Below are 549618 nucleotides of genomic sequence, written 5' to 3' on the forward strand. Positions count from 1 at the left end.
CCCCCATGCATCCAGACCCTCCCGCCAATCCCCCCACACACCCAGAACCCCCACACCGACAAGCCCCACTCCCCCTGTACCTCGACCACCCCAATGAGTCATCTGCACCCAGATCCTCGCCCTACCAAACCCCAACCAACTGCAGCTTGATCCCCACCACACTGAGCCCCACTCCCCCAGCATCTTTACCCCTCACTCAGCTCCCCATACCAGAACCTCCTGCCAAGCTCCAATCCCAGCACACCCAAACCCCTCCCTGCTGAGCCCCAACCACCGTCACCTGGACCCCTCTGCAGAGTCTCACTACCTTTGCACCCAGAACCCCTCAACAAGCCCCTGCACCCAGATCCCCTACTGAGCTGCCCACACCCAGATTGCCCCGCACAGACCCCTCTCAACCCACACCTGAATCCCCCACTCACACTGAGCCCCTCCACCCCTGGATCCTGCCTTGCTGAGCCTGCCTGCACATACCTGGTGCATCTGGCATGGAGGGACAGGGCCCTGAGGTGTTTCTGGGACAGACCCTGTCCTTGAGCTATGTCAGCGTGGGTGCAGCCTCGCTGCTGAGTCCGTGTCGGGGAGGCAGGGCTGCTGCACACTGATCTCCCACCTCTGTGAAGCCAGTGGCCTGTGCTCCCCAATGCCAGGCTGGCGCCTCCACATTTATTTGACAAAATTTGCAGAATTTCAAAATACTGTGTGCAGAATTTTTATTTTTTTGGCACAGAACTGTTAATGTTTTGGTGCAGAATGTCCTCAGGAGTAAGACTCTTTACTTAGGTAGCATGAGAAATACACAAATCTAGACAAAATAATGAACAAACTTGTATGCATTTTCCCTGACTCAGTTTCCTTGCCATTCTGAGGAGTTCTTAGTGCTTGAGCAGAGTTCTCTGGGTAGTCCAGGTATAGCCTGCTGCATGTGGCTTCTAAGAATCATGGCATCACCCTTTCTCCTGCAGCTACCTTCCTTTGCCTTTGGCTGGTCCCACTGTTAAACAGAACACCCCTGTATACAAAAGCATGCTATTCTCTCCTGCCCAACGCTTCCTGCATATCCGTGTGTGTGTCTCCTTCAAGTTTATATATCCCACTATCACCACTCGGGTTGGGTTGGGTTTTTTGGGGGGGGTGGGGGGCAGTGGAGGGAATGGGGGTTATTTTTTGTTCTGCTGAGAATTTTCCAGTCTCCACTTTTCCAGCCCCTTGTAAAGAACCTTGGTCAGTAGGGTTAACCCTTAGTAAGTCACTCAATTCTATATGGAAGAAGTGCCATATCTCTAGAAATACACTCGTGTTGCAGCCTTTTGGAAGTGGCTGAGTTTGAGAGTTTCATTTGCTATGTAGACTGAATAGACTCCGTTTAGCAGTATAGAACAACTGTGGATGTTCTTTTATGGACCTATATGTGGATTAGAAGTGTTGCTTTAGATTCAGCTTATTGTAAAGATGCTGCTTCTGTTCTCTTGAAGTAATCATAGACATTGAGATAACCTCTGCGATTTGTCAGGTACTAGTTATGCTCTCATCATAGTATAGTATTTAAACCTGAGTGTTGATGGTTTGGCTTAAGTAGACCTGGAACCGAGTCGTCCCTAATTACATAAAACCAAAACAAGATCTCAGGCCCTCTGTGGGTGGGTTGGTTGGTTTTTAAAGTGGAAGTGCTAATTTCTGTATGGACAAACTTTATATGCACTTCTGGTTGGCTTGTGCCTACTGATTCTGGAGGATGAAGCAAATTCTTCTGCAGTGAGGAAGTTAACCTGATCTGTACCAAAAAGCTACTTTTAGAAAAAGGAATCTGTTCTTTGCTACAACTAAAGTAAAGTTTTATTTGCATAGACTGAAAATATTGCTTTGTATTATTTTTTATTAAACATGTGCGACTTCAATCTTTTTTAAAGTTAAAATTTTTCTTTCTGCATTTCTGTCCTTTTAATGATCTTCACAACTAATGGATAGATATAATAAATTAGACACTTTTCCAGTGAGAATGTGTTATTGATAGAATTGGTTTCTGTGTGAGAAAAGTCGAAAGAGTTGGGTTTTTTTGAAGGCAGGGAGGACAAAATGAATGACAAAGCAGTTAAAATAGCATCTCAGTGGTTTTAAGTTTTTTAAATGGGGTTAATTTAAACTTTTCATTACACAGCATAAATATCAACTTACAGGTGCCCCTTGCTCCCCAACAACACAAATACACAAGTGTAGCAAATTGAGGGAGTGGGGAAGTTGGCTTGTGGATGTGAGAAGATGAAAGAAATTCCAAATACAAGTAGGATCTGGAGCAGGTATATTACTGACAACTGGGATTTATCCTGCAGCACCAGGATTTCCTTTAACATGGCCCTTGACTGAATCCACCTCCTCCTTTTCCTGCAGGAAAGCTTAAGTCTGTGCAAGGATCACTCTGCATTTAAAGCTCTCCACAGCTTTAAAACATCTGTTTCTTAAGCTCATTTATTTATTTTTAGGCACAGGTGCACCTGCTGACTTCAGAAGAGCCTGATTGTGGACACTTTCTGACAACCTCTGCTTTCAGAGGGCTTTCTGAGTTGTCTGGGTAGGATTTTCTATTTGCAGCTGGAAACCATCCTGATAAGCAACTGCCCCGTCTCTTACCAAGCTCTTCTGCTCTGAAATTGTTTAATAGACACAGCTTCTCCTGATACTTATGCACAGTCTCTTCATTCAGCCAACCATTATTATTATTTAGATATGCCACAAGTATGCTAGGCTAGGCCACTGCTTTCTTAGTGGTCCTTCCCAGTGTCTTCATCTCTCTTTTTCCTCAAAACACTTTCTTTCCTGTTGTTTTGGAGATGAGTGCTTGGTTTCTGTGGTGGGGAGAGAGGGGTTCTTGTTTTGCCTCTGTTACTGTTGGATATTTTTCCAGTCTCCTGTTTTTGTTGACAACCCACAATGGGTCTACCTCTGGGGAGTATTGATATTGGGTGAGTTACTCTTGTATCTGAAACAGAAGGTATATTGGGTTGAAGTCCCATAGTAGAACCATGGCTAATTACTCGCAATCAGACAAATACCAGAGGAGTGCTAGTCAGATAAATGAGTTAGTTCTTAAAGCCCTATTTCCCATTCTTCCTTGCTGTCCATATGAAAGTTAAGGGTAAACCGTAAAGCTTAAAAATTGTGTTCAGCTCAGCCGAAAGGTGAGAGGGAACTTATCCGATGGATTCTCCCCTCTTCCACAACCCCTCTACACTGCTGTGAGCAGTATAAAGCCTCTTAACCACACAGAACTCGCTTCCTGGTCTTGCTCTTTGTTTCAGTCTCTTCATCTGTAAAGTAAGGACAATTCTGAAGCTACTTATTGGCAACAGAGCCACTACAAGGCCACTATTACAGCTTGAGGGCTATTGTAACTTCCACAGTTGCTGCATCTTTGAGAAGTTTAGCTAATAGGTCCATATAGCTGCAGACCCAATGGCCCCCCATAGCAGGAAGCCATGTAAAGTACTGCTTGGAAGCACCTAGGGTCTGTGGACACCCTGCATGTGTTCTTCTCATCCCACCTGATCCCAAATGCACCACTTTCACTGCTTATTGGGCCTTCCATGCCCAAGGAAGTGGTAGGGCTTTGTCCTTACCACACTGAACTGTTGCTTTTTTGCTGTGTTTTTTTTTTTTACATTATGCATACAAAGAAAAGGATCCTTTTAAATGTCTATAATTCTGTAGCCTGCAGACAGTGCTACCTGAAGTACTAAATTCTATGATCCCTGCGTAACCTTAACAAGACCATGTCAGTAGTTTGGAAGCGAAAATATCATCCGAAACTGGACTACATTATATCTCAGCATTGTTTTCCAAATGTACGAAGGGAAAATTATTAAAAGGATAGCAATGAAAAGAAAAATTTCAGAACTGTGTTTAACCCCTATCATTCACATGTATTGTCTAACCTCTTCAATATTTTAGGGTGCACAGTCATAAGGACCCTAAAATGAACATCCTATTCAGCCTCATCCCGCCCAAAAGAAAACATGGGGGAAATACTTAACACTTATAAAATGGGAAATACAGCAATGCTACAAATTCCGCACACTGAGTTGAATGAAATATCTTCTCACTCCAACACAAAGGCAAAAAGGATTAGAGGTGATTGTTTCTTTTATTTAGTGACATGATCTCTCATGCACACATAAAGCTGCTCTCTTTTCTCTGCAAAGGACTATGCCTATGCCTATGCCTATAAAATCTCCTCACTACAGAAGCAGACAAATGGTTTTATCAAGATATACTGCATTTCAATGATGCCATGCTACTTTCTGTAACATCTGACACTAACACTAGCCCTGTGGGAATCTGAAAGTGTCACAGGACTGCAGCAAGTATCCAAAAATATTGCTAGCTTTGGCACCCAGTGGTCATGGACCAACAGCGAGTATATAAACTAAGGGATAAATTGCTAAGTTATTTTAACACAAATTGATGCAATTTTTCAGAAATTCTGATGGGAATACTTAACAGATGAAGAATTTCTCTGCTTCATTAAGTTTTTAGGCTACTTCGTAGCATGAGGCAGCAACCTGTCATTTTGACAGCAAATGACAAAGTGCAATGGTGTGGGCTGGCTTTCTTTTTCCTTCCCGGTAAAGAAGTTGAATAAAGAGTTCAGTTATTTTACTATTTAGAATCCCTTGGAGTTGTGACAAGAAGAGAGAATGTCTCCTGCTTCTTTCAATCTAAATAGTATAATTCTCTTACCAGAATCTGATTCTTGTGACAGATTGTTCCCAAAAGTATTGCACCTGGTTGCACTATTGTATTAATGTTATGGTTTATCTGTATTGTTTTTGTGGGAAAGGATTGTATTCTGCACCATGAGGGAGGGTTACCACAGTCCCTCCAGGAATTATAAACAGTGGGGAGTAATTACTGCAATCCCTGGGTCTGTAAACCTGGGACTGTTTGCATATACTCCTTCAAGCTAGGTTTCCGACAAAGGCGGGAGATAAAACAAGAACATGGGGTCTAAAGGACCTGCTTGAACTGACCAATTCCACAAATGAGTGTGATTTTTTTGTCCAAGGAAGGATCCAACCCTGCAGAAGGGTTGGAAAGACTGGAACTTGCCCAGGTCTCTGTAGGACTAATGGAACTATTGATGAAACATTTAGATCATGTTATTGTTTGTTTTCTCTGTATAATTTTGTCCTTAAATAAATGTTCTCTGCTTTGGAAGAGCTGTGTGGTCCCTCAGAACTGCTGGCATTCCTTGATCCTGGCCTTTGGAGAGAAAACAAAGTGCAGGGACTGATCTTTAGTGAGACCTTCCTTAGATAATCATAGTGCAACTGCAGACAGCTGCATGGGCACATGTCCCTTCTGAGAGACAAGTGATGGCTAGAGGCATGACCTCAGAGGACATTTCTCGAGCAGACCAGGGTGGCCAGAGATGCAGTTACCTCAAAAGTGTGATAATGTTTACAAAGTACTGGCATAGGGCAAAGAACTACATCCTTAAAGAGAAAAATCTGCTCTGGGATTGACTGCATTAAAGTTTATATATGATCAGAAACGAAGTCCAGATTGGTTGTTAATGTTAAAGCACCAGATGTGCCTACCAGCTTGGCCAACATAATTTACACATTGAATGTTGATATTTATAATTTTTCTGGGTTATATTGAAAAATGAAATTCACCTTGCAATTTTTTAAAAAGTGTATCCTACAGAAAATATTGTTGTGGATGGATTCTTTATAGAGAAGGCAACAATCTAGAACCATGAAAATGCAATGGGCATGAAATTGTAGCTGCTGATATGAGCCACAACCTCAGCTGGTGTAAATCAGTGTCTCTCTTATACATTGTATTTAACAGAAAGTCTCTCTCCAGCTTGACCTGGTAGTCTGCAGAACCTTACCTTTAGTACAAAAAAAGGGAAATAAGCATTTGTAATCAGTGTGGTATCTGGGAAATATATTGTTACTTCATACATGTATAAACACCCTGCTTGCTTCTAGGGGGAATTAAAATAGGGGGTTAATAATTAAAGAGGTTCAAACCTCCTTGAGCATTGGAGTTCAGATCTATACCTTAACTTCATGTTCTGGTCCATCTCTTAAAATACCTGAAGACAACTTTTGAGAATTGGTTTTTATTTGCTGTGTGATTATCCTGCAGAACTGACTTCTAGAGCTTTGGCAGCCAAAGACAAACTGGAAAACATACTCCTCTCACAGATGACAATCATTCGCACAACTACCCAGCCATTAAACAGTTTGCTGCCCTAGGCCTGCTGCCCATTCTTCCTGCATGGTAGAGCTTTCCAGCCTTCCTGAGAACCTTCTAGCATTTACTAAAGAAAATAGATTGGGGGAGGGGTTTCTTAGTAAGAATAAGAATTTTCTGTTTCAAAGTTAGCAAAGTTGTTTCTAACTAATGAATCAGAAATTCCATTGAGATGAAACTAGTTCATTAGAATTTTCTGGCAGTATTTCTTAATTTTTATACTTCCTTTCATTAGGATTTAGGCAGCCTGTTCTTTTGCATGCTAGTCACAGCTCTGCTGGGGTAGAGAGAGAACACGGGAATTATTCCATTGTTACATGGTTCACATCACATGTAGAGAGATTCTGGAAAAAAAACCCCACATTTTAAATAAACTTGTTTTTAATACCAAAATACATTTACTTTTGCCTTATTTATCAAGTTAGATTAGATCATTTCAAGGGAGCTTGTGCCATAAATTTGACTGAAGAGAGAAGCATAATCCTATTTGATCCACAAAATGAACATTTGGTACCTGAACAAGGCATCTGTTTGCAACAGTACATAGCCATATACATACATAAAATGTAATCACTGGCCAAACATAAGCATATAAAATCAAGGATGGGGATGAGGGGGTAATAGAATTAGAGATTTGTGCCTCTGTGACCAGAAACACAGACCTCAACCCATGAAACTAAGAGCTGTCCCCTAGCTGTCAGAGGCTACTGTTTATATAAGCTGATCTATTGTAGCTAGTCAACTGTAGCTGATCCCAAGTGCCCAAACCAACCATTGTACTAGCTTTGGTGGTTAACTATTGGCTTTGGTGGTTAACATTAAAAACTATTTGGTGGTTAACATTAAAAAACCAGTGGGAGAACACTTCAACCTTCCTAACCACTCAGTGACAGACTTGAAGGTGGCAATTTTGCAACAAAAAAACTTCAAAAACAGACTCCAAAGAGAGACTGCTGAACTTGAATTAATATGCAAACTAGATACCATTAACTGTGGTCTAAATAAAGACTGGGAATGGTTGGGTCATTACACCAATTGATTCTATTTCCCTATGTTAAGTTCTCCTCACACCTTCTATGGGCCATCTTAATTATCACTTCAAAAAGTTTTTTTTCCTCCTGCTAACGATAGCTCATCTCAATTGATTAGACTCTGCCTGTTGGTATGCATACTTCCACCTTTTCATGTTCTCTGTATGTATAAATATCTCCTGTCTGTGTGTTCCATTAGCTCATGCTACAATAAATTTGTTAGTCTTTAAGGTGCCACAAGTACTCCTGTTTTTATTGGCTTTGAACCCTCATAAATTAGAATGCTCTGTATCTGTCTGTTGCTTTGCTGTTGGTTTGGGAGCTTAGGATAAAACACAGATGACTGGAGGAGAGACGTGATGAAGTGGATCATTTAAAAGGTCCCCTGCTAGGATATTAGTCAGACAGAATTTATCTGAGGCTTTAAATTCAAAGTGCCAAATTATGCCCACAGTTAATGGCTACAGTCAGTGGGGTTGCTGGGATGTAACTGACAGCAGATTTTGGCCAAGAGGCTTTTTGTCTCTGCTAACCCATCTGGGAAGGTTAACTGAGATTTTCTAACAAAGTGCAGACATGACCCTGCATGCATCTCATTTAATCAAACGTAGGTAGAAGGAAAAACAACTGAAAGTAGCCTGGAAGACACGTATAATGAAAATTGTTGTGTGGTGTATGGTGCACGTGCCAGGTGTGCTTGTTTCATGAAACTCAAAGCTTTGGGATGTGTTGATACGGTTGGCAAAAAAGTATATTCTCAACCCTACTGTAGAGTCCAAAAGAAAAGAGCTTTTGGCATTGCAGCCTCAGTTGCCAAGTCTAGATGCCCACTTGCTGCTGGCAGGCATAAAACTAGTATAGTTAGTACCTCTGTCATTGTCCCAGCTTTTATAGTGACTAATGCACCAGCTCATAGAAGGCTACTTGCTTTCTGTACGAATGCCAGAGCACATAGCTTGACATAGCTCTTTGCTGTTGATGGAAATGGGGTTCTTTGCAACCAGGACAATGTATTTTCACCTTAAGAACTATGCTCCCAATTGTCTTTCCTCAACTGAAGGCCTGTATCCTGTCAAATTACTACAGTGATCTCTCTCTTTCTTCCATGATGGCATTGCTGCCTGCCAGAACAACAGATGCAAAACGTGCAGACATATCTCCACTGCTACAACGATCAATAGCCCCTCGATACACCTTTCATGATCTGTGGGTCCAACTCATGCCTATCACAACATGTGGTGAATCTAATCCAGTGCATCAAATACAACTATGTGGGTGAAACTAGTCACTATGCTCTCAAACAAATTCACAAAGAAAAATGATAAAAGCATATCACCCATGAATGAATACCTTTCACATAAAGATCATTTCATATCTGATCAGCCCTCGTCCTCAAAGGAAACCTGTACAAATCTTCAAAAGATGAGCCTGGGAGCATAAATTCATAACTTTGCTACACACTAAAAATCATGGTCAATAAAGACACTGGATATGTGGCTCATTGCAACAATCTGTAACCCACTAACCCTCCTGTGTTCTATGATGGTTAGGTGTTAGCTGTCCACTTCACCTGAAAGGTGTCTTTCAACATGTGAAAACTTCTTTAACAATCTGTTCCATCTTGTATTTATCTGTGACACTCTGGGTACCTTTCCCAGACCTGAAGAAGAGCTCTGTGTAAGCTCGAAAGCTTGTCTTTCACCGACAGAAATTGGGCCAATAAAAGATATTACCCAGCCCATCTTATCTCTCTAATATCCTGAGAACAACGCAGCTACAACAACACTGCAAACATTTAAATGCATATGTGATACCCTTAAGTCTGATGTTTGCAAACATACCCATTAATGGCTATTTTCTCTTCAGAGTTATTGCTGTGTTTGTCAATTTTTCTGAGTTTTCCCCTCTATGCAAAATGACATGAAATGTGTGATGGGATGTACCTACCCACACCGGTTCAGCAGAGGTTAACTGCATGTGGTGGCAGAGGAAGCCACACCTTGTCATCCCTGCTAGGCATGCTCCAACTAGAACCAGAGGCTAAAAGAGAGAGTAGCTCAGCTCAGTCTGGGCTGGCCACCAATGAGAGCAGACGTGTTGCAGGCTACTTACTAACATATCTGCAGAAAATACCCTGAAGTGCTATTCTGTGCAGCGCTGATCAAGTCAAGAGTTAAATTTTCTTTATGTTGGCCATGGTATTTCTCAAAGAATGAGGGCATGAACGGAAGGGGAGGAAGATGGGCCACCTTCAAAGATGTGTCCTTATCACAGTGCCCTGCAATGTGCACCCTGGAACAACTCAGAAGATTCAGTCTCTGTCTCCATTTGTATAGCCCTTTTCTAGGAACTTTCCTTCCCAAAAGCTCTGTTTACAACCATGTTCCTTCATCTATGCTGTCAGGTCATGTGTGTTTTCCTGCCCTCATCTGAGACTGTCTCTCTCATGAGCCTTATCCCATTGTGCTCTCTCTCTCTCTGCAGTGCAGTTCTTTTCTCCTTGTATTAAATGTGACAACTGCATCCCATTTTCTTTAGCTACTTTTAGCTCCACAAATAGCCCTCATTTACCACTCCTCAGTTGTACTAATAACATTACCTCTGATCATTTTTCATCCTTTAGCTCTCCTGCTGTTTCAACCTTGACTATACCTTGCATAATCTGGAGCTTTGGTCTGCAGGATTTTTATACAACCCCAAATGCAAGGAAACGTGTATTTTACACAATTTTCTCTCTGCTCTGTTGCAGACCACAACTTAGCATTCCATGTATCGCTAATAGCAATCACTTCAAGGACAGCAGCTCACTGTGGATGAAGGAATATGCTCCTCTTGAGTCCTATTTCTGAGTTGTAAGTGATGCCCAGACATTGTACATCATCACAGAGATGAATTTCTTTCACTGAGAATGCTTGGTACCAGTGTGACAGTTCCTGTTTTTCCATCTGTTCTTATCCTTACTTGCATTGTATTTTCAGCTCTTTGATGTTAACTCTAACAGTCATCATCTTAATGGGAGACTTTCCCAACTAAGGAGTCTCACAAGTTTGATGGGTCTCCCCTTTAGATGTCCAGCTGGTATTCCATGCTCACATTTTCCATTCAGCACTACCAGATACCCACATTTTGCTTCTATGAACGTCATCCTGGCCTGCTTGATTAACTCCTCTAACTGGAACTATCTGATTTAACTTGCATTACTATGGGGTTTTTGTCATTATTTCATCAGTGTAGGCCATCCCTACAGACTACTTTACGCTCCCATCCTGTGTATACTCCTTCATTATCATATTAATTGGAGCTGCAAGCAAAATCACTTCACATGACTTTACCTTTTCCTTTGCATGCTTAAAGGATATAGGGCTAATAGAGTTTGGAACTAACAGAGATTTAGCCTCTACAACTATTACTTGTCATTATAATGGTTTCAAATGTATAAGCTCTAGAGACTGCTTTGCTATCCTCCCACTACAAACTTTGTGTAGTTTTCATTATCACATTCTTTGTAGCTGCAAAGAGAATTAATTGGCCTGACTTTACATTTCCCTTTTCCCATTTAAAGTGTATATAGCTAATAAGGTTTAATAGTCAAATACAATCCAATTGACTGATGGAGTCATGTGCCCTAAAAATGCTGTACTGTTCTAGCTAGCCAGTAATTTTGGGTGTTGGATGCTGATTAACAGGCAATTGTTGAAACAGGATAACTTGACCCGCTGTGTACTTGATCCAAAGCCTATTGAAGTTAGGGTGACCAGGCAGCAAGTGTGAAAAATTGGGACAGCGGGTGGGGGGTAATAGGCGCCTATATAAGACAAAGCCTTGAATATCAGGACTGTCCCTATAAAATCGCCCTAATTGAAGTCAATACGCATCTTCAGTGAGCTATGGATCAGACCCTGTGATTGGGTGTCTACCCACACACAAGGCCTGAGGATGTAAAAAGGGCCAGTTAACCCTGCAACAGGCTGCACCTGGAGATGGGTCAGGCCTGATAAGCTCTGATTGATGATGAAGCCCAGCTGGGCAGGCTGAGCTAGTATAAAATCAGGAAGTAGAGAGCAAGAGGGGCTGTAGGAAGGATCTTTGAAGTCACTCCTGAGAGAGAAGGGGAGTTGGCAAGAGACAAGGTGGAATCCTAGCAGGGAGTAAGCCCTGGGATCCTGCCTTAGACTACAGACTCTTGCAAAAACCTGAGAGGGAATGAAGGAGTCATGGGGAGCAGAGGAAGCTTTAGTGGCAACCCACGGGGCCAGAAGATAGGAAAAGTAGGAAGGAGGCTGAGGAAACAGCAACAGGATCTGAGATTGTTTAGATCATGGTTCCTAGTCATAGGGTCCCTGGGCTGGAACCCAGAGTAGTGGGTGGGCCTGGGTTCCCCTACCAGCCACTGGGGAAGCGGCACAGTCCAGAGAGTGGAGCAGAGGACTGCCTGAAACAGATTGTCTAGGGGGACTTTGATACCCTGAAAAGAGAAAATTGTAGTGATCTGTCCAGAGGGCCAAGCCACAAAGAGGGAGCAACTGAGTCCAGAGATAGAAAGACACCCCCTGACCCCCTGTGGTGAGCAAACAAAGGAGGGAGAGTCAGACTGGTTGAGAGCCAACCCCCAGATGTGGCCATAAGGAGGTGCTACAACAGTGAGTAGTAAACCCTGTGACAGATCTTAACAGAGAAACTTCAGCAGAGTCCTTCTGATGCTGCAGAATGTATAGGGCAAAAGGACCCTCTATTTGAGATTTTCACATAATGCAACAGCTCTTCTGTTGCTCTTTCATATCGATCTTTATACAAGCCATAGAGGATCCTGGGAAGTATGGACCAGTGAGCCTTAGTTCATTAATTATCATTCCAAACAAACTTGATAAAGAGATGATTTTAAGACAGCTAGATGAATGTGCAGATAAGTTTATTTAGCTTCTGTAAAGGAAAACTTTGCCTCTCCAATCTACTAGCATTCTTTGACCTAGCTACTATTTTGTTGACAAAGGGAGAATCACTGAAGAGCATGCCTCAGCTTTCAAAAACCCTCTGACAAAGTCCATCTCAGGATGCTATTAAGGAAACTAAGCAGTGATGAGAGGAAGTGGTCTGTCATGGATTATAAACTGGCTAAGAGACAGCTGGCTAAGAGTAGGAATAAATGGACAGTTTTCAATATAGCACAGTGGGGTGACCTCCAGAATGCTGGGTACTAAATATAGTCATTAATTATCTGAAAAAGGAGTGAACAGTGAGGTGACAAAGTTTTCAGAAGATACAAAGATCCAGGGGATATTATCTAGTTTCTTCAAGACTAGAGAGAACTTCAAAACATATAGCAAATCTATGCAATGTGGTACATGAAACTGAGTATTAGCGAATGAAAGATAATGCACATTAAAAGGAATAAGGTGAACTGTTGGGCTCCCAGTTAGCCATCACCATTCGGAGTGGGGAAAGACCGTGACGTTATTTGTGGGCAGCTAAGTAAAACATCTCCTCAATTCATAGTGGTGGTGAAAAAAGCAAATAAAATGTAGGGATATATAAGGATTGAGAGAGAATTCTGAAAATATTATGTCCATATATAAATCTGTAATAAACAGTCCTCCAGAATACTGTCACCAGTTCTGTACATCAAAAAAATCTATAACAGAAATGGAAAGCTCTAAAGACTGGTAACAAAGATGATTGGATGAATAAAAAGATTTTGAGATGAGGGGAGAGAGCTAAGATTAGGAATGCTGTATTCAGAGGGGAGAGATGGATGGGAGCATGTGATGATGAATGGTCTAGAGGAGGTAAATCAGGTACTACTATCTATGCTGTTTCATAATACAAGAAGGGGGCACCCAATGAAGTTAAAAGGCAAGAATTTTAAAACAGATAAAGGGAATTAGTTTAATACAACACATAATTAAGTGTGGAACTCATTATCACAAGATGTTGAGGCTGAGTGCTTGGCCTGGTTTTTAAAAAATTGATAGGACGTTTGCATGGTTAATGAAAACATTCAAAGGCTTCAATTGCCTTGCTGCAGTATAATCGCTGGAATTTAAAAACCAGTTCTGTCGATGATGCAAAAGAAGGGATAGAATTCAGATTGCCTTTTTAAGGGTGTGGTTGGCTGTGCCAGGGCTAAGGGTAGATCTATACTACTGTAATCAGAATCGTCTCTAAATGCAAAGAGGGAGCAGATCTTTTGCACTGATAGTTATTTTTCAGAGTAGAACTGAGCTTTGAGCTCTGAAGGGGTGGCCAAGAATATTCAGAGTGTGAGGGGGAACTCAAATGTGAGAAACACTGTAAAAACAGAGGAAATATTTTCACTTAGTTATTCAAGTTGCCTGTCCCTCTTACTGCTGGTGCTACGCTTTGAGCTGAATTTAAGCAATAGCAAAGGATAACTGATGCCATCTACATTTAGGTAAATATATATTTCAAATATCATATATAGTTATATATATATATATATATATATATATATTGAATATATATATATATATATATATATATTGAAATATATATATATATATATATATAAGGGTATCATCTCCAGTTTTGCCTTAAACATTATATTCCACCCTTGATGAGTTTTTCAACTCAGAAGACAGTCATTTTCACTATAACCAGTACTCCAGTTTCTCTCTTACATATGATCAATATATGTGTATAGTTATTGGGGTAGTTAAGAAAACCAGCATTTTGAATCTCTCTAACACAGACTATTCCAAGAAGTTGGAAACAGTTAACAAGCTAACTGTAAATTACAGATAAAACTTATCCTCTTTTATAAGGAGTTTTGTGATCCTGGAATATAAAAAGCTATGTAAGTGCTAAGTATTATTATGGTGGTGATGTATGGATCCATCAAGGATTCTCCTGAGTTCTTCTAGTTCTCTTGTTCAGAGAGAAGCTTTTGATGCCAACATTTGTTACTGCAAGTATATAAGGCTACATCTACACTAGTACTTTTGTCAGTAAAACTTTTGTCTGTGAGGGGTGTGAAAAAACTACACCTGCAAGCCACATAAGTTTCACCGACAAAAGTGCCAGTGTGGACAGTGCTAGGTCTCTAGGAGATGCTCCCACCAACATAGCTACCATTGCTCATTGGGGGTGGTTTAATTTTGCCAGCAGGAGAGCTCCCTCCCACCAGCATAGAACGGCTATACGGGACAACTTACAGTGGTTCAGCTGCAGCGATACACTGTGCCGCTGTAAGGTCTGCAGTGTAGACATAGCTTAAACCTTTGCAGATCTTTTGCTCTACTGCCACTTATTATTGATACAGGCCCATTTGGTAATTGCCACCTAATTAGCCTAACTGCCTTAGAATTTTTTCTCTCAACTTAATTAACTGCACTGTCAATGCTAAATTGATACCAGTGCATTCTCAGGCCATGCCTTTATGCCTTTGGACTTCCAATTTGCATCTTTACAATATTTCACTGGCAAGGTGAGGACTAAGACCTTGTCTACACTGCAAAATTAAGTTGACCTAAATTGGACTGATGTACAGCCTCCGCAGTAATTGCTGCTGTTTTTCATGTCCACAGTACCCTCCTTCTGCCAGTGGTGCGCTTCCTTGCAAGGAGCGCTTGCACTGATTTAAGTGGGGTAGTGGGGATGGTGGGAGACTGACAGCCTGAGCTATGAACCCCACACGAGGCTGCCAGCTCAGGGCTCCAGTGGCAAGGCTCCAGCTGTGAGTCCCGAGCAGGGCTTACAGCCAACAGGCGATGTAAGTAACAGTGTCTACACGGACACTTCATCCGCCTAACTACATTGACCTAAACACTGCACCTCTCATGGAGGTGGTGGTGTTATGTCGTGTAATGGGTGATTTACATGGCAGAAGCAATGTTGCAGGGTAGATGCTTACAGAGTTAGGTCAACATAAGCTGCCTTATGTCGACCTACCTGTAGTGTAGGCCAGACCTAAATTACCTAACAATTCTTTTCCATCTGTAACACTGCTCTACAGCCAAAATGCTTCTGAAATAAATGTAGTCCAACTTTACTAATTCTGGGTCACTGAGAACGAAAATGATGTTTAAAATTGTTGATTGGCTCTAGTTTTCAAGATATGCTATTGGGTCAGTATATACGACCCTTGACTTGGGAATAGCGGAGAAGTGAGTTATAAAGGGAAGGGATCTCAATTTAAACCAGAAATGACTAAAATACATCTTTGACTGGATCTATGAATAAATCTATGACTGGGTTTGGACAGTACTTGCTTTTTAGGCAAAACAATGAATGATGCAATCTGAAGCTGGTATTGCGTCATACATGTTATGAATTGCATCATGTTATTCCTAGAAGTCATGGATGATGCAATCATAACAAAGCTTCCATCACTCTGCTGAACAAATTGCCCTATATCAGCTCTAGAAATCATCCAGTGTCGTGCTCTCTTATTTGTCAGTGTTTGATTTTGCAAAGGGACACATTTCTGTTTAGCCAAAGTGAGCAGAGATGCCTCATACTTGTGTGAACAGTGCAGATAACTTCTGCTATGTTTGTGGTGAAGTGACTTTTGCATCACAAAAACGCAGTATAACCACTATGGTTAAGAAAGCCTATCACCTTTATTTTGGCTGCAAAACTGGAGATCAGGACAAGAGGTGGGCCCCACACATATGCTGCAACACTTGTGCAACAAATCTTCACCAGTGGTTGAACAGGAAAAGGAAATCTATGCCTTTTGCAGTGCCAATGATTTGGAGAGCGCCAACAGATCATACCAGCAATTGTTACTTCTGCATGGTGCCTCCAGTTGGGAAAGGTGTGTCAAAGAAGAAAAAGTGGACTGTGCATTATCCAAACATTCCATCAGCTATACGCCCAGTACCCCACGGAGAAGGACTGCCGGTTCCTGATGCACCAGAATCATTCTCACTTGAGTCAGACGAGGAAGAGGATGAAACTTCTGGTCCTGAACCATCAATGTCACAGGACCCACATTTTCTCCCATCCTCCTCCTCTGAACCCCACCTCATAACACAAGCTGAACTGAATGACCTTGTCAGGGATTTGGAACTACCCAAGAGTAAGGCAGAGCTGTTGGGCTCCAGACTACAGCAGTGGAATCTCCTGGCAGGTGCTGTTAGGGTTTCCATGTTCCGTGACCGTCAAAAGGATCTTGTCCCATTCTTCTTCATGGAAGGTGATCATGTAGCCTGCAACAACATCGATGGTGTGATGGCAGCCCTCAACATCGTTCACGATCCAGATGAGTGGAGACTGTTCACTGATTCATCGAAGACGAGTCTTAAAGCTGTTTTACTGCATAATGGCAATGTTTTGCCATCAATTCCAGATGGACATGCAGTCCATATGAAGGAAACCTATGACAACATGAAACAACTTTTGAGGTGCATAAACTATGACCGACATCAGTGGCAGCTTTGTGGCGATTTGAAGGTTGTTGCTCTCTTGCTTGGTCTGCAGACTGGATACACAAAGTACTGCTGTTTTCTCTGCGAATGGGATAGTTGTGCAAGAGATTCCCACTACATCAAGAAAGATTGGCCACTCTGACAGTCATTGGAGCCTGGGAGGAAAAGTGTTCAGCATCCACCACTTGTTGAATCAAGGAAGATTTTGTTACCACCCTTACACATCAAGCTGGGTCTGATGAAGAACTTTGTCAAGGCCATTGACAAAATACAAGCAGCTTTCAAGTACCTCCGTGGAAAATTTCCAAGGTTAAATGAAGCTAAGATAAAGGAAGGTGTCTTTGTTGGTCCTCAGATTCGTGAACTTCTTCGAGATGATGCATTTGACCATGCACTGCGTGGCAAGGAAAAGACGGCATGGAAAGCCTTCCAGTTAGTGGCAATAAATTTTCTCGGAAACAACAAGGCAGACAACTACAGGTTGTTGGTGGAAAACCTCCTCAAGGCATACAAAAGCCTTGGTTGCAACATGTCACTAAAGATACATTTTTTGCACTCTCATCTAGATTTTTTTCCACCGAACTGCGGAGCAGTGAGCGACGAGCACAGCGAGCGATTTCACCAGGACATTGCAACAATGGAGAAATGCTATCAGGGCAAATGGAGCCCATCAATGCTTGCAGACTATTGCTGGACAGTGACAAGAGATGCTCCATTTAATGAATACAAGAGACAAGCCAAGAAGCGCCGAGTAGACACTGAATAGGACTAAACTATGTACATAATAGTTTTTTGCCTTTTGTTTCATAATAAATTTTAGTTATATAACCCTTTTGCTGATTTTAAAGTGTTACATAAACAGGACAGGTGAAATATTATCATGTAAAGCAACCATAAACACATGAAAAGACCTAGGTTTACAATTTATGATTAAAACTCTACTATCTACACAATATACATAGACATAAAATGTAAAAACTTAAATACCTTAGAAACAGTAGCCAATCAGTTGTTTTAATTGTCATATTTGAATTCAGCACATCAAAATACATAATAAATAGCACATTTTATCTCTGAAGCAGACGACTTCTCAAAAATTGTAGACCAGTGTAATCTGGCACAAACTGCCAGTCTCTATCGCAGAGATGGGCAAACTACAGCCCACGGGCCACATCCATCCCATGGGACCGTCCTGCCTGGCCCCTGAGCTCCCGGCCAGGGAAGCTAGCCCCTGGCCCCTTTCCCACAGAGCTACGCCGCCGTGCAGACAGTGCTCTGGGTGGTGGGGCAGCGTGTCTGACTCCAGCCGGTGCGGCAGCCACACATGCTGCTCTGCATGCTCTGTTCGGTGTGGTAAGTGGGCCAGAGCCGGGGGATTGTATAAGGGGCAGGAGGCGCCGGGAGGCAGTCAGAGGGCAGGGGGACATTGAATGGGGCGGAGGTTCTGGGAGGGGCAGTCAGGGGATGGGGAACAAGGTGGGGTTGGATAGGCGTGGGGTGCCAGGGGGCCTGTCTGGGGGGGGGGGGTGTGGATAGGGGTCAGAGCAGTCAAGGGACTGGGAGCAGGGGTTGGATAGGGGTGGGGTTCCAGGGGGAAGTTAGGGATCAGGGGGGTCACGGGAGGGGGCAGTTAGGGGACAAGGAGCAGGGGGGGTTCGATGGTCGGAGGTCCTGAGGGGGGCAGTCAGGGGGTGGGAAGTGGGAGGGGGTGGATAGGGGCGGGGCAGGGGCGGCTCCAGGCCCCAGCACGCCAAGCGCGCGCTTGGGGTGGCAAGCCACTGGGGGCGCTCTGCCAGTTGCCACGAGTGCGGCAGACAGGCTGCCTTCGGCGGCTTGCCTGCCGAGGGTCTGCTGGTCCCGCGGCCGGCGGACCTCCCACAGGCTGCGGGAGGTCTGCCGAAGCCGCGGGACCAGCAGACCCTCTTCAGGCAAGCTGCCGAAGGTAGCCTGCCTGCCGTGCTTGGGGCGGCAAAATGCCTAGAGCCACCCCTGGGCAGGGGCCAGGCTGTTTGGGGAGGCACACAGGGCCGGTGCAAGGATACTTTGCGCCCTAGGCGAAACTTCTACCTTGTGCCTCCCACCCCTCCCTCCAGATCATGGATTATAAACTTTCAAAAATGAATACTGCATAATATGGCATTGTTCATTAGAATTAATATACGTTCAGCTTGAAAATTTATTAATTTCATTATTTAGTCTACATATTTAATTAAAATAAATGAATAACCTGACAGGGTGTGAGGCTGGCTGGCTTCGGGCAGGGGGTGTGGCAGGGGCTGGTTGGAGACAGGGGGTGTGGGACTGGCTGGAGACAGGGCAGGGGGTGCAGCAGGGGCTGGATGGAGACAGGGGGTGTGGGACTGGCTGGAGACAGGGCAGGGGGTGCAGCAGGGGTTAGCTGGAGACTGGGCACGGGGTGCAGAGTTGGCTGGAGACAGGGGTGAGGGGCTGGCTGCGGGCAGGGGATGCAGCAGGGGCTGGCTGCAGGCAGGGTGGTGGGTACCAGGGCCATCCCTAGATATTCTGGGGCCCTGCCCCCCCCGCGGGCTGTGTGTGTGGTGCCCCAGGCTTCCACGGGGGGGAGGATCCTCGGGGGGGCAGGGGCACCCCAGGATTCCATGGGTGGGGCAGGCCTCAGGGGGGGCTGGCTTTGAGGGCAGTGGGGAACCACCCCCTAGCACCCACCGGTGGCACGGCTGGGGCCGGGTGAGTGCAGGCCCAGCCCTGCTGCAGAACTCAGAGGAGTGGGGGCGGGGCGGGGCTGAGCAGGGGCGGGGGCCCTGGGGAAAAGCCGGAGCAGCGCAGCGCTCCCGGCGGCCGGAGGAGGAATGACATCACTTCCCGGACAGCCAGAGCTGATCAAAGCCTCAGCGCTGGGTGAGCATCCCAGACATTTTGGGCACCGCTTTTTGGTGCCCTCAAATCTTGGGGCCCTAGGCGGCCGCCTAGTTTGCCTAATGATTACACCATCCCTGGAGGACAGCCTTCCCTACCCAGCCCTCCATCCAGTTTTGCAACCCCAGTGTGGCCCTTGCGCCAAAAAGTTGGCCCACTCCTGCTCTATCTACTGAGGTGCACCTCTGGGGTATATGCACATCATCTGATCTCTGTAATGCTGGTAAAACACTTTCAGGGCTCAGAAGGGCAGCCCTTATACTGGTTAGTATTTATACAAGTGGTCTCGCTGACTTGAGTGGGCCTCTACATGACAGTAAGTGCTGTCTGATAAGAAGAAGCGTTCCACTATGGGCCCCTTAGCTAGCAAGATAAAAGGTATTATAAATTCCAATAGTCATGAGAAAAAATAGACATAGTGATGCAAGTTCCCTTCACTGGAGGGTTGTAATTCCTATTCACATTAATGGGAGCTACTGTATGCATTGAGGGGCAAAGAGCATATATCTCAATCCATATTCCTTTTCAGATGAGCCACCCTCTGCCCACCCACAAACAAGTTATTAGGAGCCTATTGAGAAAGTTCTTTGTCTTTTACATCACTTGGATAATTCAGTTTATACCATTCCATTTTTTAGTCAATTTTCATTCACTTACTGTAGTGTTACAGTGACTCTCAGGGAAATGACTTGAAAGGGATAATCTTCCATTGTCGTTTGCAGTGTTGTTGCAGCCATGATGATCCCAGGGCATTAGAAACAAGGTGGGTGAGGTCATATCTTTGATTGGACCAACTTCTCTCAACTTGGTGAGAGAGACAAGCTTTTGAGCAGCAAAGAGTGAAGCTTTTGAGCTTACACAGAGCTCTTCTTCAACTTCTTCAGGTCCTGAAGAAGAGCTCTGTGTAATCTGGAAATCTTGTCTCTTTCACCAGCAGAAGTTGGTCCAATAAAATGTATTACTTCCCTAACTATGTCTCTTTAAAGCAGGGATTGGCAACGTTTGGCATGCGGCCTGCACATCCCTCGGCCCGCGCCGCTTCCCGCAGCCCCATTTGGCTTGGAGCGGCGAACCGCAGCCAGTGGGAGCCGCAATTGGCCGAACCTGCGGATGCAGCAGGTAAACAAACCGGCCCGGCCCACCAGGGGGCTTACCCTGGTGGGCCGCATGCCAAAGGTTGCCGATCCCTGCTTTAAAGGGATAAAACAAGTACTCTCTTTTCCATCAGACAGCTGGGCAACAAAAACATTCTGATTAACAGCTGTTGTCAGCTCTGTTAACAATAAATCTTTTATGGGTTTGAGTGATTATTTAATGTATTTTAAGCATAATTTATTACCTATGGTGCCCTGTTCACCTCCCTCATCAAAATTAAAATTTGCTCTTCCTTCATAACATGCTGAAGTGAATTTGCCCTACATAATTCTAGTCAGATTTTAATATACTTTAAAAGGAAGGTCATCTTGGGTTTTACTTACCCTCTCCCCCGCGTCCACCCCTCCAAAAAAACCAAAACACATCTGTCACATGGAAGAAGAAGTGCACTCCATTTCACTGCAGTTTCTCTTAGAGAATGTTAACTATTTCTTGCTGACTCTTTCATTTTGTGTTTTGTAAAATAAAGGCACACGCTGACTTTCATGCTGTTTCAGAGTTAATCAAAAATACCATAGTGTAAAAAGAATTCTTTTGAACAATTGGTTAAACATAAGAAATTTCAGCAGAAGCCCTACCTTATAAATAGATTGATCCTTCCTAAATTTACATAAATTGCATGATATTCATTCAGCATGTAGCTCTGCTTCTGTGGGACACTGCAGTGCAGGGTGAAGTGTATGAGACCTGAAGATAAAGTGACAGATCCTCAGCTGGTGTAAATTGTCATAGTTCCACCGGCTTCAATGAAGCTATGACAGTTTAACCGTCCCCAAAGCATTCTCAGTCAAGGTTGTTGAAGGTCAGGCTAACTTTAAGGCACACTGGAAGGCCCTCCCTTTGAGAGAGCCTTCCTATTGTAACTGTAATGATATGGCAGGAGAAGAAAGAAATGAAATTATGGATATATATCCCACACAGAGCCTCCTATAACCAGGGGTGGGAAGAGCAGAGACAACATGATATCAGGTAGGGACTTCACCATGTAGACTTAGTTTTCCTAACAAGTACTTACATACTATAGTGCTGAACACTATAGAAAACCCAATGATAGATCAGAATCGAGCCTTTACAAGATTTATATAACCTACTGTAGATATGTCTATTTCAGCTAGGCTAATCAGTGATTGCTAACAAATACTGCTTCAATGATGTTTTTAAGACATTAGAAACTGATTATAAAATGTTTTATAATGAATTACCTGTAGTTGGGATAGCAATGCAGAATGCCCTTTGCGAGAACCTTGAGTTGGCCAGAAGGGGTCATCCAAAGAAAAGGTCAATTATTTCTGCTCCTCTAGGGAGTCTGCCAAACCAGAATTTATATGTAGTATTGTTGTATGTTGGTCCCAGCATATTAGAGAGACAAGGTGGGTGAGGTCATATTTTATTGAATCAATGTCTGTTGGAGAGAGAGACAAGCTTTTGAGCTACACAGAGCTCTACCTCTGGTCTGGGAAAGGTAGTCAGAGTGTCACAGCTAAATACAAGTTCAAGCAGGTACTTTTCCACAAGTAGTTAGCACATATTCTAAGGGACCCTTCAAGATAAAGTGGCCCATTAACACCCCTGTAGTCACAGGACAAAAAGGGGAGTTAGTAAGTTAGGCTATGTCTACACCATAGCTTTTGTTGCTCAGGGGTGTGCATAAGCCACCCCCCTAAGCGACATAAGTGACACTGACATAAGTGCTGCTGTGGACAGCACTATGTCGGAGGGAGAGCTACCATCACTCACAGAGATAGTTTTATTATGCTGACAGAAGAGAGCTCTCCCATGGGCATAGGGCGTCTTCACCAGATGCACTGCAGTGGCGCAGCTGCAGCGGTGCAGGGCTGTATGTGTAGACATGGCCTTAGATTGTTGTATAAGCCACAAATCTAGTGTCTTTACTAAGGCCACATTTTTTTTAGTGTCTAGCAGAGAAATTAATTTAAGCTACCAGGCTCATCTTTTGAAAGTGTTGTTCAGATTTCCTTTGAGCACTGATAGGTCAGATATAGAGAGATGACTCTGAGAAGAGTGTTCACCCACAGGTGATAGGGTGGTTTTTTGTCTGTGATCGTTTTCCTGTGCAAGTTCATTCGAAAGCATAGCGATTGTCTTGTTTCACCCACATAGGCATTGACTGCACTGGATGAGGAATTTGGAGGTTATTCTCTGCTATAGGTCTGCTGCATAGCATGCATGATTGATGGAGCTAACCCAATATTCCTATAATCAAGTATGCTTTAACACTCAACTGTTGCTGTGCCTATGTATAGAATCTAGACATTAGCCCAAGATACTCGTTTGATTTCCGAAAGAAAATCTGTCCTGCAACAATAAATAAAAATACAGTTCTGATCATATCATGGTATTTCATTCATCTCAGACGTATCATGTCCTTGGATTATAATGAAGGAGCCTATATGCCAAGTTGATTAAAAAAAAAATCTCTAGTAGCAGAGGCTTTATTATGCAAAGCTCTTTGGTTAGCATTGTATGTAATGTGGAATTGATGGTGGCTTCAGAGTTACTGTGCAGATCTGGAGAGTAATTAATCTCTTGAGAAGCTGTCCCTTTGTTTTTGGAGCCTATTTTTTTTAACCCACTTTTTGATTCAGCGCATTTGTGAATTAAGAAATGCAAAATAAATTCTCTTGGCAATCTGTCCATGGAATCTATCTGTAGTTATCTTTGAACTCATAAATGTTTTCTGCATCCATCTTTTTCATAGACATCAGCATGTCAGGATATTTTTCTTTAGGTGCAGCAGTAGCACATTTTTCATGATAGATCTAGTTTAAAATTCTCTTGCACTCACCTCCCCAATCCCATACACAACTATTCTACTGATATTTCATTCAGGTCAGGGGTGGCTCTAGGAATTTCGCCGCCCCAGGCACGTCTGTGGGAGGTCCACCGGAGCCGCGGGACCAGCGGACCCTCCGCAGGCACGTCTGCAGGAGGTCCACCGGAGCCGCCTGCCGCCCTCCCAGCGACAGGCAGAGCGCCCCCTGCGGCATGCCGCCCCAAGCGTGCACTTGGCGCGCTGGGGTCTAGAGCCAGCCCTGATTCAGGTTAGGATCAAATATAATTAAACCAAACAGCTACAAGGACTTAGAGGAAACCCCTTGCTTTAATTTTCTGACAGACTGAACTTGCAGAAGTAATAACAGTTATATTTAATAATTATTGTAAAGAGCATCTGCTGTCTTATGAAGCAAGTCTATTTATAGACAATTCTGCATATGCTTCATGTTCCGTATTTTCATAATTCCTTTTTATTTTTTGAGTACTTACAGACACTTTAAAGGAAATAGGATATTTTGCTTTAAGAGTTCATCTGCTCTTACTTGTCATAATTCAGAAGTTTATCATCCTCTCTGTGACATCACACTTCCATGGCAACCCACTATGTCAAAAAGAGAGTTGTATAGCTTTAACTGTTTTGCATACGAATAAGGGATAATGCACATCAGCTTTTAGAGACAATGAGTTATTTTGTACCTTTCTTTAGAAAAACCCTTGGGAGAAGGACAGAGAGCCCAGGAAACTCAATAGTCTGGTCTATACTAGGGAAGCTTTATAAAAATTTCCCACTATTGGTTACACCAGTAAATCTGGTCTGACCAAAGAAATATGTGCACTAGGAAAATGTACTTGGTTAAAAGATATTAAAATGTTTTAACTAGCATAGTGTTTATACGCAACAAAGTGTAGGAGAAAATCATGGTTAACCTTAAGTTGTTCCTACAGTTAACCATGACTAGGGCCCTACCAAATTCACAGTTGGTTTTGGGCAATTTCACAGTCAGAATTTAAAAAATCTTAAATTTCAGTTTCAGATTCTGAAATTTCACGGTCTTGTAACCCTGGGGGTCCCAATCCAAAAGGCAGGGATTTGGGGGGTTGGGGTTGCAATATTGCCACCCTTACTTATGCGCTGTTCCTGGGGGAGGTGCTGCCTTCAAAGCTGGGCAGCTGGAAAGCAGCAGCTGCTGGCTGGGTGCCCAGCTCTGAAGGTGGCACCACCACCACCAGCAGCAGTGCAGAAGGGAAGGTGGCATGATATGGGGGGGTCCTAACTTTGGGGGGGCAGGGCTGGCGTTACGGGTGGGAGATGTGGGTGAATGCCGAGAGTGCCATCATTGGGGGGGGGTTTCTGTGGTCACACACACACACACACAGCCAGCCCAAGGCCCCTTTAACCCCAGAGTGCTGGAGCCAGGGAGGGGCAGGGCTTGGGGCACCCTGGCTGAGGGCTCCTACCATACACCAGACTCCAACTGCTGGTGAGGGATGGGACTTCCTCTTCCCCTGCAGGGGCTGCTCCTGGGGCCAGGTCAGACCCACATCCAGGAACCTCCCCCTGCTGCAGGGAAGCTCTGCGGCTGCTGGCTGGGAGCCCAGCTCTGAGCACCACTGCCAGCAGCAGTGCAGAAGTAAGGGTGTTATGGTATGGTATTGCTCCCCTTACTTCTGCGCTGCTGCTGGCTACGGTGCTTGGCTCCCAGTCAACAACCGCCACTCTCCAGCCATCCAGCTCTGAAGGCAGCGCAGAAGTAAAGGTGGCAATACTGCTTCCCCCCTACAATAGTCTTGTGACCCACCCCCACAAAAAAAACCCTTTTGGGTTGGGACCCCTACTTGGAGAAATGCTGGTTTCCCCAGTGAAATCTATATAGTATAGGATAAAAGTACACAAGACCAGATTTCACCGTCCGTGACACCTTTTTTTCACAGCTGTGAATTTGGTAGGTCCATGACCAATGGACACATTTTGAAACAAGAATGACCCATTTTCACATCACATTAAAATGTTAGTTAACATTATGCCTTTTCGTATTGCAGATAGTACTGTAGTCTCAGCAGGTTTACTGATGTTAGCAATGGTGGGGAATCTTGATAAGACCTAGGAGCTAATCAGTGTGGCATTGAAGAAAGGCTGTGACCACAGGAGTCTTGTCTTTACCACTGATCCTAAGGTTGCTAACACCACTGCAGCTGCACTATTGTTAACAAGGGAAGTGGGGAGATTTTTTAATCAAGTGTTCCTAATGTAAACAAGTCTTTTGAGGGGTTGCCTCCACAGAGCTTTCTCTGTGATCCTATGCATAAAATCACAGCATGTAACTAACAACTGGCAGCAGTCCAAACACTATTTAGTTCTTGTGTTCTTTCTCTTTCATGAACGATTTGCAGTCTGGTGTGATTTTCCATGTTATTCAAGCCTGATCCTGTGATATCCTGTGTCTTCCTTTTGCCACTGAAGTCGGTGGCAATTAAGGACTCAACTTCCATGGTTATTATAAACACAGGAACTGATCAGGTTCTCCATCCATTACATTGGTGGTATGATGCCATTGTAACTCTGATTTCGTTGGGTTGGCTTTAAACCAGCGTAACACGGAGGTGAATCAAGCCCAATACCTCTCTTGTTTTCATCTTTCTTGGTGAAAAAAAAATCCCCTTAGAATCAGCACATTTAATCTGCCTCAGCCAGAAGTGGATTTCTGGATGTTGGCTGGCTTCTTACTACTTCCACTGAATGTGAGCAGGAATTACAGGGTGGCAGCAGACTGAGAGATAGTGTTCCTCCACAGGGAAAAAGTTCTCCATTTTCTTCACTATTATTTCTTTATTCTTAAAACAATTCTCTGTCTTAGAATACGTAATTTTAAAACATAACTTATGTTCCTGTGCAACATTTTGTATCCACTGAAGATAATCACCCAAAAATAGAATGCTATGCATAGTAGTAGATTGTATGTTACTTGTTTAAAACACATGGCTCCAAATTCATTCCTGGTGTAACTTTATTAACTTCAAAGAGGCATCTAATACTTAGCATATAAATTGGGAAGAATTATAATATAAGACAGTCTCTTCTGGTTCTTTTATTGTGTCTATCATTATGGTACCTGAGCATCTAAATCATGTTTGGATATATTGATTATAATTTTATGTTACGACAATTCACTCAAAAGCAGTGATTTTTCAACAGTGCTGTCACAAAGTGACACTGGCCCTTTAAGAGGGAGCAGGGCCAGCAAGCCTATGTCACATCAGCTGACCCAGATGAGGTTTTAAAAGAGGGCACTTGAGGAAGGAGAAGTCGAGCTTGGTGAGTCAGAGCTAGGAAATGAGGACTGCTAGAGTTCCCAGGGAGGGGTGAGGAGGGGAGGCAGTGAGACCCTGAGAGGTGAAGGGGAAACATACCCTGGGGACTGTAGACCAGGGTGAGCTGAAGAACTGTTTTTGTTTGTTTTGTTGCTTATGTTTGAGAAGGCAGGCAGGCAGAGGGATGTGCTGGCCACCGCTTCCCACAGCCCCCATTGGCCTGGAGCGGTGAACCGCTTCCAGTGGGAGCCGCGATTGGCCGAACCTCTGAACGTGGCAGGTAAACAAACCGGCCCGGCCCACCAGGGTGCTTACCCTGGTGAGTCGCATGCCAGAGGTTGCCGATCCCTGGTGTAAGTCCAGAGTAACTCCATTTGCTCTGTACTTAAATCTATATAACTGACATTGGAATCTGGCCACTGAGATTTTGTCTGTGAATGGTTTTAGCCAAATGCATGCCATAAATGATAATGTTCATGCCAGAAAAGACTAGCAATAAAAAACATCTTTGAGTCTATAAATCAATGCAGCAAACTCAGAAAAATGTTCCTAAAAGTAGTATTTCAGCCTTTTTTTTCCCTTAAGTAAACAACTAAATGTGGGGGCGGGAAATCAGCTCTGCTGAAAGATACTGTCCTTGTCAATCCCATAACAAAGGAAAGGAGTATGTTAACATGAATTAACTTGTCAAAAAGAATGAACCAGGCAGGATAACTGATATTCCTGATGTCCCAGTAATCTTCGGTATAGTTTATTGTTCATCTCTCTCTAAGCATTGGTGTGTGTATGTATAACCTGTTGTATTAATTAAGATGGAATAAATGGAACAAAGGTGTTAACATGACACAGTGTCCAAAATTAAACAGTGTTAAACAAAGTCAGGATTCAGTATACAGAGATCTCAGCCTGCTTAGAACCATGGTAAACACACCATTACAAATCCACTGTAACCTTTTTTTTTAAAGATAAAGAAAGGAAGGAAAAATAGTTAAAGCATTTGAAATGCCAGGTAATAAATAAGGCCTGCATTTTAACATCTCTTGTTCCTTTCCATTTAGCTGCAGGGAATTTTTGGAAGGAAAACCTCCTTTGTGACAGCTGTAGATGACATCAAAGATGATAACTGTCCTTTTGGGGAAAGAGAAAGTTAGTTAAGATGGGCTAAAGCTCTTGTTGCAGCTGCTGTTGTTTAAGTCCAATCCTGTTTCATCCAAGGTGGTGGTGATTTAGCTGGGTCTCTGGCCCATTCTGGTCAGGACATGTCTCAGAATCAGGACAGTGAAGGCCTTGCACCCCAGGAGATGGTGGGGGTGGCAGCCAGGATGGTGAAGCTCACTCACCTAGTCCAGATTTCTCCAAAGAGTCTGTCTTTAAAGGCCCACAAAGGGAATAATGGGTGCAATAGCCCATCTCATTATTTTGTCCACCAATTGGACTTAATTTCTGACATACCAATTTTAGTTCACTGATTTCTGGTTCCACGCTTTTCTTGTTTACCATGGCCTTTTTGCTTTGACTAATTCAGTCTTTGGGTCCCTTTCAGTCCTTTTCCCATCAACATTTGTTGTTATAGGTCAGGGATTGGCAACCTTTGGCATGCAGCCCGCCAGGGTAAGCACCCTGGCAGGCCGGGCCGGTTTGTTTACCTGCCGCATCCACAGGTTCGGCCCATCGCGGCTCCCACTGGCCGCGGTTCACTGTCCCAGGCCAATGGGGGTGGCGGGAGCAGTGGCCAGCACATCCCTTGGCCCACGCTGCTTCCCGCAGCTCCCATTGGCCTGGGACGGCGAACCGCGGCCAGTGGGAGCTGCGATCAGCCAAACCTGCGGACACGGTAGCCCAGTGCTTACCCTGGAAAGCCGCATGACAAAGGTTGCCGATCCCTGTTATAGGTTACTGTGACGTCTTATGAACTTACACACACTTTTTACAGTTTAATTCACAAACAGGGTAAATTGGTAGGCCCAATTATCACAACAAACCTAAGGTATCTGGGACATCAAGAATCTGTTGTCCTGGTCAGCTGATTCTTTATATAAATATCATTATGGCTTATTCTATTGATTATTTTTCCCTCCCACCCCCATCATTGTTAATTGGCTATTTTATTGGTACTAGAGAAGCTGCTTATGTACACGCTGTTCTGAGACATTTGTTCATCAGAGGCATTTGCAATAATGAATAGCACAATGAAGTAGAAATCAGCAAGTTAGTGAATCCAAGTACCAAGTAGGGGCAGAAAGTGTTAGGTGGCAGGAGGAAGTAGAATAGAGGGCATCTGGAAGCTAGAGAGAATCCCTTCTGACATTTTCAGAAATGAGGTGCACTCTGATGCCTAATTTCTAGGGAAGCCACAAAGAGGCATTTCAGAGGTAAAATAGCAGCCATTGCGACACCACACCAAACACATAGTTCACTAGCTAAGAACAAAGAATAACTTTTGTATTCTGTACTTACTTGAATGTGAGTACCAGCAAATTGCCAGCATTCATTCACAAATCAAATATGAACTGAAGATTAGTCACTGTTATAACCTTGTGTGTAAAGGACTCCTTTGCAGTTGAGACAAATTACCCCACCTACCTGGTCTACAAAATAAGAAGTGAACCGTGAGGAGGAAAGTTCGCAGACAAATATATTTTCAGGTGCTAGTACTGGTAACAGCAACCCTCATTTTCCCCTCAAGTAGGGCCTGATCCAAAGTCAATGGGAGTCTATCCATTGACTTCCATGGGCTTTGAATTGGGCCACATAGAGGTACATTGCTGATTAAGTTCAGGAGAAGATGCACCTCTGTGAAGGTGGCCGGATATGGCTCAGAAAGAGGACCACAATTCTAGGTGAAAGAAATGTCCTTGTCTATAAACATTCCCTGCCCTTCCCACTCCCCAAGCAAAAGTCAAATTTCAAGGGAAAAAGACTCCCATTGCTTTCAGTGGGCTTTGGATCAAGCGCTCTGTGAATTTTTTTTGCCATCCGAAACTCCCATTGACTTCAGGGGGAAATTTGGTATCTTCTTTCCAGTGCTTGCTAAAACAGGCATAGATGTTAGTGCTCACGAAACAATCATTATGATATTTTTGTTATTGTTTTTGCCATATCTCACTCTTCAGACAGGATGCCTCTTTATATTCCTTTTTACTGAACATTCATTATAATATACTTTTTTAATAAAGGAAGTATATAAAAGAGATTGGTGCTGTGCTTCACGGTGGAAACTAGTGCTATCGTGTACATTTTTTTTCTTTTAAACCACACTGCATCCACTTTCACTAAACTCTACACTCTTTAAGGAGGTGGCATTAAGATAGCTGGAATGTTACAGATCTCTCTACTCTCCTATAATGTCTCATCTTTTTCTGTTGCTTTAAATTGATCCTCTACATGGCTTTACGAACTGGAATATACTAAACTAATCAGTATTATTTATTTAGGCGTGTTCAAGGTGTAAATCATTGCACCTCCATTGAGGTCAATGAGCTGTGCCAATTTATACCAACTGAGAATCTAGCCCTTGGATTCTTACTTGACCCCCAAACACTGAACGTTTTGAAATTCACCCATCACTATTACGATACCCTTTTTTACAACCATGACTAAATACCAGAAATCAAATTCTGCTCCTTTAGATCAGTTATACAGTGGTCACTCTTAAAAGCTTACCAGTTGCATTATATCACTAAATAAGGTTATTACTAAAGAAATAGCTGCATTTCCTACAGTAGCAAATATTGAAGTAAGCATCCCTATTACTCTATGGCAAAAGTTTTTAAGGGTGAGCACTGTGGATAATGATTCCATATTGTATAACATATGGTTCCTCATTTGTTTCTCAGGAGGTAAGGAACAACTTTTGAAAAATTTAAAAGGGCTTTAGGAGCCACCTGGTAACAATGGTCATTTGCTCTGAAGATGATCCTTTCTTTGAATCTGAAGGACGCTCTAAAATCAACAAAACAATGGGGATCACGAAACTTTAAATATTGAACTTTAAATACCTGCATTAACTTAAGCCCCAAACTGCTTTTCTTGCTGCCAGAAAATGGGTTGATGCTCAGCACTTTCTGAAAATCAGGCCCCTCTAAGGTGTCTCAGTTTGGACCTCTGAAACTTGAGGCACCTAAAATTATTGGCCACTTTTAAAAATCCTGGCCAATAGCATTCTCCTTGCTTATGGCCTTTCATCACCTCTGCTGCCTCTCCAAGAATGCTCTGAATCTCATTGTGCAAATAAATTATTGTCATTGAGACTTGCAAAAAATGGTGTTATCTATAGAAAGATTGCAGATGATGATGCCTTGTAAGAGTGGCAGTCACTGAACTTCATGATCACTAAATTGTAACCACTGAAACTGGCAATTATGTTTTTTTAATGTGATGCTGACCACTTTTAAAGCTATATCTTAAAGCTCAGAACTAATGACATGTTTAATATTCTGGAATAATTCACCTACCTTCACCAGAATCTAGTAAAAAGGATCCCCTGTGATACTACCTGTGGCTGGCATGGCTTGCTGTGCATTTATCATAGTGCTCCAGACAATATTAGTATTTAATGACTGTGCTCTGATAAATCTGAAACTGGATAACAGAATATCTTCCATCTAGTTGTACTTAGGGTAACATCAACTTTCATTTGTATCATAACCACTTGCAGCCATTCAAGTATACGCCAGAAATGCTGAAAGGGATACTCTATCACAGGGGTAGGCAACCTATGGCACACGTGCCAAAGGCAGCACGCGAGCAGATTTTCAGTGGCACTCACACTGTTTGGGCCCTGGCCACTGGTCTGGGGGGCTTTGCATTTTAATTTAATTTTAAATGAAGCTTCTTGAACGTTTTAAAAACCTTATTTACTTTACATACATCAATAGTTTAGTTATATATTATAGACTTCTAGAAAGAGACCTTCTAAAAACGTGAAAATGTATGACTGGCATGCAAAACCTTAAATCAGAGTGAATAAATGAAGACTTGGCACACCACTTCTGAAAGGTAGTCAACCCCTGCTCTATCAAATCACAGCTGAATGAAAGATCATAACAATGAGTCTGTCTTTCTTACTGTCTTTGGATTACTTTAATAAAAAGCATTTGTATTCCAGAAAGGAAGCAAAAAATATAATTAATGAACGACGCAACTGAATAGGAACACTGTCTAAGTGATTCATTAGGAAGTAGTTTCAAGAATATTTATTTTGATATACTCTTTATAATTCATTAGCAGCATAATAAAGTGAAGACACTCAAATGGTTGCATTTCTATTTTTATACCTCTGAATTAAATATAACAATGCCTCAGCTACCTGCAGCTGTGCTGGAAACACTGGGAGTCTCTGCAGTAAATGGTAAGGGCAGCAATCATGGTGGATGCAATTAATGCAACAGGGAGCCTTGTATTGACAGGAGACCTTGTTGTACTCATAACTACCAATCAAGCCAGGAATCTGACACACAAAATCCAACATCGCAACTCTAAGAGACTGATAACTGAATGTTTGTGAATACTGAAAAGACAGTTACCTTTTCCCCTAACTGGTGTTCTTCGAGATGTGTTGCTCATGTCTATTCAACTTAGGTGTGTGTGCTCGCCACATGCACCGGTGCCAGAAGTTTTTCCCTCAGCAGTATCCGGCTCTGGCACCCCCTGGAGTCGCGCGCACATGCTGTGGTATATAGGGGGCCGCTGGCTCCCCCCACCCTCAGTTCCTTCTTGCCGGAAATGCCGATAGTGGGGAAGGAGGGCGGGTTGTGGAATGGACTTGACCAATACCTTTCAAAGAACACCAGTTATGGAAAAAGGTAACTGTCTTTTCTTCTTCGAGTGCTTGCTCATGTCCATTCAACTTAGGTGACTCCCAAGAAGTATCCCTTGGAGATGGGTAGGAGTTCATGGATGTGTAGATTGCAACACAACTCAGCCGAACCCAGCATCGTCCCTGGCCTGCTGAGTGATGGCATACTGGGCCGTGAACGTGTGCACGGAGGACCATGTCACGGCTCAACAGATATCCTGGATCGGGAAGTGTGCCAGGAAGGCCGCCGAAGATGCCTGTGTTCTGGTGGAGTGGGCTCTGACGATCGGCAGCAGAGGGACTCCTGCTAACTCGTAGCAGGTTCGAATGCAAGATGTGATCCAGTTAGAAATCCTCTGCATGGACACTGGGAGGCCATTCATCCTAGCAGCTGTAGAGATGAAAAGCTGAGTCAATTTACGGAAAGGCTTTGTTAGATCTATGTAGAAAGCTAGGACCCTTCTTATGTCCAAAGCGTGGCGGCACCTCTCTTCCTAAGTCTCATGGGGCTTAGGGCAGAAAACCGGAAGGAAGATTATATCCTGGCTCACGTGGAAAGTAGACACCACCTTGGGAAGGTGTCCTTATAAAAGACCAGGTACCCTCAAAATGGACGCTTGTCCACCTGCTTATTGCGGGTTGAGCTGGACTGAGAAGCCTGTGAAGGCTGGTGGCTAGGATGCTGCTTGTAGCCTCTGGATTTCTTATGGGGAGGCTCCTGGCGAGAGTGACTCTCCTGACCCTGAGGCTGCTGAAGCTTAAACTGCTTACGGACAGGGCCAGGAACATACAGGCCCAACATTTTCAGGGTCGTGCAGGAGTCCTTGAGGCCACGGAGCTTATTGTCCGTCTGTTCTGCGAACAGGGCTTGCCCATCGAAGGGGAGATCTTGCATTGACTGCTGAGCCTCCGTGGACAAACCGGAGAGGAGCAGCCAGGAAGTCTGCCGCAAAGCGACAGCCAAGGCCATGGTTTGGGCGGCGGTGTCTGCTGCATCCAACGGCGCCTGGAGTGTCGCCCTGGCCGCACTCCTGCCCTCCTCCATGATTGCCAGGAACTCCTTCCTAGAAGCCTCAGGAAGGGATCCCTCGAACTTGGCCATGGCTTGCCACATGTTAGTCATAGCATCCCAGGACGGCCTGATGGTTGGCTACCATCAACTGGAGAATAGAGGACGAATAAACGTTATGCCCAAACAAGTCTAGTCTCTTGGAATCTTTATTCTTAGGGGTAGCTTTGGGTTGACCCTGTCGCTCCCTGTGGTTAACCACCTCTACCACTAGGAAATTGGGGGCAGGGTGGGTGTACAGAAACCCATGGCCCTTGGATGGCACAAAGCACTTGCGCTCAGCCCTCTTGAAGATGGGGGGCAAGAAGGAAGGAGTTTGCCACAGGGCCTTGGGGATCTTTGAGACCACTTCATGAAGCGGCAGAGTCACCCTGGCCGGTGCTATGGAGCAGAGGGCATCAAAGAGAGTCTCCGAGGGCTCCTCTAACTCCTCTGCCTGAAGACCCAGGTTGGTGGCGACCCTTTTCAATAGTTCCTGGTGTGCCTTAGCATCATCCTGAGGAAATGGAGGAGGGAGCCCCATTATGGCCTCATCTGGAAACGACAAGGAAGATGCTGGTGCCATAGGGTCCTCCGTGACCATCAGTGGCCCAGTGGCTTGCTCCCCTACTTCCCCATGGACCTTCAGGATCCTTGTCCCTGAGGCTTCATGCACCAGGGGACGGTGGGAAAGAGGGGCAGCTGGTCTCTCTGAGGGTCCGGACACCAAGTGGGCGACTTGGGAGGGCTGGGTGAAGCCCCATGGGTTCCATGGGTACCACAGCGCCGGACATTGAGCCTGAGGTCACAAAACCAGTTTCGATGCCGATGATGTAGCTGGCACCTCTGGTACTGGGGCTTGCCCCACCATCAGGGAACCTTGCTCTGAACCAGAGCTGGATTCTGAGTGGTCACTCCGAGGTGACAAAGACAGGGCGGAGCGGTGGCTCTGTCCCACACAGTGCTGGTCACTCTACCTGGAATCTGGACCTCAAAAGGTCCACTAGTGCAGCCCCCTGTGCTGTGGCAGCACCAAGTAAACCTGGACAAACACCTGTCAGGGATGGTCTAGCATGTTTCAGTGATGGGGATTCTACAAACTCCCTTGGAAGTCTAGTCCAGAGCTTAACTATCTTTACAGTTAGAAAGTTTTTCCTAATATCTAACCTAAATCTCTCTTGCTGCAGATTAAACCTATTACTTATTGTCCTACCTTCAGTGGACATGGAGAACGATTGATCCCTGTCCTCTTTGTAACAGCCCTTAACCTATTTGAAGACAGCTATCAGGTCCCCCCTTGTTGTCTTTTCTAAATCTTTATCATTTTTGATGCTCTCCTCTGGGTTCTCCTCTGTTTGTTCACATCTTTCCTAAAGTGTGGTGCTCAGAATTGGTATTAGCTGAGACCTCACTGGGCCGAGTAAAGCAGGACAATGACCTCCCATATCTTATGTAAGACACTCCTGTCGATTCACTTGAGAATATTAGCTTTTTTTGCAACTGCATCATATTGTTGGCTCATATTCAATTTGTGATCCACTATCACCCCCAGATCCTTTTCCGGAGAACTACTACTTAGTCAGTTATTCCCCATTTTGTAATCCTTCATGTGATTTTTCCTTTCTAATTGTAGTATTTTGCACTTGTCTTTATTGAATCTTATCCTGTTAATTTCAGACCAATTCTCCAATTTCTTGAAGTTGATTTGAATTCTAATCCTGTCTTCTGAAGTGCTTGCAACCCCACCCAACTTGGTGTCATCTGCAAATTGTATAGGCGTACTCTACACTCCATTGTCCAAGTCATTAGTGAAAATATTGAATAGTATTAGAGCCAGGACAGATAATACAGGATGACAAGACTTGGCTTTGCAGGGGATGCCTTGTGAACATTATAAGAAAGTTATTGGAATACATTTCTTTAATTTCTCTAGGGATATGATAAACCTGGCACGGTAGAGTCATTCTCTCACTCTCTCTCTCTAGCCCATTGTATATTTATACACATGGAAGAGCTGCAACAGGCAAGATAGAAAGAGATGACTCATCAGCATACCCCATAGTCTAGTTGTTATTGTGCTCAGCCTGGAGGTAGGAAATCCATGTCCAAATGTCTTCTCTCTATCAGGTAGAGAGAGGGATTGAACTGGGATCTCCCACATCGTAGGTGAGTGCCCTAACCAGTGGGCTAAAGATTGTAAGAGAAGGCATCTCCCCTAGCTGTTTTGTGTGGAGTTGGGCATGCTTTGAGAACACCTACCAGATCAGTCTCTGCAGACACGTTAGGTAGGCAATGACTATCTTCTGGTTTGAGGATTCCATTCAGGCTTGGCTGTAAGATAGGCACTCAAGTAGCATTGTGCACATGCCCAGTGGCAGAAATTTAGGCGCCTACGGGACTTCTACAGTGAACATTTAGGTGCTAAGGTCTTTAGGTGCTTCCAAAGTTAGGCAGCTGAGAAGAGATTTTCAAAAGTGGAAATTAGGCACCTACATCATTTTGTGGGTCTGGGACCTAGTAGCTGAGAATAGTCCAGGAAGGAAGAATTAAGTCAAGCCAAATTTAAGAAGCAGAGGATTCCATCCTACATCTCCAGCAAGTTGCTGCACCTTGTATCTGGACAGAGACTAAGTACTACCCCTGGCACTTTTAAATGTGAAAGCCTATCTAGAATACTGCCTAACACTTTACACCTTATTTTCAGCTAAGAATCCTGTAAAGTACACAAGTACTACAGTGGTCATCTGAAAGTCCCTGCAGGAGAAAAGAGGAAAACTATTAATGAACTTTAAGCTTTAACATTTTGAGTGACATATGAAACTTTTGCGTAAATTAAACCTGTTATATCTGGAACAGAGAATGAATACTGCTCCATAATTTGAATTTTGGTTTCTTTGGTAGTGCAATATATGCATGACAGAATTGTATTATGTTGAGATAGGACATGTTTTTATTTATTTATTTTTTATTTCTTGCTTTTATTAGTCTGTAGTAAAAAGTAGAATTTAGTTAATGACACAAGTGGAGTCCTAAATCCTCTGTCTTGAATTATACTGAATGCTAAATAATTTTGGCTTTTTCTTTAGGAAAAGTCAGTCTTCTGATATGGCTTTTCAAAAATTTATAAAGACTTGGGTTCCAAGTGACTAATATTCCCTCCATATTGTCCTCTTCAGATGACCTGAAAAAATGAAGTATTAGAGGGGGCGGAGGGAAATCTATAGCCTCCGTAAGAAATATTTTATCATGTTACCATAGCTGTCTCTCTTGCTTTTTAAGTTATCTTTATTGACAGAGAAGACAAAAGAATGCAGAAAAGAAAAAAAGCATGTGCACTGAAGATTTAGTGAACATCCAAGATATTCTAAGAAAATAAAAAATAACCTCTCACTAATTTATGTCAGAGATACAGGAAATGGAGCGACTTGACAGTGGAAAAAGAAAAAGAGAAATAGAGTTGTGAGAAACCAGTTAGTGGATATAAATCTGAGGAACTCAGGGGAACTACCTTCTAAAAAATTAAATCAAACATTATGTTATTGACCCCATCATGAGGAAATCACTAATTCTTCTCCAAGGGAAGATAGGATGTCAGTATCCCTTAAATGAGCAATGTTTAGGTCCTTGCTCAAGAAACCATTTCTTGACCATAATGATGTCACCTAATTACTGCTTTTTAGTTTGGAGGCAGGGCTGTTGAGAAGGAGATAGCAAGATAACCTTGGTATTTTATGGAGTAATCAGATTTCCATGATCTTGGTAAGATGAGTCATGGTGGTGAGTCTCTACTTCTCTTATGTAGCCTTATGCCTTCACTGTCATAGATGGGTTTTGTCTCATGGGTTGATACTAATCCTCACTTTCATATGTCCATGATGATTCTGTTAGCTCTAACAGAAGTCTTTGATACCACTGAGTTCCAACTTACTCTTGGCTGCCAAGGAGTTGTTCCTGCAGCTGGGAATAGCCAAAGCACAGGGTCACGCCACTACACCAGCAGTTGGGAAGGGGGAGGATAAAATATAGCTGCACTGGCTCTGTGCCAGCTAAGGAATCCCCCTACACTGTGGGAATTCCTGGGTAGATGGTTGTCAGCAAGGCATTACTGCTGCTTTATGTTGCCAGAACTGTGCAAAGGCAGCAATTTGGAACCAACAATTAGACCCTTGATGTCATTCATCTGACTTTCCTTTGTACACTTTTTTACAAGTGCATGAAATTTTTACAGATAAAAATGTGTAATTTATATTTTGCATGACTGTTGCATGGGACAACGCCTGTTGTAATTTGCTTTTGTATTTATTTCATTTGATCTCAGAATGAATCATTTTAGGCAGATAAAAAATACAAGACTTTTGAAATGAATCCAAGAGGAGACTAATTACTCAGCTGGCTGGTTCAAAGCATGATAGGCAAGGTAAGTATATTCTCATTATGCAATTTTATATCCATTCTGTTATTTTCCCACTCATCTTGTATGTACTCATATTTGTAATATGCATCAGTCATGAGAGAAATTGTCCTACAGGAAGATGGGATCTAAGATGAAGATTTTCAAATGTGATTTTTAAGTCCTCAGGTTTTGAGCTTGGGACTTCTCATAAGGGCCTGATTTTCAGTGAATAAATGCCCAAGGCATTATGAAAACCAGGTGTCTCAGTTTGGGACTCAAAAATTAAGGCTCACAGAATGACAGGTCTCTTTTGAAAATCTTCATCTAGATCTCCTCCCTTCTCTACCTATTTTGTGATGCCCTGATAAACTATTTGAAAGCAGTGATGGTTTTGTTAGTAAATCAGTACTGACTATTGCCCTTTTCCACACTAATTCCACCAAATGTGCACTTTTTATGCAGTTTATTGCACCAGCACATGCATCCCAGTGTACTGCACTGAGACTAAATTTAGAAGGATATTTGTAATCTCAGTCCCAAATTTCAATGGCTAGAAAATATGTGATATAGATCTGAGTGGATTAAAATAGGCAGCATTTTGGTACATTAACTGTGCCTGGATGATCCATGCTGTGGAAGAATTTAGGTTTCTTGGTCATTGCTTGAGACCAAGAACAATTAGAAAAGTATCTCACAGATAAGTTACCAAAAAGCATTAGAATTTCTCCTTTCTCCAATAATGAAGAGCATTTTTAATTAATGAGTAAACCATTAATCATTAAGAATCACCAGTAAGAATTCATCAACCAATATATTAATTAATCTAATTTCCCAAGGTCAGTTCCCCACATCAGTTATAGTGATTTATATGAATGATTGGATCTTTGTAGATACTTTAATTAGACAAAAATAGAAACTTCAGAAGTTCTCTTCTCTTCATCTCTATCCCATCTGTTATTAGCCCAATGAAAAATAAACATAATGGATCAGGAACATCCTTAAAGCAACTGGGAATGAATGTGAACCAGTGATCAGAAACCTTCAACTCTATCCTTATATCTGAACTTTGTATACGTGAGACAAAGATCACAACAATGCAAGGAAAAATAGAAATAATCATGGGAAAATGTAAGCCTACATAACCACTGATTTAGTAGTGTAGAAATCTCAAATAAATGGTGTTGCTAGAATTAAGAATTTTCATTACCTAATATACAAATCAGGTTTCAGAAAAAACTAGTGAATACTACTTCACACTCTCAGAAAGGAGTACTTTTTTATTAAATGTTAGAATTTTGTGCTACTTCTAGGAAAAGAGGGGCGGCGGGGAGTATGTTAGACAACTACAGTGAAATCCTAGCTCAACTGAATTCAATGGGAACTTTACCACTGACTTCTGCGGGGCCAGGATTTCACTCAAGCTGCTTTAGGCCTGGTCTATACCTATAACTTGACCTAGCTATATTGATCAGCGATGTGAAAAATGGTGTGCCCTGAGCAACGCAATTATGTGGACCTAACTTCCCGTGTAAATATGACTAGGTCAACAGAAGGCTTCTTCTGTAGACCTAGCAACCACCTCTCAGCGAGGCGGGGATTATCTACATCAACAGAAAAACCTTTTCCATCACTGTAGGAAGAGTCTACGCTATAGCGCTACAGCAGCACTGCTGCACGGCTGTAGCATAGACATATCCTTAGGGTGAGGTAGAGAATGGAGAGATTAGCTATACCATACAGTGACAAATATAGAGCTTGGTAACTACTTTCCAGTCAAGATCCCAGATGCTTTACTTCAGTGTACATTTTGTTAAGGAAGCTTAGGCCCAGAGCCAGCAAAGCATTTAATCACGTGCTTAACTTAAAGCATGTGAAACATCCCATTGAATTCAGTTTGTGTCTGCAAAACAATAAAGACAATAGACTCACTACAGACCTATTCCAGCACAAAACGTTTAAATATCTTCTTCATTCTAAGGATTTGAGAAGTCCCACTGAAGTCAACTCTTTTTTATCTTCCAGGCACAAAAGCAAGCTTGGCTGAATTCGATTTTGTATTTTTTTATAATTTGAGGGATAATATTGATGTTTATTTTTAAGCATTTTTAAAATGTTTATCTATTTACATTTTCTCAGTTGTGAGAAATTATGTGGGTAGAGTCAGACAACAATTATTTAATGACAACAGATGTAGAGATTCAAAAAGTTAAAGCTTTACAACTGGTAAAACACAAATTGTCAACATCATATGTCACAATATACAAAGTAAACATCCTTAAATCAAGCTCTCTAATAAGTTCTCAAGCAGCATTTTTCCCACCTTGCCTAGCTGTAAATTTCTATTATTGATGGAAATATTTTTGTCGGATTGTGTGTGTATGGTGAAATCGATGTGTACTGATAATAAAAATCTAATCCTTCCAAGCCTATCCTCCTCCTATTTATGTTGTGCTATTGGCTTCAGAGGGAGAGCAGGATTGAGTCCAGAAATGGAAACATTACAAAAATATAGCTGAAACTTCTAAAAAAATTACCTGAAAGTTGTGTTCACAACACCTTAAAGGCAGGTGTTCAGAAAGGTGCTGTAAAGGCCTCTATCATTAAAATTTTAGGTTAATAGACTTAATATTACCCTACTAGATAGGTATGTTTTTCCCTGAAAAGGGTAGACTGTAGCCAGACCACAGCGTTTTGGATCTATGTAAGGTAGGGCTGCGGTTGGAGCTAATCATCTGATGGTCTATTTTTCAAGTATTAGGAGAACAAATTAATGAGGAAGCATGTGTCTTCTTCCCTGACAAATTTGGAGCTCATATCTAAAAACATGGAGGGAGAAGCCATGGAAAGTGGATCTGAAAGTTGTTGCAATAGGTCCCAATTCTGCAATTTAAAATGCATAGGTAGATTGCTGCACTCACTTTCACCAGGACTCCATGTGGGCACAGCAGTTTGACTGTATATTTTAATTTGCAGAATTGGGCCTCAGTCCTCACAGCTGGCCACTATAATATTATATCACTGGAAATCACGACTGAGGCTTCCCACACTTAATGTTTAAAATGTGCGTAGCTCAAACTCTAGTTCGGGGTAGTCAATAGGTGGACCATGGGCCAAATCTGAACTGCCAGACCCTTTTGAATGGACTGTGAAATCTTTTTATTTACGTATTATCATTATTATTTTCTCTGGAGTTTGGACCTTGACTATATCTTGACCAAGAAATATGGACCTTGACACAAAAAAAAAATTGATTACCTCTGAGGGTTGGCTTCTGTAACAACTGGAACTGTGCATTTTATATCTGAAATTTTTATGTATTAACTTGGAATTACAAGACTGTCTATGTCAATCCCTAAACTATATTTCCACAAAGTGGCCACTAGAATTTGCAATTAACATACTAAAAGAGATTAGATCTTGTGACACATCTGTTTATTCTAAAACAATACAACTGAAGATGGTACAAACTGAAGCATTACAATCAAGTAATGAAGAAATATAATTTTCATAGTGCATTTCATAGCGCAATATATGCTGGTTAACTAGAAAAACAGAAGGAAATTAGATTTTTGTTTAGTTAGACTATGTCCTCTAGAACTATTCATTTCTAAGGTAACGGTTTAAAGGAAGATGCAGTTCTAGTTGGTTCTATTGTTCTTTTTTTAAACACCTGAGCGGCAGTCTGTGATAGAAGTTGCATATAAGTACCTAGATTGTCCAATGAGGAGATAGATAGATGACACTTTACATCACTTTTAAGATAGAGGAGTTTATAAAAGGAGCTCTTTGGCTAAGCAGGCTCTGAGGCGATCTGTCACAGCTGGCAGTGCTGCAGCTATATCAGGTCAGGAAAAAACATGACAGAGTTCTGAACTGCCAAAACCATAGTAAAATCTGCAATATTCTGGCTCTTCCACTTCAGGGCTAGTCGTAAGTGCTTTTCACATTGGGCCTGAATAAGGAGTTTGCCAAGGTAAGATGTTCAGGATCTAGCCCCGAATCCATAACAGGTATACATTTTCTAAAGATTGTTTTTATTTCTTCCCTCTGTTCTGTATTTTGGCAATAAAAGTTTTTATATTATTTAAATAAAGTTATTTATTTATTCTGAACTGTGGTTTTGACTGTTAATTAGGGGCAAATCCTTACTGATGCTCTCAAAAGAAACTGAACTCCGTTCCCAAGGGAGGCTACTGTCTTCCCTCCACAACAGTGCCACAGAAGAAGTGGTGGACAACAATGAGCCCCGCATGGTGTGATGAACATAAGGTACTATTACAGTTCTCTTACCCTATTAAGAAGAATCATAAAATGGGGAGGGGAAAAAAGAGAAGTTAACAAATGGTAGGCAATGTGTATTGTCATTGTTTTAATTATCTGATCTTAGCTACCTCTGTGATGCAATTGCTAATTCTCATGATTTTATCCTGAGTCTTGTGATATTTGCTGTTTTTCTTAAAGCCTCACCTGCAGGAATTATGTTCTGATCTGAGAACCTAAGCTTTCCTTTAAAAAGAAAAACACCCTCATGAATGCAGAGAAAAGCTTGAAAATGGGAACCCAAGGTGGTCCAACAGCAGTAGGCAAAGCAGAAGAACCCATAAAATGTATTACTTTAAAATATCTCATTATTTTCTTGGGGCCCCCAGCTCCTGATTATAGAATACTCCGGGGCTAGGTAAGACTATTGATGTATCCCAATGTATACCTAGTAACTGTGGGGCAGATTCGGCTCCACGGGTGGGGTAATCCCTTGGTCTGCAAATACCTGTGTTTTCTATTGGTTCTACTCAAGGTGAGTAAGGGGACAAGCGCCTCATGTTAACAAAAAAATCCAGTCACATTTATGTATTTTAAAGACTGGCTTATTCTCCATTAACACAGCACTAGCCGCAATGGGGGCATGTGAGGTATAGTTCATGCACCCAGCCTACGCTAACCTGGTGCGATCCCAGAAGTTGGACACGAAGCTTTGCTCCTCACATTCCATTCTCCGCAGGTTTGTATTTGCTGGGGGGACGGGGGGTTGGTCCACAGCAGAAGACACGTGCAAAAAAGTCAATGCCGGGGAGCACGGCGGGGGGCCACGGACCTACTATCTCCTGGCTCGCTCGCATCTACTAAGACCTGCCCGCGCTCGCTAGGGCGGAACGGAAGGCGCATGTCCCCTCCCGTTAGAAGCGCGGCGGCACAGCTCCGCTCCGGCTCACCAGGCGCAGGAGCTGGCCCGCCTCGACCTCAGCGCGAACCTGCCCCAGCCCCGGCCCGCTGCCACCTGGAGGGCGGGGGAGCGGGCACCCCGAGTCCCCCAGGGCCGGCCGCGGAGAGCGGCACGTGGCCGGAGCCCGCCGGTGTCTCCGCCGCCGGGCAGCGGCTGGTGGTGCCCGCGGGAAGCGCCTGCGCGCTGCGGCCGCGCGCTGCCTGCCCCGGAGCTGGCGCCGCCCGCAGCCCCCTGGCGGCTCCCCGCCTATTTTAGTCCAAGCGGCCGCTCGCTGGCGGCGCGGGGCCCCGAGGAAGCGGCAGCGACGTCCCCGGCTCCTCAGCCCTGGAGCCGGGAAACTTTTCCTGAGGCGCCCGGCAGGGGGCTAAGGGCCAGGTAAGGGGGCGCTGGGGCGTGGGCAGCCTCCCGGCGCGCGGACACGCACCCCCCACCCCGCCGGGGCGGCTGCTCTGGGGCTTCCCCGGGCAGCGGCTGAAATCCGAGCCGGAGGCGCCGCTTGCCCGGAGCGACCGGGAGAAACTTCCCCGGGGAGACGCGCCCGGGCCGGGCCAGCTGGGTGCAGCCCCCGCCCGGCCCTCCGCTCCCAGCGGCCCCGCTCCGTGACCCTCAGGTGCTCGCTGCCCCCGGAGCCCGCCAGAGCGGGGCTGTGTCGGGGGCGGCTGCGGCTCCCGGGGACACCGCCCGCCCCGAGCCCCCTGCCAGCTGCGGGGTCCCGCCGAGCTGAGCCGAGCGCTGCTCTTCTCCCCGCCGGGTTCCGCTGCGCTCCCCGCACCCGCACCCCGCCCGTAGCGGCGTCCTGGCCCCGAAGGTCCTTTCTCCTCCCGGCACTCAGTCCGCTGCTCGTGGCAGCCCCTGTGAAGGGAAGCGGTGGTGTTGTGTTTGCGGCTGGCTTTAGGCGTGGTACAAAGTAACTTCGCAACATTGGCCGGGATACACGAATCCAGAACGCGGACCGCATTCCAAATGGAAAATCAAGCTGTAGGATCACAGATATTTAATATTATCCGCGGGAAATGCTTTGTTAGGAGCTAAGGACAAATGTAAATAGTCCATATTAATTGTTGAAATAACGGATTTCATTGAAACAGGTGCTTTCCACATTAGATCTACAGTCCTCTGTAAAAGGCTTCACTTTAAAAGTAGTACAGTAGTGAAATGCAGTAATTTTGTCTGAAATGCTTTGAGAACACTTAAAGGTTGAACAGCTTTGTGCTGCCTCATAAAATGTTCCATTTAGACAATATTGCTTGCATGACACTTGCTCTATAGCTACCTTTCCTCCTTGATTAGTAAAGATATGCACCTAAAACAAAAATCTTTGTTTTGTAAGAATTCAGAGTTTATTTTCCCAGCTGGAAAATAATCTCTGTACCCGACCCTGCAAGTTTTCTATGTGTAGAACTCCTTTTGCACATGGAGCACACAGAGGAATAGGTTTTCTGTGTAGTAATAGTCTTTTCACAAGAACCAACTGGGGCCAAATCCTTCTCCTTTTACTCTGGTAAGTAGTCCCATTGACTTCACTGATTTGACTTTCCCTTGCTACCACCAAATAATTATATCTTAATTGAGTAAGAAACAGCAAGAGCAATTCAACTCTTACATTAAGAGCTGATCTTTATATTTGCTTTTTTGCAAAGAAACAAAGGGAGAGTAATACAAAACATGAGCCTTTTTTCTAAATAGGCTGTTTTACAAAATCTTCCACAAGCCACCAGCTGTTTCTTAAAGCTTTGTTTACATTTAACCTGCCAATCACTTTATAGGCAAATATTTTATTTAGTTGCTCTCTTAAAATATTGAATCATAGAACCACCTGGTAATGTTATAAAGATGTCATTGATGAAATCTGGCTTCCAGAAATTAGTTTTCTTGCCATTTTGTGGATTCATGGGAGTTTAGCTGCATATATCCAAGGGAAACGTATGTAGCAGTCAAAAAAGCGAACAGAATGTTGGGAATCGTTAAGAAAGGGATAGATGATAAGAAAGAAAATATCATATTGCCTCTATATAAATCCATGGTGGGTTGCCCCATCTCAAAAACGATATATTGGAATTGGAAAAGGTTAAAAAAAGGGCAACAAAAATGATTAGGGGAATGGAACAGCTGCCATATGAGGAGCAATTAATAAGACTTGGACTTTTCAGCTTGGAAAAGAGACGAATAAGGGGCGATATGACAGAGGTCTATAAAATCATGACTGGTGTGGAGAAAATAAATAAGGAAGTGTTATTTACTCCTTCTCAGAACATGATTGGTGTGGAGAAAATACTTATTTCCTATTTACTCCTTCTCATAACACAAGAACTGGGGGTCACCAAATTAAATGAATAGGCAGCAGATTTAAGACAAACAAAAGGAAGTTCCATACAATGCACAGTCAACCTGTGGAACTCCTTGCCAGAGGATGTTGTGAAGGCCAAGACTATAACAGGTTCAAAAAAAGAACTAGATAAGTTCATGGTGGATAGGTCCATCAATGGCTATTAGCCAGGATGTACAGGGATGGTGTCCCTAGCCTCTATTTGCCAGAAGCTGGGAATGGGTGACAGGGGATGGATCTCTTGATGATTACCTGTTCTGTTCATTCCCTCTGGGCCACTGTTGGAAGACCAGTAAAAGCAGCAAAGAGTCCTGTGGGTGAAGTGGGTATTCACCCACGAAAGCTCATGCTCCAAAACGTCTGTTAGTCTATAAGGTGCCACAGGACTCTTTGCTGCTTTTACAGATCTAGACTAACACGGCTACCCCTCTAATGTTGGAAGACAGGATACTGGGCTAGGTTGACCTTTGATCTGACCCAGTATGGTCATGTTCTTTTGAAAATGACTAGTGACCAAAAGAAAGTAAGAAAGGGCTTTCAGCTGTGTAGAGTTGTTGCTATTTAGGCATGACACCATACTGTGTATGATGCCAGATCTTAAAGTAGTATAGACAATCTTCAGGCAGGTACTTTATGAAGTATGCCAGTGACTCGTGCAGTATCACCTGAGTTACATGTGCCAATAGTAAGGAGGATAGATGCTATTAAAGAGGGAAGCATAATACAACATTTTTAATTTTGAGGGAGAAGGCAAGTTTTTCCCTTCTCTTACAAGTTTTGTTGTAGGAAAATCTCTTTAAGATAAAATTTGATCAGCAGGAAGTTTATTGGAGTAGGAGAAAAGGACTGTTAGCTGAAACTAACTTTAGTCTATTTGTTTAGATTGCAAGTTCTTGGGGCAGAGACCACTTTTTTGTAATGTGTACAGTGCCTAGAACAGTGGGTATCTAGAGGCTACCACAATACAAATAATAATTAATAGCCTGGTAGTTTGATTATATTGGGATAAAGAATTTATAAGCCTCTTCTGACAATGGTAGGCAGAAATTAATCTATTAATATACTTGAAAGTGATACTAAATGATCTCTCTCTCTGGGTGTGCATGCTTCTGTATGGCATTGCTTTTGTGATAGTCCATATGACACTTGTCCAAAAAAACCTAAACCCCTGTCCCAATTGAGCACAAATTAGAGATATATTGGGGCCGCACTGGCTGCTTCCGGGAGCGGCATGGGCCGGGGTAGGCAGGGAGTCTGCCTTAGCGGCAGCCACACTGCACCACTGGAGATCGCGATTGACTGGGAGAACCTCTTGGATTGACCAGTCAATCGTGATCAACCGATTGGTGACCACTGCACTAAAGTATCCTTGTTACCGTACTGGAATGTGTTTTGGAACACATGGGATAGGTAAAGTGGTATCCCATGTTTTATCACGTTTATCCATTTGAACTGGTATCTAACTATTTTTCCTCTTTTGTAGTCTGGCTTTCATATTGCTGCATTGTGATGAACCAAATCTCAGTGTTTGCTTCTTGCTAACCAACCATGCTACATGCACTTAACTTGTTGATGCATGAATTGTAGGATTGCCAGGGGGAGCTCATATGGTTATGCAATATACAAACTAATGAATTTTAAACTGAACTGTGTTTGCAAGGTTCAGGTGCAGTTCATTAACGCAGCGGTAAAACAGCTTTTAAAATATGCACTGTCGCTGCTTAGTAGATTCCTTTAAAACAGTTTAAAAGCTGTAATGTGTAAACAGGAATGATGATTGATTTCACATTACTGTTTTCTTTGCAAAATGCAATAAATCCAAATCATTACATTGTTTGACCAACACAGTATTAATCATGTTTAACATATGTGAATTTTATTCAAGCTTCCCCAAGTGCAAGTAATCCACCATACTTGAAGATAAAAGATCTGGATTGTTTCATTCTGTGCCAATAGGCTTCATGCACAGTGTTCACCCGGTCTGAAAGAACTAAAGAAAAGATGCCAACTAGCCTATTGTCCATAACTCAGATTTCTGCAAGAAATCTATGTGCTTTCTATGGGTTATTAGTCCCCATCCAAATTGGAAAAGCAACTGTAATGGTTTTTAAAATAAAATATTTAGATATTGCCAATATGTGCTATTGTCTGGTATGTTTTACAGTAATAAAGAAGCAATTATTCAATTATTGTAACTTACCTAAATGTTAAACTACAGTAAATTGTTAAAATATCGAAGACAAAATATTTGTAATATCAAAAGTTTTCACTGTACATGATGACACTTTTGATAAATGTTAAATAAATTATTCTATCCTCCATTTTTTTTAAATGCTGTGGCAGTTTAACAAGTTAGAAAAGGAATGATACAATTAAAAATAGTATCCTTGACCTTGTTGCACATACAAATTCAACTAAGCTCAGTGAATTGAGAGTCCTGAGTCAGAGTACACCTAAATTTGTTCCTAAACAAACACCTACACATGTTTGTTTAGGAACTTGTATGACTATCTAAACTATTCTGTCCGTCGTTGCTGTAGTACTTCTGACATCCAGTGCTATAATATATTATTTTTCCCTCAGAAAAGTTGACCTACATACACAGAAAAGGGCAACTTAAACTTGAAACAGGTTAAATTTTGTAAAAACAAGCTTTTATAAAGCTTGCCACTAATGGAAGCGTTTCCACAACTATTAAAATCCAGTGAAAACATTTGCTCTTAAACAAATGAGCAGTGTTTAAAACACAAACTTAAATGCACTAAGGGTCTGAAAGTGCAACTGACATAAACAAAAGTGAAGCTGAGTTGATTGATTTGTTCAAAGTGAGAGAAATGCAAAATATAAATGAAGGGTATAAGTGAGCTAAATCCAGCCAACCCATGCAGTTTTAACTAGTGCAGAAACCCACAGATCTTTCCCTCTGAATATTTAATATGCTCCAACTAAAGGGCAGTTTGCTTGAAGCCTGAATAAGCATAGAGTGCTATTGCTTTGCCTCTTGACTTAATATAAGAGCAAACAGATCACACCTTAAGTTTTTCAGAAATTAGTGTTCCCAGTATTCTATGCAGGTGAATCATTAATATTCAAAGAATACCACAGCTAAAGTATTCAGTGACAAATATATGGAGATATAATACTGTTATGAAAACACTCATTTACATAAGAAAGAAATGTTCTGTATGGACCCTGCAATGTACAGGGAACATCCCTCTCCCCAGACACACACTTTTCTGCATATGGTTGTTTCAAATAAAATTTACATTTTAGCTTATTAATATTTGATATGCATGCGTATTAGTATAGCCTGTATCATAATTTTGGCTTAATATTTCCTTGTTTTGGGGGAGGATTAATGGAATATTGCCATTCTATTTATTAATTTTTAATAAGTTTTTTTTTTCTGATTTTAATTATTTCTTAAAGCCCTCCTCAAAACACTTCCATGAAGCCAGTTCAGTACCTGCAGAAGTACTGTTGTTTGTTTTTAAAAAATATTGTATTGCTATGTGATCACAGCTTGTATGTCAGATATGTTGATCTCTCACTAACTGATCTGGTTCTATTGAAGACAATGGAAATTTTGCTATTTACGTCACAAGAAGCAACATGAACCCTTAAACTAAACTTTTCATACTTAGGAAATCAAATCTTGAATTTTTTGTTTATTATTAAACCAAAAGTTCATCTTCTAATGGAAATTTTGACTACGAGAATGGAAAAATCTCAATGAAGTTGTGGTGTTCCGATGTATTTATAAAATTGGATAAACTAGTACTAGGTCCTTGTGAGAGTGGTACTAAATGGCAGAAGCTTTGCAATTAATAGCGCTGTTGATTTCCCTGTACTGAGGATAAACTGAATGGTGTCTGTATAGTGGCCGTTGTGTAGCCCTTCGAGCTGTATGTCCTGCACCTAGAGCAGAGGTGGGCAAACTATGGCCCGCGGGCCACATCTGGCCTGCGGGACCCTCCTGCCCGGCCCCTGAGCTCCTGGCCTGGGAGACTAGGCCCTGGCCCCTCCCCTACTGTTCCCCGTCCCCTGCCACCAGCGCAATGCTCTGGGCGGTGGGCTGCGAGCTTCTGGGGCAGCACAGCGCAGAGCCCAGCCTGACCCAGTGCTCTGGGCTGCGCAGTGGCAACGGTGTGGCTGGCTCCAGCTGGGTGGCGCAGCTTTAGCACCGCCAGCCACTGGTGCTCCAAGCAGCGCAGTAAGGGGACAGGGAGCAGGGGGGTTGGATAGAGGGCGGAGGAGTTTGGGCGGGGGGCAGGGGTTGGGGCAGTCAGAGCGTGGGGAATGGGGGGTTGAATGGGGGCAGGGGTTCACCAGGGGACAGTCAGGAATGAGAGGATGGGGTGGCGGGGGGCAGTCAGAGGCAGGAGTTCCTGGGACAGTCAGGGGACAGAGAGAAGGGGTGGTTGGATGGGATAGGGGTTCTGGGGGGGCGTCAAGAACGAGAGGAGGGATTGGATGGGGTGGCGGGGGGAAGTCAGGGGCAGGGGTTTTGGGGGTGGTTAGGGGACAGAGCGGGGGGAGGGTGGATGGGACAAGGGTACAGGGAGGCTGTCAGGCAACAGTGGGGTTGGATGGACCAGGAGTCCTGGGGGCGGAGAGGGGGCGGGCCACGACTCCCTCCCCTAACCGTCCCTCCATACAATTTCCAAAACCCGATGCGGCCCTCAGGCCAAAACGTTTGCCCGCTCCTGACCTAGAGGAACTGTCAAGTAAGGAAATATCAAGGAACACACACGCTGTTTGCTCTGCTCTGCCAAGTACTTTGTTCCATTAGTCTCAATACCCTTGTGGCAAAAATTACCAACAATTCTTGGCCTCCCAGGAATATTTCTCCCAAAATAATGGCAGAAGCAACTCTGATTATGGGGCTTGATCCTGCAAGTTCTCTCTGTGCAGAATTCCCATTGAAGTCAATGAGAATTTTGCATGTGGTAGGTTTTGGAGGACTGGGTTCATTGTGAACATATCCAGCTATAAATGCAGAGATTTTTTTTCCATGGTCTTGGAGCCTATAAATCTTCCTGAGAAAATGGGTTCCATTGCCATGGTTGTGTACATAGGAACTACCATACTGGATTAGATCAAAGGTCCACCTAGCCCAATATCCTGTCTTTCAACAGTGGCCAATGCCAGGTGCCCCAGAGGGAATGAACAGAACAGGTCATCATCAAGTGATCCATCCCCTGTCACCCATTCCCAGCTTCTGGCAAACAGAGGCTGTCCATCTCTGTGTCCATCCTGGCTAATAGCCATTGATGGACCTATCCTCCATAAATTTATCTAGTTCTTTTTTGAACTCTGTTATAGTCTTGGCCTTCACAACATCCTCTGGCAAGGAGTTCCACAAGTTGACTGTGCATTGTGTGGAACTTCCTTTTGTTTGTTTTAAACCTGCTGCCTATTCATTTAATTTGTTGACCCCTAGTTCTTGTGTTATGAGAAGGAGTAAATAGGAAATAAGCAAGTGTTTTCTGCACACTAGTCATGTTCTGAGAAGGAGTAAATAACACTTCCTTATTTATTTTCTCCACACCAGTCATGATTTTATAGACCTCTATCATATCACCCCTTAGTCGTCTCTTTTCCAAGCTGAAAAGTCCCAGTCTTATTAATCGCTCCTCATATGGCAGCTATTCCATGTCCCTAATCATTTTTGTTGCCCTTTTCTGAACCTTTTCCAAGTTCTAGATATCTTTTTTGAGATGGGGTGACCACATCTGCGTGCAGAATTCAAGATGTGGGTGTACCATGGATTTATATAGAGGCAATATGGTATTTTCTTTCTTATTATCTATCCCTTTCTTAATGATTCCCAACATTGTTCCCTTTTTTTTGATTGCTGCTGCATATTGAATGGATGTTTTCAGAGAACTATCCACAATGACTCCAAGATCTCTTTCTTGAGTGGCAACAGCTAATTTAGACCACATCATTTCATACATATAGTTGGGATTATGTTTTCCAATATGCATTACTTTTCATTTATCAACACTGAATTTCATCTGCCATTTAGTTGCCAAGTCACCCGGTTTTGAGAGATCATTTTGTATCTCTTCGCAGTCTGCCTGGGACTTAACTACTTTGAGTAGTTTTGTGTCATCTGCAAATTTTGTCACTTCACTGCTTACTCCTTTTTCCAGATCATTTATGAATATGTTGAATAGGGCTGGGCCCAGTACAGCCCCTTGGGGGACACCACTATTTACCTTTCTCCATTCTGAAAACTGACCATTTATTCCTATTCTTTGTTTCCTATCTTTTAACCAGTTACCAGTCCATGAGAGGACCTTCCCTCTTTTTCCATGACCGCTTACTTTGCTTAAGAGCCTTTGGTGAGGGACCTTGTCAAAGGCTTTCTGAAAATCTAAGTACGCTATATCCACTGGCTCCCCCTTGTCCACGTGCTTGTTGACCCCCCTCAAAGAATTCTAGTAGATTGGCAAGACATGATTTCCCTTTACAAAAACCAAGTTGACTCTTTCCCAATACATTTATGTTCATCTATGTGTCTGACAATTTTGTTCTTTACTATAGTGTTAATGAGTTTGCCCGGTACTGAAGTCAGGCTTACTGGCCTGTAATTGCCAGGATCGCCTCTGGAGCCCTTTTTAAAAATTGGCAGCACATTAGCTATCCTCCAGTCATTCGGTACAGAAACTGATTTAAATGATAGGTTACAAACTACAGTTAGTAGTTCTGCAATTTCATATTTGAGTTCCTTCAGAACTCTTGGATGAATACCATCTGGTCCTGGTGACTTATTACTGTTTAGTTTATCGATTTGTTCCAAAACCTCCTCTAATGACACCTCAATCTGTGACAGTTACTCAGATTTGTCATCTAAAAAGAATGGCTCAGGTTTGGGAATTTCCTTCACATTCTCAGCCGTGAAGACCAATGCAGAGAATTCATTTAGTTTCTCCGCAATTGCCTTATTGTCCTAGAGTGCTCCTTTAGAATCTCGATCGTCCAGTGGCTGGTTCTTAGAAGGCTTCCTGCTTCTGATGTACCGTATATACTCGTTCATAAGCTGAATATTTTTGGTAAAAAAGTGACGCATCAAAGAGCGGGGGTTGGCTTGTAAACGGGTCTACACCAAAATGTGGTGATTTTAAACTCTATGGAATCATTGAATTGAATATCTAATACATTGTGGTTTTGTTTACTTGGAGCATCTGCAGGCATGGAGCCCCTCAGCTCCCCGTGGCCGCAGCTTGCCATTCCCAGTGCTGCAGATCTGCATGACATTTGACCCATGCATTTCACAAAATGCTATGCCTTATAAGCTAATCAGAAAAATACGATGAACAATAGTACTATAGCAGTAGTGTCAATCCGCTACTGTGTAATTTGATCTCATGCATTTCTACCATTGGACCTCGTAAGTCTCGAGTTAATATGAAAATGTAATATGCAGAATCAATGGAATCTCTAATAAAATTGAAATAGCCTGTTATCCCCACAGACATTGCCAATCTACAGGGCTGCTTTGAAATAAACAAAGAACAATCATAATTTGACAGTGATAAAGCAGGTGACATTCTTATATAAAGACCTACAAAATCTATAACTACAATAATAATCTATTTTCATACTAGTATTTAAAATGAACAAGGGTGAAATCAAAATAAAAAGGTCTGCTTATTATGCAGCGTTCAAACTTAAAGTTGTTGAATATACAGAAGCAAACAATAATTGTGCCTCTATTCATGAATTCTGTATCAAGGAGAAGCAAGTAAGAGAATGGCAAAAAAATAAAACAACACTAAGACATGCCAAGAAGCAAGAAAAAATGTCCAACGAGCTGCGCTTCATTTCCTGAGCTGGAGAAAGATCTCAATAATTGGGTTGTTGAATGTCAACAAAATGGGTACATTGTCACTAGAACTTGAATTTGTCTGCATGCTCTGCAAATGTCAAAAGACAACAAATACAAGTCAGTAAAGCCGTCAGTGTTTTTTGCATCAGTGGGTTGGTGTACTTGGTTCATGACCCGTCATGGTCTCTGTCTTCATCAGCGAACAAAGATAGCGCAAAAGCTGCCGAGAGATCTGGAAGAAAAAATGAATCTTTCCAAAGGTTTATTATAAAATATCAAAAGGAATATGCATTTGAACTGTCACAAATAGGAAATATGGACGAAACACCGATGACATTCGATCTCCCGAGCAACATAACAATAAATGGTGTTGGTGAAAAAACAGTTTTAATTAAAACCACTGGCCATGAAAAAATCAATTTTGCAGTGGTTTTATCATGTTTGGCAAATGGATCAAAGCTCCCTCCTGTTGTTGTTGTTTTTTAAAAGAAAAACCTTGCGTAAAAACATGAAATTTCCTGCTGGTGTCATCGTACGTGCACATGAAAAGGGATGGATGGATGGATGAAAGTGGGACTATTGAATGGCTAGAAAAAGTGTGGGAATAAGAGACCAGAAGCACTTTTCAAGAAACCTGCTATGCTCGTTTGGGACATGTTCAGGGCACACAAGACGGATGAGGTGAAAAATGTGGCCAAAAATATAAAAACTACTTTGGCTGTAATACCTGGAGGCTTAACTTCAGTTCTACAGCCGCTTGATGTCTGCCTGAACAAACCCTTTAAAGACAGGCTACGCAAAATGTGGTCTGAATGGATGTGCTCAGGCACGGCCAAGTTGACAAAAAGCAGGAATCTTATGAAGTCTGAAATCAATCTGGTCGCCCAGTGGATCAAGGATGCGTGGGTGTCCATTCCCTCGGAAATGGTAGAAAAATCATTTAGGAAATGCTGCATCAGCAATGCACTTGATGGGTCAGAAGGTGATGCCATATTTGATGATGACACAACAGAGGCTGATGATGAGAAGGAATCTGAGTCTGAAGACGACAATGCTGACATCTACGATGACAATGCAGGTGCATCTGTGACTAAAACCAAGTTTAATGAACTGTTTGGTGAATCAGAGACTGATTCAGACTTTGAAGGATTTTAAGACTTTTTAAAGTCTCATATTGTTCTAAGTTACTTGTTTTAAATATCCATTTACCGATTTTAAATATTGACTGTAATTTTGAAGGTGAATACATATTTGTTCAGTTATTATAACATTTTTCGTTGGATTACATTAAAATAATTCTAGCAAAACTTTTGAGTGTTTCTTGTGATGCCAGCTTTTAAAATATAGCAGGAGTTGGCAAACTTTGGCTCCCGGCCTGTCAGGGTAAGCCGCTGGCAGGTCGGGATGTTTTGTTTACCTGAAGCGTTCACAGGCATGAAGCCCCTCAGCTCCCAGTGGCCGCGGTTTGCCATTCCCAGCCAATGGGAGCTGCAGAACTCTCGCACAGCAAACTGCGGCCACTGAGAGCTGAGGGGCTCCATGCCTGTGAATGCTCCAAGTAAACAAAACATTCAGGCTCGCTAGCAGCTTACCCTAATGGGCCAGGAGCAAAAGTTTGCCAATCCCTGAAAAATAGGGTCGGCTTATGAAAAGGTCATACAGTTTTTGCTATTTTTACCTAACCATCTTGGGGAGTCGGCTTATAAACGAACGGACTAATGAATGAGTATATACAGCACTTAAAAAATGTTTGCTATTACTTTTTGAGTCTTTGGCTACCTGTTCTTCAAATTCTTTTTTAGCCTTCTTAATTATATTTTTACACTTCATTTGTCAGAGTTTATGCTCCTTTCTATTTTCCTCACTAGGATTTAACTTCCACTTTTTAAAGGATGCCTTTTTGTCTCACTGCTTCTTTTACTTTGTTGTTTAGCCAAAGTGGCACTTTTTTGGTTGTCTTACTGTGTTTTTTAATTTAGGGATATACATTTAAGTTGAGCCTCTATTATGGTGTCTTTAAAAAGTTTCCAGGGATTTCACTTTTGGCACTGTACCTTTTAATTTCTGTTTTAACTAATATCCTCATTTTTGTGTCGTTCCCCTTTCTAAAATTAAATGTTACAGTGTTGGGATGCTGTGGTGGTTTCCCTGCCAGAGGGATTTTAAATTTAATTATATTATGGTTACTATTACCAAGCGGTCCAGCTATAGTCACCTCAGATCCTGTGCTGCACTTAAGACTAAATCAAGAATTGTCTCTCCTCTTATGGGTTCCAGGACTAGCTGCTCCAAGAATCAGTCATTTGCCCCTCTGCTATGTACATCGGACAAACTGGACAATCCCTCCGTAAAAGTATAAATGGACACAAGTCAGACATTAGGAATGGCAATATACAGAAACCTGTAGGAGAAAACTTCAACCTCCCTGGACACACAATAGCAGATTTAAAGGTAACCATCCTGCAGCAAAAAAACTTCAGGACCAGACTCCAAAGAGGAACTGCTGAACTTCAGTTCATTTGCAAATTTGACACCATCAGCTCAAGATTAAACAAAGACTGTGAATGGCTAGCCAACTACAAAAGCAGTTTCTCCTCCCTTGGTGTTCACACCTCAAGTGGTAGAAGAGGGCCTCATCCTCCCTGATTGAACTAACCTCATTATCTCTAGACTGATTCTGGCCTGCATATTTATACCTGCTTCTGGAAATTTCCACCACATGCATCTGACGAAGTGGGTATTCACTCACAAAAGCTTATGCTCCAAAAGCTTATGTCTGTTAGTCTGTAAGGTGCCACAGGACTCTTTGTTGAGTTTGTGATTCCATTTGATAAGTTGGTAAACCCTGGTATAAATAGGAAGTAAATTGACTATGCAGAAGAGAGATGATTTGAGGGCTTTATAAGGTTATGAAGTATTTTTAATGCTTGTCATTTTGTGGAACTGACCTTCTTTATCGAGTGGAAGTAGTACAAGTGACACTGGATTTGTGTTGTTTGGCCCTGTGTATTAATCTTGATATCCCCATATATAGTTCTACGTCTTAACAATGTACTGCTTTATTATAGAGATTTTGGCTTAGGTTCATTAAAAGATAGACAATCTGTGTTTACATGAGTTGAAATACAGGAGTTACAAAAGCTTGGAGTTAACTGGTAGTGGCTATCCCAGGCCACTGGAATTCTAAGGTTGCATTGTGTCAGTTTCAGTTGCATAACATAATAAATGCTCCATGTTGTGTGAACTCGGTGGTAGTAGGACTGATCTATGATCTTATTTACATCATACAGGCAGAGTCCCCCATAATATTTTGACCACAATCTCATTCAAAACGCAGCAGTTTACTTCACAGGAATTGGTATTGTATTAATTTGACAATTGGTAGATGGGGTATCGTTGACACTAAGCTAGAAACAGCTGTGTTATCAAAAGTAAAGAACAACATAGGACCAGGTTGTCTTAAGTGATTTTTAAAGGATTTTTTGTTCTGCAGTTGACTAGCAGCATTCTCACTGCACTGCCAACGAATTTCAGAATAGAAGACTCAATAGCCATGTGCATCTGTCAATTCTGTTGCTTTGAGTTCAACAATTCTATATTTTGACCCTACTTGTAGTGCCTAATGATCTCTCCATCTAAGTAACTTAAGAATTTTTATTTGTAGCAGACATGGCTCTTATCAACTCACGTGGTCAAAGTGCCAAATTCTGCATTTAGTTACCGTATATTTCTGTAGTAACTCCATTGACTCCAAGATTTACACTAGTGTGACTGAGAATAGAATTTGGAGAACAGCTTATCTTAAAGCTCCAGGATATCTCTTCTACAGGATTTAGGGTCCAATAGTGCCACATGGCTCCCCCCTTTTAATTAAACAAAAAAAATGTGTGCTGTGGAAAGAAGATCATTACCCCTCCCTCTCCCCGCGCGTGCGCGCGCACGCATGTACACTCTTGCAGATCTTAGTACTCAGAGAGGGCCAGACCTCCAAAACTTCTCATCAGTACTGCCCCACTATATTTCTCTCAACTCTTCTAGATTTCATCATTTTAGCAACCATGTCTTGGAATCCTGCAGCTAATGTTCCTTTTTTTAGTAAACTAAAGGAATTAAAGCTTAGCAGCTAATAAATGTGCTATTGATATATTCCATGCACCTCTATGAATTGTCATTTCAAGGGTGGTACTTCTGAACTGCTGGATTCACTCAGCACACCAGTAGCACTTCCTCTAAGTATTGACTTCAGTGGTTCCTGGAAAATCAGTTCCATTTGATGTCCCAAGAAATCTAGTATTTGCAATAGATTTCTCTTTTTTCCTAGTAAAACAGCAGTGGAACTGACATTTAAAGTTGGGTATTTTTCACTTTTAATTACACCACTGATTAATTTTGATTTTACACTTCCTACCGATGCTAGGCTCCTTTTGGATAAGTATATTTTGTTTTAAAATCTGACACAGAAGCCAATATGTTTTTAAATTCTGGTGATCTCACAGAGCTCAGATATTCAGTGGCTTTTCCTGGGAATAAATCAAAATGTGCAAAATGAGTACTGAAAGTGTTAAATAGCATCGTGTATGTTATAACGTGTAGGCTATAACTCTAAAGCTTTGTTATATATTGTTCTCTTTGTGGTTGCTTTTGAGAAATTCTTTCTATATTTTCATGCCTGTAGTATAAGAGCAAGTTCCTTTGAACTTGGTGTATACAGAGGCACCCTTAAACTGTGCAGCTTTACTTATTCTTGACAGGTTTTCTGCATGTCATAGCTGAAAAGTGTCATTTTACATGTGATGAAAAAGGAACACCCTGCGCTACGCTTATGTTCCATATTGACTCATTTGGGGCCAGATCCTTCACCCCTGAAGTCAGGAGATGCTTTGCCACTGACTTCAGAGAGTACAGAAGCATGTGACCTAGTTTGTGCCAATAAAATTTCAAATATTAAGAAGCAATCCTTACCATGTTGGGAAAAGTTATTTGTAAATTAAAAAATAAAAATAAAAAAGCAAACAAAAAAAGCTAGATCATGCCCTTCCTAGGTAGGGAAAATTTCTAGTATCTCCGCAGGGTCATCCACTCAGTGAGGCAGAGATGGTGGCTAGCCATAGGTCCTACATTATACAAATAGGCTGGAGATCCATGAGAAACTCTGGAGATTTTCCCCCCCCCCCCCGCCCTGACCATGCTTGAAGACTTTGCGTGTGACTGGAAGGCTCCACCGTTTCTTACACCAGCAGTTCTTATGCTGCTACTGTTTCCCTTGCTTATGGGCATGATCCAGAGCGCATTGAAGTGAATGAGTCGTTTCCATTTACTTCAGTGGGCTTTAGATCACGCCCCCGGCTGCATATTCAGACCTTCTCTGCAGGTTGTTAATTCTGGCATGAACCAGCATTTACCTTTGTGAGATTATGTCAGAGTTGAACTACCTACACCAGAGAATCATGCCATTTAGCGTAGAGGTTCTCAAACTGTGGTCCGCGAACCACCAGTGGTTCGTGAGCTCCATTCAGGTGGTCCGCGGATAGTTCCCTCTAAGGTGCGTGCCTGGGCAGCTGCACACAAGAAAATGAAGAGCCACCCACCTAATTAGTGGAGCTGCGCAGGCATGGCACCGCTAATAAGGTGCCTGGACCCTGGAGAAGATGCACATGTAAGGTGAGGTGGTGGCCTCGGTGGGGGGAAGAGGGGGTAGGTGGGAGGGGACAGTGGAGTGAGAAGAGAGGGTGGGGGGAATTTGGGACATGCAGGGCTGCAGTGGCCAGAGAAAGAGGCGACTTTCCCCAGCTCTAGGGCTGCGGCTGTTGGGGAGAGATACCCCCCCTTCCCAGCCCCAGCTCAGGGGCTGCCGCAATGGGGGTAGAGAGGGCACATCCATTGCATTAGAAAGGTAAGACTACTGATATTAAAATATGAGTTGTGTGCTTTTATTTGTAGAACAAAAAAAGTTAATGTTGTGTTTTTATAATATATAATATAGCGCTTTTATCCAAAGCGCTTTACAATAGTTAGCGAACGGTACAAACAACCTTTGGAAAGATCATTAAGTGGTCCGCCGAGACCCTAGGCAATTTTCAAGTGGTCCGTGAAAAATATTAAAGTTTGAGAACCACTGATCTAGCATGTTCCTTGGATGTATCCACTTGGCTGCCAACAGACATTCCCTCTTCCCCAAGTTCCATTTCCAGCTGATCTGCCTCAACACATGTTGTTTACAGAGGAGGCCTTCCCAACTGGTAGCTCCTTTCTTTTGGTATTTGCAGCCTTCATTTAAAAAGTTACTACTTGATATGTGAGATTTGATAGGGTTTGAATATAAGTCAAACTTATCATCAATACTCTGCTTTTGGTGGAATAATAGTAGAAATACTAGCACTATTTGTTAAGTGATACCAGATAGTATGACTAATGCAAGTCCTAATATCTATTTTCAACTCCATTTTATAAATCACATTTGTTTATTATGTTATACTTATTAAACGTGCCCTTTCAGATGTCTCGGGACACAGAATGTACACTAGAACATATTTCTGTTGGCCATATAGTAAAAGAAATTTTACATGTTTATGTATAATGTAAAGTTAGTAATGTTTTAGGGCAGGTTTCATAGTGAAGCAATGTTTACATAGTAGTATAATATTGGGCCAAGTCTACATGAGAATATTCAAGAAAGTTAAGACAAGTCAACTAAAGATGCTGTGCACATAGGTTAAAACTTGTTTAACATCAATGTGGATGACTGTGTTTTTATTTTCTTAAATATGAACACATCACTATGGTGCTCTACTCTCTCTACTGGCTCCCCATAGAATACAGAGTCCTGTTTAGATCTCTGCCCTAATCTTCAAAGCCCTCCATTGGATTGGCTCTGTCTATCCAAGAGATTGCCAGTCACTCTGCAAACATGACTTCCCAGGGCAGCTATATTCAGTTGTAACAATGAAACTGCCAGTCAACAGAGGGAGGCTCATGAGAGCAAGAGACAGCTTTCACAGGGGCTGGACCTAGCCTGTGGAACCATGCCCTCAAAAGATAGGAGTGACCCCCAGATCTCATGGTTAAATGTAAAACTCATTTGTTTTTCTTAGCATTCTCTCAATCAGTTCTCCTCTCTCATACTTTGTAAACAAAATCCCCCAAAATACAAATTAATCAAGCTATTGCTCCAACAGACTGGGGAAGTTTTGTTCTTATTTCTTTTTGTAAATACTTGGAGGATTACCAGTACTACAGTGATGGGAGGCCATAGATACATAGAACACACTTGGAAATTTGAATTGAAATTCAACTCCAACTGATTATCCTATTAAAATATTAACAAGAATATTTTGTTACTTCCTCCTATTTTGGTGTTAATGAAACTTGTATTGCACTGATATCATCCTTACAATATTGAATTTTGCTCCTTAAATTTTCTTTTGACTTTTTTGTTTATACATGGTCCATAGTTCAAAAAATTAATAAGCAGTGTTCTTGATTGTTGGCATATAATTAATAAGGCTATTGACATAGCTATAAAATAACCCCCACCACACACAATCTCTTATTAATTTGAGTAAGGAATCAATCCGATCTTATCTTTCATGCCAAACTTGTCATTCCTTCAGTGCCCTAAAAGGACTATTGCTGAAAATCTGAAAATTAGGGCTGTCAATTAATCACAGCTAACTCACAATTAAGTCAAAAAAATTAATTGCAATTTAAAAAATTAATTGCGATTAATCTCAGTTTTAATTGTACCGTTAAACAATAGAATACCAATTGAAATTTATTAAATATTTTGGATTTTTTTTACATTTTCATATATATTGTATTGTGTGGTAATTGAAATCAAAGTGTATATTTTTATTACAAATATTTGCACAGTAAAAGAGAGAAAAATATTTTTAATTCACCTCATCCACTGTACTGTAGTGCAGTCTTTGTTGTGAAAGTGCAACTTACAAATGTAGATTTTTTTTAACATAACTGCACTCAAAAACAAAACAATGTAAAATTTCAGAGCCTACAAGTCCACTCACTCCTACTTCTTGTTCAGTCAGTTGCTAAGACAAACAAGTTTGTTTACATTTACAGGAGATAATGCTGCCCTCTTCTTATTTACAATGTCACCAGAAAGTGAGAACAGGTATTTGCATGGCACTTTTGTAGCTGGCATTGCAAAGTATTTATGTGCCAGATATGCTAAACATTCGTATGCCGCTTCATGCTTCGGCCACCATTGCAGAGGACATGCTTCCATGCTGATGACACTATTTGTGACAACTCCTTGAGGGAGAATTGTCTGTCCCCTGTTCTGTTTTACTTGCATTCTGCCATATATTTCATGTTAAAGCAGTCTCGGGTGATGACCCAGCACATGTTGTTCATTTTAAGAACACTTTGACTGCAGACAAAATGCAAAGAAGGTGAATTGAAAAATACTATTTCTTTTGTTTTTTACAGTGCAAACATTTGTAATAAAAATAAATAAAGTTAACACTGTACTCTTTGTTTTCTATGTTGTAATTGAAATCAATATATCTGAAAATGTAGAAAACATCCAAAAATGTTTAAATAAATGGTATTCTATTATTGTTTAACACTGCGATTAATCACAATACATTTTTAATCGCTTGACAGACCTACTGACAATATGTTATTAAGAAAGATATCTAAGACAAGGAAAGATTTTTATTTTTTATTTATTTATTTTTGGCTAGAAATAAGGTGTGCAAATTTTTAACAGTGAGAGTAATTAACCATTAGAATAAGATATGTAGGGTGGACTTCCCCCTCATCTGAAGTCTTTAAGCCTGAAGTTATGATGAGCTTGATGCTGGAGCCACTTGGTGAGATTCTATGACTTGTATTATGTAAGAAGTCAGATTAGGTGAACATAGTGCCCATTTCTGGCAGATCTTGTCTGAGCTAACTTATGCAAATGTTTGTATAAATGCTCCTCTCTTTTCTTCACTTAGCCAGATCAGATCATGTTATGGATTCAGCCAATCTGGAAGGATACATGAGCCGGTGAGAAAGAACATGGACTTCTGAGAACACTAACTTCCTAGATGCTTAAAATAGAAGAGCCTGGGATTATGGTGATCAGTTACCAATGGCTAGAAAGATGGAAAAGCAATGGACCCCTCTATCTGTACCTATATAAATAAAGTTTTAGAAGGCAGAGAGAACTTAAACTGAACCAAATAATTATTTCAGCCATGGGAGAAAATGAAAGTTTTTGGGAGAGCTTGATATATGCACATCCTACCTGTGTAGCCTGGAAGCAAGAGCCAGAGGGATCGATATACCATCTAGCTAGTATTCTATTTGTTGTTGGCTTCATGGGAGGAAGTGGATTCTTTGGGCTAATGTACGTCTTCAGTTTGCTTGGATTGGGTTTTCTCTGCTCTTCTATATGGGCTTGGCTGGATATATGTGCTGCTGATATCTTCTCCTGGAATTTTGTCCTCTTTGTGATATGCTTCATACAATTTATTTATGTTACCTACCAAGTTCGGAGTGTTTCCTTTGAAAAAGAATTCCAGGAACTCTACAGTTCTCTTTTTCAGCCTCTGGGAATCTCCTTGACTGTTTTTAGGAAGATTGTCTTGTGTTGTGATGCAGAAGTGATTACTTTGGAGAAGGAGCATTGTTATGCTATGCAAGGCAAAACACCTATTGATAAACTCTCTATGCTTGTGTCTGGAAGGTTTGTATCAGTTTGTTCTTATCTATTTACAGGGTGGGTTTTTTTTCATCCTTCCAAATATAAAAGTAAACAGTAATTCCTTATTTGTATATTGTTTGCTCACATTTAATTCAAGTACCAGAGATTAAATAGGCTGACAGTTTAAAAACTGTAAACATGTCCAGGAAGTCTCCAGCATGAAAACACTTTGAGCACAAAAGCCATAACAGCTTAAAGAACAAGGAGACTAATATTTTTTCCAGACCATTGTATTATACCACTTGCATTTTTCCTTAAGAAATTCAAGTAAAGGGAGCATGAGTGCATTCATCAATGTGTACACTGTATTTGTTACCCATCTATTGTTTTAATAACATAAGAATACTTTAGAAGTGTTCTCTATTAGTATAACCTGTCTAATATGGAAAACAAAATTGTGCTACACCGTATAGCAGTGAATGCTATGTTTGTTTTAATAGATTATCGCTACATTATATCCTACATTGTACCTGCGTGCTTCATGGGTGTCCAAGGAGTGGAAAAGGCATAAGAAACAAACAGCCTCCTTCCACGACAGCTGGGCACAACCACAGTCCCTGCTAGTGTCCACATGAGTGCTAGCTATGCTGCAGGAGTAGTGTCCATCCCTCCACATTGGCCAAACATGCAGGGAAATGCATGTTACACTTCTTCCTGGGGTGAGACAAAAGACTTGCACCCCCCTGAGCATGGGAGATGAGAGCATTAAGCTGCCTAGTAGGGGGAGGCAAGTGGGGCAATTTGCTCCGGGCCCCGCAGGGGGCTCCATGAGAGTTTTTCGGGGCCCCTGGAGCGGAGTCCTTCACTCGCTCCGGTGGCCCCGGAAAACTCTTGCGGGGCCTGGGCCCCTGGAGCTTCTTCCGCTCCAGGTCTTCGGCGGCAATTTAGTGGCGGGGGGTCCTTCCGCTCCGGGACCCGCCGCCGAAGTGCCGGGTCTTCGGCGGCAATTCAGCAGCGGGGGCCCCCCGCCGCCGAAGACCCCAGGCCCCCTGAATCCTCTAGGCGGCCCTGCTGAGTAGCCCTCAGAGTGGCATACAAGGTGCAGTTGAGTCCTAGATAATTTTTTAACTCATGAAAATCTTGGTCTGTGGAGGGCTAGGCCATTCATACAGAGACCCAATGTCTCCATGCTATTCCCTTGGCCTCAGTCACAGCTCCTGAAACAGCATTACCTTGCATGGGAAAACCATATATGTTACATGAGGGATGTCTCCCCAGCTACCATGCCTCCCTCTCACCTCAGCCCTCTAAAAAGCAGAACCACAAAATAACAAAGGGGGTTCTATTGGTCTTAGAAGAAGAAGGTGAATCATGCTTTTTCACCATCTCTATGTATATCCGCCATATCAGGCCACCGTATGCCTAACATTCAGCCCTTCCACATGCCAGTCACCTATAGAATGATCTTGCCTTGACTAAGGACTATAAGATTTGAATCTTAGTTGCTTGCTTGCTGTTTTGTGTGTGCTTGTTCCAACTGTATATAAAAACTTAAAGAAAACAGTAATGAACAAATAAGCATAGACCTCACTGACCTCAGCACCCTATACTGACTATTAAAGTACCTCACATCCAGCTGCTGTTTAATATTAGAAATAACTTACTATTCTGTCTACTTTTGAGTGCAATATTGACATATCCACTGTATCTTGGTAGGATCAGAGTGACCGTTGATGGAGAGTTTCTGCATTATATTTTCCCCCTTCAATTTCTGGATTCTCCTGAATGGGATTCCCTAAGACCCACAGAAGAGGGTATTTTCCAGGTAAAACATGAAGGGTTTTTGTGTACTTCTTTAAACTGTTGCATAGTTAATCACTTTAGAAATTAATGTACTGTATTATTTTTGTTATTGAAAATGCCAGACTTGGGTATATGGGGAGGGAGGTCTGGTTACTCAGTTGATTGGTTATGTCTGTATTCTGTTGGTATTTTATTTTTATTTAGTTTTATATTGTTGCTGCAAAATCTGATTGCTTAGAAAAAATGACCGTATTTGGTATTTCAGAAATAGACTGCCTTTGTATTATGTAACGGTCTTTTTACATTTCGTCTGGGCTTACACCTAGAGAACTTCTGGATCCAAGGAAACTAGAAATTCTTGGTCTTCTTCCTCACCTGTCTTCTATCTGCAATGAGTCTTGGGTCATATTCTCAGCTGGCTTAAATTGACATAGTTCAGTTAACTTCAACTGTTGTATATACAGAGCAGAAAGAATAAGGCACATGCACAGGCAGCAATCCAAGGAGCACTAGTGGCACTTTCAGAGGACTATTTGTAGGATTTCTGTGGTCAATTGTCATAAAAGCCTGATTCTGCAGTTTTTACTTGTGCACATTTCCTATTGAAGCCCATGGGAGTTTCTTCTGAGTAAGAAGAACAGACCTGAGCCCTTTATACAATTGTATAGTCAACATCAGCACACTGGAATTTAGCTATTTTTAATCTCATTTTCAGGTAACTCTTACAGCAGAGACGGACTGTCGATATGTGGCTTGGAGGAGAAAGAAACTGTATTTGCTGTTTGCTAAACACCGTTTCATCTCACGTCTGTTTTCAATTTTAATTGGGAGTGACATTGCTGATAAACTATATGCCTTGAATGACAGAGTGCACGTAGGAAAAGGACTTCGATACGACATCCGGTTACCAAACTTCTACCAAGTGGCAGTACCAGGGACACCCAAAGTGCAACCTGCAGAACAACTTGTGAGCAATTCAAGACAAAAGTTCACTAACATTGCAAACTGTGACTCTTCTAAAAAATAACAAACAAAAAGATATGCTAAATAAAATAGGGAAATACAAGTTAATAACAGGAAAATCAAGCTGAACAATACCTAGTAAAGCCAAACTTGATTGAAAGTGCCATTTACTTTAGTTAAAATAGCTTGCCTCCCTTTTCTCCCTGCAGAGCCAGCTGGTTGGCTTGTACATCTTGACTAATTATGCATTATGATGAATTTCTTTTGTTGGTCTTATTACTTTTAGGGGGGAAAATGAATCATGATGGGATGAAGCTTTATTGTAATTGTGGTGCCTTCTGTGGGTTTTTTTTTTAAGATATTTGCATAGCGCTCTTGATCATATTTATTCCAACTTGCTTGTCATAATGAATTATGGAATCCATTTCATCATAGTGAAATGCAAAAAGCAAGTTATCTTATCTTATTTTGAGTTGCTTGTTACATTCAGAATTACAATATGTGAACCTGATCTTTTTTTTTAACCATCAGAATCTTAGAGATTACGTTTAAAAAATTTTTTAAACTCAGATTGTCTTGTTTTTCTTTTTAAAAAAAGGGAAATGACAATGTGAAATGCACAGTAAGACAATTTTTTAAATTCAGTGCATGAACAGTTGATTTCTCTCAGGCTATAGGAAAGAGGCATTACACGGAAACAAAAAACACTAGTGTAATTGCCAACGTGAAAAAAGGTAAAGCGATCAATGTAATTGCTGCAAAATATATAATAGGAAAAAGGTTGTGTAGTGCTTTTAATAGAATGTGATGCTACAGTACCTAGACTTCAAAGGTGTAAGTGCCAATCATAATGTACAATAAATACTGTACATCAATCAATCACTAACACATTTAAGTCCATATTTTACAGAAACCCTTTCAGTGAGGTTTGTCATAAAGCGACACAAATCGGTAAATATGTGGGGCTACCAACATAAAACAGCAAAGTATTCGTAGTAGTGAAGTACTCCTGTTTAGCTTGCAAAGTCACTTCTCTGTGCCTATAAACGTTTTAATTTAAAATACATCCTCTCCCTAGTGTGGGTGTCTTTAATAGTGTATGGGGATTCAAGATCAACATTTGGTTGAAGAAAACTAGTTTTATACCTTTTCCAATTGATCTTGAGGTCATTGTGCCTTTGGGGAAGAGGTGTTTGAATGTCTTTCCTAACTTACTACCTTGCTCTATGCTTGATGCATGCCTGTAATCAAAAAGGGAGAACCATTACTATTTTATGAGACAATATTAATGCTTGATACATATCAAGGTAGATTGCCTTTTTAATATTTAAAACTTAAAAATTGCTCTAGGGTTTGGGAGGAAAAGTTAGTGCCTGCCTTTTTTTTTTTAAACTAGATCTTATGAGTCATTGGTGGAGGTTTAAAGCAGTTGCCACAGTCTCTTCCTTGAAGGTAATCTTACTGTGTAAGAGGGAAAACTCTTTCAAAAACACATTCATCCTGGAGCCTGAGTCAAGTGGTTTTCAGTAAGAGTGGCTTTACAGAACAAACCAAATAAATCCATGTATTTTAACAAAGTTATTACAAGTGATGAAAAACTTATATATTGTACATCACTCAATACAAATAAAAGTAGTACTGTACAATGCAAGAACACATTCTGCTTTTAGCTTTGTCCATTTTCTAGGGAGATAGATACATAGTGGTGCCATGTGATATTGCAGAGCTACTCGTGTATAATGGGGTAATCCCAAATTCATGCTACTAAAAACCTCTTTATTATGTAGTCCCTATGTTATACCACATGATATCACAATGTCCAGAAAATGACTTTGTTTCTGTAACCCTGTGGCAATACCTGCAGCCATTTAATTAACTGAAAGATGCTGAGTCCCTAACTTAATTTTGGAGCTGAGGCTGTACACCATTTGGCGGGAGGTGGCTTGCACCTCATATAATTGGGTTCTCTTATTGCTCTGTTGACTTCTCACTTGTGTTCTGCCAACTCAACCATCTCACCTACAATTATCAAATATCTCACTCTTCAAATAAACTTTCAGCATCTTTTTCTTTTTTTAACGGTACCCCAAAATTATTTTTTCCTCACCAAATCTGACATAGATAAAAACCCAGGATTGAACATGTCCTTTGCTATATAATTTGTTTTGGACCAATAAGAGGTTTTACAATATTTTATGAACTCCTAGGACTAGAAATGCCATTAGAAAGCTAGTATTCTAGCTCTGACAGACATTGAAAAAGCGTTGCTTTATTGCTCTGTTAGACATTAAAATCAAGACATCCTGACTTTTTTTTTTTAAGAAAGCTAATTTTAAATAATAGTTTTACAAAACTTACTAGTACTAATTTCCCTTGCTTGTACTATCAGATATATGGTGTAAAATTCTGGTCCACTTTGAAGTCAATGACAAAACTCCCCTTTTATAATTCTGTGACCATGAAATTGACCAAAGTTGACTTTGAATTTGGTAGGGTCCTAACTGTCAGTGTGAGTATGTACAGAGAGACAGATACAGACTTTGGGCCTGATTCTAGTCTCACTCCACTGTGTAAATCAGGAATAATGTCATTCATCAGTGAGGTCTAACTGGTTTAAGTGACAGGGTAATCAAGTCAATGCTGCTCTGTGAAGCACAGAGGTCCATATTGTGAATCCCTTACTTGGACTGTAGTGACTCTGCTTGAGTAGCACCTCGCTCTTTGGAGAGATGCAGTGTCTTGAGTGGGGCTATTGATGGAGTTGGGTACTATTATAAGTAAGGGGGGTAGAATCTGGCACGATGTCACTGTTTTAAAAGCAGCTGTTTGCCCTTTCATCTGTGCATCAGTCTATCAACTGATTAGTGCTTCCAGCATTTTTGAACATGTCAGGCAGGAATCCCCCTTCTGAATTGCAAATTTCATGCCACCAACCAGCAAGATAACTGTGCCCCAGGAAGAATTCAGCTCAAAGAGAGAAGATGGTGTTTGCACTACTAGCATTCTCAGGAGTTCCCCTAGTATGGGTGGCAGAATTTAGTCTTGTGTAAAAAGCAAGGGTTACATTCTACTCCACTGCCTGGGGTGACAACCAGGGAGAACTTAGCTCTATTTATTATAATACGTGGTGCAACTTCTAATCAAGAATTATTTTCCTTGGACCAAAAGAGAAACTGTGGCTCAATCTGATCAAAGATGACTTGATCATGGTGTAGATTATGGTACACAGCACACAAGATTCAGCCTGTTTTGAAGAAAAATGGGAAACGAGCAAGAATAATAATGCTATAGACTTACCACTCCGATGAAGCTATGTACTCTTGCAATTATGAAATGATGTTGATACCACTTTCTAGAAAAAAGTTTGATAATATGAAATTGTGACACAATGCATTGCCTACCGTTATATTCTCAACCGACATGAAAAATTACAATAAAGTATTTTGCCACTGATGTGAACTGGTCTTGCAAGACCATCTGTTGTTAAAAACCATTCTCAATTATTTAGGTACATAACATGAAGAAAAAAAACTACACTGAACTCGGGGGTGTAAAAATAGATTAATTACTCTACAGCTGTAATAACTGAGTTTATATTAAAAAGTGGGAGTATTTCTGAAATACTCTGAGGTAGTTGAATAGACACACTGTCAAACGATTCCTTAGCCTACCTTTTGAAAATGTTTATTTTGATTATATTAATATGCATGAAAAATATAAGTACCATAATGGGCTCATGATTCCAGAGGGAGTGCATCAATTTTTCATCTGCATAATTCATACTAACTTGTTTCTTGTTGCAGAGTTTTGTGTGTCTGCACTTTCTGCTTAATTTTCTGTCTAGTGTAGATGCAGTAAAAGCTGTAATGGGCCTTGCATGGTTTGGACAGATGGTTTTAGTACACCATTCACAGAACCTGGGCGTGTAAACACTGATGTTTGAATTTTGTGGTGGTAGTAATCCAGCACAAAGGTGCTCAAGAAGACAAGTGCTATACATAACCCACTTTGTTATTTTAACTTTCAAAGTCTTCACCTCTGTTCTCTGCATACCCATGTCCCAATGTGAATCAAAGGAATTAATGAAACTTAACATGCAAATTAGCAATTTAGCCTGGTAACTTAACATGTAAATAAAGCCACATCATCTTGGTGAATCAAAGAGTGTAGGTGGAGCTTCATAAATACAAATGTGCTGATTTTCTCCTACACAAGTGAGGCATGTGACCTACCCGGCTGCTCTGGGAGGCTTAAGCAGCAGCTATGACTTCAGAGGGACTAATTGCATGAGTAAGGATTTGCAGGATTGTGCTTAAGGTCAAAAAACTGCTGGCAGATTTACCTACAAAGGCAGCATACAAACATCACCCATGGAGAAGGTAAGAAGCTTTCAAGATCCTGAGGGAATAGAGGAAGATGTTCCAGCAGCTAAAGTGCTACCTGGTGTTCTGGATTTTAAAATCCCTGTTCCACCATTGACTTTTTGTATGACCTTGAGTAAATCACTCAGCCTAAATTCCTCATCTGTGAAATAGTGCTTCCTTACCTCACAGCAGTTTTGTGAGTCAGTACATTAAAGATTGTGGTGTACTCAGAAGCTAATGACAGGGGCCATATAAGCACCATAAGCAGTTGCGATAAAATAATAAGAGTGAATAATGTTTGCTCCTCTCAGTGCTGGCACTCACTTCTAGCCCTGGAAAATCTTCAAATACCAAACTTCAAAATCATGAGACTTTTATACACAAAAAGCTATTTTTGATCAGTTTAGATATTTGCAGAATTATTTTTTCTTTTCGGTACAATGTGGGCTCCTGGTAGCTGAAGTCTTGTTGAATTGAGATTCAGGCATCGGGGGCCCAACTCCCAATGTAACTGCACTAATACAAACCCCAAGTATACTTAAAAAAAGCTGCAATTTGCATTAGTTGAGTTTACTGCTGCCTGAAATCCTGGCTTTCCTTGTCTACAGTTGGGACTTGCACTGGTGCAGCTAACACCAGTTGCTGGCTACCAGTGGCTGAAAATGCCAAGTATAGACAAATCATAAGACTCCTGATTTTACAGGTAGAAGAATACAAAAGGAAATTTCAGTGGAAAAATATTAAAATTTCTCTAAAGCAGTCTTAAAATAGTTTTTTTTCCATAGTACATACGGCATATATGTAATAAGATGGTATGAAGTTTCATTAACATTTATTTGGAATAACTTGCATTACTTGTCAAGTTACTGAGTTGTGCAACTATTCCCAATTCCTGCTCATAAAACCTTTATACCACACAACATACGTGTGTGTGTGCACGCGCACGCGTGTGTGTGTGCACATGCGCGCATACAAACCCAAAATTCTTACAGTGTAGAGGATGGACTGTGCTCTGGGAATGGCTCTGGGCTGTGTGCGGAATGAAGATGTTGTTTGTAGGACTCCTCTTTCATTTGTTGCAGAAGATGGAAGGTTGGTAGTGAAGGAAGTGAAATATGAGCCTGTATCTAAAGATGTTGAATGCCAGCTCTAAAATGAGGGTGGTAATACCATTTAATCTCAAAGGAGTGTTTTGAAAATTGATTAATATGTGAAGCAGTGAGGCCCAGATCCTCAGAGGTATTTAGGCACCAAACTCGCATTGAAATCAATGGCAGTTAGGTGCCTAAATACCTTTGAGGCTCTACCTGAACGAAACTATGGTGAGAGCACCATAAAAACAATTATGAAGAAATTACTTGTGTATTCAGTGCAGCATTGGAATGGTGTGTGGTACATAAGGCATGGAACTGCACATAGAATGTGAGGGATAAAAAGAAATGTTGAATAGCTACCTATTCACTCAGTGAGGCAGGGGTCCTTTGGAAAAATAGTAGGTGATCATGTAATTAAAGACTGTATCATAATTAAGGTTAAGAGTTTGTGTCAGTTATTTTTAAAGTCACATACAGATCACAGCCAATAAACAAAAATTCACAGATGTCTGCAACCTGTCTGACTTCTACTAAAAAATAACTGGGGAGGGGGGTGGAGGGAAGGGCTGAGTGGAGGGGCATGAATGACAGTTGGGCCCAGTGTGGGGGAATAGACAGCCTGAGCCCCACCACCATGCGGGCATAGCCCCAACCCTAGACATGGGGGTAGAGGAGGAGGTGCAGAGCCGTGGGTGAGGGCAGCCCTGGCAACAACCACTGGTTGTGGGGGATATACAGCCCTGGCTCCAGCCCTTGCCACAGCCATGGAGGGCAGGCACAGCAGCAGCTGGGGAAGGGGCGGGGTGCACAACCCTGGCTCTGGCCCGAACTGCAGCCGCTGACAGCTGAAGCCAAAGAACTCACAAAGCTCCAGTAAAGTAATGGAATCTGTGACCTCCATGACTAAACATTATCCTTAATCATAATGCATATTATTCCTGGGGAAATTCTGCACCACTGCACATGCGCAGAATTCATGTGCCCTGCAGATTTTTTTCCACTGCAGAAAATACATTTTCAGACAGGTGCTGCAGTTCTGCCTCTCTCCCACAAGGGAATGATGGGGTGCTACAATACAGCAGCCAGCTCACCAGCCCTAGCAGTCAGCAAGTCAGCAGCCAAGAGAGAGCAGAGGCTCATTCCTCACAGCACCCTGCATGCAGGGCCAGGTGAGGAGGCCTGGGATATGGGGGTCAGGAGAAGGGCGGAGAGGGCACACAGACCAGGCCACATGGAGCTGCTAGGGGTCATATAGGCTGGGGTTCAGAAGGGCTAGCTGGAGGGACAATCTGAACTAGGGGGTCAGTGTGAGTGGGGTTGCAGGGACACATGGGGATGGGGGGGCAGGAGGGTACAGGGGAGATGTACCTGACTGGGAAAGGCTAGGGCAGGGGTAGGCAACTGATGGCACACGTGCCAAAGGCGGCACGCGAGCTGATTTTCAGTGGCACTCACACTGCCCGAGTCCTGGCCTCCGCTCTGGGGTGCTCTGCATTTTAATTTAATTTTAAGTGAAGCTTCTTAAACATTTAAAAACCCTTATTTACTTTACATACAACAATAGTTTAGTTATATATTATAGACTTATAGAAAGAGACCTTCTAAAAACGTTAAAATGTATTACTGGCACGTGAAACCTTAAATCAGAGTGAATAAATGAAGACTCGGCACACCACTGCTGAAAGGTTGCCAACTCCTGGCCTAGGGGTCAGTCAGGGTCTGCATGGGAGAGGCTCCCCAACTTCCTAACTATCCCTCCCCCATCCCCAAAAAACTTCCCTACTTCTCCCACCCACATCCAACAACCCTCCAGGTTCACTTTCCGGCTTCTTCCCAGCAATTACTTCCCTCTCCCTCAGCTCCTCCATTACCCCTAACTCCCTCAAACCTTTGCACTGCTTCTGAGGGGTGTGGGAAATATGGTTCTGTATTGCAGTTTAAATTAATTATTACTCAAAGTTGTGTATTAATATGTCTAGTAAGGAATCTATTTGTCCAAAAACATTTCCGGAATCTTTTTTGTTGTCTGTATTGTTACAGGAATACTTGCTGACAGGTATTTTGAAATAAATTACTAATATAATTAAAACAGGAGTGATTATATAGTGTTGTTTTGACAAATAAAATATGCAGAATTTTAAAATATAGTGTGCAGAATTTTTTTGGCAGAGAATTTTTTAATTTTTGGTGCAGAATTCCCCCCCAGGAGTAGTGTATGCAGAAGGAGGCTGAAATAAGGTTGTAGAGGCAACTTTAATTCCTAACTTGCCTAACTTCTGAGTATTTATTTAACTCTGCAACTTTAATGTTCCTTTAACGTAGTTTTTATTCATGATAACTATATCTAATTTTGATGTAACTTTGTATTATATTTTGCTGAGATTTATCTGAGAAACATCTTTTATATTTTTTCAAACTTCATAATTGTCTTATTTTAGTTTCTAGAAATCTCATCCTATGTTTTTAAGCAGAACTCCCCAGTGAAATCAGTGCTCAAAAATCAATACCAGGATACAGCCCATACTGTTTTTTGGCTGAGTCTCCATTTTCCTGTCCCAAGTCAGTTATAGTTTTTCAATACAATCAGAGTCCATTTGGCATATATAAAACAATTTGGAGATTCATTATAAATGGTAAGAACATAGCAATATATAAATACTGAGGACCTGAAGTCAGATGTGGAATATAAAATAGTATGCTGTTCTATGATTTTACTAACCAGTGTACTTTGTTCTTCATCATAGTTATTTGAATAGGTATTTTAGGTCAGAACAGCCTTGTATACACAGTGCTTTATGGATTTATTGAAAATAGCATTAGGTGCAAAAACAATAGACATACTGCAAATGTGTGTGTGGGTGTGTACACTGCAGTGTCTACTTTTAAGGGCTCAGTATAATAGGTTTACTTTACAGAGCAAAGAGCTATAATAAATGTAATGCATCAGACTGGTCTTTAGCGATCTTCAATGAAATTTGGGGAAAATATTTTAAATGATTCATTGTTTGTCTAGTATTTGAAAGATCATTCAAAATTTCTGTAGGAATACTTTATCCTGATTCTTCTGGCAAGGATTAAAGTAGTTCATAATATATATCGGCATGCATTCTGCTATAGTGAGTTTAAATAAACCTAATTTCTCCAATACTAATTTCCCCCTACTGTTACTCACACCTTCTTGTCTACTGTCTGAAATTGGTCACGCTCATTACCATTTCAAAGTTATTTTTCCTCCCTTGGTATCCAGCTGTTAATTGAATTGTCTCATTAGACTGACCTTACACTTGGTAAGGCAACTCACATCTGTTCATGTATTTATATCTGCTCCTGTATTTTCCACTCCATGCATCTGATGAAGTGGGTTCTGGCAGGGGCGGCTCCAGGCCCCAGCACGCCAAGCGCATGTTTGGGGTGGCATGCTGCGGGGGGTGCTCTGCTAGTCGCCGGGAGGGTGGCAGGCAGGCTGCCTTCGGCGGCATGCCTGCGGAGGGTCCGCCGGTCCCGCGGCTCCGGTGGAGCTGCGGGACCAGCAAACCCTCCACAGGCACGCCTGCAGGAGGTCCACCGGAGCCGCGGGACCGGCAGAGTGCCCCCCGTGGCATGCTGCCGTGCTTGGGGCGGTGAAATATCTAGAGCCGCCCCTGGGTTCTAGCCCATGAAAGCTTATGCCCAAATAAATGTGTTAGTCTCTAAGGTGCCACAAGGACTCCTTGTTGTTTTTTAAATAAAGAGAGTACATGAGATCGGAATCGGGCTTAATATGTTTCTGATTCTATAGTCCTGCATTGTGAGAGTTTTGAATGCACAGGGAATGTAGGATCAGACTCTTAATGTCAATTGTTTTATCCTTTTAAGTGATCACACAGTACATTACTTTAGTAGTTTATCCAGCTAAGGAACAGAATAGTTAGGTTAGGGTCCCCTTAGCCCAAGTTAATGCTTAAGGCAGACGGTATCTTGAAGTCTCTTGTTTTAGACTCTTGCTCTGAACAAACACGTGAAATACTTACACTTGGTCTCCAGGCTCCATAGATTCTTTCCTGCATGCTGGGAGAGGACTGTGCGCACTCACAGGTTGGACAGACGCTTCTTGACCCTCACTCCTCAGAATGTATTATTCTGGTTATTAACCTTCCCTGGTATTTCTTGTGTTTCCCATCTCTGTCACACTTCTCCCCCACCTCTTTTGGAGTGGGGCCGGGGTCTGGGGTGAAGTGGGGGTCAAGCATCCCCCGGCAAATCACCACCTCTGGTTATCTGTACCAAGAGCCTGATTAAATATTTGGGGAGGGGAGGGGAACTGTGTTATATTGGAATTAAAGTTAAATGCATTTTATTATGTAAGGGAGAAAATCCTTAATAGAACATTGTAATTTTAAAGGACACAAATATCTAGAGGCCAGAAAATTCACAACTAAAGTTACACTTCCCAATAAACACTGGAAAGTAAGGAAATGCAGAATTAAAATAAGCCTAATGGGGTAATAAAGTATTCACAAATATTTGTTCCAACAGAATCCCACAAATTCACTTTGACAGTTTTCACAGTTGCTTTGTTCTACGCATTCATTTTTGTTCATAAAAGTGTGTGCAGAAAGATAAACTATTGTGGATGGTCATTAATATGGATTTGTATGCGGATTAGCACCAAAAGTGTTTGTGTGGTCATCTTAAAAACTCTTTGGGTTTGGGAGTCATCCAACAAGGGAGCAGAAAGATCAGGATTCGTTCAAAAAATGCTGCAATGACCCCATAGGAGCTGGAACTAGGGGTGCTGCCGTACCCTCTGGCTTGAAGTGGTTTCCATCATATACAGGGTTTAGGGTTTGGTTCAATGGCTCTCAGCACCCCTACCATACAAATTGTTCCAGCACCCCAGAATGACCCTTCAGGAATGTGACCTTACTCAACCAGGAACAAGTTGAAATGCTAATGTTTTATTTTACTGCTCATGTCACAGTGTTGTGCAGTGTGAAGTAAGAGCTGCTTCATGCTGACTCAAAGCAATGTGGTAATAATAACCTGAGTCTCTGGCAACTGGGATGTTTCCCCTGGCTTCTCAGCCCTAATTGGGCATGTCAAAAGTTCCCCTCTTGAAAATCTTTATCCAATATTCCCTAACTCCAGAAACCCGCATACAAACTCTGGACAGATTCGCTATTGTTTCCCCACCCTTATTACCAAGCTAGCAACAGGTAGTGGAGACTGTATGCGGAATCTTGGCCTTGTTGGCTTCAATGGTTTTTGATAGGGAGTTTTAGTTCTTCTTTGAGTGCTTGTTCATGTCCATTCAATATTAGCTGTGTGTGCTCACCACATGCACTGGTCCTGGAAGTTTTTCCCTTAACAGTATCTGTAGGGGACTGGCTCTGGCACCCTCTGGAGTGACACCCACGTGGCATGGTATAAGGAGCACCACTGGCTTCCCCCACCCTCAGTTCCTTCTTGCCGCCCGTGACGGTGCTGGAATGTCTGCTCCTTCGGCTAGCGTTAATTGTTCTCCGTTCTTGCAAACTTTGCAAAACCTATAATTTAGTTGTATACAGTTAGTAGTTGAATTAGTTACCCATAGTAGTAGTTCTTAAAGCCTTCCTTAGTCCCAAATGGGACTGAGCCTGGGGACAGGGCATGCTCTGGTCCCCAGGCTTCAAGCCCTGTGATCACTGCAAATGGCCCATTCCCATCAGCAATCCCCATAGTAGCTGTCTTAGGTGCTTGGGTGAAGGACTTATAAGTGACAAGTGTCATGTTTGCCAGTCCTTCATACCCAGGACTAAAAAGAAGCATGATAAATGCCTTAGAGCACTCCTGATGGAGTCATCAGTCACTCTGGCTCCGGAGCAAAGATCTGACTTGGCACTGAGCACCGCAGCATCGGTGGGGAATGTCCTGCCAGCACTGTCCATGGGCCAGCACCATTCCCCCTTCATGGCTGTGGCCAAGAATCCAAAGAGGACTGTGAAGGGATGATTTCCTACTTCCCGCAAGGGAAAGGAGAGGGCTGGGGGCAAGCCAAGACCCGTGCTGGACAGCTCAACACCCCCTCTGGGAAGTCAGGCCCCAGCTCAAGACAAGCGGTGCAGCCCATCCTATCCCTTGCCTGCATCCCCAGATAGTGACACCGACCTCTGTCAGTTTCAGGTGCCATCGACGCCCAAAGCTCTGCAGACAGCTCAGGAGATCCTGATGCTCTCGGTGCCACCCACACCAACTCCGGTGGTACCCAGGTCTTGGGGCAAACCCACATTGGGACCTCCGCGTATGTCCCTGCCTCAGCGGCACCATTTCTCATCGCAAGGGATGTCCCACCACCATCCTGGCTGAAGCCATCATGCCTCAGAGCCAGAGAGACAGGCTCAGTGGAGCCCTTTTTGGTCCCTGGACCTTGGGCACTGACAGCAGGATTCGAGGCATACCTTGCCGGTAGCCGGGCGTAGACCAGCCGGGGCACTCGCCCCCTGGCAGGAGCACCGAGACCGACCCCTCGTGTCACCAAGAGCTCGGTATAGATCCTGGGACCAATTGGGGGACCGAAGCCACTGGTCACCAGCCTGCCATCATCGGTCTCTGAGACGAGGATCGCTGTATTCAGGAAGATCCTCCCAGCAACTGGCTCATGATAGTTCCCGGTCCTGCTCGATGTCCTGGTATCGGTTCAGCAGCGTAAGGCATAGATTGCCAGGTTTCCAATGCCAATTCACCAAATGCCATCGTTCCTCGAGGCCTCGACCAAGACATTCATCTCGCTCGGACAGGTCTACCTCCAGGCTCAGCAACCAGCACCAGTCAGATAGGAGCTGCTGCTCCACCTGATTCTGGTCACCTGCAAGCGACCAATCCAGCTATAGCTCTGGCATGGAGCAGGGTTCCCTGACTGCGGGACAGCCTCCAATGCCTGCAGTGCCATCTACATCATCAGCACCAAAACCTGTCCCATGGCCCCAGGCACAGTGGCTGGCACCATGGTACCCAAGGAACCCTTGGGGGTTCACCCAGCCTTCCCAAGCTGCCTGTTCAGTGTTGGGAGCCTCAGACAGGCCAGTGGCCTTGACATCCTGGCCCCCTCCAGTGCTCAAGGCTTCAGAGGAAAGACCTCACAAGTCCAGGAATACCCAGGGGAGCAGTCTGCTGGGCCACCAATGGTCATCAAGGATTCCAGGGTACCGCATCGTCCTTGTCACCTGATGAGGCTATCATGGAGCCCCGTCACCCATTTCCTCAGGATGATGCTAAGGTGCACCAGGAACTATTAAAGAGGGTCACATCTAACCTGGGGCTTCAGGTCGAGGAATTGGAGGAGCGTTGGGACTCCCTGTTTGATGTCCTCTGCTCATCAGCCCCTGCTTTACCCCTTCATGACGGGGTATCGAAAATTACCACTGCCCTGTGACAGACTCCCTCCTCCTTGCCCCCCATCTCCAAAAGGGCTGAGTGCAAGTACTTTATGCCAACCAATGGGCATGAATACTTATATTCCCACCCAACCCCCAATTCCCTGGTGGTTGAGGCAGTTAACCACAGAGAAAGGCAAGGACAACCCGGGGCAACCCCCAGAAACAAAGACTCAAGGAGGCTGGATCTTTTTGGATGCAAAGTTTATTCATCTTCCAGCCTGCAGTTGAGAGTGGCCAATCACTAAGCTCTCCTTGGCCACTACAATTACTACATGTGGCAAGCCATGGCCAAGTTTGAGGCTTCGCTCCCCGAAGGCTCCAGGAAGGAATTCCGGGCGATCCTCGAGGAGGGCATGGCTGCGGCCAGATCCTCCAGGCAACTTCAGACACGGCAGATACTGCTGCTTTCACCATGGCCTCCACCATCTCTATGCAGCGAACTTCCTGGCTGCTTCTCTCGAGCTTGTCTACCAAGGCTCAGCAGTCGATGCAGGACCTTCGCTTCGACAGCCAGGTCCTATTTGCAGAGCAGACAGACAACAAGCTGCACAGTTTAAAGGACTCCCGTACCACCCTGAAAACTCTGGGGCTTTACATCCCAGGCCCGGCACGTGATCAGTTCAAACTGCAACAGCCTCAGGGCCTAGGGAGACAGCCTCATCAGGACCCGCCTCATAAGAAGGTCAAGGGCTACAAATGCCACCCGAGCCACCCTCCTCCACCCTCCACTCAGTCGGGCTCCACCTGAAACAGCAGGGTGCCAAGTAATCATTTTGAGGGTGCGCCCGAGGGTGACCTACCAGACTATTCACCGGATCCATCTTCCTCATTTTTTTCCAGCCGCCTTTCCTCTTTCCTCCCTGCATGGACCGCTATAACCTCGGTCCGCTGGGTCCTGAACACGGTGGCACAGGGCTATACCCTCTGGTTTCTTTCTACACCCCCCGCAACTCCCCCTACCCCGTCCCTCTTCAGGGACCTTTCTCACAAAAGTCTCCTCGTGCAGGAGGTTCAAGGTTACTGCGGCTGGGTGTGGTGGAGGAGATTCCTCTCGAGTACAGGAACAAGGGGTTTTATTCCTGATACTTTTTAATCCCACAGGCCAGGGGTGGTCTGCGTCCTATTCTGGACCTGAGAGACCTAAAGAAGCTGAAGTTCCACATGGTCTCCCTGGTCTCTATCATCCCTTCCCTGGATCCAGGAGACTGGTATACCGCCCTCGACTTGAAGGACGCATACTTCCACATAGAGATCTTTCAAGAACACAGACGCTTCCTCCAATTTACGATGGGACCCAACCATTACCTGTTTGCGATCCTCCCATTTGGCCTGGTGACAGCACCGAGGGTGTTTATCAAGTACATGTTGGTGGTGGCTCTTACCTCAGGTGTCAGGGAATCCAGATCTACTCATACCTCGACGACTGGCTGGTCAAAGGCAGCTCTAGGTCTCAAGTCCAAAAGGATATTGCAGTGCTGCAAGCCATGTGCTGCTCCCTGGGCCTTCTGGTAAATGACAAAAAGTCTACGTTAGTTCCGGTGCAGAGGATAGAGTTCATCAGAGTGGTGCTCGACTTGACTTGCGCCAGAGCATTCCTGCTGCTAGAAAGGTTCCAGACATTGGTGGACCTCATCACGGAAGTCTCTGTGTTCTCCCTGACTACAGCCAGGGTTTGTCTGCACCTGCTGGGCCTCATGGCAGCATGCACATATGCTGTCCGCCATGTCAGGGCTCCAGATGCGGCCCCTGCAGCAATGGTTGATGACGGTCTATTCCCAATCCAGGGATCACGTAGAAAAGATTGTTACCATCCCCCCGACAATACTTACCTCACTGCAATTGTGGACCGATCGCAGGACAGTCCTAGAGGTAGTTCCGTTTGACACCCCACCTCACTCTATCGAGTTGGTATCGGACACCTCGGATCTTGGCTGGGGTGCACACCTCGGCGATCTCCAGACCCAGGGTATGTGATCCCCAGAAAAGATGACGTTACACGTAAACATCAAAGAACTTAGGGCAGTCTGCTTGGCATGTGGAGTCTTCCTACCTCACCTGTCAGGCAAGGTGATGAGGAGAGTCCTGATGGACAACACAGCCTCAATGTTCTACATCAACAGGAAAGGGGGAGTTTGCTCGTCAACTCTCTGCCAAGATGCACTCCGTCTCTGGGACTTCTGCATCAGCCACGAGATCCATCTGGAAACTTGTCACCTCCCTGGTGTCAAGAACACACTAGCGGATCACCTCAGCAGGGTCTTCTCCTCTCACCATGAGTGATCGCTCCACCCAGAGGTAGCCTGTATGATCTTCCAAAGGAGGGGAGCTCCCCAGCTGGACCTATTAGCCACCAGGAAAAACAGGAAATGCCACTGGTTTTCTCAGCAAGGTCTGGTCAAGCACTCCCTCTCTGATGCCTTCCTCCTGTCATGGTCAGGAAGCCTGATGTACGTGTTCCCTCTGATTCCACACATCAGCAGGGTCCTGGCAAAGATCAAGAGAGACAAGGCACAGGCTATGATGATTGCCCCGGTGTAGCCTCGCCAGCACTGGTTTGGCACGCCCATGAATCTGGCAGCGGCCCTTCCCTGGCCCCTGCCCAACCAACAAGACCTGCTATCACAGGACCATGGTCGGCTCTTGCACCCCAATCTAGTGCCTCCACCTCTTGCTGTGGTTGCTGCGTGGCTGAACCCAGAGGAGTGGACCTACTTGGATGAGGTCCAACTGGTCCTCCTGGGGAGTACAAAGCCCTCAACCAGACTGACTTACCTGGCCAAGTGAATGTGGTTTTCCTGCTGGGAGTCCGAGCATGGCATCTCTCCCTCCCTCTCTTCCTCTTCTGCTCTTAGACTACCTGCTTCCTCTGAGGAACCTGAGCCTGGCACACTCTTCCATTAGAGTGCATCTCACGGCCATCTCCGCTTTTCACTCACCAATGCAGGGCCAGATGGTGTTTGCTCATGACATGATGGTCAGATTCTTGAGAGGTTCTTCCCACAGGTTCAGACCCCTGTCCCACAGTGGGATTTTAACTTGGTCCTCTCTAGGTTCACTGGGCCACCCTTTGAGCCGTTGGGCTCCTGCTCCCTTTCCCACCTGTCATGGAAGGTTGCTTTCCTGGTGGCAGTGACACCAGCGAGACAAGTCTCTGAGATTAAAGCCTTGACCTCAGAACTGCCATACACAGTCTTCTACAAAGACAAAGTTCAGCTGAGGCCTCACCTGGCCTTCCTGCTGAAGGTGGTATCTATGTTTCATATGAATTAGGACATCTTCATCCCGGTGCTCTGTCCCAAAATGCACAAGACCAGTGAAGAGAGGCATCTTCATGCACTGGACATCCGAAAGGCCTTGGCTTTTTAGCTAGAGCATACCAAGCCTTTCCGTAATCAACTCAGCTCTTCATCGCCACAACTGATAGGATGAAGGGCTTTCTGGTGTCCTCACAGAGGATTTCCAACTGGACCACCTCTTGCATAAGGACCTGTTATGATCTGGCGGGAGTTCCGCCGCTGCTGATTGTCAGAGCCCACTCGACTAGTGCTCAGGTGTCCTCGGCAGGCTTCCTGGCACACATCCCTATCCAGGACATCTGTAGAGCCGTGATGTTGTCCACTCTCCACACATTCACGGTGCATTATTCCATCACTCAGCAGGCCAGAGACAACGCTGGGTTCGGCAGAGCTGTATTGCAATCTACACGTCCGTGAACTCCTACCCGTCTCTGTTGGTACTGCTTGGGAATCACCTAATATGGAATGGACATGAGCAAGCACTCTAAGAGGAAAAGACAGTTACCTTTTTCTGTAACTGCTGTTCTTCGAGATGTGTTGCTCATGTCCATTCCATGACGCACCCTCCTTCCCCACTGTCAGAGTTCCCAGCAAGAAGGAACTGAGGGTGGGGGGAGCCGGCGGCGCCCCTTATACCACACCACGTGGGTGCCACTCCAGAGGGTGCCAGAGTCAGTCCCCTATGGATACTGCTAAGGGAAAATCTTCCAGCACCAGTGCGTGTGGTGAGCACACGCACCTAATATGGAATGGACATGAGCAACATGTCTCGAAGAACACCAGTTACGGAAAAAGGTAACTGTCTCTTTTCTTGAGCTAGCATTGCAACCATGTGATTTAGGTGACCAATTGTTGGGAACGAATAGCAAAAACTTGAAGCAATAGTTGCAGAAATTCAATTTCAAATAATGAACAAATCTGTAAAAATCAGATGGTTCACAGATAATTCATGAACAGAAAAAGGGGCTTAGTTAATTGAATAAATTGTCTGCTGTGATTAGTTTGCACAGCTCTAATACCAAACCACCTTCCCCTGCCCTCATAGCCCCATGACTCTGTGAACCCTTCAGATTACATATCTATCAAATCTATGTACTATCACAGGGGTTCTCAACCTTTTTCTTTGTGAGCCCTCCTCTTTCCCCCCCACCCCCTCTCACAGCCTGCCAGTGCCACAACAACTGCTTTTTGGCATACAAGAGCCAGGGCCAGCATTAGGGGCCCCATGCCACAGGGGGTCCCAAAAAGCTACACTCTTTAGCCCTGGTGGTGGGGCTCAGGGCCCCAGGCTTCAGCCCCAAGTGGTGGGGCTTTGGCTTTCTGCCCTGGGCCCCAGCGAGTCTAATTCTGGCCCTGCTTGGGGGACCCCCTGAAACCTAGGGGCCCCGGACCGCAGTTGAAAACCACTGTACTATCATACTATTATCACAGCTAGTGGACCTGTTAAGTTTCTTTGAGATTAAAATTCAGCCCCTGACCCTTACTTTGCATCAGTCAGGCTTTGGAAAACAGCAGGATCCTGAATCTATTACACAGTGTTTTATATCTCCTATTCAGAACATGATTACAGAAGCACAAGTGGTCATTTTCTAGTGCATAGAAGATACCGTTCCTTCAGACTCCTAGTAGCCACTGTATGTGGTTTGGCAATTTCTCTATTCCACTTTTTGAGGAAAGATCAAATTGCATCTCAATGCATGCTTTTACAATTAGCATAGTTCCTCCAACCCTTCCAAGGTTGCAGTATTATTTTTCACTCCCATGCAATCTTTTCCCAGACAAATTTCCTTTTAATAATAATACCTACAGGATGCTTTTTGATAAATCCAAGTAGTAAATATATAGATGTTTCCTGGCTATATGGCACATAACACCGCTCAATGATTGCTCTCTTCCTACCTTGTCCTGACCATTCTTTCTTAAAACCGGAGGAAACACTGGTTACATTTACAAATGTTGCTACTGTTATACATTATTGTGTTCTGTATAAAACATTTAGTGTCCAGTGTTGCAACAACTCTACTCCCAAATTGTCCATTCACTTTAATGGGAATTTTGCTCCAAAATAACTGCAGGATTGGCTCCATTATAGCCTCTTATACAGAGCAGCAATATAATTTATGTCCCAAATAAATCTGGGGAAATTACTTTATATTATGTTTATACACATGAATATGCTCCTCAACACCCCTGTAATTAGGTGCACTGGACTGTGAGTCAAGAGATCTTGGTTCTGTCCCCAGCTCTGCCACCAACTTACTGTGTGACCTTTTCAAGAGACTTCATTTCTCCTTGCCTTTGTTTCCACTCTCCACTCATTGTCTGTCTTGTCTACTTCAACTGTAAGTGTAACCCCTTTGGGATTTAGAGAGCATAAGCCCTTTAAATAGTTTTTCTGAGCGGGGGAGTGCTGATTGTTCCAGAAGGAGTTAGTGCTATTGGTGGAAAGGGGAGAGCGGGGGGTGGGTGTGGGTGGGTGAGGCAGAGCAACTGCAGTAAGCAGGCCCTCACAGAGTGAAGCAGCCAAAAACCTGCCTGAAGCCCGGGAGGTACAGAGCAGCTGATCACAGACACCCCAGGACAGGAGCCAGGAGGAGCACTGTGCCAGGGAGGAATCACCTGAGAAGGACAAATCAGAGCTGGACCCAGTATCGCTGCTGCCCAGAGCTGTATGGAGCCATGCATACTGGCGTTTCTGACTCTGCACTGGGAATAAGGAGGGAGGCTGCTAGTTAGTTAAGTGGGGAGGTTGTCGCTCTGTGTGGCTTTGCAGAGAGTGGCAGAAGAGGGCACCGGAGTGGTTTGTTGGGGAAAATTCACTGGTGCCGAAGACGACCAGGAGCACTCAAGACTCACCACTCGACTGGAACTTTGCTCAGGCCTCCTGAACTCTGTGTGCAGACACATTGCTCGGTGTCTGCCCTTTCAGACTGTGCTACCACTGGGCCTGTGAGGCCTTGAGTTGAATGCAACCCTGTTTTACCACTCCCCCTATATTTTCCCCTATTGCTTTTCTCCTTTCATCCGTTAATAAATATTTTCCTTTCCTATATTCATTGTACCTTTGTGTGTGTGTTCGTGTTCACTATGGAGGGGAACAGTTGCCCCTGCCGTTCCCTGCTGCATTCCTGCGCACGCCTTCTCTTGGCCAGCTGCCTGCAGAGCAGACTCCATCTTGGCCACGAGGGTGCTAAAGTTACATAAGTTTTTTGCAGCAGTGACAGTTTGCACAGTGTCTAGAACAATGGGACGCAGATCTCAGTTGGGACTTCTAGGAACTACTGTTAATATAAATATGTACATACTATTATTTCCTATACATATGAGAAAACAAAGACTTTAGGTGACTCTGCCAAAGGTTACAAAGCAGGTCAGCAAAGGTAAGAACAGAGCCAAATCATTTGTTTTAACTATGATTCCACATTCTCTGCCATAGACCACTAGTTGTAGAGACTATCAGCTAGAGCAGGGATGGGCAAAGTTTTTGGCCCGAGGGCCACATCTGGGTGGGGAAATTGCATGCAGGAGCATGAATGTAGGACTGGGGCAGGGGTTTGGAGTGTGGGAGGGAGTGTGGGGTGTGGGAGGGGGTGTGGTATGCAGGAAGGAGGTCAGGGCAAGGGATTGGGGCATAGGAGGAGCGTGGGCTGTATGAGGGGGCTCAGGGCGTGGGTTGGGGAGCAGAAATGGTGCAGGGTGTGGCAGGGGGCTCAGGGCAGGGGATAGGGTGGAGGAGGGGTGCGGCAGAGGGCTGGGGTGTGGGGCGCGGGCTCCGTCCTGGTCCGCTTTCCTAGAGCGGTTCCAGAGTGGCAGCAGTGCACAGCGGAGCTAAGGCAGACTCCCTGCCTGCCCTGGCCCCATGCTGTGCTGCTCCCGGAAGCGGCCAGTACTACGTCCCTGTGGCCCCGGGGTGGGGGAGAGGGACAGAGGGCTCCGTGCATTGCCCTTGCCTGCAGGTACCTCCCCCAATCTCCCATTGGCCATGCTTCCCAGTTCCTGGCCAATGGGAGCTGCGGGGAGTGGTGCCTGCAGACGAGGGCAGCGCATGGAGCCCTCTGCCCTTCCCTTTCCCCCAGGGGCTGCAAGGATGTGGTTAGGGTGACCAGATAGAAAGTGTGAAAAATTGAGATGGGGGTGCAGGGTAATAGGCACCTACATAAGAAAAAGGCCTGAATATTGAGACTGTCCTTATAAAATCGGGACATGTGGTCACCCTAGATGTGGTACCGGCTGCTTCCAGGAGCACCAGGGTGGTGGCAATCCCATGGGCCGGACCCAAAGCCCTGATGGGCTGGATCCGGCCCGTGAGTAGTAGTTTGCCCACCCCTGAGCTAGAGAATTTAAGAAACTATTTGCTAGAGAGCTACACAGATGTTTATAGCTAAAGAGATATGCAAGAGAGGTTATATATCAGTAGGCAGCTATACAGACTCTTAGGCCCATCTGTACTAGAAAAGTGCACCAATTCAACTAAATTAATCTGGCTAAACTGGCACAACCCCCTGAGATAGTCCTGCTTTAGTCCTTTCCTATAGCAGTTTAGCTTGCACTGGCAATAATTTTTTTAATAAATATAAACAAGGGTTAAACCAATTTAAATGTGCCTATATTAAGGCTTCACACTGGTTTAACTCGTTCAGTTTTAAATCAATGTAGTTAAACTGGTGCACTTTTCTAGACTAGACAAGGCCAGTTTTAGAGAATGCTTTCTAGTTAGCTGGGGAGACTGTTAGCTAAAAGAGATTGTTATACATTGAGAGACTTGGAAGGATAATTTTTTATTTATAAATGTTGATAAATGTCAATTTCACTTTATGCAGTGTTGTTATAGTCCAGTTGGCCCCAGGATATTAGAGAGACAAGGGGGTGGGTGGGTGAGGTCATGTCTTTTACTGGACCAACTTCTCTTGGTGAGAGAGACAAGCTTTCTCACCAAGAGAAGTTGGTCCAATAAAAGATATGACCTCACCCACTTTGTCTCTCTAATTTCACTGCACACCCACAAACCACAGAAACATTTTTTCTGTGGATAATACATGCAATTTACAAGATAGGCAAAATGTGAAAAATGCAGCTTAGAACTTATTTAGAATTTGATTTACTATTTACTTTGTGTATTCTGATATGTGATGTTGACCTTTTGTGTTTTGATGCTTATAAAGCTTTAACTTTTTGACTCTTAACCATCTCCTGTTATTAAACAATTACTATCTGACCCCCCTCCATTGTTTGACACCCCCTCAAGCTCTCACAACTGTAAAAATTTAAAATCAATAAACATTAGAAAAAAATGCTTGAAAATAAACATGGATGTTATTCCGTGGAAGTCACAAAAAAGGACAATGGAATCCTGCCAAGCCCAGTTCTACACAGCTCTGTACTGTTGTTTGTGGTTGTGTGTGTGTGGGGGGGAGATCTTGGGGCAGTGGGTGAAAGAATTTTTACAGTGGGGATGCTGAAAGCCGTTAAACCAAACTGTAAACTCTGTATATGATAAAAGCAATGAGGAATCTGGTGGCACCTTAAAGACTAACAGATGTATTTGGGCATAAGCTTTTGTGAGTAGAAACCCCCCCACTTCTTCAGATGCATGGAGTGAAAATTACAGATACAGGCATAAATATACCGACACAGGAAGAGAAGGGAATTACCTTACAAGTGGAGAACCAGTGTTGACAGGGCCAATTCAGTCAGGGTGGATATGGTCCACTCCACTCTGGATAATTGATGAGGAGGTGTCCATACCAAGAGAGGGAAAATTGCCTTTGTAGTGAGCCAGCGGGTGATTTCTCACCCCCCCCCCCCTGCCTTGGGGGTGCATTGGCTCTAGAGCTAGAAGGGTTGTTGCTCTAGTCCCATAGGGCTGTGAGCCTTGGGGTATGTACTCAGTATCTGGGGTCCCTTGTGGAGACCCAGCGGCGGGGTGGGGGCAGCACAGCAACCCCCCCTCGCCTCTGGGCGCTGGTACTTGCCCTGCCTTCGCCAGGGGCTGAGCCGAGACCGTTCTCTGCCCCTTTGCACCCAGGCGCTGAGCCGCCGTGGCGAGCAGCCCCGCGACAGCGCCCCCTGGCGGGCCCCGTCTGCTCGCCGCCCTCGTCCGCTCTTACCCCGCTCCCGCAGCTGTTCAGTGTCTCCGCCGCCGGGCAGCGGCTGGTGCCCGCGGGAAGCGCCTGCGCGCTGCGGCCGCTCGCTGCCTGCCCCTGGCAGCGTCCTGCCTATTTCAGTCCAAGCGGCCGCGGGTGGCAGCCGGTGAGGGGAGCAGCCGCCGAGTCCCAGCGACAGCGCCCCGGGGACCCTGCTCGGAGCTAGGTAAGGGACCGGGGCAGACGCATCCCCCACCCCCACCCCACCGGCTGAAATCCGAGCCGGAGGCGCCGCTTGCCCGGAGCGACCGGGAGAAACTTCCCCGGGGAGACGCGCCCGGGCCGGGCCAGCTGGGTGCAGCCCCCGCCCGGCTCTCCGCTCCCAGCGGCCCCGCTCCGTGACCCCCAGGTGCTCGCTGCCCCCGGAGCCCGCCAGAGCGGGGCTGTGTCGGGGGCGGCTGCGGCTCCCGGGGACACCGCCCGCCCCGAGCCCCCTGCCAGCTGCGGGGTCCCGCCGAGCTGAGCCGAGCGCTGCTCTTCTCCCCGCCGGGTTCCGCTGCGCTCCCCGCACCCCGCCCGTAGCAGCGTCCTGGCCCCGAAACAGCGGGTCGGGAGCCTGGGCGATCCGCTTTCTTGCTCGTTCCCTCGCTCCGCTTCTCTTAGAAACAGCGCCCCGCGTAGAGGTCCCCATACAGTATAAGAGCCCCACTCTCCTAGAGCCTCCCCATCCCAAACTCGCAAATGGGCCATCAGTTGTATCAGGCGCGGTTGAAACGGCGCAGAAAGTTGCGATGTTAGCGTGAGAAATATTCCTATAGGCGTACGTAGACTCGAGGATTTTTAAAATCAAACCAGGGAGTTTAAATGGAGCTCTGCAACCCTCCCTGACTGTCCTGTTCTCATACACGTCTCTCTTCTGGAAAGAATTTCTGTTTAGTAAAATGATCGTTAAATTTAGCTAGATGGTGATTTTTAAGGTAAATAAGAAAAATAGTTAATTTCACATAACAGTTTCAAAAAATTGAAATGTTTTTTTTTCCTGGGGCAAGTTGTAACTCTCTTGGTAAGTCAGCTCTTACTGAAATGGCTTTAAAATAAATTGTATTTAAAGCCAAGAGAGGCAAGCAAAGGCTGCAGTATTCAAATGGAACCTCACTTAAGGTGAGTATAAACCACAGGTGAGGTTGCAGGATTTAGTCAACACTTGATGACAGTTGAGTGACTTCAGAACACGTTTTCTTTTCTCCGTAGAAGCTTGTTTAAATTCATTTGGTGTAGGATTGGTTCAAATAGATGTACTCAAAACATTTGTGTAGTACTAGCACATTTTTAAGGTTGCGTCAGTATTTCCATGTTTAAGGGGGTTGCCACTCTTGTAAAATAGGCTTTGCATTAAAATTTAGCATGCTAAACATCCTGGGAACCTCATCATAATCTGATAATATTTAGTATGTTTGGACACCACTCAACTTTTAGGGATTCCACCATAGTGTTTTCGACTGGCAAGCAACCCTGCCTTCGCTGTAGTGGTCCTAAGATTGTGGAACACACTCATCCTTGAAATGAGAGTCCCTTCATCCCTTCCCACTTTTAAACAACCTGAAGCTATTTTTCCTAAATATATAGGTTTGACTAGGTGGTAAAAAGAGCATCATTTCTCCTTCCCTGCTTTTTCCTTTTAGATATTCCTAATCTTATTATTTGGGGCGGGGCGGGGAGGGTGCATGTGCACAATTGTTGAGCAGCACCGTGAGTGGCTTGATAGGACGGGTACTTTAGAAAGAACATTATTTTATTATTATAAATGCAAATGTTCAATATCTTAATTTTATTGGCTCTGATTTAATACATGTATTTATAGTTTTTCCATATTGTGAATTAAAATGAAGCTTCTGTTATTTTGCTAGGCATTGAGGATTAGAAAGTGACAGTTATATGTTTCCTTTAACAGATCTTTTCCATGCATCTGTGTGTTATGTAACCATAACACAAATTTGTATCTGCAGTTAACACCATTCCAAGCACGCATCATTACCCTTATGACTGGTACTGTGAGCACATATTAAGAATTTCACTTAACATTGATGCATTTTCTTAATACATAGAAGGAACGTACTGTTAATTTGTATCAAGAATATTGCGCAGCCCAAGGCTGACAAATATTTCAGTATAAAGTCATTTTAGTCTAAAGGGGTGCAGGGCTTCATTTGCATAGCATGTCCAAATACATGTTTTCTTCACATGCCTCTGTTTCTCCCTTTAATCCTATTTGTCAAAGAAAATTGGGAAACTACACTACAACACACCTAATTAGAATAGCACTAGTGGTCTGCTTTCAGCTCTCGGAATTAATAGTTACAGTCAAGGCTCTGTTGCCAACTCTGTGCTGCAGGACCATGGCAAAGTAGACTAAAGAAAAGTTCTAGAGCTAGACTTAAACAAACAAAAAAAAAAACCAAAAAAACCCTGAGGCCCAATCCTGTAATTAAATCCATGGGGAGCCAGCTGTATGGATACAGTTGCAGGGCCAGATTTTTAAAAGGCATTTAGGTACCTAAAGACTCAGATTAGATTGATTTCAGTAGCAGTTAGGGGCTGGGGGCTAGCCACCTAGAGCCCTTTGGGGATCTAACTTCCACTTCATGTGCCTAAGTCAAAAATTTAGATCCACAAAATCCCCACTCAGCTGCCATCTAACCCTGTAGGCTCCTAAAGCTCCTAGGTACATAAGTTTTCACCAATAAAATTCCCTAGTCACCTAAATTTCTGTCAGTGGGCATATTTAAAGCCACCTAATTCCTGATGCCCAGTACCTGATTTGTGCCTTAAACCCCAGCAGAATTCTCAGACCTAGTGTTCCCAGCCTATCTGGTAAGTGGGCTACAGGATCAGGTCTTGCACACCCTTGTATCCAGTAGCCCAGTGGTAGGGCAGGGCACGGCACTCACCTAGGGAGTGGGAGACCTGGGCTTAAATCCCTGCTTCAGATAAGGCAGAGGTGGGATTTGGGCCCGGGTAAATTCGCTAACTACTGAGTTATTGCGTATCAGGGTGGTAGTGATGGTGGCAGTAGCAGCACATCTTCTGCTGAGAAGGAGCTTAGGCATCTCACTCCAAGGGAGAGTCCATGGGTGTGAATCTTGAGCAGAAGGAGGTGCCTCCATCCAGCCTAGATCTAGGCACCTATGTCCATTAGAGGGACAAGGGGAGTCCATACCTCTCGTGGCATTTCCAACATATAGTTTAAAGCAGCTCCTGCTCAGAGTGTTGGTTTTTGTGGAGCCTGTCCTTAGGCACCTAATTTTCCCCAGGCATTGTATAGGGAGCCTGGGCACCTAACTCACAGCTATAGAGTCCACAAAGTGTCAGGGCACCTAAAAGTCATATACTCTGCATTGTAATGCCTAAATCCCCATTGTGGGTCTAGCCCCTGGGCATTTCTGAAAATCTCATTATCTGCATCTCTTGCTGCCTAAATATCTTTTTAAAAATTCATCCCTTTAACATATTTGTGTAACATATTTAATTCAAAGTATCTTCACTCTTGTCAGTTTAATATCTGTATTAATAGTCTGACTACTTTCCAGACAACACTTAAACAGATTTTCTTGTTGATTATAGCATCTTGTAGTAGATATAGGGAGACATTGTCAATTTAAGGATAAAAATCCAATTTACTTTCACTGTTTATTTACTACTTAGCTCTGACAGTGGAAAAACAATGAAATTGCTTTAATTATAAACAAATTGAGTTTTCAGTCTCTGATTCTGAGTGCTGTAAACTGGGAGTGTGTGTGAGTGTGTGTTAAAAGCAATTGTTTTAATTTTTATTTTTAAAAAGTATCAAACATTTTAATTTTTTTGTAAAAGCATCATTTTACAAAATTTAAAGGTGTCAGATTGAAGTTGACAACATTCCATCCATTTTTCCAAATACACAATAGTTTCTGAAGATGAAATTTTATGACTTCTATTTAAAGATCAGTTTTAGAGGGTTTTTTTTGTAAATAATATATTCTTTATTACAGTTTATGTTAACAGAGCATGTTGTATTTTAAATTACACTATTGCAGTAATCTTTCTTAAGCTGAAATCCTAGTTTTCTGTCATTTTTAAAAAACCAAAATTCTCTTATAAATATAAATCCACATTTTTCTGCAATTAAAATTAAATCTGACAGCCCGAACTCCGCCTCCCTTTAAAAAAGGCAAATTCAGCGTTTTTTTCAGTGGCAAATGTATTTTTAGGATCCCTGCTTATAAGTAAGTTGAATTGAAACCACTAGAAGCTTGATCCTATATTCCTTAGCTTTCCACTTACTATGGACTTTTGGTATTTTGAAATACTGAAGATCCGAAATAGAATTTTTCATGTTTGTGTTATAAACAAGTTAGGACTGAAGGATCTGAGCTAGGACCAGAGGAAAAGGCATAAGTTTCAGACTTATGTCTAACAATTTCTCTCCTGTAACTATCTATGGATAAATATCCAGATTGCATACCTAGTTTAATTAGTATCTCCAGTTGAAATTAGTGTGCAGTCTTGCTTAAGACCCAGTGACACAATCTGTCACTTTGTAGATAGAGTAAATCTATTTCTGCAGGCACTTAGAAGTCTGTTTATCAGAAAAGTTGTGCAGCCTTCTGCTATCTGTCAGTAGCGCTGCTATATTTGTGTGTCAGTAATAAGTCAACTTGAACTTTAGAGGATTAGAGAGCAAGATTTTTAAAAAGAAAACTGAGCCAGAAGTTAGGTTCCTAAATCCAAATTTAGGCACCTGTGAAGTGGTCCCACTCACCACATGTGCACCTGGCTAGACATGGGATGTAATGAATGTATGAGTGTGGGTGAGTGGTGGGATGGGTTGGACGACACCCTCCCCCTACCCCCTGGGATGTCACCTGGTGTGCTGGGATGCCACAGAGTCAGACTATTCTGCCAGCCTGGGCCCCCTTTTACTTGGTCTTCCTGGGCTAGGCTCCCCAGCCTTTTCCAGCCAAGCATGCAGGCAGGGCCACCCCCAGCTGCACAGAGAGACAGAGATCTGCTCTGAGAAGGCTCAGCTTAAGGGGCTTGCCACAGCACCCAGATGTCCACTCCCCCCCTCCCCCACACCCGGAGTACAAACTCAAAATTGTATGACATTACCCTCCTCCGCATTGAGGGAAGAGGTAATGCACAACTTCTTGCCCCCTCCCCCAGTTAGAAATCACATAAACTGGGTTATATTGTAAATCAGAAATAAATGTATTAACCATAACAAGTGTATTTTAAGTAGTTAAGGAGGTAGCAGACAGAACAAGGCAAATTACTAAGAAAATAAAACAGCACGCAAACTAAGCTAGTTTCACTAAAGAAATTGGTTACATGTAAGTTCTAACCCTAAGTGTGGTTCTAATAATCTTCTTCACAGGCCAGATGCCCTTCCTGCCTGGGTCCAGTTCTTTCCCCCAGTTCAGTCTTAGTTGTTTCCAGCAGTCATCTTGGGTAGGGTAGCAGGGGAGAACTGATGACCAGGATTACCTCACTCCCCACCCTTAAATAGGATTCGCATAAGGCGGGAGTCCTTTGTTTCCTAGTTTGACCCCTGCCCCAGCTTCTCGTGGTAAAGTGTAGAATTCAAGATGGTCACATGCCGCTGTAGGGCCCCTGTAGCCATTCTTCACAGGCTGACCCACATGTTCACAGGAAGACTAAGCTCTTTTACAGTCCGTTGGCTCTTGCTGATGGGCCATCAGCACTGTCCAGCTTTTTCATTGTTGTACCTGAAGTGTTAGCAGGGGGCATCACCCAAAATAACATAGTTGAAATATAGTCAATATTCCTAATTTCAGATGCAGAAATGATACATGCATACAAATAGGATAATCCTATTCAGTAAATCATAACCTTTCCAATGATACCTTACGAGGCCAATCTTGCTTAAAGTACATCTTAGTTATGTCATATTCCTATCACAAGCATATTTTCTTAAAGAATATGGAGTATAATGTCACAGGAGGGTGTATGAAAGAGAGCGGGAATGTCTCTACAGGATTTGTTACAATGCATACTCCATAATATGTAAAGGGAAAAGAGTGTTCACTCTCTGATGCAAATGTAGTTCATTAATGGGAATCAAACAGAACTCCATATAACCTTTTTATATTGCAACCAATAGGGGTCCTAAATACTTAGCTGAAAACAAGATTACTTTACTTTCTTTTAATGTGAAATGGATCATTTTTTTTTCAATTGAAAAATGAATCTTTGTTTATTAGGTATATCAAATTGTGCTCAATCTTGATGAGGAAAGACTGTCCACAATAGGTTTCAAAAAAGGTAAAATCTCCCAAGTTCCTCTTTAGTTACCTCTTTAATCAGAGTTATTTCACTGTGTTTTGGAATGATATTGGCTAAGGCAGTGTTTCTCAAACTGGGGTCGCCGTTTCTGTAGGGAAAGCCACTGGCGGGCTGGGCCGGTTTGTTTACCTGCCCCGTCCGCAGGTTCAGCCAATCACGTCTCCCACTGGCCGCAGTTCACTGCTCTGGGGCTTTCCCTACATAAGCGGCGACCCCAGTTTGAGAAACAGTGGGCTAAGGGAAACAAACTTTTAGGCCTTTCATACAACAAAAAGAAGCAATAAAGTTTTAAAGAAAACAGTGAAGGTTATTAGCTAAGGGAATAATTTACCAAGGTTCATCGTGGATTCTCCATCACTGGCAATTTTTAAATCAAGATTGGTTGTCTTTCTAAAATATATGTTCTGATAATTTCTGCTGGGAAGTTCTATAGCTTGTGTTGCATAGGAGGTAAGATTACAGGACTACAATGGGTCTGTTCTGGTCTTGGAATCTGAGTCTGTGTTTTATGTTGTCAGTTCTTTTCTGCCCAATTTTCTTGAAAAGACACTGTGGATGACTGGAGAGCTAGAGCATTTGTTATCAGAGACACCAAGCAAGTGAAACCTGATCAACTGAGAAGGAAAATAATTTTTATTAATCTTCACCCTAACACTCGTGTATGGAATGAGAGAGCTTTGGGCATATGTTTTTGATCGCCAGGGAGTCCTACAGCAAAACTGGAGAAGATTAGACTTGGTGCTCGTTTTTCTTTTCTTTTCTTTTTTTTCTCTTTAACCTTACAAATATCAGTTCTCCTCCCTCCTTCTGAAAGAGAGAAAATTCTTTCAGGACAGCTTTATACATTGTAAAGAAGAATTAAAAGACCTAAATCCTCTTTGGCTTTTTTGTCAAGCTTTCTTTAACAAAAAATTATAACAGGTTCCTCTGAATTTGTATTTAGCTTTGCTGTTCTACAGATACAAAAGCTATATACTGCTCCTGGTATGCACGTGTATCTTCTGATTATTAGGGAGTGGAAGTAGTATGCCTGGATGGTCCTAAGCAGGGGGCACCAAGCAGGCGCCAAGCGGGCGGCGCGGCGGGCGGGGCCGGGGGCGGGGTGGCTATGGCTCGGCTCCGCCGCTGCGCGCTGCGCGGCGCGCACGGCCGCGGACACGCGGACCCGCGCGGGCATGACTGGGCGTCCGTCCCGTTCCCCGGGCTCTCTTGCCGGGCGCGCTCCGGCGACTGCGCGCTTCCCCGTCGGCCCCTCGTGGACCTGCCTGCATGGCGGGAGGCGAGCTCCACGGGCAGCGGAAGGGGACCGCGACCGGACCGGGGGGAAGGCGGCGGCGCGCTCCGCCGCGCTTGGGGCAGCCTACTGTCTAGAGCTGCCCCTGGTCCTAAGGATCATTTAACAACCAGCAGAAGTTACCATTATTGTGCCAGTCCTGCAAGCTGCTTAGCATGAGTGGACCCTGTACTCTCACATCATATGAAAGTCACTGGGCATGTATCTGATAATACACCGTGTGTGCAGGTTGTCAGAATATTGACCTTTATCCCTTCTTCAAACCCTTAGTTTTCACCTAAATGTGACTGTAAAATGTTTTTCATGTGTAGAGATAGGGTTGCCAGGTGTCCAGTTTTTCGATCGTAAGGCCTGGTGGACAAGAGACACTGCTGACCGGGCCATTAAAAGTGAAGTTGGTGTGGCTGGCAGGCTCCCTACCTGGCTCCACGCAGCTCCTTGGAAATGGTAACATGTCCCTGGGCTCCTAGGCAGATGTGCACTCTGCATGCTGGCCCGCCTCGAGCGCTGGATCCACAGCTCCCATTGGCTAGGAACCATGGCCAATGGGAGCTGCAGGAGCGGCACCTGTGTGCAGTGACAGGGCGTAGAGCTGCCTGGCCACCCCTGAACCTGGCTACTTCTGAACCTAGGAACTGGACATGCCGGTCGCTTCTGGGAGCTGCCTGAGATAAGCGCTGCCCAGAGCATGCACCCCTCATCCCTTCCCACAACCCAACCCCCTCCCCCAGCCCAAAGCCCCCTCCTGCACCCTGAACCCCTCATTTCTGGCCCCACCCCAGAGCCTGTATCCCCAACTGGAGCCCTCACCCCCTCCTGCACCCCAACCCCCTGCCCGAGCCTGGTGAAAATGAGTGAGTGTGTGAGGGTGGGGGAGAGCGAGCGACGGGGGGGGGGGGATGGAGTGAGCAGGGGGTGGGGCCTTGTAGAAGGGAAGGGACGAGGCCTACGGGAAGCGGTAGGGCAAGGTGTTCAGTTTTGTGCCATTAGAATGTTGGCAACTGTATGTAGGGACTTAAATTCTACACATAATTCAAAAGTTAACCTTTGTTCATGTTCAGGAGAAATATGTATGCCCATGAAGGAGTGAATATACCCCTAAGTCCCATGACCAAATCATTTGTTTTACCATTGTATTGGTGCTCATTACTCTTAATGCCTCTTTTTTTTTGTATTTTTATAGGATTCTTCAAGATGAATACTACAGAAATCAGTTCATTCACCATGACTCCATTAGGTTTTATACCAGATTTCAAAAATGCCACCCTTGTACCTGTCAATGAGACTGCGTGTGAAAACTGGAGTGAGGTTCATCATCTGGTTTTTCATGTGGCAAATATTTGTTTTGCAGTTGGATTGGTTATTCCAACCACTTTGAATTTCCATATGATTTTCCTGCGAGGCTTGCTTGCTACAGGTAAGCCAAACAAAATTTAATTTTTACAACTTTATTGTGGCTGAAATTCTATTTACTGACCAATAGAAAGTAGGTCTGTGAAGCGATTAAAAAAAATTAATCTTGCGATTAAACAGTAATACCATTTTATTTAAATATTTTTGGATGTTTTCTACATTTTCAAATATGTAGATTTCAATTACAGCACAGAATAAAAAATGTACAGTACTCATTTTTATTACAAGTATTTGCACTGTCAAAAACAAGAGAGTATTTTTCAATTCACCTAATAAAAGTACTGTCGTGCAATCTCTTTATTGTGAAACTTGAACTTACAAATGTAGAATTATGTACAAAAAAGATTTTTTTGAATGCAATCTAAAATTTTTAGAGCCTGCAAGTCCACTCAGTCCTACTTCTTATTTAGCCAATCACTAAGACAAACAAGTTTGTTTACATTTGCAGGAGAAAATGCTGCCCGCCTCTTGTTTTCAATGTCACCTGAAAGGTGAGAACAGGTGTTCAAATGGCATTGTAGCTGGCGTCGCAAGATATTTACGTGCAGATGCACTAAAGATTCATATGTCCCTTCATACTTCAACAACCGTTCCAGAGGATATGCGTCCATGCTGATGATGGGATCTGCTCAATAACAATCCAAAGTCGTGCAGACCGACGCATGTTCACTTTCATCATCTGAGTCAGATTCCCCTCTAGCAGAAGGTTGATTTTCTTTTTTTGGTGGTTCAGATTCTGTAGCTTCCACATTGGAGTGTTGCTCTTTTAAGACTTCTGAAAGCATGTTCCACACACTGTCCCTCTCAAATTTTGGAAGGCACTTCAGATTCTTGAATCTTGGGTTGGTTAGAAATCTCACATTGGTAACTTCTTTGTGTTTTGTGAAATCTTCAGTGAACGTGTTCTTAAAATGAACATGTGCTGGGTCATTATCCAAGACTGCTATAACATGAAATATATGGCAGAATGTAGGTAAAACAGAGCAGGAGACATACAATTCTCCCCCAAGGAGTTCAGTCACAGATTTAATTAACACCATTTTTTTTAATGAGTCATCAGCATGGAAGCATGTCCTCTGGAATGGTGGCCAAAGCAGGAAGGGGCATATGAATGTTTAGCATATCTGGCACATAAATACCTTGCAATGCTAGCCATAAAAGTGCCATGCAAATGCCTGTTCTCACATTCTGGTGACATTGTAAATAAGAAGAGGGCAGCATTATATCCTGTAAATGTAAACAAACTTGTTTGTCTTAGCGATTGGCTGAATAAGAAGCAAGACTGAGTGGACTTGTAGGCTCTGAAATTTTACATGTTTTGTTTTTGAGTGCGGTTATGTAACCAAAAATCTACATTTGTAAATTGCACTTTCAGGACAAGGATTGCACTACAGTACTTGGATGAGGTGAATTGAAAAATATTTTTGTTTATCTTTTACTGTGCAAATATTTGTAATAAAAATAATATACACTTTGATTTTAATTACCACACAATACAATATATATGAAAATGTAGAAAAACATCCAGAATATTTAATACATTTCAATTGGTAGTCTATTGTTTAACAGTGCAATTAAAACATGGATTATTTTTTTGAGTTAATAGCATGAGTTAACTGTGATTAATTGACAGCCCTAATAGAAGGTATTGTCCTGGACTCGCTTGTCTTCCTTGGTGGTATTTCAACATATTTTAATTTTGTTTTATTTTGTTGGAGGTGTGTTTTAGCATGATTTGGGGCCTGGTCAACACTCTGACATTGCAGAACTTATTTGGATAAGGTAATACAGACCCAGTCTCATAAAACTCCACAACAACTGCATATAGAATTTTGAGCATCTGTGCAGTTGCTGAAACATCTGCCTGTGTGTGGAAGGGTAGGGTTTGTTTATGTGGTGTGGGCTATTTTGTTTTTTTTTTTTTTTTTTCTTCTCTTTCTCTCTCTTTAAAAAAAAAAAAAAAAAAAAAACAAAAAAAAAAAAAAAAAAAAAAATTTTTATTTTTTATTTTAAAAGTAAAAAAAAAAAAAAGCTCAATTTAAATTATAGCAAGATAAACTTTGTACTACAATAATATAAATCTCTTCTCCTCTCCACACATATATATATAATAATAAATACACACCTACATACAATTTTTTTTTTTTCCTGAAAGCTTCATGTGTATGACCCCCCCTCTTCTCTAAAAATATGAGGTCTGAGATGACCTCACACACCATGGGAGTGAAGCGTGAACATATTAGTAAATATATTTGCAGGAGAAGAACACAGATCTTAACTCTCTAACTCCACTCCCACCCGTTCACCTCCTTACTTGGTCACTGTAGATCACACCACCATCCTGCCTGTGGGCCTGGCCCAGGCCTCCTCTCCCCTTAGGTTTTTTTCATGTTGCCATGTCATCCATGTCTAAATTCATTTTTTTTAACATTTCTTTAAGATATGGTTTTTATCTTTCCTACACCACTCAAAAAACCTCATCCAGGCTGTTATCTTGCTTCTTGATTACTGCAACATCTCTGCAGTTGTCACTGGCCTTGACAAATGCAGGCTTACCCCGCTTATGCATTCAAGTGATGCTGCAAAGATAATTTTCCTAGCCCGTTGCTTTGACCATACTTTGCATCAAACAAAATCCACTTGTCACTTTCAAGACCCTTCACAGCTAATCAAAGCCTGCCTGTTTTCTTTCATTTTCTACTGAAATATTCAGTCCCATCTATCTGTGTTGCTTGCCTCCATTGCCCACTTACAACATTTTCAAACAAGTATCTTTGTGCTTTCTCCCATGCTGCCCCACCTGCTTGGGAGGAGCTTCCTTTAAACATCTGCAAAACTAACTCATTATCCTTCTGATGCCTCCTTAAAACTCTCCTTTTCTATGAAGCCTGCAAAAAACTGGACAACCATTAGCTTCTGGCATGCTAAGACTGCTGCCTATCGTGCTGGCTAATATTGTCTCATTCTTTCCTTACACTCCCCTGCTTGTCTCCACCTGTTTACTCTTGTGTGATACTTAGATTGTAAATTCTTTGGGACAGGGATTTTTTTTTCCAATTCTGTTTGTACAGCACCTAGTGGAATGGGGTTCTGTTCCATGATAGACCATTATGGAAATACAAATTAATAATATTCCAAGTCTAATACTATTGCAATGCAAAGAGCTAACTAACATTTCCTTTTTCCGATAGTCAAAAAAGCAATTTACGATTGGAGTCTTGGCCTGATTCATTATTAACCACCTTAAATGCCCTGACTAACATCTGGACTATTGTATTTAATAAAGATGTAGTTGGATTCAGAACCGTGCAGTACAATACACTTGGCAATCTTAAGTACTCTGAGAAAGTAGAGTTCTCCTGCTCTCTTACATTATCTGAAAGCATTAAGAATGGATGCTTCTTTGTTCTAGCATTTCATTTGCTGCTAGTTTAGAAATAGTGTTAGCTTTAAAGCTAGAGTGAAATCCAGGACCCGTTGATGTCAAAAGGGGTTTTGCCATTGCCTTGAATAGGGCTAGGTTTTTACCACTGAAGTATTGCAAGCACCTCGTGATAGTAGGTGATGCCAAAACCTTGTTTTCAGCTGCATTGTTAGGAAGAGTTCAAACATGATTTGAGTGGGGCCAAACTATGTTCGTAAAGTCTTAACCTAAATCACTTACAAGGTTCCTGAACTATCTCTATGCCATTGTACTGTATGTAGAACCAAAGTCTTCATGGCCCATTGAGGAAGTGTTGTGAAAAGTTATGACTCTGTAAGGTGTATTTTTGAGAAATATCACTTTTGTTATTTTTACAGTATAGAAGTTCTATATTGTAAAAATAACAAAAGTGATATTTCTCAAAAATACACCTTACAGGGTCATAAGTATAATAGAACATGTTCAGTGTTTGAGAATCGATTTTTAATTACCAGACCTTTATGTTGCTTGTATTAAGAATTTTACAGTAATTGTTCCATATCTCTTTTCACACTTACAAAATGAGTTTCTCTAATGGCCAGGAACCTCAATTTTTGCAAGACCTTTTTATCTGTTGGATTCTCATTAAAATCAACAGGAGTTCTGCATGTGAAGGGTTCACTGATTTGGGCTCTAGTTTGAATTGTGAACTGGCAAACATGTGGAGCATGAATTTTTCAAGCTGAGATGGCAACTTGAAAGAGTAACATTCTAAGAGACGCATAATTAAGAACTTTATCTTTGTTTAGCAGCTCTCACTAATCAGAGCAGAGGAATTAGTATTGGAAAATTCTACTTTCCTAACCAATGATATCTTGAACAATGGCGTAATTCACAGCAGGAAGCCAGATTCATAACATATTATGGTGGTGGTTCTTTTAAAACTGAAAATCTCTGTGGATGGCATTTAGGGAGCTCCAGGCAAATAGTGCTTGCTTATTCATGTCTTGTTTGTCTACAAGCTTCAGCCTTAGAAATGAATGCTTATCATTTTTTGTCTCAAATCAGTGTAATGCCAGCTATCTGAAGCAGTTGTGTTTTTAGTTAAAATGCTTCTTGTAACTAAACAAAATTAACTGTTACACTTGCATTTAATACACCATTGCTTATCTTGATCCATATTACCTAACTCTGAAACTTGGGAAATGCATCACTTCTGAACGTAATCACTGTAATTTAAAATAGGGATCTGTATTAAAAGAGTGTGTGTGTGTGTGTGTATGTGTATATATGTGTATATAATTAAATAAATAAAATCCGGGAGAAATATTTTTATACATTATTGATCAGTATCATTTCACTTCCTATTTTATTTTTGACAGGATGTGTACTTTTTATCATCTGGGCTATGCTGTACCGTTGTGCCTTGGATATAATGATCTGGAATTCGGTGTTCTTGGTTCTTAACTTCTTGCATTTTGTATATCTACTGTACAAGAGAAGACCGGTATGTAAAGAGTATAATCACTACGAAGTCCTGTGGCTGTCCTTAGGCAAGCCTCCCATTGAATTCTATTGGAGCTTTGCCCCGGGTGGGTCAGTTATCAACCCCAGCAGGTACCAGCTACTATTAGCATGATTTTAGCCTGATTGTTTGTGTATCACTGTCTGATATAGTACTCCCATTTTAAAACTTTTTTTGTTTTTTGGTCAGGCTTTTTTTTATCTAAATGAAAAGGACATACATTTCAAAAGTGATTAGTGATTTTTTTTTTTTTTTTGGATGCACAACTGGAGCATTTCACAGGGGCCAGATTTTTTCAGAAGGTAGGTGCTCAAAACTTCAGAAAATCAGGTCCACATATTTCAAGGTGGACATCCATAACTAATCATTCCTGGAAAATAAGGCACGACCTCTATGGGGATAAAACTTCTCCTGCTTAGTTTAAACCCAGAAGTATCTTGTGTACTGGTGCGGAGGAGGTGTAGAGTACACTTTGGCTCTTTATAAACATGGAAATAAATGTAGGTATCCATATACAAACAACTTTAATGTTCTTCTTGCAATCCATTCATACAAAAAATACCATTTTTGGTCCCGGTGTCCTCTTGCCTTGCAGAGGGAAGGAAATCCCACAAAAAAACACTCATGGTCAGACCCTGCCGATGTGGGGGGGGGGGGGGGGAAGAGTGATACGTGAAATACTACTCCCTTCTCTATCAAATATCTGGGATGCCCAGGAATGAGTGGGGAAAAAGTGGGCAGGGTGACAGAGCCGCATTCAGTGACATGATTCCTGCCTTTAACCAGTTTTGGAGCATGGGGATAATTTGCAGGTCAAATCAGCAAAGTTAAAGCTGCCCAAACTCTGCTGTGCACCCTGTGACTCCCCTCCATAGAATCAAAGGGAACAGCCTGGGGGGTGAGCCAATAAATCTGGAAGGGTCTGCAGAGTAGTGTAGAACAGGAGTCAATCAAGAGACTTGAGCACAGTCACTGAGGTTGGAGGCCAGGATCCTTGGGAATCCCCATTCCTTTGTCCATCCTGCCACCTGATATCTTTTCATTCTGCATGTACACAAATCCAATGGATGGGTAGGGGTAAGGGTTGAAATGTGCCATGGCTCCAGTGGACCACAGGAATGTTTCTATTGTGTTCCCCTGATGTATACTTTTTTGTGTATGACCATTTATTTTTAAATTTTAGCACATAGCTAGTCCTGACTACAGAAACATTTAGACTTAGAAAGAAAAAGGGAAAATTCTTTTTTGCTCACTTAGATAGATTTTGTACAATATAAAGTCCAAAGAGAAATTACAGGAATATACTTGGGGTAAAATATGCTTCTAGACAAAACTAGATAAAGCTTTAATCAGTCACTATTTTAAAACTAGATATATTGCTCTACTGATAACTGTCAATTTAGTTCCATTCAGTATATTAGGCTCATCTTGGATAGGCCAAATGGCTCAACTTGCCCATTGCCTTTTAAAATTGAAGAGTTTTTAAAAAGGGAGTAGGCATATTTGTTTCTTACTGTTGTGTCTGAGATGCTTGCACAATTATTTTAGAAAACCTTTCTTTGTTGATCTGTTTATACATGGCCTTCAGGATACGATACTATGAGAAAACAGCACCTTTGCCTATAAACTCGGCTATTCCGTCTGTTCTGCCACACCCATTACTGTATCTAAGCACCTACACAAATTTTCATATGTATTATGTTATAGGCTCCCAACATGGATGTCATAACCCCCAGAGGTGTCACTAACACATGTCATGACTATCTTACCCTTCTATTAGATTAGAGAGGGTGTGGGGGGGAGGGTGGTAGATCCTGGTATTGAAAACACAGAGAACCACCATTTTATATGATAAAGTAACAAAAGACCTCCTTGCAACAGATGTATGCAGAGGGCCAGGATTAAAATAGCAGTAAAAAAAACTTTAACTCTGACTTGAGTGACTAAAATCTGACCCAAATTCCTTTATCCCTTCTACCAAAGCCTTCCCCAGGACCATAATGTATTGTCACTACAAACCTCTGCAGCAAATGGAAATAGTCAAATGTAGAAGCAGCGCAAAACACACTTACTCTCTACACCTCTCCCTCCATTAATACTATAGTCATTTTTCATATTTTCATTCAATAAAAATATCTGTACCTGAAGATGCCCCATAATTCAACAGGACCAGGGGCAGTGTGTGAACTTGTCATTGTGGGAAGCTAGCCCCCAGCCCCTCCCATTCTGTTTGAAGTCCCACACCTTTTGCCCATTTCTTCCCCCCCCCCACTAGATGAGCCCAGAGCACCTCCACCAAGGCCCCCAGTCCCAAGGGGGCTGCGTAGCCCCAGCTACCTCCACCCACAGCACTGGGTGGATGGTGTGGCTCCACCTGGCTCCAGCACTGGTGTGGGCAGTGTGGCCTTAGATGCCCCGAGTCCTGGCTCCAGCCTGAGCCCCATTGGAAGAGGTGGAAACTGGAAGCAGGCAGGGAACTGGGGGCAGAGCCGGGGTGGGGCTGCACCAGGCTGTGTAGGGAGGCTTAGCTTCCTCATGCCTGTGATACCTGCGGCCCATGAGCCGGCTCTTGGCAGGGAGCACACAGGGTTTGAGTGTGCCACCTCCTAAGAACAAATTTGAAGAGTCCTAAAAATCAGCTATGATGATTGCTGTCACTTTGTGGGGAGATCCCATGGTCACAGCAGCATTTTAAGTGGACTTTGCTGTCCCAACCTCATGGGCTAAACTTTCTAAAGCAACAATGTCATATTGGGGGAGAGGGGGGGAAAAACAATGGGACCTAGTGCTCCAGTGACTTAGGAGCCTTAAGAAAATGTTACAAATACCTTCTTAATATCTACTCATTTTGTTTTCTCAGCATTGTTTGGGGTTTGCTTTATGGTAATGGCAAAAATTGGGGAGGGAAGGAGGAGCTGGGGCGTGGGGGGGGAGCGAGAGGGAATAGAATATATGGAGTCATCCTTGGTCCAAGTCCATTAAAATCAGTAGAATTAAATCAGGTGTGAATTGGAATAAAATATATATTTCTCCTGTGTGGCTTTATTTATTTTTATGTGCTAATTATGGGGTAATTATTGCTGCACTAGCATAGGGTCAAAGGGGCTGCAGGGGTTGGTGTGTGGAGGCAGTGGTCAGGGATACCAAAGTTGTGCCCCTGCTGCAGTGGTCTCGTTAGGGGATCCACACTGGTCCTGCTTCCCCTATTCTCAGAGCTGCCGAAGAGGTGTTACAGACCTGGTAGCGTTGACTCTCCATCTAGCATAAGGAGCACCCAGTAGAAAGGATAATTTCCCCCAGAGAAATGACTTATACCTGCCCCTTTGTTTTAACTTAGCAAGTGAAGAGAGGCAATAGCACAATGAGGAATTGGACCGTAAGGGTCCAATTTTTCAATAGTTCTATGCACCCATAACTGCAGTTGTAGTCAGTGGGAGCAATGGATGCTCAGCGCCTCTGAAAATCAGATTCTAAATACTTTGTAATAAACACATCCGTCATGTGAATTTTTAAAAATAGCATAAAATTAAATGGAAACAAGAAAACATATGCCAGACAATATATGTGTAGTCTTCATTATACATTATGAGCAATAACCCTTCTTGTAGATGCAACATCTGCTACTTACTCCACTCTTTGTAGTTGCTGTGAATGTAACTTTGCTTTTACTATGAATTTGAAAATTGGTGGTTTTAAACATCACCACAAGGCAGCAACGAAGATGTTAGAAAATAATTTTTGAATGAGATTTTCTAGCAGCAAGTATTGACCACCACCCAGAATCCTTTTTATTTATTCAGCCTCACACATCACATAATCTAGAAAGAATGGAAAAACAATTAAAAATCAAGCTGTATTGCAGAATGAATAATTGATAGATATTTTCAGTTAAATATTTATTTCATTAAATGTAGTCTGTGGAAAAAACAATGGATTCTTTCCTGACCAAAATATGACTTCTGTGGTTTTGGCTTATTGAGGCTTTACCTCCATGGTTCCTTTTAGAACCTCACCCTAATTCAGAAGCTAAAAGATTCTAATCAGTGCCTCTGCAGCGCTCTGGCTCAAGGCTTTGGCAGTACTCCAGAATGCTTCATCTATCACAGAGCAAAACTTATACCTACCCATATGGTTCATTTGGAAAAGGGCCCACAATGATGACTGCAGAAGCAGTCAATGGTGCTTAACTTAGGTTAGGGTGAACACTGCTTTGAAAGGGAGGGCTCGCAAAGTAGAATAATACCTCCCATCTGATCACTTGTTTTAAAAACAGCACTTCAGTTATGCCTGCTTTTTGCTTAGAGACATTTACATATTAGATCATGAAAGTTTAAACTTTTTGTTTTCCTTTAGTCAGTTTTGCCCTCACAAATGCTTGTGTAATTCCCAACTCAGTCCATGCGAGCTGCACATACACGTCAAAGAATAAAATTTGACCCTGTCTGTAAATAGGTACGATCACATGCAGGGAGATACACAGCATTAAGTTAGAATTGCTGACACAAAGGAGGGACTGACTGGAGAAGATATGTCGATTGCAATCAGTCTGTCTAACCTCACAGTTGCACAGAACCTATATGCAGATATTTGCAACCTTAGAGGATTCTGTGATTGATGACCTATTATGATCCTTAGCACACTTCTCCCTACCCCGTATGATTAAATTGAAGCTTTGCTTTGCCTGTGCGTAGGCCCTTTTTAGTTGTTAAGAACTACGATGTGCAGCAGGGCCAGGGGAATTGAAAATCTGAGTCTCATACAAACATAGTTACTGTAGCTTGAGTGCTAACAACCTCATTGTTAATCTTGCCTGAGCATTTCCATTCCAGCGCCCCCCTTTCAGGAATTTAATAGCTGTATCATAATGCATATGTACAAGGAGGCCAGATTAAAGGTGCACAGGCAACGTTAATTCTGCCTTTCTTAACTTTTCAGGGCCTGACTTTGCATCCTTAATAAAGTTGTTTTAACATAATGTTTATGTGTAATTTTCTAGATATTTAAAAAAGCAAACTGAAAAATGGAAGTTCTTTCATGTGGCATTATATTGACACCCCCATGGATCATTAGCACAGACCTCTGCTGCTTGAGCAAACAGAATAACTGATAGCAGTACTAGGTTGTTATCCTCTATGTGGACTAGCAGTAGAGGGGGATGGGACACTTTGCCAGTGGGTTTCAAAGATATTTGCTGACAGCAAAGTCATGGTGAGACTCAGGGACAGGGATCATGGGTTCCGTTGCAGACTCTGGAGGAATGTGTGCTGCAGTGGGCACTGGCACTTCTGCTCATTCCCCCCAAGCTTGATCCCTTTTGTCCCTTCTGTCCCATCACCCCATGAATCCTCCTCCCCTTGTCTCTGCCCCAGTCCTCTGTATCCCAGTTTCATTCTCCTCATCTAGTCAGTTCCAGTCTCCACTTCTAAGAGGCTTCTAGTCCCAGCCCCAGGCTCCCCACTTTTCCCACTCCTAGTCTCCTCGTCCATCCAGTCCCAGTTTTCTCTCCTCCTGCACAGTCTGTCTCTGTGTTTCTCCAGTACCCCCCTGCATGTGTTCCCTATGCCTCCATAGGAGCCAATGCTCCCAGTCCCAATCTCCCTCACCAGGGTTCTCATCCATTCTCAATGTCCTCATGTCCCCTGGCTCCTTGTCCTGGTTGCTTTGCCCAGCCAGATACACCCTGACTTCTTGTCAGATCTTTCTCACCAACATCCTTATTCCTTCCTATCCCGATGGGTTCTCAGGCTCCTTGCCCAGCCAGTCCCAGTCTCCACCTTCAGGCTCCATGTCCCAATCTACTCCCTGGCCCTCACTCACAATGCCCTATGTCTGGCTGTTGTCCCCTCTGCATTAGAATCAGACTATTCCTTCCACTATGTTGCCTGGGTGCCAATAGAGTAGGGGGTGGGGGTCACTGAGAGCACAGGAGAGACCACTTCCCTGTTCTCAGTGCCAGTGCCTGGACAAACCCTAGCAGCCATAGCTAAAAGCCCAGCTTTGCCCCTGGATTGGAACATGCTCTATTGCTCTGTGGGGCTGGCACACGTGTTATCTGGTCAGCACAAGGAGCTGTGACAGGCCTCGAGCATGCTCAGTGAGGACAGAATCTTTCAAGACTTTTTGCTGTTAAGCTGTAGAAAATTTCAACTGAACATGTGCAAATGTGACTTTCAGAAATATAACTTGGCCAAATTTGGACGGATTTTCACAGTGATGGCAAAAAGCGCATCCCTCACACAAAGGCCACCTCCCTGTCAAATTTAAAGTCCCTATTCCAAAGCATAGGGACCTTTTCAATGAAAAGGTCACTGGAATATTTTTAACATTGAAAAATAATTTTCTTTTCCTTAGTCTCATTCTTGGAAATGACTGACCTGTTTTGGATGAAATTTTCCACAACAAAGTTTGGCAAAGTTATAAGTAACTGAAATTGGGCAACATTAATAAGTGGTGCTACCAGCCCCACCTATAATTTTGTTTATCATTTTTTTCTTTATTTTTCATTCTGAATATATTTACTTCCTTTTTTTATTCTCTCATGTCCACACCTTTATCTGTGTGTCCTGTTCCACCACCAAGCAGACCTCTGCTCAAGCTTTCCTGTGTTTTGGGGTAGACAAGGACCCAAAGCACTAGCTGCTATCTCCTTCCCAGTTGCTTTCATTCAGGAAATACTTTCAGGCTTAGGATTTCAGCCAGCTTCCTTTCCCTCTTCCCTGCAGCCGAAGTTTGGGTGGGCTCCCAAGAGTGGGATGTTCATCTGGCAGTGGCTTCTTCCTTACTCATGACATGTGCTTATGGTGGGTTTCTGCATGCTGGCTCTGTTTTCAGGGTTTGCAGGCCTGCTCTCCCTCTGCCTACAAGCCATGAATATGAAGGATCAAAGGTGCTCCCTCATTCTGTCCTGAAGCAGGGATGCATAGTGAAAGACACAGGGGATCTGATGTTCCAGATGCCCTTCTGGGCCAAACTCTATTTGCTCTTACGGCAGTGTAAATCCAGAGTGACTGTTTAAATCAATTCAAATTCTACTGGTATGGAAAAGATGCTTAAAGTGCCAGCATACCATCTTGACCCAATTTTAACTCTGCATAAACAAGTGCTGTGGTCACCATCTAAGAGTCAACATTTGTGGACAGATGCCAGTTCTTTTCTGCCCTATATGTAGACAAAAACTGAAGTATCTCAGTTACAACCATTTTGGCAAATGGTGAACTTTCATAGGAAGTTGCACTTCTGTTTCTTCTTTGACCCATTCTCCTTTATGATAACTGTTGTTGCATTCCAGATCAAGATAGAGAAGGAGTTCAGTAGTCTGTACAAGAGAATGTTTGAACCACTCCATGTACCTCCAGAACTGTTCAAGAGATTAACTGGACAATTCTGCAACATTCAGACTTTAAAAACAGGTCAAGCATATGCTGCAGAGGACAAAACATCAGTTGATGATCGACTAAGTATCCTGCTAAAGGGAAAGTATGGGCTGCATAAAGTTTGGGAAAGTCTTGTGTATTGCATGATGGTGGAATGAAAAAACAAATTCAAAGGAAGGTCATTTTAAAAATAGATGTTCACAATATACAGTAAAAGCTGTGTTATCCGGCCCTGTACCAACTGGAAAGCTCTATAAACTGACATTTCTAATCTTCATAGAAAGTCAGGTTTATAGTCCGGTTGGCATGGGGCCGCCAGGCTTCCTACCTGGCTCTGCGTGGCTCCCTGGAAGCGGTGACATGGAGAGGAATGGCCATGAGGGGTTCAGAGTGCAGGGGGGCTGGGGCATGGAAGGGGTTTTGGGGTACCAGATCCAGGGAGGACGCTCACCTCGAGTGGCTCCCCGCAAGTGGTGACCTGTCCCTGCTGCTTCTAGATGGAGATGTGGCTAGGCAACTCTGCATGCTGCCTCCACCCCCAGGTGCCACCCTTGCAGCTCCCATTGGCCAGGAACTGATTGGAGATGCACTGATTCATAACTTCATAAGTTCTAGCTGGATTCATAAGTTCTAGCTGGAGTTTAAAGCTGATATTCCCTTGTAAGTTGTGGTACCACCATCTATCCTCTTTTCCTAGGGTTTGATCCACCCTTTGTCACTTTGCAGGTGGATCAAACCCAAGGTCTTCAGAGGACATCTGATAGATGTAGTATTCTGCCTACTGGGTGCTGCCATCCGGGTAGACCTGGGCAATTTTTTTGGCCAAAACTCTTTTACAGTGAAATATGCAGATTTGACAACACTGGAATGTGTAGTGAATTTGTGTAGGCTTTGCTGAATTGTTGGAGTGGAAATAAACCCTAATAAGTAAATAAATAAAAAACCCAAACCTTTTCATTTTGACATTTTTCACAACAGTGTTTCAATTTTTCATTCCAAAACAATTTCATTTCGAAATTTCTCTTTGGACAATTGCTTCTCTTTAATTTTGATGGAAAAAATAAAAAGCTTTTTAAAATGGCTGAAACTCAGACAAAATAGTCACCAAAAATGTCCAAAAAATTGTTTTCTGTTTGACCCGCAACAGTGCTGTTTGTTTGGAATTGGTAGCAAAAAGCAAAAAAAATTCCATTATTCACACAGCTCCGTATTATTTCAAACCATGTCACCTGTTTTAAGGAATGATACTGCTCCCTTTAGAATCAATGAAAGTTTTGACAAAACTTAGTTTATTTGGCTGAGAACTAGGTCAGATGCTTGGTGAAAATTCCCTGAGACATGGATGCAGTGACCTCTTTGAGTTCTGTATTATCATTGTCAATAATCATATTCAAATTTAGATTGTTATTCTACCTTATGGTTTTTATATGTTGTTCTAACAAATATTTTTATCATCAGAATGAAGGTCTCCTATCGAGGGCATTTTCTGCATAATATTTACCCCTGTGCCTTTATAGATTCTCCTGAATTTCGAGCAACTCAGATGAACCGCGGTGAGAAATTCCAGGTGTGTTTCTATTTGGCTGTCACTGGATATGAACGTAATGAATAGTGAATGTATTGACTTACACAGTTTTGCTAGGATTTTTATTTATATTTAACGTTGGGCCATTTAAAAGATACTCTTGACTAGTAGTTCATTTCAAAATGGTATTTTTTCACTGACAAACCTCAATATTGGCTTGTTCTATGCTATTTCCCCCCTCCCCCGGTTCATATACTTTAATTCTATTTAAGAAGATCTACACTTCCTGTGCAGGACATATAGATTAGAAGGAGGTTTGGAATTGTCAACAAAATGTTGAGTGACATATTTATAGGTTAAAAAGATGCCATCAAACTGATATCTAGCAAGTTTTTTTAAAAAAAGTGAATTTCAGGTACTACATCTACCTCTGGTTCCCCTGGTTTACAGTCACACTTTTTTATATTTTTAATTTTTTCCCCTTTCTACTATTGCGGTATGTGTCACGCTCACAATTAAGGCTGTGATCCTGCAAATATGCACATACTTCACTTTAAGCACCTGAGTAGTCCCTGTGGGTGGGTATTTGCGGGATCTGGGCTTAACTGACTCTACTGGGAAAGTATGAAACTGGCTGTATGCAACATGTTGTCAAATGCACAAAGAAAACAATCTGAAAAAATATTTCCCCCCCTTTAAACTCTTTTAGTTACAGTAATTTTAGGCATTAGTTGTATCTGCTTTAAAAAAAAACTATTACAAGTATGAAGTTGGTGTCCCTTTAAATGTGTTGAATGAAAAAAAGCTAATGTGTGCATATATTACACTTGTCATTCAGCAATAATTACTTATATTTGAGTCACTTTATGCATTTATTTCCTTTTTGTGTTCCCAAAAATGTAAATCTAATTTATTAAATGAGATGTTGTGTTTAAGGAGCAGGCTTCCTTTTTGAACACATGCACACAAAAATCGTCCTTATGATTAAGTGCAAAACTTAGTCTATATTCAGACAAAACTCCCAGTGAGTTCAACAGGAGTCACCTTACCCAGAGATGAAAGTGGGCCAGTACAGCATACCAGTAAGAAATGGCCGCTGGTATCAGTCCGTACATAGCCGACAGCACTTTAACGTTGCTGCCCCTTTTTCCCCCTCTCCAGGGCCATCGACGGGGTGGGGGGCGCAAAAGGGGTAGCTGTACCAGAGCCCGGTGATTTAAAAAGGCCCAGGACTCCTGTCCACCGCTGACACTACCACAGCAGGAGCCAGAGCCCTGGGCCCTTTAAATTGCTGCTAGAGCCCCAGGCGGCGTGGGCCAAGCAGCGTGGAAGGGCAGCTGGGGGAGGCTGATCCCAGCCCCAGCCCTTCTGCCCAAGGCCCCTCCCCTTCCAGGGGCCCAGAGCCAGGCCCCCGTACCGGGTATGTCTTTTATATTACTTTCACCTCTGAGCATCACATAAGTGAGAGCTGCAGGCGTTGACGCCTAGTATAAATGCCATAGAGTACCACACTGGAGACAGGGAGTGATCTTAGGGGTTCTCATTTTTAGATTTACCTGATCTGATACTTCAACCCAGAGCGACACTATTATTTGTATTATTGTATCATCTAGGAGCAGGGCCGGCTCCAGACCCCAGCGCGCCAAGCGCGCGTGTGGGGCGGCAAAATGCCGGGAGGGCGGCAGGCGGGTCCGGCGGACCTTCCGCAGTCATGTCTGAGGGAGGTCCAACGGAGCCGCGGGTCCACCGGACCTCCCGCAGGCATGACTGCGGAGGGTGCGCTGGTCCCGCGGCTCGGGTGGACCTCCCTCAGGCATGCCTGCGGATGCTCCACCGGAGCCGCGGGACCAGCAAACCGGGAGGTCCACTGGAGCCGCGGGACCAGCGGACCCCCCGTAGTCATGCCTGCGGGAGGTCCGCTGGTCCCGCGGCTCCCGCGCACCTCCCGCAGGCATGACTGCTTGGGGCGGCCAAATTCATAGAGCCGCCCCTGTCTAGGAGCCCTAGTTGTAGACCAGGAGCTCATTGTACTAGGCGTTGTACAAATGCAGAACACAAAGACTGTCCCTGCCCCAAAGAGTTTACAATCTGATCTCATGATGTTGGTGTGAATCCAGAGTAACACCAACAGAGATTAACATGACTGACCGTTGATGGCCTTGCCCTCTGAAGGAAAACGGTGTGGTTATAACATCTCTTAGGACTTGATCCTATTGCTTGATCTGATTCCCATTACAGTCAATGGAAAGATGCTCATTAACTTCAGCAGGAGTTGGATCAAGCCTTTCCTGCCATGTTATAGAACAATGCTGTTGTCTCAGAAATTCCCTGTCTTTCTATCTGCATGCTGTGTGCAGTGATCATGGTTTCTAAGGGTCTTGGCTACATGGGGAAATTTCCCAGAATTACTGTACCAGTATAATTGTACCACTATAGTTTTTACTGGTATAACTCCCCATGCAGACACCTATGCAGAATAACAGTGGCTTTTTTCTCAGTTTAGCTTATGTTGCTTTAGAAGCTCTGGAAGATGAACAGATGGCTGAAAGTATTATACATTGGTGTGCAGCCGATAACAAAATATTAAGGAGGGAAGGTTTTCTACCCAAAATACTAAAATCAGTACCAGCTGTTTTGCTAGTTCCTTAACATGTTATTATTCCTAACTATGATTGTTCAATAGTTACTGGACTGTGACTCTCATCATGCCAGGAAGGGAGGCAGGGTTGGTATGGCATCTCGGTCAGTGATTGAGATAATATGTTCCAGTCAAGAACTCGGCATAGGGCCAAGGAGAGATGGTTATGAAGATATATTCACTAAAGGAATACTGTACACTTGCAGTCCTTGTCATGCGGTCTCTCCTTTAAAAGATGATCAAACATTGATTCATGCTATTGAAGGGAAATAGTTTAGCATCAAATTTCACTTACCTTAAAATTACTATAATCTAGTATGGTATGTCCTTCGCTTTCTAGGTTTTTGTTTTGTTTTTAATCTCAATACTCTGACCTTAAATAAAAAAATCTCATCAGGAATGTTCATGCAGAACTTATATTTAAATGATCTGTAGAACCTTTTGTGTTCCATTCGCTGGCTGTGCTGATGAACAAATACTCTGCCCAAACCTGTACTTTTAAGAACTATTACAAAGAATGGAGACTAAAATGTATCACTTAAAACCTGTATATAGTATGTGGCAGTGTTCCCTCACCTTCGAGACTTAAACCTCTTTAATTTATTTTAAGGAGAAAAAAAGGCTACAAGTAACTTAGAAAAGAAGTAGCCATATGATTCCTACTTTTAATTGTTTACTTGTTTTTGTAAAATAAGTGATTTAAATATTGCTACAGCAGTACTGAACTGTGATATAGTGGTTTTTGTGTGCCACTGCCCTCTTCTGGCTAGAATGCGAGACCTGCTCAAGTGTTTATAAGTTTATAACTGTCTTCCTGTACTTCCATAGCAGTACTACTGATGTGCTAAACAATCAAATCAATTAGTCAAGTGTTGAAGGCTTGTATTTATGAAAAGGTCGTGAATTCTGTTGTAGCTGAAGACAGGGCAAATCAAGCTGTAACAATTTGTATGAGATTTCAGAACATTAAAATATCACTCATAATATCTTCTTCATATACCAACTGTGCCAACACGTAGTAACTATGAGTAATTTTACTTAGTAAGTAGTCTTAGAACATCAGCGGGACTATTCACATGAGAAAAGAGAAATTTTTTCCACACTATCCTTCCAAAAATCTTCCTAGAACAAATTTAGCTCTCATGTAATTAGATGGGAATTGCATTAAGGTCACTGGATTTAATTTGATTGTTTTATGTCCAATGAATTTCAATGGAATTAAAAGGTGTGTTCCTTATATTTTATTCCTAAATATATCTCTAGATTACAAATGCTGATCTTAACTGTATTTGTGGAGACAACTCTATTTGGTGAGGGAAGGATTTACATGGGATACACTTCCGCCAGTCCATTAAACAAATGAAAAAAATCAGATGAAAACATTTACTGCACTTATAAATAATGGAAATTTTAAAAATACAATAAGAAGCATCTTGGGTACCTTTAAACTTGTAGGTGGTATGTATCTTATGGGATATACATGGGTTGAGTTATGACTGCACTAATTATTTTTGCTGCATCCCCAAATTAAAATCTGGTGTGGCCTGTTTTTCAAACAATAAAGCGATGTTAATTCTGTACATATGTTTTCTTAGGTCACCATTACTGCAGATGACAACTGTAAGTTTCTGTGCTGGTCCAGGGAACGACTCACTTACTTTCTGGAATCTGAACCATTCCTTTATGAAATATTTAGGTATCTTATCGGTAAAGATATTACAAACAAACTCTACTCATTGAATGATCCAACACTAAATGATAAGGTGAGTTTTTGGGGAGGGTTCCCATCCCTGTGCTATATTGTTAGATGCTGTAAAGACAGGTTAATTTTATTCTCTTAATCCTGCTCATATATTCCATTACATTCTCACACACACACACACACACACACACACACATCCAAAGACGGAATTATTTTTTGTGTATCAAAAATGTGCTTAATGCAGAATATTTGGGTTTTTTGGATGGTAAAGATGCTGATCAATGTCAGGTCAGTGCTCGACAGAAAAGAGGCGTGGTTAAGGCCCATGTCTGCACTACAAACTTTCACCAATGCAAGTTACATTGGCATAAAGCGGATGCAGTTAGTATATCGCTTCCATGCATGCTTGGCTCTTTGCAGTGGTTCTGTGCGTACTCATCAGGAGTGCTTGTGTTGATGCACAGTGTGGTGCACCATGGGTAGGGATCCCAATGTGCAACCCGCCACCATCCAACACACTTTGGGAAGTTTTGGCAATGCATGGTGGGGCAGAAACAAGTCATCAGGGTGAGTGGGCGCAAGGGGTCAACTTCCCAGTATGCAACTGTCTCCATCCCATAATGTCATCTACATCCCATAATTTTCATGCCATATTTAAAAGTCTCACAAAATGGCACAGCCCTCCTCACTGTCCACCATCTCTGACAGACGCATGGAGCCTACACAGCACTGCACTATTGTCATAAGCATTGCAAGCACAGGACACACGATCCTCTGGTACTTGCAGAGCCGTAAGAAGAACCCACTGATTTGTGGGGAACAGGACTATTTCTTGGAGGACAGATAGCTGTAGGCCATAACAAGAGCCAGTTCAAGATTGTTAGTGGTATTTGTGGAGCAGCTACAGATGGTGGAGCGCCAATTTTGGGCCCAAGAAACAAGCACTGACTGGTGGGAATCACATCGTAATGGAGGCTTGGGATGGCAAGTGGTGGCTGCAGGACTTTTGGATGCACAAGGCCACATTCCTGGATCTGTGTGCCGAGCTCACCCCAGCCCTCCAGTACAGGGACACTAGGATGAGATCTGCCTTGACAGTGGAGAAGCAAGTGGCAATAGTACTTTAGAAATTTTCAATGCCATATTGTTGCCATCCAGTGGGAAATCATTTTGAAGTTGGAAAATCCATTGTGACGACCTTTGTCATGCAAGTATGCAGGACCATTAATCATGTCCTGCTATTAAGGACTGTGACTCTGGTGTGCAGGACACAGTGGATGGCTTTGCAGCAATGGGGTTCCCAAACTTCTGTGGCGCAATAGACAGCACCCATATCCCTATTTTGGCACCAGATCACATTGCCACAGAATACATCAACAAAAAGGGCTACTTTTCAATTGTTATGCAAGCATTGGTCGATCACCAGGGGCACTTCACTGACATCAGTGCTGGCTGGTCAGGGAAGGTGCATAACACTCTCATCTTTAAGAACACAGGACTGTTCGGAAAGCTACAAGCTTGGACTTCCTTTCCCAAGTGGCAGATTACCACTGGTGATGTTGAAATGACTCTTGCTCCTCTCGCTTATGAAGCCACCTCGACAGCACCAAGGAAAGATTCAACTACCGGCTCAGCAGGTGCCTCCTCCTCCCTCCTGTTGAAACTGTTCCACTGTGGCTAAATAATGAAAGAGTGATTTGGACCAGTGGAAACGGGACCCTGGGTCTCCTACCTTCTAGGTGTCCTAACCATTGGGATATGGAGTCATTCTCTCTCTCTCTCACCCCACCACCAGGATTATTTAGCCACAGTGGAGCAGTCATTGGGCCAGAGAGAGTGTGATTCGGTAGCCCAGTAGTTAGGGGACCCCTCTGGAAGGTGGGAGACCCTGAGTACAGTCCTCTGGCTCCAATCACTCTTTCATTATCAATGTATCAGCTTCAACAGGAAAGGGAAACCCCGCATCAGAGTATTGCATGGTCTAACGATTATAGCACTCTCCTGAAAGGTGTAAGACCCCTGGTCAAATCCCTTCTCCCACTCCAGGTGGTTATTGAACCTGGGTCTCCCACATCCCCAGTGATTAACAACTGGGCTAAACGTTATGAGATGGGCACCACCTCCTCTTCCTCTAGCTCGCTTTTGAATGGGCCCTGATCCAGTAGGTGCCCTGTGAGTACACCTTCTGGATTAGGCCTCGCCCGACCAAGGCAGCTAAACGTTTTTCTCCCACCAGTTCGTGGATTGCTCTGGGGTTTAGGTAGGAGAGAGGTGTCTGGACGCTTATTAGAAGGCAGCAGTGCACATACCCAGAGGCAGAAACATATGTGCCTAGGGAACTTTTACGCTGAAAAAATTAGGTGCCAAATGAGTTTAGGCAACTACAGGGAGTTTTGTGGATTGCAGTGGAGCCAAAACTTTGACCGAGGTGCCTAAGTCTGGGCTTTAGGTGACCAAGTCCTTTTGTGGATCCACCAGCTGGAAATTACTTTATCTTTAACAATCTGGGCTCAATTTGACCCATGTACTTAGAGGTGAAGGTTCTGTATCCCATTGCCTGTTTCCTGCGTCATCCAATCCTCCCTAGGCATGTTTTAAAGTGGTAATAGTAATAACCCATCCAGCTTTCAAAGCCCTTCACAACTTAGATCTTGCCTCTCACGCTGCTCTTTTTGCTCCTCAGCTTGTCCTCTTCACTTTGTCCAACCACATTACAGCCTGCCCCATTGGTGTCCTCCCATTCTTGCCTCCATCCTTCTATGTAAACACCTATCCCTGGCAGGGGTGAAGGAACAATTTGTATAGTCGGGGCGCTGAGAGCCATTGAACCAAATTGTGAATCCTGCATTGGATGGAAACTACTTCAAGCCAGGGGATGCGACAGCACCCTTAGCTCCAACACCTGTGTACCCTGGTGCATCTTTCCTGAACCAGTCCATCCTGCCCCTCGCCCTCTCTACCAGGCCCTCCTTAATTTTCCCCAAAGGGTGTATTTACCTCAACCTTCCCCTCAGCAAAGTACTAAAAAGAGATATTAGAGCACCGCCCCCCCCCAAAACCCCAAACAACAAGCTCTTTAAAAAAGATCATGGAGCCAGTTAGCCTTCTCCTCTGATGGATCACATGGCTTTTTGTTGCACCCTTTGTATTCCATTTGTACATTATTTTTCTATTTACACTATAAACTCTTCATGGCAGGACCCTTGTCTTTAAAGTACCTAGTGCACTGTGACAGCTATATAAATACACTGTTCTTTGTCTTTAACCCGTATATCGGGTTGAATCTTGTTTTTTCCATAATAAACACAATTCAGATTAGTTATTTCTTTAGATTTTTCATTTATTTATTCTAAAGAAACCAATAGTCACCACTGATAGAAAGATACTGCAGAAATACAATGTATAGTATTTTGCTATACGTAGGGGCCTACCAAATTCACGGCCATGAAAAACGCATCACAGACGATGAAATCTGGTCTCCCACTGTGAAATCTGGTCTTTTGTGTGCTTTTACCCTATACTATACAGATTTCATGGGGGAGACCAGAGTTTCTGAAATGGGGGTCCTGACCCAAAAGGGAGTTGCAGAAGGGTCACAAAGTTATTTTAGGAGGGTTGCAGTATTGCCACCCTTACTTCTGCGCTGCCTTCAAATCTGGGCAGCTGGAAAGCAGCGGCTGTTAGCTGGGCACCCAGCTCTGAAGACAGTGTCCTGCCAACAGCAGCACGGAAGTAAGGGTGATAATACCATACCATGCCACCCTTACTTCTGAGCTGCTGCTGGTGGCGGCTCTGCCTGCAGAGCTGATCTCCTGGCCAGCAGCCGCCGCTACCAGCAGCAGCCAAGAAGTAAGGGTAGCAGCACCGCAACCCCTCCTGCAATAAACTTGTGCCCCCTGCCCCACAACTCCTTTTTGGGTCAGAACCCCTACAATTACAACACAGTGAAATTTAAATAGCCAAAATCATGAAATTTATGTTGTTGTTTTTTTTAAATCTTATGACCATGAAATTAACTGAAATGGACTATGAATTTGGTAGGGCCCTAGCTATATGAAAAAAGGTTGTGTATATCTTTTAATTGGGAGGAGGCTGGACTAAGTGACTAGGGGGACTTTACCATCTCTGACTTCAACTGTTAGACTTTTTGGAGACAGGTCTTCATGGATTTTAGTTTATACTGTAGATTCAGGTATTATGTGAGGACAAATATATACATAACCTTGTGTTACTTTCATTATATCTCCTTACATGGCTACATGGCTTTGCATTGTTTGGATAGAGGAGCTATGTTCTGCTTATGGTTCTTATTGTTTATGTAGTGGCTTCAGAGTTTTGATAAACATTTACTCTAGTAATAGTGGACTTCTTCTGCACCGCTTATATAATTCCCAATTACTTGTAGGTTTAGCAGCAACCTCAATTAGTCACTTTAGCTCTGGCTTCATGATTTTAATCCACTCTGATTTATCAACCCTAAATTCTTTCTTATCAGGTTGTTCATCAAAAATCTCCTAACTAGGTCATATTATAGCTGCTATAATAAAGTTGTGAACTTAGTGGAAAATAGTCCAAAATGAATTAATTGGCACTCATACTATACAACAAATTTCACTCCAAAAGCATCCCTGGAATTCAGCATCAGTAATTCTACTGAGTTTCTTCTCTGCCTCCAGACAGATCTGCAAGAGTCGTTCGAGAAAAAACATTATAGTATTTTTTTTTTTACCAATGTAGCAGTGCCTATACTGTCCCCTGCTACATTATACCTGGCCACTAAATGCATGAATACAAACTCTTTCTGCTTCTAAAAGTCAGCTAGAATATAAGACACAAGCCTGATCCTGTAAGGACAGTTTGGTGTTTTGGGCATATCAGAGCAGGGTTAAAAAAAAGTGAGGAACGGGAAAGGGAGCACACAGGGGAACTCTGTATTGCAATAATGAGGATGGTGCTGCGCAGCCAGCAAGTGGTTTTTGCCTATCTGGAGTGTGGCCTAAGGAGAGAACACATAGCGCCTCCTTAGCATGCTAAGTTCCCTCAGGCAAACACATTTTCTTTTGTGCACTCTTCTGAGCATGGAAGCAGGAATTTGAGGCTGACTTCTGTTCAGAGTAGGGTACTGTGCATACTGCAGCCCTCACTTGAAACAGGTGTGTGCTTCCTGTTGTACATCGTGCAAGGACTTGTAGGATCAAAGTCTTAGTATCAACCATTCGTAAATAAAAAATAAAATGTTACATGGAATACTTGTCCATTTGCTCCAAGTTGTGTAGCTGGTATTTGAAGTCAAGTGGCTCTTATTCTCCCAACTGGGATATTTTAAACAGACATCCAGGAGAGATGGTTATTGTAGTCTGGCTGCTTAGGCCCTAATGCGGTCCAGCTACAAACATCTGGTAGGAAGCTATAACTGGAATTGCATTCTATGGGATTTGCAAATTACAGGAGAAATCAGAGGGGAAAGTTGGATTTACTGAAAGGTTTGAGCTTCACTTCATCTGAGGTTGAGGCCATCCCCTCAGATCTTAAACCTAGACACAATCTAAAAGCATTTAAATGCTAAAAGAAATCTCCTCTTGCTCTTTGTCTCATATTTCCATTCTTCGTTTTTTTTTCTAGCTTAGTTCATTTGCATTAGCGTGTTCTTATTACTTCTGGTACTTCTGTCCCACGCAGAGCCGATTCAAGCAATGAGAACCTCTGCCTCCTGTTTGTGACTTTGGACACAATTTTCAAAATTGACCTGTGATTTTTGGATGCCTCTAGTTTTTGGGTGTCCCATTTGAGACACTTCCAACAGGACTCTATTTTCAAAAATTGCAGAGCACTTGCCTCCTTAAAAACAGACCTCACAAGATATCAGATATACCTAAAACTGAGTACCCAAAACTACTGGGCACTTTGGAAAATCTTGTAATATGGATTTTTCCAATCTTGATTCTCCTGTCTCTCCCCCACCCTTTTCATTTGCCTCCTCTCCTCTTTCTTTCATCTTGGCCACCATCTTTCCCATTCTCTCTGCCCTTCCTTCTCATTTTACTTCCTCCTCCCATTCTTTCTGCTCTTTTCTGCATCACCTTAATAATACTACAAATGCATATAATCCAGTATTTCTTGTAGGGTACGTTGGAGTAATGAGCTCTCCATCCTTCCCTAGGCTTCCTGCTTCCCACGGTGTTGGGACCATTCTCATCACTGTTCCCACACTGCAGTGTCTGTTGTTGAAATGCTCCTTGTGACTGATGGGAAGGGAGTGTTGACTGGACTCCCAGCTCTGTAGGCAGGGCTAGATAATTCTCTAGAGTGACTTTTTTAAGTTCTGCACCTTCCCCCCAATACATTGAAAATGGTAAACAAGCAAATGAATTTAGTATGAAGAGAAAAGATTAGTGTAAATGTGTTTTGGCTAATACCCATTTTGGAGGTTATATCTTACAGCCTTCAATTTAATACAATGGATGCTTATTTAATAGTTGTTTTCCAGGTCACTTCAGAAGATTAGAATCATATTGATAATGTGAATTAGGTTTTATTTGTTGCCAAAGAAAGGGGAATTTTTTAAAACTTAAATGTATGTATAATTTTGTTCATTGTCTCTTTTGATAGTGAAATACTAATATGAATTTAAGATTATTGTAACTGCTGCGACTACTATATTTTAGTACAACTGATACAAATATGTATTACATTAGCAAAAATTTAAAGTCAAATGTATGGTTTTGGGGAATTTAAAAAATTTTTTTATTCTTCAAAGTTGAACCCCTTGACGGCAAACCATTCTGATGGCTGTAAAACAAAATGATTAGTCAAGTAGTTTGTCTTCATTACCATATGACACACAGCCTTAGGTATGTGTGCCAACCTGGATGGGATTCACTGCCAAATGCACATTTATAAATTCCTATTCTCTCTCAAAGGTGCCTTTGTTATTTGTGCAGAAAATGGTGATTCATTATCCTTTTTATGAGAAAGTTACTAAATCATAAATATTAAAGTACAATAGAACAGAGTGCCACCCCATTACATCTTTGTCACTGATTACCACCTCTCATATGCACTTGGCATATAATTGTGACATAGAGTAGTATTTAAAAGAGGCTAGAGCGTGATTATTTCATATAAACTTTATAGTCCAAAGCCTTCTCAAGAAGAGTACTCAAAGCAAGTGAAGGTCCTGGGATCATACACTTCATCTGTATTCAATAAACCCCAAAGCTAGATTGTAACACCTGGCAAATATATTCCCAGGCGCAGCAGTTCGTTAGCCTGGAGTTAAGGCTGAATGAATGTATCATTAATATCTGCCAAAAGGTGGTGGGAGAGGGGAGGAGTGGGAAGACTTCAGTAGCCTCCAATGCAAATGTCAGCCAGGAAATTCCAACTAACAGTTCTGCCTTACAGAAAACCCCCAGAATATTTGCAAGTATTCAAATGCACATCTAGGGTCATGGTTGTTTACATAATAATTCTGCCCTGTAGTGCCATCCTGATAATAATGAGAAACCCAGAGACTACTTTAGCCTCCCTTCCTTCATATCACTAGTGACCACAAACAACACGAATACACATTAAGACTGAAAATGCAGTATGCATGCTGGCTAAGGTAATAGATAAAGTTTGTCTCTCTTGAGTTTCTCATGGTTCTCACAGTGGCACTGTGGGGCAGAATGGATTCTCTTTCCAAATATTTGCAGCACGTGACAGTCCAATGTGCTTATCTAGCCACAAGAGTGTATGAAGTGGCTGTTACGGTTTGGTGTTGGAGTACAAGTTGGATAAAGTTGGGGTATTGGCTGCTTTTTTGTTATCTGTTGGAGATGGAACTGAAATCTTAATGGAGTGTTAGGGTGTGTTATTCACAGCAATGTGAGCAATATGAATGAATGCAGCATACTTTTCTCTTTAACGTCGTATTTCCATGGTTTTTAAAAGTATAGTAAGTGTCTCTTCCAAGCTCACTCCCCATTCTGCCTCTGGAGCAATGAATCAAGCTCACTTCTCTCACTGGAGAATCGTCAGGGGTGGATCCAGGCCCCAGCGCACCAAGCGCGTGCCTGGGGCGGCAAGCTGTGGGGGGCGGCCTGCTGGTCGCTGTGAGGGCAGCAGGCAGGCGGCTTTCGGCAGCACGCCTGCAGGAGGTCTGCGGGTCCTTTGGTTTTGGCAGCAATTTGGCGGGTACGCTGAAGGCGCGGGACTGGCAGACCCCTCTCAGGCGCGCCGCCAAAAGCTGCCTGCCTGCCATGCGTGGGGCAGCAAAATACATAGAGCCGTCCCTGAGAATTGTTATGCTTTCCTCAGTCTCACTTGCATGGACTGCCCATAGCCACTAACGCGTAAGGCATAGGAACTGCACCTCTGAAACCCATTGCCCCAGCTCACCTCTGACTTTCATAGCCATACTTTAGCCCAAAGAGTCTGCGATGGAGGAAGATTCGCTTTTGTTTCTTACTTTAAAATGTAGCTGTAATATATTAAAACCTTTTATTTCAGACTTCCAAAAAAATGGAGGAGCAGCCCAGCCTTTGCTCACAGCTCTCAATGTTGCAGATGAGAAACAGCATGGCTAGTTCCAGTGACAGTGAAGATGGCTTGCAGCAGTTTCTTCGTGGGTCTTCCACCGCTTCCTCTCTTCGTGAGTCCTCAAAGCAAATCTTGGGCTCGGCCTTGTGGTCCATTAAGAACAATTGCAGAACTTCTATTGACTTCAATAGGAGCAAGATTTGGGCCATTTGTGTGTTGCTGTAAATAAAAGGAGCTTTTGTATTAAGCTGTAGAGAAGCTGAGACATTATATAGTGGCTTTGGATGGCAACCGAATCTACTTCATTTAAAAATTAGGGAGTGTTACTAATACTAGAAATAATGACCTATAGTATAATGTCTGAGATCTGTAATATCAAACAGATATAATATTTGAGAAAGGGAGGCACATCACATGTGTAAACAACACTGAAAGTTTCAGTAATTATATTCAGTATAAATAATACATGAATCATGTACACAGGGGCTACAGCCTCTAGCTGCATCTAAGCTGCACTGGACAGAGCTTGGTGCAGGGTGGGCAATGGTGGTTTTACGTTACCTTTACAAGCTCTTTGATGCTGGGGCTGGTTTGGCTCATAGTGCAATTTAGAGCAGCCTCAGGGCTGTTCTACGTTGTGCTGGTTGGTAATGCCTATGAAGAGTCATTGTCAGGCACCATCTTTTTGTTCTGTTTGTCTAGCACTTAACACAAGGGGGCCCTGGTCCATGATTAGGTCTCCTAGGGTTCGTCTACACAGAAAAAAGAGACCCAAGGCAGTGACCCTCGGAACCCAGGTCTACTGTGCTGTGGCGCAAAAAATAGCAATACAGAGATTCAGGCTAAGGCTGGAGCTAGGGTTCTGAAGCCCAGCAGGAAGGGAGGGTCTTGGATCCCAGGCTCCAGCTTGAGCATTAACATTTATACTGCTTCGCAGTGCGAGCCTGAGTCAGTTGACCCAGGGTCTGAATCTCACTGCCAATGGGTTTTGGGTTTTTTTGTAGTGTAGACATATTCTAAGGCACTTAAATACTCCTGACAATTCTGCTGTCCAGGAATTGCCAGAGCACAGCTGCACTCTGGTCATGCTCTTTCCTCCCGCCATACCCTTTATTGCCAGCTAGAGGGGGATGTGACACAGAGCTACCAATGCCTGCAAAGTGCCACATGGGAAACTGTATTTCCATCCGCTCCGAACCCCTAGAGCAGCACAAAGTAGGTGGAATGGGGAAAGCCAGGATCAGGCACTGTGTTTTTGCATCAGGATCTTATACCTTATAGAAATCTTTTAAATAACTCAATTTAGTTTGGCTTTTTTCTCTGTGTTACATGTAGAACTATAGGAAGTTTATTGGAGCTGTTTTAAAGACACAAAGTCTTACTATGTTATGCTGACCTGCCCACAACTGTGTGGTTACTTTCACGTTCACTATCACAGGAGAGCCCAAATCCCTCATTATGTGGGCACCAGACTAGATGGTCACTTCCTCTGGCGCACACACAGATCAGGAATTTCTTTGCTTTTTTTCCAAATACACACTTCAGATCCAGATTTTTTTTTATTAAAAACAATTTCTTTTAATCATCAGGTTCCATGATCATACTATATTACTTGTTAGAGTCTGTATGTTGAAAACAAATTTTGCTTAGAAAAATAGGCTCCTCTCATACTGCAATATTTACATTCACCCAAAATAGTTTATCACGTGTACTTGGGTTATATGTGTTCATTTCAATACTTTCCTTTTGTCTCCCACTTAATTTAAATAAACTTTAGTAATAATTTTACTGAAAAATCTGAAATCAGATTTTGAAAAAAAAAAAAAAAAAGTACATGTGCCTAACCCAGCCAGCACAGGCTCTTAGTTTAATGGGGTCATACAGAATTAACTATTGTGGCTCTCATGAGCTCACTGTTTAGCTGTTAGGATCTTAATATATAAGAACTTGTCAGTGGTCCACCAATACTAAATTTATCTCTTGCTAATATGTAAAAAAAAATAGATGACTTAATAATTTTTATTTAACCCTAAGGCACCACCTTAATTATCCATTCTCCACTGTCTCCCTTACAATTCTTATTCAAGCCTCCAGATTTGGAGAGACCTTTTCTTTCTACTTTTTGCCAATGCTATATATATATATATTGTCATCACAGTTATAGGAGCACAAGCCCTAGGAGTGTTTCACCCTGATTGTTAGAGGGTGACTGACAGGATGTCATTTTGGGGGGTTAGCGGCAGGTCAGCTTTGATTTTCTTAATTTTCCTATGATCTTTTTTCCAGAAACTCCTGGTTTTGGGGGACATTGTCTGAGCTCTCCCACATACAACTTCCTCTCTTTCCTATGTAGGAAACTGCTTGATTATATTTGTGCAATTGGGAGACAGTCATGGGCAGTTTGGAAGAAAACCTCACTTCCAGCTAACAGCTTCAGAGTGTTTACTCCAGTATTTCAACATTGGGAGAAACTAATCTAAAGGCTTGCAATTTTCAGAAATAATATTAATCCCCATTTACGATAAACCTGAGCTTAATAATACTTGGTAAAGTCCTCTTCTCTGTTGTATTCCTGCTATTCCATCTCTTTGTTTCTCTCAACAAGATTTCTTTGTGTTAGTTAACAAAGTGTCTGAGCTTCCAAAACTGATAGAAGGGGATTAGCTGTCTCATTGATATGCAGTGCTTCCATGGAATTAAATTCTTTGCCTAGACAGCTGGGCAGTCTGTTACCCCTATATAACACTGTCTTTATGACACAGTTCCACTGTCACAAGTTAGCATTGCCTGATAGGTATTGAGAGAGAAGATTTAGCCATGGCTCTCTTTTCCTCAGGTCCCAAAAGCAATCTGAACAAAAAGGTGGACATTTAGCTTTCCACGTCTCTGTTTCAGATAGCCTTGTCGCACCTGTAGGTGCAGAATATTCAATAATTGCTTTTCAGACTAGTCCAATGATGTATGCCAGTGCAGTATGCCTCCAATTGTGGCATAAATGTGCCAATATTGAGTTCTCCTTCCAGCTGAAGCCTAGAGCATAAACCAATGTACATTTTTTTAGTAAAAACAAGCAGCTGCAGCAAACCCCCCAACAGATTATCTAGAGAAGGGCAACAAGTGAAAAGCAAGTGTCTTCTGCCACAGGAGAAAACAATAAAAGGGCACTTATCTGGATAAGGCTCTGCATAAATTATAATCTCTTATATGACCAGTTCTTGTGTAGACAAAAGCTTCCCAGTAAAAAGATCTGATTTATTTTGGCTGCTACAATGTAGAAAAATCCTACTCTCCTAAGTTTCATGAATTTACTGGAATACACTTGTAAAAACTAGAACTTCATCTTTTGAATGAGTTGAAGGAATTTTTTTTGTAAGTTATGACTTTGCTGCTGTGCTCCAAAAATATAAATTCTCTAATACATTTCTAAAAAGAAATCCACATAAAGAGGGAAAACATTCTTGCTAATAGAACCAATCTACTCATGTACTAATAAACTGTTTTAAGTTTAAATAACAAAACAAAAAACTAACTGTCTGCTTTTATATTAAGGAAATAACCAACAAGATTTCTATAATACTTATGGAGTGGGTCGTTTGCAGCATGATGTTTTCTGTTGATAACATCACATATTAACCCAACATCCTCAAAAAGGTATTAAAATGAAGTTTGCTTATGCCAGGTTTGTACTTGTACTTGAAATACACAATGCATCTGTGCACAAGTTATTAATAAATGAAACTGTGAAGTAAGTTTTTTAAAAAATGTAAGTAAATGCAAAAAATGAGTTGGAGCAGACAAATAATTTCAGCTAATTTTATCTTGGATGGTGTTTCAGTGTTATTGCTATAAAATAAGCCTAATGGTTAGCAGTAATTAATATGCAGGGTGACGGAGTCTCTTTTAAAAAAAAAAAAATCTGGTTTAGCTCACTCAGGAGTGTTGCTGGTTTCTACAAATTCTGTATTTGAACCCTCTAAAGCAGGGGATGGCAACCTTTCAGAAGTGATGAGCCAAGTTTCCATTTATTCACTCTAATTTAAGGTTTCGCATGCCAGTAATACATTTTAATGTTTTTAGAAGGTCTCTTTCTATAAGTCTATAATATATAACTAAACTATTGTTGTCAAGTATCAGAGGGGTAGCCGTGTTAGTCTGGATCTGTAAAAGCAGCAAAGAGTCCTGTGGCACCTTATAGACTAACAGACGTTTTGCAGCATGAGCTTTCGTGGGTGAATACCCACTTCTTCGGATGCAAACTATTGTTGAAGATGAAGTAAATAAGGCTTTTAAAATGTTTAAAACGTTTCATTTAAAATTAAATTAAAATGCAGAGCCCCCCGGTCTGTTGGCCAGGACCCAGGCAGTGTGAGTGCCACTGAAAATCAGCTCGCGTGCCGCCTTCGGCACCCGTGCCATAGGTTGCCTACCCCTGCTCTAAAGTTTCTAAGGTCTAAGCTAAGGAGGAAGGTAGTATGAGGATTTCTTTTCAGTAATGCTTTCATTGGTGTTACTCAGTATGTTCAATGTTATACCCAGCTTGTGGTTAAAAGCAGGATTGGGTTGCACAAGAAATACCTTTTTTAATAAGCATTTGAACTTAGGAACTGGAGACAGTGCAATAGACTACTGTATTGGTGGCCCAGGTTTGAGGCTCATTCAGGCTTTTGTATGTCCTCCTAACAAAGGATAGAGGCATACCTACATGACTCTTCAGCATTTGGAGGAAGCAAGGAGGATGTGGCACGCTCGGGGGAGGGGGCAGAACTGCGTGGGAAGAGGCAGGGACGGGTGGGACCTTGGGGGAAGGGTGGGGTGGGGGTGGGGCCTGGGACAGAGCTGGGGGTCAAGCACCCCCTGGCATTTTCAAAAGTCGTCTTCTGTGGTGCAGAAGAAATTTACAGTATGAGAGCAGACTGCCAACTCTGTTCAGCAGGCTTGTGCCACCGTGCTTCTGACTACTACAGAGAGACATGGGCTCTTCTGAACAAAGGAAAATCATCTTTGCTCATATCACCCTCAAAATTATTAACAACTACTAGTAACATCTAAAAATGAAATTGAAACTTTAGGCCTAAATTTTCAGGCCTCAATTGTAATGGGTGTAATTTGTGCCCGCTATTTAGGTATTTAGATATCTAAATCCATAACTTCACCCACAAATCTCAGATTTAAACATCTCAGGGTATGTCTACACTGGGGGTGGGGGGGAAGGCAGCAAGTCTCAGAGCCCAGGTCAACTGACTCAGGGTCACGCTACAGGGCTCAACATAGCAGTGTAGATGTTCCCACTTGGGCTGTATCCGGGCTCTGAAGCCCAGTGAGGAGTGAGGATCTCAGAGCCTGCACTGCAGCCTGAGCAGTAATGTCTACACTGCTATTTTTAGCCCCATCGTGCCAGTTCGTATCAGTGGACCTGGGCTTGGAGACTCACTGCTGTGGCGTTTTCGTTGCAGTATAGATGTATCCTAAGTGGCCTAACCTGCACTTACAATTTTTACTCACAAAAATAAGTATCTGAAAACAAAGCCTTTGTAGTCCCTGTGTTTAATAATATACAGACTAATCTCTGTATAAAGCCAGCTGAATAATTTAAATAGTTTGTAAATACTGGGGGGGAAGAAATAAAGTACTGCATAATACATTTACTACATGTGGTATTCTAAAAGCACTAATTAATACCTTCCAGTGTTTACATGAGTGTAATTTTTAAATCTGAACACAGAAATGCAAAGCATATACTTGAATTGTAAGCTCCTCGGGACAGAGACCATCTTTCTCTTCTGTCTTTGTACAGCACAAAGCACCATGGGGTCCTGGTCCATGACTAGGGCTCCTAGGTGCCATGGTAATAAAAATAAAACATTATTAATTATTGCATAGATGATGGATTGAAGTTTAAGTAGTTTGTGTAATAAGAATGTCAGTGTACTAACCATATGTTATGGCTGCAAAGATTCTTGAAGGGAAATGTTTTTCTTATCTGCATATATAGAAATAGCATCTGGCTGGCATGACTGTTTGTCTTTTACGGTTTTTCTTCTAGGATAATATTTTAACATTTGAAAGATTTTCATACTGTTTTCAGTCATCGTATGCAGGCTGTTTATAAACTCTGCCAGTCCAAAGCCTGCACCAGTTATGAATGCAGGACTGCTGATCGCTTAGGGAACGGAGAGACGATAGGGAGTTAAATACAATTTTTAGATTGAAAGACAGAGATTTACCTGTCTGTCAGACGAGTGTTAAGGAGAGTTATGAAACTAAATCCGCTCCACAATATGTACTCATATAGACTCAAATCTCGAAGTCCATTCTCAGGCAATGTGCCCATTAACTTCCAACTGAGTGTGCTCTGCTTTAGAGGGTTTTATTCATTGCTGCTTTGCCTGAAGGCTACCACCTACTGCTAGAGCAGTGAACCAATTTCAGTCATTGGCTACATGGTGCATATTATTTAGCCCTACATTTGTTAATAACATAACATACTTGTTTTTCATTACAGTTGTTGATGCAGTGGGAGTTACATCTTACCCCTCAGTGTGTTTTATCGCATGCTGTTGCTTATGAGGCAGTGTGGAGCTATGATCAGTTACTCTGGCTGAGATCTGCCTGAGTAAACTTAAGAGTTTTGTCATGACTTTGGGTCCTGAGGCTAGTACTCAAAGATACCTTCTGTGCTTTAGTCATCCTTCTATTTCTTCGGGTCAATTTGTGGATGAATACAGCAGTAAGAAAAATACCTATCGGAAACACAGTTCCCTGAGTAGGAAGTGCAGAAAACTCCCATTGACACAAAAGGAGTTTTTTTCTGAGTATGGACAGTAGCATTTGGCCCTAAAATATTATGATGATTCCTATCCCCTTTACTTGGCACCCACGATTTTCTGATGCTATAGAACAGATGTCAAATTAATTGACTTTAACTGGGAAAATATAAATTTTTTACAGTTGGGGAGAATCATCAGATTTGCTGTGTCCTTACCACAATGAGTCTGTATCACGGGGGTGCATTCTTCAGTTTAACTTTTTTCTTCTCTTTGAAATTGTGTCAGGCCGCACATCTCCCTATATGAGAACTTCGGCAAAAATGAAACCAATAGAAGAAAGTGGTGAAGATGATGTCTTTGAACTACCCTCTGCTGTTAAGCCTGAAGTTCAGTGACTGCCTTGAATAGACGGTCTCGAACATCCAGGGACGCTGTAGACATGGCAAAAGCAAGAAGCTTAATTTGATGGGATTCTGAAAACTATCAGCACCCTTTACTTTCAGAGAATTATACCACAATATACCTGTGTTAGTGGCTTCTAGATTAAAGATGCCAAGTTTTATTTATTCTCCTTATTAAAAAAAGGCATAGATTGTATTTTTAGTTATTGGCCAGGATTTTTGAATGGTTGTGTTTTTACTTTGGCTGTCTCTGAAGTTAAATTCAGTTTTAAGCAACAGACTAGTCTGAAATTTTATTCACTTATTGAGTACCATTTTCAAAATCAGCCAAGTCTCATTTTTCTAAGCCACTTAGGAGCCTAAGTCCCAGTGAAAGTGAATGGGAATGTTTGAAAATTTGACCCAATATCATTTGTACCCAACACCATAGTTATTAATATTGCAATTTCAAAATGAAGTTAATACACACAGTTTTTTGTGTATGCATCAATGTATGTGCTTATATTTTAGACAGAGAAAACCATTTTGAAAGAACATTAAAGTTGCAAAGTCAAGCACTCAAAAGTTAGGAAAGGCCAGAATTAAGTTTCCCATGCAACCTATATTTGGCCCCTTTATGTGTATGCATTATGATGCAATTTTTAATTACATGATCACATTCTGTTTCCCACAAGAGTTTGGCAAAATGTATAGATTTGACACACAGGCCATCCTTCTGCCAAATTTCAAGTCTCTGCTCTAATGCATGGGGATTCTAAAGCATCTTAAAAAAAAAGTCACTAGAATTTTTAAACATGGCCAAAATAATGTATTTTTCCCTAGTTTTGTTCTTGGAAACAGCTGCACCATTTTGGCTAAAGTTTTCCGAAGTAGTTCTCCTGAGGGAGACACCTAGTATGGGAAATTTCAGCCCAAAGAGTTATAGTTTGGCAAAATTATAAGTAGCTGAAAAAAGAGTCTCTCATAAGGGGAAGTGTTGGGCAGCCTTAATAATAGGTGGCACTACCAGCTCCACCTATAGTGTGAGCACATGAATAAATAAAATCAATATATTTGTCACACAATAATAAACTGTATTCATTGTCAAAGAGCATAATGGCAGATACAACAGTCTATGTAACAATTTAAGATGATGGAATGTGGAGACTAGAATATGACAAATAATGAGATTGGATAACAGTTGGAATCTGGCTTAAACTCACTCTGTGAATTTTACTGTGATCATCGTCCTAGTATCGGCAGTGAAGTTAAGCCTAAGAGTGTCCTTGAATCAGCCCATGCCTATGGTATATCATCTGTTTTTACACTGTTCTGAAGCTCTTGCAATGCCAAAGCACAACACTTGTTTTTGTGGTTTTAAATTCAATTTTTATGTTACTTCAGTGTGTCTTGTGGTTTTTGTTTTCTGCATATTAAAAATTCTCATTGAGGTGAGCCATAGTTATATAGTTATGTAAATATATGTTAAATACATATTACATCTCACATCATGTATGCCGTAAATCACGCTGGCTCCTTTTGGAGTGGAGGTAATTTACCATATAAATTCACTGTTTGAGTTTTGTAAAAACCTTTATTTACCTTGTAGACAATAAGAGCTCCTTTTGGAGCCATTGCCATCTCTTGTATAAGTACTTAAACCAGTTATAAAGATACAGATCTGATAAAATCACCATTGTGTGATGTCAATGAGTGTGGTGTGGTACTAGCACAGGGGTTAGCAACCTCTGGCACATGGCTCGCCAGGGTAAGCACCCTGGCAGGCCGGGCCAGTTTGTTTACCTGCCGTGTTGGCAGGTTCGGCTGATCGCTGCTCCTACTGGCCGCAGTTTGCCTCTCCAGGCCAATGGGGGCTGCAGGAAGCGGTGCGGGATGAGGGATGTGCTGGCTGTGGCTTCCCGCAGCCCCCATTGGCCTGGAGTGGCGAGCCACAGCCTGTGGGAGCCATGATCGGCCGAACCTGCTGACATGGCAGGTAAACAAAGTGGCCCGGCCCGCCAGGGTGCTTACCCTGGCGAGCCGTGTGCCAGAGGTTGCTGACCCCTGTACTAGCATTATCAGCAATCAAGACAAACTTAAAGACATGAAAAAGGTTAGTAAGTTAGGGTCCCGCCAGGGACTTTGCCCCAGGCAGGGCATGCCCCGGTTTCTGGGTTTTAAACCCTGCGCTGACTGTAACAGGCCTATGCCTGTTAGTGACCCCCATGGCAGCTATCTGAAGTCCTTGGGGGAATCTCATTATGACATTCTCCTGGTGTTATCTGGATCGGTGATCTGCTAGGTCACTCCAGTGCTTGACTCTGGCAGCCAGCCTTACCCTGCTCTGCTGTGAGAAGCCCCACTCCTGGGCTGTTCACGCACAGCCTCTAGCATGTAAGCTGCTCCCAGCTACGTGAGTGAGCACTTTTAGCCAGCCACTGATTGGATTGTGCAACCGAATGACACTAGCGAATATCTCCGGTCCCAGACACAACCCTAGGAACCTCCATCTTGCAGTGTCCAGTTAAGCTGCAAGCTTATATGAGTTCATCAATTTAACAAAGAAATTGATATGTACCAGGCTTGTTATCCCAAGTGGAGTCTCTGACACACTTCAAACCAAACGCACTACTTCAGGTAGAATAAACAAACAAATTTATTAACTACAAAAGATAGATTTTAAGTGATTATAAGTCAAAGCACAACAAGTCAGATTTGGTCAAATGAAATAAAAGCAAAACGCATTCTAAGCTGAGCTTAACACTTTCAGTGTGCTTACCAACTTAGATGCTTCTTAGCACAGGCTGGCTGGTTGCCCTTCAGCCAGATTCTCCCCTTTGATCAGCGCTTCAGTCACTTGGTGGTGATGTCTGAAGATGGAGGTGGAAGAGCGAGGAAGAGCATGGCAAACGTCTCTTGCTTTTATCATGTTCTTTCTTCCCTCTTGGCTTTACCCCCCTCCTGCCTCGCCCTTCAGGGTCAGGTGAGCATTACCTCATCGCAGTCCCAAACTGGCCAAGGGAATGGGAGGTGACTCACTCAAGAGTCCAATAGATCCTTTGTTCCTGTGAGGCCGGGTTTGTCCCATACATGCCCTGATGAGGTGTGACCTGCCCCTCTGTTCCTGGAGAGTTTTGCCTGGGCTTATTTTAAGCCATGAGGATACATTTTCAGCCTCATGACTATAGTCATGAAATTACAACCTATAACATACTATAACAACAATGCTCAGTGCATCATGAACCTTCCGAAGACATCCAACATGATAAACTTTGCATTGGATGCCACGCAATCGTATTATAAGGATGAACATGGGAGTGCAGGGTGTTCCCCTGCGATACAGAGTGTCACACTCATGTAAAAGAAAAGTATCACATCTGTAAGAACTTTCATCTCAGGACACAAAAAGAACACAACATCCATTTGAGAGCCCTCCTCATGGAGGCTGCTCTCTATCCAGGCTCGGAGCCATTCTGCCTGGACTCTACTGCCTGTACTTCAGCCTCGGTGAGTAGCACACCACCAGCACTGGGCTCTCTCTGGCACCAATCCCCTTCTCCGATGCCCAAGAAAAAGTAAAAAAAGCAGGGCCCAGCACCAAGCAAGAAGTACCAAGGGGCATTGGGTAAAGGACCCTGTTTAGGCCGCCCGCCCACCCTGGAGCCATAGGGGGATACATTCCCAAGGGGACCTCCTACCCTCCCCAATGGATCTGCCACTGAATCCAGGGAGCAGTAGGGTACCCAAACTCATGGCGGAGTCAACGCTTTCTGAGCCCCTCCCAGCACCCAGAAAGCAACAGGCTTTCCCATCACAGCCAGCAATGCATGCTGCGATGGGCCTGGCAAAGGCTCCCTACGAGGGCAAGCCAACTGTGAAAGCCCCCAGAAGGCGAGTGAATGCTACCAGTCTCCGCAGCCGAGGCAGAGAGCTTTGTTGCCAGGCCCCTTGTCTCCACATCAGTTCACCACTTCAGATCACTGGCACTGTGCTCCTGTTCTCCACTCTCTCGACGAGACTCACCCAGAGGGAGGTGCTGGTCACCGTATTGTCGGCACCAGTCATGCTCCCGCCGACCCTGTCCATGACATCCATTGCAGTCATCTAGACCACCAGAACGTTCCTCAACAGTGCTCACACGGCTCATGAGAGCTCCATTTGAGCCCTTGGCTTCCTGTTCCCTTCTTCTGCTCTCCTGGAAGGTGTCATTCCTGGTGGCAATAACGTCTGCCCGAGGGGTCTCCAAGCTTAGGGCACTTACCTTGGAGCTGCCCTATACGGTGTTTTTCAAGGACAAGGTCCAGCTTTCCTGCCCAAGGTGGTTTCACAATTTCACATGAGCCAGGACATATTCTTGCCAGTCTTTTTCCCAAAGCCTCATAAGTCTGAGGAGGAGCAGAGGTTTCATTCCCTGGATGTCAGGAGAGCACTAGCCTTCTACGTCAAAAGGACCAAAATGTTCCGTAAGTTGACGCAGCTGTTCGTTGCGGTGGTGGATAGGATGAAAGGTTGTCTGGTGTCCACCCAGAGAATTTCATCATGGATCACCACCTGCATCCGGTTTTGCTATGATCAGGTGAATGTGCCTCCAATGACGATTGTACCTAACCCACTCGCTTAACTAGGGTGCAGGCCTCTTCAGCAGCCTTCCAGGCCCATGTGTGAATTCCTGATATCTGCAGGGCCGCCATCCGGTCATCCATTCACATGTTCACATCTCACTACACGCTTACCCAGCCAGCCTGAGACAATACTGGCTTTGGTAGAGCAGTATTGTAAGCTGCTCACCTCCAGGGATACTACTTGTGAGTCACCTAGAATGGCACTGAAATGAACAAGCACTTGAAGAAAAAACAGTTACCTACCTTTTGTAACTGTTGTTCTTCGAGATGCGTTGCTCATGTCCATTCCATTACCTGCCCTCCTGCCCATCTGTCAGAGCTGCCGGCAAGAAGGAACTGAAAGGGTGTAGGGCCAGTGGCACCTGATACACCGACGTATGAGCGGGACAGTCCAGAGGGCACCACAGCCGACCCTACACCTGATACACCGACACATGAGTGGGCAGTCCAGAGGGCACCACAGCTGACCCTACGGATATTGCTAAGGCAAAAATCTCCAGTGACTGTGCATGTGGGTGCGCACACACCTAGAATGGAATTGACATGAGCAACACATCTCAAAGAACAACAGTTACGAAAGGTAGATAACCATTTTTATCTTGCCTGCTTGGTGGCAGGATGGTTGAGACTCTTGGGGTAAATATGCCTGCCCTGCCTTCCCCATCCCATGCACCTGGTGTAATTCTCACTCCTGCTAGTTTGCAAATGCTTCATTAAACAACAGGGCTGGGTAGGTGGGGGAGGGGTATCTTTCTGTCCAGCCAGGGAATAAGTGCAGAACGAGGAGCAACTGAGGAAATAAGAGCAACATTTCTATATACTGTATTATAAAATAAAAAACTCTCCATTGTTCACAAAGTCTCTTTTCTCCTTTACATTTTTCTTAGCCCTCTAATAGTCTCTTTTGTTGTTTGTTGTGTTGTCTAAATCAGGCACCAGCATGCAATGCTTAGATGTATCTCGGCAAATATGAAATGTCGATTAATATGTTCTGCAATTCTAACGTAACTCATAAAAGTTTGCAGGATTGGGCCCTTAATATGCAAATATGTATTAAATATGTTGTCTAAAATTAAAGTGGAACAAGTCTTTCATGTGGACATACCATACAGGACATGATAGGTAGTACTGTTCTACAGGATCCTAGGCCAATGTTTTCAAAGTTAGGCACCAAAATCAATACTTAGGCATTCAAATAAGTGGCCTAATTTTTTTGAGCTGTTAAACATTCAGAACTTCCACTGACGTCAATGGGTTGCAGCTGCTCAGCAGGCCACTTATTCAGGTGCCTAAAGTTTGGCCATATATATGTGTGTGTATTTGAGTCAGTGATGACGGAAAGTTAATTAAATACCTTCAGAATGAGGAAAGTCAGCAGTCAAAACAATTTCAGCAAAATGAATGTAGTTTAGATAAGGCTATCTTTATTAAAATTGGTATTCATATAAACAGATCCATTGTATTTAAATACACCTCTACCCCAATATAACGCTGTCCTCGGGAGCCAAAAAATCTTATCGTGTTATAGGTGAAACCGCGTTATATCGAACTTGCTTTGATCCACTGGAGTGTGCAGTCCCTCCCCCCCGGAGCGCTGTTTTACCGCGTTATATCTGAATTCTTGTTATATCAGGGTAGAGGTGTACTAAAAACTAAGACATGGTGAAATATAGTGTGAAGACCGTAGTCTGTTTTTCCATAAGACGTGATTATCATAAGCTACACAGAGTGAAGGAACAATAACAAAATGCTAAAGCCTCCAGAGAAAAGTTGGTACTCTGCTTAAAGTGACCATGACACTGGCAGCTTAGCAGTTACCAAATTAAAGAGGACATTCAGTACAGTTAAAAATTAAGGGATGGATCCTTCAATAAGTACTTTGCAGGCACATCCTTGCTTCTGCAGAGAGCCTGTTGTAGAACTGAGGCTCAGGAAGTCTCTCTCTCCAGGCATGAGAGATGGCAATTTCACAAGCAATGTTCTGGAGAGATCTTCACATGACTCATTCATAAATTGTTTTCCTGGAATCTCAGAGAATGAAATTTTGGTGACATGCTTTTATGTTATTACTAGAAAGAACAGTAACAGTTATTCCAATTATTGGTAGTCATAGGAAATGTTGGTTGGACTGAGTAAAATGTCTTTCCTCCCTCATGCAAAGCTAGTCACAGCTGTTTCTGATTAGAAAGGAATGGGCTCTTAGTACTTAGGGGATGAATAAGGGAAGACAAACTGTCCTCATTAATTAGGCCTGACATTTAAACTTCCTGAAAGCATGATAACATGAGAGTCAGTTAGAGATTTCAGAGAGGCAATGCTAAAACAAAAAGTTATCTGAGTATTCAGCATTAACGAGGTGAAGTCTACGTACTTCTCACCACCAACAAATACAAAATGGTTTGGGAAAAAATGGCACAATTCTGTTGGCTGATAGCTGTTTCGTCATTACTTTAAACCAATGGCTTTTTAATTGGTATGATTATAATCACTGTATGCTTATTAACACAATTCTAAAACTTATATAAGGGAAATTGGGGGCCTACACAGTAACCATATTTTAAGGCACACGATTTTATCTTTGATCACAGACACAAAACCTTTTGGAAAATCCAAGTAAATTATGTTCCTTTAATATAAGGGTGTGAATGCACACATACAGATTGGCTAAAGAACTCTAAGAGCTAGATCCGCAGAAGGTGTTGCAATGCGTGCATCTAGGTCCTCACCTGTGAGTTAGGCACCCAGGTTCCCTAGACAATGCCTGGATGGGGTTTGGCACCTAAGAATGGGATTCCCCAAAAGTGAGCAGGGAGCTACCTAAGGTAATCATTAGGAAATGCTAAGGAGGGACTTAGGCTGGAGGGAGGCACCTCCCTCTGCTTGGGATTCACAGCCACAAGCCCTTTCCTGGAGTTAGGTGCTTAAACTCTTTCTCAAAAAAAAATAAAAAATTGGGGTGGTGCCACTGCATGCCACTCACTCCTTTCCCTGGATAACTGTTAGTCCAGGAGTGAGAGCACTTACTCAGGATAAGGGATATCAGAGTTGAATGTCCTAACCTCTGTGCTATGGGGTGGGTCTCTTACTCTCTCCTGTTAAGCTGTTCCACTGTGTATAACTAATTAAATATTCATTGGGCTACAGTGGGGGGGCGCAAGCACGAGCACATGTGACTCTATAGCCCAGGGGTGATTGCACTCCTGGGTGAGGTGGGAGACTCACCTTCAGATCTCTTCACCACGTAAAGCAGAGGGGGAAGATTTGAACCCAGGTCTGCCTGGGTGAATGCGCTAACCGCTGGGTTAGTAAGGAGGTGACAGCAGTTGGGTTCTGCACAAAGCCTGATCTGGAGCATGCTTACTGGATCAGGTCTTGCAGGAGAAACAGCCAGGGCCTGATCCTATGTTGAGGGTTGAGCTGGGCTTAGGCATGAGCTATGCACGTGGGAGCCAGGGCTGAGGCTGCTGTGCACATGCCCAGCAGCAGCAATGCAGGTGCCTGGGAGATTTACCAGTGGAAACTTGGGCACCTAGGGAATTTAGGTGGCTGCAGGGCTAGCCAGCAGCTGAATGAGGGTAGAGAAGACCTAAATTTTGGACTTAAACACTGGCATCTCATTGTGGATTTAGCTCTAAGAGCTTATACAGTGGTCACTTTCTTTTCCAGAAGGCCCATGGGAAGATCTGATCAGCACACACTGACTATTCTATCCTGATATTCAGTCAGTGTCCCTAGAATTAAGGTGAAGCTTGCCTGTCTGCAAATCTCAAGATTGTGTCCTTGGCTCTTTTCTGAAGCCAAATAACAGTAGCAACTTCTCGATATTCAGGACAGCTGATTTTAAGACTTGAGGTTGAAATTCATCCCAGTACAGGCCAGCACAAGACCCTTCCCACATCTTAAGCCCCATATTAAAGGCTTAAGTGATAAGTAGGACCTTAAGTGGGCCCTCTGCACTTGGGCAAATGTTACCTGTATTGCATATCCCCAGATAGCTTTTCTATCAGATCTCTCAGAATAATACCATCCGGTTACTGTAATTTACAGCACTGGAATTTCTCAGGCTGCTTCTTAACTTCCTCCTTAGGGATTAATATCTATTAAGGCCACATCCTGATTTCCTGTGCAAAGTGCTTTTGGGAGAAGAATTCCCCATCATCTTTTATAGTAAAAAGGAGTGATGAAGGGAAGCCTTTTGAAATGTGTCCACTTACAAACTATTGTGTCACCTTCCTTCATTCCCTAGCACTGTGCGCGGTGTTTTATTTCAGAAAACTAAGGAATCTCATAATGCAATAGTAAATTGTCTGCCACAGGTACTATGACAGGATAAACAAATCTTCAAGGCTAATTGAATTTTAAAGTATTTTCCCCTCTTTTTATTTTTTAAAACATGCCTCCCTCCCCCGCAGTTTTGCAATACAATTTTCTTGTTTTGTTTTTTTAATTCCTTCTTCCTAGTTGTTGTGTAAAAGGCTTATATAAACACTAGGGGAAATGATTTATTACACAAGGAAACAAACAGAATTGACTATAGACAATCCGCTTGCAAAGGCACAAAGCGAACAAATTTAAAAAAAAATTCGTTGTCACAATGGTAGGTCAAACACTTTCAATCCGAAGAATTTTTAAGATGAGGATGTCAAGTACAGAGGGGACAAAAACCTGGACAGTTCTCCAGCTTTCGCACTTCCCCAAACATGGGGCTCTGATAAAACAGGACTGGTGTCAGAATCAATACTGCTTTTGGTTTTGCTAAACTGAAACAAGCCCCACATTTTTTTTTAACCAGATCTGGTATTAACTGGACCCTGATTGTCCAAAGTCAGGTACTGATTACCCACTGAAGCCTTGAACCTTAGTGTCACAGCTATCCCCCAACTGTAGCAGTGCAGGGCTGGGACCTCATCATCGCACAGAGGAAAATCTCTCACTCTGTTAATTATGTTAACAAGATTTTACTCTTAGGTATTTTTTAAACACGTGAGAAGGGAAGGGCATGGGCAGGCAGACCTTGTCGCCCCAGAATACAACTGCCAAAGTCTATGTCAGTTTTCAGGTGACAACTTTCACAAATGACAGAACTTTCTCCAGTTATGTACTAACTGAGATAGGAATCAAGGTCTGAGGTGACATCCTGACACTGCTCAAATCACTGGGAGCTTGTCCATTGGCTTCAAGGGGGGAGATTCAGGATTTCACCCAGGTTTCTTTATGCTCAGCTCAGTGTATTATCTGCATCACTATCCTAGGCTGAGCTCACATGGGGGTGATTGTTCCAAGAGGTATAGAAAGGATTTCTTGGAATTAAAATTGTCTTACCCCCAAGGACTCTGTGTCCCTGTGAAAACACATTGAAGGGGTGAATTTATAATATGCTTAAAACACCATGGCTGTGGGGAACATGTGTTGACACCTCTCCTATGTGGCAGTAGCATGCTGGCACTGATTTGTTAGTCTAATGATCTGTGTGAGAGCCTGAGAAAGCTCCTTCCCACAGCTCATGATTTTCCACACAGCTCTCTCCAGGCATACTGCAAGGAATGCAGACATCTGTGCGTGGTGGGGGAAGACTAAAAGGGTGGGGAGGGGATGAAGGCACCAAATTTGAGTGGCATTGTGCAAGGTCACACCATGCACTCAGATTTGGCCCGGCCACCCTCCTCCTCATGACTAAGCGCTGTCTGGGCCAAATCTGAGTGAATGGTGATGTCATCTGGCACATATTGTCACAATGCCAACCAAATCTGGCCTGGCCACCCCTCTGTCATGCCAGCAGAGAAGGGGTTCTCCCTTCTACCACCCAGCTCCTGTCAGGGGCCAAGTGTGGGGGAGGGGCCAGGTTGATTTTCTCTCCCCCATTACACTCTCTGCCAGGGGCAGGATCTCAAAAGTGGAGGGCAAGTCCCCTGTTTAGGGGGCCATGCCCTTTGCCCTCTCCCATCTCCGTGCCTGTGGCTTTCTCTCCAACCCGTGATCATCTCCCCTTCAAACCAGGGCTAGCTCTGGAGCTGTTCAGTTGGTTCCCCATTCTGTCAGACCCGCTTCTTTAATTTGGAAGAGAAAAAAGCCTTGAGACACATTTTTCCTATAGATGGCAAGCCTCACTGCTTTGTGTCTCTGCATCGTTGCTAACCAGATATTTAGTTTGTTTAACTCTAAGATATGCTTATTATATACATTCGGTTGTGGAATTTAATATATTTGCCTCCAGATTACATAAGGACTTGCTCCAATCCTCTTTGAAATCAAGGGAAGGCGTCCCGTTGACACCAATGAGCACTGAGCCAAAGCAGGGGAGACAGAGTGAGTTATGTTATTTAAAATGTGTTCAGCTGAAAGCTGATTGACCTGTTACGATAAACAGTGCAACAAACAGTGCTGTAGTTGACATTTAGAGCATTTCCGTACATATCTCCTTGGATCCTGGGGAAATATAGACTCAAAGGGTCGAGCTGATTAAAAAACACAGAATTTTTTCATGTTTTTTATTTTTTCAAGAAAGCTTGTCCCTTTTGGGGGCAGGAGGGTGTCAAATTTTTTCTTTTTGGTCATATTTTGTCAAAATATCAAAATTTGGAATGTTTTAATGAGCCAATGAGGGTATTTCATAGGCTTGTGGCAGATATGGCTGGAGATGGTGCACTTTCCTCATGTTCAAAGAGATGACAATGGATATGGAATTTGAGAGAATCTAGCTGCAGGTTCAGGCCCCAGTCTTGCAACTGGCTGAGAGGTCTCTACACAGACCCACTTGCAGTCGGGACCTCTGCTTGCCTCACTTCTATATTTATATGATAGTTAAGAAACTCTCGTCATTCAATCAGCTGTAGCAGTCAAATGCTCTGAACTGATCTTGAAAAATTGGATTTTCAGAGTTGCAAACTCGCATGAAATCCCCCCAAAATTATTTTTTGGGGGGATTTTTCTTAAAGCCCCAGCTCGTGGAATCCTGTGTCTCAACGTCCATCTAAAAAGACAGGGTGCTTGTAACCTTCGTGTTTGCACAGAACAGCAGGACGATGTGAAGCCCAGAGGCTCAAAATAAAGCAGGCAAATAAAAAGACCCCAAAGTTAATCTTTTAAAATCTCATCATTTTTAGCCAACCTCCTGATTTTGGGGGCTTGACTCAGGATTTCATGCTTGGGGCTCTCAGTCCTAGATTTAATGTCTATAGTGGCTTAAAGGGGAGGGTTAGTAAACTAGTTAAATTTATATCACAGAAAATGTGTAAACCTCCGTGATTTTATTAAATATGTTAATTTCTGTTTGTTTTAAATGGATTGGTGGCTCCATGATTTTCTTTGGTACACATCTACTGCACTTAAGTGGAGCTAGTTATAATTTGCCTATAAACTGCTTACATTATGTACAGTGCAAAGCTGATATGTTTTTACATTTTATTTTGGCTTTTACTCTTAATGGGTGAGAAGGACTGTGCTAGATTTTAAACTCTCTGTCGGCTCATCACACTCATCTCGGAAGAATGATCTCCAAATAACAAGATCACTGGACAACTAATTCTTCAGTTGCTGCAAGCATACATTGCATGTGCATTGAGTCTGACATGAGGAAGATGGAATTACTCTAGGCCTGATATAGCTTACCAGCTCAATGAATGAGGTAAGCTAGAATTTAAATCCTGAAGAGCATCACTCTGAAATCTGTGCCTAAATGTTTGTAGAATGCGCAGTAAGTTTCATCCGTGCTGTTTGGCTGTCAGATGGGGATGTCAGGAGCTGGTTAAGTAGACATGGTTATAGCTACAGAGTAGATGAGCCTGTGGTGTATGTAAGTTTCAGGAGTATAACTGCATAAATACTAAGAATTGTCTATAGTTACAAGGCAGCAGTAAGGCAGGTAAACAGCAACCTCTACTGGGGATAAAATCCACATACATAAACCCTCTTCTGAAAATAATAAGACTACAATGCCATTAATATTTCTTGGACTGTATAAAAATTAAATTGTTAAATAAGACCTTGATTCTACAAAGATTTATGCATGTGTAAAACTTCTCAGGATCGGGGCCTAAAAAGGCAGTTCTCACATAATCAACTTAAAGCACTGTGACACACATTGAGTAAAGCTAGAAAATGTTTAGCTCAAGAGGGAAGAGAGGAATTGCCCCTCTATGCATATTTGTACAATGCTAAAAAAGTGCCTATGGGTAGGAGGTGCTCTATGTACCCCTAACATAACTGAAAAATACATAAAAACTAACACCCTAAAAGATCACCAGTAAAGTTTAATACAGTGCACCACTAGTAAGTTATGCAGCTTAGAAGCTCTAGTCCCCCACAACCATTCCTCTCCTTTACAGTTCCCCACCCTCTTTTCAGATGCCAGCCTATAGCCTTCACTAACTAAGCACAATGGGACACATTGAGACTATCCAGCAGTAGATATCACAGAGCATGAAACACAGCAAGTTTATTGCTATGAAATATCACTGTGAGAACTCTTAACAGTCCTATTAAGCTATTCCTGCCCTGCAGCAATCTGCTGGAGGAGGTTCTATTCCTATCCAACTCCACATTTACCCTAGTATCCAATGTATTTTCAGAAGCACCGAAGAGCCATTGAAAGCAGTGTTCCTCCCTAAAGCAGAATCTTGTTTGCAAGTGGGACAACGTGAAAACAAATAGCAAATGTAAACTCTCATTTGTAACAGTGGAAATTGTTTTGTCAGACAATTTTTTTAGTGAAAATTTCTATTTCTTTTGAAACTTTCCAGCTTTTTGACCAAAAAATCTCAATGTTCAAAAATACTTAAAAAAAACAAAATAAAAACAAAACCCAAACTTGCAGAAAATATTTCCTATTTGCCTCCTGATTCTAATGGCTTGCTCTCATTACTATCTTAACCAACTAATGGCCAAATCTTGTTCTGGTTGATGTGGTGAACTGGAGCAGAGATGCTGTCTGGTGTGTCCTCTCCTACAGAAATCCTATAGTTATGGGAGAGCTCTTTCAGAGTGGGCTGCGAGTTCACACTCTGGAGGGGATGCTGCCAGTGTAGCTGAATAAGCTGGGTATTCCCCTCTAAACCATGCCTCCTTAGGGGTACAGTGTGTGACCGAGTGTGTTAGCTGCCCTTTTCCTCAGCTCTCCTTTGAGCCCCAAACAGATCCTGTCCTGCTGCTTGTGAATTGAGAAGAGGCTCCCCAGACCTCTTCTGTCTCTCTCAGACACTACTACAATTATGGACATGCCTCCAGCACCCAAAAAAAAAGCTGAAACATTGACTTCTTTTGTCTGATGCATTTGAAAATGGTCGGAGTAAACTAAAGATTGAGTAACATGAACTTGTTTGCTACTTGACAAGGAGTCCTCCACCACCACCACCCTTTGAAGATTTGATGGATATGCTTGAGTTGCTGAAGCAGGACAGCACAATCAATAATATTGAAAAACTGCATGGTAATCTAGCAGTATCAGAAGAGTGAACGAGCTCTGGGACTAGAGACAAGATGTAGGGAATTAACCACCCTGAGAAAAGCAGATTCAGCACATGAAAGGCTCAAAAAAATACACTGAAAGCAAAGCAGGCAGTGGTGTGGGTGGAGGTATGTCAGCCATTTTCTCCACAGCCTTGCTGAGGAAACAGGCTAGTGATGTAGTAAGCAAGGATGAAAAATAAATCCAGCCTTCTTTGGAGGGACAGCACAAGGCATCTGCACCACTAAACACCCGCCAAAACCCTATTTTGAATTTCACTGGAAGGGAATCCTCACAGAGGGAATGTTTAATGTTGGTAGTAAATAAGTAGCGAGGGTAGAGAGGTGGGAAGCTAGCCATGAAGTTGGGAAGGGGGCCAGATAGAAGCTACTTATTTTCAGCAGAGATGAGGTCGATGATGGGCTAGTGGCTTTGATGGAAGAGAGAAAGGAGGGAAGGAAAATGAGGTAGCAATATTAGGTTGCAGTGGGAAATCAAGGGAGGAAGAAGCACCTGAACTTCTTTTGTTTTAATCTTCAAGAAGAACATGGAGGGGGGTGCAATAGGGAGTCAATACGTAGCAGTATTGCCAGCATTGAGCATTCAAAAATCAGGGCCCAAGAAATCACAAATTCAAAATAATAAATGTGGGGGTCTTGTTTTGATATAAATCTGACACCTTTTTAGCTCAAACTAACAAAATAAAAAAAACACAAGAGGTGTAGACAGGAAATTGTGAGAAGTCAACAAGTATTTAATGTTTATTTTTGTAGGTACAACTTCAGGTCTAAGTCATGGAGATAAACCAGCTATATGAATATGTATTGGGCAGCAAATAAGGCCCGTGAAAATGACACACACAATCAGTCAGTGCTAAAATTCCTTTTGCCATGACCACATAAATTATGCAGGCAATTTCTTATTTGCACGGCATTCCTTATAAACTGTGAAGCAAGCATCTTGGGATTGGGCACTAAATAGCTTCTAAGTGGACCCAAGATGAACACTAGAAAGTGTAAAATCTTGAATGAAAAATATATATATTCATGGAGTTAACGAATGCACCAGATTGCTGAACTCTCCTTTCACCTCTCTACTGTATGAGCTCAAATCATAAGTGAAAATAATACCCACAAAGTTGATCTAATTTTAGGACTACCAGCTGTTCTAGTTCGAGCAAGTGTGTGCATCACACCATTCTTTTGCTCTGCCACTCTGATCTTTTCTCCTGAAAAGACAGGATGTTAAAACACCCAAGTATCTCCAAGCACTCGAGACCACAGAATTCTTGTATATTTCAAAACTATGCTGCTCATATGTGAACTGATGAACTGCCCATTCAAGTCACTGGAAGTCTTTCCTTTCACTTGAGTGGGATTTAGATCAATCTGAAGAAGAGGGCAGACAAGGGACAGTGCTTGTAATCCTAACCTGGCTCACCATATTTATTGTCAGATCACCCAGTGTGATTGCTGTCATCACTTTCTTTTGGGGATGTGTTATTTTTCAAGAGTAAGACACTTCACTCTTTTATATATATATATAAATTGATATAATTTAACCTACCATTATATATATATATATATATATATATATATATAAAATGGTAGGTTCCATTATATATATATATAGGTAATATATAATGGTAGGTTAAATTATATCAATTTTGACTGTATCCCTTTAACCTTCTCCACTCTTAGACATTTGTCTACATCACAAAGCTGTACAATACCAATCATGCTGACACCAGTGCTTAGGAGAGGCACATGTGAATAGCAAAGCTGGCTTCAGCTGGCACTGTGAACACTCAGTACCTTTGAAAAGCAGGCCCTGTGTTTCTACAGAGGAGGCAGGAGAGTGTGAAACCTGCATCTTAAGGGGAACAAAAAATACCGAGGCAGGTGTATGCACTTCATGCCACGTTGTGACATGCAGTCCTCTGCTGTGAGATTCTAGTGGACAGCTGTCATTGTGTGTCTGAATCAACTTACTTAATGTTGGCAGAAGACGAGCCAGCGAATTGTACCCAGATAGGATGATGAAACTAAAATCTGTACAGGAAAAACTGCTTGTGCTAAGGAGATGGTGAGATAGGCCTTTGAAAAGTAGCATCAGTATTGCAATAAGTGTGTGAATGGAACAAGTTGTTTTAAAAAGGTGCTGCAGTAAAGCATTTATTTGTGACTGTGCAAATGGCAATGTTACAATGATTAAAAAAAAGCTGAGAGAAGTATTATACAGTGGTTAGAACAGTAGCCTGGGACTCTGGAGACCCAGGCTCAATTCCACCACAGACATTCAGTGTGAGCTTGACTGAGTGACTTAGTCTCTCGCTTCCTCCCTTCCCCATCTGTGGCTAGTGATGTTAACCCTCCCTCAGAGTGTTGCAAGGGAAAATAGGCTAATAAAGGGGAGGCTCGGATAGTTCTGTAGGGGGGGCCAGATGGAGATCTGAATTTAGACTCTTTAGTACTACCTCATGTACCAGGAACAGCTGGACAAATAAGGTATTCAAATGTCACTTCTTTCTGTTGGCAAATTGTTCACAAGCAGATTGTGAATTAGGATTATTGGCTATTGGAAAAAAACTTTTGCCAAATAGTTTCTGTGGATAATTTTGTTTGCCAGCAGTTCATTGCAAATGTTCAAAACTGGTGCTATTGTGTTTAGTTTTTGACTGAAAACCTAAGTCACAAAATATGTTTCTGTTGCATTAGAATGGGTGGACCTCTTGGGATATGATTTCTGATGCAAATGCTAATCTTTACAAATACAAAAATTGCTTTCCTGGAATATTTTCCAATATTTGCTAAAATTAATTGTTTTATGAACATTCCAGCCAGTAAAACTCGCTCACTAGAATGTTTATAGAAAGCAAACACCAAAGGGCACAAATATTACAGAAACAAACTTGTTTAAAAACTGATATAAATATGAATGGAAGATTTTTGGTTGTGCACAATATTTGCCTGTCTTCAAAAAAAACAAGGAGTCCAGTGGCACCTTAAAGACTAACAGATTTATTTGGGCATAAGATTGCATGGGTAAAAACCCCACTTCTTCAGCTGCATGGAGTGAAAATTACAGATACAGGCATAAATATATATTGGCACATGAAGAGAAGGGAGTTACCTTACAAGTGGAGAACCAATGCTGAAGGCCAATTCAGTCCGGGTGGATGTGGTCCACTCCCAGTAATTGATGAGGAGGTATCAATACCAAGGGAGGGAAAATTGCTTTTGTGGTGAGCCAGCCACTCCCAGTCCTTATTCAAGCCCAGATTGATGGTGTTAAATTTGCAAATGAATTGTAGTTCTGCAGTTTCTCTTTGAAACCTGTTTTTGAAGTTTTTTTGTTGAAGAATGGCTACTTTTAAATCTGTTATTGAGTGTCCAGGGAGATTGAAGTGCTCTCCTACTGGCCTTTGTATGTTACCATTGCTGATGTCTGATTTGTGTCTGTTTATCCTTTTATGTACAGACAGTCCGGTTTGGCCAATGTACATGGCAGAAGGGCATTGCTGGCACATGATGGCATATATCACATTGGTAGATGTGCAGGTGAATGAGTCCCTGATGGTGTGACTGGTGTGATTGGGTCCTATAATGGTGTCACTAGATTAGATATGGGGACAGAGAAGGCAATGAGGTTTGTTACAGGGATTGGTTCCTGGGTTAGTGTTTCTGTGGTGTGGTGTGTAGTTGCTAGTGAGTATTTGCTTCAGGTTGCGGGGCTGTCTGTAAGTGAGGATTGGCCTGTCTCCCAAGGCCTGTGAGAGTAGGGGATCATTTTCCAGATAGGTTATAGATCACTGATGATGCGCTAGAGAGGTTTTAGCTGGGGGCTGTATGTGATGGCCAGTGTTGTTATTTTCCTTATTGGGCCTGTCCTGTAGTAGGTGACTTCTGGTTACCCATCTCGCTCTGTCAATCTGTTTCCTCACTTCCCAAGTGGGTATTGTAGTTTTAAGAATGCTTGCTAGAGATCTTGTAGGTGTTTGTCTCTGTCTGAGGGATTGAGCAAATGTGGTTGTATCTTAGGGCTTGGCTGTAGACAATGAATCATGTGATGTGTCCTGGATGGAAGCTGGAGATGTATCGGTAAGTATAGCACTCAGTAGGTTTCCGGTATAGGGGACCATCACAGTTTGCAGGGAATTTCAACACTGAAATTTGGATTCATTCTGACACCCAGTGTTTCTGAAATAAAATGTGCTCCCCAGGACCAGAAACCGAGATGATTCTTGACAGTTTCACTGCTGCTATTAAGTGGTGGACAGCAGTGAAACTGATGAGAATCAGCCCAGTTTCAGTCGCAGCTGACAGGATCTTCAGCACCATGCAGACTACTCCAGGATTGGGAACCCCAGGCCTTCCAGACTCCTGGGCCCATGGGTCCCTGGACTGCCTGACTCCCACAGCCAGGGGAGCCAGCTGCCCCAGGAGTCTAGAAGCCCTGGGGTCTTTGGACCCAGGGCAGTCTGCCTGGCAAGACTGTGCCAGAGCTGCAGGCTCCGGAAGCCCATCCCAGGACTTCTTGGCTCTGTGGCAGGAATCCTGGAAACCCCAATAGCTCCAGCTCAAACTGGGTCTCTCAGGGTTTCCAGACTCCCAGCTCAGGTTCCTGGGATTTCCTGGCTCTGTGGCAACAGGAAGTCTGGATTCCTTAGGCTGGGGCAATCTGCGTGATGGGACTGCCCTGGGACATGGAAGTGCCAGCTCCCTGGCAGGAAAGCAGGTACAGTTCTGTTGGTAGAACCCTGCCTGTAGTTTTTGAAAGTTCACTGCTCCCAATATATTTCCACAAAACATTTTGGGTTTGCCGAATCGGTATTTTTCCAATGAAATGCCATTTCATCAGAAAACTCCCAACCAGCTCTACCTAGGAGTGCTGAGTCCCAGGCCTCTGCGCTGGGGTTGTTGTCAGACAGTTTGGTTTATGCAGGTTTTCTTTTTTCTTTTTTTCTTTTTCAAAGGTGAAGTTTGCTTCCTAATTAGAGCCATCACAATGAATTGGTAAAATCACAATAATTTCGATGGCAACACAGCAATATCCTAAATGCAGGACTGTGACTTGACTGCAGACAAAGCTGTGGGAAAGGGTGGAGGGCAGCACGGCTGGAAAAGTGCAGGAACCGCATGTGAACAGAGAAAATTAATGACAGGCCAATTTCTTTTAAAATAAACAATAATTTCCCCCAAGTTTGTGCCACTTTTAGATGCCCCTCTTTGGATCTTACTCCCCAAGGGCATAGTCCTGCACCCACTGGCCTGGGGGATACCAGAACTGTGCCCAAATAAAGACCACACCAGGCATGAGTGTTGGGAAAAAGCAAGCCATATTTTGAGTGGTGGCTGTGTGAAAATCATAGGTGGAGACAAGGGCAAGACTCAGATTCCCCCTCTCACTGGTGTAAGCCTGGGAAACTTTGGTGGAGCTACCTAGGTTTACAGCAATGTGAGTGAGAGCAGCATCTGCCCGCAAACTTTAATTTGACCTCTTTGCACCATTAAGGTATCTACTGAAAGAAATCCTGTTTACAATCTTCCTCAGTCAACCCCCCTGCCAACCACTCTCTTCCTCTACCCTGCCACTCAGCTTTCTATTTTAATCTCTTTGGGTGGTAATAGTTGAGGAAATGGTCCAGTTCATTTATTATTTTGTTTTAATGAATGTAGTGAGGGTCTGTGTGACTCATGGGGATGAGGAAGTTGCTCCGGTAATTGCTCATGACTGTTGAACTGCAGAGTAATAACACAGAAATATCCGACTTTACTTAAGGGCTCATACTTCAAGGCTTGCACTAGTTAGTGCCTCCCCCTCCCTCTTCCATTCTGAAGATGGGTGGGAGTGGGGAAATGAAGCATTTTGTGATGACCACACACTTCCACATAATAGCATTACTGACTGAGACAGCCCTTGTCTGGATGACTCTTTTCCTTATTCTCGGGATATGAATAAAAAGGGGGAGGATCTGTGTGTGTATGTGTGTGTGTGTGGGGGTGTGTGAAATGTAGAACTCCTCCACTGTGACAGTAGCCCAGATGCAGTCTCAGAAACAGACAGGAGAGTTCTTTATTTAAGTAGCTCTTCTAAACACCTCGTCATCCCCTTCGCCAGTGGCAAGCCTCCTTTTGATGCATGAAAGTCCAGTTATGCTAAAAAGGGATCAAATGAGAAAGATTGCTTATAAACTACTATATAGGGGTAGGGTCACTCTTATGACATAATGGTCTCATTAGGGAATAGGTGGTGGTCGGGGCAACTAAGTGCCCTAGCCTTCTACACTTGGAGACAACAGTAATAACATAGGCCAACACTCTGTCCTTTGTAGAGCACATTTCATCGGTAGATTTTTAAAGTGCTTTATAAACAGGAATTAAGCCTCAGCACTTCTATGGGAGGTAAATATCATCGTTCCCATTTCACACATGGGGAAACTGAAAACCAGAGAGTTTGAATAACTTGAGCTCCCAGATGGAGTCAGTGGCAGGGCAGGGAATCCCCAATGTTGTACTCTAATCACAAGATTATGCCTATGTCCACACAGCAAGAGCTGTGCCTGGGCTAGCCTACCTGAGCTGGCTTGAATCCAGCTAGCAGAGGTAACAATAGCAGTGAAGGCTGCACTGTGCAGGCTAGCAAGCCGAGTACATATCCAGGGTCTATGCTGGGCATATGCTGCCTGCACTGAGCTCTTTTCATTGCTATGTTACCTGCACTAGCTGGATTCAAGCTCGCTCAGAGCTTGTGCACAGCTCTTGCTGTGTAGATACTCGCTTTACTTCCTCTTTGTCAGGAAGTCAGCTCGTGCATTCACAGAACTTCGGGCTCAGTGTTAAAATCAAAATCTCCCATAAGCTGGATTTAAAGGCGCGTCCCCCATTGTTGTGGTTGGAATTCAGGTTTATATCCACTTCATAGGCCTGCCATGAAGAACACTTGATCCAGTTGTGCTTTTCTGAGCACTGGTGTGCATTGTACACTTACACGCTAGTCAATATGCTATGTCATCAAAGCTTACAGTAGGGGTCTCAAAGATGCAGCCCGCGGATTTATTAGCTGCAGCCCGCCAAGCTCCCCTCACCCCCCGCAAGTTATTTCCTATGGCTGCCAACCTCCCCTCCCCTGCAGCATGCCGCGTCCCTGCTCCTCTGCCTACCTCCAGGTGCTTCCCGCCATCAAGCAGCTGTTTGGCGGTGCTTAGCGCTTTCGAGGAGGGAGAGGAGAGGAGCAGGGAGGAGCGTGCTCAGGGGAGGAGGCGGAGCAGAGGCAGGGCAAGGGCGGGGATTTGGGAAAGGGGTTGGAATGGGGCAGGGAGAGGGTGGAGTTGGGGTGCGGACTTTGGGGAAGGGGTTGGAATGGGGGCAGGGAAGGGGTGGGAAGAGGCAGGGCAGGGGCAGAGGGGGTGTCAGTGATGCGACCCTTGGGCCAATGTACTAGTCCTCCTGTGGCCCTCATGGTCATTTGAGCTTGAGATCCCTGACTTACAGGGACAAATGAGTTTTGTGATCCCTAATCTTTGTGTCGGGCACCTGACAAAGTACCACACAATGTAGCACGATTGGCAGTCTCTGACCAATAAAGGCCCAGGACTTGAGTAGCAGGCCAGGTTTAAGGAGCAATGCTAGAACCAGAGACTGAACAGTGCCTGGCAAAGCTCTGCTTGGATCACATCAATGCTAATTTCCCCATCTCATTTGCTGTCACTATATTAATCTTCAGATTTTTAAGAGGCAGAAAGAAGATAGCCTCCCGTGAGTGGAAAGATCAAAAGAGGTAAAAAGCAAACAGGGAAGAGATGGAGAGAGTGAATCTGGACCAATGCTGGAGAAGCTAGACTTTAAATATATTTATTTGGGGACTGATTCGCCTGAGCTGTCTAGTATCCTACAAAAGTTTATAGAGGGTCTGCATAAACCACAAGAAATAAATACAGCCTTTCTTTCCCTCCTCTTCCTCACTTTCAGATATTTGGCGTTCATATTACCATTGCATGATTGGCTTGTTTGCTCAATTCAGTTAAATATTAAGGATTATCCACTATATTCTGGATAGGTCACTCAGGGGACCAACACCAATGCTGGAAATAAGAATTGTATAACTCTGATGACAAAGGGCTTTGTCAGTAATGACTTTAAGCAGGGAGAGGAGGGCCCTTTTGTAAATGCCTGGTAGATAAAGCCAAAGATAACTCAGACACCTATGCTTTAAGGTTTGTGCATAAATCCTATTACTTCACCAGAGAACATCGACACTAAGCATCCTTGTGTTCTGGCCTTGCTTGCTTTTTTTGCATGCCCATATATGAGTGGCATCATGTCTCTTTCTTTCAAAGTAAACTAAATCAGAATTCTGCTGAGCGGAGAACTTACAAGTGAGCAAACCAAAAGGGATGCCCCTCCACAGGGTTGAAAATGCCCATACTCTTCTCCCCGCAAATGAGTGTTTATCAAAATAATCCTCATGGTATCTAAATGAGAGCTGGCTACACCATAGATAAACTCAAATACAAATCATTTGAAAGATCATATTAATCATAGAAATGTAGGGCTGGAAGGGACTTTGAGAGATCAGCAAGTCCAGCCCCCTATGCAGTGGCAGGACCAACTATATCTCCCTGACAGCTGTTTGTCCAAGCTGCTCTTAAAAACTTCCAATGATGGGGATGCCACTACCTGCCTTGGAAGGTTAACAGAGTTAGAAAGGTTTTCCCTAATATCTAACCTAAATCTCCCTTGTGGCAGATTAAGCCCATTACTTCTTGTCCTACCTTCAGTGGACATGGAAACGAACTGATCATCATTGTCTTTATAATAGCCCTTAACATATTTGAAGGCTGTAATCAGATTCGCCCTGAGTCATCATTTCTCAAGATTTAAAATGCCCAGGTTGTTGATTTTTTTCAGAAAGTGCTGAGTGTGTCCCCACTCTGATCACTGGCCCCTTTTATGATGTTTCAAGCAGGCACCCTGTGGTGGGGCAGCTGTGTGAGAGGAAGCTAGAGTAGGCCAGAGAGGCTGTGCAGGCCAGCAGCCAATCAGGAAAGGGCTTACTGAGAGCCAATCTGGGCAACCAATCAGGAAAGGGCTTACTGAGAGCCAATCAGGGCTCAGCTTGGCCAAATATAAATGCTGCCCAGAAGAGCAGCAGGCAGTCTGTCCCAGGCCTTTGATAGGGGGAGGGTCTTGCTCCTGAGTGAGGAGACCAGCACCTAGAACAGTGCAGTGCTGGGCAGGCTTGGGGGAGTAGAAGGGAACTTCAGCCCATGGAATGAAGACTTATACTGAAAATGAACAAATTGCATTGACCTCATTTTCATCTTCAGCAAAATCTGAAGCCTTGAATTAGCTATCTATCTGCCAGGCTGCAGGCCCTGAGGGAAGGGCCTAGCCAGTGCAAAGGGGCTGAAGGGGAGGCAGCCCAGGGACAGAGGCACACAAGGGGAGAGAAGGAGGGCAGGAAGGCTGCCACCAAAGGGTCCCTGGATCGGGACCCAGTGTAGAGGGTGGGCCTGGGTCCCCCACCTTCTCCCTTGCACGAACACCCAGCCAGTGTATGTGGTGATAGTGGACTGCACCAGACCCCTGACACTTTGGGGTGTGGTTGACCACAGTGGCTGGGGCGCAGAGAAGGACTGCTGATAACACCAGACCCCCGAAAGGGGATGAGACCAGAGCAGTGGGCACTGTCGGAGGGCAGTGTCCTGAAGAGGACGCCGCAAGTTGGGAGCAACGTGAGTCCACACGCCAATCGAGGGTGAGACGACAGATGGGACACCACCATGAGGGGGCACACCACTGGACTGAGCTAATTCCCAGAGTCACCAGTGGGAGGCCAACCTCATCACACACCCAAATTAGAGACACCCCAAATCACCCATGATTCTTGAAGTCTTGATCTTTGACCTTCTAGCCTTGGCAGTGTGACTTGAGAAATATATCAGCAGTTCAGAACTTTTAAGGCCAAAGGAATCCTGATAATCTAGTTTGACTTCCTGCATAACACAGGCAATAGAATTTCCCTCAATAATTTCTAAATCAAGCTCATAATTTCTGGTTCATCTACAGCAGAATCTCTTAGACATTTATCTTGATTTAAAGTTTCCAAGTGATAGAGAATCCACCATGTCCCTAGGTAAGTTGTCCCAATGACTAACAACACTCATTAAAAATGTGTGCCTTATTTCTAGCCCGAATTTGTCTAGCTGCAGCTTCCAACCATTGGATCATGTTGTGATGGGTTGCTACCCCTGGTGTAAAGTCTGGGAGCTGTGAGAAACTGCTGCACCCCTCTAACCAGTCAGTTGGACTGACCCTGCTCACACTGCTTCCTTGGTTGGAGACATAGCCAGCCTTATCCAGGCCCTGTTATCATCCAAGATGACAGCAGGTGGTGCCACACACCCAAACTGAGCTCCCTGAGAGTACTTTACCTAAGCCATCCAAGTAGGAACAGCAGATCTCTGCCAGGTTCCCAGCTCCCCAGGCATGCACACCCCCGCTCTAGAGTATAAACTCAAAATTATATCATCTTGCACTGCATGGGGATCTGTACAGTGTTAACCCATTAATATGTCCACCCCCTCCCTCAATGTGGAGAGGAATATGCACATTTGTGGTAACCAAGCTGAGACAGTCCCGCCCCCCCAGACATTTCACTTAAAGGCACACTGGTTTAGGTTAAAATATAAACAAGTTTATTAACTACAAAAAGATAGATTTTAAGTGATTATAAGGGATAGCAAACAGATCAAAGCAGATTACCTAGCAAATAAACAAAAAATTAAACTTAACATACTAGACAGATTGGATATGAATTAGCTGTTGCTCACCCTGACTGATGAAACAAGAAGGCTTGGAGATTCTCAAAGCACAAGCTGCACTTGCTTTGCATCTTAGGCTCCCCAGGTTTCCACACACAGGCTAGAAATCCCTTTAGACTGGGTCTAGCGCTTGTCCCAGGTCAGTCTTTGTTCCTCAGGTGTTTCCGGTGGAGTCCTTTGTGTGGAAAGTGAAGAACAACCCGGAATGGGCCCTTCCCAATCAGCTATTTACACTGGAAGCATCTTGCCTATGGATGTCAAGTATCAGAGGGGTAGCCGTGTTAGTCTGGTTCTGTAGAAGCAGCAAAGAATCCTGTGGCACCTTATAGACTAACAGACGTTTTGCAGCATGAGCTTTCGTGGGTGAATACCCACTTCTTCGGATGCAAGTAGTGGAAATTTCCAGGGGCAGGTTTATATATGCAAGCAAGAAGCAAGCTAGAGATAACGAGGTTAGTTCAATCAGGGAGGATGAGGCCCTGTTCTAGCAGTTGAGGTGTGAAAACCAAGGGAGGAGAAACTGGTTCTGTAGTTGGCTAGCCATTCACAGTCTTTGTTTAATCCTGAGCTGATGGTGTCAAATTTGCAGATGAACTGGAGCTCAGCAGTTTCTCTTTGAAGTCTGGTCCTGAAGTTTTTTTGCTGCAGGATGGCCACCTTAAGATCTGCTATTGTGTGGCCAGGGAGGTTGAAGTGTTCTCCTACAGGTTTTTGTATATTGCCATTCCTAATATCTGATTTGTGTCCATTTATCCTTTTCCTTAGAGACTGTCCAGTTTGGCCGATGTACATAGCAGAGGGGCATAGCTGGCATATGATGGCATATATTACATTGGTGGACGTGCAGGTGAATGAACCGGTGATGGTGTGGCTGATCTGGTTAGGTCCTGTGATGGTGTCGCTGGTGTAGATATGTGGGCAGAGTTGGCATCGAGGTTTGTTGCATGGATTGGTTCCTGAGTTAGAGTTACTATGGTGCGGTGTGCAGTTACTGGTGAGAATATGCTTCAGGTTGGCAGGTTGTCTGTGGGCGAGGACTGGCCTGCCACCCAAGACCTGTGAAAGTGTGGGATCATTGTCCAGGATGGGTTGTAGATCCCTGATGATGCGCTGGAGGGGTTTTAGCTGGGGACTGTATGTGATGGCCAGTGGAGCCCTGTTGGTTTCTTTCTTGGGTTTGTCTTGCAGTAGGAGGCTTCTGGGTACACGTCTGGCTCTGTTGATCTGTTTCCTTATTTCCTCGTGCGGGTACTGTAGTTTTGAGAATGCTTGGTGGAGATTTTGTAGGTGTTGGGCTCTGTCTGTGGGGTTAGAGCAGATGCGGTTGTACCTCAGTGCTTGGCTGTAGACAATGGATCTTGTGGTGTGCCCGGGATGGAAGCTGGAGGCATGAAGGTAGGCATAGCGGTTGGTAGGTTTTCGGTATAGGGTGGTGTTAATGTGACTATCAATTATTTGCACCATAGTGTCTAGGAAGTGGACCTCCCGTGTAGATTGGTCCAGGCTGAGGCTGATGGTGGGGTGGAAGCTGTTGAAATCGTGGTGGAATTTTTCCAGAGTCTCCTTCCCATGGGTCCAGATGATGAAGATGTCATCAATGTAGCGTAGGTAGAGAAGGGGAGTGAGTGGACGGGAGCTGAGGAAGCATTGTTCCAGGTCAGCCATAAAAATATTGGCATATTGTGGGGCCATGCGGGTGCCCATAGCGGTGCCACTGATCTGGAGATATATATTGTCATCAAATTTGAAATAGTTGTGTGTGAGGATAAAGGCACAGAGCTCAGCAACCATTTGTGCTGTGGCATCGTCAGGGATACTGTTCCTGACAGCTTGTATTCCATCAGCGTGTGGGATGTTTATGTAGAGAGATGGATGTCTCCCAGGTGTGACTACATGTGAAATACACATACATAGTCACTATTCATAACTTCAGATACAAAAATAATATATGCATATAAATAAGATGATCATATTCAGCAAATCATAACCTTCCAACAATCCATGACCGATCTTGTAAAAAAATGCATTATCATTATGCCATAATTATATCACTGTGAAAAATATGGGCTGTAGTGTCACACATATACCACCTTTTTCTGCTAGATTAGAGAACTGTCTACTGTCAGAAATCTTTTGCAGGTATAGATACTTGTATAGCATTATCACATCACCCTCTAACCTTCTCTTGGATAAGCTGAATAGATTGAGGTTCTTGAGTTTCTCACTGTAAAGCAGGTTTTCCAGCCCTAAAATAATTCTTGTAGCTCTTTTCTGAACCCTTTCCAGTTTTGCAACTTCCTTTTTTGAAGTGTGGGCACCGGAACTGGACACAGTACTCCAGTATTAATGTTCATTATTTGAGTTCATAGGTCCACCACCAGAGGGCCCTGTAAAGTAGCATGCTGGGAAAGTGTGGAAGCTACAAGAGCAACACTCTTGTGCTGTGTGGTTTGGAAAAGAGAACCTGGGAATAGACTGTGGGAGTGGCTGACTGGGGACGATGGAACTGGGTGCCATGGCAAGGGAGACAGGGACAAGGATATGGTAAGTGAAAGGGGTTGTGGGTGGGGGATGACTGAAAGCCAGTTGTCTGGGGGCACATCATTGCACTCAGATTGGACAAGGAGCTGCGGGAGTGGGAGGTAGACGGGGACTAGGAAGGTGGGGCAGGGGGATGTGACACAAAGCACAGAGACTGGACAAGCAGCTGGGTTGCTGGGGGAGAAATGGGACTGGCTGGGCACAGAGGCTGGAACGAGATAGCCAGGGAGATGTGCAGGGGAGACAGGTTGGATGAGGGGCCTGAGGAAAGGGGGAACTGGAACTGGCTGGGCAAGGAGACTGGGATTTGGATGAGAAGCCTGATGGATTGGGACAAGGAGCCAGAGGTGGGGAAGAGACGAGAGTCAGACTGGGACAGGTGGGCAGGGACAGGACAGAAGGGATCAAGCTTCAGGGGAACAGGGATAAGAGTCTGTGGCCACTAAAGCACACTCCCCTATAAAGCCTGGAACTTCAAGCCCGGAGCAGTAGTAAGAACTGCCTGGAGAGCCCCAGACCTTCCACCTGTCCTGGGCAGTGTATCCCAGGGGTTAGGGACACGGACTGGGGGCTGCTCTTGGGCAATCCAGCCCCCTGCCCAGGGCAGCAGGAGGGTCCAGGGCTGCCCACAGAAGTCTGGGCTCCCTGCACTGCTCTTACCACAGTCTGGCTCTAGCTTCCAGCCTGGCTGGGGAGAGGCTTTGGGGGAAAGAAGAGGAGCAGGAGGTGGGGGCCTCAGGGGAAGAGGAGGGGCTGGGGGCAGGCCCACAGAGGGAGAGGGCCGCCTACATGTGTCCTGCTTTTGCCTTTTAAAAAGGTGGTCACCCTACCTGGAACAAAACCCAAGATTCCAAAACCTCACCATTTCTCTGCTGTCATCAGATACTGTGAAACCCACTGACAAAATTGTCTCTCACCCGCCTCTAGTGCTGCCCCACATAAAGGGGGAAAGCATTCTATGCTATCAGTTTATTCTGGGATCTCAAGTGGCAGAGATCTGTGCAGTGGATCTACAGATGCCAATCCTGCTGCTGAACCAGGTGGGTGTCAATGTGATGCCACATAATGGAATTTCTGTTTTGTAAAATGCCCAGAGAAAAAGTCTAGGAAATCTCTCTCTCTCATGCATGCACGTACAACTAATGTTAAAAGAACATTATTTAAGGTTGTAAACTCAAGCACTCAGAAGTTAGGAAATCCAAGAAATTATGTTGCCTGTGCAACCTCAGTTAGGTCCCCTTGTGTGTACGCATTATGCTAATCTTCAATTACATGATCACATACTACATTTTCCACAGTACCCCTGCCTCTTTCAGTGCACAGGACCGACTGGTGCTCTGGACATGAATCAGGGTTATGTAGCATAAAAGGCTGTTGTCTGTAGATTCCCTCGCTTCATTTGTTGTGTAAATTCGAAAGTGTATAGTGAATGCAGCAGGGGATTGAGGAAGAGAAAGGAGGGTCTCATGGTTAAGACAGATGAATGCTGGCCTGGAGAACTGGATTCCATCCCTACCTCTGCCACAGAATTCCTATGTGATGCTGGGCAAGTCACTTAAACTACACTTTTCACAGGTGGTCACTAATTGTGTGTTCCTCCTTTTCTGAGTGCCCGGCTTGAGACTGTGGGGGCCTGATTTGCAGAAGTGTTGAGAACTCTTATCTGCAACTGAAGTAAGTGGAGCTGTACTTGAATATAGAACGTGCTATATAGTGCTAAGCATTCTAAGGGGCAAGGAGTGCAGGCCACACCTATGGAATGGGGGACTATATCCTGGAAAGCAGTGATTCTCAAAAGACTTTGGGGCTCAGAGTGGACAAACAACTCCACATGCGCGCCAAGTATGATGCTGTTGCAGAAAGGTCTAAGCAGGGGAAGGCAACCTATGGCACGCGTGCCGAAGGCGGCACTCAAGCTGATTTTCAGTGGCACTCACGCTGCCTGGGTCCTGTCCACCGGTCCGGGGGACTCTGCATTTTAATTTAATTTTAAATGAAGCTTCTTAAATATTTTAAAAACCTTATTTACTTTACATACAACAATAGTTTAGTTATATATCATAGACTTATAGAAAGAGACTTTCTAAAAACATTAAACTGTATTACTGGCATGCGAAACCTTAAATTACAGAGACTAAATGAAGACTCAGCACAGCACTTCTGAAAGGTTGCCGACCCCTGGTCTAAAGGACCTTTGATATATAAACAGGGGAGTAGTGAGTAGGAGTTGATTTCACCTCTGTATACAGCACTGATGTGACTGATACTGGAATACTGCATGCAGACAGTTCTGGTGGCCACATTTTAAAATGGATGTTGAAGTACTGGAGTGTGACGAAAGGAGCCACAAAAATGATTGGCGGGCTGGAGAAAATTCCTTACAGTGAGAGACCTGAAGAGCTCAATCTGTTTTTGTTTATCAAAAAGTAGATTGAGCGGTGATTGATTATAGTGTGTGAGGACTTCCCAGGGAGAAAATACCAGGTACTACAGTCGACAAAGGCTTAGCAATCTAGTCGACAAAGGCTTAGCAATAACTGATATGTGGATGCTGAAGCCAGACTGATTCAAATTAGAAATAAGGCACACATTTATACACTGAAGGTGATTTGACCATTGGAATAAACTACCAAAGGCAGTGGTGGATTCTTTAGCTCTTGATGTCTTCAGATCAACTCTGGATGCCTTTCTGGCAGTTATGCTTTAGTCAAACATGTTGTTGGGATCAACTGAGGGTGCTCAGACAAGATGGCCCCTTCTGGCCTTTAAGTCTATGAACATATTCTAAAAATACATATGAGGGGGTCTCAAACTGGGCATGTAAAATTAGTAGAGATTTTGTAGCTTAATCTCTTTGTTTCAGTTCTCACCTGTAAAATGGGGAAAATTCCCTTCCTCCCCGCAGGATTTTGTGAAGGTAAATGAATGTTTATGAAGAACTCAGATACTATAGTGAGCAGCAACCTAGAAAAGCCCAGGAGGAAATTGATAATTCTGTCTTCAAAGCAGGGTTTCACTAGTGTGAGGAAATGAAACAAACTATTGAATAGCAGCTCATTAAATGAGCACCCTCCAGCCTGTGCACTGACTGAGGTGGGTGTCTTGTAGAAACAATAGTATGAGCTCATGTAGTTAAAGACTGTATCATAACACATATATGCAGAGTGGGGGATTGGGCTGAATAGCATCCCACTCTCACCTCAGTAGGGAGCCTGGTCATTCTGAGCACGCAGGCAAGAGCTGCGTCTCAGAAGTCTGCCTTTAGGGTTTGGTTGCATGTTGAGATTTTAAAAATTCAGAAGTGTCCTGCCAGGCAGGGCCGGCTCCAGGCCCCAGCATGCCAAGCGTGTGCTTGGGGGGATGCCGTGGGGGGCACTCTGCCGCGGGACCGGCGACTGCCAGAGTGCCCCCCATGGCGTGCCGCTGTGCTCCCCTTCTGCCAGGGGCGGCTCTAGACATTTCGCCGCTCCAAGCAGGGCGGCATGCCGCGGGGGGCACTCTGCCAGTCGCCGGGAGGGCGGCAGGCGGCTCTGGTGGACCTCCCGCAGGTGTGCCTGCAGAGGGTCCACTGGTCCCGCGGCTTTGGTGGAACTCCTGCAGGCACCGGACCAGCGGACCCACCGCAGGCACGCCTGCGGGAGGTCCACCGGAGCCGCCTGCCGCCCACCTGGCGCCCGGCAGAGCGTCCCCCCGCCCCCCGCGACTTGCTGCCACAAGCACGTGCTTGGCATCTGGGGCCTGGAGCTGGCCCTGTGTCCTGCTGAAATAAAAAGGACATAGGCTTGTAATTGTCCCAGGGGTGTTTATCCCTGCCTATTATCCTTATGGTCTTCTCCCTTGATCTGCGATCATATATATATATAAAAGTAACTTCTGAATGACATAAAATTGGCATAATAAATCCTTGCCACTCTCCCTTCAGTTTGCTACTTAAGTGTTTATAGGATGAATGAAAGGCAAAGACGCTGAAGAGCATTAGGGAATGGTACCTAATATGTGTGAAATGAGTTGCCTTTTTGGTGTCTTTTTATTATTACATTGGGTGGAGGTTACAAAACCTTAACCATAAGGATTGGTGGTAAAATTATTTACAGCATTGATGACTTTCACATTATTTGTGTTTTCCTTAAAGCTCCAGTTCCTGGAGTCATGTGACTCTATGAGACATTAAACTTTTATTTTTTAAAATGAAAAAGTTTCTAACCCTCAAAGTTACAGTGAAAAGCTTGAAAATATGAAGCTTAAAGACACAAAAACCCAAAGGCAAATGAAAAGAATGCAAAACTTATTATGAATTTAAACCCCCCTGAGGCTTTTTTAAGGCCTGACTCAGTATATTTGAACACTTCAGGGTAGGCAGTACAACTGATAATTTAAGTTGTCCCAGTCTGAGTTACCTGTGTACCAGTTTTTTTGCCCTAATTGGACAGTTCCATCCCTCCACAATAGTGCATGTGTTCATGGGGGAGGGAAGGAGGGTGATCCTCAATATCTGAGTGTAGTGACTCTCGATATGGGGGCTTGTCCAAGCAAGGACAGTGGGTCTCTCACCTAGCATCAGCTCAAGTCATCAAGTCACTGCTAAAGCTCTGCTACTGCTAATTGCCTTCAGTTTTTCTAGCTGCCGAAGAATGCTCCTGAAATGCAGTTTTGCTTTCACCTCATCTGCTTTTGCAGGCATCACTTCTGTGACTCACCTTAGGTTGATCAGTGATAAATAAAATATTAGCTCATATTGCTATCTATTGACTAATCAAGCTGGTTGAATACTAGGCATTTTGATATTCTTATTGGTCCTGAATCAATAGCATCAATCTTCATTTTCATTGAGTTGTAGGAAACCCCAAGAATGCGTCCATTCTGAAAAAGTTGCTTTAGTTTCATGGGCTTCCATTCCAATAATCATTAAGAGCTGCTATAGTGATTGGAATACAGATCTATTGCTACTCTTGTGGATGTTACCAATATTATAGAACACATACTACGTGATGTTATATTAAATCTATTTTAACATAGCATTAAAAACAAAATATGTGATTATTTTGATAGCGACCCTCTTCAATTGATTCTTACTAGCTACAGTAGAGACACTACATATTCCTAAACTTTAACAAATGCTATCTTTGTAAACATATGATAAGTATTACAGTTAAGAGGTCAAGGAGACTTGTCATGTTTGCCTTTAGATCTCAGATAAAATTTCCTGCAAGAAACTAGATCAAAATTACTCTTGATAGTTGAAAATGAACAGAATGTATCAATGTAAAGCTATTTGAGAACAGTAATCCCTGATGGATGCTACTACAGGGGTTGGGTGGGAACTCTTACTGTTGTGGAAACATCCAAATGCATAAAACCATTCCGCTTTCTAAATGCTGTACTGAAAATTAAACCAATTGTAAAAGTGTCTAAATATAAGGGGACACATTTGGCATTTAATATATAATAAGATTTAAAAAATGCAAACTCCAGTATACGTGCATGTATATAGGGGGAAACTCAATTCAATGTGAAGTTTTCAGTTAGTGCTGGATGATTTTTAAGTGATACTATTTAATTTTAAAAAATTATGCATTTCAAATTTTAAATCCCTATGAAACCAACGGGAGCAGAGATTCAGAAGTTATTGAATAGGTAATGAAGATGGCATCGGAATTAAATACCAAAACAGAGATTTTTTCGTCCCTAAGTAGAAGAATAACTTAAATTTATGGTGCAGATTGTGAACCAGTTTCAAAAGTGATGATCTTTGACAGCTTCATTTTGACAGCGGGACACAGCTTTTGGGGTAATTTATGCAGCCTTGCTGATATGGCACGGAAGTACAATTATCCATTTACGGGACTTAGTTCTGAATGAGCAAAAATTTACATAACTCAAATGACCTTTTCTGATGATGATATGCTGAAGAGAATGAACAGTGCTTAAGTATGAATAGTTGGTGTAGGGGCAGCATCCTTTATCCTTCAACCATTCGACTCAAAGAAAATCCACAAAGAAACTCCAAAGTCCACTGTAAATGTCAACGTTATATGTTTTATTTTTTAATCAAGGAATTTATTTAAACCTCACAATATCCATGATTGACAGAAATAAAAAGACATTAGGCAATGAAATGAGAATATAAAATACATGATATGTAGAAAGGCAATCAGTGCTTTAGTCCAGTAAGAAGACAGTAAACAGGTGAAATGACCTTCAAAACTTCAACTCACTGTCTTTAAAAAAAAATACAATTCAAGTGATTTTTATTTCACCTTGTAAACAACGTACAAGTCAAAATGGACAATGAGGTAATCTATACTACAGAGGATAATTTAAAACCACTAGATAAGACACAGTATTAAAGACATATAGAAATCAGTGTTCACTTTGGTCTCTAGTATGCTTATTGTTGTTATTACCATGAGCAACACATACTAGTTAAACCCAGTCTGGTGATGTTTGTCAACCAGTTGTTGCTTAAATAGTAATCCAAGAGGTAGTCAAGACCATCATCCTTTTAAAAGCTAGTTACTCTGACACTTGGTTTACTGACAGTGGTAGTAAATATCTGGGGACTTTCCAATATTCTCATAAAAATTCTACCAGAGTCATTAAATTGCAGCCCTGTTTAAGTATAAAACAGAAATGTGTGTTCATAGATCAACCTCACCAGTCAACAATTATGACAGAGGTAACACAACCAACATATCTTAAAGAGGCTGTTGATAGTAACCAAAATAAAGTCTGATGCATTTAACAAGGCTTTGCTTGTCTCTAAAACAAATAATCAAATCTCATTAAGATACCTAGAAAATTAAAATTAGTGCATCTGCACATGTACATATCTTTCCCAATTACTTTTAAATCCAGCACAGGGGAATACACATATATATTTTTATGATAAACATTTTCTTACAGATAAATTAATTTAAATTAATTTTAAGACTTAATGAGATTTCTCATGCCCTTTTATAATTCTTCTTACAAAGAATGTTACAAGATCTATAAACACTTTTATGGGGCTCTATTCACAAAACTAAGTATATAACTAAGCAGTAACTCTGGGATAGCACTGGTGCACAATAAAATTGAGCCAAAAATGGGGAAGGCTTTAGGATTAAAACATACTACATTTGGCAGTCCCCAAAAGCTGATTAAAAGCAGAACACTTTGGAAGCTACTACAACAACAAAAACAAAAAAAAAGTCTCCTCCCCAAAATAGGCTCTTTAAAAAAAAAATTTAAAAGATGGGTTAATCTTTTCAGTCTGCAAGTGTGCACCTTAGCTTAGCTTTTACTAGGGGAGGGATAGCTCAGTGGTTTGAGCATTGGCCTGCAAAACCCAAAATTGTGAGTTCAATCCTTGAGGGGGCCACTTAGGGATCTGGAGCAAAATCAGTACTTGGTCCTGCCAGTGAAGGCATGGGGTTGGACTCAATGACCTTTCAGGGTCCCTTCCAGCTCTATGAGATAGGCATATATCCCACAATGTCTTCTGAGAGGAGATCAAATCCAGTAGCTTATTTTAGATGGGGGAGGAGATGCAGGAGAGAAATTCCCCTTATTTTAAATTTCATCTCCAGTAGTGTGGGGTAACTAGGAGTACAACTCTTTCAGAAACTATTTTAATACAACTATGTGGACTGGTTCCATTGTGAGGTGTTCTGGCACATTTAGTCAGTGATATGGGAATCAAGGCTCCTCCTATAATGGGCTCTTAAATGGAGAATACTCTTCACTTCATTATCAAAAGTGAAGGAACAGTGGGAGGACCCCAAAACATGGATCTGCCCCATAAATGTATAGGATTCCCAAGGACCCATAAAGCTCCTTCTCTTATTCATCTGAAGCAGTTTATTTAATCTGAATAATTGGGGATGAAAATCAGACATTCTGTTGCAATCCAGTGCTAATTAGTTACTTATCACAGCTCTGCAGTTAGCTTTAGTGCAGGGATCGGCAACCATTGGCACGCGGCCTGCCAGGGTAAGCACCCTGGCAGGCCGGGCCAGTTTGTTTACCTGCCACATCTGCAGGTTCGGCTGATTGTGGCTCCCACTGGCCACGGTTTGCTGTCCCAGGCCAATGGGGGCGGCGGGAAGCGGCACGGGCTGAGGGATGTGCTGGCCACCGCTTTCTGCCGCCCCCATTGGCCTGGAGCGGTGAACTGCGGCCAGTGGGAGCCACGATCAGCCGAACCTGCGGACGCGGCAGGTAAACAAACCGGCCCGGCCTGCCAGGGTGCTTACCCTGGCAGGCCACATGCCAAAGGTTGTCAATCCCTGGGTTAGTGTCTGTGTTTTGTTGTTTGTGAACAGTGCCCACAATCCTTTTGATGAAAAAAAATATAAACTTTAAAGAAATGTTTGGAGACTTTTCACAATTTCAAATGGATGCTTCATTTTAAACAAGTATTTGCTCTAAAGTATGCAGTGGTGAATTACCAATTTACATATATAGTACAGGTAAAGAGGTATGTACCATAGGATCAACAGCCACCTTTAAGGCCCGAGCAGCACAAAGGTGTGTTTATGCAGTAAGTATGAGGTAGCCTTTTGCTGTAAACAGAATAATAATTTTATTGTTACCTATGTAAACGAAGTGGGCTTGATACTTTTTTTTTCAGAAGATCTGAGCATGAATAACTGCTATTGGAAATCAATGAGAGCTGCAGCTGCTCAGCATATCTGAAAATCAGACCCTGTGAATGTAAAGTCACAAATATTCACATAAGCAACCAGTACAAGAATACTGCTTTATCACTTATTTTCACAGGAAATCATAATACAAAAAGTTGATATCTGATTATAAGAAACGTAGGTGTATGTCAACTCAGAGGTAGTTATTATTATCAGTATACAATACTTATATAGAGATATAAAGGTCTAAGTCTATTTGGTTTTGTTCTGAGTAAGCAGGCCTGTAGACTATTCTGTAAAGAAAAAATAACATTACATGGTATATTCCCTGAGCAAAGTTCTTTGTCCTGAGTATGCTATGTAATAGTGATAACATTCTAATATACAAAAATAAAACCTAAGCTTTCAATAATAAGATAGGTTTGGTATGTGCTCTTAGCAGTTCAGTCTGGTTTTGGTGCACAAAACTATGTCAAACTGCACCAGGAAGGTCTGTATGTCAGGATTACTTATTTCCTAATGATCTCAGCTCTGAACTTGTTATATGTAAACAGGGAATGACCAATTTTCAAATCCACAATGGCCTATTTCTATAAGGAACTTTGGTTTAAATTTTCAAAGTGACCTAAGTTTTGCATCTTTGCTCTTTAACCTGGTTATTACACCTGCTAGACGGTTAAGCAATGCCACTTTGATTTGTCTACATAATTTAAATAAGTTTACAATCCTCACGTAAGGCAAGGAAGTACTTCTCTATAGATACATCACATTCAATATCGTCAAAGGTAAGCTTTGCATTACAGCATACTGAGAACATCAGTACAAACCATTGAGATTCACACAAACACTGTCATGGAATTCAAGCAAAGTTCATCTGCGGGTCTCCCGCCCTTCGCAGAGGCAGCTCATCTGTATCTATTTACTGCAGCAGCAGCAGCTACAGTAAAAGTTTCATGTGGCAAGACAATTTGGGGCCTGATGCACTGCTGGTGTAAGGCCACTGCAGCCAATGGCATTACAACAGATATGAATTTGGCCCACTATAGCCTTTTCATACATGATATATTTCTTTTTTGATTATCTGAGCTTAAACCTACCTTCCTGTCTCAATTTTTGTAACAGCCTATGTTTATTGCCAATGTTAAGCATTATACAGATTTCTCCAAAGAAATTACATCTGCAATGGGATGGTTAGAAGGACATTTTCTTAGGTATAATTTGTTAATCTGCCAATTGCAAATGGACCAGGTTATGGATGGCCAAAGTGCAGCCAGGGGTTGGTTAAAGTGCAGCCCAGTGAGTTTTAGAATGGGGCTTGCAGACATGTTCATCTTCAGTGTAGAGGAGCAGTCCTAGCATGCACTGAGCCGAGGCTGGTCTGCAGTCTTCTCCATTTCATGGAAAGCGGATGGAGTCCTAGGGCTTCTGGCAAGTGTCGCAATGTTTGCATGTCCCTGCTCTAAGGCCTCTCTGCGTCAGCTGTGTATGTTCGTCACTCAATACTGTACTTTTACTATATGAATAGCAGGGGATGTTGATCAACTGTAAGTGCCCATACAGATTTATTCTCCACCAAGGCTGTACCCCAATATGTCATTAACTTTGTGTTTCTTGTTCCTTTTTCTTAAAAAACCCTAGGGAGTTCTCTTCATGACTTTCAGTAGTAAACAAGGGGGAAATCCCGTTGATCGATACACCGACTCAGGGGGACAAGTTGGGACCAAGGGAAGCAGCTTCTGCCGCCCCCCCCCGCCCCCAAGATTTTCACAAAACTCAAAGGGGGCAAACAGGGTGGTAGCTTGATACCACTCAAACCAATCAGTTCAGAACAACTGACACATTTTCCCCCACACAACGGTCACCTAACTTAAAATTAAGCCATATTCATTTAACACAACATTTGAGATCTCAGCACAGAAACTACACATTCATTGTCTTTTCTGGAGTCTTAACTCCTGAAGAAAGATTGTGGCAACAGAGTCGTACTTAATCAAGGCATGCCCTTGACAGGTGTGGAGAAAAAAAAACAACATTGCTATACTTTGGGCATCAAGAACAAAATATCTACCCAGAATAGAGGGTTAGGGGAATGTCTTAGTATTCTTAGTACCGTATCATTGGCAGCTTTGAGAGGTGAAGTATCCTTTGGTTCACACAAAAGTAACAGTCATGATCTTAACTGGTTTTTAAAGCATGTTTCAAGATTGCTGCCAGGAATGAGTATCCAAAAACATTCTGAACCATGACTATTGCTTCACAATGGATGATGTATCCTGGGAAATGGAGAATGTTCTGCTGGTGTGTGTATGTATACATATACACAGATAGAGATAGCGATGATAGATATGTATACATACAGACAAAGACATGATAGAGACACATGCACTCGTGCACATCCACACACACAGGCAGTAAAACACAAGACACCCTGCTCAAATGTAATTTGCTTGGAGTGATTTGTCTATTAAAAAAAATAAATTCACAGTTCCTCAACAGTAGTTAAAATTTCAGGTCAGCTACTGATAGTGAAATTACTTCCCCTGTTCTTGCATGAGGTAGACATTCCAAGAGGATAAAGAAAATTAAAGGTTACAACAAAGCTCTAAGTTTTTTTCCTTTTTTGAACAGAAGGCCCCCTTCTGCTTTGTTCTTCAGGAGATGCAGATAACTTACTGGCGGAAGCTTCTTGTGGTGACCTGCCTGAACGTTCTAAGATCTCTGACCTTCCCTCCTGAGAATATGATGGAGATGAATGGACATAAGCCCCTCCCCCTTCTCTCAGGAAAGAAGAAGTGGAAGGCTGTGGTTCTGCTTCATATCTTCCCTGAGAACTAGTGGGCTGTTGTGAAACAGTTTTATGAGGGCAGTTAGCCACCATGTGCATGATGCTCTGACAGTAATGGCACTTCTTTGGCTGTGGAGGTAAACTACATTCCTTAGCATGATGATCAAGGCCACCACAGTTGTAGCATCTGCAAATGAAAAGGAGAGTTTGTTATAAAATACATCAATAAAAATATTCTTCAAAACATTAAGAAAGAAAGAGGAAGAACCAAATCTTATGTGTAAACAATTTTTAATTTCATGTGAAGACATACAGCACATTTGTAAAGCAGTGGGAGTTTCCACTCAATATTTTATAGTATTTATTTTCTGGTTGTAAGGATTTAAGGTGAGATATTTTTCAGAAGTTTCTGAGTGACTTAGCAGCACAAAGTGAAAGTGAATGGACTTGTGCCCCTCAGTCACTTACATACTATGAAAATCTCATCCTCATTTAGGTCAGATTCTACCACTTTCATTCATACTGATGAGTATCTTCCTCCACAAGCACTTTGATATCACTCACACAGAATCTGGCCCTTAATTAGAGCCTGATTCAAAGCCCATTGAAGTCAGTGGGAGTCTATCTACTGACTGAGTCCTAAGGCCAGATTTTCAAAGGTATTTAGGTGCCTAAAGATCTATTTAATAGCTTTAAAAATATGGCCTGGGTACACAAAAGGTGAAGTTCTAAGAGCTCTTTTGTATGAGACCCAACAGTCACCGACACTGTGTGCAAATACATTAGAAAAATATATGAAGGGAATAATGATTTTATGTACTGCTCACGGGCAACAAAATTTAAAGTCCAGAATCAAAAATAAGCTTTATAGTTTATTAAACTATAAAATGAGTGTTTGGACTCTGCCAAAATGTACCAGTTGTATTTGCCTTTAATAAATAATCTCGGAAAATGTGCTTGGGTTGATAACATTAAATGGTCCACTAGAGGGCACCAAATATTCAAACATGTGCCTACAATAAAGTCTGTAGCTCAGGTAATGTAGATTAAATATCTTTACTTCAATATTTGTAGCAATAAACAGTTTGAGTGCTATTGTGTTTAACTTGGGTAATGGCTGAAGGTGGTGCAAAAAAAATTAGGCTACGATGGCCTACAAGTTCATCTTCACTAATTAGTCCTGTTTGTGCCATATTAGCTACTAGATGGAGAAGAGTCCTCTGTTAAAAGTTGAATAGTATGGTGGAATTTGACAAGAAAGAAGTTCATGGTTTTTTGATAAACAGTCCCACCGTTTACCCAACCCTTCCAAAGGAATACACTACCATAAAAACTGTATGGCATCCAAATTAGTCAAATCCAACAGAGCAAAGGGGATGTTATGATGATAATGGCTAGATCATTTCCCCCACCAGGTAACGGGAAGGAAATCTCTGCAAAGGTCCCTTTGAAGAGGAGTTCCTCCCTGATTCTTTCCTCTGTGGGGTAGAGAAGTGGAGTTGAACCTCCCATGATCCAGGAGATTTGTAGGAGGCTGGGCTGGAGGCAGTTCTGGAGCTCGGGGGTTCTCCCCCATGCCTGCTGTCGCATGACTTCTGTGAACTCTCCTGGCCCAGGCTGCCCCTGGACCTCCCTTAAAGGGATGTTCTCTCACCACGGAGGAGGTTCCGTAGGAAAAGTTATACAATCCTGTGTTCTGTTACCTTTCTCAGTAATATGTGCAGGGATTAGTAGGTAGGGGCAATGATGTGCCCCCACCCCCTGCTCACCCACCAGATCCCAACAGTGATGCAAGGGGAATGGTGTCATGGACCCAACTGCCTGAGTGGAAGGTCCTCTCCATGCCTGAATCATTGGGACATAGTAAGAGGGGGATGGAGGCCAGGAGGAAGCTTTTGGCAATACCTATTGCTAAGAGGTTGCAGCATGGTTCTGAAAATATAACAGTGAGAGTCATAAAATGGGTTTACTGTTTTCTTCCTTGGAAACCCAGAACACAACCCAATTAAATTTAAGTCTTCCAAAACCAAATAGAATGTCCAACTATTACATGGCTTTAGCCTTTAAAATAGCCATGCCAATGATTAAACACACAGCCAGAATGTAAATACTATACTGGTAATCTTGTTAACTAAGGGCTCAATCCTGCAGTCCTCAAGCAATACCTCACTGAATGATCCTTATTTATATGACAGGCTACATTTATGATTTCTTAAAACGTGCACAGTATACATTCTTGTACTATTTGCTAAAAAGAAAATACTTGCACAAACTGTTAAGTCATGCCCAGAACGCAGGTCTGTGAAGTCAATTTCTTTGCTGTAATAGGACCATCATGTTACATTCACCTTGACCTTTATAAAGATATTTGCTGTGTTTCCATAATTAGCATTATACATCTTACACATGCATACATTTAATTCATTGTTTACCATTTTACTGAGGAAAGTGACACCAAATCATATGATGTGATTTCCATGCTTAACTTACAAACCCGTTAAACAAGGGAAATAGTGCTTACACAGACCTGCTCCAAAGCCCACTGGGGTCACTACGAACTTTTCTATGGACTTCAGTGGGCTTTGGATCTAACTCACGGTTAGATATTTTAAAACTGCAGATCACTGGAAAATTGCAGTTTTAGCCAGAACCCTGCAAACACTTATGCACATATTTAACTCTGTGACTGTTGTTGTTTGTCTACTTGCATGCCCAAACTTAAGCATGGGTGTGCATGTTTGCCTTAGCTTATGAAATAGATATCACTTTTGGGAAAAAAATTGCTAAAACCAGTATACAGTTTATACCAGCCTTGAAAAATTGCCATGAATATTTCCAAGCAAGGAAGGGGAACCCTCTCCCTCTAACAATTCTTGCCCACCCATTATAATGATCAAAAAAATTCCTTGCCTTGGCCAAGCTGAATTTTGCAAGGGCAATTTATAACTTGAATAAGTCAAATGATACACAGAATTCCAAGTATTTTTTTAAATACTTGCATAGACTGTTGTAATGACATCAATTGTGCCCAATTTTTAGAAGTATAACAAAAAAACCACCCTAAAATGAGTCTATAGGTGGCTTCAGATGAACTGCTAACATTTTAAAATATTCAGTATACATCTGTTTTTTGTGTAATCGTCCAGTAGGATTGAAGAACTCTTTCTCAAACTGAGTCTGTTTGCATGTATTGCAAACTGACCCAGCAATCTTAATTACCCTCTGCCGTTGAAAGGAAAAAGAGAAAATAGGCAAGGTTTTACAAACCACAGTCATCTAGCATTTATTTCCCCGATATTTCAGCAAGATTAAATAAAATGTTAGATACTTCACATGCATCCTATTCTCTAAGACCAAAATGATAGATATTTCCTAAGTTTAGTAAAAATGTTTTCATGTATTAAACATTGTACATTGGTTTCCTTTCCCTCAGTCACTGAAGCTATTTCAAAACAAATTACCAAATTAACATCTCTTACTGGTATATAGCTATGCTTGTCAGATAAGCTTTCTCTAAAACCAGTAGATAAAACAATAAGAGTGACTACTGAAAAACAATGGCAATGATCCCTTCTATAAGCCCCCTTCCCCCACAGTTCAAGAAATATGCTAAAAAACAAGGGGAAGGAGGGTGTTATGATTTAAATTTGATATTAAGGAATGGTGTTTTCTTGATTTCTTTCTATATAGTATAGGATATTTATTCTGTGACTTCTTATCTATGTGTTAGTAAGGACTGTAATCCACTTTGGTAATTATATATCTAACCTTAATTCTGGAGAGAATTTTATAGCTGTAAATTTAACTTATTTTCACTTCCTTCCTTTAGGTTCACATTCATCCAGAAGCTTCCTCTCTCTCTCTCTCTCTCTCTCTCTCTCTCAAAAGAGTTCGAAAATAGGTTAAAGGGCCTCAGTAATAGAGTAGGCTGCAGCCACGGACAAATCAATTTAATCAGTCACTATGGTATGCACTGGGTTATCCAATTCAGTGAACCATTTCACCTCACCAATTGACCAAGAACCTGCTGTCAGGGCCCCCACTTCCACTCCAGGGGCCTCAATCAGCCTTTGCATCTATATTTACATCCTGCTTTCAAAATAGTTTAAAACCACCCCACCACCACCACCAATGTTCTTAAATTTCTGGTAGCGTTTTTTTGTTGCCCTTGTTTTAATAAAAAGCCATTATAATTAAACTGTAATTTGGCTTTTCAGCCATGTTTCTGTCACCAAGCAAGTCAGCCTGCTGGTTGAAGTGTTGCATTATATTGTGTATGTGCCTGTTCGTGTGCGCCTGGACTTAAACAGGAGAGTGGTATTTATTCAGTTCTTCTGACTATTTATTCGTTCCTTGTCAATCACTCTTACCAGCAGGACAGATCACACCCCATTCTGAAATGCTTTCGTTCTCATGGGATTGACACCAAAATGGAAATGGTCAGCCACCTCGGAGCACACAAATGATACCACATGGTATCATTCATGCACACTGAAATGTGGTATTAACCCTTTTGTTCTAGCTGAGAATTCAAAATACAAACTGCTTGTAATTGCTAATGTGTCAGCTATATATTCTTACCTTACACCACAATGAAATGAAACCTAATACATTATGATACACAGGCATAGGCTGATCTATGTATAGATTTGTATATTCTCGTGTACACACTGTATACATAAATATACAGAACAATAGACAGGCAAGCTTATGCAAAGGAAAATTAAGCAAGTTCACATTTGAACATGCATATATAATCCAAACCAATAACACTGGAATAGGTGATTATCCAAAATAAAAATACCACTGAAACATGGTGATTAACTCAGCATCTTAAAATAAAGTTACAATAAAACAAACTACTATACATCACGTGATGTCTAGGTCAACATAAAGTCTAAAGCAGTGCTAAAACAAGCATGAGCAACTCCTGATTCTGTTTTTTGGAAAAGATCTGCTATAAAAGGAACAGCCCTTCATAGTCTTAATAGGCTCTGATAATTTATTAGGTGACTGCATGCTCAAAACCTAACGCAACATGAAGTATAGATAAAGAGATGACAATTATCCTAAATGTGAACACTGCCTTGGCACAGTTAGCTGAGTAAAGGAGGTAGATTAAGACTGCTTCTGAGACACAAGGAATGAAAAAATTCATGAAATGAAAGCCTTGGGAAATCTGTCTAGCACCATTTAATAACATCCTCAACGTACTTTAAAATCAACACCAAGAAAACAAGTCTATTCAAATCTACAGCTGAGGAAGGAAATATAAAAAACCCACCACCCTAGGAATTTAAGAAACATTTCTCCTTCCAAACACCAGTTCACCATCAATTCATAGTTAAACTGAGAATTTTACAAAGTAGAAGAAAACCCTTAAATGAATAGGAATAAAAATGACCTGAATGTAATAGGTGCAATATTAACTGTAACCAAACTGATGACTGGAATTCATTTTAAAATCACCTATGCCTTCAGAAGCTTAAATGCAAAGTAAAACACTTCTAGCATTTAGCTTTCCTTAACTTAAACCCATGTTTTCATGTTCATACTTACAAACAGTTTTATAGTGACACCAGCACTGTCTTGCAAACAGTTTGCCATAATTACAGTTCGGCTGACCTAAGCAACCAGGAAGGCCAGCACAATTGTGTGCATCTTCACGCTGACCTATAATATGATTTGGACAATAATCCAATATATATGAGGAGTAGAGAATAATTGTGTACCCCTTGGTGTTATCTGTTGTCAGAAAAAACTTTAAATTACTTACTGGTGACTACATGATTTTTTTACAACTAATTAAAGAGTGGGGGGGAGGGAAGGGCTGCGGGCAGCGGTGTTTAACTCATTTAAATGTTCCCTGGCCAATTATTCCCCCACCCCCCCTTTTAAATACTAACCGGTAATAAATCTGCATTTTGGTGCACTGTGAACAGTGAATGGTTTCTAATACAGTGCTGGGGCTGGTGGTTTAAATGCTTTGAAAGATGGCATGTAATTTTACAGCAAGTGCAAATTAGAGGTTTTACAACACATGACACAAAGACTAAAAGGCATGTTTAAGAGACCTAAGTTTATAAATAAAGTTTTCTTTAGTCATTAGCTCCACAACATACTTGAGGAAATGAGAGTTTTGAAAGCAAAACACAGGGAAGTTTTCTCTAATTATTCTATTCTGATGCTAGGGGAGTTAAACTATCCATGATATAGGAAAAAGATTAACATTGAACATAATTGTTTCAGTATTCAAGGGCTTCAGTGATATTAATCTGAAGAACAAGACGGGGTGGGGGAGGGGCAGGGAAGGGAACACCCACACCTTCCCTTGCTGAGCCCGGTTCAGATGTAAACAATTACAGACAGAACATATATGATGAGAGTAACTATAAGAAAATTGCCTGCCCCTGACACTATGTTTTATCATTCACTTCAGTCAGGGCAATGCAGCAGCTGAAGTCAGAAATGCTTCTACAGGTCTGTCGCATCTTAGGTGCATTTAACATGTGCGATTCCAGCTTTACACGGTCAGCAAAAACAAGAAAAAAACAAACAAAAAAGAGAAAAATAACAATTTAAATACTGTTTCTGTAGTGCGGGCAATTCCGCCCGCCATTAAACTCAATGTAATTTTGACTATATGCAATTTTTGCTTTACGCGCTGACTGTGGAACGTAACCCCAGCGTAAGATGAGACAGACCTGTACTGCATTAAAAGATGCTTCAGCCCGTCCAAAGTCATCTAACCTATGAGTTCATTTTTCATAGAAATCAAGAATAATTTTTATGGATGATTTCAAGGTTCTAATAACCCAAGACTGGATATTAACCCTTCCCAATAAGCATTCTAAAGCTGAGAGCATCATATTTAATTTCCTGCAGCTAAACACAAGCCTTGAAGATGTTCGCGTTATGCAAAGGCTAAACACTGCCGCTGTAGGCTATAATACCAAAGGACCTTTATTTGTTAATTTTTTGTAAATAAATCAACAATAAAAACATCAACCTGACTGAGTGCTAGAAAGTCACTTTAACCTACTTTTGTTTTAAACAGGGCTTCTTCCTCATATTACTTAAGACTATAAATGGTAGGCAGGAACATATCTGATGTCTTTACAGATACTGTGAACAGTAAGAGACAGAGACGCTGACTATGAGGTCAAAATCACCACAACTTGAAAACAGACAGCAACTGTCACTGGGGGCGGGGGGGGGAGGTATTTTTTGTCAGCTGCTACAGAAACAAAAGAAACAAGTTCTATGTGAACAGTCAAGAAAACTACATAGAGTCATGCATGTGGAACCTTAAATTAGAGCAAAAGAAGGGGGAAGGGCAGGCAGGAATTCAGGTTAGCTCTAGATTCTATGCAGCCTGCTACCCATTCCATTTAATCTCTTCATCCTGATTCTTATAAATGGAGGTTTATTTGGTTTTTTAAAGGGAGGGTATTTTCTTAATCATTTTAAAATTCAGGAAATCCCGGAAGAAACAAAGCAATGGTCTTGCTCACTTGTGTTTAAAAAATAATGGCACAAATACTGCTCATTTAATAGGAATTGTATTAATGCGGTTGTGCAGCATGTCACAGTGCTGCTTCACAACTCAGCAGGACACACTTTACACCGGTGTGCATTCTTTGCAATCCCATTACATTGGTGTCTGAATTAGGAGGGCATCACGATCAGGCTTTCTTGAAGGAAAAAACCAATGTGAGACCTGTAACAAACATGAGACATGCCCACAAACATACTCTGCTCTAACCAAAGAAAAAGACCAGCTGAGTTTTAAGAATTTTCCAGAAACTACTCTGCCTGTCTCACACACTGATTTTATTTAATACGTCACTTTGCTTTATTACCCTTCGATTAAAGCAGATAGAACATCACCAAAAAAATCGTATTTTCTTATCCATTAAAATGTTTATTTATATTTTTAAATTATGCTCCTATCATTTTAATAAAACATAACAGAAAGCTATGTAAATTAACCCAGCTGGAATTTTAGACTATGGTACCTTAGAATCAAATTCAGATGTTTACAAACAGAGGGGCCTGACCCCGCAACTGTATCTACTAATTTGGCCCCTTGTACCCATGCAGGAGGGACCCTGTTAGCTGTAATGGGGGCCTACAGGGGTCCATGCTGGGGAAGTTAATTGCAGCAGTGGAGCTTTTAAGGTAAAATTCTGTTTGAAAATTCACAGCTTCACTAGGTTTTTGAGATGAATGAAAAGCTGATCTGCTCACCTTTATATCCCCTCCCCCTCCAAAATAAAAAATCTTATACCACAAGGATAATAAGTAAGATCTAAGAGGTTAAATTTCTGTAGAGGCTGTTTAAAAGCCTCTCTCTTCTCCTAAGACTGCCTTTTCCCCACATTTAGATAACCCCCATATGCTGTCACAAAGACACTTTCTGCATGGTTTCCAGTAACATAGCATGGATTATTGTTGATGTATGTGCTCATTACAAAAAATGAAATGCCTAATTGTAAACTCATCCGACTGAATAGTTTCATGTGGTTAGTTCTAACTCAATCTGTTCTCCCTAGTGTATTTTAGAAGTAATATCAATAGGTTATATTCTTTTGTTGATGATTTTTTTTCCAACAAAGGAGCTAACAAACCAGGCAGAGCATTTGTCTGATAAATCAGGCATTTAGTGATACTATGAGCTTAAGTTTTGGGGGAAAATAATTGGTTTAAAATGAGCTACTATGGTTTACTAAAAGATTTTTTTTCTGATAAGAAGCAACCAGAACAATAACATTAAGATGGTGGTTTAACCACATAGACCCATATAGAATTCAGCCATTTTATTCTTCTTCTAAAAATGGAGAGGACCACACAGACATTAGCTTTTGAAAAAAAACTTCTCTGACAATTCCTTTCCTTTCCATGGAATCTTATCTACACTGTTCACTCAGTCTAGTTTGCAGAGAGGGAGGGAAATTATTTTCACACAACCACATAAAAAATAGGTATGGAACATGCCTCTTGAAGGAAAAATGCTTTGGCTGTACTTTGATTTGTAACAATTAAACAGTGCATGAACACAGTTGTTTTCTCTCTAGCAGGAGTTAAGAACTTCTGAGAAACAATTTTACAATGTGCAAGCTCAATAAAAGAATACAATATTTACATGTCAGATTTTAAAAGGTAAAATATGTATCAGTCCACAGCATTAACACAGCACAGAATGAAAACACATACTTTAAAAATGGACTCAGTTCTTACTAGATGATAGAGCCATTTCATATTCACTAACCATTTAAATACACCATGTTGAAAAGAGTCACATAAATTATACGTTTCAGGTGTGAAACGTTGAACTATGAACTCAGATAAATCCTTAAGTTAGGAGCCAACCCACTTACATTTTTAAAAAAATATATACAAAAAACAGAATGATGTTCCCTGTGAGCTTTGATATTTGACACTGGCAAGCAATTATGACCTTAAATTAAAGTGGCTCCATTGAAAATATCTAACATAAAGCTGTCAATGGAATTGGAGAATTAACAATAGTTTTTCAGATGTTTAGAAATTGGTAACCAAAATCCTTTCTTAAATTTAGCGTGCAAGACCTCAGCATAGAAACATTTTACTAACCCGTTTTGTACAGAAAATACTCTATCAGAATGAGCCAGTGTACCATAATATATATATTGTTAAAAAAAATTTCTCTTATCTAACAATGTGCACCAAAATATGAAAATTAATCATACAAAAATATCTATTACCTATTACCTAACAATGAATTAATTTCACTGGGTAGAAAGTACACATTGACCTATTTACTGTTTTTAAAAAGAGGAATTTTAAAATATTTTGTGTGTAGCACATTCCCGGAAGGCAGACACAGCTACTGACATAGCACAGGGAACACACAATAATGCCTATGTCACACACATTAATCTAAACCTAATCCTTCCCTAGCAGTCAACATTATAGGTTCTAAACTGGGACATTGTTCTGCTATAGAAAAATAAATGACTTTTTTCATTAGAAAGTGTGGCAGGATTTCCAAGTGCCTTATGAACAATTCCTCCTGTGTTTGAATCTTACATCCTCCTGCAACTAAATCTTAACTGGACCTGAGGAGAAAGTAGCTCATTTCCACAAAGAGCTCTTAGGACCCTATGGTTAAGAAGTTATCAACTTCCATTTAAAGTAATTAACTGCACCCTCCCACCCACCCAACTATTTATATAACATAACTGGGTAGGGAAGCAAAACTGGCTCTTGCCCCAACCCTTGACATGCCCTTCCGATGGCAAAGAGGGACATTAAAGAGCCACAAAGGACCACGTGGACCTGACATAAGTCACAGAGTCCGCACCTGCAGCCCCTGACATGCCCATAGCACTCATCACCACAGGGGATGCTGGACCGTGGGGCAGCCCTGTGGAGGCTGTCATGAATGAGAGCAGCCTCAACACTACTCTAAGTCAGTGCCTCTCAACCTTTCCAGACCACTGTACTCCTTTCAGGAGTCTGATTTGTCTTGCGTACCCAAGTTTCACATCACTTAAAAACTACCTGCTTACAAAATGAGACATAAAATACAAAAGTGCTACAGCACACTATTACTGACTACTTACTTACTCTCCCATTTTTAATTATAAAATAAATCAGGTGGAATATAAATATTGTACTTCCATTTCAGTGTATAGTATATAGAGCAGCATAAACAAGTCATTGTATGAATTTTTAGCTTGTACTGACTTCGCTAGTGCTTTTTATGCAGTCTGTTGTAAAACTAGGCAAATATCTAGATGAGTTAATGTACCCCCTGGAAGACCTCTGTGTACCCTCAGGGGTACACGTACCCCTGGCTAAGAACCATTGCTCTAAGGGAGCAAAGGTAATGTAAAGTCACTTTGGCCTCCCCTCCCAATTGTAGGGTAATGTAAAGCCACTTTGGCCTCCCCTCCCAGCATACATTGTATGCTGTGCATCTCAGAAATCTGTTCCCAGGTTTCTACCACCAAATGCCAGAAAAATCAAAATGTAAGAGCTTCCATCCTCTGTTCATGAATTGTAGGGACTAACGGCTGGTCTTCACTACTGGAGAGATCGATACTGCTGCAATTGATGCAGCAGGGGTCGATTTAGCAGGTCTAATGAAGACACGCAAATCAACAACAGAGCGTTCTCTGATCAACCCTGCTACTCCAGCTCCCCAAGAAGAGTAAAAGAAGTCAACTGGAGAGCGTCTCCCGTCGATGCAGCGCAGTGAAAACACTGGGGTAAGTCGACCTAAGCTACGTTGCATCACTTAGGTCGACTTACCCCAGTAGTGAAGACAAGCCCTAAGATGGAATTTTTCAAAAAGAGGTGCCTAAAGTTAGACATCTCAATCCATATTTAGGCACCTACACACACTGATTTTTCAGAGGTGCCCGAACAGCCATAGCTGTCTTTTAAGTAGGTGGGAGTTGCAGGTATGCAGCACATCTAAAAATCAGGCAAGTTTTAATGAGATGCTTGACTTTAGGCATGTATGTATTTGAAAACGAAGACTAATGGCTTGTCTACATGTGGAGTTATCCAGGAATTGCCTAGTGCTTTAAAAACACACCCTACCTTAATCCAAATTAAAGTTCAAGTGTAGACAAGCCCTAAGCACTTTAAAAATCCACAGACCATTGTGGTGGGAGTCTTTTGTGGTTTTGTGGCTGCTCTCGCTGTTTTGAGGGATTTTGAGTGTGTCCTACCAGCATGTATTTCAGATGTACAATCCTAGGACTGGGGAACAAAAACTAAACCACATTTCTAACGGGTGGAAAAGACAGAGGGTCTGTTTTTGTTCTCGCTTACACCACTGTCAGTCAGAAGTAACTCCACTCCAAGTCATAGGCACTAGATTGGTGAAAAACCTCAATGAGTTTGAATCAGGCTCAGTGCTATAAATGCATTTCTGTAGTCACGCTAATTGATGTGTTAAGTAACAGTTCTAACATAACATGCGTGGTACATGCTGGACTAGGTTTTTCTGAAAATCTTAGCAGATCTGTAGGCAGGATGTTAGGCTGTTTAAGTCTTAGGCCATGTCTACATTACAAACTTTGGTTGATGAAAGTTAGGTCAGCATAAAGCTGCCACAGTTAGTATACTGCTTATGCTCATGCATACTTGGCTCCTTGTGTCAGGGCTGCATGTACTCACCAGGAGTGCTTATGTCGAGGCACAGTGCAGTGCACCATGGGTAAGGATCAGTGTGCAATGTGCATCATTTGGCACGCTGTCTTTTGGGACGTTTTGGCAATGCATGCTGGGGCAGAAACAAGTCACACAGGGGTGATTGAGAGCAAGGGGATCAAGTTCCCATCATGCAACTTTCTCAATGCCATCCATATCCCATACTTTTGGCACAATTTTTAAAAATCCCACAAAACCAAGCAGCACTTCTCGAGCCTGCCATCTCTGACAGAAGCATGGAGTGTGTACAGCTCCGCACTATTGTCATGAACATTGCAAACACAGAATGCACGATCCTCCAGTATTTGCATAGCCGCAGGAAGAGCTGCAACAATGGGGGAACATGACAATTTTGTGGAGGACAGTCAGCTATGGGACATAGCAAAAAAAAATATTCAAGGTTGGCACTGACTGGTGGGATCACAGCATAATGAAGATTTGGGACTGATGAGCAGTAGCTGCAAAATTTTTGGATGTGAATGGCCACATTTTTGGATCTGTGTGCTGAGCTCACCCCAGCCCTCCAGCACATGGACACCAAAGTGAGAACTACACTGACAGTGGAGAAGCAAGTTGTGATCGCTCTGTGGAAGCTTGTGACACTGTATTGTTACCGGTCAGTGGGAAATCATTTTGGAGTTGGGAAATCTGCAGGGGGGGTGGTGAAGGTGGAGCGCTGTTGTCATGCAGGTGTGAAGGGGCCATGCCAAGCTCAGTAATGTGCAGGACACAGTGGATGGATTTGCAGCAGTGAGGTTCCCAAACTGCACTGGGGCAATAGATGGCACACATATCCCTATTTTGGCACCTGCCACAGAATATATCAATAGAAAATGCTACTTTTCTATGGTTATGCACACGGTGGTGGTCACCAGGGATGCTTCACTGACATCAATGTTGGCTGGTTGGGGAAGGTGCGTGACGTTTGCATCTTTAAGAACACAGGACTGTACAGAAAGCCGCAAGCAGACATTCTTGCCCACTGTAGATTATCATTGGTGATGTTGAAATGTCAATAGTGATCCTGGAGGACCCAGCCTACCCTCTGCTCCCCTGGCTAAGCTGTACATCAGCTCCCTTGACAAGAAGGAAAGATTCAACTACAGTCTCAGCAGGTGCAGAATGACCAGTGAATATGCTTTCGGTAGCTCTTTCCTTCTTCTGCAATGTTCACCCTCCAAGTCTTTCTGTTTATGGTCCAGTGCAGCACTGGCTTGCAGGGGATTTCACTAAACATATCTTCCACTGTCTCCTCTTCTTTCTCTTCCTTATCATGTTCAGGCATTCCATGGCAGCAGTTATAGACAAAACACACTGAGGTACCATTGTCCATACAGTCACAACGGAAAGCCAAAGTTAAATTTCAGAACACTTTTCTCTTGCATGAAACAATACCATTTCATCCCCTATTTCCATGGATGACTGCAGGGTAATGGCATGGAGCACTGGCACTATTTTCCACATGTGGTGGTGATTTTAGCTGATATCTTGTTCCTGAGGGTAACAAAAACAGAGAGAGCACAGCTGCCGCTGGCATCCCGAAGCCGCCTGGGTCTGTATGCTGCCAGCCTGTTTCCTGCAATGGTTCCTGCTGAAGTCATTGTGGACTGACCTGGGAAAGTATCCGACTGTGGAAGAAGCCATTAGGCTGTCATCCCTAGAAACCTTTGGGAGAGGATTGCAGAGCACCTCCATGGAAGTTTCATTGAGATGTCTCAGGAGGATTCAGGGGACATCCTTGCCATATGCTCCCCTGTCTAACTGTACAGCAGAATGAAAAGTAGATAACAACAATCCCTGTCTTGTACTGCCATCTTTTCTAGTACAAGGAACTTAATGAAAAGTTTATACTTGTGTCCAGTTACGTTGGGGTCAGGTGCCATCTGTACATAGAAACATTGTAATGCAATGGGAAATGCATTCACACACTTACCCGAGGTTCCTTCCCCTGCATCTGGCTTGCCTGTGTTCAGTTGACAGAATTGGCTAGATTTTGGTGGAGTCTTGAACAGATCCTGGCTTGCAGCATAGCTGGACCCCGTGATCACATGACCACCATTTTCCTTCTTCTCTCCACTGTTCATGGCAGGGGTCTGTGTTTCAGGCTCTGGGAAGTATCCATGGTGCTCTGTAGGGTTGGTGGGGCTCTGCCAAGCATGGTATGCAGCTCGTTGTAAAAGCAGCAAGGCTGAGGCTCAGCACCAGATCAACCATTGGCCTCCTTGGCATTCTGGTAAGCCTGAAGCAGTTCTTTCGCTTCCATGCAGCAAGTCTGTCATACCCCTTCACCTGCATCTCCTGTGCAATCCACTTATAGATGTCCACATTTCTATGACTGCTCCATAGCTGTGCCAGCACAGCCTCTTCTCCCCACAGGCCCAGGAGATCCAACACCACAAAGCAGGAGCATGTCTGGAGCATGTAGCCAGCAAGGTCATTTGGGCATTTGCACACAACAAAGGTGAGCTGCTAGGGGTGCTCACCAGGCTGGGCAATCAGAAAAACGTATTTCAAAATGGTGGTTTGCTTCTAGTTGCCATAACTTTTGGACAGTAAAAGTTCACAATTTTGACTAGAGCAATCAGTGTCAGGCATTGTGGGACAGCTGCTAGAGGACCATTAGGATCAACATAGGTCACATGGTATCTGTGCTGCACACTATTGACCACAGTAAGTCGGCCATGGCTCAGTGCCGTTCTGGGAGGCGGGGGTGCTATTTACATCAGCAGAATGATGTAGAGACATGCACAACTAGGTTGATGCAAGGTGACTTATGTTGACCAAACTTTGTACTGTAGACCAGGCTTTAGTTACATAGGACCAAATTTTGCAGTGGCCTACAGGATGTTGGAACACACATATCTCATGTAAGCTGATCAGTAAATAGGTGTGAATGGAAAGCAGTGTAAATCACATTGATTTGGCATTCAGTGGAGGTGCAAAGGCAGAGGAAGGAAGGAATAGCAAGAAAACAACATGAGCGCATAAGTAAAACATAATACCCTTTTTTGTTCCCTTGACATGTAATTGCACTCATTTTGCACACCCACTGAATACCAATTCAGTGCCAGTAACATATATATGTCACAGATGCTAGCTTAGCAATTACATCTATTTTCTGACAAATTTACATGCAGCATGTCATTTACAATACTAATTACCAGACTTTACACAGAAATTGTCCTATAGAATTGCAAGAGAATTGAACCTCTCATACCACCTCAGGATTTTGCCTATTCTCCTTAGAAGGCCTTAGCATATATCTCAAATATGTTTTATAGAGAGTACTCAGTGTATTGAGGTATGTTGCAAGGTACACCATACTATGAAACACTCACTCTCTCATTCGTTGTAGGGGGGAACTGGTAGCTCTAACACCTACTTTGTTTGCAACAGACTTTTGATATTCAACAAGCTGAAAGCCCCCAAGGCTAGACACATGCCTTTTGCTTATCCCATGAAATTCCTTTCAGATTTAGCTGAGCTATAAACTGTTAAAAATTGCCATTTCCCTTCTGCTACTTTTGTTGTCATCAAAATGTTGGCAGAATGCCACAATCAGAAATGGACAAGAACATTCTAATCTATGACCCAGCCCACAATGCACTGGGAATACCTGGGAGCTGCTAGAGCAATGGTAGTGGTAGTGGGTGGGAAGAGGGATGGGCTACACCTGCCCTAAGTACTGTTCTGGAATCAACATGTGTATACACACATATATATACAATGTACTATATGACGGTGTAAAATAAAGTTGTAGGGAAACCCTCACGCTTATTTGGCATGTTTGAACACCTGCTTTAAGCTCATCTGCCTTCATATATCTCATATAAATTTGACACCCAAAACCAAAATTATGATGAATGTTTGGTAATGGGACTATTGCATAAATAGTGCCTGCTCTTGTAACACTTTCTCATATAAACTGTCTTATTGCATTCAGTGAATGGGATTTGTGTAAGTAAAGGCTACTCATGTGGTTAAGGGTTACAGGATTGTCCAATAATTCATAGCTTCATTTCATTCTTAAGAAATGTAAGAACTGGTATAGCCTGGCACGTTCAGCATTGTGAGGTTGAGTCAGTTATCTACAGAGGGGTTCATTCCATAGCTCCTGGAATTGATAGAATAAATCATGTCATATGACGTACATATAGCACTTCCTTTTGCTGCTGTATATCAAAAAGACAATAAATATGGTGGTTGGTTTTCCTTGAAATAATATCTGTAAGATCATGTATTCAATGATCCTGTTGCCTAAAGAGTTATGAGTGATCAGGCAATGCAGTAGCCACACTTTACCAGTAATGAAAATCTGCATACCTGTTTACTAAGAAGCAAAGTAGTCTATTTTTAATGCAGTTCTCCAGACTTGTACTCCTTAAAAGTCCACAACGGACTAGCTGTGCCATAAAGTCACAGTGTAGCATTGAAAAAATGATTAAAATAAATATTTAGTGACATTTTTTCTAAAGCGGTCAACATTTCCAGGAAAAATTTGAACCTTGAAAATTTCCAGAATTTTATATCAAAACACAGAAACCCCAACATTTAGGTATGATGAGGGTGTGTTATATGGTAACTTGGCGGTGCGTGGGGGAGGGAGCACAATTGGGCCCTAAATGCTAGAGTATCAATTCCTCCTTTCCGGAGGCTTTCCTGCTAATCCAAACTCGCTAGGGGCCCTCCAACAGGTGATAGAGGTAAAGTGAGTAACTTCAGCTGTATATCTTATAGGGATTTGTCCCAGCTAGTTTTTCCTTTGTCCTGGGTTCTCTGAAAAGATGGGTTCTTGTGTACATAAAAGGCCTACTTCAGTAGGAACTGTGGGATGCTCAGCATCTCTGAAAATCAGGCCCACATGGTGAAATTTTTAAAACCAACTAGGCAAGTAAGACACACGTCTCCAATTAATTTTCAAATCCTAGCTGGCTATGGAAATCTCACTGGGCATTCAAAGTCTGAGACACACCAAACTGCGAAGATATTGGCCTACATGTGCCTAGCTCAAAGTTCTGGCTATCCACCCTCAATCTGTACGAGAGAGCTGATGTAGTCATGTGGATGCTCCATATATAGGGGGATACGGAAGGTTGTAAGAAAATTGCGGGCCAATATTTAATTTCAGAAACCTCAATTTCCAATGCTTACCAAAAATTCCCATGCTTACTGCATCTCATTTGCAACACCACTCACAGAACTTTGGTCTGCTGCCTTTCTGTTATGAGAGAGGGAAGGCCAAGTCACATTTCAAGGAAGTGGCGTAGCAATTCAGTGCATGCGGTTGGGGGCAGGGCAGGGAGGCAGATGTAGATGGGGCCAGTTCTGCATGTGGGTCAAGGCCAGGCTCCTCAGGGGGCCTGCCCTGCTCGCTACCCTGGCTCCATGCTAAGCGCCACTGCCTGGACTTGACCCTACTCGCACTGGCTTTGCACTTTGCCTTCGTGCAATTTCACCTCCACCAGGTGGCACAGGCCAGGCTCACAGAGCGGCAGTATCTCCTGCATGATCTCGAGGACTTTGGCTTCCATGACTGGTGATGAGTGGGGACTGGGTTTGTGCCTCCCACAGGGCACAAGGCAGGGACAGGGGAGCCCTGCTGGTGCCAGTCCCACACAGGGCCACCAGGAGTCTCTGAGCTGGGGCAGCTCTAGGGTGCAACCCCCCACACACACACCTCATCTTGGGGATTGGCATGTGGGGGGGGGAGGGAGGGGGCATATCCAACCCCAGTTGCAAGGTAAAGGACCCTGCTGCCAATTTGACATCTAGGCAGTTACAAAAAACAGCTTAGGCTCTGCACACACACACACACACACCCTGCCCTGCTGGCAGCGTATGATACTTGAACCGACCACAACAAAACTGAAACTTTAACAACTGTGAGCACAATTTTGTAGCCAAAAACCCCTGTAAACTTTCTTACAGCCTTAGAGACACCATCTTTATATTTGACCTGCATGTCTAAATCCTTACATGGGAAGTGGGAAATCAAACCGTGTACCTAAATTCTGGCTTTTAAGTGCTCAAGAGGATTGCAACAATATAGCCCCTTACAATTACTGAAGCAAGGGTTTGGGGTTTTTTTTGTGTTTATTTTTTCTTAGCTTGGCTATAGGATTACTAATCTCCTGGAAAGAGAAGCTTACACACACAGGTCTGGGTTTCATATATCTTTCTCTGAATTCCGTTGATACTGTGTGTGGGTTAAAGTTAATCTTAATTACCAACAGTTACTAAAACAAATGTGTCAGATGCTGTGAAAGAGAACATGCGAGCATGTTAATTGTGACTACGCTTGTGCGGCTATAAGTAATATCTTCTTGTTCTCACACCAGTAAAATGGCAGAAAAAATGTAAATAAAAGAAAATGTTTTTGAAAACTATTATATCATTCAGGAAACACGTTGCTTACAGGTCCAAATTCTGTGCTTAGTTACGCAGGTGTAAATCCAGAGTAATATAATAATATAATATAATATAATAACTCCAGTAACTCCACTGGTTGCACTGCAGTGGGGTTAATCTGCATTTACATTATTAAAGTAACAGAGTAGAATTGGCCCCTCCTATATAAATGCTTTTAAAACATATTACACTAATTGTAAAACTAATTGTTCAGTTTAATTGATGTAACACAAGTGCAAAATGTAGCATGAATCCCAAGTTAGGAAGAAAAAGTGCCAGAGAACAGGACTGAAGTGTTTAGTTCTGTTTGCCAGCACGGATTCGGCAAGGAAGAAAGAAACAAACAGCACCAGAGATTCAGAAAGTCAGAGTGTTTATAGGTTAAGGATCAATTTTCCTGGCATGACTGATGAACTGTGCATCAGAAGATTTAGATAAGATATCAGCCATAGATGTTTGAAAGCCAGGACCGATCCAGATAAGGGGATCCCACTGTGATCAAAGTGAATGCCCACTGGATGAAGTCTTCGATGCTAACAAAGTGTTTGGCCTGCAAACTATAATAAGTAGCATCTATATGGCTATGTGTAGTGCACAAAACAAAACAAGCCATCTGTATGTTTTGATCAACTTTTCAGGCTCCAACTATGTCTGAGGCCTGGTCTACACTAGGACTTTAATTCGAATTTAGCAGCGTTAATTCGAATTAACCGCACACCCGTCCACACCAGGAAGCCATTTAATTCGACCTAGAGGGCTCTTTAGTTCGAATTCGGTACTCCACCCCGACGAGGGGAGTAGTGTTAAATTCGACATGGCTATGTCGAATTAGGCTAGGTGTGGATGCAAATCGAACTTAGTAGCTCCGGGAGCTATCCCACACTGCACCACTCTGTTGACGCTCTGGACAGCAGTCCGAGCTCGGATGCTCTGACCAGCCACACAGGAAAAGTCCCGGGAAAATTTGAATTCCTTTTCCTGTCTGGACAGTTAGAATCTCATTTCGTGGTTGGACATCGGGGCGAGCTCAGCAGCACCGGCAGCAATGCAGAGCTCTCCAGCAGAGCAGTTCATGTAATCTCTGAATAGAAAGAGGGACCCAGCATAGACTGACCAGGAACTCTTGGATCTGATCGGTGTGTGGGGCGAGGAGTCTGTGCTTTCGGAGCTGCGCTCCAAAAAACGGAATGCAAAGACCTACGAGAAGGTCTCCAAAGCCATGAGAGACAGAGGATACAGCCGGGATGCAACACAGCGCCGCATGAAAATCAAGGACCCCAGACAAGGCTACCAAAAAATCAAAGCGGCAAACGGACGCTACAGAGCCTGCCACCACTGCCCCACCAGTGACCATGGACTCTGACGATGGGACAGTGTTGACGGCCAGTTCCTCGGCGATGTTCGCAGACGGGGAAGATGAGGAAGGGTTTGTGGAGGACGAGGCAGGCGACAGCGCTTACAACGCTGGTTTCCCTGACAGCCAGGATCTCTTCATCACCCTCACGGAGAGCCCCTACCAACCCTCCCCGGCCGTTAACCCGGACCCTGAATCAGGGGAAGGATCACTCGGTAAGTGCTTTAAACATGTAAACTTTTATTCTTAATATAACAGGAATCTGAAGTATGTGAAAAGGAGGTCTCTATATATATATGGGGATAAATCAGAAATCCTCCTGGGAGATCTCCACGAAGCTCTCCTAGAGGTAATCGAAAAGCCTCCGCAGGAGGTTCCTGGGGAGAGCTGCCTTATTGGGTGCTCCGTGGTAGCACACCTTTCCGTGCCAGGCTTTCATGAGGTACTCAGGGAGCATTGCCTCCCCGAGCACGGCTGCATAGGGCCCTGGTTTGTGCTGGCTTTCACGCAGCATGCGCTCTCTATCTCCTTCAGTGACCCTCCTCAGGGCGATCTCGCTTGGCGACTCCTGCATCTAAAAAGGAAAATTACCGTAATGTTACGCCCGGTCCAAAGTATTTTAAAAAAATCTCCGGACAGACGGCGTAGCAGAGAGTCAGCACGCTGCTGCGTGACAAGCGTAACGGGAAGCCAAAGAATCAAATGGACGCTCATGGAGGGAAGGAGGGGGGGGGCTGAGGACGCAAGCTATCCCACAGTTCCCCCTGTGTCCGAAAATCATTTGCATTCTTGGCTGAGCTTCAAATGCTTCTAGGGTCAAACACAGGGTCCGCGGTGGTTCAGGGCATAGCTCGTCAATGTACAGCCACCCCCCACCCCCAGAAGGAAAAGGGAAAGAAATCGTCTCTTGACTCTTGTAAATGTCACCCTATGTATACTGAATGCTGCTGGTAGACGCGATGCTGCGGCACGCTACGGTAGCATCCTCGCCCCCCCTCCCCCGCCTCATGGGTGACTGATGGTGCAATACGACTGGTACCCATCCTCATCATCAGCCTTGCGGTAGATGATGTAGTGCAATAGGACTGCTACCTGTCCTCATCATCAGCCCATAAGTAGACGGCCTGCTAACCGTCTTCATCATAGCAACAGGGGGCTGAGCTCCATCAGCCCCCGCCCTTCATGTGTAAAGAAAAGATTCTGTAATGCCTGGACTATCATAGCAGCTGGAGGCTGCCTTACCCTCATTTCATTTCCCTAACAAGTCACTGTTTCTTATTCCTGCATTCCTTATTACTTCAGCATACAAATGGGGGGACACTACAACGGTAGCCTAGGAAGGCTGGAGGAGGAGGGAAGCAACAGGTAGGGTTGTTGCAGGGGCACCCCCTGTGAATGGCACGCAGCTCGTCATGCCTGCGGGATCTGACACAGAGCGGCTGTGCTCTGTAGTTCTCTGATACACTGCAACCCTAGTACAGTTGCCCCATATTCTAGGCGGGACTGTTTCTATTTTTAGATACCATAAAGGAGGGATTGACTCGGGGAGTCATTCCCAGTTTTGTCTTTTGCGCCCCCGGCCGATCTCGGCCAGGGGCACTTATGACAGCAGCAGAAGGTGTAGTGCAATAGGACAGCTACCCGTCATCACCTTGCCAATTTACATTGGCGTGGTTGATGGTGCAGTATGGCTGACAACCATCTCTGCTATCATGCAAAAGCAAATGTATGCTGCTGTGTAGCACTGCTGAATCGCCTCTGTCCGTGGCATCTAGTACACATACGGTGACAGTGACAAAAGGCAAAACAGGCTCCATGGTTGCCACGCTATGGCGTATGTCAGGGCAATCCAGGGAAAACGCGCTCGAAATGATTGTCTGCCATTGCTTTCCCGGAGGAAGGAATGACTGACTACATTTACCCAGAACCACCTGCGACAATGAAATTTGCACCATCAGGCACTGGGATCTCAACCCAGAAGTGCAAGGGTCGGGGGACACTGCGATGGGGTTGAACAGGGGCAGAGTTTATGCTTTCCGGATTGCCTGCTGCAGGAGTGCGGACGAGATAGGTGCTGTGCATGGTGTTGTTCACAGACACAGACTAGACTGTGTTCATTGTTCGCAGAAATGTATCTTTGCAAGGAATTCACTCCCTCTTTCCCATCACACAGCTTCGACTGTCTCCAGACCTGCAACAGCATCCCCCTCACAGAGGCTGGCAAAGATTAGGCGGCGAAAGATAAAGACACGGGACGAGATGATCGCTGAAGTTATGGGGTGCTCCCGAGCCGAGGCGGACCAGCAGAGCAAGTGGAGGGAGACCCTCTCTGATAAGCAGCGCTCACACAGCGAACGGGAGGAGAGGTGGCGTGAGGAAGACAAGCAGGCGACTCAAACGCTGCTTGGACTAATGAGGGAGCAAACGGACACGCTCCAGCGCCTTGTGGATGTTCTGCAGGACCGCAGCCAGGAGGACAGAGCCCCCCCGCAGTGTATCTGCAACCGCCCTCCCCCGCCACAAAGTCCCATACCTCCCATCACCCAAAGTAACCACAAGGAGTGGCGCCAGGGGCTGTGAAAACTGTCACTGCACCCCAGCAGAGTGCTCAAGTACCCAAAAGCTCTCATACCCATATTTTTGAGAATTCCTTCCCTTCCTGACTCACCGTAGCCCCAATCCCAGTTTCATCCCCTGACTGTCTGGTTAATTATTAAAAATACTTTGCTGTTAATTACTGTTTCCCTCATGCTTTTTTACACAACGCTGTGTTTGAAGGGGTGGGTGGGGAAGGAGGTAGGGTATTGCATAGGACAGTCACCTTTACCAGGGTACAGACACGGGGGGCAGGATCAGCAGCAGGTCACACACACAGTGCAGTCAGTAGGCACCCTGGTCGGTATGGGAGGTGGTTTGCAGGTTCTGTGTGGGTGGTGGGGGTACGTGACTTTGTAGCGGGGGAGGGGGGTTACAGATCTCATGCAACGGTCACTGTCCTGGACCACAGAGCCACGCAGCAGAGGAATCTGTATCCGTCCTCCCCCGCCGCAAGGCCACATAGCCCCCGCACACAGAGTCCCAAAAAGGAGGGATGGCAGGCTCCGTTGAAACAACCAGTCCGGCACTGCGGACCGCTCTGGGAGCAGGAGCCTGTCATTCCTCGAGTTTAGAGGCGGTCTTTACATCACCACACACCCTACCCAGCACAGTCTGCGTGCCAGTTTCAACCCTTTAACGCAAAGTCATCAATAAAGAAACCTTTGTAAAGTCACAGTGGACCATCTGTTTTATTTTTAAACGTGTGTTGGAAGTGGGGGAAGCGGGGTGGACGGGGTATGTAACTGCAGATGCTAGTCAACAGTAACTTGGTAAAGAAACAGGGGCAGGTTCAGCTTCTCTGTAAAGAAACTGAACAGTCACAGGTCACGCTGCTCGCTGCTCGCTGGTACTTGAAGAGTTGCTTGTCGCTGTGCAAGGCGCCTGCACAGAGATTCACGAGCCAGGGCATTAGCGGTTAGGCTGGGTCCCCGAGGATCACTATAGGCATCTGCACATCCCCAAGAGTTATTTTGTGGTCCGGGAAGAAACTACCTTCCTGCAGGCGTCTAAACAGACGAGATTTCCTGAAAACACACGCGTCATGAACCTTGTCTGGCCACCCGACGTTGATGTTGGTAAAACGTCCCCCATGGTCCACCAGTGCTCGCAGCACCATTGAAAATTAGCCCGATGTCTCAGCAGCTGACTGTAGACGAGGTGGACGATAAAGTGCGAGGAGTTGACAACAGCCATAACTGCCGTGGGCTCCGTGCTCGCAGTGCTGTGACGCCCGCGCTGTCACTGAGCAGAAAAGTGCACGAACAGATTGCCCGCAGGCGCTTTCAGGGAGGGAGGGAGGGCGTGATTGATGGTTCAATGATGACAGTTACCCAAAACCACCCTCGACACATTTTTCCCCCCAGCATGCATTGGGGGGAAATCCCAGAATTCCAATGGGCAGCGGGGAGTGCGGGAACTGTGAGATAGCTTCCCACAGTGCATCGCTTCCAAATTCGACGCTGGCCCCGTTACTGTGGACTCACACAGTCGAATTAGTGTTTTTAGTGTGGATACACAAATTCGACTTCATAAGGTCGATGCCACAAATTCGACTTAAGTTGATTCGAAATAGTCTTGTAGTGTAGACATACCCTTAGTTACAAATCCTAAGCCAAATATTTTGAAAACGGTCTCAAAGCACAACAAAGTGGTTAATGACTGAACTCCTGGAGCCTTAACATCCCACATGGGCTACAGGGAAAGGAGAGTCTCTAAATGACAGCCAACCAACCAACCTCCCCTTGCTAAAACTCAGGGCCGTCCCTAGCTGTTTTGGGGCCCTACGCAGCCCCCCCCCCACAGGGGGGCGTGTGGGGGCCCAGGTTCTGTGGGGGGGAAGGGATGGGCCCCAGGCCTCCATGGGGGGGGGCTGGCTTGAGGGGCAGGGGGAACTATCCCCCAGCAGTCATCGGCAGCACGACGGGGGCTGGGTTGCTGCACTCCCGCTACCAGTGAGTGCAGGCCCAGCCCTGCTGCACTCCTCAGGGGAGTGGAGGCAGAGTGGGTGCAGGGAAGGGGCCCTGGGGAAGAGGCAGAGCAGGGGCTAGAGCAGCATGCAGCTGCACAGGGCACCAGGAAATGTGGTGCCCCAAGTTTCCTGGTGCCCTATGCTGCTGCGTACTTTGCGTATGGGTAAGGACGGCCCTGCTAAAACTCCTACCTAACAATAACTGGAACACAGCTGTTCAGTGGCATTCATTCTGCAGGGCAGGCTGCCCTCTGCACGACAGGTGGAATTTTAAGGCTCTGGGGGCCAAAACGCATCCTTGGTGTAATCCCTGCAGCTGCTGGCAATGAATTTGACTCAGCCTGTGATTTTGTGTGTGTGTGTGTGTGCATATAACATAACCACATGTTAAGCATGTACAGGTGAAGAAGCTACTGAAGTGATAGGGTGAGATTTCCAAGAGCGCTTAGATGATTTAGGAGCACAAATCCAAAAAAATCTCATCCACAAAATAAGTACCAGGATTGAGATGATGGTCTTGTGGTTAAAGCATTGCTGTATTGGGATTTCGAAGATGTGAGTTCAACTCCTGGCTCTGCCATTGATTTCCAATGTCACTATGAGCAAGTTACTTCATTGCTCTCTGTTTCAGTTTCCTATCTTCAGAACTGGAATAACAATATTTCCCTGCCTGCCAAGGATGATGTCAGGAAAAATTCATTAAGATGCAAGATGCTCAGATATTCTCATGATGAGGGCCATATAAGCTGCCAGACAGATAGAAATGTTCACTCTGTGAATGACTCCCGTGCTTGATGCCTTTTTAATCTGCAATGAAGCACCACAGTATTACATACTCATAAGGGAAAGAGGCCTGGCTTTTGTGCATCCACTCAGGAAAGATGGAAGAATCTGTTAGGGTACGTCTTCACTACCCGCCGTATCGGCGGGTAGCAATCGATTTCTCAGGGATCGATATATCGCGTCTCATCTAGACGCGATATATCGATCCCCAAACGCGCTCATGTCGACTCCATAACTCCACCAACGCGAACGGCGGTAGCGGAGTCGACATGGGGAGCCGCGGACGTCGATCCCGCGCCGTGAGGACGGTAAGTAATTCGATATCAGATACTTCGACTTCAGCTACGTTATTCATGTAGCCGAAGTTGCGTATCTTATATCGATTTTCCCCCATAGTGTAGACCTGCCCTTAGAATCAATTCCTGCTTAATTTAATATTTCTGATTTTTTTTTTTTTTACTTTGAGGGAGTGGAATAGGTTACAGTTTCCTGAATCTCTAACCCACCATGTGTACAAGCTCTGGGAATCAAGAGTTATATACTCTGATTTTCACTTACAGCTAGATAAAAAAAAGAAACTGATATAGGCATAGGCGCTCACTCCATGGGTGCTCCAAACTAGTGAGTGCTTAGCACACACCTGCCACAGCTGTTTGGCGGCTGTTTGGCGGCGTCCACAATTAGCTGACTAGAGGTGCCATCAAACAGCTGTTTGGCAGCTGGGGGAGGAATTTGGGGGAGGGCGGGGAGCAGTGAGTGAGTGGGGGCCACGGGGAGGGGGTGGAAGAGGCAGAGGGAGGGTGGGCCCTTGCGGGAGGGAGTGAGGGTGGAGCTCCCCTGGGGAAAAGAAAAACTCAGAGCCCTATGGTCATAGGTACACAGTGGTGAACTGAGCATTAGATCACAGCTACCTCTGCTGCTTCACAGAATCGCCATCTTGGTGATGCTGTGAATGAGATTAGCGTTGCCAATCGTAGAACTTTCAGAAGTGACACGCCTGTCAATGGTTGACAATCTCTCCTGCTTATTCATACTTTGTGCCTCTAGTCTAGGCTTGAGAAGGTGAGAACAGAGAACTGGTTCAGGTCTATCTTCACCAATTTGACCATGAAGCTAGTGTCCATTTCAATTTTAAGAGGCATGGGGTAAAATTTTAGGAGCCTAATTCCCATTGAAAGTTAATAGGATTTAGACTCCTAAGGCCCAGATCCTCAAAAGCACCTATCTGCCTTGTTAGGCATCTAAGTCCATCATTTAAGCACCACTGGCATTTTCAAAACCACCACTAAGCTGCTGCCTAACTCCGCAGGCACCTAAGTGCCCATGGCACGTAAGCTACTGCTGGTGGGTATTTGCAAAGCCACCTAAGCACTGATGCTGCCCCAGACCGCTCAGAGCCTTAGCTAAAGCTGAAGCGCTGGAGGCCCTGAGAGGGATTCTCAAATTAGGTGGGGGAACTCCTATCTCACCAGCAGGGCCTGATCCCATAAGCATGATCTGTGCATGCCTAACTCCTCTTACCTGCCAGGCCCTGCAGCAAGAGGGCTGGGTGCAAGCCACTGACTGGTGGAGGGACAGCAGAGCTCCCGCACAAAAGACAGCCAGAGGCACAGGGAAATGTAGGGGGAGTGTGAGCAGGAGAGAGAGAGAGATTTGGCTGCTAGGGTATGGGGTACTGAAGCAGTGGACCTGGCTTAGTTGCCTAACTCCAGGAGAGAGTTTGTGGTTGAGGATCCTGAGTGGAGGGAGATGCCTGTCTCTGCCCCGTCAGCCAGAAGCAACAGGTCAGCTGCTTAGACACCCCTCTTCTCCTCAACCTTCTCCAAAGTCGTTCATGCCTCGGGGCCTAATTCATAGCTGAACATTCCAATGGATGGCAGGGTGCCTAAATACCTTTAAAAACCGGTCCCTAAGTCACTTCTGAAAAGGGATTTAGGCTCACAGGTCACTTAGGTGCTTCTGAATATTTTATCCATGGTCACCATCTTCATATGCTCTTAGGAGGGGAATTTTAGCAAGCATTGCTGTGCTGTTTACAAGGGGCCTCCATTTAAATCTGTTGGGAAGGTGGTCTTTGATTTAAGAGCTATGCTATCAGGCGTTCACCACAGGGACTGGAACAACATATGTGTTTGCCTCACTGGAAGATGCTGGATACTTTGCTGGACACTAAGTGCGAGTCTGACATGCTGAAAGTGTAATAAACTGGCCTCATTCTTGATATCCTGGAAGGCTTTGTACATGGGCAAAGGCTGAAAGCCTTGATCCGAGGCTTGTCGAAGTATGTGCCTTTGATCCTCCTCCTTAGGTAATTCTACCCCTAAACAAATGAGACACCTGAAAATAATTGATTCCAGATAGCCAGAGAATGGAGGAAGGTTGCCCTCAGGCTCAGACTCCTGCATGAGGGCCAGAGAATCCACGAATTTCCCTTAAGAGAAGTCTGATCTTTCCCACCTTATGGACCTGGGGCAAGTGGAGGACGGGGTGAAAAGACAGGAACTTAACTTTAGGGAACTGGCTTACGGTTCATGATAGGCTGAAAGGTGGCAACAGAGGTGCTAATTAGGGTGGGGAGAGAATGTGGGGAACCTTCAGAGAACTGGACCTGAAAAACAGATTCTAGTCTGCTCAAAATGATTCTAGAGGATTAGTTTCTGGGTATTTAAGTGGAAGCAGCTGGAAACCATTGTCAGGGGTTCCCCTGTAGTGACAATGCAGCTTGTAGGCTCACAGACGGTTACAGAGGTTGTGCTATGTTGAAAGGGAATGCCCTCTCTACAGTAGTACAGCCAGAAGATGCAGGATTGAGAAATATGGTCCAAGTAGTTAGGACACTAACCTAGGGCTCGAAAAGCCTGGTTTAAGTCTCTGCCCTGTCATAGACTTGCTGTGTGACCTTGGGCAAGTCACTTAGGGCTAGATTCACAAAGGGGACTTAGGTACTGCCATGCCCAACTCCTAGGCACCCTGCCACCCACAGGAATTCACAGTCCCAAGTTAGGTACCCAGAGTCCCCCTGCATTGTATGTGGAGAGCTAGGCACCTACGAAAGGGATTCTCAGAAGCCAAAAAGCAGGGAGCTGCCTAAACTAGCCAGGAGTGAAAATACAGAGAAAAGGGGCAAGGCTTAGGGCCCAGATTTACAAAGGTACTTAGGCACTGATCTGGGCCTTAGGTGCCTAAGCTTGGGATTCTCAGCTGTGGATCCTCTCCTGAAGTTATGTGCCTAATCCAGGTCCCTCATTAAAGCCAAGAACCCCGTGGTTAGGGCATTCATCTGGGATATTGGGAGACCTGGGTTGAAGCTCCTGCTCCAAATCCGGCAGAGTTGCTGCGATTCAAACCTGGGTCTCCCACATCTTAGGTGAGTGCCTAACCACTGGGCTATTGAGTATTCCTGGGCATATGCCTGCCAACCAGCCCCAAAATTCCTGACCTGTCCTTGACTTTCTTTTGCATGAGGTAGGGATGCTCTGAGCACACCTACCAGATCGGCCACCACAGGCAAGATCACCTAGTTTGAGAATAGCACTGAGACTTAGGGATGAGGTAGATCTGAGCAGCGTTGGGACACAGGTGGCTTTGCACATACCAACTGGCAGAAACTTAAGGGGTAGGATTCACACAGGTATTTAGGTACCTAACTCCCACCAAAATCCCACATTATGCACCTATGGGGATTTAGGCACCCGTGAGGTTAGGTGGCAGCTAAGCACTGGTTTTGTGAATATCAGTGGCACCTAACTGTTGGGCTGAGGGGCCTAAGTTCCTTTGTGAATCTAACCCTTAGCCTCTGTGTACCTTTATTTCCTGTCTGTGAAAGGGGAATAACAGACTTCCTTACCGACCAGGGATGATCTGAGGATAAATACATTAAATAATTATTACATTTAAGATCATGAGGCAAGTATCAGAGGGGTAGCCATGTTAGTCTGGATCTATAAAAGCAGCAAAGAGTCTTGTGGCACCTTATAGACTAACAGACGTATTGGAGCATGAGCTTTCGTGAGTGAATACCCACTTCGTCGGATGCATGTAGTGGAAATTTCCAGGGGCAGGTATATATATGCAAGCAAGAAGCAGGCTAGAGATAACGAGGTTAGTTCAATCAGGGAGGATGAGGCCCTCTTCTAGCAGCTGAGGTGTGAAAACCAAGAGAGGAGAAACTGGTTCTGTAGTTGGCAAGCCATTCACAGTCTTTGTTTAATCCTGAGCTGATGGTGTCAAATTTGCAGATGAACTGAAGCTCAGCAGTTTCTCTTTGAAGTCTGGTCCTGAAGTTTTTTTGCTGCAGGATGGCCACCTTATAATCTGCTATTGTGTGGCCAGGGAGGTTGAAGTGTTCTCCTACAGGTTTTTGTATATTGCCATTCCTAATATCTGATTTGTGTCCATTTATCCTTTTCCGTAGAGACTGTCCAGTTTGGCCGATGTACATAGCAGAGGGGCATTGCTGGCACATGCTGGCATATATTACATTGGTGGACGTGCAGGTGAATGAACCAGTGATGGTGTGGCTGATCTGGTTAGGTCCTGTGATGGTGTCGCTGGTGTAGATATGTGGGCAGAGTTGGCATCAAGGTTTGTTGCATGGATTGGTTCCTGAGTTAGAGTTACTATGGTGCAGTGTGCAGTTACTGGTGAGATCATGAGGAGCTCAGATATACAGCCCCCATTTCTGTAGTAAGTTCTAAAGACAAAAAGAGGTAGATGTGGAACTGGCATGGAGCACATGCTGAGCTGGAGAAAGGATAACGCATCTGCTATGCTGAGGCATTTTCCTTGTTATGACCACCTCGCAGCTGGGTGAACACCAGGTTGTGAGTCACAGACAGATGAGAAAAACAGTAGATTCACTCCCCTTTACATGGCTAAGAAGTCCTGGTCTACAGCTAACACTTACGTCAACCTAGCTATGTCATTCAGGGATGTAAAAAATTCATACACCCTTGAGAGACGTTGTTAAGCTAACCAAAGTCTGGTGCAGACAGTACTAGGCTGATGGAAAAATTCTTCTGTCAACCTAGCTACCACTTCTCAAGGACATGGATTTACTACAGTGCCAGAAAAACCCCTCCCATCACCACAGCAAGTGTCTACACTACAGTAGCATAGCTGCAGCTGTAGCATGTATAGGCCTAACATGAGGGGGAATGTCTCAGAGCCAGTTTTTTAAAAATGTTTGGCAATTTTCCTCCTATAGGAGGATTTTTTTATTTTCCCTTTAAAAAAAAAACATAAAAATTCTCTTTTCTTTTCCTTCCCTCTTCACTTCAACAAGGAATGGAAGGGAAGCATGAAAAATGAAAATTGGAAGACTGAAGCACAGTCTCTATCTTCCTTTATCTTGCAACAGTCTAAGCCAGAATAGCCTTAAGGCCAGCAGGAGATTGCTTTGGTTAGTTTTCAATACTAATTTCCTCTCATACGTTGCACACTTTGGGTAAGGTTCACAAGACACTGCACAACTTAACTTTTAGGCATCCTAATGTCTTGTGGAATCCACAGCTCAGAGCTAGGTTCCCAGGCTCCAATACAATGCCTGGGAAGAGTTAGGTGCCTAAGGGCATGGCTACACTTGCGAGTTAGAGTGCATTAAAGCAGCCCCATGCGCTCTAACTCATGATGCGTCCACACTGGCAAGGCACATAGAGCACTCTGACTCTGCAGCTGGAGTGCTCCTGGTAATCCACCTCCGCGAGAGGCATAATGCTTGGTGGCCCTGGCTGGAGCACCACAGAGCCTGTGTGGACACCCTGGCCTGTTAATGCGCTCTGATTGGCCTCAAGAAGTGTCCCACAATGCCTGTTCTAGCCATTCTGGTCATCACTTTGAACTCTACTGCCCTGCCCTCAGGTGACCAACCATCAGACCCACCCTATAAATTATCTCGGAATTTTGAAAATCCCCTTCCTGTTTGCTCAGCAAGGCGTGGAGTGCTCTCCGTGCATCTTTCCAGGTGACCATGCCTCCACGCTCCAGGCGATCCCCAGTATGGAGCAATGGCAAAGTGCTGGACCTCATCAGTGTTTGGGAGGAGGAACCTGTCCGGTCCCAGCTGCGCTCCAGCCGTAGGAATTACGATACCTTCTGGCAGATATCAAGGGACATGATGGAAAGAGGCCATGACCGGGACGCACTTCAGTGCAGGGTTAAAATAAAGGAGCTGCGGAATGCCTACCGCAAAGCCTGCGAGGCAAACCGCCACTCCAGTGCTGCCCCCACGACCTGTCGTTTCTACAAAGAGCTGGACGCAATACTGGGGGGCAACCCCACCTCCACTCCAAGAAATACCATGGACACTTCAGAGCCCAGTTCAACAAGCATGAGGAGGAGGAGGAGGAGGAAAGCAAGAGCGAGGGTACTAAGGAGGAGGAAGACACCCCGGCATCCCTAGATGCATGCAGCCAGGAGCTGTTCTCAAGCCAGGAGGAAGGTAGCCAGTCGCAACAGCCGGTGCTTGGGAAAGGACAAACACCAGAGGACGTGCCCAGTACGTGGCTTTTATTTTGGGAAGGAAGTTGTTCGGTGTGGGCTCTTGGGGGCGAGGAGGGTTAGGGCTGCATGCATGCCTAGATGCAGAATAGGGTGTTGATGTGCTCTCTCACATCGCAGTAATCGGCCTCGGTGATCTCTTCAAAGCTCTCATGCAGAAGCTGGGCAATCCGCTTGTGCAGGTTCCTTGGCAGAGCTACTGTGCTCCTTGTCCCAGTAAGGCTAACATGTCCGCACCACTGTGCCGTAAGGGGCGGGGGGACCATTGCTGCACACAAGCAAGCTGCATATGGGCCACGGCAGAAGCCGCATTGTAGTGGAAGACCCTCCCTTGCTTCCTAGGTCATCCTCAGCAGCAAGATATCTTCCAGGATGAACTCCTGTGGGAAATCTGGGGACAGTGTTCAGTATAGGGCCCCCCTGCAGCTGCTGGCTCTCCCCAAGGCACAGAACCCAAGAGGACAGTTTGGCCGTGAAACAATCAGTCCCCCTCAACCCTATGCTTATTCTCCCTTTTGGGGCTCCTGTGGGTTATGTGCGCTTGCTTTGGGATGGGCAAATTCTGCTGTTAGACTGTGCTTCTCTTTAAGTACAGGTGAATCATTGCTCTGTCTGGTGTGAACAATGCTGCCTCAGTTAAGTGTTGCATTTTGCCTTTACAGATGCAACCTTGAGATCTCAGCACTCCATGTTATCCCCGGCAGAAAGACTCCAAAGAATTAGGAAGAGGCCACATAAAAGCAAAGAAGACAAGAAGACATGCTGCATGAAGTCATGCAGCAGTCCCTTAATGAAAATAAAAAGGCGCAGGAGGGGAGGGAGAGTGACAGGAGGATCCGACAGCAGAATGCGAAGCGCCGGCAACAAAGCATGGAGCAGCTGCTAAGCATTATGGAGCGCCAAGCGGACTTGATCCAGGCGCTCGTTGCCATGCAGGCAGAGCACTACCACGCTCCGCCCTCCCCGCCTCAGTCCTTGTCCCAAAACTCTTTCCCTTGTGCCCCCAAGTCACCTCCAACCCACTTTCCCCAACATCTGGGTTCTTATCGCCACCAGCTGCCTCCAACGCCTATAGCTTAACCACCCTGCTCTGCAAACTACAACCCTTACCCACTGCACTCAACCCCCATCACCATACATTTTAGCCAGCCTGAAGTGCAGCACTCATTGCACAGCACTCCAGACAGGAAGGCTGAGTATGATAAGAGGACATACGCAAATCTGTGACTGAACCATTCCCCACCCCACCCCCTGGCCCTTTCTGTTTCCTAAGCAGTTGTGTTTCTTTTCAATTAATAAACTTTATTTTAAAGAAATGGCTTTTTTGTCTTTGAAAACATTCTTTATTATTACATTAAGTAAAAGATACCTTAGTCCAGGAATACAACAGGCACTGCAAGTCAGTGTAGCAAGTGCAGATACCTACTAACATTGGAACCACTGCACTTCACTCCCATGCAGGGCACCAAACATTACTGATGGCTTTCAGCCTCAAATCACTCCCTCAAGGCATCCCTAATCCTTGCAGCCCTGCGCTGGGCCCCTCTAATAGCCCTGCTCTCTGACTGTTCAAATTCAGCCTCCAGGTGTTGAACCTCCGTGATCCATACCTGAGTGAATCTTTCACCCTTCCCTTCATAAATTTATGGAGGGTACAGCATGCAGATATAACCACAGGGATGTTGTAATCAGCCAGGTTCAGCTTCCCATACAGAGAGCGCCAGCGGCCCTTTAAATGGCCAAAAGCACACTCCACAGTCATTCTGCACCAACTCAGCCTGTTGTTGAACTGCTCCTTGCTGCTGTCAAGGCTCCCTGTGTAGGGTTTCATTTGCCACAGCATTAAAGAGTAAGCAGAGTCTCCAAGGATCACAATGGGCATTTCGACGTCCCCTACAGTGATCTTCTGGTCTGGGAAAAAAGTCTCGGCTTGCAGCTTCCTGAACAGGCCAGTGTTCCGAAAGATGCGTGCGTCATGCACCTTTCTGGGCCAGCCTGCGTTAATGTCAGTGAAACACCCACAGGGATCCACAAGCGCCTGGAGAACCATATAGGGAATACTCCTTCCAATTAACATACTCTGAAGCTAGGTGGATTGGTGCCAGAATTGGAATATGTGTCCCATCTGTCGCCCCTCCGCAGTTAGGGAAACCCATTTGTGCAAAGCCAGCCACAATGTCATGCACATTACCCAGAGTCATAGAATCATAGAATCATAAAGTCATGGTTCTTCTGAGCAGGATACAATTTAATGGCCCTGCAAACTTGCATCAACACGATTCCAATGGTCAACTTTCCCAATCCAAACTGGTGACCGATTGGTAGCTGTCTGGAGTTGCCAGCTTCCAGTTTTCAATAGCCACATGCTTCTCCGCTGCTAGGGCAGCTCTCAGTTTTGTGTCCTTGTGGCTCACACAGTTCCATGAAGTGGCTTTTCTCAGCCAAAAGTTCTGCAGCCACTGGTCGTCATCCCAGACTTGCAGGACGATGTGATCCCACCATTCAGTGCTTGTTTCCCAAGCCCAAAAGTGATGTTCCACAGAGGTAAGCATGTCTGTGAATGCCACAAGCAATCTCGTGTCATGTGAATTATGAGAGTTGATATCATCATCGGACTCCTCACTGTCAGTTTGTAGCTTAAGCAGTAACTTGACTGCCAAACGTGACGTGCTGGCGAGACCCATCAGCATATTCCTCAGCACTTCGGGATCCATTCCCGCAGACTGAAAGGGAAGACAGAGCGTGCAGTACAAAAAATGTTGAAAGATGGCGCCAAATGTGGACGGAAGCACAGGAATTGCTGAGATGTGAAGTGATGCATCACGGGGCGTTGGGACAGGACCCAGAATGCTCCACAGTCCCCTGCCCCTTTCCCACAAGCCACAGCACCAGAAAGGGAAGAGGTGCTTTGTGGGAATAGCTGCCCATAATGCACCGCTCCCAATGCCGCTGCAAGTGGCCACGCCAGTGTGCTTGCGGCTGACAGTGTGGACACACTGCAGCGCTTTCCATACTGCGCTCTCCGAGAGCTGGTTTAACTCACAGCGCTCTACATCTGCAAGTGTAGCCATGCCCTAAGAATGAAACTCACAAAAGCCAGCAAGCTGAATGGGGAGCTGCCTGAACTAGCCAGTAGGAAATGCCAAGGACGGGTGTGTGGGCTAAGCCCCACCCTTCAAAGAGAGGTAGGTATGTATCTATCTCCGCCTGGGATTCACAGCCTACAGGCAGGCATCTGAGCCAGGTCTGCCCTTTTTCAAGAAAAACAGTGGTGGTGAGTGCCCTAACCACTAGTCTGTAGGGTATTTTGAGGTCGGCCTCTCTTCTATCCTGTTGCATAACTAAATATTCATTGGACCAAAGAGAATGACTCGGGAGACCCAGGTTCAGTCCCTGCTCCAAGGAATATTTAAGAATTTCATAGAAAGTAGAACAGCTTCAACAGGAGAGAGTTAGCACACCTACCTGGGAGGCTGGAGACCTGGGGTTAAGTACCTGCTCCACCTCAGGCAGGGTGAAGATCTGAACCCAAGTCTCCCTTATGTTGGGCGAGTGCGCGAACCACTGGATTGCTGGATAAAGGAGACAGGCACTGGCCCCATCAGCTGTGTTTTGTGTGAGGTCTGATCCTGTAGACATCTTCTTAGCCTCTGAGCATGCAAGTAACACAGGGACTTTACTGGTGGAAATTTAGGCACGTACAGGGTCAGGCAGGATCCGAGTAGGGGTTTCGTGAATGCCAGTGGTGCCTCAATGTTGGATGTAGGCCCCTAAAATGACAGCTGAGCATCTAAGTCCCCATTGTGAATCTAGTCCTTTGGGAATGACACTTGGGCTGGGTAGTGGTGGTAGGATCTCCTGGGGTTGCCTCCACTCTTCTTAGTGGAGAGTGTGACTTTGACCCCCACAACACTGGACATGGCACAGTTGGCTGATGCATGGATACTGACTAGATTCTATGACTTCATAGACCATAAACTGTGGTGGTCTAAGGTTACGTCTAGACTACTCGCCGTATCGGCGGGTAGCGATCGATTTCTCGGGGATCGATATATCGCATCTCATCTAGACGCGATATATCGATCCCCAAACGTGCTCCCGTCGACTCCGGAACTCTACCAGCGTGAACGGCGGTAGCGGAGTTGACAGGGGGCTCCGCGGACGTTGATCCCGCACCATGAGGACGAGAGGTAAATCGATCTAAGATACTTCGACTTCAGCTACGCTATTCACGTAGCTGAAGTTGCGTGTCTTAGATCGATCCCCTCTCCTAGTGTAGACCAGCCCTAAGACAGCCCCAGAGGCAGTGAGCCACTCACTGCAGCAAGAGGATTGACATAGGGGATTTCTTTGCCACATTTAGTTTTGAGGGTTTAATATAATTAAAAATATTATTTCAAATGAAAAAAAGCAGGAGCTGAACAAATCAATCACATGCAAGATACACCTTTTAAACTAAATTTAAGTCCTACCAAAACTCTGAAGAAATCAACAGCATATAGAGACGACACCTCTAAATATAGAAAGAAATAATGAGCCTCTTTTAGCTTCCATTTATCAAGCCTGTTTACAAATTCTTGGCATAACAGAAACCCAAAATAAACCGAGAAAGAGATTTTTACAGAAGAATAAAGAATCTCAAGATGATATTGATATTCAGTAAGCAAAGATATATTAGGGATTTGGATTTCAACATCTGAATTCAGTTTTTGTCCGGCAATAAATTATTTTTTCTTTAAATTATTAAACCAAGACAGTACAAAAAAGGTCTGTGTTATCAGAGTATAAAATCTGTGATTTTTCATTTTTAATTAAACAAAGTTTAATGAGAAGTTTAGTACTGAGGGCTGGAAACCCAATAAAGAGAATTCAGATGATAATTAATAATTTTTAGTATCAATTATGAGTTGTTTTAGAGATATCAGAAAAAAAAAACCCAGCAATTGTATTGTTTTTACTAAACTGCAGATTACCTGGTGTTTTCAGCCTTTGCTTATTCCTCCATCTTTGTCATACAATGTGATAATGAAAAAATGTTCTAGTCCCAGTAGGAATATTTTTCAAAACAGAAGATTTTTAAGGGCATACGATGATACACTTTGTATATTTTTTAAGGAAAATCAGTTGCAATAAACAAAGCTGAACAAAATGAAAACTTTGATTCAATCCTCAATAGCAAAATATTCAGAAATAACTACAATCTGAATGTTTGTAGATTTAGTAATGTTTTTACATGCACATGATCTTTTGATACAGGCTCTAGTATCTGTTCTGTTCAGAAAAAAATATCTTATTTTTGTCATCATTCTCCCAGATTCCTTCCCCCCCCCTACACACACAAACATCTGCTGTGTGTTGTTCTAAACTTAAAGCTTTATTTGCATCAGATCTGAAGTGTTTTTATTCCAGAGAAAATAATTTCCAATGAGACATTAGAAATGGAATGTGGTGAACCTGAATCTTATTTCCGTTTCACTAATTTAATAGCTTCTAAAGTAGTTACAACTAAAAGCCACTGTGAAGGGGACTAAGGACAAGAACGTATCTACTCACTCCCTTATTAGACCTCCTTGGAGTGACAATGCATAAACTTTTTTTTGAGTGTCTAAATGATGTAGGAGCGTAAATCCCGTTCCCAAAAGTGGCAGTCTCTAAGAAGCCAAAGCCTCACTGAAAGTCATTGGAACTTTGTCTCCTCGATCACTTAGATGTTTTTGAAAATTTTACCCAGTGACCGTTGTTCACCACACCTGCCTCCTTCTCCCCCAGCTACCAACCTCTTTGATGCATATAATGAAAAGAAGGGGATTAAAAATTCCCTTTAAAAAGAGAGAGAGAGAAATATACATGGAGGAACCCATTACCTGCAGCGGCAGGGGACTGAATGGAGCTTTAATTCTTACTCTCTCACAGTATGTGTTTACTGCAATAAAACACCAACGGCTTCCCTGTGTCAGCTGACTTGGGCTCACAGGGCCTGGGCTGAGGGGCTATAAAATGCAGTGTAGATGTCTGGGCTTGGGCTCTCACGGGGTTCTCGAGCCCAGGCTCCAGCCTGAGCCCAAAGGTGTTCCCTGCAATTTTATAATCCCGCAGCCTGAGCCCAAGTCAGCTGACACACACCAGCAAGGGGTGTTTTATTGCAGTGTAACTGTACCTTCAGGGTCCTTTGAGAATCTAGGGGTCAGAAGTGGTGTGCCGAGTCTTCATTTATTCACTCTCATTTAAGGTTTTAAGGTTTTAGAAGGTCTCTTTCTATAAGTCTATAATATATAACTAAACTATTGCTGTATGTAAAGTAAATAAAATGTTTAAGAAGCTTTAATTTAAAATTAAATTAAAATGCAGAGCCCCCCGGACCGATGGCCAGGACTCAGGCAGCGTGACTGCCACTAAAAATCAGCTCGCATGCAGCCTTTGGCACCTGTGCCATAGGTTGCCTACCCCTGATCTAGTGGTTGGGGCCTGATGGAAGCACTCCCCAGTTGGTATCCTGTGGTAGACATGAGCAGTATTGTGAAACTCCACTGGGAACAGTCACTTTATGGGGCCAGACTCACTTCCTGCCCTACAAGGGGTACTGCGGCGGCGGCAGAGTTGTACCTCCCTGATGTGGTGCACCTGTCCCCTGACAGTTCAGATGATTATCTGACCTAGCAGGGGTGGGATGATACTTTTCTTTATTTCAGAAAAGGTGGCATGGTGGTTTTTTGTTTTGGAGACAGGATAAGCGGAAAAGAGAATATTCACACCTAGACTGACTCCCTGTACTTGTTAATAAAGCATGAACCAGTGAAGAGCCTGGAACAGAAGACACATCACCTCCATATTGGTGCATATAACAAAATTCATGTGGCAGAAGTGGGGCCGAGGGGTGTGAGAGGGGGCTTAGGGCTGGGGCAGAGGGTAGGGTTGGGAGCTCCGGCTGGGGGTGTGGGCTCTGGGGTGGGGCCAGGGATGAGGGGGTTGGGTTGCAGGCTGCCCTCGGGCTACAGTGGGAAGAGAGGACTCCCCCCAGCTCTCTCTCCCTGCAGCAGCACCTGGGGTGGGGGGGGGAGAGGCACCTCTCCCCACCACGGCAGCTTCAGGCCGGGGCTGGGTTAGGGCTGGGGCTCCTCTCCCCCGGCCATGGCAGATCCGGGACTGGGGGAGAGGCATCACCTGTGCAGCACTTAATAGGCTGCTGTGCAGCCACACAGCTTAGAGGGAATTTAATTCATGACTCCTGCTTGATGTGTAATAACTGAGGCAGTGTGGAGAGGTGCTCTCTTTGTCCAGCAGAAGATTTGCTTCAGTGGATCTGATCTTTGCTAAGCAAAGTATGGGAGCCAGCAGGCAACCAGAGAATCACTAAGAAACAAAGACACCTGGGGCCAAGTAATCTACCAACAAGAACTCTTGACATGTGTACAGTCACTCTCACTCTGACTTCTTTCACAGAACTGTAGCATACAAATTAGCGGGCGGGAGTGGGAAGGGTCATGATTGGTTGTTACCTCTGATGTCACTTAAGTGTGACCTGAGCTATTGACCTGGCTATACTCTATGATCATAACAGTTATTAATTATTTTTTTTTACAATTTTGCTTAATTACAACCTAATTTACTCAAAGGTATGCAATTTCAGTTAGTTTTAATTAGCATGCAAGTGTGAAGTATATGTGTTATTACATTATTAAGATCATTTGGGACTAAAAGCATCTGACAAGGAGTGCTAAATTTCTCAAAGGACACTTAAATTAATCTTAATTCATACTCCAGATACACTTGTACATTACAAGAAAATTCATTGTATACTAGAAAAGTAAGAGCTGTAATTTTGGTGAGGGTCCTATTTTTCATGGATTAAAAAAAGGGTTGAATTCCGTCTTTAAGTGTAAAACTCAACTCAAGTTTAATTATAGAGTCGCGATCATCACCTCCATAACATTAATTCTCTCTCTGCCTTCCTTCCATGCAATGGAGGTATCATAACAGAACATATTCCTTCCAAAGTAGAGAACATAGCAAACAATAAATATGATGGGAGTAGTAGGGAAAACTTGACTGAACTCACAACCAACCTACATGCTTTTACCATTGTGTTAATTGCACAAACATTTTTATCTCATAGAATTCTAAGTACTATCACAATCAAAATGTATCAATAAGAATACTAATACAATAGCATTAATAATGATTGAATAAAAGGATACATAATACTAATAGGTAGGATCCTGTTAAAAATTTTAAACCTGAGAGGCAAAGAGCATAATTCCTGGAAGTTGCTAGTAATTACGTGGCTTGTTGTGCTAAAGTGCATGAAAATTAGCAAGACAGCAAGCTAAGTGTATCCTGGCAGTCTCTGGATAGATGTCCAGTTGGAGTTGTAGAGAAGGGTGCAAAAGTTAGACCTTAACTCTGAAATCAACTAATACCACATCACAATGATATTTTAGGGATCAATATAGAACTGCTAGAAATCATTTCAAGATGCTGAATATCTTGAGTAACACATGCTGAACTTTACAAATACAGTCACAAACTATCCCTTCCTTGCCTCCCCCAGCTGTACGACACCATCTAACCAAGCAGAAAAAACACATAACTATAGAGCCCAAATATTCAGCATTACATGAAAGAGCAATTGAAAACAATTGTTGATGAGTCAAATGAAAAATGGAATGTGAGAGGAAGGCTAACTTTCCCCTATCAATACTGAGAAAAAAATGACTTCCTTGTATTTTACAAGATAATACATATTTATGCTTAAGAAACACCACAAGGATGGCATAATTCTAGTTACTTAATCTCTCTACCTCAGTGTCACTCTCCGTGAAATAAAGGTAATATATTAAGCTTATGGTGGGGTGTGAGGCTTAATTAGTTAATGTTGGTACAGTTCTTCAAATAATTAATTTGTTTTAATAGTTACTTAAAATAGTATCTAATTATTTTGTTTATTTATATGTACATTTTTGGCAGTTTTTGGACCATCAGTATTTATGATAGCTAACAATCTAAACAGCTGTGTATTTTTGGGAGGGAAGGTCTGGATAATCAACGCTTTGTCATGTATAGTAAAACCCCATTTACCTCAACCCCTATAGCTTGAAACAACTATCCAAATCTAAATTCTCACCCCATGAATATGGCGGAGTGTTTAGCACTTCTCAGGCCCTTACCTAATAATTCCGCAAGTTAGCTGAACCACTAAAATTCTTATGTCCCTGACTCCCCAAAACATTTTGGACATACAAGGTTTTCCCCTACTTTTAACTGATTGACAGGTTTTTCATAGTTTTGTTAAGCAGCAAAAAGTCACAAAGCCACTAAACATGCTTATAAATTATCTTAAACTTCTATTAAATATCTTTTCAAGTGTATCAACACTGAATGTGTTTACCTAAAGCCAAACATTATTGTCATGCACATTTACAATTGTGCTATCCCCAGCCCTGCTTTAAATGTAAAATATCTGAAGTACAAATGGTATATGTCACAACCAAGGAAACCCACTTTACTTTAACCTTGTTAATGGGGAGCCAGATGGAACCTCTGGGGCCACCCATTGTTCTGTTTTGCATTTTTGTGTAATGCCATGGTGTAGGTCCATAGGGCCTCATGAATTCCCCTCCTCTGAATATATGCTGTGCTGTTAAAGGCACTGAAAGGATCAAGCTCTGCTCAAAGAGCAGCTGGCTTTTTATTTTTTTAAATGGTGTAAGCAGCAGGGTTTTTTTTTTTTTTCATCCTGGCGAATACTGATCTATCAGGCCTCAGGTCAAAAGAAGCCTTAACTATGTCCTGTCAATCACATCATACACTACCTTCATTTCTTTGTACCATTGTCTTTTTTTCTCATGCTTGTTAGATTGTATTTCTTTCCCTCACTCCTTGTTAAGCTGAGCAAAAGTATTTGACTGAATCTGGTTTGGTGAAAAATGCAGGGTTGGTGAGACAAACATTTTGCTAATTCATGCTGATTTAACTGAATTCTTTCAGTCAAAAAAAAATCAGAAAAAAAATCAAACTATTTCATTTTGGAATTTTCAAAATGAAATGTTCCAATTTTTTTATTCCAAATGACTTTTAATGTCAAAATGTTCTTTAGTTTTATTTTTTAAATGCACATTTAAAAATGCTTAAAATTTAATGAAATTTTGAAAGAAACATTTTGTTCAGCCTGAAACTGGTGGGGTTTTTTACTTTTCAATTTGCCAAACATTTTAAAAAATCATTTTCAATTCAACCCAATTTTTTTCTGAATTTTTGGAATTACCAGTGAACCAAAAAAGTCAGTTATTCGCCCAGCTCTTCACCCACTCAGGATCTGATCCTGCAGCTCTTACACATATCAGCATGAATTAGTATATTGAGAAAAAGTTGCAGGATTGGGCACTAACTTGCTTTCTCACAAAATAAAATATTTTATTATAATACAATTATACAGTGGTCATTTCTGCTACTGCTAAGCTGAACATTTTTATTTATTATTAAATTATTAATTATTAATTATTATTATTATTTTAGGGGGAAGGGAGAGAAATAGAATTTGAGCACACAGCCATTTTCTCATCACGAGTAATGTGAGGGAAAATACATTGTTTTCCCATTATTTAAAAGATAAACAAATAAACCTTGTAACCTTTTACTGAATGGCTGGGGTTTGAAAGGTGAAACTTGACTATGGAAATATCCCTGTGCTTGGGCGCCAAGTCAGCAGAGCAAAGCACTCTGCTAAATAGGGATAGACTCAAGCACAATCTTAAATTAAAACATGTTGAAGTGCATTGCTGAATTCAAGCTTCAGACACTATAGTAGGAGCGGCCAAACTTACTGACCCTCCCAGCCGCATACGGCAATCTTCAGACGTTTGAGAGCTGGAGCACACCTGCCAGGGCTTGGGACTTCAGCCCCACGGGAGATGCCTGCCAGGGCTCGGGACTTCAGCCCCACTCCTGCTGAAGCTCCGAGACCTGGCAGATGTGCCCTGCTGGGCAGAAGTGCCAAGACCCAGCAGGAAATGCAGGAGTTTCTAACTCATTTTAAATCTGCCTTTTTGTATAAAGCCCCAAAGATTCCTCTTCACTCCATTGTGTGGAGAGGTTCAAATGAATACAAAAAAGGATGGAAAGACCCTCAAAACAGTACGGGTGGATGGATTTGGGGGAGAGGGAGAAGAGCAATGGCTAGGTGCCATATGCCCTTCCTCAGACTCTGCTGAAACCTCTTTGCATGAACACTGTGGTTGGGGCTCTGCAAATTTTGGGGAGGAAATGCTGGAATGGGACGTGGTAGGAGAACTGTGAATGTTGCATTCTGCCTCCTCAAATCTAGATTCTCAATTAGAACTCCACAGGCAGTTTCATTCTGCATATTGCAACATTAAATCTCCCATCAATTCACAGGGGAGGAGGGCCAGGTTAACAACTAGAGGGACTGGCACAGCACAAAAATATCTGTAGGTCCAGTGGCTAGGACTTCAGCCTAGGACTTGGGAGACCTGGGTTCAAGTCATTTAGCCTCTCTGTGTCTCAGTTCCTCATCTGTAAATAGCAGGGATAGCAATACTTCCCCAACTCACAAGGATGTTGCAAGGTTAAAGACCATGAAGTGCTTAGGTACTACAGTAATGAGAGCCATAAAAATACCTTCGGTAGATAGGATCTGTTTCACTCATGTCTCCTTTGACAGGGGAGACAATAAGCTGTAGCAAGGCTCTATTCATACTAAGTATGAACAATTTTTCTTGCAGGGTACAGACACAATGTATCATTTATTTCAGATTTGCTTGGTGATAAAATGCTCACAGCTTGAACAGAGCAGGTCTCACTTGGGCCCAGCTATGCACCCCCCATAAGGCTGTGAAATTGTTTACTTTCGCCTGTAGTTATTTGGGGAACCTATTCTTGACTTGGAAAAGGAAATTATCTCCCTATCGGACTCTGTTTTTCTGCTCTCTTTTTCCCTATGTTGCATAGGTTCTTAGAATCTGTCTTTCTACAATGACAACAGAAGATATCTGGCTACTAGTAAAGATGTCAGACGGACACTATGCTCAGAAGTCCTCTGCCATTATTACAGAGTGTGGCACAGAAGGTGATTTTTAATCACCATTTGCCAAACAGTCACACACAGTCCCTTCCCAAACCAACTTTGATCAAATTTAGAGAGAATAAACTTGCAGAATTAAAGATACCATAAATTTTGAAGGGACACCATCAACTTAGAAAAAATAGTTTCTCTTTATTGTTTGTTTACTTTATGCATTTTACAGCATTTTTCTTATACTCAGTTTTACTGTTTCATCTGCCTACTCAGATCAGTTTAGTCCGTTTCCCTTGTTTATGTGGGTTTTTGAAAGATCAAAATATTTTAAAATAGGAGAACTGTGACCATAAAACCACAAAAATGTGTATGTTTAGTATCTGAAACTACCGTAATATCCTTTTTTAAAACTGATATTTCCAGCTTTATCATGTCCCTTCAAAAGACAAAAAAAAAAACCCCACAAACAAACAAACAAAACCCAGATAGATTAATTACTCTGGTTGACAAATTATCTTGTGAGACACACTGTATGAGTCTTTGATTGGAATAATTGTCTTGGGCACCTTTGGCTTTCCTGAATTAGAGCTTCAGTCTGACACGAGTTCTATGCCCCCTAGAAATTATAATTGTGGGAAGCATTTGATGATCCAAAGGGAGAAAAAATTCCCAGGCCTGGATAAACCAATTACTAGATAAACTCCTGGAAGTCCATTCATCAACTCTGCTGAATAGCTAGGTCATAAACATAAAAAATGAAACAAAAAATCTCCAGCTAATCAAAGTTTACATCAGTAATAACCAAAATGAGTTTATATAATTACTGTACATTTAAATACTCCAGGCATTAAACACTGAAATGATAATTTGTAAATTGCAAACCAGCAATCTGTTGGGATCTGCTTAGCAGTCCTTTTATAGGGAGAATATGCCAGGGGGAAGAATCACTATATGGTCTCAGTGTCTGCTGAGGAGTACATGTCAATCTAGTAGAGTGTGGAATGCTGAGCTGGCCAGATGGCAGACCTATAACCTTATTCTACTGAGGCTTCCCCACTCTCTGCTTAGGTAGTGGCCACAGTATGAATGGAATTGGTCTTGTCATTAAGAACACGCTCTTCTGCCAAACAGGTCTCTAGATTTGACATTTTGTTTCCAATCAGAAAAGTCAAGCTTCTACCCAATGTATCAAAACCTGTATTTACCTAAAATTACATATAAGTCAATATAAGGAAATTACTGTCTTAAAAGCATCCAAGTTTCTCTCACTAACTCTGCACTACTGGTTTATGTTGTACACATAAACACCGGTGGCCTAAATCTACCTCCTTAGCCTCAACACCTTTCTTAGGCCCCTCTCATAGGGTAAATAAGTGGCTGGAAGACTGAAAATCCTTGGTTCTTGAAAAATAGAACTGTAAGTCCTGAACATCCAGATAATACCATCAGTGATGCTTCTCATTAGCATTTTCAGGTTTCTTTCCTTCTCCTTTATCTTGATTCAGGTGATAACTGACGGTCACACCATGGTGAGAAATGAAGAAGCATTTTATACCATCTTGTCTGGAGAAAAGAACTAGGCTATGTCTACACTAGAGATCTTACAGCAGCACAGCTGTACTGATGCAGCTGCACTGCTATAAGGTTTCCTGTGTAACCACTCTGGACATAATTAAACCACCCTCAATGAGCAGTGGTAGCTATGTCGGCGGGAGACGCTCTTCCGCTGACTTAGCACTGTCCACACCAGCACTTCTGTCAGTGTAACTTACGTCACTCAGGGGGGTGTTTTTTCCACACCTCTGAGCAACATAAGTTCTTCCAACAAAAGTGCTAGTGTAGCTGTAGCCCTAGAAAAAGTAATTGAAAGGGAAGGACTATGGCCTCCCATTGACTCTTTTAGCAGAAATGAGTTAAAGACAAGAGTCTCAGGGACACTGAAATCACCAAGCTCTTAAGAAGCTCAGCAGAAATGCCTCTGCCTCTCCCTCATAATTATCACATGCTCCCCCACCTTCCATTCTTAAATGTCCCCTGCTGCTCCCCTACTGTTCTGTGCATCCAGTTAGTTCATCCAGCCCAGGCCCAGAAACTCCTTCGCCATTGTCTCCTCCACAGCCCTACTTCTCAACAGACTCCATCCATCCCATAACTTCTCCCCACACCAGGCACCCTTATCACATGAAGCTTTTAAATACTGACATATATCAATGTCACTTTAGTGCTCACAGCTGGATGCATTTAGGAAGGAAGAATTTTTAACTGACAAGTTTGAACTATCCTTCTCTTACGCTTGGTATTTATTAAATCGAACATGAAATTTTTGGAACAGATTTGTTTTAAATTTACACTCATGGAGAACTGACATGGAACAGTCCCAGTAGAATATTCTCTTTTATAAATGGGAATCTGCTCTTCAAGGAAACAGTTTGAAGTCAAATCAAAATAGATTTATATACCGTACAGAAACAGCAGTCCCTCTACAGTAAAAGTAAAACAGAATATCAGGATTAAGCAAATTTACCACCCATTAACATGAGGTGGAAATGTGGTGGTATGCTACTCAAACGCCACCCGGAATCCCATAGCAGCTGATGTTTCTGCGACAGTGATCTGTGTCGTTAACACTGCTTATGCTTCCATATTTAAGCTCCAGCATTAATCCCACATTGAGAGGAAAAGGTGCATTTTAGACCACGCAGAGCTATTGTTTTAGACCCTATCTGTGCTCCAAGTGTAACTGTGTTTTTGTGACACTCTCAGCTGAACCGGTTACAGCAAATGCTGAATTGTGTCCATCCAACCACATCAACTGTGTTTGTATATCCACATCTATCAACACTGCCTAACCATGTTTGACTGTGTGTATTCTGGGAAAATCTTGGCCACTATCCCATACTGCCTCAGCAGGCCACAGAGTGCCAGAAAAACATGCACAATGAGAGATGCCAAACAGCATCTAGGGCAATGCACTCTGGGATGCACTAACACAGAGAGAATGTGGAAGGAGGAGGCCCGGCCAAACTAGTTATATAGACATGGCTTGGGGGGAGAGGGGTGCCCTGTATACACTGCGAAAAACAGGTGCAGAATCAGTTCCAAGAAGCTAATCATGTGAAATCACAAAATAATGCTAGATGTCATGATTACTAACTGAGTATTGTAATCAATGGTTACAAACTTGGTTAAAAGTTCCAGTATACACAGGACATCTACCTTTCAATATTCTGAAGAAGACTTCACCAAATCAGCTCATTTCAGGTTTACTTTGCAAACATAAGCAGTACCCTTTTTTTTTTTAATGAAGGTTTACATTTTGCAGAAACTGATGAGGTTGCTAGAGATACGCCGGTACAATGTACCAGCCCGTACGGGCTCAACCTGACCCCTGATTAAATCATCTCCCCTTTGACCCCTTTCTCCAATTGCAGTCTAGAGACAACCTTCTAATAGATACCTTCTGTGTACAATAGCTTTGACATTTTGTTTCCAATCAGAAAAGTCAAGCTTCTACCCAATGTATCAAAACCTGTATTTACCTAAAATTACATATAAGTCAATATAAGGAAATTACTGTCTTAAAAGCATCCAAGTTTCTCTCACTAACTCTGCACTGCTGGTTTATGTTGTACACATAAGCTAAGCAACTGATGCTAGTCACTCAGAAGAATGAGATAATAATCTAGACCAAGGTATTCTCAAACTTTTTCAGTGTGAACCACAACTTGCCAGTGAGTACTTCATCGAGCCCTTCCCCTCCCATTCCAGATCACATAGTGTTGTGGCAATACACAGCAACTGCTTAAATGGAAAAGTAAAGTTTCTCATGGATTTGCAGTTGACTTTTCATGCAATAACGCAACTAGAAACAGAGGAGGAGAGCAAGAGCCAGGTGATCAAACAGCTCTCCAAAGAGCACCAACAGTCCACAGCTGGAGAGCCTCTGATCTAGATTACATTATTACAAATACCCTTTCTGATGAGTTCTTATTTTAGAAAAAGGAGGGCATTTTAAATATATTCAGTATGTGCTATATATCATTGTGATAGCTTACTAGTATTATATGATTCAGTACAGGCAAATCAAAAAGTCTGGCAAAGGACACTAATTCTAGAAGTATTGTGGGATTGCAGTCAGAGGTCTAAGGTATGTCTACACTGTAGTGTTTGCCTGGGCTCAGACTCAGGTTTGAGACCAACTCTGAAAGCTCAGTAAAAAACCTACCTCTCACTACAATCTATTATATAAAAAACGTGGAGGCATTTCTCAGCAGTTTTTGCATTACCAGTGAGTAAAAGAATGACTTAAAATGCATATCATTTCATTTTTTAATAATTCCGCAGGACAAGATCTTCAAGCTAATTACTGAAATTAAGATGATAGTATTGCAACTGTGCAAAGTGCTGTACAGACATACAGGAAGGCACAGTTTCTGTCCTGAAAAGCTTATAGTTTAAACAGACAAAGGATTTGGGAAGGGCACAGACAAACTACCTAAAGTGACGTTAGGTACATCTCTCATTAGTTCCATGAAATTTTTCTTTTACATAAACCACTTGTCTCTTCCAATAAGTCCTGGCACCCCAGACTACACATTCCCCCACCTCTGCTATCCCCGATCACCTGTTCAATAGAGTGAGCCCTCCTTCCACCCTGCCTGAGAGTAGCAAGGAAGAATCATGTACGGCCTACCACAGAAAACATTCACTCTAGTCCAGGGCCCAGATTTTAAAAGGAATTTAGGGACTGTGCTGCTCAGTGTTGCAACACCTAGCTGATTTCGGAACCTAAGGCCTGGTCTAGACTAGGGGGTTAGGTTGAATTTAGCCACGTTAGGTTGATTTAAAAATGAATGCGTCCACACAACCAACCCCATTTCGTCGACCTAAAGGACTCTTAAAATTGACTTCTGTACTCCTCCCCGGTGAGGGGAGTAGCGCTAAAATTGACTTTGCTGGGTTGAATTTGGGGTAGTGAGGATGCAAATCGACGGTATTGGCCTCCTGGAGCTATTCCAGACTGCTCCATTGTGACCTCTCTGGACAGCACATTGAATTCCGATGCACTAGCCAGGTACACAGGAAAAGTTCCCAGAACTTTTGAATTTCATTTCCTGTTTGGTCAGCGTGGCAAACTCAGCAGCACAGGTGACCATGCAGTCCCCCCAGAATCGTAGAGCGTAGAATGCTTCTACGCTCCCCCTATCATCTCCGTCCCTGAGGTTATTGCAGATTAGAAGACAAAAAAAACCACACTTGCGATGACATGTTTTCTGAGCTCATGCAGTCCTCCCGCATTGATAGGGCACAGCTTAATGCATGGAGGCATTCAGTGGCAGAGGCCAGGAAAGGACATGATGAAGCGTCTGTTTGGGGAGTAAACGGACATGATGATGAAGCATCTGTTGCAGGAAAGCCAACAAGAGCACAGACTCCTGCTGCATCCACTGTATAACCGCCTACCCTCATCCCCATGTTCCATAGCCTCCTCACCCAGACGCCCAAGAACGCGGGGGGGTGGGGTGGGGAGTGGGGGGTCCTCCGGGCACCCAGCCACTCTACTGCAGAGGATGACCAAAGCAACAGAAGGCTGTCATTCAAACAAATTGATTTTTAGTGTGGCTACAATAAGCAATGTGGCCTTGTCCTTTCCTCCTCCCCCACCCCACCCGGGCTACCTTGTACGTTATCTCATTTTTTTTAATTAATAAAGAAAGAATGCATGGTTTCAAAATAATAGTTACTTTATTTCGAAGGGGGGAAGGTGGTTGGCCTACAGGGAATTAAAATCAACAAAAGGGGTGGGTTTGCATCAAGGAGAAACACACACAGTTGTCACACCGAAGCCTGGCCAGTCATGAAACTGGTTTTCAAAACCTCTCTGTTGCACAGAGCACCTTCCTGTGCTCTTCTAATCGCCCTGGTGTGTGGCACGAAACGATTGTCTGCCGTTGCTTTCATGGAGGGAGGGGCGACTAATGACATGTACCCCAAACCACCCGCAACAATGTTTTTGCCCCATCAGGCATTGGGAGCTCAACCCAGAATTCCAATTGTCGGCGGAGACTGCGGGAACTGTGGGATAGCTACCCACAGTGCACCGCTCCGTAAGTCGATGCTAGCCACGGTAGTGAGGACGCACTCCGCCGACTTAATAAGCTTAGTGTGGATATACACAATCGACTGTATAAAATTGATTTCTAAAAACCGACTTCTATAAAATTGACCTAATTTCATAGTGTAGACATACCCTTAGTCTCATTCTCAAAAGGGATTTAGGCACTTGAGTCTAAATCCCATCAATTGTCAATGGGATTTAACCAGAGTTTCTCAAAGAGGGGTCGCCGCTTTTGAAGGGAAAGCCGCTGGCGGGCCGGGCTGGTGTGTTTACCTGCCCCGTCCGCAGGTCCGGCCGATTGCAGCTCCCACTGGCTGCGGATCGCTGCTCTGGGCCAATGGGAGCTGCTGGAAGTGGCGGCCAGTAAGTCCCTTGGCACACGCTGCTTCCAGCAGCTCCCATTGTCCTGGAGCAGCGACTGGCCGGACCTGTGGATGGGGCAGGTAAACACACTGGGCTGGCCCACCAGGGACTTTCCCTACACAAGTGGCGACCCCTGTTTGAGAAACCCTGATTTAGACTCTTAAGTCTGCATGGATATCCCAGTCCTTTGAGTCTCTGCCAGCTTCTCCTGCCATCGACCCCCAAATGGGATGGAAGCTGGTGCTCCTGGAAGAGGCAGGCAGTCCAGCCTCTGGAGTCTGCACTAGGTCCTACTGCATTTTCTCCTTTCTCCTCCATTGGGGTGGGAAGGTAGAAGGGTGGAAGCCACTTTGATGGGTTTCCCCAGAAATTCACCTTTGAGGTGAAGCTACAAAATAAATGTTGCAACCCTAAGGAGAGACTATTTTGGAAGGTTTTGAGCTTGTGACAAAGGAGTTAGAATGAAAGTGTCTGCGTATCATTTACTGTCAGGAGAGACCTAAGAATGTGCTAGATACACTCAAACAGGCAACCAGATGGAAGCCCTGTTGCTTTATTTTCTAACTGTGATTTACAGGTCTCTAATCCATTCGATGTGACACAGCCACCCGAAAAGTACTGGAACCTATAAAGATGTGAGTCAGATTCTGAACTGCGGGAGAAATGTCACGTTTTTGCTAAAAGAGCCTATACATTAGACACTAAATCTTTCTTTCACGTGTTGATACCGAAATCACTTTTCTTCCATTTGTGGGTTTTTAAAAACAATCAAATGGCTTACATGTTAAAATCCTTACCCTTTGTATCGCTTAGTTTTGGGAATGGAATGATACATATATAATTACTTTAAAAATGATTGTGCGGGTGGAGGATCAATCATCATTCTCCTTTAAATATATTCTGTGATAGATCTTGAGCTATCACATATATGGTTCTCTTTTCATGAAAATGAATACTCCGGTTTGTAATCTATGAAAGGACACTCCCTGATGACAAGTATGTGTAGAATGAGTTCAACTTTGAATAGCTGTAACAAAAAAAGATCCTCACATATTGGTTTAATCATTAGCATTGGGAAATTCTAACATAAGAACAACAATTTCAACACGATAAGAGGATCTGATCCTATGAAGTTGAGGATACTTGGCAGCTAGCAGGATTGGGCCAGATCCTACAACCTTTACTTAAGGCAAGTACTTCTTATTTATGCAATTAGTCCTGTTGATGTCAATGATATTTCTCAAGAGAGTAGGGAATAATTGAGCAAATAAAGATTGTATAATCAGGTCCCAAGTTATTATATTACAAAATATTGGACAAAGTATTTAGTATGTTGAATATATAAAATTGTCATATTATATACATGGTATTATTCACCAGTAAGAAATTTCTTCCATGTCAATCTGTAATATCTAAGAAGATTGTTTACTTCAACAAACGCAGTACAATTAGCTTGTTACCCTTAACCTGGGTTTAAAATAAGCAAATTGTTTGATGACTTTGATGTTTTGCACCCAAAATGTGCTGGCTAATTTTTCCATTCCAGTTCCCATTCTAGTCTTTAAACTGCCTTAATCTCCTGCCCTCAGATGTTGACCTTGTAAGAACAGAGGTCATAGGTTAGAACAGACAGACCTCAAAAGATCTGGACTATCAATTCATGCCTGAAAGATTTCTCTTCCACAAAAGAAACCACTAAAAAGCAAATTCCAAAATCTGACTACACAAGTCTTATAAAGCACAAACCTGTTGTATTTACTGAAACTTGGTGATATGTTACAATTAAGCATTTTACGAGGACATTACCTAAAACTATACATTCTTTTATTTTTTTTCCTATTGGACAGAGACAAAATCAGTGCAGTCAGCCCAAAATAATGATTAAACTTCAAAAATAAAAGTGGAAAGCTGTTCTCCTAGAGCAGAGAATTTGGAACCAGCTACCTTAACCATGCAAAAGAATAATTTCTAAATGCTGGTAATCTATATTGTAGAAAGTAAGTAGATTAGTGTTTTTTACTAAGGGCACTTCTTAAACATGGTTTGTTTCCCTGTAAAGTTGGAAGCATAGTGGAAATAATATATATACCAGTTTACACTAATTTTAGTGATAATTGGGTGAGTTTTCCTCTCTTATTTTAGTTTTCTTGCCATAATTAGCTATGCAGCAGCTTTACACTCTCTCTCTCTCTCTCTCAGCAAAGGGTAAATGGTTCTTTCCTCAAAATATTGCATACAGTCCATAAGTAGAACGGACAACCTCATGAAACCCCAATGAGTTAGAAATGCATGGATGAAAAGCCTCGTGATTTATATAATTTCTGACTCTGAGTGATTCATAAACATGCAAACACCAAAAGTCAGAAGACACAATTCTTCACTAGACTTTCTAAAGGCAAATAAAATGATATAGAAAATTAATTACTTTAGTTTTTCTTTTATAAAAAAGGAGGAATATATTAAAAGTAATGAATAAATACAAATGTTAGGTATATTTTCCTAATATTGATCACACAAGGAGTCAAGCATTATTCCTAATCAGTATCCCAAGTTAAAAAACTGAATAGATATGACTGACTCAGAAAGTATCAGTCAAATAACCTTACTTCTCATTATTGTATGCTTAACAGCCAAGAAGTGTTTTAATATACACAAGTAGGCATTGTTAATTTATAAATATTTAAAAGGTCAATAAATAGGATTTCTTTACATTCCAGCTACATGCATTTCTGAGTTGATCATCAGAAAAAAGGACAATTCCTGCCTCACAATGTAAATAACAGTCAAGAAAACAAAAAGATTCCTAAACAATTCAGTGTTTAATGAGACTAACCATTCTATTCACACGTTACTCCAGACTTATTTTTTACGATTAAGAGTAAAGGCAACTAAAAAGAAAGAGTATTAATTAAATTAATGCAATAACTCTGAATGTAATTGAACTTGAAACATTCAACAATTTAACAATCATATATTAGTCAAAATATAGCCATATATCACAGGAAATCAAAGCAGTCTGGTTAAACTTTGAGGCAAAGGCTGGTGCAACATTCATTGCAAACAATGAAATCCGAGCAGTCTGTGGTTAGCTAATGTTTCAATGCTGTCTGAACTAAAGTAAATGGCCAGCATTTAAACTGTCCAAAAGCTAAAGAGTTAAAACCAATTCTAGTCACTTCTAAGCCAAGGAAAGCCATTCACTATAAAACTGGTATAATTTAAAATCGCCTTTCGCACTGAATAGTTGAAAAGATCTAGTGCCATGAGACCCAATACCAATAAAATTATAAATAACAGAGATCAAAGAAAAATAAATTTAGTTCATTCCCATATTTCATAGTGACCCTTCACAATTCTCGCCTTTCTACTTATCCACTGGTCGCTTTTTGAGTTTACCCAGCCCCCTCCACTCCAGCCACAGTGCCAGCTTCAATTCTGCATTTCTCTACTTTTATCACAGCCATCTTTGCACTTTTTTCCACACTGTCCATATACATGCAACCTCCTCCTTGGCCTAGCTCATAAAACTAACCCCTCCCATCCCTCTTCAAGACCTTCTTCTACTGAGATGTCTACTAGAAATTACACAATTAATCACAGTTATGCAGAGAGGGAGTAATCGATATATCACACACACAAAACTATATTAAAAGAATATTAAGGTTGTAAAGTCAAGCACTTACAAGTTAGGATATGCCAGAAGTAAGGCTGCCTGTGCAACTCTAATTTGGTGCCCTTATGTGTACGTATTATGATAGTCTTAAATTACATGATCACATGTTATTTCTTCCAATACGTTATTTCTGCCCCGCTGAGTGCTCAGGATGGATGATGCTCATTGAATAGGTAGTTATTCAATATTTCTTTTTCTCCTCATTCAGTGTGTGGCCCCATGCATTATTTATTTTAAATCATCCAAACTCTGCACTGAATACAAAATAATGACTTTCCTCATGGGCTTTTTCTATGGTGCTCTCACCATGGTATCCTAATGCTTTACAAACATTAGTTTTATCTTTACAATGCACCTGTGAGTCTAGGTGGTATTATTATCCCCATTTTATACATGGGGAACCAAAGCACAAAGTTTCAGGCCAAAATTATCAGAAATGTCCAAGATTTTGATGCCCAATTTGAAAAAAAAAACAGTTACCTACCTTTTGTCTTCAAGATGTGTTGCTCATGTCCATTCCATTGTAAGTGTGTGCATCCACCTGTGCAGTCATCAGAGATTTTTGCTGTGGCGCCCCCTGGAGTGCCGTGCTCATGCTGCGATATATCAGGCACTGCCAGCCCTACACCCTTTCAGTTCCTTCTTACCGGCAACTCCGACAGAGGGGTAGGAGGGCAGGAAATGGAATGGACGTGAGCAACACATCTTGAAGAACAACAGTTACAAAAGCCAGGTAACCATTTTTTCTTCTTCGAGTGCTTGCTCATGTCGATTCCATTGTAGGTGATTCACAGTCAGAATCCTCAGAGGTGGGCTCGGAGTTCACAGACTTTCAGATTGGAGCACTGCCTACCAAAACCAGACTTCATCTCGAGCTTGCTGGGTCAGCGCATAGTGTGCAGCGAACTTGTGGACGGATGACCAGGTTGCGGCCAGACAGATTTCTTGGACCAGCACCTGAGCGAGGAAAGTTGCCGAGGATGCCTGCACCCTAGTTGAATGAGCCATCACTATTGGCGGCGGGGACACTTTCGCTAGCTCATAACACTAGCGGACAAAGGCCGTGATCCACAATGATATTCTTTGGGCAGACACTGGGTAACCTTTCATCCTGTCTGCGATCGCAATGAACAACTGTGTCGACTTACAGAACGGCTTCGGTCAATGTAGAAGGCCAGAGCCAATCTGACGTCCAGGGTATGCAACCTGCATTCCTCATCCATTGTGTGGGGCTTAGGACAAAGGACCTGCAAGTATATGTATTGAATAGTATGTAACTGCGAGACAACCTTGGGCAGAAAGGCTGGGTGCGGACGCAGCTGAACCTTGACCTTATAGAAGACCATGTAAGGTGGTTCAGATGTTAGCGCTCTGATTTCGGACACCCGACGGGCCGAAGTTATGGTGATTAGGAAGGAGACTTTCCAGGAGAGAAGCAGGAGAGAGCAGGAAGCTAGGGGCTTGAAGGAGGGACTCAGGAGCCTTGACAGCACAAGATGTAGGTTCCCAAGGGGGTACCGGATCCCGGACATGCGGGTAAAGGTGCTCCAGGCCCTTCAGAAAGCGTGCCGTCATAGGGTGGTCAAAGACCGACCTGCCTTGAAATGGAAGATGGAATGCTGAAATGGCCACCAGGTGCACCTTGACTGAAGACAGCGACAGGCCCTGGAGCTTAAGGTGCAGCAAATAGTCCAGGACAGCTTGCTGCAGGGCCTCTTCCACACCGATGCGACAATCCGGGGCCCAACACATAAATCACTTCCACTTCGTCACATAGGTAGCTCAGGTGGAAGGTTTCCTGCTGCCCAGCAGGATTTGCTGGACACCGGTGGAAAAACCGTCGCTCCTCTCCACTCAGCCACACAGCAGCCAGGCTGTCAAGTGCAGCACCACCAGGTTTGGGTGCAGCAGATTGCCATGGTTCTGGGACAGCAGATCCGGCCGAAGAGGCAGCTGCAGTGGGTGGCTGCCAACAGACTCAGCAGCATGCTGAACCAGTGTTGATGAGGCCATGCTGTGGCCACAAGGATGACCATGGCCGTGTCTTGCTTCACCTTTAGGAGGACCCTGTGGATGGAGGGCACTGGCGGGAGGGCGTACATCAGTGCTCCCAACCATGAAATCAAGAAGGCGTCTGATAGAGAGCCCTTGTCCCTGCTGTGCAGACAGCAGAACACATGGCACTTCCTGTTCTGCCTGGACGTGAACTAGTCCATCTGGGGATTCCCACACTTGCGGAAGATCAGGCTGACCACCTCTGGATGGAGCGACCATTCATGGCAAGAAGAGAAGGTCCTGCTGAGGCAATCCGCCAAGATGTTCTTGGTCCCTGGAGCGTGGGCAGCCACCAGGTAATGGCATTCTGCACGCAAAAGTCCCAGAGGCTGAGCACTTCTCAACAAAGGGCTGAAGACCTGATGCCCCCGCCTGTTGATGTAATACACCGTGGCAGTATTATCCATCAGGACCTGCACCACCTTGCCCTTCAGGTGGGGCAAGAAAGCGTGGCAGGCCAGGCGAACTGCCCTGAGCCCCCTGACATTGATGTGGAGGACCAGATCGGCATGTAGACAACAGCGCAGGGTGTTGAGGGTGCCCAGGTGGGCTCCCCAACCCAGATCCGAAGTGCCTGAGACCAGGGTGAGTGATGGATACGGGACATGAAAGAAACTCCCCAGAGCACCAACTTGAGATCCCACCTCCAGTCCAGTGACAGTAGGACATGGCTTGGTACCGCGACCACTTGGTCTAGAGCACGGGTGGGCAATAATTTTCACAGGGGGGCCACTCCACAAATTTTGGTAAGTTGTCATGGGCTGTACATTTCTACTATATTAATGAAGAGGTCTGGGAGGGAGTTTGGGTGCAAGAGGGTGCAGTGTGTTGGGGCAGGGGATTAGGAGGCAGGAGGAGTCTGGGAGGGAGTTTGGATGCAGGAGGGGGTTCTGACCTGGAGCAGGGGGCTGGGGTGTAGGAGGGGTAGGAGGTGCAGGCTCTCGCTGGGAGGTGCTTACCACAGGTGGCCCTCAGGCAAGCTGTCTGCATGCTGTGGCCCCACGCCGCTCCCAGAAGAGGCTGGCTGCTGGCACCGTGGCACGTTTCTGCATGCCTCTTCCAGGGAGGAAGGCAGCGGGTCTCTGTGCACTGCATGCACACACAAGCACCGCCCCGCAGCTCCCATTGGCCCATTTCCAGCCAATGGGAGCTGTGATGATGGTGCTGGGGGCAGGGGCAGCCCATGGAGCCACCTCCCCCCTCACCAGGGGCACACAGAGACATGCCAGCAGCAACCGGCCGCTTCCGGGAACAGCATAGAACCACGGCAGGCAAAGAGATACAGAGATCACAAGGGGACAGCCAAAGAGGGCCGGACAGAAATGTTAGATGGGCCGGATCCAGCCTGCGGGCCATATTTTGCCCATCCCGGGTGCCTGCTGAGAACGTAAACCGAGGCCAGCCACGTTTGCAGAGGCCTCAGATGAAGTTGGGCATGGCTGACCATGTATGTTCATGTGGCCCAACAGTCACAGACACCTGTGGGCCGTGGTGAACAGGTGGGCTTTTATGTGGAGATTAAACCTGCCATGGCCTGCAAACGTGCTTTGGGAAGGAAGGCCCTGGCCTGTGTGGAGTCGAGAACCACTCCAATAAACTTTATGTGTTGGACTGGCATTAACATGGACTTTTCTGTGTTTATCAACAGGCCCAAGTTGCTGCGGGTGGAACACACCAGATCGAGGCTCGTTTGCACCTGCTCCGAAGACCTGCCCTTGATGAGCCAGTTGTTGAGATACTGAAAGATCTGGATCTCCTGATGTCCGAGGTAAGCCACCACTGGCACCATACATTTCGTGAACACCCTGGGGATTGAGGACAGGCCAAAAGGTAGTGCCATGAACTGAAAGTGGCACCTGGCCACTATGAAGCGCAGGAACCGTCCGTGTCCTGGGAATATAGAGACATGGAAGTATGCGTCCTTTAAGTTGAGAGCGGCATACCACTCCCCCAGATCCAGGGAAGGGATGATGGAGGCCAGGGAGACCATGCGGAATTTCAACTTCTTGAGAGACTTGTTGAGGCCAGGTTCTGAGGCCCCCTTTTGTCTTTGGGATTAGGAAGTAGCAGGAATAGAATCCTCTTCCTACCATATCCCAAGGAACTTCCTCCACAGCCCCCAAGCCCAGGAGTTTTTTGACCTCCTGAATAAGGAGTTGCTCGTGAGAAGGGTCCCTGAAGAGGAACGGGGAAAGGGAGTGGGGGTGTGAGGGAAGGGTGGCCAAAAATTGCAGGGTATAGCCCCGAGTGACTATGTCCAGGACCCAGCGGTTCAACAGAACTCTGGAGCAAGCCGAATGGTAAGGGAAAAGTCAGTCGAGGAAAGGGTGGGAAGGATCCGGGCAGATGGCTGGTGCATCGCTCCCAGGCGCACCCTCAAAATGAGCGCTTCTGGCCCCCTTGGTACTTCACGGGGCCAGGCTGTGCAGGAGAGTGGGACGACGACAGGCGGTGGCTAACCCCGGTGTCCCGTTTCTTTGTAGGCCCAAGATGAGGCTGCCACTGTCACGGTGGTGGAGGAGGCCAGAACGGCTGCCTTGATGCCTGGGGAGCATGCATCTCCAGAGAGCGGAGAGTCGCCCGTGTGTCCTTAAGGCTGTGCAGCCACGTGTCTGTCTGGTCGGAGAAAAGGCTGATGCCATCAAATGGGAGGTCCTGAATAGAGGCCTGCATCTCCTGGGACAGGCCTGCAGTCTGCAGTCATAACCACCGCTGAGGAGACCACCCAGGCAGCCGAATTGGCCGCATCCCAGGCCATTTGGAGGAAGCACTGAGCGACCGTGGTGCCTTCCTCCACCAGAGTTGCAAACTACTGGGCCGATTCCTGGGACATGGAGTCTTTGAACTTGAGGAGGGAGTCTCACAAGTTAAAACTATAACGGCCCAAGAGGGCCTGGTGGTTCACCACCCAAAACTGGAGGTTGGCCGTAGAATAAATTTTGCGACCAAACAAGTCCAGCCGCTTGGCATCTTTATTGTTAGGGGTGGAACTGGTGGGGCCCTTCTTATCCCTCTCGTTGGCCACAGACACGACCAATGATCCCGGTTGCAGGTTGGTGTATAAGTACTTGAACCCTTTCGTGCGGACTAAGTACTTTTTCTCCGCTCTCTTGGACGTGGGCGGAATAGAGGACGGGGTTTGCCAGATGGACTTGGCAATATTCTGGACACTTTCATGCACCGGGAGTGTGACCTGGGCTGGGGTGGCTGCCGAGAGCACATTAAACAATGTGTCCATCTGCCCCCTCCATCTCCTCTGCCTTGAAGCCCAAGTTCAAAGCTACCCTACAGAGCAGCACCTGATGCTCCTTTAAATCATCAGGTGAGCTAGCTCTGGAGGAGCCAGCCACTGCCTCATCTGGAGAGGAGGAGGATGATTGGACCACCAGGGGAGGTCTGACCTTGTTCTCACCCGCCAGGGAGGGTGGCCTTGGAGTGGGCACTGGCTCCTCACCCGCGATTGCCAGTGGAGAATTCTTCACTGAACCCGGCCATGGGTGCCGACTTCAGCCTGTCCGATGCAGCAACCGAGGGTTGGGAGGAGTGGGGCAATGGCATGACAGGAACCCCCAGGTGTTCCAATAAGGCCATTAGGTTGGCCACTGGCCCTGCTGCCAGGCCAGCCCCGATGCCACAGGTGCACCCTCCGGAGCACAGTCCTGTTGCTGCCTAGGTGAGGGGCTGAACTGCACCTCCGATCTGGAGAAGTCGTTGCCCTCCGGTGACCACAGCGGGGCTGTTGAGGCCTGGGTCTGGTGGCTAACGGTTGCCACCGGTGACTGGTGCTGGGAGTAGGGAGAGCAGCACCATGTGGGGGAGAGGTCTTGAGGTCTCAGCGTCAGTGATTGATGATGTGACGAGGACTTGTGCTGGAGAGATCGTTTGGCACAAAAAGGAGGTCTGGAAGTGCGGTACCAATGACTGGTAACAATGGGCCGGAGACCTGGGCCAATGCAGAGACTAAGAGCATGGCAATCTAGGGCTCTATCTTGGCTCCAGAGACCGGTGGCACTCTCTCATCTTGTGTGAGGCCTAACCGGTGGGCTTGCCTTCGCAGGGAACTTTAGCTGGTTCCATTGCTGAATGCGGTGCCAGCTGCGGTGCGAGTTCTCTTGGCTCTGCAGGTGCCAAGAGCTGAAAGGGTGTCAACTGCACCATTGGCTTGGACTCTGTACTGCTCGCCGGAGTCAGTGGTGGGTCTTTTCGGGGGGAGGTCTCCCCTGGGCAGAGCCCTTGTGCAGGTCCAGAGTGGGCCCAGAGCGCCTTTATCGGGCTTGCTCCGTGCTGTCTTTTTTAGCTTCTTTTTTGGCCCTGGGGATGGGGAACGGTGCTAGGAGGAGCCTGGTGCCAGAGGTGCGCTACTTGAGCTAACAAAGTAACGGCTACAATAGTAGGCTGTCATCCTCTACACAGAGCAGAATGACAGGGGGTTCAGACACACAAGGCTTTCACAGATATTTGCTGACAGCAAAGGAATGGGGAAATTCAGGAATCTTGGGTTCTATTCTAGGCTCTGGAGGGAAGTGTGCTCTAGAAGGCATGGATTCTGCCTATTTCCCCAAGTCTGACACCACCCCAGTTTTTGCAAACATTCTTTTAATGTAGTTTTTTGGGATGTAATTAGCTAATTTTTTTAAAAGCCAGCTGAGAAACAGAAATTCCCTCAGGTGGACCTATACCACCCCCTCCTCCTCCCACACACACATTTGTGGGTTATCAGCAGAACTGGAATCTTTAGATCCATGGCATAGTTCTATGTAACTTGTGCTAACAGACTAATGGTAGCAGTAGAAAGTTATTTTCTATGTGGACCTACCACTTGAGGGAGACAAAACACACATTTGATCAGTAGGTTTCACAGCTATTTGCTAAGCAATAAAATAACATTAAGACTCTTGGGTTCAGAGTTCCAGGCTCTGTAGGGAAGTGTGCTCTAGCAGCCACAAACCCTCCTCCTGTACCCCCAACCCTCCTCCTGTACCCCCAGCCCTTCTTGTTCCTGCTGCTTTCGCCTCTTCCTGGCTCCTAACCCCTTTCTACTCAGGTTCCTATTTCCTCTTCCTCCCCACCAGCTACTTTGTCAGTCACCCCATTCTGCATCACATTCTCCTCCCCACATTGTTCCTTACAACTCTGCATTCCAGTCGGCGTCCTTCCTCCTTCTCAGCCATGCTGCCTGAGCACCAACAGGACGAGCACTGGCAGCACAGGAGAGACAGTCTGCCCGTGCTCAGTTCTAGTGCCTGCAGCCACAGTAGCCCACAGGGACTGGAAGGAGCAACTGAAGGGAAAGTCCTGCTCAGTCCCTGCAGGCCCAGATGAAACATGCTTAGTCACTTCCTGGGGATGGTGCATGCACAGTCTTGTCACATGTAAAAGCTGTAAGGGGATGGAACTGTCACCTTCCTGGCAAATTTCAAGCCCGTGTTCCAAAGCACGGAGATGCTAGAGTTTCTCAACAAAACAGTTTTAAGATTTTTTTGACATGGGCAAAAAAAAATAATTATTTTTCTCCAAACTCATTCTTGGAAATAGCTAAACCATTTTAGTTTAAGCTTGAAAAAAAAAATTAGGCTGAGGCAGACACCCATCATGGAAAATTTTATCCAGGAATGCACTGGACAACATTAACTATAGACATCACTACATGAACTACCTATAATTATTTTTCAATATTTATAATGCGGTAGCTCCTACTAAACTCAGCCAGATTGGGGGGTCTCTTCTGTTAGATACTGATCATGTCCCGCCACTAATCTTCAGCAAAGGAGATTTGATTAGACCAGATATCGGCAACTTTTGGCATGTGTCCTGCCAAGGTAAGCACCCTGGCAGGCTGGGCTGGTTTGTTTACTTGCCGTGTCCCAGGTTCGGCTGACTGCGGCTCCCACTGGCCGTGGTTCGCCACTCCAGGCCAATGGGGGCTGTGGGAAGCGGCGCAGGCTGAGGGATGTGCTGGCCGCCACTTCCCATAGCCCCCATTGGCTTGGAGCAGTGAACCGTGGCCAGTGGGAGCCACAATTGGCCGAACCTGAGGATGCGGCAGGTAAACAAACTGGCCCGGCCTGCCAGGGTGCTTACCCTGGTGGGCCACGTGCCAAAAGTTGTGATCCCTGGGTTAGACATTAGGAAAAACTTTCTAACTATAAGGGTAGTTAAACTCTGGAATAGGCTTCCATGGGAGGCTATGAAATCCCAGTCACTGGAAATTTTAAAAAACAGGTTGGACAAACCTATCAGGGATGGTCTAGGTATAGTTGGTCCTGCCCCAGCGCAGAGGGGATGAACAAGGTGACCTCTCGAGGCCCCTTCCAGCCCTACATTTCTATGATTCTATTTGTCTGTGAATTGCCTTCTTAGGTCCCATCTACACTAGGAAAACTGCTTGCCATTTTCAGCCCTACTGCAATTGATGATTAGATGGTGAACCCCCTTAAATCACATCTACACTAGAGTTTACGCTGTTGCCAGCACCATGTCCTGAGAAAAATCTACAAATGGGAAGGTGATTGGGGGTGGAAGAAGAGGTGGAAATAGCGGGAGGGGGTTTGGGGTATAGCAAGGGGGGATTTGGGGGATAAATAAAGATGGGGGGTAGGATAAGGGGTTGGACACTAGGAAGGGATACATGTGAGTGAATGACAGGAGGACTGGGGGGAAATAGAGGCAGAAGCACCTGTCAGCCTCACATTCCCCTCCCCTGTGTGTGCCACAATCTGGGGCCTGCTGGCCAACTACATGGGAACTGGAGAACTTGTCCTTCTTGGGGGTCTGAGACTCTCTTTCTACCCTCCCCTGCCATGTACACAGGATCTGGGAAAGCCCCACCCCTCTGGGTGTGCAGCTCAGAACAGGCATGCCGGGAGCATGGACTAAGAACATGCTGCTGATTCTGGGTAAGGAGTTGAGAGCAGGCATGCTTGTTGTATACCACAGGCTTTTCAGCACTGGGGAGAGAGGATGAGAACACCCATGGATGTGAATGGAGTTGTTTATTGATAGTTTCAGGCTGTATTCATCCCATTCAGGAGAGACTATCACCCTGAGATGTAGGAGCCACTTCACACCTTCTGAGCCTCTTCTGCTGCAGCTGGATGTGTAGAGCTGTGTGCCACACCTACCTAGAGTACACAGTAGATATGTCTAACCTAGCACTTTTGTCGGTAAAACTTTTGTCGGTCAGGGATTGAAAAAAACACACCCCTGACCAACATAAGTTACACCGACAGAAGAGCCGGTGTGGACAGAGCTATGTCAGCAGGAGAGACAGAGTTAAGGTTTTTCCGGTGACAGCTGATGCCCTTCCAGAACACAGAATTCAGCAAAACTCAAACTTCAGAAAACCAGAAAATACAGAAAAGAGTCCTGTGGCACCTTATAGACTAACAGACGTTTTGGAGCATGAGCTTTTGTGGGTGTATACCCACTTCTTCGGATGCAGCCGACAAAGTGGGTATTCACCCACGAAAGCTCATGCTCCAAAACGTCTGTTAGTCTATAAGGTGCCACAGGACTCTTTGCTGCTTTAACAGATCCAGACTAACACGGCTACCCCTCTGATACAGGAAATACAGAGTTAAGGTAAATGCCGATGTAACCTTAACTCTGCCCTCTTTGAGCGATAACTCAAAACACCCATACTTGCATGCCGCCTTTTCACTGTAAGGGAAAAGAACTTGCCCTACACTCCAGCACTGAGCCTACCGTCCTTGTGAAATTTAACAAGCCCTTCATACTTATTCACAGGATACCATCTAAACCTATATTCCGCCTTAACAATCATTAAACCCACAGGCTGCTCTCATGTCCCAGTTCACTACTGACAATTCCTGAGGCAAGATGCACACCCCCAGTGCCTTGCTACTGAGACAAGCGACACAATTTTGCAATAAAATGATGCAGACTAGGTCCTCAAGGTACACGTCCTTCCTTTACTTGCAAACATGGGGGTGGGGTGCCAAACCCTGATCTTCTCATATCACAATTACAGCTCTGTGAGGCCCCTCAAACTAATCCCCAACTCCTCAGCTCACAAACACACCTCTGCCCCACCTACTGTCTCCACCAGTCAAACCATTGAGTAGAGCCACAGCTCACACACTGAATGCAGCTGCAGTGCATGTGGATAATTCCCAGTAGCTACTGCTAGCTTCATAGGGGCAGAGTTAAGGTTGTGTGAGTGTTTATCTTAACTCTCTGTGTATGTCTACTCAGCAATTAAACACCCGTGGCTGGCCCTTGCCAAGGCGGGGGATCCCAGAGCTTAGGCTCAAGCCTGAGGCCGAACATCTAGCACTGCAATTTTAGAACACCACAGCCCGAGCCCTGCGAGCCTGAGTCAGCTGACTTGGGCCAGCCTCAGATGTTTAATTGCTGTGTAGACATACCCTCTGTTTCCTAGTTTCTGAAGTCTGAATTTTGCTGCACTGGACGTTCTGGAAAGATATTAGTTATCTGTCACTGGGAAACCTCAGATCTGCATTAAGAAAGTGTTTTGCCATTTAAATGCACTCTTATTTACTGTTATTTTTAGGAACATTAATAATGTTTTCAAGTTATTTACTAAAATATTTATTAAATTAAATAATACCTCTACTGAGGCCCTGCATTGGTTCTGCCGGACCGTGCATAAACTTCAACACACTCTTACTCTTAAATCCTTTCACTTTATCCAAATCCTCAAAGAGGTTAGGAAACATTACCTCAGGAATGGTATATATCTGTTTCACTCCATTTATAGTGCTTTCTCTTAGAACAGCTGGGAGTAAGTACTGTGCCTGGTAGTACAGGTATGCAGAGAGCTGTCAGTTTACAATTGACATGAAATGACAATGAAGCATGTGAGTGTGTCACTGGCGTGGGAGACAGCTTGAAATCAAAACTCTCTCTCTCGCTCTCTTTTTTTTTTATTAAAGGAATACAACTTAATTTTTTAATGGACTGCTTAAAAAAATGTTCTAACAGAGCTCCCTTTCAATCGGATATCCTGAATTTAAAAACAAAACAAAAAATTCTTTACAAAATATAAAGGTTTTTCTGCTCCCTAATTCCTGATTTAAGAAAGTATCCCTATTCAGGCCAAACCTGCAACCACATGCTTAAGTCCCACTGAAGTCAACAAAACTTAAGCATATGTTTAAAACAAAGCATGTTCTTATGTGTGGTCCTGAACAGGGATGGTCTCTAAGGCAAGCTTAAATGCATTCCTGAATTGGGGCCCTAGTGATGTTATTTGGAGTCTTTTGGGTGGGCACAAGAGCACCAGTATCAAACATGTTGAGGCCCACCTTTCCTCCTCCATCACCATTCTCCCGCTGCAAACTCCTGCCTGCTACCTCTTCAGTTTCAGCTGTTTTGCTGCTGTTCCTGGTAAAATCCCCATCTTGCAGAGCCCCAGGAAGGGTGTGCACATTCATCAAAACAGCTAAGCTGACTATGCAAAGTGCTGTCAAATGCACAAATCAAACACATTAAAAAATACAGGAAAACTCTTTCTTTTTAAATCACTTTATAAGTTATAGTTCTCCTAGGCTTTTCTGGTAAGAGCACTAGATACAAACAGTGTGCTGAGACCCCTAACTATCATGCCGACCAATATTGTCTCATTGTTTCCTTGTGCTCCCCCTCTCTGTATCCAGCTGCTGTCTCTTTCTTATACTTAGATGGTAAGCTGTTTGGAGCAAGGACCATTTTTTGTTATGTATTTCTTCAGTGCCTAGCACAATGGGGCCCTGGTCCACAACTGGAGCTCAGAGGTGCTACTGAAATACAAATAATTTTTAAAATTGTAATAACATTTTCAAGAGTTTTTCAAGTAGCCCTTCTAAAAAAACACCTCAACTTCTCTGCACAAAAGTGACACAAAAAACAGACTTCCATACAGACTAAAGCAGGGGTTCTCAAACTGGGGGTTGGGACCCCCCAGGGGTCATGAGGTTATTACGGGGGGGGGGGTCGTGAGCTGTCAGCCTCCACCCCAAACCTCGCTTTGCCTCCAGCATTTATAATGGTGTTAAATATATTAAAAAGTGTTTCAATTTATAAGGGGGTGGAGGGATCGCACTTAGAAGCTTGCTGTATGAAAGGGATCACCAGTACAAAAGTTTGAGAACCACTGGACTAAAGGAAAGGAAAGTGCAAAATAAATAAATAAAACAAGGAGTCTGGATATAAAGTAAAAAAGAAAACCCAAATAGTGCTGAGTATCATAAACATGGACAATACAAAGTTAAAATATAAAATGATTGAAGTGTTGTAAAAGTATAAAAAAATCTGATGACAGTTTGAAAATACTGTTGCATGCGCAAGCAAATCACACCTAGGATCCTAAGCTAGTCAGAATACACAGAAGAACTGAGTAGAAGATACTTATTACAAAAAACAAAACAAAACAAATGCAATACTCTGAAAACAATTTATGTAGCTAAGAGACACATATGCTGTACAAAGATTCTGGTTCTGATTTTTTCGACTCAACATGATGCTATATAAAAATGACACCTTCCTACTGAACAGATGTGTTGCTTCCATGTATTGGGTATTGCATCTACTTTAGAGAAAAGTTCAGATTGCTCATTATAATGTAGCTATGAGAAATCTGAGGTCTGTTACTTCTTAGGCATACATCATCAACAGAACGGATAACTAGGAGGTCCCTCTCTGTCTTTATCCCACCTTTCACTGACATCAACAGGAATTGTTTTGGATAAGCACTGAATTACAAACCCGGTAAACTGAAGGCCCTGATTCATCAAAGCACTAAAGTTTACACTGACACATATGAGCCATCTCATCGAAGTCAGTGAGCCTGTGCACATGCTTGATGTTAAGTATGATGTAAGTGCTTTGCTGGATAAGGGCCAAGTGCTGCCCTCTTCTTTATATGTGCAAGGATACTGAAAACAGTCTGGTTGCAGAGGTGTAACTGAGGGCAGAATCTTTTACTGTGATGGTACATTAGCTAGAAAGAATCCCACCAGACTTTTAGATCATATTCAAGTGAGTTTGCTGGGCTGGCAGTTAAAAATGTGTCTATATATTAAATTAAAAAAAGATATTAAAAGCAAGTTATTTAGGTTGCAAAGCCCTCAAAAGTTAGAAATGCCAGATTTACAGTTGCCTGTGCAGCCTTAACTCTGTCACCTTATGCATTCAACTTCAGCACTGTAGTCTAGACCTACTACCATTTGAACTACAGAGATACGTGCATTAGCGGGCAGCAGGAGACGGGCTGTTATCCCAGAGGGGAGCTGCTGGTGCCATGTGCTGGGCTGAGGGATGAAGCCCAGCCTGGCCTTGCTCTCTTCCTCCCCGCAGGACGTGGGAGTCTCCTACCCTGCCCCGTGTAAGGGGGATAGACTACTGGGTCCACATGTGGGTCTGGGGGAATTATGTGGGGAGCTCAGTCTAGCCTGGTTCTTCTCCCCTCTCCCATGGCTACCACAGCTGGTAGCTCCCAGGGTTTCCCAGTGCAGAATCTGCTGCCACCACTTGGGCAGTGGTATGACTATGGCTCTTTAGAATGTTCACAGTCAGCTGGCATTCTGGCATGCTGCCAACTTTTTTCATGAGTAATGAGAAAGAGACGGGAAAATGTGTCTTACGTTGCTGTTGCTGGAACTGAGAACTTCTCTGTGCCCTCTGCTTCTGCAGGGGGTCTTAAGCACCCAGACCCCCTTACTGGTGGAAGTCCACTGGAGCAGAGGAAATGTCTATGCTGCAGCCAGGAGCATGCCTCCCAGCCCAGGCTGACAGATTCATGCTAGCTCGACTCCAGGTAGTGCACTAAAATTAGCAGTGTGGACACTGCGGCTCCAAGCAGAGATCCAGGCTAACCATCTGAGCTTGGACCCAGGGGGTTGCTGAAAGGCAGTATGGCTAAGTGGATGAGATGTGAATCTTCCCTATGAGTAGGATGACCAGACAGCAAGTGTGAAAAATCGGGACAGGGGGTGGAGGGTAACTGAAGCCTATATAAAAAAAAGACCCAAAAATTAGGACTGTCCCTATAAGATCGGGACATCTGGTCACCCTACCTATGAGCTAAAGGGTTGTGAGCCCAGCTCTGACAGAAGAGATTTTATGCAACCTCTCAAGTATCCCAGCTGAAAAATGAGGGAAATAGTATTTGCCTGCTTCCTAAAATAGGGGTGTGAGATCTTGCTCCATAACAATGGCTGTGAAGTACAAAGAATTATTAACACCACTCAACAGAAGATCTTTTGGCTGCCAACCAGCCCACTTTTCCTTAGGCCAAAAGGGTCTTGAGGGTGCCTCTGTGTCCAGTCTGGAGCTCTAGTTCTGCCTACTATGGAGGAAAGAGGGAGACTTGGGGGCATGCTCACGCAGTTGGCATTTAGGAGCTCTGTGGGATTACAGCATGCTTAGTGCATCTCTAAAATCTACTGAGTAGATGAAAATGGCAATTTTCAGAGGCTTATAACTCAGCCAAATCTGGCTGGATTTTTACAGGGACAGAAAAAGCATCTCTCTGACTCCAGGGTTATCCCCCAACCAAATTTCAAATTCCTGCTCCAAAGCATGCACTCGCTGGTGTTTTTAAAAATGTTTCCAAATGTTTCTTTAAACAGTGTAAAACTGCCTATTTTTTCCTGATCCTCTTGGAAATGGCTGCAAAGTTTTTGCTAAACTTTCCCCCACAAAATATAAATAAATCAATAAATAAAATCAAATAGAGCGCAAACAAAGTTAATCTCCAATGGTTAAAGTATAGCAAAGTTATAAGCAAAGGGGAAAAGAAAAGATCAAATTTCTTAATTTTAGGATACGGATTTATGAGAGTTTCTTTCAAGAGGCAGTGTGTTCAAGTGGATTGAGCAAACAACATGGAGCTGCAATAACTGTGTTACTAAACATCAATGTCTTTCCTTTTCTGCAAAATGGCAGAACTGTAAATGTTATCTACCTCATAGGGCTGTAGTAAACATTAACCTCTTGGCAGTGATGTGCTGATACCATGTCATAAGAACATCAGAATGGCCATATCGGGTCAGACCAATGGTCCATCTAACCCAGTATCCTGTCTTCCAACAATGGCCAATGCCAGGTGCTTCAGAGGGAAGGAACAGAACCCCCTTTCTGTCTATGTAGGAAGTGTCTGCATGAAAGTGCTACACCGGCACAGTTGCAGTGTTAGATATACCCCGAGTCAGAGGTCAGTTTAAAAAGTCCCCTGGAGGTTTAATATTGGAATCTGAGGAACAATCTGCAGCTGAGGATCCTACAAGTGATGGTCCCTAACAGCCCACAGTCTGGTCAGTCAGCTGAGGTAAAACTGAGGTATCTGGTGTGAGGTAAGCAGAGGTGAGGGTAAAATGGTACTGCAGATGGGACTTGGGTCAAACTGCTGCTTGTGCAAGGTCATATAACTAGCTGCACTGGGCAGGTAATTAAAAAAAAGTTCCATGATACAGGGGCTGGTAATTTCCAATTCCACCCCCTGAATAAATTATGCTCAAGGGGGTTAATTTAGTGTTTTATTTGTTAGGAAAGCTGTCTCAAATTTAGAGAGATTTGGGGGGAATAGGGGTGGGAGTTGGAGGGTCAGAGAGAGATGTGCAAGAATAGAGGTGTTGGAATGAGAACTTGAAAGGGAGGGCATGTGATGGGGCAGGAGGAGCAGATGGAACCACATTTGGAAGGTGGATGAGTGGAAGTCTGGTAGAGAAAAGAACATAGGGTGGTCATTTGATCAGTGGAGGAAAGAACTGGGAGATAGGGCTGGCTGAGAGAGCTTGAAGAAGGCAACCATTGTTAGGGCATGTGGGTGACATGGGAGGGAACAAATGTCGAGAAATGTCTTGGAGGAAAGGATGGGAGATCTGTATCCTTTTGTTGTGACAATGCACAGTCAACCTGTGGAACTCGTTGCCAGGATGTTGTGAAAACCAAAAATATAACTGGATTAAAAAAGAATGAGATAAGTTCATGGAGGATAGGTCCATCAATAGCTATTAGCTAACCTGGTCAGGGACACAACCCCATGCTCTGAATATCCCTAAGCCTCTGACTGCCAGAAGCTGGGATTGGACAACAGGGGATGGATCACTCGATAACTGCCCTGTTTCTGTCAATGTAGTTAATCCACCTCTCCAAGAGGTGGTAGTTTGGAAAAATTCTTCTGCTGACCTAGCTGTGTCTACAGTGGGTGTTAAGTGAACCTAACTATGATGCACAGGGTGCTAAAATTTTCACACCTCTGAGCTATGTAGCTAGTTCAATCTAATGTTTAGGTGTATAACAGGCCTCAGATAAAAAGCAGGCCGAAGTGACAGTTAATCAGATTAATATTTTGTTATTTAACCAGAGCACCAAGAATTAAACTTGCAGTAGTGTTTATGGGGCAGTCTTTCATATTTAATAAAGACAATGCTCTCCTCCTGCTCCCACCCAGCGGTGACTGCGCTGAGATTCCTGGATTTCATTAGGAGTGTACTAAGTATTTTGCTCTCTTTTTTAATTTTGGTTACAGCTAGAGCTGGAATTACTGACAGACCCTTCTTATTACTGATGCCTACTTCCAAATTTTAAACTTCAGACATTTTAGTGTGGTTAGAATTCTAAGAACAGAAGAGTGTTTATTTTTTTCACTCTCCCTAATTCACAATCAGTGTAAAGGTTTTGTCATCAGCTTTCTCAAAAACAATCAACATCCAGTAGACACTCAACACAAGAGGCAGTGGAGTCTTGTGGCTAAGGTGCTGCACTGGTACTCAGGACATTGGGGCTCAATTCCCAACTCTGCCACACACTTTGTGTTACCATGAGCAAGTCATTGATTTTGTATCTCTGCCCCAGTTCCTGACCTGTACAATGGGGATGTAATAGTTCCTTTCTCCCAGCCTTTGTGTATCTTGTGCATTTAGATGTTAAGCTCTTTTGAGACAGGAAGTGTCTCTCACTACATGTATGTACAGCACCTAGCACAGCAGCATCCTCATCTTGATTATGGCCTCTAGGCACAACCACAGTAGGCTGAAGAGACAGAGGAGGGGTAAGGGAGATCTTTCCTCCTTCTGGGGGGACTCTTTGGTACCCTTTCTTCTTGCAAAACTGTACTTTGTTTCAGAACTCACATAATCTGTGAGCCATGCTATCCCTGTAAATTTTCTTCCTTGGTTGAATACCTCAGGGTAAAGGCTGGCTGTTGGGATGCTCAAGTCTGGACATTCAGGGATGCACTAAGCATGATCAGTGCTTCACAAGGTGTCCTTTTCTTGAGCCCAATTGCCACGGCTATCGTCCTGGGCAAAGCTGTGGAAAGTATGGAGACTTAGGTGCCATTGAAATTCACATCATGCAGCAGCTTTTGAGTGGAAAATACCCCCTGGACTAAAGCTATGCCTTTATAGCAGCATAGTCAAAAGCATCATGAAACTTCTTCAGACCATTAGATGCAGAGTTGAACTGGGAGTGGATAAAGGGTCAAATCCTGAGCTGGTGTGAATGAGTGCAGCTCTGGGATTTGGCCCATAATCTGTAAAATTACTTTAAAAAACCCATGAGCTGTTCTGCAAACCACCATAAACTAAGGCATTTGGAAGCGTCCAGAACTTGGTTCATTAAGTGAAAATATAACTAACCAACTTACATACCAAGTTAACATTAGCTTTTCAACCTAAATTGCACAAAATAAATCTTCTTCTTCAGATGTACAGTACTAACGATGTCCATGTAACAAAGCAATCAGCATGCAGCCATCAGTTCTGCAGGCTCTTATCTCAACTGAGCACTACATCGCTTCACCTGTCTTCAGGGTGACCTCTCTTTTTAGTCCAATCACAATATTTTCAATATAACCTTAACATTCCTTTGCAAGCTCTCCCCAACTCAGTACGCAAGGATTTTAAAAATGAAAGCGATCAAGTGAGCAAAACGTATTTCTACATATACAGATCAGGCTATCTAATCAAAGTACTTAGCTACTTGTACAAACCAAACTTGCACAGAAGGGTTTCCTGTCACATATGAATGAGTATTGAAAATACAACATTCAGAAAAACTTGCAAAGAAGAAGGTGGGATGGAGGGGAGGAGAGTAACAAAGTAAAGTAATTACCTATCTCCCTTTGGTTTTCTTTTCTGTACTGTCTTCCCTTTGGGTCGTCTCTCACTTCCTAAACAGGGGCTCCCACCAGGGCCTGTTACCCGTATTGATTCAAGGCCTTTGGAAGATTTCTTAAAAGTAAATTCCACTGGTTCGCCTTCCTTTAGGCTTCTAAATCCTTCCATGTAAAGCTTGCTCTGTAAATAGGAAAAATATTCTTGGTTACTATTGCCTTAAAAACAAAGTTGACAATTAGAATAACAGGACAATATTAACTTTCCTGTTATGTTTATCCTACAAGACACAGGTTGAATTGGGTTCCTTTAATAAGATCTACTAAAGATACTACACTTATGGTCATGGGGAAAACATTCTTTAAGCTTAAGAAATAATGAGATTCTCTTTTTGGATATGAACAAAATTGAAATAATAATTTCCTTATTCTCTGCTGAATTGATATGGGCTTTTGGGCTGCACAAATCTACAAGTGCTGTATGCTCATACAATTCTCTGTAGAAACTTTCTGCAGTTTAAGGCATTTTAATAGAAACAGAGAAGACAAAGCTAATAGGTTTTTTTAAAAAATAGGAAGAAAAGAGAGCAAATGCTCCCTCTCTAAGTGAGCCTAGATATTGAGTTCTAGTTGATAATCAAAATGTAACCTATAAAAGAATAGGGGGGAAAAGGATAGATTAATTTTCAAACTAGCAGAAGTAAAGAATAATGAGCAAAAAGAATGAAAAAGGAGCTGCTGACAAAATGAATTGCAAAAGGTAACTCAGTTACTCCAAGGGAACTGCTAAGTTAGCATTCATTGCCAGTAAAACTTATCTTGTTAGTATGATCTTAGTATGGATTTATTCTTTGATCCAAGAAAAGCAAATCATTATCACCAGGGTCAGAGAAACAAAACAGCAACACTGATAATCTTTTGGTATATACTTCTAGTGTGAAATCCTGCACCAATGAAGTCAATGGGAGTTTTGCAATTGACTTGAATGGGGCCAGGATTTCACTCCCCATCTCAAATCCTTTGAATGCTGTATAATACTAAATCTATATCCAAGGATAAATCTGCTGAATAAAAAACTTGGATGAAATGGTTAGCAAGTTAAGTGAAACAGAACAGAATGTAAAAAAGAAGACAATAATAAGACTCTGCTCTTATTAAATGTTTATTCAAAGTGTTATATTTAACATAGACAAGATTAGTGGGAATATAAAGTGAATATTACAGAATCACTGGCAATACCCAATACTTGGACTGGGCTTTTATGTTTGTTATAAAAACTACAGGGAAGGGGAACGAAGAGGGGAACACTTTTTTGTTGTTGTTATTGGCTTGTGAATACTTCAGAATAGACAACACATCTGGATTGACTCATACAAGCTACCCAGCCAGTACTCTCTTGGCTAACCATAGAGTCAACAAAGGGAAGCAATCTTAACTGTGGAGGTAGGATGCTCTGTAGTGGTCTGGAAGGTAGCTGGACACTAAAGTCGTCAATGGTCAACATTTCTCCATTCAACCACGTATAGGGTAGAGTTGGAGAACACCAAGAGATGCTCTTGACCACATATAGACAGCAAGTAGTCCAACATCGCAAGGGCAGTTGCAGGGACAGTGAGTCTATACTAGCCTGCTAGGACCCTCATTTGTGTCAATTGAGCCTGGCATCCCCATTGTAATATCTTCTGTGGGAAGTACTAGGAGGAAGGCTAGTCTTATGGTTAAGGTATGGAAGCCACACTGAGACAGGAAGATTTGGCTCCTGTTCCTATCTCTGCAGACTTCCTGTGTGGGCTTGAGCAAATGAAGTCACTTAATTTTTCCATGCCTCAGTTTCCCTATCTGTAAAGTAGACACTATCAAATACTTACCTGTCTCACAGGGTACTGTGAGATTAAACTAATGATTGTAAACCTGTTTGAAATCCTCATTTGGAAGAACTACGTGAGTACACACACAGGCATGCACACAGTAAAAGAACTCCTACCTACTGGGCTCCCACAGTTTACTGAGCAGTAGCCATTCATGGTGGTACGGGAAATGTATTACTGGATTCCAAGGTACTATGAGTCACAATATCAGTACAGGCTGACAAAGGGATCTGGCTGTCTTAAGGGAAGGAATTGCAGGTTTTTCAGCAGCTACAGCAAATTCATGGATCCAATGGTTAGGATGAGGAGTGCTTGGGCATGACCAATCCTGCAGCTCGGGTAGAGGTAGTTATTGGACCAAGAGGTCATAACAAGTGTGAAGCGTGGAGCAAACACTGGCCTCTCCTGGTCAGAAGGGTGATGTCTGCACTGCAGCTGGAAGCGAGTCTCCCAGAGTAGGTAGGTAGACCAGGTAACTCAGCTCGAGCAAGGGTGCTAACAATAGCAGCATGGATGATATAGCACAAGTGGCAGCTTAGGCTAGCAACTCAAGTCCAAGCCTGCCTGACCCCCGGCTCTGAGCTTGGGGCTAGCCATAATAGCCAGTCTGCCAGTTTTAGCCTGCTAGCTTGAGCAAAGCTCCTGCAAGCCTGTTAACCCGCACTGGGAGGCTCACTCCCAGCTGCAGTGTAGATGGCCTTAGTGTCCACTGTTTAAAAGGAAAAGACATGAAAGGGAGGAGTGTGCAGATATCTGTACCCCACTTTATGCTTTTGGCAGCTGCTGGGAATGAAGGTAAAGGTGCTGATAAGGATGTTCCAAAGTGATCAAAGTGGAACACAGTATTTATTATATTAGCCTGTGTGATCTGCAAAAATGATCCAGGAAGAAGCACTCCGCTTTAAAATATCGGGATAGAATTAGGGGGACTCATGCCACATATGTGTGATTTCTAGGCACCATTATAAATTCACAGTATGAGCAGGGGAGGACACATTCAGCCATTGATTGAAATGGACTCCTGCCTCCAGCTGGCCCATGATACAGACCTTCACTGCCCATTTCATAGAATCACAGGACTGGAAGGGACCCCGAGAGGTCATCCAGTCCCCAGTTCTCTGCACTCATGGCAGAACTAAGGATTATCTAGGCCATCCCTGACAGGTGTTTGTCTAACCTGCTCTTAAAAATCTACAATGATGGCAATTCCACAACCTCCCTAGGCAATTTAATCTAGTGCTTAACCACCCTGACAGGTAGGAAGTTTTTCCTACTGTCCAACCTAAACTGCCTTTGCTGCAATTTAAGCCCATTGCTTCTTGTCCTAACCTCAGAGGTTAAGGAGAACATTTTTTCTCCTTCTTCCTTGTAACAACCTTTTATGTACTCTCAGTCTTCTCTTCTCAATTTTTTTCAGTCTTCCCTCATAGGTCATGTTGTCTAGACCTTTCATCATTTTTGTTGCTCTTCTCTGGACTTTCTCCAATTTGTCCACATCTTTCCTGAAATATGCTGACCAGAACGAGACACAATTCTCCACTTGAGACCTAATCAATGAGGAATAGGGCAGAAGAATTTCTTCTCGTGTCTTGCTTACAACACTCCTGCTAATTCATCCCAGAAAGATGTTTGCTTTCTTTGCACCAGTATTACACTGCCAATGTTCCCTCTAATTTTTTTCTATCCATGTGTGAAATGAATTTTGTTATGTGCACCAATATCCAGGTAATGTGCAGATGTGCACCACCAGTAGAAACAAAAAACCTAGCTATAATATATATTTTTAAAAAGTTACCATAGGGATAATTACTCCAGCCAGGCCAGATTAGGCATTTTAGAACTCACTACTCAAAGAATTAAATTTAAGTGTATGAGAGAAAGAAAAATTATAAAATGCATAGACCAGTCAAAAAACTGAAATAACAGCACTTTGACAGTATAAAATTACAGAGAATATATGTGCATTGCAGGAAGTACTGTAACAAGAAATAACAACAACAATACAAGTATGTGTTGGGAGATGAGTGTGAAAGATAGAGTGTATGTGAGACAGAGCCACACAGTGTGTGTGTGTGTGTGTGTGTGTGTGTGTGTGTGTGTGTGTGTGTGTGTGTGTGTGTGTGTGTGTGTGTGTGAGTGAGAGAGAGACACGCTTCCCCATTAAGTAAGCTGCCCCTTTAAGTAGATTGGCACTCACCAGTCTGAAGCCTGCTTGTTCAGACACAGCAGCAGCTGCCAATAAGCTCCATCCCATGCTTCACTCCAGAGCCCTGTTGTGTCTCCCCACCCCCACGGAGATGGGGTACAGGGGTGGGGGGAGAGGGACACTCTGACATCAGCACCCCACTCCCCTCACACACACACACACACACACACACACACACACGCTCTGCACAGTAAGCAGAACAGCTGGCCAGGGGCTCCAAGGCAGAGAGCAGGAGCAGTGCAGTGGGGGGAAGGGGCCCCTGAAGTGTGCAGCCCTTGACAGACTGCTGGGCAGCCATGCAGCTTAGAGAGAACTTAGCTGTTGACTCATATTTAGCTTGTGATCCACTATGACCCCCAGATCCCTTTCTGCAGTACTCATTCTAAGGCAGTTATTCCCCATTTTGTATGTGTGCAACTGATTGTTCCTTCCTAAGTGGAGTACTTTGCATTTGTCCTTATTGTTATATTTTAAAACAAGCACCTTTATGCCTTTTCTCATGCTGTCCCTCAGAGTTGTGAGGAACTCCCTGTAAACATCCTCCTTAAAACTCTCCTTTGCTGTGATGCTACAAAAAACTGGACAGTGGCTGCTGGTGTGCTGAGACCACTGCCTATCATGCTGACCAGTATTGTCACATTGTTTCCTTGTGCTCGTCCCGTCTGTCTGTATCCATCTGTTGTCTCTTGTCTTATACTTTGATTGTAAGATCTTTGGGGCAGGGACTGCCTAGCACAGTGGGGTCCTGGTCCATGACTAGGGCTTCTTGGTGCTATGATAATACAAATAATAAATAATCATAATCCCATTTTTCCGGCCCTGAGTTCATTCACAGATACAGCAGCACCTCATTGGTGCTACAGCAGCCACATGGAAAAACATTAGAAGACAGCCTGTTGTCCTACAACAGTGGTTCTCAAACTTTTGTACTGGTGACCCCTTTCACATAGCAAGCCTCTGAGTGTGACCCCCCCTTATAAATTAAAAACACTTTTTTATATATTTAACACCATTATAAATGCTGGAGGCAAAGCAGGGTTTGGGCTGGAGGCTGACAGCTCGCGACCCCCCATGTAATAACCTCAGGATCCCCACAGTTTGAGAACCCTTGTCCAACAACAACATTTTGTCCTTGTCATAACCATAAAGATAAGTGTTCCAAATGGGATAGCCAACATGGATCAGAGAAGTGTGCTGCTCACAAAGGGCATCAGTCAAGGTGATGTGCATTTGTCTTTATATCTCAGAGACTTTTTGTTTGTATATATATAAATTTATGCTGTCATAACTAAAGCTATGCCAGCGTTTAGGTTATAAACCCTTTTTTTCCGATCTTTTAATTTGGAAAGCAAACAGCTGGAAGCTGATATGTGGTATATAAGTGTTATCTATTTTGTTTTTGCTTATTAGATTTTTTTTTAAACTAATTTTGGTTAAACTTTTAAATCCTCTTTTATTTAGAGCACTAACTATGGTTTAAAATGTTTTTGTATTGCTCTACTTTAACAACAAAGCTTTCATTTGTAAACAACACTCAAAATTTACTATGGACACCTATGACATTTAAAAAACATTAAAATGTAATTTAAAAGATATTTAAAAGACAGCTACCAAACCTTGATAATCAACTATTAAGCATGTATGACTTGTTTTACACTATGCATTGCTTATTATATGGAAAGAAAACCCAAATTGTTTCACATTGCACCCCGCTACAATAGATCTTTGCAGCTCCACAATGTTACAGAGGGACATGACACTCCTCTGATTTACTTTGTAAATGTTTATTATACTGGCAGCTTCCCCATAAAAAGATTCTTTGAGGATGCACCACTATTTTGAAGCATAATGAAAGAAAGTGGCCTGGAAACAAATAGGAAAGATCAAATGCTTGCCCTCTAAAACAGTTTTTATAGAGTTGGTTGAAATATGTGAAACAATATTGGTAATTTTTTTTAATTCCCACTTTTGTTTTAAAAAATGTCAGGGGTTTCCTGACTAGTTCAATTGCCCCCACTCTCCCATTACTTTATATATATCTTGCAATCACATCCATGCATGACAGTGCTCTGAACACAGACAACCCTCCTGACCTCAGTGAGACTCTACACAGGTCCAAGAAGGACTGACCCATTTATATCCAGTTGCAGGAGCGGGCCTTAGCAAGGGGGAAAACACAAACTGACTACACACAAAGTAAACAAATGAAAAAATAGACACTCTTTCTCTACTCTCTTTCTATTAGAAACAACCTTGGGTGTTACTTGTAGCCGTAGTGAGTAAAGCAATTTCAGACTCAAATGTGATTTTTAACCTGACAGTGTTCCTCTAGGACGCGCTAGTATTACTTAGTATTGCAGCCTATGCTGTAAGGCTGCACACATCTCCAACACAAGCAGTAGTGTGTCGCAAAAGGCGTACGAGTTCAAATGAGTAACAAACAGAAGGAAGAGTTAAAAACAATCCTGTTTTCAAGAAAAGTGTACCTCACAGTATGAAAATGGAGAAGAAAAATACAACAAACATAAACCATCTAAGTAGGAGTGTGCTTAAAAAGAATGCTTTCCCGGCACTGCCTGTGGGTGTTTAAGACTCTCACTTAAACCCACAAAAGGAAGGAAGTTCTGAGTTAAGGCTCATTATGGGGGTCTATTCTCCTCTTGATATGCGTGCATAACTCCTATTAACATGTACGTATGGAAGAGAGAATAGGCCCCCATAACGAGCCTTAATTCAGAATTTCCTTTCTTTTGTGGGTTTCCAGTCAGAGTCTTAAACACCTGCTGTCGCAGCCATGAAATTCTTTGAAAACCGTTCTGTGGAGGGGCAATTTTGCTCAGACGGTTTATAGTTTTCTGTATTTTTAATGTTTTTTTCAAAACTGTTCAGTATAATGATCAAGTGCTATCAGAGTATGCTTGGTACTTTACAAAGAAAAAGTCAGAGTCTCTGCCCTGACTTGTTCGTAATCCAGTCAAGGCACAAAGCAGATCAAATCCTGAAGCCTGTCTACACTGAAATTTTAAGAAGTTCTCCCTCCACTGATCTAGCACCAGTGCAGCTCCACCAGTGCTAGTAATAGTTTAAACTCTAGTCTAGAGCATTGTGTCCTGCAGGACAGAGTAGTAACAGGTAGCTCTCCTACCTGAGGCGAGGACCAAAATGAAAGAATTCCCTATAATTATCACTGGTGGTACAAGAATCCAACACTGGTTGTTGTTGAAAGGTTTAGTGGAAAAAATGTGTTTTGAAGAGGCAACTTTATTTTTGAAATCCTTCACTTAAACTCACTTCATGTGACAACAGCAAAGAATCCTGTGGCACCTTGTAGACTAACAGACCTTTTGGAGCATGAGCTTTCGTGGGTGAATACCCACTTCTTCGGATGCCAGACTAACACGGCTACCCCTCTGATACTTGACTTCATGTGACAATAATCTCCAGACAGAGCAAAGTGAACCTAGGAGTTTTACACTCCTTCTACCCTCTCCACCCCCCGAATCTAGCACAGAACTCTCACTGACTACAGCTAGATAGCATCCTTTTGGAAAGGGCATCTCTCTGCCACATGATTTTGACTGGCTGCTTCACACAAACTTCAATCTATTGCAGATTATAACAGCTGTTTAAACGTGCAGTACATGAAATCAGGTCTATGTATCCAGTGTACTGTAGTTTTTGTGTCTGGTTTGAAATGGTATCTGAAGTAGATTCTTTTTCTTATTTTGTATTTTCAAATTACAAGCACAAAAAGCAATAGTTAATATTTTATAAGAGCTGCAGCTACTACACCTTATAGATAGAATATATAGTATGTCTGCCTACTCTAAGATAAGCTTTCTTCAATATTTCAATGAAAGAAACAGAAGCAACAGAAATAACAGTCTCTACAGTTTTAGAAATATCCTGTAGGAAAGCCCCAAGCATTGTAAATTAAGGCTTTTTTTTTTTTAAAGGTTTAAGGTAACATTTTTATTATTATTTGTTGCCATTATTATTGGTTGTTAAACTGTTTCTACTGCCTACTAGGCCTTGGCTACACTTGCAAATTTGCAGCGCTGCAGCAGGGTGTGAAAACACACCCTCTCCAGCGCTGCAAATTGCAGTGTGGTCAAAGCCCCAGCGCTGGGAGCGTGGCTCCCAGCGCTGTACGTTATTCCCCACAGGGAGGTGGAGTACGGACAGCGCTGGGAGAGCTCTCTCCTAGCGCTGGCGCTTTGACTACACTTAGCGCTTCAAAGTGCTGCCAAAGCCTTAGACAATGAAGGCTCAGGTTTGCCACATGAGTAAATGGCCATACCCACTGCTAATGTCAAAATAGTTGTACCCAATTATATCAGCAATTAATTTGTACTTGATCATCTTAGTATTGATAGCAAAGTGAACAAAATGAGTAGGAAATGGAGGGAAAAGAAATACACTAAGGTGCTAACACTGCAAATACTAACACACATTTCATTTTACTCCACAGAGTGGTCCCACTGAAATCAATGGAACTATTCATGGTAGTAAAGTTGTGCATGTGCTTAAGTGTTTGCAGGGTTAGGGCCTTTGTGTTGTATAATTACTAGGACCCCATGTGTTGTATGATGTCATGGGATTTAGCACTGAATGTATCCCATACTACGAAATTATGAAGACTATTTAAACAATTTTCTAGCCCTTACAGTTGCAAAAATAATCTTCTGAACATGACCTAAGTGTGAACTGATGTATTTTGTCTTCCTCAGTATTCAAGGAACCTAAAACAGTAGTTCTTAGAGATATGATTTTTTCTCTCTCTCATCAATTGTGTGTTAATTCCGAAACCTAATGATGAATATATTAGGCCCTTATTCAGCAAAGTCCAACAGCATGTGCCTTACTCCAAGCATGGGATATCTTCAGTAGGACTACTTGTGCTCAAAGTTAGGCACATATGTAAATAGGTTGCTGAATTAGGACCGAAACGTAAACATTAAATTTCACTACCGATTATTTTAGCAGAAGCATCCACATAGTGGAGTAGATTCTCCACCTTGTTGAGTGCAGTGGAATGGAATGCTGGAGGAAGCAGGTTGTAGCTCCCAGATGATCAGCTGCCCAACTCTGGTACAAAGTGAAGCTGCACAGGAGCAGCTCTAACTTACACCACTCAAGGACCTTACACCACTTTGGAGGATCAAGCGTAGTGAAGCTTTGGTTCCTCATATGCACTCCCCATCCCACATCTGCTTACACTGGAGGAGGAGGTGAAGAATGGGTGTGGCCTGCAGCAGAGGCAGTTCTCTACATAGGGGAAATCTCAGCTGGTCATCTTCAAGTTTTAAGACCACTTTGTGCCAAATAATCAGACAGGAGAATCCAGCCCAATGTGATTATTCCACAGTGTCAAACTGCCTCTGACACCTTTCCAAGAACCAAAAACCCCACTTGTCCTCTACTTAGTTGCCAAAAGTTGCAACTCTTTCCTGCCCCCCTCTCCCCCACCGGCAACTTCTGTAGTGAAATTATACATTTTCAATACTGAATTCCAAAGCACATTGAACATTGAGGGTGTAGTAAAATAAATATTGGGACCACAATTGGGCATGCCTATGTGGTTCTCAGTGCAGAATCTTAAATTAAACAATACAAGGAGTTCTATAGTGACTGTACTATGCTTGCCATTTAATTCAGTAACACCTTCCATTTTGTAAGGTATCTGAACCAGATGTCAACAGATGTAGTTCTTGTAGCATAGCTCCATTATCAGGGAATAGGGGAGAGTTTGCACAGGCTCCCAGAGCTAATGGAAAGGCAGAGGGCTTCAGTATATATGGCCAGGACCTTCAGCCAATCCTCTGAGATCTGCAGGAGTGGAGACTGGGCCTCCTACTTCTTTCACAAAGGGTACATTTGGAGCACATTCTGTTATATGAGTCTCATTGAGCTTTTCCTCCCTTTGGGATCTTTTCCATTAATTTAAGGATGGTGAGGACTGCAATATGGCCATGATTTACTCATTTAATTTTGGGGTTTTTAAATAATACACGTAGCTGTCTCAGATTACTCTTCCCCACTAATAAATCTTAGAACAGCTGATTTTCAATAATTAATAATGTTAACTTGTATACTCCTGTAATCGCAGATAGTACTATAGACAAATATTTTCCATTGGAGATGCTGAAGCACAGGAATGCTATAAAAGGTTCAATTTGTGATCTTTGCTGCATATTTCAAGCATTGAAATAGAATTACGTCAGCCAGTGAGAGCACAGGGATAATGTACAGTCACTGACCCACAGTGGCACACTTATTTAAAAATAAATGTATTAAATGCAGATCCCTGAAGTTGGATTTCGTGCACCTTTCAGAGGTCTCCTTCCATATGCTGAAACAGCCTAGCCACCTCAACTTTCCAGCCCTTCTCAGCTCCATCAGTCCTGTTCTCTCAATTTCTCCTACGCACATACATCCACTTGCTCAGGAAAGATTAGCCCTCCTTCTCAATAGAAGTTTTATTTGGTTAGCTCTAAAGCTTAGCCCTCCCCCGCCCCCCAGTCTTATCATCCCCTTTCATTCCAATAAACTACATATAATTCAAAAAGAAATCAAGCCCATGTGGGGGGTGGGGAGGGGAAGGAGGTCAGCTGTTCCCCTACTATGGACCCGGGACACAGCCTCCTAAGAGGTCGAGGATCTGTGAGTAGAGAGAGAAATGGGGCCAGGGCCATTTGCACTACCCTGTGGGAAATGCTCTCTGAAGTTAATACAACCTTAAGCTGCATGCTCCATCCTGCGGAACCCCCCTCCATCCATGAGAGGGAAGAAGAGATGTTTTGAAAACTGCCCCCAGCAGGGCAGCAAGGAAGTAAGTGAGCATTTCAGTGTAACAAAAACTTGATCATATTTCTTGCCAACCTGGTAGTAATCGTATCCTGAGCTAATAAGCTCCTCAGCCTTTGGTCTCAGAGTTCAGTTAGCCAAGGATAAAATGATTGCCTTGTAAACAGGAAGCTACCTCAGAGATCATGAAGTATTTTGTGCTACTGCAGTCATTATTTCTTATCTGTAATGCAGTAATGCCCAGAGGCCCCATTCTGCAAGGTGTGGTACAAACACACTGGAACTCATGGCTCCTACCTCCAAAAACTTACAACATAATTTATTGTGTACATCGGTGGTGCCAAATCCTTTGCAGAGGACTGAATCCTGTGTTCAGTTATCATCCATAGGCCAGGGAATGGCCACTGATGTGAGCTGGGGGGTTGCACAGAGATCAAGGGGAGATTATGGCCCCTATGTAGTAACTACAGATTTAGTTATTTACTATTTGTTCAGTGCTTTATTGTCACATTCTCACTGAGTGAGAAAACACTCTTCCTTTCTAGGCCTCCCGTATTTCTGCCTTTTGTTTCCCTTTCTTCTCCATCAGCCTTTCTCTGTTTCTCTCACGCTTCCTTGTCTTTGTGAAGCTCCTCTGTTCTTTTTTCTGTATTTCCTTCCTGGTAGCAACTCTAAATTCCCAACCCAGCAGGCTTCACACCCGCTCTCTGCCTCCATTCCGTCCTCTGAAATGATCAGCAGTTAAACAGTTAATGTTCACAGTGAAGCATCATCACTGAGCTTTAACACTGACACTCGAGATTTAGGGCTAGTCTACACTTGAAGTGCTACATCGGCACAGCTGGATCGATGCAGCTGCACTGCTGCAGCACATATTGGTGAAGATGCTCTATGCTGATAGGAGAGAGCTCTCCCATCGGCATAACAAATCCATCTCCACGAGAGGTGGTAGCTATGCTGGCAGGAGAAGTTCTCCCAGTGACATTGCGCTGTCCACGCTGGCACTTAGGTCGGTGTAACTTACGTCACTCGGGGGAGGGGAGGACTTATTCATGTCCCTGAGTGATGTAAGTTATACTGAAGTATGTGGTAGTGTAGATCTGGCCTAACTGAGAATAGAGGACTTGCACCTCTGAGTCATTGATTCAGGCTTTCTGCAGACTCAAGCAGACTTCACTGCACTGGATACACTCAGTCCCCATTTGGAAGGTTATCTTTGCAGCCATGTGTGCTAGGAAAGTTACTTTTTCTTAAAATGAAATCTTAGATTCTGGAGAATATATGCGGCCCACAATGTGTTATTACCTGTATGGCCCTGCGGATGTCACATTGCGCCCCGTGGGCCGCAGGCTGAGAACCACTGCATTAACAGGACAATTCACATGAGTAAAGATTGCAAGATCAAGCCCCTAATCAAGAAGAGATTGTCCAATTTAACATGTATAATTCAAGAAGGTTTATTAATTAGGATGTTTATTAAATATTGCATATTTTAAAATCAAATCCCTGCTCCTTAATTTATGGTCCCCACCTGGATACCTAAATCCTGCAAATGCTGAGAAGACTCATAGATGTTGCAGGCTGTGCTTTCCCCCATCTATGTCACATATTCTCTGTCATGCTCTTTCATATTCCCTCTCCCTTCTTCCCTCCCTCCCCCCACAAATAACCCCAAGACTCCTGGACACATCTGTGAGTGCACATGTTAATAGCTGGATTTCTATTCCCCTTTGAAAGCTCCACTGACATAAGGATTCAGTATATTACAAAAGCCTAGTTATCCCAGGTTTGCATAAAGCCAATACACCACCTAGAAACTAAAACAGAATTTTGAAATACATGTTAATGTATTTAATTACCTTAAAATAATATCAGGGAATAAAGGCACTAGGAGATAGGACAAGATTATCTGGGGAAATTATTAGGCGGTTAGAATATAAATGCCCATGAAACAATTACTTAATAGCTATCTTTTCTTTAAAAAAAGGGAAACAAAGTGCAGTTATTTTCATGTCATTATCTACACTGTAACAACCAAATACTCTAAAGGTTTCTACGCAAGAAAAATATAAACAACATTTATATTGCATTAACAATTCCAGACTTACGAATCTGAGGTCTATAGCATAACCAGTTTCTTTTATTAAGATTAACAAATGTGGCTAGCCTCCCATTCATAGCTGTTTCAGAAAAACATTACAAAACCACAAATACATAATCCAGTACATATTTTCGTTCATTAGCATAATCAGTTCCATCTTCCTAAAATTACAGATGACTGAAGACAAAACTTATTTATTTCACATTATATTTTACTTACGATAAATAATTTTATAGGAACTAAAAATACTGATTGGTTTATTCAGAAATTCAAATAAGTTAATACAAAAAAATACTATGTCTTGAAACGTTAATGAGAACAAAGTAATTTTATACTTTAAACCTGTGTCACTGTTTTATGGAAATGACAGATCATCTAAATGTGTATCAGTCTACAGGTGGAGCACAGCAAAACTGGTAATAAATGACTAACACTGTCTGGACATAACAGGAAATGAGTGGATGAATAGGAATTAATGTTTTTCTTATATAATTGAAATGCATAATTGTAGTAAGAGTCAATGCTGATGATTCAAAAAGAGTTTGTGTGTTTAGTTCTGAATGCTAGATTCTACTTAACTTGAACTTTGAGAAAAATATCCTAAAAATATTCTACTTCGTTTTTTAAAGAAATACATTTATTTCATTTGTAACTGGTCTGAAATGCACTATTTAAACAGTACATCTAAAATAGTTGGAAGCAATGGCTGTTTGGGGGATGGGAAAAATTCTGTTCTGTTACAAAGGGAATGTCCCAAGTATCTCCACTGACTTGAATTAAGCTACTCTGAATTTAGAGTGGTGTAGATCCCAAATTTTCTTTTATCAGAAGTATGAAAAATAAATATAAAATGACAGCAGAAGAGCTGAGGATCAGGAAGAAAATAAAGAGATTTTTTTGTTGCAGAGGACAAGATTTAAAAAAAAATTAAAAAAAATAAAAGAAACCCCTCAGATTTATTACTGTAATGTAATATAAAGGGCATTCAGAAATGTTTGCAAAATGTTATTTTCTAAATAACAACACAATAACATGAAGCCATGATTATATTCCTTGAGGAAATCATTGTAGAACTGGAATATGTTGCATACAATGCATTAATCAAAATAATAATATTGTTGGCTTTAATATTAACAGACTTCAGAGTTGAGTCTGCCATTTTTCTGTCCTCATTTTACCACACTAAGCCTAAGTACCGCAATTGCTTTGAGGCCCCCTGAAAGAGGACCACATCATCTGCAATACAAAGGCACAAGGGGGTTACTTAAGGACAAAGAGATATTCTCCTTCCAATGAATGCACATAACTCCCATTAACATTGATGAGAGGAGAACATATACTCAGAAGTGTCAGCCTTATCTCTGAATTTCCATACTTGTGTAGATTTAAGTTACACTCTTAATAAAATGTATGTCTCATAAAAGACACATACAACTGACTAATTCCAATTTGATTAAAAGAAAGTATATAGTGTTAAAAGGCAGATTCCGCACAACTGAAACCCTTTCACCCACAGATATTCCCCCCCCACTTTTACACTTCCCACAATTTCATATGTGTCATCAAGCAGCATCCTTCGGATTTTTTACCTGGCTTGAGCTGTGAACACTCACTCTAATATTCTTCACTTTAAATACTAAAAGCATTTTGTTACATACCAGTGTAGGGCATTGTTTTATTGGATATGCAAAACACCCAGATTTCAAATATCATCATGGAGAGTTTCACCTATGGTCATTCTAGATCAGACAAATTTCTATTGACAGAATTTTCACCATAGGTTATTCTACAAGATGGGGGGAAATACCATAGGCGAAGAGTGAATATGTTTTCTCTTTGAAAAGTCCTTTCTAGCTCAGGGTATTGAAAGACCAGGGACACCGGCTCTACAGCAATCAGACCCATTCAGTAAAAAACTGCTTGACATTGCTTTTTTAAATTAAGCCACAACTCAAAGAAGTTTACTCATGTTCAGCATATCTGTGACATCAATGCAACATTTCTCTATTTAATGTATCTATTTCCCTGTTTTGATACTGTTTTTTTTCCAATAGATTTCTTTCCCCTGTAAAATTGCTTGCTATCTTTATTAAAACTGAAATCATTTTATTATGTCATCTTTTGATTTTGACTCTTATTTCTTACTTAGTGTCTGTATTATGTGATTATCTGGCCTGGTTCACTGGATCTACTTAACATTAATGAAAGCTACAACTACTAAAGCTTGACTGCCAAGCAAAAAAATCCCAGAAGGTTGTTTGTGATCTGCACTACTCCTTTTTTGGTCTATATAAAGATGGCTCCTAAGTAGCTGTCTGACTGTTGATTTTTGTTTGCTTTTTTAATACTAGAAATAAACAAGGTCCTGACTTTGGTTAGATCTTTGGATGCCCTTGAAACAGAATGGACGGACATTTTTAAACAGAAAATATTTTAAGATGTTTTCTCTGAAATGCTTTTGGTTCTAAATGAAACTTTGCTTTAAGGAAGCTGTGTGGTTACTATATTAAATACTGTCATTATCCCAGAAGGTAGAGAAATGCAGAGTCTGAGCCTAAGTCAGACCTGCTGAGGCAGTCACAGTTGATATACAGGGGTCTGCAGCCAGGGCCTGGTCTGAGAGCAGAGAATTGCACAATTCCATACCAAGACACAGGTGTTGGCTAGTGGCCTGAAACCTGTGAGGTGGTGTGGTTGGACAGACTATGAGGGGTCAGAGGTACAGTTCACCCAGTAACTAACATCGGGCATTTCTCCCTGTTGGAGGTAAAAATTCTGCTTGGGGTTTTGATCTTTTAAATTTTAGTAATTTCTGTTGTTTGTTTGTTTTGTTATAGAGGTTTAGGGACAGAATGGGTTGTTTGTATTGTGATTGTCATTTTTATGGTGAAAAGTCTTGGTTTTTTTCCCCCCTCTCTCTCTCTCGCTCTGTTTCCCCCTCCCTCCTCGTGGAAGGTTTTATAATTTTCCCTGAAGATCCTGGATTCCCCTGATGTCCTTTGGAAGATTGCTCCATAGCTGAATCCCCTCAACAGAGAATGCTTTGTCCCTAACGCTCACATGCTTCATCCTGGGCTTTGTGCTCTGCATGGTCCCAGAGGAGCACAGCTGTTGCTGTGGTTCACAGATCAAAATTCCATCCTTGATGTAACTGGGGCTTGATCCATTAAATGCTTTGATAATTAGGACCAAGCCCTTAAACTGACATAGGAAGCTGACAGTGAGCCAGAGCCAGTGGAGGGACTTGAGCACAGGCCTGATGTGCTCTCAACAGTTTGAGCCATGGAGAAAGCAGGCAGACGCATGCTGTACCAGCTCAGCCTGTGCACTGTCTCCACACTCAGCTTTAGATACAGTGAGTTATAGTAATGCAGTCTGGAGATGACAAATGCTTGGATCATTGTGGCCAGGTCCTCATCCAGGAGGAAAGGACAACGTTCCTAGTGATCTGAAGGTGAAGAAAAGCATTTTTAGACACTGACACTACCTGGTCATCCAAGTTTATGGAGGAGTCAAAGAGGACCCTGGGGGTTCAAACCACCTTAATGAATGGAGGCTCATGCCTTTAATAGAAGGTGGAAACAGTGTCTCAACTAGTTCTTCAAAGTGTTTCTCCTTTCAAATTAGCATCACTTCAGTCTTGCCTGGGTCCAACAAACCCTTCCTCTCCTCTGCTTCAAACCTGAGTCCCTTCCACCCTCTAAAAAGCACAAAAGCAAAGTATTTGTAATAAAATAAAAACGTATGTTTAAAAAATGACTAATTAACATGACATGTGTCTCCTGGTCCACTGTCTTACTTCTATGTATATTCCTTCCCCCTGTCCTTAGTGTCTCCCTTTCCCCCTCCTTATTTTTAGATTGTTAGCTCTTCAGCACAGGAACCCGTGTCTTCTTCCTCCATGGCTTTTTCTCCAATGGAGATTTGCCCCAGTGCCAGTCAATGATGGAAAAGCCACCTATGCAAGTCCCTTGAGTACACTGGCATGGCTACTCTTTGCACTGGTGGTGTGCCCCTGGCTTGAAACCACAGTAACCTCCACTGATGCAAACAGGGGTTCTGCCTATCTACACAAGCAATCTGCAGCAGTGGAGCAATGTGTGGAATTCATTCAATTTGACAAAGTAGTGAAATTTGACAAATTACAAATAACATAAGGATTTACATTTTTAAACAAACAATCTCTTTTATATATGCATGTGTTGCAGCTATTTTGCATCTCGTAATACCTTTTTCTGCACAAATGTGTAACACTGCATGGGCATTAATGCTATTTGATGTGAAGCATTTATTGCTCTAAATGTAGCAATAGAATCACAGAAATGTAGCACTGGAAGGGTCCTCAAGAGGTCATCTAGTCCTTCCCCCACACACTGAGGCAGAATTAAGTATACCTAGACCAAGGCTTCATTGTATTAGTGAAAAAATGAGCAGTCCTTCCATGATAGTCAGTCTATCACATGAAAATTAGTTATGTTTTAGCTTTTCATCATATTTACCTTTAGTATTTAATGGGAATTGTTGGGGGGAAAACATGTACTATAAATGAACCATATACTAAATGCCTACAATATGCTAAACTGTGTTTTGTACTGTAGCACTCCCAATTGTCCCGGTCAATTATATTATTTATATTATTTTCATTCTTTCTGCCTTCAACTCTTTTACTCTTGATATGAAATGAGAAAATTATTAAATGTAGCCATTTGGTTATTCTTCAAACGTAAACATTTTGATTCTCTCAAAACTAATTAACAAAAGAAATTAAGTTTGTATTATAGACTAACTGTGAAATAATAATACCTTTTTCTTATATACATAACATCTTATTCAAATATTTTACACTCTTAAGATTGCCCAAATTCATAGAGTAAAATATAGACAAACTAATCTTGCTTCAAGAACTGAACTTTTACTGAAGCATCACAAAACCAAATAAGATACGGGGCTACTGAATTCATCTGAGTAAACTCAATATCTCTAGTTTAAATACTGTAATGACCTTTTCAGAAAAGTAAATATCCACAAAAGTAATCAATTTCATTGTATAATGCTGAACTGATCAGACAAATGATTTTTTAGTAAACAAGACTGTTGTTAGTTGCTTACAAGTTAATGGAACTACTCACATGAATAAGGAGTAGCTGTGAAAGTGAAGGTCTGCAGAATTGGGCCCATTAGGAGTTTGTTATGCAGACTATATACTCTCTGTAAAACTTCTATCACTAAAGATTACATCTAGAGTACCAGCTAGATGAGCCATTACAGGCTATTGTAAAATCATGAAGATTAAGTGAAGCAGTAACATAAAAATAGATATTTGTTCACAGGGAATTCAGGTAGAATAAAATCAACCTGGTATTATTGTGTTTAAAGAAACAAGTTAAAGGGACACATATCAAAGCTTTTACAAAACTTAAAGACCAACAGAGAATTTCCCCCCATATAAAGTCAAAATTCCAGTGAGATTTTTTTTGTAAACAAATAAATATTTTCCCTGTGAACAGGTTTTCTGCATATTTTCACACTAATTTGTAACTGATAAATTGATCCTCCTATTCCATAAGTGACAGGAAGCAGAGCCAATCAAGATACGGAATTTTCTTCAGTCTTTCAGCTCTTTCTTATGTGACCTTCTGACCCCTGCTGATATTTCCACAGCCATGGAGAATCAACTAGAGAATCATAGATTAGTAAACATTAACATACTGAATTACAGAGCTGATTACTATTGGAATGAGTACTAAGAGGGTCAGCTATTTACACTAACTGGGAACTAACATTAACTGGGATTGAAAAACAACCCTGAAAAAAGATCACATTACACAGCCAAGCATTGCTTTGATGGTCTTCACAAATTATTGTGCTGAGGTACTGAAAACTAATTAAGGGACAAGAATTGCTGATTCTACATCCTTGATACAGTAATTTGTTATTGATGAAATCTGATTATCTAGCCCATATAAAAAATTACCTTCATGTATACCCCAAACACCATGGGAGGGTTACAGCTCTAGATCGGGTTTGTTTTCAGACTGATTTGTGGATCACTAGCAGTCAAATAAAGTCTTCCGAGTGGTTCAGAACACAAAGCATTTGGAATCAAGCATGAGGTGACTGGGCTGTTAAATGGGGAAGTGGAGGATGAAAGGATCTCTTTTACAAAATGCTTTGTCAAATAAAATAGTTGGATAACTAGTCCTCTGTACAAGGGCAAGGGCATTAAGAGCTGATGCACCTTAAGGTGAGCATTAGCCAGAAAATGTGTATATATTCCTCAGGCAGTACTTGGAAAACACAGGAAGGGAAGTCCAAAAAGCCACCCTGCACAGATCTAATGCCAGATGCTTATCTTGTTCCCACCAGAGCAAGGTTGGGGTTTGTGTCAAGCATGTTCTTAATTTGCTGTATTGTGACGAAGACCTTCCGTGGAATGATCTTCCTGTAAGAGTTGGTATCTTGACAGTCAAATATAAACTGTACATTTGCTAAATACACATTTTAGTTAGTTTGCTGTTCTGTCAGAAGGCACCACTTCACTAAAGAATTCAACCAGTCATAACTCAATGAAATTATCACAATTGTAGTTCACATGAGTCAGTGTAGCCATTTGCACAAGTACTAAGTGGATTTACTTTTACCTCCTGCTTCCACTCTAGTGGAGTGCTTCACTCCAAACAGTGGTGCGCTGTGGATGGTTTCTGAACGGCCTGCTGTAGGATTTACAGCACCTAAGAGAATTGAGGAAGGATAACTCCCACAATCCCCTCTGGCAAAAATCTCAAGATTCTTTGGCGTTACTCCATAATCTCCCATGGATCCAGTAAAGGCCAGAAGCTTTTAATAATAGCTTTATAATATGTACGAAGCAGTGCTGATTCCCCCCATCCTCCTTCTCCCTTGATTTTTACCTTAGAAATATAAGGAATGATAATTCTGGTCTCTTCTGGTTTTGCTGAAGGACATGTTAGGCTCTGTCTACACTTACAGCAGCATGTAGGTCCCCTTAGCACAGGTATAAACAGTAGTGTACACAATGAGGCACTGCTTAGGTGAGTCGAGTACATACATGCTAGAACCTCAGGGTATTTAGCCTACCCAGCTCTCCGCATCCCAAGCAGCGCCTCCTCCACCTACATGGCTATTTTTAGCAGTGTAGTGTCCTGCTCCCGCCTCACTGCTGCAATGCAATGAGACACTGCTTAGGCGAGTACAGTACAGACATGCCAGAACCTTAAGGTATGTACCCTACACAGCACTCTCCATGCCCAAGTAGAGCCCTTCCTCACAGCCAGACTGTCACTGCCATGTGTAGCTACACACCTCAGGCAGGATGCAGCCTGTTCTTCACTGCAGCATATAGCTGAATGTACCCTATATACTGCCACCACCAGTGTGGACAAGGCCTTAAATATCTCAGAGGCTGTATATTGTGTGTTCTAATGCCATCATTGAAGGGGTAAGGGAGTGAAAACTTTAGCAAAGGCTTCCATTCTCCAAAATATTAGTCATTTGTGTTTGATAAGTGTTAACAAAAGATTTCTATTCTTTTTGAAGAACTGAGAAGTTATTACTAGGAAACCTAGTTCCTTCCTTGTACACCTCTACCTCGATATAACACTGTCCTCGGGAGCCAAAAAATCTTACCACATGATAGGTGGTACCGCGTTATATTGAACTTGCTTTAATCCACCGGAGTGCGCAGCCCCGTCCCCTCAGAGCACTGCTTTACTGCATTATATCCAAATTCATGTTATATCGGGTCGTGTTATATCGGGGTAGAGGTGTATAGTCTATGAAATCTAAAATGTGCTCAATTTTTATCAAATACAACTGTTTCAGTATAGTGTTCTCTACATAAATGTTCAGTCAGAGCTGCTTATACTAGACTATTACAAGTAAAACTTGATTAATCAAAATCCTGTATACACTATATTTACTCCCAATGAAAATACAACTATGAAGCACTGAAAATTTGGTCAACAGATGCAGGCATTATGGTTAAGTGGACAGGGCACTGGATTGGAAGTCAGATCTCCCCTGCCACTGTGGGCAAAAACTTCACTTCTCTGTGCCTCTGCCACCCTACCCCCCACCAGCAACTTTTGTCCATTTTTTTGAATGCCTATTTAGATAATGGGCGGCAGGTCTTATAGGCACTTGCCACCAGACGCCTGGTTGCGGGCTTGGCAGGGAACATTTTTGCTTTATTATGCCCCATGCAGGTTCCAGGGTGGCTGAGGAGGCGGTATCCAGGGAAATTACTGATGAACCTAGGAAGCTGAGTAGCACATATTGCCTCCTCAGCTGCCCCAGAACTTGCATGGGGCATATCAAAAGCTCAGGTTCTTCTTCAGGAAGAGACGTTCTCATGCTGCAGCTTTTCCTGAGTGGCTTAGGGTCTGGGGAGGGGAGGTATGGTGCAGCTGTCCTGGGGCTTCTCCGGGCAAGTGGCAGGGGGCCCCCTTGGGGCTCCTCCAAGCAGGTGGGGGAGGGGGGATTGGCATCCAGGGCTTTGGCCAATCCAGGGCTCTTCTGGGTGGCAGCAGTATGGGGGGTGCGCTCGGGGCTCCTCCAGGAGGGGGGGACTCGTTGCAGGAGGGCAGGGGGTCTCGGGGCTCCGGCTGCGGGGATGTGTGTGTCTCGGGGCTTCAGTTGGGGAGGGGGCACAAGTGGAGCCAGGGGCTATCCTCCCCAGAGGGGGGCTCCACCCTACGCCCATGATTTAGATTGGAAACTTATTGGAGTTTACAAGGAGTGTCTCTTAGTATGTGTTTGTACACTGCCTAGCACAATGGGGCCCTGCTCTCAGTAGGGGCCTCTAGCCACTACTGGAAAATAAACAAACAATAACTCATAACAGCATTTCTTAATGCAATAATTGCGAAATTGAATCCACTGTCAGACATGTTTAAAAAATTATTTCAGTCCTTTGTGTGTATACAGTCAAAAGGTAATGCAGAGTTCATTTCTATTTATAGGGTTTATTTCTGTGGCAATTACACACTGAACTGGACTTCTGGGGATTGCAAAAACATAGATACAGGACCAGATACACAAAGATGGTAAAATGAAGCTATATTCTACCCTCATTCCATCTGCAGAAAGCCCAAGGGTACGTCTACACTATGAAATTAGGTCAATTTTATAGAAGTCGATTTTATACAGTCGATTGTGTATATCCACCCTACGCGCATTAAGTCGGCGAAGTGCGCCCTCACTACCATGCCTAGCATCGACTTACAGAGCGGTGCACTGTGGGTAGCTATCCCACAGTTCCCGCTGTCTCCGCTGCCCATTGGAATTCTGGGTTAAGCTCCCAATGCCTGATAGGACAAAAAACATTGTCGCGGGTGGTTTGGGGTACATTTAGTCAGTCGCCTCTCCCTCTGTGAAAGCAACAGCACACAGTCGTTTTGCGCCAGACACCAGGGCGATTAGAAGAGCACAGAAAGGTGCGCTGTGCAACAGAGAGGCTTTGAAAACCAGTTTCATGACTGGCCAGGCTTCGGTGTGACAACTGTGTGTGTTTCTCCTTGATGCAAACCCATCCCCTTTGTTGATTTTAATTCCCTGTAAGCCAACCACCCTCCCCACTTCGAAATAAAGTAACTATTATTTTAAAACCATGCATTCCTTCTTTATTAATTAAAAAAAATGAGATAGTGGACAAGGTAGCCCAGGTGGGGTGGGGGAGGAGGGAAGGACAAGGCCACATTCCTTTTTGTAGCCACGCTAAAAATGAAATTGTTTGAATGACAGCCTTCTGTTGCTTTGACCATCCTCTGCAGTGGAGTGGCTGGGTGCCCGGAGCCTATGGAACATGGGGATGAGGGTAGGCGGTTATACAGTGGATGCAGCAGGGGTCTGTGCTCTTGTTGGCTTTCCTCCAGCTCCCAACAGATGCTTCATCATCATGTCCGTTTGCTCTCCAAACAGACGCTTCATCGTGTCCTTTCCTGGCCTCTGCCACCGAACGCCTCCATGCATCAATGTGGGAGGACTGCATGAACTCGGAAAACATGTCATCGCAAGTGTGTTTTTTTCGCCTTCTAATCTGCGATAACCTCAGGGACAGTGATGATAGGGGGTGCGTAGAAACATTCTACGATTCTGGGGGGACTGCATTCTACGATTCTGGTCACCTGTGCTGCTGAGTTTGCCACGCTGACCAAACAGGAAATGAAATTCAAAAGTTCCTGAAGCTTTTCCTGTCTACCTGGCTAGTGCATCGGAATTCAAAGTGCTGTCCAGAGCGGTCACAATGGAGCACTCTGGGTTAGCTCCGGGAGGCCAATACCATCGATTTGCATCCTTACTACCCCAAATTCGACCCAGCAAAGTTGATTTTAGCGCTACTCCCCTCGCTGGGGAGGAGTACAGAAGTCAATTTTAAGAGTCCTTTGGATCAAAGAAATGGGGTTGGTTGTGTGGACGCATTCATTTTTAAATCGACCTAATGCAGCTAAATTCGACCTAACCCCGTAGAGTAGACCAGGCCCAAGGGAATTTTAAATTGTCAGTAGAATATGTTCTTTTAAGTTTAGCTGTAAACTCACATGATTAACACAGGTGAAAAGGTGTTAAAACGGATGAACTGCGAACTAAATATGATTTTAGCTGTGTGAATAAGAAAGAGTCTGAGCTGGTGCTATTCAACATAACGTGCACTGTATGCGGCAGCTTTGCGTAGCTGCTCCTTTACTCAGATGGTGAGGAGGAAGGATGTTTTGCTACACAAGTTCTTTCCTAGTCAAGTGACATTTCTGTGTACGTATCTGACACAGAGACACCATTTTACAGTATGCTGAATTCTAATACTAACCAGTAAGATTATATGCGTTAACATGATCTATTTTAATCTTAAAATTAGAAATATAAATGAAGACCAGCCCCCACAGAAACTGTAAGCCTCTATTACAAACTGGGACTAAGGATGGGGGAGAAGAGTGGAGGGTGAAAACATCTGAAGTATGCACACATGCCAGCATGTTTTAACCTGGATTTTTTTTTAATCAAAAGCGAACTTTTTGAATGAGCTAAAAAAAATTGGATACGGATAAGAGAGGCCATTTGTTGGGCATTAAGACAGTATTAAGGACAGGTTAAAAACTAAAACATAGTCTGTATTTTTCAAGGGTTTGTAGTAGAAAAGCTTATTTGAATTACAGACCATTGAACACTACATGTTTAACCACTGTGGGTACTAATGTTGAGTGTTTTGTTTTTAAAAATTTAGGATAACAAAGATTATGAAATCTTGGATCCACTCTGGAGTCCTTTTTAAAATAATCTTAGTACTATATACAGTATATGTACAAAACCTTTCAAATCCTAGCGTTAGGCAGCTCTGTTAAAAAAACAAACTCAAATCTTCATTTTCCTGTTCCCTGAGGCCTTGGCACTCCTTTTTCTGACTTCTGCACTCATGTTTTAATCCAACAGTGGCATTCTCTGACCTTACCAGTGTCTTGTATGGTTAAAGGTTCACAGAGTGGGGTCAAGAGAGAGCATGACCAGAAGACTTGTGAAAAAGGAAAACAAAATGGAGGAGGGGCTAGGAGAAGGGGGCACCCTGAGAAGATGAAGGGAAGCCAGCAGAAATGCCTACAGCATATTTTGTTCAGCTCCAGTGAAGTAGCATTTCCTTATCACAACTGAAGAACAAAAAGGGATTTCTTGAAACATCTTCCTAGGTCAACCCAAAAAAATTTCTAAGGGCTATCTTGAAAGGATTACCTACCATAAATGATATGCTATTAGTAAATAACCTAAGGATCTATGTAAACATAATGATCCACAATATGCAGAGGTCTATAATTTGAGCTGATGGGAGGAAGATTGTTTTGAAATGTGTGTTCCTACCTTTTATCCTAAGAAAGGACACAGGAAAAATCCTAAACAGTTTAATTCGGCAAGAAAAAATACAATCTTCTATAGTATAATACAAAACACGGTCTTTAAATGGAAAAATGTATCTATTTCGTATTAATTTCAGGGATAGCATTCCCTTTGGAAATATTTGCTTCAATTAAGCTATTGGGTTTACAAAAGAGTGAGGGAAGAAGAAGGAGGAAATGTGGGGTTTTTTGCATAATAAATTAATGGGCACAACTGAACCAGATTGAAAAAAAAAATCACCATTGATAGCACCATGCTTATTTACCAGAATCTGGGGATCAGTATCACTCTGTAAAAGCAACATACTGAAAAAGACACCTTGTAGAATCATTCACACAATACAGTCTACATTAGAACAACATCCCAAATACATTAACATTTTGCTAATATACCAAACATTGCGATCATGGCTATTCCGAGTCTGCAAAAATTATTGTTTCAGAAACAAAGGGTTGTGCCCATCTTGTTCAACCTACAAAGCGCCACCTAAGGCTGTGATCCTGCATGCACACATGTACTTAACTTTATGCACTGCAAGTGCATAAAGCTCAGCATACACTTTGCTCTTTGCAGGAATAAATTCCAAATTACTGCAGTAAAAAAGGACCAAACAACAACAGTTTTAATAATTCACTTAGATTTGGCTTATTTTCTAAAATAATAGCTAGAAGCTATGGGGCAGGGGAAGGCACTGGAACATCAAACCATAAACAATTTTATTTAAAAAAAGTACTTCATCAGTAAGACCCTGATCCTGTATCATGAAAGAGCTACTGAGCTTAATGAGCCCTGAGATCCCAAATGGGACTCCATGCAAGTGTGGTAGTCTGCCTATACAAAACAGCTTTCAAGATCGGGACATAGACAAGATATGTATATCCTATCTGTAAATGTTGTACTTTCTATAGTTACAATTAACACCTATGACTACTATAACTGCGCTGCCAAGCACTGGTGGTGGGGATCACATCGTCATGGAAGTCTGGATGACGAGCAGTGGCTGCAGAACTACACCTGGAGGATGATGATGCAGGTGCATGAACACAGTGGCCTGTTGGGAAGATCAGGGCAGGACTTTTTTTTCACTTTTTTTGAGACAGGAAGTAGGGGATGAGGGATGCCGAAATGCCCACTGAGATCGAAGGAAAGGGTGAAAAACATTCAGTGGCATGGACACGAGAGTTCAAGTCCTGAGGCTGAATATGCACAGCCAGAGAGCAGGGGCTAGAGAGGCCCAGCACAGGGCTTCAAGGATTAGGGATGCCTGAGGGAAGAATTGTTTGCTGCATGGAGTGAATTGCACTGCTTACACTGTAACTGTACACAAGTTTGCATATGCCATCATGTCTCTGCTGTTTTAAAAAATCCTGCACTTCAGGGTGCATATACTGTGCATGGTGATGGGGTTGAATGCAGAGGTAAGGTGGGTGGTAGGTATCAGGGCTGGTGGGGAACGTACAGGTGTTGGAGGCAGCTGGTGGTGGTAGAGCCTGGATGCTGGGGAAGGTGGTTGGAGATTTTTTTTTCAAATTTTTGAAGATGTGTGATGAATGAACATCTGGGCAGTCCAGTCAAGGTCACTACACACACAATGACAAACAACAACACAGGCAGCATATCCCACTATCTCAGACATGAATTGTTTACACTGAGGGAGTTCTCACTGCAAGTTCTCACTTTGCATTCTTTATCCCAAAAGAGGGATCTTATCTCTCCTATCTCTTCACTAAAGAAGTCTCCCAACATTTTCACAGGACTTAATCCTGGAAGATATGCTTTGCTGATTTGAGATACTGAAGCCAGATTACGTGATAGACCACATCACATCAATTATTCCACATCTCTAGAGCTGCCCATGGCATGCATCCACCCCCTCCTCTCCAGAAACATTTCCACCCACTTGTCCTTCTGCTGCTGCTGGCTGCTGCTGCGGTACTACTTTCCTCCTGCTTGAGAAGAGCTCCCTGCATGCATGCCCAGGGAATCTGCGGTTTCTTCCCCATCTGCCAGAAGTGTCCATCGTTACCCTGGGATTGCACTGATGAGGTCCTGCAATTCACCTGTGCTCCATGCATGGTTACCTGTACCTGTAACTGATTAACTGATTGCACTCCACACCTGGCTGCAGCAAACAGGAAGGAGATTTTTCACAGAAGGCAGCAGAGAGTGCAAACTGATGTGCAGAGTGGCTGAACAGGAATTCTGGGATAGCTCCTTATTCCCTGGAGGACAGGTGTGAGTAGTTAATTTACAACTCTATTCTTTTCAATTTGTTTAATGTATGTTTTATAGCACTTTCCATGTAGTCAAAACATAAGCTTTAGTGGGCTACAGCCCACTTCATCAGATGCATAGAATGGAACATATACTGTAGTAAGAAGATATGTATACATTCAGAGAACATGAAAAAGTGGAAGTAGCCATACCAACTGTAAGAGGCTAATTAATGTAGTCAGTTTCATGTTCCCCCTGTATAATCAGCTTCCTCTCTTGTTGAAAAGCCCTGAAAAATAACAACGGCTTTGTTTACACTAACAAAATGTTATAGTTGTTATTCACCACTGGTGCAGCTCAAACTAGGATAGCAGTGGTGGAAACAGTAGTGCAGACAAACCTCCGTGTCATACTGTAGTGTAGAGAGTCCAAAGATCATATTGTACTATCACTTTTTAAAGGGAGTATAGATGTCTGCTTAAAAATCATAGCAAGATTGGGCCCCAAGATTTTAAACACTTTGAGACAAATTCTATGCTGGGTTTTGCTTGTACATCCCCATTTCTTGCAATAGCATTGCATGGTAGGATAGAATTTGGCCCCGTGTTCACTTTGGTAGACAAATTAAGGACCTTGCTCCATGCATAAGGACTCTTGTGCAGAGCTCATTCCTGGATCAGGGCCTCACTCATACAAGTCCATTGAAGTCAATAGGACTACTCAGATGAGTGCGTATTACACATACAAGTAAGCGTTTGCTGGATCGAGAGTATATGTATCATTAACATAATGGTGTGTGTGTTGTGTGTGTAACTAAGGTTACATTTCTCTATTGCTGCAATTCTTCAATTTGTTTTAACATTGTCAACTTTGATTGTTTTAATTGTCTGCTTTTATTATAAGTCCAGTTTCTGGCACATCACCTTTTCAATAGAATATCGCCTGATATTTAAAACAAAAAATCCTTTAAAAAAGTAAGGATTTTTCTGCTTTCTTCCTACCTGCATACACACTAGCAAATTTCATAGCTATAAAATTCACCATCCGCACAGTTCCCCGGGTAGTGTAGCAATGGTGAAACCTGTGGTAGAGACAAGGTTCTGGTTCCACTGCTGCAACCACTGGTGGAGCTACATACGTGTAAATTATAGTTGCATAGAGATCAATTCTTCCTTGTGTCCAAGCTCTGCTTTGGGGCGACTTAAGACTTACAGATGCAGAACCAGTTCAACCCTGCCATTAGTTCCAGCAGCTGATGAGCTGCTTTAATCTATAGCACTGGAGTAAGGTCCTCTAAGAGATTTCGCACCGGTGGAGAATCTTCATAAGGGGTTCTATTTTGTCATTCCCCCATTGGTGAAGTAAGAAACAGGACAGGTTAAGGGGCCAGCCCTGTTATCTCTGCCAATTATTTATCAGTAGGGAGTGCCCGGGTGGAGTTTTGCTACTGCTGAACCAAAAAACCTTTGCAAACATTTCTGTAAATGATTTTTTTTTTAAAAGATATGTCAGGAGATAATATGTAAAGATGCTCTCTTAGAAATAGGCTTTTTAAAAAGTAGCCTATTTAAAAAAATTGAATTTGACAATGTCCTAACAAACTCTGAAAATTTACAAACATGAAAGCAACGTGTTAACCTCTCATTTTAACATATTGTTTGGTAAACAAAAAGTGGTCTATAAAACAACTGATGCTCTTGATCCTATAAACTTTTACTCAGATATGTAATCCTTACTCAGGTAGACTGTCCTACTGACTTCACTGTATTTGTGAGAGACACAATGACCCAAGGGTTAAAGGATTGGACCACTAAATTCTCTTATTCAAAGCACATAATGCTACATCCAGAGTTTAAAAGCTTGGGGCCTGATCACACCATTCCTGCAGAATTCCTCTCTAATGGGGAATTCTGTTGTAAAACTGATAGTATCTTATGGCCCTTGGACTAAAAAAAACAAACAAAACCCCACCACCACCCTACTCAAATACAGTACCAATTGAGTATGTCAACAAAAATGTCATTAGACAGGGTTCAGAGGAATGGAACAATTAAAAGGCTCCAACATAATTACATGTTTTGAAAAGCATTATTAGTACTTGGGGATTTCAAAAGCAATCAAATATAAATGTAAAAAAAGAACACTGATAAAAGTTTACACCAGAATTTTACATAAAGTTATCAACCCTAAAGAAAACATCAGCTAAGCATTCCAGTAACTTAATATGTACAATGAAAAATAACCAAAATATCTTGTAACACGTTCCCTATGTCTAATTTATATCTTTAGCTATTGCCATCAATAGTACATATGAAATGCTTGATTAAAACTGGGGGAAAATCACAGAGGTAATATTTGCATTGTTAAATAATTCTGGTTTATAAATAATTTTACAAACAGGTTTACCACCTAACAAACTAACAATAAATATCATGGAAGATATATCTACAACATAAGAGTTAAATACAATAATCTTTAATCACAACACTATGTTCTTTTGATACAAAATCATAGTTATCTGGTTTTAACATAAATTTACATTTCAAAAAACCCTCCAGAACATACATACATCTATTTTTAGAACAACCTATTACAGGTAAATGTGTTATCAGGGTCATGATGAGAGTACAGAGAGCTAGATCCTCACTTGGCGTAAACTGACACGATCCCATTGAAGTCTGTGGAACTACACTAATTTATGCCAACTGAGAATCTGTCCCAGAATGATTACATCATCATCACTGCTTTTTTTGATCGAAGAGAACATTTGAATACACTCATGCACACAGATTTGTCTGTTCTACGAAGATTTGTCCTACTAAGAAATTCAGAAAGCTTTGCTCATTCTTTAATATTAAAATAGTTACCACCTCAGTCCTGTGTCAGGATCTGCTAACGCAACCCCCTGCACGCAATGAAAATCAATGGATCAAGGTCTATTTTAGAAAATGTATCTTAATGAGAGTTTCCTTATAACAGAATTCTCAGTGTGGATGAAGCATTTTTAAAAGAGAGAATAATGATGTCCTCTCCTCCCCCTTATTTATTTAATTCACAAGCATTTAGGGACTGATATTACAGTCCTTACACAGAGAAAATTCCCATTAATCCCAACAGGAATTTTGCCTGGAGAGCAATGGAGAGCAACTGCAGCAATGGACCCTGTGTCCAATAATTATTTAGATCTAAAACTGTCATATCTTTACAAACTTAATCTGGAAACCCCTTGTTTACATGAGTAGTCCTTACTCAAAAGAGTAAATGTTTGCAGGATTAAGTCCTACAATAATTAATCTATCTGAATCTCTCTCATGTGAGAGGACCATTTTTTCCTTCAAATCAAACAAGAGCAAAAAATGTTAGGGAGTATATGACAACAGCTTTCTTGCTGTTTGTGTTACAGCATTAAAAAAAACTAAGAAATCATTTAGCAGAAAAGTGTAAGGTACAAGATCAAAAGGAAGCTCAAGAACATTTTATAAAAATATATAGGATTAAAACATTTGAGTCAGATAGAAATAATAGGTATTTTGTTGCTGATGAAAAGTTATGGCTTTATGTTTACCGAGTAAAATTTACAGAAAAAATACTCAAGGCTCTAAAATACTTTAAATTAAAATATCCTTCTTTAGCAGCACACATTTTACTTAATAAATAGGAAGAAATCTAGTTACTGATTTGAGGACTGAAGAAGCCAGAGAATTTCTAACTTTTCACTATAACTGCACACATGCCTCCAGAAAAGTATACTTGTGTTTATTTTGAACAAAAAATAAACAAGCAAACCAATCATATCATTATAAAATTATAACTTTTTCCTTTTTAATAGGATTTATGTTTGTAGTATAAACAGAAAGAAATAAGGCACCACAATACTGCTGTTAAAATGTGTTTATCATCAGATTTCTCTTTGACATAAAAAGCAATCCCAACCCCCACACAAAAGCTAGGTGGGTGGGTACCCCTCCCCCCATCTCAGTTACCATGTGCGTTCTGAGAAAATATGGTAACATTCAGAAACCTCAAAAGGTAGCTAGAAGACGGAATAGGAAACATTTTCCTCCTAAGCTCAGCACAACTCTACAATGCAAACTTTAGAAAGATGCAAAGGATTAGTACTGCGTTTTTTTTAAACATTACTATCTTGAATTACATATCCTAAGCATTACTAAAATAAAAGCATGGTTTTAAACAAGGAGCTGCATTTCAAGATAAACATCAATTATTGTAAGCATGCATCCTGTATTATGAATTCCATATGATCCATTTCAACCAAAATTGTTACAAATGCTAAAATTGGATTTCTAATGTCTGATTCATTCTGATTCACCTTCAACCCTATCTCTGACTCACTAAAAGGGAAGTCACATGACTAAAGCAGCGAACGAAAGAACCGTTTTCTTTCCTTTCTGGGGGGGAGGGCAGGGGGAACACCCAAAACCTTTCTGAAAGACAAACAAAAGCTTGGTATTAGCTGTCCAGGGCTATTCATGGGTGGGGCCTGCATGCCAAAAAGCTGTAATGGGCTGAGGTTAATCTTAATGGGGGCCCACTTTAACCTTCTGAATGCACCAAAAAAAAAATGAAAACAGCATCCACCCCCCAGGTCTATTTGCAACAGCACTCCCATGAAAACAACAGGCATTTTACACAGGGCAGAACTACAACAGGAACAATTCTACTGGGGCATCATTTACAATTCAGAAACAATGAAGCCTCTTTGTTTTTTGAGAATCATCACTACAGTGCTGCCATCTTTATTTTTTAAAAAATACCATCCCCCCACTCAGCACTATATACACTTAAGGAGCTTCTTGAATAAATAGGAGTATCCGATGACCAGGCTGTTGGGTGGTCCTAAAGTTTTGAAATAAAGGCTGTATACTTTATTTGGGATGCAAAGATAAGAACAAAGTGTTGGGTGTTTGTTTAAACCTAGGTTCAGTTTAAAAGTGGTTACATCATTAATAGTGCTTCATGTAAACATATGCTACTATTGTTCTAAGTGTCAGTATAAATATAACCAAATTTTTGAAGGAAAAAAATGACTATACTCGAATAAATCCTGATTTGTTTTATTTTTATGTATTAAATCTCTAAGCCATATTTACAGCAATCTATTTTTAATTATTCTGCAGTTGGTCACACTTGGTCTTTACAATGGAAAAACAAGATAACCTATATTCTCACTGCACTAATATATGGATAATGTTTCCCTCTAAATCACATTGAAAAATATATAGCCATTTCACTTTATGCAATAACCAAATTTAACCTTATGCATTTTAAACTTAAAAAAGTACTGCCTTCTAGAACGAGTCAGATCCTCAGAACAATCCCTTATGTGAGATATCATTTGGATTCTCACAGACATTAAGTATTTTCAGTACTGTATCGTGCTAAATTAGCTGCCTTTTAAAACACTTTAAACCATATTAAGAGACTAATAAAAAGAGAATCTTTGAATCTTCTACATCAATCACTAGCACTATTAACTAGAGGCAGAGAACTGGGTTATAAATGGCCCAAGGAAGTGATAGGCAATGAATAGCCCGCCCCTGACCCTGGCTTCCTTGGTTTGATCAAGAGAGACTGCAACCTGAGCCAAAAGGGTGCAAATTCCTCACCATTCAGAATTCTTCAATGGAGTGGGGGAGGAAACTGTTAAGGAGGCACACATCCAAATGCATCTGCATGCAGACTCTGTTTACAACTTAACCTCTGAATTACTCTGTTCTTACATACAAAAAATCACACTGAATTTATTTAAGTTCATTGAACGCCCAGGTGTATTATATCTGTTAGAAAACTGCAATATATTATATGCCTCCTTTTAAAATGAGTATCTGTTTCTTCTACTTAAAACCTTAACTGGCTCATGGTTCATGCACAACTATGCTTTGTTTTTGAATCATTCATTTTAAAAAGTCAAATTAAGGACCCAATCCTGCTTCCTCTGCAGTCAATGGTTTTGCCACTAATTTGAACAGGAGCAGGATTGGCCTGATTGTGTCTTTGAATCAATCATGCCATTTAATCAATATTTTAAAAAGAAACATTGAAGAGCTGAAAAAAAGGATTCCAGGTGTTCTGTTCATTATGTTAGTTTTGGTAATAATCAGCTATTATTCATACAGTTCAAAGTGACAGCTTTGGAGAAAAATATGCTTAAGTGGAAACTATTCTTGAAGTAATTCAATTCAAATATCCTTTTGAACCAATGGAGTTACTAACAGTGTTTAACCTGTTTAGATTGCAGCACCCTCATTATAAAGGCAGCAGGAAACTAAGCCAGTTTTATATAGGCTGAAGAAACATGTACTACTTGAATATGAACATCACACAGTGAATGAGGAATAAATAAAACATTTAGATCAAAGAAATCACAGATATATCTGTGTAAGAAGCCAGAGGGTGAAAACAGAGGGTCTGATGCTCCACACTCATCTGTGTAGTACTCTATTGCAATCAATAGAGCTATAGAGCATAAAAAAAGGTGTAAGTAGAGATTCAGGCCCAGAGTATCTACAATCAGTAATGGACCGAAAGTTATTATATTGCTTTGGGAATGGAATGGTCATGAAATGGCACTGACCAATATAAAATCCATCTGAAAATAAGTATGGTCTCTTCGATTACTTTACACAGCATGCTGCATGATCAAAAACAACAAATAGCAAAGATGGTTAGACATATTCATTCAGTGAGGCTTTGAAAGATGCAAAATGTTCTTTTAAAAAATAAACATTTAATACACACATAATTTTTATATTAAACAATTCAGATCAGTAATGTTTAAACTGGTTTATTTTGACTATCATTTGGATTTATTTTACTAGCTTTTGACAAATACAATTCTACTGTGATTTTTAAGATAAAAATTGATATTATAAATATGGCTGGAAAGTTTTGTACAGATCTCCTACTACTGTTTCTCACCATTTGCTTCATGGAAACCAGACAGTTCAACAACTGAACAAGCGTTATTGACAAAGAAAATATTTTCTGTAATAAATATGTCAAAATTCTTTTTTTACTATAGTAATGTAATACACCTCTAGCCCGATATAACGTGACCCAATATAACACGAATTTGGATATAACGCGGTAAAGCAGTGCTCGGGGAGGGGAAGGGTGCGCACTCCGGCGGATCACAGCAAGTTTGATATAATGCAGTTTCACCTATAACGCGGTAAGATTTTTTGGCTCCCAAGGACAGCGTTATATCGGGGTAGAGGTGTATTTAGTATCTTCTAACAAGCAAATTCAACCATAGTTCTGAATGAACTATATGTTATTTGATAATCTTCTTCCACAGAGATTAAGAGAACTAGCTATCTTTCCATCATTTTCTACAATTTGGCAATGATGCAACTGTGCCTCATAGAAGTGCCTAATAATGAGTTGTATACTCCAAATTAAATACACAGTGTTGGACAAAAGTTATTCAAATAACAGATAGTAAATATATTAGTCTCGCAACAAAATACTAATAGTTCTCTCTCTTAAAATGTAGATTTTTATAAATCTATATTCTGCTATAGATTATTTAAAAGAAGGCTGACTTGAGAATATTTATTGTCTATTTGAAACCCTAAGAATTCTAAACTTGCATACCCAACAAAGGTGAAGCTGCATTCAAACTAACCATTAAGAACCTGGTGAAACAAAACAAAGGAAGCCAATGGTGCAATTTCTCTCACATAAAATGTAAACATGAGGGGGTCACACGCTACCTTCAGTGCACATGCACAGCTAAACGTGCTACATTACATATATATATATATAGTTTAGTAGCAAGCACTTCACAGCCTTTAAGTAGCAGAATGAAAAGGAGATTAATTGTGTAGCCATTTCATTTGCATGAACCCAAAATCCTTGGGTGAAATATATATATATAAACTTACGTTCATGCAAATGAAATGGCTACACAATTAATCTCCTTTTCATTCTGCTACTTAAAGGCTGTGAAGCGCTTGCTACTAAACTCCCATTGGAAATAGACAGAGCTATACTGAGTAATCACACCCAACATATAAAGAAACCTAATGCTTACTTGATAGGAAACTTGTGTTTTAAGGCCTCATTTTCCTCACTGAAGTCACTGCAAAAAATCCTTGGGTGAAATCCTGGCCCCACTGAAGTCAATGGGTATTTCTGCCACTATTTTAAAGAAGCCAGGATTTTACCCTCTTTGATTTCAACAAGACGGGGCCCTTAAAGTCTAACTAAAATATCCTGGACCTTCAATAGATAATTTGACTTTTTTCCTTAATTAAAACTAAGATGCATTAATCATTTTTGCTTTAGAAAATTATTTCAAATTTTATAATAATTTAATAAGTGGACTATATTAATCTCTCTACAAAATAATGATATCATGATACACCAGAAGGCAATCATTTCATGTTGATTAGCTCAATATTTCTCAAGAGAATATAACATATTATAGCTATATTTCACAGCAGATCTAATGAGCTCAATATTGCTTAGCTCTCACTTTTTTCCTACTGAAAAATGTACATATACCAGTTATACAGTGAACTAAACAAACAATACTAAATGAAACAGATACTGTAAAAAACACATATGAATACATAAGCACTACATCATTTTGTACACAAAAACTGTTTTCAGTACTGAAACCTATATATAATTATTCTAACCATAGTCTTATTAAAAAAGAGAAACAGACTGCTCAGTCTACAATTTAAAACATTAGACATACTATTGAAATGTCAGAAGGTTAAAAATTCTCTTAAGACTTAATTTTGCTTTTCCAAAGGGATAGTGTTTAAAATGCTCCTGTATTAGAGCCTGGCCCTAGAAATCTTTATGAAAAGACATAGTCCTCAATTTAATGGGTCAACCCAAATGGGCAGGGCTACTCATGTGACTAAGTCTGCAAGATTAAGCCAGTAGACACAAGCATGACAAGCATGGAATGGTATGGCCTGTTTTCATTAAAAATAAACAACAGTAATATTTAAAAACTCCTTTATACATACTTTTTAAAACTTTGCAACTAAAAATTAAACTGCAGTAATACAAAAAAACACCCCTCCCTATAAAATGATATGCTATTTTGAAAGGTATTGATTTATTTGAGGAAAACATGTCCAGGACTGATTTTTCCTGAAGAGTTTTACCCTCAGTGAAAAACAATGTACCAATTAGTTTATTAAAAAAAAAATGTTTGTGTTCTCAAAAAAAATTGCAGACTTACAAAATAACATCCATTGACTTATATAATTTTAAGGACCAGTATACAAATTTTAATTAGAGACACTGGACCAAATTCGATGCTAATTTACACTTTAGCATATTAAAGTTCAATTTGCAGAAATATTTTTAAAATGGCAGTTAAAAATATACTTATTAAAACACAGAAAACCATACGTGTTCATAAAAATACATATCCATTCATACAGTAACATACTATATTGAGCACAATACTCAAAGCTGGTGTGGAGGTACAAGGCCTCCACCATGGTTCAACCTGCAAGTTTGGGGCAGTTCTCATGGCATTTCCCACCGGAGAGGCAAATTGCACCCATCAACAGGATGTGTATGTGTGGGGTGGGGGATGTCACTCCATTTGGGGATCATCGCACAAATTTCTTCCGACATCCTTCCTTCCTGTGGGAAAGGATGCCTTGAGCTTAAGTAATTTTTCAACAGAAAAAACTAAAAATGCCTTATCAGCATGGGAGCTTTGCACATCTTAATGCATCAAAGCAGACTGGCAGATTAGTAGTCTATTGACAGGTTAGTCATATGAGATGGCACATAGCACACATATATTGTACTAGAAAATAGTACATAGTAAACAGGATATAACGAGTTACATAATCAGTCTGGTCCATGAACTTGTGATCTACAACATCTTAAATTATATAATTTTAAGGACCAGTATACAAATTTTAATTAGAGACACTGGACCAAATTCGATGCTAATTTACACTTTATGTATCTCACAGGGACTATATCAGGACAGACTACAGTTCACTTTCACCACAAGAAAGCTATGATTAAATAACATTAAGGGTTTGTCTATACTGGAAACGCTACAGCAGCACAGTGGTAGTGCTTCAGTGTAGACACTACCTATGCCACCAGGAAAGGCTTTTCCATTGGCATAAGTAATCCACCTCTCCGAGAGGCGGTAGCTAGGTTGAAGGATGAATTCTTCCATCCACTCAGCCCTGTCTACACCAGGGGCTACGTTGGCTTAATCACACCACTTAAGGGTGTTGATTTTTCACACCCCTGAGTAACATAGCTGGGTTCACCTAACTTTTTAGTTATGACCAAGCCAAAGGGTTTGAATTAAATCCATATCAGCAAGAAAATTCAGAGAGTAGGCTTAAAATCCATTCCTAATCCACCATGTTGGGCGTAGGTATTGAATGGGTTTCAAAAGTCAAGGGGACTGCTCATGTAAGACAGGTAGGAAGAATTTAGCACTTCTGTGCTGCAATACCTAAGAAAAACAATGTGGAATGATTTACGTATAATAGACCTGAATTTGTCTGAGTGATTCAACTCAGTCCCTTTGACATAGATCTATGTGATTTCTTGACCTCATTGTTTATGGCAGTTTAAAAGAAAGACAACATGCAGAAATGAGAAGAGATGTGCTAATGATTCATTCAACTCATTATTTTCTAGTTTCACATCAACAATGGCTAATTCTTCAAATGCCCAAATTGTATGTCTTAGACCATACAACTCAACAGTATATGATATCAATACATGTCAAAATATTAAATCTATATGAGACTGATCCAGAATCTACAGAAGCCAATGGGTCTTTCAGTTGACTTCAGTGCATTTTGGATCAGGCCTTTTATGCATTTGTACATTCCAAATATCAAAAGTCTAGTAAGCATTCTTGAGACATTACTGCACACACACAGCAAATGCTTTTAAAGCCTATATTTCAGCCAATATTGTATTTTTGAAACTAGCCTATAAAGTTGACCAAGACTTTTCAATAATGCCTTGCAAAATGTTGTAAAAAAATGGAGTAGTTTTAAAGCTAGTGCACAGGGTTAGTTTAGAGATTTTAAGGATTTCTGTACTTCAAAAACAACCATGTTCGCATTTATTTTAGTCTGTTCAAAATTACACATGGGAAAGCACTTTTATGCTAAATCAGCTGAGAGATAACTTTGTTATGTGAATTGATATACCTATGAACAATAGAAAGATATAACAAAAATGGTAAAGGAGCCTCAAGTGGTACTATAATAAGATCATAGTAGAAAAATAAAGCTGTGTATCTATAAATTACTGTGACTCATTAATAGGGGACCTCGACTGGGAAAATATTTCTTTGATGTGTCAGCTTCACTGATTAAAATACCTACTCATTAGTATAATTATTCTTATAATAATATCCAATATTTTCTAATAAAGCTGTATACATTCCATAAAAACAATGAAGGAATTCTCTGTTTTTGAGCCAATTCCATATGCTCCAAATTAATATTGAATATGTCTTTTCTCAATGATTCTTACAAGCCAAATATCCTAATTAATAGATAATAGATAAAATGTTTAATATGGCCATTTTACTTTATACAGCACTTGATAAGGTCCTAAATCCTGATCACTTTATTCACTCAAATACTCCCAGAAAGTAAAAGGAACTATTAATGTGAGTAAAGTGAATGGAATTTGGTCCAAAGTATCATATTCACCTCTACGAAAAATAAAGGGGATTTACAAAAGAAAATGAAAAAAACAAAGTAGCTTAAATTGTTTTAACATTCATGAATTATATTTAAAATAAAACAAAAACAATGAGTTACTTTCACTTTTTTATTTGTGTACCCCACAAATATTTTAAGGACAAATTATCTATGTTTTTTCTCTGATCAAGATGTAGATTTAAGCTTAATTTTTCCATTATATAACAAACTATAACAAATTTATAAATTTCATAAACATATTAAATGTAACTACTGAGGAAGCACAGACCATTTTAATGTAATGAACACCTGAAAGAGAATGATTTCTGAAACACTTCAACATAAATATTAGCTTGGATATATTCTAACATGCAACTGAAACAAGGATATTTTCAAAAGAGAATTTTTGAAACCAACTCAAAGGAAATGACTACATTACAAATTATAAACTTGTCATTTCATAAAGTCATATTTTTAAATTATAACAACGTAAACACTAACATTCAATTGGAAAAAATAAAAAAGATACAAGCCAAGCTCTAAACTATTAATATGTTGCTATAATTTTGGTAAAAAATATTTAAAATATGAAAATATAATATTGCTACATTCTGTTCTTCACTAATATTCATAGTTATAGGAAAAATAATTTAAGTTATTCATTAGAATGAGACGTTTTAAAATAAATCTTTCTTGTGAAATGGGATGATCATAGAACTAAATGTGATCATTAACTCAAGAGTTATGTTCTCCATACTAATTAACAAATATTTCACAGCTAATTTAGTGACAGCTTTCTTGTACTACCAATTAAATGGAATCAGAATACACATAACTATTATTTTTTAATACTGGATAATCTAGAAACTCCCATTATTATAATAATCCATATTTAAAATGTTTTAAAGTAACAGCAAAACATGTTTAATTTATACATTAGAATGCTACAGTTTAGGGCTGATACTACAGACACTCAGAGAGATATCATAGTTGGGCTGGATTCTACCATCCTGAGGATCTACCCAAAGGATGGAATATGAAGGGCCAAGAATGCAGCCTCGCCTACTGTACTGATCTCCAGCATCCAGATGAACCTTAATTCCCTTAAAAAGCTAGCACTACTAACTCTGGCTCTCCATCCCCAACTGGAGCTATGCTCCCACAGTCCTAGCATTTTGCATCTATAGAAAAAAAACACCTACTCTGTCTGTAGGGAAGAGGAAAGGCAGGTCGGCAGTGGTGTCACCCTGGAACCTGATTAGGTCTTCCCTAGACTAGATTGCCCCAATAGCTATACTGGCCTTCCCCTAGTGGAGATGCAGCTTATACTGGCAAAAAAATGTTGCCAGAATTGCTTATACCCGTTTCTCAAATGAATTAAACTATACCAGCAAAATCAACTATTTTACGGGTATAATAGTGTCTACAGTAGGGCTTCTTGCCGGTAGAAAAATGTCTTAAAGAAACACAGCCCTCATTTATATTATGATACTGGTAAAAGTTTCTTGTGTAGACCTGGCCTGAGTGAATAACCCTTGAAAAACATAAAAGGATTACTGCCAATTAAATTATATAATTGATAATTCAATTGACTCGTTTTTAGAAATTCCAGTTTCTGGAAAATCATCCTTTAAACAGCAGATCTATTTTGTTTAGATTCCCTTAAGAAATATTATACATGTTCTTCTGCTCTCTTGTTGATATTTATAATGGGCTTTTCAGCAAAGGAGTAAGGCCAAGGGCCTCAAAGATATTTAGGCTCCCAACTTCCCCTGGAGTCAATGGGAGTTAGGTATCTAAACATTTTAGAGAATCTCAGCCTATCTAAGCGTCTGACCTTGCCTTCACTGATGTCATCCTGACTGGCTATACAGGAGAAAGAGATTCTAAACAATGTGCTGTCAAAGTACAAGGTAAGTAAACTTAAAAAAGAAAGTGAGAAATATTTTTTCAGTTACAGTAATTGTATTAGGAACAAAATTTTCACACCAATGTGATTTACTTAGATTGTAAGCTCTCTGAGGCAAGGCTGTCTTTTCACTGTATGTAGAATGTACACAATGGAGCCCTGATCCCTAACTGGGGCTTCTTGGTGTTAACGCAGGACAAATAATAAACAACAAAAATCTCCAAGTTGATTTTCTTTTAATGTAGGCACATATATCTGCTTGGATACCGTCGCTGTATGAAGGGTAAAAAGTGCTCCAAACAGAATGTCCTCCTCCTCCCATCCTCCAAAGCTCATGCAAGACTTCCTCAGAGTTGGAGGAAGGGAGAAGTATGCTCTGGAGAAGGATTTGTAGACTTGTGTTCCCCTCTGCTCATGCAAGGGAGCATTTGGTCCCAAATAATTGGGCCAATAGTAGGTCCCCTGAAGGTGTAATAATTTGTGATTTATGCCTGGAAAAAAATAATATTTACAATTGCTTAGCATGACAGGAGCTGATCCAACTCCATTCGCATCAATGGGAGTCTTTCCATTGACTTCAATGGAATCCAATACTGCATATGTCTTCAGATTAAAAACGCACAAAGATGTGAGCTTTAAATGTAAATAGATTCTGCTCAGAGGCATTTATCACAGATGAAGGCTTCCTTACTAGGATTCCCAAAGGAGAGGTTGGTTCAGTTAACTGTTAACCATATTGTAAACACTCATTAAGATTTTTTTGTGGTTCACCAGAACTAAAACACCACCACAAATCCCTCCACCCAGCATTTTAAAGCTGTTTCCAAACATCCAACCTATACACTCCTGACCCTGGTTTGAAGGGAGCAGCTCTCTTCCCCAGGAATCCCTCATCAGTTGTCCACTCTGCCACCTCTCCTGGAATCCTCCCACATGACTATTCCATGATGGCCCTGGGCTCAGACTGCCCCCACAAGCCACTGCCTAGATTCCCAATGAATGGGCTCAGGCCCCTGAGCAAGTCTCAGTACCAATAGCTGGGCCCAGATTTTTTATTGCAGATCTGATTTCAAGCCTGTTCCCTCTTATACCCTTGCTGTCAAAAGACACACATTTTGCTCCTCACTTGCTCACCTAAACCTACCTCACTCTCTCCTGGCTCCTCAAGTCTCTTCCATCCATTTTTATTTAGATTGGGGTTTGGGTTTGTGTGCCCCCAAGCAACAGTTAATGAAGCCAGGTTAGGAGCAGCAAGCCTCACACAGAGGCTGCTGTACTCCGAAGTGGCACTGCTATGTTGCACGCAGCAGGGGAAAACAGTCTGCCATTCTCCCCTCTTGCTCATCAAAACTTCAAGTCACTATGTGCAAGCTTTTTCAAGCCCTGATCATAATACACCTCTACCCCGATATAACGTGACCCAATATAACACAAATTCGGATATACCACGGTAAAGCAGCGCTCGGGGGGAGGTTGGGTTGCGCGCTCCGGTGGATCAAAGCAAGTTTGATATAACACGGTTTCACCTATAACACGGTAAGATTTTTTGGCTCCTGAGGACAGCGTTATGTCGGGGTAGAGGTGTAAGAAAGAGATGTACTAGATCACTAAATGTACCCCCCTACACGTAGAAGATCTAGACCCTGACATTAGGGACATTAGATATTAAATGTAATACACTATGCCAAGTCTTGCATTTCTTGTACCAATAAAACTTTGCATGCCCTAGTTGACATCAGCAGCAGCTTTGGATACAAAAGAAACGCATGATCAGGTGCCTAATCTTAAAAAGACAAACAACTTAAAATCTAGTAATTAAAAACAATAGCTGAAAAACAGATTCTATTTGGGGTATTATATCTGCCCCTAAATTCTCTAATCAATATTTTTGTTTCTTTTGTTTTACAGTTACACTGTATATTATTTTTGATGATTTTTTCTCTATCACTTGTTGTGTGAAAGACCCACTAAAACAAGGGAAAGAGTGCAATTTACTATATACAAAATGAAGTCAAATGCACAAAGTAACTGGGGGGGGGGGGGGAAATGCCTCAGATTTCTTCCAGTTTCAGTAAACTTAAGTGTAAGAATAGCAGTTAAAACAAGTTTCAGATGGAAATGTGTGTTTTTAGCTAATGCCAGTCCTTTAAATGCAGATATAGAAAGCATCCCGTTTTAGGTCCTAAAATCCTTATGCAAAAATCAATCCCATTATGGCAATAATTTTGGACTGCAGGACCAGATCCTAATATAAGACATCCCCACTATCTGCTCTTCTAAACAAATCCACCTAGCCAAGGATTTGAAAATTCAGAAACAATATAAGGTTATGAAACTTTCATGTGTAATAAACACTTATAAATTGCTTCTATTTACATTTAAAACCAACAAAAACTGCTCTTTTTTGTGTGACCACATAAACAATCTTGTTAAGCACTTTCAAAGTTAAACCTTCTTCCCAAGGTAAACCATAGAATAATTAGAGCTGGAAGGGACCTACAGTGGGTCAGAGCTCACCCCTCCCCCTTGGTTAAAAAAAAGTTTGTATATAACATCCCAGCAATTAAACTAACTTCAAGCATCAACCCTTTTACTGTGATCTTGGGACTAAAACCTCACATATAATCCCTTTTAGTTTACAGAACTGTAGACCTTTTAAACTGCTGTACTTAAACTTATGCAGAATCACAAGAAGTTTCTATCATTGCACACTCATTAGGCCCAGCTCTACCCTCTGATAAATACAAGCATCCCCCACTAAAGACAGGATCGATTATAATGCAACTAATGTGGAATTTAAAGTGCAGAGAACAACAATACTGAGCCAAAACCAGTATTGTACAATGCTGTTAAGTCAATGGAGTTACAGTATGCAGAATTTAGCCCATGATGTTTACTCTTATAAAAATAAATGATAGTCCCATTAATGCAATTTGAGTAAGAAGTGATTCAGAAACAAACAGGTTAACTATTCTATAACTTCCTTTTGGAAATAATGAATAGCTCAAACAAAAGATCAGCATGAAAACGTTGAATACATGGACTGGCATATCCAAACCAAAGCTGAAAAGGAGTTGAGTGTAAATGTTTACAAATGTACTCTACTTTAATTATAATATATAAATATAGAGAGACCTCTGGTATGTTTCCATCTGAAATAATGGGTTTGGCTCTGAGTACCTCATTACCAGAAAGATAATGACAAGCTGAAGGTAGTTCAGAGAAGATCAATCAAAATCAGAGTGCTGAAGGGAATAACTTAAAAAGAAGAGTTAAAGGCTCAATACTGCAGCTGTTCCATGCACAGAACTTCTATTGACTTAAAGAAGTATGGGCTCTAAAAAAGACCTAAATATGCACAGCTTAGTTAAGCAATGACAAAGGAAAAACATGATAATAGTCCACACATAATTGAGGGGTGTAAACACCACGGAGGGAGATAAATTATTTACAGTGCTACAAGTAAATATAAGTGGAAATAATAGGATGAAATCATTAAAGGGAATTTGGACTGAATATCAGGAAAGTCTTCCTGACAGCAAGATCTCTTAGGCTTTGAACAATTTCTCAAGTGAAGAGGGTGGAAAATCCTATCATTTGGAATATTTAAAGCTAGGCTAGAAAAAACACTAAAAGTGTATTTGTTGGGAACAATCCTACATAAGCAATCCTGTATAGGTACTAAATTATGTAGTGGGTTTTTCCTATTTTTTTCTGATACATAGTATCTAAAAAGTCTGTCGGGTATCTGTATGTATGCTATGCCCCTGTACATAAGTAGGTGCGGTAGTAGAAGACACACTAGTTCTAAAATTGCATATAGCAATATTTAGCCAGACAAATTTATAATATAACTGTAAACCCTTTCTCACATGAGCAATCCTTCTGACTTCAATAGTCAAATGATTAAGAACTAATTGCATGAGTACAGCTTTGGAAGATGGGGCCCACTGAAAGTACAGATACTAGACTCTATTTTAATAGCATGCAATCTCTTCTTTGTATAACATTTCAGATTTAAAAAGGGCCTTATGTTGTTGTGACTATCTATCCGCCAGTGGCTACTGTCACCTTCAAATCAGCTAGCCAAGTAGCACAATGTATTCTATAATAATGAAGTTAGGCATTGCTTCCCCCCCATTATATTAAACCTTTGGGAGAGAGAAGAGACTAGTGTCACCATAAGCCCTATATCTAATGAATATTTCCACAAGAAAAAACAAAGTGAGATATATTAAAATACTTTCTTTGATGTAATGAGAGCAATTAATTATGAACCACTGATAAATTAGTGCACTAAGACATATATTTAAGGAAAAATTCAAAATTATTAATGAGGTTCACAGTTTAAACCAATTAGCTATACTATCTTTTATGGCATTGCTTGCCAGCAGAAATCTGTAAATCCATACAAATATTTATGACATGTAGATTAATACAGTATCTACAAACATTTACACTTGAAATTATTTCTTCTTACACACACCAGCATAACTCACTTATTGGCTTATTAAATGTCCTCATCTTCTATGTGACAAAAAAGACAAACTGGCTTCAACATTTCCTACAATTTTATTAGATTATCTTTTGACTTTCTATGAATATTTTCCATTGTGTAAGTAAATTACAGGACTTGCTTTAAAGTGTGCATCAGTAGCAATGTCCTACACATAATATGATCACTTAACATCTTTCTGCAGTTACACAGTTCTAAGAATACTGTTTTCAAATATTTTATTTTATTAATCAATCTGCTATCCTTTAAACACTTGTTTTTTTTTTAATATTAGAGGAGCAAAGAGAACAAAATATACCAAGGTATTAGACACAGAGAACTTTTTTCCCCTTTCATCTATAAAATACATTTATGTAATTACAAAGATCAATTAATGACCTAAAGACAGTTCAGAGGGGGAAAAACAGATTTGATAATGATTTCAGTAATTCAGTGTCATGAAAAGCAGCAGCAAAGGAGCTGCTTCATCCACGCCTGACAGTACGAAGCAGGAAGTGTAAGAATTTAAAAACAAAGTATTCCTTTTACATTAAAAATAAAAGCTCTATTCCATTTCACAGTTATAACTAATTCCACATGCAAACAGACACTATGAATAAGTAGGCCCTGCAGGCAGGGGTGGACATATCACAATAAGGTCAAATATCTACCCAAACACCACCACAAAGCAAAGCAACATGCCAGCAGACATTGTTTCTTAGGTTTCAGTTATCTCCTATCAGCTTCATCCTAAATATATATTCCTTAAATGTGAATGATGAAAATGAGCCCAAATGTACAATAATATGTGGAATAAAACTAGACCATCAAGATAGAATATCATGTAACAAAACCTCCCCCAAATCATTGTAAACGTCATAGGAAATGGACAACTACCTGAAAAGTTAAGATGCCTTTAGCTTTCCTGACATGGCCATTACCCAGCCTGAAACAAACAGTCTCTTTAAACTTTGCAGATATTATTTTCTTTTTCTTTGATCAACATTTTTTAGAAGGCTGATGAAATTAAAAATGTCATTCTTGCAATTTGGGACTAATACAAGCATGTGGGAGATCTAGGCACACTGGTTTCTCACAAATCACGTCAATAACCTTGGAGGAAGTTTTCTAAACTTCCTGATTAACATTTCTTGCAGCTGAAGCTTTTTCAAATGAAGACATTTTCCTTAGAGTTTCCATGTACAAAATAAGGCTCTAGATATTAGTTAGGTATGTTAAAAATATAAACAATGGACACGTCTTTATGGTCAGTGTCTTTAAAGAGACAGTGTCCTTAGTCTTATGTACTACTGGATCTGTTTTCCAAAAGAGATTTTTAAAACACACATCCACAGTTTGAGTTTGATGAGTCATGTATTATCAGAGGGATGTTTTCAGGTCTGTATTTTGCAAAATAAACCTATTAATTACATTTACTTTTCACCAACTAATCTGGGATGAACTACTTTTAAAAATGTCTAACTATACAAGAAGAGTGTTAAAAGAAAAATATGTTCACAACAGACCTAATTGGTGAATATATTTATGTATCCTTTTCTGTGTTTATTTTTTTAATTACCTTTGCACAGAAGGACCTATCTGCTCCTGAGCAGACGACATAGCTGAAAAGTTTAAACCTTATTAAAAACAGGATATGGGATTTAAAAAAAAGAATTCAAAAAGAAAAGTTTGTACTCCAGCCTTGCATTGTTAAGAGATAAAATATCCTTTTGCACAACCCACCAACTATGGACGCTGATCTTATTTGAGTTTTAATGGGGTGATGTAGATAGAACCCCTTCTTAGAACAGTTATTATTACATATATACAGATGCATTTAAATATCTAGAACGATAGATTGTTTCCCTTCCAGTGTAACTCGATCACCATTGAACTCAACCCAAGGGCCGAGGGGGGAGGGTGGAAAAGATGGGAGACAAAAGTTGGTCTTACTTGGTGTACAAAAACATCAACTGGAGACTCCAAAGGGTTTCCTTCCCGGTTGATCATGGAGATGAACCCGAATCCCATTCGCACATTGAACCACTTGCAATGGCCTGTTCCGTGCAAAACCTGGGATTCCTCCTCTTCCTGCTCCGGCAACTTCCCGGGCTCGTCTCCACCTTTACTCGCCCCTGCTGAGGGGGGGGGGGGGGAGGAAGAGGGGGCACAGACACAAGATGCAAAGCAAAGAGTTAAATTCTGGTAAATGTCCTTTGCCTTGTACAAAGGGATTGCTACACAGGGGAGAGAAACATACACACACACACCCCACACCACCCGCAAATTACAAAATCAACCCGTTTTCTTTCCCTGCAGAGAAAACCATTAAAAAAAGCAAACCCACAACCCAAAAAGCAGCCAGGGTAACAGAGAGGAAACCACGCATATGCTCGCTCGCTCGCTCTCTTTCGCCCAGAACAGCCCACGTTTCTGTATATACGTGTATTTTTCTATTTCACGCCAACTTTCAGCCATACTACACCACAGAACGCGATACTTTACTTGAATATTGCTGGTTTAGGACCGATCCCATTTTCCAACAGAAATGCTCAGCTAAATTATTCTCTTCTTGTAAAGCGCGGGTGGGGGTGAAGAGGGAATGAGCAAAAACGGGGCAGATTGCACAACAACGTGTTATTGCACATGCAGCGGCGGATCCAGTACTATTTTCCAACGTGCATCCACCCCCCACCCCTTGGAATAACTTTCAGTTAAAGTTGGGGGGACAGGTGTACAAACGTTTTCTCATCCCACCACTGAAACTGTGCTTAATCGTACAGGAACAATTCAAACAATAGCTCCCTGAACGCTTTTCAAGTTGTGTGAATCGGTGTGGGCGGTACGGAACATTTTTGGAAATCCGTAACAATAGGTTTGTAGAAAGCCCCCTTGCGCGATCTGAGAGAAAAAAAAGAATGGTGCCTAGTGGGGTTAAAAAAGAGGAGGAAGGGGAGGGGAAGAGAGAGAGAAAAATCATAGAAAAACAATAGAATAAGAAAATTAACCTTCGGCCATGTTGCCCCACGGGCCCTCTGCTCCAAACTCGTGAGATGAAAACTTTCCCTTTGGATCGAAGTGGTCTTCTGCATCAATCTAACATCCTGATTTTGAACGATCACAAATTTAGCTCGCATGGTCTAATGTGCTTTCCCTCTTTTGATTTTTCCCTTTCTCTCTCCCTCAGTTTCTGGCCCCCTACGCACACGTGACTTTGTCAATTACATGCTTTCTTGCGACTAATTTCACATCGGATCCTTAAGGGGTTGGCAAGAGTCTGAAGTAGCCAATCGCCATTTCAATTTAGGCTGACACACCAAAATAATTTATGAATGAACAAGAAAATTCAAATACGAACTTGTATTACAGCTAATTTTCACACTTCACGGTAAATCAAGATGACGTATTTTGGGGGTTTCTGTGCGCGTGTGTATATACACATTTATGTAGAAATACACGTATAGCTACATAGTTACACCCCACCTCAGGCATACAACTGAGATTATTACTATATATATGTACAGTCATAGGGAGGAGATATATTATGTGACTAGACACACAAATATGTATACAGGATCACATATGCTATGTTATGCATGCATAACCATATGTGCACTCTGTACAGATACACACCTTACTACGCATATTGTCGTGTGTACAAAAATATGTACAAATTTGCAAGTGTTGCTACTTCCTTAATAAAAGTGGCATTCAAACACCTTTGAATCATAACTGTATTTTTGCCTTTTAACCTCGTATTTATTTTCGTGTAGACACGTTAGCCAAAATTCGACTGCTTCATGGAATTTAACAGGCTGATCACCTTATTTTAACCTACTGAGGTTTCCAGGAAAACTTTATATGTACTATACTCAGAAACATATGCACACTTGGGGTCAACATATACATGGAGAATCGCTGGTGTTCCTCCCTTTGTTTCATATGACTATTTCATATTCAAAAGAAACGCGTACCGGAAACGCGATATCACCTTAATATGGTTCAGAATGTGTTGAGGTTTAGCGTTTCAAAACATTTTTGGAGGGGGATGGGGCGAGGGATTGCACTTCACAGGTTTCTCCGCCATCTCTTTCCGCGGGAGGGGATGTGATTAATGACTTCCTAAATAAGAGCCCAGTTTTCAAGCCTAGCATTAGAGTGAACCTCAATCAGCAGCGATTGTTCTCCAGGAGCATGGTGGTGGTGGAGGAGAAGGAGGAGGAGGAAAGGCTGAAAGAGAAAAGGAGGATTTGCTAGGGAGGAGGAAGACGAAAAAAAAAGAACAGGAGGAAGAAGACAAAGAGAAGAGGAATAATGCTGGGCTGGAGACTTCACTTTTAAATCTCCACTACTAGTGGGTGGGAGAGTCAAACACATACAAGAAAAAAATATCTAACGGGCTTGATAGCCTACAGCTTTCACCTATTTCTTCACGAATTCCCTAGACATTGGACCTCTCTCAGGTATACAAGTAGGAAAAAAACACATCTGTTATTCCTACTACTGTACTTCGCGTGGCACCTATTTCAAATAATACATTTTAATATGTTAAGAAAAAAATACTAATCAAAAGTGTCTATTTCCTTCTTTTTCTTCCTGGGGAAGAACATGGATAAATATATATGTTTGGTTAGGTATGAACAATATAAAACCACATTGCCCATTTTTTCTTGTCAGTAAACATCCTATTCACAGGCACTACACAATCATAAACTGAGATTTTTTTCGGACACTTCTGCCCCCGTAACATTGAAAAGGTAGGTTATACCTTGTTAAAATACGAGAACACTGGGTTGAATTATTTTCTGATTAAAGTGGCATTACCCCTCCTATCCCATCCACACAAACATAAATAAATAAAAAGCCAAAACAGCAAACTGTGATCTGCCCAGAGTTTATACAATTGTGTTTTATAAAATTTCAAAGCACTTGCTGTTTCAGTCTGCCCAATTAGGCAAAACCTCTTTGCTCTGATAGGCCTGTTTACTCTTTTTTGTTGCTTTTCAGGAAAGTGTGTAAATCACTTTCCTTTGTCTTTAATTTCTGTTTGAAATAACAAGGTGCTCAGTTGAACATTTGGTAAAAAGAGAAGGGGGTGGGCAAAAGTGTAAAAATACAAGCAATCTGGCAAGTGGAGCAGAAGCTCTAAATCCTGAAATTCCTTTGCAGTCTTCAACCGTAAATTTCCTATAGGTTATTTCAACAGTGGAGGTCGACTTCCTACACTGACCTGCCTTTACACATTTGTGCAATAAACCATTCCTTTTTTCATTTCCACTTCCTAATAAATGCAATTATTTTACTAAGATAAATCAATATTCAACTCACTTTATCTAGGTGGAAGAGTAAAAACTAAGTATTTCCCATATATATGTGAACTACTATATATAATTTCAATTCTGATATAATCAATGGAAAAATAAAAAGCAGGGCAGCTGGAGAGAATATGTAAAGTCAAACGAATGTAGTGTATATATGAAAATATCTATCAACTATTTGATATGTCTACCAAAAACAGGAGGCATCTATAGATACAATTTTTATTTTTTTGATAGCATCTGTTATAAGAGTCTGTATTTTTCTGAGATTGGCCTCCTCTATGGGCATTTGGCTGAAAAAATGCTATGGAGACTAGACTCTTGGTTTTACTGATACTAGACACAAATAAGTTGACCCAGGTTGTTGTTGTTGTTGTTTTAATGGAGAAACTGTTCTTTGTTTCCAGATAGTTTGATTTTTTAAAAAAAGCAATACAGTATTATACTTTTTTATCAGATTAAAGGGACGAGTGTGAAAACAGCAAAATAAAGCTGAATGCAAGTATAAGAGATAGTTGCAAAGGATTTCCTACACTACAAAATAAATGCTGATTGTGTAAATTACGCGTATTAGGGAGGGGGGAGATTTGCAAGTGGTCTTTACTGAGATTTTCAGGCCTCCAGTATTACTGGAATTAAGGTTGGGGTCACCGGACTGGTCACTGGTGTCAGATGTTATCGACTCATTCATTTCCTGCAAAGGACATCAGCCTTTCAAGTTTTGTGGAAGGTAGAGAGCTGTTGCCAGCTGGGAACGCTCAAAAACCTTCCAAAATTCATTCACAAACAATCGGCCACAAACGCTTCTTTTTTTAAGCAGACCCAGGTCGGGGAAATTCGAGGATCATTGTCATATTTCACGCGTTAGAAAGACGCCGCTGTCTGCCCTCCCCGCAGAAAACAGGCTTTTTCGTTGAGATAATTACACGGAGAAAGAATCGTATTCATGAAGCTGCCCCAGGACTCCTTTGGCATCAAAACGGCCAGAGCTCTGGTGTCTGTTTTCTAATTTGTCATGTTTCTAAAACTTCTCTGGTTTTAATTTTTTTCTCATTTCCGATTTCTTTTAATACCCCCTTCCACTCCTCCGTGTATTTGAATCAAAACTCATGTTTAACACTGTGAAAACTGAGCTCTTAAGATAACTTCGATTGTGCATGTTTTAAAAACACGTTGTAGTTTTGCTCAGGTCGCTAATCAAGAAAAGCAGGCGAGCGCGCCTCTGCCATTGCCCTGTGATAACCACATCGAAAAGTGGGTGGGGGGGCTTCATTTTTGAACTATTATCACTCAGCGCTGGAAGCCCCATCTTCCCCTCCCCAGAGCCAGCGATGGCCCATTTCACTCAAACGTGCCGGTGGGTGTGTGGGGGGAGAGGGAGCCCACGCGCGCCGCGCTTGGTGTCCTTTATTTCGTGCAGATCAGACGTGCCTGGTGCTCGGTGCGATGGTCTCTATTAAAACCAGATCCGCCGCTGCTGCGGTTCTTCCGAAAACGAGGGGGAGGGGCAGCGCCACTGCGGCTGGTCAGGTCAAGTCACCCACCCTTCTCTCCTCCCCCACGTGAAGCCAGGTCCCAGGACCTGGCTGAGGGGCGCTCCTGGCTTTGCCGGGGAACTCACCCGCTTGGCAGGGACCAGACGCGCCGGCGCCCTCCAAGCCTGGCCCCACGTGGGAGCCGGTGGACTCCCGCCTTTCGGGCACCTCCTGCTTCTAGCCAACCCGGGCCTGCTTCCACCAAGCCAGCCAACTTTCTGCCCCTCCCCACGCGAGGGGGATCCGCACGGTCCCGCCCGAGTCGCGCGACGTGGCCGGCTAAGCGGAGCGGACCTGTCATTGGGTGGTTCAAGGTGGCAGACAGTCTCATTAGCGCGGTGGGGCCCAATCCAGCCCCTGGGGCTTCAGGGAGATCCGTGCTCTCCGGGTTGTTACCGGCAGGGATGTCCCCGCCCGCAAAGTTGCATTTTAAAGGAAAAAGCTCTGCTGGGACGGGGAATTCCCCACTCCCAGAAGCTGCTCCCTGCTGGGAAGATCGGGTCTGTCCCATTGGATCTAGGTAGCGCTGCCAACCTTGGATGTTCCTTTAGTTTTAGAGATTCCCTCCTGAGCCCTCACGTTAGGAACCCAGAGTCTGTGTGTGTCAGGGACATGACACCCCCCTCCCACACACACAGTGTTTGTCTTCACAATCAGACTGCTCGGTCGGGGCTGTAGTCGTGTCATGTCGAACTGTTTCATCAGAGGAGTAAGGGGGTAAGATCACGGCGTGGGAAGGCAAGAGAGAAAAATCAGCTGATACAAAGGCTCTTCCAGCCTATGGTCTCACCTGCAGCGCAGGCGCCAACATTGGCCTGCGGATCCTTCTCTGCTGCAGCCTGGGCACCCAGCGTTCACTATAAGCGGGGCCAGGGCCGTGATCTCCATTCTCACACCCCCCCCCCCCCCGCCGCTTTTTTTTAGTCTCAGTGTTAGTTTTTCCGGGGGAGTTTTCTAGGATCATTAATGCAGGAGAGTTTGGTATGGCTGCTTTTCATATTCAAATCTTCATTATGTGAAGATCCCAATTATTACCTATATAATCCCTCCACGGCGACCACTTTCCATTATTGACCTGCAATACAACGAATACTTCAAGCCCTCTGGCTGACTTTGTTGAAAAGACTGTTGGATCTAGGTAGCTCTGCCAATTGTACTTGTTCCTTCAGCTTTGAAGATTCCTCCTTAGCCTCCCTAATGTCAGGAACCCTGGGCTGTGTGTAGAAAAACAGCGAGAGGAAATGTAACAATGCCCTAAATCAGCTAAAGCGGTTCCAATGAATAAAATGCTTTTTTTTAAAAAGGGGAATCTCTCTTTCTTTCCCCATTTCACTGTTGTTTACGGTGATTTCCTTACCCCTTTCGAAGACTCCAATGTCCCGAAAAGTTAACACCTGTAAATGATGTCTGTGTGTGGTGGTGGGGTGTGTGTGTGTGTGTGTGTGTGTGTGTGTGTGTGTGTGTGTGTGTGTGTGTGTGTGTGTGTGTGTGTGTGTGTGTGTGTGTGTGTGTGTGTTATAACAACATCATTTTTTTCTCCCCACCTTACTTTTTTCTTAACCGAAGATGCTTCTTAGACTTACCGGTATTTTAAAATTTAAATTAAATAAACCTCGTTGCGATTGAATTGTTCTCTCCATAATTATAAACAACGAAAAATTCAAACATACACTTGTATACATATGTTTGAATATTAAGTTACTAACATTTTATGCCAATACCTTCGCTATTTACACGTTTTTAATTATTGTATTGTTAATTATCGATTAATTTAATGGACTTGGAAATATTTCCATTTTTTTCCAAAAGTTATGAAATACTTAATTCAATCATAAAAAGGTTAGTTTTCCAGCCATTTGTATTTTGAACACGTTGTTATAGAAAATTGACGTCATACTGCAGTGGAAAATAGTGAGGTATATAAAAACTTCATGATGAATGAATGTTTTTAAAGGATGTGTCACATCTCAAGGAGGTAGCTGAACGATTGAAATATACCTAATGTTTATTTTAAGTCTGAACTTTGAATATGTTAACAAATATTTATGAACCACGATTTTCTCTTCATTCCTGACTAAAATATTCCATATCTTAAAGCCTGTATTTTATTTTTTACGTCCATAGGTGGTGTTATTTGAATTAATAACCAGATTTTGGTGGGGGGAAGGTTTTAAATAGGTGATTTGAAATATTTGATAGTAAAAAAAATAAAATGAATGTTGATACTGAAAGTGATACTGTAAACATTCCGGAATAGCTAACAATGCACTCTGCATTTTTGCCTGTAACTCTGATGGTTTGGAGAGGCATTATTAAAATACCCGACACTGCTCTAATCCTAGACGTAATCCGAAGGCATTAGGACATTGAGAGCCCTTCTAGAACTCACTGCAAGATGTGGCCCCGTGTACATTAGCAGTTTTTCAGCTGTGGATTTGCAACTGATAAGGATTGCTTCCATGGTTAGATTTAAGGAGGCGCCACATCAGTAATTTGTGGAAAATGTGGTTATATTTGGAAAACCAGCCCTACTGAAGACTCCCTCTGTTGTAAAACCACTTGCATCTCACTGTCAAAAAAATTCAAAATAGATGGCACATAAGAAGACATTGTATATGCGTCCCTAAATTTCATTTCGGGAACGAAGGAAAGGAAGAGAAGCCTAGGAATTAAAGACGGCAGCTGCTTCTGAAAGCTCATATTGCTTTTTCAAACTTCATAGCAATCGCAGCAACCATTGGGTTGAGAGCGAGCGACTGTGTGTGTTTAAGGTTATCCCGCCCACTGAGCAGGTAGACACTCCGGTCTCCGTTACCCATTTTAGTAACGGCACGTGCACATACTACAATATATTGCTACAGCGATTATGGGACCAACCCTGCTCCCATGTGCAGTCAACAGCAACACTCCCAAAGGGAGCAGGATCGGGCCCTAGATGGAGGTATAATCTGAAGGAGGGTTTGTATTATGTGGTGCATATAAATACATATGCAGCTCTTTACTGTACAGAGAACCTGGATGCTATGGACGCCTGTTGCCCACTGACTATTCTGAACGGCTATATCTGAGCAAAGCCATTGCTTTAAGCACAAGATGTAGCTCGCGATTAAGCATGCACGGAATTCCCAGCCCATTGTGCTGCTGCGCTGCATAAGCCTCACTCAGCGGTATGTGTTTAGTGCCCCAGGGAGGGGGATAAAGGACAGCACCAGAGGACCCCCGGCCCCTTTTATTTGCTAGTCTGAGTGACGTCAGGAGCACCTTACAGATCCCTAACAGACATGCGCCTAACAAAAAAGTAGCAACTGGAACATATCCAAAACCATTAAAGTTCAGTGGGCAGCAGGAGAGCACCCAACAACGCTACAGAGCCGGAGTAGGGCTGGACACAGGCTGCATACAACTACGCAAACCCTTGAAACCAAGGTAAGCAACTGAATATGATCACCCCTTTTCCTAACGCGGCTATTGTAAATACATGTTCTAAGGAACCAGGCAGCGGACAAATGGGGAAACAAAATGTGAACAGCGGGTGCTGCTGTAGGGAGAGTAGTTGGGCAATGAGTTTTCCCAGGTGACCATTTGCAAAGTGAAATACCGGATTTGTTAGCGCAGCTTCCAGGGAATAAAATCAATAGATACTGCCTAACGAAATCTGACAGATCAGTGAACTTTGAGGAGTTTTTTCAGTTTCATATGCCGATAAAAGTGTTTGGCAACGTATAGTGCTGCCTCAAAAATAGATGTAGGTAGGAATTGTCTATGAATGTGAGGATTGTGCAGGATAACATGTTTACATTGATGCTGCATTAAAAATCAATTTAATATCGCTAAAAGATGGGCACTGACCTTTTACTTGCTGATATGTTTGTTATACTTAAAACTACTTCGTTTTTTAATCATTAATAACTCGACCTGTTAGAAGAACTATGGTGTGTCACAACCATCTCTAAGAGTAATTCTGTAATGTATTTCAAGATGGCTTTAAATCCATTATTTAAGCTCATAGGCTGACACCTGGGAATAAACATTGTATACTATCTTTTTGCCTCTAGCCCAGAAAAAAAATTCCATACAAACTGTTAGATCAATCAAGAATTCCAAAGTCAAACCTTGGAGAAAAATGAATGAAATTCTTTCTTCTATTCTAATCGCACTTTTCCAGACAGAAATTTAGATTCATTACAGTCCATTCTGTTGTGGGAGTGGGAGGCATAAAGTAGTTATCAAATACCAATTCCCCAATCATATATGAAAAGTTAGCAATGTAAGACTTTTTTTTTTTTAAATAAAGACTGACCTGGGCCTGAAGAGACCTTCTTGAATGACCTCATCGTCTTCTGAGGAACCTAAAATCAGAGAGTTGAAGTCAGTACTAGCCGGCAAATTGTACCAGAGCACCGTATTTAATTACCTCTTCTCCAGTTTAACGGCTCATTAGAAGGCCATAAAATGCCAGAGCTTTGACTCTGTGAAGTGACCTGTAAACTTTTTAACTGTTCGTGACTTACCTAGCTCATCCGAACCACAATTAGATAACCAAAAGGTAACAATCAGCCTGTTACAAAAAAAAGGAGGGGGGGGGTTCTCCATTCTTTAAAGTCATTGCCCCATTAATAGTCTTCTTATAAAAGTTAATGAGGAAGTAGACAAAATACACGGATTTGCTGGATACTGCAAGGTGTTGTTTTCACTTATCAATATTTCATCACAATAGGTAACTCAAGTACTAGTGGTTGTTGGCTTTGCTATGCTTAAATTGTACACTTTAAATCATAAAAATATCAGTTTGTGTCTTTATATATACTTCAAAGGAAGTATCTTGTAATAATTTTTTGGTCAAATTGTACTAAACATTATAGGTCCTAGTATCAACCTAAGAGTATCCGTAGGTAAATGCCTTCCCTTTAATACTAGTAAAATCCCAGACAATAGTTTGCATTTTAAGCCAATACTTACAAAGTCTCAATAAATTAACAAAAATATTTGATCAGAGACCAACACACAATATGGCTTTGCTGGTGGTAGGTGTATTTATGGTCCACTGCCAATTGAGCAGGATCTATCTGATTTCATATCATAATAATGCCAACAAAAATGCCATGTATAGTAGATATTAAGAGGCACGAAGGAAAGCCACTGTGCTTAGAGTAATCTTCTTGCTCAGGCTGTGCAGATTGTTTAGAGCAAGGAAGATGAATAGATTTGAACATGCACAAACTCACCTGCTACCAGCCTATGTCCTTTTTGTCTCCCTCTACCTGATTTTTATACTACTTTAAGTAAGACCCATCCAAAGCAAATAAACGACTTCATGCTGTTGGGTTTTTTGTGCAATGTGAACCTAAATCTCTTCTGCCTTTAAAGAAAATGGAGATTTTTTGTAATAGGAGAGCATGTTCTGACTGTTGATTCTGGCCTTTTCCTACAAATGTGGAAACTCCACCTTCCTTCTCTCACTGTGTGAACAGCCAAAGACAAGTGAGAATCAAATTTCTGTATATTAACTTCTTATCCTCTAGTTAACCCCACTTCTACACAACATCAGCATCTAGAAAAGGTGATAGCCAGCTTGTTTTTCCTTGCAGTGCAATAACAGTAGCAACTGGTCTCCGGTTTTTCTTTTTGTGATCATCTATAGCAAGTTTTGCTTTCCAGTAGAGCAGTATATAAATTCAATATTAAACCTAATCTGCCTTTTACACCTTCAACTATTACAGCCCAATCCCTGTTTTACTTGTCTCTTCTGCCAACCTGCAGCTGTGTGGCTTTTGTCTCGGATTTAGCTACATTATTTATGCAGCATAATGAAATATGCAAACATAGAGTAAGAGATCCTTTCCTGGCTTTGACAAGTGATGTGGTTTATGGGAGGATTCAGAATAAAGCACTTTGGAAAAGAAATATATTAAGAATTGCAGTAACTACAGAGATTGGTACACCCTAAAATTAGATAGGGTTTTTTAAAAAAGCCCTTGTTTTTGTCACTTCATTCAATGTATTTGTAAATATTATGTATATAAATATGTGGATATCATAAGCATCATAATAGATCATTATACAGAAAGTAAATGGGATGTAACTGTTCTAAAAGACTTGGTGTTAATTGTTTCTTAATAGGATATAGAAGTCCTGAGATATAATTGTAAGAAATGCTAGTTTATAAAACAAACTTCAAAAGGCTGAACATCTTAATTCTATTAAATTAATTCTTAAAACTGTATAGTCTAAACAAAAAACTAGTTGTCATATATTCTACTGCATCATACTGAAGCCAATAGGAATTTAGTCACTGATTTAAATGAGAGCAGGGTTGGACCCTAAAGCAGCTAATGGTAACAGTGATAGCTTAGTATTTTCCTACACTTCAATATAAACATTTCAAGCAAATTGGGATCTGCTAGTGCTGAAACTGAAATTCATATTTAAATAGGCTTCATCATTGCTAATATCATTTAATAAATGCTAATCAAGGATTATATAATAATCAAGCCTAGTAAGAGGGTTTTGGAGAGAAATTATTCTTTGCTTTAATAGCCCGATTAAATGTCTATAGACATTTAATCATAACATGTCTGAGTGGAAATTAGTTATAGGAATAAAGTGATATTTGAAGATACCATGCAATCATCACAGAACAGGAAATCAAACCTATTCAAGGAGAGTGAAAGTTAAAGTTATAAATTATACCTATGAAATAATCTTTACTTTTGTTACAGATAACACATACAATCATTTGAGGGTTTTTTTCTGCCACTTACTGTTTGTTTGTCTTTTGCAATTCATTCGTATTGGACAGTGAAAGGCAACAGTATGCCTCTAGTCATTCATTTTTCCCCAAAATTCTCAGTGGCCAGCAAAATTATACAGGGTTTTGGATTTCACATAATGCAGAGAGTTAATTAAAACAATTTTACTGCCATATAAAAATTGCATGTATAGTCTAGGGTAGGAAAATCAGGTATTTATAGTTTGCCTGTTTACATACAAAGTTGTTTGTTCTATTTCAGAGATTAGCTAGAACAAAAATTTAAGACAATGATCCTGCTCCTGCCTCCACTGAAATCAATCATAATTTGGGCATTGATTTTATTGTGAGCAAGAGTGGAATCAATATTTTATTAATATTGTTTAAAACAGTTATAAAATACATCAGAACACAAAAGTAAAATATACAATAATAAAAAGTTACTACTAACTAGTGAGCAAATATCATATGGGGCAGAAAAAGATACAATATTCCTTTATTTTCTATTTACAACTCTTATCTAGGATGGGTTTTTTTAAGGATTTCAGGTGCACCTGTCCTACAAACTGAATTAGATAAATTGTGAACACCTAAATACTACAAGATGTTTATTTTGAAGAGAAAATGCCAGGTACCCTTTTAAAAAAATGACCTTATGGTAACAAACAATTTTGTTTAAAAACTGTGAATTAAAAAAAATATATATATAGTGTATGCTTTACCTTTTGCACTTCATTCAGCTGCTGGACAGTAACACAGACTAATCAGTTTATTTTTGTTTATAGTCACTTCAACTTCTGATTGAATGCACTAGCAACATGCTGCACTATCTTAGATGCAAATGCTGCAGAGGAATGTTAAATCAAACAAATTACTTGACACTTAACAATACTAACATGTTTATGAATTTTTAGAAATATCAATAGTTTTAAACCAAAATCCTAAATGATGGGTCTAAATCTCATTAAAATGTTTTTTCAAAGATTTCTGGTATTGTATCCCTTACTTTCCTTTAATATTTCATTAAGTAAGATACAGAAATCAATTTAAAATATTGAATTACATTCTGTAAAATGCAAAACATCTGAAAAACACCTGAAAAAGTTTTTGGAAATAAAAGATATAGAATAACACTGGAACTGATCCACGTCCTCAAGCCAATGGCTTACCTATTCAATATTGTATAATTTGCTAAGGATACAACACAATTCCTGTGAATTATTCTCTTTTGAAATTATATAACTAGATTTCATTTTCTTGTGTAATTACATACATTGTGTAATTTTGTTCACAATTTTCTTCCCATCCCAATACTGTGAGCATTGCACTAAACATTTTTAGGAAGTGAAGTGATAAAGCAGATGTGGGAAAAGTAACTCCTTTTAATTATCTTCTAAATTCAAAAATTCACCTTGAAACACTTTTTAATAAAATCCTTCAAACTGACTTGGTTTTGTTTTGTTTTTTAATGATCAGCAAACAGAGGTTTAATCTTTCTTTACTGATTTGAACCTTTGAATCTTTTGTTATGTGTTAAATTGATTACCCTCTGTGGTTAACAATATAAATAGCTTGGTGATATTCTCTAGATATGTTTTGCTGACATATGAAAGGAGTTAAGGTGGACTATTTGGTACACAATAATGTAGGCATTTCTGATAACCAGCATGCCCAGTTCTGCTCCCATTCAATCAGTTACTAGACTCCCATTTGAGTTCAGTTGGAACAGGCGCACATAAGAACAAAATCTGCTCCCATTGACATCAAGACTCTAAACTGTTCTAGTAAAGCAATGTAAATTGGGAATAACTAGCTCCATTGACCTCAAAGGTGTGGAGTCTGCCACTGACTCCAGTAGGACCCACCGACTCCAACAGGACCAGCATTTGACTCATAAAAGTGAAATACCACCATTCAATTTAATTTTTAGTTTTTTTTAAATGATGTGCTCTGACCCCAAGATCAACGAGGCTAAAACTTTACTATTAAATAAAAATGTAACTTTAGTGCATATGATTAAAGTGACAATAATGGTATAATAAAGAAATACAACTGGATAAAATCATTTCTCATTCCTTTAGTGAGATTAATTATTCTTAATCCATATTATCTATTTTATATGTTCTGTATTTAGAAGAATATGAAAAACTCTTAAGTAGAAAACATTCTGTATATTTAATAAAATTCTATAACACAGAATAGTGACCATATTTTCATACAATTGTAACCAATTTTATTTTTCAAGGGTACAAAAATATGTCTAAACATAAAATATTTTGAAAAGCAACTATTTAGCCTCTTATTTACTTGTCAGCATTTTGTTCAAATTTACAGCTAGCATGTAAAATAGTACCGGTAATTTAAGCCAATTTGTCCAAATTTGGAGCAATTTGCATTTTTTAAGCAAATGAAGTTATAAATACACCTTCTTTTAATGGGGCTGAACTAGCTTTCAAAGTGATTATCTCCAGAAGTAGCTTATTGTTCTTTTGTTCACAATAAGTTGAGTACTAGTGACTGAGACAAATAAGAACATCCAAATGTATTAGATATTTTGCATAGTTTATTATTAGGCTTTGAAGGATTAGATTTTTATTGGCAAATGTCAACAGTGATTTCACCATACACACACACACACAAAGCAATGAAAAAATATTTCTACTGACAATCAAAATTTATAGATAGGCAGAGTAAGAAAAATGCGTCTTGAGAATTTATCAGAATTTGATTTAATCAGTTATACAGCTTTAACTTTTTTAATCTCAGCATCTATTATTATTAATTCTCAGACACCCCCATAGTTTCCTGCAACCATGAAATCTTAAATAGATAACAATTGAAAAAAAAGTTAAAAATAAGTATCATCCATCAGTTATAAAAAAAAATCTAATTCTGAAAAGCATACTTATGATCATTGGTTTAATTTGTATTCAAATTATAAAAAAAATTAAAATATATCTTAAACTTGTGGTTTATATTCATTTTGAAGCCATTTTTAAGAATATTTGCTCACAAATGAAATAATGCTTAATAAATGTTGGAAAGATGTGTGTCAAATAAGAGCTGTTATGGCAATATTGTAAATTTTAAAATTATTCAGCTTTTACCTTATAAAATATATGTACAACCCTTCCATTCCACATAATGACACTACATTGGATATGTCCTCTACAGTATAAATGAGGTATGAACATCACACTGAATATAATTCTAAATCTGTGTTTGTAACCTTTCCTTAAACTCAACAGAGCCTCAATTTAAATGTAATTATTAAGCCAATATTAGAATATGGATCTATACATAAAATGAAACTGTAAACTGCATAACGTATAATTTGCAGTCAGGTAATAAAAGCAGTTTTTGCCAATTTGAACTTAACCATGTTAAAACTACTTCAGTGGATGAAATTGCTGTTCTATATGCATTGCACTACTTTTTTAAATTTTACTTGAAAAATATTCTATATGTTTAAAAAAATTCATATACTTCTGTAAAAGTTTCAGCATGATTGGTTGTACATTCTAAAGGAGCAATTCTAAGTTCATTTGTTGTACTTCAAATTAATATTTACTCTTCACAGAGTTAGCACTTCACCTCTGCTACATCCTTTGCACCCCACACTACTTTTGTTGCTTTTATACAGGCCATTTATATGTAAAACACCAATTTTTTTCTGTAATTATTATTAGTGAATTATCATTTAGGAGTCTAACAGATTCACAAGCTTAAATTCGGCTTCTTCATAGGTCTTCTTTTTGGTGTGAGTATTAGGAATTTACCAGGAAAAAAGCAACCAAGCTAAAGAAAACATATTAAAAGTAAAATGGTATAATGTGTGGCTTATCAAAAGACAGTGCTTACAGCACTAATGTCAATCTAATATTGACATATTCTTTTCACGTAAGTGTGGGTAATGCAGCATAAACAGTTCAGAGTATGTGAAATTTTCCTAACTGTAAAAGAAAATAGTTCCATGTAATAAACATTCCTGCTGAGTCATTGTTTAAAATAAGTTATTGAACAAAATAATGCAATGGTAGTTCTTGTCTGTTTTAGTTGAAATTGTTTATTAATTTAAAATGAGAATACAGAACGGTATCACTGATATTAAATTCTTGGAGATTAGAAATTGTCATCTTGAATTTTATTTTCTTACAAAAATGATTGCACATGCAAGAATTTATTATGAAGTATGTACAATAGTGGTAGAACATCTAAATATTACTAAACAAATCAGTCTCAGTATTGAGTTACAAAAATAATGCTCAGTGTGCAAATATTTTCAACACCAGTTTAACAATCTACATATGTATGTTGTGGCCGGACTAAAAAAACCTTTATGCATTGAAGTACTGTCAGTAACATAGATAGTGATGATAGATAGATGTAAGATGCATTTAGCAGGGTTAAATTATTAAAAATAACTGGCCTAAATAGCATGCATACACACAGAGAGATAAGAGCATTTTAAAATGTAATTGTAGTTAAAAACAAAAACAAAAAAACCCCACACCTTTCTGAAAGGTAGCGGGGGAGCAGAACACAACACTACATGTAATAAAATAATAACATGGTTTCTTCAAACAAAATAAATGACAAAAAAAAAATAGAAGCTGTTTCGTTGCTAGCAACTAGCTATTGATATTGAGAGCCATTTATTCTGGATAGCTTTTTGGAGGGGAAGGGGATTATTTTTAACCTACTATGTATCTACAAACACACCACTATCAGAATACATGGTCTTCAATTTTAGAATTTTGTTTAAAGCAAACATTAGATATATATGAATGAACATTTTGGCAACCTAAGAACTTTACCATATACTATTTAGAAAAAAACTGCATTCCATCCTACAAATTCCCAATTGTACATACTACTAGCATCTTGACCATTTAGAGATAGTAAAATACTAAATTAAGGAAGAAATTTTAGTGTTTAAACCTAAACATGTGTATATACATATTTCTATCAAAGTCAGCATAAATTCAGTATTAAGAACCATAGTTGAGAATGTACATTATTTGGGAAATTCTGTAAATCTCTCTCTATTTCTTTGTGAAAATTGATCAGTTAACGTTACAGGCCTCTTTTATTTTTTCCTGTATAATTAAGCTTTTGTTCAGCCATGAAAAAACTAGAAACTGATTGCTTGAAAATGAGCTGCATGACCTTTGTCCTGGTTTGTCACCTTTGACCTTTAATTTGAGGATCCTGCATATCAAGTCATTCTATTTTTAGAAGCAGTATGTCAAAAAGTCCTGTGTTTAAATTTTTACCACTTATGTATCAGAGTACGAAATTAAAATTATTTTGCTTTTTTATTATACAACTGTTCTTGAAATAACACACATCATGAACTAGTCCACAAAATGCTTTATGTAAGAAAGAGCTTTTCCTACCAGAGATATTGGAACACAAAACAAATTTAGAGGAGATTCTCCTATAGACTGCTTGGCTCCTCCAAATTTTAACTCTTTAACAAAAACCTCATGCTCATATCTTTTGTTGTTGTTGTTAATGGGTATATGCAATTACATGGACTTTGTCCATATCATCATTAGTGAATAAAAAAAAAATCAATCATATGCTTGGATCTTAGCTCTCAAAATACCCTTTCACAATCTGAAACTGTGTTTAAAAATAGCTAATAAACTTAGGTCTAAAAATTGTTTGACTCAAAAATGTGATTTTTTTTAAAAATTAGGCTTCATTTTTATGTAAGATGTCTTAAAATGTCTTTATGGTGGTAAAGGACCATTCTCAAAACAAGAGAGTGCCATAGTATTGATCTAATTGATTTTCCTATACTCATTCAATACCAAACTAAAACAATTCACTGGAAAAAGCTTCCTTGAGACAGCATGTATCTGCCTACTACACGTAGTGAATGGATGATGTAAAAATAAGATAATAAAGAAAAAACTTACTATAGTTATTCTTGTATTTGAACCTCCACAGAACTTCAGGTTGTGTTTTTCAGTTGGATTTAGTAGTGATCAACATGGCTGTCTTGATTCAGCACTCCGGTCAGCGACATCATACAGTATCATGTCATAGGAGGAGCTACTCCATAAAGGCATGTACCCTCATATTTTCAAAATACAGCTGGCTTTATAAAATACATCTGCCAGCTATAAATAGTGTGAATTTTAGTTATACTTGAGAACTGGAATCTTATTATTCTGATTAACAAGTTAACAGTTATGCCTCACAATGTATGTTTTTTAGGCTCATTGTTGAGGAAAAATGGTTCCTTTAGAAGCTATCTTCTATCCAGACATATTGTAACAGAAAAATCATCTGGTAGGTCTTTCTCTCTTCCTTCCCAAGAGCACATTATAAATCACATTGTTTAACTATAATGCAAACAAAAAGCTACTTCAAAATGAAAAAAGGAACGTTTAAGAGCCTAAGCCTTATTAAGTCATCCTTATGCTTGGAGAATGTGATCTGAAACACTGCTTGTGACTTATCACTGCATCCGAGCAATGGTTCAGACAGTGAAGATTTGGGCCTAGACATATGAATTTTTCATTATTTCTCTCCTGTCTCCTGAAGTTTCTAATACATATCAGCTAATGTGTCTCCTACATTGACTTTACTCTTTATTTCTGGTAAGATTTTTTTTCCAAATTGTCTCCCTTGCAGCATTCGTTTTATAAACATATAAGTTTGATAGCTCATTTCGTCATGCAATCTTGTATTTTCTGCTACAGCTGTTTTTAAATATGTACTAAACAGTCTGGTTATAAGTAACCATTACTTTGCTATTTTGTGTTACATTGTTTCATGAAAACAAAGAAAACTTGGCTTCTTGGTATACTTATTAATAAATCTGAGGTTATATATTTATTCCAGATTTTAGTGATCTTTCTTGCTGTACAGTAGTCATTCTTTCAGAAGACTGCAGTTTAACTGTATAGCCTGTGAACAGTTTTCAAAGAAGTGAATGGCAGAATATTTCCCCCAACAATTAATGTATTATCTTTACACCTTTAAAAATGAAATGTCTGTTTCCTATATGGTTTACTGTACAATCCAGTATCAATCTAACTCTAAATGGTTGTTACTGTAATTTAATATAAATTATTTGGGTGCTTCATTAAATTAAAATGTTGAAAACAATTTAGACTATTCTAAAATTATAGCTACAGTTCTTATTTTTAAGAGTAGCTAATACTGACAATAACAGATGCTTTGCTGTAGATGTAGTTAGATAGTGTATGCACATAAAATGTGAAGTTCCAAAACAGACTATAACTAAAATATTAGTTAATGACTTTTTAAATGTAATGCTGCTTACATAAGTAACATGCCTAAATCCTTCAGCAAAAGTTGCTAACCTGTATTACTATTTCATGCATTTATACTACAATATGAGACTAAGTAGATATCAAGTAAGTACACTCAGGGAAAGTTATCATCAATTAAATGCATAGCATCTTTTCTAGGTGATCTATCTAATGGTAACACATTAAAATAGATAACTCAGACAAGTGTTAAACCTCTCTTCCTCTAAAACTTACTTTAGAATTTACACTATTTTAAATATACTGGTCTTATGCTTTTAAAAGAGCTTGGACTAAATAGCAACATTAGGTGTGTAGTTATGTTTTCTGATCTTTTATGCATATACATGCAGGGTTTGAATTGACTGATTTCCTGCAAAATCAGATGACTAAAATGTCATGTGCTTAATTACTATGTCAATAAAAATATAACTCAAAACAAGAAATTAAATACAAAATATTTCCTGGACCAGGATGGAATTCAATTTTACATTGCTAAAAGAGAAATATATACTTCTGAAACTAGTTCTAAAGCCAGCCATTCTAGCCTATACTCATAAATCAAACTGACATAGCCAGATTTCTATCAGTATTTGAAACCAGAAAACAGAAACTACATAGTTTAAAAGACATTTATTTGTTTTCCCTTACATTACATGCCATCAGCAGGACAACTTCACAGGAGAACAGCACAGTGCTACATGGGTTTTGTTTTTAAGTTTACTATAAAAAGACCCCAACTTATACACAGCACCCTTAGGAGCCATTTATAAAAAACACCGAGGGGAAAATGCAAGGAAAAACAGAGATCGACCTAAGATTTCATTCTGTTGCATGAAACAATTCAAAATGGCGGCCTTACCATTACTTACATTTAAACCCCCCGTAGAGAGGACACGGAATTACTATTTGATCTTATGCATAACATCCCCCCCACGCCCATACACACAAAAAAAGCACTAAAGGGCAGGAATAGTTACCAAGGTGCAATTAAAAAACAGTCCTTTGGGGCACAAATCCGTACAAGGCAGCTGCATCCTCTGCTCTCTAGTCAGTTTAAAGCTGACGCACCGATTGGCAAACACAATGTAGTTGTCCATCTACTTTCCTCCTTCGCTTTCCTTTTGCAACAGCTCAAGCTCCAGGATCTTTCTCCTCCGCTCCTCCAAAGTCCTAATTTGTGTTTGTGCCTCTCCGTCTTCCCCTCCCCCCAAAGAACATATATATACGCATACACACACACACACTGACAGTGCAAGATTGTTTCCTTGGTAGGTTACAAATACAAAGATCTCTTTGCTACCAGGGGGCAAAGGCAGGGAGTGGAGGGATCCCAAGAGCACGGGACGCCCCCTGGTGTCGAACGGGCGCAGTTTCACCTGCAGGCATCCCAACCTGTACCTTGACCGGAGCAAGTTAACGCAATCCCTTTATGCTCACACCTGGAGCAGCCCAGCGCTTTGCAGATGCACCATGCAAGCGCCGGCGCTCTCCTCGCGCACCCCGGGGTGACACCGGGATTGCATGCCAGGGAGGCTCGGCTCTTGTCTCTCGATCCTTTTATTGTTGTTATTTGTAATATCACATGCAAGACACCCTCCCCCTCCCCCAGGGGAAGCTGCAACTTTGCCGCTGGGCTCCGAGGCGTCTGATCTTCTCCAGGGTAACCGCAGCCCTCGGAGAAGGGGGGTGGAGGTGGGGGGAAGGTGTGAACCCGGAAGTACACCCGCCACGGCAGCAGCATCTCAATGGCAACATTGGGGAGAAATAAAGGGGCGCTCGGGCGGCGGGAAGCAACTTTCCCTGTAGGGGAAACGAAGACGCCCCCCTCCCCCAGTGCATCTGTGCAGGGTGCGCGGACTCCGCGGGAAAGGTGCCGGGCAGGTGCCAGCTGCGGCGCTGGCAGCGAGCGGGCGGGCGGGACCCGGCGCGGCACGGACGGCCAAGGAGCAGTGACTGGAGCTCGCTTACCTCCCGGGCTCCATGGTCGCTGGGCAGGGCGGGCGCTGGGCTGGGGGCAGCGGGTGGCGCTTGGCTTCCTAAGGCGCTGTGGGGCGGCGGCGGAGGAGCGGGGCTGGCGGCGGCGGCGGGGGAGGGAGGGAAGCGGCGCTCACGCTCCCCGCCCGTGGCAGAGCAGCGGCGGCTGGATGGCTGGGCAGGGACGCGGCAGCCCGTTACCGCTCCAACGCTGGGTCACGCCGCGGCAGGCGTGCACCTGCCCGGCCCGCCCCGGCTGCACCAGGGGGCGCGGCAGGTTGAAGCCCGAGCGCGAGTCGCTGCCACAGGCGGGGACACTTCCCGGGGGGACTCGGCTCGCACGAGGGTGTCGTGTCGCCCCCGCCTCGGGCCTGGGATCGGGCCACGCAGGGCGCTACCCGCCCGCCCCGCCTGAGCCTGGCCCCGGCCCCCGGCCAGGTCTGACACCTTCGCTCCTAGGCAGGCTCCCAGCCTGAAACCGACACCGAGGCCGCGACCCACTGGTCCCCCTTCAGCGGGGGCTGAGGCGCGTCCAGCCTGTGCCCCGCCCCTGCTCGGGCTGTGCCGCACGCAGGGCTTCTCCCCCTGCCCTCCAAAAGGGGTGGCCAGCGCTGGGTTCCCTTTCCTGCCTTCCCTAGGGGCTGAGATCTTCCATCTCCCTGCCCTTGCCCTCCGAGGGAGACCACCCCAACCCCATGTTACAGGCTTTCGCTTTCCTGGAGACAGTTCATCCCTCTTTCCAGGCTGTGCCCCCTCCATCCCATAATCTACACAACACCCTTTAATTACATCATAAGGTTTTGTCACCAAGCCCAAGGTCTCTGATGGTGCCCCCCGCCTTGAGCGGCCATCGGAAACTAAACAAGGCAATCCCATGTTCTGTTCCCCAGGGTAAGAAGGTGTTCTAGGGGCACAGGGTTCTGTCTGATCAGGTTGCAGAAGGTCCTGTCCTACAGGGCCAAAACATGCCTTGCATACAGATCCACCCCTCTCTCTGAATGTGCCTGACATCACAACAACCTTTTCTTCAAGAGTTTGCAGGCACCCCATTGTCTCAACAGTCCATGTCCAGGTTTCTGTCTAGTCACAGGGCTCCATTTTCCAGGTCTCAGTATTTTCTGCACACTCAGACTTCCATGTTTTGGTTTGATCTGACTTCACCACTCCTATGTTCAACCCCCTTGTATTCCTGGGTCTCTAAATGTGTCAATCACTTGCAAGGCTCCAAGCTTGTGTCTTGGCTTGTGCTACACATAAGGTTCTACTCCCAGGTCTTTACCAGGTTGTCATTTCTGGGTCTCAGCATATTGTTCACTTCCAGATTTCCAGGTCTTGACCCAGCCCACACATTCCAGGGTTCTAGTTCCAGTACCTGGTCTGTTCTGTGCATGAGACTTTTCCAACTCTCATCACATGTTGCATGGTGACAATGTTGCATGCTGAGGACTCTGAATCCATCACCTACTTCCAAAGTTCTTTTCCTCAGTCTTGACCTACCTGCTCACAGCATACCGTTCCTAGCTCTTATTATGTGCCACTCATAGAATCATAGATTATTAGGGTTGGAAGGGACCTCAGGAGGTCATCTAGTCCAACCCCCTGCTCAAAGCAGGACCAATCTCCACTAAATCCCCAAATCCCTAAATGGCCCCCTCAAGGATTGAACTCACAACCCTGGGTTTAGCAGGCCACAGTTCAAATTAGAGTGAAAAAGTGGGTCTCAGAACAAGTTGCCTTTTTGCAGAGTCCCATTCCTGGGTCCTTGTGCATGGTGTGTATTGGGTTCCATTGGTAGTTTTGGCGTACTTGCCCTGCTCATAAGGTTCTATTTTCCGATCTCACACATGGAGTTCCTTTACTGAGTCTCCAATGGCCCATCCATGTTTGGGATTTAATTCTTGAGTCTCTGAACATGCTGTCTAGTCAGAATTCTATTCCCAGGTCTCTATACATGCATTGCAGCCATGAGGTTCCAGTAAGAGGTTGCTGTACTTACAAGGTATAGCTTTTAATTCCTTTTGAATTGGTACTACATGCTGATCACAAAGTTCTGTTACATGATCTCAGTCTGTGCTGTATAGTTGCACAACATACTGTACCATTTTCAGATCTTCAAACATTTTGCCCACTCAGCTGCCATCATGGATTCCTGCTTTTCTTGTGGCTAGGGTTCCATTCTTAGAGCTCAACATAAAAGTAATCAAATGGTGCTATTACACTTAGTCTTACAAGTTGCTTTTCTTAGGGTGTGAGCAGTCTTTGAAGAAATGCCATCTTTTTTTAGTTGTGGGGTGCAGGTTCTTTCTAGAAACTGCTATAAACAGCAAGAGAGTTTGCTCTCCACCTTAATCTCTCTTTCTAGAGTCAACACCAGGAGCAGAATTGCTTTCTGGGAATTGGGCATTGGGATTTGGGCTGAGATTTTTGAAAGAGGGATTTGCCTGCGTGGCACTTCTGATCACCTCTGTTGAAGGATTGGTGTAAGTAAAACAAGTTAAACTAAGAAAATCCCCAGACTCCGTATCACTGATTTCTCTTCCAACAACAAACTGAATGCTCTAAGGTCTCAACATTACAACCACTTGGCAGAGGGGTGACAACATATTTGCACAGTCGTTCTCCCTGATGTCTCTGAGCATTCCTTCCACTTGCAAGTTCCATTCCCCAGCCTTGACCCACCATGCTCATTCATAGGGTTTCATTCCTGAGAGCCTTTGTCAATTTCTGTGTGGATTTCACAGTTTATGCATTTTCCCAAAGTATAATATTTTCACTAAAATCAATGAGTTGTTGTGGCTGGTGGAAAAAGAATGGGCAACTTTGACATAAATAAATACAGAAGCACTTTTTGCTTGTGAAGTTGCATGTTCTATTTAAAACATAACATATAGTCCCTCTCTGTTGTGCTCCTATCAAAACCAAATGCTGTAGCATTCATGAGACTGCTTCAACCCATTTAGTGAAGTTTAAGGGAGCCTTTGCCACTCTGGTAAAAGAAAAGTGAAACATCTGATAAATTATTTCATTTTCTGTTTTCTAATGGTACCTCTAACTATGGAGTATCACATATTGTTACACATGCCACTTGCCCTTGAAACTGTGAATAAGAAACTACTAGGTTTTCTAGAGACTCCTGTGAACTGAATTTCCCAGGCTCCTGGCCTAGGTAAGGAGCCTAAGTTTCTTTCAGGACACCATACACCTTCCTGGGCTGTTTCTGCCACCAACCATGGCTACCTTCATGTCCCTCTCCTAGTGGCTACTCAAGCCTTTCTCAGAGTTTCCTCCATTTCCCCAGTGGTTTCATGCTGCAACCATCCAGGTGCTTCCTTTGTCCCCATAGCCTCATGCTGCCTGATATTTCATGTTCATACACGTCTCCTCTCAGCCTTCCCATCCTCATTATACCTGTATTTCTTCCCTTTCAGCATCCTCCCCAACCCTCAACTTGCCTGTCCCTTACTGCCCCCTGTGATGGTTCTCAGGGCATCGAGGGCTGTAAATCACCTTGCTACATCTTGCCTCTAGTGTGAGGGAGTCTTGCTTGTGCCTAGTTGGGTGTCAGTTCCCTAACACCATCAGCCTCTCAAGCACTCTCCTCTGGGCTATGCCAGCCTTGTCTTTGCCTTGCAGATTAACAATAGAGGCATCAAAGTCCCCATCCCTTTGAATCATTTCCCTGTGATTTCCAGCCCCTAACACTGACTACTCACAGAAATCTCAGATCCTCTGCCCCAAAGGAGAAGTGTGCCCAAGTTTGCTAGTTTTACCTTAAACTGCCGCTCTTGTATAACACACACCACTTGTGAGCACTTATAATAAAACAAAAATAGATTTAAGAAAGATTGGAGAGTTACCTAGAAACAAAAGGTAGTGGCAGAAACAAATGGTTATTATACAAAATAAATAATAAAATGCAAACTTATGTCTACAGTTATTGATAGTTACCTTTTCTATCTATAGTGCAGTCTGTTGCAAAGCTGGCTGGCTTCACAGGAACCAGGATCTAGTTTTTCATGAGAATGTCTCTACTTCCCAAGATGTCTCTTCAGTCAAAGAATCCAAAGAATCTGTTATACTGAAACCATATTTTGTCTTTATTCATAGACAGGGCAAATCTCTGTCTATTGTAATGTTCCTTTTTTACCTCCAAGTGGTTTTGATTGTCTGCAGTTCTCTCTGGTGGTTTTCTATTGATGGTCCTGGGGAGCAGCAAGGCTAGACAATTGAGCCTTGCATTACATCACTTGCTAAACAGGTAGGGGTTACAGTTCCCTCCTGTGTGAATGGTCCATCACCAAGACATATTGTCCACTGGTGACTAACTTTTAGTCCAAGACTCTAAAGCATATTTTTAATATAGATACATTATTCCTTAAATATTACCTGTACATACATCTCACCATGATTATGAGTCTTGATGAGTTACAAACTTTCTGTGGATACCTCACATGGTACTCTTTATAAATATCCTGCAAGGCATGTGTTTGGGGACTTTCCCTAATAGCTGCTCCAGAATGTGGTGGTGCAAAGCACCAGAACTGAGAGCAAGGAGCTTGTCTCTCTTGTGCTCCCAGTCACCCCACTGCTGGCACCCAGGACACTGGAAAGAGGAAGCTATCTGATTTGAATGCAGAGGGGACAAAGGCCAGACTGTGGGGAGGGAAAGAGGTAGATTAGGATAAGGATTCTGGTGAGACCTGGGACTGGCGGAAGATAAACTGTGACTGGGAAGAGGAGTGGGAGACTGACTGGGAGCCAAAGGGAGGGGAGGCAAGAACTGGTTAGGGGAGGAAGGAAGTTTGGGACTGGTTGGGTGAGGGGACTGGGAGCCCATAAGGGAAATGGAGGTGGGGGACTGGAAGCCAGTTGGCTGAGGGTGGGGAATGCTGAACTCACTGAGATCAGAGGAGGAGTAGGGGGGCATTGGGACTGACTGATGAAGGAATCTGACTAGGTCCTGGAGAGGAATGGAGGCAAAGGGGAGGAAAGAAAGTTCTGACAAGGAGCTGGGTTGCAGAGGAAGAACTGGCACTGTCTGGGAAAAGAGACTGGGACAAGGAGGCACGTAAAACGTGTGGGAGTGACTGAGATTGACTGTGAAGCAGTGAGAGATAAGACTTCCTTTAAAAAGTGGAAGTCAAATCCTAGTGAGGCAAATAGAAAGGAGCACAAACACTGCCAACTTAAGTGCAAGAATGTAATAAGAAAAGCCAAAGAGGAGTTTGAAGAACGGCTAGCCAAAAACTCCAAAGGTAATAACAAAATGTTTTTTAAGTACATCAGAAGCAGGAAGCCTGCTAAACAACCAGTGGGGCCCCTTGACGATGAAAATACAAAAGGAGCGCTTAAAGATGATAAAGTCATTGCGGAGAAACTAAATGGATTCTTTGCTTCAGTCTTCACGGCTGAGGATGTTAGGGAGATTCCCAAACCTGAGCTGGCTTTTGTAGGTGACAAATCTGAGGAACTGTCACAGATTGAAGTATCACTAGAGGAGGTTTTGGAATTAATTGATAAACTCAACATTAACAAGTCACCGGGACCAGATGCCATTCACCCAAGAGTTCTGAAAGAACTCAAATGTGAAGTTGCGGAACTATTAACTAAGGTTTGTAACCTGTCCTTTGTAACCTGTCCTTTAAATCGGCTTCGGTACCCAATGACTGGAAGTTAGCTAATGTAACGCCAATATTTAAAAAGGGCTCTAGGGGTGATCCCGGCAATTACAGACCGGTAAGTCTAACATCGGTACCGGGCAAATTAGTTGAAACAATAGTAAAGAATAAAATTGTCAGACACATAGAAAAACATAAACTCTTGAGCAATAGTCAACATGGTTTCTGTAAAGTTTGTTGACCCCTCCCCTCCCCTCTCCTCTCCTATGCAAAGTCCAGCTCCAAGATGGAGTTTTGGAGTCACATGGGCAAGTCACATGTCCATGCATGACTCATTTTTACATGCAGCAGCCATTGCTTACCTGCTACCTTGAACGTCCTCATGTAGACTTCTTATGTGGATTGGAGCCTTCCAAGATCCATTGTCCCTTAAGTGCTTCTTGATTGGGCACTTAATTTGCACATTCATTTCTCAAGAAGGTGACCAAATGCTTTACAAAGGCTACTTAAAAATGAAGTAAGTATACAGCCAATATTCATAACTTTGAACAAAAAAATGATACATGCATACGAATAGGATTAATAGATTCAGTAGATCATAACCTTTACAGAGATAGGTTACATGGCATATGTAGCAAAAAACATATTCCAGTTATGTTATATATACATTCATAAGCATAGTTCCATAAAGCCTTATGGGGGGCACCGTTACAGCATTCATCTACCTTACCCATGTCCTTTCTTTTCCTGCAATCACCACCTCCTTCACAATAAACCTTCCAACTTCTGCAATAAATACTAATTCCTAAATGTCCCTCATCATGTGTTTACTTTTAATTATTTTAAATGCATATTGTATGATGTGATGCAGTGATAGCAATAAACTTCCTTGATAAAATAGAAAGCTTTATTTACAAACATGTATTAGAAAAGTACAACATTCACCCATTACCAGGCAGGCCCAGCCATTACCACACCAACACACCAGTAACAGAAGAATCTTAACAAAACAAACAAACAAACACACAAAACAAAGTGCATGAACAAGTGCAAACAGTGAAACCAGGTATAAGACAGAACCCCCCTACTGTTGTATGTCCCCTGGCCCACTGTTCTCCTTTCCCTATTCACTGTGCACTTGTTACCAGGGAAGGGGATTGAGGCATCCACAGGGGAGGGGGTCAACATGGAGCTTTCCCTGGGGCAAAGTTGCCCTGCCTTATTGCTCAAGGGGCCAGATTGCATGGGCCATCCAGCCACTGAGTTTTCCAAGCTATCTCTGGACTGCATCACAACAAGGGACTCAGGCTGTGATGCAGCAAGACCCAGTATTCTTGTAGCCATTATTAATATCACAGTTTTCTCTGCTGAGCTCTGTCCTCCTCCCTTAGTCCATTCCTGTTCCGGGAACTGCAAAGCAAGTGCCTGCACCTGCAATGAAACCCTGTCCTCAAGCTGTGCAGCCTGAATCTTGCCTCTTGTCATACCTTTCCTGTAGCCGCAATCCCTCTGTCTTTAGTACTAGACCTGCTTGTTGGCCCCGTCCAGAACTTCTACCATCTGTTCATCATGGAAACACTTGCTCTTGGAAGTGCCTGTGAAGCTATGTTGAGCCAGGCTTGTGCTGCAGTATGGCCAAGCTGTGGAGGTATTGCAGCCAGTAGAGGTTGTGTGGCCTGAAAGAAGGACAAGACACAGAGGGTTATTGTCTCAAATAGCTCAGTGCAGAAAAAATTATTGTGGCAATTCAAGGACATAAAATGTTTCTTTTCCTACCTGAACTTCAATATAGTGTGAGAAGGAGGCTTCAGACCACAGATGCTCCCTGCAGGCAGCCTGGTTAATCACAGCAAAGGAAGTGCAGAGACAATGGTAAGTTAAAAATTCAAAGTTTGTTTTTTCCCCCCTAAAAATTGCAGAACTATTTGGGTTTGCATGTCTGTGTGCCATCAGTGGTCATGCTATAAAAGCTTTTTCTATCATTTCAGACCTTCCATTTTTCAGAGGACGTATCAGTCCTTGTAGTGCCTGACTGGCAAAGGAGATGTTGTTCCAAGCTCCTTGAGGGAAATCTTCCAGTTTATGTAATCAAAGTATTCAAATCAAAGTGACCAAAACAGCACATCAGCTATCGAGGTGGCTCTGGAAAATACTCTCTTCCCTGCAGTGTGACTATCGATCTGGAGTTGCTGCTTCAGGAAAAGTTTGCACCTATCAGTACCTAAGATTGGATCAGAATCCATGAGGGGAATCAACAGGATGCTATGTTTGCTTCTACATGGCTCACCCTGTTATGGCTGCATGCAAACACACACAACTCCACAGCCTTCCCCTAATCCCCATCCTCCACTGCCACATTTCTGGACAAAATTTCAAACTGCATGGGCTACCTGTAACTGAAATGGACTGAGCTGTAAGTGGAGAACATTTCCAGCTCCTCCCACCACAGTTCCAGGTGGCTCATTACACAGCTGAGTGGTTGCAGAGCAGTGTACTCACAGGTATGGCAGTGTAAAGTTGTTATTTTAAAGAAACAGGAATGGCCCAAGCAAAAATCGGTGTCTTCTCAAATAAAACCAAAAACAAAAAAACTTTGAAGGCATTTTTACTGTTTACATTTCCCAATTGCCATTTTGAATTCCACGTGGTGGGGAATGAGAAGGGGGAGCCAAGCTGCTGGCATTCAATCCACCATTAGCTGATACAGGCTGCTAGCTGGAGCAGCTAGTAACTTTTGCATTGGTTCATAGAGCAGAAATCCCTCATTACTGTATTAATAAACATATAGAGCCAGAAACGTACTGGACTCAGGGACAGCTTCTGTCCCACCTGTGACGGCTGCAGGCTCTGCAGTGGACTGTTCCTCAGGGGGACATCAAACAGCTTCTCTGAGTATGACCCCAGGATGTGCTGCTGCTGCTCCTGTTCCAAAGTCTGCTCTGGGGCTGTTTCAGGAACAGAATGACTTCACTCTCCTCACTTGGTGCCTGTTGCTGGCTCCCATCAGTCCCTGTGCTGGATTCTGAGGACAGCAGGGCTCCATCCTAGCTGACCAGAGCATCATGAAAAACTGTTGGCTCTGTGCTGGGCGCAGTGCCCAGTATCCAGTCAATCCCCTCATAAAACAGGCATGATATTGGCAGTTGCCTGAGGTGTGGTTCTGGTTCCTGGTCTTCCTGTACTCACTCCTGATCCACTAAATGTGCTTCCTGCACTGGTCACCAGCCTGGTAAATTTGAAAAGCTGCCAGCTTCTTTATTTGCTGGTATGCATGGTCATTCCTGGTCCTCTTACTGAAGTCCACTGTTTTGCTAACCTTGCACCAGAGATTCACCATAATCTGGCTGTGCTCCTGTGACCATGAGGCGGCACACTTTGCGAAAAGCTTGTTCTGGTCAGTCTCCATTGCAAACACAGAAGGCTCTCAGATGGGGTGTTTGCAGCTCGGTGTTCAGAAGACAATGGATAGTTTAAACATTGACGCACAAAGCTGCTGCATTGCAACATGGGGGGCTGCTTTCATTTCCCTGGAATCAACTGGAGATTCTTGGCACAGAGAGGACAAAGAAAGTTGGCCCATGGGATCGTGGGACTTAGGGTGACCAGATGTCCCGATTTTATAGGGACAGTCCCAATTGGGGTCTTTGGGGTCTTTTTCTTATATAGGCTCCTATTACCCCCCACCCCGTCCCGATTTTTCACATTTGCTGTCTGGTCACCCTACTGGGACTCGTGGCAGACTCCCAGGACCAAAGTCGGGGGCATGGGGAAAAGTGTTGCATCTACACTGCCAAGTAATGGGGTTCAAACCCAGCTTGACTTGGGTTCAAACCCTCCAGTTCCACAAGGTCCTAGATCTGAGCCCAAGTCTGACAGATGTGTGTGTAGACGGAAGGGCTCAAGCCTGAGTCTGAGGCCAAGCTTACATTTCACTGTAGACATACTATTAGGGGTCGTAAGTGGACAGCACCCTCTGAGCCTATGAAAGCTGGATCCTCTTGGCCAGAAAGGAAAGAGCTGCTAGAAATTTGATGAAAGTGAGAAACCTGCTTAGACAAAGATTGTAACTTCCTAAAATTAAGTTTTAGTCACTAAAAAGTGGGTTTTGTTTTGTTTGCAACCAGACCTGTCTCATTGATTCTTGCTTCATATCACTTAAATCTCTGCTCTTTGTTAATAAACTCATTCTGGTTTTATTACAAAACCATCTCAGCACTGTGTATTGATCATGGAGGGTGAATCCTCAGCTAACCTAACAGATTGGTGTGTGTTCAGTCTCTTTGGAGGCAATGAACTTAATGAATTCTGTGGTGAGGCCAGGTTTGCACTGGCAGAGCTCTGAAGAGTTTAATGGCAAGACAGACAGGCTGGTGTGACAAGGAGCTGACACAGCTTAGCAGCAGCAGCACTTACTCTTGCTGAGGCAGAGGGGTAACACTGTGGCTCACAATTCTGGGTGTCCTGAGCATGATGTTACACTACATCTTCCTTTTTATTTTATTTGCTTGTCGGGGGATGGGGCAGTGTTAGGAAAAGGAAGAGGTTTTTAAAAAAAGTTAACGTGGAACAGATCTCTCAAAAATATGCATTACCATATTCTGTGGCCTTGAAATTATAATATAGACTTTTAATATTACATTTTCAAGACCATTTTCCATTCTGCCTCCAAATGTTAGGCAGCTATGCAGGTAAATGAGCATTCAGTATGGCAATCAAAGCAAAAATTTTTTACAGAATTTATATTTTTAGATATTCATTTTATTGATTGAAATATGCTATGATGCAACCCTTTTATTACAGGAAGACTGAAAACATGATGCCAGCACCAGAATGGCCCACTGCTCCAAACATTCACTAGTCAGTTTTTACCCACTTTGCAAGATTACATTTATTTCCAAGCCTATGGCTACTGGTGCCTGCTTTTAAATTGGTGATCATTTCTCTTATTGGCCAGCAGCACAGATATGCTAATTTCAGTGGAATCTGAGGAGATGCTTGCTGTTTAAACTGGTGCAGAAACTGGGTGAGCAGGTGTCAGAGAGACTTGCCATGCTGACAGTTGATGATCAGAGAAAGATCAAATTAAAAAGGAATTCTTATCTCCATTAAATCTGTCCAGATTCTACCCGTGTGGACAGTTTTGGTATGCAGACTAGCCCATCATTTTTTTATGCTGTGACTATTTTAGAATTTAATGACATAATTTCCTAGGTGTGTGCATCTAATTAATATGTGTGTGTATGTCTGTTTAAACTGGCAGGGTCTGGGCACTATATTTGGGTGTTTTCTGCCAATGAGAGTGAAACAATTACTGCAAATGTCAGCTTTAAGTTGTGATATCTTCCTAAAAACAATTATCAGTGGCAGACCAGACATGCTGCATAAGCAGCTGAAGCTGGAATGAGAGTGTGATGGGGCATCTGCCCCGCACTGGCAGAGACAGGGTTAAAAACAGCCTAGGGAGGCTGTGCAGCCAATAGAGAGGGGCTGAGAGGGACAGCCAATCAGGGCCCAGCAAGCCCATATAAAAGGAGCGGCAGCTCAAGGAGCAAAGACTGTGTCTCTAGTGGGCTAAGGGACCTGCAGCACCCTGGAGAAAGCAATTGCTGGCAGGAACTGGAGAACAAGAGGAGTTCCTGGCTGACTGCTGGGACTGGGTAATTGCATGCCCTGAGGAAGGGTGAAAAAGGAGCTAGGGCCATGGGAAGGTGGCTCAGGGAGAGGAATTTGAGGTGCAGCAGGAGGCTGTGATCCACAGGGTCCGTAAGTGGGGACCTGGAGTAGTGGGTGGCCCCAGGCCCATCACCACTTGCCACTGGGGAATTAGCAACAGAAAGACTTTAAGTGGTAGACATAGACGTCAGAGATAGTTACATAAGAAATAAAAAGTAAAATCAGTCTAAATCCTGAACTTTATCAGACTAAGCAAGATTTGAATCAAGCAATTTTTGCTCATCCTATTGGATGTTGCAGGAAGGCTACAGTTCTTAATACACAGGATAAATTTCCTTCTCAGCCTGGGACCAGTCTCCCCAGTTCAAAGTCTTTGTCTTCCCAGCATCCTTGTTGCTTTCAGCATAGGTGGGGGGAGGAAAGAGGTGGTCTGATGATGCCACTGTCCCTTATTTTATACTCTCAGCTCATGTCCGAGGAAAGATACTGGCCCAGACATGTCTTGGTAGACCTTGCTGAGTAACAGAGTTGAGCAATCCCCACTGTGTTGCTTGGACAACTATCTCTTATTGAATTGTAAACTTCTTGTTTACAATTCACTTACTGGTCAATGGTCATTTAACACCTGCCTGTGTGTGGATCACCTCCTCTGTTGCCACTGGAGAACTAGCAGTGGGCCCAGATTCTCAACATATTTCAATAATAACCATATCGCAAAATCTTATAACTTCATACACATTAAAGATGTACATATTTTGACAGAACATTGTTTCAGCTGATAATGACCTTCCATGTGGTACCTTACAAGGCATGCCTTGTATGAAATATCACAACCATATACAAGTGATGAATAGGGGGTTTCAGGGTGCTACTTTGAGGTACAGTGCATCACGGACTGAAAGGGATATTTCACCACATTTACTGGGTTTTATGCCTAGGAAAGGAGACACAAGCCCTGCTACAGCTGGCCGGGCTAGTGAGAACAACTGTGGGCATTTGTCTTTCATGGTGGCTGTTTCTGCCAGTAAACTAATAGGAGCAGTGCTGCTCAGCCTCGGTGGTACCCCACATTTTGTTATTTCTCAGTCATGGAAAGACTTGCACTTGTCTCCTAGAGCTTTGCTCTTGTAGAGTGATCAAAGCCCTCTTGGGCCACAGTCCTGCAGAGAACTCTGTGCAGGGTGTCCCCTGTGTCTGTGCAGAGCCATGTTTAAGTTAGTGGGACTCTGCACAGGGGTCCATCCATGCAGAGTTCATTGCAGGATTGTGGTCTTGGATGTCAGTTTGGTGCTGAGAATAGCGTTGGGCATAGCTGTTGTGACGATGCTGCCTGTGGAAGCTAGCTGAGGTCACTCAATTAGGGTGAACTGCAAACAGAATGGGGCAGACAAACCTCCAAAGCTGGTGGATATTCCAATATTTAGATTTACCAAGCCAGCCCAAAACAGCCTCTGTATTACCTCACTGGTTACTCCAAAGTCCAAACAATACAGTTCCCTTAAAGTACCCAGCCTCAAGCCTCCATCCAGATACATGTCAGATATGATGAAGATTACTGAAAATCTCATATAAAAGAAAAGGTTCTTCCAATCTCAAAGGATCAGCTACACACCCAGGTCAAATTATAACTTAGATCTTACCCAAAATACATGCTATAGACAATTCTTGTTAACTAAACTAAAAATTATTTAAAAAGAAAAGAGAGAGAGTGTTGATTAAAAGCTCAACATACATACAGACTTGAATTCAATTCTTGAGGTTCAGGTACATAGCAGAGATGAGTTTGTAGTTGCCAAAAGTCCTTTTAGAAATAGTCCATAGGTTATATCCAATGTCCATATTCAGGGTGATTCCAGTCAGTGACTGGCGATGTCAGTCCTTATGGCTTAAGGTTTCCGCCTCTTGAAACCCAAAACAGATCTGAGATGAAGAAAGATCGTGTCCCAGGGATTTTATGCATTTCCAGCAGCCTTTGGGCCTGAGAAAACAATAGGCTTAACTTCTCTTCTCCCAAACATCATGGCAATTAGCACAGGATAATTTATCCATTAAACAGTTCAGATACAGGTTACCACAACCTTCAAAGAGACATATAGACAATAATACTATTTCACTCAGGTGTCTTCCTAAATATTAATAGTCCCTTTTTGATCTTTGAATCAAAGCCACAGCAATAGACAAGACTTGTTTGCTTACATCACAAGACCTGAGCAAACATCTACCCTTCTACCTCTAACAATGCAGGCTTGCATTTCAAATCATTTCAAATTTACATATTTTCCTAACCAGTCTCTAAAGTTGGGCCATAGGTCAGGTCAGTCTGTGAGTTAATTAACTCTTTCTGGCCCTGTGACCTTTCAATGAGATATTATATTATGCTCATAATGTCACAGCTGTCAAGTTATGTTCTGCTTCATGTGGGACATTTTCTACAAATTACATAATGAGGTAATTTGCATATAAGCATTAATAAGTTATGGTCAACACACCGTGCCCCAAGCAGTGGCAAGGGTAGGACATAAAGCTGCACAAGACTAGGTATCTGTGGTTGGGGTAGGTGCTTAAGTGTCTGAGGAGTGTCTGGTGGGTCTCCACTGTGGCAGTTGCTGCTGCTGGGATTAGAGGGCTAATGGGAGGTACGGAGCCCTGGGGTGCAGAGAACTCCTGGGGAGTATGTGGGCGCTGGGGAGGGAGGCAGTGAGTGCAGAAGCTGCTGGAGGCCAGGAGGCGCCTCAAAGTAGAGGATTCTGGGGTCAGAGTCTCCTCAAGGGTGGGGGGGGGGAAGGGAGGAAGTGGGAGGAGATGCTAGGGCTCTTTGGGGGGTGGATTCCTGGGAGTAGAAGGTGCTGGTTGGGTACCTAGGAGTAGCCTGCTTTAGCTGGCTGCAGGGTGGAGGGAGTTTAGAACAAGTATTATGCCCATCTCTGTTCCGCTTATGCTGCTGTCCCTGCCCTTGCCACCTTCTCTGGCTGCCACCTCCTTCCAGCTGCTGTTTTGGGTCCTGATCTAGGAAGTTGAGCAGAGAGAGAAGGTGCTTGGCTGCTTGCTCAGCAGGTGCTTCAGTGGCTTTGACTACACTGGCGCTTTGTAGCGCCGCAATTTGCAGTGCTGCAGAGGGTGTGTTTTCACACCCTGCTGCAGCGCTGCAAATTTGTAAGTGTAGCCAAGCCCTCAATTTGAGTAAATAGGATGGCAGGGGACTATTTCAGTATTTAAAGACAAGATTATAGGCCAATGGGGGCTGCAGGAAGTGGCACGGGCCGGGGAATGTGCTGGCCGCCACTTCCTGCAACCCCCATTGGCCTGGAGCAGTGAACCGCAGCCAGTGGGAGCCACGATTGGCCGAACCTGCGGATGCGGCAGGTAAACAAACCGGCCTGGCCCGCCAAGGGCTTTCCCTGGTGGGCCATGTGCCAAGGGTTGCTGATCCCTGATCTACATGATACTTTCCAAACCCTGCATCTGTTTATGTTTGGCTTATTGGAGGTTAGCTTAAATCTGTTAATAATCAATTTAAACTAAACCAGACAGCACCTGTTTAACTAAATTGGTTTAGTTCAACAAGTGTGACATTCTTACCTTGAAAAGCCCTTAATTAAATCACTGCAGCGCTATCTGTAGACAAGCCACTCCTTTGGGCTGTGGACTTAAGTGAGTATTGAGAACTTTTAGGATCTTTGGCACAGACCTGTGATCATTGACTATATGTAAGGTTAAGATTTTGTCATGGTTTATTTTTTTAATAAAAGTCACAGACAGGTCACAGGCAATGCACTAAAATCATGGGAGCCAGGACCTGTCCATGAATTTTACTAAAAATAATGTGGGGAGAGAGGGCTGGAGGAATGGGAAAGAAAGACAGCTGGAGCCCCATTGGTGGGGGTTGAGGGGGGGGAGGGAAGGACTGACAGCCTCAACCCCACTGCCATGGGGGAGGTGCACAGCCCCACCTTCATCCCTGTCCAAAGTAGTGGGGTGGGGGCACACAGCAGCAGCTCCAGCTCTGGCTACCACCAAAGCTGAGGCGATGTGCACATCCTCAGCTCTGGCACTGGCCAAAGCCATGGGGGAAAGGGGGTGCACAGCCCAGGCTCTGGCAGCAGCCACGGGAGATGGAAGGGAGGCCACAGCCCTGGCTCCAGCCCCGGCCAAAGCCATAGGGCACAGCACTGACTCCAGCCCTGGCTGAAGCTGTAGGGGACAGAGGGGGCACACAGCTGAAGCCCAAGTCACAGTCGGAATCCATGACTAAATCATATCCTTAACTATATCCAATAGAATTATATACTCATGCTTCTAGTGGTTTTTATTAATTGGGTATACTGCATGTAATTAACTGAGTATTGCACTATGTTGCATATTGCCCATTTTAAAGATTTATCTTTTTGGATGTTATCTTGAGTCTTGGAGGCTGGTTCTGTAAGTTGTCAAGCCGTCTTAGTGCCCATTAATTTCAAAGGGAGTTGAACATATCCAGAACTTCCTAGGCGGTTTTCAGCACTTTACAGGATAAAGCTTATATAATGTCAAATATTTATGTTGGGAAGATCTGCTCTGAATGAAATGATCACTACTTATTGATAATCAGCATAATGAGCCCAGTCCAATTCCTGTTGAAATCAGTGGAATCAGGATTGGGAATACAAGTTTTTTGGCTGTCTACCTTGAAACTCATTAAAAAGATGACTTTGTCTGAAGTTAGATACAATTACTGTAGATGCAAAATACAGCTGTGCATTATAAATCATCCTGTTAGAAAGTTATCTTTACCTAGAAGAAAAAGCCTACCCTTTAATTGTGTCTAATTCGTGTACTGTTAACAAATGACAAGTAGCCATGACAGTCCCAGGATATTAGAGAGACAAAGTGGGTGAGGTATTTTTTTTTTAAGTGGACCAACTTCTGTTGTTGAGAGACAAACATTCAAGCTTACAGAGCTCTTTTTCAAGTCTAAGAAATGTTCTCAGAGTGTTACAGCTAAGTACAAGATGGAACTTTGCTTAGCATAAGTAGTTAACATGTTTTTCAAAGGACCATTCAAGGTGAAATGGTCTGTTAACACCGCTCCAGTCATAAGGGGGAAAGAGGGAAGGGAAAAAGGCTGGAGGGAGGGGTTTTAGTGAGTTACAGATTGTTGCAATAAGCCATAAATCCAATGTATGTCTGTTAGCCTGAGTTTTTGGTATCTTGCAAAGTTATGAATATAAATTCCCAGACCCATCTTTTGACAGTAGCATGCAGGTTTCCTTTGATGATCAGGACTGTGAGGTCAGATATAGAATATTGGGGTAGAAGGGACCTCAGGAGGTCATCTAGTCTAACCCCCCACTTAAAGCAGGGCTAGTCCCCAGACAGATTTTTATCCCAGTTCCCTAAATGGTCCCCTCCAGGATTGAGCTTACAACCCTGTGTTTAGCAGGCTAATGCTCAAACCACTAAGCTATCTCTCCCATGATCATTTTGTAAAAGTGTTCACCCATAGGTGATATGGTGTTTTTGTCTTTTATCATTATGCTGTGAGAGTTCTTTTGAGAGCATAGTGATTGTCTTGTTGCACCGGTGGTTATTGGGACATTTAGTGCACTGGATGAGGTACACCACATGTGTACACCAATGAATCTTGATAGATCTGTTGTGACAGGGTATTGATCATTGTCGCAGTGGAGATATGTCTACAGGTTTTGCATCTGTTCTGGCAGGATCTAGTGCTGCTTTGAGTTGGTGTATCCTGGTCTGTGGAGAACTTACTTCTGATGATGAGCTTGGAGAGACTGGATGGTTGTTTGAAGGCCAGATGAGGAGGTTCAGGAAAGATTTCTTTCAGGATGTGTGGTCCCCATCGAATATGGACTGAAGTTGTTTGATATTCCTTATGCGTTCCAGTGTGGGGTGATAGGTGACAACTAGAGGTGTATGGTGGGATGGGGCTTTATTTCTGTTTTGAAGCAGGTTCTCGGTGTATTTGGGTAACCCATTCCATGATGGGATCTACTTTTCTGGAGTGTCCTTGTTTGTTGAAAGCAGTTTAAATGTGTTAAGGTGTATATTCCGGACTTTCTCCTCCGAGCATATTCTGTGTGCCTGGCTATAGATAAATACGTCAAGAAATCTGTTGGTGTGGTTATTGGATCTGTGAAGGTAGATGTGATTAGCCATGGGTTTCTTGTTTTTTTAGTTGTCTGTAGGGTTCCATTGTTGAAGCCAATCCGGGTGTCTAGGAAGCTGACACTAATATGGGAATGTTCTAGAGAGTTTATTGGATGGGGGGTGGCTGTTAAAATTGCAGTGGAAATCTATGAGGGAGTTATAAATCCCTTTAATTTGTGAGTGTCTTTTGCTTTCATTGTTGAATATATCATTTGGGATGTGATTTTTCTTAGGTAGCATATTACTAATACCTCTGTATAACATTACTGGGCTGGGGAAGGGTTTCCTGGCATGCACACACAACATGTGCGCACACACTCCCAGTGACCAAAGGGTGTAGACTCCTGGCTCAGGAAATTAAGGAGTGTTTCTGTTTTTCCAGACTCTGGGGGTATGTCTACATTACAGTTGCTACAGCAGCACAGCTATGGTGCTGCAGCTCTGACACTGTAGCATAGACACTTCCTATATTGACAGAAGGGGGTTTCTGTTGCTATAGTTAATCCACCTCTCTAAGAGGTGGTCGTTTGGTGGAGGGAAGAATTATTCTGTCAGCCTAGCTGTGTCTACATCAGAGACTAGGTCTATTTAACTACATTGCACAGGGTACAACAATTTTCACTGCCCTGAGCAACATAGCTGGGTCAATCTAATTAAGTGTAGACCAGGCCTCGGAAGGAAATTGTGATTGTAATAACAGTGTGTGGTAAACTGACTGCACACTCTTCCAGCAACACATGTGGTTTAATAAACCTGTGGTTGTTCACCAATAGATTGATACAAACTAAGACCCAGAAAGGTCAAAGGTGTCATAAAGAGTTTCCCTTCCTTTTAGTCTGGTTAGGTGCTCTTGTCTCCAGGAAATGTATTGAAATATCAAAGGTTTCTGCTGTGAAGATGCTTCTTAGAGAGCAGAGAAGGCTGTCCTTGGTTCATCTCCTTTGGCAGAAGGAAGACAACAGTAGCTTTTCCATGCAGGGGTTTTGGAGAGCAGGGATTGATACTGCAGCATAAGCACAGCCTTTCAGATAGGACCTTTCCTGTCCTCTCAGTTGAAGGAGATCTGCTACAGAAAAGTAGTTTATACTGCTTTTATTGTACAGTTGCAAAGAGGGGATTGGTTTCACTCTGCATACACTAATCTGTACATTTTAAAATAAGGTTTTAAAAGGACTTTAACAAATGTGGAAGTTTAAAAAATGATCCTCTCACTAGTCTCATATTTTTTACTTCTCCTAAGAAAGTTAGCAAGTCCTCTTTTTTCCCCTCCAGCCCTTTTTAAAGTCAATACTTCTCTTCACAGTAAATTGCTCTTCCTCTTGCTGGGGGACAGAACCATACAAATAGCTTCCTCTGAGGCCAAAGCCTGTGCTATTCTATGGGTTGACCAACAAGTCATAATCTTTTCTGGAACCTAAACTCTTCATATGAGAACTTCCTCAATATACTGATGTATTATCAACTTTAACAAGAGACAGACTCTTAATTGGTCTTTCAACTTCCAAGGATGTAGGAGAACTGCCTGCAAGGCATATTTTTGCTAAGGCAGCTACAAGCAATTTATGACCACAATGAGAGATGCAGTGAACTGGCTATGCTGTGGCTCAGTATCATGCTGAAACCCATGTCTTCTGCATATTGTAGCAAAAAAAGAAGAGAGAAAGATTGTGGAGGGCAACATAAGTCAAAATCTTTATATACACTACTCTGATGGTCCTTGGGGTACTGTGAGTCACCTTGTTACCCCCTGCCTCCAGCATGAGGGAGATTTGTGCTTATCTGAGTGTCAGCTCCCTGACACCACCAGCCTGTTAGCCACCCAAGCACTCTCCTCTGGGCAACACTAGCTCTTATTTTGCCTTGCAGATTAGCAATAGGTGCACCCTAGTCCACAAGCTCCTTTGAAACATTTCCCTGTAGCGTTCAGCTCCTTATCCATAGAACACTCACAGAAATACCAGGTCTGCTCTCCCAAAAGGAACAATGTACACACCAGCTTGTATGACTCCAGGACAGAACCTTGGTACTTTGATAATAAACATATTATTGTTTTCACTATAAACATATCTAAGATTCAAGTGCCCAAATAAATTTGTTAGTCTCTAAGGTGCCACAAGTAGTCCTCATTCTTTTTATATAAAACAAAATCCATAATATGCTTTCTAGAGCCCAAACAGGTTAATCAATCATAATTTAATGGTGATCCCTGTAGTATGAAGCTGAACCATGGATTCTAAAGCACACTCACCCTAGAGCAAATGCACATACTCTTATTTATTGGAAGGAAAAAACAAGTAGTCTTCTTTCCAAGTTTAAAAATCAGGTTCTGATTCTTCTCTAAGTTATACTTGTTTGTTCCTAATTTGAGAAAGTGGATAATTAGGTGCTCATAATATTGGCATGTTCTATCTCAGGTACATAAATAGCCTCCATTACCATAATATCTGAGCACCTCACAGTCTTTAACATATTTATCTTCTTTTTACAGATGGGAAATTGAGGCTAAGAGTGCATCCACAAAGGTACTTAAGCACCCAAGTCCCATTTTAGGTGCCACCGCAATCCACAAAACTCCCACTCAGCTGCTGCTTAACCCTGTAGGTGCCTAAATTCACTCTAGCTACCCTCCATGCTCCTCTCCATCCTTCCCTCCCCATTCCCATCACTGCTCTCTCCTTAATGGCCCCTGTCCTTTTCTTTTGTCTTCTCTTTTAGCTAATCCTTTCCTGCCTTCCCTCTTTGCCCCATTCCTGTCTTATAATAGATAAAGTAAAATAAATGAAAGTGTACCCCCAAAAGTTTAGAACAAACAAATCATGGAACTAACATGACATTTTAAAACCATCACACTTGAATGTGCTTGATGTTATATACCTTTATTACCTTTTATCTATCTATTTAGACTGAAAATTCTTCAAGGCAGGACCATCTTATGCATGCACACCCATGTATGTGTGCGCATGCAGTCCCTAACACAGTGAGAATCCCGGTATTAATTGGGGTCTAATGGAATACAAATGAATAATCAAGTTCTATACCAGAAAAAAAGATACAGTAGTGGTTGATCTGATCCAATACTCACAAATAAAACAGCCTGTGTATACTTAATTTCAGAGTTACTTTTCTTTAAATGGTTTGAATTTTATACAAATCTTTAGGATTTTAACAGTCTCATATGACCAACTGTACTACTAAAAACATAGCCTTATAGATCCAAAGTAGCTTAAGTTTGTTGATTGTAAGGACATTCAATAGGCTGTTTGATAGGGCTTTTGGGTAGGGTTGATGGTGTGGTGTTTGGATGAAGTGGGGTACTGGCTAGTACAAAAACTTATTGTGTTATGCTGCTGAATGGATCTTAATATGGATTGTGAATTTAATTGTTGTCAGGGTGCCTAGAGACAGTCTATAGGCATTGGTTGTGTATAAATAATGGAAATAAGCTAAATGGAATTTTTATTGGAAGATTCACTGTTGCATGCTAAACATGTATAAAATTCATTCATTTTAGTCTGTGTCAGCATTTCTCTCCAACTTTTGGATTGTACTTGGCACAACAGACTATTTTCTACCCTTAGTTATTTCAGAATTAGAAATGCTACCCATAATTCAGTTATGCTATTGGTGGGATGTTAAGGCTCAGTCCTGTGAGGGGTTCAGTACCTTCACCTTTGGTAGCAATTGAGGATAGTAAGCACTTTGCTGGTTTGATGCCCAAGTGAGAAAGAAATATGGTTTAATATAATTGACTTGGCTATAGATATGCAATTAAACAGTGTTTGAATTGATTTGTTTTGAATATTTTATAGGGCAATTGATATACCGCTAGGAAAGCACAATATGAATGTGAGGACAGGTGGCGGGCTGAAGATAATAAGTGGCGGGCTGAAGATGATAGGTGGCATCAGCTTGCTGACAGAAGGCAATGGTGAGGCTACTGGAGGAACAAACTGATATGCTTCAGCGTATGGCTGAGGTTCAGGAAAGGCAGCATGAGCACAGACCGCCGCTACAGTCCCTGTGTAACCAACCACCCTCCTCTGCAAGTTCCATAGCCTCCTCACCCAGATGCCCAAGAATGCGGTGGGGGGGCCTCCGGGCACCCAACCACTCCACCCCAGAGGACTGCCCAAGCAACAGAAAGCTGGCATTCAATAAATTTTAAAGTGCAGTGTGGCCTTGTCCTTCCCTCCTCTCCCCCCGCCCCCCACCCGGAGCTTCCCTCCTCCTCCACCACCCCTTCTGGGTAGTTACCCCCCTATTAGTGTGATGAATTAATAAAGAATGCATGAATGTGAGGCAAAAATGACTTTATTGCCTCTGCAAGTGGTGATGGAAGGGGGGGAGGGTGGTTAGCTTACAGGGAAGTAGAGTGAACCAAGGGGGTGAGGGGGGGAGTTCATCAAGGAGAAACAAACAGAACTTTCACACCGTAGCCTGACCAGTCATGAAACTGGTTTTCAAAGCTTCTCTGATGCACACCACGCCCTCCTATACTCTGCTAACCGCCCTGGTGTCTGCCTGAGCGTAATCAGTGCCCAGGCGATTTGCCTCAACCTCCCACCCCACCATAAACATCTCCCACTAAAGCCTGGTCTACACTAGGCGTTTAAACCGGTTTTAGGAGCGTAAAACCGATTTAACGCCACACCCATCCACACTAAGAGGCCCTTTATATCGGTATAAAGGGCTCTTTAAACCGGTTTCTGTACTCCTCCCTAACGAGAGGAGTAGCGCTAATATCGGTATTACCATATCGGATTGGGGTTAGTGTGGCCGCAGATCGACGGTATTGGCCTCCGGGCGGTATCCCACAGTGCACCACTGACCGCTCTGGACAGCAATCTGAACTCGGATGCAGTGGCCAGGTAGACAGGAAAAGCCCCGCGAACTTTTGAATATTTCCTGTTTGCCTAGCGTGGAGCTCAGATCAGCACGTGTGGCGATGCAGTTAAAAATCAAAATAAAGAAAGAGCTCCCGCATGGACCATGCGGATGTGATCGCTGTAAGGGCAGGCAAATCTGTTCTATCAGCGCTCCGTTACAGAAGACGAAATTCAAAATCATTTTTAAAAAATCTCCAGACAGACGCCATAGCAGGGGCTCAGCGCACTGCTGCGTGACAAACGTAACGGAAAGCCCAAGAATCAAATGGACGCTCATGGACTGGAGGACTCAAGCTATCCCACAGTTCCTGCAGTCTGCGAAAAGTATTTGCATTCTTGGCTGAGCTCCAAATGCTTCTAGGGTCAAACACAGTGTCCGCGGTGGGTCAGGGCATAGCTCGGCAATTTACGCACCCCCCCACCCACTCCCAGAAGTGAAAGGGAAAACAATCCTCTCTTGACTCTTTAACATGTCACCCTATCTTTACTGAATGCTGCAGATAGACCCGATGCTGCAGCACTCAACACCAACATCCTTGCTCCCCCCCGCCATGGGTGGCTGATGGTGCAATACGACTGGTATCCCATCAGCCTATTGGCACATGGGGCAGTGCAAAAGGACTGGTAACCATGCAGACTAGCATCCGTCAGGTCGATCAAGGGTGCCTGGCCCTAATTTTTCATTGTAGATGGTACAGTATGGCTGATAACCATCATCGTCATAGCAACAGGGGGCTGAGCTCTGTCAGCCCCCACCCTTCATGTGTAAAAAAAAGATTCAATTGCCCCTGGACTAGCAGAGGGATGCTGGGTTCCTCTGCTCCACACTCCTTACTGTCCTGTCTGGACTATCATAGCAGCTGGAGGCTGCCTTCCACTCATTTCTCACTAACAAGTCAGTGTGTCTTATTCCTGCATTCTTTATTACTTCATCACACAAGTGGGGGGACAATGCTACGGTAGCCCAGGAAGGCTGGGGGAAGAACGGAATCAACAGGTGGGGTTGTTGCAGGAGCACCTCCTGTGAATAGCATACAGCTCATAATTTCTGCAGGATCTGACACAGAGCAGCTGTGCTCTCTGATACAGTGGTTCTCTAGTACACTTGTCCATATTCTAGACAGGACTGATTCTATTTTTAGATACCAAAAAGGAAGGATTGACTCTGGGAGTCATTCCCAATTTTGGCTTTTGCGCCCCTGGCTAAGAGCAGCCAGGGGCACTTATGACAGCAGCAAATGGTGCAAAACGACTGGTAGCCATGCTCATCTTTTTACCAATTTATGGATTGGTAGATGGTACAGTATGGCTGATAACCATCTCTGCTGTCATGCAAAAGCAAAAGCATGCTGCTGTGTAGTGCTGCTGAATCGCCTCTGTCAGCGGCACCTAGTACACATACGGTGAAAGTCACAAAAGGCAAAACAGGCTCCATGATTGCCATGCTATGGCATCTGCCAGGGCAATCCAGGGAAAAAAGGCGTGAAATGCTTGTCTGCCGTTGCTTTTCCAGAGGAAGGAGTGACTGACGACATTTACCCAGAACCACCCGCGACAATGATTTTTGCCCCATCAGGCACTGGGATCTCAACCCGGAAATTCCAAGGGGCGGGGGAGGCTGCAGGAACTATGGGATAGCTACGGAATAGCTACCCACAGTGCAACGCTCCAGAAGTCGATGCTAGCCTCGGACCGTGGACGCACACCACCGATTTAATGTGTTTAGTGTGGCCGCGCGCACTCGATTTTATACAATCTGTTTTACAAAACCGGTTTATGCAAATTCGCAATAGTCCCGTAGTGTAGACGTACCCTTACTCTCACAGATATTGTGGAGCGCACAACAAGCAGTAATAACAGTGGGAATATTGGTTTCGATGAGGTCTATCCGAGTCAGTAAACTGCACCAGCATGCTTTTAAACGTCCAAATGCACATTCTACCACTATCTTTTGCCTTGTTTGAAATTTTTTCCCAAGTATTTAAGTCATTTTAAACTGAATCCTACTGTGGATTCTATACTACATTGATTTTTGACCTTTTTTCAAAATCTACTGACTTTCAAGTGATCACCTTCCTTTTTCATTTACCTTGTTATGTTTTAGAGGGTTAGTTATTTGTATAGCACCATGTGTGTGCATGGAGACTTACAGGGTCCCTTTTCCAATGTGGTTATCATGTAAATCAGACAGAATACAACACGTAACAATAGAAGACCATGGCACGTGGAGTACAGAAGAAATAAAGACATCAAAACACAGGGTTCATAAATGTAAGAAGGTTTAGAATTCAAGGTGTTGGCTTGATTCTTAAATATTGATCCTTTACATACTAAGTTAGACAAGTATCTTTAACTAATATTAAATAAAATAATAATGAAAAGTGGTAAGAAATTATAGGGCTGGTTAAGGTCATGGGAGACAATGAGTTGGCAGAAGGATAAGAGCCCTATGGATCACAGAGGAAGAAAGGGATCAGTGGAAGGCAGCACTGATAGCAATTAGCAAGGCAGAATGAGCCACGAAAGGGCACACTGACAGAAAATTAATAGTGGCTCTTCCCTTCAAAGGCAAGAAGGAGGTATGAGGAAGTGACCCTTAGATGTGGTGGTAAGGAAGAGCTAACTGATGATTCCGAGGGCAGTTCCAGTGGCGTAGAAAGGGCAGGGTATACAGGAAGAAGACAGAGGTGGTGATAGAGAGGGAATAGGACTTCTGCCTTCAAATAAAGAAGGAAAGCAGTTAGAGGAGAGTGATTCCTAAGAGCAGAAAGATGATTAATGGAGAACAAAGCAGTAGGAAACAGGGCCAAGTCAAGGGGCTGAAGACAGATAGAAACCTGATGAACAGAATTCAACAAAAGTGTTAGCAGAAATAAAAAAAAAAATCAAGAAGAGGGGAAGCGGGGGAAGAGCTCCTCTGATCCTGACAATTTTACCTCTTATGAATTTGCCTAGAAAGTCAAAGGCAACAGACAGTAGCCAAGGATTAAAAGTGTAGGATGGAGAGAGAAGAATGAGACTGGTTAGCCAGAATAAGAGCAGAACTGAAGGAAGAGAAAAAGGACTTAGTGGAAATGGCAAGGTCTTGGGACTTCCTCCCCAAGTAGCAGAGGGAGAGCAGGAGTGGACATAAATAGATAAGGGGAGAACCAAGTCTGAACATATGGAGAGGGCAGAGTGATAGATAAAGAGAACAAAGTAGGTAAGTGTAGAAGAAAAAGGTAGAGCTGAGAGTAGTAACTATTAGACAGGGTAGAGGGCCTGGAGATTAAAAAAGAAAGGGGGTAGAGAGAGTAGCAGAAAGTCCAGGGTTCCAAGATTGACAGTCACTGAAGGGATGAGTGATAGGGAAAGAGGAGAAAGTGTGACAATCAGAAAGGGGAAACTGAAATGGAGAGGTTTGAGAATGCCAGGTGAAAGGTGACAAACACAGCAAGTGAGAGAGTCAGAGAGCCAGGAGGAAGTGAGAGGAAAAATGGAGCCACTGGGGTCAGGTGGCTCAGAAGGCAGATGAAAAGCTGGGTATTGAAGTGTAAGTATCTAAATAAGTGGCTTGGTTTTCTGAGGGGCTGAGCACCAACACTTTCTTGGTGAGAGCACCACCTCTGAAAATCATGCCATTTAAGCCCTCTTAATCCCTGCTGTAACTCCATTGGCTGCAATGGAGTTATCCCAGAGATTAATGCAGCCCTTGGATACAACAGTGATGGGAGCTATATAAGTACTTAGACATCTAAATATCAGTGTATATAATATTAGGCACTGAAGTTTAAAGCTTTTGTCCTTAAACTCTCTGCCTCCCTCCTCCTGCCACGAGGAGAGAGAAATACTTGCTCATCTTCATACAGCAATTTGTACTTTGACAGTTCCCCTTTCATCTGAGGGAGAACTACAATGTGTATTCTAGCATTTTCTGGCACCCCCAACTCCACTCTCCACTCTGGTTTCCTATAACAACCTCTTATTTTTTAAACAGTGAAAACTTCATTTTCCTACAGGGGATTCAGAGTTTTTAGAACACATATCCAAAACTTCAATTTATGCATGAAGAAACTAAACAGTCTTTCCTTTATAATGTTTTATTTATGCCTCAGACTAGGCATGGCTGCTTTTAGTACTCCAGTGCAACAAAGGACCTTTGAGACAGACTTTTAACATTTGTAACAATGTTGTTCAAGAATCAAGACATTCTGGGATTGTGTTCCAGGAGGACTTTATGGGAGTTGACTTGATGTAACTTCAGGTTTTAAGCTTCACCCCCATCACAATCCAGAGCAAAATCCAGATTAGTAAGGGATTGTGTCACCATCTGGCCTGAAATCTTGGGTGCCTCACAATGCTTTGCTGCTGCAGCTCCCAACCTGCACTGTTCACAACCAGCAAGCAGGTCAGACCCTACGTGTCTGTGTATGGCTGCAGCCTGCCACCAACACTCCAGTCACACTCTGGCTTCCACCATCCCTGGTTACCACTTGCAGGGTAACCCAAACACACTCCCAGTTCTGGATTCCCCCCAAAAATATGTGTTCTGTGCTATCCAGACCTCTCCTGGACAGTTCAGCATTTATAGGTCCTTTGCCCTTCTAAGAGGTCCATGTACAAAAATTTGCTATTTTTATTCCAGAGGGAATTCTGTGCCTAAAAATTCTACACCAAAAAAATAATTATTTGCACAATATTTTTAAATTTTGCAAATGTTATTTGTCAAATAAATGTGGCTTCAGAATGGCAGTGAGGAGCACAGGTCCCTGGCTGCACTGAGGTAGGAGATCACTCTGAAGCACCCACCTCCTCTGGTACAGGGACGTGGCAGTGAGACTGAACCTGACCCTGATACTGTGCAAGGGCCAGGCCTACCCCAGAAGCACCCTGGTGCCCTTCCCCTCTGCACCAGGCCAGGCACTCCATGTGTGGGTGGGCAGGCTCAGCCCAGCATGATCTAAGTGTGGAGGGGCTTGGTGTGGGGTGAGAGGTTTCTGTGTGGGGCAATTTGGGTGTGGACGGCTCAGTGGGAGATCTGGATGCACTGGTGTTCTGGGTGCAGGGGCAATGGGACTTTGCAGGGGATTGAGGTAAAGGTGGTTGGGGCTCAGCTGGTGGGGGTCTGGGTGTAGGGAGATGGGGCTCAGCGGGGGGGGAATCTGAGTGAGGGGGCTCAGTGGGGGATCTGGTTGTGGGGCAATAGGGCTCAGCAGGGGGAGATCTGGGTGTGGGAGATTGGGGCTTGATGGGGTGGGGGTCCAAGTACAGCTGGTTGGGGCTAAGTGGGGTGGGAGTCTGGGTGTGGGGGTTCATGAGGGGGGTCCAGGTATAAGGGCTTGGTAGAGTGAGGATTCAATTGGCCTGCTTAAATGCTAAATGCTAAAATGTTTGCTAAAATGCAGATTGATCTGTTCCTGCCTCCCTTCCATTGCCAAAGTACAATCACTTGACCAGTCAATTGCCAATCAACTTTGACACCTGGCTAGAGGTGTCAGCTTTTCCTTTGTCTTTGAGAAACAGGTTTACCCTTTCCCCAGACTTGTTTGGTAAATGTACTTCAGTCATTTCAGCTTACATTCATGCTACACACATTTCACCATAATATTATCGACCAGTGTGGTGTTAGTTTTCAAATGATACCTCACAAAGCATATTTTGTACAAAGATAATTACATTAGTGTGCAAGGTGTCAATACAGGGGTGCACTTGGTCACCCACCCCTAACTCCCCCAAAGATAAACAAACAAACCCATTTGAATTCATATAACTATAATATGTCATCATAACACTAGCTTTATTTTCATTCATCTGAACCTTCAATGAGCACATGACCCTAAATTTCTTAATTCCAAAGTATTTTACTCTTCGGGGGGAAAAAGATGCAAGCCCAATGGAACCAGATTTCTCCAGCCTTCCTCACAGGACACCCATGGTGTAAAGTTTCTACTAAGTGAGTAAAGGGGACCTAATCTGGCCCTTAATGAGTTATTTTAATAAAAGCACATGACATCTATTTATTGGTAGTGTCAGTTTATGACCCCAATTAAGCTACCGTTAGCAGGTGACCCACAATTAATGGAAAAGTGATTATTTCCTGTGGCCCAGTTTTATAAATGCATTATCGACAGGTTAGGCTAGATGACCCTTGTGGTCTCTTCTAGCCCTATGATTTACACATGGATTTTTACACTGGGAACAATTACGTACCCACACTGTCTAATGGAATAAGCTTCAATTACCATGACCTTTGGTCTACTAAACCTTTTGCTTCCATTGTTAATTATATGTGCATTGTAGTTAGTTTGGAAGAGGATAATTTGATTACTCTTAAAGCCCATCTAGCCTGCTTTCTACTTATGAAGAAATGGAATTACTACATGGGGTTGAGAATCGTTAAACCAAAAAATCCTGGAAAGAAGTAAAGATATGTAACAGTGAAAGAGGGAGACTAAAATTGGCCAACATATAACTGAAATGCTAAAGAAAGGGTTAGCAAGCAAATAATGGTTAGGACAAGAAACAATATACTACAGAGTGAAAGATATGCACTAATGTATGTATAGTTTGTGTTTGCTTTTCTTTTTTTAGCAAGTGAATGTGGCGGTGTTGAAAGGACCTAGACGGACAGCCATTGAAAACAGAATCTACTGTAGATTAGAACAACTGCAACATGGATCGTAGCTGAGCCAGGTTCCCCCTACTGAGACAATACGCATCATTTTTGATCTGGAGGAACCATCCAGGCATCAGAGTGTAGTATGGGAGAAAGTGTGGTCTCGAGCATTGTACTGGGACTCAGGAGACTGTGGTTCTATTTCCAGCCCTACCACTGACCAGTGGTGTGACCTTGGGCAAGTCTCTTCACCTCTGTGTCTTTGTTTCTCTCCCTCTTTTTGTCTCTCTCATCAATTTAGATTGTAAGCTCTTGCCGACTGGGATTCTCTCACTATGTTTACAGTGCCTAGCGCAATGTAGGCACTACTGTAATACAAATAATAATGGCGGTGTCTAAGATGTTTCCATATACAGATATTGCCAAATTAGTTAGTGCCAGTTGTGACAGGGATTTGTGTCATCTCTTGATGTGTGCCCATTAGGAACAAGGCAGAGATCACTAACTTATTTCATATAAAAGCAGCAAAGAGTCCTGTGGCACCTTATAGACTAACAGACGTATTGGAGCATGAGCTTTCGTGGGTGAATACCCACTTCGTCGGATGCATATTTCCTATAGGCATTTCATGTAGGCTGGCAGGATAAGAATTTGACATAACTACCTTTCTGGACTGGATTTTTCATAATAGTTGATAGAAAGATTTCAAACCACTTGGTGAATATTGTACTTGAGCCCATGCCAGCCTCATCCATCTCCGCAACTAGAAGTACTACTAGGTTGCTGTGGAAAATTCAAAGGCTCTCAGTTGGAACAATAACCTCTTGGGTAATGGATGCTGACCCCTGCCAAGTGTCACAGATCTTCTACCTCATCCTGTGGTGGTGGTGCTGCTCCTCAGTTTGCCTTTCTGGTAACAGTAGTTTAGTCCTCTGGCCAAACTGAATTATACCCATTCCAGAGTAACAAAGATCCAAAACAAACAGCCACTCTGGCACAGAGCCCAGGGAAACAAGCCACTTCTTGGTCAGGTTCTTTTACAGGTATTTCTTCTAGGATCCAATTCAACTCAGTAGCTGCTGTACAGAATGTAAGTGACAAACATAAAGGGTTTCCACCGAGTAATACCTGTCCAGATCCTCAGCTACCTGGTCCTAGGCTCTCTGCCAGTTTATGACAAGCTCCCCTGCTGGCTACAGTGGGAACTTCCTCCATTTGTCTACTAGAAGCGCTAACCCTGCTGGGCCCCTGGAAGGTAGCAAATCTTCACTCCAGGCTCTGTAAGCTCTGTTTCAATGCTCAGGGCCACTTCTTCAACCGGTGGGCGGGGACAGGGAGGGGGAAAATCCCATAAACACACCAAAAATGAATGAACTCCCCTGCCTGAGATTTCTCTTTCCTATGTGCCTCAAGTCTCTAAAACACTTTTTAGTACAGCTCAGACTCCTTCTAGGGCCCATCCTGGAGAGATACCCCAACTACTACTGCTGTACTCACATCTTTCTTTTTCTGGGTAGAAACCCACAACAGGTCTAGCTTCAATCTTATACTGAAAAAATGGAGGAGCTCTTTTATATCTGTCCACTTTCCCAGCAAGCATTAATCTCCAACCTATACATCCCATCAGTCCATCTAAAATACAATCTCAGAATGCCTTGCTATTTGAACAAGATTGTGACAAGTCATAAGTCTGCCTCAATGTTCCTTTTGATGCAAAGGGGTTCTAGCCTTTTTTTTAAACCCTTTGCCATGTCATGTTACTGGGACAGAAATAAAGTGCATTTTCTTACTAGCACTCCTTTGTGGCACATGTTTATTAGCAAAAGTAAATTAAATCTTTAGTTAAAAATTGAGCAAATGAAACCATCTGAATTCCTCAGTTTAGAAGGGAACCTGGCAGAGAACTAGAGGCAGGGACAGATTAAAGTTTCCTGGGGTCCTGAACCAGAGCTAGTGGCCTGCTCCTTCTGCATGCAGTCCTGCCCACAGCCTCACCCCTTTCTGCCCCTTCCCTGGGGCCTGCCCCCATTCTCCCCACTGCAGCATTGCAACCCCTTTTGCTCCTTTCTGCCCCCCCCCATATGGCCCCAAGACTGGAGAAGCTCTGTCCCCCACGCCACAGCCCAGGGTGGAGGCATGCATGTACACGGTTCAAAAGGGCAAGGCTGACTAAATTATCTTTCTGACCACCTCTAAAGCTCTTCTATTTATTATGTTGATTGTTGTTACAGGGTGCCAGCCAGAAGAAAGATGTAGTCCCCTAGTTACACACTAACCAATTGCTAATGGTACTTTTCACTTATCACCCGTGATGGGGTATGTACCCAATGCACTAATGTGGACCTGAGAGGCCAATTAAGATACCATGCTGCACCTGGAAAGGGAGTCAAGCTTAACTGATCATGAAGCCCAGCTGGGCAGGAGCAGACTGATTAGTATGGGGAGAGGAAGTTTGTAGCAGAAAGAGGCTGCAGGGAGAGAGTGACTATAGACTCTCTCTGGGAATAGAGGGAAGTGAGAAGGAAGCCTGGGGGTGGGGGGAGAATAAACTCTGGGAGCCTAGCCAGACTAGAAGGCTGAGAAGAAAAGCTGGGCTGCCGAAGAAGGGAAAACCCCTAGGCAGTGGGCCCTGTCACTTTATCTCCTCAGAATTAAAGTACGCTCAGCTGACAACAGAGTTTAGATTAGAACAAGGAATTCTTTGCAAAGTTCAGTAGCATCTCAGCACCTAGTACAATTCCAATAAACAAACAATAGTCAACAATTTGGGGACAAGTCTAGAAGGACTGGAGGAGAGTCTACCCTCTGCATACACTTTCTCCACTCTAAATGAGAAATATTGGGATTTGCATGGTTCAGCCTAAGTGCATATCATATGTTACCATTAACCATGTATAGTGGGTTTTCTTAAAAGACAATGAAATGGAAATGAGATAGTCAGATACCACAGTGATGAGTTTTGCATAAATCCTTATTAGATAAACACTTCCTACTCTTCATCATAATCCTTTCCAGTCCCTTATATCTAATTTGACTTAAATCCCTTTGACATTCATCCATGAACTGGATCTTAATAAGAGGAGACAAGTCTCATAGAATTCTGCAGAGCCATCCTCTTGTACTATGTGAAAACTGGGGACATCTAAATAAGAGATACTTAACCACTGCTAGTGGTCTAGCAAAAAGAGGCCTCTCTCCCCCTTCTTTGTTTAACTAACTAGTCATTAAACTGTGAAGTGGGAAATGACCAAAAAAAAAAAATGAAGAAAGGAGGAGATAAAGGATTTATCCCCTCATTATTTCCAGGATCAAGACACAGTCTGTTGAAGACAGAAGAGACATCCATTTGAGGTCTGAGATGACCATTCTCCCCTTCAGGTCCATTTGCCGTCATTCACTCGGAGTTCTTCTGGTGAGACCCAGGCTGTAGCCACACAAATCTTCCACAAATCTTGTTTCCCTAGGGGGCCTAGAGCCTGCAGACACAGTCTACAAAGTGAGCAGGACTGGCAGAAAATGTGTGAGTTAGGACACCTGGAAGATACACTGAGTATCATTATTATTATTTGTTATGTTTGTATTACCACAGTGCCCAGTCATGGACCAGATCCTCATTATGCTAGGCCCTGTACAAACACTGGACAAAAAGACTCTAAAGAGCTTACAATCTAAGTATAAGACAAAAGAAAACAGATGGACACAGGCAGATGGGGGAAGGAACAATGAGACAATCTTGGTCAGTATGGTAGGCTGAGATCTCTGCACACCAACAGAATAACCATTATCAATTTTTTTGTAGGCATAATAGAGAAGGAGTTTTTTTTAAATGAGGGATTTGAAGGAAGAAAATGCGTTAGTTTTGTTTATGGAGCTCCTCCCAAGCATGGGAAAAAGCACAAAGGTGCTTGTCTGAAAATTTAACAAGTGGTGGATGGGGCTACCATCATAGGGCTGATTGGAGGTGAGAGTCAACATCTCATTACTGAATGAGCACATCTACCAAGTTGCCTTAATTGCCTCCTATAGAGCCCTAGTCAGAGTTTGAAGACTCTCTCTCCCAGCAGTAGCACTACTACTACCTGCTCTCCCTTGCATGAATGCTCTGTTAGTATTGAGGGGGGAATAGATTGTACCCTTGTGTCTGCGGGAGCAAATCAAGCTCTCTGTTTTTAAAAGAGATGAGACTGTATTGTCCTTCCCCTCAACAAGGCCCTACCAACCTCCTCCAAATATTGTGTAATGCTAATAGAACTATTTCCCATGCCTCCATGAACTAAATCAGACAATAGTGCCTCTGTCTATGTCTTCAGCTAAGTCTGCCCTTGGATACCCAAAGGAAGCGAGGAGGTTTTTCTCAACGGATAGAGCTGAGCATCTACATTCTCCTTCTGTATGCACTGATGGATGTGGAAATGACTCTTTTAACCATCATCCTCCCATAGTTACTTGTTAATTAGTTGGCAGATACAACTTGCAGGCACCATCAAACATATAAAATAAGTAATTGTGGTCATCCAAATCATTTTTGTCACAAGAACACTACCATGCCAGGGAAGGACTGGAAAGCATATCCACTCTTCTGCCTTATTTGAAATTTGGACAAAAACAGGAAGGAAATTTGACATGGAACAACCATTTGTCAACCAGATATTTTGGGGGTAGATCCTCAGCTGGCATAAGTTGTCATTATTCCATTGACTTTCAAAGCAATTAATGGATCAATCCCAAGCTACATCAAAGACCAGATTTCAATAAATGAACCAAGACAACTATGCTCTTCTAGGACAATGCAGATCACACACAACAAAGCATGTGAGAGCTAGGGACAAAGCCATTTTCTGATACTATAGAATGCACTTCCAGAGAAGACTAGGTGAATTTAGAGTCTGATCATCTTTAGAAAATGTTGCAAAGCCTTTTCCTTTGAGAAAACCTTTCCATCATCAGTGACAACTAAAACACCTCTCTTATTCCCAGCCCTCTACCAACCTCTGTCACCGAGGGGTTTTTCTTATAAGAGGAATTGGGTCCTGCCTCACCTGTGTCTGATCAGCTAAGGTCAGGTGATTATAAAAGCCAGCAGGTGGGTCAGATGGGTGTAGGACTCAATTCAAGTCCAGGCATTATATATGGCATCATTATTACAACCTCTTTTTGTGTAACACAGATAGCTGCTGGTGAAATGCTGTAGCGTTAAGAAAGAAATGATTGGACTCAACCTTTAGGCAACAGTCAGAGGAAAAAGAGAAGATGGGAAAACTAAACAAATATATGGAAAATGCTGGGAATTTAGTGGGTGGGAAAACCCCCCAAACGTCTCATGTGAATAGGATTAAAATAAGGATAAAGGAATTAAGAGAAAAGAAAGACCTAAAAGAAATAAGTATATATAGTCATGGGAAAATGCATTATAGGGGGAAAAACACTCCCCCACATATAAATGTGGAACTTTACAATGTAATTAAAAGAGGAAAATGAGTGCTAAATGTATTAAAATCAATATATATGTTATAAATGGAGAAAACATTGCCAAATTTTTATGGATGGGTCTAAAGATGAGAAAACTGGGAGTATGGGGCAGCATTCTGTAGCATAAAGAAATTCATTCGACTATGAAATTTTATAGCCTTATGATGGCCGAACTAGCAGGGATAATGTTGGCATTACATCGAATGTGTGACCTACCTCCATTGTCATCTTGTCAAATTCGCTATCAGCACTACTGAAAATCCAAAATGAGAATTCAGATGGCAGAAATTATTGAAATAATTAATGAAAATTTGTTAACAGAGTTGGCACAGATGGGAATAAATATTGAAATAGCATAAATCCCAGTCATGTTGGGATAGCAGGAAATGAAGACACAAAGTATGCTGTAAAAATGAAAAACATTGACAAAGATCCCTGTAAGTAAACAGGAGTTAAAAACCTAATTTAAAAATAAACTAGGAGAGTAGTGGCAGGAAATATGGACAGAAGAAACAAGGGGAGAAAAGTACTTGAAGTAGGCTCTAGAACTGAAAATGCTGACATACTGCAGGAACCTGAGGAAAAAAGTGAGGTAGCTCTATTCCAAATACTGGACACTGTGGCTTAAAGAATAATTTGACCTTAATTAATAAACACCAAGATGGGCTGTGTGAAACATGTAAGATCAAAGAAACAATTGATCACATCTTTTGGGAGTTTATATTGTGTAACATTGATAGGTGGATTTTGTATGACATTCACGCACCGTAAAGAGACAAAGTTTACACTAAAATCCCTGATCGGAGCATCAGGAAAATGGGGTATCTATTGAGCAAGCAATGTTACAATTAAAAAAAAAAATACTGGGAAAAGAGAGACTGTAACTATATATCATGAAATCCTGCCCCTGACGATTATAGACTTAGAATGTGAGTCTGCTACACCATACAATACAAGATTAATAAGATGAAGATGATGTGGACAGAGACCTGTCAGAAGCAGGAGGCCCCTGGGTGGGGAAAAAGGGAAGGGGGAGGAGAAAGGTACAGGAAGCAGGTTGGTGTCTCTGGCAGGGCCTGGAACCTCATTAAAACTGATCTGTGACCATGCATTTTACTTAAAATGGTTGTAAAAGACAGTGAAAGGACCACACATCTGGAAAAAGCTAGAGAAGTGTGTTTGGTTGGGGTTTTTTGGGGGTGGGTAGTGTTTCTCCCTCACTTGAAAGCTTGGTTAACAAAAGTACTGTTGCCCCCTTTGCAACTGGAGCAGTTAGTCAAAGTTCAGGGCCGTGGGGATATTCCAGCTGAGGACAGAAATGGATGACTGTCTTTTTTTTGGTTGTTGATTGATGCAATCTTGTTTATGTACAGGAATGTACCAAGTCCTGATTCTCCAAAAATGGGAGGAACCAGAAACAAAAGAATAGTTTCTTAGCTCCGACCAGGGATTTTAGTGTAAACTTTGTCTCTTTACGGTGCGTGAATGTCATACAAAATCTACCTATCAATGTTACACAATATAAACTCCCAAAAGATGTGATCAATTGTTTCTTTGATCTTACATGTTTCACTCAGCCCATCTTGGTGTTTATTAATTAAGGTCAAATTATTCTTTAAGCCACAGTGTCCAGTATTTGGAATAGAGCTACCTCACTTTTTTCCTCAGGTTCCTGCAGTATGTCAGCATTTTCAGTTCTAGAGCCTACTTCAAGTACTTTTCTCCCCTTGTTTCTTCTGTCCATATTTCCTGCCACTACTCTCCTAGTTTATTTTTAAATTAGGTTTTTAACTCCTGTTTACTTACAGGGATCTTTGTCAATGTTTTTCATTTTTACAGCATACTTTGTGTCTTCATTTCCTGCTATCCCAACATGACTGGGATTTATGCTATTTCAATATTTATTCCCATCTGTGCCAACTCTGTTAACGAATTTTCATTAATTATTTCAATAATTTCTGCCATCTGAATTCCCATTTTGGATTTCCAGTAGTGCTGATAGTGAATTTGACAAGATGACAATGGAGGTAGGTCACACATTCGGTGTAATGCCAACATTATCCCTGCTAGTTCGGCCATCATAAGGCTATAAAATTTCATAGTCGAATGGATTTCTTTATGCTACAGTTTCAAACTTGTAAGTAGCACAGGCAAGGCATGTTATTCTTATGTTTGTTTTCTCAACCTGTAAATGTTCCTTTTTGCTGAGAGGATTTTTACCTTTGTTTGCTGTAACTTTGAACCTGAGGCTAGAGGGGGTTTTCTCTGGGCTATATAAATCTAAGTACCCTGTAAAGTATTTTCCATCCTGACTTTACAGAGATGATTTTTTCCTTTCTTTTTCTTTAATTAAAAGCTTTCTTTTTTAAGAACCTGATTGATTTTTCTTTGTTTTAAGATCCAGGGAATTGGGTCTGAACTCACCAGGAGTTGGTGGGGGAAAGGAGGGGGGAATGGTTAATTTCTCCCTCTTTTAAGATCCAAGGGGTTTGGATCTGTGTTCCCCAGGGAAGGTTTTGGGGGGACAGAAAGTGTGCCAGACACTGATTTCTGGCTGGTGGCAGCGTTACCAGATCTAAGCTAGGAATTAAGCTTAGAAGGGTCCATGCAGGTCCCCACATCTGTACCCTAAAGTTCAGAGTGGGGGAGGAAACCTTGACACTTACGTTGGCAGTTGGTGCCTCATTCTTGTCAATTTCAGGGCTGCATGCATGGGTGGCCGGTGACCTGGCTGTTGGGGGAGGCTAGTCCCCAGCTCCTCCCCTTGTGCCCGAGGCCCCTCTTCTCCTCCTCCCCTTCTGCCCCCCTCCCCTCCATGTGCCCCCCTCAGGAGTCCAGCACACCCCCAGCCCCGGGCAGTGCAGCCAAAGCACCCACAGGCCTGGTGCTCCAGGCAGCCAGGTGGTGCGGTCCAAGCGCCAGGTAAGCAGCGCAGCCCCAGCGCCAGCCATCCTGGGTCCAGGACAAAGTGCAGGGAACTAGAGAAGGGGGCCTGCCTGGGAGGCAGAGCATGGGCGGGTCCACGCTAGGCTGTTTAGGGAGGCGCAGCCTTCACCAGCCTATGATACCGGCTGCCCATGGCTCCATGGAATCCTGATATTGACAAGAAAGCTGCTTATTGCTCAGGCTGTCACCATGGGGCAGGTAGGGGGATCCTGGCTCCCAGCTGGGCTGCTGCCCAGGCTCCCGGGTCCCAGCCAGGTTATGTTTACCCAGCTCCCCACTGGGAGCCTGGATGCTGCCCAGGCTTAGGGTGCATAGCTCCTCACTAGGAGCCTGGGTGGACGCCCTGCTTCTGGTGGGGAGCGGGGAGCCAAGAGCCTGGGGGAGGGAAGAAGTTAGGATGTGCACCACTGACAGAAGGAGGGCAATGTGGACATGAACCGCCGCAGTAATTACTGCAGTGGCTGTAAGTCGACCTAACATAGGTCTACAGTACAAACTTAAGTAGACCTGCCTTATATAGGCAAGTCCTAAAGAGAACAAATGCAAAATAAGATTAAAATTGATTATTTAAATCAAGGTTTCCTGCTTGCTGATTTAAATCATTATTAAAATTGGTGATTTAAGTCAATCCACCATGATGGGTAGTAATCTCCAAATGTAATCCCACTGGTTTCAGTCAGTCTATTTGAAGATTAGGGTGGTACCCTCTGTGAATAAGGGTATGAGAAACTAGCCTATAAGACCCATTGAACATGAAGCAGAGTAGGCTTCTGGCCAAAAGGCTTGCTCACATTCCATTAGCTATTATATACAACCAAAAAACACATGGACAAAATCTTCTTGTGTTTAGCCCCTGTGATGGAATACACAAATCCCACTGGGCAACAAGGGGTTAGGGACCTGCTCTGGGCTCAGCCAGCCCTGCCCAGCCATACCTGCAAGAGATGCACAGACTGGAGGAGGAGTTAAAAGGGAGCAGAACAGCTCATATGTGGGCAGGCCAGGGAAGAGAAAGGACTCTACCTTACAGCTCCTGAGAGAAGGCAGCCTATCTCCCTCAACAATTGCCTGAAGGCCCCTCTCTGAGGGAAGGGAGGACTGGTTTCTGTTATACCTGGAGAAGGAAGGAGCACCTCTTCTCACCCAGTTTGTGTTCATGGCCCACCCCTGAAAGGGAGAGACTTGGAACTGACCTGGCTGGAGGGCAAAGGCATGAGAAGAGACAGCTGCTGTCTCAAGAGGGAGAGAGCTTTCATGCCATAGCTGGCTGCAGAGAGGTGCCATGTGGTGAGCTGACCCTCTACACGGCCTCCTGTGATAGACTGTGAACTCTGGACAATAGCAGTGTGGTAGGAAGTGGTCCACGGAGGGCAGCCTGAAGGTGCTCCTATGTGTCAGACCCTCACTGGGCCTTGGGGAGGAGGCTTGGGCTCCCCTACCACCCCGCTTCTGCATATTGAAGGGCCTAAGCTCTGAGCACGAGGCAACAATTGCCATGAACAAAGACCATCACAGGCCCCAGTGAGCAAAATGGAGTTGACCTAAATGGAACTGACGGGATTTAAAGAGGTTCATCTCTCACTGTGGAAGTCATGGTGGTGGTGAGGCAGAATGGATTGGAGCCATGATGACTTGGCAGATCCCAGCCCTTCTATTTCACTGCTGCCATATGGTTGGGGTAGTGTGCATGTACCTCTTAAAGGGGGTCACCCCCTGCCCCCCAGGAAGAGCCCCAGCTGGTGTGGGTTAGGTTTAGGTATGGGAGAAATGTAGCCATGATCAGGGGCGGTGCCTAGGGCGGCAAAATCTAGGGGGCGGCAAAAGGCTGGGGCCCCAGCTCATCCTGCCGCTGCGAGCCGAGGAGCGGCCCGTCCCCTGTCGCCGGGGGGGGGGGACGGCAGGCTGGGCCGGCGGACCTGCCGCAGTCATGCCTGCGGGAGGTCCACCAGAGCCCCGGGACGACTGCGGCAGCTCAAGCGGAGCCGCCGGACCCGTGAACCGTCCGCAGCCGCGGGAGGTCCAGCCGAGCCACGCGGGACCAGCGGTCCCTCTGCAGTCATGCCAGCGGGAGGTCCGCTGCTCCCGCGGCTCCGGGGCGCCTCCCGCGCATGACTGCTTGGGGCGGCCAAAAAGGTAGAGCCGCCCCTGGCCATGATGGTCCAATAACTTCTAGCTGCCTCTGGTACTAAGCTGTGACAAGAGGGGGTGGTTGCTTCTCAGAGGGCTCACTTGTCATCATGCAGAAGTCCTGACTGATGGTGGACACAGGAGGGAGCTATGGATGACCTGACAACTCCCCTAGCTCTCCTGTCACTGTTGCTGTTTATATTTAAATGGGTAGAACTAAAGTTTTGCATTCAGTCTTAAGTTTCGCATTTTCTTACTTTTGGTAGCGTCACTGTCTAACCTGAACAGTTATTTATGTATTTAATTCCCTAGGTTTTTAACAAAGGGCTCTGTGGGGAGAGAAATCACAATTCTCTAAAAGGCATCAATCAGCAAAAGCCAGCAGGAGTTTAGCAACAACATTAGTAAACTGTGCCCTTTAGATTTAACAGGCACCAGTTGGCCAAAGGTCACCTTGTTCCTGTTAGTTCTCCAGGTTAGATATGCATTTCCTTTCCTCTGCATGTTATATGCCCTTGTAAGTGTGCACTTCAGAACATTTTTAAGGCAGTGCAGGTCCATTTCTCCAGCCCCCTTCCTGTTCCCAGAACAGTGTGGATTTTTTGGGAGGTGGAGGATGAGTGGAGGGTTAGGTTTGGGTTTTTTTTTTAGTTAAAAAAAAGAAGAAGGGGGGGAGGCTTAAAGCAACCTAAGTAGCTTAAACATCTAAAGCTGCTAAACTGAAAATATTAACAAGCAAACATTCAAAAACAACACTCTGCTCTCCTCCCCCTCCCCAAACAATTTGCTGTGGCAACAGAGGACTTAGAGCACTGACCAGGGGACAACTGGCCAACAGACTGATTTCAGGACTGTGGAATGACTTACCTCAAGAACTAAGGGCCATCGCAAACATCACTGCTTTCTGCGTCAAGGGCTAGACACACTGGCTTGACCTTGCCATCTCTAATATAAACATCTAATAGCTACAATTATTGTTTTTTTGTTTTTGTTTTTTTTTAAAAACAGCAACTTCTATCAAAACAAGATACTTCCCTCCCTGCACATGATTCTCCTTCTGGGAAGAGGCTGAGAAAAAAACATGTGACAGGTGTGTAGGCTTAATGCCCTACTAGATGACATTCAGATACTACAGTACTGAGCATAGTCTAAAAACTTATATAGACTACAACAGACTTTTTAGAGTTGTCCTAGTTCAAGGTGCAATTAATCACTTAAGATGTGCAGAACTTTAAAACCAGCAAGCTTAACTTAACACTAAACTTGGGGCCATCTTACTCCCTTCGAAAGCTCCCTGTATGAGTAAGGCAGTGGTATCCAAACTTTTCCTGTCGTGCCACACCCCATACCAGTAATAGAATCTGTCTGGACCCCCCTCCCCCCCCCATTACTGCAGAGCCAAGACTTCCTCAGCAGAGCTTGGGCTGAAGGTAGAACTGGGGGCAGAACTGGGGATGGGGGGAGGAAGTGGGGCTAGAGGCAGAGCTGGCCTGGGGGCAAGAAGGAATGAGGGCAGAGCTGGGTTGGAGGTGGGGCCGGGCTGCAGCTAGGGCCAGGGAGAGCTGTGGTTGGAGGGAGAGCTGGGTAAGGGGGAACTCCCTCCCTGCCCCCTATGGGAGCTGGCCCCAGGTCCTGCTGTGCCCTCCTCCCACCCCCGAATGTTCTTCCACACCCCCCTAGGGAGTGTGTGCCCCACAGTTTGGGGACCACTGGAGTAAGGTGTAAAGTTCTGCCACTAAAGTAATGTTTTTGTTTGCTTGTGAGATTATAATCTGAGAGCAAAAGCTCTGCCCCTAAGAACGACACAGACTGAGAGACTAAGGCAAGGAATAAACACGATGAGCTCAGCTGCAAATAAATAAAATAAAAATTGCATCCGAACGGTCTGTACATTTGCATAAACAGAACATGCAAGGCTATATGTAACAGTGACATGTAGTGACATCATCATCATCACCAACCCTATCAAAAAATAATCAAATTCACTATTTAATATAGACTTGACAGTTCTGACCAGATTTTTCAGAACATTGGTATTTAATGTGAAATAATATTATTCAAATATTACCTTCATAAAAAGCATTTACAGATTCAGTCTCTCAGGTGGTTTTACCATGCGATCAAGCACAAGTAACAAAATAGATGGCTGTGGTTTGGTTTGCCTGTGGACAAAATTATAAGTCTATTCAAAGGTGTTGTAAAGTCCTGCAGTTGTGCAAATATACCAAAGAGAAAAATCTGTGAAAACAGAGCAGGTTTCAATTATCTATGTGAGTTAGACCACTCTCACATTTGGCATCATCTGTTATGAACAAGTGCATCAAATGTCTGGGTTTCAGCTTTTGTGCAGAAGCTAATTTCATTATTGATTTCAGCTATGACCTGAAAGTTGCCTTGTTAACCTTCACAAGCAGGGATGTAAAGAATGCACTCACCTCCTGTGGCTGGGATTGGCACAGCAGCTTGTTTGTCATTTAGCACCCCATGCCAACTGCTGTTCCAGCCCTAGTCACTGCTTCCATCCACCCCTTCCAGGGTAACAACAGAAAGCTCCCCAAAATGTTCTTCTGTCCCACCTTTGGGCAATTCCTCAGCCCATCCTTGAGGCTCAGCCTGCAGCCTCATACTGGGCTCAACAGTCCCTCCCCTGGTAGGACCCTGTATTGAGCTGTTAGGTCTGCTCCTTCAGATGCATTGTGGTTTCTCTGGGCCACTTCCTGTGCTGATGGGCTTGCAGATCTACGCCAGGGGTTGATCCCATGCCATAACCCAAGCCTGACCCCAGATGTGCAGTACCTTCCCTCTTAACTTGTGTAAATTTGATTTTAAACATTAACTTTAATAAAAATTTTAAATCTATTAATTGGGTGGTGAGTTGACAACCATCAACAGGTCTGTGATTCATTCCATCATTATTACTTACCAGTTTAACAGTACAAGGAAGCAGAAGGAAACTATTTTTTAGGGAGTGTAGGGGAAAGGCTGTAACTCAGGAACTGCTTGGTCAAATGACCCCATTGTTGAATGGCTACACTCCTTTCTCTCTCTCTCCTCTTAGCTCTTTTTTTCTCTCATGATGTTCATCCTCCAATTCAAACAATTCTAACTCCTACCTTCTCTTTCTAGGTTTTTACATAGAGCTGCAAGGTAGACCTTTTTTAATTTACTGTATAGCTACCTCTCCAGCCTGCTATCAGAAAAATTAAAAGATTATAGTTCATTTTTAATAAACAATACTATTTGCATTGACTACCAAAGGCATTTCTAAACCAAAATACTATCAATTTCAGTTTGTGCAGCATCCATCTCCTATGGGGCTGGTAGTTCCACATGAGCCCACCTGCATTTCCTTCTGAGTTACTTTGCAGTCCCAGCAGCAAGGGAAGACTTTTCATTTTTATTTTTTTTAAACAACAACTTTTCCTATTCAGTGATAGGGTTTTAAATCTTTCTCTCTGTGTAACTCTGTCTGGTGTCTCAAGCATCTTGATCGCTTTCCTCTCTCTTGTTACATTTCCCCTCTTACAGTAAAATGTCTGTTTTTTAAAATAAGGTGTACAAAATATACAGTATTTGACAAATGTTTATGGAATGGATGTGAGCCAGTGTAAACTATTTAGAACATTACAGCCCTATACTTTGCAAGCTCCTCATTGGAGTTGGAAGCACTTAGATAATGTAACTATAATGATATTCCATATTAAAAATAAGCACTTCTGTTCCCGTGTCCTCTGCGCAAAGCCTGAGGTTTGGTTAGGTGGTGGTGATGGTGGGGACAATGGAATCAGCTGCCAATATGTGAATATGGATGCTCTGCATAGGTGCTGTACTAGGGTGCTATAGCACCCCCTGGCTTGAAGTAGTAACAAGCCAAATACATGGTTTCTGCCTTCAGCACCCCTACTATAAAAATTGTTCCAGCACCACTGATGCTCTGTAGCCTCTGCCTGGAGTTTTGTAGCCAGTGGATCTGTAATTGCTGACTAACTGGACCTTCTCCCTGCCAGCCCCCAAACACTTCTCTGCACTGGCCCATCTGAAACTGGCACAAGGTCTGGCTCTGCTGCATATGGGTGGTGAGAAATTCCTCTGTGGGCTGGTTCATAGCCACTCGCTCTTTGTTTGGTGGAGTCATGGCAGTGCCAGTTCACTGAGGAGCTCTTTTGGTCCCAAACCTGCTGGGTGGATTTCTCTCCCTCTGGAAGAAACCCCCTCAGATTACAAAATGTGATCAAATCCCAATAACTGTACTTTTCTATGAGCTGGCATCTAATACTAATTCAGCATCTAGGTCCATTAACAGAGGACTTTAAAATCAGCTTAAAATCAAATTTGGGTGAAATATGAAAATTACACTTTTCAGACACAATCATTCTCCCCAAGAACATGACCAGAGATGGATGTACAATATCGGACAACAAATGTTAGGCAGCAGTAGAAATGCACAATGGCTATGTGTCATTTATATCACAAATACTGACAATAAGATCTTAAGTCAGATAATATATCAGATCAAATTGCAGTTACCAATATAACTCAACTATTAATACAGGCTGTATTGATGTTAATTGTGTTAGAAGGTCCCATTGACAACAGCATCAGATTGCATCAATTATACTTAAGATGGATATATAAATGTAATAATTGATTCCTTGTCAGAATAACAAATGACACTGAAAGAGCTGAATGTTGCATTTTCATATTATCAATATTATTGATAGCAAGATTAAAGGTAGATTTTGAAGCACTATGAAAAAACATCTGGAATGACAAGGAATAATGTATGTACATCAATTGATCAAGCTCTTACAATAAGTAAGTATTCCAATTTCTGAGATCGCTACCCTACATCTAACACTGGCAATGTTGTACATTGCTGGACCGACTGATACGACACGATGGATGTGTGCATTGTATACGTACATGAATCTGTTGCAATATTGGAATTTCTGATTATACACATGTGATTATCATTATCCTTTACATTAGGACTATTTATTGTTCCCTTTCTGGAAAGATTTGAACTAGTAGCCTCAATTATTGGAAAAATCTATCAAGTAATACAAGAAATGATATCCTAAAGGCCAAAGGGACAGAAGCAATACAGTTTCTTTTGGTGGATTTGCTTCATTCTTTGTCAATAAAGTAAATTCATTTGACTACCAGAAAGGAGATATCCTTCTCTTGAAATAGGCATTTGGAAAACAGTTTATATTAGAGCTCTCCCAAACAGTGAATGAGCCAAAATGATCCCTCATGTAACATCAGGAGTGTTCCATAAAAAGGTCAAACTCTAAGTGTTTTAAATTTACCCCTTGATGAAATATGAGCAATCACATTATCCCTTCCCACAGAATGAACTGGAATAAAAAATAAACCCAAACCTCCTATTTTACTCATTTCAAAACCCTTAATAGTATTTTTGTCATCCAAGGAGACTTGATTTTATCTTTCCTTTCAAGTACTACTGTCTTAATGGCTTGTCAGTACTTGAACATGCTGAACTGTGATCTGAATCTAAACTTTTAGAAGAGGGGAGGGATAGCTCAGTGGTTTGAGCATTAAACCCAGGGTTGTGAGTTCAATCCTGGAGAGGGCCATTTAGGGATCTGGGGCAAAAATCTCTCTGGGGACTGGTCCTGATTTGAGTAGGGTTTGGACTAGATGATCTCCTGAGGTTCCTTCCAGCCCTGATACTCTATGACTTAATCCATTTTGTTGTCAGCAACTTTTCTTATACAGACACTTCTTCATTCAGTTACTTATTTTTGTTTTAATGAGACTTTCCAACTTACTTGTGAAACACTGGTCTTTAAAAAAAATCTATGGGAGATAGAAGAGGATCAGGGTACTGCTGAAAAAGTATCAGTTGTGCTTTCCAACACATTGAATCCATTATTATTTATAACACAGTAGCACTTGAAGGCTTTAATTAGAATAATAGGCCATTCATTGTGCTAAGCACTGTACAAATATGATCCCTGCCTGCAGAGAGGACAAAAGTCACAAAGATCTGATCCAAATCATCCTACCACATGGCCTCCATCACGGTAGTATCTGAGCACCTCCCAAGTCTTTAGAAATAGAAATAAGAATATACATTTCTCTTTTTCTGCCTTCTCCAATAATAGTATAGATCCAAGCTTACTAATTCTTTCAACTTTTCTTGAAATAACATACTTTTATATCTCTATGAAATAAAGGCTGATAAAAAATAAGTGCAACCTTGTCCATTGTTTTAATTGTCCTGATATTATTATGTCTCTGCAAAGAAATGCAATGCCCTTTCTGTTCTCACTAGGATATTCAAGGTTATAGACAATTAACTTACTGTAAAATCCAGGAACACTATCTCTCACAGGACTAATAACTGACTTGATTTCATTTATTATGAAAGACAGAAATTTCAACAAACGTTTTAATGCCTGGATAATAACTTCTTCAGATATCCTATTGGGTTGGATATATATATTAATATGTGCTTTTTCTCTGTGCCAAAGAGAAGACTGCTGATTGCATTCACTGTGTAAAAGACTTGGGTTTTTGATAAGCTGTGACTCTCTACCTTTCATTGATACAACTTTTCCCTCTGGCACTTGGCAAGTCTATGAAACTCTGAAATATTGTTGATAAAATTTCATTTGTCACTTGACATTTGTCATTTATACTCTCCAAAAAGCCTGCACCCTTCAGTCTGTCAGCAATCTTATACACTCTAATATTTTATTTTGATAAGTTCTTAACAAAGAAGAGCTTAAAATAATATTCGGGTATTCTGCCTCACTAAGGGTGTAAGAACTCTATTTCCCTTTCTTATGCCTCAGATAAGTGTATATTAAAAACAAATAACTTTGTTCACAAAGCCTTCTATGGCTTCATTCAAGCCTTCGCTCCAAAAACGTCAACATTAGCAGGAAGACAGGGGTGGTGAATTCAGGTCAGGCCAGGATCCTACTCTTCTGTCAGACCTGCATGATCAGCAGGAGCTGTTCTAGGGTACTGGATTAAGGCCTGGTCTACACTGGGGAGGGGATCAATCTAAGGGTATGTCTACACTACAACAGTAGTTCGATTCAACTTAATTCGAATTTGTGGAATCGACATTACGAAGTCGAATTTGTGTATCCACACTAAGGACAGTAATTCGACTTTGTGATTCCACACTAACGGGGCCAGCGTCAACTTTGGAAGCGGTGCACTGTGGGAAGCTATCCCACAGTTCCCGCAGTCCCCGCTGCCCATTGGAATGCTGGGTAGAGCCCCCAATGCCTGCTGGGGGAAAAAATGTGTCGAGGGTGGTTTTGGGTAACTGTCATCATTGAACCGTCAATCACGCCCTCCCTCCCTCCCCGAAAGCGCCTGCGGGCAATCTGTTCGTGCACTTTTCTGGTCAGTGACAGCGCGGACGCCACAGCACTGCGAGCATGGAGCCCGCTGCAGTTATGGCTGTTTTCACCTCCTCGCACCTTATCGTCCACCTCTTCCACAGTCAGCTGCTGAGAAATCGGGCTACTTTTCAATGGTGCTGCAAGCACTGGTGGACCATAGGGGATGTTTTACCAACATCAACGTCGGGTGGCCAGGCAAGGTTCATGACACGCGTGTTTTCAGGAACTGTGGTCTGTTTAGACACCTGCAGGAAGGTAGTTTCTTCCCGGACCACAAAATAACTGTTGGGGATGTGCAGATGCCTATAGTGATCCTCGGGGACCCAGCCTACCCGCTAATGCCCTGGCTCATGAAGCCCTATACAGGCGCCTTGGACAGCGACAAGGAACTCTTCAAGTAGCAGCGAGCAGCGAGCAGCGTGACCTGTGACTGTTCAGTTTCTTTACAGAGAAGCTGAACCTGCTCCTGTTTCTTTACCCAGTTACTGTTGACTATCGTCTGCAGTTACATACCCCGTTTCCCCCACTTCCAACACACGTGTAAAAATAAAATACATGTTCCATTGTTACTTAAGAAAGGTTTCTTTATTAATGACTTTGCGTTAAAGGGTTGAAACTGGGACACAGACTGTGCTGGGTAGGGTGTGCGGTGATGTAAAGACTGCCTCTGAACTCGAGGAATGACAGGCTCCTGCTCCTAGAGCGGTCCGCACTGCCAGACTGGTTGTTTCAACAGAGCCTGCCATCCCTCCTTTTTGGGATTCTGTGTGCGGGGGCTATGTGACCTTGTGGCGGAGGAGGACGGATACAGATTCCTCTGCTGCGTGACTCAGCGGTCTAGGACAAGGACCGCTGCATAAGATCTGTAACCGCCTTCCCCCGCTACAAAGTCACATCCCACCCACCCACACAGAACCTGGAAACCACCTCCCATACCAACCAGGGTGCCTACTGACTGCACTGTGTGTGTGTGACCTGCTGCTGATCCTGCCCCCGTGTCTGTACCCTGGTAAAGGTGACTGTCCTGTCCAATTACCAACCCTCTTCCCCCCCTTCAAACACAGTCTCCTCTAAAAGAACATGACGGAAACAAAAGTATTTTTTATTATCAACTAGCCAGTTAGGGGATGAAACTGGGACGGGGGCTTGGGTGAGGCGGGAAGGAAAGGACTTCTCAAAATTTAGGGTATGAGAGCTTTTGGGTACTTGAGCACTCTGCTGGGGTGCAGTGACAGTTTTCACGCCCCCTGGCGCCCCTCCTTCTGGTTATTTTGGGTGAGGGGGGTATGGGACTTTGTGGCGGAGGAGGGTGGTTGCAGATACACTGCAGGGGGGCTCTAGCCTCCTGCCTGCGGTCCTGCAGAACATGCACAAGGCGCCGGAGCGTGTCCGTTTGCTCCCTCATTAGTCCAAGCAGCATTTGAGTCGCCTGCTTGTCTTCCTCATGCCACCTCTCCTCCCGTTCGCTGTGTGAGCGCTGGTACAGAGAGAGGGTCTCCCTCCACTGGCTCTGCTGGTCCGCCTCGTCTTGGGAGCAGCCCATAAGTTCAGCGAACATCTCGTCCCGTGTCTTTTTCTTTCGCCGCCTAATCTTTGCCAGCCTCTGTGAGGGGGATGCTGTGGCAGGTCTGGAGACAGTCGAAGCTGTGTGATGGGAAAAAGGGAGTGAATTCCTTGCAAAGATACATTTTTGCGAACAATGAACACAGTCTAGTCTGTGTCTGTGAACAAGAGCATGCACAGCACCTATCTCGTGCACACTCCTGCTGCAGGCAATCCGGAAAGCATAAACTCTGCCCCTGTTCCACCCCATCGCAGTGTCCCCCGACCCTTGGAATTCTGGGTTGAGATCCCAGTGCCTGATGGTGCAAATTTCATTGTCGCGGGTGGTTCTGGGTACATGTGGTCACTCATTCCTTCCTCTGGGAAAGCAACGGCAGACAATCATTTCAAGCCCGTTTTCCCTGGATTACCCTGGCAGACGCCATAGCATGGCAACCATGGAGCCTGTTTTGCCTTTTGTCACTGTCACCGTATGTGTACTAGATGCTGCGGACAGAGGCGATTCAGCAGCGCTACACAGCAGCATTCATTTGCTTTTGCATGACAGCAGAGATGGTTATCAGCCATACTGTACCATCTACCATGCCATTGTAAATTGGCAAGGTGATGATGGTTACCAGCCGTATTGCATTATACCTTCTGCTGCTGTCATAGGTGCCCCTGGCCGAGATCAGCCGGGGGCGCAAAAGACAAAACTGGGAATGACTCCCCGAGTCAATCCCTCCTTTATGGTATCTAAAAATAGAATAATTCCTGCATAGAATATGGGGCTAGTGTAGTAGAGATCCAGTGTTTCAGAGAACCAGAGAGCACAGCCACTCCGTGTCAGATTATGCAGGAATGATGAGCTGCATGGCATTCACAGGGGGTGCTCCTGCAACAACCCCACCTGTTGCTTCCCTCCTCCCCCAGCCTTCCCGGGCTACTGTTGCAGTGTCCCCTGATTTGTGTGCTGAAGTAATACAGAATGCAGGAATAAGAAACAGTGACTTGTTACTGAAATGAAATAAGGGGAAGGCAGCCTCCAGCTGCTATGATTGTCCAGACAGGACATTAAGCAGTGTGGGGGAGAGGAAAACAGCATCCTGCTGCTATGACAGTCCAGGCAGTACAGAATCTTTTCATTACACATTAAGGGTGGGGGCTGATGGAGCTCAGCCCCCTGTTGCTATGATGAAGACGGTTAGCAGGCCGTCTACTTATGGGCTGATGACGAGGACGGGTACCAGTCGTATTGCACTACACCATCTACAGCAAGGCTGATGATGATGATGACGGATATCAGTCTTACTGCACCATCAGCCACCCATGAGGCGGGGAGGGGGGAGAGGATGCTACAGTACAGTGCCGCAGCATCGCGTCTACCAGCAGCATTCAGTACACATAGGGTGACATTTAAAAGAGTCAAGAGACAATTTTTTTTCCTTTTCCTTCTGGGGGTGCGGGAGGGGGGTACATTGACGAGCTATGCCCTGAACCGCCGCGGACAATGTGTTTGACCATACAGGTATTGGGAGATCAGCCAAGAATGCAAATGCTTTTCGGAGACTGCAGGAACTGTGGGATACCTTGCGTCCCCACTCCCTCCATGAGCGTCCATTTGATTCTTTGGCTTTCTGTTACGCTTTCACGCAGCAGCGTGCTGAGTCTCTGCTACGCCGTCTGTCCGGAGATTTTTTAAAAATACTTTGGACCAGGTGTAACATTACAGTAATTCCCCTAATTAAATGCAGGAGTCTCCGAGCGAGATCACCCTGAGGACGGTCACTGAAGGAGATAGAGAGCGCATGCTGCGTGAAAGCCAGCACAAACCAGGGCCCTATGCAGCCGTGCTCGGGGAGGCAATGCTCCCTGAGTACCTCATGAAAGCCTGGTGCGGAAAAGTGTGCTGCCACGGAGCACCCAATAAGGCAGCTCTCCCCAGGAACCTCCTGCGGAGGCTTTTCCATTACCTCCAGGAGAGCTTCGTGGAGATCTCCCAGGAGGATTTCTTTTCTATCCCCATATATATAGACCTCCTTTTCACATAGTTCAGATTCCTGTTCCATTAATAATAAAAGTTTACATGTTTTAAGCACTTACTAACTGATCCTTCCCCTGATTCAGGGTCCGGGTTAACGGCCAGGAAGGGTTGGTAGGGGCTCTCCGTGAGGGTGATGAAGAGATCCTGGCTGTCGGGGAAACCAGTGTTGTAAGCGCTGTTGCCTGCCTCATCCTCCACAAACCCTTCCTCATCTTCCCCGTCCGCGAACATCGCCGAGGAACTGGCCGTTGACACTATCCCATCGTCAGAGTCCACGGTCACTGGTGGGGCAGTGGTGGCAGGCTTCAGAGCGTCCGTTTGCCGCTTTGGTCTTCTGGTAGCCTTGTCTCAGGTCCTTGATTTTCAGGCGGCACTGCGTTGCATCCCGGCTGGATCCTCTGTCTGTCATGGCTTTGGAGATCTTCTCGTAGGTCTTTGCATTCCGTTTTTTGGAGCGCAGCTCCTAAAGCACAGACTCCTCGCCCCACAAACTGAGCAGATCCAAGACTTCCCGGTCAGTCTATGCTGGGGCCCTCTTTCTATTCAGAGATTGCCTGGACTCCTCTGCTGGAGAGCTCTGCATCGTTGCCGGTGCTGCTGAGCTCGCCCCGATGTCCAACCAGGAAATGAGATTCAAACTGGCCAGACAGGAAAAGGAATTCAAATTTTCCCGGGGCTTTTCCTGTGTGGCTGATCAGAACATCCAAGCTCGGACTGCTATCCAGAACGTCAACAGAGTGGTGCAGTGTGGGATAGCTCCCGGAGCTACTAAGGTCGATTTCCGTCCACACCTAGCCTAATTCGACATGGCCATGTCGAATTTAGCGCTACTCCCCTCATCGGGGAGGAGTACAGAATTCGAACTAAAGAGCCCTCTATGTCGAGTTAAATGGCTTCCTGGTGTGGACGGGTGCACGGTTAATTCGAATTAACGCTGCTAAATTTGAATTAAAGTCCTAGTGTGGACCAGGCCTAAATTACATAACTTCAGCTACATGAATAACATAGCTGAAGTCGACGGACTTAGATCGACTTACCGTGGTGTCTTCACCGTGCTGCCGCTCCGCTGTCGACTCTGCCTGTGCCTCTCGTGGCCCTGGAGTACAGGAGTCGATGGAAGAGCGCTCGAGGGTCGATTTATTGCATCCAGACTAGACGCGATAAATGAACCCCTGCTGGATCGATCACTGCCCACTAATGCAGCAGATAGTGTAGACATACCCTAAGTGACTTACTGGGGCAGCAACAGTCACATGGACTCTTCTGGGACTCTTAAGGTCTCACCAACCACCAGAAGAGCTCTCACTCCAGTGGCAGAAACACAAGGAGAAAGGCATGCCTTTGCAACTTTCAGTCCCTTAATCCTGTGAAGCTACAGGAGGGGCTGGGGAATTATTGGTTAGAAGGGAGCAGGAAATATTCCTGATAGAAATGAGTTTTAAAGAGGGATTCAAAGGAAGAGAGCAGGCAGGGAGACAAGATGATGGGGATTTTTCCCAGGGTAGGGAGCACATAACACAAGGCACAAACCTAAAAGTGTGAGAAAGGCAAGAGAGAAGGGGTGTAAGGAAAGCAGGTGAGTAAGATGAAAGGAAGGAGAGGTAGTTGAGCAAAGTTATGAAGGATGCAAGGAGAGGAGTGATAAACTGAGAATCTGATTTGCAAAGCACAGGAAAAGGAACTGGACTGCCCTACAAGCAGACCTTTTGGTTTCTTGCCAAAACTCAGACAGCAGCTCTGGTAGATTATAGCTCTGAGCTGACCAGACCTTTTTGGTTCTGACCTGCAAATGGGCATATTAAGCATCCATTAGCTCAGGGGTTGGCAACCTTTCAGAAGTGCTGTGCCGAGTCTTCGTTTATTCACTCTAATTTAAGGTTTCGTGTGCCAGCAATACATTTTAATGTTTGTAGAAGGTCTCTTTCTATAAATCTATAATATAGAACTAAACTATTGTTGTATGTAAAGTAAATAAGGTTTTTAAAATGTTTAAGAAGCTTCATTTAAAATTAAAGTAAAATGCAGAGTCCCCTGGACTGGTGGCCAGGACCCGGGCAGTGTGAGTGCCACTGAAAATCAGCTTGTGTGTCGCCTTCAGCACTTGTGCCATAGGTTGCCTACCCCTGCATTAGCTGTTCTATATACGAGACTTAGTCCAAATCCTGCATAGGAATACATATAGTCAAAGTGGTCAAAGACATCTTTGCTACATCCACAAACATTATATTAGTAAAAAATATGTATCTTGTTTAAACATGGCCTTAAACAGTAAGACTAACATTACTACTATTCTAATAAATCACTTCAAAGGAAACATAAATAGACTGTCATCATCTTTGTCTTTCTTGAGTAAATTTTGGTACCAAGCAAGCATAGTCACCCAGTCAATGAGCCTGATCATTTCCCTTAGATCCATGTATGGAGGGGATCCTCTACTTGATGATCTGTCCATGCTCACTTGAGAGAGGAAGCAGAGTCAGCTGCACCCCTGCAGAACAGCTTGCCTTTCCCAGAGCCAGCACAGCATTCGGCATTGGATGCAGGATCATCTGAACAGGTGAATGGGTGATGTAATCTGGGTTTGAGGGCAGGAATGCCCACTGAGGAATCTGCTCAGGAGATTATACATTCAGAAGCTGTGGGTACGTCTACACTACGGGACTATTCCGAATTTGCATAAACCGGTTTTGTAAAACAGATTTTATAAACCACACTAAACACATTAATTCGGGGTGTGCGTCCACGGTCCGAGGCTAGCGTCGATTTCTGGGCGTTGCACTGTGGGTAGCTATTCCTAGCTATCCCATAGTTTTGGAACTTCCGGGTTGAGATCCCAGTGCCTGATGGGGCAAAAATCATTGTCGCGGTGGTTCTGGGTAAATGGCCTTTTTCCCTGGATTGCCCTGGCAGATGCCATAGCATGGCAATCATGGAGCTTGTTTTGCCGTTTGTGACTCTCACCGTATGTGTACTAGATGCGCTCACAGAGCGATTCAGCAGCGCTACACAGAAGCATGCTTTTGCTTTTGCATGACAGCAGAGATGGTTACTAGCCATATTGCACCATCCAAACCCTTCCATAAATTGGAACTGAGGATGATCATGGCTACCAGTCCTTTTGTACCATTTGCTGCTAGTGCCCCTGGTCAATCAGCCAGTGGTTACTAGCCATATTGTACCTTCCATCGTTTTGTACCATTGGCTGCTGTCATAAGTGCCCTGGCCGATCAGCCAGGGGAATGACTCCTGAGTCAATCCCTCCTTTGTATCTAAAAATAGAATCTGTGCTGCCTAATATAGGCAAGTGTGCTAGAGAACCACCTGCTCTGTGTCAGAGAAATTATCTGTAGGCTATTCACAGGGGTGCCCTGTAACAACCCCACCTGTTGATTCCGTTCTTCCCCAGCCTTTCTTGGCTGCATTGTCCCCACTTGTGTGATGAATTAATAAAGAATGCAGGAATAAGACACACTGACTTGTTAGTGAGAAATGAGTGGAAGGCAGCCTCCAGCTGCTATGATAGTCCAGACAGGACATTAAGCAGTGTGTAGGAGAGAAGCCCAGCATCCCACTGCTAGTCCAGGGGCAACTGAATCTTTTCTTTACACATGAAGGGTGGGGGCTGATGGAGCTCAGCCCCCTGTTGCTATGATGAGGATGGTTACCAGCCATATTGCACCATCCATCCACCAGAAAAAATTAGGGCCAATAGGCTGATGACGAGGATGGTTACCAGTCCTTTTGTACCATCAGCTGAGGCTGATGATGAGGATAGATTTCCATCATTTTGCACGATCAGCTTATGCTGATGATGAGGATGGATTTCCATCTTTGTACCATCAGCCGCCCATGACGGGGAGCAAGGATGTTGGTGTTGAGTGCTGCACTATCGCGTCTATCTGCAGCATTCAGTAAAGATAGGGTGACATGTAAAAGAGTCAGAGGATTGTTTTACCTTTCGCTTCTGGGGTGGGGTGGGTGAGTAGATTGCCAAGCTATGCCTGACCCGCGGGCACTGTGTTTGACCCTAGAAGCATTTGGAGCTCAGCCAAGAATGCAAATAATTTTAGGAGGCTGCAGGAACTGTGGGATAGCTTCAGTCCTCCAGTCCATGCGCATCCATTTGATTCTTTGGCTTTCCACGCTGCAGTGCGCTGAGTCCCTGCTATGGCGTCTGTCTGGAGATTTTTAAAAAGGATTCTAACGGAGCGCTGATAGAACGGATAGAACGGATTTGCCTGCCATCCGCATGGTCCATGCGGGAGCTCTTTTATTTTGATTGTGCTGATCGGAGCTCCACGCTGGGCAAACAGGAAATATTCAAACTTTTCCTGTTTACCTGACCACTGCATCCGAGTTCAGATTGCGGTCCAGAGCGGTCACTGGTGCACTGTGGATAGCTCCGGAGGCCAATACCGTCGATCAGCGTCCACACTAACCCTAATCCGATATGTTAATGTTTAAAGAGCCATTAAAATCGATATAAGGTGCCTGCTAGTGTAGACCAGGCCTGTGTTAATTCTGAGTGGAATCCCTTTGTACAGTGGAATTCTCCTTTACAGGAAGCTCAAGAGGCAGTGGCTGGCAGGAAAAGCCCCAATCAGCTGAGAGATAGTTGACAGGCAATAGGGGTAGAGCTGCAGCAGTCCAGGAAATTGTGCAAAAGGCTCAGACCTCCAGATGATGGTACTACAATTTTTTAGTGCTGACCCACCTGCTCTACTCCAGAGGCTGGGTAGAAGCCAGCGACCCATCCTTCTATTCACAAAGAGAGTTGCTTGATCTTCTTCAAGCCTGAGTTGGCATAAAGATGTAGAACTTGCAGGCATATGCACTCTTGCAATATAAAAGGTTTTAATTTAAAACAGGCAAGCTCCTTAAATTCATATTATTCTTTTGACTGGGTCAGTATCCCCAAAGGGGTATTCCGGACTGTGAAGACAATGAATCTTACCACTGAACCAAATATATAGCAGAGCTGTCAACCCTGAGGGTTTTCAGACCCTCCTACAGAGTCTGCTGGAAAATCTACAGGGAAAACTGATTTGCTATCTTCCCCCCTCACCCACCTGCTGGGGAATGCAAACAATGAGAGGTAGCAAAGTCAGACAGATTTCTTTCCCCTCAATGACCAACACAAGTTTTTGGGTAAAGGGTAGAGAGAATTAATACTATTTTCACAAGTGGGAGAGAACATAAAGACCCATGCATCCGACGAAGTGGGTATTCACCCACGAAAGCTCATGCTACAATACGTCTGTTAGTCTATAAGGTGCCACAGGACTCTCTGCTGCTTTTACAGATCCAGACTAACATGGCTACCCCTCTGATACATAAAGACCAAGCAACTCAGGCCAGATCTGCTTTCTTCTTCTCCCTGCCTCGTGTAAAGTGGGTCAGCTCCCCTCTGTTCCTCCCATTCTGGTCTTATCCTCCCTACGACCCAAGTTAAAACTGCCTGGGGGAGAAGGAGATGGTGGTGGTGGTGGTGGTGGTAAAGAACTGCCTCTCCCCCCCGAAAGATGGGAGGTTTGAGTGAAAAGTCTGGAGTTGCTTTTCATGCCTGGGAGGAGGGAAAAAACTGCCACCACTGCAGGAGGAGCAGTGGTGCTGGGGGGCAATGAGAAGATCAAAGGCTGGGGGCGGGGGCAGTGCAGAATTGATGGGGATTGGAACAGAGGTGAGGGCTGGGGAGAGAATTGATTTGTTGCTGGGAGGTGCAGAATTGATTTAAGGCAGTGAGTGGAGAGTTGGTACGGGGTGTGTGTGCAGAATTGATTGCTGTGGGCAGATATTGGGCTGGAGAGACACATAATTAATTAATTGGTAGTTCGGAGTTTCCAGTCAAGAATCCTTATATGTAAATTTGTGTGATTTTATGCAAAGTAAAATCTACTCTTTTTTTTTTTTGACACAGGCTGTTGGTAGGTATGAATGTTTGTAAAGAACCAATGATGACTAATTCAAAGATACTTTTAATTGTCAATTTTCTTATTTTAATCTGCATGTTTTAAATACTATTTAATCTTCAGAGGCTTTCCTGGCTGGGCTATTTTCCTTAAACAAAATACATACATGGAAGGAAGGGACATCCATGGAAATTATATCAGATTAATGTTTTCCGAAGAGCCAAGTAAATTAAAAATCACAAACAGTTCCTTCCATCTTGTCCGCAAAAAACCCTGACACATACAGCAGTGCCTGGGAGAGTAGTGGCAGGGAACAGACTTTGTTATCTGTTCACTGACTATACCTCCAACAAGCTTTCTGCCTGACTGACTGCAGGTCACAGACCAGTTATGTTTTAGAAAAACAACATCCTCTGTTTAAAAAGATGTTAGCTAAGGATTTTACATCACTGATGTAACCGTCCAAGTACTCTACACGCTAAATGAATGTCTCAAATTCTAAGCTCGTTTTAAAATGGGTTCTACTACGCTCCTAAAACTGAAAAAAAATTCAGTCACAAATGTAACCTTTCTCAGACTATACTATAACTTAAATATCTGTGCCAGTCATGAAGCTTTCAGCTTCATTCTTTGTGTATTCTTGAAGCAGAATACATAAAAGTTTCCAACATAAATCCAGAATAAAAAGAGAGAAGCAATCACTTAATCTTGTGATTTATTTAAAAAATCCCTTTAAAACTTAACAGAAGAGCTGAATCTTTAAATTCTATCCCATGACTTTATTAATAGTCCCTGTAGCATAGACATGGCCTTATTTAATCTCTACATTAAACCATTAGGGCAGATTGTGAGATGCAATGGGCTTTGAGACCAGGAATACAATGATGACACCCAGCTCTCTTTAAAATCTAGTGCAGACAATGCTACTACTTACACCATGCCATTATCAGTCTGTCCCAGTGCCTGGAAGAAATGAACACATAGGTGAAAAGTAATTGGTTAAAGCAAAACTGGGGAAAGACAGAGGTGCTATATATTAATGCTGCTCCTGGACACCATACAGCAGCAGCAGTCGATGCCTTTTCCCATCTTCAGTTGGCCAGAAGCCTACACCATTTGCTTAAGTGAGGAATACCACGTCCCAAATCACTGTGCACAGTTTGCTCAGTGCTTCTACGCTTGCTGGGAACAACAGCCCAGGCAGCTAATGGTGATGGAACAAAGTGGAATGGGGTTGCCAAATGTGGCAAAGTTCAGGAAGCAGAATCAAGTGAATGAGGGAAGAGGAGAGCCCTGCTGCATCCACTATACTTCAGGAAAGGGGGACTTAGTTCTATCCTCAAGTGAAGCTGTGTGTGGACAGTGGTGGGACCTAGAAAATCTAGCCCGGAGCATGCAGAATCCTTGTAACCCTTCTGCCAGATAGTGTCGGCAGGAAAAGGGCTGGGTTCTATATTGAGGGGTTCCTCTTAACATTACAAAACAGAAGAGGACTGAGCCCCAACCCAGCAATCTGGGAAAACTATACACCACCAAGGGGCACCTCTAAGAGGCAATACTTCCCCACTCACAAGCACTTAATCAGTCTATAACAAAAGAAGACTTTTACTAAGAGCAGAAGGAAATAATAATTAATTTAGGAAAACACCTCAACAATTCAAAAGGATGCAAATCATAAGTAAACACCTGTCCCACAGCATCCTGGGCAGTGTCCTCTGCTCAGTTTCCCACCTTGCAGCTTGAATGTCTGATGGACTAATGTCCCTTTAACATGCCACTCTCCTTTCCTTCTGCTGCACCTTACTCACAGTTGGTTGTCCAAGGTCAGCAAAGTCTCAGAATTCAGGGGTGCATTCACATGGGTTCACGTCCCATCTGTGAAGGGGAGATTCAAGGAATGCCTCTGATGTTGCCATTGCTCACTCTGCTGCTTACTGGTACCTCTGGCTGTGATGCTGTGTTCTGAGGTTCCGCACTTAGACCAGTTCTTAGTGATTTCACTGAGTAATGGGGGACCTCATTGCTGTTGCAGCCTCTGTGTTTCCTTTCACTGCAATACTATCTCCACACCAGGTCTAAGGTTCACCCTCCCACCCCCACATCTGCCCATCAGTGTTTTCAGCTCTAGTGATTCAAACAAGGCCTCTAAGCTGATCCTGATCCGCTCCATCTTTAAGCACTCGAGGAGGGGCAAGGGGTCAAATAGTATCTAGGATTGTTTAAACAGATTCCTGAGGCCCAGATAAGAACACCTGTGCCCACCCTCCTCTGACTTTTACTTGGATTTGCTTAGTGAGTGAGGTTCAAGTAGGATGAGCCCTCAGCTAGGGCATATTAAGTATAGTTCTGCTTCCTTTAGTCATACGATGAGGATAACAACATTTCATAACCCATGTGCACAATACTAAATGGAATTTAAACCCAAAATGGATCACTTGGACAAAGCTGATCTATCTGTTGTTCACCTAGGCATAGAAGGTGTGTCTGTGCAAATATGGTCTGCTCCTGTAGTCTTTCTCTCCAGTTCATCAATAGATGGGAGGGGAGAGCTCATTCAGACCCTGGCTTACAGGCACAACCTTGATGCTCTCCATAATTCACTTTGGCACCACGGATGTCCAAGTGCTGAGCCTCCTCTCAAATTCACAGAAACAACCGGTTTTCTTCCTGGCTCCTGAGCATCTGTTTGAGTCCCAGGGTTTTTCTGCAGCACACTTACAGTGCAGAAAGAAAATCCAAGGCCTCCATCTCAGAATACCTAATACCCATCTGGGCTAGATGCTCAGTCACCTGATTTCAGCAGGGTGTGGATCTGTATCACCCCAAAGCTGACCACGAGCTTGGGCAAACTAGTAGCACAGTCATAGGAAGGTTTCTTTTGAGAAGTCATGATCACAGCTCCAGTTTGCACTAGAAAATAGAGAACACACAGAGTGCTGGTGAAAAATGTGGGCCATGAAAGCTAAGGTTTGTGGGGCCCTCTTTGCATGTGTGAGAAACCCCAAAACAGGACTGCTAGGCATCGGAGTACAGAAACTTAACCAGAGATGCCACCTTGGTGGTGTCCAGTGCACTGTGGGACCAACAACTGAATTTGTGCAACTGCTGTTCCAGACTTTGATATTTACACTAGCACTGATGCATAGAAGACACCCTCAGGGCAAGTGTAATCACCATAGTGCTATGAATCCCTGTGCACCACTGCAAGCTCTTTTTGATTGTGGCTGTGTTGTGTGTTACAATCAAGCTTCGGGACTGCAGCAGTGCTGGCAATACCAAAATTCTTTAGTAGAAATACTTCCCAGGATGCTTTGGTTTGACAGCCCAGCCCAGCCAATAACGCCTCCTGACTTCTTAGAATCATGGAATCATAGAACTGGAAGGGACCTCGAGAGGTCATCTAGTCCAGTCCCTTGCACTCAAGGCAGAACTAAGTATTATCTAGACCTGATAGGTGTTTGTCTACCTTGCTCTTAAAAATCTCCAATGATGGAGATTCCACAGCCTCCCTCGGCAATTTATTCCAGGGCTTAACCACTCTGACAGTGAGAAAGTTTTTCCTAATGTCCAACCTAAACCGCCCTTGCTGCAATTTAAGCCCATTGCTTTTTGTCCTATCCTCAGAGGTTAAGAACAATTTTTCTCCTTCCTTCTTGTAACAATCTTTTATGTACTTGAAAACTGTTATCATGTCCCCTCTGTCATCTCTTCTTCTGATTAATCAAACCCAATTTTTTTCAGTCTTCCCTCATAGGTCATGTTTTCTAGACCTTTAATCATTTTTATTGCTCTTCTCAGGACTTTCTCCAATTTGTCCACATCTTTCCTGAAATGTGGTGCCCAGAATTGGACACAATACTCCAGTTGAGGCCTAATCAGCGTGGAGTAGAGCAGAAGAATTATTTCTCCTGTCTTGCTTACAATACTCCTATTAATACATCTTGCTGCTTTGCACTGCATTAGTGTTCTTTCAATGCTGTGACCCTTGTTCATTAATTGAATTCATGTAAAAGTAAAATAACTGTATTTGGTGCCATTTTAATAAGAAAGTTTGTTTTCTTTCCTATTTCAAATATGCAGGCTTTCAAGAGGTGCTCAAACCACTTAACAGCTAGAATTGATACTTTTCAAGGCATTTAATCCTCCTTTCGAGATGCATGTGATTTGCGATAACTATAGAAAAAATTGTAAATTTAAACTCCATATTCAGCCCAGGAATTTTAAAATAAGAGCTGAAGTACTTAGAGGGGATAGACTGTTTATCTTTCCATGATTAAGTGTTGTTTCATCATATTTTAGATATATTTTTGGGCAAATATTTGGAACACAATAATAGCATATATTTAAATACTTAGGGTTTGAATAATATCAGGAAGTATTTTTCTTTTATTTTCAAATAAGTCCTTAAAGTCATAGATCCACATTTATCCATGAATATTTAAGGTGAGGTATCTGACCCCCATTCTCTCAGTCTCTGAGCACCCTATAGTCTTGAATGTATTCATCCTCACAGTACCCATGAGGTAAGGAAGAAGTGCTGTTGGGGATGTGAAGTTTGACCAAGCCACACAAGAAGTCTGTGGTGAAAAAAGAAACTGAGCCCACATCTCCTATGCTATAGCTTGAACCCTAACCACTAGACCATCCTTCCTTGCCCTGCTACAGGTGTCTTGAAATGGCCAGTGCTTCCCTTTTTTCTAGGGACATGTCTTCACTAGACCTATTGTAACACCAACAGAACCTGTGTCCCCCCCATTATTAAGGTTGGAAGGAACCTCAGGAGGTCATCTAGTCCAACCCCCTGCTCAAAGCAAGACCAATCCCCAACTAAATCCCCACCTCAGACTGAACTCACAACCCTGGGCTTAGCAGGCCAATGCTCAAACCACTGAGCTCTCCCTCCCACCGAATAGGAGGATCAAATGAACTCCTTAGACACTGACCACACCAGCAAGAACAAAATGGTGAGTTGTTGGTGGGTGGGATTGAACCTGGGACCTCTAGGACTTAGTGCATAAGCCAAAAGCCATGTGGCTCTTAGCTAAGGCTGTAGAGCAGACTCATTAAGTGCTCTCTCTCTAAGTGGTCTCAGTATCAGTGAATGGGACAGACCACCACACCTAGGAGGTGTATAGGTTACATACTTCCCTTAGCTGAGGAAGCCCATCCTGAGCTTGAGAGATTTCCCAATTGAAATCCCAGATGAGCACCCTGTTGTAACACCAATAGACCTTGTCATCAGGATCAAACCTGGGCCTCTGGAGCTTAGTGCATGAACCTCTACTTCATGAGCTAAAAGTCACGTGGCTCTTAAATAAGCCTCTTAAGTAGAGCAGACTCATTACTCTCTCTCTAAGTGGTCTCAGGGCCACCCAGAGGATTCAGGGAGCTTGGGGCAAAGCAATTTTGGGGGCCCCTTCCATAAAAAAAAGTTGCAATACCATAGAATACTATATTCTCATGGGGGCCCCTGTGGGGCCCGGGGCAAATTGCCCCACTTGCCCCCCGGGCGGCCCTGAGTGCCCTCAGTGCCACTAGATGGGACAGAACACCACACCCAGGAGCTGTGTGGGTTACACTATGTTAGGTTGATTTACAGCCACCTCAGTAATTACTGCGGTGGCTGATGTCCACACTACCTTCCTTCTGTCGGTGGTGCATGTGTTTACCAGGAATGCTTCTACCGACTGAAGAGGAGCGGGGGCTGAGAGCCATGTTAGGTTGATTTACAGCCACCTCAGTAATTACTGCGGTGGCTGATGTCCACACGACCTTCCTTCTGTCGGTGGTGCATGTGTTTACCAGGAATGCTTCTACCGACTGTCGAGGAGCGGGGTGGGGGCTGAGAGCCATGTTAGGTTGATTTACAGCCACCTCAGTAATTACTGCGGTGGCTGATGTCCACACTACCTTCCTTCTGTCGGTGGTGCATGTGTTTACCAGGAATGCTTCTACCAACTGAAGAGGAGCGGGGGGTGGGGGGTGGGGGCTGAGAGCCAGGGCTCTCAGCTCTGCGCAGCTCGCCACCATGAGCCCAGCTGCTCCCCAGCATTTCTTGTCTCCCCACTCCCAGTCAGAAGAGTGGAAGGGGGCAGCTGCCCAGGGCTTCTTGCCTCTGGTGGGGAGATCCATGCCCAGCATCCAATTGGCTGCAGTGCTCCCAGCGGGGAGTGGGGAGCCCGGGTGGCAGCCCAGCTTAGAGCAGGGAGACCTGGCAGCAGCTCGGCTGGCAGCTGGCTTTCTTGTCAACTCCATGGCTACCCCGGGGGAGCTGTGAAATTGACAAGACAGTCAGCAGCCTATGTAAGGAATGCAGTGTCTACACAGACACCGTGTTGCCCTAACTACACCAACATAAGCCCTACGCTTCTTGCGGAGGTGGAGTTATTATGTCGGTGTAGTAAGCATAGGTGCAGGAGCTGGGGGTCCTGCCGGGGGTGCTGCCTGGCTTGAAGTGGTTTCCTTTATATACAAGATTTACAGTTTGGTTAAATGGCTCTCAGCACCCCCACTATAAAAACTGTTCGAGCACCGCTGGAGGTATGGCACTTACATCGGCGGGAGCAAGGGTGTAGTGTAGACACTGACATAGTTAGGTCGATATAAGGCAGCTTATGTCGACCTAACTCTGTAGTGTAGACCAAGCTTGAGTCTGATCTTTCATTTCATTTCTACCTTTTTTTTCTCTTGCTGAAGGCAGCCTTCAGAATTTAAAATCTGCTTTATTTTTATCTGTTATATGTAAAGGAAAACTGAGCCTTAGAAAGTGTGAATTTCCCTTATTCATCATCAATGGGGTGTTTACTTTATAGTCTTGTCTGCACAATCAGCATCTCAATTACCTTTTAAAAGTGTTGTGAATAAATATGATACAAAAACTAGAAAGCCATCTGATAATTTCTAAGGGTATGTCTACGACAAAATTATGTCGACCTAAGTTACATCAACATACAGCCACCGCAGTAATTAAATTACTTTTGCGTGTCCACACTATGCTCCTTGTGTTGTCCTCACTGGGAGTGATTGCACTGATTTAACTGTCATCGTGGGGCACTGTGGGATGATTTCTGAACGGTAGCAACAGTTGATGTAAGTAATGCAGTGTCTACACTGACATTGCGTCGACCTAACTACATTAACATTGACTCTACACCTCCCAAGGAGTTGGAGTTATTAAATCAGTGTAGTGGGTGAGTTACATCAGTGGGAGCAACAGTTTAGTGTAGATGCTTACAGAGTTAGGTAAACATAAGCTGCCTTACATCGACCTAACTCTGTCGTGTAGACCAGGGCTAAGAGTTGACTGCAGTCTGGCTATAAACACCCAGAGTTTTGTTTGAGTCAGGATTGGATTGACACAGGATACCATAATTTTTCCTTTTTTAGACTGATCAAAAATGTAAACATAATGTTATCAAATATTTAAAGTTGGGCACACAAAACTATACACTTATAGTTGATCACTTAACTTCTTTAAATCAGTGTAAGCTTACTAATCAGTTACGTGCAAGTACACAATTGACTAACAAACAGACCAGCTACTTGTACATACTTTTAAGTAATTCTTTTGAGTCAACAAAATATGTGCTTTGTTAACAGCCATTTCATTTATCGTGTTTATATGAAGCCTTTCATTTATATTTCTATGTGTAATCATCAGGCTGCATCTGTAGATAACTTTGTTAGGACTTTCAAAATAGCTTACATGCTACATAAATTTATTTTAAAAGGTATTATACTTTTTTTTATAACACTGTGAATATTTTTTTAAATTGCATTTACTTGTACAAAAATGGAGTGGACTTTTCAGCATTGCCAGTACATTTTATCCAATGGTAAATTACTTTTAATGTCATTTTTCAATATTAAAATTTACTACATCAGTTTATGTATATGTTTGTGTGCCTCCACATCAGTTCTATATTTTCTTTTTTTTAACATTTCTCCCCGTTTTTTAGACTTTTATGTGTATACAATACCTAGCTCAATGATACTTGATTGGGACCTCTATTTTCTACTGCAATACAAGAAACAAATAATACATTTTGAAAGTATGTATTTTCATGTATTCATCTGTTCTCTGCTTCTCCTGTCACTCTGTTGCATTATGGTTACTGTTATTAAATCCTGCTGGTTTAATCTCTGTAATAGCTCCCAAATCTGCCCTTAACTCTCCTTTTTCACTGCAGAAATCCTTTTCAAGTCAGTCATCAACGTCATCTTCATACCTGACTACTGCTGCCTTGTTCTCTTCAGTATTCTTAATGCTAATATCACTCAAGTTTTCCAATATGCTTTTGTGAAAATAATCTACTTAAAAAGAAGGGACCTACTCCAAGGATTTTAGCAGTATCTTGGGGACCTGATACTGTTTACACTTACATAAGTCTGACCTTTACTGGGAGTAGTTATACTGATTTCAGTTGGACTACTCATGGCAGTAAGGTGTAGCTCATACATATTTGCAGGGTTCAGCTCTACACCCAGAAATTGCATAATTCAGTGCAATTTCTTCTGGTGTCCACTATGATCTTTATTCAGTCACCTGACAGGCAAATTCATTTCCTAGTCCACAACGCACAATCACCGGGGGACACGGTCTTCTCCCAACAGCACACAGCGACACAAGCACCCTCCCGTCCTTGCGGACATGGGAAGGAAACCGAAGGGGGGGCACTAATATTCTGAGGGGTGCAGGCACTACAGTGTTGGCTCAGTATCAGCCCCTGGACAGTTTGCTCCCGCTGCGCTTTCTCGGGCCCCAGCCTCCAAAGCGAAGGGAGAGAGCAGCGTCCGCGCCTGCACCTTCCTCACTCACTCACTCACTCGCCCCCCCTCCCGCGCTGCTGAGCCAGCTCCTACCGAGCTCACCTCGCTCGGCTCCTGCCCCGCCCACAGCTCCGAGCCACGCCCCCGCTCCCCCCCCCGAGTACTGTCGGCGCCGCTGGGTGGGCGGGGCGCTGTTGCGGGTACGGGCAGCCACTTCAGTGCGTAGGAGCGCGCATGCGCCGCGGCTCTGGGCCCATGTGGCTGTGAGCCTGCGCAGAGGGCGAAGGGGGCCGCGGGCTCCGCTCTGGCCGCAGGTAACCGGCGCCGCCGCCGCGATGGGCTGAGGCGGGTCAGCGGCTCTGGGCGGAGCGGGGCCCCCCGAGGATGGAGAGAGCCATGGAGCAGCTCAACCGTCTCACCAGGTCCCTGCGCCGCGCCCGCACCGTGGAGCTGCCCGAAGGTAGGAGGGGAGCGGGGGGTCCTCGGGCCAGCGGCACCCCCCGGCCGGGGCGCCCGTGCCCGCCCAGCAGCGGGAGCTGCGTTCCCCGCCGGCGGCCCCCAGCGCGGGGTGACTCGCCGCCGCCGCCGCAGAAGCTGCCCCGGGGCCTGCCCCGCTTACTCCATAACCCCCCGCCTGTGCGCCGGGCGTTTCCCTGCGGCGCCCCTCACCGCAGCCCGGCTTGCCCGGGACTGGCTTCTCCTGGCACGTCGCCATCCGTCAGGAGGGGCCTGCCGGCCGGCCGGCCATGATGCCTGTGCCAGCGTCTCGAAAAACTTGGGACGTGTCCTGCCGCCACCAGCTCGGGCATCAGTCTAGGACGCGATACCCCTGTGGGCCGTAGCTTGGGGTGGCGAGCTAGGACCAGGGCAGAGCTCCAGAGAGAAGTCCGGCCACACCAGGCTGCGTTTGGGCCTGGGAAGGATGACTGGGGTGGGATTCTGAAACCTGGTCTGCGCCTGAAATGTAGCTTAATTTAGCTACGGTCCTCAGGGGTGTGAAAAAAGATGTAGTTCAGTTGACCCAGGGTAGACACCACTAACTAGCACCTCTTGAGGGGATGGTTTTACTACAAGCAGTGGGAAAAAACCTTCCCTTGCTGTCTACTCTACAAGCAGGACAGAGGCATAGCTGTGGCACTGTAGCACTTGTAGTTTGGATAACCTTACTAATATACTATTCCTGGACCCTAAGGGGCTTGTTTTAGACTGTTCTGTGGCTAGTGGCTCTCCATTCCTCTCTTTTCCTATTGGAAGGGAGGAAGAATTTCTTTTCCTTTTCCTCTTTCTCCCCCTTGCCCTGCCTCAAGCATCCTGGCTACTCTGGGTGGGGGCTCTTCCCTCATGCTTTTAGTTACTATGGTAAAGCAAATAAATAATACTGAGAGGGAAAGGAGTTAACCTCTAGCTTCTGAAGAGCAGCAGTAAACACTGAATAATCCTTTTAGGCTTGGTCTAAACAGGAAGTTGTACTGACAAAATCATATAACCTTCAGTTATACTGACTTTGTTAAACTGTTGCAACTTTGTGTGGAAAATACACAGGTGCACTCTGAATTGACACAAACAGTGCTATGCAATGTTGTCTTAGTTGGGTTGGTCCCAGGCATTAGAGAGACAAGATGTGTGAGGTAATATTTTTTTTTCTTGAACCAACTTCTGCTGATGAGAGAGACAAGCTTTCAAGGTTACAAAGAGCCCTTCTTTGGGTCAGTTATAAACTGATATCAAAGAGTTCAGGTGCAAAAGTTATACTGATTTAAACCTGGTTATGTTAAACTGATGCAATGCCTGTGTGCAGATAAGCCCTTATTTTCATTTTGCAGCTGTTTGAGAAATCTGTGCAGAGGCATGAGTGTTGTACATCTGCAGACTCAGGAAGATAGTATCTGTTCACGTTTAGAAGGTTGCAATCTGTAATAGATAGACATGAAAGTTTTAATTCTCAGAAGCTAATGGCTTAGGCCCCCTCAACTTGGCAGGAAAAAGACTTCCACTCATCAGTAATGAGTCAGGCTCAGCTGCTAGTCCTGGCTGGGGTGGGGAAGGACAGGACTTCCTCTTCCCCTGCAAGGAGTGGCTTGGGATGGTTCAGATCCACTTCCAGAAATCTCATAAGGTGTGCCCCTCCTCTTGCTTCCTTCCCACATGGTTCTTCAGCTGCTGGGGGAGGGGCCACTATATGGGGACTTGCTTCCCAGTCCACCCAGAAAACCACCCCCTTCCAAGTCACCTGCACCCAGAACCCTCCCACTGAGAATCTCCCCCTGCATCTGGACCTCTACCTCTGTTCCCCCTGATGAGTCCACCTCCTCTGCACCTGAACTACCCTGATGAACTCCCTGCACCTGCACCCCCACCCCACTGAGCCACAACCAACTGCACCTGGACACCAAGCCCCACTTCCCCAGCATCCAGACCCACCTCCCACTGAGCTCATCCCCTCCATACCCACCCTGCTGAATCCCCATCCCCTTCTCTGGCACCCAGAACCCCCTCAGTGTGTCCCTGTGCATCCATATTGCTCCTCACCTGGATCCCCCCGCCCCCATACTAAGTCCCTCCACACTTGGATCCTGCCAGGCTGAGCCTGCTTGCCACACATGTGGATTGGAGGCCAAAGCTGGGCGTGCATGTGAGACTTTGTTCCTCTTGCTCGCTATCTTGGTGTGGAGATGCAGGGCCCTAGGGTGTTTCTGGGCCAGGCCCAGGCCTTGCACTGTCAGGGTCGGGTACATCCTCACCGTTGAGTCCATGTCTCGGGGCGGGAGGGCTGCAGGGTGATCTCCCATCCATTGACCTGTGCTTCCCACTGCCATGTAGGCGCCTCCATATTTATTTGACAAATAAAATATGCAGAATTGTACAGAATTTTAAAGTATTGTGTGCTGAAGTTTTATATTTTGGTACAGAATTCCCTCAGCAGTAATTCTACTACAGTGTTTGAACCCAAACACTGTAGCTTTGTGCTAGTCAGAACTAGAACCAGGTTTTGTCAGAACCAAAAAGTGTAAAGGTCTAGAAACAAAAGGGGGAAATTGACTATTTTTCAGTGTATAAGACAAAAAAGTTGTAGTATTAAGTAGATTAGATTTGAAAAAAAAATCATTTTTAGTAACATCAGTAACACAACTATGGAAATATGTAAATACAGGAAATCTAAAATATCCTTCACTTTTAAATTAACTTACATGATACTGAGACAATTCAGTAATGAGAACTTGGCAGCAATCAGAAGGATAAAAGTATAGACAAAAAATAAAAAAAATCTAAAAATAAATCAACATACATTTTTCTTATTTAGAAAGAACAGTTTGTTTTCACCTACAGTAATATCAGTACTACATCATAAAATATTTTAACATTTTCCATATAAACAGCAGTAGCTTTTCTTTTAGAATTGTTTAATTTATTTCAGTCATATCTATATATAGATCTATCGTACAGTGTAAATAGTTTATTCATCTACAGTAACTTCTAAAAACAGACAATAACTACTGGATAAATTTACACACAAGATTTTATGGTAACTGAATAATCTAATTTCTGCACAGATAATGAAACTGCTGTCTACACACTAATGCCAATGGTTATGGCTGACCAGCACAGGTGAGTGTTTCTTCCTACAGGTTTGTGCATAAATTACTATTTTTTAAAATTACCTTATTTGTAAGGTTGCAAACATTAGTCTGACTGTAACATCAGTCTAAATGGTAATAATAAACATCATCCATAGTAGTAGTCTAAAACTAAATATTTTTAAGGGCATAGAAAGCAACATGTTTAATTGAGCTGTATTTATTAAAGTAGTGTTGGCTCCAGGGTTTCTCTTGCTGAGCTGCCATCCAGGGTCACAAAGGCCAGGTCTGTACTACATACATTCTTTGGTACAACTACGTTGCTTAACTGGTGTGGATTTTTCACACCCCTATTAACGTGATTATATTGACCGTAGCCTCCTGTGTAGACAGCAGTATGTCAGTGGCAGAGCTTTTCCTGTCGACATAGCTACTGCCTTTTGCAGAGGCATTTTTCGCCTAGAGTGTCTTCTCCAGAAGCGCTACAGTGTCACATCTGCATTGATATAGTTGTGCTGATGCAAGTTTGTAGTGTAGACCTGCCCAGAGAGAAGATTTTTGCATAGCTGGGGCCCAGCCCGCTGAATACCCAGACTTGCATATGACTATGTATATACTTTATGTACCTGAGAAATCTGGTTGACTCAATCCTGGAAGTGCCTGTGTGTGTGCTTAAGACAAGGAGTTTGAAGTGTGTCCAGTGATGGAGAAGGAGCCAGTATATAATGAGTACTGGGAGAACAGAACAATGGTAGTTTCTTTGTGAATGAGATGTAGCACTAGGAGTGGATGTACTGTTAGTATTGAAACTCATAGTATCTTATCTGTAGAGGAGATTGTCCAACATGTACTGATCAGACAAGACTGATGGCTGGGGGACTTCTTAAATGACAGCTGTTTAGGAAGTGGGGAAGCTGTTGGAATCTGTCTGAGGGATTGTCAAGTGCGTTAGCTGCTACTTCCCTGCCCCTGTTGAGTTTTGTAGGCAAGTAAGAAGTGCTGAAATTTGTTGATCTGATATCAGCATGGATGTTGGTCCTTCTCCACAATATGTTTATGCTGACACGTATACTAGAGTTTCAATTACGCAGCCTCCTGGACAGCATAAACAGAACTGCAAGTCACCAGGTTGTTTCAGCCTGAGCCTAGTTTGAAATGTGTGTATCTTGTAGTTAATTCTGTGATCCATCCAGGCTTATAAAGCCATGTGTCTTATGTGTCAGACTGCTTGCATAATAATGGCAATTCAGTCCAACAGTCTTCCTTAAATTTCATTATACTGGCACTTTTTCCTTCTAAACTTGGTGTATGCATAGGGAACTTGCCAGAAATGTTGAAGGGAACATGTAGTGGAGTGGGGAGAAGTATTGGCATACATTTATAATTTATAATTGCCCAAAGCAAAGTCAGTATAGTGCTTATCACAGTAAAGAAACGTCTTGAACATCTTGTGCTAGTCTACATTAATGTACATTCAAAATAAACACACAATATGGCATATTTGCTGATGCCAGTTTGAACTAGAAAGTGGAAGAGCAAGGGCATTGCAGGTTAGTATTCAGGTATTTTAACAGAGCTGTGGAGCCCTGCCTTGGTTATAGGCTGTAAGGGAGAAAAATGGTACACTGAGATAATTGTAAAACAGATAAAGTATTCAATCATGCAAATAAAATGTATGTTGTGATGCATCTCTGAAAGTGGGTGAAACTATCTTTAGACTTTTTCCCCTAACACACAGTTTTATCTGCTTAAGGTCTGTTTCAGAGCTACTGTCAAATTCAAAGTTTGATGTGAATTATGCATTTGGACGTGTGAAGAGGAGCTTGCTTCATATTGCGGCAAAGTAAGATTTAGCACTTTTGAGTAGTCAGGGAGATGACTTAAAGGATTACATTACCACAGAAATCTAGAGCATTAAATTGGAAAAACCTTCAGTGCATATTTGTTGCTATATTTTTTTTCCTAACCTTTCTTGAATTAATTACCAGTGTGCACATTTGCCCTTTCAAGAATAACTTAACATAAAACCAGGCAGCTTACAATCAGGATTTCAAGTGGCCTTCCATATCCTAACAAGCTTTTGTATAGGAAACATTAACTACTGATGGTTGCTTTTTCATCGGTTTTGAAATAAGACTGCTGTGGGAGGAATAAAGCCTGTTTATGGTTTGTTGGTTAAAGAGTTACCTCTGCAATTGCTAGCTGCCTGAGCTTTGCTATTCCAGACTTGCTTTCTCCCTCTCTAGTAGACCGTTGACTTTTTTTGGAAGCATTCAGTCATTCCGTCTCATGGTAATGACGTCAAGGAAGTGAGAAGTACTCCACTACTGATCTGATTCTTTACTGTCATAATATGGTGGGCATGTACTTCTCTGCTCAGTTATGAGCAGACGGAAGAATTTGAGGTTGTGTACTGAATATTTCTGATGCTTTTAGATCCAGGCTGAAGTCCTTGCCTGTAAATATGAAATGCATGATGTCAAATTATTTTGAACCTGTCAGGTAGTAAATATAGGCTTGTCTCCGACCAACGCCTCCCTGCTCCTTGTCTCCTAACTGCCCCATCCCAGGACCACTCACCTCTGTCCACCCCCCGGGATCTCACCCCCCCATCCAAACCCCTCTGCTCCCTGTCCCCTGACTGCCCCAACCCCATCCACACCCCTGGCCCTGACAGGCCCTCTGGGACTCCCACACCTGTCCAACCACCCCTCTTCCCCGTCCTCTTACCATGCCACTCAGAGCATCAGGACTGGCAGCTGTAAGGGAGGGAGAATGGTTTGAGCATTGGCCTGCTAAACCCAGCGTTGAGAGTTCAATCCTTGAGGGGGCCATTTAGGGATCTGGGACAAAAATCTGTCTGGGGATTAGCCCTGCTTTGAGCAGGGGGTTGGACTAGATGACCTCCTGAGGTCCCTTCCAACCCAGATATTTTATAAGTAGTACACTTTAAGTAGCACATTCCTAGTGGGAGCAATTTAATACACTACACCCAGCCCCGCTCAGCCTGCTGATGGTCTGGAGTTCTCAAAATATGTTCTCGCACCCCTTCTCAAAAATTACACTACAGCTAGCTTAAAAACTTAACTTAGTATATTACAGTAATTGTTAAAAAGTGTTACTAAATACATAAGTTTGATGAAACAAAATAGTTGTACTTATCTGCCTATGCTTAATTTGTGTTTGATTTACCTTCTAAAAAAATCTTGCATGTCTCACACCCCCAGAAAGGGCATCTTGCACCCCAGGTTAAGAACCACTGCACTAAACTAAGATGTGAATTTTAATTTAATTTTTAAATGAAGTTTCTTAAACATTTAAAAAAAACCCTTGTTTACATACAACAGTAGTTTAGGTATATAATATAGACTTATAGAAAGAGACCTTCTAAAAACGTTAGTGTATTACTGGCACGCAAAACCTTAAATTAGAGTGAATAAATGAAGACTCAGCACACCACTTCTGAAAGGTTGCCGACCCCTGCTCTAAAGTTTTACATTGTTTTATGTTTGAATGCAGTTATTTTTTGTATGTAATTCTACATTTGTAAGTTCAACTTTCATTATAAAGAGATTGCACTACAGTACTTGTGTTAAGTGAATTGAAATATACTTTTCTTTTTTACAGTTCAAATATTTGTAAGCAAAAATATAAAGTGAGCACTACACTTTGTATTCGATGTTGTAATTGAAATCAATATATTTGAAAGTTTAAAATACATCAATATATTTAAATGGTATTCTGTTTAACAGTGTGATTAATCAAGATTAATATTTTTAAATCACGCTTTTAATATTTTTAATCACTTGACAGCCCTAATAATGACCAATTAAATTGCAAACAGAAAATAAAGAGAAAGTTATGTAACAAAACTAATGGCAGACTCAGGTATTTGGATGGATCCTGTAACCCTCAGTCTTTTTTTCTTTTTGCTGTGCTTACATTTGAGTATCTACCTTCCTGCTGAAAACTAAACCTCTAACTTTTTTTTAAACAAGTAATATTGTACTTAAGGTGTGTTAGAGGTTTGATGCTGCAAAAGGACAAATTGGCTGAGAGAAACAAACAATACCAAGGGTGGGAAAAGCCTATATCTTTGAGGTTTCCTTGTACCTGCTTCTGGAATTTGGTCTTGAGTCCATTAAACTAAGATTAGTAACTCTTTCCCTGTAATGTTAACCAAATATTATATAATCAGTTTTCACTCCAGCAGAGTGTCTTGTTTTTAAGCTTTCAAGTTGTAAAAACCCTAGTGACATTAGAGCCAAATTTTGTGCTGACTTCAACCTGTGGAAGTTAATGAAGTTGCATGATAGTGTAGAATTTGACTCTTAAAAATGCTTGCTGTGGTTTACCATGAAAGTTTCACTTTACTGATTTTGCCATTTCCTTTCTTTCTTTCCATACCTCCAAGCTGTGGATCAGTTGAATGTCTAGTTCTGCTGTTAAAAAAGGGAGCAAATCCTAACTACCAAGATATTTCGGGATGTACACCCCTTCATTTGGCAGCTAGAAATGGGTAAGAAAACTGTTACCTTCTCAAAGCTTGCTGATTTTGCTTAACACAGATTATAGATCTGTTTTAAGAATGTTTATGATTTTAGTTTGCATACTGCTTAAATTATATATTTTGCACTTTTGAAAGTATAAATAAAACCACAGAATGTGTACCATGAATTTGTAGGATATTTATTTTTTTAAATTTTAGAATATTGATCTAAATACAACCAAGCAATAAACAAATTTCTATGACCACTTAAGCATTTTTGCTAATCATAGTTTGGTAGTTGGAGAGATTTTATTTAGTGGCTAATAATAATAAAAGGTATTGCAATATTGTAAATGTATGCAATACAACACATGACAACGAACAAGTTAAATACATTAAAGGAGTAAAGCATGGATTGGATTATTCAGGATCTGGAAGACAAAGTTGAAGGGGTTTCACTGTTTGGATTGATATTTAGATAAAGAAATTAATTGTGTTCCCTGAAGGAACATCATCTGCAAGACAGACGACTCAGGCCTTGTCTACACTACAGTTTTGTTGACAAAAGTGAACATTTGTTGAGTAAACTGTATAGGTGTACACACTGAAATGCTCCTCCTGCCGATGTAACTCACCTGCTATGCCAACATAAGACAACCACCTCAACAAGAGGCATAGGCCTTATGTTGACATAGTTAGGACGATGCATGTCTGTGCTGACACTGCAGGCCTTATGTCGGCTGTCACTCTTGTCTGCTGGAGGCATGAAATTGATAAGAAGCAGGTTTCTGGCTCCTGGATCCAGCTGCTTCCTGGTCTCCACTCCAAGCTGGGCTTCCACCTAGGCTCCACACTGGGAACCCTGGAGCACAGTAGCTGACTGGACTCCGGGTGTGGATCTCCTCACCAGAGTTGAGAAGCCTGGGTGGCTTCCGCGCCCGCCCCGGCCCACCCCCCCCGCTCCTGGCACGTTTGGCCTGGCTCTCAGTCTCCCACACTGCCCCTCTTCAGTCAGTGGAAGTGCTCCTGGTGAGGATGTGCATCACTGACAGAAATAGGGTAATGTGGACATTAGCCACCACAGTAACTAATGCAGTGGCTATAAGTCGACCTACCATAGATCGACTTATTTTAGTGTAGGCATACCCTACTAACACCATACATGTAATACTAGGCTAAGAGGGCTTGGTCTAGCTGTGCTTCTCTTATCTGGTAGTGGATTTCTTTAGCCATCCTGCTGATGGCTGGTTAAGTGTGGGTTTTTTTTGGATATCTTGAGAATAACACCACTTAAGAGCTCTGACTCGCTGCCTCCCATCTGACCCTTTTCTCTGTGTACATGCATGTCTGTTGCTTCTTCACTCTCCACTTTTCTTTTCGTGTGACTGGCAGACACCCTCTTCAAGGGCCTGGGAAAGAATATACTTATAAGTTCCCTAGGGCAGCATATGTGAGTGATGTTATGCTAGTGCAGATGATGGGAAATGCAATTAACCGTCAGTGAAGAAGTGGAACTGAAAATATGTTATGTCAAGTAAACAGTGAAATGAAGAAAATACTTTTCAGTTATCTTAAGTGATGGTTGTAATGGTAATAATTACAGAATTTTCAGAAGAAATCTGACTCTTCAAGTTGTCCCTTTAAAGGTAGGCGCAATATTAGCAGAGATTCTAGGGCTGGATTATTTTGTTAAAAGAACAGATTATTGCTGTCAACAATCACGCTTTCTTGCAGTGAAGCAAAAATCCCCATGAAATTAATAAGATGTGCCTATCACCCTGGCCACTTTGCTCTTTGAAGCCTGGGGTCTGGGACGGGCTTCATAGCCCAAGCTCCAGCCTGAGCTGGAACTTGAAAGCACTGTCCCTGCAGCTATTTGTAGTGCGAGCCCGAATCTGTTGACCTGAGCTTGGACACATGCTGCTGCATGCTGTGTTGACATACCCAAAGGAACTAAATGGCTTGCCTAAGATAACACACGCAAACTGTGGTGGAACAGGGAACTTAGCCCAGGTATTTTGAGTGTGATGCGCCAGTGGATCATCCTTCCTTCCATATAGACTAAAAGCTGTTTTATCTGGCACTTCACCAACTGGCAAGCTCTATGAACTGGCATTTCTGATCTTCATTGAAAGTCTGGTTTATAGTCTGGTTGGCATGGGACTGGCAGGGGTTGGGGGATGGGAGGGGGTGTGGAGTATGGGCTCTGGGAGGGAGTTTGGGCGTGGGAAGGGGTGCGGGGCACGGGACAGGGTGTGGAGTGCTGGATTGGGGGCTGCTCACCTCAGTCGGGTCCTAGGCGGAGGCACAGCAGGCAGCTCTGTGTGCTGCATCCAGCCACAGGCACTGTCCCTATAGCTCCCATTGGCCATTGTTCCTGGCGAATGGGAGCTGTGAAGGCAGCACTTGGCACAGATCGGGGGCAGCGTGCAGAGCCACTTGCTGTGCCTCTGCCTAGGAGCACCCGGGACAGGTCACAGCTTGCAAGGAGCCACCCGAGGTGAGCACCCCCTGGATCTGTCACGCTGCACCTCTTCCCATGCCCCAAGCCCCCTCCTGCACCCAAATTCATTCTCCGAGCCCACACCACCTCATGCACCCAAAGTCCCTCCCTCTTAAAGTAACCAGCATTTTTTTGCTTCTTGGCACCCCCCATTCTACCAACATGCCATATAAAACAGCTTTTACTGTATTTTGAAATGTGTTAGAACAGGACTGTGAGGGTTTTTGCCCCTGGTAGCAGTGCAGCCTAGTGGCCAGAGTCTCTCCCACTTTGCTGGGTCCCGGCCCTAACAGTGACATAGGACCTTGTCACTGGCTCAGCGGGGGGGGGGGTCCTACCGAAACACACTGAGGCTTACTGGGGGCAAGGTACCAGTCCATCACCCCCCCACCCCAGGTTGCTTCCTACCGGCTTGAGAGTTGGGGTCTCCCATGAGTCCCTAGGTTCTCTGGGCTCCTCCCGTAGTAGGGCTTCATGCTGGCCAGGAGAAGCTTCAGTGCCCGGCAGCTTCCAGGGTGGTGGCTGGTCCTCCATAGGAGCTTCCCGGTTAGGTCCTTCCCCAGCGGCTGCCAACCCAGATTGAGCTGAGTTCCCTCCTTTTATACTGCCAGAGCACTTGGAGCATGCCCAGTACGGCTGGGGCGGAACTTGCGCCGTCAGAGCTACTGGTCTGATGCTGCTGGGGCTAGTGCGGGGTGGGGCTGCCCCCTCATAAGGACTCTTAACTATTCTGATATTTGTAACATAGCAACCTGTCTAATCAACCACCATTCTCCCTCTCCCTCCTGTAAGCTAAAACTCTTGGCTGTGTGTGTCTTCTATGGCATTGGTGAGCATTTGCTTTTCTTTAAATATCAGTTAATGGTGTACTGTTATGAAGAAAACTTACATACTGCAGTTGATGCATGTGATGAATTAGTCTGAAAGGGGCATGGGGAAGATTTGTTTTCTGCAGACCTTTTTCTTTTTTTATGACTGGAATTGCATATGTTCTTTCCTTTACAGACAGAAGAAATGTATGAGCAAGCTCTTAGAATATAGTGCAGATGTCAACATTTGTAATAATGAAGGTCTGACTGCAGTAAGTGCTATCCATTTTAGTTAAGTTACTGAAGTGCTTCTCTTGAAATGAATAAACAGTGATATGCTAACTTTACTGAAAATGCTTATAGCTTGTTCCTGCTGAGTGTTTGACTAGCTCTACAATAATTAAAACTGGAAGGGTCCCTGTTACTATATAATTGTAAAGTATTGTGGAACTATTAATTTACCAGTGACAAAATTGATCAAAATATTTCTAAAACAGTAAAATCTTTTGTTCAAATAAAACACTTTCAGAAATGCAACTTTATATGCTGAAGGTTAATTTTTTGCTTTTTCCACCTCCTTCCTCAGTGACCAGGAAGTGATCATTTTTATATAGGATTTTAACTTTTTTCCATTCCTCTTTGCTGGTATTGTAGCAAGCTGCTTTGACTTGAAATTAAGAAGGGTAAAGTTGTGGAACTACATGGTATTATATTTGCAACAGCTAGTTTTGCAGGCCTGAACAATGAATGCGGACTTCTGATATCAAGGCAGAGGGCTCCTCCCTCAAACATTCTTGATTGTCTAAGCTGGCACCAATCCTTCTCTTCTTGTGTACCTCATGGGTGTCAAGAATCTAAATTTAACTCTGTCTGCTGGTTGTAGCTCCTATCAGTAGGATATTCAAGTAGTCTACTGGTTACATTCCTCAGCAGGTACTGTGTTTGAGGATCCTTTCTTAAACGCATTCTTGCAATCTACTCATGATCAAAGGGAGCTGCTGTGAATTCAGGCACAGATTTAGACTTCTAGATGCATATTTAGGCAGCTAATTCTAGGATCCTATTTATGAAAATCTTGGCCACAAAGCCTTAGGTTTTGTACACTTGTGTTTATGAAATATTCTTAGTAGTCAATACATACATATATTAGTAATTTGATTTTTTTTACTTAGATTCACTGGCTTGCTGTCAATGGGCGAACAGAACTACTTCATGATCTTGTACAGCATGTCAATAACGTAGATGTTGAAGATGCAATGGGGCAGACAGCACTACACGTGGCTTGCCAAAATGGTCACAAGACAGTAAGTTCATAAAACTCATTTGAAAGGACTGTAATTGTTAAAACCTTGGTAATACTTGTCTCTTTTAAAAAATAAAATATATATACTTGAAACTATGGCTAGTCATACACCTTTATAAATGATAGAATTATTCACATGCCTATCTTAATAATTCTTAACTACATGTACTCATATAGGAATAAATGGTTTATTCTTGTGTGGGTGATCCTGCAGTCTCCTTTGAGAGTTTAAATAATTTAATGCACATCCCACAGCTGTTCATACAGTTGATTAATCTATTATTGCATAGTTGATTGCAGATCTTGGTGTAGTGTTTTAATGTTCTTGAATTTTTTTTATGCATTACTCATTGTAATGTATAGTATTTTGAGCCATGTTTGTCAGAATGATTACATATAGAAAAGCGTATATGGCAACTTGGTTACTTTTAATCAGATACAGTTAAGTGTTTGTACTCTATCTTGGGGATTGATTTTGCATTAGGATTAAGCATATACATATAGAATAGATGTGTACAGATTTGAACCTTTTAAAAAAAAAAGTATTTTAAGATCATATGGACCACTGATCCTATTATCCAGTGATATAGACCACTTTGAGTAAGCAGTGATCTCTGGACTATTTCCCAGCCCAATTCTCCATTCTACCGCGGTCAAAAAGTTACTCTGTGAACCACCAGAAAGGGCTCCTGATGGCAAGCTGTCAAAGGTTACAAGTTTCAAGACATCACCTAGCAATCAGACTGATAATTATAGACACATCTACATCATGTGGATGGGATAGAGTTGAGGTTGTTTAAGTACCTTAACTCAGCATTTTCATACTTTACACTGTTTGCTTTTACTTAGTTTCCTCTTAATATATTTTTCAAAACTACAATATTTTTTAAACTCAATTTACTTATAAATATTTAAACTTCAGTATAAGCTTTTTGGGAGGATCTGATTTCAGTGATGTTACAGAATTGCCAAAGTCCTATAAAAGGCATTTTTATTAAAAAGCCAAGTCCTAGAAATAGAGACTAGAACATGTGAAAGCTTTTCAGGGTTTAACTGTCATAATCCTTTTCTTAATGTTTAGGTATCTTGTTTTTGAGATGTATTACTGGAAATTAAATCTACTCGTATAACTGAAGAGAGATGCATAAAGCTAAACAGTTTCAAGCCAAGTGATATTTTTGTTAGTTTCTTTCTAGTTTTGACACTACTTTTTTTTTTCCCGAAAGACAGTGCAGTGTTTATTAGACAGTGGTGCAGATATTAACAGGCCAAACGTGTCAGGAGCAACTCCGCTCTATTTTGCTTGCAGGTATGGTATGTTTGACTTCCAAATACTGTACAAAATGTAAAATTTTAATTTTTAAATACACAAAACTACACTAATTCAATGTATAGCAAAGAACCCAAATCAGGAAATATGAAAACTAAGAATGTATTTAGTCTAAACTCTGCCTCTTGCTGGAATGCTGTATGGTATAGTATTTGAATATTTTGTCAGAAGTTTTAGACATGCACATGTATATAAGATTACATGTCTGTTAATATTGCAGGCTAAGCACCTTTCTACCAGGGTATACCCTAATAAACTAATAAGTCATAATTTTAGATTTAAAATAAGGAAGCTGTTAAAATAACCAATATTTAACCAACTTTGCATGCTGGGTCAATATTCCAGATGTACAATATATTCTTGATATACAATTCTCAAACAACACTATGGGGGAAAAAAAATTCAGACAATCAAAGGTACTAGTCTTCCTGGAAGGTTATATCTGTGGCAAGTTTAAGACTTCATTGTAAGGCTAATTTTGTTCCAGTTCTGTTTTTAAAACAGTTGTTTGTTTAAAAAAAATATTTGAGGAGGTGGCAAATTGAGCATGTGAAAAAGGCAGATGCTAATGGAAATGGTTTGGAACCATTGCTGTAATGGATGCTAACCTATAATATGGTTAAACATGCCTTTTATAAATCATGCTCTGTTATAAACTAACCAACATAAAGTGAATCAGCTATCTGAACTACTTTGTCATAAAATACAAACCCATGTCCTAAAGCAGGGGTGGGCAAACTTTTTGGGCCGAGGGCTACATCTGGGTGGGGAAATTGTATGCAGGGGCAAGAGGTGGGGTGCAAGAGGGGTGCGGACTGCAGGAGGGGGCTCAGGGCCGTGGGTTGGGGTGCATGAGGGGTGTGGGGTGCAGCAGGGGGCTCAGGGCAGGAGGTTGGGGGGCAGGAGGGGCCTGGGGTGCAGCAGGGGGCTCAGGGCAGGGGGTTGGGATGCAGGAGGGGTGCACGGTGCAGGCAGGAGGCTTAGGGAAGATGAGGGTGGGGTGCAGGAGGGGTTCGGGCTCCAAGGTGGCGGCGGTGCGCACCGGGGCCAGGGCAGGTTCCCTGGGGAGGAGGGACCCGGAGGGGAGGAGAGGCGAAGGGCTACGTGTGCGCTGCCCTTGCTGTGCCTCCAGGTACCTTCCCCGAAGCTCCCATTGGCTGCGGTTCCCCATTCCTGGCCAATGGGAGCTGTGGGGGGCGGTGCTGGGGGCTGCAGGGACATTAGGCCGGCCACTGCTGAGAGCAGTGCGGGGCCCAGAGCACCCAGGTGGGCAATCCCGCGGGCTGGATCCAAAGCCCTGAGGGGCCATAATTTGTCCAGCCCTGTCCTAAAGACTTAGTATTGGAGTGAAATTTTGTTTTCTACGTTGTTTAATTCAATTTCCAATGGCTCCTTATTTTAGTTGGATCCATTCAGCTATTTGTTGGGACAGCTACAATTCTGTAATCCTGGTGCTTTGATTACAGGTTAAATAGTTCACCTGTTGTGAAATTATAAATGTAAACAAAGTGAGAAATGGGCTGACATGGTGGCCTGCTAAGAGCTAAATTGTGGAGCCTGGTCCGCTGGAGGTCAGACATATGCTGGCTCTTGGCAGTTGGGGAGAGGGGAAGGAGAGAATAAATAGAAGCTAGCTAATTGAAGGTCTCCCTGCACTCAGTTTAGGGATTGGTATCGATATTAGAAGCAGCAGCTGAGTTGCTCCAGATTGGTATATCTCCAATTATTACTAGAAGCGGGAGGGATAGCTCAGTGGTTTAAGCATTGGCCTGCTAAACCCAGGGTTGTGAGTTCAATCCTTGAGGGGGGCACTTAGGGATGTGGGGCAAAAATCAGTACTTGGTCCTGCTAGTGAAGGCAGGGGGCTGGACTTCAATGACCTTTCAAGGTCCCTTCCAGTTCTAGGAGATAGGATATCACCTTTAATTTATTTAAACCTTCCAGAAAAGAAAGGATTGTGTGGTGGGTTCAATGGTGACTTCTAGAAATGAAAAATCCTTGGTTGAGAAACTTCCTGGTTCAGATAAAGTCAAGGAGAGAACCCCAAAATGTTAATTTTATATTCCAGTTGCATTCTAATTGGGGTGGATTTGATTTTAAATCAAATTGATTTAAATCATGATTTAAATCACTGGGCAGGAGGACTTGATGTAATCATGGTTTTCTACATAAAAGTGCATTCTTGTTGGTTGTTATAACCTTAATACATATTCTTCACAACTCAGAGAGAGATGTAGGTTTTGTTTTTAGAAAGTACACACTATACATTTTTAAACAGTGATTTATTTTGTAAACTTTTCAGATTTAGTTTTACAGCTATATCAGAAAATGAATGATTGTTTGGTTATTTCATTTACCAAAGGTAACTGAAGCAGATATTTATGAAATCATTGGGAGGTGAACTATAGCCAGTTCAACAGGTTAATTATTAATATTTGGAGGATTTTCTTGCCATGCTGTATTAGGAGGAGAACATTACCAGACAGACATTTAAATTGTTTTATTTTAACTAAAACTATAACATTAAGTATTCTGGATTTTTTTCTTCAACAGCGAACTTATATTTTAATAAAAGAAGCACATGTCCCTCACTTCTCACATTTATCTCCAGACTTCTTCTCCTTGTCCAGATCTATTCCACCCCCAAAAGCCTTCTATTCATTGAACTTTTTGAAACTTTGCACTTTTAGAGAGGTAAGGGATTGCCTCTGTGCACACAGATTTGCAGAGGGACAATAGAGCTGAGGTCTGTCTGTCTGTCTGTTTGTTAATAAACAAACATTTTTGCTGTTAACAAGCATGTTACCTCTGGAGACACAAATCTGCAGTTTGAGAACTGCAAAACTAAGCATCTCTGATGGTGCTCAATCTAGAAGATACTGAGTCTCATTGGGTAGATAGAAAGATTAACCTAAATAATCTATACAGACGTCTGTGGAATCCCTAATCAATGAACTATTGGAACTCATTTACAAAACTTTTCTGAAACATTAAATGCATATATTGTCTCATACTATAGAACTAGAATTTATAATCCCTATTCCATGATGAGATCTTTGAGCTATAATGTGTCTTAATTAAAACTATCTTTAGATTGCTTTTTTCCTCAAAAAGCATTCTATCAAAAAAATTCGATTTAAATAAAAAAAATCGGATTTAAAAAAATCATTGATTTTTTTTTGTCCATCCTGATTCTAATATGTATATCTCCAATAATCTGCAAAATATTTTCTATGTTTAAGGGCATACAGGGGTTAAGACTAATTATTTTCGGAATGAAATGCATGTAATACACTTAAAGCCACATTACTTGGGCTTTGTAGGAGATGTTTAAGGGCTGAACAAATCTAGGGTCAGGGCATTGGAATGAAGTATAGAGCCTCTGTGGCTGGAGTAGTAATGGAAGCTCTCATGCAGGGTTTTAGGCCAATTGGTTTTGAGGAGTAGTCAATTTAGTAATCCTCTCCTGTGCAACTGCTTAATTTGCAGTGGGTAAAGACCGTCCTTGATTGGTGTAGAAGCCTTTGTGCCAGGTCTTCCTGGAGGGCTGAATTTCACCCATTCTGAAATAAAAACTACTGTAATTGATGGTATATGCCTAAAAATCGAGCACTTGTAAAGGCTAACACCATTTTATAACATGCTATTATAGTATTCTGGTGACTATAGAAGCACTTATATCTAATTTTTCATTTCTCCTTTTAAAATTTAATTGGAAAATGAATTTTCTTAAGTGTAGCCATATGGAATGTGTGGCATAATTACTGCTTTTTTGGTCTTTAATGGGTCACCACTGGCTGCAACAATAAAGTAGCTGATTATATGTTACGTAAAGTAGTTATACTGTTTCCTTGACCCAGAGCTTTGACAATGAGATGTATTAGACTTTGAAATAGTCTCCCAAGGGAAGTAGTAAAGCCCATCACTCTGAATACTTTTATCTAGATTGGACAAAGCACTAAAAACTTATTGTAAAAAAACCACACACATGCACCACATTATTGCACTGTCAGGATGATGTACTGGATGACAGAATAGGTCTGTTTTGTCTTTCAGACTCCACTCATGCAAATATAGAGTATTTAACATTGCTGTATTTGAGTTTTTTTAATAACAGATAACTTCTGTTTTCTTACCCTTACAATCTATTGTAAGAACATGGTTAGTTAGAGACGTTATATAAGTGATTCTTTTATTTAAAATGTATTGGATGAAAGCTTAGTAGGCATCTGGAAACAATCATTTCATCTTCTCTAAGTACACTTTTCCAATGTAAAAGTGGCATTAAAAATGTCTATATTTTTCCTTGTGCACTGTATTACACTTAGGAACCATCAAATGGGCCTAGAGGCTACTTCTGGTCAGAGTGTTCCTGTATGAATATGCAAAAAATTCCAATTCAGGCCAGTGCTTGTAATATACCTTTGCAATAGGCTGAAGAACAGCCACTTAACAGTGGTCCCTCTGACACAGAAGAGGGGTCATCTTACATTCTGTGCTTCTACTTATGGATTTCTGTAATGTAACTTCATGCATTTGGTCCCTAGTTTGTATTGGTTTGGGAATCAAAGTTTGTGAGGAACACCTATTGCACTGTTAGCATATAATGTAGACATATGTACCACTCCTGGGCTAAATACTTTATCGTAAACCTTCTCCTTTATTTCATGTAGCCATGGTCAAAGAGACACTGCACAAATCCTTTTGATGAGAGGAGCCAAATACTTACCAGACAAAAATGGAGTTACACCACTGGATCTCTGTGTACAGGTATAAATTTGCTTTACATTCACTGGTGTTCTGTGTAAAATTGATATGAAATGATTTTTTTCCCCTCCTCCTTTATTTCTGCTATCTGCAAACAATGACTTCATCCCTAGAGGTCAGAGACCTCTTTTGAGGAGTTTCAGGGAAGCAGTTTCGCCTGACTCTTTTTTGGTTTGACTTCTTGGATTAGTTCAGAATAGCAAAACATGCCATTTTTTGTCTATTCCATTAGACAATGTTTTATTCTTCTTCTCCTGAGTAATTAGGAAGAATGTATATTCTTGCTACAATCCAAATCAACCAAGATTACCTTCTGATTAGAGTAGGCATATAGAAGATTGATGCTTCTGTCACAAAATAGCTGCTCACAAGATTAGGGTCTTAAAAGAAGTAAACAGACAGCCGTTCACTTAGTCTCTTCTTAAAGGCCACATTTATTCAGACCATAATTACATCATCTTGGGGTAACACCTTCTCTTTTAGGTGTTCATGTGCAAACTGCTAAAACAGCTAAGAGCCGAAGGCCTCTACGTAAGAGTAACTTATTACTTCAGATGTTAACTTTTCAAGGAGATCAAGAAGATTTTGCTGCTGAGCCTTCAGTTTTTTAAAGGTATTGCAATCTCTACATCAGGCCTCTATTTTAAAAACAATGAGGATGTTATGACTTCCTGTTCCTACGCATTTTCAGCTGCCATGCAAAACAAAATCTAGTTTTGTCAGAAGTCTACGAGGTTTTATAGAACGTAAGTACATTAGTGAGTATCTTGTAACTCCAGTGACCTGTTTCTTTTTGTTTGGCAAGACAAAGGGTCAAGATTCAGGATACTAAATACACTATTTCCAAGTCATCTTTAAAGGTTAGGAAAGGTCACTTAGGCAGTAGTTCTACTATTCATGCTTCTGGACTCTTTTAAAGACGGATGATTCTGAAAGATTTATTTAATAGATTAATCTGTAAAATGTCTTGCTCAATTCACAACACTTTTAGCATCACCTTTGTATCTAATAAGTCTAAGGGTTTTAATTACTATCACTTTGGGCACAGTTTCCTCAGTGCCAGTACGCTGCTTTCCCTCAGTCTACATCTTTGCTAGCATTTCTTTTGGTTCTACAAAAGTCTTAGGGAGTAACATACCTTTAATATAATTCCAAATCAGGTTTAACCTGTAAAGTGTCTTTAGTTCATCAATGATGAGCTCATAGTGGAAGAACTCATATAACACCATTTAGCATATGCAAGATTCTCTAAGTGGAAAATTTTGACATTAATTAGAATTTATTAATTTGTTTTAATTAGAAAAATTAAACAAATAGCTGATTTGTTTCCAGCACAGTAGGTGGAATCTACACAGTGTAAGTTAGGAAATGGGTAAATGATACATTGATATCCTAGAGATAGGAAAGAGTATTAAGGATGTTGTTGCGTCTAGGACAGTACTGAATAGAACATCTAGAGGCTTTAAGATGCTTTATAAGAATGGCCATGGCCCATCTAGTCGGGTATCCTGTCTTATGACAGTGGCAAATGCCAGACATTTCAGAAGGAAATGAACAGAACAATTATTGAATGATTTGTCCCCTGTCATCCAGTCCTAGCATCTGGCCGTCAGAGGCTTCAGGACACCCAGAGTCTGGGTTGCATCCCTGACCATGTTGGCTAATAGCCACCTATCCTCCATGAACTTATCCAATTCTTTTTTTAACTCACTTATACTTTATATCCTTTTAAATACTACACTAGGCCATCCTTAGCATGTTTCTTTCCTATATATTTATCAAAACTGTATTTCCTAACCACTACTTTTTTATATTGCTCACTCCTAATAGTTCTGCATTGGTAGCTCAACTCATTTGTGATGAAAAGGGAGTGGTTACTGCTCCTTTGGTGCATTTAATTTTGAATACATCATTCTTCTCGCTCTCTCTGGCACCCCCTCCCTGCAATCTGAGAAACCAGATTGCAGAACTGAGACTTGTTTTAGACTTTTATCACAGTCAGCCAGCTAATCTCTGCTGGGATTGTGTTCTGTGCTGAGTGAGCAGTGAAAGGAATGCCAGCTGGGGGATTCCTCTAATATGTATAGCTTCTTATTTTGCATATTTTCTTCATCAACCAGCATATTCTGGCATGACTCTAGTTTGATACCTGAAGTACTGTGCTCCATGGACTGACAGGAACTTGGGATGTGTTTGTGCAAGTGCTCAGTTCTGGGGGGATTACACTTGGCTGACTTCCAGAGTGTCATTTACTGGCGCTTAAAGGAGGCCTTTCTAGTGGGCTTTGTTTGTAAAGATGTTTGTGACACAGGACCTTGAAGATGGTGCTGATGTGAAACTGTTGAGGAAACTGAGGGTTATGAAGACTTATATTAATATTCTAATACTTTTAAATATAATTGAAGCATAAGTGCTGTTGACTGGTAGGGAAAGCCAAAAGTCATCTAGGGTAGATTTCCTGAAACAAAATTAGAGATGTGATATAATTCAGAACTCCAGATTTTGGGAATCTTTTGGGAAGTTTATTTCTAAACCAGGTGTCTTGGGCACATGTCTAGTCATAATACTTTGATTTTTTTTTGTCTTGTTCATTTTAATTAAAGTTATACATTGTTTATGTGATTATCCTATTGCCAGGATCTGTAAGATAAAAAAAAGTGTCCCATGAGCTTGTGGTTTGGGAAACGTTAGCTAAGGCATCTTAACCTTGTTTTGGGGAATTAGTTTTCTGGGTGCAACAAGCTAGAATAGCAATACTTACCAAATGTGAAAGCAGGAGCTAATTCCATTATGATTTGTGTATAAATCTATTGTTTTCAGCATTCTTCTTAATTATCAGTTAAAATTGCTGCTGGAATGTAAAGTTATTGTAGTTTCTCAAGGATTAAATTGATTACTTTGAGAAGAGAAACTGAGATTACTAACGATTGACACATGAATGTTCATTTATCTGTAACAAAAAATCCACTCAACACCTAAAGTCCACTTTTTATTTAACTTTCAAGTCTTTACTTTGAGATTAGGACTTAAGAGTCTTTTGCATTTGCTCCTTAGTATTGGATGGATTGCCTGGCTGTAAATATAAATATAGCACTTGTTTTTAAAATTGTTTTACAATAGTTGTTACTTTAAAAATGCTGTCTTACAGGGTGGGTATGGAGAGACTTGTGAAGTTTTAATACAACATCATCCTAGACTCTTCCAGGCAATTATTCAAATGACACAGAATGAAGAGCTACGGGAAAACATGGTAATACATATGTTCTATGCTCTGTCTACGTGTGTTTCTGTCTCACTCTAAGTCCCCATAGGCCTTGCGCCCTCTGTCTACTTCTGTATCTTTCCCTGCAATTTAAACATCTCAAACTTGATGTTTAAACCCAAATTCAGTGAAGTTGAAGCCCACATTGTTACATTACAATGTGTGTTTAAACCTGAAATTTTTGTTTGTTTTACATGCAGCACCTCAATGACAACTGGAGACTTCCAGCAGTTCTGGGGCAGAACCCTTTAAACATGGAGAACTGGGGAGGGGGGGCGTATGTATATATTGTACAGAACTTCATGTTCTGATAAAGATGTACTGATTTAACATGAAAATGTATAATGAGGTAGTCCAGTGATTGTTAATATGTCGTAATTTTCTACCATGGAGTGCTGGCCTGAAATTCAGTTTAGGTTACAAGTAAATGAGTTTGGATTCTATCTAGAGCCCTGTTAATGTGCTGTCATTATAACTTTGGCAGACTGGTCTGAACAGAATAAGAACTGGAAGAGTAGGCCTTTTGTAGGTTCTTAGCAAAAAATCTTTGGTACAGCACTATAAATGCACATTGTACTTCAGAATGAGGCATATTCTCCTTAAATAATAGCTTCTGTAGATACATCACACACCCATTTTAGGGTGTATGCCCTGAATCGTTTGGAAGATAATGATTATTCACCTCCTTCCCTCCCAGATTCTTATCTAATCTGTACCCACGGTTGATGGGTCTTGAAATAATTTCCAGCCCATTTCCTTCTCAATAGTTCTCTACCTTATTCCTTTTACTAGTATAAACAGGGTCAGCCTTAGGGAAAATGGCACCCTGGGCGAACTTGTATTTTGGTGCCCTGCAGGCTCCCCACTCTCCCATCACCCCTGGCCCCCACAGGCTCCCTGGGCTCCCCTTCCCCCTCATCTCTGTTCCCCGCTGCCTCCCCGCAGTGCTTGAAAGAGGTGCCAGAGGTCTGCCTCCGCACCAATTAAGCACTGGCTGGACAATCTGATGGTGGCTGCTGGTCAGGTGCCCGGCTCTGAAGGCAAAGCCACAGCCAGCAGCAGCGCAGAGGTAAGGGTGGGACGGTATATGGTGTATTGTCACCCTCACTTCTGCGCTGTTGCTATGGGTTGTAGTGTCTGGTGCTCAGCCTGCAGCTCAAGGCGGGCTTTGTGCTGTCACATGGGGGCTGTATCTTAACAAAGCCCACAGCCCTTCTGCAACCCTCTGGCCACTCCTGGCTCACCAGGGGCACCATTTCAGATTTTGTAGGGTGGGCGGCAACTTCAAACATGATTCCAGGGGCTACTTAGACATCTGAAAACTTGTTTTTGTGCAGTTAACTTAAGAATTAGCTGACAGGAGCACTGTATCTAGTTGCTATATAAAGAAAGAAAAAATATATACAAACTCAAACTAAAGACACATTTTAAGTTTTATATGTAAATTTAGAACAATGAGATAATGCAGCAAGATATTCCCAATCCCAAGCTTTGAGGAAACTGTTCTGGAGCTTTAACACAGATATCAGAAACACAAGTTTGATATTTTGGACATTTATCTTTAGTAGAGATAAATAAAACTGCTTTCTTTCTCTAACACACTCTGTTACTGCCATTATCTACTGTATTTTAGCCAATTGTTTTTTACTCCATTAAAAATGTATTTATTTAATTTTAACACGTGATTAAGGATTCTTCTCTTTTAGTGAGAATGGGAATTCTCCTCCTATTTTATTTTGGAATTTGTTCACTGATGACAATCGTGTATGTGACTCACTAACCTTTAACTCCTTCCTTGCTTTGAACTGCATTTATTTTCATACAAATTTTAAGTTGTTTTACCGATATAAGTAAAAATAAGTGACCTTCGTCTGCACAGTGTCTAAAGTTGTGTTTAGCTAATTTTTTTTAAACTGGCTCTGCTAAAGTGAATACAACTAAATTTACATTCTAGAAGGATACCGTTATTTGGTTGTACCACTTTAAATAATGAATTACAAAGCACAATATTGTAATAAAAGTAGTAATAATTACTCCAGCCAGGCATTTTAGAACTCAGTACTTTTAAGCATAAGAGAGAAATAAAATTATGAAATACGCAGACTAGTAAAAATGCTAAAATAACAGTACTGTAATCCTTAACAACTTGGAAAGAATAAAATTACAGAGAAATATGTGCATTGCGCATTTCAACAGGAAGTACCAAGAAGTAACAACAATAATAATGCAATTATATGTTGGGGGGAGAGTGTGTGTGTGTGTGTGTGTGTGTGTGTGTGTGTGTGTATGAAGTCCAGCAGCTCCCACTCATTATTAGGGCCCTACCAAATTCACAGTTTACTTTGGTCAATTTCACGGCCACAGGGGGCAGAAGCCTGGAGCTCTGGCAGGAGCTGTCGGGGGTGAAAGCCCTGAGTCCTGGTTGGAGCAGCGAGGAGTGGCAGCCCCCAGCCGAGGGCTCTGAGCCCAGGTGGGAGCCAAAGAGGTGGGGCAGGGGGGCCCTGAGCCTGGCAGGAGTTGCGGGGGCTGAAGCTGTGGGGGTGGCAGCTACCACATCATGCAAGAAACCTGGCTAGGGTTGGAAACTGACTAGAGACTGTAATGTGTCAGAGACTCCCTGCAGGAGGGTAGGCCTGACACAGACTGTTCATTTGAATGGTTACCAGAAATCCCCTGGTGTGCATGAAGGCAAGAAGCTGCATCTGGGGTCTGTATGAAAAGAAGAGGGCTGAAAGCTGAGCTCAGCAGGGCTGAAGATTCTTTTGGGCTAGGTTTGAGGAAAAATTTTTGGGGTGGGAGGTGGGGGGGCTGGGAATGGATGCAAGAATATGCATGAAGAGAAAGGAATAGGAAAAGTAACAAGGGATGACAGCAGGCATAAAAGGATGTAGTGAAGAGCACAGATAGAAGTTAGAAGATTTTTGTGACTGGGAAAACTTTCAAGGTCCTGGACAGTGAGGGGTGAAAGGAGGAATTGAAGGTAGAGAAGAGACTTTGGATGTTGGCAAGATAAGTGTGCTTGGGAGAAGTAAAGTTGTTTAGCAAGGAAGAGGAGGAATGAATTTAAGTGGTTAGCACAATTTGGACTTTGGAGCTCATCACTATTTGAATAAGAATGGAGGTAGTGAAAGTTAGGTTGCGATTCAAAATTTGAGTTCAGCCAGGCTATTGGTATAACATTATAGCGCAGCAAAGGAACAAATCAAGAAATTTAGTCATATTGGCAGAGTGATGAAGCTTGTGCTGGACTTGAATTTGCATTCTTACAAAAAAAATGGCACTTTGCTTAATGATGAATTTTATTAGTATTTTCAGAGCATTTATTCATACTATATTCTCAAGTCCTATAATACAAAAGCTAACTTCTAAAATATACATTTTTGAATAGATTTTCAGTTTAAAAGATCTTACTGAGTATTAGTGCTAATTATGAAATGGTTGGGCACATACATATTACTGTTTCTATGGGGTTCCTGCCTCACCTAGCTGTATGTTATGTTTTTGATTAATCTGTAATAGAACACTTAGTAATATCGCATGTTATCTACTTTATTTTACCATATCCAGTTGCGGCAAGTTCTAGAACACTTGTCCCAGCAGAGTGAAAGCCAGTACCTTAAGATCCTAACAAGCCTTGCTGAAGTTGCTACAACAAATGGTCACAAACTACTGAGGTAAGTGTCAAAATATGCAAGTAGGTCAGTAATAAAAAATAGTTAAAAGACGCTTGTTATATCAAGAACAGAATATTCATTTTCTCTTGATTTCTCACTCGGCTGGCATGAAAACACATCAGTCTTACTTGATAGAAACATTTGAAGAAAGGCCAAGCTAGTGGGGCTTTCATAATGCATTTTAAAAGGTTCTTTAAAAGAAACAGTCCAGTTTTTTTTAGTGGAGATCAGGTAGGCATTATGATTTCTGGGGCTCTGCAGTGCCAGATCTAGAATCTAGTGGAGTTTTCTGCCACTTCTTTTCAGTTGAAAGGGCAGATTAGGGTCAGGTAGTGAGCTGCAAAGCATGGGGCTCATAGTCATTCTTTGAGATTTTGGGTAAGTACATCTTTAGGATGGGTTTATTATGGGCTAATGCATTTTGTTTGGTTGTCAAGATCATCCAAATTCAACTGTTGGACAGATTCTGTAAGCTGTCTGCTGAGCTGTGAAAGCCATATACCACCTCCTGGCCCTTTCCTGCTGCCTGTTTCCTAGTCATCTCATTTGTACCTTTTAAATCTTAGCTTGTGTACCTGTGTGGATGATAGTCAACCATGTGTCTTAAGAATCCTTAATGACTGTGTGATGGGTTAGACCCCCCTTTGGGATGCCACCTGATGTACTATGGTTTCACTAAGACCCTCCTCCTGCTCCACTAGCCTGAACTCCCTCTCTCTGGTTTGCTGAATTAGGCTCTCCGGCCTCTTGCAGCTCACATACATAGGTAGGGCCACACGCAGCTGCAGACACAGACCAAAGTCAGATCTGTGTGTGAGGATTCACTCGGCACTCACGTGTACACCCCTTTTGGGGAATAAACCCCAAATAATAGTGTCTTGCATTGTATAGAAGGATCTGCACAGTGCAAACTCATAAAAATCTCCCTCTCCCTCAATGTGAAGAGAGATGCACAACTTCTTGCCCCCCCCTGCAACCACCCACTTTAGAAGTTGCACAAGCTGGGTTTAATAATAAACAAAACAAATGTATTAACTATAAAAGGTATATTTTAAGGGAGTATAAGATAACAAACAGAACAAAGCAAATAAAACAAAATATGCAAGCTAAGCTTAATACACTCAAGAAACAGGTTACAAAATGTAATTTCTTACCCTAAATGTTGTTTTAGGCAGGTTGCAAAGTTTCTGTAGCTTAGAGTTCCAGTTATACCTCTTTTCGGACTGGACCCCTGTCTCAGTCTGGACTCCCCCCTTGCCTTCCCTTCAAGTGTCTTTAGCTGTCTTTCTTCTTAGGCAGGCAGGCAATGGAGTAGAGTCCAGTTTGGCCACCTCCCCACCCTTCAATAAGATTTACATAAGGGCGGAATCTTTTGTTTCCCAAAACGCCCCCCTGCCTTCCTTCCTTTTAGTGGAAAGTTACAAGACGTCCAAGATAATGTTTAGTATCTGGTGACAAGACCACCTGGCCTAGTAGTGTCACAGCTACATCCCAGGATGCTTCTCAGGAAGGAGAGAGATTAGTATCTTCACAGTCTTGTTCTTTCTTCCTAATGGCCCATCAAATCTGATGGCCTGTTGTGTGATGGGTATCTTCCAAATACACACCCAGTTGCAATTGATATAGTCCATATTCCTAACTTTAGATACAGAAATGATACATGCGTATGAATTGGCTAATCACATTCAGTAAATCATAACCTTTCCAATGATCTCACAAGACCCATCATGCATAAAACATATCTTAGTTATGCCATATTCATATCATAACAATATTTCTATGAAGAATATGGGGTGTAATGTCACAGACCATGTCTGCCATTTTACAAAGTTTAGCTAAAACTGTTGCTTCATGTTCCTTCAGCTAAATGTCGCCCTAACATAAGTGCTTCTACAAGGCAGAATAGTGCGATTGTTTGACTGTGTGGGTGTTTGAAAAGTGTGAATTGGGAGTGCTTTGTTCCAGGTGGGCCTTGAGTGGTTGATTGGAGAGCAGGCTTTGAGCCAGGCCACCTGCTTCGAGCCAGCAGCCTTATAAAAAGGCAGCCAGTTGCAAACAGCGGACAGGAAAACAGAGTGAGTTTGCCTGGGAGTTCGCCTGCGGGGAGGTCACACAGAGTGTTTTTGCTTTACAGGCTCCTGTGAGCATTACATACAACATCTGAGGAGCCTTTTAGAAGGAAGACATGGATAGTGAGCAATCAGCTGTTGTGACCTGCTCAGAATGTGCCATGTTTGGCTTTCTCCCAGAAGACAGATGTGACTTAGTCTGTATGAAGTGCAAGCTGGTCTCCATATTGGAAGAGAAGGTTAGAGGACTGGAGAACCAAGTATCAACCCTGCGTTGCATCAGAGAAAATGAGGTTTTTTTGGATAGAAGTCAGTGTTTGCTTCCAGAACCAAAACATGCTGACGAATCAGAGAGTGAGGTGCAGAATGAGGAAGAGTATTGGCAGCAGGTGACCTCCAGAAGTAGAAAGAGGAGAACCTATGTACCCCCAATGCAGATAGAGGTGCGAAACCGTTTTGAGGCTCTCTCCACAGGTGGTACTGCGGAGAAGGATTTGAAAGAGCCCTCTGAGGGAAGATGTCAGAAGGAAATCCCATCAGCGGGGAAGTATGGGATGCATTGTCCTAAGGATGGGGGTTCCATGACCACCACTGTCAAGAGGAGACGGGTGGTGGTGGTTGGGGACTCCCTCCTAAGGGGGACGGAGTCATCCATTTGCAGCCCAGACCAGAGACTCGAACTGTGCTGCTTGCCTGGAGCTAGAATCCAGGATGTGACGGAGAGTTTGCCGAGACTGATCAAGGCCTCTGACTGCTACTCTTCCTACTTGTCCATGTGGGCACCAATGATACTGCCAAGAATGACCTTGAGCGGATCACTGCAGACTACGTGGCTCTGGGAAGAAGGATAAAGGAGTTTTAGGTGCAAATCATGTTCTCGTCCATCCTCCCTGTTGAAGGAAAAGGCCCAGGTAGGGACTGTCGAATTGTGGAGGTGAATGCGTGGTTACGCAGGTGGTGTCGGAGAGAGGGGTTTGGATTTTTCTACCATGGGATGTTCTGGGAAGAGGGGTTGCTAGGAAGAGATTTGATCCACCTAGTGAAGAGAGAGAAGAGCATCTTTGCAAGCAGGCTTGCTAACCTAGTGAGGAGGGTTTTAAACTAGGTTCGCTGGGGAATGGTGACCTAAGCCCAGAGGTAAGTGGGGGAGTGGGATACCAGGAGGAAACACAAGGAGGAGCGTACTAGACAAGAAGCTTCCTGATTCTTACTGAGAAAGTAGGGCAATCGGCTAGTTTTCTTAAGGGGCCTGTTGTGACGGGTTAAATCACAGAACCCCCCCCTTGGGAGCTGCCACCTGATGTGCCAAGACTACTTCTGCCCCTGCCTTCTTGCCCTGTCAGCTTAGGACTTCAGTGCCCTGCCTGGTTTGAGCCAGGTCTGAATCACATTCCCTAACAGCTGTAGGCTTACCTGAAAGCAGTTTACAGAAGTGTTCTTGTCTTTAACACTTAGATGCCCAACTCCCAATGGGGGTCTAAACCCAAATAAATCCATTTTACCCTGTATAAAGCTTATACAGGGTAAACTCATAAATTGTTCGCCCTCTATAACCCTGATAGAGATGCACAGCTGTTTGCCTCCAGGTATTAACACATACTCTGAGTTAATAATTAAAAAGTGATTTTATTAAATACAGAAAGTAGGATTTAAGTGGTTCCAAGTAGTAACAGACAGAAAAAAGTGAGTTAACAAGCCAAAAGAAAACAAAAACAAACCACGCAACTCTAAGCCTAATACAGTAATACAATTGAGTACAGATAATCTCACCCTGAAAGATATTTCAATATGTTTTTTTTCCCACAGACTGGATGCCCTTCTTAGTCTGGGCACAATCCTTTCCCCTGGTACAGCCCTTGTTCCAGCTCAGGTGGTAGCTAGGGGATTCCTCATGCTGGCTCTCCTATGCAAAGTCAAGCCAGGAGTCACCTGGGCAAGTTACATGTCCATGCAGTTACTTACCAGCCAAGCCACATTCCTAGGAAAGCCTAGATGTGAATTGGTGTCTTCAAGTTCATTGTTGTCTTAAGTATTTCTTGATTGGGCACTAACTGAGAATAGTCTTTTCTCAGGAAGCTGACCAACTGCTTCAGTACAGCCTACTTAGAATCAAACAAGTATGCAGGCAATATTTATAAATATTTATAATACAAAAAATTATACACACATGCAATAGGATTAATAGATTCAGTAGATCATAATCTTTACAGAGATATTACATGGTATATGTAGCATAAAATACATTCCAGTTATGTTCTATATATGTACATCCATGAGCATATTTCTGTAAAGCCTTATGGGTGGCACTGTCACACGTACACAAATGCAAGAAGCCTGGGAAAGAAGCTGGAAGAATTGGAAATCCTGCCACAATCAAGGAACTATGATGTGATTGGAATAACAAACTTGGTGGGGCAGTTCATATGACTGGAGCACTGTCATGGATGGGTATAAACTGTTCAGGAAGGACAGGTACGGGAGGAAAGGTGGAGGAGTTGTGTTGTATGTAAGAGAGCAGTATGATTGCTCAGAGCTCTAGTTTGAAACTGGAGAAAAGCCTTTTGAGAGTCTTTGGGTTAAGTTAAGAGGCGAGAGCAACAAGTCATGGTGGGCATGTGCTATAAACCACCAGATCAGAAGAATGAGATAGACGAGGCTTTCTTTAGAAAACTAACTGAAGTCTCCAGATCACAGGCCCTGGTTCTCATGGGGGACTTCAATCACCCTGACATTTGCTGGGAGACCAATACAGCAGTGCACAGACAATCCAGGAAGTTTTTGGAGAGTGTTGGGGACAACTTCCTGGTACAAGTGCTGAAGGAACCGACTATGGGCCATGCTCCTTTTGGCCTGCTGCTTACAAATAGGGATGAATTGGTAGGGGAAGTAGAAGTGGTTGGCAACCTAGGCAGCAGTGACCATGAGATGGTTGAGTTCAGGATCCTGAAGAAAGGAGAGTAGCAAAATACAGACCCTGGACTTCAGAAAAGCAGACTTAGACTCACTTAGGAAACTGATGGTCAGGATTCCCTAGGAGGCTAATATGAGGGGGCAAAGAGTCCAGGAGAGGTGGCTGTATTTTAAAGAAGGCTTATTGAGGGTGCAGGAACAAACCATCCCGAATTGCAGAAAGAATAGCAAATATGACAGGCGACCAGCTTGGCTTAACAGTGAAATCTTCGGTGAGCTTAAACTGAAAAAGGAAGTTTACAAGAAGTGGAAATTTGGACAGATGACTAGGGAGGAGTATAAAAATATTGCTAGAGCATGCAGGGGTGTAATCAGGAAGGCCAAGGCACAATTGGAGTTGCAGCTAGCAAGGGATGTGAAGGGTAACAAGAAGGGTTTCTGCAGGTATGTTAGCAATAAGAAGGTCAGGGAAAGTGTGGGACCCTTACTGAATGGGGGAGGCAACATAGTGACAGATGATGTGGAAAAAGCTGAAGTACTCAATGCTTTTTTTGCCTCAGTCTTCATAGACAAGGTTAGCTCTCAGACTGCTGCACTGGGCAACACAGCATGGGGAGTAGGTGAGCAGTCCTCAGTGGTGAAAGAACAGGTTAAGGACTATTCAGAAAAGCTGGACATGCACAAGTCCATGGGTCCAGATCTAATGCATCCAAGGGTGCTGAAGGAGTTGGCTGATGTGATTGCAGTGCCATTGGCTATTATCTTTAAAAATTCGTGGCGATCGGGGGAGGTCTCAGATGATTGGAAAAAGGCAACTATAGTGCCCATATTTAAAAAAGAGAACCCGGGGAACTACAGACCAGTCAGCCTCACTTCAGTCCCTGGCAAAATCATGGAGCAGGTCCTCAGGGAATCCATTTTGAAGCACTTGGAAGAGAGGAAGGTGATCAGAAGCAGTCAACATGGATTCACCAAGGGCAAGTCATGCCTGACCAACCCGATTGCCTTCTATGATGAGATAACTGGCTCTGTGGATACGGAGAAAGCAGTGGATGTGCTATATCTTGACTTTAGCAAACTTTTTGATATGGTCTCCCACAGTATTCTTGCCAGCAAGTTAAGAAAATATGGATTGGATGAATGGACTATAAGGTGGATAGAAAGCTGGCTAGATTGTCGGGCTTGACGGGTAGTGATCAACGGCTTGATGTCTAGTTGGCATCCAGTATCAAGCAGAGTGCCCCAGGGGTTGGTCGTGGGGCTGGTTTTGTTCAGTGTCTTCATTAACGATCTGGATGATGTGATTAATTGCACCTGCTGCAAGTTTGCATCTGACACTAAGATGAGGGGAGTGGTAGACACGACGGTGAGTAGGGATAGGGTCCAGAGTGACCTAGACAAATTGGAGGATTGGGCCAAAAGAAATCTGATGAGGTTCAACAAGGACAAGTGCAGAGTTCTGCACTTAGGAAGGAAGAATCCTATGCACCCCTACAGGCTGGGGACTGACTGGCTAAGCAGCAGTTCTGCAGAAAAGGACCTGGGGATTACAGGGGACTAGAAGCTGGATATGAGTCAACACTGTGCCCTTGTTGCCAAGAAGGCCAATGGCATATTGGGCTGTATTAGTAGGAGCATTGCCGGCAGATCGAGGGAAGTGATTATTTCCCCTCTATTCGGCACTGGTGAGGCCACACCTGGAGTATTGCATCCAGTTTTGGTGCCCCCACTACAGAATGGATGTGGACAAATTGGAGAGAGTCCAGTGAAGGGCAATGAAAATGATTAGGGGGCTGGGGCACATGGCTTACAAGGAGAGGCTGAGGAAACAGGGATTATTTAGTCTGCAGAAGAGAAGAGTGAGGGGGGATATGATGGCAGCCTTCAGTTACCTGAAGGGGGGTTCCAACAAGGCTGGAGCTAGGCTGTTCTCAGTTCTAGCAGATGACAGAACAAGAAGCGGTGGTCTCAAGTTGCACTTGAATCTCTGTGCCTTGGTTCCCCGTATGTAAAATGCGGATAATACTTCTCCACCTCACAGTGTGTGCTGTTGCTTGTATAGTTAACCTTCTTTGTAACTAAGGGAGGCTAGTTTTGCAGGTGGAGCAATGTAAGTAGTATCTTTTTAATACTCAGCATATCTGGTATAGCTTTTCTGTAACACATACAGTAGATGTGGTGGGATACTTTTTTGCAGAGAAGGACTGGATGGAACGCAATCCAGGGTTCATTAATACATCTCTACCCTGTTAGAATGCAACCTGATAAAACACAAATTTGGCTATAACGCGATAAAGCAGCGGGGAGCCCCGGACCCATTAAGGAGCCACCTGAACCCCGCTGCTTTACTGCGTTATATCTGAATTCGTGTGGAGCCCCAAGCCCTTTAAATCCCCACCCGAGCCCCACTGCCAGAGCTCCGGTGGTGATTTAAAGCAGGGGTCCCCAACCCCCGGGCCGCGGACCAGTACCGGTCCATGGCCTGTTAGGAACCGGGCCGCGAACTGAGTGCACAGCAGGACATGAGCGGTGAGTGCACAGCAGGACATGAGCGGCTAGGACATGAGCGGTGAGTGAGCTAGCAGAGCTTCATCTGTGTTTAGAGCTGCTCCCCGTTGTTCGCATTACTGCCTGAGCTCCGCCTTCTGTCAGATGTTAGATTCTCATAGGAGCGCGAACCCTACTGTAAACTGCGCATGCGATGGAGGGAGTTTTGCATTCCTTATGAGAATCTAATGCCTGATGATCTGAGGTGGAGCTGAGGCCATGATGCTAGCGCTGGGGAGCGGCTGCAAAAACCGATTACATTAGCAGAGGTTTCACTGCACAGAGACCATAATAAATCAGTCACTTGCAGACTAATATCAGAACCCTATCAGTGAGTGGCAAGTGACAATTAAGCTGCATCTGGTGGCAGGCTTTAAGTCAGAATCCGACACTTATATTAGTCCGCATGTGGCCTGCCCATTATTTTATTTACCACTTCTGTCCGTGCCTCTTTCCCGCACAGTTTTGGTAAGCCCACAAGCTAACCCTGGCCAAAATGAGTAAAAAACAAACGTCGCTGCAAAGCTCCTTTGAAAAGGGGGAAAGACCCAATGATGAGACAGCAGAAGACTCTAAGACGGCCAACAAAAAGAAAGCTGCATTTAAAAGAAAATACCAAGAGCCCTACTTAAATTACGGGTTCATTGCAACAGGTGACTCACATTCTCCACGCCCGCTTTGTATAATATGTGGTGACCGGCTATCCAACGAAGCCATGATACCTTCAAAACTGCTTCGCCACATGGAGACCAAGCACCCTGCATTAAAAGACAAGCCTTTGGAGTTTTTCAAAAGAAAAAAACGTGAACACGAAGAACAGAAGCAATTACTGAAGGCCACCACTTCATCAAATGTGTCTGCACTGAAAGCATCATTCTTAGTGGCTAACTGCATTGCTAAAGCTAAGAAGCCTTTACTATTGGTGAAGAGTTGATCCTGCCTGCTGCTAAGGACATTTGTCGTGAACTTTTAGGAGAGGCTGTAGTTCAAAAGGTGGCACGTGTTCCTCTTTCGGCTAGCACCATAACTAGACGAATTGATGAAATAGCAGAGGATATTGAGGCACAATTGTTAGAGGGTGAATGAGTCACCGTGGTACGCAGTCCAGGTTGACGAGTCTACCAATGTTGACAACAAGGCAACAATGCTTGTTTTTGTGCGATATATTTTTCAGGAGGATGTGCATGAGGATATGTTATGTGCACTTTTGTTGCCAACCAACACCACAGCTGCAGAACTATTCAAGTCTTTGAATGATTACATGTCAGGAAAACCGAATTGGTCATTTTGTGTCTCTATATGCACGGACGGAGCAGCTGCCATGACTGGACGGCTTTCAGGTTTCACTACTCGGGTCAAGGAGGTCGCTTCTGAATGTGAGTCTACGCACTGTGTCATCCATAGAGAAATGCTAGCTAGCCGAAAAATGTCATCTGAACTTAACAAAGTTTTGCAGGATGTGATTAAAATTATCAACCACATTAAAGTACATGCCCTTAACTCACGTCTGTTCGCGCAGCTCTGTGAGGAGATGGACGCAGAGCACATGCGTCTTCTCTTATACACAGAAGTGAGATGGCTTTCTAAAGGTAGATCACTGGCCAGAGTTTTTGAGTTACGAGAGCCGCTCCAGAGATTTCTTTTAGAAAAACAGTCACCATGGGCAGCACATTTCAGTGACACAGAATGGGTCATAAAACTTGCTTACTTGTGTGACATATTCAACCTGCTCAACGAACTCAGTCTGTCACTTCAGGGGAGAACGACAACTGTGTTCAAGTCGGCAGATAAAGTGGCTGCATTCAAAGCCAAACTAGAATTATGGGGGTGACGAGTGAACATTGGGATTTTTGACATGTTTCAAACATTAGCAGAGATTTTGAAAGAGACTGAGCCAGGGCCTTCTTTTTCCCAGCTGGTGCATGATCACCTATCTCAGCTTTCAAAAGAGTTTGAGCATTACTTCCCAACCACAAAAGACCCCCAAACTGGGAAGGAATGGATCCGCGACCCATTTGTGAATAAGCCAGGTGAATCGACTTTATCTAGGTGCTAGAAGAGGATCAACTGCTTGAGATCACAAATGAGGGTGGCCTTAAAAGTATGTTTGAGATGACTTCAAATCTCCATACGTTCTGGATTAAAGTCAAGGCGGAATATCCTGACATTTCCACAAAAGCACTGAAAAGCTTACTTCCATTTTCAACATCCTATCTTCGTGAAGCAGGGTTTTCTGCAGTGACAGCAACCAAAACGAGATTATGGAGTAGACTGGACATAAGCAACACACTTCGGGTGTCACTGTCTCCCATCACCCCCAGATGGGACCGTCTAGTTGCAGGAGAACAAGCTCAGGGCTCCCACTAATTCTGCATTATGGTCAGTTGTATAATTATTTCATTATATATTACAATAATAATAGAAATAAAAGTACAAAAATAAATGTAATGTGCTTGAATCGTCCCAAAACCATCCCACAGGTCCGCGGAAATTTTTTTTTCTACGAAACCGGTCCCTGGTGCCAAAAAGGTTGGGGACCGCTGATTTAAAGGGCCCAGGGCTCTGGCTGCTGCGGGGAGCCCCAGGCCCTTTAAATCCCCACCCGAGCCCGCTGCCAGAGCTCCGGCAGTGATTTAAAGGCACCGGGGCTCCCCGCAGTGGCTGGAGCACCAGGCCCTTTAAATAATTGCCAGGGAAGCCAATCCAGTCTGGCATGGCGTACCGGCTCTTGCCAGTACACTGTACCAGACCAAACCCGATATAACGCAGTCTCACCTATAAGGCGGAGAGATTTTTTTGGCTCCCGAGGTCCATGTTATATCGGGATAGAGGTGTACTAGTTTAGGGAATATGTTAGCTTATTTCTTCTTTTGGGCTGGTCATATATTTAGGAAGCATTCTCAGCCTGGGAAGCAAAAGATTGGAACCAAATTCTAATGTGGAAAAAATTGACACTAGGACATTGGCTGATACACATGGGTGGATTAAGTTTGTCTCATTATTTAAATTAAAATGTCTGTGTTCAGAAACTTTGGTGGCTAGATAAGAATCTCCCAAATGATAAATGTATGGCTGTGACCAAGGCCTTAGGTGACCACAATTTTGAACCTGTAACTTGTTTTTCTTTTTCCTTTTTTAAAATTTAACTGGGGGAAAATGCAGCCTTTTCTATCACGTTGTAATACTATTCTTTGTTAATCCTGGCTTATGAAAAGCTCCCTGGTCAAAGATCAAACAGCAGGAAAGATGTGAACTCTCCATATCACTTTTCCAAAAAAGTGTTGATTTAAATCCTCAAATATTTTAGTAATAACTTTTTTATTTAAAAAAGGCAGCCTTTAAAAAATGCAGTTCCCCCCTTCTTTGTTTCCTTTTTTAGTGGATGAACTCTTTGACCCCATCAAAATCAGAACAGGTGCTGTCTTTGTCTAGTACAGTGCTTCATATGCTGTTGGCACTCTAATGTTGCTTGAACCAGTTTTACACGTGGTTTGGTCTGGTTTAGGTTATCATTGTTTAAAAATGGTTATGCTACCTTCTGTGACAGACAGGCAAACCATGTTTTAAGAAATATTGAAAACTGGCTCATATGACCTTTTTAATACCCAGTATTTATATACTATGTATAGGCTATTGCAGCAGATCTAGGCTGTTTCCTCACTAACAAATCTTCTTTAAGGAATATTATAATACTGTTGGGGCATTATTGTGATATGGAGTTATTTGGTATGCTGCATAGATTGGAACAATTTATGCTATAACATTAATATTCACTAGTTCAGTAACCTAGTCAGGGCACTATAACAACACCCTTCAAGATAGTAGGTGAGCAGGTATATGGTTTCTTATAGCCATGTGACCACACATGTCTCAAAAACTAGAAGGTATAATTTATTGCAGGGGTTTTCAACCTTTTTCTTTCTGAGGCCTCCCCCTCCCCCCCAACATGCTAAAAAAATTCCATGGCCCACTTGTGCCACTACTGTTTTTCTGCATATAAAAGCCAGGGCCAGTGTTGGGTAGCAAGCAGGGCAGTTGCCTGGGCCCCCACGCCACAGGGGGCCCCATGAAACTAAATTGCTCAGGACTGGTTGGCAGGGCTTGGGGCCCCTGGGCTTCAGCCCCATGTGGTGGGGCTTCGGCTTTCTGCCTTGGGCCCTAGCAAGTGTAATGTCGGCCCTGCTTGGCGGACTCCCTGAACCTGCTTGTGGACCCTTGGTTGAGAACCACTGATTTATTGTATTTAAAGTCAGAGTTGACACTCAACAATTGTATTTTAATATGTTAGATACTAAGTTTAACTCCTTGAAGTTGTTTAAAACTGTGTTATGGTGTCTTCAGATTTTTCATAGAGGACAAGCATCCTTTTTACCAGGTTTGGAAAAATTCTTGAAGCTTGGCTGTACAACTTGTTAACAGAAAGCAATCTGAACATGGTTGAGTCTGTGGTGTTTAATGAATTCACTGATATCTAGATTATATATTAATAATTACACTAATGGTGCAAGGATACTGGTCTACAGTTCTGTCCAATCTAGTCACACCAGTATTAAACTTTTTATTTATTTAGTAAGTGACTTTTTTGAATATTATTACATATGTTACATTATTACAGTATTACTTGAGACAAAATACGAGCTAGCATGCTGTTCATCGCTTAACTTTTTTTTAGTGGAAGCAATGAAAACATTTTCTTTTGAGTCAGCTTGGTTTATGATTAGTGGTGTGCTAAGACCTTACTGTTGTAGATAGCATCTCTTACCCATGCTTCAGAAGTGGTGTAGGTATATACAAACACTAACAAAATGTACCCTAAAAGTTTGTATTTGCTATTTTTATTTAGCTATTATTGCAAAATATCTGGAATTTAAATATGGTCAGAAATCAGTAAAAATGACAGCATGTGTTCCTTGACCTTTTTGGCTAGGGAATAGGTTCATCATTTGTTAGCCATGTGTGTTGGAGAAGCGTTAAATCCCCAAACATTGGGCTGTGTTTACCCCTTTATATACTGAAACATTTAATTTAGGGAAAAAATACTTAAATCAATATTTTTTTTTCCCCCAGCTTGTCAAGTAACTATGAAGCTCAAATGAAGAGTCTCTTAAGGATCGTGAGGATATTTTGTCATGTCTTTCGCATTGGCCCATCCTCTCCCAATAATGGAAATGACATGGGCTACAATGGAAATAAAACTCCAAGAAGTCAGGTGTTCAAGGTCAGAAAAGTATATGACGTTGTTAGGAAGATAGACGTTAAAGAGATGAATTTCACAAAGCATGCATTCATTAATCAGACATCTCATGAACAGGAAGTAAGTTTGATTGATACCCGTATCTGTTTTTAAACTAGGCCCACCTCTTTACTTTTTGTGTAATCAGTTTTTTTACATTACATTTTTTTACTGACCTACATCCTACTTATCCTTTTTCTCTTCTTAATTTCTCCTACTAATAATCTAATGTCATTTTTAAGACATTTTAAATGCTTTAATTATCAATCTGTGTTTGTTATGGTAGATCTTAGGTTCTTATTTCTGTTTTAGGTTTAGTAGTCTCAATGCTATAACATTAGGATATATACTAGAATGCATTAATGTAAATCCAAAATATGATGATTAGAGGTTTATAAGGTTTTTATCACTTCTTTTATCTGATTTCTCAAAATAGATTAAATTAATTTAATGTGTTTCTCTTTTTACCTTCATCACCAAGTCTTTTCTGAAGTAACCTTGTTTAAGAACTTTCAACCAATAACTTTATTATTGAATACTTTAAAGTTAATTGGCTTTATAGTATCTTGAAACATCTGCACAAAGCTCTGTTAATGAAAAGTCTCACCTCTGAATGTATATTTTTCATGTATATGAGACTTCAGTAGGAAATTGTGTAACTTGCTATTTTGTAAAGCATTCCGTTTTTGCTATCCTCTAAATTCCTTCTTTTCAAAACACATCAGAGTTACATTTTCTTCGATGTGAAAATCATGTTAGCATTGAGGTAGGTAGGTATGTATGTATATTGAGAGATGAATATATTGGTAGAAACAAAGCAGCCCCAAAAAAGAATACTCAAAATTTAAACCTTGTAATTCTTCATTTTGTTGAATAGTGTCACCTACTGGAAGGAGGGGAGAAAATATATAAATTAAAAAGCCTCTGTTTCAGATATTGTCTAATTCTTGATGGTAAAATAGTCTGTCCTTTTTCTCAGTGACTCCACTGGGAAATATGAAATCTACTGCAGAAGAAATATTGCTAATATAACTCAAGCTTTTTCCTAAAACTGAAATATTAAAGTTGAATAACTTGATACGCAGGTGAACATCACTAAACTCTATTCAAACAGTGCCCTCCTTTATTGTCGTCAAAGATTTTAATGGCAGAGTGCTGTGGGGAAGGTTTGTATTACTAAGATCACATTGCTTTCTCAAAATACACTGGTAATTGCTTTATAGCGTAAAAAAGCTAACTTATATTTTCAAATACGTGAGCTTAGTATATTTAACTATGTACTGTACTAACATGGCTTTAAATCTTAACTTGCAAATTAGCAAAAGTGAGACTTGCATGATGGGTCTCAGTTTGTTTTGTTTGCGTTTAGAAACCTTAACATTTTGAAGGAAGGATTCTGCCTTGGCTTCTGATAGCTTTTCTGTCTGGGTATTTTAGCACAGATTAATTTTCACTTTCAGGTGTTAACCCTCATCTCCAGTTGTATATTTTACTTGACTAGCAATGGAGAGGGCTAGTTTAAAAGTCTTCAGTGGCATGTTGCAAGTAGTATGCTCCTTTTGCACTCACAGTATTCAGGTAGCTTAGCTGGTGGGGGCCAGACAGTATTTGGCTCCCAGAAGACATTTTCCTCTTTAATCTTTCCTTAGGTATGTAGTGGTCCTGATCACTTTAATCCTTCGGGAAGAAAGAAATGTCATACTGTGTCTGCCAGTTAGCAGTGGTTACTGTTTCAAGTGGAAGCTGCTTTAGACCTGTCAATTGTACCAAACAATGTGTACGTATTTAATACATTTTAAAATATACATCTTGGGTGTACTGGCCCTACGGAAGTCAATGGTAAAACTGACTCCTGTTGTAACTTCAGTAGGGCCAAAATCGATTGATACATATCAAGTACAAGCTTCTGAAATAACCACAGTAGCAAAAGTTACTGCCACAAGTCAAAATATAAATCAATTTAAAGATGAAATAAGCACAATGTCAAATCATATTAAAATATCTTCCATAGTACCCTCAAAATTGCTAAATTTAGGCTTTAGCTTGTAAGCTTTTTAAAAGCAAAGGTCCTTAACTTAAACTGTAAAGCCAGTGGCAGAACTCTATCTCGGATTCCAGTTAATCTTAACTTTCATGACTGCTGTTATGAAAGGAGTAGTCTTATGTAGCTCACTTTCAAACCATTGGGGTTTTGCTTTTAATTGCACCCAGAAGTGAGAAGAACGAGTGCAAAGGATGAATGCTATGCACTCATTTGAACCAGTGCAGAATTCTGAGAAGAGATGTTGTATGAGAACAGTGTTCCCTCTTGTAGGCAGGTGGATGTATTCTTCACTAGGTGAAGTCACTGGGTGCCCCTCAAGGAAAGAGCAACTCTAGAAACTTTCTTTCTTGAAATATGGTGCCCAGAACTGGACACAATATTCCAGTTGAGGCCTAACCAGCGCAGAGTAGAGTGGAAGAATGACTTCTTGTGTCTTGCTCACAACATACCTGTCAATGCATCCCAGAATCATGTTTGCTGTTTTTTGTAACAGCATCACACTGTTGACTCATATTTAGCTTGTGGTCCACTATAACGCCTAGATCCCTTTGTGCTGTACTCCTTCCTAGACAGCCTCTTCCCATTCTGTATGTGTGAAACTGATTGTTCCTTCCTAAGTGGAGCACTTTGCATTTGTCTTTATTAAACTTCATCCTGTTTACCTCAGACCATTTCTCCAATTTGTCTAGATCGTTTTGAATTATGACCCTATCCTCCAAAGCAGTTGCAATCCCTCCCAGTTTGGTATCATCTGCAAACTTAATAAGCATACTTTCTATGCCAATATCTAAGTCATTGATGAAGATATTGAACAGAGCTGGTCCCAAAACAGACCTCTGCAGAACCCCACTTGTTATACCTTTCCAGCAGGATTGGGAACCCTTAATAACTACTCTCTGAGTACGGTTATCCAGCCAGTTATGCACCCACCTTATAGTAGCCCCATCTAAGTTGTATTTGCCTAGTTTATTGATAAGAATACCATGCGAGACCGTATCAAATGCCTTACTAAAGTCTAGGTCTACCACATCCACCGCTTCTCCCTTATCCACAAGACTCGTTATCCTATCAAAGAAAGCTATCAGATTGGTTTGACACGATTTGTTCTTTACAAATCCATGCTGGCTATTCCCTATCACCTTACCACCTTCCAAGTGTTTGCAGAGGATGGATCTAGACTGTTCTCAGTGGTACCAGATTACAGAACAAGGAGTAATGGTCTCAAGTTGCAGTGGGGGAGGTTTAGGTTGGATATTAGAAACAACTTTTTCATTAGGAGGGTAGTGAAGCACTGTAATGGTTACCTAGGGAGATGGTGGAATCTTGACAAAGCCTTGGCTGGGATGATTTAGTTGGGGATTGGTCCTGCTTTGAGCAGGGGGTTGGACTAGATGACCTCCTGAGGTCCCTTCCAACCCTGATATTCTATGTTTTTTATTATATTTTAAAATAATTTTCAGAAGTGCCTAATGTCCTGGGCACCTCTTCTTCTTTTAAACCAAGGGTGAGCAAACTTTTTGGCCTGAGGGTCACATCTGGGTATGGAAATTATATGGTGGACCATGAATGCTCCTGAAATTGGGGTTTGGAGTGCAGGAGGGGGTGCGGGCTCCAGGAGGGGGTGCAGGCTCTGGGGTGGGACCAGAAATGAGGAGTTCAGGATGTGAGAGGGGGGCTCCAGGCTGGGGCAGGGGGTTGGAGTGCAGGAGGGGGTGAGGGCTCTGGCTTGGGGCTGGGGATGATTGGTTTGGGGTGCAGGAGTGTGTTCCAGGCTGGGCCCAAGGGATTCAGAGGCTGAGAGGGGGTTAAAGGCTTGGGCAGGGGGTCGGGGCATGGGGAAGGGTCATGGTGCAGGCTCCGGGCAGCTCTTACCTCAAGCTGCTTCCGGAAGCAGCACCATGGCCTACATGGAGGCATGGCCAGGCAGCTCTGCCCACTGCCCTGTCTGCAGGTGCTGCCCCTTCTCCAAGCACTGTCCCTGCAGCGGGAGCTCAAGGGCCAGATTAAAAGGTCTGACAGGCTGGACGTTGCCCATGGGCCGTAGTTTGCCAACCCCTGCTTTAAACACTTAAATAAAAAAATGGCCACAGTAATCTGGCATGGAGAGGTGTAAAGAATTTGGATAGACCCTGAGCATGGGCTGACATGGAAAAAGCTCACACTTTGAGGGACGAGAATAGCTGTGTGATCTTACTGGAGGCATAGTCAAGATTCTATCCTTAACTCACTACAACAGACCCAGCCAAGCTTCATTTAAGAGATTCCAAAGGTACTAAAAGTAGATGTATTACCTGTATCATGCAGATGATAGAATGCACTAGGAATCAGCCCCTCTTCGTAGGTGAAGGAATCACTAGCTAATTAAAACTCACTTCTTGATTATACTGAACTTTGGCTATGCAAAGAAATTCTTTGGTTAATATATATTTTGTTTAGAAACCCAAGAGTGAAGGAAATCCCTTTAACGCAAATTAAGTCTACCTGTGAGAAGCCCCTTTTCTGTTTACTTTGACCAGGCTCTAATCTTCTCTCCATTATATTCCGTTGAATACTTCAAATTATTTCAGATTCAAGACTGAAGTAATGGTCCCACATCACATTGCAGCTCTAATTTGTCAGTGATTGCCATAGATGGCTGCTTTGAGGTAGTCATTAGAAAAGGAACAGAACTTCTTGTTCTGCATGTGTGTTCAAACTCACTGTAGATGACCTTTGCTACCTTGTAAACTGGAGGCAATAACTGGTCCAATAGGACCCTAAAAGAACAAACTATCTTTGAAAAAATCAAGCAGGCACTACTTCTGCTTATTCTAAATGTTTCCCTCTGCAAACATACTTCTGTTTTACATTGCTTAAGTCATAGCCAGTTTGCTTTTATCTGGGTCTAACACTGGGAGAATTTTAAGACTGTAGAGCTCAATAAACTTGGCTAGTAATTCCTATAAATCCTAGTGTGATCTGCACACTTCCAGATTTACAAATTACAAATTTACAAATCACCAGCAACTGCACACCGCACCATAGTAACTCTAGCTCAGGAACCAACCCATGCAACAAACCTCGATGCCAACTCTGCCCACATATCTACACCAGCGACACCATCACAGGACCTAACCAGATCAGCCACACCATCACCGGTTCATTCACCTGCACGTCCACCAATGTAATATATGCCATCATATGCCAGCAATGCCCCTCTGCTATGTACATCGGCCAAACTGGACAGTCTCTAAGGAAAAGGATAAATGGACACAAATCAGACATTAGGAATGGCAATATACAAAAACCTGTAGGAGAACACTTCAACCTCCCTGGCCACACAATAGCAGATTTTAAGGTGGCCATCCTACAGCAAAAAAACTTCAGGACCAGACTTCAAAGAGAAACTGCTGAGCTCCAGTTCATCTGCAAATTTAACACCATCAGCTTAGGACTAAACAAAGACTGTGAATGGCTTGCCAATTACAGAACCAGTTTCTCCTCCCTTGGTTTTCACACCTCAGCTGCTGGAACAGGGCCCCATCCTCCCTGATTGATCTAACCTCGTTATCTCTAGCTTGCATCTTGCTTGCTTATATATACACACCTGCCCCTGGAAATTTCCACTGCTTGCATCCGAAGAAGTGGGTATTCACCCACGAAAGCTCATGCTGCAAAACATCTGTTAGTCTATAAGGTGCCACAGGATTCTTTGCTGCTTCTACAGAACCAGACTAACACTGCTAGCCCTCTGATACAAATTAACTGTAATCCAGGATACTTGGACTTGAGTCATGTCCTTGAGAATGGGCATCTTCTAAACCTGAGATCAAATACAAAAAACATGGCAATACCTCTTTCCTGGTCCGAATTCAGTTCACATTGGATTTAGTTCATCTTATTTCAGCTAGGTACTAACACAGTGCAATCCAATTAAGTGGTGGTAGTATATGCAAGGTCAGATGCCTCATCCATGGGTGAAATATAAATTATGATGGTCTTGTTATTGATTAAGCATTAAACAACCCAAAGTTGATGATGCTGTTGACTAATTTCCCTGTGCATCCAAAGCAATATCCTTTAAGAGGTCACTGGGACAAATAAACGTTAAACATGCTATGCCTGAATTGTGGCTTAGTATTCTTTAGTCTTCAGTGCCTGTATTAAGTGTTCAATTATCTTGTTCTGCTGATTTTTTTTTTCCAAAGTCTTTGATTTTTTTTCTGGTGAACTTCTTTTCATAATCTCCCTTCCTAATCAGAGAAGCCTGTAACATTTGATTCTCTCATTTCTAGTATCAAATTATGATTTTTTTTGTTGTCATATGGCTATTGCTTTTATGGACTAGTGGTTCCCTGCTCTAAACCTTTTTAAAACTAAAACATTTGTCAGTTGGCTGGAAGGTATTGCTGTATACTGTAGCATGAGAGCTGGGTTTGATTTCTGGCATTCCAGGTCAGTAGAGCAGTGGCTCTCAACCTTTCCGGATTACTGTACCCTTTTCAGGAGTCTGATTTGTCTTTTGTACTCAAAGTTTCAGTTCACTTAAACTACTTGCTTACAAATCTGATATAGAAATACAAAAGTGTCACAGCACGCTATTATTGAAAAAATGTACATGTTCCCCTGGTTGAGAACCACTGTAGTAGAGAATGAAAGTGCTGCACAGGCAACATGAATAGGTTTAAGGGAAGGGGTAGTGCCATGTGTTACTGAACAGTAGCCTTTCTGGACACACAAAGAATAAAAATGACGCGACTCAAAGGATGTTTGATATGTGTGCTAGAATCATAGAAATGTAAGGCTGGAAGGGGCCTTCAGAGGTCAAGTACAGCCCTTTGTGCAAGGAGAAAATGGAGATCAGTTACTGTTTTCTGATTCATATTGGATATAGAATAGAATTAAATTCATTCTTGTCATTATAGAATGAATGTAAGGTCTGTATTTTTAAAAGAAAACTAAGTTGGTTTCTTGGTGACAACTTCAACTAAGTCATCCTGCTTAGGCATGGTCATTAATGCCAGCATAAAATGTAGACCACTTTGGGAAGTGTGTGTGGGGATTCACATTTGGTAAGTCATAATGTTGAAATAGGAAAACAGGAACTGAAACTGCCTTGACCACAGCTCTGAATACAATCTGAATGAATTTTGGGTCAGACCTCCAGGAATACCAATTTGGTGCCTGCAGGGCATAATGGAACAGAGAATTAAAAATAGGAGTCCTAAGAAATCAAGAAGGGTGTCTGACAAGCATCTGAAATACTTAGGAGAAAGCATGCTTTAGAAATGCAAGGCTAATCGAGGAAATGCCTACATAGCTTTGTCTTTCAGAGTATATATGTTATGCATACAGCTACTTTTTAATCTGACTTCTATGTAATTCAGTAAATCTTGTTTTTAATTAAACCATTTTAAGTCTTGCATTGTTTTGTGGTAAAATCAGTCATGCATCCTTGGAGGGAAGCTAACCTTCTGACCTCTTGTGAGAAGTAATTGAGGTAAAAATGACTCCTATATTGAAGCACTCAGTTGAGGTGACCCCCAAGAAGTGACATACAGATACTGTTTTGTCAGCATGGTTGCAACGAAAACAGGTATCAGTAAGTGGCAGGAACAGAGGACTGAAGTTTATAAGGGGAGAGGTCCAGATCCCACTTCTCAAGTACAACAGAACCCTGTTTATCTGACTCTCCCTTAACAGGCTCTCCACATTTACCAGACAACCAGGACTCCAGGACCAGAAGTGGGCGAATTCTCCTGTGGCCGTTAGATGGTGCTGCAGCATCACATTTTCCCATTTTCTGCTTTTTCCCAGAATTTTGATTATCTGATCTGGTCTTGGTTCCAGTTAGACCAGATAAATGGGGTTCTATTGTACCTCTGCAATAATGCTTTTAAGAGGGAGAAGGGATGAGATGATGGATACCTGTGTGCGTACAAAAGCTGCCTTACTTATTCCATACTCTTCAGTTCACCTCTAGTGAACTGCGGTTTTAAACAAAATAGATACTAAATATCTTGTCCTGTGGTGTTTTTTTTAATTAAACTGCTCTATGAATAGCTTTGCAAAATAGTGAATGAGTTTGTTTGTGTGTGTGTTTGTGTGTGTGTTTGTTTTTTAAAGGGCATTGGGGAAACTTGCATAATTATTACCAATAAACTTGTTTCTAGCCAGTGAAATTAATCATATTAGCAATATGAACTCTGAGACGTTCATGATACTAGCAGAACTACTCATAAAAATATTAATTTTGGTCCTGCTCTGGCAAACTTTATGTTGATGGTCAGTGTGCTTGCATAGAGCCCCATTGACTTAACTGGGGCTCTGTATAGGTGCAGGGGTCCACCTTATTGGAGCAGCTTGCTTGATCTAGATATAAAAAAAGAACAGACTTGTTCAGACTTCTAACATTTCAAATAGTATATGCAGGATTGTTAGGACTTGAATTTCATCTCTCTATCTCACTGCCTGACCATAGCAGTTAGGATAGCGCTACCTGGTCAGTAGTATGTACATAGCAACTGCTGGACTAACGTGTGTGTTTTATAAATTAAAGTTGGTATAAAACACAAGGTGATCATATATTTCTTCTTTATCTACTGCGTGATTCCCTTCCCCCACCCTTTCTCCTTGATTTTATGTGGGTTTTTTAGATTACTGTATGGATATGTGAAAAGATTTTACATGAACAAATACTTGACTCTATCTATGAGATGAGCTTTATTAGAATTTAATTTAGCAGCTTCACCATTTGCATGGAAGTTGTGCTGTACTTGTCTTTGTTTATGGTGTGATCTTATTTCTAATATTCACAAATATGTCCAATTACATTTTTGTCATTTCCTTGTCCGTTGCAGCCGCTGGAATTACTCTGGCACTCATTAGATGAATGGCTCGTTCTAATAGCTACAGAATTGATGAAAAACAAAAGAGACTCTGCCAACATTACATCCATTTTACTAAAGCAGAAAGGGCCAAATCAGCAGGATGCTACTCTTAAGCATGCCTTTGACGCTGCAGGAACTGAGAGCAGAGAAAAGCTATCTCCTGACACAGGGGATTCTAAAGCATATGATGTTGCCAGGAAGCAGGAAGCTTGTGCAGATTGCCAGGATGTTATCTCAGTGACAGCAAACAGGTTGAGTGCTGTCATTCAAGCGTTTTATATGTGCTGCTCCTGTCAGATGCCTCAAGGGTAAGGAGGATTCTGCTCATTATCTAAAATTTTATTTTTTAAAATTAGTCTGATTTCTTGTGAAAATATGCATGCTGACATATTTAACGACAATCAAAGGATTGCTCTGTGCTTCTTTCATTTGTTCAAGTATGTTGTTGGTTTTCATAACGCTTCTAAACAATGTAGCATACCTTCCTTTTCTTAGTGTTGCTGCTGTCTCATGAAAACTCTCAGAGCAATTCTGCTCACATTGAGTATCGTGATTAGTTTTTGCCTTTTTTGTCTTATGTGTGATAGTTGTGGGAAGACATGATCTCCTGGGGTTCAACTACTTCCACTTTATATTCCACATGTGAAGTCCTCCCTAGTTTCACATAATTGTCTTCATAACTGCTACTATAATTTCGATGTCAGAAAAATCAGAACTGTCATTTCATGCAAAAATAAGCACCAGCGGCAGAACTCATCTGACTTGATGTCACAGAGAATTGTAATGGGATACAAAACCTTTCATCTCTAGGTCACGCCCTCTATGAATTCAGTCCCAGGTTAGCAGACACTAAAAAGCTGTTACCATATGACATCTGTCCTAATGGCCCAGGTGAAATAGATTGGTGGTCTCAGTCCAATACCTAGTGAGTAGACAAGTGTCTCCATTATAACTGAACTCTTCTTGTTAATCTATTTGACATAAAGGATTGAACTTGTCTTGATAATATGCTACTTGCCTATAAGCATAACACTGTTGGTGTTAGTGGGATAGTGTAAGAGAGCTTGTACTGCTGCTCCCTCAGTTTTTCTAAGACTAAAGTATTTCATTGTATAGTATTGTTCATGCAACACTTTTTTCACAAACTCAGATCTCAAAGAAAATGCTTCTGCTTTCATAAATATACTTAGCAGTAGGAGTAATAAACCTTCTGGTTTAACTCTAAAAGATTAGATTTGAATCCAGAGGATATTCCCAACAGAGCAAAATTAATTGAAGGCTGATCAGTTGTAGCTGAAAGTTTTCTGACACGTTGGGCAACATGTCCTTTTTTTTTTAAAGTTGAGAATGGAGTCAAACTTTTAGTCTCCAACTCTTTCTAAATATTGAGTGTATTTTGGAAAATAGATTAAAGAAAACTAGAAAAATAGGTTAAAAATAGGGTCCCCCCTTTAAGTGAGGATTATAATTGCACAAAAATGTTAACCATTCAATGGTTAGCACAATACTGAATGTAGATATAGGGTAGGTTTAAAAGCATTTGATATATTTAAAAGTAACTGCCTCTTAACTACCAAGACCTGAAGTTTCAGCATCGTTCTCCTGCAAGAACTGATAAACCAGAAGCCTAAAGCAGTGTAAAAGATGCAGTTCCCTAAAATGGTTGAGGTATTTCATGTCATCACCTCTTGCTGGAGAAATACAGGTTTCTGAGTTCAGGTGTGGGCAGGTGAAAGGTAATGATCATATTAATATCTTTTGGCTTGGTCTATATACAGACGGATGTTGGTATAACTACGTTGCTCACGGGTTTGGAAAATCCACATCCCTGAGTGATGCAGTTATGCTGACCTAACTCCCAGTGTAGACAGTGCTATGTCAACAGGAGGGCTGCTCCTGTCAACATAGCTACTGCCTCTCAGAGAGGTGGAATACCACCAGGGGCATAGGTAGTGTCTCCACTAAATGCTACAGTGGTGCAGTTGCAGCACTTATGTGTAGATAAGTTCTTAGTATCTGTGTTTGTATTAAATGTTTTTGTTCACCTTCAGATGTTAATACCTTTTGAGATCTAGGTTAAACAGTTAAAAGCTGCACTAAAAACATGTTATGTTAACATGCTCTGTATATTTAAATATAAACTTAAGCTGTTAGGTGCTCTTAACGTTATAGTAGAAAGGGTGTATGCTAAATTGTATCATCCAATGTATGTGTTCCCACCTGTATAGTGAAAGAAGCAAAAGTCCTGCAGAAAATGCATGTGATAATGCAGTTAGGCTGTAACACAAACCATATGCCCAGGAGAGCAGTTACCAGTCAGGCTGTATGGCCAGGCTTTGATACTTCTTGCCTTCTTGATTGCTTTACATTGCATCCTCAGAGGAGTGTTTTAATCTTCTAGTATATCTAATTAATTATACACTTGAAAAATCCTTTACCGCAGCATGATACCAGGATTACATGTAATTTTAAGTTAAAAAAAAAAATCCTGAAGTTTGTTGTACAATCTTAAATTCTGCATTTGTTTTATTTTCATTGAACAATATTATTTACAACTGAATACATTTTATTTGTATTACAGGATGACGTCACCTCGTTTTATAGAATTTGTCTGCAAACATGACAATGTTCTTAAGTGCTTTGTGAACCGGTAAGTCTTCAAAAATTTAATTTTTTTATTTGACTAAAATGTTAGTTGCAAATTCATATTTAATTGTGATTCAGAGGTGTTTGTTGCTGGGTACAATCCTGATCCAGCATGTATTCATACACATCTAACTATGCACATTAGTAGGCCCGTTGGACTCCGTGGAAGTACTCCTGTGCATAAATGATGTATGCCCACAAGCATTGCAGGAATGAAGCTTAAATGAGTACGTACCTAAGCAACTCTTCTGTATGTTTCATATCCCAAAACTTGTCAAGAAGGAACTAGAACCAGGGCCGGCTTTATGACCCGCGGGGCCCAATTGGAATACTCGGCGGCGGTCCGGGGCTTCAGTGGCACTTCAGCCAGGGAGGGGGGTCCGCTCCGCGTTTTCTGCGGCACCGAAGGACCCCCCCGCCGCTGAAATGCCGGCGAAGACCCCCAGAGCAGGGCCCTCTTCAGCGCGGGGCCCGATTCCAGGGAATCAGGTAAATCGGCTTAAAGCCAACCCTGACTAGAACTATTGGTTTGTGAGTAGGTGCCCTCTCCTACCCTGCTCCAAACATAGCCCACGACAGGTCAAAATTACCCTCCCTCTCCCAAGGTTTTGGTTTACTCGCCAAAGGAATGCTGAATGAAGCATACAGCATAGTTTGTCTTCTCCTTATGCTTGGCTGCTTCCAAAGTTCCTCTGAGGATTGCTCAGTCTACCCCCTTGTCCTCTCTATAGAGAGCCTCTGGAGGAGAGTTGAGGTAATGCAAGCCTCCCACAAAGTGAGGCAGGAAAACACACTTTATGCAATGTCAGTGTTTCTTGAAAATATCCTATAATCATTTTTGTTTTGTTAGACTTTTTAAAATACCTTTTCAGGTATGCTCAGTTCTGTCATGAGACTTTGGTTAGATCTGTGCACCTGCAACTAGTAAACTTCCAACCTAATTTTTTTTTCCAGAAACCCCAAAATAATTTTTGACCACTTTCATTTTCTTCTTGAGTGCCCTGAACTGATGTCAAGATTCATGCACATCATAAAAGCACAGGTAAATGTTAAGCACTTCTTATTTACATCTTTAATACTTTTTTTACAACACTTATTTTTCATTTACACATCCATAAATTACTGATTAATTCTAAAGTGTGAAGGTTAACTACCTCTAGTATTTGAGCTTAAACAAATAGATTGTGATATTTGCCCGGGTGAACTTTTTATCTTCTATCTTTTCCATTTAAAATATAACTGAATTACTTTGAGGACAATTGTGACCAACTATTTCTGGCCTATAGCTGCACAATAATTAGTCTGAGTCTTCAATGTATGATTCTGCTATAGCTGCTCACTTCAGTCAGATATCATGTTGCCAGCATATTCTCTTGCTGTCTGTAGTATACCTCCTACCACCTGTCACATGCCATTTGAGGTTAAAACACTTGAGTATTATTGCAATTGGTTGCTTGTTTTTTTGTGTTCCAGAGTTAAGTAAAAAGGCAGGGAAACAAAACCCAGTACAATCAGTGTATTGTTGCTGCACACAAGGCCACACATGTGACATTGGCTGCAATGTGATCATTATCCAAGTCTGCACTAGTACTGCTGGTGGGTGGCTCGTGGGCAGCACTTTGTTTCATTCAATTTTCAACAAATTACACAAGAGAGCCCCTTTACTTCTGCAGATAATCTGGTGATTTCTTAATATTCTCTGTAGTCCTGCTTATTAGAAAGACCTATGATAAGAAACCATTTTGTTGGTCCTTTAGACCAGTTTCTCTAAAGATTTGCTCAAGTCCTGAGAAGACATGTAGGCTAGCTCTGGGCCATGCTGTCTGAATAGCAAAAATCTCTTTAAAGAAATTCTGTATTTTGAGAGTTATCAAGGTCTGGACAGGATTCCCCTCTCCTCCATAGTTCACAAAGCAAAACATTTATTTTAAGTACTTAGAGTTTATGAACGGACCTCCGTTGCCATGTGACTAACTTTTCAGGGTAGAGTGTGAGGGTGTGCTAGCTGCCAGTCCCCTGGAAAATTTTCAGTTCTGTTCCATATTATACTCAGCCAAGCCCCATGTGCTGGTATCCTATCCACTAAAGCAAGTAAAGGCACATTCTGCTTCCCCCAAGTGATAATCAGTGGGCAGTGAACACACCATTTGTCTGGCCTTGTTCTAAGCAAAATCCCATAAGTCACCACAATTGTTTGAATGTCATGAGTCAAACAAGATGGAACTACCTTTCTGGTGAGAGTTGCTGAAAAAGATGCCATTTTGTATGGATTTCTAGGGAATCCTGGCTGTTTCCATTTCCATAGGTCTTATTTGCTATTGAATTAGAGGTCTCAAAAGTACTTTGAATTACTGTAAATCATACCTTTCATTATTGCTGTTATTTTAATGACAGTATTGACTTTTCTATCAAGGGAATTATACTTGTTTTTTTGTTTGTATCTTAGAACAGCGTCTACTTTTAGTTTTGAGATAAACCTGCAATGGTGGACAAAACACCAGATGAATAAGGATTTAAAATATTCAATTTCTGAGTCAGTGATTCTCATGGTCTCTGGAGTATCAGGGGACTCTACAATAAAACATTCTGAGAATCCAACAGTGGGGGTTTTGGGTGTTGTGAGGGGAGGTGGGTCCATGAGACTTTTTCCTTTTATTAAATGGAGGAAACAGAGAATCATTGCCCCAATGAGGAAAACCTCTTTCATCAAACAGCTTCTTAAAAACCAGAGCAGTTTCAGATTAAGGCCCTGTCTCTGCTACATAATTTAAATAAGTTTGTAACCACTTAGTGGCATGGTTGGCCATAAACATGATTTGTCTCCGCAACTCACTGTTCACAGTCAGCTGATCACCTGAGAACCAATAGTGTGGTGGTCTGCCAGAAACCTAGTTTGCCACATGATTGTCTTCCTGTAATCAGTTCTGCATTTTTTCTGCTATCCTGTGTGGAAAGGACCTCTAAGCTTGGCGGTGTAACTGGTTAGGCTGGTCCTCCTTCCCTGAACACGTAATCCGCAATGCTGCTTCTGGCATTTTCTCTAAGCATTCTGTCTGCTGAGATATGTGTGAGATAGCTGCCCTCATTTCCCAGAATGCACTGATGCAGATAAAATACAATTGTGCATGTGCACTTACTATGCTAACTATGGTTGTGAGATAGAAGTGATGTACTGAAAGACAAATGTATAACTCGGTCACATAGGTGTCATGAACTGGTTACAAATGACCTGTGGCTGTACTTGTAGTATGGTCATGGCCTAACTTGGGTCAACACCAAACCAGACATAATGAATTTCTCTCGGAATTGAAGAAAATAAGTGACTTAAATGAAAACAAAACAAAGAAAACCCCAAACCATAATGAGTTTGCTTACTTTTACAGAAGACCTTTTCCATCATCCTATTCAGTGAAGTCATATTATTGTCAGGTACTATTGATTGTGGCCTCATTAGCATAGAGGATCAATGAGGAATAAGAATGGAAGCATATGTTTGTGTTAATATGCTAAATAGACAATGTGGATGATAGTTTCAAAGAAAACATTATTCATGAGAATTCATTATTGAATTTTAAAGTGAGCTAATTGGTTGCTAATGTATTCAATTACAGATCTAACATTCAAAGTGCCTGGACATAAGCGTTTGAATTGTTAAGTGTCGTCTTTTCCAAATGCAAAAATGAGCTATACAAAATGTTTGTGTATTCTTTTAGCAGGATTATTGCTTGATTTTGCTTTTATTCCCTTTGTGACATCTTGTTGAAATGTCTGCTGATTACACTTTAATGAAGTCCCTCACTGGCACTTAATATTTAAAGTGAATTTAACAGAATGCTTTGATTACTAGCCTTGAGAATGATTGAGTAATATATTGGGCATGTTTTACCTGTTTTGTTTTGTAGCCCTTTAAAGATCGTTGTGAGTGGTTCTATGAACATTTGCACTCTGGACAACCAGATTCAGACATGGTGCACAGACCAGTCAATGAAAATGACATCCTGTTGGTTCACAGAGGTATTACACTACAAGGAGGAGGAATGCATGTATAAAGTGCATAATATTTCTGAGATTCTTTTAAGATATAAAATTAACTAGTGTTTCATATTTAGATTCTATTTTTAGAAGTAGCTGTGAAGTTGTGTCTAAAGCAAATTGTGCAAAGCTGAAGCAGGGGATTGCTGTGCGATTCCATGGTGAAGAAGGCATGGTAGGTAAAACATTCATAAACAATTTTTTTTGATATGCATATAAATATAATTTATACCAATTCTACCCAAAATTTGAATCTAAATGACGTTTTAACAATACTCTTATACTTTTGCTTAAGAAATATATTTGGTTACTCATTTTGTTAAACCATTTGTAAAATTAAATTTCTTTTTGCTGTATTTTTATCCTTTTGACATGTAGGGTCAAGGTGTGGTACGTGAATGGTTTGATATCTTATCCAATGAGATAGTTAACCCAGACTATGCACTGTTCACCCAGTCAGCTGATGGTATGTTGGTATCTCTTGTTCTTCTAACTTTAAAGTTTGCTTCAGCAAATGTTCATAATCTAGGGAAAAGGTCCGATAAATTATTCATAATGTAAACCGTTATCAATTAAGGTATAATTGACAGAAAAAGTCCTTTGCTAATAAATAATATGCACTGTCCATTAACTACAATTGAGAACTAAGCAACTTTTATAAGTAGACATGTTGCTGACTGACTTGCAAACATTGCTCGCTCTTTGGCATGGGTGGAGAAATTCTATTTTAGCTCCTTTTGAGTTCCCAGTTTAATTTTCCTTTCATTTTCCTGGTAGCAAGAAGACATACCTCACGCATCAGCAGCAGGCGGGTGCTGTCTTTCCCCTTGCAGTTACTTGTATGTCTGGGCTGGTGCAGGCAGGATATGGGGAGTTTTTTTCATCCCCTCTTGACATCAGCCCCACAACTGGTTTCTGCAGTAAAAACAGCTGTTTATCTCCCTGGAATTGCTTTTTAGTGCCTGACTTCTTGTCTCGTGGGTACCGAACAGATCATCTAGCCGCAAAGCTTTTCTCAGAAGTAGGGATTGTCTCACTCGCACCTTCTACCAGTTTCTTAGGAAACTGCAAAGAGAACTCAGCCAGCAAATGTTGCATCCTGAAAGCTGGGAAAAAGGGTTTAGAAAGGTGTGTGAGAGAGACTGAACCTTCTGTCACTATGCTTTAAATAAATGCAAAGGAGTGGTTAGGCTCTAATCCTGCAAACACTTAAAAGTATGTTCACAAATTTAGCCATGTGAATAGCCATGGAACTGCTTATATGAGTAAAATGATGCCTGTGCATAAGTATTGTCGGGATTGGGGCCTATATGTAGTAGCTCATTATTACCCTTATGATGAGGGCATAATTGAGTCATCCCTGATTGTCTATTAAAATTCCATTTTAACCCATTTCTTTCCTAAATCACTTTAGTCCTGCTGAATGTAGTACAGAAATTACAATCTGAATTAGAATGTTTTAAAAAACAAACAAACCCCCCAAATTTTTACTTCAGTGTTTCAGATAATCAAACAAGTAGATTAATTACTTAGGTAGAAGAAAAATAGCTTTGAAATAGACCACAGGTGAGTACAGCTACACTTAAGCAAGTTGTTTGGCTCTGATTATAGTCTATTGAACAATGCACGCTAATTCTAAAAATCTGGAGAACTTGCTTCAACTTTTTGTTATGTAGAAAGATACTGAGAACTTGAAATTATATAATTAAATCTTAATTATCAAAAGGAACATTTCCTCCTCCTTTTTCATAGTGTCAGACCTTGCCTGTTGTAAGGTGTGTCCAAGTTTTGGCTGTGCATGTTTTATATTTGCTCTGGATGGCCTTTGTACTTTAATTCCAAACCAGCAAGAATGTAAATATTTCTGAAAAATATTCAATTTTTTGTCAATTCAATGGATTGAGGTGAAGAAGGTGTAAACACTGTGGCCCTGGGAAATGTAATTTTTGTTTGAAATGTTAAGAATGTGTGTGTAAGAAATATCTGTTTCAGTTTTAATAAGTTGTAAAAAGTAATTACAAGTTTTATCCTGGTTTTGCCTTTTGATTTTGGTCACACCAAGAAAATAGATCTATCAGAGAAGAGGGTAATGTGGGTGTGTGGTTTTTGTTCTTGTCCTATGAACAAATTACAACTGTTGAATTTGTTTTGAGAGGTTGAAATTACAGTAAAAATATATAGGCTGCAGTTGTAAGATACGGGCTTAAACTATGACTAAATATAATAGCACCCTTTGTTTCGTAGGAACAACCTTTCAGCCAAACAGCAACTCTTCTGTAAATCCTGATCACTTGAACTACTTTCGATTTGCTGGACAGATCTTGGGTTTAGCTCTGAATCACAGGCAGCTGGTCAACATTTACTTCACAAGGTCATTCTACAAGCATATTCTTGGTATGGTTCTATTAAAATCCTGTTTTAGACAACTAATTCATTTCAGTAAATGATATAAATGATGTGGCTTGGTGGTACTGTTACTTATGCACTAGGCTTTCATCTTTGGTGACCTGTGGTAAAGAATGGTGGATGTGAAAGTAAATCTTTTTTGTGTGTACATCAGGGTTACAGCATGACTGGCATTCTCTGAAGAAAGGCTTAGATTGGAATAGTAAAGTTGTTGAAAATGAAGTACACTGGGTACTTCTGTGTGGTGAAACTTAGTAGAGCAACTTTTACACTATATCAACTGGAGCAAATAGCTAGTCCTTCACTCTTATTAACTAATATATGAAGCTCACTTGTGGATGTTTCTTAAGAAAAAATGACAGTGCCACTGCTATAACCCCTTTAAAGTGTAAATATATAAACTAGTGGCCATTGCCACTTTGTATTTGATTCTTTTTAAACACATTGTTAGTTCAGAGACAAGAAGTACAGGCATTATAGCCAGCAGGTTCATTAGTTTTATTACGTAATAACACTGTTTGATATTTAAATGGTAGGTTAATTCTAAACGTTGTTTTCCATGGTTTGTAATTTCTCAGATATGTTCTGGTCTGAAATTACTTATGTTCCCCAGCCTAGAAGTATGAGACCTTTCAGGAATTCTGACAAAAATGTCTTCATAGTGGGTCCCTGAACTCTAATTCAAACATTTGGAGTTTTAACGTAAAACTCTCCTTCATTGAGGGTGCTTGGTTTGATAACTTTGAAAAAAATTGACTAAGTATTTCCAGCGTTGCAAATTTATCGAGGAAACTTGTTGGATCTAGGGGGGAAAATCTACTACTCCACTCTTACCATAAACACCCACATGCACACTCAGGTTCTCATCACATAGCAACAAAGAAAATCTGTATTTTTACCACCATCAATATTAACAATTCCTTCCCCTGACAAATTTATTACTTCTCAGTAGTGGCTCATTGGTGCTGCTATAGTAGCCTTCTCAGCCTTTTTCCTTTTCAGCGGAACTATTTTTGAGTAATCATTTAGAATGTAATGTAAGTTTGTGTCCTTTCTATAGATTCCAAGAGGATAGTTTAAAAACTCTAATAGAAAGGAGATTATTCTTGCTCAAGTTTTCAAAGAATTTCATACCAATTTCTATAGTACCCTTTTGGTTTCACCCACCTTAAAATCGATGGGATTTTTCCATAAGAGTCTTATGACTGCCATAGCTGCCTGTCCAGCAAAACCTCGAGTCTTTCTCTATTGGGAGAAGCCTAGTGTCTCAAAGATTGCCCCAGATGCAACAGTACTGTTCCAGTCCCCAGAAAGGAGCGGGAGTTCTGCTCTTTCTTCTTTAGGAATGGGGACACTAAGAACTGTTGGTGTCTTTGGCTCCTCCCTGAGGAACAAGAACATATCTGCTGGTCTTTGAGGACCTCTGTGCAGTACTCTTATGGGGATATGTTGCCCTTGGCATTTATGGAATATGTTGTCTCTGGCATCGAGCTGCAGAACAGCCAGAAAACCAGGGTCCTTTGGGGAGTGCCTGAGAAGTCCCACATGAGGGTGACTTCATTTCCTTACCATACATATGAGGGTGCACCCCCTAAGTGCCTCAGGTCTTTTGCTGCTGCCACTGCCACAGAATGCTAATGGAACTTGCCTTCTATAGATAGATCTTCCTCTATCCTACCTTAATATTGTCTTGTAATTAGTTAGCTTAGAGTAGTATAAGGTAGTTTGTTGTAAATAGCCCTTCCCTTGTCCCAGATACCTTTTTACCAGTGCTGTGTTGGGCCATGAGGTCTCATAAGGGCATCGAGAGATGTGCCTTTTGCCCAGTGATCATACCAGAGACAGGTGCTTTCATCTGGTGCTTGCTCTGTCTGGGCGAGACCCACTCAGTAACCGAAGGTACAATTTGCTGCCGCTTCCCTCCCTGCTCTAGAAGGCAGAGACATTTCAGGCTCTAGGCTCATCTAGCTTCTCAGTGTGCCTACAGCCTTGGTAGCCTGGGCTAATAGATGGTGCAGAGACCCCAGCCTCAGCGCAGAGGTCTTCCTGTGCAGGACCCATGATGAGTTTTACTGCTCTGGCCTCAGTGCCAGCTTTTTATCATGGGCTTGAGACCAGAATCTCTTTGGCCCCATGCTGGGAATGAATCCTTCACCTAGCACCAAAGATCAAGTTGGCACCACCTTAAAGGTTTCCTTAGCCCCAGTGCTAACACAGGAAGTGCCTATCTTGCCACCTGCTCCTCACATGATGATTTGGCACTATTCTATTCATCTACTGATGCCTCTGCCACAGCTCTACAAGGGCATTCAGAGGTCCATTCAGGTAAAAGGAAGGAGAAGCAGCACATCTCCTCATGAGGCGCAAAAAAGAGAGAAAAGGAGTTCTCTCTCTCTCTCTCTTGTATTCTCTGACACACAAGTGCCTCAAAGATTCTCAAATGGCATTTCTTTTCCATGCTCCTGTGGAGCCGAACATCTCAGCACCAGTTAACTTGGACTTCTAACCAGTTCAGATCCCAATAATACTTTGGATCTTTGTGTCCTGAATCTACTAGCCACCCTACAGCATGCTTTTCCACTGCTTGACTCTGCACTGAAACTTAATCCTCCAGTCCCAACCCACAGGTGCCTCTGAATATCTAACCGCTTTGGAGATGAACTTTACAGAGTCCCCAGAATTGAAATCAGGGCACTGGACCTCTGCTCTTGTCTTAGGTCCAGAAGTCATGGCAATCTACCATAGGCTTTCTTCAGCTACTCACGTGGCTGTACATACAGGACTCTGGATACCCTTTTGGAGGCTGAGACCAGTCCTGGCACTGACTGCGACACTAGTTCCAATGCCTCATCTGGCACCAGGCCCCCACTTGGCATTGATACCCTCATAGTACCTATCATTCATCCAGTGCCAAAACCAACCTTCCTCATCAGCACTGATACTGCCACCGAATCCAGTAGATGTGCAGGAGGACCTGCCTATATCTAAGGAATGGGATGAGACTCCTTCAGAATAAACCATCTGAGTCTCCTTTGGAGGAACATACAGATGGTATGTTCCTGAAGCCCAAATTGGTGCTTCATCTGTTTACATTCCTGACAATCACACTATTTCAGGGGCTACTGGGAAGAATGGCAGATACATATCAGCTGCAAATGGGTCATGGCACCAGAGATATCCAATCCCCTGTTTGACATATTTCAGGTACAGACTAGTGAGACGTAGTCTCTGCCTCTTATTCTTTGGTGGGCTGAGGATGACAGAATTATTTGGCTATCTCCTTTTCCTTCCTTGGCTGTGTCCAGGTGAGCAGACAGGATGTACACTCTGGCAAACAATGGACATCAAACAACTTTTTCCAGCCAGTTCCCTGGTGGTGTCTGCAGCATTAGAGAAAGTTAGAGGTGGCAAAGTGTCTCTTTCCACTCCTGACTGAGGAGTGTAAGCTGGGTGCTTTTGGCAGGAGAGCCTACATGTCTAGACCTCCCAGATGGCTGACTACTAAACCATCTTGTCCATCTGCAGTTACACTTTGGGGTGCCATGAGACCCATCTTGGAATCTCAACTGGAGGAATAGAAGGAAGTGGCTAAGACCTTGGTCACAGGGAGTTGTATGCTCACAAGACACTCTTAAGACCAGCATACGATGCCTCAGACACAAGTGCAAGGAAAATGGCTTAGTTTCTCCTCTTACAGCTTCTGGTGCATGATTATTTTGGATCAGTGGATAGTGGACACCATTGATGGTGGATACTCCATCCAGTTCTGCACCAGGCCATTTCACCATTTTCTCCCATCTCATGAGAGAGTCCTATTGGAAGAGGTGGATTCCCTCCTCAAGAAGGGAACCATAAAGGAGTTTCCATAGGAATACTGAAGGAAAGGATTTTAACACTACCACTTCCTGATTCCCAAGAAGAGCTAATGTCTGCGGTCTATTCTGGATCTCACAGATCTCAATAGATACATAAGAAGAATGTCTTTTCCATTTCCCTGATTCCCAGGGTCACATAAGGAAGATCAGGTTGGACAGAGCAAACATCATAATATCTGCAACATGGTCTTGTCAGCACTTGTATCCAGATCTCCTGCTGCTGGCCATGGTGCTGCTTTTTCATTGGCCTCTGTCTCCAGACTTCTTGTCTCAACAGCAAGGAAGGATTCTTCATCCTAGCATAGAGACACTCCACTTGGTAGCTTAGAGGTTAGATAACCTGGGACTAATGTGAACAGTTCCTGCTCTCAAAGACCTCAAGCCACTCTCTTACAGCTTTCACTTTTTGAAATGTTATAAATAAAAATGGCAACTGTTGTCTGGGTGGCTGACAAAGGACTTGCTAGATCTCAAGCTGAAGTTCCTTCAATCTTTGAGTACCTTTTACACTTAGTCTCAGGACTTAGTAGTCTTAGCCTCTCCCTGAAGGTCCACGTGGCAGCAATATTTGCTTATCAGAATGTTTTGTTAAGGACAAACCCTTCTTTCACTTTGCAGGTTCGTTAAGGGCATATTAAATGTTCCACCCCCTCGCCAATTAGAGTCCCTGTTGACACAGGATCTAAATCTTGTGCTAGTAAAGCTAATGGGACCCTCCTTATGAGCCCTTTCGCTCAGGCTTCTCCCAAGCATATATCAATCAAAATGGCCTTCCTGATAGCAGAGGTAATTGGTAGGAAGATGAGCAAGTGAGCTTAGTGCGCTCCACCCTGTGCTGTGCTCATAAAGGACAAAATAATCCTGAGGCCACATTCCAACTTCATGCTTAATGTAGTCCCAGATTTCCATCTATCTTAATCAGTTTCCTTTCTAACACCTCATTCCCACCCAGGGGAAGCAGGTCTCCATACACTAGATATAAGAGGCTACTGTGCTTTACTTGAGGGGAAAAAACAAAAAACCCTAAGCCCTTTGATTATTTAAATAGGTTATTTGTAGTATGTGGGAGAACCTATTACCAGACACTCTCACAAGACTACGTTACTATGTTCCATATATCATCTTAGCTAGGAAAACAGTACCTTGTTTGAAGACCCATTCCACAACTGCCACCTCAGTGTCAGTGGCCCATCTTAGGCTGGCTTCCCCTGGTGGAGACTTGCAAAGAAACTGTTTGAGAATTCAGTGTACACTTTCACCAGACGCTTCTCCTTAGACTTAGCATCATGCTCCAGCCTGGTTTCATGTAGCTGTTATATGGTCCATATTTAGCTAAAGAACTCCTCACCCACTATCTACCTGGTTGAGCCATGCTTGCTAAACTCCCATAGGTGAGACGCATATAGGCCAGTAACTACAGTGGTTGGAGAATTAGCTCTCAGTATTCATGCTACTGGCCCTCCTTCCTCTTTGCCATGGAGTAACATCAGGACACTGTAGTTTGGAAGAAGGAACTGGGGCAATTCCTTATGTAGCATAGGGTGGTGATGTCACTCATACACAAGAACTCTCGTGCACCTGCCAGTGGAGGTGGTTTTGCAAAGTAGCTTGACACCAGGAGTGCCACATTGCAGTGGACTGTACAGAGGTAGCTCTTGAACGCTTACTGGTAAGTAATCTTTCACATTACTGTGCAGGCAGAGAAGAAAGCTGGAACTAAATGTGAAAGAAATTCCTTTGGCTCTGGCTGTGACTGTGTGGTAGGCAAGGAGTGACCAGGGCTGAGATTGGAGGAGCTGTTGATCTTCCCTCTTTCTCCATGGTTTCACAGCGGGGGAAGATATGGAAGGATCAAATTAGCAGTGGCACTTGCAAAATGTATGCTGTAATTGGATGTGTAGTTAGGAAAGGGGATAAAAATAGGAAATTCTAAAACTTCTTTCTGTACTCAGCTGAGCCTGTATAACAACTTTTGCTTTTTAGCTTCTTTACATTATAAAAGCAAATCTGGAAGTTGCTTTAGAGTTTCACAGCTTAAGTTTTTGTTCTAAAAGTGATTTGTAGCTGGACCACAGTTGTTGCTGAAAGAGCAGCAGATCTCGCAGGAAATGGGATAAAAAAGAAATCAAAAGAGCCAAGGAAATTAATTTATTCTGAGTATATAAAAGACCTCCATAACTACTTCCTTAGTATTTTTTTCCAGATACAAACTGCTTTTTAGTGAAGAGACATTTTTTAATATACTAAAGCAACTGGTTTTGTAAAACTTACTGGTTGTAAACACCTTTTGGACTGGTGTATTTTTGTGAGGTGAATGGTTGAAAGCCTTGGGCTTCACAGTGAGACTTGAGTCAGTGTCCCAGGAATGTACACTTGTTATAGCTTATTGATGAAATGGTGTGTGACTTAGGTTCACCAGGAGAGTCTATATCAAAGGACATGTTTTACTTTCTATGGCTGTGTCCAAAATATAGAAGATATGGCGAGTTTAAATTCTGCTGTGTATCATGACTATAAATCTGTTTTTCATCCCTGCATTATTCCAGTCCCTCTCTAGAGGGCAATCTTCTACCATAGAACACGCAGGCTGAGGCAAACTGAATATGTGGATTTTGATTTTATTTTCTCAGGTATTCCCGTAAATTATCAGGATGTGGCATCTATTGATCCAGAGTATGCAAAGAACTTGCAGTGGATTTTAGATAATGATATCAGTGATCTTGGGCTGGAACTGACCTTCTCCGTTGAGACTGATGTGTTTGGAGCAATGGAAGAAGTGCCTTTGAAACCAGGGGGTGCAAGTATTCTTGTTACACAAGACAACAAAGTGAGTGTTCAGGTTTATCCAGAAGTTACTGATAAGAACAGTTGAACTGACCTATGAGTGAGTAGAAGCATAAATTATGTACCTAAAGTAATCATACCCACAATATTAAAAAATAGCTGGCAAAATGGTCCCCGTTTGTATATGTCAGTAAATTGGACCACTCTTCTGAAGAAAGTTCTTTAAACAGCTCTTGGAAATTGTCTGTCTCCTCTTTTGTTGGAGTTTTTATGAAGAAAAACAAGGTAGAACTCAAATGAAGGACTTTTTAGAAGTGACATCATACTATACTGCACATAATCAAGCTCTTGGCGGAGGGTGGGGGTGTGGGAGGAGGAGTATTAACCAGGAATACCTGTGTGCCTTTCAAAAATACAGCTGTAGGTAATGTTGCTTAGGTGTTGTAAAATTCACTGTTAAACATGGCCTGTTTAGTAAACAGTGGAGTATTTAAGGTGTGTTGGGACAGAGAAGTGCAAAGCACCCAAAACTCCATTTGAAGTCAGTAGGAATTGTGCTGCTCAGCTACCCAGACAGTTTGGTCTTACGTTATCATTGAACAAAACACGATGCAAATTCATTCACTAAACAGAAAGGGATAGGATTTTGAAATAAACTTATTAGGCCTTTCATCTTTCAACAATTCCAGGCTTATTTTATGAGCCATAAACAAAGTTTAACGATATAACATTTTGATCTATGTAAAGCAGAAGCTGACAGAATTATAACTGGGTTAAAATCTGTGTGCTAGCGCAGGTGGGTCTAATACTTAAACACGGTACTAAAGCAAAGTCTGTTTCTGTTCTGTGTTAAATATTTTGTAAACAACTTGCTACTGCTTGTGCTACAGAAAAACTAAACCTAAATTAAATATGTACTGTATACCCTGTGGCTATAAACCCCTGAAAATTGAATGATATAGTGAAATCTAAAGAGAACTTCTTTGGAAAAGATACAAAGTAATGTAGACTTCTAAAATTTAGTACTGTGATTTATGTTTCATGCACTGCCTACATGAAGAAAGTCATTAGTCTGTAGTGTGTAATTACCATAACAAGGGTTAAAATAGTATCCTTTGCCCAGCCTCTCTTCAAAAATTTAGTTCTAAATTGATATAATTTACCTTTTTATTGAATTTTGTCCTTCATTCAATAGCTAAGTGTATTCTTCATACAGTCTTTAATGTTCAGTATCTGGTAATATGCCTTCATGCTACTGACACGTCAAATTTACCATTTGTGTTTTCTTCTTTAATCTTTCCATATGTATTAAATGGTTGTCATGGTGGGTCTGTTACCAGTATAAGCACACTGTGTGTGTGAATAGATTTTAAAGGAAAACTGTGCTCAGTTTATTCAATGCAGTGGTCTGAAAGTTTCCATGAGAAGCATTTCCAACCATGTATAAATTGTTTAGTATTGAAAATATGAAAATAGTTGTAATCACAGTTTTGTTTGTGATATTGAGTCTGGGAGTCCAGCATATAATCCTTTTCAGTGTTAAGCAAACAAGCATCAATATAGTTGGTGTTAAAACTTCGTAGAAGAGTCAAGCAGACATTGTTCGAATCAAATTCTGTGCTTCCTTCGCACTGGTTCTGACTTCAGCATACTATGTGTATTATATGTATACGTAAATTATATGTATTTATCTAGCTTTTTGTTGGTAAGATATTCGGCTGTTATATTGGCAAATGACCACTTGGTGTCGTCATTTATTTTAAAATTTTCTTGTTTCTTGGACTTTGACAGTGAATCCTTACGTGCATAATCTTCCTTTCTATCAGGGCAGAAATGTCATTCAGATAACTAACATGCATATTATGAGACTGATTCTCCACTGTCTTGTACCATTCAGAGTTGGTTTCCACCCCCTTTGCACAGGTGTAAATGACTGCACAATGCAAGTCAGTGGAGATTTGGCCCCTCTATTAGTATTATAAATGGATGGAGTCAGGGAACAAATACTCTGTTTGGTTCCAATCTCTTTTTTAAATTCTTGTCACATAATATATATAATATATATTCTTAGTTTAATATATCCCACAATAATTTGTGGTTTCAGTGTTGCCATTATAAAGTCTATCGTCAGTTTACAATGCTCTTTTCAATTTGAACGAAGTTGGAAATTTGCTAACATGTCATCCCTAATCTAATATTTAAGTTCTCCTGTTTGACTTACCCTACAAGAATTTTACATATTTTAGTTTGATAATTTTATGTATATTTGCTTTATAAATATTCTCATACTGCCTCAACTACATGCTCAACCCTGACATGAAGAGATCAGCTCTAGAGGTGATATTTCTATTCCCTTCTTGCCCTTAGCACCTTTTGATGTTGCTAATTATTATGGTGACTTTTGAAATATGGATGGTCATTCCCTTGGGAATGTGGAGATTATCAAACTATTTAATGACACGGTCATACAAACAGCAGTTAGAGGGCAATGACTTTTTTGCTCTCTACTGATCTGGGCTAGATTCAGTCTAATGCAGGGGTGGGCAAACTTTTTGTCCCAAGGGCCACATCTGGGTATGGAAATTATATGGTGGGCCATGAATGCTCACGAAATTGGGGGTTGGGGTGCGGGAGGGGGTGAGGGTTCTGGCTGGGGGTGTGGGCTCTGGGTTGGGGCTGGGGATGAGGGGTTGGGGGTGCAGGAGGGTGCTTTGGGCTGGGACTGAGGGGTTCAGAGGGCAGGAGGAGGATCAGGGCTATGGCAGGGGGTTGGGGTGCAGGATCCGGGCGGTGCTTACCTCAGGCAGCTCCCAGAAGCAGCGGCATGTTCACCCTCCAGTTCCTATGTGGTGGCGGGGCGAGATGGCTCTGCATGCTGCCCTGTCCACAGGCACCACCCCTGCAGCTCCCATTGGCGGTAGTTTCCATCCAATGGGAGCTGCAGGGGTGGCACTTGGAGCGGGGCAGCGTGCGGAGCTCCTTGGCTGCCCCTCCGCATAGGAGCCGGGGGAGGGACGTGCCACTGCTTCTGGGAGCCATGTGTAGCAGGGTAAGCCCCCGACCCCTCTCCCTGGCGGGAGCTCGAGGGCCGGATTAAAATGTCTGGGGGGCCAGACGTGGCTGTCAGGCCTCGATTGCCCACCCCTGGTCTAAGAGTCTTTGACTTTTAAATCATATGTCAATTCTTGGTCATACCTATTCAGTAAATATTTTCTTGATGACCTGGATTTGTACTGTGTAACTTAATGGCTCTGGCAGATTTAAAAAATGCCTTTTTTTAAAAAAGGATCCAAAGTATGTAATGATTTTATACTGCAGTCTTTCTTCTCCAATAAGTTTAGAATATTTTTCTGTAGTCTACAGTGTAATTTTTTTTGTAATTTAAGAATAAAAAATTGCCCTTTTCCAAAACTTCTTCTAACATCTGTAAGAGGAGGGAAATTCAGTCTCTGAAGAAGTTCATTATTGTGTGTCCAGGAGAGGGATACCTGTTGAAAAGTATTATCATCCCAACCAATTCAGAAAGTCATGGAGCACAAAGGGGAAAAAAATGATGCTAATCCCAGTCCAGTAGAAGAGGAATGTCAATTGAGAATGACGTACTTATTTAAAACAAAAATTAGTTCAGCAGATAAAAACTGAAGAAATTTGTATGGATGGTGTTGAAAGTAGGATATACAATTTCAATAAAATAGTCTATATGTGGCTATCCAACAATGACAACTCACAGGGTCACGTGCTCTCATGTGGCTTCATAATATGAGCTGTGAGGAGCAAGATCATGAACAAATGTCACACAAGAATGTGCATGCTCACACTGAAGTCTCAGCATGATGCTTGACCCTTTTTTCAATCACTTTTTCGCACCTGGCTTCCTCAAAGTGTTAACTTTTATTGATAGTTGCTCTCTATTCAGTCTATTCTGTCCTTGGCTATGTCTTCAAATGTATTGTTCTTTATGCTGCATGAGGTGAGTTTCTGCTTATGGGTGTCTCTTTGAAGTGTTTTGTTGACCACCCATACTGTGCTTTCAAGAGCGACAGCTCATAGAAAACTTTTGTTTTCTGGAGTATGTTGTTGCCCACTCTGATAACATGATCTGTCAATCTAAGCTGAGCTTTGATCATTTACTTGGCCTCAACTGGCCTCAATTACTGTTTTTGTTCTTTCAAGGATATTAATGTTTGAGACTTTGTCTTGCCAGTCGACTTTCAGAATAGAGTGGAGGCGGCATGTGTGACATTCTTCAAGTTGCTTAATGTGTCTGAGGTAAATTGTCGATGTTTCACACCTGTCTAAAAGGGATGCTATTACTGCTGCATTTGGTATTATCAGTTTTGTTAAGTGTTGGATGGTGTGCTGGTTGAGTATCCTATGGCAAAGTCTTCTGAAGGCCTGGCTTACCTTTTATATTTGACTTGATCTTTCATGGTCCAGCGAACCATCTGTTAAGATACTACTGCCCAGGTATGTAAAGTTATTGACCATCTTTGGCTTAAACAATCAATGGTGATATTTGGCTGGTGGTTGGTTGGAAGACGACTTTTTTTTTTTTTTCCAGGCTGATGGTGAGTTGAAACTGTTTAGTTGCCTCAGAGAACCTGTCAAGGATAAGCTGTAGATTGTTTTCACTATGGCAAGTAGTGCATAGTCATCCACAAAAAGGGCTTCGCATACGAGTTCTTCAAGAATTTTTGTATTTGCAGTAAGCCTTTAGAAATTGAAGAGTTTTTTCCATCAGTTCCATACCTTACGTAGATGCCCTTTGGAAGGCTGGTCTTTGCGTAATTCAGAACTGCTGCAAAGAAGAGACCAAAAAGGGCCAGTGCCAGCACACAGGCTTGCTTCACTCCATTATATATGGGAAATTGTTTAAAAGGTCACTATCTGAGAGGACTTGACCAGTCACATCTTTGTGAAATTGATATATGATGTTGGCAGATTTGGTGGAGCAGCCAAACTTTTTTCTAGAATTTTCCAGAGGCCGTTTCTGCTCACAGTATTGAATGCTATTTTTAGGTCAATGAAGACAGTGTACAGTTCTGTGTTTTTGTTAAGTTTTTTTTTCCTGAATCTCTCTCAACAAAAACCATGTCTGTGGTGCCCTGACCTGATCTAAATCCACAGTGGCTCTCTGGTAGAAACGTATCTGATACTGTTTTGACAAACTGATTGAGCAAAATATGGGTGGTGAGAATTTTGCTACTAACAGATAGCAGGAAAATACCCCAGTAGTTACCACAGTCAGAGTTGATGCCTTTATGTTTGTATACTGTAGTTGATTGCATCTTTGAAGCCCTGAGGAATTTGCTTGACTTCCCATCTTTGATTTCATGTAGATAATTGACAGCATTTAGGCCTGCAAGTTTTAAAGATTTCATCTAGTATGTCATCTTTGCCAGGTGTTTTGCCTGACTTCATTTGTTTGATAGCTCTTTGCACTTCCTCAACAGTAGGTGGGTGGGCGATTTCTTCATATATGGGGGTCAAGTCCTCTAGCACCTGTGGGTTGATAGTAAAGGGTGATTCCGTGGCTCAGTGAAGTGCTGTACTCATCTTTCAGAGATGCCTCACTTGTCCTTGATTAAGGTAGATCCACCTGAATTCTTTAGTGGAGCTGGTCCAGATTTTGATGGGCATAAATAGCTTTCAGGGAATCCTAAAACAATGTTATGTTAGTATTGACATAATGCAGTGTTTCTTTTGCTTTCTTTTCCCACCAGTTTTCCTGTAGGAACGAATGCAGTCTTTAACCCTTGACTTACTGGTACTTGAATTTATCTTTCTTTAATGTTGTTTTTGTCATTTTGCCAAGACATACACATCATTCTTTTGCTTGAGAATTTTTTCATTGAACCAGTCCTGGTGCCATCTTTGATTTATGGCTAGAATATCTTCTGAGGCTTGAAGAATGGCCGATTTGAATATATTCCACTTTTACAGTACATTATTGGTTGATGTAATGTTATTAAACTTTCCCCTAAGTCTTCCCTTAGTTTTTCTTGAAGAAATGGATGTCTCTGCTTTGCTATGTTCAATTTGAGATTTAATATCTTCAGCCGAGGGGCAGCAGCATGTAATTTAAAAATGACTCTGATCATTGTGTGGTGAGTCCAGCTATTCGCCCTTTGCATTGCTCTGGTGATATTAATGCCCCTTTGCCATATAATGACAGTCATTCAGGTGCCAGTACTTTGATCTCAAATGCATCCAAGAGGTTTTATATTTGTCTGCTTGCTTAAATACTGTGTTGGTAATAGAGTTCATGCTCAGCACACTTGCTGAAGTAGGAGGCTATTGCTGTTCATTTTTCCAACTCCATTGGTCTTTATTACACCGTTCCAAGCCTCGCTGTCTTTTCCTACTCTGGTATTAGTCTCCCACGGATAAATCTTTCAGTGACTTCAGAAAGCTGCTTCTAATGGCAAAATAAATGCCATAATTCCTTTCTTCCTCTGCTGTTTTCCCTTTCCAAAAGAAGATTAGCCATCTTCTAGTTCAGCAAGCCCCAAACTTTTGACAGTCGTACCCCCCTTCCCGTCCGCATCCCCCCGTCTTCCTGTAGCTGAGAGCGGGGATCTGGCTCAGGGTAGGGAGGGGGGAGACACAGACAGGGTAAGGGGGCCAAAGGTGGGGCCGCAGCTGGGGGGTGGGTCTGGGGCTGAGAGTGGTGCCAAGGCTGAGGACGGAAGCAGAGCTTCAACTGGGCTGTGGGGGGGGGGGCCAGCAGCTGGCCCATGGCCAGCTGCTGCTCTGCTCCAAGCCTTACCCTAGCCTTCACCCCGGGCCAGGAATGGAGCTGTGGCCAATGGGCGAGGCTGGTGGGGGGACCAGGAGCAGAGCCATGCCAAGGCTGGCAATGGGGCCAAGGCACAGGGCCAGGAGCCAGGGACATGGCTAGGGGCTGGGTGGCACTCTCTCCCTGCCTCTGTGGGGGCTGGTCTGGGCCCTGTTGCGCCCCCTGGATGTTCCTCTATGCCCCTTAGAGTGGCACACCCCACACTTAGGAACTAGGACAGAGGTCCCCATTCTGGAGCCTTCTTCTGCAAGTCGTCTTTTGCTGAGGGCAGCCATATTGATGCTCCATCTTGCAAGTTCCCTTGCAATTAATAATGTACACCTTTCAGGTCTTGATGTGGTGTTATCTATTAGAGTCCGTATGTTCCATATCCCCATTATGAGAGCTCTTGTTTTGCGTACAGAATGACCACGTGTGTGGATGATCCACCAGATGTGGTAAACTGCCCAGATTAGAGTTGGGCAGGCAATATTATGGCACTTATGCTGGCCTCTTCCTTTATGGGGGTGAGCAGTGCTGTCTTAAAAGGGGCTATTCAGTCACCTAGGATGTTGCCTAACATCCTTTGTGCCAAGGATGAAGGTTTGTGTCTGACTTCCAGTATTCACCTACACCTGACACTTCACCACTTGGCATTGCTGGAGGACTTCCTTTCTATGATGCGTGAAAGGCAATCTTGGTCTCTTGGCTGCTGAAGTCAAAGACCAGTGGCTTGAAGGGTCATAAAGACTGGGAACTTCATTAGCTACATTGGATAGCCACTGATGTCTTTTGTGCCTTGTCATATTTCATGGAATATTCCTGCAGTACCTTTTCCTCTGTTGAACCAAAAGGACTCCTCTGCCCTGTCCACCAAAGCAGACTTAGTACATATTCATAGAGTCCAAGTCCAGAAGGGATCATTGTGATCATGTAGTCTGACCTCCTATATAACACAGGCTGTAGAACTAGAGCATATGGTGTTGATTTAAAAATTTTCAGTGATAGACGAGACACCATAACCTTGGTAAGTTGCTCCAATGGTTAATTACTCTCATTGTACTTTACATCTTACTTTCAGTCTGAATTTGTCTAGCTTCACTTCCAGCCATTGGATCATGGTATACCTTTCTCTGTTAGATTGACAAGCGCATTATTAAATACGTTTCCCATGTAGGTACTTACAGACTGTAATCAAGTCACCACTTAAACTTCTCTTTGTTAAGCTAAATAGACTCAAGGAGCTCAGTCGCTATGAGGAAGGGTTTCTGATCCTTCAGAGATTATTGTGGTCTTCTCTGAAGTCTCTCAAATTTATCAACCTTCTTGAAAGGTGGATACCAGAACTGGACATGGTATTCCAGCCGCTTAGGTGAAATAACCTCTCTCCTCCTACTTGAGATTCCCCTGTTTGTTATGCTTCCAAGGACTACATTAGCCCTTTTGGCCACAGCGGCACACTGGGAGCTCATGTTCAGCTAATTATCCACCACAACCCTCAAATCCTTTTCAGTGTCTTCCCAGGAGAGAGCCTTCCATTATGTAAGTAAATGTTTACCTTTAGCCCTGTTAAAGTGTATCTTGTTTGCTTGCGCCCAGTTTACTAAGCGATGTAGATTGCTCTTTATCAGTAACCTGTCCTCTTCATCATTATTTACCACTCCCCAATTTTTGTGTCATCTGCAAACTTTATCAGTTATTTTGTTTTATTCCATGTTGTTTAATAAGAACTTTATAGTAAGAGTCAAGAACTGATCCCTGCGGTACCCCACAAAAAACACACCCGTTTGATTATTTCCTGTGTACAGATACATTTTGAGACCTATCAGTTAGCCAGCTTTTAATTCATTTAACGAGTGACAGGTTCATTTTTATATATTTCTAGTTTTTTATCAAAATGTCATGTTGGGACTAAGTCAAAGTATACTACATCAACACTATTGCCTTAATCAAGCAAACTTGTAATCTCATAAGAAAAAGATATCCAGTTAGTTTGAGAGACTCTGTTTTCCATAACCCATGTTGGTTGATGTTAGTTATGTTACCCTTCTTTAATTCTTTCCCGTATCAACTGTTCCCCTATCGTGCTCAGGGTCAATGTCAGACGGACAGGCCTATAATTACCTGGGTCATCCTGTTGCTTTTTAAATATTGCCACATAATGAGCTTTCTTCCAGTCTACTGGAACTTCCCTGGTATGTTAGCTTACTGAAAATCATCATTACCAATCCAATGAGCTCTTCAGCCAGCTTTTAAGACTCTTGGATGCAGGTTGTCTGGAACTGCTGATTTAAAAATGCCTAACTTTAGTAGCTGCTGTTTAACATCCTCCTTGTATACAATTTTTTTTATAGCCGCCTTTGCTTCCCTGTTAAATCAGTTTTGTGTTTTTGTTTTTTAAAACCATTATGGCCTTCTTCCTCAGCGGAGGGATTGTGCTTTTTGGACATCTAGAAAAGTGTTCTTAACCCATTCCCAGTCCCATGCATGTTGGAAATAAGTATTTCCAGAGGTGTCTGTCCATGGGTTCCCTCAACCTGGTTTAGCCTGCCATTCAGTCCTTGGAAGAGACTGGAATCTTGGTTGAAGATGTACTTAAGTAACCCTTCTCCTTTTGCAAGCACTTCACAAACATTTAACTAATCATTCATCTCACTCTTACGTTACTACTACTTTTAGACTGAAAAGAGAATTTCTTCCAATTTTGAAGAGACTAGCAATTCCTGTTAGAATAAAGTATAAGGGATTTCTTTGAAATTGGGCAGTCTTTTAAAATAGGGTTTTTTTTAAATGTCACTTTAGACTTACAGTAGAACCTCAGAGTTATGAACACCTCGGGAATGGAGGTTGTTTGTAACTCTGAACAAAACATTATGGTTGTTCTTTCAAAAGTTTACAACTGACCATTGACTTAATTCAGCGTTGAAACTTTACTATGCTGGAAAGAAAAATGCTGCTTTTAAACATGTTAATTTAAATGAAATAAGCACAAAAACAGTTTCCTTACCATGTCAAATCTTTTTTACACTTTCCCTTTATTTTTTAGTAGTTTGTGTTTGATACAGTACTGTACTGTATTGCTTTTTTCCCCCCTCTGCTGCTGCATGTATCACACGGAGCCAAAGTTGATTGATTTAATTTAGTTTTGAGAAGTCTTGGCATAAGTTTAGATTCCCAAGTAGAAAGATGTCTGCATTGAGTAAAAAGAATGTGTTAAAGACTTATATAGTGTGCATCAAGATGAGCTGGAATAGACTGTCAGGCTGTGCACAAGCAGATAGTGCTATGTTCGTGGTCCAGGCAATGTAAAGCTGGATGAAGCTGTCTTTCTGCCCCCATTTGAAAGTCCCTGTTCCTTTTTGACTGCTCCATAGTAGTAGCAGTTTTGAATGATAAAAAGGGAGTGAGCCAAGGCCTTGTTTCATTTAGTGTGTATCTTGGAAGGAGAGTGAGAGTGAGAGGTTCCCACTTGCAGATTGCTTAAAATGTGTGGGATACAGTACATCAGCGGTGTCCAACTGAATATTTTCATATTGTAGGTCTTTTGTTTTTCTCCTGTTTAGTTAAAAAACAAGAAAAGGAAATTCCACCCAAACTGATGTTTGAGGTTGTATTGTTCATTCAGTTAGAAAATGACAATGTAAAATTCCATTAACATTCTTGGTCTAGATCCAAGCCCCTGCTGGGACTGTGCTGCACTGTCATTCCAGAAGTAGTCTCCAAAAACATGCCCCACAAAATATGGCTGTGCTACATACATTTGTATGGGCAAAAAGGAAATAGAAGGGTACTTGCTCAAACTTCGTTGGTGTCTTTTTTTTTTTTTTTTAAGAGGCCTTTTGAAAATGTGGCCATGTTTGCTGCTGTTGCTAGCCTCAGTTAGGTGAGTGAAGAATGCATTGAAAGCCACAGCTAGAATTTACTTTGAATTATAATCTTAATGTAGGCAGGACTATGTTCATGCATATGTATTTTTATATACACCTCTACCACAATATAACGCGACCCGATAAAACACAAATTCAGATAGAACGCGGTAAAGGAGTGCTCCGGGGGGGGCGGGGCTGTGCACTCTGGTGGATCAAAGCAAGTTTGATATAATGCGGTTTCACCTATAACGTGGTAAGATTTTTTTTGGCTCCCGAGGACAGCGTTATATCGAGAGAGAGGTGTATTTTTTACCATAAAATATCTCATTTTAATGTTCTCAATATCTTTCATTGCAGGCTGAGTATGTCCAACTTGTTACTGAACTTCGAATGACAAGAGCCATTCAGCCTCAGATAAATGCTTTTTTGCAAGGATTTCATATGTTCATACCACCTTCTCTTATACAGCTTTTTGATGAATATGAACTGGTAAGCAGCAGTGCCTATATTTGTAACTGACAGCATTCAGCACTTCATTGCTAATGTAATGAGGTAGAAGTAAAGCTCAGTGTTTTGAAAGACATTTGATATTCATGCTTTGGTTTTCATTTCTGTAGACCTGCTCTGAAACTTCTTCCTTGTTCACTCTGATTACCTTAGGTGAGCATTTTCCTGAAAGATGGTAGTACTGGTCACTCATTACAAGAGTAAAGTCTTGCTTTGTAATACCCAAGATAGAAAGTGAATATGTCTTGTGGTGTCCATAAATCCCTTCAGTAAACTTCAGGAAACGTTCCTATTGCCTCGTTTATTTATCTTCACCCACTTCCTACTTTCTGAATCAAATTTACTTTCCTAAAAAACTTTGTGTAATTGCTCCATTTTTCATTTCTGACTACATATATATACTTAATACCTTGGAGAAAGTGACCACCAGTCAGGGCCTTTTCTGCCTGTTTTCCATGATATTCCATGGTTGTTTCCTTATCTGTTCGGATGTTTCTCTTCTTTCCTTCTTCCTAAGCCACAAAGTCACTTGGTGTAAAATGTTCATAATGATTTAGGATCCTAAGTCTCACTGAATGTAAAAATATAGATCATACTGTAAGCATTACATATTTAATGTAAAATTAAAGATTTTTTCCAACTTAAGATTGGAAATTCTGCTTATACTGGAGTATTGTAGTTAAACTAAACACCCAAATCTTTTACTAAAACCAGAAAAATCAGAGCAGAAATTCCACAAAAATCCTTCTTATGCAGCCTTGCCCCATTTATTTTATTCTGAAGGGTAAATCAGAGTTCCAGCCTCCACTATGTACATGTGCTGATGTTACAAATTTATACAACACTCTCTCATGTTTTTCTCCTGCAAAGTATATATGTGTATTTGTGCACACATTTGAGGTGTCGTTGGAGGGGGAACAGAGAGGCCACTGAAAATTAATTTCTTTCCCTTGTTTTCAAAGAAATACAGACTTTATTTTCTTCAGCATTTTGTCCTTTTGTCTTGCTGGTCACCTAAGATCCTGGTGTACATAGATAGTGCACATGTGCACACACATGCAAGCTCAAATACAATTCCAAGTTGTCATGTTGGGGACACTGGTTCATTAGACACACTATCTGAAGGAGTTGAAATATTGTCCTGTGATTCGTTTATATATGCTATTTTTGGTAGAATGTTGAAATTACCCTCTCCTCCCCCACCCACTATGTTGTAGATTATGCTGTACTGCCAGTCCACTGAGTTCTAATGAGAGGCCTTCACAAAAGTTTTGCTGCTGTTCATTAAGCATTTTTTCCTTCTGTCCCCTTTCAGGGATGCTTTTTTGATCATTAGGTGTATCCTTCCCTCCCTCCTGTTCTGTCACTGTCACCTTGATTAAGGTGGTGGGGTCAGTCTAGAACCTGATCTTCCATCCTCACATCAGCAAGGTGTATCAGACAAGTGTTAAGAACACTGTGCCTCTTTTGCTCCCTGTCCTTCTCTTCTCCACAATGCATTCAGCTCCTGCTGAGCAAGGAACAAAACACAGCTTTAAGCTCCAAATTTGGCCTTCTGAATAGTCGTTTGTGGTACAACCACTAACTTGTGCTTCTATAAATTTAAAACTGACATTGATATTTTAATATAGCGTTTAAAAATATTATATTAAAAATTTAAATAATGTTTTATTATTAAAAAGGAAAACCTGTCATTTCAGGTGATCACTTACAGGTTTAAAATTTCTTAACCTTGTAAATCTTTACCAGGTTTTATTGTATAGATAGTAACTGATTGAGACTTTTCGAAATGAAATTAACAACTCAGTCTTCCAGTTACGCAAGTGCTTTAATATTCAAGTATGCTTTCGAAGAGAATTTTTTCCTGTATCAGAAGTCTGTGAAACAATAAAACACAAAGGATTTCTCATTCTGATCTAAGGGATTTAATGTATTTTATATTAAGGTTGAATATGTAGTTGTGTAGTTCAGTGTAGACAAACTTGGCAGCCCTCATACACTTAACTATTCCACTTAGAATCTGTTTTATTAAAAGGGGTTCTGGTGGCTATGAGACAATGCTTTTACCTACTTTGAAACTGTATCTTTGACTTCTAGTTTCATATCTAAAATATTAAGTTGTCTTAGTCTGGAAGTAATGAATTAGTAGGGTTCCCCTTCTCATTGTCTCAGCATAGGTTGATCCTCCAACTCGGTGGATTTTTGACATCACTCTACTGAGAATAGCCTGTTTAGAAAGATGCCAGTCTTCCTTCTGTCTCACACTAGATCAGATATGGATTTGGATTATCTCTGCCGAAAAGGATGAAAGTTGCTTCCCCCTTGCCAGGAGAGAAGGCCAAAGAAAAAATACCTCTGGTTGTGGCACTAGACTCTCCTAGTCAAGGTGACAGGTTTTTCAGCCAATCCACTTCTGTGCATTGGAGGGCTGGTAGTCTGCAAAGATCCACCTTGCCTGGGGGATGGGTGGATAGGTTGGTTCTAGTAGAACTCCGGTACCAGGACTGTACTAGCTCCCTTGCTTACACTGCACTTGCATGTAATAAAATTTCTACTTCTGATGACTTGCTGGTGGAATTAAATAATGCACAAAGGTTTGCCTGTCTTGTTTAAAATGTAGGAGACTCAAGGATCTTGTATTATAAGATTTGATATCTTATTTATTATTAGGAATAAAGTATTGAAAGGAAATTGGAACAGAAAAAGCGTTTTGGTTTCATTCAGGATTATTCTTTAATTAAAGCAACTGCACTCTTCAAAATTAATTGTTTGTAGAGAAGACTAATCAAGATTTGTTTTTGTCCCCCTGAAGGAGCTGTTGCTGTCTGGTATGCCAGAAATTGATGTGAGTGATTGGATAAAAAATACAGAATACACAAGTGGCTACGAAAGAGAAGACCCTGTTATTCAGGTAAAGTCCCAGCTGAATGGATGGAGAATATTGTATTTTAATCCTTCAAAGTTTTTTTGCTACTTTTGGATAAAAACTTACATTAACCAAAGTATTCTTATAAATCACTTAAGATGGGAATGTCGCATAATAAAATGAGGTATGAATCTGACTCGGAGCTAATTTCCATAATTTAAACCATAAAATTTTAAATTTGCCCTTATTTGTTTATATCTTTTTTCAAATTAAAAAAAAAGTTTTCATTTTCCATTAACACACTTATTTTTCACTTAGTGGTTCTGGGATGTTGTAGAAGAACTAACTCAGGAAGAGCGAGTGTTACTATTACAATTTGTTACTGGCAGGTGAGAAATATTTCTGTTTATATTGCATATATTACAATAATTACAATATTACAAATTACAATTACAATATTACAAATATTCTAGAGTCAACTGGACTGCAAATGGAAAGACACATTTCATGATCAAGAACTGTTTGTTTACCTAACTGGGCAACCTGAATACTCACTTGGGAGTCTACTGTTTGTTGATCTGTAAACAGTTGTACTGTTTGTTACCACCAAAATGGCTAATTAGTATTTGTCAACACTTACTGTAATTTTGGTAGTCACTTAATTTTATTTCATCACTTATTCCTGTGCATTATACCTCTTGTGTGGTTAACTTGCTATCTTTAGCTATCATAGATACTAACTCTTGCCCATTGTTGTGATATCTGAAAGTTTTACAAATATGTACATAAATCCATATCTGAACAGGCAGTTGTCGTACTGCTCTACCATAGAACACACTTGAGTGTCTGAACTCCTCTTTCTTTCCAAATTGGTTCTTTTAATGGCAGTTAAAATAAGCAATGCAATATAAAGTTTCACTCCAAAGTAGCCTGTTCCAAGAGTTTTTCCCCAGGATGACTCTGTCCCAAATACTAGTTCCTTCTGTCATGAGTCACTTGTGCCTCCCTTTTCATGGGGAAGTTATATTCAAGGAGGGGTTAAGGAGCTCCACCTGCCATAGGGAGTACATGAGTCAGTGAATGTCTCAATTTCCATGCAAGGTTCAAATACCTGGTTGCAGGGTAGGTCAACAGATGATCCTGTTTATACCACCTCAGTGGCCAGTGTATAGGCCTAATTTTTCTCTTGCCCTTGTTTCTGGGAGGCAGGTAGAATTTAAAGGACAGGAAAAATGACTTCTGTCTTCTCTCCCACATCTTTGAAATGACAGAGTAGTGGATTTTTCTTTTTCCTGTTAATTTTGTGGACAGGCAATAAAAAGAGGGTATTGCGTTTTTCCCTAGAGGGAGCCAAGTTTGTGGTCATCATTTAGTCTTGTGGCAAAGAGTTCCACAAAAATAGTGGAATAGTGGTAGGCCACCAGAAATATCTCCAACCCCCATTAGTCTCATTGTATCTATTAAGAGCTTCACTATCTCCAAGGATCATGGTCAGTTTAGGGGGTTATTAGTGAGAGTCTTGATCTGTTCTTCCATCCCCTGCAGAACTGACTCCTGCAGTTCTACCTGCACTACTTCCAGGTCTCAGTTTCTAGCGTTTCTAAATTAGCAAAATCTATTTTTTGCATTAGTCCAGTTTTGCTATTCCTAGATCCAGAATGGTACTTTGAAAAGCACTGGTTTGGGCTATGTGCTCTAAGTGGAATCCATTGTGTTTATAGCCTTGTTAATGAAATAGGGGAATTCTGTGTTCCCTGAAATTGACTAATACCAGCCTTGCTAGAGCCCCCTTTGCTTTGTTTACAGATCACAAACTGCTATGATGTTATAGCTTTTTTTTAAACAGTAATTAAATTTATATTGTTGATACCTTTTAAAGCGTAGGACTGCAACTTGGCAGAAATGGCTCAGATTACTATTACTTTTCTGCTTATGGTCTGAGGTTTTGGCTAAGCACGGCTGGTGGTGGAAACCTATTGTTTCTTCAGTGAGCAAGAAATCTTCTTGGCCTTTTGAGCATTATAGACAGGCTTGGAAGCATCAGCTTTTTATTGGTAAATGTCGGTCATATTTGAAGCCAAGCAGGATCATTCTTGCCTCCTACTAATAGTACCAACATGGCCTTGGAAACACTGGTCCTCAACCTGTTAGCATTGTTAGTGAGGCCTCGACTTCTCCCATTAGATTCAGATGTAATTTTCTCAGGACCAGGCAGTCTGCTCCGTCCCAACCTACAGGCCCTCCACTTGTTAGCATGGATGCTGCACAGCTAACACCATGACTTGCTTGAAGATCATTCAGGAGCTGCTTCTGAACAGCAGAAAGCCTGCAGCTAGACATACTTCCCTGGCCAAATGGAAACATTTTTCTACTTGCTCTCAGCTGAGAAATATCTCTCCAGTGCAGGCTTCCACATTTTTGGATTATCTGTTGCCCCTAAAATGGCAAGGTCTGACAGTTCCATTAAAGTACGTCTGGCAGTGATTTCAGCATTCCATCCTCCAATGGGTAGTTATGGGTAGGGCCCTACCAAATTCACGGTCATAAGATTGTAAATTTTATTATTTAATCTATTTAAATCTGAAATTTCACAGTGTTGGAATTGTAGGGGTCCTGACCCGAAAAGGAGTTGTGTGTGTCGGGGGGTGTTGCAAGGTTATTGTAGGGCGGGGGTTGCGGTACTGTTACCCTTACTACTTTGCTGCTGCTGGCGGCAGCACTGCCTTCAGAGCTGGGCAGCTGGAGAACAGTGGGTGCAGGCCGGGACCCCAGCTCTGAAGGCAGAGCCGCCACCAGCAGCAGCGCAGTTGTAAGGATGGCATGGTATGGTATTGCCACTCTTACTTCTGTGCTGCTGTCCACAGAGCTGGGCCCTCAGTCAGCAGCTGCCACTATCCAGCCGCCAAGCTCTGAAGGCAGCAGTGCAGAAATAAGGGTGGCAGGCTATGGTATTGCCACCCTTATATCTGCACTGCTGCTGTCAGGGTGCTGCCTTCAGAGCTGGGTGCCCGGCCAACAGCCATCGCTCTCCAGCCGCCTAGTTCTGATGTCAGCACAGAAGTAAAGGTGGCTATACTGCAACTCCCCCTAAAATAACCTCGTTGACCCCCTGCAACCTCCTTTTGGGTCAGGACCCCCAATTTGAGAAACACTGGTCTCCCCTGTGAAATCTGTATGGTAGAGGGCAAAAGCACACAAGACCAGATTTCACTGTCTGAGACACGTTTTTCATGGTTGTGAATTTAGTAGGGCTCTAGTTATGGTGTTGGGAAAAAAAGCAGTCTACTATCAGATTTCTAAAAGAGTTGAAGAGATTATACCCTTGAGTATAAGAACTTGTTCCCCCATGAGATCTCAACCTTGTGCTAACAAAAGAATGGGGCCTCCGTTTGCACCTCTTGCGACATTCTCTCTCTACTCTCTCTACCCCTGTGTGCAAGTGTTTTCTCTAGTTGCTATAACATCAAGGAGAATCGGTGAATTTTGAGCCTTGGTTTCAGAACATCTTTATACCATGTTCCATAAGGATAAAGTTTACCTTTATGCTCACCCAAAATTCTTGACCAAGGTGGCTTCCAGTTTCCACATTAGCAAATACATTGCCTGATTGATGGTTTTTTTTTTTTTTTGAAGCATCACATGCATACAGATGAAGAGAAGCTTCATTTGTTGGGTGTGAGGAAAGCATTGGCCTTCTCCTTGGACAGCACCAGACCCTTTAGAATGTCAATGTGGTTATTTCTTGTGATTTGTGGACAGGGTAAAAGGCACACTGGCTTCCACTCGGAGGATTTTCCCTTGTATTTATTTGTGCTGCCAGTTAGCTAATGTCATGCCAACCCTGTGATTATTGGCTCATTTGAGTAGAGCACATACAACTTCAGGACCTTTCCTAGCGCAAGTACCTATTTAGATATTTGCTAAGGAGCAGCCTAGTAATCAGTACTCACTTTTACTGCTCATTATGCAGTTTCCCATCAGTCCAGGAACAATGCCAGTTTTACAATGACTGTCCAAGCCCACCTCCATGTTAATCTGCTTGTGAATCACCTATAATAGAATGGACATGTCCAATCACTTGAAGAAAAAAACTGTTGCCTACCTTTCTGTAACTGTTGTTCTTTCAGATGTGTTGTACATGTCCATTCCACAACCCGCCCTCCGTCCCCTTTCTATCAGAATCTATCGAGTAAGAAGGAGCTGAGGAGGCTTGGGGGTGACTCCGCCCTCTTCTACTGGCATGCAGTGGCACTTGGCGGTAGAGGGTGCGTGAGCTGCCCCAGTAAGTACTGCTGATGGGGGAAAAAGTTCTCTGAGAACTGTGTACAAGTTGTACATGCACCTCTAATGGAATGGACATGTGCAACACATCTCAAAGAGTGATGGTTACGGAAAGGTAGGTAACCATTTTTTAGCACTGGTTATTAGCCGTGGCAATACAAGTTTTCTACAGTGTGCTGGTTTTTCAGCTCCCAAGTACCCTTTTAATGTGTTAATAATTGGTGGATGCTTTCAGTTCCAGGGTTCCTCATGGTGGCTTTGCCCATATAATGGGTGGCAGTGGATTGCAGAATTTCACAATTGCAGCTGTGCCATATACTCGAAATTTGCTACCAACATCAAGTACATGGTATGTTAAATAGACTCATTTAAATGCATTAAGAAACTGAGCAGAATCTTTTCATTGTTTTCATTATTTGTTTTTCACTTCAGGTGCAACCCTCTTGTACAACCTAATTAAAAGGAAAACCTAAAACTGGTTGTTAAGCCATAAGTAGTTATATATTTGAAGGAAAAACCTTAACTGCTCCCATGTAGTTAATGGAAGGCAGTACAATATCACTAAGGGATGCTTCAAGCTACATTACTATATTGCTTTTTACTTTAAACCACAAGGAACTTATTTTCCTGCAGTACATTTGAATGCTGAAGGGTACTGCAATGCAGCAGTGCGTTTTTTCATAAATATGACAACTTCAGGGTTTTCTGATTTGAATACATATTTGAGAGGACAGTTTCATATTAATTACCTAGTACAAAACAATCAAATTTTTACTCCTACTTCTCATATTTAATGGCGATGCTTTTATTTTAGTATCAACATGCTCAAGTTACCTGAATATCCAAGCAAAGAAATCCTTAAGAACAGGCTTCTTGTGGCATTACACTGTGGAAGCTATGGTTACACAATGGCATAATGAAGTCTGGAAAACTCATCTGACTACTGATGCGCAATTCAGAGTGGCAGAAGTAATTTTGGAAACTGTCAACACAAAAGCAGCCTATATGCTGCGACTCAGAGACAGGGCTGACTTAAAAAAAAAAAAAAAAAAAATTAATAAAGGATCTGTTTCCTGTCCATTATGTTGTCTAAGTAAGTCTGTGATACTGTTACATGACTTAAATTTCATAGTACACTGTATCTTTGTTTTTTAATGTTAGATTAGTATTGAAAGCAGCATATTTTCATTAGCATTAACGTAACACAAAGAAGAGTGGGTTTGTCAATGTTTCCCACCAGTTTTATTTCTGATTCTCAACTGTGGATGAATGAGTTTCTTTTAGTTGACCTGCCACTCACATGATATGCTATTAACACACACACTTGTATTGTGTGTCTTATTGCATGTAAAAGTGCCATTTATTTTTGCAGAGAACACTGTATAGAAAGTTTGATTTAGATAGTGTACAAAATGACAGATCTAATGTATTTTCCCACTTATTGAATTGTACCTATATTAAATGGTTTTTAACTTTTTAATATTTTAATGTGTATATAATATGTAAAATTTAGACCATTGTCACTGAAAAGTAAATGGCGGATGGAATTAAGATCTAATTTATATTATATATGAAAATGTACACTATATTGTACTAAATATTAAAGTACTTGTGACTTCATTGTCAATTTGCAGTTTAGAACTTATATATATTGTTTTAGATGTATATCTGTTCTTTATTCGAAGAATACCTTTTCTCATGCCTTGCTATAGTCCTATGTAGAAAAGGTATGATTAAATTTTAATATTTTAGCAGAATCTGTGACTGGCCACTGTGTTTTTTTTGTCTGGACCGAATTCATATATTAATGGTCTCAACAATCACATTGCACCTCTCATTGTGTTGACAAAGGCTATTGCTTTGAGTAGGCTTTCACATTGCACAAAGGAAAAAGGCTTGAATGTATTGAGGTACCAAGCAGACTGTAATAATTAGGAATCCTATGCCACTATCATAGAGAACATACCACTCCTGAGTAATACTTCACATTACATTGAAAAAAGCTTCTTTAAATTATTGGAGGACTCTTGTTTTAGGGGGGAAAAAATCACAAGATGCTTGTATAGAGGGCAACCCACCTACACACAAGCTCAGTTCATACATCATGGTAAAAGTTTTTTCCCTGATTGTACATGAAGTCCTGCATTATAAGGCTTTTGCATAGTGTTACTGCCATCTTTTCCTTCTGAAAAATAAGCATTACTTTCTGTGAAATTGTAGTTTTTGCCTTTTCTAGTTAACCTGGGATTTTTTTTATTTTTATTTTTTTGCTTATGTCTGGGGTTTAGCTTGCAAGTGCTTTTGTTTTGTAATGACTAAGCAATTTCTGTCAATACTTCTCACATTTTCTGTTTCATTGTAGTGTACAGCTGTTTGCAAAGAGCATGAAACTCTGCCTGCTAAAAAGAAATATCTAAAACACTAAACATCAAATGGCATAAGACAGAATGCACAATTTTCAAACTTGTATTTATATTTGCCTTGTACTTTTCTATTAATGGATTTGCAACAGTCCATTGGTGCAGAAGTATTGCCATGTATGTGGAGAGAGGTCTGGAAAATCTTCAAACAAGTCTTTAAATCCTTACATATTCTTAATGATCCTGGACAGCAAGCAGTGATGGTAAAAGGACAGTAATTGACATGGGAAAAGAAGAACAAAGCGCTCACAAGTAATCCACTATTTTTAAAAGTAATTTCTTATCAAAGAAGTAAAATATTTTGATCCATAGGACAATCTAACCACTTTGTACCAAAACATACAGGGCTAATGTACTAAAGGGATTTTACCTATTGACATAATAGTATTGTCAAACAAATAGTAAACATTGTTTCCAAATAACTTGATTTATACATGGATTCTTGTATAGTTATAGGTGCCTGATCAAACATGTTGCAGTTTTATTCTACAGAAAGATAGGGACCTGCGTATTTTACCATATTTCTCTATGTTGAGAGATGCTTCCTTATAAATATCTTACTTTTAAAAGTAAGTCTTACTGAGCAAATCATGAAGGCCTGGACCCCTCCCCTAGAGTCTAACAACTGCTTCCTTTGTCCCTTCAGGTGCAGTGAGTTGAAGGGGTGGGGAGAGTGGGGTGCCTTGAGGTGTTTGTCCCTCCTTTTATGTAGTTTCAGTCCCTCTCTTGAGAAACATTTCCAGCAGGGCACCTGGAGACAAAAAGTCTATGTGGAAGGATGGTCCCTGTTGCTTTATTCTCACCTGTTGGAACTTTTGTCTTCCCTCCCTTACTGCTTAAATGCAAATTAAGGAGAACACACGCTCCTTTGTTTATGACAGACATATTTACCAACTTCTGTTTAGTCAGAGCTGTGGGGTTTGGAACGTGTTATCATACAGGGAAATTTTATAATTTTACATACAATGTTGCCATACATATTTTATCAGGGTGATTCCAGCAAACTGAGTTTTCAAATGATACATTACAAGACGTGTCTTGTACAAAATTATTACAATAGGGTGTGGATACAGGGGTCTATTCTGTTACATACATATTTATAGAATATTTGCCTGCTAGTGTATCAGTGCCAAGTTTTTTGAGTATGTAATGAAAAACTCTATCAAAATACACATTAGGAAGTAGAGCTTTTGTTGCCATGATACGTAGAACTCCCTATCCTTGCTTCTGCAGGTTTTGAAGCACAGTCTTAAATGTGAATTAACAATTTTTTTTGTATTTAATATACATAAACAGGATTACTAGCTGGAGCTGACCACGTGATGAAAGCAAGATTTAATAATCATATTGCAAAGGCTATTTTAGAACACCTGCACCCTATTAACAGAGTATGACAAGCCTGTTGAGAAACTATAACTTAATATAGCTTATAGTTTAGAATGATTAATTGGATCATATTTGTTCTCTCCCACTGTGCCAGAACAAGACGCGGTGGGTGTTTTATCATCTCAGAAAGAAAAGAACAGATGTCTTGTCAGATCATAGATCATGAGTGCTCATTAACTTTTATTATCTTTATAAAAATGTTAGATAGCAAAGCCTGGTTTTTGATGCTTGAAAATGTTGTGCATCTAATGTTGCAAAAGCCATTAAAACCATAAACTGTGAGAAGTAACCTAATGACTATGACAGTTGTAATTCACATGGAATATACAGTAAATAGGCTAAAAGTGGAAAAAGGAGGGAAATAACTTCTTTGAGCCAAATCTTCTGTAGGCTAATTTCTGAGGATTACAAGATTATAGTATTAAAAATATTAATGCCAACTCCACTTAAGAAATCTGGCAATTCATGTTTAAAAAAAATCCTTTGTGGTTGTATTTACATGGGGAAGTTTTCAGAGCCTTTCTCAAGTGTGTGATCATGTAGCAGCCTCATTTACCCTAAGCAGTCCATTCCCTCCATAACCCTTGCCTCCTCACCTGGCCCCAGGGGCAGGGCACTGGAGGAGGAACAAAGCCTCTTCTCCCTATCCAAGACTGGGCTGCTCCCACTTGGGAGCTGCTCTCTATTCTGGTACCATAGCAGCCCCTGGTGGGTGAAAGGCATAACTGCAGTGCCTCTCTGGCAGAATGCATTTTCTGCAGAGAAAAACAATTCTGTGAGGGACATGAATTTTGCTTGTGTGCAATGGCACAGAGTTCCCCCCAGGAGTAAACTTTTACACTCCCCTTTCTGCAGCTCTGGTTAACTCTTGGATGTAGCACAGACCAAAGTTCTGTCTCTCAGAAAGATTAGTTAAACCCCAGGGTAATGTATTCAAAATCCTGACTGCAGGTCTTATTAAAGAGAGAGTACCATACAACTGCTTAGTGTACAAATATTTACATTTAATAAAATCATTGTAAGCAATTTGAAAAACTCTACATTTTTTTAAACAGACATTGTTAAGCCCACCACTATGTTCTTCCACTCTAGACTTCTCCAAACTCTTTTTTGCTGCTATAGCAGTGCATGCTACAAAATGATATTTTCATTCCATGAACATTTGTATCATGAGGTAGGATTTCAGAATATCATTTACACTTCTGTTCTCTCACATCTACTTACATTCTCTCTCTCTCTCTACATCCTCTCCCCTTTTGAGCTTCAGAGACCATTTCTCAAGGCTTTACATAAGTGGTACCAGTTTAATTTACCTTATAAGCAAACAGAAAATCTGGCCTCTTTCTGGCTGGCAGCAGTCCCCTTTTAATAGTTGACTTGTTCTCAGTTTGTGTGGTCAGCTAGGAAATCTTGCCTTTTTTGCCAAAATGTTACAGATTTTGAAACTCCTTCCAGACAAGTCCCTGCTTTGGTGATGACTGCCAACTAAGACCTGAATCCACAAAAGGACTTAAGCATTGTGATGCCGAGCTTTGCAGTGCCTGATTTATAAAATCACTAGAACAAAAATGGAATCTACAAAGCTTGAGTTAGGCATATAGGCTTTTGTTACAGGGTGACAGAGGATGTGGGAAAAGCCAATGTACTCAATGCTTTTTTTGCCTCTGTCTTCACGAACAAGGTCAGCTCCCAGACTGCAGCATTGGGCAGCACAGCATAGGGAGGAGGTGACCAGCCCTCTGTGGAGAAAGTAGTAGTTCAGGACTATTTTAGAAAAGCTGGACAAGCACAAGTCCATGGGGCTGGATGTGCTGCATCCGAGGGTGCTAAAGGAGGTGGCGAATGTGATTGCAGAGCCATTGGCCCCATTATCTTTGAAAACTCATGGTGATCCGGGGAGGTCCCAGATGACTGAAAAAAGGCTAATGTAGTGCCCATCTTTAAAAAAGGGAAGGAGGAGGATCCGCGGAAATACAGGCCAGTCAGCCTCACCTCAGTCTCTGGAAAAATCATGGAGCAGGTCCTCAAGGAATCAATTCTGAAGCACTTAGAGGAGAGGAAAGTGATCAGGAACAGTCAGCATGGGTTCACTAAGGGCAAGTCATGCCTGACTAACCTAATTGCCTTCTATGACAAGATAACTGGCTCTGTGGATGAGGGGAAAGCAGTGGATGTGTTATTCCTTGACTTTAGCAAAGCTTTTGATATGGTCTCCCCCAGTATTCTTGCCAGCAAGTTAAAGAAATATAGGTTGGATGAATGGTGGATAGAAAGCTGGCTAGATCATCGGGCTCAACGCATAGTGATCAATGGCTCCATGTCTAATTGGCAGCCGGTATCAAGCAGAGTGCCCCAAAGGTCTGTCCTGGGGCCAGTTTTGTTCAATATCTTCATTAATGATCTGGAGGATGGTGTGGACTGCACCCTCAGCAAGTTTGCCGATGACACTAAACTGGGAGGAGTGGTAGATATGCTGGAGGGTAGGGATAGGATACAGAGGGACCTCTAGACAAATTAGAGGATTGGGCCAAAAGAAATCTGATGAGGTTCAACAAGGACAAGTGCAGAGTTCTGCACTTAGGACAGAAGAATCCCATGCACTGCTACAGACTAGGGACCGAATGGCTAGGCAGCAGTTCTGCAGAAAAGGACCTAGTGGTTACAGTGGACGAGAAGCTGAATATGTGTTGACAGTGTGCCCTTGTTGCCAAGAAGACTAATAACATTTTGGTCTGTATAAGTAGGGGCATTGCCAGCAGATGGAGGGACGTGATCATTCCCCTCTATTCAACATGGGTGAAGCCTCATCTGGAGTACTGTGTCTAGTTTTGGGCCCCACACTACAAGAAGGATGTAGAAAAATTGGAAAGAGTCCAACGGAGGGCAACAAAAATGATTAGGGGGCTGGAGCACATGACTTACGGGGAGAGGCTGAGGGAACTGGGATTGTTTAATTTGCAGAAGAGAAGGATGGGGGGGATTTGATAGCTGCTTTCAACTATCTGAAAGGGAGTTCCAAAGAGGATGGATCTAGACTGTTCTCAGTAGTACCAGATGACAGAACAAGGAGTAATGGTCTCAAGTTGCAATGGGGGAGGTTTAGGTTGGATATTGGGAAAAACTTTTTCACTAGGAGGGTGGTGAAGCACTGGAATGGGTTACATAGGGAGGTGGTGGAATCTCCTTCCTTAGAGGTTTTTAAGGTCAGGCTTGACAAAGCCCTGGCTGGGATGATTTAGTTGGGGATTGGTCCTGCTTTGAGCCGGAGGTTGGACTAGATGACCTCCTGAGGTCCCTTCCAACCCTGATAGCCTATGATATTCTATGATACTGGGCAAAGGGTTGCTGATTCAGCCCTCTGTCATGCCAGCTCTCATTTAGGGGAATAAATTAGAGCTGACTGGAGATGACCTGGGCCTAATTGGGGAAGCAGAGATAGCTGTTACCTAATTAGCCTGGAGCTATATAAAAGCCTCAGGAAGGAAGCCAAGGGGGGAGCAGAAAGAAAAGGCAGGGAGTGGAAGTGGAGAGGTAGCTGGTTAAGGGACAACTGTACATAGTGAAATGGTGGTGGGAACAAGCCTATGAATAAACCACCAGTGGTGACTAACTTGAGAGTCTCAGAGTGACTTTGTGGACCCAGCAGAGGCAGGAGTCCGAGGGGCCCTGCCATGCTCTGCTACACGTGGGGGCTTGTCCAGGATTCCATGCTAGAGCAAGTGTTTGGCAGCCCAGAGATGGAGGAGACCCTGCAATGGCTGGTCAAGCAGCAAGAGAAGGTGAAAAAGGCAATTCAGAGATTTCAGCAAGCCCAGAAGCTGGAAGGCAGAACAGCAGAAGAGCCTACAGGACTTCATTCAGAAGCAGGCTGGCATCCAATAGCAGCTCCTGCAGAAAGTGGTGAGTCTCAGGGGAGGGGATGGTGTTCAGGTGCTGGGCTTAGGGCTTAGTGTAAAATGGGTTTGACCGATGACCCTATGCCTTTCTAGGCATATGAGCAGGTAGCCATGGGGGCTGGATGGGACTGGGCAACCTGAGCCCTGTGACTGGCTCTCTACCTTGCTGGTGAAGGCCAAGCAGCCTATGTGGCTCGAAATGAAGAGCATTCGCCCAAAAATTAATGGAGGGCCATCTGCTGGCTGAGGCTGGATGCCCAGACAGTGTGGGAGATCATGGATGAGCTGGTCCTAGAGCAGTTTTTATGGGGCCTCCCCGAGAACATACAAGTGTGAGTGAGGAGGCACCAACTGAATATGGTCAAGCCAACTGTAAAGCTTACGGAAGAGCATGTGGAGGTGGACTTCCCCAGGAATGAGGGATGGCCGAGCAGGGAAGTGGAGGCTGGGAGAAGGCCCAAAGAACAAACAGTAGGATTCTCGAGGGGCCTCCACGGGGTCCAGACTGATTGTCTCTGGCAGTGCGGGCAACCGGGACACAAGAAGGGACTGCCCGGACATGGATTGTGGGTGGGCAGAGTTTTGTGGCTTGGCAAACACTGGAGGGCTGGGGAAGGGGCGGAAGCTGTCCACCATTCCAGTAATGGTGGGGAGGAAACGCCAACAAGGCTTGGTGGACTCTGCCTTGGCCTGCTATCTGGTACAAAGGAAGCTGGTGAGGTACTGCACTGGTGGATACCCAGTGAGAAGATGGACATAGAATGCGTCCATGGGGATAGGAGGCAATACTCTATAGCTCAGGTGCTCTTTGGTAAGATAAGAAAAAGGGGAGATTCCTTGAGGATGGGGGTAGAGATCCCCGACCAGAAAACCCCTAGACAACAGAGCCTGAAAAGGGAGAGGGAAGGTATGGGCGAAATGTCCACCCCAGGGTCCTTGACTGGAGAGCAAGGCCCAGCGGAGCCCTTATTAGCCAGCCCCCAAAGGAAAAGACCTAGGTCCCGGTGGATGAGCTTGTGAGACTGGAGGCCCTGAGTGTCTGAGAGGACCTGTGGGTTCAGCAGAGCTGTGGGGCTGTCCACCCCACACACAGTGTAGTTTCTGGGGGTGGGGGATGAAGGAACCCCACGCGGCAAACCCTGGAACTGACCTGAAAGAGGAAAAGAGACTCCCCTGTAAAGCCCTCTCTCCCCACCGCACCCCCTGGTAGAGGAAGGAGAGGACAGGGAGGGGCGAACCAGGCAGTTGGAGAAGTGGGGGGAGGTGTGTGATATGGTGCTGGGCAAAGGGTTGCTGATTCAGCCCTCTGTCATGCCAGTTTCTGTTTAAGGCACTAAATTAAAGCTGACTGGAGATGACCTGGCCCTAATTGGGGAAGCAGAGACAGCTGTCACCTAATTAGTTTGGGGTTGTATAAAAGCCTTGGGGGGGAAGGAAGCCAAGGGTGGAGCAGAAAGAAAGGGAAAAGGCAGGGAGTGGAAGTGGGGAGGTAGCTCTTCCCTCACTCCTGCCTGCAGATGGTGAAGGGCCAACTGTAGATGGTGAAACGGTGGTGGGAACAAGTCTGAATAAACTGCACCAGTGGTGACTACCCCAGGGTCTCAGAGTGACTTTGTAGACTTAGCAGAAGCAGGAGCTAGAGGGGCCCTGCCGCACTTTGCTACAGCTTCCTATACACTTATGTTAGGGAAGAGTCAACGTGGCTTTTAGAAAGGGAAATCATGCCTCACCAATGTGTTAGAATTCTCTGAGGGTGTCAACATGTGAACAAGGGTAATCTAGTGGATATATTGTACTTGGACTTTCAGAAAGCCTTTGACAAGATCCCTCCCCAAAGGCTATTAAGCAAACTAAGCAGTCATGGAATAAGAGAGAAGATGGGGAAACAAAGGGTAGGAATAAATGGTTAGTTTTCGAAATTGAAAGAGCTAAATTATGGGTACCCCAAGGAGCTGTAGTAGGACCTGGACTGTTCAACATATTCATAAATGATCTGGGAGAGAGTGTGAAGCGTGAGGTGGCAAAATTCACAGACAATACAACATTTCTCAAGATAAAGTCCAAAGCCGACTGCGATGAGTTAAAGAGCTCTCTCAAAACTAGATGATTGGACAACAAAATGGCAGATACTCAGTGATGATAAATGCAAAGTAATGCACATTGCAAAACATAATCCCAATTATACATACAAAATGGTGGGTTCTAAATTAGCACTCAAGAAAGAGATTTTGAAGTCTTGTGGCTAGTTCTCTGAAAATATCTGCTCAATGTGCAGCGGCAGTTTAAAAAAAAAAAGCGAACAGAATGTTAGGAACCATAAGGAAAGGGATAGATAATAAGACAAAAAAAATCATAATGCCACTATAGAAATCCATGGTATGCCCACACTTTGAATACTGCATTGTCCCATCTCAGAAAAGATATATTAGAAATTGGAAAAAGTAGAGATGAGCAACAATAATAATTAGTGATATAGAATAGCTTCCATACAAGGTGATATTAAAAAGACTAGGCCCATTCATCTTAAAAAAAGAGATGACTAAAGGGGGTTATGATAGAGGTCTATAAAATCGTGAATGATGTGGAGAAAGTGAATAGGGAAGTGCTATTTACCCTTTGACATAACACTAGAATTAGGGGTCACACGATGAAATTAATAGGCAGCAGGTTTAAAATAAACGGAGGCAGTATTTCTTCACACAGCCAACCTGTGGAACTCATTGCCAGGGGATGTTGTGAAGGCCAAAACTATAACTGGGTTCAAAAAAAATTAGATAAGTTCATGGAGGCTAGGTCCGCCAATGGCGATTAGCCAGGATGGGCAGGGATGCAACCCCATGATCTGGGTGTCCCTAAACAACTGACTGACAGAAGCTGGCACTGGACATCCAGGGATGGATCACTTGGTAATTTCCCTGTTCTGTTAATTCCCTCTGAAGAATCTGGCACTGGCTGCTGTCAAAAGACAAGATACACATTGCAGGATGGTGCTGCAATAGGAACCTTTTCCCAGGCAAACCTTTCTGGGGCAGGCCCTTTACATTTAACAGAGCCAAGCATCTGCAGTCCTAAAGTGGTGATTTTGCAACTGGCTGTTGTTTTTGGAATCTCTTGTTTCCCACTGTTAAGTGCTCAGTTCCCTCTGTGTTTTCCCTTTCTTATTCCTGAGGAGATGACAGTCTCGGAGAGAACTTTCCTCATGCTTCAGAAAAATGTTTGAAAAACCCAGCTGTGTGGCTGATTGCAAGGTCAGTCAACAGGCTGCTAAACAAGAACTGAGGGAGAAAGAGCGATGTGCTTTGTCTCAGTGCCAAGCTATACAGGTGTGGTGGCCTGTGGCCTGTTTCTAAGTGTTCTGAATTAATCTGAGACCCCTGGGACATGGCACAGACTCCAGAGAATGGGGAATTGGGGAGACAGATTCACAAGGGAAAAATCTGCTTTGTGTTTTTCAAGCAAGCTTGTACTATTGTCTTAATTATGTTTATAAAATGAAATAAACACATTAAAGAGAATGCAAAGTGCTGTAAATTTGATTTTTCTTCCAGGCTGTGAGGAATCCAGTTTTCTTTTGCTTTATTATTATTATTTTATTATTTTTAATTACTTGTAACTGAGCTACTTTTGGGCAGAGAAAAGGAAGCTTTCTGTTTTCAGCATGGGCAGAGAGATTTTTTGCACTGAATTTATGCCTTAGTTTGTACAGTGTTTTGAAACTGGATAATCTTTCAGTGAACCTTTTGAAATCACCGGCACGTTGGTAAACCCCAGAGTAACACATGAGATGGTACAATGAATTTCTGAGCGTGCCACACAACAGTTATTTGTCCAGTTAAAACAAAATTAGCCACTTGCAGCTGTAAATTGATATTAGGAGTCAAAGCTTCAAATCAAAATAATTCAAGTTCCTTAGGGGTTCTTGGGCTGTAAGAATACAATTATTCTCTTCAGTTCAACACATCTGTTTATGACCAGATATAATACAGGTAATACACAGCCTATAGGGTAGAGACTGTGATATGTTTTATAGGCATACAGTACACATACCAATTCAGGAAACCCACTCCAGTTTGTCTAAGATCAGCAAAATTTAAATCAAGGAGCTAACTTCTCTACTGACTAAGCATAGTGTATAGACAAGGGGACCACAGCATGAGAGGCAGCGAGCGGGGAAAGCTAGGAAATGACGTGGCCCTTTATTTTGCAATTCTTGTAGTTTACTTAAAAATAGCGCAGCTATTTTAAGTAAGATTAAAACTTCAAAGTAAACCACTGAGTTAAGTTGACTACTCGAGTGAGTAAAATGTTTAATTTGTAATTTTGAGACCATGACAGCTTTGGTTTGAAGATCAACAATTTTCCATTCTATTTTGATTGCAAAGAAAGTTATTCAATGCCCATTATTTTTAAACTTTCCCTCTGTGCCATGTCATGTGGGTAGAACACATTCCTTTTCAATGATCTTCTCATGCATTTAGAGTGCAACACATGCACTAGTGTCTGCAGAGGGGGCTGTAATGAACCATCATCAAGAGATGTTTTCTCTAAGGCCAGGTTTCTAACTATCTTGACTTCCTTCCCATCAGATCGGTTGCCGAACACTGTACCTTCTTACTCCTAACAAAAATACTCCTCTTTGCCCCCTGAGGGAGAGCTCTCTGAAACATGTTATGAATATTAGCTGATTTAGATGCTTAGTAATTATCTTCATGGCATTAAATGTCTTTTTTTTTTTTTGCCTGAGAATTTCTTAAGGAACCTTATCATACTAATATAATTAGAAATAGACAAAAGCCAAAACCAGGTATATTGTTTCATCAGAAGTGCAGGAACTATTAAGTGGTGCACAACTGAGCCTGTAGTTTGTGTGTAGGAATGTTGTGCAGCTGTATATACGTACTGCATTAAGTGCTTGTGATATTCTATGCCAAGAGTGCCACTGTTGGATTATTAGGATTCTCAAGGGATAACTTCACTGTACTGATTGCCTTTGACGGATCAGTTTGCTTAGATTAAAAAGCAATTGCTACTGTCAAGTCAAATTTAAACACTTTGGTGAGAGGAAATGGAACCCTAGCATTGTCCGATATAAAAAAAAACAACCACCTTGGTCTACAAATTATGCGAAGTGGAAAGAAAACTCTGCATATTTGAAGAGTGATATAGGGATGTGGGGGGGTGGTGTGGATGTGCAAAGATTTCAGCAAATACACAAGTGGCTAATGTGCTTTGTCTGTGCTTTTAATGCTAGAAATATACTATATATTATGTGAGTTTACTATACAAATATTTAAAACCTAATGCTTCCAAACCGACACCATACTGCTAGGAAAGTAAATAGATGCAGGTTTTGTTAGGATTTGGACTTGTTTTGAATATTTCTGTGCTATTGCAGTGCAGAATGGGCATATATGATAGGGTGTTCAGACCCCACACTGGACTGGGTTAATGATCTGACCTACAGAGAGGTACTGCAATGAGCTTTGCCTTGCAAAATCTGCCAGAAATACTCCAGTTGGATGGCATGAGCAGGGGAAGAACAGGAAATTAAAGGCAGGAAGCAGACTGCAAAGGGTTGTTTGCCCTGGTAGAAGGATTCCTGTGAGAAATTAGATCTCAGGGCTCTGAGAATTAATGTCTGAAATGATGGGGACACTTCGGCCAGAGATGATACTTCTAGCTGGTGAGTGGAAGGACTGGCCGGGTCTCCCTGAGGTGAAGAAATTCTTGAGTCTGTAGATTTTTTCCCCTTGCCCCCACCTCCTGTTTGGAGTGTACAATTTGTTCACCATCAGAGACTGGGAGAGATTCTCTAAGCCACTTGGAGAGAAAGGAAAGACCAATAAATGGGGGTTGGAGGGAGGAGGGGTCTTTTGTTTCTTTACAATTGACTCCAGCCTATAGCGGTCCTTTCGCTGATTCAGCAGAGAGGTTTTTGCTTAGTGTGGGTTTTTCCTACCCTGCTGTGAGATGCATTTTTTTTTCTACAGCGTTTGCTGTGGCCTGTTGGGCTTCTAGTGTTGGGGCACAGGTTGCCAAGACCAACTCCTCTTCTTAGAGTGCATCATTCTTTGTCTATTAGGAGCATGTATAATTAAAAATGACAAGGTTATTCATGGTAACTCCTGTGAACATAAATTCTGTGGGCAGATAACTTTAATGGTTCATTACCACATCTACACCTTCGAGTCTTATCCAGCTCAAACATTTTCAATCCTACCTTCCTAGTCTAGACAAGGCCTTACAAATATTAAGTAAGTGAGTATGTGTGTGTTTAAAAACTACTTAGAACAGTGGTAGTCTGTCTTCCTTTTAAGAAGAGAGAATCTCTCCTGACCTTACTCTAAAGCAATTTCCATACAAAGATTGAAACTCAAGCTAGTTGAAATTCAAACAGAGGGTGCTTTCTTGCATTAAGTTTATCATTCTTGATGGAAATGGCTTTTTTGAACAGAGCTGGAATCTGTCTCTCCTTGAACAGGTCCTGGTGGTTTAAGAATGACATTCAGAAGACTGGACAAGCCTACTTATAGCCTTTTTTAAATTCATTAAGGTTTCTTTTCTATTTGATGATCTGCTGAGACTCTAATAATAGTGTTATCAAATGCAAAGTGGGCTGAGGTAATGAAAAAGTGCATTAATAACTATGATAACCCTTTAATGTAAAAAGTCATGCTTTTCCAATACATTGTAATAATTTGTATTAATATTTTGATTTGATTTAGACTATTGAAGAGATCATTATGTTAATTGAATTACAGCTCTTAGCTATGTGTACTTTTTTCAGTAGCATAAAAATAAGAAACCCTGTTCTCATTGTGAACTCCATTCCACAGAAAACATCCCTGGCCTTTCCTTGAAGTGCTAGGCTGCAGATCTTGCTTCTGCTTCAAATCAGCCCAGTCAGGAAAGTGACTAACTTGCCTCCAGAACCTGTACCCCAGTTGTACAAGTTTTGACTGCCTTGCTCCACAGGCAGTAAGGGCTTTTACCCTCTCTCAGCTGTTCTTTATGCTTGAGAGGCAGCATGGTCTAGTGGTTGCAGACACTGCATTGGGCCTCAGGACACTGAAGTTCTATTCCTGGCTTTGCCACTGATCTGGTCGTCACTTTGTGTGTCTGTGCATATTTTCCTTCCCCATTTTTTGGTGTTTGTTTTGGTCTATTGATAGTGCAAGTTCTTTGGGGCAAGGGGTTATCTTATGTTTGTACAATAAGGATCTCAGTGGGCCCACAGGACCTCTATGTGCTACTGTAATATCTCTCTCTCTCTCTCTCATATTTATAAAAAGCGGGCATTTTATTAATCTATCTATAGTTTAATACATTGATCAACACTAGAAATTGGCACCCTGCCAACAAAATATTTTCCCAGGCATCAGTTGCTGACCCTCTCTCTCCTTCCCACAACCCAGCGCCTTTAGTGGCAAAACACAGTAGCTAATGAATCATCCCATTTCACTGAAAAGAGGGGAGCAGATGTTCTTGCAATCTGCTTTGGAGACAATCACCTTGAAGATCTAGTGAACCAATGAGGAAAGATGAGAAGGAAATACATTCAAGTGCAGAAAGTGCCCTAAGGAGACCACCCCCTCAGCAGACCCCATCATTTACAGTTGGGTTTTTTTACGTCAAGCACATCAGAAAAACACACCTGCCATGGAATCAGGAGGTGAGAGTCAGTTTATAAGGCAGGTAGATCCCAAACTATCTAGGACTTTGTAGGTTAAAACAGACTTCTTAACCTTCAGAATACTGGGGTAGTTTGTTTCCTTTAAGAAATACTACTTGATAGGTGGGCAACTGCATATCTACTGTCTTCAGTCTTCAGAGGGCTGAAAGGCTTAGCGCCATGTGGAGTACACTGCACTAATCCAATGTTGAGGTGAAAGATCAATAACAATCATGAAGTTTCCATCCAAAAGAAAAGGACACTGCTTACTTGGCAAGTGCATCAGTGCTAACTCACATAAACACCAACTTATACTGGAAACCTACTGACTGCTATACTTATCTACATGCCTCCAGCTTTCATCCAGACCACATCACACGTTCCATTGTCTACAGTCAAGCTCTAAGATACAACCACATTTGCTCCAATCCCTCAGACAGAGACAAACCACCTACAGGATCTCTATCAAGTGTTCTTAAAACTACAATGCCCACTTGGTAAAGTGAAGAAACAGATTGACAGAGCCAGAAGGGTACCCAGATGTCACCTACTATAAGACAGGCCCAACAAAGAAAGTAACAGAACACCACTAGCCGTCACCTTCAGCCCCCAACTAAAACCCCTCCAGTGCATCAAGGATCTACAACCTATCCTACATGCATCTGACGAAGTGAGTATTGACCCACGAAAGCTCATGCTCCAATACGTCTGTTAGTCTATAAGGTGCCACAGGACTCTTTGCTGCTTTAACCTATCCTGAAGGATGATCCCTCACTCTCACAGACCTTGGGAGACAGGCCAGTCCTCACTTACAGACAGCCCCCCAAACTGAAGCAAATACTCACCAGCAACTACACACCACACAACAAAAACAGTAACCCAAGAACCTATCCCTGCAACAAACCCCGTTGCCAACAGTGTCCAAATATCTATTCAAGGGACACCATCATAGGACCTAACCACATCAGCCACACCATCAGGGGCTTATTCACCTGCACATTTACCAATGTGATATGTGCCAGAAATGCCCCTCTGCCATGTACATTGGCCAAACTGGACAGTGTCTATGCAAAAGAATAAATGGACACATCAGATGTCAAGAATTATAACATTCAAAAAACAGTTGGAGCACACTTCAACCTCCCTGGACACTCAATAGCAGACCTAAAAGTGGCAATTCTTCAACAAAAAAACTTCAAAAACAGACTCCAACGAGAAACTGCAGAACTGGAATTAATTTTCAAACTGGACACCATCAGATTAGGCCTTAACAAAGTCTGGGAGTGGATGGATCATTACAAGAACTAAAAACTAATTTCCCCATGCTAATTTTCTCCTACTGTTACACCTTCTTATCAACTGTTTGAAATGGGCCACTCTGATTATCACTACAAAAGTGATTCTTCTTCCTCTTGATAATAGCCCACTTTAATTGAATTGTCTCATTAGAATTGGTAAGGCAACTCCCATCTTTTTATGTACTATGTGTATATATATCTTCCTACTGTATTTTCCACTCCATACATCTGATGAAGTGGGTTCTGGCCCACGAAAGCTTATGCCCAAATAAATGTGTTAGTCTCTAAGGTGTCACAAGCACTCCTCGTTGTTTAGTGCTAACTCTGTTCCCTTTTCCTTTCTGGCTACCTTTTTGATCCTACTCTTCCTTTAAACCTATTTTTATATCTAGTGTCTTATGTAAACCAAGTCCTGGGCCATAGAACTTAAGGCCAAAAGAGACCATTGTGATCATCTTGACTGGCCACCTGGATAAATAACTCAGACCATAGAATTTCACCTAGTCATTACTGTACCAAGCCCAACAACTTGTAGCTGAACTAGAGCCTATCTTTTTAGATCACATCTGTTACTTACACGGTCTAAGCCTAAGAAAAGCTGGGGGTTTTCCCTGCTTCTTACAGGCCGTGATTCTAAATCCAATACATGACAACTGTGGTTTTTTTTTTCTTCCTAAAATATGGTCACCCATCTTGGAGTTGTTCTGAGTGGGATCACTTTAACTAGTCTGAGGGGTGCTGAATTATTTTAATAAAATACACTTTGTATCTGTATGCCAGAATTTTTATTTATAGATTGAAATAGCTTTGTTTCCTCCCTCCACCCCCCTCCACCAGCAGTACAGTGTATTTTAAAGCCTTCTGCTGGAACAACAGATGCAGTCATACACCTCCAGCCTTCAAAAAGATTCTCCGAGGGGGAGGAAGTCCTTTGGCTGCTTATATCAGCTACAAAATGAAACACTGGTTTCATTGTGTAAGGACAAATCTTTAAGCCCAGTGACTGGTGCCATTTTCTCAGTTTTAACTTGTGTTCCATTTGCAATATTTCTACTAGCTTGACCATTGCATCGGAACAAATATTTAACTCCACAGTCGAAATGAGCAGCATTTAATCATAAAAAAGAAAAAAGTTCATTTCAAAAGGGAAAAAAATAGATACATTTGCTGCAGGCTTGTGTAACTTCTTTGTCTTGGTATGTGGAGGCCATCCAACAACACTGCAGGGGCAGCTGGATTTGTAAAATGCACATTCTTCTGTGACTGTGGAACTTGAAAACTAGGCATTTCATGCTGCCCCCTGGTCTCCAGAACAATCAAACTCTTGACAGTATCAGGGAGACAGTAATGTAAGGGACAGAATACAGTAAGCCAGGTAAGAAAGTGAAAGGCTCCTGATTCTGAAGTCAGCAGGTCAATCATGAGGTTAGCCAGGAAATGCATGCCAAACGTCAGCTTCTACCAGCCTACAAAAAGACTTGCATGTATATAGCTAAGCTCTTATGCTGGTTTCAGCACCATAGCATAAATGTTTCTGCAGATCTGGGTCTTAGGGCCACACTGGTCAATTCAGGAACTGTAATAGGGAAGACAGCAGGCCCACCAAGAGAAATGTGGAGCCCCAGGACATCATGGTCGCTGGGGCCCTATCCTCTCCCATTTCACCCCCAGTATATGCTGAGCTATAAAGCCTGTGGCTTCAATAATGTAGTTATCTAAGACAAAAACTTTCACTAAAACATGTTCTTGAAATAAATGCAGTTGTAAAAAGCTAATGTATGGCATTAATTGTCCATTTTACCAGATTAGAACAAGTGTGTGACTACATACTAAATCTCAGTTTCCCCTATAAATTAGTCTATTTCCATAATTCTGGGCCCCTTTCGCCACCCACATGCCCACTTCAGCTCCCAGCCCCTCCCCCCCCATCAATTTTGTTCACCCAGCTTAACCTCTGCTCCTAGGGTTCTTCACCACCCTCTCCCAGGCCAGGGGCGACTGCCACAGGGTTCCCAGTCCCCACTCCTGCTTCTAGGCCAGAGGGAAGGACTCCTTCAGGGGCTTCCTCCTTCCCCTTTCTTGTTGGCATGCTGCAGGGAGAGAAGGCGCAGAGGAGCCATCCCCTCCCATAGGAGGTAGGGGGAAGAGCGGGTAAAAGAGAGAGAGAGAGTGTACTCTGTTGCTGCTTGGCAGCAGCTCTAATTGGGAACCACTGTTTGGGAACCACTGCCCTAGATCTAGGGAAATTTTCCATGTTTTTGGAAACTCATAGACTTTAAGGTCAGAAGGGACTAACGTGATCATCTAGTCTGACCTCCTGCACATTGCAGGTCCAAGAAACTCAGCCACTCAATCCTCTAATGGACTCCTAACCTCTGGCTGAGTTACTGAGTCCTCAAATCATGATTTAAAGACTTCAAGTTACAGAGAATCCACAATTAACACTAGTTTAAACCTGCAAGTGACCCGTGTCCCATGCTGAAGAGGAAGGTGAAAATCTCCCAGGGAAAATTCCTTCCCGACCCCAAATATGGTGATCATTTAGACCCTGACCATGTGGTCAAGACCCACCAGGCAGATACCTGGGAAAGAATTCTCTGTAATGACTCAGAGTCCTCCCTATCTAATGTCCCATCACCAGCCATTGGAAATATTTGTCACTAGCTGTTGCAGATCAGCGACATGCCATTTTAGGCAATTTTATCATACTATTCCCTCCATAAACTTATTATGCTCAGTCTTGAAGCCAGTTTGGTTTTTTCACCCACTGCTCCCCTTGAAAGGCTGTTCCAGAACTTCGATCTTCTGATGGTTAGAAACCTTCACCTAATTTCAAGCTTAAACTTGTTGATGACCAGTTTATATCCATTCGTTCTTGTGTCCACATTGGTACTTAACTTAAATAACTCCTCTCCCTCCCTGGTATTTATCCCTCTGATGTATTTATAAAGAGCTATCATATCCCCCTCAGCCTTCTTTCAGTTAGGCCAAATAAGCCAAGCTCCTTTATACTCCTCTCATAAGATAGGTTTTCCATTCCTTGGATCATCCTAGTAGCCCTTCTCTGCATGTGTTCCAGTTTGACTTCTTTCTTGACCACAGGAGACCAGAATTGCACACAGTATTCCAGATGAGGTCTCACCAGTGCTTTGTATAATGGTGAGAGAGTGACTACCCCGTCTCTGTTGGAAATACCTCACCTGATGCATCCTAGGACTGAATTTGCCTTTATCACAGCTGCATCACACTGGTGGCTCATAGTCATCCTGTGATCTTTCTCCTTCTTTGTCACTTCCAACTGATATGTCCCCAGTGTATAGCAAAAATTCTTTAGTTCCTAAATGCACTTTGCACTATTAAATCACATCCCATTTCTATTATTCCAGTTTACAAGTCGCCCAGATAATCTTGTATGATATTCCAGTCCTCCCCACATTGGCAATAGTTCCCAATGTTGTGTCATCTGCAAATTTTAGTAGCGTATTCTCACTTTTTGTGCCAAGGTCAGTAATAAAATTGGTCCCAAGACTGATCCCTGAGGAACTCCACTAGTAACCTCCCTCCAGCTTGACAGTTCACCTTTCAGTATGACCTGTTGTCTCCCCTTAAACTACCTTTCAATTCTCATATTTATCCTTATCTTCTCCAATTTAATTAATAATTTCCCAAGTGGAATTGTATCAAATGCCTTACTGAAATCCAGGTATATTAGATTCATTGTATTTCCTTTGTCTAAAAAATCCATGATCTTCTCAGAGAAGGAGATCAGGTTGGTCTGGCACAATCTACCTTTTGTAAAACCATGCTGGTAACACAGCACTGAACTTTGTTTACCCTCATACAGTTGAATTCAGTCAAATACAAGTATATACAAGTCAGGTGCAGGAAAAAAAGAAAGGAAAAGCAGAGAAAAATTGCAGAACAAGAAGCAGGGAAACTAACTTTAAAAACATAAAAATGGACATAATGGGTCAGACCAAAGGTCCATCTAGCCCAATATCTTATCTTCCAACAGTGGCCAATTTCAGGTGCTTCAGAGGGAATGAACAGAACAGGTATCATCAAGTGATCCACCCCCTGTCGCTCATTCCCATCTTCTGGCAAAGAGAGGCTAGGGACACCATTCCTGCCCATTCTGGCTAATAGCTATTGATGAACTATCCCCCATGAACTTATCTAGTTGCTTTTTGAACCCTGTTAGTGTCTTCACCTTCACAACATCAAACTTTAGAATGCTTTGGATGGAAATTAGGGAGTGGTGGTCTAGATGAAGTGCATCTGGAGGATAAGAATGGACGTGAACTGCCTCATTTTTCCATTGAGAATATCCTTTCAAGTGCAGGGCCTGTAAAACAGGATGACATAAATAGACTTGTGCTTCATAACTGGAAGATAAAAATCCATCCAGAAAGGGATACTAAAGAAATGCTGTTTCCTTATGCACTTCTCCCCTATACTCTTCCTAATGGAGAAATAGTTGACCTTGACTGGATAGTGTGATGCGGCATTCCAAGTCAACTTTTCCCAGAGGGTGCAACAACACAAGGTGTTCTTCCAACTTTAGCCACGCTAATTGGGTGAACTGCAGATTGCAGTTGGCACCAGCTGTATAAGTGAATCCCTGACTGTGGAAAAAACAGCATATGCAGAGCTTGCCGTATGAAATGGATGGAGGCAAGGAGATTGAAAGGTGATAAAACCATACACTGTTATTGGAGACAAATTTTGCAAATGTAAAAGAAAAGTGGAAGAAAATTCTGAAATGTATTTTAGATGTTATTTTGTTTCTTAGCTTTCTGTGGCACAAATTGCAAGCTGAGTGATAAATCCAATGGCAATTTCTTGGGTATTATTGAGTTAGATTTTCAGTGACTGTGATGACTGTCAGTAAAAGGCATAGGTGTAACAATCAGAGAGTTCAGGTACCTTACGTACTAACTGAGAGCCAAAATAAATTTTATTCAAGAATGCACAGGGAAGTCATGAAAACAATCCTAGATAAGGTTAAGTAAGCCACATGCTTTTCAATAAGTTCCAGTGCAACACCTCCCAGCTCCAACGAGGAACAAACATTCATCAAATACTTGCTGGTCGCTTTGTGATTCAGGAACAATTTTTGTGCTTGAGAGACTTGACCAAGAAGACTGATGAGGAAATAGCTGTAATGATTCGCAACATCATAGCAGAACATAGATTAGATTTCCAGCTCTGTCATGGACAAATTTATGAAAATGGTGCTAATATGGCAGGAAATTACACCAGAGCTCAGACGGTTCTTCTTTGACTGAATCCTCAGGCACTTTTCCCCCACAATGTACATAATATACACTGAACTTGGTCATGCTGACTCAGCTGAGTTGTCCATTGACTGTATTATAGTATATTCTTTGGATAACTCCAGTCATTGTACAAGATTTTCAATGCAAGCCCACAGTGATGGGAAATTTTGAAAAATAATGTTCCTGATGATCTCCATTCAATGTGTAGTACATGGTGGACTGAACGTGTTGATTGTGTGTATTCTTTTGCTAAGAACCTAAAAAAAGCAGAAGTGATATTGCTGGACTAGTAAAATACATGTAAAATCCAAAAACAGAGGAGATGATGGAGGGGTGTTCTGCTGCATTTGCATGTATCTGTCAAAATTTTTAATTTCTATGGACCTTTCTGGAAAAGTGTTTCTCAGATGCACTGACAAAGAAACCAGAGGCCCATTTGAGAACCAAGGAAGGCTCACTTTGGAATTCCTTCACCTCTGGGGAATAGCTGAGAGAGAAAGCAAAGGAAATCAGCTGTTGCCACCAGCTAATTAAACAGCATGTGCACAAACCTCTTAGGACACACAATCCAATCCTGTTCTTAAAAAAGATAAATTTTATTAAAAACAAAAAGAAAGAAAATACATTTGAAAACTCAGGTTATTGCTAGATTTAAAAAACCCACTTACAAAAATTCAACATCAAGCATAACCTTCTTGAGGTCCAGATTAAAGGTTACAAGCAAAACAAAAGCACTTGGGGTTAGCACAAAGGAATACACAAGCCATAAAGAAATAAAAGAAATAAACCTAATCACATCTTCCTAGACATTTCCTGATTTACTTACATATCTGGGGTTTCAAATGGGTAGTTTCTAGGTATGATCTGATGATTTTTTTCATACCTGGCCCAAGCTTCTTACAGGTATTGCTGCTCTGTCTCTTCTCTCCAGGAGAACAACCACAGACAGACAAAGGGGAAGTTTTTTCCCCAATTTAAAAAAGTTCTAGCCTTCCCATTGTCTCTTTTGGTCAGGTGCCCACTCTTTTCCTTTTACCTATGCAGGGAGACTTTTTGACCCTTTACAGGTAGAGAACAACTACTAAGGGGGATTTTATAGCTAACTGGCTGGGTGGGTGTCCAAAAAAGAGAGCAACCCCACCTTTCATTTATCATAGTTATCATTTCACTAACTGTATGAAATCTCTCTGCAGAACCTCTTCCCCAACCTGATTGTTGCACTTCACATATTTTGCTGCATGCCAGAGTCTGTAGCCAGTGCAGAAAGATCAGTAGTGTGGTCAAACATGAATTACCACCATGCAATCATGGGTCAGTGAAGAGTTAATAACCTAGCAACTCTTGCAACTGAAAGTGATCTGGTCAATATAATGATATTATTGATTCATTTGTTGCAAAAAAGGCAAGAAAAATGCCATTATAAGTTGAGAATCTTAAAATAAACCATACAGAAACTTTGTATTCTTCTAGCTTCTTTACTTTATTGTTTATTATCACAGACTGACTGAATTCTCTTTGTTTATATTTAACTCCTACTTCAGTCTTGTATTCATCATCTCGTTGCTTCTACTAATCAGTTGAATTGATTTAACGTAGATATTGGTACTTTATTTACACAGATTTTATGGATGTTTTGGGCTTCGCCCCATAATTCGGTACCCCGGTACAATTGTTATCCCCCCTTTCTCTCCCATCTCCCCAACCCTGGAAGTCCCTGGTTATCTGAAACTCCAGTTTTACAAAGCATTTAGGATAGGACTTGAATGAAATGGGGGGTTACCTGTGAATAAATGTAGAGAGCACACTGTTATTAATGTCCATTACAATAAAGCAGAGTTCTTTATATAAATGTTGGGATTATCTCCACTCTGGGACATTTCCAGTGGAATATAGAGCAAGTGGAAGGTCCCAAAATATAAGACTTCAAAGTGGACAGTTTTCTGTATAGAAAACTTATTGCGTAACTATTTGATTATTATAAATGTATTTGTTATAATGTCTACTTTAGAGCCAGCAAGAGTTTGGATTCTGATATTGAAGAGGCCTGGCATTACAGGTAGAAGGATATAATAAATAGTTCCAATAAAATATTTTAAAACTATGCCATTCAGGGGCTGAAAGCAGTTGTTGGCGAGGTAAAATTAGTGCCGGGTTAGACATCTGGTTTTGTTTTTCGGAATGGTTTTATGCAAAGAATTGTCAAGCTATAGGAATGCTTTTAAGTATAATTATCATGAATTATTTGCTGTTACCTCTCTTGTTGCAGCAGCAGACAGCTCTGACTTCTGTCTTTGCAAGATATAAGACCTTAAACCTGTCACTGGCACAGGGCCGGACTAACTTTTGAACATCCTGTACCTCAGGCCAGTGTAACTTGGTGGGTGAGTGAAATGGGGTTCCACATTTGGGAATGTTTCCAGTGGGATAGCTTCCTAGGATATTTTAATTGGGGGAGGGGTGCATTTCCATCAAATCATGGATGTAGGTTTGCATTTGAAAACCAGAATGAGGGGACCCTGGGATGGGAAATTTAGGTTGTTTTCTACTATTGTAGTGCATCCTATATGGAGAACTCTGGAATCCATTTATTATTTGTGTTGCAGTAGCACTAACAGACCCCCCGATCAGGGATTAGAGCTCTATGGTGCTAGACACTGTACCTGCACGAAAAAATAATCCCTGCCCTGAGGAATTTACAATCTACATATTAGACAAGCAATAACAGGCTACAACAAACAGACAGAGGAAAGACAAGGTAACAATGAGACAATTATGAACAGCGTAATAAGCAATGTTTCTTTCTTTACGGAGTTTTAATTAGTTCCCAGTAGATGCAGGGATTGATTATTGTCCCTATGCTATTAAACATTTTGATCAATGATCTGGGGGGAAAAATACCACAAAATCATCACTGATAAAGCTTGCAGATGATACATAAATTGGAGGAATGGTAAACAATTAAGAGGACAGGTCACTAATGAAGAGCATTCTAGATAACTTGATAAGATGTGTGTTTTCATACTGCTAAATGTAAAACAAAGACTGTAGGCCATGCTTACCTGCTGGAGGACTCCATCTTGGGAAGTAGTGACTGAAAAAAATCTGGGGGTCATAGTGGATAATTAGCTGAACATGAGCTCCCAGTGCAACACTATGGCCAGAAGGGCTAATGCCATCCTTGGATGGATTAAACAGGGGAATCCCAAGTAGGAGCAGATAAGTTATTTTACCTCTGATTCTTGTCACTGTTGCTACCATTGCTGGAACACTGTGTCCAGTTCTGGTGCCCACAATTCAAGAAGGATGTTGATAAATTGGAGAAGGTGCACAGAAGAGCTATAAGAATGATAAAAGGATTAGAAAACATGCCTTACAGTGATAGACTCAAAGAGCTCAATCTATTTATCTTAATAAAGAGAAGATTAAGGGATGAATTGATTAGTCTATGAGTACATGGGGAATAAATATGTAATAATAATGGTCTCATCAAACTAGCAGAGAAAGTCTAACACCATCCAGTGGTTGGAAGTTGACGCCAGACAAATTCAGACTGGAAATAGGTGTAAACTTTTAACAGTGAAAGTAATTAACCATTGGCAAAACTTCCCAGTTGTCATTGTGGATTCTCCATCACTGACAATTTTTAAGATTAAAGATTGGATTTTTTTAAAATGTTACAATCTAGGAATTCTCTTGAGGAAGTTCTGTGGCCTGTGCAATACAGGAAGTCAGAGTAGATGATCACAATGGTCCCTTCTGCCCTTGGAATCTATGCTAGAGACATTCTCTTCTGTATATTTTTCTCAAAATTTCTTTTCCCATTTGATCACTAATATAACCAAATTAAGAGAGAGAGCGTAGTATTTTATCACCAAGTCTGGCAGGCTTCTGCTCTGATTATGATTTATATGTACTTTTGCTGAATTTGGGCAACACAAAATAGGGGAATGACAAGCCACTGAGAGTCTCTTGTTAAACTCCACTCCATATCCAAAAATGACCCTGAAAAGTTAATATCTGCCCCCCACGATATATTTTGAAAAGCCTTTCAGAGTGACTCTCAAGCTGTGTTGTTTAGAGGGGCATCACTACTTATATTTTTTTCCTTATCATTGGACACCAGTTAGCATAGGAAGAAGACAGTGATCCACTGTCTTCCAAGAAAAGCATTGCTGAGTTGAGATTGAACTCATCTCTATTAAATATGAAAGATACTTGGAGCAAAATGCCTTGTTGTGGTTATGAAGAAGTGTGCTACTCCCAGGTTCCTGAATGGAGCTTCATATGTGAGACGCCTTGGCAGTGAAGCTGCAGACTCTTTCAGAAGGGGAGTAGCAAAGCAGTTTCTCTGGTGACCTGGAAAGAACAGGTTCCTTTTATACTTGTTCACTTATAGGGAAAGGAAGGGTACCAGTGGTTAGGATGTTAGCCTGGTAACTGGGAGACCTGGCTTCAGTTCCCTGCTCTTCCCCACACTTCCTATGTGACCTCAGGGACAATAGTAATTCCCTGCCTCACAGGAGTGTTGTGATATAACTACCATAAAGAGGTGCTCAGATGCTACAGTAATGAGTGCCGTAGAGGTACCCATGGTAGACTTTCAATGATTCATAGATTCATAGACTCTAGGACTGGAAGGGACCTCAAGAGGTCATCGAGTCCAGTCCCCTGCACTCATGGCAGGACCAAATACTGTCTAGACCATCCCTGATAGACATTTATCTAACCTACTCTTAAATATCTCCAGAGATGGAGATTCCACAACCTCCCTAGGCAATTTATTCCAGTGTTTAACCACCCTGACAGTTAGGAACTTTTTCCTAATGTCCAACCTAAACCTCCCTTGCTGCAGTTTAAGCCCATTGCTTCTTGTTCTATCCTTAGAGGCATGATGAACAAGTTTTCTCCCTCCTCCTTATGACACCCTTTTAGATACCTGAAAACTGCTATAATGTCCCCTCTGTTTTCTCTTTTCCAAACTAAACAAACCCAATTCTTTTAGCCTTCCTTCATAGGTCATGTTCTCTAGACCTTTAATCATTTTTGTTGCTCTTCTCTGGACCCTCTCCAATTTCTACACATCTTTCTTGAAATGCGGTGCCCAGAACTGGACACAATACTCCAGTTGAGGCCTGACCAGCGCAGAGTAGACCGGAAGAATGACTTCTCATGTCTTGCTCACAACACACCTGATAATGCATCCCAGAATCACGTTTGCTTTTTTTGCAACAGCATCACACTGTTGACTCATATTTAGCTTGTGGTGCACTATAACCCCTACATCCCTTTGTGCCATACTCCTTCCTAGACAGCCTCTTCCCATTCTGTATGTGTGAAACTGATTGATTGTTCCTTCCTAAGTGGAGCACTTTGCATTTGTCTTTATTAAACTTCATCCAGTTTACCTCAGACCATTTCTCCAATTTGTCCAGATCATTTTGAATTTTGACCCTATCCTCCAAAGCAGTTGCAATCCCTCTCAGTTTGGTATCATCTGCAAACTTAATAAGCGTAGTTTCTACGCCATTATCTAAGATATTGAACAGAGCCGGTCCCAAAACAGACCCTTGTGGAACCCTACTCGTTATACCTTCCAGCAGGATGATGTAAGAGTAAGAGCTCTATTGTATAAGGCATTACAACATCCACAAGAAGCAAGTCAATCACTATTATGTAATAAACAATTGAGCTCTAAATTGAGTCAACATACAGTTATATTGCTCATCATTCCTCACCCCTTGTTGCCTGTTACCCTCCCGTATCACATCAGAGATCACAGAAAAACAAGCAGACGTGTAAGCTTTTAGTGGTAAGTCTCATGTATTTATTTTTTGTGTCCATAACACAGCGTGTGTTGCTGTGGTTGAGTGGGGTAACTCCATTTGCAATTTTTTATTAAAAAATATATATTTTATCTTTGGATCATCTTAGATTGTATCAAAGCCCAATGTAGTAAATGAATCTTTTCATTCACTTCCATTGGCTTTGGATCTGTCCTCAAATCCATTGTATGTTCAGAGTCTTGGTGCACAGAAATAGCTTAGGAAACATTTTCAGTGTCCATTGCTGAATTAGATTTTTCTAACTTATAGGTATGTTTTTTTTATTATTTTGTGGTAACCTTTATACAATTTTGTAGATATTGCCTGTGATCAAAAACGTGCTATTTGGCTTCACTCTTACAACTGCCATTTAATAGCACTCAGCAAGATGGTCCTGGTCAGTAATAGATAAGACCCAAAGAAGTCTGCAGGACAAATCTATTTAAACATTATTGAAATTGCTGTATTGTTCTTGGGAAAAGGAGGCTGTAAAATATGTCAGGGCTGCTACAGTTTCCAATACATTCTGCAAATACCCCATCCTCACTGTAACTCTATTACTGGTCATAAAATGAAGTTGCTTTGTTGCCTGGGGTCATACATTGTAGTCCTAGCATAATAAATTTAACCCATAGAGATTTACTTACAGTAAATTTGTCTCCACTGAAACAAAAGGACACTAGATGCCAAGACTCCTGTAAACAATATCTATTTCCATTACCGGAGGTGGCTGCAAGATATGACATCTTGTAGAGTAAGCACATGTGGTAAGAATTAATGTGTGTTTTATTAGCACCAGGAGCCTAGCTGGATTGTTTTTAACCTTTATAGCCAATTGTTAGAAAGAGGTAAATTAAAAAGTTAACCATCTGCTGCTTCTCTTTTCATTTAAAATCTTGTACAGTATTTGCTTATCTTTTCTGGGTAATCATTGTCCTCTATTTTGCTATAACATTGGCTCTTGGAAGAAAGTAGGTTTAATTTATAGCTTGTATTTATTCAGAGGTATTGTCAGAATCACAGCCTTTATGCATCCTATTAGCCGTTTGGAAAATATTTCTTACTACGCTGAAACAGAACAAAATTCAATTTGGAAATATAATTTCCTGCCAGTGAGACACTTGATAACATTGGAGAGATTAATGGATCCTTATGACGGAAACTTGATTTAAAGCAGGAGATTAATACTGCTTTATCAGCCCATACCGCTAGTGAATTAGCTTAAAAAAATCTGTTTGAACTGCTGAGTTGTCTGCTTGTCTGTTAGAAAAAGGTCTCTGGACATTTATTTTATTATTGCTGAGTACTTGTTACAAGCTTGTCTAACTGACAACATAGGAACAAACTTCACACATCACCAAGCTTGCTTTTTCTTTACAGTAACATGTTTCTTATTATTCCTTGATATCCCATAGGAAGCGTCAATGTTTTGGAGGTCAGCTACTGGCTCAAGGGGATTATTCCTACTAAATCAAGTTAAAATTAACAAATAGAATTATGCTGACATTCTGGTTTTATTGATATTTTAGAAAAGTGTTTAAATGGCCTTTATAATTGTAAAGGTTCTGTCCTTAACCCCTTTTGTAAATTATATATTTTATCAGCAAGGTAAGAATTCATGGGTGTCCTTTTCTAAAGAGAAGAAGTTTGTTTCTTTCTTTTTGGAACACATTAAAGCAGTCTAGAAGTGTAGCCTGACAGGTTGATAAGTCCACTAAAAACAGAAAACCGAGTTAATGCCATGAGGCCTTAACTGAACACTGTTCCGACTTGGCATTCTAGCTTTCTGCTTTTACTAGCATTTACATGGACTTCAGGGAGCTGGGAATTTAATGGCTTCAGCTTACTTGTTTTGTTCTGAAGTTAAGGTAATGTGTTTCCACAAACTATTAAAAAAAACAACAAAAAACAACCAACCCACCCAACTTCAGTCATTGGTTCTTGTTATGCCATTCTCTGCTGTATTAGAGGGCTTTCTGACACCTGGTATTTTCTCCCTGTGAAGTTAATTATTACACTATGATCGAATCACCTCTTGACCTTTCTTTCTCATAAGCTAAACAGAGCTTTTAAAGTATCCCTGTAAGGCATTTTTCCAGCCCTCTAATAACTGTGTGGCTTTTTCTGCATCCTGTCCAATTTTTCCACATCCTTTTAAAAACGTGGACACCAGAGCTATATGCATTATTCTAGTATCTGTCTCACCAATGCTGAAGGCAGAGGTAAAATCACTTCCTTACTCCTACTTACTACTCCTTATTGATACATCCAAGGATCACAGTAATACCAGTGATATAGTGGTAAATCTTAGTCCTTTCTGACATACATTAAAGAGAATAATTTGTCTTTTTCTACAGGGATCAGGCTCTTAGCTGATCACATATTTGAGCATTATTCATTTAAATAACTTGCTCTTCGGTCTCTGTACACACAAACCCAACAATGTCATGGTTTATTTTCTACTAGGAAATATTTCTTTACCATTGTGGAAAACACATGACTTTCAGGAGGTGGCCTTTTACTGCCTTTCATTCCAGGCACTCTTGAAACTCTGCAAAGAAGTAATGATCATTTAAAACAAACAAAACCACAAACATAAAACCCTCTTTCATATGTAATAAAGGCACTATTTATGTGAAAACGCTTCAAGCATGCTATGTTCACTTGTTTGAATGCACCTCCACATTAAAAGAAACCATCTACAAGGTTAAGCAAATGAGATCACTTTTTCTCTTATTGGTTGAGATAGTAAAGAAGTACACAGCAAAATTACAAGATTAGACAAGCTTTACCTTCTGGTGAAAGTACATTTTGTCCCAGCCTCCTTTTCTCCTTCTTGTCCTCTGTACTTGTTTAAAAAAGGTGACTTCTGCCTCTTTCTCCCATCCACCCAAGAGTGTGATCCAGCCATGGCAAGAGGGCCAGTCTGGGGAATAACTGCTCATTCTGTCTACTGAGTGGGGACAAGCAGTTCTCCTGGCATTGGTTTGAGGTTGATCTTATACAATATAAAAGGACTAGGAGAAGACACTGGATGACTAGGCACTATGGCTGCTCAATGAGAGGGAGCTTGGGTCACCTTGCCACTGTACAGCTGCATGCTAAAGTCATGCAAGTGGTTGGGATGCCCTTGGAGGCAAACACATTATCTCTGGCCTATTGTTGCTCTTACCACTGTGAGACTGAAAGCACCCCTGTATTCACATCCTACACATTATTGTAATAATCTTTGTACAATATGTGCCTGGTGAAGTTGTGACATTCTATGCCTTGAGGGAGTGTCCTGTAACCCTCATATTCCTCATTTTTATATATTCATGATCTTGCATATAAAGCATGCCTTGTACGGTATCAGGGGAAAGGTTATGATCTGCTGAAAGTCATTTCTCTATCCATATCTCTATCACTGATGCATATGAAGTTATGAGAATTGTGTTGTATGGTTGTCACTAAAACATGCTGCAAGTTGGGGAATCAGCCAGATATTAGCTTCCCAGAGGCAACTGCAAGGAAAGTAACCAAGCCCGGGTGGGGTGCCAAACAACCCATCAACAGTCATTATCCAGCAAGGGAACTACTATTCAATGACTCACCTGCATGAGGCCACACCAGGGGAATTGATCAACCTTTCCTGGAGACTCAGCAATGCCCCCAGACATGCCTGGACTTGTGCTTCCCAAGCACATGAGACTGAGGATATAAAACAGAGCACAGTGGCCACATTCTGGGCCTTTCTCCTTCAAGCAACAAGGACACTCTGAAAACTCCAACTGAGGGGACTGACCCAGATTTCAAGGGTGAAGTCTGTATACTATGAACTGCAATATCCAGTGATGTGAGAAACTGCTTAGTCTAGTTGTTGCCCAGTCTAATAGGGTTGAGAGTTTAGACTGCGTGCTTATATTTTATTTCTGTTGGTAACTAACTGACTTTTTGACTATCACTTAAAATCTATCTTTTGCAGTCAATAAATTTGTTTTACTGTTATCTTTACCAGTGAGTTTGCCTGAAGTGTGTGGTAAATCTGCTCAGGTTTTGCAAAGCCTGGTGTATATCCACTTTCCATTGATGAAGTGGTGAACCAATTAATAAATTGCACTGCTCATCTTGAGCAGTGCAAGGCAGTATATTCCTGGGGTATAGTGCTGGGAGATGGGGGGGGATTTAGCGATGGTGCCTTTTTCTGTGTGATTCATGAGTGGCTCTGGGAGCATTCATTCAATCTAGCTGGGTGTGGGTTTCCACATGTGGTTGTGCTGAGTGATCACAGCACCCAGAGTGGTTTGCTGCTTGTCATTAGGAAGGCATTGTGAGAGACAACTCTCTAGCCTGGGCTAAGTGGGCACAGTGGTTCCACAGTCCCAGACTGCACCCTGGGGATCTTGTCACAGAGGTACCATTTGAAATCTAATAACACACTGATCATCAGTATTCTTGTGTAGTGTATGTACAAAATGCATATGAAAAGTTATGAACATAAACTGAAATTATGGCTGTACTGTATTTACCAGACAAGTTTAGGGAGGGAAGTAAACCCGTTTCTCAAAGACAAAGGACAAGCTGATGCCTCTAGCCAGGTGTCAAAATTTAGTGTCAAACATTTAGTGGAAAAACCTCTGAAATGTTGTTAAGCTGCTCCAATTTTGAAAATCTTAAACTAAGAAAAGGAGCAGGATAAGAACACTTAACAAATCATTTGCTCACCATAATATCAGAAGCTCTCTCTGTTAATTAAGCTTTTCAGCATAACCAGTAGGTAAGCAAATCATCTCCACAATAAGGGTTGTAAATCTGAGGCAGAAAGGATCAAACTGTTGAAAATGGCCTCTGAAACAGGATACCTTAATATCTGGGTGCTCACTCAAATGGAGGCACCTCTTACAAATGTTTGATCAAAATGACTTCCTCAGGGCCAAACAGCAGGTCTGTGACTGAGCCAGGAACAAGAACAGAGCATGGGGCTCCCAGATGAAAGTTTTAACCACCAGAAATTGCTTCATCTTCAATAGCAAGATGCGGAATTGTGGCTGAATGGGGGTAACATCTGTTTAGGATTGAACTCTTTTTCTGTTATTTTGTAATTAGATCTTTAAGCCCTCCATAAAAACATGAGCAAACACTTGAAAAGCTGATGTCCTCATAGTCAATAAGTTATGCTACATCAGTCTGGAGGGGGCTCTGCTGCTGTCTGTTACCATTGTACATGAAATCTTTCTTTCTTCTGAACTACATTGTGCTGCCTAGGAGACCTCTAAGTAAACCAGTACTGACATATGATGAATGTATAGCTATGGCTAGAGCAATAGAAATCAGTGAATTACATGAATTCACATATAGAGAGACAGGCAAGTTGTTCCCACTTGCAGAGTGATAAATGCAATTCAGACTAAACAGCAAAGCATGAGTGCACACTGCTAATGCAAGATCATAGCTCCAAAAGAAAAGAAAAATGCTCCTGAAGTGGCTATGTTGCTCGGCTTTGAAATTGCACAATAATTACTTCTGAAATGTGCAATAAGTTGTATAGTAGAACACATGTAAAATGTAAGCCTGTGGATGAGGAAAGCCTTCCCTAGTAAATAAGAAAAATATTAGCATTGCTACTGGAGCTCAGCCATGAGAAATCTTTGTTTTACAGCAAAGTATTAGACCACTTGAGCAATGCTAAAACTGAAATGAAGTTAGGGCCACAAATTAAGGCTATTACTTCTGACGCTGGAAACACAAGGGCAGACTCAAAATTTCAGAAGGTTAAAATGAATGTTAAATCATTGCATGTACTGCAAAAGGAGTACTTTATGGCAACAGTAAGGAATGGTGTCCCTAGCTTCTGTTTGTCAGAGGATGGAGATGGATGGCAGGAGAGAGATCACTTGATCATTGCCTGTTAGGTTCACTCCCTCTGGAGCACCTGGCCTTGGCCACTGTCGGTAGACACATACTGGGCTAGATGGACCTTTGGTCTGACCCGGTACGGCCGTTCTTATGTTCTTAACAGTGGAACAAATTCTAGACCAAAGATGATGAGAATAAGTTGAGGCACCGAGAAGGGACAGAAAAACACAATGTACTAAACTTTATTTCCACCTGTCACTGTGGCTTTGAAATTTGGCCCGTGCACTATTGAATCAGAGACAGTTTGAGAACATGTTCGGGTATCCACCCAGCAGTCCTGCAAGACTCCTGGGGTGTTCCTAGTTACACTTTCTAAAAAGTCTGTCTATTCTAATGGTAGCTAGATTGATGAGCCGATGGGGGTAGCTGACACTTACTTGATCTACTTATGATCACTTTGAAAAATTCTAAATGTATATCTCATTGTATCCCTTTCTTTTTACCCTTCACATGTCACTTGTCATCTTGGACTTTAACACCTCTGAGGCAGGGGACCATGTGTTTCTACAACAGATAGCAAAATGGGGCTCTGGTCCTGATATAGCATCACTATGGAGTACTCAAACGTAAATATAAAATAGTATTTTGTTTTGTTTTTGTTATTAATTATGGACAATCAGAGAAGCAAGCCAATACTTGCCACAAAGAAAAGGCTTGATCCAAAGGCCCCTGTTTCAACTGAAAGACTCCTATTGACTTTAATGGATTTTGAAGTCCGGTAGTGCTATATCAGTTCATGGCCATGACTCCTAACTGATGCTATTTACCAGTATCTCTCTCTCTCACACATCTGTGTTCTCCTTTAGAGAAGAGAGAAAATCTTTGCCATCACATGGAAATCTTCAGTTTTATCTAATATAAATAAGATATTCATATGAAACAATTTATGCCATTTCAGCATCTTTTGAAAGTGCAGCATAAGCTTCTCCATCTTTTAGGAATTGATTTTTTTCACAACCACGAGCAATTGCAACTTTATTTAAAACTAAGATTTTTCTTTAACCAAGAGAATTGAAGAAGCACGTAGGAAACATAGTGCTGACTCCGCAGGTAACACGATGCTCTATTAGTTCTATAACATTTGACCAAATAGCTCTAATTTTAAGATACTGCCAAATAATGTGTCAGGCTACCTGCCTGACTTCCCACACATACCATTATCACTGGGCCCCAGCTGAACGAGAGAGCAGAGTTCAATAAATTCTAACACAATTGACTATAATACATAGCAGTTTCAATATGTCTTAGTGGTGATGAAGCAAATGAATAAGCAAAGGCCCATCTGTTCACCATGGTGGAATCAAAGATCAGAAATGCAAGAATAATGAAGATGCTTGAATAACTTTTTAACCTGGTGGCTTGCATGATATATTAATTCTGACAAAAAGCAAATAGCAAGAGTAATCTTGAATATTGGAGAGAAGAATAATCAGGATAATCTCTCTGATTGGATAAGAAAATCTAATCAGTGTCACTTGAGAGATGGAGAAGAAACCAAAATAAAAAAAGGGATACCTCTCCATTGCAAGGGAAAGCTCCCAAATTGATATTCTTATCAAGATATAAACCATACGTATCTTCCTGGTTTCCAATAGGTAGTTTTAAGACTGATTGTGTCAAGAAGTCAATGTTTCTTATCTCTATGATTTTAAAAAAATAAACAAACCCTCCCCCACAAACCAAAGACAAAACACTCTCAATATGCTGTTTTCAGACTCTTTTCTTCAATGCACCAATAATAGGCCAAATACTCCCCATACACAGGTAATTCTCACAGGGGCATAGCTTTCCACTGCAATTATTCTACCAAATGTGGGGTTTACCCCTCTATATATGAGGCCTGGGGATCCTTGAGAAGACTCTTGTCGCTATACACCTGACATCCTTTGAAAATACTGTTCCTACTATGGGATCCATGCTGCCACTCTTCAAAATGTGTATGTGGGACCAGTGGCATAAAGGGGAAACAGTGGAGAAAGCTGTGCAATGATAGCAACAAACGGCGTGTCACTTAATAGAGAAAGAAACCAACGGGAACGTTCACAGTTTGATTTACCATACGGGATTTCAATATTATCTTGCACCATCTTACAAGAAAGATGCAACTGCACAATAGACCTAAGGAGCGAATGCTGGCAAAGAATATCCATGATGGGCCAAATTCTGAGCTGCTTATTGTAGTCAGTAATAATTTGCCTGACTAAGTGTTTAAGGATTTAGTCAAGAGACCTAATAAAACTGATAGTTAAATTGATTTTACAACTCTCTCCCTCCCAAACTGAATCTCATAGTCTGATAACTAGAGCTGATAGGAAATATACAGAGATATTGTGACAAGTTGTGACAGTTTTGTTTTGAAGTTTTCAAAATGGATCAATTTTTAAGTGGTTTCTTAGACAAAAGCTTTGACAATCATAAACCATTTCTAATTTTTTTTAAAGGTGATTTTTTTCATCAAACCACCTTTTCATTTGAAAAATAACCATCAGCTCTAATGATGCTGATATATTAAAGAGAAGTGGATTGCTAATATCAGGTCAATTTCTGCCATTAGGCAGAGTCGGGATCAGGGAGTGACAACTTAAAGCTACTAAACATCAATTCAGTTAAAACCAAACATTGCAAGAGAGAAACAAGGCTAACTAGTAAATAACCGATACTGACAGAATGAACCCCTTTTGTGAAGGGTCTTCCAACTTTCATAGTGTGGAACACCTCTTAGAAATGTCTGAGTAACTGCATCTCCTCTCTCACATGGCAGTACCAAAGAATTCCACTCCATCGCTGTGGCAACTAGAGTTATTTACATGGCCGATGAGATTAGAAAGGTGTTTATGTAGTTATTTGTAACTGTCCTACTGATGGTGACAGCCCAAGAGCAGCTCCTGCTAGCATTTCTCCTCCTTTAACACAGCGGTGCCAATTAAACTGGCTGATCCTCCTAATTTCTAGCTGCTTTCACAGACACTCTGGCTCTTCTTTGACAAGCTTAGATGCCAGCAGAAGCAGCTTGAAACAAAGATGTGGAACAGAGCCACGTGACATGCCAGCACCCAATGGACTGCCAGTGGTCCAAAGTTTGAAAACAGTCTCACTATAGGGATCAGGGCTCTAGTCTCTGCTGCCCTCTTTTAGATGATATGGCTGGATAAAATGTTGAGAAGTAAACCTGAAATCACGCCATTTACTGATTTTGTTACAAACTTAAAACTCACAGCAGATCTGTTGGAGGGTTCATGAACCTACTTAGCAAAGTTGTGTACAGTTTCCAGCAAGTACATACAGAGTAAGCCTTTCGCTAGGATATTTCTGACTGTCCCTATTTAGAATCTTAAGATACAGCCCCTTCACCCAAGCTAAAAATTCTTATTCAAGCCAGCAGCCTATGTCCCCAGATAGCATAACACTGGTTTTCTAATCGAAAAAGAATGTACCTCAACAGTACCTGATCTTAAGTGGTTTTGGCCAAAAATCATGGAGGAGACTTTGCCTAGCTCTGTCAGATTAGTGAAATGAGGCCTTGTCCAAACACAAATTGTACCACTTTGACTATATCAGTACAGGCAAAGTGGTAAACCCTCCTCAAGCGCAGACACAACTATACCAGTATGAAGATGCGTATACTGATATCCCTTATTCCTGTATAGGAAGCATAAGCTATATTGGTAAAAGACACCTCTATAACAGTATCACTGAATCTACCTAGGGGTTGTACTGATATGACCAGATCGGTTTAAAAACCCCTCCACAAACAACACCCCCTCACACACACACAATTCCTTAACTGACATTTACCTGTACAAAAACTATGTATGGGCTAGCCCTAGAATCTGGAAAATCTCACAAAAGCCATTTGGAGGAATGAATGAGCTGCAAAGAATCTAGGGCATAATGAAAAGGCTACATTGAAGGGTGGGTGATAAGGGCTCTTTAGTTCAAGTTTGAAGCTAATTGCTGAGCATTTCAGTTTTGCGACATAACTGGGGTGGACCTGCGCCTGTGACTTCCTTCAAAGCAATATTTTACTTACCTGAAATCTTTCCTCACCCACCTTCTGAAGAGTTTTCTATCTTCATCTGCAGGACCTTTTGAAACATACTTTACCTGGGCACCAAGCTAACACAAAGTTATCCAGAAGGCAATGAATTGTGAAGTAGTTTGACAACTATTTGAGAGAAGGAGTATCCAGTGGCTAAAACACTTATCTGGGGCTTAGAAGAGATGAGTTCAGGTTCCTGCTCTACCACGATTTCCTTTGTGACCATAGTCAAGTCAGTCTCACTGTGACTTCATTCCCTGTAATAATACTTTCCTACCTCACAGTAGTGTTGTGGAATAAATGTACTAAAGAGTGTGAGGTGCTCAGCTATTACAGGGAGGGGGGCCATACGTACTGTAGTTCTAGAGCTTTTTCTTTCTAACTTTGGTAGTGAAAACATTCTGTAGGCCCCAGTTTCTCTCAGAAGAGTGTAAAAAAGCCCTAGAAAAACGTATCCAAGCTTCATAAGACAAAGCCTGACTTTCCTTTCTTGGACCTAATACTCCAAGGATTGCAGGTTTAGGTCCTTGAAAGTCTTTAGGAGTTTTGTTAGTTAAGTTTTTACTGCAGAGTTTACAGTAGCCTTGCACAGCAAGGTTTCATCAAGGACACAATCATGTTAATCGTCATAGAGTGATGGAACAGAACAGCTGTTTCTATTTATTAATCTTTACTCACTTCAAAGAGCATTTGAATCCACAGCAAATGATGATGATAAAGAAACTATGCTTGACAGCTTTGTATCCTTTAGTGCAATAGATGGTAAATGGTACAATCAGATTTTTTGCATGACAACTTAAAGAGGTCAGTTTTTGTTGACAGACAGCTTTCTGTGTAGCTCGATGTAATTGCAGAAGTGTTGTTTGTCTTCCTGCTGCTTCATTACTATCATTTTCTGGGCAATTTCAATGTCTCTTGCTAGTCTTGGTTTCATTTTACAATCTAGAGAGACATTTAATATTAGCACAGGTATCTGAGGGCTTCTAATGACACCTATCTGCAGAAAGTCACCCTTGAGCATATACATTCATATGCACCTGGCATGCCATGAAAACTGTAACACTGCTATAGATGAGCTTCCACATTAAATCCTTAGAGTCAATTCCCTGAACGGGCTAACTCCTTGTGCTGCTCTACCACAGAATACACATGATACTGGTTAGACTACCTCTTCTTCTCAAGCCACCAACTAGAAGCTCTTAAACAATAGAAGTGCAGTTCTGTAGCAGAATCTCAGTTTGGGGTATCTCCAGTCACTAGTTAGTTGGGAGTTTTGTGGTCTTTTGGTTCTTTGAGTCATTTTAAACTGGCACACGTAAAGACTAATGCAGATAAGCTGTCTCCATCATTTTGGCGGAACCATCATTTTGTTGTATGACAACACTTCTCCTTTCCCCTCCTCAACCCCCTTCTCCACTGGGACTTTGTAGGTTAAAAACCTTAAGAGAGAGAAAAAACAAGGGAGAACTGACTATGGTATAAGGCGTTGCAAAACTAAGGCCCCTCTACTTCTGCCTCTTCTGGACTTCCAGTAGCTCTGTTGGTAGATTTTTTTTATAGGGTTGGAGTGGAACAGGAATCAACCCTTCTGCCTCTTATGGGCTCCCAGCAACCCTATGTCATTTCTCCAGGATGGGAATGACTCAAGATATTTATAATTTAAACTATTAGTACTGTAAGAATTATTTGCTGATGTGACTTACCCACCTCTGATCATTGCAAGTATAGCTTAATAATTTCAAGTGCAATTATGAGGAAAAAATTAAATTGGAGCAGATAGTTTATAATTTATTTAAGTTAATTAAGCCAGAGAGACAACTAATTTTGTGTCTCTTTTCTGAAACTTGGCAAGCTGTTGAAAAGATGTTTTGCTTGGGCCCAATTTCTACTACTTTATTTGGCTCATGGAAGCAACCATTTTTATTTAAGCAGTCAAAGAAACAAGATTTGTGCTTACTAGCACCAAAATATTTGAAATACTTTGGTTAAAGATATCAGTTTTCTCATCTGTCTTAGCCCTTTCACAGGGGCGGCTCTATGTTTTTTGCCGCCTGAAGCACGGCAGGCAGACGGCTTTCGGTGGCGCGCCTGCGGGCGGTCCACTGGTCACGTGGATTTGGCGGCATGTCTGTGGGTGGTCTGCCGGTGTTGTGCCACTGGCGTCCCTACTGCCAAATTGCCGCCGAAGCTGCGGGACCGGCAGACCTCCCGCAGGCGCACTGCAAAAAGCCGCCTGCCTGCCTGCCACCCTCACAGCGACTGGCAGGACGCCCCCCGCGGCTTGCCGCCCCAGGCACACGCTTGCTGCGCTGGTGCCTGGAGCCACCCCTGCCCTTTCAGATAACATAAAAGCTATTTATTTCCTGTGAAGGATACAAGACTTGTTGTTTTTGTGGATACAGACTAACACAGCTACACCCTGATACAAGACTTGTTTAGGGTCCCCTCCCTCATGGATACTTTGTTTTTCACTCAAGACTCAACTGTATTTTATTTATAAATAACAAACCATACACTTTCTATTTTTCAAAGCACTTTGCACATTAATCCTCACTATTATTCTCAGCTGCATCAAAATAATCTCAATGGCTTTCCTCCTTTCCCACTACTTACCATTTAAAAACTGGTCTTGGCAAGTCCTAGGCTAGGCACTGAAGAATTTGGGCCTCACCCAAAGCCCATGGACGACAATAGACTCCCATTACACTCTGTATTAGGTCCTTCAAATGCATCATGCTGCGGCTTTAACATTTGGCAGAATGCTTGCAGAACATTACAAAATCTATTAAATATTGCCCAAATGTGTCTGATTCGTGTACAATCTCATGAAGAAGAGGAGGAGGAAAGCTTTTTCAGGCTTCATTTGCTGATCTGATCTCTATATGGGTCATGAAAAAAGCTAGGTAACTTTGTAAATAATATAATATTTATTCTAGTGCTGTACAGGCATTAACCAGTTAATGCTCAGAGCACCCACATTAGGTAGTTGAGTTGTTCTCTTCCCTCTCCCCACCAAAAAGGTGAAACTTGTTTGTGAAAAACCCTTACAATTATTTTTTGTAGAAATTTTGGATTTTAGAAATCTTTAATCAGGTCTATTATGTAGCTAAGTGATGTGTAGAAATAGGAAGTGACTTACCCTAGGCCACATAGTAGGTCAGTGGAAGAGCCTCGATTAGGATGCAGGACTTCCTAGCCCTCAATTCTGTTCCTCCCTATCATGTTAACTTGTGGGATGAAGGATATACTGGCCGCTGCTTCCCACAGCCCCCATTGGCCTGGAGCCGCGATTGGCTGAACCTGAGGACGCTGCAGGTAAACAAACCAGCCTGGCCCTCCAGGCTGCTTACCTTGGTGGGCCGCGGGCCAAAGGTTGCCAATCCCTGATCTAAACCAAGCCTCTGGTACTTCAAGTTTAGTACTTCATTACATTGTTGAAAGCAGATATTTTGAACTTGCATTTCTGTATAACAAATAAACCTACATCTTGGGTAAAGCCCTACATAGTGCTTTTTGGAATAGGTTATGTTTAAGAATCACCTTTATTACCTTTTACCATTTCTTTCCTGAATAGAAAAATTCCTATCCCTGGAAAAACTACTATTGATTTTAGAGGTGCAGGATTGGGACTCTCAAAAGCAGAAGGGTCATGCTGCTTTATAGATTTTCATATTTTAAGTTCCTTTTTCATCACCTATCCAGAGTGGATAATCTATGGTGCATGTGGGCAACAGGCATTGCAATGTGTTATGTAGGAGTTGGCAAACTAATTATTGTAATAGTCTTAGATTTTAGGGCCAGAGGGAACCATTATGGTGGAATCTGACCTCCTGCCTGACACAGGCCAAAGAACTTTGCCCACAACTTTTGTCCATAACTTCTGTTTGAGCTATAGTATATTTTTTAGAAAGATATTGAGGAGATGGAGAATCTGTCATGTCCCTAGGTACATTGTTTGAATGATTAATTACTCTCACTGTTAAAAAATTGCATCTTGTTTCTTGTCTGAATTTGTCTAGCTTCAACTTTCAACCATTGGATCTTGTCATGTCTTTTTCTTCTAGATAAGAGACATCTACCATCAGAAATCTTTTCCCCACGTAAGTAACTGTCGATTTTGATCAAGTCAACTCTTAACCTTCTCTTTGAAAAATAGATTGACCTTCATTAGTATCATTATAATGCACACTTTCCAGACCTCAAATCATTCTTCTAGCTCTTTTCTGAAATGTTTCCAATTTGTCAGCATCACGTTTTGAAGTGTAGACAGCAGAACTGGATACAATATTCCAGTATTGGTCTTATGAATGCATATAAAGAGGTAATTCCACCTCCCTACTATTCCCCAGCTCATATGTTCGAGGATTGCGTTCATCTTCTTAGCTATAGCATTGCACTGGGAGCTCATGTTCAGCTGTTTATCTATCATGTGTTGGGATTCACTTTTTGATATTTTCCACTTGACTTATCCAGAACACCTTGTCCAGTTCTGGGAGAACACTTAATCCAGTTCTCTGGGATCCAAATAACTCAGTTTGACTCCTGATTTCATCACTCATACAGCAAAGCTATACTGAGTTGATCAGACTCAAACTTAGGTGGTGGGTATAGGACATACCAAACATCCAAAGTTACATAGCAAAACATTACCGTATATAGTTTTATTAACACTAATAATACATATATTCTTAACTATATATTGCATCATATGCTTCATGATTGGCTTGGTTACTTTTCAGGAGCCAATCCCTGTACAGCACACTCTGTCCGTGCAGAACCTGATATTTACATTCCAAATATATTTTGTCCACTGGCCCTAGTACCAGGGTGCTCTTGCTTATCTTAGCTAGCACACACATCCTGACTCCACTTGCAACTTAACCATCCATTCACCTTCCCAGTCATGCCCACTAAGAAATAAGGCAAGTTACTTATGTCAAGCCAGGCCTACATCATGCTTTCCAGGAGACAGGGCCCCATCTTATAAATGACCTACATAAAATACCTCATTCTTTGTTCCTAGATGTATGACTTTGCCACTGGCTGAATTAAAACAGATATTTAAATGAACCCACTGTACCAAGTGATTCAGGCTGGCCTGTGTTACTGACTTGTCCCCATCATTATTTATCATTCCACCAATTTTTGTATTATATGCAAATTTTACCTCTAATTATATTATATTTTCTTCCAGATTATTTGAATTGCAAAATCAAGTGAGCATGTTCAGTTGAAATCCAAGTATAATCTTGATTGCCTGATCTAAGAATTAAGTGACTTTTGTTGTTCCCAGAGATTGGTGAGGTTTGAAATGGAACATTATTTATTATAAAGTGATATAGGTATGTGTGGTGACTTAGAAGGAAATAAAGACAAGCTCCCCTCTCTTGGAGCTTGGGGTCTGAATACAAAAACAACAAAAAATGACAAATGGACAAAAAAATGGTTCACAGGGTTAGATTAGTGATGGGTAAGAAAACATCAGTAAGATGTCAAAGGCACTCAAATATAGACTTTAAGGTCAGAAGGGACCACTATGATCATCTAGTCTGACCTCCTGCACAATGCAGGCCACAGAATCTCACCCATCCACTTCTATAACAAACCCCTAACCTATGTCTGAGTTATTGAAGTCCTCAAATTGTGGTTTGAAGACCTTAAGCTGCAGAGAATCCTCCAGCAAGTAACCCGTGCCCCATAGAATCATAGAATCTCAGGGTTGGAAGGAACCTCAGGAGGTCATCTAGTCCAACCGCCATGCTGCAGAGGAAGGCGAAAAACCTCCAGGGCCTCTGCCAATCTGCCCTGGAGGAAAATTCCTTCCTGACCCCAAATATGGCAATCAGTTAAACCCTGAGCATGTGGGCAAGACTCACCAGCCAGACACCCGGGAAAGAATTCTCTATAGTAACTCAGATCCCAACCCATCTAACATCCCATCACAGACCACTGAGCATACTTACCTGCTGATAATCAAAGATCAATTGCTAAATTAATTGCCAAAATTAGGCTATCCCATCATACCATCCCCTCCATAAACTTATCAAGCTTAGTCTTAAAGCCAGATATGTCTTTTGCCCCCACTACTTCCCTTGGAAGGCTGTTCCAGAACTCCACTCTTCTAATGGTTAGAAACCTTCGTCTAATTTCAAGTCTAAACTTCCTAGTGTCCAGTTTATATCCATTTGTTCTTGTGTCCACATTGATACTAAGCTTAAATAATTCCTCTCCCTCCCTGGTGTTTATTCCTCTGATATATTTATAAAGAGCAATCTCATCTCCCCTCAGCCTTCTTTTGGTTAGGCTAAACAAGCCAAGCTCTTTGAGTCTCCTTTTATATGACAGGTTTTCCATTCCTCGGATCATCCTAGTAGCCCTTCTCTGAACCTGTTCCAGTTTGAATTCATCCTTCTTAAACATGGGAGACCAGAACTGCACACAGTATTCCAGATGAGGTCTCACCAGTGCCTTGTATAAGGGTACTAACACCTTCTTATCTCTACTGGAAATACCTCGCCTGATGCATCCCAAGACCGCATTTGCTTTTTTAACGGCTATATCACATTGGTGGCTCATAGTCATCCTGTGATCAACCAATACTCCGAGGTCCTTCTCCTCCTCTGTTACTTCCAACTGATGTGTCCCCAATCTATAACTAAAATTCTTGTTATTAATCCCTAAATGCATGACCTTGCACTTTTCACTATTAAATTTCATCCTATTACTATTATTCCAGTTTACAAGGTCATCCAGATCTTCCTGTATGATATCTCGGTCCTTCTCTGTATTGGGAATACCTCCCAGTTTTGTGTCATCCGCAAACTTTATTAGCACATTCCTGCTTTTTGTGCCAAGGTCAGTAATAAAAAGGTTAAATAAGATTGGTCCCAAAACCTATCCCTGAGGAACTCCACTAGTAACCTCCTTCCAGCCTGACAGTTCACCTTTCAGTACAACCCGTTGTAGTCTCCCCTTTAACCAGTTCCTTATCCACCTTTCAATTTTCATATTGATCCCCATCTTTTCCAATTTAACTAATAATTCCCCATGTGGAACCGTGTCAAATGCCTTACTGAAATTGAGGTAAATTAGATCCACTGTGTTTCCTTTGTCTAAAAAATCTGTTACCTTCTCAAAGAAGGAGATCAGGTTGGTTTGGCACAATCTACCTTTTGTAAAACCATGTTGTATTTTGTCCCAATTACCATTGACCTCAATGTCCTTAACTACTTTCTCCTTCAAAATTTTTTCCAAGACCTTACACACTACAGATGTCAAACTAACAGGCCTATAGTTACTTGGATCACTTTTTTTCCCTTTCTTAAAAATAGGATCTATGTCAGCAAATCTCCAGTCGTTCTGCATATGAAACTGCAGAACTACTAATTGTGGTATATACCCTATTGCTTAAATCAGTCTCTGTACCAGATGACTGAAGGATAGTTAATGTAACAAAAAAATTTAAAAAGGTCTCCAGAGGCAATTCTGGCAATTACAGGTCATTAAGCCTAGCTTCAGTACAAGGCAAATTGGTTGAAACTATAGTAAAAAACCAAAATGATCAGACACATATATAAAAATTGTCTGTTGGAGAAGTATCAACACAATGTTTATAAAGGGAAATCAAGCCTCACTAATCTATTAGAATTGTTTGGGGGAGTCAATAAGCATGAGGATGAGGGTGATTCACCTGATATAGTATATTAGGATTTTCAGAAAGCCTTTGACAAGGTCCCTTACCTTAAGCAAACTAAGCAGTCATGGGCTAGATCAGAGGGAAGGCCCTCTCATGAATCAGTAACTGACTAAAGGGTAGGAATAAATAGTCCAGTTTTCACAAGGAAAAGAGGTAAATAGCAGGGTCCCCCAAGAATCTGTACTAGCATCTGTGCTGTTCAACATAGTCATAAATGATCTGGAAAAGGAAGTGGATGGGGGGCTGGGAAAAACTTGCAGGCGATATAAAATTACTCAAGATAGTTAAGTCCCAAGTTGACTGCAAAGGGTAACAAAGAGATCTCACAAAACTGGGTGACTGGGCAATAAAATGGCAAAATGAAATTCAGTGTTGATAAGTACAATGTAATGCACATTGGGGAAAAAAATCCCAGCTATACATAAAAAATGTACAAAATGATATGATCTACTGTAACTTATCACTTAAGAAACAGATCTTAGACTTATCATGGATAGTTCTCTGAAAACATCCACTCAATGTGCAGCAGCAGTAAAAAAAGTTAACAATTTTAGGAACCATTAGGAAAGGGATAGATAATAAGACAGAAAATATCATAATGCCACTATCTAATTCCATGGTATACGCATATATTGTGTGGAATTGTTTGCCCTACCTCAAAAATATAAATATTAGAATTGGAAAAGGTGCAGAGAAGGGCAACAACAATTCTCAGGGGTATGGAACAGTTACATGTGAGGAGAGATTAAGAAGACAGACTGTTCAGTTTAGAAAAGAGACAGCCAAGAGGGGATATGATGGGCATCTATAAAATCATGAATTATATGGAGAAAGTGAATAAGGAAGTGTAATTTACCCCCTCACTTAATGCAAGAACTAGGGGTCACCTGAGGAAATTAATAGGCATCAGGTTTAAAACAAAAGCAAGTGTTTCTTCACACAATGCACAGTCAACCTGTGGATCTCGTTGCCAGTGATGTTGTGAAGGCCAAAAGTGATCAAAAAAGTACTAGATAAGTTCATGGAGGATAGGTCCATCAATGGCTATTAGTCAAGATGGTCAGTGACACAACACTATGTTCCAAGTGTTCTTAAAACTTCAACTGCTAGAAGCTGAGTCTGGAGGATGAGGGATGGATCATTCAAACTGCTCTGTTCTGTTCATTCCCTCAGAAGTATCTTGCACTGGCTGGCCATTGTCAGCATAATGATACAGGGTTACATGGACCATTGGTCTGACCCACTCTGGCCATTCTTATGATCTTATGTAAATGCAACAAGAAGTCTTGAAATGGTCTTGGGAGAGAAGCTTGTTATTCCCACATTTGTACGTGAAGAGGATCCTGAGATGCAGAAAAGGGGGAGTTCTGCATAGGTGGCACACTGTGGAAACCTACCCATCTGGGCTCTGTGGATAGGGAGAACTGAGACTGCAATTTGCACTACGGAATCACCCTTTTATGAATATCTTGAATCAATCACAGCTGTGGGAGAGCCAAGAAATGCAGTTCTTGTAGGAGGATGTGATTTCCATGGGCCAGTAAGAGGCTGTAGGCTGCACAGTAGAATATAAGTGAGGAGTGTCTGAGTGGACGACCTTGCCTCGTACAGGAGATTGGAATCCTTAGTGCCTTATTTAGTGATGCCTCTGCTACAGCATGTTACAGCAGATGGAGAAGGAGGAGAAATCCCCTCAATCTTTCCAAATGGCTCGAGAAAAAGGCAAAGGAACATCTACAAGAATATTTTACAATCTATATGAAGGGGAATTAAAACAAGCTGGAAAAAAGCATAACATTTAACTGAGAAAGGACAAGGTAGATACAATATCAATAGGTGCAGACAAACAGAGGTGCAGCAGACAGATAAACTTCATAGTCAGGAGCAAATAACTATCTAAAACCAAAGAATAGATTTGCAGCTTTGTTGTTCACTAGCAATAACATTAATTGTTGCAGTGGTGTCAGAGAGAGAGGCAACATAGCAAGTATGACAGTGCTAGTGGGGTGGATAGAGAAAGGGAAAAAGTGGATTGAGGGCATTTATCTTCAAGAGACTCAGGAGATGATCAGTTTGTGCACAAACAGTGCAACCAGTAGCACTAGAAGAGATGAAGAGATACAGAGGGTGTATAAGATGCACTTTTTTTTAAACTAATGCAAATGTCTCCTTCCACGTCTTCAGCCACCATCTCTTCAGAAATGAGGCTGCTTTTATGGCTTTGAATGATAAGGCTGAATTTTTTTGGCATTTTCTTAGCTTGGCTTCTGGCACCTCTATGGTGCCTTTCTCCTGTTACTGTCAGATGTGGTGTGTAAACATTTCTGCTGCTTGCCCCTGTGTCCTCCAGGCCTTTTCCAAAGGTTCTCAAACAATTAAAAAAAATTCTGCAACTTTACTGGTGCTCTTTGGGCACATTCTTTCTTTCCACAGCCTTCCAATGCTTGAGTGTAGGCAATTATATTCTGCCTATTGAAAATTCCCCTTGCTGGCTCAATAGGAGATGTTATTCTTAATTTCCTTAATAATAGCTGTTGTATGGTGCTGCCCAATGGCTGCTGTGTTCCACCCTGGTTGTAATTCAATAGTGGATGAACAATTCTGTAATCTGTAAGGTTTGTTGGGATCCTTTGGGATGGAAGGTGATACAATAATCATTACTAGTGGTTATATTGCTCCTTCTGCAGCTCCCTTAACTATTAGACAAGAATTAGAAGGTTATTTGGACATGAATGTTGCTCCTCTTTGCTGCTTCCCCACTTCATCTCATGATCTCCACTGTTACTACCAATACTATCCCACAGGGTTCTTCAATTGCTCTCCAGTCTGTAGCTGTCTATTTCTAGCTCTCTGTTGCTTCCCAGTCAGCCAGTGCTTCTTTATGGAACTCTAAACTGGTGATTAGAGTAGCTGGTTCCCTTTCTCTGTCAAACAGCTGGACTGTCATTGCTGAACTTTGCTTGACACAGAACAAGTTGGCCTCATACAACATGCTGACAACACCTGGTGTGTGAAGTGCTAAGCTAGATGGCTGACGACAGAAAAAGTGTTGAAATAACATTAATTCCACTCTGATGCTCTCTTGCTTCTATGGTTTGTATTTGAAGTGTTAAAATAATAGGATTTATCAGTGTTAATTAACAATCTGTTTCTATGCATATGTGTGTGTATGTGTTTATCTAAGGAAATTAATATTAAATAAAAGAAGGATGAGAAATATTGAGTAAGGGAATAATTATACTGTTGCTTAACAAACTGTGGGCATGATTCCCCATTGCCTTTTGTGATGGCCACCATCTTGGCCAACACATGAGGGACTAGAGCTAAAAGCAGCCAGGCACTCAACTGAGCAGTTGGAACAGCCCTATATACTTGGGCTGGATACAGAGAGGAGCATGTAATACACATCGACAGGTGAATTGTACTTAAACCACTGCATGAGTGGCTGTAGAATGCTACCAATGCAGAATGGTTGTGGAAACCACTCTGCAAACTATAGAGCAGGGATGGCCAGCCTGAGCCTGAGAAGGAGCCAGAATTTACCAATGTACATTGCCAAAGAGCCACAGTAATATGTCAGCAGCCCCCCATCAGCTCCCCCTGCTCCCAGTGCCTCCCACCCACCAGCAGCTCTGCCGATTAGCACCTTCTCCTCCCTCTCCGCACTTCCCGATCAGCTGTTTCATAGTGTGCAGGAGGCTCTAGCGGGGAGCAGGAGGAGCGAGGGCACTGCAGGCTGAGGGGAGGAGGCAGGAAGGGATAGAGTGGAGGCAGGGCCTGTGGCAGAACCAGGGGTTGAGCAGTGAGCACCCCCCAGCACATTGGAAAGTTGGCGCCTGTAGCCCCAGCCCCAGAGTCGGTGCCTATACAAGGAGCTGCATATTAACTTCTGAAGAGCCTCATGTGACTCTGGAGCCACAGGTTGGCCACCCCTGCTGTAGAGAGAAAGGGTGAACTGGGATCCATGCATATTTTAAAGCACTTTCCCCTGAGATAAATTGAGGACAAATGATGTGAAACCGCTTATTAAATACAATGCCGTACTAATACACAAGTGACTAGACCTATAAGTATCTGTAGTAGAGCATGAGAATTAGTATGTGATGCATACCCTTATAATGAAGATGTTTCAAATAAAGATAAAATATGCTCTACTCTTTGGTGCTGCTTGTAATGGTGCACTTCACTGCTGACCATATGATTAGTTGCTGAGTGAATCTGATTTCCCAGGCTCAAGGAGTGACATAAACCAGAATGGGGAAAAATTAAGGCATAGAACTGCCTTAAGAGACTGACCTTTCTCCTTAGCAATTTTTATACATAAGGTGAAAACGTATCAAATAACTTTGAAAGGTCAAGTAACATCCACTGTACAAAAAGACCGTGCTTTTACAAAATCTTTTTACTGCATTTACATCAGGGGCGGCTCTAGGAATTCTGCCGCCCCAAGCATGGCAGGCAGGCTGCCTTCCGTGGCTTGCCTGCGGAGGGTCCGCTGGTCCTGCGGCTTCGGCAGACCTCCCACCCTCCACAGGCAAGCCGCCGAGGGCAGCCTGCCTGCTGCCCTGGCGGCACCGGCAGAGCACCCCCTGCGACTTGCCGCCCCAAGCACGCGCTTGGCGTGCTGAGGCCTGGAGCCGCCCCTGATTCACATCTTTGTAAAACTATTTGATGCAGGCTTTTGATAAACTCCTGTCCACTGATGTATCTAATGCAAATTAATCTGAGGTAAAGTAGGTTATTGAGATCCAAAGAAAATGTTAAATAATACATAACTGACTTTTTACAATCTCTGAGCTGAAAATGCTTTTAGACAAAATTCAAACAACATAAGTCTAATTCACCTATGAAGTACTTGGGCATCTGAATTACAGATTCAATCTCCATCAACTGAATTATATTCTACTATTACAATATATTAAGGAACGGAAGTCGGGATAGGTGAACTCTCCTTGCTGAATGGATTGAGCGGAGAGCTAACTAAGACTATGACCCGTTTGCTCCTGGGAGATCTTAGTGGAGCTGAGGCTGATCAGCACCTGACTGAAATGGGCCTGATAGGATGTGGATACTGGAGTAATAGTGAAAAGGGGGAAACTTTTATTTTATTAATTTCTTATCTTTCTTTCTGCTGGCTTCATCCTTTTCTATTCTTTCTCTCTCCATTGTCATCCAACCTCTTAACTGAAAGAAAAGTGACAAATACGGTCCTCACCCAATCAGATCAGACCTTCCTCTTTATTATTTATCCAGTCATCTGTAAGTTGATGTTCATGGCATATATAGCCAGAGGCAAATGTTGTTATTGTTCTTTTAGCCATGCAAGTACAGCATGTCAAATGAATGTGAGCCCTTATTTATCTCCTCTAGAGAAAATTAAGCAGTGTGGTTCTATCATGTATAATAATCTTCCTGATGGGTTGGCATTTGTATATAAAGTGAAGCCTTATGTGGCTTCCATTCCCTGCCCTTCCTTCTTGCCGGTTCTGAGAGGTCACGGAATATCTGGTATCTGGGGAAATGAAGAACTGTCTCCTTACATTTTGAATCTCTACCTTGGGAATGGCTATTTTGGCAGGGAGAGCAATTTAAAGGTTAGAGCTCAGGACTGGGAGTTGGGAGTTCTATCTGTGGCACCGTCATTGTGTGAAGCTGGGCATGGAAGAAACTCTGAGCCTGAGTTTCCACTTTTATGAAATGGAGATAACCCTATTTATCTGCCTAATGGTATAATGATCTTTAATTCACCACAGACTTCCTGGTCATTTGGTCTAGATGCTTGGACGGGTATTATTAGCCTATGCTCCAGTTATCTGAGTACTCAGTGGCTAGAGTATTCCAAGAGGATGAGGAGGCAGGGGAGTGATGTGGCCTTGGAGATGGCCAAGAGCCAGTGATATTAAGGAACAGGGACAACAGCATTGTCCAAAAGAGCATAGTATCTCATCATTGTAAGGTTCTGAAAATCCCAGAGATGAGGCATCCTTCTGAGATGTGAGTACCTGGACAGCTTGTACGGAGCCCAGTATGGAGAGTATATTCTCAAAGAATCATCATTGCCCCACATTCTGCTTTGAAAATTCCCCTTGTTTCCTGAGGAACAAAGTATCTGTCTTCATATTGGAGACAAATCCAAATCAATTACAAAACTACCATTCAGTTCACATTTTCAATACTCTACCCACAACCTGGAGAAGTAGTGTCTTCTCCACATGTGTGGTTAGAATGGCTGATGAAAGGTTAATGATGTTACAGGAGCAGAATTAAAGTTATTTGGTGATCTTTACTGTGTATCTACATACTCTTAAATATTCTGGGTTGTTTTGTAAAGTGAACCTTAACTTGGAATTGTCAGGATTTCTAAGCTTTATTTTTAAGAAAACTAGACTGTTTTGGCTGAAGAAAGCAATTTAAAATGTCTTAATTCCAGGTTCATTAAGTTGGTGTGGTTTTTTATGGCGTGTACCTGCTTTTTCTGAAAACTGCCTGGTGCAGTCATTCTGATATTCATAACAATTAGAATTATGTTTAAATTTAAACTACCCATGAACTGTGCCATCTTGTGCTGTGGTGCCATCAGAACTCAAAAGCTAAGTGCAGTTGAGCCGGGCCAGTCTTTGGACAAAGTACTTCCACAGAACATCTGAGAGTGTCAAGAAATGGGGGTGGTGATTCAGTAGGTGGCAATTTGTGCTGAACCAGTACTCCAGCATTGTGTCCTGGGGCACTTGTGCTACTGGGGTGGCTGCTGTTTGGAAGACACTCACAAACAGAGTCCCTGTCCACCTTCACTAAAAATCCCATTTGACTTCTTTTTTGTAAGAAGAGGAACGTTAACTTCATTGTCTTGGCTGAATTTCATCTCTGATAATTGCATTCTGCATCCCTAAATACCACCTACAGTTTCAGCTAGTATTCTTCTTCACTTCCTGTTCTCCAATGTTGTATGGTGTGGCTATGGTCTGCCACTGCATTCCATCTTAAAAGTGGGTGCATTTCTGGGATGACTTAAGTTTGCTTATATATCCTTTATCTATTTTACTTCAGAGAATCATTATGAGCCTGCCTTAACACTTATAAAAGAGACAAGGTGGGTGAGGTAATATCTTTTCTTGGACCAACCTCGTTGGTGAGAGACAAGCTTTCGAGCTTACACAGAGCTCTTCTTCAGGTTTGGGAAACGTACTCAAAGGGTATGTCTGCACTGCAATTAGACACCCACAGCTGGCCCATGCCAGGTGAGTAGGCTAAGGAGCTGTTTAATTGAAGTGTAGACGTTTGGGCTTGGGCTGTAGCCTGAGCTCTGAGACCCTCCCACCTCACAGGGTCACAGATACTGGGCTCCAGCCCAAGCCTGAACAGCTACACTACAGTTAAACACCCCCTTAGCCCAAGTACGACAAGTCCAAACTGTCTTCATTCCATACAACCTGCCTCAGAAAAATCCTCCATATCTTTTGGCCCAGAATAATCTCAGACCAAGACCTATTGACACAGTCTAGCCAAGAGGATATGAGCACCATCATTACCATGGACTAAAGGTGAAAAATCCACTGCTATCTACATACTAAACAGACCACAGTGAGAGATTATGCCATACTCTATCAAAGAAACTGAGGAACCACCTGATCAGCATCCTATACAGCAAACAGGAAAACATCAAAAAAGAGCTCTCCAATCTGGAGACTTTCATAAATAACCAAACTTCCATACAAACAGACTTCACCAAAATAAGACAGGAGATCTACATTACACACTTCACCTCTCTACAAAGGAAAAAGGTCTGTAAGCTATCTAAAATCCTACCTGCCATATGGGGCCACAACAGTGGTACCCCTAACCCACCCAGCAATATTGTCAATCTATCTAACTACATACTCAGCCCAGCAGAAAAGTCTGTCCTATCTCAGGGACTCTCTTTCTGCCCTGCCACCCCCACAAACATGATACAGTTCTGCGCCGATCTGGAAGCCTACTTTTGCCATCTCCGACTCAAAGAATACTTTCAGGATAACACTGAACAGCCCACTGATACACAGATACCCTCCCACCAATAGCACAAGAAGAAGAACTCCACATGGACTCCTCCTGAGGGTCGAAATGATAGTCTGGACCTATACATAAAATGCTTCCGCCGATATGCACAGGTAGAAATTGTGGAAAAACAACATCGCTTGCCTCATAATCTAAGTTGTGCAGAATGCAATGCCATCCACAGCCTCAGAAACCACCCTGACATTATAATCAAAGAGGCTGATAAAGGAGGTGCTGTTGTCATCATGAACAGGTCTGACTACCAAAAGGAGGCCACCAGACAACTCTCCAATACCAAATTCTACAGGCCACTTCCCTCAGATCCCACTGAGGAATACACTAAGGCCTGGCCTACACTAAGAAGGGGGGTCGAACTAGGGTACACAAATTCAGCTACGTGAATAGCGTAGCTGAATTCGAAGTACCCTAGTTCGACCTACTCACCCGTCCAGATGCGGCGGGGTCGAACTCCGCGGCTCCCCCGTCGACTCCGCCACCGCCGTTTGCAGTGGTGGAGTACCAGAGTCGACCACAGCGCTTCCGGAGTTCGAACTATCGCGTCTAGATCAGACGCGATAGTTTGAACTCTGAGAAGTCGAACTCACCGCGTCGACCCGGAAGGTAAGTGTAAACCTACCCTAAGAAACTGCACCATCTACTTAGGACACTCCCTACACTAACACCGGAACAAATCAACATACCCTTAGAGCCCTGACCAGGATTATTCTATCTACTACCCAAGATCCACAAACCTGGAAATCCTGGACGCCCCATCATCTCAGGCATTGGCACTCTCACTGAAGGACTGTCTGGATATGTGGACTCTCTACTCAGACCCTATGCCACCAGCACTCCCAGCTATCTCCGTGACACAACTGATTTCCTGAGAAAACTACAATACATTGGTGACGTTCCAGAAAACACCATCCTAGCCACCATGGATGTAGAGGCTCTCTACACAAACATCCCACACACAGATGGAATACAAGCTGTCAGGAACAGTATCCCTGATGATGCCACAGCACAACTGGTTGCTGAGCTCTGTGCCTTTATCCTCACACACAACTATTTCAAATTTGATGACAATATATACCTCCAGATCAGTGACACCGCTATGGGTACCCACACAGCCCCACAATATGCCAACATTTTTATGGCTGACCTGGAACAACGCTTCCTTGGCTCTCGTCCACTCACACCCCTTCTCTACCTACTCTACATTGATGGCATCTTCATCATCTGGACCCATAGGAAGGAGACTCTGGAAAAATTCCACCATGATTTCAACAGCTTCCACCCCACCATCAGCCTCAGCCTGGACCAATCTACATGGGAGGTCCACTTACTAGACACCACACAAAGAAGTGATGGTCACGTTAACACCACCTTATACCAAAAACCCACCAGCTGCTATGCCTACCTTCATGCCTCCAGCTTCCATCCCAGACACACCACACGATCCATTGTCTACAGCGAAGCATTGAGGTACAACCGCATCTGCTCCAACCCCTCGGACAGAGACCAACACCTACAAAATCTTCACCAAGCATTCTCAAAACTACAATACCCGAACGAGGACATAAGGAAACAGATCAACAGAGCCAGATGTGTACCCAGAAGCCTCCTACTGAAAGACAAGCCCAAGAAAGAAACCAACAGAACTCCACTGGCCATCACATATAGTCCCCAGCTAAAACCCCTCCAAAGCATCATCAGGGATCTACAACCCATCCTGGACAATGATCCCTCACTTTCACAGGCCAGTCCTCACCCACAGACAACCTACCAACCTGAAGCATATTCTCACCAGTAACTGCACACCACACCATAGTAACTCTAACTCAGGAACCAATCCATGCAACAAACCTTGATGCCAACTCTGTCCACATATCTACACCGGCGACACCATCACAGGACCTAACCAGATCAGCCACGCCATCACCGGTTCATTCACCTGCACGTCCACCAATGTAATATATGCCATCATATGCCAGCAATGCCTCTCTGCTATGTACATCGGCCAAACTGGGCAGTTCCTATGTAAAAGGATAAATGGACACAAATCAGATATTAGGAATGGCAATATACAAAAACCTGTTGGAGAACACTTCAGTCTCCCTGGACACACAATAGCAGATTTAAAGGGAGCCATCTTGCAGCAAAAAAACTTCAGGACCAGACTTCAAAGAGAAACTGCTGAGCTTCAGTTCATCTGCAAGTTTGACACCATCAGCTCAGAATTAAACAAAGATTGTGAATGGCTTGCCAACTACAAAAGCAGTTTCTCCTCCCTTGGTTTTCACACCTCAACTGCTAGAAGAGGGCCTCATCCTCCCTGATTGAACTAACCTCATTATCTCTAGCCTGATTCTTTCTTGCATATATACACCTGCCTCTGGAAATTTCCACTACATGCATCCAACAAAGTGGGTATTCACCCATGAAAGCTCATGCTCCAATACGTCTGTTAGTCTATAAGGTGCCACAGGACTCTTTGCTGCTTTTATCATTACCAGGAGGCGTTGGAGATGGATTGGCCATGCACTTTGGATGGAAACTGATTCCATCACCAGAATAGCAATAAGATGGGCACCTGAAGGCAAGCGAAAACGAGGCTGCCTGAAAACAACATGGCAAAGAGCTGTAGAAGCTGAGCTGAAAAATCTGGGGCACAGCTGAGGAACCATTGAAAGACATGCCAGAAACAGACAGGACTGGAGGAGCTTTCTCGCTGCCCTAAACGCCAGCTGTAACTAACTAACAGCCCAAGTCAGCTGGCACAGGCCAGCTGGGATTTTTAATTGCAGTGTAGCTATACTCAGAGTGTCACAGCTAAATACAAGGTGGAACATTGTTTAGCATAAGTAGTTAATGCATATTTCAAGGGATCCTGAGTGGCCTGTTAACACCCCTCCGGTCATAGGGAGGACAGGTAGGTAGGGGGGAAGAAGGCAGCTGGGAGCAGGTTGTTGGTGGGTTACAGATTGTTGGGATAAACCATAAATCCAGTGTCTCTGTTCAGTCTATGATTTTTAGTGTCTAACAAAGTTATAAATCAAAGCTCCCAGGCTTGTATTGTGAAGGTGTTGGGCAGATTTTCTTTGAGAATGAGGACTGAGAGGTTAGATATGAAGTGATAATTTTGTGAAAAGTGTTCATGCTCAGGTGATATGGTGTTTTTGTCTTTCATCATTTTTCTGTGGCATTATATTATTTTTTTACTACAACCACACTGCATTAACACTTGTAAAGATATTTGAGATTTTCCTCAGATGAAAGCTACTATGGAAATGCAAAATATTAATACCACTATATGTTAAAAATTGAGCTATACAGCTAAATCTGGGTCTAAAGAAGAGGTTTGCTGAAGCCTCTGTATTCTGTAATGTCCACTGATAGAGCAATATATGTAGTATTTAGATTTAAGGCTGGATTAATGGCAGTCTGTGCTATACTTATCTGATAGTTTAATAGTCTGAGCATGCTGTACTTATCTCATATTTACTACAAAATGAACTATCAGTATCAGTTGTTTTTCTATAAATTTAACCTTAGAGTATGCTTGCTCAAACTTGAAAAGACTAAGTGCAAATTAAGTTCTTAGGCAAAGTGAACAAAATACAAATTAGAAAATGTACACCTAGACGTAAGTAAAATAATTGTCTCTAATGGCCCAATTTATAAAAGGATGCTTTGGTTGGTCTTTAAGAAACAATTTCCATTTGTAGTGATTTATTCCTCCCATGTACAGCAGGAACTATGTTTAGTGACTAATTGCCTCTGGTAAAGGGAATATCCTCTTCTATAGCCAACTTTGCAGTAAAACAAAGAATAATATAAAAAGTTTCAAAGATGTAAAGCTATTAGTGAATCCCCATTTCCAAAGATGTTTCCTGGTTGCTGTAGGCCATTTCTGTCCAGGGAGCAATTTCCTATGTGCTGCCATTAGTGGATAATATTTTCTCCAAATAATAGGCTAAAAATGGTAACTAACCACAAACAGTAATATTCTCTCCTTTAAAAAAGATTGCACACTACAGACTCTAATGTTCCATCGTGAAACAGTACAACATAAAGAAAATTGTTTATGATGTGAAAACTCGTTTGTTTAGAAAAATCTTTCTCCCCTTCTCATTACCTCTCTCCAAAATGCTGAATGAAAGTGAAGTTTTCCATTAAGTTTCAGTTTTCCCAGAGTTCAAAAGGTACATTTTATAGTTATCAGGCCTTGGAAGAACATTTTATATGGATTTAAAAAAAAAATCAGATGAACAAGGCAACAGTGTACTTGCGTGTGCCAGGAGATTTGTTAGCACTTATATCTCTGGGCTACCCAGACACACACGCAAGATAAACTGAGCTTGGATTAACCAGATACAGTATAACAGCATTCTGTTATCTGTCACTGACAAATTACAGGCAGCTAGCTGCAATTGCCACTTGTAGATAGGAGGAAGTTAGTAGTAAACTATGCTTGTTTTTCTAAACTTTTAAAACAAGGCCATATTGATAAATACATTGAAATATGAAATGCTGTGAAAGGAAATCTTCCTATCTATTTCATTTTACTATCAAACATTTACTGCATTGCAGGTCTCTAAAGCTGTAACACTTGGTAACAATGTCAATGTAGTTTAGCTCTAGTCCCATCATCCAGAGTTAGACTGTTTTATAGTGAGACTGCAATGTATTATTTGAGGTCGTCTTTGAACCTGTAGTCTATTTTTATATAGTTGATTGTGATAAAGAGACTATAGAAATGCTTTAGAATGTTTTCAACTGTGATAGTCGGAGAAAAAGTAATCGTAGTTCAGTTATGTGTCATTGCAGTATTTGTTTCTGGGGAAAAGTACCTGCTTATACAAGTTCTCTGTGGAACTAAATGATAAATGCAGCAGAAAATATCCAACATCTGAACTAGGTTTTAAATGGTTCTACTTTTCAGATACTATGATTCATATATCTTTAAAAATTAAATTGCATAGTAAAAACTACCACTTAAGCACTTTTATAGTGCTTTTCCTCCAAGGATCTCAATGCATTTTGACATGAACTAATTAAGCTTCACCTGTGAGAGGTATATAGGGATCACTTTACCCACAATCCACCACATAACTGAAAACAGTACACTGTTACCCTACACAACTGTTTAGGAAAGGAAGTGAAGAATACTGCGTCCAGCCAAAATTACTAGGGGCCTTTAGGTGGAGAGGATATAATCACCAGAGATGGAATTAAGGCAGAACACTGGGGCAGTGATTCATATTTCATAAAATGATATGGGAAATTAATTTTATCTTATCCAAAACAAAAAAAAAATCACCTTTACTAATGCATTTCAGTTCAGAGTCAGAGAGAAGACAGTCATGGGTTGAATTTCTCACAACATGTCCTGAAAGACCATCTATCCAAGTATGGCATCTGTTCAGTCAGCTCTTGATGAGATCACAGCACAAGTTGATTACACCACTACTCTGCGCTGATTAGGCCTCAACTGGAGTATTGTGTCCAGCTCTGGGCACTGCATTTCAGGAAAGATGTGGACAAATTGGAGAAAGTCCAGAGAAGAGCAACAAAAATTATGAATGGTCTAGAAAGCATGACCTATAAGGGAAGATTGAAAACATTGGGTTTGTTTAGTCTGAAGAAGAGGACTGAGAGGGGACATGATAACAGTTTTCAAGTACATAAAAGGTTGTTACAAGGAGGAGGGAGAAAAATTGTTCTGCTTAACCTCTGAGGTTACGACAATTGCAGCAAGGGTAATTTAGGCTGGACATTAGGAAAAACTTCCTCTCAGAGTGGTTAAGCACTGGAATAAATTGCCTAGGGAGATTGTGGAATCTCCATTATTGGGGATTTTTTAAAGAGCAGGTTGGAAAAACACCTGTCAGGGATGGTCTAGATAATACTTAGTCCTGCCTTCAGTGCAGGAGACTGGACTAGATGACCTCTTGAGATCCCTTCCAGTTCTATGATTCTATTATTCAAGTAACAAGGAATTAAAGTCAGTAATGGTGATGAGAAATAAAGAAAAAAAAGCTCCCTAAACTTAACAAAATTAGTCTTGGTTGAAGGTGAAGTTCCTTACCACATATTTTCAGTACATTGCTGACCAAACCCTCAGGAAAGGATCTGCTCCCCAAATCCAACATATATTTCTTTTGACATTCTAGGTGAAAAGAGAGAGATGATAGGGAGAGAGAAACTGAGGTGTTTTGCCCCTCACTTTTATAATCCAGTCTCCCTATGAGATGCTTTTTCTGGAGAGTGACCTCTAGATAAAGTTCCAGCTGAGAGCAAGGAGACATGGAGTCTGGTAGGGAAGAGGTTTGCTAAGATGCAGATCTGAATTTTATTCCTGCCCCGCTTCCTTGCCAAAGAATGACCACTTCACAGGTGATGGCCCATCAGCTTTGATGATACCTTGCTGACCTTTGTCTTTGAGAAATAGGTTTACCCTCTCTCCGGACTTGTCTGGCAAACACACTTCAGTCATGATTTCAGCTTATGTTCATAAATTTACATATAATGTTGCCACATAAATTTCACCACAATGTCATTGCCCAGCAAGTTATTAGTTATCATTTTGAAATGATACCTTACAAGGCATATTTTGTACAAAGATTATTATAATGGTGTGCAGGGTGTGCATACAGGGATGTGTTCCATCACAGGTTTATAATAGACATGCTGACAAAGTACTAGCTCTAGAGGTGAGAAGACATCCCTGTAATAAATCTAGGGAGATTAGATAAAACTAGATCTTCTGACACCTTTGCAAAAGAGGTTTCTGAATCAGAGTTCAATTTATCCGCTAGCAGATGCAACTGAAAGAATATTTTCATAGTTATTTTTCACCATAACTTTGTTTCCTTGCAGTTTGAAAAAAGTCACAAAGTCAATGGGGCAAAGGCTGAGCTGCATCTGAGGATTGCTGAACTGCAACTGAGGTGGGGAGTAAAACAAGATCCCTTTGTGCTCCTTTGACTCTGGAGTTGCTCTAACCTTTGCTGGCTATCAATGACCCGAGGCTGTTGGGGATTGCTAGGGTGCAGGTGAGCCCTACCTGTGCACACTATGCTGACAGCAGGAAAAGTAAAGTAGGAGTTACTATGGTAGTTGTCTGACATCTGAGAAGCCCTTCGACATAGAGGACATCATCCAGGGGCCAAATCTACCAGGTTTAGGACTTCCTTACACCAGTGGAGTAGCATTAAGTGACCAGCATGTGACCCAGGGTCAGGGCCATGACTAATACGTGTTAGGAGCACATTTTGATGGTAAAACTAGGCACTAAGGCCCTGATCCTTGATTTCAGCAGAGGACCAGGGAAGGGCAAAGGTAGTTCCTCACCACCTTTGCTCTATTATGATATTTGGGGTGTCTGAGGGACAGCTGGTCCCATAGAGTAAGTTAGAATAGCCTTAGGACTGCTCTAAGTTATACCAGCTTGTAACAGCTCCTAAGATGCCATTGTGCCAAACAAGGACTGCCAAGTCACCCTAGCTATGCTCTCCCAGCATGCTCTTCATGATGAAGGGCTGGAATAAAGTTGGCTATATCTGCTTAGTGTCACCTGGGACTCCCCAGCCAGCTACTTACACCAGTTTTATGACTGCTTTGTGATGATGAAGCAGTGCAAACCAGCCTTGTTGGGGGCAAAGGATCTGGCCACAGGAGCTCATTATCATTTTTAGTACTGCATTATGGCTGTGCTCAGAGGCCCTAAGGAAGATTGGGGTCCTGTTGTGCAAGATGTTATACAAACAGAGGACACAGTCTCTGTCCTGAAGAGCTTGGATTTCACCACAAACTAAAGTCTCTTTTCACAGTAGGAGTGTACCTTTCCCGAGAGTGTGAAAATGTTAGATTAACCTCCCTCACATTAGATTGACCAGAAGTATTACACAGTATTTACTGAAAAAATAACATGCCATGGAGTCCAAAATTAGGCCTTAGAGTGGTATCAATATATAATTTGGCAATTGCTATTGGCAGGCATAGCTAACTTTACTGTGGTATTCACAATGCTTTCATATACTAATGTGGAATGCCACATCTCAGAAGAGCTCATTTTACCTGCAAATGGCAACTGTCAACTTTGTAATGGTGACAACGGTGTGTTTAAGATAAGATAATTTAATTAATAATAATAATTAAATATTTGTTTAAAATAAGCCACAAATACAGGAGAAAAAATATTTTGAGTTGATGCTCCTCATTGAAATCCCTCCTGAAGACCTACTTCTGCTGGGATGCCTATAAGAAATGCGTATTTACGTAATTGTTTCCTTATTTGAAACAAAATGACAAACCACCATATGCAGAGCATTCTGCTTATGTGCTGTATTCCTTTCCTGCTTTCATCTGGTGTCCGTTTCTTAGTTTGAAAGGTTTTTAGGGCAAGGACTGTCTTCTGATGTGTCTGTTCAGCAACAAACACACCTTGGGGACTGCCAAAATATAGTAACAGTGCAAATCTGCTCCTGGATACATGTACGTGACTCTGGGGTCATCTGCATCCCCGGTTGGACATCCAAAGGCAGAACTTGGCTTTAAATGGTCTAAGATTTTGACTGTCTTGCATGGTAGATTGTAATGATTGTGAAGGAGCTGTTGTCTTCTTTTGTGTAAAAGCTCATAAAAGTTACTTGTCAGATATTAAAAAATAATAAAAGAGAATGAACCCATAAAAAGGACCTTACAGTAACAATACACAGGACTAATCAAGAGGATTCAGAGCCCAGGCTAAAATCAAGGATGAAAATTCATCCTTCACTGGGAGACCACAGCTTATTTTTGGCTTTTTACATTTTGTCTTTTAATTTCCTTGCTTTGGTGCATTTTGCTTAAACCTTTCACAGAGACTGAACACTGTGTCTTTTATATGTATAACACTGGTCTTAATAATAATTAATTGCTATTAACAACATATGCCTTTATTAGGTACAGAGTTAACATATGTACAAGTATCAGAGGGGTAGCCGTGTTAGTCTGGATCTGTAAAAGCAGCAAAGAGTCCTGTGGCACCTTATAGACTAACAGACGTTTTGGAGCATGAGCTTTTGTGGGTGAATACCCACTTCGTCGGATGCATGACATATATACAGAGCATCTTAACTCAGGTCAATGTCTCCCTCTAACCCAGGGATCAGCAACCTTTGGCATGTGGCCCACCAGGGTAAGCACCCTGGCTGCGGGGAGTGGCGCAGGCCGAGGGATGTGCTGGCCGCCGCTTCCCGCAGTCCCCATTGGCCTGGAACGGCGAACCACAGCCAGTGGGAGCCACGATTGGCTGAACCTGCTGATGCGGCAGGTAAACAAACCGGGCCACATGCCAAAGGTTGCTGATCCCTGCTCTAACCTAAAACCAACTGCCTTTTCCAACTGTCTGCTCCCACACCCTGGAGATTCTCTTAAAGCCACATCTCCTTTCTTTTAATTTTTTTTTGTAGCACAAATTTTGTGTGTGTGTGTATATATATCAGAATGATCTTAACAGTTTTCTATAAATCTTTTAACTGGTCCTTGATGCAATGACCCTCTAACTTCTATATTTGCTGTATTATTGAAGTGGTTCTTATTACTCAGAGAAACAATCTCATTTTCATTTTCTGCTGCTCGTGTTGCTGTATTATAGCATTTCTTCTTTCAGCTGAGTCTGGTCTTGCAGGTAACAATTGCAAATGTCTCCGATTTCATCTACACACTTGACCATTATTGGGCATGACATCATAAGATTGAGGTGTTACCTCTTTTGTTATAGTGGCTTTCTGAGCCCATTTTCTATCATTATAGATATGTACTCTATCATTTGGTTTCAAATAAGGTAGTGTGTGTGATCCTCTATCATAATAATTCTTTTGATACAAACTCAGTTGATACGTATATTATTCTTTTCCTTATATCCTTCTTGAAAAAACATAGGTAATCTGTTTCTAAGTTTTCTGTTAAATAACAGCTGTGCAGATGATAAACCTTGTTGTAATAGCAATGCTCTAAAATTTAATAGTGCCAAATATAAATCAGTATTGCTTTCTACCACTTCTGTTAGTAATCCTTTCCCTATTTTAACACCATTTTCAACTTGCCCATTAGATGTGGGTAACCTGGACTTGATGTCGTATATTTGAAATCATATACTATTGCAAAACTTTCAGATTCTTGACTGTGAAATTGAAGTCCATTATCAGTCACCACCATATTGGGAATGCCATGCCTTGCAAAAATTGATTTAACTTTATTAATGACTTGCTTGGCACCCATGTTTTCTAGTATAGATATTTCAGGAAAATGAGAAAAAATAATCAAAATCTATAACATATGCACATACTTTATATTCAAATAGATCTAAATCTACTTTAGACCAAGATCTTACATTTTCTTGAATAAATGTCATAGGTTATTTTGACATGTCATATTCTTTTATGTAATCCTCTATATTTTGGGGCCAAAACAGAACCTCTCTTGCTCAATGTTTTTGTTTTTATTTGCCTAAAAGGTCCTTCATGTATGCATTTCAACATCTCTGCTGTTAATCCTAAAGGAATTACTACTCTAACCTTTAAACAGAATTTGTTCGATTACTGATAAGTCTTGAATAAATTGATTTTATGGCTTCAGTATCTTTCTTTTATCATATCCCTTTTTTCAGTAGGTGAAATTCTTTGTAAATTTTCATCTTGCCTAGTTGCATATACAATTTCTTCCCCTACTCTTTCTGATATAGAAAAGATTTTTAAGTACATCTGCAAGTACCACATCATCATCATCTTCAATTACATTGGTTACATCATAAGAGCATCCAATTTTAAATCTTATAAATACAAATGAAAAAAAAATCTTTGTAACCAAGGCAGTATGTCTGTCATGCTCCTTTTTGAAATATTAACTAATGGTTGATGATCTGTTTCTGCCAGTACTGATCTATCAGATATAATTATGTGAGATTTTTTGCATGCACAAACCAATATTACGACCTTGCAATCTAGATAAGATCATATATCTCAGTGGAGCTTTAATCACAAAGAAAAACCTGCATCATTTGGCTATGAACAATTTTTTTAAATAAATCAGAAGAATGTATACATACAGTGCTATGTAATTTTATTTTATTAGCCCTACAGCTATAAAGTAGTGATGTTTTCTTTCAGTGTTTAAAAGCAGGTTTTGCCTAGAATCAACAAGAGTATTTGTATATTTTATATTTACAGGGGCTACCATCATTGCAGCCAAAGCTTTTTCTTTTCTATTTGAATACATGGACTTTCTGTTTTTTGACACAGCTCTAGATGTATAAACAATTGGTTTCCATAGAACACTATACTTTTGTAAGAGAACTGCTCCTAAGCCTTGTTTGGGTGCATCTGAAGTCAATGTTGTAAGTCTGTTACTATCAGGTTCTTTTAATACTGGAGCTGTCTTGATTAGTTGCGTAGGCTGATTTAATTCTTGTTGATGTTGACAGTCCCATTTCCATTGATTATTTTTTACAAAGTAAAGCCCTTAAATTTGTTGTGTTTTCTGCTAGGTTTGGTATCTATTTTCCTACAAAATTAACCATCCCCCAAAATGTCTGTAATGACTCCTTATCTTCTGGGTAGGGAATATTACCAATAGCTTGTATTTATTGCAGGTCAATCTGTAATCTTTTGAATGGCTCTGTAAAATACCCCTGGAGCTGAAAATAATCCAAAAGGTAATCTTTTAAAACAGTAACATTCAAAAGTTGTGTTAAATATACATAGCAATTGACTTTCTTGCTCCAATGGTATTTGCCAAAATGCATTGAAGAATCTAAAGAAAAGTATTTTGCTCCTGACATTTGTACAAATATCTCTTCCCTGATAGGTATTTTAAAATGTTCCTTTTTAACATACTTATTTCAGTCTTTTGGATCTAAAAATAACAGTAGGGATCCATCTTTCTTTTCTAGTACTAATGAATTCACCCATCTAGATGACTCTTCCACACGTTTAATTATATCTAAATTAACTAACCTTTCCAATTCCTTTTGTACTCTATTTCTTAAAGCTGAGTGTTTTTCTAGTTGCAAGTATTACTGGCTTCTTTGTTTCATTTAACTCTGTTTTATACATTGTATCCAAGTTACCAGTGCCAGTGAATAACTTTAAATGGATGTTCTTTCCCCAGTCTTGAATAGTTTGAACTGTATGGATTAGATTTAGTGCTAAACATGTTTCTACACCTATAATAGAAATATGTTGTCCCTTAACTACTAAAAATCTTATGTTTTCTAAATTATCTTTAACTACAACCTGTAATTCACAAATACCCATAACAGATATTTTTTCTCCCTATAAGATTGTAAATTAATACACATTTGTTCTAGTACTACAGGTTTTACTTTTAGACATTTTATAATTTCTTCTGAAATTAATTAGCTTGTGCCTTTTATCTGCCACATATAAAGTAAATGTTCCATTAGTAGATAGTGTCTCTGGCTAATCCTCCTTGTAGTTCGTAGAGTGACTGTTTCAAAATACTCAAATTTTCTTCATGTGTAATGTTAACTCTGTATTCCTTATTTGGCATCTTCTCTGAGACTTTTGAATTTTAAGCTAAATGATATTTCCAAGTTTTTCCTAGACTTCTTGGTTTACAAGCTTTTGCAAAGTTGTTGTTTCTTGCAGATATAACAGGATTGACTGTATGACTGTAGGTTGGTGCCTATTTCCACACCTCGAACATTCTTTCATGTGCTGATATGTTTTAACTTTAATACTTTCACTCTGTTTTTCTCCATGAACTTGCTTTTTAAACTTTTTCTTATACAGTCTACATTCACATCAATTTGTCTTCTTTCCAAAATGAGCAATCATTGCTGATTAAGTTGAGCAGTTTGGCAAATTCTCACTGCTTTTTCCAGATTTAGATCTGGCTCTTCTAAGAGTCTTTTTCTTACACTGAAAGCATTTATTTGCATCACAAATTGATCTCTTATCATTGACTTGGATAGATACTGGAAATTACATATATGACTTCTTTTCTTTAGATCTGTTAAAATGATTCAAAATTCTCTTCCTCCATTTAATTTTTTTAGTGAAAATGAAACATTTCAAATGTTTCATTTTTTTTGGTACACAATATTCCTCAATTTTTTTTTAAGACAAACTCATAGTCAGCTCATTCTCTAATATTAAGCTCAAATAAATTATATAACGAAATTGCTTCAGTGCCTGCAATATTAAAAAAGATGGCAATCTTTTGTTCATCTTCCTTATGAGCAGATAGATCCCAATGTCCTCAAAAACAAATCAAAGTCTTGTTTCAATCTTTGCCAATTTTTGGCAGCATTTCTCAACATTTTTAGATATGTGGTGTCTGTTACAGCTGTCCCCCTGCTGGATTCCTCCCCCGCCCTTCCTTTCTGTTTTTGCTGAGTGGCCGCCCCCCCGACCATTAAACTAACCAAAGTCACAGCCTGGCCCTGCTCATGGAAATGGCTTGTGCAGACTGACTGGAGCCATTGCTCTGCCTAGGGAGGGGGCTTATTGCTTCTTTGTTTGGCTCCTTTGTTCAGACCCGGGCTCGGTGTAGGGGGCGCTGCCCAGAATGCAAGACCTGAAAAGGCCAAATAGCTGAGCATATGAGTCATACCTGGGGGCTCAGAACTTGCCCAGACACGTCCTGTGCTCACCTGAAGTCTCCTCTCCTCCCCTCTAACAAGGGGAACCAATCAGAGTTACTGGTGGGAAACTGCCTGAGTTTGCCTTTATAATCAGACATTTTCTGATCAGACCCCCGGAGAGGTTCCTGCATTGCCACCTGGTCTGATCAGCTAGGGGTCTTTGGGGAGCCCTCTCCCCGCTCTCACTTGTTTTTGAGCATACCCCCGTTTTTAAACTCCCCTCCCACGAACAACGAATTTTGCCTGGAGATCACCTGATCATTGTAAGCGAATTGAGTCCTCTCTGCGTCCTCTGATGCTGCTGCTGTTCCTGTCTCTGTGCTTGCTGCTGTCCTGGGGATTGGTAAGATCTCCCTCTTGCAAACTCCCCCTGTCCTAGCTGCTGGCCTTGTTTCCCCAGCAGACAGACCCAAGTTAACTCCGTGGTCTGTGTTCTGTAACTGCTCTGCTTCTAGCTTCGCAGCGCCTTTGCTGCAGCCACCACCTTAAACCCCACCCTTGGAGCTGTATCCTGGGCACACACCACTCTGCCCTCTGGAACTACCCCTAGTATAAGGTGCACCCAGTAGGTTAGGTTTAGCCTTTAGTCTAAATAAGTTGTAATTTCATTTTGCATAGCTGTGGTTAAGTTAGGTTTAGAGAATTGTTTGTATTGTGCTCTGTAAGTTAAGTTTAAAAAGTTGTTGCATTTTCTGTTGCTTGCTAATTTGTGTAGTCTTGGTTAAGTTAGATCATAGATAAGATTTTGCTGTGTTCTGTATAATTGTGGTTAAGTCTGTCTTCCCGCTGCCCTAACTCCCCCCTCCCCCCGAGCTTGCCCGTGTCTCCCCCCGAGCTCCCCAGTCACTCGTTGCAGTCTCTCTGCTGCTTAAACTCATAGCCTGTCTGTTTTCTGTGTCTCCCTGAGTTTAAATCTCCCACCGCAGCGCCTCTGCCTTTGCTCTCTGCTCCACAATGTGCTTCTCTTCCCCCATCCTAATCTAGCATAAAATTGGTTACCCTTTTTCTCTCTGATACACCTCACATTCTACATTTACACCACTGTGACACATTTTTACCTAAAATTGTTTGCTATTTAACATATTTTATCCATAACTGTTAGTTGGTTATATGCTGCTGTGACACACCCTTTACATAGAAATTGTTAGCTACCTGTTACATTTATACTTCAGTGTTAATTGGTTACCAACTGTATTGTACCCCACTGTATTGTACCCCACTATTGAAACCTGCTATACTGTTCACCAAAAGAAACCCCTCCCCAATTGTCTACCTTAACAAACCCCATACCCCTCACTATTAAATTTTCTCTGTTTTTGCATTTTCTTAATAACGTTTATTTTGTACCCCACCAGTGCAGTAGTTGTCCCCCAAGATCCCCTACCTGCTGGCAGGGTCATGTGGGAACTCTTAATTGATCCATTTAGTTTCATTGTAACTTGTTTTCCTCTTCTGAGCAACTTTTACCTTGTTTTGGTTTGTATACTTCTTCCAGTTCTTTTTATCACTTCCTTCATTCCTGGTACCATGTGTTGTTTTATATTAAAGTAATCCACTAGTCTTCATTATAATTCATTGCTAGTAACTTAACAACTGCCTTTATTGGATATGTAGTTAACATATATACAGGTTTCAGAGTGGTAGCCGTGTTAGTCTGTATCAGCAAAAACAACGAGGAGTCCTTGTGGCACCTTAGAGACTAACAAATTTATTTGGGCATAAGCTTTCATGGGCTAGAACCCACTTCATCAAATGCATGGAGTGGAAAATACAGGAGCAGGTATAAATATGTGAAAGGATAGGAGTTGCCTTACCAAGAGTGAGGTCAGTCTAACGAGACAATTCAATTCACAGCTGGATACCAAGGGAGGAAAAATAACTTTGAAGTGGTAACGAGAGTGGCCCATTTCAGACAGTAGACAAGAAGGTGTGAGTAACAGTAGGGGGAAATTAGTATTGGGGAAATTAGGTTTAGGTTTTGTAATGACCCAACCACTTCCAGTCTTTATTCAGGCCTAATCTGATGGTGTCCAGTTTGCAAATTAATTCCAGTTCTGCAGTTTCACGTTGGAGTCTGTTTCTGACTTTTTTTGTTGAAGAATTGCCACTTTTAGGTCTGTTATTGAGTGACCAGAGAGGTTGAAGTGTTCTCCTACTGGTTTTTGAATGTTATGATTCCTGATGATTTCGCTTTCCTCTGCAGCATGGGACACGGGTCACTTGCTGGAGGATTCTCTGCAGCTTGAGGTCTTCAAACTACAATTTGAGGACTTCAATAACTCAGCCATAGGTTAGGGGTTTGTTATTGAAGTGGATGGGTGAGATTCTGTGGCCTGCATTGTGCAGGAGGTCAGACTAGATGATCATAATGGTTCTTTCTGACCTTAAAGTATATGAGTCTATGAGATTTGTGTCTATTTCTTCTTTTGTGTAGAGACTGTCTGGTTTGGCCAATGTACATGGCAGAGGGGCATTGTTGGCACATGATGGCATATATAACATTGGTAGATGTGCAGGTGAATGAGCCCCTGATGGTATGGCTGATATGGTTAGGTCCTATGATGGTGTCCGTTGAATAGATATGAGGACAGAGTTGGCACTGGGGTTTGTTGCAGGGTTTGGTTCCTGGGTTGGTGTTTATGTTGTATGGTGTGCGGTTGCTGGTGAGTATTTGCTTCAGGTTGGGAGGCTGTCTATAAGTGAGGACTGGCTTGTCTCCCAAGATCTGTGAGAGTGAGGGATCATCTCTAAGGATAGGTTGTAAATCTTTGATGATGCACTGGAGAGGTTTTAATTGGGGGCTATAGGTGACAGCTAGTGGTGTTCTGTTACTTTCTTTGTTGGGCCTGTCTTGTAGTAGGTGACTTCTGGGTACCCTTCTGGCTCTGTCAATCTGTTTCTTCACTTCACCAGGTGGGTATTGTAGTTTTGAGAAAGGTTGATAGAGATCCTGTAGGTGTTTGTCTCTGTCTGAGGGCTTGGCGCAAATGCGGTTGTACCTTGGAGCTTGGCTGTAGACAATGGATCATGTGATGTGGTCTGGATGAAAGCTGGAGGCATGTAGGTAAGTATAGCAGTAGTAGGTTTCCGGTATAGGGTGGTGGTTATGTGACCATCACTTATTAGCACTGTAGTGTCTAGGAAGTGGACCTCTTGTGTGGACTGGTCCAGGCTGAGGTTGATGGTGGGGTGGAAATTATTGAAATCTTGGTGGAATTCCTGAAGGGCCTTCTTCCCATGGGTTGAAGATGTCATCAATGTAGTTCAAGTAGAGTAGGGGTGTAAGGGGATGAGAGCTGAGGAAGCGTTGTTCTAAGTCAGCCATAAAAATGTTGGCATACTGTGGGGCGATGTGGGTACCCATAGCAGTGCCGCTGGCTTGAAGGTATACATTGTCCCCAAATGTGAAATAGTTGTGGGTGAGGACTAAGTCACAAAGTTCAGCCACCAGGTCTGCCGTGATGGTATTGGGGACGCTATTCCTGATGGCTTGTAGTCCATCTTTGTGTGGAATATTCGTGTGCAGAGCTTCTACATCCATAGTGGCTAGGATGGTGTTTTCTGGAAGATCACCAAAGAATTGTAGTTTCCTTAGGAAGTCAGTGGTGTCTCAAAGATAGCTGGGAGTGCTGGTAGCATAAGACCCGAGGAGAGAGTCTACATAGCCAGATAATCCTGCTGTCAGGGCACCAATGCCTGAGATGATGAGGCATCTAGGATTCCCAGGTTTATGGATTTTGGGTAGCCGATAGAATACCCCTGGTTGGGGCACTAGGGGTGTGTCAGTGTAGTATTGTTCCTGTGCTTCTTTATGGAGTTTCTTGAGCAGATGGTGTAGTTTCTTTTGGTAATCCTAACTGGGGTCAGAAGGTAATGGCCCATAGAATGTGGTGTCAGAGAGTTGTCTAGCAGCCTCTTGTTCATATTCCAACCTATTCATGATGACTACAGCACCTCCTTTATCAGTCTTTTTTATTATGATGTCAGAGTTGTTTCTGAGGCTGTAGATGGCATTGTGTTCTGCACAGCTGAGGTTATGGGGCAAGTGATGCTGCTTTTCCACAATTTCAGCTCATGCAGGTCGGTGGAAGCACTCTATAGAGAAGTCCAGTCTGTTTTTTTGACCTTCAGGAGCAGTCCATGCACAATCCTTCTTTTTGTAGTGTTGGTAGGAAGCTTCCTGTGGGTTAGTGTGCTGTTCAGTGTTGTGTTGGAAATATTCCTTGAGTTGGAGATGTCAAAAGTAGAATTTTAGGTCACTGCAGAACTGTATCATATTTCTGGGGGCAGTGGGGCAGAAGGAGAGGCTCCGAGATAGGACAGACTCTTCTGTCGGGTTAAGAGTATAGCTGGATAGATTAACAATATTGTTGGGTGAGTTAAAGGAACCACTGTTGTGGCCCCTTGTGGCATGTAGGAGTTGAGATACATATTGAACCGTATATTCTTGTGGTTTCCAGTGGTCTATCTTGTTTATTTCCATCAGGTTCTCACTGAAGCGGAAGGCTTTAGGGATTTCTTCTATCATAATTCCCAGATCTCATCCTTGGTCATTTTAGTGCAGTTGATTTCCACTAAGCAGGTAGTCCCTCCTTTTTATTCTTTGCTTTCAGACTCTTAATTCTGTGCTTATCTACACTGACCTTCATTTGCATTTATTAGCTGTGTTAGTATTTAAAATATCTACACTAAGATCTTTATCTGACTGCATTGTTTATTATTTGCTGTCTCTCCCAATTTAACTTTAAATGCAAACTTGACATGTTAATCTCCTTTCAGCCCAATGCACCACTTTCTGCTTCTTCCTTGATTGCAAGATAGACGTGATCCTCTGGCCTAGGGTGACCAGATGTCCTGATTTTATAGGGACAGTCCCGATATTTGGGGCTTTGTCTTATATAGGTGCCTATTACCCCTCAACCTCTGTCCCGATTTTTCACACTTGCTGTCTGGTCACCCTACTCTGGCCTGGCACCTGGTGAAATATGCTGGAAAGTCTAAGGGCAGTGCACTTCATTGGTGCACATTCAGATATCAATGGAAGTGCAATACCAGGATGAAATACAACATCTGGCCCTCCCTAAGGGACAATTCTCAAACTTAAATTCACAAACTGCTGGAAAGGATGATACACCCTTCAGAGAAGATAGATGCACCCTCATTGATTGTCATGGGTGGAGGATCTTTCACCTGATCACTCCCTTTAGTGCAAGTTGTGCCTTCTGTGACATCTTTACACAGGGACTCTGCCCCAGAAAAACAAAAGCAAAACAAAGCAACCCAAACAAATAAATAAAGAAACTCAATTGTAGTCCAAGTGAGAGATGGAATTTCTTATCTCTTTCTAAATCTGTTGGCTTTGTAGAATTGGAAAGAGAAAATCTACTACAATTTTATAAGTTACAAATGTTTTCATGATTTTAGTTCCCTGGAAATCTTTTTCTGCTAATATCAACACTCCCTTATAACTTTGCTAATTCAGGAAAACTGACTATTGTACAGACAAAGGTGTAACTGAGTAGTCCAAGTAGACAATTTTCATTGTCCAAGCTGTGTTGAATGAAAAAAAAATAAACTAGCAGCAAAGTGTAAATGGTGAAAAATGCATTAGTTATTTCCAGTTGTAATTATGTTAATGAGAAGTAAAGAACTTTAAAAAAGTTTTTGCTAACAGGATCCTTTCATGTGTTGTGCTTTTTATAATAAACAGACTATTAAACTATTCTATGATATTTATACCTACATGTAGTTTATAATGGATGGGGTTAATATATTGTATAGTATTTTATTTATTTTAAAATTGTGCACATCTCTTTTTTATATATACTTATTGAAGACTTCTGCATACTTTATGACTTTTTTTCTATTTGCTTTAGTATTGTTTCTTGTCCAGTTAAATGGAACAGCCAAAGTGCATGGTAAATATTTTATAATGGCTCCTGTGATAATCCATTTATCATATATAGTATGTATTGCCAAAATTCTACAAAATATCTTCTATCATGTTCCAAATGCATTAAATTATTTATTTTTGTAAATCGTTTCCGAGCAATCCAGGAAGTTAATGTTACTCTGAACTATGATTGCTAATCACTTGAGCTCAGATTCTGCAATTGGATCTCTGCAGATGGACCCTGATACCTGTATATAGCCCAAGTGAGCTGAATGAGACTACTGACATGTGCTTACCTACTGTAAATCTTTGCAGGATCAGAACTTAAGAGGGGACATACTGGAACTATGCACAATATGAATGGTACAGAGAAGGTGATAAAACTTTTCTGATGATGATTCAAGAACAAAAAGATACTAAAGGCTTGTCTACACAGCACAGCAAAGCACTTTAGAGGTGTGTGATTTGCAGAGTGATCTAATGTGTTGTGCTCTAACTGCCCCATGCTGGTGTGAGTCTGTTGTTTAGGCAATGTGGGACCCATTGACACAAGAAACCCTGATCTTAGCAGGATTCTAACAAGGACATTTTCTGGATAATGAAACATTAATGGTTACATTCAACTGTTGATCATCTAGCCATTTTTGTGCTTCAGGGTATAAGCCAACAACTAACTGATGAGTTTAGGAAGAGGGACTTCCCCATGGGAGGTTATTCCATAATTCCCTGCTATGGGATTTCTTGCACCTTCTTCCTAAAAATCGACTCATGGCTATCATCTAAGATGGGATGCCATACTAGATGGACAATGGATCCCATCTACTATGTTAATTCTTGTGCTTTACTTTCAATAATGAACTATATTTGAAAATATTTTTGTCACTTCTGTCAGTGTTTATCAGCCACATATGCAAAAGCAAAACAAGGAATCTCTTCAGGTTTAGTGGGTTTAGTGGTAGAACAAGTGGGCAAGGAATTTGGGATTAATTCTTGATTATTCAGCAGTATAGCAGAAAGAACAGAGAAGCTTACTGGCCATTATTTCTCCCCACCCCGATCCCGTGGCTCCTCCTCTTAAAAGTGTCCAAGCTTTTTCTGCACCTAAGATGAGACATCCTGTTGATCAAATTAATTTAAAAGAGTGAGACTAACTACTGGTGGGGCAATACCAAAAGATGGTTGCATCTTCCAATAGAGAATAGGAGTCAAGGATCCTGAAACTGTATGTTTTGCTCCTTCTCTCAGGATGACAATAATGAAGACAAAAATTCTCTGAACAGCTCACTCCAAATCATTAATACTCATCTATATTTGCCAATGTATTCAGTAGTGAATCCATGTTCTTCAGGCAGTGAAGGGATGTGACTATTAGCCCCCCTGATTTACAAGTACAAAAGGAGAACCATAACTAGTTGGATGGGATCAAATAAAGTTATAAAAATAAGCCCTGATTTAAAAAAAAATGGTAAATTTGATCCAATATACTGATTGCCAAATTATTCTCTTGGCTTCCATGTTTTCATTGAAATATTTCTTTTCTTCTAAAAAATATAGACCTTGCTTTTTAAAGTAAGTTCCGTATCTTTGCCACATCACTATAAAGTGGTAAATCACAGTATTAGAGACAAGTGCTATTAATTTAGGAAAAAGAAATTGAACTTGCAAAAAATACTTGCAGTGAACATAATGTCCATTAAAAAAATTGGCAAATTTCCTAAAACAGCAAACTTAAATACTAACTTGAGGACTCATAACTGTCATTTATAATTTGGTTGCCGTGATGCATATTCCCAATTATCTCTATTAGCTCTGTGATTACATATCAGAAGAGTATTCATGCCAGCTACTGGCTAAGAAGACTGTGTGTTAGTTTGCACAAAATACAAGTAATTAACTTCCAGAGTCACCTCTACCCTTATGAAAAAAGCTCTTTAAATTTATACCATGACACATCATATGACAGATGTCCATCTATTGCAGGGGTCGGCAACCTATGGCACACGTGCCAAAGGTGGCACACGAGCTGATTTACACCGGCATGCTGCTACCAGCCTGGGCTCCTGGCCGCCAGCCCCGCTCAGCGTGCTGCCAGCCTGGATGGACGGAACCCCAGGCTGGCAGAGGGCTGAGTGGGGCAGATGGCTGGGACCCCGGCTGGCAGGGGCAGGCGGACGGAACCCCAGAACGGCTGCCAGTCTGGGGTTCCATCCGCTGGCTCCTGTAAATGTAAAATGTATTACTGGCAAGCGAAACCTTAAATTACAGTGAATAAATGAAGACTTGGCACACCACTTCTGAAAGGTTGCCCATCCCTGATCTATTGTATGAATTTACAAGCTGGTAGAAACAGGTTGAGTTTCTTGACATATATGAGTAGCCCAAATCTAAAATGTATTTAATTCCAATTCTTTATATTACTATAACTCACTTCATGCTTGATGTATGGAAGCAGACTTGGCAGATTTACCAAAGTTAGAGGGCTCAAAAGTTTTGACGATTTTGTTGGTTTGAATGAGCTCCTGGGATGTTTGAATTTATGATGAAGGGTTTCAGGTTTTTTGAGTGGAAGCAGGGTCTGAATGAGCTCTCCCCTGACAACTAGCTAGGGAGAGGGAGAGACTTCAGAAGCAAACTGTATTTATCTGAATACACCTACTCTGCCAAGCTATCCAGCAGACAGAAGCTGTGTTGCTCACAGTGATCAGCTTCGGCTGGTGTTGGGTTACAAATCACTTTGGTATTGAATGCAGGGTAGTGAAATGTTGTTATCAAGGTTATCTTTATTGTACGAGTAAAGGGGAGCAGAACTGAGCTTAGCCTAGCTTGATTGAGGGGGTCACCCTCAGCTGAAAGGAACTTGCTAAGCCAGGGGCTCAAATGCCAGACCCTTGTGAAAGTAAGGCAGGTGGGGGCAGGTGTCCATGCCAAAGGTGTGGACTCTGCTTAAGGGTGCCCAGTCTGGTTTAACCTGGCCCTCCCCATTGTTCAAAGATAGAGTTAAGTAGGCTCCATTAGGAGTTTTTTGTTAAGCGCTCACTAAGAGCTGACAATCACTAAGAGCTGCGTGGAACCTCAAGAGTCTGACCAGCAGAGGTCACAGCAGAGGGGCAGGTGGCAGTAGAAGGTGACTGACAAATGGCTGGCAAGGACAGCTGGCAGAGCGGTGAGCAGGTGGCTGGCAAGGTGGCGAGCATAACAGAATTGTGGCTGCCAGGGTGGCCAGTGGAGAGGGACAATGTCAGGTGGGCCAGCCAGCCAGAGCAAATGCTCAGATGGCAGAGCAAGCAAGATGCCTGCTTCCATGGGTGGGAGGTGAACTCACACAGATGCACCTCTGAACCCTGGGTCCTCACTGACCAAGGCCGACCACAGTGAGTGGGGTATGGTGAGGGAGCAGAGAAGGGCAAAAGGAACTTTTGGTTCTAAAACACAAGAACATGAGGCAGAAGACACTGCCCTCCTCACTCTGGGGATGGTGTGCTGCGCACAGATTATGATTGAGTCCTGCTTATGGCATTTTCCCTAATTAATGTTGGGTGACTTCCCTCCTTTCATTAAACATTTCTTTTCTACACTCTGACTCTATGCTTGTGAGTGGGGAAGTATTACCTCTCAGAGGCACCCAGGAGTGGTGTGTAATTTCCCCAGGTTACTAGGTGGGGGCTCGAGCTGTTTCTGTGTTGTATTGTTGAAAAGGAACCCCTAGATATTGAACCTGCCCTGATCGCTGTGGGCTTCACCTGGCCGAAGGGTTACCTGAGAGCACCAGAGCACTTTCAGGCTTATTTAAATGGGCTCATAGAGACTCTAGAGTAGGAGGGGAACATTTTTTTCTGTTTAAAATTTAAACCACCAGATTAAGCCTGAGTTTACTTAAGATGAGTAGTTACCTAAATTTTTGGTATTTGACTTCAGTAAGGCGTTTGATACTATCTCACATGACTTTCTCATAAACAAATTAATGAAATACAACCTAGATGGAGCTACTATAAGGTGGGTGCAGAACTAGTAGGAAAACCATCCCCAGAGAATACTTATCCATGGTTCACAGTCATGCTAGAAGGGCAGATTGGGATCCCACAGGGATCAGTTCTGGGTCCAGTTCTGTTTAATATCTTCATCAATGATTTAGATAATGGCATAGAGAGTACACTTATAAAGTCTGTAGACAATACCAAGCTGGGAGAGGTTGCAAGTGCTTTGGAGGATAGGATTAAAATTCAAAATGACCTGGACAAACTGGAGAAATGGTCTGAAGTAAATAGGATGAAATTCAGTAAGGACCAATGCAAAATACTCCACTTAGGAAGGAGCATTCAGACACACATATACAAAATGGGAAATGACTGACTAGGAAGGAGTACTGCGGAAAGAGATCTGGGGGTTATAGTGAATTACAAGCTTAATATGAGTCAACAGTGTAACACTGTTGCCAAAAAAGCAAACATCATTCTGGGATGTATTGGCAGGAGTGTTGTAAGCAAGACAGGAGAAGTAATTCTTCCGCTCTAACCCACACTGATTAGGCCTCAGCTGGAGTATTGTGTCCAGTTCTGGGTACCACATTTCAGGAAAGATGTGAACAAATTGGATAAAGTCCAGAGGAGAGCAACACAAATGGTTGAAGGTCTAGAAAACATGACCTGTGAGGGAAGATTGAAAAAACAGGGTTTGTTTAGTCTGGAGAAGAGAAGACTGAGAGGGGACATGATAACAGTTTTCAAGTACATACAAGGTTGTTACAAGGAGGAAGGAGAAAAATTGTTCTTCTTAACCACTGAGGATAGGACAAGAAGCAATGGTCTTAAATTGCAGCAAGGGAGGTTTAGGTTGGACATTAGGAAAAACTTTCTCACTGTCAGTGTGGTTAAGCACTGGAATAAATTGACTAAGGAGGTTGTGGAATCTGCATCATTGGAGATTTTTAAGAGCAGGTTAGACAAACATCTGTCAAGGATGGTCTAGATCAGGGGTTCCCAACGCGGTGTCCCCGGGCGCCATGGTGCCTGCCGGGGCGTCTAAGTGCGCTCGCGTATTGGCTGGCGGATGAGCATCCACCAAAATGCCGCCGACAAACTGCGTCATCCAGAGGTGTCGCAGCTGAAATGCTGCTGATTTTCAACGGTATTTCGGCACCTCTGCATGCTGCTGCTTGTTGGTGGCATTTCAGCGGCAACGCCTATTGACGTTGCCGTTGTTGGCGGAATTTTGAAGGATGCTCATCTGCTGCCATGGTCCTCCATGCAGGGACGGCTCCAGGCACCAGCGCAGAAAGCAGGTGCTTGGGGCGGCCAAGGGGAAGGGGCGGCACGTACGGCTCTTCAGTGGCAATTCGGTGACAGGTCCCTCTGTCCCTCTTGGAGGGAAGGACCTGCTGCCGAATTGCTGCTGAAGAATGAAGCGCCACCAATCGTGGCTTTTTTTTCCGCTTAGGGCGGCAAAAATGCTGCAGCCGGCCCTGCCTCCATGGCTCGTTGTCTGGCGCCTGCCAGACGAAAAAGGTTGGGCACCACTGGTTTAGATACTTAGTTCTGCCTTGAGTGCTGGGGACTGGACTAGATGACCTCTTGAGCTCCCTTCCAGTCCTATGATTCTTGGATGGGACTGTTCTTGAGGCCGCTACTCTGTGCCACCATCTGTGCCACAAAAGCTACTCTGCTATTTTTATCATGTTCGCTTAATCAAAGTTAACATCTGTACATCTACCTGAGCTGGAAATTACATTTCCCAGCTGCAGTGTAGCCAGACCTTACTGTCTGTTTGAATAGTGGCTAGCACAAGTGTGCCCCAATCTCAGTTGGTTAATAACAACACCTAGAGCATAAGTGTGATTTTCGGTGACAGCTTCAGAATGTGCGGTGCTGCTTCCAAAAGAACCATGTCCTCCTTAGCCCTCTGTCTATCCATTTTAGTTTTAGAATTTTAAAACTTTAAAATAATTAGCCTGGTTATCAGTTTGCAGAGTTCTGAAACTCTTTTTCCCCTCTAACAACAGGGCATGTAATTCTGTTTTAAAACTATCTGCTTTCTTCCTGTAACCTATTTGTTAATCATGTTTTGGTGACTGACTTTTGGGCACATTCCCAAGAATTTTTAAGGCAGTCTTTAATAAACACTAATATGTCTGCATACAAAAACAGATGATTATTATTCATGGGTGGGATTATGAAGAATTAAACTTTCCAAAACTGCACAGAACACAATCAGCTAGACATGAAAGTAAGCTGAATTTCCATTTGGTTTGCTTCTTGCTGAGCCTTTAAATTATAAAGTGAAGCAAAGCCAAAAGATTAATACAATGAAAACAAAGATTGGGAAATTAAATGACATGATGCAATTTTCTGCCTCATTGGGCTGGCACCAATAGTATGCAAAGGAAAGCCTGCTTAGTGTTGGTTAGCCGCTGTATAAATGCAGGACAATCAGTCTCCTTCTCAAGGGAAGCTATTTTCTTGAATCATATAGCCATTGACTCTTCCAATTACCAGCACCCCTATGCACAGTTTGAGGTCTGTCTTTTTTTCCCTCCCCCCTGCTCTACTTTGCCACATTACTACTATTAGTTTATACAGGTACAAGCTTTCATATTATCGCCAATATTTTATCTATAGCTCAGGGCGCACATAAAAAACCCTGCAGCTTGCTGCCACCTCTGTAATTAAATATTAATATTTCAGAAAATGGTGCTTTATGGATAGCTGGATCCCATAATGTGGCATTCCTAAATCATCTCTAGCAATGTGTTCTTAATGTGTCTCCTATTCAGACTGCTGCCGGAGTATCAGTGCTAATGTATCACTACTGATCCCTGTCAGGGTTGGGTTTTTTTTTTAAATCTCCCTCATTCCTCCTCTTGGGTGATTTAGATGCTCAAAAAGGATGTTATGCTCCTTTTAAAGGATTTGAAACCCACTGATACATAAAATGTATATGAACCCAGGCCCTCTTAACTCTCCAGCAATTCTGGCTCATTTTACCGTTGGGTTTTGAAGAATCCTGGCCTTAATGGAAAGACCTCAGTAAATACAATAGCAGTTTGCAGTAATGGTCCAAATCACTTCAGAAGCCTCATGGTTAACTGTAATGTTTTTATGTGGCCATTACTTTAGAATACTGTAGTATAACAAATCTCTAATTTTTGATGAGCTGCAGCCTGGGTTAGTGGATAGGGCACTGGGCTGGAACTCAGTAGACCCATATTCTAGCCTCTGCCTGCTGGGTAGCCTTGAGTGACTCACTTGACCTCTCTGTGACTTCCAGTCCTACCCGTCTGTCTATTTACATTTTAAGCTCCTTGGAGCAGCAACTGTGTCACAGCTTCATATTTGTACAGTGCCTAGTGAGTTGGGTCCCCTAGGCGCTACCACATACAAGCAGTAACTGAGCATAGGCCTAGGAGCCAGAAACTTCTTTGGAGGTCTGATTATGCCTTTTTGTGACTTCAAAGCCTTTTTTCAGAGAGTGAGGTGGGATCATGCCAGAAAAAATAGTGTTTGATCATGTAATTAGACCAGTGGTCCCAACCTTTTTGTCTGGCGGGCGCCAGATGAAGGACTGTGGAGGCGGTGGAGCACCCGCTGAAATGCTACCGAATTTCTACAGCATTTCAGTGGCGATGCCTCTCGATGACGTCACTTGTCGGCGGTAAGCGGAGTCATTGAGAGGCGTCACCACCGAAATGCCGCTGAAATTCGGCGGCATTTCCGCAGATGCTCCACTGCTGGCCAGGACGTGGACACATTTAAATGCCCCCGTGGGTGCCATGGCGCCCACGGGCACCGCGTTGAGGACCCCTGAATTAGACTCTCATAATGCATATGCACAAGGGTGCAGAATTAAGGTTGCATGAGTAAACTTAATTCTGGTGTTCTCTAACTAGTGCTTGACTTTGCAACCTTAATATTCTACTCTTGTATCTATTTTTATATGTAACTTTCTGTTTAAAAAGAATAAAATTCTATTATGTGAGGTGTTACCATTGCACATTGGTCATCATCACGGTTTGAATACCAGACTTCTACCCCTTTAATGGAAGGACATCAACAGACAGCAGCAATAGGCTGTTATCCCAGTCAGGCACAAAAAGTTCCACATAACACTCTGAAACAGTACAATACATATGCATGAATGGCCCCACTTTACAGACAGCCTATCCAAGCAGACAGCTTTTGTAGGCTCTTTTTCAGAGGCTGTGTGGCTGAGAACTGGGTTTAATTAACATATTAAAACCCAAAGTTTTATTCCAGCTCTTCCAGAAGTGACCTTATTGAACCTTTGTTGCGGCATCTGTAAAATGCTGAGTTTTGTGTCTCTGGTAGAGAAGGGGTATGACACCTTTCTCAAAAAGGGTTGTGAAATGTAGATTTTAACATCACTCATATACAAATTAGACTTAAACTCAGAGTCTACAGGACCCTAGGCCACAGGGTATTTTTGGTGTGACTTGTGTAGCTGCTTCTGCTGCAGGAGAATCAGTGGAGTCAGGAATCATTCTCAGTGCAGGTGCAATATTCAGAGATTTTTAAGAGCAAGTGTCTCAGTTCTACTGCACAGTGTGAATGGTGACTTCTGTGGCTTATGAACTGGTCAAACCGGGATGTATTTTCATGGAGATGATAGAATATTTCCAGGATTGTCAACCACAATAGAATTGTTTTTTTTTAAATAAAAATCAGTTGGAAATCAAAGCATCACAAGCTTTTACAAACACATTTTTGGGATATCTTCTGTTTTTGTTTTTCAATCCCATCCACCCATTCCCAATGTGTATGGAAAATGCAACCTATACACATATAAAATGTGCATACAAATCCAGGTCCCTCCTCCCCCACCAATGCCCAGAGCCCTCCACACTCCCCACTGCCAACCCCCTGTTCCTCCAAGAGGCTCCTGCAGCCTCCTGCTCCCTCAGTCCCCTGCCAGGCTCCAGTAGTTGCCCCATGTGTCCAGCTAGCAGAGTAGGAGGAGGAGGCTTAACTTCTTTTTTCTGCACTACTCTGTGTGTGCGGTGGAGCGTGGGGGTGGGGTGTGCGTGAGTCCACTGCACTGTTACCGTGCTGTGAGCTGGGGCCAGCTCTGCTCTGCTGCACCTGCTCCAAAAACTGTGCCCCAGTACTGCAGGCAGTTGCTATGACCTGCAGAACAAGTGGCACAGTTGCCTGTGTTCGAAGTGGAAAACTACAGGGAACTTTACATTACTGAGCTGCCTGTATTTTCTTGGAGACCCAACCTCAAAATTGACCAGAAATTGTGATGCCACTCACAATACTGTCATGAGTGTGGTGTTTAGCACCTGTTCTCCTTGCATGAATGTGGAAAATGAGTTTCTTTATAATGCTACATGCACCTGACGGCACACAAACTAGAGCTTGCTCTTAGCTGCCACCCACAGCAATCCGTTCTTATTGGCCACCAGGCCCTGCTATGTTATAGGCAGTTACCCTCTGAGCTCGTCACCCACCCCAAGCAGCTTGCGTAGCGCTCACAGGGGCTCTAGGCAAGTGGGTGTTGGCAACACTGTTGTTCCTGACCCCAGGACTTATCCCTCTTCCAAATTACAAGTTTTTACTGCAAACTACTGAGATGCTAGAGCTCTTATTATTATTATTATTTTTTAAAAAAGACATAAAAATGGGATAACAGAGACCACACTATTTTCCCTTGTTTTTATAAAGGGCTAAAGCCTTGGTCCTGAAACTTTAAAGTCAGCTGGAAGAAGACAACAAGTGTGGAAAATTTCAGCTCAAATGCTTGAAGTAGGTAAGGGGAAAGGAGTGGAAATGGGGGGCTATAATGGGAAGTGCTAGTCAACTTTAAGAAAGGTTGATATGCAGGCCCCTCCTATAACTTTAGATTGCATGTGTGGAAAATGAGGCTCTTGAGCTATAGCTGTCCAAGGAACCCCAGTGACTGAGATTATCTCCCTCTGCCCCTCCTTTGTCTAGGACTAGGAGAGGTGATCAGAGTCAGATAACCCACCTGGGTCCATTTTCCTGATCTAGAGAAACCTTATGTTTCCCTCTGATCATTCGCAACCAGTCTTCACTACCAATGCATTTCAGAGGCTTTAGGATTGCGTCTCTCAATAAACAGATGAACACTCCTTTTGTCAAAGGAGCTGTTAAAATGGATGAGCAGGTAAGAGTGCTATTTCTTTATGCTTAAATCTCTGAGTCACCAGTCACTGCAGCTCCAATCATTAGAAATTTAAGCAAATGAAAAGCCACATCTCAGATGTGACACATAATTAAGAGAGAAATTGATTTAGTTCTGCCAATTAAAAAGGCAGGCCTAAAATTGCACAGGGGGTCAGTGGAGAGGCACTGTGGCTGTTTCATGTCATTAGCTTTCATACAGCTGCAATGAATAACAACTCTAGCATGTGCTTTACATTAGCATCTACAATGCAGGCTTTATATGTGAATAGTCTCCCCTACCTTTCCTTTGTACTCGTGGCTCCTAGGCCTAGATATGCTAGTTCTGCTACTGGTATGTCAGGCTCCTGTGACTTGCCTTCCTTATTGAGGCTCTGTTGTATCACTGTTATTCACTTACCATTCAATTGTTCGTGCTTGTATAACCTGTGGTGGAAGAAGGGCAGCTCTAAAGACTTGCAATCGGAGTTCGGCTTTATTACACGTTAGACCAGTCATGACTGATTGAGCAGTGGTGGGTCCTGACAAGCACATCCAAGAGCTTAGTCTGGAAAAAGTTGGGAACTGCTGTTGTTTTCTCTCCTGTTTTTCCCCCGACATTCTTTTCCTGCCTCACAAGAATGGCTACATTCTATTATTATCAAACATACATCCTGTGGATGGAGATGGGTAGTTATTCCATAAATTAATAACTTCAGGTGACACCTGAAACATCTTCAGATTAACTCTTTGGCAACCTTTTATGTTGTTTTTATCTATTAAAATGGGGGCTGTTCCTTCTGCATAGATCTTCCCTGGCCCCTGTGGGGGAGGACTAGTCATCTGTTTCAAGGCATCCTTCCTATTGTTCTGGTTTGGACTCCATGGAAAGTTTGTTGCAGGATTGGAGTGAGGGGCAGACTGAAGGTGTGAATGAGAAGATCCATGTTTTTATCCTTGCTAAATCCTGTTTAATTTTTTATTTTTTGGTGGCTTTTAAACTATTGGTTCTAAGAATATAGTCTGTTGTTTAAGAATTGCTTCCCTCCACAGTGGCTGGTCAGTTCTTGTTAGGAACCATTTTAGTTTGCATTTTTATAGTTTTCAAACTCAGTTTCCTCTCTGTCCATAGACAAGGCCTTTGAAGTAAAAGTTTAGTTTTGAATGCTGACATTTACTTGGGGAAAAAACTGACAGTCTCCCCTAATTCAGTTGTATGCACTTTTGTGTCTTAGAATCCTAGAGGGTCATGACTGAATAGAATCATAGACTTTAAGGTCAGAAGGGACCATTATGATTATCTAGTTTGACTTCCTGCACAATGCAGGCCACAGAATCTCACCCACCCACTCCTGTATCAAACCTGTGTCTGAGCCATTGAAGTCCTCAAATCATGGTTTAAAGACTTCAAGGTGCAGAGAATCTTTCAGCAAGTGACCCATGCACCACGCAGCAGAGGAAGGCGAAAACCCCCCAGGGCTTCTGCCAATCTGCCCTGGAGGAAAATTTCTTCCCAACCCCAAATATGGCGATCAGCTAAACCCTGAGCATGTGGGCAAGACTCACCAGCCAGACACCCAGGAAAGAATTCTCTGTAGTAACTCAGATTCCAACCCACCTAACATCCCATCACAAGCTATTGGGCATATTTACCACTAGTAGTCAAATTAATTGCCAAAATTAGGCTATCCCATTATACCATCACCTCCATAAACTTATCAAGCTTAGTTTTGAAGCCAGATGTGTCTTTTGCCCCCACTACTCCCCTTGGAAGGCTGTTCCAGAACTTCACTCCTCTGATGGTTAGAAACCTTTGTCTAATTTCAAGTCTAAACTTCCTGATAGCCAGTTTATATCCATTTGTTCTTGTGTCCACATTGGTACTGAGCTTAAATAATTCCTCTCCCTCCCTGGTATATATTCCTCTGATATATTTATAGAGAGCAATCATATCTCCCCTCAGCCTTCTTTTGGTTAGGCTAAACAAGCCAAGCTCTTTGAGTCTCCTTTCATATGACAGGTTTTCCATTCCTTGGATCATCCTAGTAGCCCTTCTCTGAACCTGTTCCAGTTTGAATTCATCCTTCTTAAATAGGAGAGACCAGAACTGCACACAGTATTCCAGATGAGGTCTCACCAGTGCCTTGTATAAGGGTACTAACACCTTCTTATCTCTACTAGAAATACCTCGCCTGATGCATTCCAAGACCGCATTAGCTTTTTTAACGGCTATATCACATTGACAGCTCATAGTCATCCTGTGATCAACCAATACTCTGAGGTCCTTCTCCTCCTCTGTTAATTCCAACTGATGCCTCCCCATCTTATAACAATAGTTCTTGTTATTAATCCCTAAATGCATGACCTTGCACATTTCACTATTACATTTCATCCTATTACTATTACTCCAGTTTACAAGGTCATCCAGATCTTACTGAATGATATCCTGGTCCTTCTCTGTATTGGGAATACCTCCCAGTTTTGTGTCATCCGCAAACTTTATTAGCACATTCCCACTTTTTGTTCCAAGGTCAGTAATAAAAAGATTAAATAAGATTGGTCCCAAAACTGATCCCTGGGGAACTCCACTAGTAACCTCCCTCCAGCCTGACAATTCACCTTTCAGTATGACCCGTTGTAGTCTCCCCTTTAACCAGTTCCTTATCCACCTTTCAATTTTCATATTGATCCCCATCTTTTCCAATTTAGCTAATCATTCCCCATGTGGAACCATATCAAATGCTTTACTGAAATCGAGGTAAATTAGATCCACTGCATTTCCTTTGTCTAAAAAATCTGTTACAATTTCAAAGAAGGAGATCAGGTTGGTTTGGCACTATCTACCTTTTGTAAAACCATGTTGTATTTTATCCCAATTACCATTGACCTCAATGTCCTTAACTTCTTTCTATTTCAAAATTTTTTCCAAGACCTTGCATACTACAGATATCAAACTGACAGGACTATAGTTGCCAAGATCACTTTTTCTCCCTTTCTTAAAGATAGGAATTATTTTAGCAATTTTCCAGTCATATGGTACAACCCCTGAGTTTACAGATTCATTAAAAATTCTTGCTAATGGGCTTGCAATTCCATGTTCCAGTTCCTTTAATATTCTTAGATGAAGATTATCTGGGCCCCCTGATTTCGTCCCATTAAGCTGTTCAAGTTTGGCTTCTGCCTTGGATGTGGTAATATCTACCTCCGTATCCTCATTCCCATTTGTCATCCTACCATTATCCCTAAGATCCCCATTAGCCTCATTACAGACTGAGGTAAAGTATTTCTTTAGCTATTGGGCCATGCCTAGATTATCTTTAACCTCCACTCCATCCTCAGTATTTAGTGGTCCCACTTCTTTCTTTGTTTTCTTCTTATTTATATGGCTATAGAACCTTTTACTATTGGTTTTAATTCCCTTTGCAAGGTCCAACTCTACATAGCTTTTGGCCTGTCTCACTTTATCCCTACATGTTCTGACCTCAATAAGGTAGCTTTCCTTGCTGATCACTCCCATCTTCCATTACTTGTAGGCTTTCTGCTTTTCCTTAATCACCTCTCTGAGATGCTTGGTCTACAACTCCTGCCTATTAATTTTTTCCCCTTTCTTTGGATACACGCTTCTGATAGTTTTTGCAACTTTGACTTGAAGTAATTCCAGGCTTCTTCCACCTTTAGATCCCCAAGTTCTTCAGTTCAATCCACTTCCCTAACTAATTTCCTTAATTTTTTAAAGTTAGCCCTTTTGAAATAAAAAATCCTAGTCACAGATCTATTTTTGTTTATCCTTCCATTTAGTTTAAACTGAATTAGCTCATGATCGCTCAAACCAAGTTTGTCCCCTACAACCATTTCTTCTATGAGGTCCTCACTACTCACCAAAACCAAATCTAAAATGGCATCCCCTCTTGTTGGTTCAGCAACTACTTGGTGAAAGAATCCATCAGCTATCACATCTAGGAAAATCTAAGCCCTATTATTATTACTAGCACTTGTCCTCCAGTCTATATCTGGGAAGTTAGTCTCCCACGATCACACAATTCCCATTAGTATTTACTTCATTAAAAACATTAAAAAGGTCTCTATCCATATCCAAATCAGATCCCGGCGGTCTACAGCACACCTCAAGCACTATCTCAAGGGAGGCTCTAGTAGCTTTCTTCCCCAATTTGATTTTTGCCCAGACAGACTCTGTCTTATCCATTCCATCCCTTCTTATTTCTTTACAGTTAACCTCATCATTGATATACAATGCTACTCCACCACCTTTGCCTTTATTTCTGTCTTTCCTAAACAGCACATAGCCTTCAATACCTGTACTCTAGTCATGACTACTATTCCACCATGTTTCTGTTATCCCTATAATATCTGGTTTCACTTCCTCCACCAGTAACACTAGTTCCTCCATTTTGTTACCTAGGCTCCTCATATTGGTGTACAAACATCTTAATTCTTGGTGTTTGGCTTCACTCACATTCTTTACCCGATTAGGCCCAGATGTTCTACCACCAGTATCACCTATTAGAATTGTATCTACGGTACCCCTCCTCCATATGTCCATTCTCCTAACCATGGCTGTATCCTTTCTTGCTTCGTTTTCTTCCCTCTCAATGTTAAAATCTGGCGTGGAGATTACCTGGACATCTCCCAACCATCTCTCTCCAATTCCTAGTTTAAAGCTCTCTTAATCAATTGTGCCAGCCTCCCTCCTAGAAGTCTATTTCTCTCCCTACTCAGGTGAAGTCCATTCCGAGAGAACAGTCCTCTGTCCATGAATGCCTCCCAATAGCCATACATCCCAAAGCCCTCCTTATAGCACCACTGCCTGAGCCACCTGTTGATTGCCATAATCTTGTCACACCTTTGTTGCCCTTCTCTAGGAACAGGCAGAATCCCACTGAAGATCACCTGAGCCTCGATTTCCTTAAGTGTCTCCCCCAGCCTGGCATAGTCTCCCTTGATATGTTCCAGCGAGAATCTAGCCGTATCATTCGTTCCCACATGAAGGACAATCAACGGATTCTTTCCTGCTCCCGTTAGGATCCTTTTCAGCCTCAGGTCCACATCCCGTATCTTAGCACTGGGCAGACAGCACACCCTTCTGTTCTCTGGATCAGCTCTGGTTACAGGCATGTCTATCCTTCTCAGTAAGGAGTCCCCAATCATGTAGACGTGCCTTTTCCTGGTGACGGTGCGATTCTCCGGTCTATCCCCTATTCCCTCTGGCTGAAAGTCCTCTTGATTCCTATTCACCCTTGCAATCCTCTGCAACCCACCCCGTATCCTCCTGGGGCTCATGTTTGGTGTCATCTCCATTGACTCTTCCCCTCTCTTAATAGGGCTAGCTGCTCTTCTCTTCTTCCTTGCCCTCTCACCTTCAGCAACCACCTGCTGTGCCCCTTCTTCATTTTCCAACTCCGCAAACCTGTTCCTGAGCTCTATTGCTCCTTCACTAGCTCATCGTTTCCTCTGCCTGGTTCGCTTAGTCACACGCTTCCACAGTCCACTTTCCTCACCCAGCAGTCTCCCCTCAGAGTTCTTTGGTCCTGCTTCCATCTGCAAGTCTGAGCTTTTCCCTTTGGCCTCATCATGTCTTTGCTCCATCATCCGCTTGAACCCCCTTCTAAACTTGACCAGAGTTTCCACCTGCATCTCCAATCCTTGGATCTTTTCTTCTATCAACTCTATCAGGCAGCACTTCATGCAGACGAAACTCTTTTCAGGTACCCCCTCTAGGATCATGTACATGCCGCAGCTTCTACGGTTAATTCTATGGTTTGTAATAGTGTTGCTGTGAGCACTTCTTCAGTTAGTTACAGTACCATACAGTAAGTGTGAATGTAGTAAAGCTACACATCACAAATGATGTCAATTGATTGCAATAATTATAGGTGGAGCTGAATGTATTTTCTATCCTTTAATCAAATAGAATGATTGATTATTCTTTCAGAATCCAGCTAGATCCTTTGTCTCACCTCTGTCAGGTATTTGCGTGAAGCAATACTCTACAATGGGTAGACATTACTGAATGCTGCAGAAGAGAGTTGATATTTTTGAAATTCCCTATTTTAAATCAAAGCAATAAGCAAATGTTGTAAGAGAACATTTGCAGGTGAGCTACACGTATGATTGGACCTTAAAGCAGCAAGAGAGGTTCAATAATTAATATGCAAAAGTGTTCTGTAATTACTCAGGACATAACCACCGTATCAGGCCACTGACAGATTGTGACTCTGACTTGCATGCAGGATGGATACAACTATAATGCTTTTTAAAATATATAAAACCTATATGATTTATTTTGCCCAAAGCTCAAAAAAGGCTTACAAAAAATGAACAGGGCAACCCTCTCCTGAATCCTAATAGCTTTCTGATGAGGTAAACAATGACTCTTAATTACAACAGAATCATCTTAATTAAAATTTTTAGCTTCTAATTATCTCAGTTGTCTGCTTCACTGGATTTTAATGAAAAAGATTGATTAGGTATAAAACCAGTAGCATAATTAAACATTCAGGTTCTACACTGGTTATGGAGGTGAAAGTAATGTGATTAACTTCAAAAGTGCATTTTTCAACAAATGATGTTAGATAAGGAAGGCCACTCTTGCTTGTGCCTCTTTTCCCTTCCCTAGCGTGTAAAGCAAATATGTGGGGACAACATCTTCAGGCAATAGTTATGACAAGTGACAGATTATCATGGCATGCTTTTAACTAAAACAATTGGGTTCTGTCTCCACTTCTATTATGAACATCCTATTTCAGGGGGGTTTAGTAAGTGGACTGGAACTTATTTCACAAGATTTCAGGCCTAAGAATAATTTTTGTTGCTTATGAAAGGCTTAAATAAGTTGTTCAGCTGTTCTATCATTACAGAAATGTAAATCAACTCTTGTAGGGTGATTGGTGAAGGATGACTCTTGGTGGTTCATATTATTTTAAAGGGGTACTGGCAAGGTAACCTAAATTGTGAGCTCAATTCTGCTAATTCTATTTTTTGAAATGGTTAAACAGAGTTCCTTCTGAAAATGAAAGCTGTTACAGATCATTCAAGTTCAAAACGTAGCTGGGAGTTGGGGGAGAATTGTAAATTTCTGCAGACCTCTCTTTGTTAAGGATCAGTCTTCATGAAGAGTCATACGATGATGAGATATTTTACACTTAACAATTTGGCAAGTCTCTTGCCAGATACAGGAATATTGAAAATACAGTAGAATTTCCAATATGGTTCCTATGTTCAGAACTCCAAATAAACCATTTCTTGTGTTTGCTTACAAATTTGGTTCTCATTACCTTGTTGTAAATCTGGAATATGGCAACCCCCTTGAAGCTGCTTCTCTTACAATTTTACAAGTGTCCTTGGGAGCAGAATTTGGACCAGATGATTAATTCTCCTACTCTTTTAACTAGATCAGTCCACGTTAATTATTGTTCAACTCAACTCTAACAGATTTATTTAATCATTACTTAATATTTGTTATCATTAGTTACTATTAAGACTGATTCTGTCATGGAGGTCACAGATTCCGTGACTACTTCTGGGGCAGGGCTGGAGCAACTTTCAGCCCCAGGGCTGCCGGAGCAGCGGTTGGGGTTAGGTCAGCCCGCCCCAGGGCTGGATCAGCAGTGCTCAGCCCCTGTCACAGGAGCAGCTACAAGCCCCAGCAGTGCTCATTTTGTTCCCCCACCTTGAGGGTATTGTTAGAAAAATTCAGGGACAGGACTTGGGCTTCTGTGAATTTTTGTTTATTGCCTGGGACCACTCTGTGACTTTTACTAAAAATACCTGTGACAAAATCTTAGCCTTAGTTACTAGTCATTGCCCTGACCATCAGTGCAAATGTGTAAGGAGCATGGTGAAGGCACTTACACTTTTAAAGAATTAATTCCTTGCATTTAATTCTCTGTAATGACCAGTAACCCTACCGTACCCACACACCATCCCTTTACTTTCTTGATCATAACTCGATACATACACATCGGAGTACTAGAAATGCCCCTCTGGCCTCCGCCCCATATGGCTCTTCAGGATTCCTTGATTGTGCAGCTCCAATGCAGCCATGTGTGACTGGGTGCCTGGATGGACCACACTTACAATGCCATGCTCATGGCAGACTGCAAGACATAAGGCAGACAATCCCCAAAGCTGGTGGTTTATTCTATAATTAGATTCACCAAGCCAGTGACAAAAGAGTTTCTGAAGTACCACACTGGTGCAGCAGAAGCCAAACACAGTCCCTTTTAGGCATTCCAGACCTTGGCTCTAGGGGTTGCCAACTTTCTAATCACAGAAAACTCAACACCCTTGCCTCGCTCCTACCCCACCCCTTCTCTAAGGCTCCACCCCTGCACACTCCATCCCCCTGCCCTCTGTTGCTCACTGTCTTCCCTCTCCCCACTCACTCACTCACTCATTTTCACTGGGCTGGGGCAGGGGGTTGGGGTGTGGGAGGGGGCGAGGGCTCTGGGGTGGGGCCAGGGGTGAGTGGTTTGGGGTACAGAAGGGGGTGCGGGCTCCACGTGGCACTTACCTCAGGTGGCTCCTGGAAGTGGCCGGCATGTACCTCTCGCTCCTAGGTGGAGGGACAGCACGGAGCTCTGCACACTGCCCCCGCCCACAGACACAGCCCGTGAAGCTCTCACTGGCTGTGGTTCCCAGCCAACGGGGGCTGTGGAGTTGGCTCTCGGGGTGTGGGTAGCGTGCAGAGCTCCTGTGGTCCAATATTTCCTATGCTTCGGCAGCTCTTTTGTTTGTTTGTTGCTCTGCCGGCACCAACCCCCTCCCCCCCGGCCCGGTATTTCACGTCTCTCATCTGGTCACCCTAACTGACAGCCATAAGGGGGCTCACAGCTGGAGCACCCCATCTACCCTGGGAGTGACAGCCCCAAGCTGTGAGCCCTGAGAGTGCTCAATTTCACAGCACACAGCAGTCCCAGCAATGAAATTGACATTTTTGTCAATTTCACGCTGCTATTGTCTTTGCTCTGCCTCTGGGGCACCTGGCATTGCCCACTGTCGGAAGACAGGATACTGGGCTAGATGGACCTTCAGTCTGACCCAGTACGGCCATTCTTATGTTCTTAAAATGTCCTCTGGTGCTTCTGCTCAGTCTGGCCTGAGTGGTTGGAGGGGGCTAGTGCCTCATTCTGTGCTCTCCCCTGGGTCCTGATATGTGTGGCCAAGAGGGTTTGGGGAGAGGACCAGCATATCCAGCCTGTTCCCATGCTGGAGTTCTCCAGGGACTGCAACATACAGCTCTGTGTATAGAATAAGGGAGCATTTCACTTTAGGAATTTGATAGACTAAGAATTGCATTTGTTTATGAGAAGGTTCTTACCTGAGACCACTGAAATTGCAGTCTCTTTATGATTGATTTTTCTCCTGTAGTAAGAAGTGTGTATGTTTAAGAAAACAGTACATTGTAATCTAGCAGGGCAAGCTGAGGGAATGGTCACATAGGGAAAACTCTTTTATGGAAGGTTTGAGGTCAGTTACTCAAGTGGAGTTAAGGTTCTCTGTGAGAGAATCAATTCCACAAGCCATAAATAGCGCAATAAAATTTGATCTTGCAAGTCGTGTGTAATTGAGAGACAACTACTTTCGTCCCCTAGGTTAATCAGAATAATAATCTTCAAACAGTGCCTAATGAACTGAGTGTGCTGTCTCAGAATTGATTAGAAATAAGTGTGGCAAAATGCTATTACAAGATATTGTCACAAAAGCCGTTTCAATTCTCTTTTTCTGTCGTTTTAGCTATATGACAAGTGTGTCCAACTTACCCAGTTTTGGGGCTTGTCTACATTACCTGCTGGATCAACGGGCAGCAATCGATCTAATGGGGGGGTCGATTTAGTGCGTCTAATCTAGACACGATAAAACGAGCGCTCTCCCGTAGACTCCGGTACTCCACCAGGGAGAGGTGGAGTCACC

The 549618-nt window shown here is 42.3% G+C and overlaps 4 protein-coding genes and 3 long non-coding RNA genes across 31 annotated transcripts; 4 read left to right on the forward strand and 3 right to left on the reverse strand.

The window, feature by feature from the left end:
• The first annotated feature begins 26800 nt into the window (after positions 1-26800).
• POPDC3 (popeye domain containing 3) lies at positions 26801-66755 on the forward strand. Of its 12 annotated transcripts, XM_039529931.1 has the most exons (9): positions 26805-26837; positions 37997-38095; positions 39033-39199; positions 41994-42044; positions 42207-42340; positions 62419-62470; positions 63013-63152; positions 64827-64935; positions 65629-66755. In XM_039529931.1, exons 5-9 carry the CDS (start codon positions 42330-42332, stop codon positions 65938-65940), a joined length of 624 nt encoding a protein of 207 aa, XP_039385865.1. In that variant the 5' UTR covers positions 26805-26837; positions 37997-38095; positions 39033-39199; positions 41994-42044; positions 42207-42329; the 3' UTR covers positions 65941-66755. The 12 variants fall into 12 exon arrangements, with proteins under 12 accessions (XP_039385859.1, XP_039385854.1, XP_039385863.1 ...); XM_039529920.1 differs by having other exon boundaries at positions 26803-26837; positions 62419-63152; XM_039529929.1 differs by having other exon boundaries at positions 26803-26837; positions 62423-63152.
• Positions 66756-67022: 267 nt separating this feature from the next.
• LOC120400825 lies at positions 67023-88254 on the reverse strand. The gene is made up of 3 exons (XR_005596099.1): positions 88132-88254; positions 69174-69228; positions 67023-67117 (listed from the first exon to the last, which is right to left on the reverse strand). It is a non-coding gene; the product is annotated as an uncharacterized LOC120400825 (long non-coding RNA).
• On the reverse strand, positions 78944-81169 carry LOC120400826. The gene is made up of 3 exons (XR_005596100.1): positions 80558-81169; positions 80111-80230; positions 78944-79245 (listed from the first exon to the last, which is right to left on the reverse strand). It is a non-coding gene; the product is annotated as an uncharacterized LOC120400826 (long non-coding RNA).
• A 7-nt stretch (positions 88255-88261) lies between the features above and the next one.
• Positions 88262-132422, forward strand: BVES (blood vessel epicardial substance). Of its 2 annotated transcripts, XM_039529919.1 has the most exons (10): positions 88262-88333; positions 94368-94428; positions 96927-97160; positions 101942-102066; positions 109373-109560; positions 110916-111024; positions 115216-115383; positions 123816-123957; positions 127395-127496; positions 130898-132422. In XM_039529919.1, exons 3-9 carry the CDS (start codon positions 96938-96940, stop codon positions 127460-127462), a joined length of 1023 nt encoding a protein of 340 aa, XP_039385853.1. In that variant the 5' UTR covers positions 88262-88333; positions 94368-94428; positions 96927-96937; the 3' UTR covers positions 127463-127496; positions 130898-132422. The 2 variants fall into 2 exon arrangements, with proteins under 2 accessions (XP_039385853.1, XP_039385851.1); XM_039529917.1 differs by lacking the exon at positions 127395-127496 and having other exon boundaries at positions 88264-88333; positions 130898-132421.
• Positions 132423-168149: 35727 nt separating this feature from the next.
• LIN28B (lin-28 homolog B) lies at positions 168150-352060 on the reverse strand. 12 transcript variants are annotated; one of them, XM_039528472.1, is made up of 8 exons: positions 351927-352060; positions 351560-351653; positions 317425-317484; positions 317136-317324; positions 298317-298365; positions 289117-289301; positions 241966-242150; positions 168150-170018 (listed from the first exon to the last, which is right to left on the reverse strand). In XM_039528472.1, exons 5-8 carry the CDS (start codon positions 298348-298350, stop codon positions 169649-169651), a joined length of 774 nt encoding a protein of 257 aa, XP_039384406.1. In that variant the 5' UTR covers positions 298351-298365; positions 317136-317324; positions 317425-317484; positions 351560-351653; positions 351927-352060; the 3' UTR covers positions 168150-169648. The 12 variants fall into 12 exon arrangements, with proteins under 12 accessions (XP_039384406.1, XP_039384407.1, XP_039384405.1 ...); XM_039528473.1 differs by lacking the exons at positions 351560-351653; positions 351927-352060 and adding an exon at positions 350359-350468; XM_039528471.1 differs by lacking the exons at positions 317136-317324; positions 317425-317484; positions 351927-352060 and having other exon boundaries at positions 289117-289298; positions 351560-351737.
• A 23319-nt stretch (positions 352061-375379) lies between these two features.
• Positions 375380-457605, forward strand: HACE1 (HECT domain and ankyrin repeat containing E3 ubiquitin protein ligase 1). 2 transcript variants are annotated; one of them, XM_039531001.1, is made up of 24 exons: positions 375380-375603; positions 378695-378749; positions 380472-380561; positions 383133-383237; positions 386716-386791; positions 387692-387823; positions 389049-389131; positions 393826-393922; positions 397068-397169; positions 400749-400855; positions 413449-413695; positions 422498-422835; positions 425109-425177; positions 426128-426215; positions 429076-429187; positions 429283-429380; positions 429584-429671; positions 431450-431599; positions 438117-438313; positions 449275-449406; positions 452237-452335; positions 452609-452679; positions 456807-456920; positions 457386-457605. In XM_039531001.1, the coding sequence occupies exons 1-24, from the start codon at positions 375528-375530 to the stop codon at positions 457486-457488; spliced, it is 2829 nt and encodes a 942-aa protein (XP_039386935.1). In that variant the 5' UTR covers positions 375380-375527; the 3' UTR covers positions 457489-457605. The 2 variants fall into 2 exon arrangements, with proteins under 2 accessions (XP_039386935.1, XP_039386936.1); XM_039531002.1 differs by having other exon boundaries at positions 413449-413599.
• A 72302-nt stretch (positions 457606-529907) lies between these two features.
• LOC120400321 lies at positions 529908-549556 on the forward strand. The gene is made up of 3 exons (XR_005595721.1): positions 529908-530011; positions 539230-539310; positions 549442-549556. It is a non-coding gene; the product is annotated as an uncharacterized LOC120400321 (long non-coding RNA).
• Positions 549557-549618: the final 62 nt, after the last annotated feature.

This window comes from Mauremys reevesii, linkage group 3 (assembly GCF_016161935.1).
Source record: "Mauremys reevesii isolate NIE-2019 linkage group 3, ASM1616193v1, whole genome shotgun sequence".
Taxonomy (NCBI): Eukaryota; Metazoa; Chordata; order Testudines; family Geoemydidae; genus Mauremys; species Mauremys reevesii.

Excerpts from the sequence above, each read along its gene's own strand:
- HACE1 (XM_039531001.1), top strand. The coding sequence starts at position 375,528 with ATGGAGAGAGCCATGGAGCAGCTCAACCGTCTCACCAGGTCCCTGCGC. Across the intron at positions 431,600-438,116 it reads ATTCTACAAGCATATTCTTG|GTATTCCCGTAAATTATCAG; the intron begins GTATGGTTCTAT and ends TTATTTTCTCAG. Across the intron at positions 449,407-452,236 it reads TTTTTGATGAATATGAACTG|GAGCTGTTGCTGTCTGGTAT; the intron begins GTAAGCAGCAGT and ends GTCCCCCTGAAG.
- BVES (XM_039529917.1), top strand. The coding sequence starts at position 96,938 with ATGAATACTACAGAAATCAGTTCATTCACCATGACTCCATTAGGTTTT. Across the intron at positions 97,161-101,941 it reads GCGAGGCTTGCTTGCTACAG|GATGTGTACTTTTTATCATC; the intron begins GTAAGCCAAACA and ends TATTTTTGACAG. Across the intron at positions 111,025-115,215 it reads ACCGCGGTGAGAAATTCCAG|GTCACCATTACTGCAGATGA; the intron begins GTGTGTTTCTAT and ends ATGTTTTCTTAG.
- POPDC3 (XM_039529925.1), top strand. The coding sequence starts at position 62,662 with ATGGGAGAAAATGAAAGTTTTTGGGAGAGCTTGATATATGCACATCCT. Across the intron at positions 63,153-64,826 it reads TCTATGCTTGTGTCTGGAAG|GATCAGAGTGACCGTTGATG; the intron begins GTTTGTATCAGT and ends GTATCTTGGTAG. Across the intron at positions 64,936-65,628 it reads CAGAAGAGGGTATTTTCCAG|GTAACTCTTACAGCAGAGAC; the intron begins GTAAAACATGAA and ends TCTCATTTTCAG.
- LIN28B (XM_039528469.1), bottom strand. The coding sequence starts at position 294,527 with ATGGGACAGACCCGATCTTCCCAGCAGGGAGCAGCTTCTGGGAGTGGG. Across the intron at positions 289,302-294,310 it reads CTTGAACCACCCAATGACAG|CAGGGGCGAGTAAAGGTGGA; the intron begins GTCCGCTCCGCT and ends CCCCCCCCTCAG. Across the intron at positions 242,151-289,116 it reads TTGATGTTTTTGTACACCAA|AGCAAGCTTTACATGGAAGG; the intron begins GTAAGACCAACT and ends TCCTATTTACAG.